The sequence below is a fragment of the Podarcis pityusensis genome (genome assembly GCF_964106645.2).
Source record: "Podarcis pityusensis genome assembly, chromosome: 2".
NCBI lineage: Eukaryota > Metazoa > Chordata > Lepidosauria > Squamata > Lacertidae > Podarcis > Podarcis pityusensis.
In genome coordinates, this window is record NC_138029.1 from 36,222,758 (window position 1) to 36,723,504 (window position 500,747).

Genomic DNA, 500,747 nt, shown 5'->3' on the forward strand with positions numbered 1-500,747 from the left:
GGCAGTAGGATTTTAAGCAACGAAAGATCACCTAAGGAGACAAGAAAAAATTATTTGGAAGAAAACAATAAATACAATTTGGTTGGGGTTTTTTTAAGATAATCAGAAGTCGGCGCTGTGAAGAAGGAAAAAACACAGGCAGGAAACAGGCTTCCTGATAATAATACCAGCTGATCATTTTTAGTCCTGCATTTATTTATTCAGGGTGCTGTCTTATATACAGTGGCCTGGGAGAGACCCCTATTGAACTCAGTGGGACTTACTTTTGAATAGACATATATAGATTTGTGCTGACAGCATTACTGATGTGTATTTCTTCCTCCCTGCCCAACCCAGCTCCTCCCTCCTCGCCAATCCTCCCCTGCAAGCCTAAATAGGAAACTCAGTGACATAAACACACACTTACTCTTTGGGCAGTGCTAAACATTTGGTGGGAAACCTGATATCTATGCAGAAAGCTCCATGAGGCTGTTTGGATATACAAAGCTTAGGGGTTGGCTGACGGCTGAGCTGCTTGGCCTCAAGGCACATGGTCCTATTTCCTTGCATTTTGCAACAGAAATGTCTGGTGAATTTTGAGCATCTCAAAACTTCCCGTCCTTATATTACTTGGTGTGGAGGACTGGGCACATGGAACATCAAAGGGCTTGGGGGAGAGGAAGGGCAGGGAGTTTCCCCACAAGAGAAAACAAAATTACATCCTTTTCCAGGCAGCCTTATAAGTATTAAACGTCCGCTCAAGAGGTCGCAGCTCCTGCATTTATAGCCTAGAGTCTACTATAGTCTCAGAGTAAGGTGAAATGATGCAATGTAACTGCACACTAAAATGGCAGAAGAGAACATTTCAGTACACATGCAAACATACAGCTCTCCGACATGGCAAGCCACACCTGTCAACATCCTCCTGTGCAATTATTGTAGGTGTAGCACCCTGCTTGTGGTTAACGCTTAGCTGGAATGAAATATTCAACACAGCAATAGAGAAATTAAAATAATAATTTATTTGTCAGACAAATAAATGAGAGACACAGTGGTATATGGTTACCAAAGCTCTGCCCACTCCAGCCCTGATGGCCAGCACTTATATTTCCTCAGCCCAGCCCCCTTGCTCCTCCTTTGGCTGCCTCTGTCCAATCAGCCTGGTTGAAATTCCTATTGGCTGTTTGCTAGAACCAATCATAAAAGATACACCCATTTCCTATTACCTTTTATGGGAGACAAAGAGCTATATTTCCTTCTATCCATAAATGGCAGACAAGTAGCCATATATCTTACATTTGCCTCGACCAGGCACATTAATTACCAGATAACCTTTTTGCCCTATTGCCCTATTACCCTATTGCCCCTTCACTCCAAAACAGATGGCTAATGGTTTTAATTTTTATCTTAAACAGAGATCTTGGGTTCACCTTCTCACACACCATCAATGAAATAAGAATCTAACATAAGAATCTAACATTTCTTACTTTCTAAATCCTTTGCATAATTACATTTAAGCCAATATATTTCATACATTAACATATATAGCTTTTTAGAAGGAAATGAACTTAGTAAAAACAGTTTCCAAAAGCAACCCCTTAAATTTACACCCCCCTTTCAAGCCAGCTGCTGTTTCTATTAGCTCTTGCCCTTCAACCTTAGGAAGATGTGGCTCGAGTCTGATGGGAGGCACATGGTATTTCTGTTAAACAATAAATTTCACTATTTACCAACTCTTAATTAGTGTTTTTTGCAGCTTGATTGTATTCTGTAATTTGTATGGTCAATATGACCTTTTGCTCCCAGCCTGTAATTTCCTTTTACAACCCTGAGGCACTGCTATAGATCAGGGGGGCCCTTGATCAAGAAGATAAACAACTGCCAAAGTACTCAGCCAGCTGCTTTATGTCTGGCATAAAACATACAAACATTTGCAAATATATTTTTTAAGCTCATTTTAAAATGCAGGACTTGATCGGATGCCTCATAGGTACACTGGTTCTGTTTTCTGTGGCATCCAGTCACTCCAGATAGGGTTTAACAATGGCAGTGTTCAATCAGTTTTCGAAACCAATTTTCTATTTCGCATAGGGTGAAAATGTGGAAAAGTACAAACGGTGTACTTTAGAAATTAAAAGTGGGTGTGGCCAAAAATCTAGTAATTCTCTTGAGTACCTGAATCCTGTGCAGCCTTAGCCTCCGATCACATACACATTTTCCTGGGTCTAGGTCCCACTGAGCTCTGCAAATCAATAGGCATCAGTGTACCTAACTGTGTAGGAGTGCAGCCTATGCAGAGATTTTCTGGTAAATCTTAGTTCTTTAACTGCAGGCTGTGCCTTTCACACTCCCTCCTACCACCACTCCCGGTTGTGCATGCAAATTTTGCAAACTGCAATCAGAATAAATTACACAAATCGAACACAACATTCTGCATAATTTATTCTGAAACACTGAGGTGGGCAGAATATATCTCGTCGTATCATCTGGGAACACGGCTAGTTGATAAAATCCCCAGCTAAATGCAAAATGGTGAATCGAGGGAGTAACAAAGCCAGTCACTTTGGTTAGAGTCTGTTATAACATCGTGAAACAGGCTGCAGAACCCTTCTGGAGCAGGCAATAATTCAATGTTATGCTTGCAAATATCCATAAAGCGCAAGCTATTATGTACAACGCCAGTGTTTTATGGTGCACTTGCTGTTGCTGCAGCTGCAGCAGAGTATTTTATGCTGCCATACTGCAGTGGAGTGGTGCAAAATGACAATAATACTGCAAGAGAAGATCCTACCAGGGTTTTTTTAAAAAATGCAAAATCAGGAGCCCAATTGCTGTTTTCTCTCTTAGGTCAAACAAAGCCATAACACAGCATAATTTTCATAGCTCTGCAATTCTACTCAAATACACAGGATGCACAGGATTTTGTAGACTGGATTATTTGAATTTGAAAGTAGTAAAGACGCTGGAAAAACCCAGCCATATGGGCAGGGTATAAATAATAAAATTATTTTTTAAAAAAATTATTGTGCCAGCTCCACCTCAACATTTTCCAGAGGAAGCTAGCACCCCCAAGAAGTGGGATTTTTACAGATCACACCTACCAGGCTAAGCCTACTAGATCATCTCCATCTACCTGCAAGCCTTCCTATTAAGCAACCCCCCTGAATACCAGCTACTGTCGATGAGATGGCTGTTGCCTTCATTATGTCCTGCCTCCAAGCTTCCCAGAAGCACTTGACTGACCACTTTTGGAAGCAGCTGTGCTGGGCTAGGTGGATGCAAATGGTCTGCCCAAGACTGCAATATGAATACAAGGGAGGAGGAAGCGACTGAGCCCCAAAAGCCAAATCACTCCACCGCCTTCCAGATCACCTGTGTGATGATGCCTCTTCCTTCAAGTCCACTTTCTCCATTCATCCTTCAGCTCAACTCCTCCAGTCTTCAAGCTCTGCCGTGCTGTAAGCATGCGCACCTGAAAGAACCCCATATTGCTTCCCCGTTTTATCCCTGCCTCCCCTCCCTTAGTTGTTTTCCCTGCTGTTATGAACTGGAGTCAGGGAAGGGACCTGGAAAGCACCTTGCCTGCGGGTGATACCACTTTTCTAACAGTAACAAGTCCGCTGCGGCAACATCCATTTTACAAAACAAACAAAAGACCAGGGAAGTAACTGAGTGGCACTCGGGTAACATCTGTTGGCACAGGAAGGTCGCTATCCCTTTCCGCTCACCTGTGCCAGTGCTATCAGTCACAGAGCTTCAAGCCTCCTGGTTTATTTAGCATGCTATGCTGTTTACACAAACACACACACACGCACAAATATTGCATGGTAACTAGCTTGACTTGGTGTGAGACAGCTTGCTGTGCTCCTAGTTCAAACTGGGAACTAGAAGCTAACTTCAAGGCAACGTCTTCATTGAGGATGGGCCAGTAGCATCGTGGTAGAGCACGCAGAAGGTTCAGTCCCTGGTGTCTCTAAGTAGGGCTGGGAATGTCCCCATTTCAAGAACTGCTGCCAGTCCATGTAGACAACACTAAGCTAAATGGACCAATGACCAGGCTTGCTTTAAGGCAGTTGCCAAGTGGGTGTATGGGGGCAGGAAGAGCTACACAATGAACATACTGATAATTCCATTCCCTGTTGGCTAAGCCACAATCAGAGCCAGTTTGGTGTTGTGGTTAAGAGCGGTAGTCTCGTAATCTGGGGAACCGGGTTCGCTTCCTCGCTCCTCCACATGCAGCTGCTGGGTGACCTTGGGCCAGTCACACTTCTCTTAAGTCTCTCAGCCCCACTCACCTCACAGAGTGTTTGTTGTGGGGGAGGAAGGGAAAGGAGAATGTTAGCCGCTTTGAGACTCCTGAAGGGGAGTGAAAGGCGGGATATCAAATCCAAACTCTTCTTCTTCTTCTTCTTCTTCTTCTTCTTCTTCTTCTTCTTCTTCTTCTTCTTCTTGCCACCTGTGTTTTGAGATACAGGCAGCTGTTAGCATTAAGACCTACCTGAGACACTTGCTGCCTCAGGCAGAACAGTAAAGGCCATCCTGCCCCGGCTGAATCAAAATGGAAAAAAACAAAACACTTAAGACTGGCCGCATTATTTTGGCAGGAAATCCAACAATTGCCTCTCCTTGGGAGAGGAAAGGCACAATAATAACAACTTAAATAGCTAATAATTTGCTGCCCTTTGTGACATGTAAAACCAGCTGCCTGGGGTGTGTACCTCATTGTGCTCACAAGGCCCAGAAGTGGACAATTTCCCAGAAGCCTTATTTATTTCCAGGGTCTCCTGTTGGCAATTGCAGAATACATACAGCGCTGCTAAGAGCTATTCGTTGCATTTAAACGTTTTGCCAGCAGGGGGAGCCAGATGGTGGGGAATTTAAAAGGCAAAGGGAAGTCCAATCCGAATTGTTATCAGCCCCTTGTTGGGCAGGTGCTAATTTCAGTTGAGAGGGGATGGCCACTAGGGAAGAGCCTGGGGAGCTTTGTAAATCATTCCCTGAATTTTAGTGGGTTAGAAAGCAGTGGATGTTCCACTGGACTGAAGAGAGACATGTGCAGTGTCTCACTTTTTTCCACCCCACCCACTCAGAGAATTATGAAGACAAGTGATGGTTGTGATTGCTGCTGTCAGTTTTCTTGGCAGGACTCTTACGCAGTGCTGCGTATTTCTGTCGCTGTGCCTCCTTGCGGGAACAGATGACACTTGTTGGTTTTCTTCCGTCAGAGGATACACACAGGAGCTCTGGAAGAAAAGAATGTTGGCAGCTCTGATTTCAGCCATCAGGATGGCAAGAGTTACATCCAGGCCATTAAATATGATACTGACATGGGACCCCCTGGGGGAGGGGGGGAGAATGGGTGAGAGAAACTGGTATACTTGAGCAAGAGAAGTCTGAACGAACGAGAAAGAACTGCTCTTATAATTATTATTATTTTCTTCCACAATATTTATTTATTATCAACATTACGTGTTCAAATTTTGCAAGAAGACCTTTCCATCCAACAATAATTTGTCGCTCACCCTTAAAGGATTATTGAATATTGCTTTATTTTCTATAGGTTGTTTATTTTAAAAGTTATTGTGACTTTTTTGGTATTGGATCAGATTGTTACTATTAATGTTTGATGTTTTATTGTGTTTCTATCTGTGTTGGAAGCTGCCCAGAGTGGCTGGGGCAACCCAGCCCCATAAAAAGTTATTATTATTATTATTATACCCCCAAAAGGTCTCCAAGAGGCTTATAACTTAACATAAGCCTAGGTAAAAATATAATAAAAACACATTTACACAAAAAAACATGCAATTAGAAAAACAACAACCCACAGTTAATTACTATCATTGCAAAGCCCTAGTTCCATGTTGAGGTCATGAAGAAGATACGTGTTATGAAGATCAAACCATGCAGTTTGAAACCACTGCTCAGATGGGTATGGGAGGCCTTTATCCACAAGCCCCTGACACACACACATTTCAGCCACAGCTCCCTGTACCCTTCCAAAAGCAACAGCAAAGGAGGCTCTCCCTCTAATTCAGGTGGTGCCAGAGGCAGATTATATTTATCTATCTATCAATCATACTGCCCATAAGATCCCAGGGCGGTTCACAGAATAGGACAGCGCAACTGATTCCATCCCCTCCACTGGGCTCCAAGCCAAGGGGTGCTGCTGTAGGGCATCGCAACTATGATGTAGTGCATGTGCAAGAACGGAAGGCTTGGAGGCACGAATTTTGGCCTTGTGCAGGGCACCGTTGACATTTGAAATGCCAAAGTCCACCCCCCCCCGGGTAGTGCCACCTGTTCTCATATAGGAACAAAGGAGCCTGCCTTGTACCAAGTGAGACTGTTGGTCCTTTTAACTTAACATTGCTTACACTGACTGGCAGCACCCCTCCTGAGTACAGGCAAGGAGTCTTTCCAAGCCCTGTTCGGCGATTCAACCTGGAGCAGCCCCCGACAGTGAGCTATGGCCCATCCTTCAACCCACCTCTTTGTTAAGAGCTTTGTCAAAAGCCCTTTTTGGAAGCCCCTGACTATCTGAATGCTGTTTTAACCATTTCATTGATTGATTGTTTGTTACAGATTTTACACACACACACACACACACACACACACATATATATATATATAATCAACCTCCTCTTATTATAGGCTGCAATCCTAGCCTCACTTACCTGCGACTAAGTCCCATGGAATTTAACAGGGCTTACTTCTAAGGAGTGGGACGCGGGTGGCGCTGTGGGTTAAACCACAGAGCCCAGGAGTTGCCGATCAGAAGGTTGGTGGTTCGAATCCCTGCGATGGGGTGAGTTCCTGTTGTTTGGTCCCTGCTCCTGCCAACCTAGCAGTTCGAAAGCACGTCAAAGTGCAAGTAGATAAATAGGTACCGCTCCAGGGAGAAGGTAAACGGCGTTTCCATGCGCTGCTCTGGTTCGCCAGAAACGGCTTAGTCATGCTGGCCACATGACCCAGAAGCTGTCTGTGGACAAACGCCAGCTCCCTCGGCCAACAAAGTGAGATGAGCGCCGCAACCCCAGAGTCGGTCACGACTGGGCCTAATGGTCAGGGGTCTCTTTACCTTTACCTTACTTCTAAGTAGACATGGGGAAGATTGCATTCTTAGTTGTTTTAAGGGATGTCTTTATTTTAAATGGATTTTTTCCAAGTGTTTTCTTTTAACTGCCTAGGAAGTTGTTTTATTGAATCAGGGTAAGATGGGTGGGGTTGGGGGCGGGGAAGAAATGTGATTTAAACAAATGACATAATGAATTCACTCAGTGACAGCTTCCTATAGATTTTAAGGCACAAGTCCTGCCCGTTTGAAGGATGCCTGAGATTTGCGCCCGTATCTGACAAATTTGTGGAATTCACTGCATTTGAAGTTCGCTTCTGAGATGAAGCTCACGCCACATAATAACAAAATCTGTATCTGTCTGCCTAGATCCTTGCATGGCTTTCATCTTTGCAGAATCTGAGTGCCTTGGGGTTCCTCTAAATCAATTATCTTTACACTGTTTGCGAACGCTGTGTAAGGCTTAATATAGGGCTGGTTTCTCTTTTCATGTGGTTTTAAAAGACGTAAAGCGGCAGCCAAGACAGCCTGTGACTGTAGAATGAGAGCAGAGGGAAAGGACTGGGCAAGGGAAAGTGGGTCGTTTCTGTTTCTTGCTGATTTTAGGACAGCAAATCAATTGGATTCAAAACGTGTCCCCCCTCCCTCAAAAAGCAAAATGGAGCTTGGCCACATGAGCATAGGCAACGTTCTTCATAAACAACCTTGTTCTGCCGCCATCACCACCATAATAATATTATTCAATATACAGGACCTTTCTTTTCTTTTGGCTTCACGGCTTTGCTGACCTGGTTTCGTGGTAAGCATGCACAATGTCACAAATTGGATTGTGACATCACTTGGAGAATTAGGGATGAAAGCAGGCAGATTAGACCTATATTAGTGGCACCAGGCAGGTACACTACATTTCCCCCACGAGATACAGGACAAGAATGGTGGAGCAAAAGAACAATACATTATTAAGTCTGTCAGGGGGGTTAAAACTTATTATGAGGTATATTCTAATTTAGACTGTAACTTATTATATTATTATAGTAAGGCCCTTGGCAAGGTACGCTTAGAGGCAGCAGTAGGTGCTTTGTAAGAAATGTGTTCATATTTACCATATTTTTTTGCTCTATAAGACGCACCAGACCATGAGACGCACCTAGTTTTTGGAGGAGGAAAACAAGAAAAAAAATTCTGAATCCCAGAAGCCAGAACAGCAATGCAAAGCCTCTTCAGGGCAGGGGGAACGTTCCTCCCGCTGCCCTGAGGAGGCTTTGTGCGGCTATCTCAAAAGCCTGAACAGCAAGAGGGATCGCTGCGCAGAGAAAGCAACGATCCCTCTTGCTGTTCTGGCTTCTGGGATAGCTGTGCAGCCTGCATTCGCTCCATAAGACGCACACACATTTCCACTTACTTTCTAGGAGGGAAAAAATGCGTCTTTTAGAGCGAAAAATACGGTATATTTTGTTTTATTTGTACATTTATATCTCAGCATCCCACAAGGAGCTCAAAGAGGCATACATGATTATTCCCCAGTTTGTTCTCACAACGACCCTGTGAAGTAGGTAGCCCTGTAGGCTTCATGACAGATTGGGGATTTGAACTCGGGTCTCACAGGTCCTAGTTTGACACTAACCACCAGTCCACAAACACCAGCTCACTTGCTGAGAGGAGAGAGGGCAAAAAATGATCTTCTTTCTCCTAGCAATTTAATGATCTTTACCCAAAAGGGAGAAAGGGCAGTTTCTGAAGGCTTCCAGCAAGTTAGTGGCTGAGGCAGGTACACTCCGATCTCAGAGGCAGCAAACCTATTCCAAACCAAAGTCTGTTCGTGAGATTAACTAATCTCTGGATAAAATATATCTGTGTTGACCTGAAAAACAATTTTATGCAGTGTGGCTGAATACAGTATAATGAGATTTTGGAGCAGTCCATAGTTACTGAAGTTGGAGAGGTCACCTGAAAGCAAGGATTGTTGAGTAAATACATCAGAGATAGGGAGGGCCTCTGTAGTCAGATAGCTGGGTTTGAAGAAGTGGGAAACAGTTTTCAGACTGCGTATACACCATGGCTATCCCCCAAAGGATCCTGGGAAATGTAGTTTGTTATGGTTGCTGGGGACTGCAGCTCTGCGAGGGGGTAAACTACAGTTCCCAGGGTTCTTTGGGAGAAACCATGTACTGTAAAGGTGCTCTGAGTTATGGTATGGATGTGACCAACGTCCTAGGTTGTCCGCACCAACAAGAATGAGGAGTCTGTGATATGTTAGCACCACCTACCTGTTACCGGGGTAGCCTGTAGCCTAGGCACACAGTTGCACAGCCTCCCAGGTAAAGTGTTGGGACTGCGCCCACTCTCAGACCATAGATGTCATATGGCTGAACCCCAGAGTGATGTATTCACTACTCAGAACAAGATTCTTCTTGTGCTTATGATGCACGATTTGTGATTAGGGTGTCAGATTACGATTTGGGAAACCCAGGTTACAGTACAATCGCTGCTCAGTTTCCCAATCCAGTAGCTGGCTCATAGAACAGGATATCTCACAGAGTTGGAAGGGACCCTGAGAACCATCTACAGTGGACGCTCGGGTTGCGAACGTGATCCATGTGGGAAGCACGTTCGCAACCCGCAGCGTTGTGTCTGAGCACACGTGGGTTGCGATTCGGTGCTTCTGCGCATGCGCAAGCGCTGAAACCCGGAAGTAATCTGTTCCGGTACTTCTGGGTTCAGCACGGTGTGCAACCCGAAATCATGCAACCCAAAGCGTCTGTAACCCGAAGTATGACTGTAGTCCAATCCCCTGCAATGCAGGAATATGCAGCTGTCTCTTATGGGGACTGAACTTGCAACTTTGGCGTTGTCGGCACCGCACTCTAACCAACTGGGCTATTGAGCTTCCCAGTCGCCACATTGCCATCTTAGAGTGCAGTGAACTGTTTGCCCCCCCCCCCATGGGTTTCACAGTACTTTCCTCCCAGCTGTTCACACCAACACGGCTTCATTACTGTCAGATTTATTTATGTTTGCATACACACCAGGGGACATCAATGGGGTGGGGATGCCTTTCCCCCCATGCAAAGTTGTCCACACCTTGGCTGGTGAAAAATTAGGAAAGGCTTAATAATGGTAGTTGCTGTGAAGCTGGTTTGAAAAACAAGGCAACAAACGGTAGTGCTGCACAAATATAATAATAATAATAATAAATAATAAATTTTTATTTATACCCCGCCCTTCCCGGTTCAAAAACCGGGCTCAGAACAGCTAACAACAAATTTAAAACACTTAATGGAAAAAGCAGCATAAAATACAGTATAAAAACATGAATAACAATAAAATTCAAAAATCAATTTAGGAGATATAAGCATTAGATAATCCCCAGGGCTAGCTGGCTGAATTGGTCCTACTTGGGCCAGTGAGGAGGCCGGGGGAGAATTAGCTGTGGGGTCTCAGAGTGGGTGATCTTCATAAATGGGGAGGGGGAGGGAAGAGAAGGGAAATAAAAGATCAGGCTGAATTCAAATTAAAGGCCAGGCGGAATAGCTCTGTCTTACAGGCCCGATGGAAGGAGGTTAAATCCTGAAGGGCCCTAGTCTCATGGGACAGAGCATTCCACCAGGTCAGAGCCATCACTGAAAAGGCCCTGGCCCTGGTGGAGGATAGTCTGACTTCCTTAGGGCCCGGGACCTCTAAACTATGGTTATTCATGGACCATAAGGTCCTCTGCGGGGCATACCAGGAGAGGCGGTCCAGTAGATATATAATTATAACAGTACAAAATACAACAACAAAAGTCCAATTCAGTAAAGCAAGTGGGAAAATTCGTGCACTTCCAAAGGCCCGACAGTTCTCACATATTTGCATATGTAAATCTTCCTGTTGCCATTCTCGCCATAGCTCCTCCCATGATGGAAGGACCCCCCTCACCACCTCATCTCTGAGGGATAAATAAGTCACATGTGGCAGGGCAGAGGGAGTGGCTGGATACGGATGTGGGCACCGGGAGAAGGGCAGGGGCTGGAGGCTGACTTGGAAAAAGGGATCTGGGGGACCCTGTAAGGGCCACGAGATGAGAGTCAGAAGCAGGAGAAGCTGCAGGATTGGAGAGTGGAGAACAGGTGCAGGAGGAGGGAGAGAGAGGTCAGGCTGGTTTAGAGTCAAGGGCTTCCATACATCCTCTTCCTGCCCCCACCTCTCCTGCTCCACTGTCTCCCAGGACCAGAAGAGGACTGAAGTGGGAGGAACAGAAGGTTACATGCAGGTGTAGTCTTTGCCTGCTTGTGCACAGCTCCAGTGGGGAAGATACATGAGCCAAAGTCGCATACCCTCCACCGTTTCTCCAATGAAAATAGGGATATCCCATTCCATAATTATATCTTTACTATTTATACCCTACACGTCTGACTGGGTTGCCCCAGCCACTCTAGGTGGCTTCCAATACATATAAAAACAAAATAAAACATTAAACATTCAAAAAACCACCTTCCCTATACCAGATTGCCTTCAGATGGCTCGGGGGTCTGATAACTCCATACGCTCCAACATTACTCCAGTGAAAATAGGGATGCCCTAAGGAAAAGCGGGACATTCCGGGATCAAATCAGAAACCGGGATGGCTTCTCTAAATCAGGGCCGTCCCTGGAAAATAGGAACATTTCCTCCAACAGGGCAGGATCTCCCTGTTGCTGAAACTGCCTCATTGGGTGCCCACCTTGGAATAGCTTGAGAAATGTAGGAGTGTACTTTTGACAGTACTATAGTTAATTCCTCACTCTGGACATTCCTTGCCTGACAGCGCTGTAACAGCGAACTGTTTTTTCAAATTTCAGCAAAGTCAAAATTTGGCTCCTACCTTCCGTTCTTCTTAACTCACTACGTCAGAGTTGTGATGCCCTGTGGTGCCCCCTAGGCTTGAGACCCGGTGCGGCAAATCTGGTTGCACTGCCTTATATCTGCCTCTGCATGTGGCCAGGGAACCCCAGTTCACATATATATGAAAACACGTGGCCTTGACTTCCACATCATTTCCCCTCCTGCCACGTCTAGAGAACAAGGAGCATGCAATCAGAGACTTTATTGACAGTATTATGTACTGAAGTTCTCACCCTGGGCCAGCAGGGGGATACTGTAGATAGTTTTCACTCAGGTCCACATATGCAAATAAGGGATTGAAAGTGACGTTCAGTGATTGGCTAGTTACAGAAAATGGTTACTGTTGCGTTCTAGTGGAGCTCTATATAAACAGGCTGGCTGAACCCTTCAGTTCAGTTCTGTTCTGGCCTGTGAATAAACAAGAGCTGTTTGAAGAATCGCTGTGTCGTCTGATATGTTCACCCACAACTTAACAGACGGCACTTTGCACAAAGGAAGCTAGGGAGAACACAAAGAAGGGCAGATGGATAAGACTTGTCTTCTCAGAACATTCGCAGGTGTCCTTTCTCAGGTCTCCAGACACATAAGCCATTAACCTCCTTAGCTTGGCAAATAAATCATAATGAACATACTGTAAGTGAGTGTTCTGTAATAGTATGAAGGGGGTCTGATGAAATGCTAAGACTCCCCAAGGCAGAAAGTTACCTGGGTGAGGTTATCACCAGGAGCACATTCTAACCAGGCCAAAACAAAACTGGAGGAGGGGGTTGAGCAGGGTCAGCGAGGGGTGTGGTTTGGGGAGGAAGTGTCATGAGGGCCATATAGGGAGTCTGGGGGGGCCACATTTGACCCCCTGAGGCTCCTTCACCTCTGTGCAAGTCACTCTGATGGGGTTCTGCACTGTTCTTTCAGTTGTGTGTGAGACACTCTCTCCATTTCTTAGAGTTCAGTGTAATTAGAGTGAAACCAGTTGGGAAACAGAGAGACTGGAGCAGGAATTCATGCAGTCTGTGTTTTCCCATGGAGTTATGCTTCCACCTACAGCCCCTCCCTGGACAATAGGGACACTTGGAGGGACTGTTAACCCCATAGTTTCTAAGTGATGTGTAGTGAAGTTAAGAAAGAGCCGGGATCTGAGTCTGATACATGATGAACGGAAATGTTAATGGACTAGAATCACAGGAAATAACTACAGTAATACTCCATCGTGGATCTTATTTCTGTCTAATCTGATGGGGTGTTCTTCTCCAGAATGCGAGGCCCTGCCTCTAGTTCTGTTGCCTCGTCCCTTCAACACTTGCAATTATTGTTGCTGTCAAAAGCTGCCAAAAGGGGAACTTTGCCTTCTGGGAGTGGCAGCCATGTTTGTATTTCCTCGAGGTAGAACTTTGAACCTCCGTTTCCCATTTCCCATTGCATTACTCTTTCCCACTGAGCTAACATCCAATTCATGGTTCTGTTTCCTGCAAGCATGCTCTTACATATTCCATTCTTCTCCCTTGCAAAATGCTTGTTCCCTTCCTACTGGTGATAGCAACACGAAACGGTTGTGTTGTTACTAGCATTTTATTTTTGTAATCACTGGTGCTCCAGTGGGACTCAAACCCTTCTCCTGGGAATCCTGCATGCATGCCACCCAGCTGTCAGTCCACAGCAAGCCAATGAAAAGAGGAGGCATTAGGTAGCATGACAAGCTGTCACATTCCTCCAGACACTCTGTGTTAATTGGCGCTTCCCATATATGACCAACACGAGAGAGTGTTGTCAACGAGTGACACTGCGATTAGTGGGCGGGATAAGAATTTCCAGGAACTCTGCAGAAGTGTCTGTCAACGTTGCTCTAATAGCTTTTGTTTCTACGGCTATTGCTTTATTGTTGTCTCTGCTGCTGGTTGGATATAGTATTGCAACTATGATGTGCTACTGCAGAGTTAGCCAAAGTGGTGCCCTACAAATTCAGCTGGGCTGCAACACCCATCATCCCCAGTTATGGAGGGAACCATATTGGCTATACCTGGGCTATTGGATCAGGCTGTTAAATGAGACTTGGTGGGACTTCCCTCTGAATAAGCATGCCTAAGATCAGGCTGCAGAGTACTGTACATGAACACTTTCAAAGGACCAGCCATCCCAGAATACCTTGATTTCAGAGATTAACACCGTTTGTGGCAACTGGATCGTTGCAGCTAAAATGCTTCAGTAAAGAGGGGCATTTTGACACATGAGCCTTAAATCAACTCTGGCACAAATCTGTCCATATTTATTGGCTATAATGTACATCTGATTTCTCTTCCCCATTCCCTTTAATTAAGTCATTTGTGATTTGGAGGCATGAATAACATTAGCCCAGAGTGTGGTGAATGATACTGAGCTATTCAGGATGGTGAAAACAAAGACAAATTGTGAAGAGCTCCTATAACTGAGTGATCATGGGAACAAAAGCAGTAGATGATGTTCAGTGTAAGTCTAAGCCAGTGCAAAGTGATCCACTGTTGGTGGGCGGGAGGGGGGGAGGCGACATACACACAAAAGCACTTTGCATTACAGTGATGGGGTCTGAACCAGCAAAGAGATCTTGTGGTTGAGTGGAAAGTTCTCTGTAAATATTCCAGTGTGCTGCAGCGATGAAAATGCAAACTCAATAGCACTTGGCTGGCTATAGCTGATCAGTTTGAAGGAGACAGAGCAATTCTTATGTTTCTATCCCATATTGACAGTGTTGGGGAAAGAGAGGTTCACAATGTATTGAAGGCTGCAGTCCTATATACAGTTTACCTAGGAGTGAACTCAGTGGGGTTGCTCTGTAAGATGCACATATAACACCCTCAGATGGTTCTGAAACCCACCAAAGTCAGAATTGTGATTCTCCAAGAGCTCTTATCCCACAGCAAGCTGTAGTTTCAGTCAAGCCACACAGATTTCCAGATGCACCTACCATGTACAGTAGTACCTCAGGTTACAGACGCTTCAGGTTACAGACTCCGCTAACCCAGAAATAGTGCTTCAGGTTAAATACTTTGCTTCAGGATGAGACCAGAAATCGTGCAGTGGCGGCACAGCGGCAGCGGAAGGCCCCATTAGCTAAAGTGGTACATCAGGTTAAGAACAGTTTCAGGTTAAGAACGGACCTCCGGAACAAATTAAGTTCTTAACCCGAGGTACCACTGTACTGAGGTGATAGCCTGCATGTCAGTACTCCCTGGGGATTGCATTTTGGAATATCAGTGTGAGAACAGCCTTTTGCAGGACTTCATAGAGAGGGGGAGGTGTGTGCGAATAAACCCAAGCAGGTTTACGTTTGACAACATGCCCACAACAGTTTCAGCAGCACAGATGGCCCAGGACAAATGGAGGCAATATGCCTAAAGGACCACTCCCTTGGTGGTAACAAAAAATAGTGCAATCAAACAATAGTTGCCAACATGTTGTCTTCTAATGGCAACTCCAAATCTGCTGTCCCTACTGCATCGCGTAGGAATGGCTCTGTTCAGCAGTCAGCAAAGTAGAGCTAAAGTCATGGGTAGGCAAACTAAGGCCCGGGGGCCAGATCAGGCCCAATCACCTTCTAAATCCGGCCCACGGACGGTCCAGGAATCAGCGTGTTTTTACATGAGTAGAATGTGTCCTTTTATTTAAAATACATCTCTGGGTTATTTGTGAGGCATAGGAATTCGTTCATTTTTTTCCCCAAAATATAGTCCGGCCCCCCACAAGGTCTGAGGGACAGTGGACTGAAAATGTTTGCTGACCCCTGGCTAAAGGTAATCAGGGATTGACCTCTGTTTTCCTTTAGCCTAGGGGAGTCCAGAAGCCCCAAGAGAATTTTCATTCAAGGCCCTAGAGAAGTTGATTCATAAAAAGAAGGCAGACAGAAAAAAACCTGCATTTCAGATTTCTTCAAAATCATGTTTTTTTTCAAGGGGAAGTTGTCACCAGCATTTTGCTCTGTCATGAATTAGTAAAAGCAGGGCTAGCATAAAATTACAAGAAGTAACATTTCCAATTTTTGCTCCGGAAGTTCTAAACTGTGTTTCCGACTGTGGTTATGCATCTTATCTATATCTTTTTCTATTGTGTGATAACTTTAGTTTTCAGGATGACCAGCCTTTTCAAAGGAAATGAATCACTGCTGTGCTTTCTTGTTTTTCCAGCTGAGCATGCTGGTTACAGTGAAGCTCGTCAATGAACTTGGCTTTTACAAACTACACTTTTTTTCTTCTTCTTCCTTCTTCTTTTTCTTCTTCTTTTTTACAACAGTGGAAAAAAGAACGGGAGGGGGAGCAGAGCAGCCAATCAACAAAAGGAGTAGAATTTCCAGTTCAGTTCAAACAAGAGCATAGTTTTACCCTCCCCCTTACGATAAAAACTCTAACCAATAGCAGCATCTCTCTCAGCCAAAACATAACATCCAACCAATAAGCAAGGAGCCCAGTGGCTCCTTTCCTCCAATCAAATGCAGGCAATGGGGTTGAAGGGGGCGGGACAAAGAAAGAGAAACATCCAGCGCCTGGAAGATTCGCACCGAACGTTCATACACGCAGAGAACACTGCAGCGGCCAATCAGCGGCCTCGGGAAGCGTGGAATAGAACGTTGAGACACCGCCGGCTTCCCCCGCTGCCCACCCCGATTTTCTCCACATGCTCCTCCCCTGGATGCTGTTGTTTGTGGTGTTTTAGCTGCCGAGGAGCTACGAGAGGGGCGGGAGGGGGACATCAACATACCCTTGTTCGTGCCGATTGAAGCAGGAGGGGGAGGCCGAGGGGGCGATTCATCGGCTCTGAAGCTTCGGATACACAGAAGCGGCTTGGGAGTTTTGGGGAGGAAGAGGAGAAGAAGGGATCCTTTGTGGATTTCCCCCTCCCCGGAACACTCACGCATACCGCCGGCGCCGTGTTTGGCTCTCCTCCTCCTCCCTCCCTCCCTTGTTGTGGTTTCGTTTCTCTCGCCATGTCGGTGAATATGGAGGAGCTTCGGCATCAGGTCATGATCAACCAGTTCGTGCTGGCTGCGGGCTGTGCGGCGGATCAAGCAAAGCAGCTGCTGCAGGCGGCACACTGGCAGTTCGAGGTGCGTTGAGACCCCTTCTTTTTTACTCACGCGGCACCCCTCCCCCCCCCCACCCGCAATGCCGACGAGCGAAAGGTGGCGGAAATTAATGCGAACCCCCCACCTCCAATTCTTAGTAGGGTGGCGGGTGGCGGAAACAGTTGCCTGTGGTGGTGGATTTGCTTTCAGCAATAGCCCCCCCCTCCCCCGCACCACACAGATCCTGCACCCTTTTGTGTAACGTGGGGGGGGGGCGGCGGATTTCTGCTGGCAACAGATAAACAACCCATCAAAGGCATTTAAAGAACGACTGCCTCCTCCCGGAGTAGTAAGTGCCTTCCGGGGCTGGGAATGCGCTGGGCCTTTTTACGTGTTGACTAATCTCTTGTTGCAGCTGGTCGTGGGAGAAAAAAAAGGGGGGTTGGACGCACATTTATATTATTGTAATTGTTAGGCCGGGAGAGAACGGCCCCTGCATCACATTTGTGGTCGGAACAATCGTTGGAATAACTATTTCCAAAAGCCATGAAGCTTCCAGTTGAAGGGAAACTCAGAATCGCTCTAAGAATTGAAACCTCCAGTAGGCCATGCGGTAGTTAGTGGGGGGGGGGGGGGAGAGAAAGACGACCGGTTTGTTTCTGCTTATCTAGCCCCCATCCCCCTAATAGTAATTTATTTCTTGACTAGGCCACCAGGCCCTTGCGGAAAAGAAGTGTCAAGGAGACGACGGCATTTTTTCCCCTCGACCGGGGAAGGGGGTGTGGGATCAGTTTCGAAGCTTGGCCTGTGTTTAGTAATCTCTCGCACCCTAACACACACACACACACGTGTGTGTTTGCATGGTGAAACATAGCAACATCGTTGTTTTAAAGAGGAACGTGGTCAAATTCTGCCCAGCCTTGCCGAGCTGCTTTAAAGGTGTGCTCTTTGTTTTGGTTAATAAGGCTGGAGAGCAGGAAAAGATTGGTTTGAGCCAGCATCTTGACCACAGATGCAATAAGGCTCTTTGTTCACTTTCACTAGATAAAGTGTTTATACTATACTATATTATAAATTATACTATAAATTTCGTTCCCTCTGCCCCTCTTGTTGTTTTAAATCTAAACAAACACTTGTATTTCTGAGTTGATTGTCAATATTTTTTTTTTTAAAAAAGAGGAAACCACCCCCAATTGCAATTGGGGTGTGTGTGTATGTTCCCTTACATTCCTCAGCCTCTTCTTCTAGGCTCCTGCCTTTTGGGGGGGGGGTGTGAACACCTCTTGTATTGTGAAGGCTGAAGGCGGGGGGGGGGGGGCTGTGTTTGTTTTGGGTTTTCTTCTGTCTCTTTTGTTGTTGTTGTTCCTGTTCTCCCCTCCCAAAAGGGAGAGGGAAGACAAATTAACATTTCAAAGGTGTCCCAAGCCTATGCTGAAGAATGCAAGGGCCCAAACTGGGCCTGTGTTTGTCAACTTGGATTATTTGCTGACACTTGAAGTATTTGAGGAGGGGGGAAAAGAAGCATGTCAGGAGGTCTTCTCCTTTTCTTTTTATTGCTGCAAAAATCTTGCTGCTAATCCCTGCCCTCCAACTTCACTTATTTTGTTCAGGCTGTAGCCCCTTGTTCTAATTGTAGGCTTGTGTGTTTTTTTTTTAAACATAGACTGCTTTGAGTGCTTTTTTTCAAGAAACCAACATTCCTAACACCCACCACCACCATCAAATGGTAAGTAGCTCAAACTTCTCAGGTTCACGCTGTTCTTCGCAGTATCTTTGTTTCTTGTGGGCTGAAGTGAAATTTTGCAATTGGAGTATGTGTTTGTGTGTGAGTGCGTGCCATTTTTTTTTTTTAAAAAGAGAAACACTTTGCATATTCCTTGCTTCTGTGGACTAATAAACCCAGAACAAAACTGCCTTAGTCCTTTCCCCATAAGCTTAGAAAGCACCTTCTAAACGACAAATCAAAGACCACCCCCCTCCTTAACAGCAGTTGACTTGTCAAACCATGTAAATATGAGGAGGAGGAACTCTTTTGCCTTGTATGTGCAACGTCTGCATAATTTTACACAACCTTTGATACTGGGAGGGGAACATGAGCCTGCAGCCAGCAGTGGTTGTGCATTCAAAGCTGTCAGCTCTTCAGACAGCCATATTGCTCTGCAACAAGAGAAACACACAGACTGCAAATGTAAACAAGAGCCAAAATGTCTGCCAGGAAACATGGACTTCTGTTTCTCTCTTCTCCTCCCTCCGCCCCCAACCTTTGTGCTCACATAAATCTATCTTACTTATGTTTATGCTCTTGAATAACTGGAAAACATTCAGGGTTGGAGGGAAGGAGCAAATTCAGACAAAGTTTGGGTTTTTATTCCCCCTGCCTCTGCACGTTTTGTCTAAACTTGAGCAAAACTTTACATGACCTTGACTGAGGGCAAGTTTCTTTGGCAAGCAAAGGAAGTGTTTTTTTTAAAAGAAAACTAAACCAGTGCTGTGTGCTAGGATAATAGAAGATAGAGACTTAAGCTGCAGCTCTCTCCCCCCCCCCCCCCCGTACTTGGCCATTGTTAAAACCGATGTCTAGCCTTAGAAGTGGGGGGGAAAGACTGGGGAAGAAATATCTCATGGAATTTTAATGCTGTTTGCTTGCTACTTGGGCAGTGTAGATTTTATTACCCTGAGAACCTACTAGTTTTCCATTTCAATTTAGGGAACATTTTCAAAGCGTTTTGTTTTGTTTTTGCTATTGCATGCCCATATCTGTAAAGCTTTAGCTGCAGTAGGAATGTGTAGCTATGTAAGAGCGATCCTGTTTATTCAAATAGCCACAAATTTAGTTATGTAGTGTTCTACCTTTAGATATGCTCATTAGATTCTTAGTTATGTTCCTCAGGCTGGCCTTAAAATAGATTAAAGTGAATCATATGATAAAGTTATGAGAATGTAAAAAACAACAAAAAGAGACAAATTAATAGGAAACATCCAGCAGGGAACATTAGAAGGGTCCGTATCATAAAATTTCCTGAAATGGATATTTTTGTGCATGTCTTACTCCTTTTAAGGCATTTTTGTACTGCTTTTCAGGAGAACCTAACAAAGTGATTTATGGAAAATAATTACAACATTCCTTCAAAAAAAGTAAATTAGGATATTTACAATCTCAGTTAAAGACTCTTGTGCATTTTCAAGTTCTACAGGGTTAGACATAGCTGGAGAGGATGTTTAGCAACTTTGGGGCCACTGCCAAATAAGCCCTGTACTTAAACATTAAGTTTTCATGTAGAACAGATTCTGAGCCTGTCACCCCTGGCTAATCTTGGGAAGAGAAGACTTTTAAACCATGATTCATTCTGGGCATAGAATTAAGGTTGTTTTATGTACCTTTCCTATGTGAGTGTAAGAGTTGGGGAAATGTGCACACTTTCACTTGTGAAACCCATGAAAATGTATGTTTTGTCACAATTGCACATACCAAAATACGAAAGTTTTGAACATGACTGCGTATGTATGTAACTGCACACATTTACTCCTTTTATTGATATTGGAAAGGAATATCACATGCACAATGGCCCACACCAGCTAGTTGAGTTAAGAAAACTAATAATTGGACATTGAAAGTTTTATGGGGTAGGTTTTTTTACTCCAAGCTGATTAAAGTGTGTCTTGGGATGGTAAAATGTCCTAGAATAAAAGCCATGATGTGTGTGTTATCAGAGGAAGGGCACCTAACTGCTTTTTTTGGGAGTGGGGTTGATTTTTCTTTGAAAAAAAATGGATAGTCTTTTTTATTTTACCACAATAGATTAACATTGGCCAGGGTGGGGGAAACACATCCCAGTGTCAAAAATCAGTGGAGTCCTCGGGTTGCGAACGTGATCTGTGCGGGAGGCACGTTCGCAACCCGCACTGTTTGCACCCTGAAGCACTGCATTTGCGCATGCGCGTGATGAGATTTGGCGCTTCTGCGCATGCGCGCAACGCAATGAAACCTGGAAGTAACCCATTCTGGTACTTTTGGGTTCGGCGCGGTCCGTAACCCGAAAATCCGCAACCCGCAGCGTTCGTAACCCGAGGTATGACTGTAGATTTTGGAGGCTATTTTTTTTTTGTCCCAGGTGTATTTTGTGTACAAAACAAAATTGTAAATGGTAAGTGACTGAAATTTGAGGACACTGTTTGCTATTCTCCAGATGACAAAAAAAAATTAAGAAAACTCTTTTGGTCTACTTCTGTATGTATATATTTTGCAAGGAGCAGTGTGACCCAGTTTTCTTGGAGATAGGTTAACTTTAGCAAATGTTCGTTTCCATTTGTCTTTTTTGTGTAATGGGCATGACCTGGTTTACAATGCACTTCAGAAGCATAGGAAGCTGTCTTGCCGCAGATTGGATTATTTGTTCATCTACCCCCACATATAGTCTCCTCTGACTTTAGTATATCAGGCAGAGAAGAGTCTGTCACCTCATCTGCTCCATGATTCTTCAGGTAGTGAAGCTGAGGTTTGCATGCAAATAATGTTTTCGGGAATAAACAAAGCTTTGGGGTTGTAAAGCCCTTTCACAGTTTCACAGAAGTATTAACGATAATCAGGAAATGTCTGTATTAGTTTATCAAAGGAAAGCTGAGTTCTCAAAGATGGAGAATTGTTGTGCTTTTAGAAGATAATTTCCGTTTGTCATGCCAAGGATATAACTTTGGGTTAAATATCTCTCTTGTTTTGATTCCTGGAATAATTCAAGATTTTATTAAAATATTGAATCAGCATTTTCTCTTTGAAATGCAATTTAACAGCTCCCTGCTCTAAAGTATCTTTAGTCTGTTTAAAGGATCTTTTCTCCCACCCCCTCTCCATATGGCTTCACAATGTCCTCGTCTCTCTGGTTTTGTTTATCATTGCTCTGGTTTTGCCTTATCACTAGTATTTTATGAATGCCTTATCAAAGTTCATGTGTTAGGTTCTTTCTTCCCCTTCAGCAGAGTCCTCCCTCTTTTTGTCAGGGGTGTGCTGTGCAATACAGTATAGACAAGTAAATTCAAGATGTTGGGAAATAAACTGTGGTATAAGAGGAATGGCCTGTATGAGGTGGCAAGAGCTGGAATCCTGATTCATATTCCACTGCCAGGTTTGTTGGAACACGTTCCCTGTGGCCAGTGAGCTAATTTAAGCTTGCTCTTTTAATCCTGAATGTGAAAGTAGATCTCTTGTGTTTAGAGGTTTGCTTGAAAACTTGCATACAGTGTCCTTGAGTCGCTTCACATGTGACTTACAAGGAATTCAAGCTCATCCCAAGTGGTGAGGCCTACTAAGTTCTCTGAGACCTCGTTGACTTTCCTGTCTCCTGGTAACATTAAACCTCTAAATCATAAATCAGCTAACCCTAGATATTCTGCACTTGGGGCTGCTGAATGGGGTTTTATGCTGCAGTGTTAAAATGTGTACAAAAAGTTTGCCGAGTTCTCCAGGAAAAGGGGAAATAAAACAGGCCTCTTGACCCTTCGGTTAAGCAAGTATGGGGGACTTTTGGCCCTCCAGATGCAGTGTTAGAAATTAGCCAGGCATGTTTTCTTACTGGTGTGGGTCCAGTTGTGACTATGTGGAGATTTCTGGGCACCAAGTTGGCACCCACAGTTTAAAAACCTCTGCCTTAGTCCACAGTTATTTCCACTTCCACTGAGTGTGGTTCTCCTTCTTGCATGCTGGAACAAGTGAATTCTTGTAAGAGCAAGCTACAGTCAAGCAATGTAGTTGAGATCACAGTCCAACCTCCTGGCAAATAGACATTCTGTCGTGGCTACTGTAACCCAGATTTAAGGTGCCATTTGGCACCAGCTTATATATTTGAGCTAACACTGTCCAGATGTAGATTCAGGTAGGTAGCCGTGTTGGTCTGACGCAGTCGAAAAAAATAAATGAATTGTCCAGTAGCACCTTAGAACCCAACTAAGTTTGTTCTGGGTATAAGCTTTTGTGTGTATCTGAAGAAGTGTGCATGCACATGAAAGCTTATACCCAGAACAAACTTAGTTGGTCTCTAAGGTGCTATTGGACATTTTTATTTATTTGTCCAGATGTTGTTGAACTACAGCTCCCATCAGCCTAGGTAAGCATCTCCAGGCATGATGGGGGATGTAGTTCTGCAACATTTGTAGGGTCAGAGATTCCTCACATCTGGATTAGAGTCACTGGAGATGCCATCTTGATCCTTTATTGGGTCCAGTAGTAGCAGCCTTTTTATTATATAGCTAGGATGTTTCACATGGGCACAGACCACACTTCCCCCATGCATCTGCCCCAATATATGGCTTTAAAAAGTCCAGCTTTACTGGAAGGCATTATGTGTCTGCCGCCAGAAATCTGGCTCCTGATTACCTTAATCTGCATGATGTCATCTTATTGTGAGGTTTCGAACTATGGCGGGTGAGTAGGTATGATACATATAGGAAGCGACAAACCCTGGTATGTGCGTTGCATGCAAGAATTCCCATGTTTCAAGTGCTGCCATCTCCAAATACAGCTGAGAGAAGCTCCAGTCTGAATTCTTGGAGAACCATTGCCAGCTAGCACATAGACAGTACTGAATTAGACAGGACTCCAAGGTCTGACTTGGGGAGAAGGCAGCTTGCCTGTGATTGGCAGCTGGGGTTTGCAGCACATTGAATGGAGCCAGGCACCATTGAGGGTTTGTCATTTGGGTGTGTGAGACATTGCTAAGGGTAAGTAAGGGAAAGGTGATGATGCCCTTTTTGCATCATGGAGCTAGACAACATTCCAGGGATCACCAGGAGTCTCGGCTAATCATGTCCATACCTGGAGCCAAGCTGGAATCTTGACGGAGCCCTTTCATCTTGTGCAGTCCCTTCTGCAGCTCAGCTAGCGGTCTGAAAGAAGCAAGTAGGATTTCAGATTTGATTCAAGGTGTTTGAAATGCTTAGCACACAGCGGGGGAGCCTAGTTCAGTGTCTGACTGCTACAGGGAGCTTAGCCTGTTTAATCTGTTTTATATCCCGTTCTTGGTGCTGTGTGCCCTTCTGCACATATTGCCAGCAAATCCACTTCTGCCCTCCTTTCTTTGATCCTTATATTTGTATGTTGTGTGTGTGTGTGTGTGTTTAAAGCAAGTCACCAGCGCTCGCTGACAGGTAGACGCCACTTTGAAAAGTAGCACCAAACCAAAACAATAGAAGTAAACAGATTCAGCAGTCTGAGGAAAACCTCCTTCCTGCTCTCCATGTCTGGCATTCTGAAATTCCTTATTTCTCTCATTAGCATGCAGACTGCAGATTTGCCGGGGCTCCATTTATTCATAAAAACTGTTTCTGAGATGTAGATTTAAGCCAAGACGTCGCTGTATCATAGCTGCGTTAAAGAGACACGAGCTGGGCCCATTTTTACACGGCTTGGAATGTTTCTTCCAACTGCCAAGCATTAAGGAGTTTACAGTTCCTGCATTCGCTAGGGGCAGTTTAATAGAGATTGCAAACAAAGGATATCCTGTCTCCTTTGGAAGGCTATCTTCAATTCCCCCCCTCCCCCAATCTCTCTATAACCGGTGACACATTAATCAGGAAACTAGTGCTCAAGTCATGATGTTCTGTGTGACTATTCCCTCCCAGAAACCCCTTTTGTAATCTACGTTTCCCAGAGACATTTCAGGATCTTAAATGTTGGATTTTAGAGGGTGGTGTTTTGCTTTGCTTCCAGCCCCTCTCTCTGGTTGAAACACTAGCATGTGGGGCATATGAAGCAATGTTTCTGCTTAAGCCCAGTGGAGAATCCCTGGCTCCCCAGAGAAAACAAAAATTCGGGGGTGGAGTGGAGAGAAACTTGGTGTATTTTTATTTTGTTCTTGTGGCAGTTCAGTTAAGGGGCATCTAGTTCTGCTTAAAGAGTCTTGGGTTGCCGACATCACCTCCCTCCTCATTGTGGTCTACAAGCCAAGCCCTTGGTTTGCTTGACACCAGCACTACCCTGCCACCGAAACAAAGATGGTCCCTATCCATGTCTTCCCAACTGCTGTACTTCCACCATGCTAGTCTGCTGTTTCACTTCCTCTCTCCTTAGAGCAGGGCTCCCCAAACTAAGGTCCGCGGGCTGGATAAGGCCTGAGGGACTCATTTATCCGGCCCTCAGCGCTGCACGGCTGCCCACTTCCAGGTCGGAGGAGCACTGGCAATAGCTTGTGCGTAAGCTTTATTTGCGCATGCGTTATTTCTGGTGCACATCCGGGTCGGAGGAGGCCCGTGCACATGCACACAAGGTATTTCCAGTGCACCTCCGACCCGGAAGTGCACCGGAAATAGCGTGTATGCACAGGTATGGGCACGTGCTCTCCGGCCCACCACGCGAACCACGCTGGAGACACCGGCCCAAGGTGTGTTAAGTTTGCTGACCTCTGCCTTAGAGAGCAGAGAACCTCAGGCCTCATGCAGCCTTCAAGGGCCTCTCTATTTGACCAGGAACGCTCCCAGTCCCTGAAGCCATAGACCATTCCTGGGAATACTTTCGCCTGTCTGGAATGTGTCTTTGATCTGTGATCATAATGCCTCTTGCTTGCTTGCTTGGAAGGAGGACAGAGGTGTGAATACATAAAAAAAAACCTCTCTGCCTTTTGTATTACTAAAACTGACATCCACTGCTCTGCCCACCACTGGTATCCAAGCCCGCAAGGAAAGGCCAAAAAAAAAAAAAAAAAAGGTTACCCACCCCTGTTTTAGAAAGATCAGCAGAATGGGCAGAGACCCGGGTGCTGGATTTTATCTTCTCAAAAATAAGGAATTGTGTGTTCCTTTATCTTAGCACTCTTGGGTGTTATCTGAAACCTTTCATAGCACCTGGGATAGGCTAATCCAATTAAGTCTGCTGTCTCTTCCCACATTCTCTCTTAAGACTGAGGCCAATGCAAACTTTTCTCCTCTTCCCCGGGCCACTGCTTTTGCTCAACGAAGAGCTTCGGGGAACTCAAAAGCTTGCTCATTGTTTTGTGCCCTTTGGATTGGTCCTAATAAAGGCCTTTCCCTGCTGTGGTTGTTGGATTTATTTATTTTTAATAGGCCATCACAGCTATTTTATTTTTTTACTTTCTTTAGATGAGCAAAAAGTACGTAGGTCCGGATCTCTCCCAACCCACTTTACATTAGGCCGCCAAATTGAAGAAAGCTCAGGAAAAGCAGGGGTGGTATTTTGGGTGGAAGGATTGCAAGCTTGCATTCTAGTACCAAACACAAATTCCTGTCCTGAACAGGAACTTGGCAGTAGGCTCTTCTTTTAATTCCAAATGCTTGCCTGCTTCCCATCCCATGGTTTTGTACTTAGAATCAACTGGTAAACCTTAGGGTTCTAGTGAAAAGGGGAAAAAAGTTCCTACAATACACACACACACACCTCTCTTTGCAGTTAGTGACAGTACTTGGCTTGAGTTCGGTGGTTACTGACTTAATGGTACTCAGGCCCCACTTCTTCGGGGGGGGGGCATCTTTAAAACCCGCTGCCCTTTCATCCAGGTTGCATCCGGAACCAGCTCTGCTTAGCTTCAGCGATGTGACTACTGCCTGTTCTCTAGACCCAGGCGTTGGCCCTCCAGATGTGCTCCCATTCACTGCAGATAGCATGGCCAGTGGTTAAGGATCTAAGAGATGATTTTGAAGAATTTTTATTAAAAAAATTATTGTGTAACCAAAAAGTACATCCAGCGTCTCTACTTTCAATTCATAGAGTCAATTCATAGTCATTTTCACAGTTTGTTTACATTTGGTATGAGACAATGTTGTCATAGACATGCAGTTGGGGGGAAAAGAGGGGAGAGAGATGGGGGGGTTAATGATCTTTCAGTCTTTGCATAGTATTTGTGCAAGGTTTTTGTGTTACAGATGTCAGAGCTGTAAACCAACAGCATGTGGGGAGAGACCTTCTGACTGCCTTTAGGCTGTACAGATATGACATTGTAGATAGGCAATAAGTGAAGGGAAAAAACAGCACAGCTGTTCCCTTGATCCAACCAGTGTAACAGGTCATGTATGTGGGGGTTACAGAGGCAAAATTCCATGTGTACTTGCCTGTGTTTGAGGCAGATAGCTGCCTTGGGGCGTGCTTTCATTGCCTTTGAACTGCTAGCAATTTGGAAACTCCCAAGAAAAGACATTGAATTAAATCTCCTAATTTTAGTTTAGTTCTTCATCTGAAGAGAAGGAAGTAATTGCTTGGTTGTGAGTATTTAAAGGTTTTTCCCATTGCAGTGAATGCTCTCTAGGGTGATGCTGCATAACTTAAAACTAACCATGTATAGATCTAGCCAGTCCTTTAGACCAGAGGAGAGTACCGTATTTTTCGCTCTATAACACGCACCCGACCATAACACGCACGTAGTTTTTAGAGGAGGAAAATCCGTAGGCATTCCCTCCATAACACGCACAGACATTTCCCCTTACTTTCTAGGAGGAAAAAAGTGAGTGTTATGGTGCAAAAAATACGGTATTTAACATGGTGTGTGTGTGTGACTCAGTGACCCAGTATCAGTGTTACTGCCTGGATCTAGAGGACTGTATCTAGGGTTAGTCATTCTCCGAATTGACCCATTGAAATTAGTGGGCATGACTAACTTGTTCCCATCAGAGGAACTTTGATCCTGGAAGATCTCCAGTTGGAGAAAGGAGGGAAGGTAATCTTTAACCCATTTCACACACACCCCCAACACCTGAAGCCTTCTTGGATCCCAAGAACCTACCCCAGAGTATCAGACTCTCCAGAACAGTGTAGTGACACAGAGAGTTGCAGGGGAAAGGAGGAATTATTTTAAGATGGCCTGAAAAGGCAAATGCTAGTCCGAAAACTACAATAAAATCTTCACCCCCTGCTTTCTTTCTTTTTTTAAAAGATATTTATTAAGAGTTTACAAGTTACAGAAAAAGCAAGAGAACAATAAAGAATTAAACAAAACAATACCTTACAATACATCAAAAAAATAAAAAAATAAAAAATAAAACAATACAATAAAACAACAAAGAAAAAAACAGAACAAAAACATTTAAAAACACATCCAACCTTTCCATATCTTTACCTTTCATATACTTGTTTCATCGACCTCCTCACACCTCCCTTTTTTGTATTCTAGTTCAATTAGCTATTTCAGCAAGTCCTTTCCATCTTTCTCAATTTTCGTTCTAAAATTTAACTTAAGACACTCTAACCTTAAATTTTCCACTTTGGTCCATTAACAATCTATTTTTGCTTAATTCTTTATAACATTTCTGCTAAAGCCATATAGCTTCATTCCAGCATCCTTCTAACATTCATTAATTTTGCAATATTTCTGTAAATATACTTTAAATTTTTTCCAATTTTCTTCCACCGACTCTTCTCCCTGGTCTCGGATTCTGCCAGTCATTTCCGCCAGTTCCATATAGTCCATCAGCTTCATCTGCCATTCTTCCCTGGTGGGTAAATCTTGTGTCTTCCAGTGCTTTGCAATAAGTATTCTTGCTGCTGTTGTGGCATACATGAAAAAAATTCTATCCTTCTTTGGCACCAATTGGCCTACCATGCCCAGGAGAAAGGTCTCTGGTTTCTTTACAAAGGTATATTTAAATACCTTTTTCATTTCATTATAGATCATCTCCCAGAATGCCTTAATCTTTGGGCATGTCCACCAAAGGTGAAAGAATGTACCTTCAATTTCATTACATTTCCAACATTTATTATCGGGCAAATGGTAGATTTTTGCAAGCTTGACTGGTGTTATGTACCACCTGTAAATCATTTTCATTAAATTCTCTTTTAAGGTGTGCAAGCTTGACTGGTGTTATGTACCACCTGTAAATCATTTTCATTAAATTCTCTTTTAAGCCGCTGCTGCCACGCTGCCGCCCGGTTTCTGTTCTCCTCCTGAAGCAAAGTTCTTAACTCGAGGTACTATTTCTGGGTTAGCGGAGTCTGTAACCTGAAGCGTATGTAGCCTGAAGCGTATGTAACCCAAGGTACCACTGTACTTGGAAATCAAGGGTAGCAGAAAGTGACCGAAGGCTTAATACGCATGGCTTCCTCCAAGGAACCCTATGAATTGTAGCTTATCCTTCTCCGAGCTTCTGTTTCCAATGCTTTTAACAAACTACCATTTCCCAGGATTATTTGGCGGAAGCCATGTGCTTTCATTGTATTTTAAATGTGTGCTGTATACGCAGCCTAAGAGGACAGGGCCCTAACATGTAGATGAGGCAGTACCTGGAAGCAAACTTGACTTCTTCCTGGGCTGCTCTTCAGTCTGTTTCTAGAATCTGCAGGGACTGTCCCCCTGTTGTGTCACAAGCAAGCATGGTTACAAGTCATCTGCCCCACTTCTCTCCTCTCCCTTTTTTGCACGCTTGTCTACACTCCCTGGCACCCCCTCCCCAGTACACACTCCTTACAGCACCACATGGATATATAACACTTGCCTAGTCCACATGGACAATTTTTTGGGGAGGTACTTAGCTGTCATTGCAGAGGTTCTCCCCCCCCCCCCCAATCCTCTTGGTTCATCAAACCCTTAAATAATGATACGTTATAAGGAAAGAAGAAAATCAAAGATGGGATGAATTCACTGAAAATTGATTGCGCTTTATTGACCACTGTAAAAGTCATGCAATTTATTAAATATAAAAATATAGGGCTCGAGCCCCACGTTGGGCAAAAAGATTCCTGCTTTTCAGGGGGTTGGCCTAGATGACCCTCACAGTCCCTTTCAACTCTACAATTCTATGATCCTGTAACAGTTAGAATCAATAATTTTAAAAGCTAAAAATTCAAGCGTTTTCAATGTTGTGGTAAGAATGGATGGACACTTCTGTTTTTGTATATTTTTGATGCTTGTGATTTTCTTATATAAAGGAGTTTTTTTAAAAAAAGAGAGAGGGAGTACATCAAAGCAAGTAAGCATGTTGAGGCTGAAATTATGATGATCAGGGGGGCTTGAAATAGTTGTTCTTGGCTCTTGTGCTCCCCTGGCCTGGCAGACTTTTCACTTACATTCACCACCTCTTTGAGGTTTGGGGGTACCTTGGGAAATACAGTGGTACCTCAGGTTACATACACTTCAGGTTACAGACTCCACTAACCCAGAAATAGTGCTTCAGGATGAGAACAGAAATTGTGCTCTGGCGGTGCGGCGGCAGCAGGAGGCCCCATTAGCTAAAGTGGTGCTTCAGGTTAATAACAGTTTCAGGTTAAGTACTTTGCTTCAGGATGAGAACAGAAATTGTGCTCTGGCGGTGCGGCGGCAGCAGGAGGCCCCATTAGCTAAAGTGGTGCTTCAGGTTAATAACAGTTTCAGGTTAAGTATGGGCCTCTGGAACGAATTAAGTACTTAACCTGAGGTACCACTGTAGAATTCTACAATGCTGGTGGGCAACAAGAGGCACTCTTGCCAATAACTCTTGTTTTCCTTTAAAATGGGGACTGGGAATGTGTGGCCCTCCAAATCATGGCACTGGGGAATCCAACAGCATCTTGACAGCCTCCAAAAATAAATGCATAGTTCTGTCCACTTTCCTAGACTCTTGGACCATGGAGGCAGGTTTTCCAATGCAGCTGGGGAGGGTGTTAAAAGTAGGTGTGCAGTCCTGCAGTCACTCAGTTGGTAATCACTTCTGGTTTTCCCTCCTGGCTGCAGCAAGAGGATAGGGGTGTGTTTGAGGGGATTCAGGGCAGCTTTATACAAGCAGTTGCTTGTAGCAATACAGTAATTATCCCACTGGCTTCCAGGTGTCTTCTGCTCTGACAAAACATATTCCTGAAGCCTGGTGCACGTCTTTCCTCACAATCTCTGTTTTAAAACACAGCCACAAGAAAACCTGTATTCTGTGACCTGTGTAACGAAGCCCATTTGATTATATTTATTTCGTACTGTTTTTGTAGCCCCAGGAAGGGAGGCATTGAGCTCTTCTTCCTCATCTCTGGAAGTTCGGCTCGGTGACAACCGCCCTCTCCCATTTCACCAGTTTCTGAACCACTGTCAGGCATTGTCTACAAACAATTTCAAGCATACCTATTTAGCAACTTGCTTGAAATAAATATGAGGGTCCGAGTCCTAAATTCTGCACAAAATAACTGATTCTGTGTTATTGCCGCGGTGTAACAACATGCATTTAAATCACATCTTTGTGTCTGCCAGAGTTTTGAAAATAACAAGCAGAATGCTTTAATTGCACTTAATCTGCATGCTGATGTACGTGTGACAATTTTAATGTGCAACACTGCAGCACTTTTTGCTAAAAGAGGCAGCCCAGTGCTGGCCTAGAGTATTTTGAATGAAATATACTTGTCATGAATAGTTAAAAAAACAAAAAACCCACCCACTTCCCCCCTCAAAGGCAGATAATTTAGAAGAAGTGGAAATGGTACAGACTGGGTTTATTAACTTGCTGAAAAGAAGAAAATAACCTGTGCAGTAAGGAATATATGACACCTTGTCTGCAGATTCATTTACCAATTTGTCTGTATTGAGGAGAATTGGGTGTTCCTCCTGGCTTGGCTTCAGTTAGTGCCTCTCTGCTGCTGTTTTCCACCAGCGAAAACGATGGTAGTAAAGCGGCGATCTTATGTCTTGGGGTCGGTAATAAACTGGACAAGGGGTAAACTGAGATTTTGCCTACACAAGATGGAGGTGCTGCTAATGGTCTGATCCAAGGGTTGGAGTTTCATCTGAGGTTATATTCCTGCTTTTTGGACACCCAAATGGCACGAAGTTCTTTTCACCAGCTTTGGTTGTGGTTCTAACTGGGACCTCTTTATTCTTCTTCTTCTTTGGCGATCACTCGTAGCCGAGTAAGATTGTCTTCCATAAACACGGTTTTAAAAATGAGTCCATAAGTGACTGTGGAGGCCAATTCTGGATCCACACATGCTTTCTGGGTGGGAGTTGATCATGGTGTGGATTTGCCAAGCGTGCCTTCCACTTAGCACGTTTCTCCCTTGCATCCTGAGTTCGAGTGTCTTCAAAGCCCATGACACCTTTGGTAAAGGCTGTTCTCCAACTGGAGCGCTTGCAGTCCAGTGTTTCCCAATTGTCAGTGTTTATACCCAATTATACAGTGTTTCTAGATTTGCCTTGAGACAGTCTTTAAACCTCTTTCATTGACCACCAGCAATACGCTTTCCATTTTTAAGTTCGGAAGAGAGTAGTTGCTTTGGGAGACGATAATCAGGCATCCGCACAACATGACCAGGCCATTTGGAGCACAGCTTGCCAGTTTCAAGAGCGTTATGTTGTGTGTCCTGAGGCTTTAGTCAACATGCTGCTGGTAACCTATGAGACATGAACCCACCCTGTATAAGGAAGGAATGGGGAGCCTGTGGCCCTCCAGAGGTTGAAGTGCTCAGGGATGAAGGGAGTTGTAGACCAGCAAGTTCTAGATGGCCATAGGATCCCTGCTCTTGCTTATGGTATCTCAAAGGCTGCCTATTCCTGTACAAACTTGCCCATTCCTTGAGGTCATCTGAGGAGTTCTTCCTTCAGATGACCTAACCAGCCAAGATTGGCTGGTTGGCAGTTGAGACTTTGGGTTCTTCTGTCTAGTGCTACCTTGACTCCAGAATTGTTTCCCCTGCAGCTCCGTATGCTTGGCACCTAACGGTTTGTGTTTTTGACTCTTGGCAAAAAAATGTTTGTGTGTGTGTTTTACTCAGACCTTATTTCACTGTGAGCCACTATGGGGTGGAAAGGGCAAGGTGCAAATTTAACAAATATATTTAGCAGCAGTTTTGTTGTTGTTGTTTTATTCCTCTCCTCTAGCTCTCATTGTTGGGTTATAGCTTTATTTCTATTTTTTTGTTATACCTTCGTAAGCCTACCTAGGGCATGGTTTTATTGATAAGCAGGGTACATATTTGTAGGCAAGAGGTAGTAGAGGTAACACGAGCAGCCTTGTCTGTTGGAGAATAGTTGGGCTACTAAAGTGAATGAGCAACGCAGAATTGAGTAAAGGCAAGCAAGTAGCTACATCAAAGTATTCTGTGTTTTCTGTAGTTCCTCCAGCACCCAGGATGATTGTCTATTTGCTTAGTTTATTGAGTTCTGAAAAACACAGCCAAGCTCCATTTGAATATATGTCAAGGCCAACTGCGTAATTGGATGTGGACAAAAGAAATTGGTGTGTGTGTGCGCGCGCGTTTGATTGTAAGGGTGGCTTGGGGATCTTCTCCTTCCTACTACTACAGCTTACTATAAAATATTTAAGGTTATCAAGTGCGCTGGATGTTTACGGAGCACTGGCGTAAGATGCTTGCTTGTGGCTTTGTATGTTTCTAGGCACTTTAGTTTTGTCTATTGTGAAGATGCCATGACTGCTTTGTGTGTGCTTTCTTTGTGCTGGGACAATATAAGATTTTTTCCCTGGCTGTGTCAGTGCTGCAACATGTTCCTAAGTTTGCATCTTGATTGCTTTCTTTTGTTCTTGCTTCACCCTTTTCTTCTCCCCCTGCCTTCATCTCCCCAGTGTTGAACTGTACATTGTAATCTCCTTGGGGCAGGAACCTGCGGGTGTGTTGCTTGCTTTTCTCTGCTCTGTACTATGCACATTGTCAGTGCTATATAAACGACCAGCTGAAATCAGAGCCTTTTCGTAGCATTCTGTGTAACCATGTGCATTATCGTAGCGCTTGTAGCATTGGCCACAGCCAGCGTGTAATGAAAGGTCCAGACTTCCTCCTAGAAGCCACCCCCGCCCACTGAGCATTGTTTTAATACATCAGGATCATGCAGTTTTCATTTGTGGTTCAAAGTTCTTTACACACACACACACACACACACACACACACACACACACGTGCATGCTTCTGCATGCTCAGATGAACAGCAAGGTGTTATGTGAGATGATATACATGGTGTCATAAGTTCTTTGCACTGTACTGGTCATGTGGCTGTATATGCTCTAGTCAATGCTTGCATGAACACTCATTCATAATGTGTAAATCAGCGCTATTTCTGCTACATTTGGTGTGCTGTAAATGGAGCTATTTCAGGGTTTATTTCAGAGCTATTGAAACCAGACTTGATGTCACTTTCCTTCTCCCAAGATCAGCCGAAAGTCTTTGGTCAGGTGGTGAGCATATGAAGGAACAAAAATGTGTTAGAATGCAAGTAGCCTAAACACTTCAAAAGACTTAAAAATACATATGGTCAGTTTTACCTGTGATCTCTGCTGTTGCTGCTTTCAGATGGATGTTAATGTAGTTTATTTTGTCTCTCCTATTGTTTTATTTTTCTGTTTGACTATGTGCTAGTGTAATGCGATTTTACATTGTTGGGAACTGCCCTGAATGCTGCATGAGCAGCAACAGGGTAGGATAAACATTTTTATATTAAGGAACAAATGGAAACTAAAAAAATAAAATGATTGTCTTACACACACACACACATGCATGCATCCAACCTTCCTCCTTTTTTTCTTTGTCCAGCTGCAGCCTTGGCACCCCAGAAAAGCTCGGTTTCTAGGCTAATAGAAGCAAATATGGACAAATGCTCCATTTCCCAAATAAATGCCATTTTAAAGGTGGTTTTTTTTTAATAAAAAAATTGAGCTCTCATTCTGTGTTGCAGGTATAGCAGGCTTTGATTGTTAACCATGCAGTGGAGTTGCAGTTACTTACTCTCCTTCAGGGCGACTCACAAATCACGTAGAAAATAGTAGCGCCTTGTGATGTCTGAGGGGCTGAAGCAGCTTCAGAGGTTCAGGGATTGTGGCCAGAGGCCATTGGAATGATAAATGGAAAGTGGTTTAGGCTACGAGAAATAATTGAATTTAATATGTAGGTGTGCTGTTGAGATGTGTTGAGAGCAACATTGGAATTTTTATTGTTTTTACACAGCTATGTATATTCTGAGATTCCACAAAGCAAAAGGCCAGAACTTGGTGCTTGACCGAGCACTGAGCACCCCATGGACCTACATAAAATCTTAAGTGGGGGGTGAGGGCAAAAGTAATAGCCAGAGGCGAGGCTTTGGGATCCTGCTTATCTAGTTGTCCCTTCCCATGACTGGCAAAAGCAAAATAAATTGTTCAACACAGTAAACCTAGTTTGAAACTGGCATGTTTGTATAGGATCATCTCAAGACAAAATGGCATTGATAATACCTTCTGACAATTGCAGTTGTCCCAGGCAACTGGCTGTTTAATATGCTCTAACTTTGGCCTTGTGTTTAGCGGCAATGTCTTGTACTGCAAAGCAGATCTCTGTGATTCAGAGACTGCCAATACACCATACATTTAAAGCTCTGTTACAGCACTTTGAATAGCTTTGGCTTCCCCCAAAGAATCCTGGGAACCGTCATTTAAGGGGACCTGAGAGTTAGGAGACCTCTGCTACAATTCTCAGAGTGCTTAAACAACCAATCCTTCTTCCCAGGGAACTCTGGGAATTGTAGCTCAGTGGTGGGAATAGGGCTTCTTCTCAGCACCCTTAAACTACAGTTCCCATAATTCTTTGGGGGAGGCTATGGCTGTTGCCGTGGTATAGTGGTGCTTTAAATGTATGCTGTGGATGCGGCCTGTGATATTTATGAATGTAGCTTGACAGAAGATACCGCTGTGCCTGTGTGTTTTCTCTGCATGGAAAGTTCTCATTTCTCCTACACAGCAGACAAATTTGCCTCTCAGGTACACTTGAGTAGTTGCTAGAGTGTTTGAAATGTAAATACATGTCTTTAAAGGTGCTTGATGGGCTTGTGTCACAAGGGGGTGGTTTGCCCCCCCATGTTTATAGACGTGAATCTTCAAACATTACAGGAGTTCACCAGGAGGCACAAAGTGGACAAGTGACAAACTCACAGTCATGTGCCCAGCGCATGAATCGGCTCTTTCCTAAGACTTCCTTCTCGCAGCAGTCCAGCTGTGGCTGTTGGTGGGTTTCTGTTTAGCAACACTGTTGATTTGGCTGTCAGTGTATTGCTTATCACAAACCATTTTGCTTTATCCTGGGGGTGGGCGCCCTGTTTAACTGACGCCTTCATCCCTAAATAGACGATGACCCAGGCTGCTTACTTTGCCAATGGATGTGTTCAATGATGCCATTTGGGGTCACTTCACACCACTGCATTGACTTTGCCTTTAATAAAAGAGATCTGTGACAGCTTAACTGTTTTAATTATATTAACTTTGCACAGCTTGCTGCAGGCACAAATGGTGCCGTTTTCCCACACACATAGCAGCTGATAGCGTGATTCCGACTTGCAGCGAATCAGTTGGAATTAATGCTCCTGTTGTGGCACATGTGAATGCCTTCTCTGTTTTAAAAACATACTTGCACAACCATCCCACACTGGACTGCGGCCGTATGAAACATACAGTGGAGCTTCCAGTGCAAGGCTAATGATAGAGGGACAGGATGAGATCTTTGTGGTAGCCGAGATAGTATAGTTTTCTATAAATCAGCATACGAAGCTCAAAAAAGTCTATTCCCCTCCTTATTAGGCTGCATTGAGTGTTAAGGTTGAATTGCTTGGGATTGCAAAAGAGTGTTTGCCCCACGTGGCGAGCTGGGCTTGTTTTATGCCAGGAAGGTCAAGGTTACCTTCTGTGCTTCCGCTTGCCAATCCTTAGTTTGCAAAGCTTCTGTTAGGATTTTGTTGTTGCTGCGTTTGTTTGTTTTTAATTTGACAGGCAGGAAGGTTGAGTCATGTATAAGGGAGCATTATGCAATGGTTTCCTCCCTGCTGAACCCTGTTTATAATTATATAGGTCCTGCTTTCTGCCTGTTCTGGGCTTGCTCCTGCCAGGCTGTGCTGCTTGATGGTGAGGTAACTCACCTGAAGCTAAGATAGGTTACACCGTCCCTCTGCTACATCCAATAGCAAATGCAACAAGAGGGAGAACGGATTTTCTGGGCTGTATGTTTGGGTGTTACTGTTCAGTTGAGTTACCTTCATTTACAAAGGGGTGTCTAGGCTGTGTGGTCCAGTGGTATTTCTATACCTTATTCTTTAAGGAGTAATGGCCTGTTGCTCTTTTAAAACTGGGGCATTGGTAAAGGAACCCTTCCCTGCTGCTGTTTCTTTCTCCTCCTCCCCACTCCTTTCTTTGGGCTGCTGCACACTTTTTCCCAGGCAGCTGTTTCATAACACACACCCATTTTTCTGTTAGTCATGTTCTCCTCTTCCTTTCTGAAGTTCGGCAGGCTTTTTCCCCTTTCTTTTTTGTTTTTTGTTTTTTGTTTTTTTGGTTTTTTTTTGTACACACCGAACACAGTGATCTAATTCTTCCTTCTGCGGGCTGGCCCTCACCATTTTAAGTTTTCCCCCCACCTTCAGCTGCAAAATGGGTGTTGACAGCAGGCATTTGGGGTGACGACTGGGGGGGGAAGAGACTTGACAGGAGGTATGTGTGTGTTTTAAGATGCTAAAATTAGAATGATTACACAAAATTGTGAGGACTTACCAGGAAGTGAGGAGAAGCTGGTGACAGAGATGCTTTTCTGCTGTACTCTTTTGTGTTGGACCTCTCCAGAGGTTTCTAGGATGTTGCAAGCTGCTAGCTAAATTAGTCTGTAGATGAGAAGGAAAAAGCAGCCTGGCTCTTGCTGATAGGGATACATCTACATTGCAAAGTCGAACCTGTTCCTTGGGTTTTTTTCACCCTGGTTGCAAAATCCACCCTTTTAACATCGAGTTACTATAATGGAGGTTCTATTCTGCCCTAGCTCCACCCACGTCAACTTCCTCAAGTTTGCTTGCCACAGGCAATTTGCCATTTATAAAGTAGACATAGTAGAACTGAGACTGAGGTGTAAAAAGAACTTTGTGCTTGGGCCTGTCCACATTTTTCATAGCCCACATAGCTTTGATTTGTTGCATGGATGGAACAATCTCTTTGCTGCTGCAAATCATTCAAAAAAGTAAAGGAAGCTACAATTTTCTGGCCACTTGCTTCTTCTGAAGATGCATATGTGTTCTTTAGATTTCATTTCTCTACAGTACTTGAATTTTGCAGGTCTCACAGTGCCCCGAGTTGTTTCTATGGTCAGCAGGCCTCTCCTGCCTTTTGAGTCTTTGGATTGAATCCAATAAAAAAAAAATGTATGTGTGGAACAACTTGCTCAAGCACAGTGGAACTGCTGCTCCTTGGGTAAAGGTAAAGGGACCCCTGACCATTAGGTCCAGTCGTGGCTGACTCTGGGGTTGCGGCACTCATCTCGCTTTATTGGCCAAGGGAGCCAGCGTACAGCTTCCGGGTCATGTGGCCTGCATGACTAAGCCACTTCTGGCAAACCAGAGCAGTGCACGGAAACGCCGTTTACCTTCCTGCTGGAGCAGCGCCTATTTATCTCCTTGCACTATGAGGTGCTTTCAAACTGCTAGGTTGGCAGGAGCAGGGACCGAGCAATGGGAGCTTACCCCGTTGCGGAGATTTGAACCGCTGACCTTCTGATCGGCAAGCCCTAGGCTCTGTGGTTTAACCCACAGCGCCACCCACGTCCCTTGGTACATCACCCCAAATCTGCTCTGGGGGAATCCCCTGAGCTGATTTGGCGGGGTGTTCACAAACGTTCTGTTATGGCCTTCGCAGAAATTGTTCCCCACGCACACTGATTTAGCTGGATGCAGCGCTTATGCATATGCTCATCTTTGAACTATATTGGATGGTTCTCCTAGAGACCAGGAACTACCTTTGTTTGTGAATGGCTGTTCTGTGTGTTTGCTCTGGGTTGCAAATTAACCCTGAACTTTCCATTTGTGTGCCTTTAAAAAAAACCTATATAAAAATTGCCCATCATTCACTATCAGCAAAGCATATTACTTGACACGACTGTGTATTTTATTGTTCCAACCCAAAACACAGGGAAGGGCTTTAGCTTCAACGCGGAGCGTGTGGTTTGCATGTAAAAGGTCTCGAACCCAATCCCTATCATCTCAAGATGGGTTGGAAGACTCTTGTCTGCAACCCTAGAGAGCCACTGTCAGCATTGTAGACTAGTGCTCTAGATGTTTCTGAGCTACAACTCCCATAATCTCTGACCAAGCAGCTTGGGAGTTGTAGTTCAGCAATATCTAGGACAGTGTTTCTCAAGCTTGGGTCTCCAACTGTTGTTGGACTACAGCTCCCATCATCCCTAGTGAGAAAGACCAGGGGTCAGTGATAATGGGAGCTGTAGTCCAACAGCAGCTGGGGACTCAAGTTTGAGAAACAAGGTCTAGGAACTGAGCCACATGGACCAATAGATTGACAGTGCCAGGCAGCTCCCTATTATTCCTAATCTTAAAAACTACTTATACATTGAGTTAAAGAAAAAAACACCTCTTTCTCTCTCTCTGTGTATACATATGTAGTCCCTTGTTATATTATAAGAGGTGTTGTCAATTTTAAGTTATTTTTCACACCTATTTTTCTCCTTTTGAAAGATCCATTGGATTTTAGGTTGGTATTGGATTTCACCAAGTTGTGTTATGTGACCCTAGCATGGATGTCCCTGCAGGTGTGTGTGGGGGAATTGGAGGTCTCTTGTAACCCGAGCAAGAAGCCCCCCCTCCTTGCTAGTTTTGTAACTTCTCTGTTTGTTGTGGTAACGCTGCTGATCACTGTGAGGCTGCTAACATGGGGCCCTGCCTTTTAGAGAGGGCAGCCATGTTCACGGTGTCTAAATAGACTAAAACTGATGTGGGGTTTCTTTCTTTCTCTCTCTCTTCCCCCACCCCTTTGGTCTATTCTGGGATTGTTTAATCTGGCACGCGCTACTTGGAGGGAAATGTTCATTTCTCCTCAGGACAATGGTGTTCACTGGCAATGTTTTTGCCATATATGTTGTGGACTATAGTTCTTTTGATTCGGCTTGTTTGTAACACAGGAAACTTGCCCTCTAGTAAACATGACCCCCAGAACACACCTTCCAATAAAGCAAGGCTCTGGTAGTTTCTGTGTGTGTGTGTTTTTACAGTGAGTTATTGGACTCACATGACGCCTTTTCTGTTGGCGTTGGAGAAACAAAGCAAAGCAACATGCCACAACGATGCTTCGTGCCAAAAATGTTCTGGATCTCCTCAGAATTAATGCAGAGATGGGTTTTGTTTAAAAAATAAAAAAGAATTAAAAATGAACAAGTGAGGAGACTGCAGGATTAAAGGGGCTAGGGAACCTCCACTCCCAGGCGAGGGCCATATTCTGAGGGCCACATTCCCTCAGAAGTAGTTTGCTCAGGGCCAGAGGCCAAAAGTGGGTGGGGTCTAGCTAGTATTTTGCACTGGCTTCAGAGCTGGACCAATTTTTTCCTTCAGGCTTGATTTTGACATTGCATTGTTAGACCATTTTGACTCCAATCGGGTGGGTTTTCTCCCTTCAGAATCCAGAATATTTTAAAGGATTGAAATGGCGGAAAGAAACAGGCCTCAAAAGGATGAAGTAGGTGTGGGGAGCAGGTAGGGGCAAGGAAGGCCCCTTGACTGCAGCAAGCCCCTGCTGTTTGAACCTTTAGCACATGATGCTTGCAGATGTTTTCCTTCTACGAATGAGGACTAGAAACTTGCTTTTTAAAAACACACACAATATCACAAAATAGCCCTATAGGCCAGTGTTTATACAGTGTGAGGCATCTTCACAACATTGTCTAAAGTGGGCATGGATGATAACTGTAGAGGCCAACTGCATCTTGGCTTTATGTATTTTACCTCATTGCCTGAGGTGGGATTACTGGTTAACTTTTTGATACATTAAGCTACATAAACTCAGTTTCGCTGCCCTGGATTATATTATACTTACTATAAACATTGCCTAAGAAAATTGCAGCATATGTAGCTTTGGCCAGGACTTCCCATCACTCCACCTGGCCAGACGAGGGCATAGGTGGCAAATATCCAAACCTTTCAGATAGCTCCCCTTTTCTGGGCTCAGAGCCCAGCACCCCAAGCCCCACAGATAAGGGTAACATCAAAGCAAGCCAATTCACATATATCAAAGCTCATTGCTACAACTACTACCAGTTAGTTGTGGGGTTAATCTTGACTACCAAGATGGCGTTAGCAAAGCTCCCAGAACAAGTTCACCTTTGGTTCAACACAGGTGGGAGAGAGGGAAAATCAGAGTTGAAAATGGGTGGCAGGCTAGAATCGTAAATAGGAGCCGCTCCACACTTCAAAACTTTGTGGCAGGTTTCACTTAGCAACTTTTGAATAATGATTCTTTTTTCTCACTTCAGAGTAATTCTAGAGTAAGGCCATCAAAGGAAAAGCTGTGTTTGATGTTATGTAGGCTGCAAAATAGAAACTAGTTGTGTTCATCTGTCTATGGCATATTTCTAGTGTGGTTCTAATCTTCCAGTCCAGGAGTTGGATGAAGACTGGTAACTGTGTACTTTTCTATGGTGCATTTTTTTTGTCATGTATGTGTGAACCTATACACTGTTCGAAGTACAGTGGTACCACGAGATCCGTTCCGGAGCCCCGTTCACATCCTGAAGCAAACGCAACCTGCATCTGCGCGGGTCGCGTTTCGCTGCGCATGCGTGTGAAGTAATTTTGACCGTCTGTGCATGCGTGCACGGCGAAACCCAGAAGTAACGCACTCCATTACTTCCGGGTCTCCGTGGAGCGCAACCCGAAAATACTTAACTTGAAGCACATTTATCCCAAGGTATGACTGTACTTCTTGAGCAAGTGGTTTATAAATTTTCTAAGTAAAGAAGCAAAATATATCAGGGTAACGAGAGCTGGTGTGGCACAGTGGTTAGGCTGTTGGACTGGGACTGGGGACATGCAGGTTCAAATCCTCACTTGGCCATTAAGCGCACTGGTGACCTTTGGCCAGTCTTCATCTCTCTGTCTAACCTACCTCACAGGGTTGTTGTGAAAATAAAGGGTGGGGTGGAACAACGTATGCTGCCCGTTGAGCTCTTTGGAGGAAAGGGGGGGTACATCTGTAGTAAAGAAATTACAATACCATTGCTTCTGATGTTTTAAATATACGAGATGCAAGTGAGCACCATAAATCAGTGGGTTTTATTTCCAACAACTTGTTGTGCCTAAGTTGCCTCTGGGAAGGGTTGCTTGACTTGAGTTTCCTACAGAGAGATCACTTCCTTGAAGGTAAAACAGTAAGTAGGCTGTTGTGTGTCTTCTCTGGTCACGTTTCCATACAGTGGGAATCTTAATCCTCATCACTTGGATGCGAGGTGAAATAGGCACATGTCTGATGACGTTCATGGGTTTTTCCCTACACGCAAGCAGTTGTGTAAAAAAGTAAATTTGAATAAATTCTGTAGGTTGAGACACTCTTACTTGGCAGCCAAATCCCATTGTTTCAACTAGTTCCACACAATGTATTTGGCATCAGGGTGTAAGGGCTGGCTGACATCTTGATGGGTTGAGAAATGCTGTCAGCCTGGCTTATTTACATACATGATTTGGGCACCTCACTGTGCAGATGGGTGATGCAAGGCATATGTTAATATAGGCAATCTTCCAGGCTCCTTTTTATGAGGGGGAGGTTTGGGAGATCAACCCTACGCTGTGGCACACAAGGGAGAGCAACATGAACATACCTGCAGCCTATGCCTCACTGGATATACATGGTTACTAGATGTCTAGCAAACCTTTTAAACTTCTCTTATTTTAAGAGTAAAGTTACTGTAGTGCGCTAGCTAAATTGCTGCTGTTCTCACTCAACCCTTCAGATGCACCTTCACACAGTTGACTGCACAAAAGGAAACTTGTTTTTATTAACCTGGTGTCTGAGCTAGCCACGGTACCTTTTTTTTTTTTTTTTTTTTTTAAGCCTAGACAAATTGATTAGCTTTTGGTGTTTTATCTTCATTCTTCTTTCCTTTTTTAAAAAGAGCACCTTGAGATAGATACAAAACAGAGTCTTAGAACTGGGGAAATGGAAGGCAGGAGAGTCTGCATACACATAATAAAAAGGAGCTCAGTCGTCAAAACAAACGTGCCAGTAGGTTGAGCGGACGGGTGGTGTGTTCCAATTCCACCCAAAGGGAAAGTTGTATGCAAACGTGGAGAGTACTTCAGGGCTTTACATTACATGTAGGTGTGTAGGATGGATGGAGTTCTTGGTGCTTGAGGTAGCTGCACCTCTTTTCAGACAACTTTGAATGTAGCTTTTAGAGGGACCTGACAAAAAGGAATATACTTATTTGCAGGGCGGGGCCCAGACTGTGCTAGAATGAACAATTTTTTCTCTAAGCAATTTGAAACTACCCAATTAGGATTACCTGAAGAACGAGGAACCCCCCCTCCCCAAATCCCTCTCTTAAAGCTGTCCAGGATCAAATACCTAATATCTGAGATGGGGGCATTTTGGATGAAAATTCCTGATGTATGGGAAGCAGGGACAGGAAATATTCATCACGTGCTCTCATTTGAAAATGTCTGAGCCAGAAAAAAGCATAGCACCCTCAGCTTCTGTTTTCAAGCATTAACACAGATGGAAACTTGCAATTCCATAACATGGGGATATTGCCTAGTCTACCTGTTAATGTGCTCAGCTCTTTCATTTGCATATACAAATTTTGCAGTGTGTGTGTATGTATTGTAGGGTAATTAGCTGGGGAATGGTCAGGTATTAATGCAAATTAGATCTAATTTACTTATGTATAACATTTGGAAAGACAGGAAGATCCCTACTAATTATATTGAGGTGACGAAATTGCAACTCTAGTTTTGCCCCCCCCCCAGCAATTTTTTTCTGCCCACCCCTCAAAGTCCCTATTGATTTTGGCTCTGGCAAAATTAAAAGAAAGTAGAGACAGTGCTGGGACGCAGAGTCCAGCTCCCCAACTGGAATGCAAATCACCCCTTCCCCAGTCATCTGATCAGGCCTTTGACATGCAGAGAGATGATGATAACCCCTTTCCCCCAGCTGATCTGCATAGATCAGCTTGGGAGGGAAGGCTGGACATGATAGTCTGTTTTATGGGCATGTGTGGCACATGTGGGGAAGATGCTCAGTGGCAGACCATCTGCTTTGCTTGTGAAAGGTTTGGCTCCTGGCACCTACAGGTGGTCTGTGAGAGACTGCCAGTCGCTGCCTATCAGTACAGACAGCACTGAGATAGATGGCCTGACTCTGTATACCCACCTTTCTATGTCCCCATGTGAACTGGCCACACTCACCACTGTCATGCAGCTCCCAGAAGGTTGGCCAAGGGTGAACACGACCCTCTGGCCAGAAAAAGCTTAGCCACCCCTGCTTTATATGCCGAGCCATGTGTGAGGAAAAGGTCAGTTAAAGTGTAACTAGTTTCTTTTGTGCGTGCGTTTTCGTTTTCTTGGGTGCCTTTCTGTGGATGGGCTTCCCAAACGCAGTCCCTTGCCCCCATTTAAGTGGAGTGCCAGACCAGGCCAGCATGGATTGTTGGAGCACTCTAGCACGTCATGAGTAGAATTTGACTGCAGGGTGGACCCATAGGAAAGTTGAATGGCACAGCTGCTCACTTAAACTGGAACTTGTGTACCTGGCCGTGTTTGATCTGATAAAAGAGGTCATCTTGCAGATGAGGGAACCGCTTTAGAGATCAGTTGATTTACATGGTGATGGAGCCAGACAAAAGGTATAGACAGACAACCTGCTTGGGGCGATTAATATGCATCGTTTCATCATAGATGGCACGTTCTGCAAATTGGCCTCTATTGGTGCAGCTAATTTCTGCCGGGTTCTCAATTCTCAAGCTGTCATGCTTCCTTCTCAGGCTTTAGGAGGGAGAAGATGTTTAATAAGGAAGTGTGCTTATTGTGAGGGGGTGGTTTGTGAGATGCTGCTGAGATAAAGGGCCAACCCTGAGTCTTAGAGTTCCCCAGAAGATTGAGGTTGGCGCTTGATAAATGATGCAAGTCAAACATCACATGTCAAGACTCCGAATGAGGCAGCCTTGCACAGTGGAAAAGGCAGTTGTCGGGGATGAGGCAACATTGCTCATTGGCAGTGGGGCCTCCCGTGAACCAAAAAGGTTCCCCGTTCTGAAATGTGCTGGAATTATGCAAAACACACTCAGTTCTGTTTGTTCACCTGCTTCATTTTGATGGCATAACACAGAAAGCTTTTTGTACATTTTGGGATTGCGCAATCCATCTCTGTCTTTGTGTAAGCAAAAGGAAACATAACTTTGCAAGCTACATGACAAACAGGCATCAGTTACACACCCTGCCTTTCTTTGGTCAGTGTGTACCAGTGTTTGGAAGCTTTTAGATTTTGCATCCATTTCTCTGAATTGTAGGACCAGCCATTTTCCTGGCATGTAGATCATGCATCCTGGATCATACATGGTCTGGGCCTTTAAACCCTCCTGCTTCAGTTTTATATTGTCACCAAAGACCAAAAAGGGGGTTATGTGTGTTTTCCAATTACTAGCCCACAGATTGGTGCCAGCCCAAAGTCTGCTTCCTGCAGGTTTGTGCAAAGGGAAATCACTTAGTTTCCTACTATTATTGTGTGGGAAGGTTTTAATACCTTGATCAGCAATTAGATATTGTTGTGGGAGATTCTGTAGCAAACATTTTTAGGCCACACATACACACAGATCTCTCTGCCCCCCATCTTTGGAGGGAAGGGCAGAAAAAGTTGCTTGGGGGCTGGATAAACTTGGAGGATGGTGTAGACCAGTGTTCTTCAACTTTGGGTCCCTAGTTGTTGGAGCTACAACGCCCATCACCCCAAGCCAGCTATCCAGTGGTGAAGGAAGATGGGTAGTTGAACAACATCTGAAGAGCACTGGTGTAGACCTTAGTTGTTATCCTTCTGTGAAGCAGCTTGTAAACCAGTGTTTCATCCTCTCTCTCTCTCTCCCCCTAATCATTTTACCCCTTTCCTCCCCCTGCCTAAAGCAGGGCATCCTCTGGAGTCAGATTTGGCCAGAATCTTGACAACAGTTCCTGCCATTGGTTTCCTTCAGCAACATTTTGTAACTACTGTCAGCCAAAGGTTGTCCACTTCTGGGTAGGAGGAGCTCACCAAGCATCAATGTTCCCCTTCTGCCCCATCCTCCTTCAATAATTTTGATTGACTGAGGGAGAAGCTTGCCGGCAGGTTTGGGTGTAGGGGCAATGTAGCATTGCGTGGGACCCAGGCCAGTCTACAGGTTGAATAGTCAAGGTCACCGAATCTGTTTAACCAGCTGTAAACCCTTTCTTAAAAATCAGTTGGTTTTATTTATACATTTTGTTGTATTCTATTTCATTCTTCCATGAGCTCAAAATAGTTTACACCAAGCTCCTATTGATCCTCTGCACATCCAGTTGATTAATCCATGTGGAAAATGGAGTTCCCCTTCCTCTCAGACCTTCCATTTGGTGCATTCAGTCAGGCTGGTGGAAATGCCGATCCAGCCATTGGTTTTAGCTGTGAATATGGGACCCTGCTCTGCCAATATTTAGCAGAGCGGGGTAGTTAATTTTTAAGGAGGGAGCTCAAGGGTGTGGCACATGCTTTGGAAACGACCTAAACTCTTTTATCTATTTTCCCAGACTCTACATTGTATTGCATAGTTGGGGGAAGGAGAGGAAGCCATGTGTTCTTGTTGGGGCTGGTTCCTTGTGTTGCACGTGGGAGCTGGATATCCTTCTATTTTTATTTTTATTTTTAAAAAAAGTAGACTTGGCAAGTCATTAGGTGAATCCAGGCAAAGGGAGCCACAATTATAACCCTGTTTCTCTCTTTCTCTGCCCTCCAGATGTGCACACCCAGCAATACTCCAGCCACGCCTCCCAACTTCCCAGACGCCCTTGCCATGTTTTCCAAGCTGCGGACTTCAGAGAACCTTCAGAGCAGCAACAGCCCTATCACATCCATGGCTTGCTCTCCTCCGGGTAGCTTCAGCCCCTACTGGGCTTCTTCGCCTCCAAACCACCAACCTGCCTGGATCCCTCCTTCGTCGCCCACCAGTCACAACCTCCACCACCACCTCCACCACCAGCAGCCCATGTGGCCTCCTGTGTCTCAGCAAGGGCCCCCCCAGCAGAAAGCCATGGCGGCAATGGATGGCCAGAGATAAGACTTAATGTTTTTGGAATGGGGGGAAAGAAGTTGATAGGGTGGCGGGGGCGGTAAAGAGGGTGTGGCAAATCCAAGGGGGCACAGGGAAATGGGGTGGGGGTATTTTTTCCCCCCCTGAAGATCGCACTGGAATATTTTATAGTGTTTTTTTTTTAAGAAAAAAAAACTGATGAGATGTCGTCATCAGCCCAAACCCCAATGTTCCTTTCCCCCGCACCCACCTTCCTTCTCTTCCCTTATCCACTCTTCTGGAGAGTTAATAACTGATCTTTTTCTCTTTTTTAAAAGAAAAAAAATTATATAACTATAATATATAAATATATAAATATATCTAATGTATATACATCACGAATGAAAGCAACGGAATTGCAAAGATCCAGGTAGCATTCTGCGAAAGCTGCCTGGAAAAAGAAGGGTGGCTGTGTTGGATCTGGGGGGGTTGGGGGGTTCGAGGTGTCTCCCTGTGTGCGCACGCGTATGTATGTGATTGGGGGTGGCCGGGAGAGCTCGGAAAGTTGCCTCTCCTTTCCATCCTTTCCCAATTTTGTTGCCCTCCTCTTGATTTTTCTTTGGCTCTTGGTTGTCAGGAGTTGCCTGTAGCAGCTGAGACGGTTGAGGGGCCTTGAGGGAAGAAACCCTCCTTGCTTAAAGGGAAAGCACAGGCCTCAGATTCTGTGGCTGTCTGTGTGCCCGTGCGGTTCAGAAAGCCTCCTAGGCTGGGTGGGGTGTCACCTGCTAAAGGAATTGAGCTTCTACTACCCCCTGCCCCATGTTGTGACTGAGCGTGAGGGGTTGGGGAAGTAATTTTCCACTGTGGGCTCCGCTCCACAGGGCTCTCCTGTAGGCCACAGAAGGAGCCTGAAAAGAAAAGAAAAAAAAATGGAATAGTGCAAAATGTCACGTTATCGGGGCTGTAAATCTTTGAGACCACGTTGAGTCCTGCTCAAGATTTTGTACATTCAAGGAGGCAAATCTTGTCCTTTTTTGACAGGTGCCGAGACATGTACAGTCTGGCAAAACCAGCCAGCTCTTCTAGCCTATACATGGGCTGGCAAATTTATGGGCGAGAGTGGGGTTGCGTCCATGCTGTCATTTGGGTTTAAACCCTTCTCCATTGCCCCAACTTTGGCCTATTGAAACCCTTTTTCTTCAACGGCTGCAGCAGGTGTGCTCCAAGTAGCAGAAACTAGAAATGGGTTGGGGGTTTTGTTTTTTGGTACCTTACCACAGACTCTTTATTGCTCTCCCACCCCCACCTGTCCCCTTCTTGTTTTTTTGGGGAATGGTTTTCCCCTTCAGCTCTCAAGCTGGTTCCCTTTTTAAAAGGACAAAGTTTAAGCATTTGGGAGGATAAGCTGGAAGGGAAGTTGCTGAAGTTTTCAAAGGTATAAAAACACAAACGTCAACCTCCCCGGAAGATGGATTATTCGAAGGAGGACTCAAGAGAGTGCTCCCTGACATCCGGCAGCAAGGGAGATGCTGAGGCTCTTTTTGTTTTTTGTTTTTTTAGGTTTTAAAATCAGAATCTTGCTTAAACAGGTTGAAGGTTTTATATTAATTTAAAAATAAAAAAAATCACTTTTTTAACCAGAGTGGCACCTGTCTCTTTGTCCCCCACCCTGTTGCCTTACACTACTTCTTCTTTAATTCAAAGAAATCTGCTGGGTATGAATGATAGACGTTAGAACTGAACGGAAACCAAAAACCAATGCTTCCTCTTTACATACGCGACATTGCAAAGGCACACAGCTTGCTCTCCTCTTCCTCCCCCTCCCTTTATCTAGAAACCTACTCCGCTCTTCCCTGCTGTCCCTGTTGCACGTCACTCATTGGCTTATGTGAAAAGCAAAACGAAACTAGGTCGTCGGTGTTAATATTAGCATTCATTTGGAATTGCTTCGTAATGCAGGTTAAAAAAAAAAAGTGCACATATACACTTCAGTGCCAGATGAGGAGAGAAACATGGGAAGGAGAGTGCTAGCTGTACTCCCATTCCCATGTCTCTCTCCAGAGGTTGGAGGGTGTCTTTGTGAATCGGGGAGCCAGCTTCTACACATGTATACTCTCCCCCATGCATGTAGACCCCTGGAAAACCAGGATTTACATCACATGGGAAACATACCTGTTTAGGAGCAGGACCTCCCTTTCAGGCTGCTGCCCTCTAATTTGCAGGGGGAGATGATGGGGCAGGGGGCAGACTTAGGTTGCATTCGCATGGTGGGTGTATTGGGTTCATTTATTATAAGGCTAGTGCTTCTGCCCGGTTTTCCTACCTTTCCTTTCACGCTGCGTAAGCCTGTTCCACCACATCTCTACCTCTGCACCAGCACGGTGCGGGAAATGTCATTCGCACGGATATCAAAATGCCGTCCCTTGACATTGTGCCATTCTGTGCTGAAATTCCGGCACGTTTTCTAACCAGGCAAAAAAAGGAGGGCATGAGCCTCAAAATGCAGTGCAGTGCATGCTGGTATGCTGCCTCTCGGCTCGTCATGTGAACAGCTGCGGCGCGAAAACGGGGGAATGCCACACTAAAGGTCCCGTGATTTTCCAGGTTGAGAGGGCTGCAAACAGTTTTTGCTGGAGTCAAATAACATGAAAATGAGTGCTAAACTTGCACAATATTCCATTCCATTCATTTTCCCGAAGTAGCTTTTGCATTGTGCAAAAGCTCAAATATAATGTGCAAAATAACATTTAGGGAGATGTCAGGAAAACAGAATAAACAGCAGCCTTTGCAGACTTGTTCCCACACCACCTCCTCACATTAGTTCCACGTCTTCCCTAGACCCCTGAAGAAGAGTGCTTGTGTGTTCTCATCTTAATTGCCTTGTAGTGAACACTTGGCTGCTTTGACTTCTGTGTGGAGCCGCTATATCAAGCTGCATTCAAGTTTATCTCTGCTGTCAGCATTATTGCTTTGGAAGAAGTGGATTTTTTTTAAATAGAAGTTTTTGAGTAGGCTCTGACCAGAACAAAAACACATTGAAGTGGGTGTTGAGGCATCTTTTCCCATTGTGTGTGAGTGAGTGTGCATGCAAACAGACACACACACACACACACACACACACACACACACACTGTTGTGTCACTAAAAGCTGGGGTTACACACTTCCTAAGCCATCCTTCCCCTCACTACATGGAGAAGTGAACAGAGGGGCCACACACTGATTTGAATGGAGGATCTGGATGCTGAACACATTTCCTACCAGGATCAGGGCCAGGCCAACATCCAGAAAAACACAAGATCCCTCAGTTCCAGTTTCATGCAAGCGGTGTGAAACTCTCTGTCTTTCGGGCACACAGTGGTAGGTATCTACATGTATATAAAGGTGTGGATTTAAGTTCAAATTGTGGTGAATGTTTGAATGTACATTTGTTTGTTCTTACTATGGGGGTGTCTTCAGCAGCTCAATATATAATGGAAGGTGGGTGGGAAATTATGGGCAAGGAAAGTAGAATTTAACATCACCTGAGGGATAATTATTATATATGAGTCAGGGGTTCACCTCTGCATTGTGGAATCTTGTTACTGCCGTTATTGCTTTCAGTTGGGATAATGTAACCCAAAAGAGCAGTGCTATGCATATTTCCGAAGAGAGATGGAAAGCCTGCTGTCATAAAAAAGAAGTCCGGGAGATCTTGTTTGCAATGAGAAGAACTTGGTGAAGGAGATCCATTTTGCTTCTCAGTCCCATCTTTTCTTCTACAGCCCAGACTAAAGTCTGCTGTAAGCCCTTCACACTATTGGCCTTGTTAATAAGTGTATCTTTATAAGTGTGAATTTTAACACTTGCTCAAATCTCTCTCCCCCCCCCCCTTTGTCAACTTGGTGTAAGAACAAAAGTGGGGCTGTCATCAACGCTTCATTGCTAAAGACTTTCCTGCGGGCAATTGTGTGCTACTGCCACTGTTCTTCTGTAGGCCAGCCTTGCGCTATTGGACCACATTGGTGTTGGTGAATTCGGTTTAGGCCTTCTTGTATGACTGCCTTCTGTTCAGCCAAATGTCTCTCATTCTAGTGATCTACCAATGGACCATTTTTAAAAACCTTCCTTGTATTCAACACAGCACCACCTGTGGCCCCCACGTACCTGATCAGGTATATTAGCAGCCGGTGAGCTCACTCCAAACCAGTAGTCTTCAACTTTTTCTGACCCAGAAGCCCCACCTTCAGCCCAAATATACATTGGTGGGCAGGACCTGCTTTGCATATATTTGTATAGAGTGGTAGTACTGTGTTTGCAACCAACCACTGAAGGCTCTATGCTCCCATGTTTACACATTTGAGGGACAAAGCCTATAGGCTGAGTTGAGTCAACCATCCTTAGCAAGACTGGAGACTGTTGGTTCTATCTTTTCATCTCGGTGTTAGGTAAACAAAAATACTCTTTAGTGAGTAGAATACACCATTCTGTTACAGTCAGCTGAGCTTTGTTTCTAATAGCATGAGGGCATGGCAGAAGCAGCCTAGAATTCCCCCACCCCACCCCATGTAGACCAGGGATGGGGAACTTGCGGCCCTCCAAATCTTGTTGGCCTCCAACTCCCATCAGCCCCATCCAGTATAGTCAGTGTGCTGGATGGTGGAAGTTGGAGGCTGGCAACATCTGCAGTGCCACAGGTTTCCCATCCCTGGTTTACACACACACAGAGTGAATTTGACTATCAAAACATAACAGCGTACATGAAAGAAAGCAAAATTCTGGGTAGAAGACTCCTGAATTATACATACCTTTAAGAGGCTATAGGCTTAACATCTTTGCTTGACTCTTAAGTCCTATTCAGGCTTTTGTTGGGGGTTGAGCATGCAACCACTGTCCTTACTTTTTCAGGTTTCTGCATGTTGCTGTCCTCTCCAATTTGCAGCAGGTGATGAGATTCAGGGGGTAGGGGTAGTGCACTTGGTCCCACACTGTCCCGTCCCCCCCAGCTCACCCATGTGCTGCTTTATCCCACTTCCTAAATGCCTCTGGATTGCTTCTCTGTTTAAAAAACTGCTAGAGGTGCCACTTCCCATGTCCTTGTTGCCATGGAGAATTACAATCTCCCTCTCTGGTTTTAGCCCTTATGTGGAATTGGCTCTTGATGCTCTTGAATACCTTCTCCAAGAACCCCTCTTTGAGAAATTAGATTCTTACTTTTTCACATGCAGCGTAGCTAAGCTACAATTCTTTTGGCTCCTTGCGTCCACAAGCACCAAGCTGGTGTTATTTTGGGCTTCTTTGAAGTACACTGGATGGCCCGGATTCTAAAGAACTTGCTTTGTGTGTGTTTTCAAAACTCCTAGGTCCGCCTCAAATTTAACGTGGCTAAGTAAGGCCTGATGCAGGTGGCGTAAAGGGACGCGGGTGGCGCTGTCGGTTAAACCACAGAGCCTAGGACTTGCCGATCAGAAGGTTGGCAGTTCGAATCCCCGCGACAGGGTGAGCTCCCGTTGATCGGTCCCTGCTCCTGCCCACCTAGCAGTTCAAAAGCACGTCAAAGTGCAAGTAGATAAATAGGTACTGCTCCGGCGGGAAGGTAAGCGGCATTTCCGTGCGCTGCTCTGGTTCGCCAGAAGCGGCTTAGTCATGCTGGCCACATGACCCAGAAGCTGTACGCTGGCTCCCTCGGCCAATAAAGCGAGATGAGCGCCGCAACCCCAGAGTCGGCCACAACTGGACCTAATGGTCAAGTAAGGCCTGAACTTAATGCTGATGGCATTGCATTTTCCACAAGCAATGAAAATTGTGGGAGTAGGTGCAGAGACCTGCAACTCATCATTCTCAGGGTTTGTTCATACAATTTCTTACATTCTGCCTTCCACCGGGGCACATCACAGCAATGAAATCTACAAGTAAAAAAACAACACATCACACAATCTCTCCATTGCAAATGAAACATAACAGTGTAAATTCAGCAAAAGACGTGGACCCCATAAAACAAAATATTGTAACTGCCAAAGTTGGGGCAGGGGCAGAGGAGAGGTGTGTCTTCAGCATATGGGGAAACCTATACAATGCAAGACACACCTATGTGATCAGGGCTTTTTACACACAAATGTGTTAAAACACCTTGAGCTGGGCCCGGAAATGAACTGTCAGCCAGCACAACTGTTTGAAAAAGGGGTAACATAAATTCTAAAGAGATCCCCAGCCAGTAATCTGGCTGCTGTATTTTGAACCAGTTGGAAGTATCTGAGGGATATATCTCTCTGGCTTTCTACTATTGCCTGTGATGAGTTCCCACCAACAATGAGCTTGAAATGGGAGGCAGGGGGAGCTGAAAGTTACACAGCCTGGCTGGCTTCTGAAAATGTCTTTGCAGCATCTGCTGTCTGTGTGCTTCAAGTGATTTGAGCTTTGGCAGAGAGAAATTTGGTATATAACACAGGAGGATTTTTTCCTCTGTGTTTTTCCCTCTGGAAAGATCGGTTTTCACCACTACTGTTGTTTTTAAAAATGCATGTTCAAAGTCTGGCTTGCAGCGAAGCTGCTGTGTGTGCCACATGCCTAGCATGGCATATAAAATCTGGAATCTGGCTTTAGGCTACAGGGGAAACCATAGCTTCCTTTCTCTTATCTCAAATGGTCATGTGTCTAGTCCTCATTGTCAGTATCTTTGACCCAATAGCTTGAATAGTGCAAAGACCCAAAATTGCCATTAGAATGAATTGAGTCAAAAGTAAGAGTGGTTTAGATATGGTGTGTGCATAATATGGGTGACAGCTGTTGCCTTAGAGGCATTGACACTCATGCAGTGCCCTTCCTGTTCTGCCAATAGATCAGAATGCCCTTTCAAAGGGGTGGATGCTTTGGCCACTGATGGTCTCATTTCTTCAAAGAAGTCTTCTCCCTCCTGTGCTTTAGTCAGGCTGACTCACACTGTGTCCACGTTCAGCCGAGAAATTATAGTGAAGCATTACGTATAAAAGAGGTTAAACTCCAGGCAGCTGCTGCTGATGCACTACTTACTGTTTCCTGAAAGCAGCAAATGAGCAACTTGGCAGCTGTGGGGGAAATGATTTCAGGAGGGGAATGGAGTCTGCTGTTCTGTTTTGGGAAGTCTTCTGGCCTTTGTTGTTCATCAGACTGCTTTTGTTTAACTCTGGGGTGGGAGTGGGGGAACAGCTTCAATCGAGTCTTAGGTTGCAAAAATGTGGGCATCTAGATTTATGTATTTTTTTAATTTTAATAGGAGCATTACAAATGGTATAGCTATACTTGAAGCTTTGTAAACATAAGAAATATAGAAAACATTGGACCTACAATGAAATATTGCAGTGTGAAATGCTCCTGTCCATAATACGAGTCGGCCATTCCCTTTTCTGGGATGTTTCATTTAAGCATGCTAAAATCTTCATTGGTTTGTTCTGGGGATCTCCTTTTAGGTTTTTCCTAACCCTTGTTTTTCATACTTTTGCAAACCTGTCAAGAGGGTTCTTTCCTACTAGGCATGGATAGAGTCCTTTCTAGCTTCAGAAGGAACCACACTTAAGAGAATGAGTTCGCTATTGATGTATAGGATTTGCTGCGTCAACGTGTTGCTGCTACACCTGTCTTCTTGCTGTACTTCAGTTGCTGTGTGTGAGAGAGAGATCAGGTACAGTGTAGTAGAAATATACAGCGAATACTCTTTATTAGTCCCAATAATGATCATAGAGAAAGATTTGCTCCGTTTGTTGGAAGCACACCTTGAAACTCTTAAACCATGCCTATTCAGAAGTATCAGGCTGTTATAAGTCACCTTGCTTTTAATGAGACTTATTTCCAGTTAAGTTTATGTTCAATATATCGCTCTGTGAACTCCTATACTGATCTACCACTGAGAGTGTCAAAGGAGCTGGTATGTAAAACAGAAGATTGACACGGAACCTGATGGCTGCCGCTTAATGGTTATATATATTGCCTATATGTAACAAGAGGGAATAAGTTGCCTAGGTAACCGCAGACCTGTTAGTTTAATTTCAGAGGTAAACAAGGCCTGGACCAAATTGTAAAAGCGAGAATTCTAAAGGTGATGGAGTAGATTCTATGTGAGTGTTAGAATGCTTTTGGTGGGTAACGGAATGTAGAATGGATCGGTGCACCCTAATCTGATATCTTTTTAAAATTGCTGCTTATTTTCCTTAGTTAGGGAAATGTGGTCCAAACCAATTCTCTGGATTTCAGTAAATCAAAACTCGGGTTCAGCAACGTGAACATCAGTTGGTCAAATAAAACCTATGCCTCTCTGGTTCAGCAAACCATTGATATGATAAGGCACAGGAAGCTCATATTATCCTCCTTTAACTTAACGTTTTGTGCAGGTATCATGCAGTGGGTAAGGAATTAGTGGCGAGAACAAAGCGCTTCCATGCTAGAGATAAGTACCAAGTAGCGTTCCTCAAGGGTGAGTCATGGGACCCATGTTAGGAAATACTTTGGGTAATGGCAGTAGGAGTGTTTTTAATTAAGTTTGCTGATGGCGCCACAGTCGCAGGCATTGTCAATACAGATAAGGATCAGGCACGTTATGCAGCTTGACCTGCCTGACGTTATAGACTGGCAGGGAAAAAGTGTACAGACATAGTGCTTTGGGTGCCCTAATCAGGATTGATTCTGTATGTTAATTTGAAGTAAAAGTTGTTGGCAGCTAGATCTTGCAACACAAAAACTGCTTCTAGATTTGTTGACTCATACTGTAGGAGGGGCACTGTTTGGGCACAGAGAAACATAGTCCAAAGCTGAGAGGTGGTGCCATGTAGTGGTTAAGCAACTGAGCAGCGAGCCAGGAAGTTCTCTACTCAAATCTATCTGACCCGACCTCAGTAGGTGCCTTGTTGTGCAAGGGTGATGGTGGTGTTGACTCACCTTTTTCAAGATTCTTATATAGGGGTTCCTGAGAAGATAAGAGAAGTGCTTCGACTTCTAAAGTGCTACAAAGCAAACATGTGTTTCGATTGTTGCTTTCATCGTCTGGGACTGGGACAGACCACCAGTTTGTGTGGGGTTTTTGCATGCCACAACTGCGAAAGGGTTGCTTCAGAAGTAGGCGATCGGGGGGTTCCCCCCAGAACGCCTGGCCGTAGTCACAGTTAGCTTGATAGCTTTGTGGTTTGGAGAAAAGCTTTGCTGTTTTTCTTCCAGTAGTAACTGAAGCTGCCTTGAATGCTGTAATGTTGTTAAAAACCTTGGCTGTGTTACACTTACTAAATCTTGCACAAAGGCAGAGAGAGAAGCTGAACAATAACAAGCTAATGTCTTGGCTGTGCTTTGGGAACAAATCCGAAAATAGCCTTGCAGAATGTCAACCAATGGGAAGTTGGAGAAGGGTGAAGCAACCAGCGACTTAAGTGATGGAGCCAGTGACACTGTTGACTCTTGTCACCAAGTGCTATCACTTCCACAGGACCTCAGAAACCCAGTCCTAGTTGGCTGGGGTAGCCTAGGGATCTGGTGTCATCCCTGCTTGAGAGTTGCTTGGCAGGTGCTGCTGTCTGTGCCCTTTTATGAGCGAGAGTTGCCCTCTTGCGTAAGCCTCCCCACCGGGTTGTGTGTACTCCTCTCTTCTTGCAACACGTGGCATATTCCTGGAAATGCACATGAATTCGCTTCCTTGCACCAGGCAAAAGGGTTCAGTGGTTTGAGTTATCCTCGATCAGAGATTTAAAGTCAGTAACAATGCTGATTAAAAAGAGCAAATGATTTTTTTAAAAAATCCACACCCACCCCTAAATTAACCATCAAAAATGTCTTCTCAGTGTATAATGTTTCTTTTTTGCAGAAAGATGCTGAAGCTGGGGCTCTGGTGAAGCTCCAGGAGGAGCAAACCTCCATGAAATGGCTCTTAAAAGCTGGGGATTAGACAAATGCAGGAAGGAACCCATAAGAATCAGCCATGATAACTAAATGAAAACTCTCTGGCCAGAGGTAGTATACTGTTAGTATCTTCATCAGCTCACAGGCAGAGGTACCTGGCCTCCCCCGAGGCAATTGAGCGAGATACTGTGTGTTTACCGTCCGTCTGCGACCCCCGGCAGGCTAGGTAAACAAACCGGCGATCCTCCTCAAACGTGAGCAGGACACACCCTCCTCCTTCCTCCCTCCCTGCATTCTCCCAGGGAGGGGAAATGAGACAGACAGGAGTCCTCTCTACATGTTTTATTCCTGTCATTCAACAGTACATAGAAATGTGACTGTTCCCTTCAGACTCCATCAGAAGAGTCACACACTCCTCCCCTGTACTTCCAGTACAGGTCATATGACACACTGAGCTAACATCCGGTGCTCAGTACAGAGAATAGGCTCCACCTTTTCTCCAACAGTACATCTGTACTGTTTTGCATTCCAGCCATCTGGAGCTGGCTTTTGCCTTGGTGCTTTTTCCTGACATCCTCCCCCAAAAGCATCAATTGGCAAAACATGATCCAGAGAAGAAAACAAACAGTTGTTATACATATAACAGTCCCCTGTTGTTTCAGTTCCACCCTTGGAACTCCCCACCACTGGTTTCACCAGTGTACCTCTCTGGTTGTCTGGCTTCCAAGGAATGAGTGCCTCTGCATTACCTTGGCTTGCTACCCTCTGTTGTGTCTTTGTCTCTGACTCAGACACTGCTTCAGCCTGCTTTGAGTTGTTAACAATAGCAACACATGCAACAGCTAAGTTAGCAAACTCTTTTGAGTACCTCTTTGGTGGTACACCCTTTGTAACTCTCTCAGACCTGCGTATGAGGTTCTGATTCTCTGTGCTCACTGGTTCAACCTTTGGACTCTGTTGAGAACCAGTAGCAATCAGTGGTTCTTCCTTCACCTGTGAAGGTCTATCCATTGTGTGAGATTTTCTCTCAATGACTGTTACAACTGAACTCTCTGAGCTCTCACTGTCATCGTCAGTACCACTGTAATCTGTGACATCAGAAAAATCATCATCATCATCTGAATCGTTACCTGTGGGAAATGTCTGTACTACCCGCTCTTGCTTTGGAGCACTCTCTAGGAACTTTGTGAGAATCACCTGACCAGATTCAGACAAAATTACTCTGTAGAGACCTTTTTCATAACCCACAAAAATGCCTCTGGCATTCTTTACTCCACCTGGAGCTTCTGTTCTCACATGAGACCCGAAAACCTTAAAGTAGGCAACAGAAGGTTTTCTATTGAACAGCTTCTCAAAAGGAGAACATCCCAACTCTGTTGAGACCTTTCTCAACCACACATGAAGATAGGACGCTAGCGATTCGGCCCAATATTCATGTGACAAATGTGAACTCAGCAATTGCGCATGCATCCCCTTTTGCAATTCTTTGTTCACCCTCACACAGACCCCCCTGTTCCACGCTTCTTGCGAAACTGCAACTTTGTGGTCTATCCCTTTTCCATCCAGGAACTTCTGAAACTTCTGTAACAGAAAAATTTGCTTCTCATCTGTGAAAAGACAATCAATGTTAGCATCATGCATACTTTTAACCTTGTCACAAAACTCCTGAAACTTTTCTAAAGTTTCTTGCGGTTTCTCCATCATATAAACCCAAGAATAATTAGTGAAACAATCCACACACACAAAAGGTAATATCGTGCACCGCCTCTAGATGGTTCTAGAGGACCAATCACATCAGCATACACCCGCTGAAATGCTCTGTCGACCTTCTTGGTCTTGGTCACCTTCCTGGTGCTCATTCTGGTCACACCTGCAAGAGAGATTTCGTTAGAAACAGAAGAATTACATTTCATGTAATCACTTTGATCAAAAGTCAACAAATACAGTCCATCTTTCTCTTTGGCAGTAAGAAACAGTTCTCCATCTTTGTAGATCTTGCAGCTTTTAGCATCATAGGACAGTTTCAGTCCTTTCTTTGCAATCTGCGACACGCTCAGCAGATTAAATCTCAGTTCTGGAACCAGGTAAACATCATTTATAGTCAAGTTCAGACTCTCAAGATACACAGTCCCAATTCCGGTCGCTTCCAACTCCTGACCGTTGGGCTGTTTCACAGTGAAGCTTTGCTTCCTCAACGTCGAAAATAGTCCTCTGTGCGGGCACATATGAACCGTGGCGCCCGTGTCAATTATGAACGAGTTCCCAACATCTGGCGTGGTTCCTTTCGTCATCATAGCCTTTGCAGGTTTCACCTGGCACTTGGTACGGCTTTTGCCTGACGCCTCAGGCTTCGTAGAGCTGCTCTTTGCTCCTCTTGACTGGCGCGGCTTCTTACAGTTTCTCTGTAGATGCCCAGTCTGTCCACAATTGTAGCATCGGACAGCACTCAATGCTACTCCATGCTCCCTAGTAGCATCAGCAGTGGGGAGATTTGAACTCTGTTCTTCCCTCCCCCTGTCAGCAACATCCATTGCTTCTTGTTCAGGAACACCAACAGTTCCAACAGCCACAGTTCCTGCACTCTCCCCTCTGGGGTCAAAGCTATCCTCAGCTTTCGTTGAGCTCTTAGGAACTTGGCCAGCATCATCTTGGCTCACCCCTTCTGGGGTAGTTATTCATCCAGACCATGATGAATAACTGTCTCTGGTCAGGGGAGATGAGTTAGGCAAGTCTCCCCCCCTTCTTGGCATCCATTTTGAATCCAAGCCTCTCTCACCTCCAAACAAGCTGCAAAATCCAACAGCTGTTTTTTTCTTTCTTCCGCAGCAAACTGCAAGTTGTTTACGCCCTTTTGCACCTGGCAGCTAAACTCTGGCTGCTATTGGAAGTCCCTTCCAAGGGCACGTAAACTTGTAGCCGAAACATTCTCTGATTTTGTTTCGCTTTCCCAGGCTCACACTCAGAGTCCAGCCCCTTTGCCAGTAACTTTCCAGGACCGTTACTTAGCAACAATGCATTCCAATAGGACTTCTTATCTTAACCACAAAAATTTGTGGAATGCAGGCTTCAGCCTTCAAGCTGCAGGCCTCTTCTCCCGGAGCTTTTGTTTTTTCAAAACGCAGCTCTGTGAACCAGTGAATTTATCAGACTGCGTTCACTCTTTTAGCCCGAAATGCAGCATACCTTGAGCTCCGTTGCTTGGAAAACACCTCTTCTTTCCACCAGCTGTCTGTGGAGCCTCTGGCTTCTTTCAGACGCTTCTCTTCCTCCTTGGAGCAGAGGAGGACAATCCACCAGCCTCTCATGCAGATGTCCGATGAATCGCAACCATCCGAAGGCTGCCATATGTTAGTATCTTCATCAGCTCACAGGCAGAGGTACCTGGCCTCCCCCGAGGCAATTGAGCGAGATACTGTGTGTTTACCGTCCGTCTGCGACCCCCGGCAGGCTAGGTAAACAAACCGGCGATCCTCCTCAAACGTGAGCAGGACACACCCTCCTCCTTCCTCCCTCCCTGCATTCTCCCAGGGAGGGGAAATGAGACAGACAGGAGTCCTCTCTACATGTTTTATTCCTGTCATTCAACAGTACATAGAAATGTGACTGTTCCCTTCAGACTCCATCAGAAGAGTCACACACTCCTCCCCTGTACTTCCAGTACAGGTCATATGACACACTGAGCTAACATCCGGTGCTCAGTACAGAGAATAGGCTCCACCTTTTCTCCAACAGTACATCTGTACTGTTTTGCATTCCAGCCATCTGGAGCTGGCTTTTGCCTTGGTGCTTTTTCCTGACATATACTGGGGGGAAAGCAAAAGAGGAAGATTCCATGCCCTGTTTGTGATCTCCCCAGGGGCATCTAACTGCTAGAAACAAAACATTGGGCTAAACAGACCCTTAGTCTTGTCAGGCACGTTTACTGTGCTTTTTAAGCTTGCTGCTATCATTAATGCTTTGACTGTACATGCCTGTTTTGCATTAGTTTGCCTGCTGCTTCTAGTTATGGACATGGACAAAAAGACTATACTGTGCACAGAATCTTACCCTCCCCGAGCATTGCAAAGGGATTCAGTCTGCCTGCCTGTTTTGTTATTTTCTTCACACCTGTAAGGGCAACCTGTGGCTCTCCAGATGTTGCTGGACTCCAACTCCCATCAGCCCCGGTTAACATGGCCCCAATGGTCACAGGTTCCCCATTCCTATGTTAGATAGGCCCCGGTTCTTCTAAATAATGGTTGAAGCAATTGTATATATCTGCTGCTCATTGTGTGTGCCACAGGAACATGTGGTATGATAATGCCAATATGCAGTGCACTAAGATACAGAATAAGCCACATGCTGAATGTTTAGCATCTGACGGCTTCTGCTGTAGCTTGAAGCCATCATTCTGCTGAAGGAAGATGCATTTTGTACCTGGCCACAGATTCTGTATTTTGCACAGTGTGACGCTGAAGGTTTAGAATGCCCAAAGCTCTAAACAATGGTTTCCCCCCTCTGTCTACATTTATGGGAACTACTCATTAGGCTCTAAACTATGTGTTGCTTCTTCTCCCTGCACCCCCCCTTGACCCTCCAATCAAATATCTCTCATTCGTATTGGTTCACACATGCAAGTTTGAAACTTGGCATCTTGCAGGTGTTGAGTGAGGCATTTGAAACTAAACACTACAGAGGCTGATTCTCCTCAAACACTATGCCGGGCAATGAATCCATATACATTCAGCTGTGAGTTATCAGTGAATCAAGTGTACATCTTTCCTTTGATTAACTGAAATCTGGAGAGGCAGATTATCTGAGTACTGAGTTAGATGAACCAGTGGTCTTCTTCCTATGTACTTTGCATTAGTCAAAACTTGCCATAGTTGGACCCTACCCCTCCCACCTCCAGTTTCATGCAATGGCAGCAACAAAGCTTTTTGCTCCTTAAACGCCTTAGCATTCTGGCAGCTGGCATGTAAATTGTGCGATAATTCAGTCGCCTGGTATGCTGTTCTGAATTCCCACTTGTAAAATTTCAGGCACATCAGCTATTACTATAGCAAACTGGGACACATAATGGATGAGACTTGCAACTAACATAAATCTGAGCAAGCACAAGGGACTGCTCTGTAGAATGTGGTTAAGAATCATGGCCCCATTTATGGGAGGCCCTGTGCCATCTCCAGTACTAACAGCTTTCTTCCTCTCTATGTGCGTGACATAAAGGCTGGTGGTCAGCTAAGTTTTATTCAGAATAGACCCATTGAAATTAATGGACCTAACTTAGTCATGATCTTTAATTTGAGTGCGATTGCTGTGAGTAAAGTTTGGATGAATACCACCCCAAGTTTCCCCCCCCCTACTGTAGAAGCAGAGTTACATGCATTGGCTCTGGTTCTTATGTCACATTAAACCAAAGTTTTGAAACAAACTATGGTTTAATAATAATAATAATAATAATAATAATAACAACAACAACAACAATAATAATAATTTACTTATACCCCGCCTTCCCCAGCCAAGAGCGGGCTCAGGGCGGCCAACACCAAATGCAAAAACAACTGATTGAAATACAGCTAAAAAACCAAGATTAAAACATTAATGTGAATGTGCAGCAAGTTCTTGCTCCCCACCCATAAGCGCTGTTCCTGATGTTGTTGCACCGCTGGGAAACTAGGTAGAGTCTGGCTTATTGTGGTATCTGGCTTGTGGTTCATTGTTCTTCAAACCAGCCACAAGCAGTAACCATGCTTTATTCTTGACTTACTGCTTGTTGCATGTTTAGAGGAAACAAACCCACAAGCCCAGATTCGAACATCACAACAAAGTAGACGCCAGCTTGTTTTGTTGACAGTGTAGAAGCAAAAGGAGTGGGAGGAGCCTTTTGAGCAGCATGCATGAGCACACTGCTTGTTCACATTCAACCATATTTTTTTATTAAAAAAACCTATAGTTTAATACGGCATGCGGATTAGGCCATTCTCTGTACCCACTCAAGCCTGGAAGGACTCATCCTATTCCTAAGTAGCAACCCCCCTTCCCCCTTCCCAAGTTTGCCGTCTCACAAACTTTTGCTTTTTAAGTTTGTGTTTCAGTCTTTTCGAAAGCTGTACTATTTTCCCTCCCTCCCCGCCTCCAGCACACATTCAGGTCATTGTGTAAAATGAATTGCCCGCCCACCCCTCCAAAATATGTTCTCATCTTTAAATAGAGGAGGTTTGTTGCACGAATGCTGAAATTTCTTTGGGGGCATGTATTCACTGGTAGTTTGGACACGCCCACAGAATAAACTTAAGATCCCTGGACATGTAGCAGCAGCAGCAGCAGCGTGGATAAACTGCGGCCATTCATCCACATTGCTAAGAAATAATTTTTACAAACACACACGTATGGAAAGCATTTGCTGCTCTCATCCTAGCAGGGAGGCCCAACAGCTCCAGGCCTGCTTGGTTGGCCTTTCATTGGCTAGAATTTGTTTTGACTCTACGGTGCCTATTCTTTTCTCTCGCTTCAGGACTGAATGTGCTCATGTATTTAATGTACCGACACTGTGGGAAATATGGAGAGCCGCAATGAATAGGCTAGCTCACAGGGCTCCTTTGCCCCCTTTCCACCCGCAACATACTGAATGCTTGCTCTGTTCAGGGAGCAATGGAGGCTGACAGCAGGAAGGGCCGGAGTGCTGTGCTCATTCATAAGCGCTGTGTGTGTTGACAACAGATTAACCCATATGCAGTCGACTCCACACCACCCCTTCGCAACGGCCATTTTATTAGGCCTGTCTTGTTCATACCATTAAGGCCTTAAGAGCAGGAATGAGGTGTATCTTCGGCCTTGCTGTGCAGTGCAGGTCTTCTTGCATATAAAAGCTGTCTGGGGTGGGTAGCGAAGCTGTACTCCTTTATATTCAATTAGGGTTGATTTATACAGTATCACCATTTTTTTAGTTGCCCTGTGCAGACTTTTAGTTAGACTGAGGCTCTCATGCGACTGCCAATTGGAAATGGAAGTACTGTACTTTATGTAGACCATGTTATGGAACTAATACACACACACACACAGAGAGAGAGAGAGAGAGACAGACAGACAGGACTTTCTTTCCTTGCTTTCTCTTTGGTTTGCTTGCTTTCTCTTTAGTTAGGTCAGATATCGTAGGCAGCTACCTATGGTTTGCATACTCCTGTATTAAAGGGAGTTGAAACGGCAATACCTGTAAGAAGCCAAGAATGCCTTCTCTCAGACCACCAGAGGGGGCAGTAGGGTTTACACCGTAATGTAAATTAAAGTACTGGAAAGCTGAATAAACTGTGTTGCAAAGGGAAGGTGGTGCCCACCTTCTATACCTCTGGTCTCTCAAAAGAGTCCTGGTACAGTATATTATAGATGAATGCATTTTTTTTAATGACTCAAAACTTTCATGGCCCAGAGGCCATCAGATTCATGAAGTGTTACCTCAGTTGGCAGGTATATGAGGTCAGTCAAGCAACTTACACATTTCATGGCTCTGATGACGTGAACTCTAGACCACAAAAGCTTATGCTATAATAAATTAGTTTAAGCGGTCCTTAAACTGCAACCAGCTGTTCAGCAGTGGAACAGACTCCCATGAGAGGTGGTGGACTCTCCTTCCTTGGAGGTTTCTAAGCAGAGGTTGGATAGCCCTCTGTCATGGATGCTTTAGCTGAGATTCCTGCATTGCAGGGGGTTGGACTAGATGACCCTTGGATCCCTTTCAACTCTACGATTCTATTATTCTGTGAATTAACTGTCCATTAATCACCCTGCAGTATTCTGTCAGGGTGGTTAAACTGGATCTCCCTGCTGCCACCACATATACCCTGGCAGGTTTTTGTGCTTCCTCATGGATGACAGGAATTCTGAATTAGTTTTTTAAGTCTGTTGATATTTCAGTCACAGAACAAGGGTGTGCATTAAAGCTGGCTGCGGGGCAAATTGTCTGATTGCTCTGTCAGAGGGCCAGCTCTAAAGCCTTAAATGAGTTGTATGGGGGAAAGTTCCTCATTAAAAATCGAAAATCAATCTAGTCCTGCACTCTGTGGCTCCCTGAACCTGAGGCACACCTGACTTCTCAACTGGTTCAAGCTGCATTTTGGCATTGCGGCCAAGGAAAACGCAGCAAACACCGCAAACTCAACAACACAAAATACTTCAGGAACTCCAAATGCAGAGCTGTACTCCCCACCCACCCACCCCCCAATATGGAAAAAAGCTGTACTTCTTTCCTGTGTGTTCCTTCAGCCAGGAGCTTTATCTGTATCACATGTTTTTGAACACTGCCTCTTTTATATTGTTGTTGTTGTTAAATTTAGTTAACAATATGGCCTTCACCGTGTGGTCCCAGGATGGGTTTAACCTATTAGAAACAATTTTAAACAACCCACAACCATAAAAACAAGGCGCTTTTAGCTAGGGTTGCCATATTTTAAAAAGTGAAAATCCAGACACAAAAGTTATTTGGTGGCCAAAGTTGAGCTACAAACAAGTTTTTTTACCAGCACCTTTTTCCAGCACCTTTTCCCCCCTAGAGTAAAAACACTGGTAGCATTTCACAGTTCTGCCTCCTTTCCCTTCCACCCCTTACGGGTGAAACAGGAGGCTGGGTTCCTCGATTAATTCATGGTGAACCAAGGCTGCAAAACAAAGGCTAAAGACTGGCCTTGTTACTGATAACTGTACCCGCTGGCTGATCAGAACAATTCCTGTTCTAGGAGTGCAAGCACATTCTTGCTTCGCTCAGGACTGAGGCCTTCCACACCCGCTAAACTTCCCTTAAAGGTCCCCTATGTATGTATACAAAACCATTATTTTGCAATAGGCTTATTTTAACACTCTCAACCAATGTTGTTGGACAGAGGCCAAGTAAGGGCAGGGAAGCCATAGCGAGAGCCAATGCAATATTCCCGTACGTGTTGCGCAGCGAGTGGCTTCAAGGAAGCATCTTATCTCCTTTCATCCACAAGACAAGCAAGTGGCTTGGTTTCTGGAATAAAAATACCTCTCCAACTTTGCTGGAACTGTGGGTTGGGGGGAGGGTGTTTCCTCCTGGCATGCCCTGCTACACTCTGCCCAGACTTGGATTTCCTCCCCACTCCTGCGTTGTTTAAGACATAAAGTGTGGGGCGGGGGAGAGAGAGAGAGAGAGAGAGAGAGAGAGAGAGAGAGGAAGAGGTGGTTGTTAGAAGTACTTGAAGGCTTGCCAGAAGTATGATGAAAAAGCAGTTTCCCCCCTCACACACATCGGTTGTACAAAAAATACCAACAGCGTGGTGGTCTGAGACCAGAAGAACCATATGTAGCTTCCAGCTTTTTATATCAGGGCACTGATAAGACCAAGTGCCTCCCTCCCTGAGCATTTCTGCTGCTAATTTGCTTTGTTTTAGGTACCAGGTACAACAGTGAGCTGGTCAACTGTGATCAAGTAGTGTTTTTAAAAAGTTTCCGAAACATTTCTTTGCCGCAATAGCACCAGCTTTACAGTGCGCACAACCATGCTGCAAACCTTCCTTGAGAGTCATATGCTGAGTGAAAATGACTCTTTTCCCCCGCAATATTACATCAGTTACATTTATGTGCTGATTGTTTTATTGGGCTAGTTTGCTAGCAAAGCGCAACCACATACCTGGGAAGTCAGCCTCAAAAGCTTTGGGGTTTGTCTAAAAAAGGCTCAACAACTTTCGGGGTGTCCTGGTTTTTACTTTTTGAAATATGGCAACCCTAACATGTTGAGCCCACCAAAAGAATTCTAAAAGGTTGGAGAATCAGGACTTGGCAGAAGTCCTGCTGACACTTCCTCAGCAAGGCTTGATCTTCTTCATTCTGGCTTTTATTATGCTTTCCAACATCTCCGCTGCATTGTGTTTCTTGACATCTTTTTGCTTGTCTTATCAGCTTATATTTATTTTGTCAGTATCTGCGCTCTTTCATGTTTTATCTCGTTTGGGCAGGACTTCCACTTTTTAAAGGAAGTTGTCTCGTGGTGTTTCCTTTTATAGTTTCTTTGACTCAACTCCTCTACCACAGTTCTGCATTCTTTGGATTGTTGTAACTTTCCAATTTTAAGATAAATGTTCTGTTTTCGAGTTCCTAATATGATGGTTTTAACTAATCTTTGAGCATCTTCAATATATCTGACCGTTTTTGAATCTCCCTTTGACTTCATTGCAAGTAATCTTCTATTACAGAGTTCATTTTTCATTGTTAAATGTATTGAATTTCTGGAGCATCTTACCACTCATATAAATGTGTGGCTGTTCCCAAGCAGTTCAGTAACACAAGTCTCCCTTACCATTGTACACATTGTCAAGGAGGGGGTCACTTTCCCAAGTCTTCCCTCCAAGCTACTAACCAATACTTGCTCACAGGATCACTACTTCATGACACAAATTAATAAGTATCTGTGAGTATAAGGGGAAGCAAAACCTTGCCACTGGCACTGTGATTGTTGTTGCATGACCCCCTGCCACCCACACCCTGTGTGTAGATATTAGGGGCTTGAAAGGGGGAGGCACACAAGGGTGCACCCCTGCTTCACCTTCTCATAAAGTCCTCTTTGTGCGCATGACATGTAAAGAAGCAAATAACATGCCCCAGATCTGAGCGCCTTTGTGATGAAGTCAGGGGTTGCCTCCCCTCTAGTTAGCTGTGTGAGTTTGACCTGCTTCTCTGGGTCACAGTAATTTATCACATCGAGAAATTTTGTCTCCTCAACATGAACACTCAAGTCGATGTGAGAGTAAGCTAAAATCACTTATTAAAACATTTTCTCTTTAGAATGCCGCCTTGATGTCTCTCTCCTTCGAAAATTTATCGTCAGAGTGCTAAGTGCAGGAGGGAATAGTGTGAACTCAGTTATTCATCTGTTTCTTAGGCTTTAGGGTTCTATACAAACTGGATCAGTGCAGGAAATTGACCAGACCCCTTTCAATCCAATCTACAGTCCTTTTAAAAGTAACTCTGTATAACACAGGCCAAGTAGCTCATTACATGCTAGGAAGTTCTTTTGTGTGCAGTATACAGTACAGTAAGCGCACATCTTACATACATTTAACTTGTGCACCTTCAGCTTTGCATGCTTTGCGGAAAGTCCAGGAAAAAAATCTGGGCGCCATTGTACCCAGTGTGTTTAGATTACAGTGGTACCTCGGGTTGCATACACTTCAGGTTACATACGTTCCAGGTTACAGACTCCGCTAACCCAGAAATATTACCTCGGGTTAAGAACTTTGCTTCAGGATGAGAACAGAAATCGTGCTTCGGTGGCGCGGCGGCAGCAGGAGGCCCCATTAGCTAAAATGGTGCTTCAGGTTAAGAACAGTTTCAGGTTAAGTACGGACCTCCTGAATGAATTAAGTTCCTAACCTGAGGTACCACTGTACATGGCTTTTCTTTAGTCCAATGTTAGAAGGTACAGCTAAAGCATCTTTGCCGGCTTTCTGTTTTGCAGGAGGCTGGACAGTTGGCTGGACACAGAACTGCCGTTACAATGTTCCTCAAACTCATGTTGCACATTACAGGAGGTGATGAAAGATGGCGCATCACATGCTTATATTGTGTAGTGTAGTTAACCCAGGGAGACCTAGGTTCAAATCCTTGTTGAGCCATGAAGTTCACTGGGGTTGGCCTTAGGTAATTCTCTTCTCGAGTCTAGCCTAATTTCCATTCAGAGCTATATTGTGAGGATAGTGAGATAAAATCCATGTAGCCTTTTCCTTCTATCTTACATTTTCCATGCAGATACAAGGGCAGGCGCACTTTATATTATGGCTCTTTACACGACAAGACAAAACAACACAACAGAATTGAAAACAAGTCCTATGGCCCCATCCCATTTCCATTTGTAGCCCATATTTATGTATGTTGGCCTGAAGTCCTTGAAAGAAAGATGTGCTGCATAACAAGACGGAGAGGGGGAAATTGTGGGTCTCTTCCCCCCGCCCCAGTTCCAGATGTGGGCCTAGCCCCTACGCCTCTCAGTGCAGGGTGGTGCAAACAAGGGAGTTTCTCCCTTCACAATGTCTAAAAGAAAGCACAAGCTGCTGTTGCAACTTCCTTTTTAATGTGCAAATAAAAAGCCCTAAGGTCTCTGTGGTTTCCCCTCAGTGACATAGTGTTCCAGTCTTGAGTGTTGCAACAGCCCCTCAAGAGCTCTTTTGAAATGAGTGGAAGGGGCCGTTGGTGAATGGGAGGCAGCTTGTGAGGGCAAATAAGAGGCGAGGAGGAGGGTATATGGAAGTGATAGTGTCTCCGGCTCTTGCTGTTCTGTCTCCAGTCCCAGAGAACAGGCCAAGGAAGGGGTTATGAATGATGCTTCTGCTTCCGGAGACAGGATACCATATTGTGAAAGGCAGATGACTTTGTAGGCCACAGGCCACAGCTCTGGTCGTTCTGAGAAGATAGATAACTCACTTTTGAAACCAAAGGAGCTTCTGCTTAGAGATGCCACAGTATGGAGGGAGGAGGATAAGAGAGCTTGTAATTTCTTGCTGCTTAACATGCTGGGCTGGCCCTACTGTTAGACGGGGCGGAGATGACTGCCTCAGGCAGCCGCTGCTGAGTAGGGGTGACCATTCCTCTCTCTTGGAAGCAGAGCTCTGTGTGCCATACTGCCTGTGCAAGTCCCCCTAAACTATCATATTACCTCTGGTATGATGGTGGACACTAACACCTCTTCTTTGTCACAGCATTCGTTGCAATCCTGTACACACCTGGGGGTAGGTCCCACTAAATTCACTGGAAGTGCGTTTTGAGGAGCCAAGCACATTAGGAAGTGGTGAAGAAATGCATTTTCCTCCTCCACTTTCATCACATGGAATCTAAAATGTGGATGGTTGTCCACAGCTTGGCTGTTTGTTACCTCACTTCAGCACTTCAAGCTACTGGCTTAGGTTCTGCCCACAGTACAAAGCAATGGATATAGGATTGCAGTGGGGACATGTTTTGAGTGTTAAGGGGGTTACCCTGGGGTGTAAATAGCTGAGGACCACAAGTGCCCTGGGCATTCTGCCCCCCTCGTTGCATTTCTGTCGGACCAGGGTGTCGTTTTAAGCTAGGCTGTGCTATGCTAGAAGGATCCCTTTCATTGGCAAGTGAGCATCTGTTCTGTTTGACTTGCAATATGATGGAGCCCAGACTGTGGAGGGCAGAATAGAGAGTCCTCATGCCCACTCTTGTGAGACCAGCACATTAACTTAAGAACCATTTGACAGAGTATAGCGAAAGCAGGCAGGATGCAGCATTGGAGCAAAAGAAAGCCTTATGGTTTGGGGTTTTTTTGGAGGGGAGAGAAGTGCAGGAGGCATTTTGGGGGGATGTAGAGATGAGGGGATGTGTATGCTGCCCAAATGCATGCTAGGGATGGAGAAAGTGCTACAAATAAAAAGGAGCATGCTTAAAATACAACAGCCCATGCTTGCTTCTGGGGGGAAATGCATAGTAGACTGCACAGTCTCTTTATACTTTCTCCAGTGAATTTCGAAGGCTATCTTGACCAAATACTAAATCTAGTCACATACTTGAGGGATCATGTATACCTACGGTTTTTGGATCTTTGACTACTTAATACAAATGGTATTGGCAGGAGCAGTTGACGTGGGCAGAGTTCTTTGGGTCCAGGAATGTGTCTGGTGAGTAGCAGCATGTTTTTCTGTTGTTTGTAACCAAATGTAAAAGATTTCCTGAATCACAAACACAATAGGATGGATTGCAGCAAAAAAGCCTGAGGACTATTATGTCAAACATCTCTTGGTGTGCATCTCCTACGTGCCTCCTGTACATACATGGAAGATACTTTATTGATACTTTACATTTTTAATTGATAATATATAAACTGTTTAGAGGTTTTTCTACAGTCAAGCCACATATAAATTTTGTTAAATAAATTAAAATAAACTGGCAATGCTTTTGAGAGAGACTTTTGTCAAAAGACTGACCGTTTTGGTTTGGGGAGGATGTACGAAGATGGAGCCAGGTACAGGCAGTGTGCAGGTCTTGTTGCTTGAATACTAAACCCCTCCCAAATATGCTGTATGTTAGATGGATTGCTTTGAAACAGCTTGACATTGAGGAATGTTTGTCTCACACACCTCTCTTTCGTTCGTTGACAGCATCATGGTATTTTAACTCCACAGCCTCAGGTGCAGCCTATATTTGACGAGTCCTAATTTCAGCCCTATGAGTGGTTCTTGCGCAAACTAATGTAATTTTGTCACATTTATTCACAAATTCTTAAGCTAAATCCCCCCACATGATGGTGGAAAAAAGCAGGGGGGGGTGGGGAGCCCATGAGGTTACTGGACTCCAGCTCCCATCATCCCTAGTCAGCATGGCAAGTGGTCAGGGAAGAAGGGAATTGTATTCCAGCAACATCTGGATGGTCACAAGTTCCCCACCTCTGGATTAATGATTCCCCCATCTGTAAGGATTCTACTTCTATTATTTTCTGCCCATTTTGAGGGAGCTGGCACATGGGCTGATAACCTACCTGATATGGTCACCAAGGTGTGACTCCCACAAGCCCTCAGTCCCTATGAAGCATTTCCCAGTAATTTACAGTGGGGAGACACCTGTGATCTACAGTGGGCAGAAAATATTGTGACATTGCAGGCCTTGGTGTGACACAAGAGATCAATCCTCTCTCCTCTGGTCCTTCAGAGAACGCTGGAGGAAGGGTAGGTAAAGCCTCTTGCTTTGTGTGGTGTGTTTAGGCAGGAGAGTGGCCGGAAGTTTTTTCTCTCTCACTGCTACTTAAGCTTCTTCAATGTCCTGCATAAAATAAAAGACAGCAAGAACGTTGATGCAGTGGCCCTGCTACTCTTCTCTGAGCCCTTGCAAATGCCTGACACTGTCATTCTTTGGTGCCAGCCGTACTGTCATGGGAAGACTAAATAGGTGCAAATATGTTGCTAAAACACAGTTCTTGGTAACTTACCCATGCTGACCTCCAAGAACAATTCGGCCAATATCCCTCTCATTCTACTGTGTGTTAGCACCTCCGCGTGAACAGTTCGATATCGCCCTTCTGTTGTCTTATGAGACAGCCTGTGATATTTTCCCAGTCTGCTTGCATTCTGCATGATGTAACTAGGCACTGAAAAATCCGCAGCCATACTGGGGAACCAAATGTTATGTTTTCCACCCAAAGCTTATTTGGTTTGGAAAGCTTTTGGAATTCCAAAGTGATGATTTAAGATTTGCAAGGGGGTGAAAGTTTTGGCCACACAGAAGTGGAATTTAGTTAGCGGCTTGCTCAACTCACTGATCAGTTCAAACCCATACTTGGGACGAAGAAAATAAATGTTCACCTTGTGAAACCCACATGTTTTTCCCCACAGTTCCTCTGCTATTTTTGGGTTGTATGAAGTTTCTGTTTTACTTGCCTAGTCATATCACAGGACTAAGATGACCATGGCATGCCAGCCAACAACATAAACCCATTTAAATGTTACATTGGTTGCTAAATAACTGAACACATATCATCTTTTCATACTACATACATTCCAATTAGCATGGCCTGGTCGGTTTAAGAGGTAGACATTTTAAGCAGGAACCTGCTGAGCATGTTCAATCTCTAGTGAGAACTAGTTTTTTGCTCACATGTATCCTTACTGGTGTGCATTGCATTAAAACAAACAAAATTGGCCATCTAAATTTTGAACAGTAAATAGTTCCACTCTGGAAACAGATCTGAATTACTGACTCTGGTGAAAGCTATGAATTTCATATTTATTAATGAACGTAGGAGTGATAAATTTTGTCATGAGTTATACGTGCTGAACCCAAAAGCAACTGTATTAACTTCCTAAGATAAAACTGCACAACTAAAGAATACATAGCCCAACATGCAGTGCTCCACTCAGCCACTGCAGTCTTGTATCTTTCCACCCACCTTCCCTAAAGTCAACAGGGGCAGCTATTAGCTGGACCCCAAACCGGATTGGCCCTTTATGTCACAGCAACTTTTTTTATTTCAGTGGCCAATGTGTGCCTGGCTCTGGAATAAGAAACAACAAGAGGAAAAGGAGGAAGTTGAAGATGTTGAGACTTGAAATCAGCTGTCTCTTTAACTGTTTTGAACAGAAGAATTTGTATTGAAGAACCAATTTCCTTGGACAAATAAAATGAATGGCCGCTGACCCAGTAAAACTGGTTTCTACAGAAGGAAATGTTGCTACCCCCCCCCCCAAACACATTTGGTCCCAAGCCCATACCAGCCCAGCCCAGCCCTTCCCTTGTGAACATCACTGTATGGAAGAACCACAGAGACTGCACCTGCTGTAGCCAAAGCACAGCAAGAAGGCTGTGTTCCTGCAGCAGCAGTATGTCTGCATGATCTTCATATTTTGTTCACTCTTTATTGTCTTGCTTTCATCTGTAAGAACCATGCTTTCATTGGGGCACAAAGCTGGTGGGTCTCTGCTTATGCTGACTGCTCATCTGAGTGTCTTGAGGGAATCGTCATTCGTAGCTCAATGGTTTCTCTGTCCTGCATTCCAGGCTCTTCCGTGATCCGCAAATGGGTTGTGGATTTGTCCCCTGCAGACTTAGCTGCAACACAGAACAACAGCCATAGACAGAATCATAGAATCGTAGAACTGGAATGGACTACGAGCCCAGATCTAATTATTATGAGTATGAGAAACTGATTAACCAATATTTTATCCATTGGACTACAGCAGGCATAGGCAAACTTGGCCCTCCAGATGTTTTGGGACTACAACTCCTACCATCCCTAGCTAAAAGGACCAGTGGTCAGGGATGATGGGAACTGTAGTCTCAAAACAGCTGGAGGGCCGAGTTTGCCTATGCCCAGACTACAGCTACCATCTGCCCCAGCTAACATGGTTGGGGATAATGAGGTATTCCAACAACATCTAGCAGGCACTAGGTTCACAATTCCTTACATATATGGTTGTGCCAGCTTATTTTATAATGTGGGAAGTAGCCTTGAGAGCTTCAGATCACCTTGTTAAGAATGGAAGAAGAGGCTGCTGGATCAGGCCAGTAGCCTATTTCATCCAGCATCCTGTTCTCACAGTAACCAACCAGATACCTGTGGAAAGCCCAAAAGTAGGAGCTGTGTGCAGCAGCACTCTCCCACTTGCTGTCTTGCACGACAGCAAAAGGGCAGAGGATAAGAGGTCTGCCCAGCACTATGACCTTGAAGGCGAATTTATTAGTTTTTTTACATGGCTTTGGTTCTGCTAGAAAAGTGAAGATGTAGTTCCCATGCAGAAAACCTGATGCTTCACCTAGCCAGACTTTGACTGCTAGAGGCATTAATTTTCACCAACAGAAGGCTCAAAACCCATGCCTCCTTGCATGGAGTTTGAAGGCTTCCAATTTTATTTTTTTGAAATTATTTTGCAAGTGAAAGTGAAGCACAAAATTGGCATGTTATGTGCACTGGCCCATTTACCGTGACAAACATTTTAGACTCATGGGGTTGTGACGATTGATCTAGGTTTTAAAAAGATAGCAGCATCTCAAACAGTCAGTAGTTGGAATGGAGGCAGGGTTAATTTGACTGAAGCATTTAACCCCAGGATTAGTTTTCAGTGCTAGAAGTCACTATGGAAAATGAAATATGGAATTTGCAATTGTGTATCTCCTGGTAAAGAGGAGAGGAATGATCTTCCAGATCCTGTTAGCAATTTTTCTATTGTTATGCACAGAACAAAATATACCTGCTGCATCATATGTACTCCACCCAAGGAAACACATCACCCCCCTCCCCCTGACACCCACATCCCTACACCTTTAAAGCTGTGGAGAGCCTTTATTGGTCCAGTCTTCTCACAATGTATACTTGTTTTCCCACATTCAGTTTAAAAAAGTATATTTGCCTTTCATGTGTTACAGAATACTTCACGGGTACACTTAGTGTACTGTCAATTTTGTAACATGTAAAGCAGCCCTCAAGCCGAGGTGTAATGGGGTTGAGCAGCAAGCCCTTCTTGTCATTCCTATATGCAAAATGACTGCCGGCTTTGAGCAGAGAGATAATTTTATCCAGGTGGTTAAAATTTCTCCAGCAGCCACTGGCTCTTTCCTTTCCCTTTCACCCTCAGCCTTCCTCCTTCCCCTCTTCCCCCACCTTCGTCGCACAGGGCAGGCAAAGTTCACCGACGGGTTCTGTACATTTCCACAAGTTAGGTGTGCTGCTAAGTAAACAGTGCTCTTGGTCTATGCTAAGCAGCCCCATGATTTCCTGCAGTGCTCTTCAATCAGTCTGGCACACAGTCCAATTGTTCTAACTGACTGTGTTTGCCATTACATCTCAGATGTGAGCGTTCAGCACCACGGTGCTACCAGAAGGGAGCTCTCTATAATGGACAGATGGATTGGCAGGCGTGGAGATTGCAATCAGACCTAGAATCAGTGAACCAGTGACAGACCTCTCACTAGAAGCCTTTGCTGGCCCCCCTTTTTTTAATTTAAAGAACCTGCATGATTCTGACTTGAAGCTACTTCCCTGAGCACAAAATCTGCAAAGATGTACAATGGAACTGGCCTATAGAACGTACAGAGGAAATACCCACTCTAAAGCCTTAAAACTGGCTTAACTGAAATCTCCCCTGCTCAAGGGATTATGGGAAACATAGTTCTGCAAAGAGTGTGCACAAACTACAGCTCTCTTAACAAGATTCCCTCTATATACTACAATTCCCAGGATTATTTGGGAAAAGCCACAACAGTTTTAGGGCCGAGCAGAGTAGTGGGTTTTTGTTTTTTTGCAGGTGCAATTAACAATGGATTAGTAGTGAATACTAACGGATGCAAAGGAAAGAGGTGGATTTGCCCTGCCAGACCTCAAACTTTACTATGAATCAGCAGCTTTTTGCTGGTTGAAAGAATGGCTGCTTCTTGAAAACACTGACATTTTGGACCTAGAAGGTTTTAACAATGTATTTGGATGGCATGCATATCTGTGGTATGATAAGGTCAAAGCACATAAAGCATTTAAAAATCATATTGTCAGGAAAGCACTGTTTAATGTTTGGATAAGATACAAGGATTTATTGGAAAACAAAACTCCAAGGTGGCTGTCACCAATGGAAGCGAAAGCCTTGAAAAAGCTCAATATGGAGGTCAAATGGCCGAAATATTGGGAAATTTTGGAACAAGATGGAGATAGACTGAAATTGCAGAGTTTTGAAAAATTGAAAAACAAAGTGCGAGACTGGCTTCATTATTTTCAGATAATGGAGGCATTCAATTTGGACAAGAAAATTGGCTTCCAGGTGGAAAAATCTAAATTAGAAACAGAACTGTTAGAACCCAAAACTAAGAATTTGTCAAGAATGTATAACTTGCTGCTGAAATGGAACACTCAGGATGAAACGGTGAAATCTGCTATGATTAAATGGGCACAAGACGTTGGACACAACATTATGTTTGCTGACTGGGAACAGTTATGGACCACAGGTATGAAATTTACGGCATGTAATGCCCTAAGAGAGAATATTATGAAAATGATATACAGGTGGTACATAACCCCAGTCAAGCTTGCAAAAATTTACCATTTGCCTGATAATAAATGTTGGAAATATAAGGAAATTGAAGGTACATTTATGCACCTTTGGTGGACGTGCCCAAAGATTAAGGCTTTCTGGGAAATGATATATAATGAATTAAAAAAGGTATTTAAATATACCTTCTTGAAGAAACCAGAGGCCTTTCTCCTGGGCATAGTCGGCTAATCGGTGTTAAAAAAGGATAGAACTTTCTTTATGTATGCAACAACAGCAGCAAGAATACTCATCGCAAAGTATTGGAAGACACAAGAGCTACCCACACTGGAGGAATGGCAGATGAAATTGATGGACTATATGGAATTGGCGGAAATGACTGGCAGAATCCGTGACCAGGGAGAAGAGTCGGTGGAAGAAGATTGGAAGAAATTTAAAGATTACCTACAGAAATATTGCAAAATTAAAGAATGTTAGAGTGATGATGGATTGAAATTAAGTGGTTTCTAGCTGTACAGGCTTTAAAGTTATATACAGATCAAGATTAAGGATTAGGGTTAAAAAGGTTAAAAGAATGGAAAATTGGCTATTAATAGGTAAAAATTTAATGTTATATTATATTAAGATTAAGGATTGGGATTAAAAAGGAGGGAAAGGAATTGCTGGACAAACAAACTGAACTGGAATACAAAAGAGGGAGGTATGAGGAGGTCCAGAAAATAAGTAAATCCAAAAGTAGTGATGAAAAGATGGAATTGTTTTTAACTGTTTTTTTTTCTTCTGTATTTTGTATTGTGTATTTTTCTTTTTACTTTTAAATTCTTTTCTTATTGATGTGTCTCTTTTCATGTGAAACTTTAATAAATATCATTTAAAAAACAAAACAAAAAAACAATGGATTAGTAGTGTATTTAAACTTGACCATCCATCACCACCCCAAATATTCTGGGCATGAAAAGTTGCCAGATTTCAGCAGGAGATTATAGGACATGTAACGTTTGGAAACAAAACTGTATGTCCAATGTAGATGCCAATGATAACGGAAATCACATATAACTGTGCCAATGTCATCATTAGCACAAATAATCATGAATGCATAAAAAGGATGTCTGCAGGGGCCCTAGGTACAGTATAAAACCAATATATATAAAACAGTATAAAACCAATTTATATATAACCAAAGGTACAGTATAAAACCCTAGGTACAGTATAAAACCAATATATATAAAACAGTATAAAACCAATATATATATAACCAAAGCAGAGTTTCTCACAGACGCTCCACTTGTGTGGACTGTCCTATTCTATATTAATCCCAGAATGAGTATATAAATTAAGGAAACCTCACTATCTTATCTGAGTGGGTCTCATCTCATCTTTTCTAGATCCTGACCTGGCTCGGAACTTACCTGACATGCTGCGCAAAGACACTTTGGCAGTGTGGGGACGAGCTGGAAGATTGGCAATGTCACTGAGCGTGGGATGATGCCTTTGTGAGGACGACCGAATGAGCTTGTTTCTCGGTCTTAAAACACCTGGTGGGAGAAGCACAGAGGGTGGAAGGACACTTCAGTATTTCTGCTACACACATACAAATAGTGATGTAGTGATTTAAAGAAGCCAAACAAGAGTCATCCTTTTACATGCATCAGGTCTCTTACAGATGTGCTTATTCAGTAAACCAGGGGTGAGGATCGGCAGCAGGAAACCGGCAGCAGGAAAACGGTGCTGGCTTTGCATTCTGCAGCTCAAGGCAAATGTTTCACATTGTTCCATGCAAGGTAAAGACAGCTCTGCATATTAACACTTAATAACCTGAACAGTGTTCATGAAAGGGTTAACAAAATCTACCCAAAGCATCTGCACATGGAATATAACACTTACCATCCTTTCCAGTTATTGATGGGAGTTGTGCGTCCATCCGTCCTTTGTAGATATGACCATCAAGACCCAGTATATCTACCTCTTCATGCTAGGAATCAATGCAAGTACAGGGCAGATTTCAATTTAGCCCCAAGGGCAAACATTAAAAATCCATTACAAGCCAGTCCTGCAGTTTCACTCCATCAGTCTCAACACTTACAGTGGAGCTTGAAAAGCTTTCTCACTTTGACAGTAGGGTGACCAGACTGGAACCTAGTGATCCCTGCTTTGCCTTTTAAATTCCCTGATCCAGTGACAGCTTCCCTGCCCATCTCTTCCTTAGTCCTGTTGTCCACTCACACCTGTTTGCATGTTACCTCCAACCTCCAGATTTTGTTGGACTACAACTCCCAGCAGCCCTAACCACTGGCCATTCTGACTGCAGCTGATGGGAGATGGGAGTCCAAAAATATCTGGAGGGCATACATTGCTGCAGAAGGCTGCCCTACTCTACCAAGGAGTTTACAAAGGTAGAAACTTCATCTCTAGGTTGCAACCTGTTGGTGGTTCCATTGACTGAGAAAGAGTGGGAAACGCTGGAATCCCTGCTCTGCAGTAAACAGATACAGACTGTCAATGATGTAACAGGCAACTTGGATTTTAAGATGAATTTGTCCCAACCCTTGATCACATTGGTTTCCATCTACTGGTTTAAAACTCTGACATCCGAAGTAGTCTCCCAGTGCATATATTTGTAAGATTTCAGCCCGAGTGGAAGATAAGCTCTCATCTTCTAGACTGGCAGCTTTCATGTAAATCCAACACGCCATGGTTGTCAACTTAAAAATGCAACAATATAATATTGTCTTAAAAACCTCAAGAATTAGAAAAGCTAATGAAAGAGCCCAGTTGCAGCCACTGGTGAGGAAATCTATACTTTGCCCCCAGAAAAGGGAGAAGAACAGGAACTAATGGTCTGTAACCCACAACTGTACTGGGCTCTGTACTATGGTAAGGTCAGACCAAGAGAGTTATATGTTTACATTTTTCTAAGCAGAGGTAATAAAAGATAAACAAGTATATGTCTTAAATTAAAAGCAGGTCCATCATGCAGGTTTGGATTACAGGCAGGATGACTACTTGAATACTGTATTGTTTATGTGTGGCATTTAAAGTTCCAACCAGTAGTAGGAGCTTGAGCAATTTTTTTAGGGGGGTGGGTAATTGAAAGCTGGAGAAGGGAGAATTCTGCTGTTCAATATTTTTACTTTCCAGTTGTTTTAATTTCTTGTGGTTAACTATTTTGAGTGCCATTCATGGGAGAGAGGTGGGGTGCATGTCTTACGCCAGGGAAATGTGGAAGGAAAGGAGGCCAAGGCTGTGGAAACCAAGATAGAGGCTGCACTTTGGATGGTGGGCATCTGACTGGGTATCTGGGGGAGAAGAACATTTGAGATAAAAAAAGGAACTAAACAAATACATGGCTTTTTGAGCCCCCATAATCAGGACACATATCCTGATGCACAAGAAGCCTCCAAACCTTTTAGTCATTGTATTTCTTGCATGGCTTCTAGCAACAAGCACTATGAGAGTTGGGATACTGGCCTAGAACTAGCAAGGATGAACAAAACATTTTGCAATCTAAATTAACTTTTTGCTAACAAAAGATAATAAAAAAAGAAATCAGGAGAGAGTGGTCAAAAGGAAATTTGTTTTTCAGTTATCTTTATGTTACATAATTCAGAGAGAGATAAGCTGGTGCAGGTGAAACGTGTATCACAGGAACAATACCAAGCCATTAGTCCTGCCATTAAGAGAAAATTGTAATGTCAGCTAGAAAGGAGCATTTTCTACACACGGTGATCTTGTTCTCATTCTCATTTAGATAATACATTATTCCCTTTTTGCAGGGTCTGAAATAAGCCTATACAGCAACTTCCTCAAGGTCAACAAGTGTGTCCAGACCAATAATTGTGTTGCCTTCCATTTATTGTTGCGGTTCCAATACTCAGCCTTTACACAGCACTCAGAATTGTGGGCTTGGGTTTTATAACATTTGCGTTTCTGAAAACCAGCTTAAATGTGTGTCCCCCGCCCACATGCAAGAGTAGAAGAGCCTTGAAATGGGAACCTAAAATAGGCCCGTTTCAGTTTCTACTAAAATAAATTAGCAGAAAATACTAGCAAACAGCCTATGTGACTGAGCGCAAGTTTATGAAGGGAAGGAAAGTCTCTAATACTGAAAGAAGGGTTCAGCCATGGACAGGAAAAAGAAAGTATGTGGTTTCTCTTAAGACCAAGAGCAGTAAAATTTGTTTCTCTTCAATTTCCTATATGAACCTGCCTGACTATTAAGTTCAGTAGGGAAGCTCATATAAGCCCCCTCCCCCATATTAAAAAGGACAAGGGAATGGGGTTCTGGGGCCCTTTCCATTGACTATCACAGTCATGTCTCCTGTTGACAGCAAGCAGGAAGGAAATGCTCCCTCACCCTCTATTCACACATTCAGACAGTGTGGGAAAAGGCTCTCCACAGGCACAGATGCACGCAGGTACTGTGTGTGCAGGTGGCAGAGGGTCAACCTCCTTATGGGCTGAGGCAAAAGGATCTTTCCAAATGGGGTAGGTAGGCAACAAAATGGGAGGTGGAACCTCAGTGTACATAAAGATGCACCTTGGGGCAAAAGTAAAAGTAATCCCAGCTTCAGATATAGTTTGATCAGCCTGAACTGGCGGTGACATGGAAGAGGTCTCCGGATCTTGGAAGAAAAAGCTCATTGTCAACCCAGATTGTGGCAGCTGCGAAGGAGACAAATTCCTTACTAGGGATTAATAGGGAAGAGACTGTAGATATCACAGGGCCTTCATATCAATCTAGTTGAGATGCTATGTAGAAGTATGGCCGCCACATCTCCAAAAGGATATTGTAGAGGTGGAAAAGGTTGCAAGGAGCTGCAGCACTCCCCTTGCAACAAAAGAAAGCACTGGAGCTTTGGGGGGGGGCAGGGAGCAGACCAGGAAAAACATGCCTGAGGTTTATAAAATTAGGCATAGTATTGCCAAAACTGATTAAAGGAAAATTTTCTCTGTGTTATTACTAGGTGCTAAGGATCATTCAATGCAAGGTGCAGTGTTGTTGTTGTTGTTGTTGTTGTTGTTGTTGTTGTTGTTGTTGTTTGTTTGTTTGTTTTTTAAATCAAATAAATCTGATGAGGTTCAAAGTTACATGTGAAGAAACCAAATGGACAGAGGATGAGCAAATACTCAGTGCAATCCAGCCTGTATTTCTCCCTCTTATGTGAAGTGGATCATGCAAAGCAAGTGCAGGCCTGTGCATCCCTTGTAGGCTCCAAAACCTACAGGTCAGCTATTTGTCCAGCCTGACTTCCACGCCCCACCTTCCGTCTCCCTCCCCACCCCCAGTTCTTGATACCTTCATCACCGCCAACATGGCGTTTTCGTCCGGTTGGACTGGTGCCATAGACTGTGCAAACTGCTGCAGCCGTCCGTAACGCCGGTATGGGTAAGTGAGGGTGTGGCTGCCTCCGCAGTGCCGAGGAACGCTTATGTAGCTGAAGTCTGACATATCAGCAAGCCTGTCGCTGTTGGGAATCAAGGGTCAACAGGTCAAAGTGGGGAAACCCAGTGTGTAAGGGGCCCAAATGCAAAAGAGCAGGCTCTTGAACCTTGAATGGTTTGTAGGACGTGGAGTTTCAGCAAGTATAGCTTGTAACACATACTGCACCATCTTTTACACAACTGTCAAAGGCACAGGTGCTCTCTCTCCTTGCTCCCCACTACCACTGAGTCTGAAGCTGAACTGACTACACTAACCTGGTTTCTGGAGGACAACACCCCAAACCATACATGGGTACCTGGGGGATTGTGACAAAATCTGTATACTCGTCCAACTGCTAGTGCTGGCTTTCCTTCTCCATGCTGCAGCAATTCTTTAACAGACCAGCTGTCCCAACACACAGCCACAACTCCTCCTGCCTTATTCTTTATTTTCTCACTTCACTACAGTGGCCAGGTGAAAAGGGGGACCAGGGTGGGCTACCACATCTTTAAACTGTGCAGAAGACGAGAATCTCAGCAGGTAAGCCTTGCATGTGAAAATCCCGTCTTCTAAGCAGCTCATAAAAGTACAGCACCCACCCACCCTGTCCTCTTACCCAACTGGGGATCCCACCCATCAGCCACATCCATGGCTTACTAGCTAGACCATGATAACCAACAGGATGCTGTTGGCCTGCAGCTCCATTAAAGGCCATGTTGGCTGGGGCTGAAGGAAGTTGGAGTCCAGCTTCTTCTGGAGGCTACCCTTGAGCTAGACCAGGCAGGACTTCCCTTTTGGACGTTATAGCCGGGGAGAAGGTGGTCAAGAGGGGAACGGGAAATGAGCAAGGTGGAAGGTCTGTGGCACCACCTTCTGTTGTGGCTGCAGAGAGGTTAAAAGGAACAGGAAAGATCTTCTTTCCAGGTGCAATAGTAATTTGGTTTCGGTGCCGAATGTTAAAAAAATATTAGGTTGCAATCCTACACTTGCTTACTTCACAGTAAGCCCCATTGAACTCGGTGGGGCTTGCGTTGAGTGTATATGTGTAATATGGCACAGTAATGCTGTGCTTGATTTTTCATGGTACACTTTAGCATGTGTATACTTTTTCATGGTACACTTTAGAACAGACAAATAAATAAGATAAATATGAGAGAGCAAGCCAAATGCCACTCCCAAGTTGTCTAGGGTCAAGTCCTGCCCAAGGATATTTTGAAATGCTAACTTCAGAAAGCACTTTGGGGGGGGGGGGGGGGTTACATTTCTTTGTCACAATTTAGCACCGCTGTCCTTAATTGTCCCACAAAACACCACTCACAATTACACTGAACATTTTCAGAATGTCAAAACTGATCCTTTCCCCAAATAAAGCAGAAAACACTAAGCCGCTCCAGAGAGGTCATGGTGGAAGGGAAATCTGAAATATTAGGTGCATACACAGTGCACAACAACAACCTGCTCCTGGCTTTGTCTCCCTGGCCTGCACTTCATCAAGCAGCAACACACACACACCAGAATGAAAGAGTAGATCTTGTCACAAGTCAGCATGTAGACAAGGAGGGAGCTTTCTAGACAGAAAGTAGAATTTCAGGCATGGAAGCAATAGGGGGAGCAGCAACTAGCAAGCTAACAATGAAGCAGAAATAAAAATGCAAGCTACATGGCCAGTTTTGACGGGAGGGGTTTCTGAAGTCTTGGTGGAACTTTGCTGTTGGGAACTGGGGTGGCATACCTAACCTGCAGTACAAGGTTAATGTTTGTTTGCATGTTACTTCTTTGGTTCTGCAGGTAAAGGAGTTGGCCTGCAGACATCAGTAAATATATTGTGAAGCTGTAACAGTCAGGTCTGACTTGTTCAACAGACATCTCAAGCTCATAGTTTGCTTTGGAATTCCAGATTTTATTACCGTGCAGCAACAGCAGCAAGTCTGACCACTAAATATGTGCATTCTTTCCATTCACAGAGCTGTATGTACGCTAAGGAGAAGCACCTTAAGGGGTTGCTTCAGGCATGACGAAATTCCTTCACTGAAGTTGGTTCTGCATAAGAATCTGCATAAATCCTGCATGCCAGGTATCCAGTGAGATAAGACTAAGAGCACGTGAGGAGTTTGTGGCTTCTTACCACACAGAAACTTGTTCCAAAAAGTGGATTCTGTGTATAGGAATTTTCACCCATGTGTGCAACAAAGTGAAGAAGTTCCACATTGGTAAGTGAGAAGGCTCAGCATATACCGTATTTTTCGCTCTATAAGACGCACCAGACCACAAGACGCACCTAGTTTTTGGAGGAGGAAAACAAGAAAAAAAATATTCTGAATCTCAGAAGCCAGAACAGCAAGAGGGATCGCTGTGCAGTGAAAGCAGGAATCCCTCTTGCTGTTCTGGCTTCTGGGATAGCTGCGCAGCCTGCATTCGCTCCATAAGACGCACACACATTTCCCCTTACTTTTTAGGAGGGAAAAAGTGAGTCTTATAGAGCAAAAAATACGGTAGTTAGCTGCTCCTGCTCTTCTTGTGGCTGATTTCTTGCAAAGCTGATATTGTTTACACCCTATTTGGAATATCCACCTGGATAAAAAGAATTAACTAGGAGCTCGACCCAGAGATTTAGCTAAGTATTAATGACTGTTTCATAAATCTGACTTTCAGGGATTTCTGAACAGGTGGTGTTCTGTTGTGTCCATGCCTTGAAATCCCTAGGATGGCTGCGTAATGAAGCATTATTCAAGCCCAGCATCAGCACCTGAAATGATGGGGTAAATGTCTGGGCCCAGAACCCCCAGAAAGCCCACTGGAGCTGACACTGCTGCCCTCCCCTTTTGATTTTTTAAATGTAGCTTACCCAACTCCATACTCATCAAAGAAGCACTGAGCAAAGTGGCCTGAGCCACCAACATCTTTTATTCCTCCAGACTCATTCTGGGATAATAAAATGGCCTTCTCCACCACTCCTGCCACCGAGGAGGAGGCATTCTAGTGTGCAGCCTTGCTGCTCGTCTTCCCCGCCTCCAGGTGGAGAAGCCAAGGAAGCAGCAATATTTGGGTGAGTGTCCTGGCAAGAGCCAGGGTGTTCCTGTGTTCTGGCTGCTGCTTGGTTTTCCCCTGGGGGAGCAACACTCAGAGAAGCACCTTGGCTCGCACCAGGTTCGGCAAGAACTGGGGCGTGGTGGCAGAAGTGGGGTACGGTGGGTGAGGCCAGGAAGCCGCAATTGGGTGGGGCGTGGAGTTTGATCTGTCCCGGGTGCCTTCAAACTGAGTGCCAGCCCTACTTTGCTTCTCGTTGCTTTGGAGCTATGAACTTCAACTGCTCAAGACCTTTTCTCCTACCGTTTGCCATACGGGGTTGAGCCAAGACACTGGGCCTGCAGCATCTCCCTGATCATCTGAGCGTTGACCTTCGCTGCTCCACCACTGTAATGGCTCTGCACCTTCTGTATATCCATGAGCATCTTGGAATGGATGCGGCGCAGCTTATTGAGACTCGCACTCTTCTCCAGTGCATCAAAACGAACACCAGGTCCTAACTTCAGACTAGGGTGGGGTACAATAGGATGGGAAGGGGAAAGGTGGGGTGCAGCAGCACAAGCCAGAGAGCAAGGAGACGGCAAACAGCCACAGAAAGAGAACGGAAAAGAGAAATCACACTGTTAAGCAGGGCTGTTGCTTCCAGCATGCCTTGCTCGCATTTTACGCTCCTTTTGTGAGAAAGCAGGAACTGGTGAGAACATTTACGTGGAGCTATGCTACCCGGGAGGACCTGACCAGGTTCACTCAAACTGACAGCTATGAAGAATCTAGAAAGCAAAGGGCACATGTTCAATGGGACACATTTTCTACAGAAGATCCTCTGGGTGTAACAAATGGAGGGGTTGCTGAGGTCTACTGCCCCATCCAGCAACACTTCTATCTAAGGAAGTGTTGAGAGATTGCCCAAAGGAAACTTTCAGCCAATTTTTGAGAGGGATGGTTGGAGGAAAGGGAGGGATTCACCCCCACCTACCCCCTTATATCCCCGTCCTCCTTCCACCACCGGTTTCCTAACTTTGGCACTGGGGTTATTTCTTTTAGCCTCTGGTTAACAGATGCCACTGTATTTTTTTGCTACATGGTGACAGAATATTGTTTGCAAAAGAACTGTAGGAAACAAACAATGGCATCCACTAAGCTGCCAGGAAAAGCCTCGCCACACCAACAGAGACTAATTCCCTGCCCTGCCCTCCTACCTGCCAGTTTGTTGAAACGATTGCCCCATTTTCATCACATGCAAATGGGGCAGAGGAAATGGGGGAGCTCCCTCTGTCCAACCTGTCAGTGAAAAATCTTGTTTTGCTAGGCAGGAGTATTTGGGCTGCAAGCTATTTCCCTGCCACTCCTGCCTTCCCCCAACAGAATGATAGCAATATCACCAAGGCCAGAGGCACTTTGCATCTGCTCTCTTCTCAGTTTCATTTTCCCCAGCAGGCCCCCTATTTCCAAATCTGTGCCCCGTCCAATTCCCACCTGACCTGCCTCTTAAAATACACACAAGCTAGGAACCAGAAAAAACCCTCCGAAGCCCCTTGTCCTCTGCGTACCTGCGGTTCAGCTGCCTGATTTGTTCCAATTCATAAACCATGTATGGCCGGAGGGATTGGTGAGCAGGTAAACCTGGCACAGCAGGGAGTGTAGTGATGTGTCTGCCAAGACAATAAGCAGCCAGGTTAAGCAAAGGGAGGGGTGGGAGAACGAAGCAGCTACAGGACAAGGAAGTCGTCCCTGGTTCAGCTGCTGACATCTGCTTGTCACGGAAGGGCAGGCCATGCAGGACCCTGGGCTGGCTGATGGGATGTGTTTTTCCCAAGCTACCAGTTGGAGGCTGTGGTTTCCCCATCATGGCTGAGCAAGGAGGACTCAAATCCAAATCACCCGGCTTCCAAGTCCTGTACTGCACCTATTTTTAAACCACCACATACCCCTATAAATATTTATTGTTAATTTTCTGTCTTTCCTCCTGAAGGAGCCCAGGACAGCAGCATAAGCACACAAGCACCATAAGAGTTCCACACATGGACTTACGGGCCAGGAACAACCATTTCCAAAGGTCGGTCGCAAGAGATGCAGTGGAAATGGGCCAGGAGTCTCCTGTTTGGGTAGAAAAAGAGATGCTTAGGCCAAATGAAGGAATTACGGCAATGGGAGTATAGAGCAGGTGCCGGGGGGGGTGCGTTGATACAGGATATGCAAATGTCTGCCTGAAAGGTCCGTGCGAAGGAGAGTAAAATGATAGTTTGTACACACATTTTCATGAAGGGGGAGATGCCCTGAAGTTGAAAGGTTTGTGGACTCACAACAGCAGAAGAAGAAGCAACACAAGTTGTGTCTAGGGAGCTCCTTATGTGCTTGGTAACACCAGGCACTCACAGATCTCTCCGTGGATGAGGAGGAGATGCAGAAGGCACTTTTCGCACACTGCAGCACAAGCAGGCCAGGCACATTCACCTGCTGCCTTCTTACCCCGTTCCTATGTAGTTTCTGACTGCCTGGGTAGCAACATAACAGTGTGGAATTAACTTGGGTATCCTAACACTCAGCATGGGTGCTTCCTATTTAAAACTGACCACCTGGGGAGCTGTCAGAGAGCAACAGGAGATCATTCTCGATATTTTAGAACAACACATTTTTAAAATCTAAATGTCAAATTGCATGTGAAAACAACGTTGGGAGTTGGAAAAGAACGTCAACAACCTGCTTTAGAAAACAAGTACAGTGGTACCTCGGGTTACATACGCTTCAGGTTACAGACTCTGTGAACCCAGAAATCGTACCTTGGGTTAAGAACTTTGCTTCAGGATGAGAACAGAAATTGTGCTCCAGTGGCGCAGCAGCAGCAGCAGCAGCAGCAGGAGGCCCCATTAGCTGAAGTGGTGCTTCAGGTTAAGAACAGTTTCAGGTTACGAATGGACCTCCAGAACGAATTAAGTTCTTAACCCTGAGGTACCACTGTACTCCCCTCTTCAAAACTGCACGTTGGTTGCACTTTGTACTGTACTTCTATTCCCTTCCGCCCTTTTCCTTCTTCGAGGGAAGCAGATTCCTCCAGTGGAGATCAGGTAGCTATGGAGATCCTTCCCTCCCAAACATGACACGCCTTTACCTAATCCCACTGACTGACATTAAGGAAGCAGCGGTGAGTGGGGTTATGAGTCAGGAATTGGCACCACCAGCTACTGCTGGGAAAGAGTACTTGGTGCATGGGGCAGGATTTGAGCAGCTTCAAGCCTCTCTGTTCCTTGAAGATCGCCCTGGAGGAAGAGCTGGAATTAACTGCGCACACACAACTTCGCCTGGGGATACTATGCTTCTTGTCGGAAAGCATTTGCTGGCACCTTATTCCTCCACTCTTTCAAGTACAGTCACTGTTTCGTTCCTTCAAAGGATGTGGAGGGAAGCAGAGAGCAAGGCCTGGGAGGCGGCCTGCCTAGCTGTTGGATCCAGTCTCTATCTTCTTACATAACGGGCACACAGTATGGGGGCTGCTGACTGTGCCACCACCCTCCGCCCAGCAGAATGCATTCGTAATTGCCAGTTTCCATCGCTGAGGCTATTCACTCTCCCTTCTTCGAGGTGAGTGAGCTGTGCCCCATGTCCCCACGCGTCGCAAGCACCACCACCCTCTGGTGGTGACACATGGGTGATGCAGCTTGCAGCAGTGAAGTAAAGAGTATCCATTGACAACAACGTGGAGGGATGAGAGAGTGCCAGCTAGCCAACTGGGCCACTCCTTCCAAAAGACTTCAAAAAAACCAACAACAAAAAACCCCCAAAAAAGCTATGCAGCAGAGTGCGATTGAGATGCCTATAGGCAGGGGAACATCCAAGATTCAGAGCCCCATCTGAACAAAATTATCAGTTTCGGTTTCTCACTTTTCCAGTCTTAAAATTCAGTTTGCCCCTTTTCCACATTAGTTTGCATTAGGGAAGGGGGGAAGGTCCAGGCAAAAAACTGTTTGAAATTTTGTGTACATTTCTCTGTAGATGTGCATGTTATATGTAATTTTACCTAACACACACATTTCTGCTGGCAATTTTCCATAACACAATGCATTTTTGTACTCTAACATACACAAATTTGTGTGTGTGTGTGTGTGTGTGTGTGTGTGTGTGTTTTTACTGGAGAAATGCATTGCAAAAACACTCAAGGAGGATCAACAGACTTTGGGGGGGGCCTGAATCATAGAACTGTAGTGTTGGAAGGGACCCTGAGGATCATTTAGTCCAGGAGTCAGCAAACTTTTTCAGCAGGGGGCCAGTCCACTGTCCCTCAGACCTTGTGGGGGACCGGACTACATTTTTTTTGGGGGAAGAACAAATGCCTATGCCCCACAAATAACCCAGAGATGCATTTTAAATAAAAGCACATGTTCTAGTAATGTAAAAACACTCTGATTCCTGGACTGTCCGTGGGCCAGTTTTAGAAGGCGATTGGGCCGGATCCGGCCCCTGAGCCTTAGTTTGCTTACCCATGATTTAGTCCAACCCCCTGCAATGCAGGAATATGCCACTGTCCCATAGGGGGATTGCAACTGCAACCTTGGTGTTATTAGCACCATACTCTAACCAACTGAGCTATCAATTCCACCACTCCTTTGACTTCCTGGAACCAGTGAGAAGAGAGGGTGTACTCTGGGGAGAGTAAAGAGAGTAAGACAGAGGCTTGGAGGGACACACTTGACCCCAGACCTACTCTAATCATATTGCAATAGTAAATGTGAAAGGCTTCCAGTCTTCCAAAGCAGTTTTTTTTTAAGCACCCCCCTCCCAAATCATAACTTCTACTCTTTGAAAGCAGAGGTTTCTAGGCAACCTAATGGCATGGGAGAATAGATATATAGGCAGGTAGGCAAGGTATACTCCTTCAAGCCAAGGGTGTATTGTTTCACAAACTACTAACTATGCCTAGAAGCAGCAAAAACTTCTGAACAGAGCTTGAGCAGAGAGAAAAGCCAAGGATGGTGTAGAGCAGGGGTCAGCAACCTTTTTCAGCCATGGGCCGGTCCCCTGTCCCTCAGACCATGTGGTGGGCCGGATTGTATTTTGGGGGGAAAATGAACAAATTCCTATGCCCCACAAATAACTCAGAGATGCATTTTAAATAAAAGCACACATTCTACTCATGTAAAAACACCAGGCAGGCCCCACAAGTAACCCAGAGATACGTTTTAAATAAAAGGACACAGTTTACTCATGTAAAAACACGCTGATTCCTGGACCGTCTGTGGGCCGGATTGAGAAGGCGATTGGGCTGCATCCGGCTCACGGGCCTTAGGTTGCCTACCTGGTGTAGAGAAAGCATCTTCGGCAAGGCTTTTGGTGTTGGAACAGGGCTCACTGTTCCCAGCGTAAGTGTCAAAAACAAATACCTGGAGCCCAAAGAGTGCAGTAGAGAAGTAGGACATATGGACCCCAGCTTGCTGGAGAATAACCATTCTCTTCAAAGTGCTAGGTTAGGGTACAAACTACTCCAAAGTCCTTTCTTTCAGGAACTCATACTAGATATACAAAGTGCGCTGAGGTCAGGCCAGGCCAAAGGGCCATGGTCCAGCCAACACATCTTATCCTGACAGGCAGTGTCTCAGCATTCTGCTCCTCTACTTAAGACCCAACTATAAAACCAGCACACGGTTCCAAGGAGCATGTTGTAGGCAGTGTGCATTGGCATGCTGGAGGCTTTCGTTTTCACACCACATCCACAAACGTGAGGCACGTGTGGCACCGTGCATCAGATTTGGCTTGATATCTGCCCGCTGTTATCATACGTCTACTGGAAGATAAGAGTTATCTGTTTTCAGACCTTCTTACCTCCTGATCCCAGCAGCTTCGTCTCCTATTTCTTGTGGCATCCTCTCCTTCAGCTGTTTCCGGATATCCTTCCAGCGCTCCTCCAGCTGCTGTCGGAAGGGGTCCAGTTCCAAGCGGTCCAGCTGCACAGAAAGGGACAGAACAGTTCTGGAGAGAGCTGCATGTTCAAGGCACTGGCGCGGTAGGGTAGAGCTGCAACGCTACCAATCCTAGAAGCGGTACCGCTGGGAAGCTAGCACTGAAGCTCTGCCCCTTTGAGTGAGTTGCTGCCATTCAAAATATTGTTCAGCCCACCTTTCTGGTGCTCAAGGCAGCTTGCAGCAGAAAAGTTGTGCATCCATTTCAACACAAGCTGGGAAAATGGCACAGTCATTAATCAGTGCCTAAGTGGTAAAGGCCTTAGATATGGAGGAGATACCCCGGCGGAGCATTTCAAAAGGTGAGGTGCCACCACAGGGTAGACCCTGTGATGGGCAGGGGGTGTGGAGAGACAGAAGAACAAATTGAAATATTTTGTTCCCCCTTTACCAATTAAATGAAGCAAAGATTTAACTGAGGGTCATTTAACGCTTTCTCACTGCTGAAATGAGATACTTTGAAAACAGTATGAAAGACCATAAAAGCTATATTAAATAATTAATGGCTGGATGGCAATATTAGCATACAAAAATGCATATTAACTTACACTGCATTGTTTTAGAGAGGGAGTGAGTTAGAACATTTAAAATAATTGTATGGTGTGTAAAGACTGGAAATGTTCATATGTTTTGTATGTTTAAATTAAAAGAAACTTAAAAGGGAAAGAAGAAAAAGGTCCAGGTTCTGAAGGCAGGTTAGCAGAGAAGAGCCTCAGATGACAATTGGTATGTACAGGCAGGTTTCTATAGGAGAAGGCAAGCCTTCGGCCTAGGGATGCCCAACTATTTCATTTGACCTGTCATTTTCAAGTGACCTAGTCTGATTTGCATTCCTGGACAGCAGATTAGAACACAATTATCCTCCACTTTTTGCACCCTTATTATTTTTGCAATATAGTTCTCAGGCTAAAGATAATAAAAATACTGAAATGCATTAAAAAATGTGTATTTAAGGACAAAGTTCATACACAAATATGTATTTTATGTGATCAAACACATTAAACAGAAAAAAACAACATTTAAAAATATGCATTAAAAAGATTGATGCAGAAATGGGATAGAATGGGACCCACGAGTGAACACATGTAAAACACACATTGGTTGGCAATTAGACTGGCCTGTCCATCCCTACTTCAGACATCCTGTTTATAGAGATTTACTGGTAAAAGCTGGCATTTCAAATTGTGTCCAGAAACAAACTAGAAGCCAGTATTTAGAGGCAGGAATCATGCATATTCCTACCCTTCAGCCTACCCTGGCTCACCTGATTGGCAGGGACAGGCACGAGCAATGAGACATGCATGGCTGGCTCACCAGCATAAGCACTTACAGTAAGTGTTGGGAACAGGGCAGAAAGGGATGTGCTTCTGCATGAGTCACTGGGTACTCCCAGCCACATTCCGCAGCACTGAGCCGCAAACATGGGAAGCTCTCGGCACTTTGGGATGCCCTCATTGGCCTGGCTGTGAATCATGGGCAAGGCAAGAGCCTTGCTTACCTTGGAGTCCATTTCAATCAAGAGTTTGTCAAGCATCTTCTGCCAATCTTGTTCTTGCCCAGCCATCTTGTTCAACAGCTCCTGCATCATCTTATGCAACTGCTCCGTGGTGGCATCAAACTGGCTACGGCTGACCTTAGCAGCAAGGGCAGCCTTATCTGCTTTCTGGAAAAGTAGGGGGAAAGATGGGGGCATATCTATGGTAAGATCTGTATCACAAAGAACACCCCCACCCTTCCCATCAGTAGCTCTGAGTGTGCATGTCCAGAGAGCATCTCCCTCCAATCTATAAGGATGGCAAGCCACAGAATCCCCATTCAACTCCAGAAAGAGGATGCAAACGGCTAATGACTGCCCTACAGGTTGGCTGCAGAGCTGGGAGCAGAATCCAGGCCTCATCTACTTCATACGCTAGCTCCCTCTGCAAGTAGAGCTTATGTAGGAGCACCTAGCCATGGCTCGATGAGCATGGGACAACTGTGATGTGTTATCAAGTACAACTCCTCACCACATCAATTTCCATCACTAGGCTGTCTTTGTCCGCTTTTACATTTTCTAGTCTCTCCAGGGACTTGAACAACATCTGTAAAGAGCACAAAGCAAAATAATCAAAGGTGGTTACCCAGAGACTCACATTCCTACTCAGCAGGGCAGAGGAATCTGGTGCCCTTCAGATGTTTCCAACTTCATCTCCCATCAGTCCCAGGCAGCATGGCCTATGATCAGAGATGATGGGAGTTGTTTGTAGTCCAACATCATCTGGAAGGCCACAGAGTTCTTCATTCCCACTATACTTTTATTTAAAATTATATATATATATTCATTTACTAGCACATGTTCTGCAAGGTCTCATTGCATCCAAATACTGCAAATCACACAACTGTCATTCCAAACATGCTTCTATCTCATGAGTGATAACAGACTGTAGGCTAGTGTATTGACAAAGCATGCTTTAGGTCAACTAGCTCAACATTTTGGGAATCGATACTGGGGGCAGAGTGGGGGTGGGAGGATGCTTACTTGCCAAGGAGGGCAACAGGGTGATTTGATGGGGCCCCTGGCAACCCTACCAAGTTTAGTGAACATCAGATAGAACTCTTACCCACTTGTAAGAAAAAACAAAGTTATTTTCAACAGCAGCAAGGAGCCAAGATACTGCACATCTTAGTATCACTCCTTTTTCTTTGGACAATCTGGCTGGCAGCTATTTGGTGGCTTATTATACAGCTGGTTCTCCCATGAGGGGTCTGGGTGGCAGGGAACACGATGGCCCCTGGAGAATAGGCTGCCCCCCCCATACCAAATGTTGGCATATCTGCTGTAAGAGGTGATTTGCTGATGCTGATTGATTTGTAGCTGCCTGGACCAAATGCCAACAAACCCAGCTGGATATCCAGTACTGCTGCCACCGCTATAGTCTCATGGCCTCAGTCACCTGCTTTGCACTTGCTTAAGCAGAGGGAGGAGAGCCAGCTGCTTCTCCCTGGAGGAAGCACCACCAAATCCTTGTGAAGCAACAACATTGGGAATGTCCCATGTCATTTGACCCTCTAACCTGGCGTCAAGATCACCTACACTGATCTCCTTCTGCTTCTGGCGATGATCTTCTACAAGAGTGCCTGCGGTGGCATTCAGCTTCTCACAGTCATCCTGAACTTGCAGGATGGTGCTTTGGATCTGGTTGAGCATCTCTTCATCCTGATTGCAAAGGCAACAAAGTAATGAAAGCCAACATTGACATGGGTCTCCTTAATTAAATCCCTCCCCAAGTGTGTTAATTCCCTTTCGTTTTGGTGCAATGCATATTTTATCTACATTGGATCAGAACTACAGCCTGAAGATGACCGTACACCATCAAGCAATAGCTTTGTATTTAGGAGCAGACACCTGTGGGTGTCTCCTCTCTGGATGGAAACACTTGTGTTGTTCTCACCCCTGCCCCTGGTTATCATTGATGTTGCACTGTACTTCCATTCTGCCCCTAGGTGCTGATATTAATGCACTTTCAGCATACAAAAGAAAGCACAAATCCTGGCACTTTGTCACAGAGCACAAAGAACAAAAAGATGCCATATGAGAAAACAGAATCACAAAAAAGCCATTCACATAACCATTATCTATGGTAGGATGGCTTGTTCAATTCCTTGCTTATGTTACCTAGGACAAGAATCTCTCTATGCCCCTTTGGAGGATGGGAGAGGGATTCAGAGATCCCGTCTCTAGGGATGGGCAGGATAATAAATGATATGAATACAGATGCACACATAATGCCGTCTGAGGACAGCAGGTTGACTCATGCATTTGGAGAGCCCTTCTATGATTCTGTAGCTTCTGCTTCCAAGCCTCAGTGTGCCGCGGCTTCCCAGCACGTAACTCCCCAAATGAGCCTTCTTCAGGCCTTACCACTAAGTCTCAGATCAGGCCTCAGCATCCACACAGAGCCCCCTGAACTCCTCCCTCTGCCCTCCTCCTGGAAACCTGAGGACACGTTCTTGCGCTGGCCTTACCTGGCGGTGCTTGGGTTTCTTGGCTAGTTTGCCTTCTGCCTGCCTTAACATGAAGTTGTTAATCAAGTCCTGCAGCTGCTCATAGCGCTTGAACAGCTGGCTAACCTTCTCACTGACATCTAAGCTGCAAGCTGCACATGTGCTCTGGACCTGAGCCACCCCAGGCTCCGGGGTAGGCGGCATGCTCATGGACAGCAGCGTGGACGAGGAAGCCATCATGTTCTCTATGACACCTCTAAGCTTGTCTAACTGTGGGCAAGGGAGAGAAGGAGGAGTCCAGCTTTAGACAAGGGAATCAGACGACAAAATGTTTCCTATCTTCCACAGAACTGGGGTCGAGTACGGGTGGCGGCAGCTATATCGTGCTGCTCTAATTGGCCCACTCCATTGTCTCTCAAGACAGATGGACACCAACAACAATTTACTACGTTATTTTCAGGCAGGAGCAGGCAGGGTCTGGCAACGCAACCATAATGCCAAGAATCCCAGTGGCATCTTAAGAGATAAAAGTTTCTAGAGCTCATGACTAGAGATGGGGTGGAAGTTTTAGAAAGCAGGGTCTGCTAAACTCTCACGGACCAATATGGACATGACATATACCCTAGAAGCCAAAGTTTCTATTCACTCTGGAAGGGAAGCTTTCATTGGTGCCAGTAGGAGCTCTTCCACACACAGAGTTAATAGCAAGATTTGTGAAAATGATTTTTGTTAGGACTATGGGGGTTTGTATGAGTTAAGCCAGTCTTCTGCACGTTCTGCAGTCCAATGAAAATTGGTCCTTGCCCCCTTGCAATTTGAACAGATGCATTTAGCGCAATCTCTGGTTTAGCTCTCAGGCTGTCAAGGGGGAGCGGATGGAGGTTTCGGTGACCAAGGAGTTATTTCACCATGTGCTGGTTCACTGCCCAACACAGGACACTCTACAGTCCCCTCCCTTTCCCCCTGCCTCTACACAGTCGCTCACAAATATCTCTTACTGCCAAGGGCATTTGCCTGGGATTTCTGTGCCACTGTTGATGCCATTTTAGCTAACACGGACCCCTTTAGGATCAGGCTGTGGCTACACTGCCACCCTTCTGCACTTCACTCATTCCCATCTGGTGTGGCTCATGGCAAAGTTGCATCTGTTTACAAATGGGTATCGTAAAGGTGTCAGAAACATGAGGCCCTTGGCTGCTGCAGCTGCTCTGGAGCTCCCTGAGAACGCATGGCAGGAGTGGATTCCCTGGGGAGTGCAGCAGGAACCTGCCGAAAGATCTCCTTCTGAAGCCCTTCCCTGGGTATTCCTGACTTTAGAAGTGAGGCTGGGGGAAAGGGCTTTTTTCATGGTGGCACCCCATCTGTGGAATGCTTGCTCCACCGAGGATCTATTCCTGCTGAACCTTTCTGTTCCCCAAGCAAGTACCGTTTTACTAGTCCATGCCTATTCAAGCTGCTTAATGCAGTGGATGTTTTAGTAATTATTTGGTAACTTCTTTACAGTTTCATTGTTGCAATCGCTAATTGGAAGCAACTTGGGGCATTTTAGCACCTTGCCCTTCAGTTTTAAAAGTATCCCAGGTTGTCTTAAGCCAACAGCGTGAAATGTAGGGAGCACCACTGGGTCTGAGCTCCCACAGCTTCCTCAAATGTGGAAGTGTGCAGGAGCAGACAGAGGCTTAGAGAACCCCATTTCTCTTTGGGGAAAACCTCCTTTGGGGTTGTTGACGACATGGTTCCTCCATCACTTTATTTGGGAATTCCCACATTTGGACTTGCATAGATGATTTAGGGGATGCTTGGGGGGGGGGGACAAATGAACTAATCTCATCACCTTTGATGCTGAATGGTCAAAAGTCAAGCTACTCATCTGACTGTCAGTGGGAAGCCAATAAGAGGTTATGGGTGGGTAGGACTTCCCTTACAAATCCACAACAGCAGAAAGTGAGCATTCCAAAAAACTAAACTGGATGGCTATGGGAAAGAAACAGGGTTACCATTGGTGGAGAGGAACAGGACAGTTTGGCCTCCTTCTCTATACCTCTAGAAGAGGTTCGGTATGTGGGAAACAGCAGGTGATGCTTTACACAACATGGAGCCAAAGATTAATACCTGCTCATAGCTGCAAAACAAATGGCTGTTAAAAGCAGAAAGCTACAGGGGCTGGTTCAAAACACTGGCAACTCCAGAGCAAAAGGCCCTGCAAGGCAGCAGGAAAGCAAGGCAACCAGAGTCTGCCCCACTGAGCAGAAGCAGCCAGAGCTTGAGGCAGCCTCCCTTATCTGGAGGATTAGGAAGGGAGCTTTTCATTAAAAATAAAAACAGGCAGCTGTCCATGTACCAACTGTGGGGATCCTGCAGGGACATATATCCTAAGCCAGCCCAGAGAACTCTCAGCTACCTATCTACTTGCAAAAGTGGAATCAGTCCTCCCAAATTAGATCAAAACTGTTCCTAGGCTTGTGGGCTTCCCCTCATGACAGCAGGGCATGCTTATTAAATCAAGGACAGCATCATTGCAAACTCCTGCTTAGCAAACCCAATGACACAGCTGAACCCAACGGTACAAGAAAGTTACAATTTTAGGAGTGTACTTCTTCAGGGCAACCTGAAGAAGTGTGTCTGGCAAGCTGATCACTGGAAAGAGATTCTTACTCCCTCTTTACTGTTACTCTTCCTGGCTAACTACAAGGTGGCTGTCAGCTTAAGGTGTCAGCAGAAGAACTTGGACCAATATTCTTTCCTAGAATTTCCAAGCAGATTTGGCCCTGTCTGGCTCCTGCCTTAGAAAGCTAAGTCTCATGCTTTTATTCTCACTGTGAAAGAGCCACCTCTACAGAGCCCTTGCAAAGCACAGAGGTTTCAAGAGGAGATCTGGCAGGCAACAGACCTGAAACCAAACTAATGGCCAGGGGAAACCATGTGACTGATTCTTGGCAGCCAGGAAGAAAGACCTCACATTTCCACTCGCTGACCTGTTCTTGCAGGTAGATGGCAGTGTCGGTCACTGACTGCTCCAGCTTGGCTTTCCCCGTATCCTGCTTGTTTCTGAGCTCCTTTAGCTCTTTCTCTATATCCTGCACTGTTGCTCTGTACCGCAAAGCCAACAACAATAGAGAGGAGTTACTCACCAAACAGGAAAAAGAAAGTCGTTTTTGGAGTGTGTGTCTCTAGGAAATCAGAAACACTCACAACACTGTTCTGGGGTAAACTGGGGTCACTGAAACTAGACCACAATCACTCCCTAAATGCACCTTCTTGGCCAGCTTTCAAGGGTAGGGGGTTTGCTTTGGCATATTTATTTGTAATCAAGTCACATTGCACTGCAAAATGCCCCAACGATATGTGAAATCATCCTGGCTTCTAGCTACTTTTTTCCAGAAATGCATAATCAATTTGAGGAAGACAGACCACTTGCAGGGGCCTTCACGGCTGTGAATTAGAGAACTTTAAGTTTGGGGGTGTGGAGCTTAAAATATCTCTTTCTAAGGTTTACAAATGACAACTGTCTCCTAGGAATGCCAGGTGTTTCTTATGGCAATTGTCCCTTAGAAAACTGCGAGTTCACTCTCCATATTCTACTTGTTCTGTTTGTAGTTTTTGTAGTTGTTATCTTATTGCATTGTGAAAAACTTTTAATACTTTTTAAAATTAACATGAGAAAACTGTGAGTACAATAAAACATAAAGGATGTTCCATATTTCAGAACATGACGAATCCATCAACATTTATAAGACTCACAATATATCTACACAGTGTTCCTTCTTTCAGAGATTCTGACCCAGGAGTGCTGGGCTGCTCAGCACATTCACACTTACAATTAGAGGCATGGGAGCCATTTCCCACACAATTGTAATTAAGCCCCTGACAAGAGGAACAATATGGACCAAGTCCATCATTTGAGTCCTTCCTTCCTTCCTTCCTGGCACCCAAGGGATAGATGCAGACACTGCCAAACCGTAACTGAGTCATCCTAGTTACATGTGGCGGTAGAGTGAAGTGAGGTGATCATTTTTCCTGCCCTCAGAAGGTGCCAGTCAATAAAGCAAAGGAAGCCCCAAAAACAATGAAATCACATCACACTTCCTCACAGCCAGAGACATACTATTGGAGGGACTGCATGTCAGTAGCTTCCGTGATCTTCTCACAAGCACTCATATACTGGTCGCTGACGTTTATTAAGAGAGTGCTGGAACTGTGGCTGTGTGAGGGGTATGCTAAAAACTCACAGCACTCTTAGCAAACTACAACTCCCATGATTCCTTGGGAGAAGCCTGCCACGACAGTTAAAGTGGTATACTGGTGCTTTAATTGTATGGTGTTCTTTTACAAGAGGGATGCCAGAACTGGAAAAGGGGCTCCCACACTGACCTCTGCCAAGCCTCAGCTCCATCTACTGGGCCCAGTCTTAAGCAGCTGCTTAGGCCTCCCTATCTCCCCACACATGATTTATTTGGGGGATGCAAGACCTTTCTGTGGTGTACTCACACCCTTTAAGAGTTTGGCCTTGTCACAATACCTCTCAAAACTCATTTCTGCACATTCACATTTTATATCTATTTTGTTATATATCTATATCTATATCTATATCTATATCTATATATCTATATCTATATATCTATATATGGCAGCATGAAAATGTTTTAAGTAATTTCTAACTATGTTACAAATTAACGGGTTTGGGTGGTTGTGTTTGAAATCTCTTCTGTGTGTAAAGGTAAAGGTAAAGGGTCCATTAGGTCCGGTCGTGGCCGACTCTGGGGTTGCGGCGCTCATCTCGCTTTATTGGCCAAGGGAGCCGGCGTACAGCTTCCAGGTCATGTGGCCAGCATGACTAAGCCACTTCTGGCGAACCAAAGTAGCACACGGAAACGCCGTTTACCTTCCCGCTGGAGTGGTACCTATTTATCTACTTGCACTTTGACGTGCTTTCGGACTGCTAGGTTGGCAGGAGCAGGGACTGAGCAACAGGAGCTCACCCTGTCGCGGGGATTCGAACCGCTGACCTTCTGATCGGCAAGTCCTAGGCTCTGTGGTTTAACCCACAGCGCCACCCGCATCCCTTCTTCTGTGTGTACATTGGTGCTATAAAGCAAAGGAGCTACTTTGCCAGCCTTCTGCCTTCTAGATGTTGCTGGACTACGACTCCCATTGTTGGAAGTTGATCACTGGCCATTCTAGCTGGGGCTAGTGGAAGTTATAGTCCAAAACATCTGGAGGGCACCAGGTCAGAGAAAGCTGCTCCACACACAGAGTTTTCTATTTAATCTGCCTGGGGGGGAAAAATACCGATGACATTCCAAAATATGATTGAAAAAAATTCAAAACACACTTTTTTAAAGTGTGTATATGCTAGAAAGCCAGTGAAATTTCAAACCACTTCTAATTTTCACTGAGCAATTCTTTGTGGCATCTTATTTCAGCTGCACTCTTGAGAAAGATCCCTCAACTTCCATGGAACTATTAACTGGTAAAGATCCCATTCTGGCTTCCCACTGTACAGCAAACAATTACGTAACTCCACAATTAAGTTTGTTGTGGTGACACCAAACATGACAGGCCAATGTTTTAGCTGATAAGACTGAGACTGGACTCGCCTATTTGGTGGCTTCCTCTAGTCTAGTGGCTACTTATTTACCTCAGAAAACCTATCTGCATGTTGATCTGACCAGCTCCTTCCAGTTTGTCATCTGTTTCTGCCAGCTCTCCTTCAAGTACATTCTGGATCTTGTTTAACTAGAATCACAATTGGGGTAGGGGGATCAAAAGCCATACTTGCCTTGAAGAACTTTGGTCATGAAAAACTAATTTTCCTTTATGGAAAGTCCCTGGGAGAAAGGGGCACATCCTCACCTCCCCGTGTTGTAAACAATAGATAGTTTACATCCACATATACCAGAGCTAAGGTTCAGGTCTAGAGATTTAGAAGGTGCTTCCTATGAGGAATATTAAACTGATTCATTGGTAACTGGAGCATCATCATGATTCACAACATTGGGGTTCTACTGGCTGAGTTTCAAGTTTAGAGTCACAAAATCAGGCTGAAGATTAACCACCACCCATAGCATCTCAAAAAAAAACAGAGCACGTCTTTTAAAGACCCTTAAAGACACCTCAACAACAGCAACCAAAAGTAAACTATATGACTACATTGTGAATATACTGAAAAGGTTATATGTTCGCTAAATGAAGAGCATGAGCAATAGTAACGTTGTAAAGGGAAAATAGTAGAGTGATGAATTCCCCTGTTAAAGGAACTAAGAATTACAAAAAAAGGAGAGAAAGCTTGAGCTTGACATTGGGAATACTGTCATCATATTCAGAAAAAAGGGGGGAGCAATTATAATTAAATAACAATCCCCTTTAACGATCCTGAAGGCAGATTTATTTTCAGCACATTTACTGCTACAGCCAAGCAAAACTAGACCCTGAGCAATTGACAAAGCGTCAGCAGGAGACTCAAGGAAATGACAACAACAGGATGCAGGATCAAACTAAGCCTGGTGAAGTTAGGTGGTCACTGTGACCCAGACAGACAGGGGAACCACACTAGGCCCACCCAAATACTCCACTGAGCTTCAAGCAGCTAGTGCACATTCTATTTTAAATTGCAATTTGCAGAAGCACAGAAAAATAACAACTGAGTCTCACTGATCTCATCCATGGTAGGAATTGTGAGCACCCGATACCTCCTGTAGCTAACAAACATCACTGTAATTCAGAAATGACGGATTGCTGGAAATCAGAAATATAAAATCATTTCTACAAGTTCTGCCATTAAAGTAGCATGCAAACCAGCTTACAGTTCTCAAAATCTCAGCTTTCAATTTAAGTGGCTTGGATTTCTGATACCCAGAAGCTTGTTTCAAGTAGTAGGGCAGGCATCCCCAAACTTGGCCCGCCAGATGTTTTGGGACTACAATTCCCATCAACCCTGACCACTGGTCCTGTTAGCTAGGGATGATGGCAGTTGGAGTCCCAAAAAACGTTTGGAGGGCTAAGTTTGGGGATGCCTGTAGTAGGGTGCTCTCAATGGTGGCCAATTGACTGTGCAACTTCAAGAAAGTCCCTCCCACCTTGGTGTTTAAGAAGTTGGTCAAAATATATTCCATTCATAACACTTTAAAGGTTGAAATAAAAAAATCCTTCCAGTAGCACCTTTAAGACCAACAAGACCAAGGTGCTACTGGAAGGATTTTTTTATTTTGACTATGGCAGACCAACACGGCTATCTATCTGTAACTTTAAAGGTTGAGTGCTGATACAATGAACTTTATGTTTTGGATATGTTTTGATGGCTTCTAAGAACAGGATGCTTTTTGGGACTGGGCAAATTACCTCTTATATGAAAACCCGATTGAAAACATTCTTGCTGCAAGTAAGGCAGCATATTCTCTCCCTGACAGTCCCCTACCTTCTCTTTCTCAGTTTTCATGTCTTCTTCCATGGCCTGGAGTGCAGCAAGCTTTTCAGGAAGATCAGGTGGGATGAGAGCAATGTTCCGGTAAACTATCCAGCAAAAACACAGTAGTATTATAAATATATACAAGTGAGCCATCAGGTGACAAAACAATGTAGAGCCCAATTCAGGGCTCCAGCCAAACAGCCATGTCCCCTGTAGGGATAGGCCATCCCATCCCCCCCCCCCGCTTCTTTAAGAATAGTCCATTCCAAGTGCACTGAACAGTATCAGTGCACACTGTTTTGGGGTTTCAGTTTTTTGTTGTTGTTGTTGCAAACTTTGGGGTCCCCCTTCTCCCCACAAACAAGCCTACAGCTCCCTCTTGTGGGTGGATGATGCCAGTTTAGTTAAATAAGATTCAGCACTCACAGAAAGAAAGTTCGCTGTTAGTACACACAGTTGTACCTTGGTTCTCGAATGCCTTGGTACTCATCCGTTTTGGCTCCCGAACACCGCAAACCCAGAAGTAAGTGTTCTGGTTTGCAAATGTTTTTTGGAAGCCGAACGTCTGACGCAGCTTCTGATTGAGTGCAGGAAGCTCCTGCAGCCAATGGAAAGCCGAGCCTTGGTTTTCTAATGTTTTTGGAAGTAAAACGGACTTCCGGAATGGATTACGTTCGAGAACCAAGGTATGACTGTATACAAGTAGGAATTAAAACGTGGAAGGCTCCTATTCCAGCCAAGCTACCTTCCAGGATACTCAATGCTTCTCCATTTAGCCTCCCTAGGTGTGCCCACTGAACATGCTCATTCCTCATATGGATGGGTGGCCTTTGACCCTCCAAACATTATGCCCATCATCACTGACCATACTGCCCAAGAAATGCTGCCAGGAAACGTCCAACAGGTTGCATGCTCCTGGTTAGCTCTAACCCCTAAATCAACCCTCCAAACATTTGGGTGGGCTTACATTTTTAGATTTCCCTTCCCAGAAAAAAATGGTAGCCCAACCTGTTGGAAATTTGCTGAAGCAGGTTCCAGATATTTGCCATTTAAAACAGAAACCCAGAAAACCAGTACACATGCAATACATACGTGCATCTGTGAGGAAGTCTTGCAGCCTGCGGAGATCGGCGTAGCCACACTTGAATTGATCTAGGAGACTGATCTGATCTCGCAGAGCATAGTACAAGTCCGTCAGTTGAGCGAGAGACCGCAGGGCATCCACAGTCTCAGAGTAGCGGGCTGGGGCTAAAGTGGAGCCAGACTCGGACAATGGCATGGGGGTTGGGGCGGAGAGCAGCGGAGATGCGGGAGGCGTGGCTCCAAGGACAGGCCCAGGGGGCAATACAAGCTGCATTCCAGGCTGCGCACCAGCCCCCTCACCAGGCTGGTAACCAAGAGGACTGGGCCAAAGAATCCCAGGCTGACCAAGGTACCCGGCTTGGGCATCAGGAGAACCAGGATAGAATGGAGGGGGTCCGGGAAATCCAGCTTGTATCCATGGAATGACAGCGCCTCCAGGGAAGGCTTCACCAGGCTGGGCGCCAAGGACTCCAGGATAGGCTCCGGGATAGGGTGCCAGGCCTCCAGGATAGGCTGTTTCATCTCCAGGTGCGCCAGGCTGGGCCCCAGGTGCTCCAGGTTGAGCCCCAGGTGCCCCAGGCTGGGCTCCAGGTGCCCCAGGGTATGCCCCGGCTGCTCCAGGGTATGGAGCTTGGGCTCCAGGTGCACCAGGCTGGGCTCCAGGAGCCCCAGGATAGGCCCCAGGTGCTCCGGGATAGGGTGCTTGGGCTCCAGGGGCTCCGGGATAGGCCCCGGGTGCCCCAGGGTAGGGTGCTTGGGCTCCAGGAGCACCAGGCTGGGCTCCAGGAGCCCCAGGATAGGCCCCAGGTGCACCAGGATAAGCCCCAGGTGCTCCAGGATAGGGTGCTTGGGCTCCAGGGGCTCCGGGATAGGCTCCAGGAGCACCAGGATAGGCCCCGGGTGCCCCAGGGTAGGGTGCTCCGGGATAGGCCCCAGGTGCCCCAGGATAGGGTGCTCCAGGATAGGCCCCGGGTGCCCCAGGATAGGGTGCTTGGGCTCCAGGGGCTCCGGGATAGGCCCCAGGTGCCCCAGGATAGGGTGCTTGGGCTCCAGGGGCTCCGGGATAGGCCCCAGGTGCCCCGGGATAGGGTGCTTGGGCTCCAGGGGCTCCGGGATAGGCCCCAGGTGCCCCGGGATAGGGTGCCTGGGCCCCTGGAGCTCCTGGCTGGGCCCCTGGAGCGCCAGCAACACCAGGCTGGCCTGGCTGAGCTCCAGGAATGCCTGCTGGAGCACTTCTTGGAGCCCCTGGTGCACCAGCCAGTGTTCCTTCTCTTCTGTGAGTGCCAGGCAAAGTTCCCGGAGATCCAGGAGTGGCTCTGCTTTCTGGAGAGGTGGCAGAATCAGTTGGAGAGTGTTGAACTGGACTTGTCACCTAGAAACATATAGAGAGGAGTGACAAAAGCAGGGGTAACTTTAGCTCAGGGCATTATCGCAGGCATCTCACATCTTGCAGTTGACTTCACAAGAACTCCTCATGTCCGTTGTGTATCAGGAACACTACAACCACCTTCAACTGCAGGGCTGCGCCAGAGCAAATCCAAGATGGCGGCCAGCACCCATGCCACAACCCCTCAGGAAATCAAAGGGCTTTGTCACTTTGGAAGCAGGTCAACTGGTTTTGGAACATCCTTAATTCAAACTAACAATACATGCTGCACAATCTGAGGTGTTGACTTGATTGCCCGTAGTTGGCTAAGGCCACAAGAAATGACCTTTTTAAGTTTCCTAAGTGTCCAAGGACAGTGTGGTACAACAGGTAAGATTGCTGGATTCAGATCTAGGAGGCCTTTGATAGGAAATGGCATTCTTAGTGTCACAAGGCGCCGCTGAAATTTGAATGATCCAAGTCTGCCCCAGTGTCTCTACTGAAAAGCTCATTAACCCTCCTTTGTTCAGGAGCAGTGGTTGGGCGATTTCATTCATAAGCTTCAGTGCTTTTTCTTTGCCCACAATGGGAGTTAACTGTGGTTAACTCACTGATGAGAGGAAGACAATCTGCATGTGCCCAGAGGCAACCTTTCATTACTATTACTTGCCATGTTCAAGGGGTCTAGGCTGGTACTGAAAATAAGGACCAGAATTGAGTGGCATAAACCAGTAAAATACTCCTTTTATCCCTCTGGTTCTGCAGTCTTTAGCTTATGCTACCTCTGTCCAAGATCTACAGGGAAATTATGCAGGAATGCATAAGAACCATCATACACTCAGTCAGAACTACTTTTTGTTCTTGAAATATTATTGCTGTTCAGATCAAAAAGCAGAAACTGACACCTGATCCTGCACTTAATAAGAAAAAGAAAAAAAGCAGGAGCCCATGGATTACAGCTGATTCTCCATCATGAAGACTTGCTTTTAGACATAGAAACAGCCTGAAAAGTAACACTCTGCTTCACTCAATTATACCATGTTGACTGAGAGACTGGAAAGACTCACTCATGGAATCAGAGTACATATAAACCAAGAGGGAATATTTCACTGCAGTGATTTCCTTCTATTGAGATTCTGATGTAGAACGAAGAATTACACTGGCCGGAAACAATTTCTATGCACATTTCAGAATAGACCAACCAAGTGCTGAGTTTCCCAAATGGTAAGAAAGCAAGTAGCTTGGTAGATTTTCTAGAATTCCTGCTATTGTACCTTTGTCAGGAATCCTAAATATTTCATTTTGCTGTTCACTGAATTCTTTTAAGTCTGGAGGTAAGAAACGGCTGGGTCCAGAGCCCAAAGCCTGGCCTCAAACCAATCATTAAGCCATGGAAAGATGCTACAGTGAAGTGGTATCTTTTTTAGATCTGTACTTTGCACATGTTCAGATGATCTACGGTGATGAATCTATCATACCATTTTAAAACAGTTCATTATTTTGTGGAAACTGGCTATATATCCAAACGCAGGCATTTAACATGCATGCAAGTTTTGCCCTAACTGGTCTTATGGGACACTAGCTGCTCTGTGACTCTATGGAAATGTGAAATTAATGATGCTTACGACAATTCTAAATGGGTGCTTTGGAGCGGCACTGTTTTAAATGTTCTTCAGGGGCTGAAACAATAGCCCATAGGTGTTCTCACATTATTGTTTAGGTGCTAAATTGCTTTTTTCTCTCTCAAACTCCTGCATGCCTTTGCTCTCAAGTGAAAGAAATACAAACTTGCATAGTCTTTATAACACGGCAACACGGTTATGCTCAGGACACAGATTTTTCTTCAAGATCCAGGAAATGCAGTATGCACAGGAGAACCAAGTGCAAATAAAAACAACAAAGAGCCTTGTGACACCTTAATAACTAATAAATTTATTATGGCACAAGCTTTTACGGACTAGAGTTCGCTTCATCAGACTCTTCATGGGGCAAGACGACCTAAGCATTTAACACCAATTATGGCATGACTACACTAGCTACCAATTAGTTTCTGGGCTCAACTCTGATTTTGTTGAGTGCTGATTTTGACCTAATGAAGCCTTATGCAGCTAAGGACTCTAATACTTCTTGGACTGCCTCTTGGCACATGAACCTACCCAGACACAGCAATCATCAGAAAAACTTTGTTGTGTGCCTTCAACAAGAGAGGTGCGGAGGGTGGCAACATGAGAATGGGCCTTATGAGAAGGCTGGCTCCCCATGTGAGGAATGCTCTCCCCACACCTGGTACCATCACTGTCTGCTCCAGGTTCCAGGCTAAAAACATACACAAGATAAATACTGACCTTGACCAGTGGGGGAAAGCATTGTTTGTTGTTCTGCCTCAGGCAGAAAAATGTCTGGTAATGGCCTTGTGCAAACAGCTTTGTGCTTCTAACATAGGACCCTTTCTAAACACTTACCTTCTTTTGGTGGCAGTGGGAGAATAAAGCACCCCTCTTAGTCACACATTCATTTCAGCCATGGGATGCAGTCAAAGGGGAGGGGGTAGAACTAGCATTGTTCAAGGGGATGGGTTGGTTTCAGAGGTTTTAGAAGAGGCATGTGCTCAAGCACTGGAGAGTATAAGCAAAGCCAACCTCCTATGAGGAAAACGGAGATACCCTCTACCTCCCACACTGTCCCCAATTTAAAACCATGTGGATACAGGCTTCACCATGATGCACCAGAAAACGATGACATGGCCACCTTCCAATTGGCAATTACCAACTTCACAGAAAATACCCATATTGGGGTATAATATTTGCTATTTTTCAGCAAGTACGATTAGCTTTCTGAATGCTGTATGGACAAACAGGCTGAGATGATGTCACCAGGATGGATTAGTGATGCCTGCCAGGAAAACAGATAATGTCCAGAAAGACCAATCTTTGAACACTTGTAGCTAGATTAACTTGTGATTTCCATCCTCATGTATCTGCCCATTTTTATGCTTTAAAAGTGGCATTTTTATGTCATGCATTCAGTGCTTCATTTTTTATTTTTTTTTAAAGAGAGATGTTGGGGCTCAAGTCTGTTTGGAAACATCACTTTCTGTTCCAAAAGCTTTCCTTGCACCCCGCCCAACAATATTCCTGATGTGTGAAAATACTCTGCAGTTATTCAGTAGCAAAGGAAATGCACCCTGCATCTGGCTTAAGGGCACTTTCATTTAGCTTTACTTTTTGTATTCTGGGCTTGAAACTGCAGCTGAGCTGCTGGCGGATGCTGTGGCTGAGTCCTGGCAGAACAAATAAAGCCCTGTACAGTAGTATCTTCATCCAGCATCTGCCAAGATAGTGACCAGACAGATGGCAAGCAGTGGAGGTGAATGGAAAGGTCCACAACAATCTATGTGAGCCATACACTAGCTTGTCATCAACTTTGTTGCATGCTTATTAAATACAAAAGGCAGAAAACGAAGCCCCACATTGGGCTGATCAGAGGCCACTGAAAATTAGCACAAAATAAATGTTACCCCCACCCCTGGAACTGGCCATAAGATGATGAAGAAATGTGCTTCATGGTGCACAGACTGTACGTAGAAAACTCTTTTTGTACACAATAATATAGGTCTAAGTGAAGGGGATAAATAGGATGTGAGATTCAACATATAAAGGATGCATGCATTGTCTTGGTATTTTTCATGAAGAAAACGTTCATGTGCAAACCTTTTATCCTCCAATCTTCATTTTGCTACACAAATCATACTCACAGGAGATGGGCTCCTCTTCCCTTTCACAAGGACATCCTCTAGAACGTCCCACCGCACCATATTGTTCATCTCCTCTGGGGAAGGAAACTGGCTCAGCCTCTTCTCTAAGTCTTTCTACAGACAAACAAAAACATTAAAGAGGTCACACTTTATTCCCCATGAATAGTATGGAAGAGGCCATTGCAGCCACCTTCATTTATTCTTCATTAGGAACCCTGGCTGTGGAGAGGTATCAGATGACTAGGATACATATCAGCGAAGAGCTAGTGGGTACATCAAACTATGGGACAACCCTTTTTGGAGAAGTGTCAACAGGGCGAGGATGGGAAGGTGCTGAATGTTGCAACACACACACACACACACACACACACACACATGGGGATTAGCAGGTGCTGCTTGAACTAACCAGTGAGGGTACATCTTCAAGGCAGCTTCTGATGCTATGAATCTGATACATTAGCACAAAGCTGGGAGTACAGAAAATGAACAAATCATGTGCCAGCGAGTGGCTGGGTTCCCCTCGATGGACAAATTGAACACTGTATGCTAGTCTGACACTGCAGATGTGCTGGAACAGGCAGGGTGGGGAAGTAGGCTTGGGACCAGTGTGGATGGAATTTGCCAATGCCTATTGACCATGGCAATCTGATAGGTCACTGAATTTACATCTGGTCCTCTGCAAAACTAGCACACAGCAGGGAGAGGTTGCTATCTGCATGGAGACTGGTGTTCTGTAGAGGAGCTGTGTGGGAACATACCACTTCATTATCCAAACTTATCTGATCACTTAAGCAAGTCTTCAGTCGATCGTCAAATGCATGGGGGTCCAACTGCGAAAGGAAGGAAAAGATAATTTAGGATTTCCCCAGGCTGCTCAGGAATAATGTATGAGTGCAAACATGTTCTAATGTTGTAAAAGGAGCACTGCAAAAGTGAGCTTGTTTTCCCCACACTTTTAGAATACAAGAGGTGAGCACCTGGGGAAAAGCCTTGCAGGGAAAATAAAACTCAAGCACCTTTATGCATGCCCAGTTCACAGCAAATGCATAGCGCAGGGGGCCATTTTCCCTCCCAACAAGCCTTTGGGGACAGGAGCAAACATCACGTTTCCAAGAGAACAAAGAAACAAAAGCACAGCCCAGAAACCTGAATTGCTCTCATGGGATAGCCTCTGGGGATGTATCTGGGTATTCAATATTGCTCAAAAATACACAGTATTAAGCATAGCATCCCAGTGCCTGCTATGAATATGCCAGGTTGAGTTTTGGATTGCCAAGGCTGAGAACGGCTTCTTCCAACACTTCCAGACCTATGGCTAGGCCTGGGGCAAATACAGTGGTGCCTCGCAAGACGAAATTAATTCGTTCCGCAAGTCTCTTCGTCTTGCGAGTTTTTCGTCTTGCGATGCACGGTTTCCCATAGGAATGCATTGAAAATCAATTAATGCGTTCCTAGGGAAACCGCCTTCAGACCAGGTCCGGGGACAGTCTGTTCCCGGACCTCTTCTGAAGGCTGGGGGGGGGGCAAGGGCTTTTCTTCCCACCCCCAGCATTTTAAAAAAACCCGGGACAGCGGAGGACTTCTCCGCTGTCCGGGCGATCTTAAAATGCTGGCGGGTGGCATTTTAAAATCGCCCCGGGACAGCAGAGGACTTCTCCGCTGTCCGGGGTGATTCAAAAGCCCTCCGGGACAGGCAGGCAGGGGGGAGCAAAGACTTTCGCCCCCCGCCCGCCTTCAGAAGGTGTTCCCGCCCCGCCGCCCGGCTTCGGAGCACCGTTCCGAAGCCGGGCGGCGGCGGGAGGTGTTCCCTCCCCCCCGCCCGGCTTCAGAGCACCGTTCCGAAGCCGGGCGGCGGCGGGAGGTGTTCCCTCCCCCCCCGCCCGGCTTCGGAGCACCGTTCCGAAGCCGGGCGGCGGCGGGAGGTCTTCCCTCCCCCCCGCCCGGCTTCGGAGCACCGTTCCGAAGCCGGGCGGCGGCGGCAGGTGTTCCCTCCCCACCGCCCGGCTTCGGAACGGTGCTCCGAAGCCGGGCGGCGGCGGCAGGTGTTCCCTCCCCACCGCCCGGCTTCGGAGCACCGTTCCGAAGCCGGGCGGCGGCGGGAGGTCTTCCCTCCCCACCGCCCGGCTTCGGAGCACCGTTCCGAAGCCGGGCGGCGGCGGGAGGTGTTCCCTCCCCCCCGCCCGGCTTCGGAGCACCGTTCCGAAGCCGGGCGGCGGCGGGAGGTCTTCCCTCCCCCCCGCCCGGCTTCGGAGCACCGTTCCGAAGCCGGGCGGCGGCGGCAGGTGTTCCCTCCCCCCCGCCCGGCTTCGGAGCACCGTTCCGAAGCCGGGCGGCGGCGGCAGGTGTTCCCTCCCCCCCGCCCGGCTTCGGAGCACCGTTCCGAAGCCGGGCGGCGGCGGCAGGTGTTCCCTCCCCCCCGCCCGGCTTCGGAGGAGCCTTCCGAAGCCCGGCGGTGGCGGGAGGAGGTGTCCCCGCCCCGCCGCCAGGCTTCGGAGGAGGTCCGAGGACAGTGGGGAAGACGCGCTGCGCTTCCCCGCTGTCCCTGAGATTTCCCTATGGGCTGTCGTCTTGCGAAGCAAGCCCATAGGGAAATTCGTTTTGCGAAGCGCCTCCAAAACGGAAAACCCTTTCGTCTAGCGGGTTTTCCGTCTTGCGAGGCGTTCGTCTTGCGGGGTACCACTGTAATACACAATGACAATCAGCCCATTTCTTTAACAGTAGGTCTCCCCAAACATATATCAAAATGGGAGCAAAGTTCCACTTTGACAAACACATTGAACATGTGGGTCAGACTGCTGAACCTCTCATCCTCTCAGTGTTGCTTTCCTCCTGTTGGACCCAACAGGAAAAGTGGACCCAACAGGAAAAGTGGTTAAATAGAAGGAAATAAGGCGTGGTCTAGTTTACCAATGCTAAGTGATCCTTGATTTTTTGTACTTCATCCTCTAAATTGGCTGTGGCTGCCTTCATTTTGCCAGCCTCATCTATTACATCCTGCAACAAGGATATGGCCTAGAATACAAAAAGAGATGCAATATCAGTGAAAGGATTGAATGCATGGACTCCTCTAAATATCAGCCTAAATATAATTTCCAACTGACAAGAAGCTACCATGTGTTTCCTAATGTCTCTGAATGCCAAAGACAGAAAACATAGGAAACCTATTTTCAGGTCTTACAGAGCCCATTCCTACTTTACTCTAAGTAGCCTACGCTGGAGAGGAGCTGTTTCCCCAGGATAAACTACATCCAAGAGAGGAAAAGAGGGAACAGAATCAATATAGCCCTCCAAAAGCCCACCACCTACTGCAAGGTGGTAGGATAGAACATATTGAGCAAGGGCAAGGGGGACCTCCAACAATTTTTTAATGCCCAATATGTTTTAACCATTCACTTTTCTGCAGAGGCAACAATATTTTTCTAAACTTCAGTATAAGAAAGTCAACTATCTTCAAGCAGGTACAAACTCTTTATCTTGAAAGTCAGATATTATTGCCTTTGAAAGAGTGCTGATGCACAGGAACACGTTAGGCGTCTAAAATAGGGCTGCCATACATCTGGGATTTAAAAGGCAGAATTGACATCCAGGGGGATTTCTGAAAGGCGGTGCTTTGTTCTGGCAAGTCATTAAAAAAAGATTGCGTTTCTTTGGCATTTTTCTAGAAAAACAACTTTCTGGGGGACCTGCTTCTTACTTTTTGAAATATGGCAACCCTATCTATTGTCAGTATATGAGAACATCGCAGCTGCAAACAGCCAGCTTGTTGACATCACAAGATGTGGCTATCTGTGGGAAAGAATTTCCCAGGAAGTTCACAGGCTTCTCAGAGCTCTGTGAAGAGTGTAATTTGAAACCTTCCGTTTGCGCATGTACAGGAAGTTCTCCAAGGAGCCCAGAAGATGAACCAGTCAGCAGAGAGGATCAGCACCTCATACGCAGGTCTGAGAGAATCACAAAGGGTGTACCCCCCAAGAGGTATTCTCAAGAGTTTGCTAGTTCAGCTGTTGCATGTATTACTATTGTTGACAACAAAAGCCAGGTTAAGGGTATGTCTAAGTCAGAGACAAAGACACAACAGGGAGTTGCTAAGCGTAACACAACATTCCCTAACCAAGGTAATGCAGAAGCACTCATTCCTTGGAAAACAGACAACCAGAGAGTTACATTGGTGAAACCAGTGGCGGGTAGTTCCAAGGGTGGAACTGAAACAACAGGGGATTGTTATATGTATAACAACTGTTTGTTTTCTTCTCTGGATCAAGCTTTGTCCGCAGCTAACGATGATTCATATGGGGGAGGATGTCAGTATATGAGAACATCGCAGCTGCAAACAGCCAGCTTGTTGACATCACAAGATGCGGCTATCTGTGGGAAAGAATTTCCCAGGAAGTTCACAGGCTTCTCAGAGCTCTGTGAAGAGTGTAATTTGAAACCTTCCGTTTGCGCATGTACAGGAAGTTTGTCAGACTTGCTAGAAGAACTGAACTGAAAGGACATGTTTTTCTCTAGTGCTGTAGTCAGAAATAAAAGAATGTAAAAGACATTTCTGACTTGTCTCCTTTCCCTGCTAGGGAAGAAGCAGGAGGGAGGGGGTGTGCATTTACCCACGCTTGGGAAAATGTCGCCTATCAAAATCTCCCTGGTCTGTCTGGATGTCAGCCAGAGGAGGTTACCGGTATGCAAGCTCCAAGGACAGTGAGAGGGGCCAGCCTCTGTGGAGGGGGGGCTTGCGAACCAACATCTATAACACTTGTCAGATCCTATCCCAGCACCTTCAGATTTGCACACAAACACCCTGACTAGATCTGTACTCCAGGATTAACATAGGGGATTGGCATTAGACATCTGACTATACTCTGGAGCCTTCTGGTCCTGACCACTACTGCCCATTCAGCCTTGCTCTCCAAGTGAGTAAAGTAAGGAGAAGGAGCAGTAACTTCCACAAGCTTTCTCTTGTCCCTCTGGGAAGTGGTGCAGATTAGGTCCAGAGGAAGAGACAAGTGAATGGGCAGTGGTAAGCAGGAAGTGGGTGCCGTCAGAGATCTTGCCCAAGCCCTTCCAAAAATAAAACCTAAAACCAGGACAGCTTTCCAGCAGGACTGCTACACTTCCCTTAAACAGCTTATTAGCCTCATAGGGATGATGTGGTGGTTGCGGAATAAAGATACTGGTTTTCTTCAACCCTGCTTCCTCCCTAAATAGTTTACCTGCCTCAAGTTGTATGCGCCTCTTGATTCTGGTGTTATGAAGAGTCAAATTTAGCTATTCCCTATGTACTTCCATGTACATAAGGAAAACAGCATAGCTTTCAGTTGCACCACAGGAGATGCATGGTAATTCTTAGAAAGTTGGTTTGGAGCCAGAAGAAAACCCAGCAGAGCAGTCTTAAGATTCCAGTAGGATTATGTGGATGGGGGGGGGGGGGAATAGTCAGCTAGCTTGCTCACCAGGACATGAACAGAATAAAGGCAACATTCTCAAAGTAAGTTTCTAGTTCTCCTGTTGGCTACAAAAACCAACCAACCATAAAATGTGCTTGCAATATGTGCTGTCATTAATGTCCTTCAAGTTCATTCACACACATGTCCACGGTGAGGAGTTTTTCTGTCTTGGTATTGGTTGTCTTGACTAATCTGATAAGGCCTAGGCAATGAATCATCTACTAAAGGAAATAATCAAGTCTCTGTCTTGCTTTGTTGTGGAAGCCTCCCCAAAAAGGAAACCAGGAAATAGTAGTTCAAATTCACTAAATGATTACATTTCCTACCACCCTCTTCAATGCACTAGACACCAGGAGGTTAGTTGAAAATCAGAACAGCAGCTATCTCACTAAGAATTCAAGTATAGACTTGTCCCAGGCCTTTGCCAGATGCGACTGGACATAACAATTTGCTGCTCATTAACTCATAGGCGGTTTCACACAGAGCTTGCCCCGTCATCACTATCCACTCTGAATCTGGAATACTTATGAGCATATACTTATTGCTATAGCTCCCCTCATAGACTAGTAGAGGCATGTTGTCTGGGGGGACTCTATACTGCAAAATGCTCCTGTTCCTCTTATCTAATGAAACATAGAAATCTGATAAATATTATATACGCTGATTAATTCAATTTAATATACCACTTTTCAGTTGACTCTCACAAAGCAGTTTACATTAAAATCTTAAAACAAGAGGCAGCAATTAAATCTATAGAATAAGCCAGCCAAGATAATCTACAAGAGGGATATTTTTTGAAAACTACATCTCCCCTTCCCACAGGTAGAGAGGTTCTTTGAGTAGCCCTGGGGTGGCGGTTGAGGGAGGGAGAGGTCACCTCAGCTCCAATACTGGGAACTGGGTTGTAGGCAGCTCTCCAGGCCAGTTTGTCTTTAGTCTCTCCTCCCTTCAGGGCAAGATGGTCCTCAGAAGGCCCCATAGTGGTGGATAGTAGAGATGGAAACCACCTCACTCACTCTCAAATGTCTGTATATGAGTGTATGTCTGTGTCCAGAAGGACTGGAATTCATTCCCAGGTGGCGAAAATGGAAAGTGGAGCCTTCAGTGCTCCCAGCAGGAATTGGAGCTCATCACACACAAACATACCACGTCTCCTACCAAAACTGCATTCATATTAATTTGTTATCAACACTATACAGACGATAACCAGACCTAACTAACTGGAAGGCTGCCTGATTTAAAACATCCGGGTGTGCATCAAGAGATGGCTAGAACTAACAGGCCAAAGCCAGGCCAAGACATTTTGTTGCCTGAGGTGAGGGAGAAGATGGTGCTCCCCTTTTCCACATACAAAAGGCCATTCAACTGGCGGCTGAAACTTAATAATAATAATAATAATATAATAAATTTTATTTATATCCCGCCCTCCCCAGCCGAAGCCGGGCTCAGGGCGGCTAACAACACTAAAATAGTGCAACATTATAAAAACATCAAAGAATTAATTAAAATCAAAATTGATGGCAACCATAAACTAAAGTATTGTAAAGATTGCCAAAGGAGGGAGTCAGGCTGCGCCCTGACCAAAGGCCTGGTGGAACAGCTCTGTCTTGCAGGCCCTGCGGAAAGATGTCAAGTCCTGGAGGGCCCTTGTCTCTTGTGACAGAGCGTTCCACCAGGTTGGAGCCGCAGCACTTACTCCAGTGCTGGTTGACAGAGACAGCAGCAGCATCCTGAGAGCAGCAGGTTAGCTTAGGGGGCACAGGGCAGACTGCATGGCAGGACTCGGGGGTGTCGTTACTGCCCCCAACAGCTCCCTCACTCTGCCACAGAGGTGGAAAAGCTCAGGCTCAGGGACCAAATGTGGCCTTCTAGAATTCCCTGTCTGGTCCTCAGGACTCTCTCCTTGCCACACCCTTTCTCCCTAGGCCCCAGCCCTCCCTGCCCCTGCTGTGCTCCTTCCTTGACTGTTTTTGCCTCGCTGGTCCTTGAACTCTGATAATGCCTCTTGCTTGCCTGGATAGAGAGGATAGAGAAGAGTGTGGGAGCATGTGTAGAAACTAGTCTACTGTACAAAGATAGGATTTACATTACAGTGGTACCTTGGGTTAAGAACTTAATTTGTTCTGGAGGTCTGTTCTTAACCTGAAACTGTTCTTAACCTGAAGCACCACTTTAGCTAATGGGGCCTCCCGCTGCAGCTGCGCTGCTGCTGCACGATTTCTCTTCTCATCCTGAAGCAAAGTTCTTAACCCGAGGTAATATTTCTGGGTTAGTGGAGTCTATAACCTGAAGCATATGTAACCTGAAGCGTATGTAACCCGAGGTACCATTGTAATTGTTCCACCAACATTTTGTTCTCGACTGGTCCCACCCACTAGTGGCATGTGGCTCCTGGAAGACTGCCCAGATAGGAATGTGGCCCTCAGGCTGAAAAATATTCCATGTCTCTGCTCTATTTAATGTTATTCCTATGCACGGAATACAGGCAACGGACTCCTGCGCACCCAGCTGGGGTCTCAGCACAAGCCAGAATAAGCCAGCTTCTAAATAGCAAGAGATGAGTCTCTACATGTCCAGCTCACTGGAGCATCTAGAACTAACGGAAACTTAAGGAATGCAAGATATTTCAACTGCTCCTGCAGTTGCCTGTTGCAAAGCTTAGCTCTGCTGGGAGCCAATCCTGGCATAGCATACCTCACAGTTCACAAACTGTGCTGCCTTTGGTTCACCAATTCTAATGCAGGGGAAAATGTTCAGGGCAGAGAGTGGGGGCACACAGTGTTACTGGCATCCATCCAGCTTTCCACTTTAGCCAGTCCCAGTGCTCCTTTGACAGGTAAATCAATGCCTGTCTGGTGTAACTTAGCAAATCCTCTGGATTTCTCAGAACTTTAGCAAATGATTTCTCTGTTGCCAATGACTTTACGAAGCACTACAAGTAACGAAAGCTTTGGCATGAACTGTTTTTGAAATGTATGACCCAACATTTGAATAATCAGTTGCTTGAAAGAGTATTCAAACTCTTAAGTCATAAATGTAAAACAGGAATTACCGGTAATACTAATTCTGGAAATTTGGAGGTGAAGCTTGTATTGACAAGGTACCTAGATGTAAATACCAAGTGCATATTTGATGCATTTTCTTAAGGGCTACTAAATGATTCCATGGGGAAACATTTATTTATGCTTCTGTTCATTATTCCAGGAGGCATCACCTCCAAGGAGGAATACGTGTGAAGCTTCAGGTACTGCAGAGATCTGCACAAAAGATCTAGAATCACGGTGCAGCAGATTATGGTGTTTGCCAACACAACATAACAATGCATTATAGTTCTCTTTGTCTCTTCACTCCAACACAAGTTGACAGTTAAACATCTTTGGGGTGGGGTGGAACTTTCAGAGAGGAATGATTGACAGTTTGCTGTACTGTATCCCTGCAGCGAGCTAGGCCTTTAAAGGAAAAAAAACCAAACCAAAACAATCCTCATGACCATCATGCCTCCTTCAAAAACTAGTCTAAAATTAATATTGTTCGCAATCGTTATAAAGGGCACTCAATTCCAATGTAACCTTTGCATGCCCCTGAAATTTCAACAATCTGGGTGTGTGTTTTTAATCGTTCACATACCTTGTTGATGCCCTCTTCGTTGGCTTCAACTTTCTTCTGCAACTGCATCGCTTGCCATAGATCGGCCACAGAGCCACTCCTGGCTTTATCCATCAAGTCGGTACCAGAAGGCAGCTTCTCTAGGCCAGACATTTGCTGTTCAAACCCTTTGACCCGCTTTCCCAACCCCTGCACTTTCCCCTGGACTCCCTGAACTTGATCTTGCATTCCTTGGACCTGATCTTCCACCCCTTGCACCTGATTTGCCATCCCTTGGAGGTTAGCCTGCAGCGCGAACATTTTATTTTCCAAGTCGTCAAGGCGAGATTCTATGTCTTTGTCTGAAACCCCCTTTTCCTTCCTGGGCCTGCCTTCTTTGCCTTCTTTGCCTTCCTTGCCCTCCAGGCCTTCTTTGCCTTCCTTGCCCTCCAGGCCTTCCTTGCCTTCCTTGCCCTCCAAGCCTTCCTTGCCTTCCTTGCCTGCCCTGCCTGCCCTGCCTTCCCGGCCCTCCTTGCCTGCCCTGCCATCCTTGCCCTTCAGTAACTCTTCATCGGACAGTATCTCCCCAACCCCCGTCTCAATAGCCTCCGGCATGTCTGGCTTGGATGGCGGGCCCCGATCCACTTTGACCTCCGCCATGGCATCCTGGATTTTGAGATACCTGAGGATGGCATGGAGGAGGGTGTGGAGGGCATTGAAATTGACATGGCCAACCTCTGGAGTCCCTATGGAGATGTCCGCCAACTCGTACAAGGTGACTTTCAGAGACATGTCTGCACCCCTTTCGACCCACCCTTCACTTTGCGACAACTGCCAGCTGCCTTATTTAAGAAAAATAAAATAAAATCTTCTTTTAAGAAATAACAAAAAAAACAACAAAAAAAACCGGTCCCAATCTTTTATTAACCCCTATGAAAATATAACGCAGGGATGGGAAGGCAGTTCAATAAATAAAAGCTCTTCCCTTTTTTTAAAAACAAGGAATATCTGTCTGGAGTATATATATATATATATTTAAGCCCAATTTATTGTAAGCCCATTCCTAAAAGTGAGCAGGCTGGCGCCATAAAGGGATGAGCAGCGCCTCTATCTCGCTTTATCTTTTTGCTCTTTTTGCCTATCCTTTTCCCACCCGCCCCCCTCAAAACGACCACCCCTATTTAAAGGGCTTTTTCAAAGCTCCCCTCAGCCTAAGCAGCACCCGCCCCCAGCGCAGCTCGCAGCTCGGGCGAGCGACAGACTGACGAGCAGCTCCCCGCCGAAGCTCGGAAGAAAAGCCGCCTCCGCCGCGGACAATCCGGCCCCGTTCGAATCCTTGCGTTCCATTGGTTGCCTCACAAACCTTCTCGTTCCGGGATTGGCTTCGAGAACTGCTCACGTGCTTTTGTTTATCTCGCCGGCTGCCGGCTGATTGCGAGCCGGCGTTTGTGGTTGCTACGCGACGGGGGTGACCGCCCTCCGCCGTTCCGGGACTCGCGGCGCCGCGGGAATTATGACTCCGCGCGCTCCCTCCCCCCTTGCTAAACAGAGAGGAATGGGCGGGAGCCGAAGGAATCGGGGAGGTTTGTTAGTCAGTTTAATATATTTCCAGTTTAATTAAGCTATTTCTTTCCCATGAGTTTCAGAGCAGCTGATTCAAAAAGTATAAAATAAAATTTAGACGCTACACACACAGACACACACACTGATTTTTTAAAAGGGGTGGGGGCTGTCCTCCTATATCTGTTGGTGGCATTCGTAAATCTGTTTATATTAAACATTTAAATTGCCCTGTAGGTTTTCCAGAAAAAAAGGAAAAAGTGCTGAAATACTGCGCAGAACCACTTAAGCGTGATTTAGCCCTAAGGTCATCTGGGCCAACCGTTTGCCAGAAGCAAGACTCCTGCAAAAGCTCTCCTTGCAACCAAAGGCCTTGGATGGTGGAAAGCAACCTGTCTCAGGTATGGCTTAGTTTGTACCAGCGCTGTTTTCAGTGTTCAAGATACTGGGACAGATGAACTGTGGACAGCAGAAAGTGGGGGAAATTGCTCAGTGGTGAGAAAAACAGGTTCTGTGTATCATAGAATCGTAGAGTTGGAAGGGATCTCAAGGTTCATCTCGCCAAACTCCATGCACTCTATTTAACGGTTAGTTTTGCATTGATTTGTGAAATCTAAATATTATTATTATTTATTAAATTTATATAGTCTATTTTTTATATATTTATAGATACAGATATAAAAACCTATGCACATTTCATGCAGATTTATGTCCAATGGGATTGTGGCCCAGGTCTTTTAAATATTTGTGATGCCCTCTACTCCAAAGCATGTTTCCTCCAACAATGGGCAACTACAAAGTTCCCATGCGACAGTGAGTACAGCCGACAGGGGGACTTTGTGGCCTTCTAAGTGCGGTTGGACTCCCATCAGTGCCAAGTGAGCACAGGAAGAGAGTTGCAGTCCAACATCATCTGGAGGATCACAGAGTCCTCATCCCTGCAGCCCTGATCTCTCTCTTGCTCTCTCCCAAATCTCAAAGCAAACATTCACCTACACAGTGACTTCCGACAAGCAGCAGCTGTCTGTCACATCTCAACTGAAATATCCCAATGCTTTGCCTCTCTCTCAATTGGAAGGTTCTTCTTAACATCTCACTTCCGCTGTTTAATTGCAATTTGAGCTCCTTTGCTCCTGTCTTCTCCACAGTAGCACAAAAGAGCAACTGGTCATTCCTTTCTCATAACTGGGATGGAGTGAAAAAAGGGGCAAAAGTGAAACAGATATAGGGCCGGGATGGGGAACTCCGGCTCTCATTAGTCCCAGGCAGCTTGGCTGAGGGCCAGAAATGATGAATTTCTATATTCTTAACAGTGTTAGCAATTTCCCTATCAATAGAGCCAAAATTTCTGTGGCAGACACTTGGTAGTAAACCACCACAGAACAGATTTGGAGGTATCTCTGAGTGAAATGCATAGGATCAGTCTACTCATGTCAGCTATTCTAGAACAATGTGAATTGACTTTGCAGGACCTAATCATGTTTTCATGGTATGCTGACTAGTGAACAAATACCTTCATACAGTAGTTTTTGACTACTATGGTTGTATTTGTAACTATGCAATTTTTTTCCATGTTGTAAGCCAACTTGAGCATGGTTTTAGCTATGGAAAGGCGGAATACAAATAAAATGATGTATGTATGTAATATCAGCTCAGAACAGCTCTCTGTGTGTACTGAAAGGTCAACTTCTCCATTTAGGTATGGAGTGCAGTCTATATTACCATGAGGACTAGCACCTTGAGTCTGGAAAAAAAATAGCAGATTCTTTGCAGAGTCTCTTATCTATGATTAGATGCCCTGATCATGTGATGAGAGCTGGTGGCTGTGCTCAGTTCCTCTCATCCAAGCCAATTGTATTTACAGATGAGAAAAATGCCCTTAAGGACCTACTGTAGAGCAGGGGTAGCCAACACATTAGTGACCACAGCTCCAGTTCTAGCTTTGGACCTGAAGGCTGGGGCTGATGGGCACCACTAAACATCTGAAGGGCACATTGGCTACCCCTGCTTTACAGTCTGCATAGCAAATGCACATTAAGGGCAGCAGTTCCCACAGGTCTTAAGCATATGAAATTAATGCTCAACATTTGATTCATAAGTGTAAGGAATCCTGGCTGAATTCTAATACAGATCACTATGGAATTACTGTTTTAAGGTTATGCATGGGGTTGTTTATTTTTATTGCTGTTTTAATTGTGTCTTTACAAATTGCAACCCATCCTAAGACCGGCTGTTGAAGGGCAACTAAGAAATATGTAGCAGCAACAGCAACAAGGACAGCTTCTCTAAAACCATGATCAAGAATATATCTTTGCAGTATTTTCTGCTTCTCCTAAGTGTTGGGCTAGATAGCGGTGCTCTACTTCTGGCCTTACTGCATTGCAGTAGAGGTGAAATGATATTCTATATATAGTTTGTAATATACCCAGGGACCACTTTTAAAGGTGCACTGCACAGATGGGTACTGTAATGCTCTCAGATCTGAGATGCAAACAGAACAAGAAACATATGGTTAAAGGAGTGTGTGTCCATGTTGGTTATGTGGGTGTGTGACAGAGAGAGGGAGGGAGGTGGTCTGGATAGTGCCCAAGTGCCCTTCTCTAAACAAAGTAGGAAATTTCAAGACCCACTTATTGTGCAATGAAATCAGGGGAGCCTTACATTAGGTATGGTAGGATGCTGAATATTTTTTTTTTGTATATGTGAGTGAAGCTAGACAAAAAAATCAGGATTCATTTTGGTCCATATGTGAACCCCAGTAGGTAAAACTGAATCCAGGACAAGAATCACAGACTCATGACTGTAAATGAAACAAATTAACTGGTTTGTTGATATGCAATGCTCAGAAGAAAAATAGCAGTAAATGTTTTAAGTCCAAATAACTGCACAAATACATAGTTCCTTGAACTATACAAGCTGTTCCATGTAATTGACAAGCCAATGCAACTACTTATACGACCATTTAAACAATAATTTATCATCAAACCCTCGTCTGCATCTCCCTGCCTAAACCTCCTCCAGTCCATCTAGTTTATGGGCCACAGCTCAGTGGTGTTTCACATGCAGAAGGTCCCAGGTTCAATCCCCAGTGTCTCTCGGTAGCGCTGGGAATGTCCCCTGCCTGAAACCCTGGAGAACCACTGCAGTATATAAGGCAGCATCTTACGTTTCCAAGCTGTTCTTGGCATTTTTGCATGGAATTCATAGCTATCGATCCATTCTAGTGCATCCCCAGTTTCCCATAGGCTGGGAATAGTGAAAGAATGAAGCAGAGAGGGGGGTGGGGAAACAATAGGCAGCCTAGCAAGAACAGCAGAAGAATCCTATATGTGTCTACTCTGATGTAAGTTCCACAGAGTTCAATATGATTTCTCTACCCTTCTGACATGCACTGGCTTCACCTGCAAGCAAATGTTGACATTCCACGAAGCGACTACCAAGCTGCATGCGTCTCTGGCCGTACCCTGACCCTTAAATATACAACCAATAATAAGACAGATGTGTGCAAGCCTCCTGCAGGTGGCAGCATATCACATGAAACAGGATGTAGGCAGCTACTGACAAAGCCTCGTATGAGTGTCTACTGAGAAAATATTCTGCTTACACACTGCACACTTTCTGTGTTGTGGATGTGATCCATATCTGTTTTCAAGTATGCCTGTATCACCTGGATCAGATAAGCACCAGAAAGCAGTGTATAGGTAACAACACACATCTCTTTTGCTTTTCTTTTGACCACAAGCAAGTCTAGTTAAAGAATCAGTGTCACTGCTGCTGCTTAAATTTGAATTTTGTCCAGAAACATCCTTCACATTTCCCTCTCATATTTTATTCTATTTTGTTAAGAATAATATTTATAACCCACCCTTCATCTCAATGCATCCCAGAGGTGCTATAACTCCTTGATAGGTTATGCCTCACCCTTGCGCCCTCCGCCTATGAGAGAAGTTGCCTTCACATTTCAGCTGTTCAATATCCACTCCCCAACTGTGGCAGTCTTGATGCCTTGCACAAAAGGGGCAATGCAAAAAAAGGCTACAAAGGTGGAAGGTACTGGCTTATCAGATGTCCTGTGATCAAAATACCAGGCTCAGGGAAGTGAGGCTATTGAGTGTTGAGTAAGCACAGCTAATTGGAACCAGTATGTTCAGAGGCATTGCCACTTGCCTTTGGTGACCAGATGCTGGTGACAAACAGGGAGGTCACCATTCCCAGCATGACTTGCTCTGCTCATAAGCTTCTAGAGGCACCAGGTTGGCTGCAAGTCAGAACGCTAGACTAGATGCACCTTGGCCTCATTCAGAAAAGCAATTCTTGCAGTTTTCATTTTAGTGCATAAATACTCACACTAGAGAGGGACATGGGTGGTGCTGTGGGTTAAACCACAGAGCCTAGGACTTGCCGATCAGAAGGTCGGCGGTTCGAATCCCTGTGACGGAGTGAGCTCCTGTTGTTCGATCCCAGCTTCTGCCCACCTAGCAGTTCAAAAGCACGTCAAAGTGCAAGTAGATAAATAGGTACCGCTCCAGCGGGAAGGTAAACAGCGTTTCCATGCGCTGCTCTTAGTCATGTTGGCCACATGACCCGGAAGCTGTATGCCGGCTCCCTCAGCCAGTAAAGCGAGATGAGCGCCACAACCCCAGAGTCAGTCACGACTGGATCTAATGGTCAGGGGTCCCCTTTACCTTTACCTTACTCACACTAGAAAGACTTAAGAGATATAGCTGTAGATTTAAAATCATGTGTTTATAAGCTTCCTCAAGTGCTTACTTGGACGCAGACAATTCTTGGCATATACGGTATTTGAAAGCACAACTGTCGACTTATTTACTGTTGTTAACAGCTCCAAAGCTGTGGGTTACAGTACAGCATCCTTTGTTTAATTCACCCTCTGCATCCTTTTTGTGTTCCTTCACTCTTCTCAGGAAAGCAGGTGGTCAGCTTCGCTTACTGGAGATCTCTGCTCGCTAATGATGTATATAACAAGTCAGAGGGCCGCAGCTGATGTGTGTGCACTGTTTATACATAATCTGCAATTGACTCCTCATAATTGCTGGCACAACTTAATTGCTGTTTCCAGTTTAGAGATAAGTACCAGCAGCTCTTGGGATATTTTGAAGACAACAGCTGGAAAGGGAATCTGTGACCATTTTCTCTGATCTCATTGTTATAACAAGCCTTCATTCATAACTCCAATCACAGTTTGCCCCATTGGTTGTATAAACAATTCCAGGTACGTAGGGGAAGAAATGTCACATTCTCTTTCAGTTGCTGGCACTCAAAAGGGCTATTAAGCCCTGGCATTGCTAAATCCAAATACCGAGTTATTAAACAAGGACCTTCAAATTACAAGAATTAAAGACTCTCTGGAATGATACTTTGATTTGCTTTTCGTTTTAACAGAATGATTCACCCACTGCATCCTTCACAAGGTCCTTAGCTAGGAGCATCAATTCTATCATAAGCATGGATCTGAAACTCTGCAACAGATTTTCTGCCTGTAAAATAGTGGATCATGTGGAATTCTCCATGTCTTGTTGAAGCTGTTACTGATGTACAAGCCTAGCTCAGTTATTTTGTATCACTACAAAACGCAGGAATCCCTTCTAAACCTTATACTGTATTTATATTCTATAAAACCTCAGGCAGATCTTCATTTCAGGAGCAAAATTTAAACCTCACGAGTCCTACTGATCATATGATATATTCAAACACCTCACTTCCCAGGAGAAATTTATGCAGGGAAATGTGTAAGATTACACCTAAAAGGTGTAATCTTGCATGTGATAATTCTTTTGAGGAAGGATACTCACTTAACCCCCTTTAAGCCTTCTGTTATGGTAAATTATTCCCAGGGCATGTTTAGCATTTGATTGGCACTGTTCATACACTGAAAAGGAACTTTGGTCCCTTAAGGCTCATCTGATTTCCTTTTGAGCTGTGCTTTCCAGACACGGGCACACACTTTAAAGTTCTGTGTCTGAGTGTTGTGGGGTTTTGTTTTGTTTTGTTTTTGGTCCCAGCGCATTTCTCAGGGAAACCCATGTTTTATTGCTGAATCTGAGCAAATCTGTAAAGAATCCAATTGCCATTTTTTCCAATTCAGCAGTAAAACACGGATTTCCCTGGGGAAAGTGCTTTGGCAAAAAAACAACACTTGAACACAGAGCTTTAAAGCCCTGACCTGTGTCTAGAAACACAGCACAAAAGGCAGTCTGGATGAGCCCTTTGTGTGGAAGAGCTTTCCATGCAAGTGGAAGGCTGTGTCCTGTGAGATACCCAAAGGCAAGGGCATGTACATAGATTTTTCTCTCTGTGCCACCTCCCTCTAGGGTTTGCTTGCAGTTTTGCTCATGACAAAGCAAAAATTATTAAAAATCAATCGTGGGCTCCCAAACAGAAAGGAAAACTGAAAAGAAAAACAAGGTGCAAAGCGCGCCATTGTCAAGAAGTGACAGTCACTGCAAGATTAATTTAAGGTGTTACAGTGGCTGCCTCCTTATGCCAACCCACAAAGCTCCATCATGGTAAGTTCCTTTCTCAGGTTAGTATGGAAGTCAATAAATAAGGTTTAAAATAACAAAGTTCCCATTCCAATGGTTGAAAAGGATCTTTGTTTGGGATTCCTAGCAGCAATCATAGCAGTTGAGAACAGGCTCTAGCAAGCAAGCTTGACAAAAAGTAGATGCTTAGATTTTTTCCCCCACTTCACCCTGATTTGGAAGACTAAAAACAACTGACTGCATGTGCATGACAGCAGGCTTTTCATACTACCCACTGCACCATCAGTATCTCTGAGAAATGCACAAAGGGTTCATAGATGTTAAACACTACAGGAATATTCTGAATAAATCACCTCTTCTTTGGATACATTATAAAATTTCTGCTCAAGAAGGCAATCTTCACAGCTTGCACAAAGGAATAATACACCTAGAATGTTCAAAACAGAGGTCAGAGATCCTACCATGGTGTACAGACTAAGGTGTTACTTTTTTGCATATAAGCCCTGATCAAACTGCCTTCTGGTTCAACAAGGAAGAGACCAGGATCTATTAGGCAGTGCATCAGATCAGGACCAGTTTCAGCCCTGTTTCTCAAAAGCACACCAAGGTTCTTTCTGAAGCATCTAGGGTTTTTTGTTTTGTTTTGCATGTCCACAGCAAGTGGCAAAATTCCACTCTTATTTTGACAGCTCTGATTAAGATAAGACTCTGCATGGTTGTAAACATAATCAAATTTGAAAAAGATAAAATGCAATGGAAGCATGCTTTTTCTGATCACGCAAGAAGGCTACTAGACATTTGCCCATTTCTCAGTTGTATGGTTTGCCTCCTCTGTGAAACTTGGATCATGTTGTGTGTGCTGTTTTGTGACCAGTTGCATGGTGTGGCATGACAGAACTTCTTTTGTCTTAGAATCTCAGAAAGCTGAGGTATAAATTATACTCCCTTCTCCCATAGCTTCAGCTTGAGGCGGGCAGTTTACTTGAGACGGAGGTTGCAACTGTCTGCACTAGTAAGTGGGTTTTTTGCATCACCCTGTCACCCTAATTAAAAAGGAGCATGAAAAAAAGCAAAACAGAGCAAAATGAGAATGAGGGGGATAAATGTTAAAATGTCAAAGCAGTTAAAAAACTTAAGTTATGCATCTGGAAAAAAATATTCTAAACATCTGAAAAAGAAGTGATTTCCCATTTAAAACCAAAAGCCAGCTCCCTCCAAAAGCTCTAACTTAAACTAGCAAAAATAACCTCTTCAAGTCTTCCCCAGGAGCTGGAGGTGATGGAACGGGAGAGGTTATGGGCTTTCTTTCTAAAACCTACAAGACTAAAGGGAAAATGCTGCAACAACTGGAATATGTAAGGAAAACCCTCTAGGATTAGTGTGGACAGAAACAAAATTCAAATGCCATGTGTAACACTTTTACATCACTTTAATTCTCATCCACCATCCCTCTTGTTGTAGTCCAGGGTCTTGACATATCGATTGTCTCTGCCAAATTGCTTAGAACATTAAGGACCAATATAGTGTTCAAACAAAGCAGTATGATAATGCACAGATGAACATTTTAACCCTCCAACATGAATATAGGTGGTTTTCATCGTTGTAAAACTGGCAACAGAAATCCATCATGAATATTTGAACCGCTTGAAAGCAAAGGAGACCTCACAATGTTTGGGACTTTACCCACAACTTTACACAATGCCGCTAATACTTTAACTGTTCACATTAGAAGTTTCTCAGACAATTTTGAATCCGAGTTCATAAAAATCACAGCAATGGATGAGAGTAACTTTGCTCTAATGCTCAGGATTCATAGTAAACCTATCCCAAGGTATTGCTTATGTTTAAAGCCATTTGGGAGGGCTTTTAAAAGACAGCATCTCAACAAGATGTGCATACCTAGGTAGCCGTGATGAGACAGAAAGGTAGTTAAGTTGTGTTGTGTGCACTTTTGCATACATAAATGGAGGAAACTTTACTTGCTGAACAGTTAAAAGCCTGTCCTGGACTTGCAGTTTTCTTGTCTGTAATTTAATATGGAATGATATACATTTTAAAATGTGCTTGAGTTGGAGGGAAAATATGTTGGGGAAAGGTGAAGAACAACCCCCCCCCCCCCAAAGATAAGTGAAGAAGACACTCTGCATGGTACTTTTGAAAGCCTCGCCTGTGTTTTTGATAACTCAGGCTATTAAGGGAGAGTTTCAACATTACAAGTTGTTTCCATTTTTATCAGTCTAGAAGATACTGTATGCTTGGGCTCTGTTCTTACCACCTCTAGTGTGAATTAGAATTGCCATTTCACCCATAAGGCACTTAAACCGTGCCTAGGTGTGCCAGAATATCTGCTTGCATGGCTGATGAAATGTTGCTGTTTTAGCATCCTGTTGCCATGGCTATTGGGACCATTTATTGTTTGGCGTCAGAATGTGGCTGTTGATAATTAGTTAACAAATGGGTTGTTTAGTCCACAGCAGGTTTTTGTTTTCTCATCTTTCAGTACAAGTATTTGAATGCACTCTCAAGATCCTATAATCCAGGTGTAGCCAATGGAATGCACTCAATAAGTTGCTGGACACCAACCTCCACCCGTTGCAGCTATTCCAGCAACACCTGAAGGGTATGTTGGCTGCCCCTGTGTATTCTCTATTGTAATGCAGTAAACAAAAAAATACTCGTTGGTAGTAAAGCTTCTGACAGCAATTGGCTGAGCAGCTATGACACCATGGAGTGTTAATTAGTCTTCTAACTGCTGAGTTAATGAAAGCTGACTTATTGAAAGCAAGCCCGATGCTCAGGCCAGGCAAGAGCTTGAGACGTGAAATTTCTGGAACAGAACATAGTATACAGTATCTGTCTTCAGTTTGACTGGGAAAAGGTCCTATGCAAGAGGCTGAGATAAGAAGAGCTGTTGTGAGCCAAGGACCTAAGTGGTTTGGCTGCTACAAAGCGTGCTAAAAGGATGATTCATACATCCTCTTTCTAAGCTTCTGGTGCCTCATGTCCACAGTGGCAGTGACTATTTGGAATTCTCACACCTCCACTGCTTTAGTCATTACACTGTAGAAGGAGCCTGTGTTGTAATGGTCAGAGCCACCCTCAGTAGGAAGCTGGGGGGCAGTGAGCCAAGACGAAGGTTTACTACAGGTTCAATCGTAGACTGAAGCAAAGAGCTGGTGGAGTTGATAAAGTGGGACTCGAGGAAACCCCTCACATGGTGATTTGAGTTGTTAAAATAACAAGGTGGCCAGGAGAGGGGGTTTTGGAAGCTGACAAAAACTATGGCCAGAGGTGTAGAGTTTCTTAGACCTTCAATCCCTTTAAGTCCACTCTCAGGAATAAGTATTTCATCAGGTGCAGTTTTTCTCCTGTTACACCATCACACGTGATAAGGAAAAAGCTACCTTGATCTAAATCTTCCTTCCGCTGGACTGTTAAAAATAAATAGGGTCTGGTCCTAGAAAATGTAAGGGAACAACTGGGCCCAAAGTGGGGAAGCAGGGCTAAATGGATTGGACCAGGCAGAGCCACTGCAGAGCCAAGGACTGGGTCATGTTCCAGGGGCTCCCTCAAAGGGAACTGCCAGATCAGTATGGTGGGCAGCATCAGGCTTGCTTCCCTTTTCTCCATCTCTATGATAGCTAGTAACACTGAGTGGGCTTTTGAGTAGCAGCCACCAGGCAGCCAAGCAGTGACTGTGGCTGGTACCTAGTCATCTCTCACCCCAATTGCCCAGTCAGAGTGGAACGACAGCCTTAGGCCTCCAGTAGTTGGCAAATGCAACATTCTTGCTTTTAATCAAACAGTTATCAGAGTAAATACAATTAACACTAGCTGCTTTTGTGAACTGTCTTGAAGGGAGTGTTTTGTTATTTAGCAGACCTTAAAGAGGTTGGTAATTTGTCATATAAGTATGCTATTCATTCTTACTAATGACCAAGCGTTCTATCGCTTAGATCAGGAATGGGGAACTTAGGGCCCTCCAGGTGTTACTGGACTACAGCTTCATCAACCCCAGCCAGCATGACTCAATGACCAGGGAGGCTGGGACTCATTGGACCTCAACAACCGAAAGGTACAAAGAAAAGGTTATGCTAGACAGTTGCAGGAATCTTACAGGTCAAACACTAGCACCCTGGGAGAACACAGCACAAGGGGTAGGCAGTTTCACTGTTAGCTGGAGGCTGCCATATAATGGGACTGTCTCAAAAAGATTTGAATTTTGCATACCTTCTCAGTAAAATGTTTTAAGAAACACTGCACTGGGCAGCAGGCAGAATCACCCTATATGTTAATAGATAGCACTATAGAATTCTCTCTTAGGGACGCAACAGATAAAAAACTGTTCTAGATTTACCATTGTGCATCAAGAGTACAGCTGTGTAAAACACACAGGAAGGTATTACATGGATGTTTCTATACTTTCTGGCCGATGTGCTTTAATTTTTGGCCATGAAGGAACACAGAATACCACCAGAAGCAAATCCCATTAGACCGTACTTAATCTTACAAATTTACTCACAAACTGTAGCAAGAGTCTTAAAATGTTATATACTCTTGTTACATGGCCAGCTAGGCAGAACTGGAACCTAGGGCTCTATAGAGGAGGAGAGGTAGCACATTCTAGTTTCTACCATGACTTTGGAACCCCTTAGCATCATGCTATGTTATTGCTGATCAAATTACCTAGACTGCAGTAAAATGTACCTATGTGTAGATGGTTTCACAAGAGGAAGCTCTGCTGCACCCATATTAAGAATGGCTCCAAAGGCAGTAAGAGGGCATTGCACATTCCAGCAGTGCAAGAAGAATCACACCTCCTTCCATAGAGCTTGAAGACATGCATGACTAGAGAATTTATGAAGTCAAATCTCTGTAAGCAATTGAATACACAAGATTTGCTGAACAAGAACAAAAGGCCACCACTAGTATCGGTTTTTAAAACAGACTGCAATGCCTATTTGCACCCTGATCTAGCTGGCTCCGAGAACTGTTGGCCAGTGAAATTGAAATACCTGGACCTCACGGCATCAGTCTCTTGACACCCAGGCCCATAATAATGCTTCCCCCACCCAAATAGCATCAACTTTATGGCACTGCCAATTCATGCATATTTCCTTGCACATTTCTTTTCTCCCTTCTATTTAAGGAATGAGGATGTGGGAATGATAAAGAGAATCTAATCATCCATGGTAATGTTGCGGAAGAGGTAAGCCATGGATTCCCCATTGTGGATTCGGCGGATGGCTTCAGAGAGGATCAAACTGATATCCACAGTCTTTATCTTGGGACACTGCAGTTTCTGCACTTCATGAGGAACTGTATTGGTGACCACCACCTAGCAGTGCACAGGGAAGTAAAAAGATTAAATTTAGAAATGTGGCTGAAACATAATTCACAGGATCTAACTTTTGAAAAATAAAATCAAACCAGAAGTTCCTTGATGGGTCACCAAACACACACAGTGTGCATTTGCATTTAAATTCCTTAATGGAAATAGAGGTTGCAGCCAAAGTTTTGAGATTGTGTAAGGTATTTGCATTTGATGCCCCGCAATAGTTGGAGGTGTCATTAATATAATTATTGCAAGAACCACAAAGAAAACTATAAAGCTGCAAGAGAACAGGTCAGCTGGTAGTAAGGAGCACAGGAGAGGCAGCTGAAAGCAACACCTGGCGCCTCTGCTCCTCAGAAACAGCTGCTGCTGCCTGAACTGCTTGAGATAAACAGATGGGCCAGAGAAAGGAGGGTTGTGAGTGAGCAAGCAAGCTGAAACACTAGTTCTAGTATGAAGTGTCAAGTAATAAGCTCAGCAGCACCCACTCACTGAAAAAGCAACAATTCACCTGGACCAAAGGTGGCTGGGGCATTCAATGCTTGTCTGCCTAAATTTAAAACCTAGGATTTAAGACAAATCTAGCAGTACAGCTGCAGTTTTATTTAAATAGTGCTAAAATCCTAGAAAGACACTTAGACCTACAATTTCCCATAATATCTGGTCATGGGGAAAGCATATTGAATGGTGTTCAACTAAGTTTTACTCAGAGTAGACCCCCTGAAATGAGTGGCTAAGTTAGGTCCATTCATTTCAGTAGGTGTAATCTGAGTACAACTCAGTGTTTTGCATAGATGGGCACTGTGTTAATGGCTCTCGACTGTAAACCTCTAGGCCAGAAGACAAAATGCACCACAAGCATTGCCACTGTAGCAATCTGCTGCATTTTCCTGCTTGGAAAAATGCAGCCACATCGATGCAGCTTCAAGTTTCCACAAGCAGTAAGACAAGGAGGAAGGAGGCACTACAGCACAGCATTCCTCTTGGTGAGAAAAATGTTATGGTCTGAAGCAGGGGTCAGCAGCCTTTTTCAGCCGTGGGCCAGTCCACTGTCCCTTAGACCATGTGGTGGGCCAGACTATATTTTTTTTTGGGGGGGGGGGAGAAATATGAATGAATTCCTATGCACCATAAATAACCCAGAGATGCATTTTAAATAAAAGCACACATTCTACTCATGTAAAAACATGCCAATTCCTGGACCGTCCACGGGCTGGATTGAGGCGGCGATTGGGCCGCACCTGGCCCACGGGCCTTAGGTTGCCTACCCCTGGTCTGAAGTATGAGATTACTGAGACAGGCAGCCACCACAGCACAGCTCTGTGTTTCGGTAGTCAGAAAACATTTAAGTGCTGAGCTATAGTAGTGGAAGAATGGGAATCCCTGTTTGTAAGGTTCTTGTTTAAACCAGCCATTCTTTTTCTTGGAGTAATGAACCAGTAGCATTTGGTTTCAATCTCAGCAAAACTCTTTAACTCCAGTTAGTTTACCATCTACTGAAAAATATATGCTGCAGCAGGGCAGGGGGCTAGTCCTCAAGATGTTGTACTACAATTCCTGTCATTCCTGAAAATGGATCATTCTGCATGGGGCTGATGGGAATCCTAGTCCAGCAACAGCTAGATTCATGCAGAAGCCAACTGATGCTGTGTGTTTATATATTCAGAATGTGCAACAGTCTTGTACTCCATATACAAATCTGTCAACTTATTGATCAATCTAAATCCATCATTTGCTATTTAAAACAACACTAATACACAAATAAGAGGGAATCTTGCCCATAGAGCAATATACCAAGACTTGCCTCATCAATTGATGACTCTTCAATTAGACGTGGAGCATCAGCAGACAAAAGCCCATGAGTTGCCATGATGAAGATCTTATAAGCACCACGCTCTTTCAGGATTTCTGCAGCTGCCACAAAGCTTTCCACATCATCAATGATGTCATCCTGAGAAGCAAAACACATCCCAGTTAAATCTGGAAGTTATTAGCAAGCACAAACTGCTCCACTGTCCCACAAGCAGTATGTAACCACTTTGGCAAATCTGGAATAATCTGAAGATGCTTCAGTGTCTAACCTAAAGTTACATATGAACTTTTGGTACATTGCCAATAAGGATTTCAGTAGCAGGTATTTATACCAGCATGGTATAAGTCTGCTTCCTGGACAGGGCTAAGTTCCTATAATGAGCACATGACAGGCACAAACTTTCCAAAGATTTATGAAGGAGTGCTGTTTGGAAAATATACATGAAAATGCTTTTTTGGGCAAAGATATATTTGAAAATACAAAAATGGCTTTAGTTAGCTCTCTCTCAAGGAGAGGTACAGAATGCAAGCTGCCCATGCTCCTGGTTACAAACTCAAGAAGTGTCTTGTGGAAAGGCAGGCACTAGGAAGCTAGTCACACAGGCTGCACAAAATGTACTGGTTTGGCACAAAGCCCTGTCAATTTTGTTGACTGTTTGAGAAACCAGAATAGGGACCTTTGGGTAGGAGGTTCTGAAAAGCTTGTTCATATGGAGTTCTATGACACAGTGGCAACATGCACACTATACAAGCTTGGATAGGCCAGGATGTCTAGTCTTGCATCTTAAAACAATCATCCCTCCAAATGGAAAGGCTACTGTACCTAGACTTTTGTCCAGGAAGTTAGCAATGAACCCCAAAGCTTCACTCAGTGAGGTGTCACTGTCTATCAGAGTTAGATTTTCTTTCCAGATAGAACACTAACAGGAATTTATACCACCATAAGGCCAGTTAATACTGGAGGATAGCTACCTTATTTAATTAGTAGAAAAAAAGTGAAACCAGACAATACAATGTGACTGTTTAGTTTTCCTGCATGGCTTCTAGCCCAGTCCTGAAATCCCAACTGCATCCAGGCATAAATATTTGAGATGTAATGAAACCTAGGGAAAAAATCCCATTTGTCATCATGGCCTTTTAGTTCCTTACCACAATGATGGCAATTCTACCTCCAACATCTCCAACTACTGTTATTGGTGGCTTCTCTTTGGCCATCATAACTAAGGAATAAAAAACCCAACATCAGAATCATAGCTTCATTGTAATATGCATATTCATCTTTCATGCTTTGTATGAAAGAGACCTCATAGTGGACATTTTGTTTCACTTAAATGAAAGACAGTTCAAATAGCTGTTATTATTATTGAACATAAACAAACCTTGTCACATTTAAGCAATTCTGAATGAACTGTGTTGAGGCACAAAAATTATGTCTCACAGCACTGATTTCAGCCACACTTTAAAAGGTCATCTTTAGATACTCCTCAAAGGGGAGGGGAGGAGGAGGAGGGGTGGTGGTGGTGGTGGTGAAACTTACTGGTATTTAGGGTTTTACTTTTTGAAATATGGCAACCCTATTTGAGCACATGCTCAGCCCAGGTTTTCAGGACCAGTCCGTTCACACACAAATCACCCAGTTTTCATTTTAGAAAGTTAATGCGGGGAGAGAGACTTCTGGTGTTGCCATTAAACAACTGATTGCAGATTATTCCTGGATGTGTGCATGACCTCTGATTTAAAAGCAACTTAATTTTGCTTGGTTCCTTATCTCCCTTTAGATAGCTACAAATTATTATATGTGCAGAGTTTGTTTCCTCAGCAGAGAATTCAGATGGCTCTTACGTTGAAATGCCATGCACATCAAAACCAAAGGAAAATAAAAGTAAAGAAAAATGCAACAACATACAGGGTAGCTCCAGACCAGTGTGCAGAGTGGTATTTTTTACTGTTGGAGGAGAGTGGCGTCCATCATCCATGTCTTGCTCTGTGCACTGAGCCTCCCCATGGATAACCGCCAGTCCTAGCCGTAGCCGCTCTGCATAAGACTGGGCCCTAGATAAAAGCAACAAGATATTAGTGGGGGGAAATATATTCACTTTTGAAAAGTCCTCTGCTTTAGCTCATTTCCATGTGCTTCATTTAAACAGGATTCAGCTTGGGAAAGGAGTGTGCTTTTTCAACTAACAATAAGTAGTTAATGCTTAAGAATGTTGCTTTTCACTATTGTTTTTCAGTTTCCTTTTAACAAAATGGACTCCATGCACAATCACCTTCTGCCACTTTAATATGAAAAGCAGATGCTGCTTATTTTGGAAGTGTGTCAAACACTTCCAAAACATGATGCTCCTTTCCTCTGTCTCTGTAATAACTTCAAATGTTGAACTGAAGATATAACCTAGGTCTGGATTAATCTAAATAGCTGTGCTGGCGGAAGCCAGGGCAACAAGTACCACTAACACAATGGGGCTCACCCCACCCCACACTCAGATCAACCCTGGAAGGTTGGAAAATTCCTCCAGAACAGCATGCAGGAGGAGAGGAGAGACCATTCCATCTGGAAAGCAGAAATCCTTGTGCTGATGGAAGTGATCTCCTTAGCATTACTTTACACTCCACTCAAAAGGGAAAAGAGGAAAGTGTCTCAAAGTGATCAACTGTTCAAAGTATTCCAGAAACAGTGTCTCCAAAGGTTCAAAAATATTTGTATTGGTATTCACTGGAAGCTGATGTAATTGAACAAGAAGGATCAGTACACACAAACTGTTTTTCTACTGGCATGGATGGACTGATCCCAAGCCTTAAAAAAAAAAAAAACTCAAGAAAAACCCCTAAGCAGTTTACATATATTCTTGGTTTCCTTCATCTGGTCTATAGGGACACACCAGAATAGTCACATAAGAGTAACACAGCTAAGTTATTGAATGGTAAAAAGACTGTGCATGCACCAGGTCCAAACAGGTTGAAGGTGCTGCTGTTGCATCAACTGTCACTCCATTTTGATTTTTAAAAAGAGAGAATTACCACTTCAATTCAGGAAAACTAAGGGAGACATGTCAATTGTTCTTGAGCTAGATACTGAATAAAGCTCTCCAAATATAGGTGGTGGTCCAGAAATGGATTGGGCTATGCATCTTCTAAACACTCTATCTGCCATACTGATGCAGTTTTCCAGTGGCCATCCTATATTAAAAAACTGCCCTAGGTTCATGCCTATTAAATTATATTAAGAAGATCTTTTCCCGCACTATCCTTCCACAGATGAACTTTTTGCAGCTCAGAGGGGGATGAATTTATCATATATCTTTAAAATCTATTTCAGGGTTTCTTGCTGGTGTTTTAAGGTTTGCAGTTGAAGAATATGAAGAAGAGCATTTCAGCATTTCCCACAAGTTCTTGGTGCATCTCCTTGCTATACTTCTGATAAAAAGAAACTTTCCTAGCAGAGCCTGTCACTTTCTCCAGCAAGAGAGAAAACAGAAACCAATCACCTTTTGATTTTCTTTTCCCAATTCCTCACATATCAACCATTTAATCTCTAGTGCTAAGGCATCTGTAAACATTGCCTGTACAAGCTGATTTTGTAGGGTTTATTCACATCAAAATTAAACTGTATTTACCTCTTAGCAGCATCAGGACTCTTTGCTACAATTACTGCATTTCTGTAATCAGGAATCTGGAGCACATTGAACCATGGTGAGACATTAAAAGCAGTTAAACTCTGACACAGAATGAATTAGGTTTTTTAAATAAATAAATAAAATTGCTCTTTTGTTACATAGGGTGACAGCTGAGAGCAATGCTATCATCATTCTCAAAACACTGGGAGACATTTAACTAAAATTGGCTTTTAAATAGTTCTACACAGTTTTTACTTTCATTGCTGCAGGATGTTTAAGTAATTAGACCCCATCCATATATATATATTTGACTAGCCTTAGCTCAGGGCCACACTAAAACATGAAACCATGGATTCATTAACAACCACCACAAGCAGGTAGAGGCAAAGTCAGAAGAAAATCTATGAAGAAAATTACCCCCAGTATTAACCAAGCTATCAGCAAATGCTTCCCAACATGCCAAGCAGCTTGCACTTTTAGCAAGGAGGCTGTTAAGATATATTACTGGGATCCCCTTTAACAGCAAAGATTAGTTGCCTATAGCAAGCATAAGCAATATACAAGTCTAAAAAAGACCAGCACTAAACAGTGTTCTAATCAAGCTGAGATTATAACTATTGATGGATCAAAGTAACTTCACCTCTTCTTGTATATACTGAAGCAAGAAAGGGGAAGCCCTCAGGTTATCAACAGGAAAGCTGAAAAATCCCTGGATTTCTTTTTGATGAAGATCCATAGTGATGATGTGTGTCAAGCCTATAAAAAAGAAAGAACATACGTTCACCAGGGTGCTAACTGCCAGCCTAGGGGCCTGAGGCACACCCAACCCACCCTCGCAAGACCTCACTAAATCTGACCCCAAGAGCTGATGGGGGAAAGAAAGTAAAGTTGACATGGTGCTGAGGTGGGTGAAATGGTGTAAGCTTCTTTCCTTCCACACCCCACTGCCCAGTGGCCTAATGCAGATGAATGGATCAGCTGAGAAGAGGGAACATGTGCAAAGTCTGTGTGCAAGCGAGGTAACCAGCTCCCTTTCAGCCACTTCCACTCTGGGGTTTAGCAAAGGTTGAATGTGACCCTCAGGCAAAAAAAAAAAGGTTAGTCCATTAAACTCACTTAAGAAGTGCAGTAGGGTATCAGTCACATTGATGTACCCAGGTAACATGGGTTTAAAGCACTTCTGCTTAAAGAGGTAGTCTGCAGACCAGTGCTGGTTCACTAGTCATTGGCTGCCAGTCCATGGTGGCTCCATCACAGCCAAGGTTGGGCAGGATGCTTCAGGAACTGAATATGGCACCAGTCCCTGGCACATGACGAGGAGGGTAGGGCTTGCCAGTCCACCACATCACATAGTTTGAGAAACAGTGGTTTAAAGAATCTCATTCACAAATTTTACTCCTAACAGGTAACTGATCTCTTGGGTTTGGGTAACCCATCATGATTACTGCCACACACATTCTGCATTATAGGTGACGGGGACCATTGAACCTTAGATGGATGTACCGGATGTTGACTCACAACGGAATTTGGCACTGAAACAGTAGTAACACGTAGAGCAAGAACAAGACTAAAAAAACCCCACTGCTTTATGCCAATGTTTTTGTGCAATATTTAGAACAGGGCTTTTTTTTTTTTTTTTTAAAAAGAGCCAGACAGGGTTTCATCCAAGGTTCAGTAGGCCCTAGACAACAGTCCTCCTGTGAACTTTGTTACTTTAGTGGTCACCTTAGCTGCTCCAGCCTTCGCAAACTTATGTCTCTCAAAAAGAGGCCTGGTCTCCTACCCACAGTGAGCAAAGCCAGGAATTTTAAGGATTCCATTTCTATTTCACCCTTTGTCTAAGAAAAAACATATATGTATGTTTTTTACCCTCTATTTTATCCTAACAAACACCCTGTGAGAAAGGTGTGGTGAAATTCAACCACTTTCAAGGGCACCAAAAGAGTTTCTTGTTATATTATATAAAATCAAACTACTAGTTTGAGGGTAGCTATTTCTAGTTTTTTTTTTCTGAATAGAAATCACTGTTAGTATTAGAAATGCCATCCTAAATATGTGGCTTGTTTTAGGATTATTTTTGGCTGTTCTTTCTGCAAAAAAAGAAATGTATTCTTATAGCAGGAAGGTCTCTCTCTGCAAAAACAGCCACTCACTTCTTCAGGGTCAGATCTATTGTGGGAGGTAAAATCTTGCTGCTTCTGGTCAGCTCACTCACCTGCTTTGGCCAACATGGAAGCAAGGAGTTTGCAGACTATAGAGCCTCTCTTCCTCATCTTGCTTTGTTTGCTGTAGGGGAAGTAGGGAATTACCCCAATGATATTTTTGGCACAGGACGTCCTCAGTGCATAAGCCATGATTAACAGTTCCATCACCGCAGTGTTCACATCTCTGAAATTGTTCAAAAATATTAATCAATAATCCACCTGCCAGTCAAATTCTAGAAACAGCTTCTTCTAAGAAGAAGACAATGTCAGCCAAAATAATGTGACCAGATTTTAAAAAATCATTTATTTCATTTCTTAGACCACAGCAAACAAAGTCATTTTTTAACCTAAATGAAAAGTTTTCAAAGTAATATTCACAGAATCTCTGGGGTTTTGCAGAAACTTGCCAGGGGTTTCTGAATGCAAATATCAGAAATGGTGGAGACACTGCCCAGTAAACAGCTTGTGCACCATTACCAATCTTATTTCTTTATTCCATAAAATACAGCTTGGTTTTTTTGCAAACAACCTCAAAGCAGTTTACAAAAATGACATTATCCATAAAAACTCAGTTAAACACAACTATTTTAACGTTTAACCAAATAATTAAAATCAATGATAAGCTGAAAGCCAGATTAAAATGCATGTCAACTGCAGAGCTTGTAGTCAGGGCTGCTGCAACAAACAGCTGTGCAACCCTTTGGGAGGCAAAGGCACCAGAGGGCATCAGGAGGGAGGGAAGGAAAGAGGGACAGAGGCCAGTGTTGCCCGCGGCACCCCTGAGCGTCATCCAAGGCACCCCAGGGTGCCACGGCACACTGGTTGAAAACCACTGCACTAAAAGATCAATTCCTTCCAAATAGAGGGTATTGTGGCATCTGTGGCAGTGTTAATGTTCACCATGTCAACATGTATCAAAAGTTCCTTTGCACCAGCTATAGCTCTTTCCTTTTTACATAGTGCCTGACAGACCCATTGATCACCAGTTTCAAAAAAGAATGTGTGTGTGTGGGGGGGGATGTTAGCAGTAGCCTTTTGCAACAAGGAGCTAAACAGTGTTGGCAGAAGGTGAAAAGGCCTAAACATGCCTAATCACTTGCTGAAGGTATTAGGGGAACTCTGGACCTGGAAGCACTCTAGGAGCACACTCTCTGAAGCACAGTGAACATTCAAGCTGCAACCCTTCTTTCATCTGCACTTGGCGTTCCACCAGATTTGGACCACAGTCTTTCCTGATCATCTGAGATGATACCCTTAGGAGTCTTTTGGCTCTCAAAGACATGTGACTGATTAAGTCTGTGTTTTAGCCAGCTGCTCTCATTTCTTCCACTGTAAGCTTTCCCTAGGAAAATTAAACCCCCATTTATCTTGACACATTTGCCAACGTTCTCCAAATTGGTTTGTTCTGCCTCCTATCTCCACCACACTGCACTGTTTATATACACAAAAAAGCTTTGTTCACCATCAAGGAAGTAGCCAAGAATTACATAAAACCACTCCATCCCCCAAGCAATTAAGACAAAAAGTTAACAGTGCACAATTTCCCCCTTCTGTGGCTTAAGGTGGCAGAGGCTAAGGAAGGACAGTCATTGTTTCCTAGGACTATGCATTTCACAAGCTATCAACTTAGGCTTATGATTTTAAACTAAGATTCATAATGACCAAGTAGGAACAACAACAGCCCCAATACTTTAGGCACATTTACATGTTAAGGAAATAGGCCTAGGTTAAAACTGTTCAGAAGTCTCAAGGCAGGAAAAAGGGGGAATGGGAGAGAGAAAGAACGCAATGTCTTTCCAGCATCATAGATATACAGTACTTACACGAATCTAATGCACCACTGAATCTAAAGCGCTCCTCGATTTTCAAAACTTTGAAATAAAAACAGTATTTGCCGCCAAATGTAAATCTGCCATCAAATCTAATGAGCATCCTAATTTTTGTGATGTAATTTGGCGCAAAAAGGTGCCCATTACATTTGAGTAAATACGGTACATGGTAGGATACCAACTATGTTACTCCTATCTAGTCTTACTCACCATTCACGTCTACTGCAGTGCTGGTTCAAGAGCCATCATCCCAGCCCCATAACTCGCCTCATCATCTGGGGCATTAAGCTCTTACCAGACAGAGAGGTTTGTGTGAACTAAAACAGAATAGTTCTTTTTTTATTCTTTAAGGCTATTTCTGCACCCCAAGCTACTAACCTAGATATGTGCAGGCAAGCAAGCTACACCATATCTGGGAGGCAGGAAGAAGGAAATCTGCTTTTATAAATTGATTTGAAAGGGTGCCTTATACATATACATCAGAGCTGTTGAGTCGCAGCTTTGCTGCGATTCAGACCTTCCCAACACCACAAACTTAAACAGCACCCATGAACTGCCCTTGCTGCTCCTTGGATATTATTACAGTGGTGCCTCGCAAGACGAAATTAATCCGTTCCGCGAGTTTCTTCGTCTAGCGGTTTTTTCGTCTTGTGAAGCAACCCTATTAGCGGCTTAGCGGATTAGCGGATTAGCGGCTATTAAAGGCTTAGCGGCCTAGCGGCTAAAAGGCTATTAGCGGCTTAGAAAAAGGGGGGGGGGAAGCGAAAAAAATCTCAAGACTCGCAAGACATTTTTGTCTTGCGAAGCAAGCCCATAGGGAAATTCGTCCTGCGAAGCGCATCGAAAAACAGAAAACCCTTTCGTCTAGCGGGTTTTTCGTCTTGCGAGGCATTCGTCTTGCGGGGCACCACTGTATTGATTAAATTTCTATCCTGCCCTTGTTCCCAAAGTTGACCAGGGCAGGTTATCTGCATAGCAGATAAAGAGAGTGGCAGTCGAGGCACTCCACATGGAGAAAGGATAAAACTAAATACCAGGCAAGATAGGATCATTTTTTGAAGCTACAGCACACAGCCAGAAAGGCAGGGAACTCCTGGGCAGATGCGCTGTAACTAAACAGCACTAAAGGCTATCAAGCAGGCACATTACTGGCAAGAGGCATTTTATTATAGAGTTCTGCTATAAAGATTAATCTAGTTAAAGGAGCAAGAACCTTAAAAAAATAAAATAGAGGATCCCAAAATAGCAAGGAAATGGAAGAGTAACTAATACAGTCTTCAGGAGAGCTTTGCAGGCTGAGGAATTGCATTGGGTTTCATTTACTGTCACTTTTAAGTGCCACATTAAGGTGTCGGATTTAAAGTCCACACTGTTGGTGTAAAAGATTAACTAGCATTAATAACATCATAGGCTCTCTTGTTAACGATGGTGAATGGGTAGTAGGGATGGCAGAAGTATATTTACACGTATAAATAGAGAGGAAAGACTCCAGAACAAATCCACTCAACCAGAGTTCCCACATATCCAAGGATGTGGGTTTATAAAATTCAGAATTCAATCCACACATACGCACGCAAAACTCCCACAAACCCTCACCTGGGTATTGTCTGAATAATGAACACATCCTGACCTCGAACAGATTCTTTTATTTCAACCCTTGTTTCTGTAAAGGAAGCACAGATATTTGAAAATAATCCTTGCAAATTAGCCTACTGGTACTTACGTATAAGCAACATGGCTGGAATGGGGTGGGTGGGTTTAAAGACTTAACAACAACAACTTTATTACTGTTGTAGACCAGCATAAAGACTTCACAAAATTAAAGTATTAAAATGCTTCCAAGTGTCTATTTGAGATAATGGATCTTTAGAGTCTGTCTGATAGCTTAAGCCTGCCTGATGTATTGCAGTGTTTTTAAACTTTCTTTTTTCTTTTAGCCTTCCTGGGGTTCATGTTGCATTCTAAAGCAGTTCACAATTTAAAGCTGGCTGGAGGAATATCCGTGTTGTGATCAGTGGACAGGGGCATGCGGTTTAGATGTGGTGAGCGTGGGAAGGGATTACTAGTGCATCCAAACAGGTGGGAGGACTGCAAGTCCTACCCTGCCAAGCCATTCCCACCACCGTCCATCAACGCAACTTGTCCAAAACTCTTCCAAACCATTCCACCTAAGCTCTGCCAATGGATGCCCCTCCTCATCAGCTGAAAGAACAAAGTTAATCATCCATGTTGAAAGGCAGTATACCTTTTTGGAAACCAGGTGCTGGGGACAAACAGGGAAACACTGTTGTCCTCATGCCCTGCTCATTATGTATTTTTAATCTTTGTTGGAAGCCGCCCAGAGTGGCTGGGGAAACCCAGCCATATGGGTGGGGTACAAATAATAAAATAATAATAGTAATAATAATAATAATAATAATAATTAGCCTCCCAGAGACGTTTGGTTGGCCAAAGCTGGAAAAACAGTAATAGGCAAGATAGGGGCAAGGGACTTGCCCAAGGTCACAAAACTAGGTACAAGAGGCGGAATCTGAACACAACTATCACTCCACAGTGGTACAAATGTGGTTCCGGGAATGAAAAAATGTGTTGGGGGGGGGGAATGTTTGCCACCTAGAGCTCCTTAGAGGAAAGGTGGGGTATAAATGTAATTTAAAAAACAGTACTTTTTGCAAGGGTAAAAAAAGCACAATAAGTCTTTAATACACATATTGAATAGGTTTGTCAAAGGCTCACTCAGCCATTGACAAACAAGTCTTAGCAATTTTATTTACGTGTTGTGGAAACAGCTAGAAAATCAAAGGGCTCATCTCTGGGTTCTGAAAATAGGAGAATATTCATTGGGAAAATGGCCTTGAGACTTTAAAAAAAATGATAATTTCCCCCATGGTTTTTTTTTTTTTCAATTTTGGAATGTCTATAGTCTGTTCTTCAGTAAATGCTCTAGAAGAAAAAGAAAAACCTGACTTGCCTCCATTGGTTTCCTGATATACCACAGATTTTCCGAGCTCAGCACCAAGTCGCCTAGAAAGAGAGACACACATAGAGAGAGATTCTCAACAATAGCTTACTAACATAGGATTTCTCACCATGCAATTCTAGAACAGCAAAGCTAAACTCAGCACTAAAAGACAGGGCTTACTGACAAACTGCTGCCTGCCACAACAAAGTTTCAATCCTGCTTGTTGGTCAGAACAACACTCCTGAAGCAACTATTATCACAGTAAGAGCAAACACACATATCCAAGTGGCTTAGGATATCTACCCTGAGTTTTACAGCTAGTTTAAGTAGAATTTTAAAACTAAAGCCAGGGCTGCAGGATTCTTAAAGCAAATTTCCCATTAAAAAGAAGGGACAGAAAAGCATTTCAGTCTGCATAACCTGGTCTAACTCTTCCTAGGATACTGGAACTTACATAATTCTGGCATTAGAAATTTAACTGGGGGAAACTGAAGTAGGCCTCAGGTGGTTCAAACGTTCTAGGAACAAAGAGAGATACTAAGGTATACAGGTAGAAAATTTATTCCGTTGTCTTCTAGTTGTCCCACCAGCAGGGGAAGTTCAACAGATGGTGACATGGGATAGGACCTTATTGGTGGTGCTATCCCAATTATGGAATGCTTTCCTTCTAGAAATACTATTAATGCCAACATTGCTGACAAGGGCAGAACTAGGTTATGATCCATCTGTTTGCTTGGGCATTTATGGGATGTTCTGTTGCTGCTATTGATGTGCTGGAATTTTTATTCCTACTCTTTTTCTGTTATGTTGTAACTCTCCCTAGGATGAAGAGATGAAGGACAAGTTATATACATCTTAAATAAATTTAAAAGAACCAGCCATTAATTAGAAGTCATCACTAAGCAAATATTTTAGCAAGCATATATGCATTATTTACAAGATAAGCAGTTACTTAATATAGTACATTTCAACTTCACAGGCTCTTTCAAGTTACACTGAAAAGCTATTTATGCTTCAAGATATAATCAGAGATTTGTTGGAACATAAACATCAAACCAAAAGCCAGTTAGCTTATTTGTTTTTGATATTTCACACAACACATTAGAAGGCTACCCCTTTAATCAGCTTTACGGTTTCTTTTTCATAGCCTTTGTGGCATATACTGCTCCTAAACCTTTCTGAGACAGGGAAAAGAATCAGCACACATTTCTGAGCTTTGGACAAATCCAAAATAGAAGGTTAAGGTTCATAAGCTTTCCAGGTTGTCAGTTTTTCATTTTCAAAAAGTATAATGAGATTATTCTTATTATAAATATAGAATAAGAGGCTAACTAAATTATGCTTTACTGCTGTTTAAAAGGTCACAGATTTGGAGCACAGTTATCCTGAAAGTGACAACAGCAACACAGAATGAATGTCTCTTTTTTCACTCTAAGTACCCTTGGGATGCTAACTGGACTAACCAAAGGGGTTTGCCCAACTTCTTTGGGAGATCTCCAATGTTGTGCCAGTGAATATAACGGAATTCCTTTTCCTCACCTCCCTGCCACACCCATTTTAACAGGTGTCCACTTGCTCCACAGGGTTCCCCAACCGTCCAGAGCAGATTTGGGAGGATTTGGGGGCGGGGGAGAGAAGGGGAAGTTCCACCGCACAAACAGATGTCAGCTGCGCAAATGGGTTGCCATAGGATACCATCTTTTGGACTGAACTAACGCTTGATCTGCAGAAACCGGACCACAAATGCTTTCACCAGTGAGGGGTATATTTCTTATTCTGGCATTTGTGATACCCAACAAATATTTGTTTCCCAGTTTGTGCATGGCTTCAGAAGCAGAGGCTTGCCCCTGTAGTCACAATGACTACTTTGCCTCCACAGTCAGAGGCAATATGCTTCTGAATACCAGTTGCTGGAAACCACAGAAGGAGAGTGTGTTGTTGTGCTCATGTTCTTCTTATGGGCTTCTAGTTGGCCACTGTGATAAGAGGATGCTGAACTAGATGAGCCACAGGCCTGTTCCAGTAAATCTATTATGTTAGTACTGTACTGCTAAACTTCAGAGGCACTCCAAAGCAGAGACCCTTCTTACTTCTTCCATCTGTCTGCAAAATTCAGACCAACATCAGACACAAGGCAATACCCCTCTCCCAAATCAGGGAGAGACAGGGTTGATGGAAGAGCAGCTTTTAGCAGTCCATCAATACCAGACAAATATTGCAGACCCACAAACAAAAGGGTAATTATTATTTTGTTTCAGTTTCAAATTCTCCAACCTACAGGAGATAAGGTAGTTAACAGTGTACTAAGAGGAAAAATGGTCAAGATTCCCAAATAAAATATGGCTATACCACATAAAACAGTTGAAAACTACAAACTCTCTTTAATAAAGCAACAAATGGAATCAACAAATGTGCACACATTGTTTATAATACATCACGAATGCTTACTTTACAAAAGCCTCAGTAAAACTCAATTTAAAATATTTAAATCTGAATAAATTGTCGCTTAAAGCCCCAACCTTTTAAAGTGAAAATAAAGAGTCTTAAAAATTGGGCTCACCAAAAGTAATGCTAAGCACTTGGGTGGGTCACGCATTCTTGAAGTAGGCTGAAGTGAAATATGTAAACTCAGGCATGTGGCAAAAAGCCTATTTTAGGAAATATGCCTTACTTTCCAGTTCATATACTGTTTAATTGCAACTCAATACAGGAGAACAAGATGCATAAAAACGTGAGACACTCACTCAGTGATTTTCTTCGCCAGCTCTGTGCAGGCTGCTGTGGAGTTTGCCGAGAAGACCCGGTAGCCACTTCTGGCTGCGTTCATTGCCAAGGAATCATGCAAACCCCTTGGAGCTCGAGGGTGAGAAAACACAGATCTATAAGGTAACAACAATTTCCTTGGCATCCTCCTCTTCAGCCTCAAGACTACCAGAGCAGGTGGGGGGGGGGGGGAGAAAGCAGTTTACAAGCAAGATCTTCCCCAACCCAATTATTACAGCAGACCAGAATTATTACAACCACCAAAAAAGGAGTATTTCAAAGACGTTAAGAAGCCCAACAAGTCAGATCAGTGTTACTGGTCTTTACATGCCCCCTAAAAATACTCATATAGAAGAGGAGATACTATTTGCATAAACAGGTCAAGCCCCTAAGAACTAGCATGCAGAAAGCTTAGTGTGAGGGTTGAAATTTAAAAGCAAAGTAAGTATGCAATGCAAAAAATGAGAGGAAGGGCAACAAGGAGTACAACAACGAAACTTGTTTACATACAAGAAGCAAGGTGGGGTAGGCAGACTCGGGAAAGAGGGTTTCTCAAGACAACAGGAGTAGTGGCGGAGAGAGGGCTTTGGCCACACACGCGGCCAGCACCAGAGAAAAGTTGCACTGGAAGTAGGCAGGGCAAAGTCTTCCTGGGAGATATGGGGCAGAGGAAGCAGGGAACACCTTACTTTAATATTAGCAATTAAAAAAAGAAGGAGGCGAGTGCCTTCCCGAGGAATGAAAGGGAATCAGAGGCGTGAAGCTACGAGACGGGAACTTTCGGAATAAGGAGAAGCGGATTTTGAAAGGGGGTGGGGGGTCAGTTGGGTGGAATATGGAAAACGATGAAGATGCAGAAGGATCAGACCCTCTCAGGCCACCCAGAGGAGACTAGGCTGGGGTGGGCAGCTGGAAGGGAAGGGGGGAGGTTGGGGGTCTAAAAATGAGGGGGGGAGGGGCTGTGAGAGTGGAAATGGAGTAAGGGGGAGAATGGGGGGGAAAGTGAGATGAGGGCGGATTTAGCAGAACTGCGAGGCGGTTAAAGATGCAGGAGGAGGGCAGCTCCAGGCCCCGCTGCGGCTTAGGCGCCCACACGCTCGACTCTCTTGCAGCTACTGGTCCCTTCCTCGTCGGGACTCTTTCGGGCCCGCTCGCTCTCCAGCCCCCCAACCCAAGCGAAGAGTCAACTCCACCAGTATGCCCGGTCATAGAGACGCCGCCCTAGAGCGCCACCTTCTGCTCTCGGCGGCCATTTTGCGCAAGCAGGGCCTCTTCCCCTCTCTCTCTCTCCCGCCCGCCTGCCCGGCTGTTGAGAGAAAGATATGCAGTCCTCGCCGGTGTCACGCAGACATGTTGAGTGAGGGCAGGAGGGAAGAGCGTGCTCAATACTCACCACTTTCCCTTCCGTTCCCTCCGCTGCTTACTCGGGGATGTTTCGGTTGACTGTCTTAAAAGGGGGGGAAAGAAAAGAAATCCCACTGCCACTTAGCTGGGAAGCGCATCACCTCTTCCTTAAGACCGTGAAGAGTTTTCCCGAAACAAAGATGGCTGCTTCCTGGAGGGAGGGGGAGAGTCCGACCAACGGCCAAGTGGGAAGTTCTAGAATGGAAGTGGGCGGAGCCATTGTCGAGTAGGGCCGGAGAGGTCGCGAGCAGAAAGCGACAGAGGAGGAGGAGGAGTGCAGAGAAAGGTTACGCTTCAGTCTCTGGGGCTGCAGTCCTGCGCTTGCTTACGTGGGAATAAGAAGACCCACGTGGAACTTGAACTCAGTGGAACTTACGCCAGAGTATACTGTACATGCATAGATTGCGCTATAAGACTTCGAGAGAGGGGGGGAATGACTTAATAAGAAACCTAGAGGCGAGAGGGAGTTGTTCGTTTAACAACTTCTATACAAAGAGTATAGAAGGGAAGGGTCTGCTATACCGTTTAACCGCCTTGAGTCCCATCAGAGGAAAAAGTCAGGGGTATAAATCAATATAATAGTAATACTTGGAGGAAGAAGTCCAGGGCCCCTGTTAACAAGAATGAGCAGGGCTGGCAAACCACATACTGAACGTACTGCAATCTAAGGAGAAGCCCCACTTCCTCCTTTCTGCAAAACCATTAAGCCAAGGGTCTAAAATTGCTGAGCTGGATCACTGTGGAGATGTTCCTTTTGCTTCCTCTTCAGTAACTCTGCTTCATAGTGGGGATTACAGCTCCATGGTGGTGTTTGGCTGATGTTGAACAATCTAGCACTGTTTCTGCTTTAACTTATAACCCTCCATCGCAGGGTTTTTAACTAGGTAGGTGAAGAGGTAAAGGACCCCTGGACGATTAAGTCCACTCAAAGGCGACTGGGGTTGCGGCACTCATCTCGCTTTCAGGCCGAGGGAGCCGGCGTTTGTCCACAGACAGCTTTCCAGGTCGGGTGGACAGCGTGACTAAACCACTTCTGGTGCAACGGAACACCGTGACAAAAGCCAGAGCACATGGAAATGCCGTTTACCTTCCCGGTGCAGCGATACCTTCCCGGTGCAGCGATACCTATTTACTTGCCCTGCTTTGCTTTCGAACAGCTATGTTGGCTGAAGCTCTGAACAGCAATGGGAGCTCACTGTGTCACGTGGATTCGAACTGCCGACCTTCCCCGATCAGCAAGCCCAAGGGGCTCAGTGGTTTAGACCACAGTGTCACCCACATTCCTGTAGTTTTTAACTACAGGAGGGCCCCTCAGGGCCCTCACCATAACAGCTGTTCAATAAAAGACCCGAACAGCAACTTTTAATCTATTCTTTTCAGAAGGAGACTACATTGACCTTAGTCAGCTCTTAACTAATCCATGCTTGGGTGTCTCAACACAATGTAACCATCATAATAAACTGCTGCTCCAGCCTTCATTGCATTCCCAGCAATAGGATGTAACTTGAAATGGCATTAATGATTGCTGGACAAAACCAGGCGGTTTTAGTTCAGAGGCTGTTATTCTGAATTGCAAAGATAGGGTATTGTGTGTCCTGTATATTATTTCTGTACAATGCCTAGTGCATATTTGATGCAATCTAAATAATATATGATTATGAGTATGTGCCCTAAATCAGTAATTCTATAAAGGGGCAATGCAATACAGCCAAAAGTTAGATAAGATTACTGCTACTTTAATTGAGATGCTGCTTCCTTCTAGACAAAAAATACAAATAAGGTCATTAATGGGTGTAGTTTTAGTATAATGGGATCTTTGTAATATTGTTTTGCAAATGGCAATTTAAACATAAGTCTCTGAGATTTGTCAGCATGTAATCATAATATATGGGGACGCAGGTGGCGCTGTGGGTAAAAGCCTCAGTGCCTAGGGCTTGCCGATCGAAAGGTCGGCGGTTCGAATCCCCGCGGTGGGGTGCGCTCCCGTTGCTCGGTCCCAGCGCCTGCCAACCTAGCAGTTCGAAAGCACCCCCGGGTGCAAGTAGATAAATAGTGACCGCTTACTGGCGGGAAGGTAAACGGCGTTTCTGTGTGCTGCGCTGGCTCGCCAGATGCGGCTTTGTCACGCTAGCCACGTGACCCGGAAGTGTCTCCGGACAGCGCTGGCCCCCGGCCTCTTGAGTGAGATGAGCGCACAACCCTAGAGTCTGTCAAGACTGGCCCGTACGGGCAGGGGTACCTTTACTTTACTAATCAAAATTTATACATGGGACATTTTAACATTTATTTACATCTTAAGTAGCATTCCATTATCTAACACTTTAAAGAGCTAGCAAACAAAGAATACCCAAAGGGTCAGCCATAAACCCAAAAACCTAATGTAAGAGCACAGGGATAGTGGGAACTGGCTTGAAAGCCACCAGATTTATTTTCCCCTTCCCAAAATTAGACAACAAGATCTCAGTGAGAACAATGTTTGACTGCTACATGATAGGCAGGACAGAGGTCATCCTAAAGTCTTATGTTTTACCATTGTTTCAAGCAAAGGTGATTACATATCAGACCTGATATATTTCCACTTAACCCCAAATAAAAAGCATTTAAAAATCAAACACTATAATGTCTATTGTTGTAAATGTCCGATGCATCTGGGAAATCAAGTACAAACTATTCATTTCATTTCATTGCCTGCTTGCTACTTGTTTACTGATTGCACATGTCCTGAAATATAGCCCATGGAATCTTTTCGGTGCATACTCTGTTTCTTGGTGTGTAAAATAACCAAGAGTTATCAGATAATGTCTCCTTAATCTTTATTCTTGGGCGTGTTGGAATTGAGGGCAATGAGTTGGCTAGCCAGGACAGCAATCCACTTTAGTGTTAGGCACAGTGGAATCCTATTTAGCTATTTTATCCCATCTTCAAATCTCAACAGGGGTAAATGGCGAGAGCTGTTGGAAAACCTATGTGATACAGTATTCTGTTCATCATCAAATGCATCCATGAAGACCTGCAGGTAGGAAATTGTCCTGGCTCAGCCAAGAATTTGATCCAGAGTCAATAACCAGTATCTTCTGTAGGAAAGGCCTCACCAGTATGTATATCTTGTGTTACCATTACTTTGGAGCATGTTGTGCAAGTCCATTAATTGCTTGCCAGATGCTTTAGGAAGCTTCATTTCTAGTGGAAAGTATCTCCTGTATTTTCTCTCTGCTTTTATGAGGCCAGGCTTAACCTGGCAACAGCTTTATCGAATAATACTGAGAACTTGAGTGTAGCCAACATTTAAGTTTCTCACCACCCTTATCCTACCCTATGTGTTGTATACTGTATTACCATTCCGTTCACATCCTGGGCTCATTTTGAAGGAAGGGTGATATATAAACATAATAAATAAATAAATGTCAGGATTGTGGGAAATGTAAATGGTAGCTAGACCCACTAGCTTGGGGCAGTTGAATGCTGGGCCAATTTATTTATTTTAAGGATAGTTCAGCTATTCCAGGTGCTGACACAGGGCCTGTTTCTGAACAAATAAAGTGTATGCATTAACTGAATGGAAACCTAGAGATAGCTGTATGAAACATATCTAACAACCATTGTACCATTTTCCTACCATGCTATATTACAGTTATGTTCTGTTGAAGTTTACTTCTATGCTGCTTTTTGGCCAAAAAAGGCCTCCAAGCTGGCTTACAAAGGATAATTCAAGCAAAAAAAAAATACAGCTAACATTTCAAAAGAATCTAAAACACATTCATGTTTGTGCCAGAAGGCAAAGATGTCAGAGAGAGCAGGAACAGTTCTTCCTTCTAAGGATCAGGAGTCAGGGAGGTGAGGCAGGGCCTGCCTCTTGATGGTTCCAGCAAAGTTGCTCTCCAGGAGGAAAGCAATCTGTCATTAGATAACTAAAAACACTAATGGACTGTTTGAATTCTTCTTATTTTTTCAAATTATAAGAAAATGTGCTCTCTCTATACTTGTGCAATACAACGTTTTTTCTATAAACCTAAATACGAGTTTAAATTAATAAAGCAGGGTCAACCATTTTACTTTCCTTTAATTGCATATCATAGTCATTTGACAAGTTGTATTTGCACTGGGACGGCCAAAGGAAGGTCTGGTGCTTTTTCTGTCTTTTAAGTACTATATTTAAATAAAATATGTCAAGGGCGGGGGGGAAATGTTGCATAGACTGTAATGGAACTAAGGCGTAACATTACTATTCATATTATTGGTGGAATTCAGTGTTTTATTAAGGTGTTCAATCCATTGGTGCAAGCATTTCAACTTCCCCAATGGAACTATATTCCTTCCATGTGCTCTCCTGGGGGTTCTCCCGACCCCACAGAACCAATTTGAGGGACACAGGGGAGGACTTGTGCTGGCTCCTGCTAGCACAACTATAATACAGCCCATTATTATTAAATCTCTTTAAACTTTTTAACAGACAGAGCCAGGAAACATTTTCTTTTCTTTCTCTTTCTTTTAAAGACATCAAATATTCATTTCTGAAAAATTACAAGCACACCACAAAAGAATCCAAAAGAGAATGAGAACATACCTTTTATCCAAATTGTGGGGAATCAACTCTTTATCTCTTGCAAAGCTACTTCTGGTCACAGCTTAAGAAAGCTAGGCAAATGCCATTAATATGTAGCCTAAATCTGTGACAAAAATCATAGATAGAGCCACTGCATACTTGACAATTCTTGCTTCATAAAAGCACAAAGAAGAGAATGTGGGCTATTAAATTAGAAAAGGAATGCATAGCATGAAGGCTATGAAACTTTACTGACTGGAAATGCAGTACATTGAGAATTCAGTTACATTTTGTTTTAAAGCATATTTTGTGGCCTGTTTTTAGAAAAAGGTCGTCAAGTTGTCAGATCATTTGAACAAGTAGATCACTGATACAGACCCCCTTAGTTTTTTATTTGCTCCTCATTGCACTGTCTTACAGAGTTATCAAAACTGAGGCTTCTTTTAAGTCCAGTATTTATGAATACTTGTATGGACTTAACTTGTTTAATGTTCTGATTCTTCTGACCTGAAAATGACTCTTAAGCCATAATAAGATTACATGGTGAAACTAGAGCAAAATAAATTAATTACTGGCATCAGATCTGAGGCACCACTGAGAAAGAATAGTCAGTCAAAAAAGTAGAAAAGCCTCCTTGATGCCAATTAATAAGCTGAGTGAAGGAGAAAATACTACAGAAGTAAATTATGAAGTCAGAATTCTTCTAATTAAAGTTACTTTGGTGGAAAAGAATTAAGTGTATAGTTAAACCAGGAAACTGCCTCCCACAGGCGACAGTGATAGCCACCAACTTGGATGCTTTAAAAGAGGGTTAGGCAAATCCTTGGGGGAGAGAGTGTCATTCATGGTTACTAAACATAATGCCTATGCTTTGCCTCCATAGTTGGAGGCAACAACGCTTTTGAATATCAGTTGGTGGGAGCCACTTGTGCTCGAATCCCGCCTGCTGGTTTCTCCCTGTTTCAGCCCCTGTGAGAATAGGATGTGGGACTAGATGGGCCATTGACCTGATCTAGCATGTTCTTGTTATGTTCTTAATGAAGTGATATTATCTTAGCTTTCAAATATGGAGTTTCAGAAGGACCCACTGCTGCAGGGCCATAGATACAGGCTCAGCACCTCCTGCTCTGTTAAGTACAATGGTACCTCGGGTTACAGATTCTTCAGGTTACAAACTCTGCTAACCCAGAAATAGTACCTCGAGTTAAGAATTTTGCTTCAGGATGAGAACAGAAATGGCACGGTGGCAGCGTAGAGGCAACGGGAGGCCCCATTAGCTAAAGTGGTATCTCAGGTTAAGAACAGTTTCAGGTTAAGAACGGATCCCTCAAAGCTAAATTTCAAGTGCAAAATCTGAGTGTCTGAAATTCACAAAGTTCAATCTGACTTGTGAAACGATTGTTGGTTTTTTTGAACAGGATGCCAAATGTAGAAAGACCTTGGTACCAAATGCCATGACAAAAGGGAAACCAAGATCCATAGAGAAATTATGCCTAAAACCGGTTAGTAGCTGCTTAACATCCAATAAGAAAGGTGACTGCAAGCAATAAGATGGATGGATTGTCCTGGATCTGCTCCTGTCAAGAGAAGGTCTCCCTGATCCTTTCTTTAATATGCTACTGAGGATGAAAAAGCATTCTATGTACATTTTGAGCTTTAGTCCATAGTAGGAACTTACCATTTATCTTAGGTGGTGTACGTGTTTTCCATTTCGTCCTCACAAAAGCCTTGCTAAGTAGAATAGGCTAAGCAGTAGTGCCTGGCCCCAGGCCACCTAGTGACCATGATGTCTGAAAAAAGTTATGAGTTTATATATGCCTAGCTCTCCTGGTTTAAGGGATTGTCCACACTTCCACTTGCCCTGTGCCAAGAAACCATCTCACTTGTCTGGGAAAGCCACAGCACCATGGAAAAAGTTTGTTTCCGTTACAGGAAAGTATGATCAGATGCCTGGTTATTCTGTTGCTTTTCTTTTAATGATGCCACCTGCTGGACTCCAAGTATAAACGCTGCTTCACTGACATGTGTTTTACGCTCTAATTTTACATCCTTTTAAGAAGACAGTTGTGTCGAGCAATTTTATGAAGTCCTGCCTCTCGTTTTAAAAATACATTAAAAGGAAATGCTATGGCAGCTGGGAAATCACCCATGCTGACCCCTCACAGGGGCATCTAAAGTCTTGTGTAGGGACAGATTATTGCAGGGGAAGGGACCAAATATAGCACAGAATAGGAGAGGCAGGAAACTACTACCAAAGGGGTTCCTAATGACAGTTTTGCAGAGTCAAGTGGCTGATATTGGAATTTATGAATATTCTAAATGAAATTCTATATATCCTAAATGCATTATAAGCTTACAAAATGTTAAGGTTAAGTGACTGAGTCATTAATGTGATCTGGTGCGTATCGTGCAGTGCAGTCATTGGTAATAGCCAAAGACACAGGTCTGAGCGATTTTCTAGGCATGGATCTGAGCAGTTTTGCCTTTGCACTTTCCTCTGAAAAACCTACTCTTTAGTGCTAAATTGGAACAAACAGCAATCTGCAGAAAACCCGATTGCTGTTTGTTCCAATTTGGCATTAAACTGTAGGTTTCCCTGCACTAAGCAACAGGACAAGCAGAGGTGTGGATAAGCCCTAAAACAAATGATGAGTTTGTGGGGTCTGAGACACCCTAAATTCCTGGGTCCAATAAAAGTTAGAATTAACCAAGGTTTGGGGAGTTAAACTGTGTCAAGCACTGAACCACCGGATTCAGGGCTTATGCTAAAAATACAAGCCAGGCTACCCTGGTGATCACAGAGTATGGGTCGTTAGGAAAACAAATTCTGAGAATGGCTGAGTTGTTACGCAAGCAAAGAGGCAGGGAGATGGGGTAGTCCTGTATAGAGGTAGTCAGCATGAGACAAGGGGCCAGAGTATTTGGGCCAGAGTATTTAGGATGGTGGTTGGCAGTGATGTGCTGGCAAAAAACTGTGACAAGCTGTAAAAAGGAGACGGAGAGCATGACTGATTTCTGTTTTAGATCCAAGGCTGCTGAACCCATGGGAGAAGCAAGAGACCCTCTTGGAGTGCAATACTGGGAATGTCTCCATTGTAGGCTCAAGTTGTATATATGTTTAAATAAACCATATATCATAAAGACACCACAGTCTCCGCTTTGCCTCATTTCTAAAGGAAGTTATTTTTCAGAATAGGCTAAAAATACACACCTATAGGCTTTGGGGTCTTTGCTGCTTTGATTCCTACTGACAAGCAGTTAAATTATCCAGGTTCAGAAGTTGCATTGAAAATATTGTTTACCAGTTCCTCTTATGAGAAGACTCTGCTAATTCACTTCCACGGAAGCAATATAACACAGTATGGGATTTAATGCAGAATCTAGCTGATGTAAGAGGGAGCTTGCAATCTAGGATTTTGTTTAAAGTATGGTTCTGTCCTCCAAGGATTCTGAAGGCAGGGGGAATATGAAGAAATGTTGGTAGGTCTTGAATGGAAGCAGAGAGGATTCTGAGATCAAGGGACTGGACTGAAACAATTTTCAGACCCTTACCCTAGAAGCAGGTCAACTAGGTGAATTTATACAAATGTTAAATTTGCATAATCACAGAGTGGGGATTTTGCAATTACAGGGTTTAGCCTTGAGTGGATTTTCAGCAAAGAATTCCAGAGCCTCTCCTCTTAAGTTGTGTCACATGGCTTACTTAAAAGAAATGCCTCTTTTCATTCTTTTCTCCATATTTTTGGGAGGTGTGACATTCATGCATGAACTGCCTGATCTGAGAGATTCATTGCATCCCTGTTATTCCTTCATGTGTTTATTTATTCCACAGTGGCATGAAAATCTCAACTCCTTGTAGCTGCTGATCTGTTTTAGAGGGTTTGTTAAATAAAAAAAATAAACCCTATATCATTTTTTGTAAAAAAGCTGATGGGATCAGCTGCCCAGATTTGCCAGCTGCCTTGAAGGAGGAAACCACATGTTTAATAACTTGTTCTAATGCAGCCAGGCATCCCACACTGATTGGAGCTTTAGGGCAACAAGCAATGATAACCCTTGTAGCCAGCACGAATTGCTGTGCTCTCAGCTTGTCAGCTCACAGCAGTTGCCTTCGCATCTAGATCCTTCGGCATTTTGAACAGAGAAGCTTCTGTGCCCGCATTCTACAATAGCTGCAAATGCTCTCATTAAAATATCCTAGTGTTATTTCACCATGTACCAGAGCCCTCTCCTCTTGCTTTCCTTGTGCGTAAGATGCTGTAATTAAAGAATCCTTGTAACTTGTAATTTCTGATCTTCCAATAAAAAATGGGAGAGAAAGTTATTTATAGGACCACAAATGATAAACAAGACTAGAAAGATTTTAGGCATGGCCTCTTTTGAACATCTGCCTTCTTCCAGATGCGCACAAGATCACATCCTGTTGAAAGATGCAACAGCCCCATATTTTTTCAGTTCCATTAAGCTCTGTTCTTTATCAGCACTGCAGGCAATTTCATTCTCACATGACATCTTAATGCCCAGCTAGCTACCTCAACTTGCAGGCTACCTCAACTTCCTCAAGGGGGCAGCAGCTCTCTCCAAAATAAGGCTGTGTATATGTTGCCAGCATAAAATGCAGGAAGGTCATTCTTTTTCTCAATTTGGATGGAAGCTAATGGGGGGGACGGGGACACACACACACCAAAATGGAATATTTATTAAGAAACAACAGGATAGATATGGATTCTGGCTTATGCCATGTGTACAGTGGTACCTCGGGTTAAGAACTTAATTCATTCCGGAGGTCCATTCTTAACCTGAAACTGTTCTTAACCTGAGGTACCACTTTAGCTAATGGGGCCTCCCGCTGCCGCTAGTGTGCAATTTCTGTTCTCATCCTGAGGTAAAGTTCTTAACCTGAGGTGCTATTTCTGGGTTAGCGGAGTCTGTAACCTGAAGCGTCTGTAACCCGAGGTAACACTGTACACTGCTTCCCAGACAAGTGGTGGGAACACACTGGATGCAGAGTAAATGTGAGTGTGTAAACAGCTGGGGTACTTGGTAAGGCTAAATCAAGATGGGAATTGCTATTTTGGGGGAATGACTCAAGTGCAGACCGGAATTTTAGGTTTGCAAAGTTAAACACTCTTATCACCTTAGTGTTTTAAAAATTTACTTTAAAAATGCACTTTCTGTGCTTAGGGAAGTGACAGTTGTGCACTGAAAAGTGTGTTATGCAAGCAAATCAGGATGAATGCTCAATAAGATTATGTTGTTGTATAACCTCCCTACAAACAAATCAGAATGATTGCTCAATAAAGATGAAATATAATCTAACCTCTGCTTAAGCTTTGGGCAAGCAAATCAGGTTGAGCACTGAATAAACAGGTAATCTAGAGGAGCCCTTTGATAATTTATAAAAGACAGCGAGTTGGGAGAAGTGATATTTCCTTAATGGTAGGGACATAAGGTAAAGAGGCATAATCAGCTTGTAGTTCTGTTTGAATGGCCACAACTGCAGGGTGGAGTATCAGTCGGCGCATCACAAAACTGCTGCCACCTTTTTGCTCTTGATGGTTTGCAGAAGGAACAGCTCCCTCCACTGTCTTATTCCTTCCTGCATGAAAGATCACCAGAAGCCATGTGGGGAATAGCCCTCTGCTATTTAGGAGATTAACCTAGTGTGCTGCCCCTCCAAAACCAGAGAATACCTCGCATGCTCCCCTCTTGCAATTTGGCTCCTTTTGCTATAATGAGAGTAGCACTGGCTATGGGAATCTGGGTCAAAAACAAATGCCGTGACATGATCATTCATGACTATGTTCCACTTCCACTGTTGGGGGAATCAGAAGTGCTGCTGAACTGTGGTCCAGCTTGTAGGCTTCCCACAGCCCTGGTCCCCAAAATTATGCTTTTTTAAAAAAAGGGACAGAAAGAAATGCAATCAAATTGTAAAATGCTCAGTGCCTTTTGTTGAACTCCTTATTCAGGGGCAGAAAGCAATTTCCCTAGTAATGCAAAATCAAGAGAGACCTTGTGTTGTTATGCCCTTGCAGCAGGTCTTCGCTGCCAACTGCTGTACATTGTATTATTTGGTTGGATTTCATATATATTTACCCCCGTTCCATTTCTTTGTGTTTGGTGCTGCCTCCACATTTCTCTCTCCTTGTCACCCCACCTTGTTAGAGGGTTTCTCTTAGAGGTGGCATGCAGAGAAGAGCCTCAGAGCGATCTCAGAGTACATGTAGGTTTATAGCGGGAGGGGAAAACAGTCCTTTAAATGTAGGTGTCCCAAGCTGTATAAGGCTTTTGGGGTCAAAACCAGCACTTGGAATTGGACCCATAAAACAAACTGGTAATCAGAGAGAGAGAGAGAGAGAGAGAGAGAGAGAGAGAGAGAGAGAGAAGAGGTGGGTGGGTGGGTGGGTGGGTGAGAGAGAAGGAAGGAAGGAAGGAAGGAAGGAAGGAAGGAAGGAAGGAAGGAAGGAAAGAGCCCACTAATAACCTCTTCTGGCTCAGCCCAAGGAACATTCCCCAACACTACCCAGTCTGTGCTGGGTAAGTGTGCCAGGTACACCATGCTTGCAAGCATGTCTGTCTTGTATCCATCCCAACCAGAAAACAGGAGTTAACACATACTCCTGGTCACACTATACATGTGGAAACACACATGTAAACACGTGCTATTAATGGAAGTGTGTTTCCTAAGCTCTCACACATGCAGCCACACCATTCCACAAAGAACTTGCTTTATGCACTTATACCAGTGGGAAATCAGCAGCTGGCAAAACAGAGAGTGGTTGATAAGTATTCATAGTATGCACAAAAATAGACATGGAGGCTATACAGATCCAATGTAACAACTCACTTGATTAGTTTTGTAGAGAAGGAAGTCAGGCAGAGAAACAGACAGAGGCAACGGGAGGGGATTGTTGTTGCCAAATAAGAAGATGGGAGCATGCTAAGGATGTGGTAAGTTCTAGGGGAGGCCTAGATCCCATGAGGCAAACTTGGAAGGTAAATAACATGAGGTTTCGACCATGTGCAGGGTAAGACAGAATGTCAAAAGGAGCATCTTGTGGTTTCCAGCAACTGGTATTCAGACCTCTTCCAACAATGAAGGTAGAAGATAGTTATCATGGCAAGCTGCCACTGATATTCTTACACTCCACAAATGTGTCCAATCCTCTTTTAAAGTCATCTCAGTTGGTGTCCACCCTTACCTCTTGTGGTAAGAGGTAAATTCCATAGTTTTAACTACGTGCTATGTGAAGAAGTACTTTCTTTTGTCTGTGCAAGGCAGCATAACTGGCACACAGTCCCCTAATTTTTGCAGAGAACAGGAAGAAGAGTGCGCAACTGTGCATGGCGTCTTGAGGACTGTATCACACCCTCATTATGCTTTCTTCAGGCTGTTTGTTTGGAAAACTGACACAAGGAGGGGGTGGTTAAAGCAGTACTGCTGAGAAGTATCACAAAAGGAGACAGTCACTGGAATCGCTGAGGCAAAGTTACTGCTTCTTAAAGGAGCATTGTAAGCCTTAATCACAGAGTAATTTATGAATCACCACATTCGGCAGGGAACATTGTGGCTAGCGATAATTGTCTTGCTCAGTGTGCTATACCTACTGCGTCCAAAACCCTGAACCCTTAAGTAACCTTGTAATAATCTCAAATAATTTACTAGCAAGAACTTTCTGTTATTATTAGCTGCTTTGTTTCATTACTCAGGACATCATGACTTGGGAGCATTTAATCATAGCAAAAATAGCCAAACTGAAGAAAGTGCAAAAGCTGTTCCTCAACCGTAGTAGTATTTGATAGAATTTAAAATGTTTAAACCCCCACCGTTACACTTTACATACAGCTCTGATCACAAAGTTTTCTGTACCACACTTTAAAATTGATGAAGACATAAATGTGTGTATTCATTGCTGAAACACTTGTATTTCATTAGCAGCACAGTTTAGTCTTGCCAGTGAAGTGAAGAGGGCACAAGAAATAAAATTTTTGCAAAACCAAGGCTTTTCATACGTTTTGGGTTTGATCTTTTGAAGGAACCACTACGGACCACTTGAAAACTGCTGAGGATCTTGGCTTAATTATTTTTTCCTGGCTTTTGCCACTACAGTGGTACCTCAGGTTAAGTACTTAATTCGTTCCAGAGGTCCGTTCTTAACCTGAAACTATTCTTAACCTGAAGCACCACTTTACCTAATGGGGCCTCCTGCTGCTGCCATGCCGCCGGAGCCCGATTTCTGTTCTTATCCTGAAGCAAAGTTCTTAACCTGAAGCACTATTTCTGGGTTAGCGGAGTGTGTAACCTGAAGCGTATGTAACCTGAGGTACCACTGTATTGTAATGCACTGTGTTAGATGTGGCATGATTTTTAATTGTATTTTATTTCTTCGTTTCTTTTAATGCACAACAATTTTAATTCCACAGAATTCAAACTGCAATACAATAAAACACAATATAATAAATAAAAAAGACACAATAAAAAAATTAAAATCAATATGAATATTTAATGTGCTGGATGTGACATCTCCCATCTTCAACCACAAACACACAGAGAGGATCATCTGAATGTAGTTCACAACTCCCAGTTTGGGAACTGTGCCACAGGAAATCTGTGCTCCTACTACTTTCTCCTGCCACCATTTCTCAATATCCTACAGGAAGATTAGTCAGACTAATCTTTTGGGACAACCTGAAGCACATTTATTCAGAGGTAAGTCCCACGGCGATACAAGTTTAAAGTTTGGACTGAAAATTTCAGTTATCCCTGTGATTGTTCCCCCTTCCCTGATACACTTTATCATTCTGCTCATTGCCCTACTCTGATATTAAAGCTCATGATTTCAAAATCTATCCAAGTGGTTGTATCTCATTATTCAGCCTCCCTTTTATATCACACCCAGTTGTGAGGATGAGATGAGGAAAGAGAAGCATCCTGCCCAGCAGACATTCTTTCAGAATGTTCCAGAAACTCTACGCAAACAGTGCCCAAGTAACCGAGGCTTGGCATCATGTGGCTACACGGAGCTGCTTCTTCACTAATAGCTGTTACAGGCAGGTAACGCTCTTTATTTACGGTATGTTTCTGGTACGTATCACCGCCACATGCGGCCTCTAGGTGGTGCTGACTCGTGGTCCAAGCTGGAAAGAATTAATTCCCAAGAAGCAGCCTAAGTCATAAGGAGAAGGTTCTGCAGGCACCAGCTTTTAACTTGGCAATTTATAGATGATTTGTCCACATAGGGGAAAAGTAGGGTGTCAAATAATTTGTGGCAGGGGTGGGGAACATCCACCCTGTGGGTCTGAGGTAGCCTGCAGGGCCTACACCTCCAGCATGCGGCCTGCTCTCCTCACCTGACCAGCCCACTCCGTACATGGCAGTTAGGTTCAAAACAGCCTTCCATTACAGACCAAGGAAAGTCTGTTTTCAAACCTAATTGCCATGTGAGGTGGCACTGGGCTTTTGTTTTGAGGTGGAGGGGGGGATCCTAGTGACCATAATATAAGGAGAGGAATCTGTACCACCTCGTTTTAATTTCTAAATAAAGAATAGGGTGTATTGGTGCCAAATGGTCATTATTATCCAACACAGCAGTTTCAGAACGGGCATGGCAAAGAAGGCAACATTTGTCTCTACAAATCACTTTAGCCTCTTTAGGTACACTTCAGGAATTTTCTTTTGTTGAAAGCATAGTCTTTGCCACTGCCCTCTCAAACATAGATTTTTTTAAAAAAAACTGAAGTGACAGAAGTCAGTTTTGGACATACAAAACTGACTTCTGTCACTTCAGTTTAAAAAAATGGAACAATCCCCCTTTCCTCTCCCCATGCACTGTCTAGGAGTTTTCCTGATACCCCCCAATTTGGGGGGGGTCATGGGGAGGTGAAGGAGGGGGTGATAGCCCTGTATCAGGAGCCGGAGTCAGGGGACGGTCAGCAATAAAGCACCTGGTGTCAGTGAAGTCAACTCTTTATTCAAATAAGCCAAAACAGTGCAGGCCTAGTGGTCACAGCAACCCTTCCCTGTAGATCTTGCCCCTCTGAGGCAGTTGCAAGGACTGAAGGTTCCCACCTTCCCACTTCTATCTAAGGCTCTTCCCCCAGTTCCTTCCTTGTATCTTGTCTCTTTGCTCTGAACTCTTCATTTATCTTGGTGTTCTGGGAGACCAGCTGGGAGGGGATCTGGTTATATCAGGAGGGGGAAGATTCCCTGGCTTCTTCTGCAGCCTGCCTCCACTCTTCCTCTTGACCCCCTCTGCTGCTGCCTCTGAGCCTAGACTGCTCTCTGCCACAGCCTCTTCCTGCTCACTAAACCCTGTGGCCTCTTCAGCTTCCAACACCTCCTCCTTCCAGTCTGCTCCCTCTTCTCCCTCTGACTATGCATCATTGTCCCACCACCAGTCTCCTGGCTCTGAGCCTTCACTGGGGATTCATTTGGGGGTTCCCCATCTGGTGCCTCCCACCACGTCTCAGCATCCCGCCAGTCCAGGACACCCTGTTGCACAAGTGGAAGTCTTTGCTTGGGGCTTCCGCTGACAGGACTCATTAAGTGAATCCCATCCAAAGTTTTTTAACTTATGGAGGCAGGTTCCAAAATATTAGATAAAACATACTGGTTATAAAAAGGCAGCCCCTGCAAAAGGTCAACAAACCTTTTCTGCAGAAATTTGGCTGGTGTGCATGTGCAGCAATGAGAAAAGCTGAACTGCTGCCAATTATGCATCTATTGATCAGTACAAGAGAGCTATGGGGGAATAAAGGCAAAAATTATCAGAACAAAAAAGGTCAAAAGTCAGAGACCTTTTATGTTCAATATCCAACAAGGTATAATAAATGACTTGGCACAGATTTCCCCCCCTGAATGTATAAGTTCTTCCATTTCTGTTGCTTTCCTAAGTATACTGCTTTTCCTCCTCAAATAGCATAGAAAATGTCAGATTCAAAAATATTGATATTTTCTTCACATTTTAGTAATAGCCTCTGCATAGAAGATGACATCATTTTAGGAACAAGATCTTTATAGCAATAGATAGCAAACTAAACGCTGTTCTCAGCTGAAATCTGTATCTCTTACTAGAGTGCCTTCATGTTTACACTAAATGGGGAATATTTTATCTTCATCTGTTTGCCAATAGAAGCTGAATTAAAGATTAACAAATGCTATTTCTGATGAGGCCTGGGAGACCTCATAGCTAGCAACAACCTTCCCCAGCTTGGCCACACCTCTGAGTCAGCTCTCCAGGAGCTGGCTTCCTGGGTCATATTACAATGAAATCATATTACAATTTCCTTTGTCTTGCTTATAATGTAACTCAAGTTCCAATTACCGTACTTTTCCATGTATAAGACTAGGGTTTTTTTTACTGAAAAATTATGTTTGAAATAGACGATTGTCTTATACATGGGTAGCGCCTAGCGGGGATGTGGGATTGGTTGATGCCGCGAGCCAGAGATGGTCTGCAGCGTGTTATTGGTGGCTACGGCAAGGGGTGGTGTTGATTGGGTGTTGTTGTGGCAATTGGGCGGGCAATAGGCTGCTTCTGTCAGCGATGGGACAGACGTTAGGAGGTTGTTGCGACGTGTGTGTGTGTTAGCATCAGCCAGGTGGGTGAGTCATTTTCGGCAACCCCCCTCTAAAAAAACCTCAACAACTCTGGGCATTCCCCCCCCCCCCATTTTCCTAATTTATAGCTCCCCAAATAGTGGGCATTTTATACACGAGGGCATGTTATACACAGAAAAGGATGGTAATTACTGTATCCTGCCTCTCACCTGTTTCCACATCAGACCTCAAAAGGGCTAACTCTACCATTAGGCAGAATGAGGCAATGGACTCAGGAAGCAGATGCTGGGAATAGCAGTGAAAGACCTGCCCATCCGCCTGCTGGCAGCCATTCCCCTCAGAGTCTATTTGGCATATCCATCTGGAGGAGGGCAGAGCAGTGTGTGACCTCCACACATCATGCATCCTCTAAACTAGCCCTGCTGCCCTCAGGTAAAGTGGATGATGGTATCCCATTGCGATAAGCGATCAATAGGTACTAGCTATGATGACTACATTCTACTTCCAATGTTGGGGGAATCAGAAGTGCTGTTGAATTCTGGTCCAGCTTGTGGGCTTCTTCCCACAGCCCTTGTCCCCAAAATTATACTTTAAAAAGAAGGAAAGAAAGAAAGGCAACCAAATTGTAAAATGCTCAGTGCATTTCCTAGTAAGGCAATATCCTAGTAAGGCAATTTCCTAGTAAGGCAATATCAAGAGAGACTTTACAGAGCAGGATGCATTCCATTCATCTGAACAGAAGAACTACCCACTAACATCCTGGATTGAGCTCCAGTGTTGGCTCTTATTCATCCATTGCTTAGGCTAGGTACAATTGCAACAGATCCACTGCTACTCCTGCAGTGGGGAACCCTGGGGTCTCAAATTTCAGCGCTCTGTGCAATGCCAAAAATTGTTGCCCCCTGCTTCTTGTGCTCCATTGTAAATCTGAGTTGTGGCACCCTCAAGACTCCATGCCCAGTGCAATTCCAAGCCGGTTGTGCTCCCCTGAATCCACCTCTGTACTCCTGCTTGATCTGTAGAAAAGTAGAGTTGTGTGTCATCAGTAGCCTGATGGCAACACAAGTTGAATAAACTCCCTCATGTGGTGATTCGGGTTGTGTGTTCAATTGGCCTTGCCTTATTCCAATTGAAGGATGAATCAAATTCCTTTGTCTTCAAGGACAAAAGAACATTCCTGTTTGACAATCACATTCCCTTAAGACATATGATAATAATACAAATTTGTCAAAAGGATGATGGGAGAGCAAGCATCTCTATTATGTTTACAGAGAAATTGGACTACCTGGGAAGAGATTAGTTTACCTGGAGATACTGCTTCTTCTTCTTCTTCCTTCAGCACTGTTATTTTTCTAGGAGAAGAGGTGCCAGAACTCACCACGAATGCCTCCCTTGTTCTCTTAGAATGGCACTGGTGCCCACCTGAGAGGTGCCGGAACTAAGTTCCAGCGGGTTCAGGCTGAAAAAAAGCCCTGTCCTTCAGTCACATGATCCTGCAATTATCTCTCAACTATCAGTTCATCATGCTAGGCTTGCTCCTTGGTTCAAGAGACATAGCAATCCAGAACCTCTTATAGACTGTGCCATGCAGTTGTCATTCACTTTCCTTAGACTTTAAAGTAACTGATACCTTTAACCTAGGCCACTTACACTGCGGGTGCTTTCACAAGTGCTGCTAAGAAATTGTTTCACAGTGATACATCGGGTTAAGTACTTAATTCGTTCCAGAGGTCTGTTCTTAACCTGAAACTGTTCTTAACCTGAAGCACCACTTTAGCTAATGGGGCCTCCCGCTGCCGCCACGCTGCTGGAGCACGATTTCTGTTCTTATCCTGAAGCAAAGTTCTTAACCCAAGGTAATATTTCTGGGTTAGCGGCGTCTGTTACCTGAAGCGTATGTAACCTGAAACGTATGTAACCCAAGGTACCACTGTAATGTAAATAATGTAAAGTAAATGCATTTTTGTGAGAGTATTTAACATGGGGTAGGAAGCAAGACAGAGAAGTTTTAAACCAAATGCACATTTGAGCCAACAAAGGTTTTGCATTTGAACTGGAGATGTGGAAAAGTAAAAAACAAATTTCAGCCTCTTTTGTGAAAACAACCGCAATCTTCAGCTGAAGAATGGCATGTCCTGGCCTTGTTCTTCTAGTGTGTCACAGCTCTGCCCAGCCGGCTCACTTAATATGATTGCATAATCTGCTGTCCCTGAGAATCTTGCCCCTGGCTGGACAATAACAAACATGAGTCATAAACATGAACCAAGATTTGTCACCAGGGGCAGGAGGAGAAAAGGGAGGGAGAAGGAGGAGAGGAGAAGGAGTTGTGCAGAATTGCTGGGCCATGTGAGAGATTAAGCAGCCTCCTCTGAGGCAGAAAGAGGGAAGAGGGAAAAGAAAACTATGAATGGCACATATCTCAGGATCTGAGTTAGACCTTGTAGCCCTTTCATTCAGCGGAACCAGTATTGCTTCAGAAACAGGGCCCTTGGAGAAGAACTTGAGATTCTTTTTTTAATAGATAAAAAGAAAACATGATGGGGGAACAAATGAGCAGTAATGCACTCTGAACCATCATTGGTATGAACTTTGGTAATATGAATCTCCTAATAACAGATACAGTATTGGTTGAATGGCTTACTTGAGTTTAAAAAGAAAGCCTGGTGTGCCCCCCCCCCCCGCCCAAGTCTCATGTCTTAAGCAAAATGCACCAATTCCTTGCTTAGGCAGAAAGCAACGTTGTTTATGGGCAGAATTTGTTCAGCAGGGAAGGGGTTTAAAGGCAGATTTGTGCGCCTGAACTCATTCCAATCAGTCCTATCTTCAGTTTCATAAAAAAACCAAAACAACTGGGAATGGTGGTGGCAAGAGAATAGAAGGTTTCTGGAGGCAGCAAATATGCTTTGAGAACAAATGAGTAATTTATAATGGTTAATGAATAGTGTTGCTTAACTCACTGTTGTGTAGGATAATGATGAGCTGTTGCAAGTTATACCTAATGAGATGATTTCCAACTCCATATTTAATAAATGAAATGGTGTAGCCAGGATTGTATCATGCCCACTGCATGACCCACATCCCTAGCATGCTGTGAGAGCGTTGTGTACTGAAGTGCACTAATTACTTACTGAAAGCGCCTTGCACCACAGTAATTGAGAGTATTACATGATTTACGGCTATTCCCCAGTACACTCACATACCTACAGTCCTGTGTAGGATTGTGGAGTGCTCAGTGTGTAACGTTGGGGTTGCTTGTGGACACAAAATTCTCCCCAGGACTCTCTTTTTATGGGCGTTGTAGTGCAACAAGACCTGGTCTGCAACATAAAAATATAAGTAGGTTTGTCAGGGAAGGCAAGAGTTTGCACAGTTTCAAAGATAGGGAAAGAACAATAAAACAGAAAGGTTCAAAAAGCCACAGCCAGCTTCACACACACACTTAGCTTGATGATCTAGCTGTCGAGTATGGAGTCTGATTTCAGATTATATGAATTCAATCCTAGGCCATTTTTAGAAGAAAAACTGCTGCTGGCACAATGGTCTCTGGCCGTGGTAACTTCAGCAAACATAGGAGAAATCAGGGTGAGGAGGGAGGGGTTTCTCTCCTTCCCATAAGCATATTTAAGTATTCCTCCCAGAGGCAATGTTCTGAGCTTTCTCCTCTCCAGGGAAGGAACTCACTGGGCAATTTCACCCCAATTATAGTGAAACCAGAACCAGAGAAGGAAAGAAAATATGATTATTTTGGAGCAAAATGTTTCAGGCTATCACTTCTTGTGGTTACAGGGTGACACATTAGCTGGGCAATCAAGGGGAAGGATAAAACTATCTTACCGTACTTAACTCAGGGGAGATTTGGAAAGGTGTCAGCTAAGTGGCAGACAGCTAATTTATGTGACAGAGAAACATGAGTAAGTGAGGTGTCAGGCTTCAAACAGCAATAAGGAAGAAAGGGTCGTCATAAGTCATGACCAAAGTTTGGTTCTTCTAGCTAACCTCTCACCCCCTGTAATGCTGTCCACAAAATTCAATTTGTGAAATGTTCCTCAGTGAATTGGTGTGTGGCATTATATGCCGTGCCATGAGGCCAGTCATAGAATAAAGTTTTGCCACAGTATATTATTTTTAAACAGGGATGCATGCAATCCTTCCTGGGCAATGTTTGCCAATGCTGTGTGTATAAAGGGAAGCCAAGCTTATGTCATTGCTATGTGGGATGGAAAACATCCACAAATAGCAGCAATTGACCCAAAGCTTTACCTGACAATTAGTGGCTTCGGAAGAGCCAAAAAAGGCTCTGAAATGTCATGCCACCTAGTTGAAATGTATTCAAGTTTTTTCAAAAGCTGCTCTCCCACAGATCATAGCAGTGGCACCGATATGTGGATGTTTTCTCGCTGGACACATTAGGCCAGATATCTTTTAAGTAAGAACACAGTTTCACAGCCTAAAAATCAGGGATAGACAAAATGGCTCCCTCCAGATGTTTTGGATTGCAACTCTTCTTATCATCCTTGGCCATTGGCCATGCTGCTTGAAGCTGATGGGAGTTGGTGTTCAACAACATTAAGAAGGCCATGGGTTTCCCCCATCCCTGGAATGCAGGACTGAAACCTAAGCTGGTTTCAAACTGTTTCTGGCATATAGGACAGAAAAGAGGTAATTCCCTTAGCTGCAGCAACCATCACCATACCAACAACAACAATAATATCCATCTAACATATTAGTATGAAGTAAGACTAGACAGGGCAGACTGGAAAAAATATATAAAATGAGCAGAGTTTCCCTTCTCCCCCCCCCCCCCCCGCCAAACAAATAGCTACAATCTCTTTAGAACCGGAGAGAAATCTGATACAAGATCCAATTTCAAGATGTAAAGTAAATCCTTTGAGTAAGAAAACACGTGCATTCAAGGGGTTTTATGAGAGTTTCTAAATCCTGGTTTAAGACTCCTTAGAGATCAGCCTTATCCCTTATTCAAAAAGCCAACATGTTGCACAATCTGTTCCAAGTGGCACATCTGATCAGATAGAGGAGCAGAAATTATGCATTGCTCATTCCTCCCTTCCACTGTTTTATTAAAACACAAGCAATGGTAGAACTATTCCCATTGATTTTCTTCTTACTGTTCCTATAATCTTCTCTAAACTGCTTGTCTTTATTACATTCATTGAGTTCATGTAGTGCTGGATTAGCTATCATACAAATATATAATGTCAACATCATACTGTATAGCTATTGGGAAAGCAATCTCAAGCACACCCAGTAAAAGGACCTATTAAGATTCTTCGCTGCTTAGTACAAGGAGTGTGGTGACCATGTTCTCAATGTGTGGGTGCAGGAAATTTAAAGTACTGGTAGCTTGCCTAACAGAAGAAGCAGATGGACCATGTTATTTATAATGTGGCAGATTTCACGTGCAAGATCAGTAGCACATTCACCCTCAGTGAACCCTCCTTAATATGCGAACTGAGATATTTCAGAGGCTCCATAGAATCTTCATATACTGTGCAAAGTGAAAAGGATAGCCCTGTTTGGACAATGTGCCCCTTATGGATCTTGCTACCTCTAGCACCTGCCCTGCCGTTGGGTCTGCCTCTGTGAACGGTTGTACGGCAAAAGCAGAGTAGAGTACTGCTTGAATGTTTCACAATTTATGATCTCACGGCCAGTGACAATGAAAAGGCTTCTTACTAATCTACCATGGATTTTAATAACCAATCAAAAAAACACAACCAAGTAAGTGCAGGTGAACGGGAGCAGATAGCTAAAATACAGGCAACTCAGTTGGCATTTGAAAAGTTCAGTTATCTTTCCAGAGCTAAGAGATGCAAACAACATGTTTACAGTTTCATTTGGTGGGTGTGGTCTAGGGGGTGATCCTGCTCTTCCCCTTCTAACAGCAGCCTCATATGCAGAAATTCAACAGGTAAAGCTTTTCTTAGCATGCAGCTAAATAGTTGGGAAAGTACCTATCTACCATCAAAGTAACCAAGAATCCAGTTTTATTGTAGCATACAAATTTTCATGCACTAGAGTCCACTTCAGCAGCAAAAAGTTTTGGCTACTCCACAATTATTGGGGTCTCATTTGGGATTTAAAAAATAAAATCCCAAAAGTTTGTCATTAAAAAATATGTTCATCTTTAAGACTCCATAAGACTTTTCCTTCTTTTTGCTGCAAAGACTAACATAGCTACCTGATCAGAGGCCAGACAACTGAAGCCATGGCACAAGGCAGAAAAGGAGAAACCAGGAGGAACAATCGATTGCAGAGAAAGCCAGAACTGGAGAGCAAGTCAGGGCTAGAGGAGAAAGCAAGATGCATAGTCAAATAACAGGTCAGACCCAAAAAACAAAACTGAAAAGCAGGGCAGAACGAGTCAAGACCAGAGAACAAACCAGGTCTAGAGGGGCACACCAATTCTAATGATCACAAGACTGGTGTGTAAGCAGTCGTGTAAGCGTGGGAATGCACTGCCAATCCTCCCAGCATGTCATCTTTATTTTTGCTTTCTTAAACCGATGCTCAAACGTTTTACCAGCTTCGTTTCCCCACCCAAGTGCCTCCTGTTTAGGAAAAAAATATTTTTGGTATGATTTATGCATTTCTAAAAGCTGTAATTGTTGTCATCCCCCACCCAGCCACCCCAAAATTGAATTTACTTAAAATATTTGATTTGGTTGACTTTTTATCTTTCTTTTCCAAATTAGGCACCATGAGTAGAGGAGACTCCCTGCTGCAAACTGCAGTGTGGTGGTTCACCACACGGGGGAGCTGCATGCATCTCCTGTGGCTCCTGACACTATCCCTCTAGTCTAGTTACTTGCCATTAAAAAAAAAAAAATAGGAGCTGCTTGTCACACTACAAAATTCTAACACAGAAACATATATTATAAGTAGGTATTTATAAAATCAGTTGTCCCCAAACTTTTGGCCCTCAAGGGGCTCCCCAAGGCACCTGACAACATCAGTTTCTGAATAAACGTGGCTAATAAAGCTCCATGGTGGGTTGCAACTCTAGGCGTGTTTGCTAAGGACTGAGTCCCATTACTATCAGTGGGTCTAACTTCCTTTTTTGAGTGTTATCATTGCCTGCCACTTTTTACAAACTTGCCCTATTCTGCAGGGCTGGCTAGGGCAGTACCACACTGTGCTCCCCCAACAGTGATGTCAATGCTGCTTTCTGGGATGGAGTGGAGCTGCGAGTTCCAATCCTGTTGGTGCTCCTGCACAGCCCTGACCTCACTTCTACTCTGCTCTATCCTGTCCTGGTAATTTGCAGTAATGTCGCTGTTGGGAGGCCTGCTGTCTGGCACTGCCACATCACTGCCTTCACAGGTGTCCTTTGGACACTTAGCTCTCAGCCATACCTGGCCATGCTACAAGGATAGGTAAGGACATAATGTTATAGGTTGTGCTTGGCACAAAGTGGGAAAGGAATCTGGAGCCAAACCCAGTGAAGCATTAGGTTGCTCTTTCTGTCCCATGGCTGTTTCTGCGCAAAGGTTTCACCTCTTCCATGGCTGTGCCGCTGCCATGCCAACAGAGGCCAGGCCATCAGAGGGTGGGAGATTTTGCAGGTAGTGGGGTCTCTGTGGGAGCCCCCACATTGCTCAAAGGGCCTCAGGGCCATTCAGCTCAGTGGGACTTGCCTCCCATTTTAACCGTGCAAGGGATCAAGCAGGGAGAGCCCCCCTTTTGCCCTTAAACAGCTTCCAGGCAGGCAGAAATCCAGAACCGAAACTTAAGGTCTGCAAATAATAATACCCTGAAGATCCCAGGCCCCGGGGAGATTAGACTGGCCTCGACCAGAGCCAGGGCCTTTTCGGCCCTGGCCCCAGCCTGGTGGAACGCTCTCTCACAAGAGATCAGGGCCCTGCGGGATTTGACATCTTTCTGCAGGGCCTGAAAGATGGAGCTGTTCTGCCAGGCCTTTGGTCAGGGTTCAGTCTGATTCTTTTCTTTCTGTATAAGAACAAGCATTAAAGAAGCATTAAAGAGGTAACAGTTGGCCCTGAAGAATATTAACCACTCTCAGTTTTACCCGTGGACTGCCATCTGTCCAAATTTTAATTTGCTCTGAACTAATTTTAAGATGTATTTTAATTAACTGATTGCCTGTTTTTACATTCTTATGTTCTTTGTAGACAGTGTTAGTTTTATGATGCTAGCTGCCCTGAGCCTGGCTCTGGCTGGGGAGGGGGGGGTACAAATAAAAATTATTATTATTATTTTCTCACCACTGCATCTCCATGCCAGGGAAATACTCCACCTGGAAGTTAAAGATCCCGAAAAAAGGAGACCAGCCCTATCCACCCAAGTGTTTGTAGGACATGATCACTACCGTTCTCACGTGGCCAAATAAGAAACGCTGGTGCTTGTTACCGTGGGCAGACCTTTCTTATTGGGCAAAGTCGGTGCCTGTCAATGGAGGCAACACTTAAGAAATGAAAAGCGCAGGTGGAAGCAATTCCCATTGCTTGACCGTGAAGTTTGGCCCTTGGATTCCTGTTCCCGGCAAAAAAAATAATTTTATTAGCTTAGGAGGACCCGCCCCGCGCCCCTACATAGCGCTTGCTGTTGCTTAGACTCTTAACTCGGAGGAGGTGTAGGACTTGGGTGTCCCGGGACAAAAGAGAAGGGGTGGGGTTTGTTACGGATTAATTCCCACGGGGCTGAGTTTTGAGCAAGCACGTGCTTAGACCGGTTCCTTGAGGTTCCCGAGCCGCAGCTCGGAGGGGCAAGTTCTTGGGGGGGGGGGGGAAATGTCCTCGCTTAGCAACTTTCTTTGATTATTGCGCGTTTGGAGCTTTTATGAATGAACTTGAAGTTGGTGTCGTTCCGCAGAATCGCCGCCGGGTGGCAGCAGAGAGCAGCGCGCCCGTGCGCCCGTGTGGAAGCCAGCCCTCCGCCGCTCATTGATAAGCCAGGCAGCGAAGGGTTGCAACGCCCGGGCTCCCGGAGCAGCAGCAGCAGCAGCGCCCTCCGCACGCGCCGGGTCGTCCCCTCTCCATGAGGCTGCGGCTATGGAGCGCGGCTTGTCGGACTCCGGGGAGACCTTGTGCAGCAGCAGCGGCGGGCCTTCCCGCGAAGTTGTGCTCTCGGGGATCTTCTCGCTGGCCCCGGCGGCGGCGCCCAAGTCGAGCTGCGCCCTGAGCCTCACCAGCAGCGCCGAGCTGCTGCTCCGCCGGCTGGACACGTCCGAGCCCAGCGGCTCCATCACGGCGCTCAGCCTCTCGGACTGCATCGGCTGCTACGCTTTCCAGAGGAAAGGCGCTCCGGAGCCGGCGGCCGCCTACTTCACCGTCTTCTGCTACCCCTTCAAGAAGGGCTGGTGGGTGTCCGGGGAGTCCCGCCACAGGGTGGCCAAGACTTTCCGCGTCTTGGAGTCCCAGGAAGCCGAAGAGAACCGAAGCATCGCCGAGACCTGGGCTCGGAAGATCATGGAGCTGTCCACACCGTCCACCCTCAGCCTACAAGGTGAGCGAGTGCCCCGCCCGGAAAGTAGAGACGTCTCTATCGCGGGATGGGGGGGGGGGACCGAGCTGGCAAACGCGGGCTCCGGTTTCACCTGCGCTCCAGGAGGTGTATGTTTACTCGGAAGCAAGCCCCACTTAGACCTTGGTGGTTCAATCCCACCCTGGCAAGGCAGTGGGCAGGATTCCTGCATTGTAGGGGATCGGACTAGATGACCCTTGTGGTTCCTTCCTGCTCTATGACCCCGAGGAGGAACCCCTCCCCCGCCTGGTCCTCAGTTTTCAGTCTGGTGAAATGGGCATAGCAGGGGCTTGCCTTTTCCCTATGTTGTAAATCGCTTTCCAGATTTATCAGTTGACTATAAAATGGTTAAAAATAAAAACCCCAAACTCTCCTTTACCTTTACCATGTGAGCCACAAATGCCTGAAACAGGCATAGTTCCCCCTGAGAGGGGCATTTCATTTTTGTGAAGCTCCTACTCAGAAAGTAATTACTTGCGGGAAAGTGTTTATTTGTAGAAATTAACCAGTGCAGTTGCTATTCCAGTTGTCTTGTGTAACAATCGCTCCAATGTGCATTTAGTGGTGGGTGGGTGCACATGCACTTTGGGAAACAGTCGCCAATTTATGCCAGCATATTGTACATGCATCAAAATGAACACTGGTCTGCAAGTCAGTTTGCGAGAGTAGACTTACACATTGTAGATTCATTCCTGTGCATAACTTAAATGCCTTTCATACAGGAAATTTGTAACATGTGAAGTGTGGGCTGTGTAGCATGGCTTTTTACTTGCTCACTCAGAAGCAAAAAGCTCATGGAATTAAATGGGACTCGAGCTGCAAACCTTAACACAATTACTGGGGAGTAAACCATTGAATTCAGTGGGGCTTATTTCTGTAAACCTGCCTAGGATTGCATGTCTACTCGGGTACATTGCTAGGTGCATGGGTGCCGGCCTATCACTCAAATCTATATTAAGTTTGCATATGTTAATTTATGTGTATAGATGCCTCTGAGATATAATGACAGTGGTGCTTGACTAGTTCTCACCAGCACTGCACTTCGCAGTTGAACTTAGAGTAGGGTTACACCAGGGAAGAACCACCTGTGGTCCTCCTTATGTTGCTGAACTACAACTCCCATCATCCTGACCATTGACCATGCTGGCTGATGGGGGTTGGAGTCCGGCAGTGTCTGGAGGGCAACAGGTTAGCCATTCCTATGTTAGAGTTAGATGGGTTAGAAATAAATGCAAATGAATGTTGGTCTCATTGTAAGGCTCTTTAAAATTCTCTCACACACAAATGCTCAGAGGACATACACAGCTTCCTCCTCCAGCTTGTCTGAGCAGATCAGCTGAAGAGGGAGTTATTGTGGCTCCTCACTCACTGATTGATCAATCAATCAATCAATCAATCAGTCAATTGGATGGGTATAAGAGGGTGATTTGCATCCCCATTAGCAGGCTGAGCTCAGTTGAGCAGAGGGGATTACCTTCCAGGGGTGTGTCTACTAAATAATAATTTTTAAAGTAAAAAATTGGCGGCCGCCACCAAAATTAGTAGGATCTTGTGGGCCAGAAATATTTGCTTGTTGGGTCTGTGTGATCAAACCCCTGAAACGGGGGTTAGTCACCCCTGCTTTAGAAGCTTAACTCTCAAACCTGCAAACCACAGAGGCTTTACCTCTGCCATAGTCCTGCTGAACTGACCTGACCTCCAGAGGTAGCACAAAAGGGTTGGGAGTGAGGAGCACTCTCTGACCAGTAGCTTGCCCCCTTCACCATTGCTGGGTCCTTGAGGCTACTTGATTATAATTTAATCATCAACCTCAAATTGAAATAGCACTGATTAAAATTACAATTATCTGAAAGTTCATTCCATTAAAAACAAGTTCAGGTAACTGACAACTTACACCAATTTAACTTGTGCTCATTCAGCTTTATGCACTTGGCAAAAAGTATAAATAAATAAAAGGGGGTGGGTTTTGACTATATGCGATTTTGGCTTTATGCGCGATCTGCAGAACGTAACTCCCACATAAGTGGAAAGTTGTCTATACACTATTATTGCTCTTTCAGAAAACAAACTTGTGGAGCAAAGCTCAGTTCCTCCAGCCTTCCCCACAAGAGTTTTTCTTATACAGCCACTGTGGAAGTAGTCTAGTATTGCTCTGAAACAAATTGTGTATGGACTGCAGTTGCAGAAGGTGATAACAAAAAGGAAATTTTCTTGTGCTTTTTAAAGAACATAAGTGAATTGCTGGATCGGCCTTAAGCCTATCTGTCTGGTCTCTGGTTCCCAAGAGCAGCCAGGTACATTTTTGAAGTTTCAGCATCTTCCATGGCATTTCCTATTTCTTCTTGCACAATATTTGCACCTGTGTTCCAAATCTAGTTGCACAGATCATTATGGAAAACCATCTGGTTATGTCACCCTGATATTTTTTATCAGCAAAGTTGTCACCTCAGCAAAGTTTATCAGCAAAGTTGTCAACTTAAATTCTCCATATAGCAAAAATTGTGATAAAAGATGTTCAGCTTTGTTTCTAGGCCTCATGAGGGAAAGGCAGTTGCATGTAGAACCCAAATTAAAGCCCCGTATTTTAAAAGCAAAGTCACATAGGGATGTTTACCTTCCTGCTAGAAGATACAGAACCTTATAGAAACATGTTGAAAGACCTTGTGTCAAACACTTCACAGCGTGGGAAAGGAGATGGAAATCTCCTAGCTCATCTTGCTAAATATTTGGTGAAAACCACAAGGCCAAGTGTGCTGCTGAGTCTCTGTGAAAATGAATGAACTGTGGATGAAAGCTGGAGGACTAAGTCTTTATCAGAGAGAGGAAAGGGACATATGTGCTATGCATCTTAGCAGAAGTGTCCCTGGTACCACTGAGCAAATAGCTAGATGGTCTGCAGCACAGGACTGTGTGCTGCAATCAATGTTTCAGAGAGGCGTGTTTCTCAACAGTCAACACTAAACTCCCAAATCCTCTTAGTTTCTGCCTGTGCAATAGGTTGTGCTGACTCCCGGCTGCAAACCAGTTTGACAAGGCAAGCCTGAGTATCCCGTGTGCATGTTAACAAGGTGATGGGTGCCTCTCCCAAAGTTGTTGTGCCACGCTCTCAAGTGACAATTCATTTCCACGCACACCCTAAGTGATTATTTTTTAAAATCCACGTGAACACCAAGAGCTGGTTGTGGCTAGATACAGGAATGTTCAGTTGTGTGCAAAACAACTTCATATTGGTTTATTTAAGAGCTTCGTACTGGGTCTCTGCAAGGGTCAGAGGTTTTGCAGGTTTTTATATTGTTTTGGAAACCTCCTTGACCAGGGGCAACAGTGGGATAAGACTATGGTGCCCCATGGGAAGCCAGGCTCTCTTGAGAACTATTGTTATCGTTTCATCCTTAGGTTACTCACACTGATTTGCTCTTTGCTATTTTTCTGCATCGTTGTCCAGCCTGTTGAATAATAAAAGTGGAACTTGTTTGGTGATCTGAGTCATCTCAGAAGCCGGTTGAAACATACTTTCCCAGAAATCAGTTGAATTTATTTCCCAAGACCATTATTGCTCTTAAGGTTGTAACAATGGCTATTTTTTGTTGTCAGCTGTCTTGGCAAATCCATTTCTTGTAGTATATTCATTACATCTCGCAGTACATTCAGTACAATAAAGGAGCTCGTATTCAGTCTAATGCTAGCTCCTTTATTTCCCCCTTTGAAAACTCTGGCTTAGAAAAAAGAACTGGAATGCTACACATCACAAAGTTGGCCAAAGTTAGCCAGGAGGCAGTTAAAAGCACAGAGCTACCCTGGGCTATTTCCCTGACTACAACAACTCCATAAACATGTCATTGCTGCTACTCAGTTACGAGACTATTCCAGGGATTGCCAACTTCTCCACAGCTTGACCAGACCTCACCATGTGTCGGTACTTGAATGATGGTGTGGGGCAGGAAAGAGAGAAGCATTCTTGGGGAAATCCACAAGACCAGTCCCAGAACCCCTTCCCAGTCATGCTTCCCAGTAGCTGTCTAAAACCAGTATTTTTGGGGTGGAGGGCAGCCTGTGCCTTCCCTGCCTCTTCCCCCAATAAAGTGAACAGGCTTAGTCAGTTCTGGCGAGGTGTGGGCTAGGCCCATGTAAAACTATGCTCTGATGCCCCCATACAAGCCCCCAACCCCCTGCTCTATCTATAGCCCCCGCCCCATGAGCCAGGCTTGAGACCTGATACCAAAGTAAAACAGGCTTGAGTTTATCTAGCAGGCTGTATACAACACTTGATCGTTTAGGGGCTATGTGTGGCAGCAGTCAGGATGGAAGATGGGTGTATCTCGGAATGCTGGTTCTGTTGGCGTTTCTGACAGTTTCTTAGTGAACTTCCATGCTGAGTGAGGTTTTGAACCAAGGTCTCACCAGTCCTTGTCCAATACCCTAACCACTCTAAGCCACGTTAGTTCTCAAATGATCCCTTCCAGTGTGGTGCCTTCTAAAATCTTTATCTCAGTTAGATTATCTCTGTCTTAGATTTGAGTTGGTTTTCTGTACCTGATGTTGTTTTAAACTGCTTTTAATCTCTCTCTCTCTCTCTCTCTCTCTCTCTCTCACACACACACACACACACACACAGAGAGAGAGAGAGAGAGAGAGATTTTGTATATGCAGTTCTTTTAACTATTTTAACATACACCACTATTTTTGTATGTTACATTCTAAGTTGCTTCTGCATACCTCATGGGAAGCAATTCACAAATGAAAATATTAACCTCAAAGAGCCAGTGTGGTGTAGTGGTTAAGAGCAGTGGACTTGTAATCTGGTGAACCGGGTTCGATTCCCCGCTCCTCCACATGCAGCTGCTGGGTGACCTTGGGCCAGTCACACTTCTTTGAAGTCTCTCAGCCCCACTCACCTCACAGAGTGTTTGTTGTGGGGGAGGAAGGGAAAGGAGAATGTTAGCCACTTTGAGACTCCTTCAGGTAGTGATAAAGCGGGATATCAAATCCAAACTCTTCTTCTTCTTCAATAGTAATAATAATGATAATCTCATAGCCAGAACCCACATGATCAGAGGTTGGGTCCACGCCTATGAGGTTGGGTCGTTTGACCATCTTCCTAGCTGCATGGAATCTGCTCCTGTAAAAAGCAGCTGCCATTTGGCTAGGGTAACATTTAGCAGGCCCCTTGTTGGCTGTTTCAGAAGAATATAAATGGACTCTTTGTCTGGGAGCAGGAGGGTGCTGTGATAAGATAATCATTCTGTGTAATGTGACTCACAAGCAGGAACATATAATCTTCTGATCACACACCGTTCTGAAAAAATTCACGTGATTGTGTGGACCAGCTCAGTCTTTTTCTTAGGCATGCACTTGCAAAGGTGGGAAAAGTTACACGGCTTATTTAAGAAAACACCTGTTTCACAATCAGTAAGGGAGCACTACTTTAGTAAATTGAAAGGTTTTAATCCTGATTGACTAACACATTGCGGATCTAGTGGAGACCAGACCCCCGCACTGCAAGCCCAATATACTACCCTGTGTGTATGTGTGCACATAAAGCCATACATACTTTTTTTAAAGGTCTAATTGTAGGAAATGTTGACTGTCCCCTCTCTTGAAGCCAAATTAATTCAGTGCCTTTTGAATTCTCAGGATCGAGTCTTTCACTCTAGTTAAATCCTGTGTTGAAAATGTTAGTCAGAGATAAATGTTAGCCAGAGCTCCTATTTATCAGCACAGCTAGTCATCCATGGATCTCCCATGTGACATCAGTGCATGCTGCAGAGCTGGGCCGGAGGAATTTGGAAACCACGTGACCGCTTTGAGCAGCACGTCTGGCTGGGTCTTCCGTGTGGTGACTCAGCACCCCCTCCCCACCCCATCATTAGTGCTAAATGCACAGGCGGTGGGAGCAGCATCACAGTTGGCCTTGGAGAGTGAAAAGGATTCCTCCTATACAATTTCTGTTCTCCCTCTGCGTCCTAGGCAGGAGGGAAAGTAGAGCAATTATACCACACAGCTCCTCTCTCTGTGAGAGATCTCCTGGTGGGGGATGCTAAGAGAGAGTGACACGGGGAGTGATGGCAGCTGACTCTGTGGCCAGAATGTTGCTTTGTAATCCAGTTCGTGAACTGACAGATGAGGAGAAGTGGCGGGGAGAGATAGCCAGAAGACGCTTCTTCTTGGTTTGGTCATTTTGCCTAGAGAGAAATGGAGACTTGGCCTATAAGGAGCTTCCGCCCCAACCCCCCGCTGTTTAGCAGCTTGTCTATCTAAGGCCTCCAGAAACCTTCCTGTCCCAGGCAGATTTAATCTTATCGGTAGGAGCATATGTTCTCCCCTGCCCCACCTGCTCCTCCAAAAGTGATTTGCACTTTCTCCTCTGTCCCAACTTCTCTGTGTTTTAGTCTGAAACCCTTCTGGGTGCTTCTCAAAAACAGGCGAGTGGCTGTGCCAGAATTAACCAGGCCAACAGTCCCCATAGGTTTGCATTTGTGTAAATGGAATTGGTGTGGAGAGAGTCATCTAGGAGCAGGCAGAGTGTCCCCACTCCCTACTTTAGACATAGCCAGGATTTTTAAAAGATCGATGGACATCCTAGAACTCTCTAGCCCTATGCAGAACAAAATGACCTTCATTTGAAGCCTTCCACTCTCTCTGAAATCTGTAGGTCAGGCACAAAACATGAAGAGCGTCCCTGTGTTTTGTAATTTGCTACACCATCTCTTGCTCTTGGGATGGGATCACAGAGTGCACTTCAATAAAACAGCCACTGGTACCATTTAGCATGGTGGTCACACCCATGTCAACAAAGGTGATGGCTGAACAAGTGTCTGGTTTTACTTCTCCAACATCCATTGGCATACTTTGCTCTAGGTATTTTACAGAACTCCCAACTGAGGTCAGACATGCCTTTCGCTACTGAACTTTCAGCACCTACTCAAGGCACTTATTTTAATTCCAGCAACATTTTAATTGATGTTTCCTTTTATTAGTTTCAACTGATTTTTTTTTTTTTTGGTCTTAAATTGCTTAGAGACTATTGTAGGCCAGCGGTATATAATTTTTTTAAAAAAGTAAAACAACGTATTTATTTATTTATCCTACATTTATATCTCAACTTTCCTGTCATAGCACCTAGGGCAGGATGCACATTGTTCCCAGATCTATTAGTCCTCAGGATGGTGGTGGCCTCATGTGCCCTCAGACCAGACCCTGGAACATGTACAAGAAAGTGTGATCAGAGCCGATTCAGTGGCGAATGCAGATGGACTGTGTAAACTTTCTATGCCTGACAGCTTGTCGTTATCTAAATGCACTGACTGTATGTCCTGCTCTGTGGTGTAGCCAAGCAAGGCAAAGTCCAGCTGGGGTAGGCATGGTTTAGGCAGGATACAAGGCAAGGCTCAGGCAGCGCTCTGGGGGACAGAGAGATCTGATGTTGCTACAAGATGCTGTTTTATCCAGGTTGCCCTGGGTCTGTTGCAGTGGAGTTCTCTGAGTCAGAGGATGGCAGTGCCACTTCCTTTTTGGGGTGGGGGTTGAGACCAGCCCTGCAGGTTCATCCGATAGCAGGGTGGCCCTGGGTCCCCTTCCTGCTTCCTGGTCAGATTCTTCACTTGCATCATCACCCAACGAAGAGGCATCTGACTCCTGGTCCCTGAGAGTCCTTACAGAACATAGCTCCTGAAAAGTGCAGACACATTGCATCTTACCTTCTCGCACCCTTCATTATTACTGCATCCACCCCCACCCTTATTGAAAAGCTCTACCAACCTTCTTGTGAAAACTTTGGAACAGAAGTGTTCCATCATGTGTCTTCCTGGCCCTGGGCCCAGCTCTCTAATCTTCCAAGATGTTCTTAAAATTGCTTCGAAGTGAAGAACAAAAGATGAAAGGAAATCAGGCAGTTCTATAGAAGTTGGTGTTACTGGCAAGCTGGGCAGTGGCGACAGGGGAAGGCAGGCCACCCTAACCTCAGAGCACAAAGAACAGGTCAACGCATACCGTTTCTGTTCATCGTAGATCAGATGGTGTGAGGTTATTTAGCACGAGAACACAGATTTGGATACTTGTAGATGTGTGGCAGCCATGGCAGCCAGCCTATAGTAGCTTGACAGAATGCAGTGCCATCATTCAAAGAAATTTGCATGGGGCCAAAGCCACCGGAACTCTTCATGGTGTCCTCACAGGTCACTTCTAGTTTATTCCTAGACCTGGCCAAAGGTAGAATGGGTGACAAACAGGTCATGGTTATTTCCTGCAAGCCTTAAAGTACGTATGTCTTGGCTTATCGGCTTGGTTTTATGAGTTGTGCCACTTGTAAGCCAACATGATTGTGCCAAATGCATTTTAATTCAAACTGGGTAGCTTGCAAAGACACATGTTTGTTTACACTTTAATTCTATATTCTCTTCTTTCAGAGCTATATCCAATATGGCTTTGGCTTACTTCGTATATCTTTGAACTGCTAATTTAAGATTCAGTGAGATGTGCCAGTTATTAATTTATGCTTGGTTGCAGTGATTAAAAATAAAATAAAAAGGCTAACATTACTGCCTCTGAAGAGGCACTGTCAGCACCCACTTGGCCTTGTGCTGGGGTATGTGTTGTGTAAAACTGATTCCTGAAGCTAAAAGTCAAGTGTTCACTTCTTTAAAAGCCCTCCTCCCAGTTACAGCCAAATATTGCCACTGGTAAGCATCTCCTTTTACTGAATTTCAAATACCGTATTTTTTGCTCTATAAGACGCACCAGACCATAAGACGCACCTAGTTTTTTGGAGGAGGAAAACAAGAAAAAAAAATCTGAATCTCAGAAGCCAGAACAACAAGAGGGATCGCTGCGCAGTGAAAGCAGCAGTCCCTCTTGCTGTTCTGCCTTTGGGATAGCTGCGCAGCCTGCATTCGCTCCATAAGACGCACACACATTTCCCCTTACTTTTTAGGAGGGAAAAAGTGAGTCTTATAGAGCAAAAAATACGGTATTTTTCTCTTTGTTGTCTTCCTGATGAACCCCTCCCAATTTATTTAGCAATGTCCCCCAGAACTTGATGCTTTCATTCAAATGTGGACCAGGTTTAGCTGGTCCCTTAGGTTAAAAAACAAACAAAAAACCCCAAGTCATCAGAGGGTGATACCTTAATTAGGACCAACTAAAATGTCACAAAGTAGCGAGCAAGTTTTCCAGTTCTTAAATTTGACTGTATGTTAACCAGCACAGCATCTAGCAGCTGTAAAAGAGTACTGTAGGTATTATGCCAGCTTGATTATTATTATTTATTGAATTTTTATGTCATCCTTCTTCCGAGGAACACAGGGTGGTTCACAATATGAAAACACAAAAATGCATAACATAGAAAAACAAACAAAAACAATACTCCCCCAACAGTTTAAAAGGCCATAGATTGTTTAATTAGCCAAAGGCCTGGGAGATGAGGAACAGTTTTGCCTGGCAAAACAGACATGAGGAACAGTTGAAGGAGTTGGGAGACTGAGAGGGGATATAATAGCCACCTTCAAATATCTAAAGGGTTGTCACATGAAGGATGGAGCAAGTTTGTTTTCTCCTTCTCTGGAGGTTAGGATCTGAACCAATGGCTTCAAATTACAAGAAAGGAGATTTCGACTAATCATTGGGAAGAACTTTCTGACAGTAACATCTGTTTGACAGTAGAGCAGATTCCCATGAGAGGTGGTGACTCTCTCCTTCCTTGAAGGTTTTTTTAGCAGAGGTTGAATGGCCATCTGGCATGGATGATCTAGTTGAGATTCCTGCATTGCAAGGGGTTGGACTGTATGGCCCCTGGGGTCTCTTCCAACTCTATGATTCTATGATCTGGTCTACAACCACCTGTTAAAGAACCTTGCCCAAGAAGGGCAGCTGGCCAGTAATTAGATTTTCTGAATCCAGGACGTGCTTCTAAAGGAGTGGTCTTATCACTCCCTCCTTCAAGCAGGCAGGGACCACCCCTTCTCGTAAAGAGGCATCAGTCACCTCCCTAGCCTAGCCAGCCATCTCTTCCTTGCTAGTTTTTATCAGCCAAGAGGGGCAAGGGTCCAGAACACAAGCGGACATTAGACTTTTCCTCTGTGATCATCAGGCAAACTACAGTGTAGAAACTGGTTAGATAGGAGTACTTTGGTTGAAGTCCAATGTCATGTCCGTTGGACTATGTCCAAAAATCCCTGTTTCACTGATTAGGGCATTAGGCCTTTCATCAACTGCAACAGCCCCAATAAGCTGTAAAACTAGAATTTGGGACCCAAATATTATCTGCTTGTAAGGCATGTGGGGAACTGCTTTGCAGTTTGTGTATTGTGGTGCACAACAGTGCTTGCATTTCTACTAAGCTACATGTGCTGGCTCACGTGAGCTAAAGGGAAGCTGTGCATGTGTGCTTATTGCACTCCAGGTATTTTGAGCAGGAAATGGTCTCTAGAAAACTAGGAAGTTAATGCCACTCTGCACATTAGTGCATAGCCAGTGGTGAGTTGGAAGATGGCACTGCCCTTCCCACCGTGTCATTGCTGCAGCTTACCTGGGTGGGCTGGGCAGGGCAGCATTGCGGTGAGGCTAGGGCTGTGCAGGTGCGCCGGGGGAAGAAGGCATTTTGACTCTCAGCTTATGATTCCCAGTACCTTTCACACCGATAAGCAGAAGATCAGTAAGATATACAGTAAACAGAGTTTACTCAAGATCCATGCCAAAGCACTTTGTGAATGATCAAAGTCCTTCACTTCCAGTGTGGGAATTTTTTTTAGCACCAATCTTGCTTAGGGGTGTTTTGTACAAATGAACATCCTTATAAGATTGCTTCCGTGTTACAGATAGGGAATATGTAGAAAAGATGGAAAGAAAACAGTTCAGAATTATAAAGTAGCAAGGGTCTGAAGGAGTTTTTCACATAATGTTTTCCTTTCTCTCTCTCTCTCTCTCTCTCTCTCTCTCTCTCTCTCTCTCTCTCTCTCGTATGCATGTTATAATTCAGTGTGATGCCCTTTGCATAGACAAGTAGTATATATATCAGGAGTTTACACCTTTGGTGTGTTCAGAGAGATAAGAACAGTGTCATAGGATCGCTGCAAGCATACAGTTTCTTTCAAAAATAGAACCAAAGTTTATTCCATAATTCCATAATTAAAGACAGCACACTAGGCCCATGGGAAGTATCCCTTTAAAGACTGGCACCCAAGGCCATCAGACTAGTGCTATTTCAATAGCATAAGCAACATCTGTTGAATGAGCTTCCTAATGGTAATGCTACTACAAATAAGCACCAGTCTTGCTCTATACAGAAGTGTCTTCAGGTATAGGTATCAGAATAACTTATGGACCGAGTGACCATGGATACAGCAACTCCCATAAACACAGCATTGCTTTATCTAGTTGCTTGATTGAGTGAGTCACTGCTATTATTAAGCAGCCACAGTTGCTTGATTCATACTGTATATCGTCTCTTAGCATGCTTTCACATGGATAATTAAGACAGCTTGCATGTAGAAGGAGACGTTTTGAGTAAACTGGGGCGAGGCTTCAAGAGATACTAAGAGCATGCCCAGACAGGATCTTTCCATGCTCCTAGCAGTGCAGGGCTGCCTGGCCCTACCATTAGGTAGAGTATGGAGGCTGCCTCAGGTGGCAGATTCTAGGGGGCTGGGATCAAGCTGAGGTAGTGGAGGGCAGAGCTCTGTGTGCATGGCACACTGTTTATCCCATGTCCCCTAAACTAGCCTGTAGTGGAAACTAGCCTGTAGTGATGTAGTGGAAGACCACTCAGTCTTCCAGGCTTTTATACATGGAAAGGAGTTAGGGTGACATCCTATTCTTTGCCATAGGCAGCAAAATGTCTTGTGCTAGCCCTGTAGAGTGGGGCTGTGGAACATAATGGTGAAGAAAGTGAAACACTGCAGAGAGAATACTTGGGTTGTTCCCTCTGATACTATTGTTCCTGAGATACTTGCCACGTAGACAGTATAGTCCAAGATCTGTACAGCCTACGGCTATGCTGCTATAAAAGCCATCATGACTTGCAATAATCACCAGCTTCCTCTTCTGGGGTAATGGGAAGGGTGAAATGTGAAAAGATGACACAGCAAGAATGCCGGCCTCTCACGAGTTGGCAAGTCTCTTGCATCACTCCATGCTGATTCACAGCTGTCTGGCCATAGCACAAACATCTGGCAAAAAATTGCAGCGTGGCTCATTTTCTAGATGGGGCTCTGTGGTTTTAAAAATATGCAAGCTTCACCTTCTGAATGTATCCAGACAATTGATTGGGCACCTGGGTGCCTGGATCCAAGTCTTCAGAGGATTCATAAAAACCTAAAGGTTTATCCCAAGGTTACAAAATGAATCCATGGCTCAGTGTGAAGCTGCTAGTTTTAGAAAATACTATTTATTATAGATCATGAGTGCATTGCTCTGTTTTATTTAGGGATGTTATAAATAGAAGTGCCAAGGCACTCTGGTTTTGGGGCTAGGTATGCTGTTTGGGTGCCTGGGTAAGGGGAATTGCTCAGGCATTTGGGACCAGGAGCTTGAAAATTCTGACCTGGTTCAGATGTTCATATTCTGATCCTTTAAAACTTTCTTTTGGGGGATTAGGAATGTGGTGCAGGCTCCTCCTGTCTCTCCTGCAAATGTCAACTCTCCTCCCCCTTCCCTGTTTTCTCTAACTTTAGTTTATCATGCTATGCAAATTGGATGAATCATGGTCAGTACTAATCAGGATTGCCTTCAGCCTATGGTCTGGAAGGAATGTGCTAACCATAGTTTTAATAATGGTCAGAGGAAACCAGGAAAGGGAAGAGCAAATCAACAGGCAAGTGTGGAAGGAGGGTCCACCACACGATCCCAGTCCATGTTTTGGAATAATGGAAAGTGACATTTGAAACATGCCTGTCTCTAAGTTATTGGTTGCGTGGCAGTTTGCCAGCTCATATCCAGTCTTCCTCTGAAGGGCCCACATCTTTGTATACTTTTTCTCTGTGGTACATCCCTTGCTCAATAATTGGCAGAAAATGCTTAAGGGCATCAGCAGGCATTCTGTGGCACTGTCCCCACCATATTCACATGGCCCTTTTCTCCTAAAGTTGACGTGAGAGTGGAAGAAGAATTGGCATGCCTCTTAATCATTCATTTTTCTTCTATTGACTGTTGGAGGGTAGGTGGGGAAGGAATCACAGTCTGTGATGGATAATGTGTCAACAGAAGTCAATAAATATATTGGGAGACATAAGTGTGTGTGTGTGTGTGTGTGTGTGTGTGTTGCTCTTCTGAAATGGGGAGAGGAACATGGCTGTGCTTTGTGAAACCTTGCCTGCTGAATTAAAGGCTTGTTAAGCAAAATCTCTCTTTAGATTTCCCATGCATCTGATAAGACCTGATTCAGCAGGTGAGCCACCGCTGTGGAACAATCAGAAGAACTTGGAGCCAAGGGAATTAATTGGTGCACAATATGATCAAAATACAGGTCAGGCAAAAGTGTGGATGAGCCCGCAGTGAAATTTATTGATAAAGGAGTGGATTTAGGCTTAGTCATCTTGCAGTGGATCTATTTGAACCAATGGGATTTAAGATGGTCAAGACTAACAATGGGTTACTCCAGGGATAGCTAACCCATGGCTTTCCAGATATAGTCAGACTCCAACTCTCATCAGCCAGTATGGGTATTGGTCAGGAAAGATGGGAACTGGAATCCATGAGTGAAGATGAGGGGGGAATCATTCTCCAACAGAATGTAATGGGCAGGCACTGTGTTTTGAACTGAATAAACTCTTCAGTGAACTAAACAAAGTGAATGGAGAATGTTTTATCCTCTTGCATGATGAGAGGATGACTGCTATAAAAGGATTGTGCAGCAAGCTTACAGTGAACACAAGAAAGCAGTTGTAACACAGCACGAAGCTGAACTGTGTGGATTTCGTGTTCACTCACAGTACCAGTATCAGAGTTCAAAAAATGACTGCTCACTCAGTAGAGCGTGAGACTCTTAATCTTAGGGTCGTGGGTTTCAGCCCCATGTTGGGCAGAAAGACTTCTGCATTGCAGGCGGTTGGACTAGATGACGCTCATCGTCCTTTCCAACTCTAAATTCTATGATTCTATAAAAAGCTCTTAAAAGATACACATTTCATTGAAGAGAGATGTTCTAGTAAGCAACTGGCTCTGTTCTTAAAGTGAACATCTCCTATGATATCTCACTGAATTCTTTAATAGATGCTGTTTTATCAGATATGTATTTGTGGAATAAGGGCAATATGTGCTATGCACAATATTCATGGGCACAAAGTACAACCCCATGCCCATTGGCTGGTAGCATGTGCATGCTAACCAGTCTGTAGCACAAAAATGTAGTTTTTTCTCAGTGTGGAATCATTGTGCTTGTTTGTCCTCAGAATGCTGCTTTCGATCTAGATGGATTCTAGATCCTGCTGTCCGCAAGGATGGGTGTGTTTACTGGATGCACGTTTGAAAACCCTTCCCTTGGTGAGCTTAGATGCACCTTTTCCTCCCTGCCCATGCCCCAGGTGAATGAAGGAGGAAGTGGTGATTGTGAATGTATCCGCACCCACCCACCATGCCATTGTGCAAGTGCGGATAGACACACACCCCATCGCCAGGACTGCCTACATCCGTTTTCACCTATTTCCAAATGAACACACTGTGAATCTATAATGAGCTTTAATTTTCAGAATGAAACCAGTTTCTCAAGAAGCACTTGTCAGAAGCAAAAAAGATATGCAGTAGTTCTAGACTGTGATGTGGACTTAGTAGAAAAACAAGTACAGTACTCAGTCTCCAGTGATTCCAGAATAAAATGTTAGGTGTATACAACCATTCTGATTACAACAACCAGGCTTCTGTAGTCAGAACAATATTGTGTTTGTTTGGATGGGCGGGGGGGACATAAAATTGAAACACTGAGTAAAGGAGAAGCTTTAATTCTGTCTTGTCTCTTCTGGCTAGTGTGGATGTGAATCTTTCATTTTTTTATTTCTCTCCGTTTCTCAGTTTCCCAATCTTAATTTCAGTTCTCCATGTTTGTGTGTTCTTTTTTTTAAAAAATCCTCATGGAAGATTCAGCAGCATTTTAGCGTAAAGTTCTTATATTATACAGATTTTTGCAAGCCATTTCCCCCTAATGTAAAGTGCTTTTGTATGTTCATCAAAGTATTCATTTTTATGCACGCTTACCCCCAAATACCTGTTTTTCTACACTCTGTTTGACTGGAAAACTGCATCACAAAGTTTGGTTCAGTGCAAACTTCAAAGGATAGCTGTGTTTTGGTTTGCATATTGCTTTGAAAAGTGCAAATTAGGTAATTCTTCCTTCAAATGCACACAAAACCAAATTTATCCCTTGTCTTGGAACTATCTAACTATCTAGCCTTTGCCTGCTCTTCCTTCCCAGTAGCGTATAATCCTTAGGGACAGGCTGTTGTCATTTCAGAGCTTTCTGAGCTGCAGAACATGGTTTGCTTTCATGATGATGTCTGTGTGCTGCCCCATCCTCCTCTCAGACATGACCAAGCAAATATTTCTGGCAGCATCAGCATTTTCTCCAGCTCTGTGGTAGAGTCAGCAAAATCTTAACTTGATTGAGGGAGCTGGAAAGACCTAAAACTGTATTACCAACTTTCTGGAAAGCACTTTTCTGAAAGATGCAAAGGAAGTAAGAACAGAGAGGATCTGACAGTCTAGACATGTGAGGGGTCAGTCATCACTGGGTCATTCCCTCTACCTCTAACAAGATTTTTCCAAGGCAATGTACCAAAAGCGAGCCATGTGGGTTGGGGCAGATCTTGAAGGTCATCTAGGCACTGCAAGATCTGCCACAGGGAATGTAACTTCAGCATCCCTCAGAGATGACTGTCCAGCCTCTGCTTAAGTGCCTCCAGAGAAAGAGGACCCATCACCTCCAGAGGCAGTCTGCCCCATTGTCAACTAGCTTTTCCTGTTAGGAACAGTCTGCTAAAGTTATCCTGAAATTCTGTTCTATTCTATTCCTGCCATCTGGAGCAACAGAGAACAAGTCAGCCCCATCTTCTGTATGACATCCCTTCAGATGGACCTATTGTTCTAACTTTCATGCAGAAATAGGCAATCTCTGAAGCTTCATTTCCTGACTGGCATAGCCAACAGATATCTAGGTGGGACTGCTTTCATTCATTCGTTCCATCCTGCTTTGAACTCTGTTATATCACTTGATGTTGCAGACTCTGCCAGTTTCCCATGGGGTTGTGGTAGTGCTCTCTTCTTTCCTCACTACAATTGCCTCTTTATTTACCCTCCCCTTTGCCTTGAATGTGTGCCTTTGACTCCTGGCAGATGTACAACAAGGGATTGTGTGTGCTTGGTGTTAAAACTAAAATTCTGTTCCCAGACATTCTAAATTCTGAAGCCTGTAAATCACACCAATTTGCATCTTCTGTGACTTAATTTAAAAAAAAATAATATTCCAGTTATGAAACTCCACCCCAACTACTTGAAATCATACTCTCCTTCCAACACTTCAGCAGGCATTGCCTGCTTACATTCAGGTATATCTTTGTGTCCACAAGGGCTGGAACTACCCTCCTCAAAATGACAGATTCTCAGGAAGCGCAATGCAACGGATGCCCCATTCTGTGCTTTTCCGGCGGCTGTGCGCGTGTTGCAATGCTCTGGGAACCCAAAAAAAGCCAGAATGTGGCACTCGGTGCAAAATTCGGCTTCCTGAGAATTACAGCTTTCATTGCGAAAAAGGAAGTTTCTTTTTTAAGAACTGGCTGAGAGCAGACGCAGGTGGAATTGGCTTCGGTTTGTCAGGTGGTGAGTGTGAGTGCTTAATGAGTTTCCGGTTTTTGCTGCTGCTTTTTATCTGCTTTACACACCTCTGCTTGTTGGCTCCTGCTGGTGCCTGAGTTAATAGAAGTGTATGTGGGACCTGTGCTGATGGTTGTGCACCACTGGTAGTATTTTGGGCAGGGCAGGGCACAGGGAGAGAGTGATGGTGGGTCTCTGATGAGCTTGTTAACGGGAAGGGAAATTAGGCAGCTTACTACTATCTTCCCTTTCAGTTCATCCTCCAGTCTGAGAGATCCTGGTTGGCATGCCAGCAACCTGCCAGGTCCGTTGGTAGTGTTTGTGAATGTCAGAACCTGTGGCCAGGAAAACAAATGTCTGCCATCCAGGATTTGATTTGGGAGGAACACCCTGACCTGGCTGGTATGACTGAGACCTGCTCGGATTAACCCAACTGTGGTTTGTTGATGAAGCAACAGCAACACTGGCTCAGCAAGCAGGTGGAATTGAAGTAATCTCTTGTGGTGTCATCCCTCTTTGTTGCTCAGCCGTCTTCCCGTTTTGAGTGTCTAGTGGGTTATCAGGAGAGGCAAGGAGTTCTGCTGGTAGGGTTCCATTCATGCCACTATCTAAGAGTCTCTCTGCTGAGCTGCTGGTCTCAAGGGTGACCCGGATATATTTTCTGGGGGATTCCAATGTACATCTCTGATGGTGAGGAAAACTCATTTCTTTGCCACCAAGCATATCTACACAGTGTCACCCAGCAGAGGTCCTCCCTCCTCAAGAAGCAGGAGGCCTTCAACAATCTGGGCTGCAAAAAGGGTTGGTGGAACCTGTGGTAGGCCAGTGTAACTATTTGCCAAACACATCACCGATGAATTCACCCTGATATGAGACCGAATTGGTCTTGGTTTCCCTAGTGGATGAGGGGCCTGTGAGTCTGTTGGCCCTTTTGGTTATCAATGGTGTTCAGCACCATCAATTATGGCAGGCATAGGCAAACTCAGCCTTCCAGATATTTTGGGACTACAACTCCCATTATCCCTAGCTGACAGGACCAGTGGTCAGGGTTGATGGGAATTGTAGTCTCAAAACATCTGGAGGGTCGAGTTTGCCTATGCCTGAATTATGGCATCCTTTTGGGACTCCTTGGTGGACTTGAGGCATTGGACCATCTGTCTCCCAGCGGGTTAAATACATAGCGATACGAAATATCACATCAATGGGGTTGATCTACAGAACCCTGCAGCATGTTACCCAAAGTGTGTGTTTCTCCTCCAGCTCCCACCTTCTGGCATCATACTGTTGGAAAGGAGCAAAACCGGTCAGCCCCTGCACCTCAGCCAGATGTTCCAGAGAGTGTGATAAGACTTAAGAGTGTTGGGGGTGGGGATGGAGAGGGAAGCATTCCCCCTCTCTGTCCGTAGACAAAGATTGATTCTGCCAGCTAAATCCATCTCCTTTCCATAATCAGGGCCAGAAGCCAGATTGAAAAGGATCAAGGAAAGAGCTGATACCGTACTTCCCACCCCCTTTTCCTCACTTTTAAGAGAACAGTAGAGACCCTCCCAGCCTCTAAAATAGCTTTTTAAAAATGCTTTGGATTTATGGAATGGATGCGGTCATCACACCAAACCCAGGAACAAGGGAAATAATTGCAGTGTGAACAAAGTTCCTATGGCATTCCAACAAACACAGGTGTTTCCTGGCTCTCCTTGCCCATGTCTGTGACCCCAGGAATGCCTGCATGCTTCTAAATTCATCACTGCAAGATTATTGTTCATCTAGGCTAAATGCAAAACCTGAAGGCCCTTGACGGACGGCGCAGCCACCTTCTTGCTGCGCTCCAGGCAGTGTTCTCATTTTGCCGCAGAAACGATTGCTCACATCCCAGCACTCCCTGAGCAGCTTCTGCCAGTCTGAGTTACTTTTCATTTTGTTATTGCCCTAAACACTCCTCAGTTTGTCAGCTACCTATTACCTGCACTGCACGGCCATCAACAGCCGCCTCCTTGACCTTGGTAATCTGTGGGCCCTAGGAGATAAATATGTCCCGGCATTGTGAACTATGATCCTTGTGGTGGTTGGGGAGGGGCCGGGCTGAACTCTCCCTCCCCAGTTCTGCACAGGAGGAAAAGGATTGAGGAAAATGGAGTGCATGGTTTTCTTCTTGAGGGGTTAGCAAGATTTCACGCTCTTGAAAATGCAGCTTGAAAAACGTGATAGGCAGTGGAAACTTAATCCTGGGGCTAGTCGCACTGTTTCACGGAGAGGTTTGTGGCTGGCTGTTATACAAAGCTTATTTAGCTGAGGAAGAACTGGGTCAAAAGCAGTGTTCTGGCTTGGCTTCCCACCTGCCTGCTGAAGTAAATGCATTCAGCACCAAGGGCAGGGGGTCCTGAAATCAAAGATGCTGGCTACTTTAATGGAAGCTACTGGCACCGGCAGAATCTCTGCACTAGCTTTTAAAAATCATTGTTTCTAGTCCTCCCTGTTAAACTACTTCTGGAGAAAAACAGGTTTGGGGGACATGGGAGAGGAGAGGGAAGGACCATGACTTAGCACTGCTTTGGACCCAACCCATCCTGTTTCCTTTGCACTGAAGGGAACAAGGTGGAACAAAGTAACCACAATGTAATTGGGGAAATTACAACAAGTTATGTAATTTTGCCTAAGTAGACAGCGTGACGAATAAGTTCATTTTAGGTGGAAGATGGACTGCAGCAGCATTGAAACAGTGCTGTGTGTGACACATAGTGGGTTGGAATGGAAAATAATGTCTTCTTCCATCGTGGTGAGGCCTATTGCCTCAACAGTGAAGGTAGAACAAGAGCCATCAGGTAGCTACTGATAACCGTATCGTCCATCTCTTTGTCTAGTTGTCTTTTAAAGCCATCCAAGCTGTTGGCTATCACTATGCCTTTTACTACATCCTTTTAACTAAGAAGCAAAACCTCCCAAACTGAATAAAGACCCAGTCAGGAAAACGAGTAAACTTTACCTTTTTTTGCCAGTTTCATCTGTGGTTTGGCTCCCTCATGGGACATGATAGCAGCTTCATTCGTAACAATCTGTATCAGGAAGATAAATTGGATGGACTCTTAAGCTTTTGGTGTGGGGTAGGCAGGCAGGAAGAAAGAAAGGATGCGAAGCCACAAGCATCAGTCTTCCACTTCTGAATCATTCATGTAGCTCAGTTTCTCAGCATCGCATACTGTAGTCCTATTAAAATAACAGAAGCGGAGCCTGGGATGGCCCCGTTTTGCAGGGTAGCAGTCAAAAAGATCTAGCTAGCAGCCAACATGTTGGAAACTAATTGGCACGCATGGTTAATTGGGTCTGATGATACTTTCTGAAAGCAACTGTAGCTACTCCTTAGCGTAGTTTCTGTGCCTGCTGCAGATGGGGGAAGGTAGTGATACTGCCTTTCTTTTGGGAAATGATATAATTAACTGCACTGTAGATGATGAACAGGTAGTGAGGTTGGCTCCTGGTTCTTGTTGAAGAACAATGCCACACCTGCCTGACATTAAACCAGGCTGTGCATTCAGCCTTGGTTGGTAGTTTTATTAGCTGTGCCAAAGATGTTATCTGAAATGAAGCATGAGAGCTCAAAGCACTGATGGCACATTTTAAAGCACAGCTTTTATTTCCTTACGTTGGTGTTGTCCCTACGAAACCTTTGACATGGTTTCCGAGAGTCCCTCTGCTCTCCTTCTCCACGTGTTCAGTACCTAAGCTGTGTACACATCATCGGCTTTAAACAGAGCTAGGTCATTCATTTTCTCTTTCAAAGCTGGCGTGGGTGAAAGGACATCAAAACATAGTGTTTCCTAAGAAACAACAAGTTACAGGATAAATATGGATTGTGGCCAATGTTGTGTGTACACTGCTTCTCAAACCAGCAGCAAGAACTCGCTAGATGCAGAGTAAACAACAGTCTATCCTATTTGGGGTCTCATCTACCCAAGAGATGTTTTGCAATGTGCTACTTCAAAGGCATTTGAATTGGGGGTTACTTCCACCAGCCCTATCCAGCTCTTTTAATTTGTTCCAGAGAACTTCGTAACTAACACCATCTCTCATCGCAGCCCATTCCAACACCCAGCAAAAATATTTTAATTTTCCTACTTCCTTCCTTTCCTGGTTGCCAATCATGCATCATGGAAGACCCATGATATGCAACAGGAAGGGGGAAGAGAGAATAGGGTGTGTTTGTGCAGGAAATTTTTTTGCATCATTTGTGCTGAGTTATCTGCCGGCTCTGATTGCTGAGCCAGTCTACAGAACAGTGTGACTGGAAAGTTGATAACTGGGTGGACTACATTGTGAGAAATCCTCTTTATGCCAGAGCATACAGAGGGGAAGAGGAAGGCAAGATGCTCTTGGTTCATTGGAGGCATAAGGTGAATGGTGAACTTGAAGAGCATGGCAAGTGGCTTACTGCAAGAAGTGATGAACGTTGAAGGTATTTCCTCACATTGAGGAGAAACACATTACCTTTTTCTTTTTTTCTTTTAATTGCCCTACCATTCTGCATAAAAAGTCTTCAGGTCAGCTCAGAACAATGTAAACAATTAAACAGCAAAAAACAACACCACCCCATCAAAATAACTAAGAGCAGCCGAAAATCTGCTGGAGAGATTTATGGCTCAGGTCCAGTATTCTTTTTTTAAAAAAAGTTTTAAGTATTTTCCAATATGTACAATTGTGTTACAGCCTTTATTCCGTTTTTAAAAATAAAGCAAAATCCTAACAAGTCTTTTCCCACCTGGGAATAGGTAGTTAGAAATTCTATTTCTAAGCTGGGGAGCCAAGAGATTGATTTACCGCCCAGTGGGACTCTCACCCTGCCCTAGCCATCTGTTTTGGTGGGTGAGTGGGAGGTGATTTGCACCAGTTGCAAGGGGCTACAGACCTGATACTTAAGATGAAAATTTGTAAAAGTCAAGGTAAAGGGACTCCTGATAATTAAGTCCAGTCACGAACAACTCTGGGGTTGCGGTGTTCATCTCGCTTTAAAGGCTGAGGGAGCCGCCGTTTGTCTGCTTCCACAGAAAGTTTTTCTGGGTCATGTGGCCAGCATGACCCACTTCTGGCAAAATCAGCAGTGCACAGACTGCTTACCTTCCCGCTGGAGTGGTACCTATTTATCTACTTGCACTCTGTGCTTTTGAACTGCTGTGTTGGCAGGAGCAGGGACCGAACAACGGGAACTCACCCCGTCACGGGGATTCGAACCGCCAACCTTTTGATCGGCAAGCCCAAGCGGCACAGTGGTTTAACCCACAGCACCACCCGCGTCTCTTTGTAGACCAGTGCAAATAATAATTTAAAAATAGTTTATTTAACATCTGTAATACTCTCCCCTCCCTTGGTTGGCAACAACACCCACCTGACTGCTCTAGGCAATAGGCATTGGTCGGAAGGAAAAGGGACCGAGGAGTTTCTTTACCCCTCTCTCAGCACTCTGTCTAATAACAGGCTGCATGCACACCATAAATTTAAAGCACATTCCCCCTTCCAGAACAAAGAATCCCAGGAACTGTAGTTTAGTAAGGGTGCAGGGAACCGTTTCCAGGATCCTTTAGGGGGTGCTTAAAATGTATGTTTTGTAGACATGCATACCTGCATCTTTCAGTCTTCATCTATTTACTAGGATTTGCTGGTGTTGCATGCTGCTGAGTGACCGTTCCTTTCATAGGAAAATTGGTTGCTGGATGCAAAGCGCTGTTGCACTAATGTACAGCTTGCAGGCTTCCCAAATGCATCTGGTTGGCCACTGTCAGCATAGGATGCTGGACTAGACGGGCCATTGGCCTGATTCAACAGGCTCGTCTTAGGTTATTTTGGTCTTGCGACCTCTCCTTAATGGGAGTTAACTGAACACACCACCCAAACTTTGAGAAATTGATTCCCACCTCCACCCTCAAAGGAAGAGGCCTGATGTATGGCAGGGCAGGTGGTGGGCAGAATCTATTGGTCAGTCTTCCTTTGCAAACCATCCATAGGTTGCTGTCTCTCAGTTGCTGAAATAAAGTTGACAGGGAACCCAGTAGTGTATTTCTTCTGCGAAAGGGTTGTGAGCGCCATTTTGGTGCAGACCACAATTCCCAATTATGTCAGGAAAGGAGGTCTGTTGTATTTTCTCCCCCAAAGGAAACCAAAGCTGAGCCTTGCTATCCTTGAAACATCTTTGCACATGGAAAGGTTGGGAGTGTGCAACAGGGAGAAGAGTTTTGCCTCCATTCCTGATGGTTGCATCTGCTTCTCCATTTAATTTCATTTATTCATTGTTTAAACTCTGGAACTCAGCTTGAGTGGTCAAGCAAATGAAAATATTTGGTTTGTTTTTTTTGATGTATGAGGCCAGAATAAGAAAAGTAGAGGTAGAAGCCTTAGTCCATGATGCTACACCCTTGTGCAAATTAATTGAAACAATGTAGTTTCATTTTTTTTATTGTATAAAACTCACATATAAATGTACAAAACTCACATATACGTACATTAGTATGACCGCTGCTATTTTTAAGCAGCATTTGAATACGGTTTGGCATGGAGTCCACTATTTTCGAACAGTCACTGTTGATTTTCGGATCCTTGTACCACACTTGAATCAGCGCCTGAATGAGCTTCTCCATAGTCGTACAGTCTACAGCACGGAGGCGACTTTTGCATATAGACCACAAATTCTCCAATGGGATTTACGTCCAGGGAAATCCCTGGCCAATCAAGTACCTGTATTTGCTGCTCTGTCATGAATTTCTTCACCACTTTTGATGTGTGACAGGGGGCTAGGTCCTGCTTGAGTATCCCAGTACCATTAGGATACTTCTTTTCCAGCTCTGGAATAACTCTCTTGTAGAACCTCAATATATTGTGGTGAGCGCATCATTCCTTCTATTGGCTGCAGGCTTCCAACACCGTAATGATTAACTCACTTTTCGTGTTTGTTTTGAGTACAGGATTATGAGTAAGATAGAAAACATGCTTTGTTTCAATTAATTTGCACAAGGGTGTAATTCCCGATCTCCCCACCTCTGTTGTCTCTGTGCAGAAGCCCCCTTTGGGCTACTCTCCCGGCCCTGCCAGGTGATGGTGTTGCTGAATCCACGCAGCGGGTCAGGCAGGGCCCTGCAGCTATTCAAGTCCCAAGTGCAGCCGATGCTGACGGAAGCCAACATAGGATTCAGCATGTTTATAACTGGTAAGTCGTGTGCCTGAACAAGGCCACAGTGAAAACTGCAGTCCCTCTCTGGAATGACAGGCCAATGCATGTCCCAAGATGGCTGGAGCCCCACAAAAGTGGTTGTGCTCAAACCTTTATGTACAGCTCTGCTCTGACCCACCCACCCACCCCTGTGATATTGCTGGCACTGCCAAACTGGAGGACACTCCTTTGATCAACCATCCGGGTAGCTAATATTCTAAGGCAGCCTCCCCCAATCTGGTTGGACTCCCAACTTTCGCCATCCCCTGCCAGCCTGGCTGATGGTCGGGATCTGGAGAGCACCAGATTGGGGAAAGCTGATCTAGGAGGATCACGGCCTGCCCCGTTTAATTACAGTGCCACCTACGTGTGAGCAGAAGAGTTAAAAATGCAGGTATAGGCTTGACAATGCTCTAATCTTGCATTTTTTGCAGGGAAAGGAAACCCAAATAACTCTTCCCTCCAGCCCAACTCAGGTTGACCCTTTTCTGCAGAGTGCTTCTTTGTGAGTGTGGCTGTGATTTCACTGATTTCAAAGTGCAGCAAACTTTGCTGTAAAGGTCTGGCTGATCCTGTTCATCCCATTCCAAGAAGAGATGGGAGGAGAGAACAACTCCTTGTTACACACATTTTTTGAGATGCCCGTCCCCTTCAGTTCATAACCTAATTCGATGAAACATTGCTTCAAACCAGCTTGCCATTCCATCAAATAGGATTGGCACAGGTAGCATTCCATTTGACATCAAATGATGGCCAGGGAGAACATATTTTGCCACTGCTTGCAGATAGGATTGTCCTGCCTCACCTGTAGTGTGAAGTATGGTCCTTCTGTCAACTATCTCTTCCTGCCCCCCCATCAAATTTGTTTTGCTGGGACATAACATACAAGTCATACATGCTCATTGTCTTTGTTGCTAGAGAAGAACAACCACGCTTGGGATCTGGTGAGGAAGACGGACTTATCCATGTACAGCGCCTTGGTCATTATGGCTGGAGACGGCTTGCTATATGAGGTAAGCGGGGCAACTGGGATCCGGCTAACTATGGGCTCCCTTGTCTGTTGTGTCATAGCACCACAGTGCGCCTCCCATCACCAAAGACCGGATGCTGCCCAAGGTAGGCCCATGTTTAATGGTTGTAAAGGATTTTGCTACTTATTCCGATGAGACCTTCCAGCCCACTGCAGTGCAAAGTGTCTGGGAATGCGACTGTACTTTGGAGGCGGGTGGGAACTGGCAAGGGTTGCAAATCCAGTCTTGGACAGTGAAAGTCTGCAGGTCACAGTTCTCCCACTGTCTTGCAGTTATTGAAATGTCCTCCTCCTGCTGCACAGTGGGAAACTGGTACGAGAACCCAATTCCATATTCAGTCTGGTAAGTGTATGGCAGCACTGGCCAGAAAGGATTTAAATTGGAAGGAGGTTGTCAAGATAAACGAGGGAAGGCCTCCAATGTATGTTTGTAAATTTCATATGGGTAGCTTTTAAAATGTGGAAACTAATGCCTAACATTGACTTCAATTCATATTAAATATTTGCGTGTTTCCCCTCCCCCACCAAAGTTTGCACCTTTGATTCATGTTGCGTGGCAGCAATCAAATGATAAAACCATAGTAAACTTGTAACCCTTTCCTTAAAGAGAGTCGTGGAAAATTTCTGTATGGTTGCAGGTTGTTCTGCACAAGGCAAAATCTAGAAGTTTCTGCTTCAGAAACTGATAGAATACCCACTCCCCTTCCTTTTTCTTAAAGGGTCTTCCCAGTCTTCATGGCTATGGAAAGATATTTGAGAACAATAAGCAGCCTGCTAATGGCGAAGCGATCCAAAAGTTGCAATGTTCAATAGAAGTGCAGCTTAAATGCAGGTTCTGATGCAGAACTCCAATATGCTTCTGTGTTCTTGTTTTGTGAATGTGGAGGGTATATGGTTTCCATTGGCGGGTTCAATCCATGCATTTGACTGCAGGGTCATTCCATATCAAGAGATCCAACTTCTTTACTTCATGTCATCCAATTTTCTTAATATTTTATATGCACACTTGTTGAATGATCAAAACTAAGTTGAAATACATCAAATTTTGTTACATATGTATTTTGTTGCAATGTTCATGAAATGAAGTACTAACAATAATTCTTTCAAAGCATGCGTTCTATAACGCAACAACAAGCTATCACTCCGTTTTAAAACACATTTTTAAAAGAAAAGCCTGGCTAGCTTTTCAGATACCTTTTAATTACATAACTTTCTAAAGAAACACCTGAATTAACTGATATTATAGTTTGCAGTCTTGTTTCTTCTGTTATATTTTACACCAAGAAGACCCATTTATCCTAAATAGAAGCCAATAAGGCAGACATGTATGTACAAAATATTTTTCCCCAGTGTGATCCCATGATGAAATATTGCAGGTAGATCTTAGAAATATGAAATAAGCAATAATTTTTTTGAAAATCTATAATCCTATTAATTTTTAATCACTTTTTAAAATTTTGTAACCTAAAATTTAAATTTAAGTTACAAGTCCATCTTGTGACATATCATATTAAAGCCCATGAAGTTCTGAAGAGATTGGTGTTCTTGGTTTTGATGTATCTTAATGCTGGGCTCAGCTTTTAAAGTTTTTGTGTAGTCTGACAAGGCCAAAATTGTCAATTTTTTGAAATTTCAGGCCCTTATAACTCAAAAATGGGATGAGATAAAAAGCTTAATTTTTAGATTTAAATTTAGTTTTGATCATTCAACAAGAGTACAAAACATTCAGAAAAATGGATGACATGAGGTAACAAAGTTGGATCACTTGATATGGAATAACCCTACAGTGAATTGAAAGCTTGACTATTTGAACTGGTAGTAGTTAGGTATGACCAGCCTTCCAATGACAGAATACTCTGACAAGAGTTTGGGGATAGCTTGACTGAACTCTCAACCTGTAGCATATTCTTTATTACTGTCCTCTCATTTCAAATAATGTAACTGAGGTGTGTCTGGAACACACACTCCTCTAATAACACAATCCTGTGCACGTCCAAGCAGAATCAAGTCCCATTGAATTCAGTGAGATGTACTCTTAGAAAGGTGTGTATAAACCAGCAGGTTTTGCATGCAGATTTTCAGAGTTTGAACTGCAGTACCTCTGTGTACATAACCTAAGGCCTGACCCCAAAGACTGGTTTTAAATGGACTGGCCACTTCTGTGCTGACTAAGCCAAGTCAGAGGTGAAAAAACCACCTTGCTCCCGTGTCCTTTCCTTTCCAGTAAGCCCTTTTGCTACCATGTGTACTTTTTTGTAGGTGATAAATGGACTGATGGAGCGACCCGACTGGGAATCTGCTATCCAGAAGCCTCTTGCCATCCTCCCAGGAGGTTCTGGGAATGCCCTGGCTGCTTCTCTCAATCACTACACGAGGTAAGGCATCACTGGTGGTTGGACCCGTGCCAGTTCTGCATGTGTGTTTCCAGGGCTGGCCCTACCATGAGGCAGGGGGAGGAGGCTGTCTCAAGTGAATGCTGTAGGTCAAGGAGAAGCAGTGGCAAGGTGCTGGAGGAGGACAGGGTCAAGTGTGCCACACAGCTTGCCCTACACCTGCTCAACTAACCTAGTGTCCTCAGGTGGAAGATTCCATTTCCTCTCCAATGCTGGGGGCAGATTCACCCGTCAGCTTTGCTAGCTTTGGCGCTAACAAATTGTGGAGTTTGAAAAAGAAAAAGAGTATTGTCTAAAGAGAAATGGAAGAACTAGAATGATTAATGGCATTACAAATTAAGAAATGCGAACTTTTATAAAAGATTATTACGGATGATTTGTGGAAAGGTTGAAGGAAGTCATACTTAAAAACCTGTGAAAATGAGAATCGAACTTTTATATTTTGTTTTTGTATTTTGCATTATGCAAATTAATAAAAATTATGCATGAAAAAAAAAAACAAATTGTGGAGTTTGGGTGTGTGCACTATCCAGCTTCAGGCAGCAAAATGTATTGGGCTGGCCATGTACCCATAATTGCATGTGTGAAGTTTGGGTCCTGGGGCTTCTCCAGCCTAGGAACCTCAGGCCTTGGGGTAAGTGAGGGTGTGTGAAACTACTTCCCGCCCATTTGGCTTATGGCACATGCTGAACTGGTGGTGCGCAGGTGCCACTAGCAACAGAATCCTGTTTGCGCACACCTGGCTTTACAGTTGGCTAAAAGCATGAATTATTGTGTGTGTGTGTGTGTGTGTGTGTGTGTGTGGTGGCACCAGCACATGGCTGATTTCTAGCAGCCACCACAGTTATGTTGAGCTCCAAGCAATGTTGGGAGTTTCCAGAACAACCCCTCCATGCTGAATTATCTATCTTTTGTCAATCTAAAATTTATGGTGTTTAAAAAGATGCAGGAGCCCCAATACAGTTCCCACATTGGAGGAAAGCATGAAAAGTGAGTCATGGGGCAGCATGATTTCAAAGGCTACATAGGGTGAGAGTGAGCAAAGGGCATCTCCCACTCTCATCCAAAAAGCCAGCCCACATTCCACACTGAGTGCTCAGGGCTGTATATGAGCACTGAGTGGTTAAATAAAAACAGATCCTGCATGAAGGCTAAGTTGTGTGGTGCAATGGTAAGCTGCAAAGTCACAGATATCCTTTTGCAGGCTTCTGTTCTGCAAGGAATAGAAGAAGGGCAAGGAGACATTCAGAAAACCGAAACTCTATGGGAACCCCCAGTCTTTTGCTCATTCTGACGTTCTACCAGGCTTGCAGCTGGACCAAGATTGGTACCTGCTCCTGCCCTGTTTATTGCACATCTTTCTGCTTAGTGGGGCTGGCAAGGCAGCTGCACTTGAGACTTCCCTTGACAACCAATGGTGTCTTGTAATCTCCTACCACTGCTGTCAAAGAGGAAGGGCATCAGGGGGACAATGTGCATTCACAAAAGAAGCTTAATTACAAGTCCTCAGCTCAGGTTTCGATCCGCTCCCTGCAATCACAACCAACATCCCCCAGCCCTGGCCTCTGCCCCTTCCACAGCTGGCCACCTTTCCCATCTGCTCTGTGACTAATCCTCATTTCTTAGTGGGCTTCATCTTGAGGAGGGAGGGGAGAGGCAATGAGGTGGGTTGAGGGTGTCGCTAATGGGCGTTTCTCTCCCTGTCCTGCTGGCTCAGCCACCTGGCTCCTGCACCCCAACTAATGCTGCTGTGTAATTCTCAGGGAAATAAGGCTTTGAGAGCATATCTGGGCCCAGTCCGAGAGAGCAAAGCGAGTCATGCTTAGGCCTTGCTCAGACGCTGACACAGGGGTAGCCAAGCTGGTGCCTTCCAGATGTTGCAAAAAACACTTCAGGCCCACCATCTTGCTTGCTCTTCTTAAAAGTTAAATAGTGTGGCTTTGCTCACCCTTCATATCTTATTGTAGGGGAATCTACAGCCCCTTTGGGGATGAAGGATTTTGTACAGTAACAACACTAAATGGCAGCAGGGGGAATTACAGGGTGTATAGCTCATCTGTAAAGCATGTGATTCTCATAGTAAATGCTCTATGTTCAATTCCTGACCTCTCCAGGCATGACTGGGGAAGGCTCCTACCTTGAAACCTTGCAGACAGTCTATTGTCAATGCAGAAAATAGTGAGCTAAATAGACCAAACCTCTGATATCCTCTGTATGGAAGCCTAGTTTTCTCCTGCCACAAAAGCGGCAACACTGACCTCTCCCTCCCTACTGGTTTTCAGTAGATGTCGTGAATCAGATGCCTGGAATATGTTTAAGCACTTGATAATGGATATAAACATTCAGTTATAAAACCTAGCACTGTAGAAACTCTTCTTTGGGGCATTCTTTTTTTACCCTGATCTTCTACCAATGTGGTTCCCAGAGCCACATTCATGAAATTGTCCTTTTATACTGCAAGCCTGCTGGTAGGGGCTAAGGGGAAAACCTGCAAACCCAGGCAGTAGTTCTGTAGTCTGTATAATGAACGGCTTGAATGGAAATGCTTCAGGGTCAAGAACAGGTCAAGTGGAGCTAGTTTCTCCGCAAAGCCGATGCCCTTGGCCCTGCTTCCCATCTCTCCCACTGCTGCCTCTAGGTGTGTTTTTGCCCCAAAGGCGCATCAGCTAAGAAGCCATAATGGGACACCCACAAATCCCTACTTGGGTGGGGGCACTTCTGATGATTCATGTTGGTGGGGAGAGTCCAGTGCCCTCTGGTCACTCTAGCTAGTCTCAGCTGATGAAACCTGACAGCTGCAATATGGCGCTGCTCCCTTGTCCATCTGCTGCTGCATCTCAGCCCCATCTTTTTTCACGCGGCTACAAGGGGCTGTTGGGACAACGGGCTGCCTATAGAATGCTTATCATGAACACCTTGAGAGAACAGAACCCCAATACTGTGCCTGCTGTGTGATGACCTAGCTAAAGTGAAACTGGCACTGTATGGTTGACTCCCACACCAGAGGTCACCTCCTCAGGTCATTCAGCACGGGAGGCGGTGGTGGCTCAGGGATGGCATTGGGCTTACCTGTATGATTGTACTGGCAACATGCAAGGACACCAAAGCAGCAGTCCAAAAACTGTTTTGTCCCAGCCCCCACCCTGTGGAAGAGGAAGGTAAATTGGACCTTTGACTTTCAGGAGAGGAGACCTTTTTGCAACCCACTACCGTTTCCGCACTACCCTTGGGCTGGCCCCTTCCATGCCACTGTTTTCACGCGCTCCCTTTCTTTCTCCTGCTGCAGCAAGGGCCACTTCAACAAGGAGGAGCTGCTCATGAACTGCACTTACTTCCTCTGCAAAGGCCTGCACGCCCCCATGGATCTCATGTCCCTCCACACGGCTTCAGGCAAGCGACTCTTCTCCTTTCTGAGCTTCGGCTGGGGCTTCATCTCCGACGTGGACATTGCCAGCGAGAGGTACCGCAAGCTGGGAGGCGCCCGCTTCACCGTGGGCACGTTCCAGCTCCTGACAACGCTCCAGGTCTACAAGGGCCGCCTCTCCTACCTGCCCTGCGGCGACCAGAGCCCCAGCCCTGGCTCTTCACCCTCTGCGGTGGGACACGGCTCCCCATCGGCACTACACTCCGAACAGTTCTCCTTCAGCAGCAAGAAGTCCCTATACAGCTTCTTCCCGTCGGTCTCTTCGTGCGCCAGCAGCAAGAGCTGTTTGCTCGAGGATTCCTTGCTGGTACCCTTTGAGCAGCCTGTTCCTGAGCACTGGACTGTAGCCCCGGAGGAGGAGTTTGTCTCCATCATTTGCATCCAACACTCCCACCTGGGAGCAGACCTCCTGTTGGCCCCCCAAGCCAAGCTGTACGACGATGCCATCCACCTCTTCTACGTCACGGCGGGGGTCTCCCGGCTTTCCATGGTCAAGTTTTTCATGGCCATGGATAAAGGGACGCACCTGGCTCTCAACAGCCCCTATCTCCACTATGTGCCTGTCAAAGCTTTTCGGCTCGAGCCCCTGGTGCGCAAGGGCTCCATGACTGTGGATGGAGAGTTGCTGCCCTGCGAACCTGTGCAAGGTCAAATGCACAGGCGGCTTGCCCGCGTCATCAGTAGCACAGGGAGTTGAAGGGGCGGGGTGGGAAGACCCCCGATGCTGCACATCATCAACACTATCTCTGGCAGGGATAATTCTCAGGGGAAACTTGGCTTGCAGAGCCATTTTTTGAAACTACAACACGAGTAATGGTGGAGCCTGTCCTCCGGTGGGCATAAGACTCTCACTCTTCCCTGCAGTTTCAATGTCTTCCTGCTCTGCACTGCCCAGAGGAAGAGATGAAGCAGGTCTCCAAGACCATAGCTCTGTTTTGCCTCTCCATCCAATATCAAACCTTCTATGCACACCAACTGCGGCTGAAGCAGAGAACCTGCTGTCATCCCAATGCAGTGGCTACATGAATAAAAATGCCTCAGTCCAATGCCACTTTGGGGACCACTTTTAATCCTCCTGTAATTTTTTTAAAAATAAACTCACTCTCTCACACACACCCAAAGTTGTACGTAGCAGCCGATTATATTCTTAAGGAGAGATGGAATAAAGATTTACCCTTTTTCCAAAAGAAAAAAAGCACTATCTTGAAAAATTAAGGTTAAAATGATGCCAGCAGTAATCTTGATGCTAAGTTTTAGGTTGTTCCCTTGGAAAGGGAAGCATATCTTAACAAATCCTTTAGTCTTGCCTGCAAATGACAGGTGGGTGGGTAACACTGGACTAATGAGAGAGCTGCTAACTTTCTCCCATAGTGGGTACACCAACAAACTGACATGCTTGCCACTTTCCTACCCTACTATGACAAAACTAGCACCTTAATTTGGACTAAACTGGCACCTCTGCTTTTCTCAAGGTATCCAGTATATCATCTCGCAGACGATGGTAAAAAGATAAGAAATTTATTGCCAAAAATGGCTGAAATGATTCCTGTCCATATTTTCATAGTTATTCATTAGGTAAATGCAGACAAAATTGGAGTGGTCCATGAAGAGTCCTAACAGAAAAGGGTGATTTTTGTCAGAGGTATCCACACATGAAGGTGGACTAACATTACTGTACTTGCACACCAACCTAATGGTGAAAAATTCAGATAATGTACAAGGATTCTTTGTTTTAGAAAGTTAAGATTAATAGCACAACTGCTTTTAAAGCTGGTGTTCTCTCCCTCACACACACACACACTCCTACCAAAAAAAAGTAGATAGGAGGATTTATTGTTAGCTTTTGACTTGTGGTCCTAGTGCTAGCTGAGGCAGATGGGAGTTACGAGTGCAACATCAGCTGGTGGGCCACAGGTTAACTGCTAAAAAGCAAGCAGCAATACAGATCTCATGACGCAGCAGTCATACCTTAGGTAAAGAAATAAGAGGATTAAGTAGTCGGATGGGCAGTGATCCTGATTTCATAACTCTCAGAGCAGCTGCGAGAACCATCCCTTAAATATTTAGTATCAAATTGGTGGAATTGACACAAAAACAGTTACCAATGTTTTGCTACCGACTTCTGGGCACTGCAGTTTTAAGACTCAGATTGAACAAACTGGAACATGTCCATTGGAGGGGGCAACTAAGGAGCTGAGAGCTCAGGAGACCAAGTCCTTATACAAAAAAGGTTGGTGGCATTGAATAGGGTTAGAGAAGAGAAAAATAAAGGACTACAATAGCCATCTTTAAATATTTGCAGGGCTGTCACATAAGATGATGGAACAAGTTTGTTTTCTGTAGTTGCAGAAGGTAGGACCGAAACCACATGCCCTGAGTTTCAAGAAAGTGGCTTTGGACTAAACATTAGAGAACTGCCTGATTGTATAAGCTACCTGACAGTGGAACAGACACTGTCTTAGAAGGTGGTAGATTCTCTTGCATTATAAGTTTATGGGCAGAGACTGGATGGTCACCTGTCAGGGATGCTGTAGTACCAAGAAGTTGGCCCACACAGCCTTGAGATCCCTTCGAGCTCTATGATGCTATGAAATCACATTTGAGTTTATGCAGAATATGTTTAAATTAGTACATTACCATATTTATTGTTTTTATCCTACAATTAGCTTTGATTGTACAGTGGTACCTTGGTTTACGAACTTAATCCATTCTGGAAGTCTGCTCTTAAACCAAAGCGTTCTTAAACCAATGTGTGCTTTCTCATAGCAGTGGGGGACTCAATTTACAAATGGAACACACTCAACAGGAAGCGAAACATGTTCTGCTTCCAAGGCAGCGTTCTTAATCCAAGTTGTTCATAAACTAAGCTGTTCTTAAACCAAGGTACCACTGTGATAAAGAGACATTAAGCCAAGATTTTATAGATAAAGCTGTATGCTGTAGCGCATACACTAGCTCTTAAAAGGTTCGTTATAGTTGAAGCCAGTGTATGGTCCTTGTGACAAGAGCCACAAATGGACCTCAACATTTTAACAAACCAGTCTGAATGCCTGGATTTTTCAGCAAAGGCAATGGCTTAGTCTCCCACCCTGCCTTATATTAAAACTGTTGGAGATTCTGCCCTTATGGTGATGAGGCCCGGGGTCTGGAGGCCTCTGCAACATATACTGGATATACATTGCTTTGAAGCCAGGCTTGTGCACATGATAGCACAAAATCCCAGGGGACACGGAGCATAAAAGGTTATGCAGAGGCCAGATGTATAGCGGTATGAGCAGTCTCCACTCATACATTCTGCCTCTACAAAGAAAAAAAGGGTGATCAGATTGCAGAGCATACATGGGGGGTGGGTGGGTTGGGGTTTGCAGTCTTATCACACCAGGCAACAGCGGAACTAATCTTCAGTAGACTGAAGGATGGTGATTGTGATGAAACATATTGAAAGGTGGGGAAGAAGAGACACTCTTTCTTACCCATATCTCTTCTATAAAAACCCTTGAAAAACCATAGTCAAACTGGCATTTTTTTGTTTTAAAAACCCCAATCAGTTAAGACTGCAGCAGTTCTTATTTGAAAGCAATGAATGATGACTAGCTAGTTCAATTTACATGGAAAAAAGTAAACACGATGCACAGCACAGTGCTGAGTGGCATGTTTACTGGAGCAAAGGAACTGGCTTATATATTTTTTCTGGAACGTCTAGTTCTTTCACCCCAGATAACAAATTCATATGTTTGTGTCTGACCTGTATAACCACAGGAGTCATGTGGTTTGAATGCTCCTCTATACCTTGATTGCACTGTCTGCCTCCTGACTCGTATTCCTGGAAGAGAACAGAAACTAGATGATGAGAAAATGTGTAAAGAAAGAAAGAAAACCTTTCCAGATATTAGTTTCTCATGGTCATAAATCACTCCTGCTAGTGTCAGCGAGTACCACCACAGAATTTTAGTCAACTAATATTTAATAATGTTGTTTACATTTGATGACCTTTCCAAATAACATTTTACTTTCTGCTCCAGTGTGGGCCAGGGAGGCTGAGCAAGGACACAACATGGAATACTGAGAGTTGGATATTAGGATTTACATGTGTACAGGACTTGCTGTGTCCTGACATTCCTCTCACCAACTGGGCAGATTCCAGTTGCTATGGTTGAAGAGCTGTGTGTGTGCCTGGGTTTTCAGAAAGGAGACCTAGGAGAAGGTCAGACTAAGTCATTGTCACCATTCTTAAATGTACGTACACACAGATGTTGAGAATGATTTTCATGTTTTCTTTGGTAAAGCCCACCGCTGAGGGTTGCTGTTAGAACACACTTCCAGCTATGTGAGTACACAGGTGGATGTGTCATTAGTGTGCAAAGTAACACCGAAACTCACAGAATACAGTGAGTAGTCACTGCCTGAGTCTACACATGATTTTGAGGGCTTCCTCAAAAATAATCAAGTAACGTAACACTGAAACACATACCTCAATAGGACAAGCAAGAATCGGACACCAGATATGCTTAAAAGGTCTCAAAGGGAAGGATTCCAGGGAAACTTTGCCAGTGGGAGACACAGGAAGAGAGTGACTCACAAGCTATAGGACTGGTTCCCCCTTCCCTAGATGACATATAATAGATGGACTGGCAAAGAAGCTTCCTCCTTTCCCAGCCTTTTCAGGAATGCCTACATCCCTCTTAGTTGCGAATGAGAATTTGAGTTATATACAAATCTCGCCAGATGGACAGAGACACAGCAAGCACAACCAAACCTATTCACAGCGGCAGAACGTAATGGCAAGCCACTTTCTCTCCTTTATTACTACATCTTAGTTAGCCAAACAAAGTTTGCAAGTAAAAAAAGATTAATCACACAATACTTTATACATATATTGTAAGCAACCAAGCATTCACAGCTGCAAAAGTAACACACCTCTAAGCATTGCCCCAATATGACAGCTCCATCAGTTTTAAATACTGTACAGAAAGGCTAGAAATTCTTTTTTCTTTTTTTTGTAATATTTCTTTCCCCTCCCTCCCCAGCACTTAAACAGATAAGATTTTAAATTTATACATCACAATCATGTAGCCCATCTCAAGACTAACAATGTGCCTCATGCTTTGGCTTCTTGAGGTGTTTTAAGCATTTGCCTCTTGGAAATTTCTCTTCACTCTTTTATTACGTACATACACCAAAAAGAGGTTATAGCTGCATGGTGTGTGCTCACCAGAAACTGCATAACCTAGAGCTTCACATTATTCAAAAGCTTATAGAAAAAGAAAGTGTAAACTTCTGTGCATGCCTCTGGTGGGGCCCGATAGCAAGGATAAGGGACAGTGCTTGATGGATGCAAAAGATGGCAGCAGATCCCGAGGAGGAAAGAGTAAGCAAGATCTTCCCAAGATACAGCTCTCAGTTGCACTCTGGAAAAAGGGAGTCCCCTTGAAGCTGAGCTCTCTGCAGTCCATAGCACCATTTGCCTCCTCTTCTGTGGCTCCTCCCACCTTGCTTCCCTACTCAAAATGGAAGAGTAGCCACTTCTCAAAACAGGGTGGGCAGCTAGGTGATTGGGGGATTGGGAAAGCTTGCTTGTTTTCGTTAGTGTGTCATCATAATAAAATACGTGGCCCATTCCTCTGTCTCTTGGGGAGAAGAGGCGCCGCGACCACATCTGCATGAGGAATGTGATGACACATAGAAACACAGACACACCCCCCCCCCACTGTCTGCCCTTTCACACAATTAACAGTGTCTGGCAATGCAAGCAAAAAAGAAAAAAGGAGAAATCCTTTCTTGTCCCTGTCCTCAAAGGGTACTAATGTCAACTTAATTTCTTTTGCTGCTCTTTTACCAGCATGGCCACAAAAGATCGCATCCTGCAGCCTCCCAACTGGAGAACCGCTATCTCTCAAATCTTAATCTGCAACACTAGAACAACTAACTAATATCCGAGTAAACACAAGATTCGTGTCACCCTGTTCAGAACTAGATTATTCAAGTGGGAGGGTGAAAGAGGGGCACCCAGGTCATGATCAGAGGAAGGGAAATACAAGGGTGACTGTGATGCCGTGCAAAGATGTGGGTACGCTGAACAAGGAACAGAATGTAACCTCATCTAGGATGCAAAAATATGAATGAATTGCCAGTCATGATCTGTACCACAGCCGGCAGGGAGGTGGCGGTGGTGGTTACACACAGCCTAGGATCAGGGGATAGGAAATAACAGTGACTCACAATAAAGGCTGCAATTGTAACTTAAGGATGCTGGACTAGGGAAACCCACTGTCTATATTAGTATGGAGGCTTGTTGCTATAAGGTTGGTGTAAGTCCATGGAGATACAATGTCGGGCAGAGCTGCCACTTTGCAAACACCTAAGTGAAAGGCGAAATCAGAAAATGTGGGCTGCACCATGCAATTGTTCCAGCGCCATCCTGAGGTACCTCGGTGTACAGAGTTGAGTTGGTAGCAGAGTGTAGCATGTATCCAGGAGAGTAGCAGGCTACGCTATATGCACTATTCCCCTCTCAAGGCAAAGTGGAAAGAGATATGCTGTTCAGAAGAAATTGTACATTTTAAATAAGACAGCAGGTAATCCTCGGAAAGCCAGAGAGGTGGTGCTGAGTGTGGACCACATCAAGGACAGCTCACCTAGCACTTCTGTCTCAAAGTGGCCCATACAGTCAAGCAAAAACAAACGCCTTATATTCACCACTTTGTGGCTCTCTTGCAGCAAAAGTCCAAGCCTACACCAATTTCCGGGGTATTTATCTCCTCAGCTCACAGCAGCGAACCAAATCACGAAAGCGCTCAGGACTGGCACAGAGCTGAAAATGTGGGCTATTCAGGGCTTTCTAACTGACCGGCTTTAGTGACATTATGTCCTAGGTAGAGAGGAGCACTGCATCTTCCTCACAAGATATAAAACCACAGCACTGCATCTTCCTCACAAGATATAAAAACAAGGCTCTCCCCAGGCTTAAATCAAAAGCCTTCTCGACCATCAAGATCACCCATAGCACCCAAGAGGATCACCCAGGGAAGAGGGAGTGCCTTTGCACCAATAGGAGTTGAGAAGATCCAACGCCAGCTTCGCACAAGATCCGGCATGGAAAGGTCACAGCTCCTATTCTCTCAGGATCAACCTGGAAACAGGAGCATGGTGTGGGTGTGTGCATGTGTGTGTCACTGTGCAGAGTTGCTCAACCATCCTGGGCACCTGGAATGTGGGAGGGGGGAAAGAGAGAGAGCCTAAAATGAGTTATGGAAGCTTCTGCTTTCTCTATAACAAACCAAGCCGAGGAGGAATGAGTGCACTGAGAGTCTATTTATTGTTAACAACGGTTGCTAGCTGCTTCCTCCTGGCTTCCCCTCCTTTTCTGTGCGTCTGTCTGCCCCTAACCTGATGTTTCATTTGTCTTCTGTCCACTCTGGGATGTTGGCCTCTACTAAGGCAGCCCGGTACTGCTGCAAGACTCCGCGGATGCTCTTTATGAACCCCTTGGACAGTGGGAAGAGGGGGAAGCCGATGTCGGGGTAGCCGCTCCTCTCCGGAAGAAAGCTCCTGTAGCTCTTTCTCCTTTTCTTTGGTTTCACACTAGGCTGAGCAGCAGAGTCTTGGGCAGCTTTACCCTCCTCCGTTGGGTCTCTGGCAAAGTGCGTTGCCCTGGCCTGGCCCATGCTCTCCGAGTCCGAATATTGATGGGCGTCGCTGGCAGCAAGCGTCGACATCGCGCAACCAGAGTCTTCCAGCTCCTCCTTGCCGTCAGGCAACTGGCTAACTGCGGCGGCGGCAGCAGCAGCCCCTAACTCTAGCTCTCCCAGAGGCCCCATGCCATCTAGAGGGCTCTCTGCCAAAACACCGCAGGCTGAATGCACAAAGGAAGGCTCTCCCAGGCTGATGTGGTCATGACTCCTTTCCACCAGCTCGTTGGTCTCCACCCAGGACTCGATGCGGTGGACCAGGCGCCAACCGTTGCAGCAGAAGTGCTCAAAGATCTCCTGCTCAAAGACTTCCACCGGCTTGCGCAGCAGCTGCATCATCGACTGAACGACCCGGATCAGAGCCATCTCGTTGTAGCAGCGGCTGTTTTCGTAGCCCTCTTGCAAACCGCGGTCACTGTCAAAGCCAGCCTCATTGTAATAAGGCTCGTTGACTAGGATAAGCCCTGATGTGAGAAAATGGAAGGGGAGGAAGAAGAGGGAGCAGGGAGAATAAAGAATTTAGAAGGTTGCAATGATGTGGGAAATGCACACGGCTGCCTTAGAGCAAACTATGGGACACGGCTGGAAAAAGGAAAAAAGGCAAGGAATTAAATGTACCAGGAAGATGAAAGCACTATTTAGAAGTTAAGGGAGGGGTGGAAGTAACCTCAGTTTTGAAAAAACCAAACTAAAACCCTATTTATTCAGGCTCTGAAGCCCAACAATTACTCCAAATTTAAGGTGGTTTTAACACTCATTTCAGAATTCTAACCCAGAATTACTAGGCTCATTATGTAATGAAGCTGAAACCTCCACTATGCAAAGTTTTGATGAAAATTAAAGCACAATTCCACAGGGTGCCAGCACTTTTGGAAAGTGTTCTTTTAAGAAAAAAATACCTCTATGGGTTTTGGATGCCTTAATTACTGCCAGTAGATGAACTGTTCTAACTGAAAGTCTTCCTAGCTTCTTGAGAAAATGGTTATAGTCCAGGCACACCAATTATGTTAAATTATATTAGGGGACAAATCACCCAACAATTTCTCATGAGAAGAATGCACTTCTTAATGTCTTCTACCTGCATGAGGCCCATTGTCCCCTGAAGTGTGCATCCTACACACAAAGCTACTCGTGTAGGCGCTCCAACCTGCCTCTGGACATGCCAGGTTGGGTGCTGAATCATATGCAACTGTGGCCCTTCCCTTGGAGCAAGTAGACTGCGGAATGCCCACCTGTAGAGAGCAACAGTGATGCAAAATCCACCTATGCAATAATAAAGACTGTGTGGGCTGGCTTGGTTGCTTATTGGCTTTTAACGGGCAGCCAAGCTCAAGGAGTTACTTGCAGCTCCTTCTGTGAGCTGGCAGCTGTCTAGGTGGTAGTTGTGGCTTTTCTTTCAGGACATGAAATAGAAAGTAAATGCGTACGGGCGTCCACAATTATAGGGTAATGAAATTAGCCTACAAAGTCAGCTAGTTGCGGAAGAAGTAGGTTATTCTACCTATTTTCTCATATTCCCTTGCTGAAGGATACTCTTGGGCCCCACGTTTCTCCCCTGCTCCAACAATGGAATTTACCTTGGATTGAGATGAGTACTTGTAGAAGGCTGGATTTACTGGTCCACCTCTCTGTGCCCTGGAATAGACAAACAAAAAAGTAAGCCAATGTATTTAATGTTATTTATTTTAAAGCTTTACATGAGAACAATGAGTTTAATATCATGTGGATGGGGTGGGCATTCTATGTAATTATGGGTGTAACATCTGCATTATGTTAGAGGCAGCTTCCAAGACCTGTGCTGATGCTCAGCACTGTGGTGACGCCACACATGGCAGAGCATCACCTTCTAAGTTATGTGGTAAGGGCTGCCCGTAGCGTTGCTGGGTCCTGGTGGCCGGAGACTACACTGCTCCACTAGCCCAAAGATCACTGCACTGAAGAACAGGGCTGCTACGTGAGCTGCACGTTGCAAGCCAAATGAAGGCCAATGCAGCTGCAGAACTGGACACAGCCAAGAGACGGCGCTGTTGTGACAACGCACCGTATTTTTTCGCTCTATAAGATGCCCCAGACCGTAAGACGCACCTAGTTTTTGGAGGAGGAAAATAAGAAAAAAAATATTCTGAATCCCAGAAGCCAGAACAGCAAAAGGGATCGCTGCGCAGCAAAAGCAGCGTTCCCTCTTGCTGTTCCTGGCTTCTGGGATAGCTGCACAGCCTGCATTCGCTCCATAAGACGCACACACATTTCCCCTTTTTAGGAGGGGAAAAGTGAGTCTTATAGAGCAAAAAATACGGTATATAAGATCTGGTGGAATGATTGTGTTTTGAGCCACAACAGATTTCAGTAGTGAGATTCCACTTATATATCATGTCAGCTTTTAATAGTGAGGTCAGCTCTAAAGTGTGTCGTGAAGAAAGGAAGTATTTTCTGACGAAAGCTTCTTGTATCATTTTGCTATGTGTTGTTCTGCTTCCTTCATAAACTTAGGAGCACTTCTCTGAGCTGTGGCTGTGACCGGCTGGGAGAATGGAAGCCCTTCCAGCAGAAAGCTATGGAGCCCATTAACTAAACCAATGGTTTAACACTTGCAAGCTACAGTTAAGGGGTGCATATATACTTCTGAGATATGTGCATGGGCAGCAAACTGTAGTTTAGAGTAGTATCTTCAGACTGCTAGCACAGCACCCTAACCTTGTCTTTTGAGAGGAAAAGATGAAGGAGATTTAGAAGAAGAAGAAGAAGAAGAAGAAGAAGAAGAAGAAGAAGAAGAAGAAGAAGAAGGGCAATCTGAGACAATTTATACAATGGTACTTGGAGGAGCCAATGGAAATAGTTTGAAGTTGTATTACCTTGCCTATCCAGGTCCCCAAAAGGCTTACGCAGACTTTTCCATTGTCATACAAGTTGGGGTTTAGCCTCCCACTACACTGGGAGAGGTAACGGAAAAGAGGGGGGACAGCCGGGTAGATGTTGGGAAGCTGGATGTCAAATAAAAAGAGGCCATCCTCATATGGTGTGCGCGTAGGTCCTTTGACGAGTGCCGAAAAGAGATCCTGTGAAGAGATCACAAGCCAAAGCATAATTCCATGAAGAAAAATCAACTTCAACTTCCGGGGAGCCTCTGCAGTGTTAACTAGGAAAACAGCAACATTACATTACATGGGCTGCATGCCAGATAACAGCACTGTGTTGGTAAAGCTATTGAACTTCACCCCCTGCTCCCCCACTTGTTCCATTTATGAAAATATCAGAGCAAAAGTACTTAACTTAACCCAGCTCCTAGAATTTAGTTCGTGTCGAGTTAGCAAAAGAGTTATTTTACTTGCTGGTGTAACAGAATGCAACATTGAAAGCATTTATTTGCCATTGCCGTGGCCAAAGAGAATGCCAGATTTCTTTTGGTGTGATAGATAACCCCTCTCGTTATTTACGGTGGCTATTTCAGTCAATTTTGTGGGTGCTTAAGGAAGTTTTCTGGAATATATTGCCATTTTCCTGCTCTTTATTCTTTTTTATAGCATTCAGTTATGTTTGAATGAATGCAAAATTTCTACACTGTACTCTATGCAAAAGTGCAAGATGAACACACAGAACACAATAATGGGATTATTCACAACTGCTGTATAAGCTGAGCAAGTCAGAAGCAGAGATGCTAGTGACTGATGGCTGCAGGAGGAAAATGAAACCCTTTTCTATCTGCCTGAAGGCTGGCCAAGGTCTTCACAAATGAACGATATGGTTCCTTCAACTAGGATGCATCTTAGACGATGGAGTCGTTGTTTGGATCCTGGCTTGTGTTTCAATGGTGACAGCTCTAACAAGGATGAGGAGTACCAAAACACTCTTGGTTGTGTGAACTTACCATTCTGTCTTCAAAGGTTTTGACCATGATACCATCTGGCAACGAGGTTGCTAGCAGGGCCATTTCTTTCCTCACTGTGCTGAAAAACTTCTTGGCTTCTGGAGGCTGGAATTCCATTTTCTTAAAGGCATGGCTATCTAATGGGACAATGAAAAAACCAAGACAGTGGGTTAAAAGAACCTCCCACCCCACACAACAATGCAATTATCCTTAAGGAGATTATGTTGCTTTTGCCTAATACTGGTCAGAAATTGCTTAAAATATTATGCTAGTTGGAGAAGGAGAAAGATATGGCTCTTATATTCTACCCTTCTATTCGTGGTCAAAAAAGCTAACAGGTGTTTCTATCACATCTTTCCTCCCAGGCCAAATAAAAAGCTCAGCCATGAAAACACCTCTCAGAGACAAAGAAGAATAATCCATGGCCAGTTATCACACCAAGATACTATGTAAAAAGTCAGGACTACCTGACTTTTACTAAACTAAATTTTACTCAATATGTAATTATTCAGGAAAAACAGCAATGATAAAATACAATACATATTTGTAAAATGCAGGTAATTGCAGTGTAACAGTCTACAAATTGTAATAGTCTACAAACACCTACAGTGCCAAGGGCCTTCTGGCGGTTCCCTCACTGCAAGAAGCGAGGTTACAGGGAACCAGGCAGAGGGCCTTCTCGGTAGTGGCGCCAGCCCTGTGGAATGCCCTCCCATCAGATGTCAAGGAAATAAACAACTACCTGACTTTTAGAAGACACCTGAAGGCAACCATGTTTAGGTCTGATGTTTTATCGTGTTTTCCATATTCTGTTGGGAGCCCCCCAGAGTGGCTGGGGAAACCCAGCCAGATGGGCGGGGTATAAATAAATAAATTGTTGTTGTTGTTGTAGCTGCCAAACAATGGGTTAAAATGGCTTCTAAGTACAGTAACAAAATGCAATGTGTTTTGAAAGTGTTGTTTATTTGCAACAGGCCATTAAGTGCAAGAGAATGCAAGTTGAGGCACATGCTGAAGTACAGACACAAATTCTGCAAAGTTTACCTTTATCCCACCTTTAAATACAGGCTTCTACAGAATGAAAGAGGGATGCTGCCGCTTTATTGTCCAGCACTGCCTTCCCTGAAAGGCGGTTGCCTGCCACTCACCTGGGGCACACTCCAGTACAGAGAAGACTTCCCCCTTGGCACTGGTGAATGTAACGCCCGGCTTGCCTCCATTCTGCTGGCAAAGCACAGGAGTCTCGCTAGGCCACTCTGACGTCACTGGGGTCTGCGTCTGCGCCTCTCTCTCTTCCTTCTTTTCTGCCTCTGCCATGGCCTCCATCTTTTCTTCTTCCACAATCGCTACGTTGTCCAGGGTCTTCTTCAGATTCTCCTGCAGCTTCTTGATATCGTCCAGGAACTTCTTCTCGCGGGTGGGCTTCTCGGGTTCGACCGTCGGAGAAGTCGGGTAGCCTGTCAACAGCTGCTCAACGGTCATGTTCTTCAGGCTCTCCAAGATCTTGATGGCCTCCTTCAACTCTCGGAAGCTCTTTGGGGTCCCTTCCTTGCCTGATTTATCAGCTGCCAAGTCGGCCACTGCCATTGCCACAGCACCTTGAACTTGCTCCTCCACCTTTTTCACCTCTTCCACAGGTGGCTCCTCGGGCTCAGCTTCCTCTGCTTTGGAGTGGTCATCTTCCATGAGGCCGTTGTCCGTCTCCCAGCTGTCACTCTCATCTTCCCACTCATCTGAGGAGGCGCCACTCGTGCTGCCATCTATGGAATCAAGGTCTGTTTCTTCATCCATCTCGGATTCTATGTTATACAAATGCTAGAAGCCAGAGAGAGAGAGAGAGAGAGATCCATTAATTAAGAAAAGGTTTGTCATCCCACCAGTAAAAGGGGATGAGCTACAGAAGCATTTCTTCACGCTAAGGACACATCGGAAGCAGACACTGGGGGAGAAATTAGTTTGGTTTGCATTTTAATGCAAGTCTACCTGATGCTCACTTCCTAAAATAACACACGAACCAAAACACAGCTATCCTGCTCTTTCTGAATGGTGTGATGCACTTCTCCAACCAAAAATAAATAAATAAAAAGAGGACAAAGTATATATGAGGGAAAGTGTGTGCAAAATACTTATATTAGTGAAAGTCATGTACAAAAATGCTTTCTATTGTAAGGGAAAGCTACACCCCAAAACACAGCACCAGATTCAACTAACCGGAAGCAAGACCAAGGACTTCTGCCACTGCAATGGGGCTTCCCCCTCCCACAATTCAGCTCTATGGGGAAGTTGGGAGAATCCCCAGAGAAGCGCTAAGGGGGAGGAGAGAGGAAATTGATGGAACAATCTGTTTAGTGCTCTGTGGAAACCTCCCTCATATATTAAGCGAAAACATGTACAATTTTCATGCGGCCTTCAAAAAAATTGCACACATACTGATGTGGAAATGAGGAGAACTGAATTTGAGATTGAAAGAATGAGTAGCTAAGAAAAAACAAAATGGACAGATTTGCCCATCGCTAGGCAAACTCCCACTGGACTGACTTTCAGGTGGATCCTACATGCCTCGAATGCAGATCTTATGCAATACCCGTCTACAGGATTCTGAATCAGCACTTTACCCTCAAAAAGTAGGGCGCCCTGGGTTAAGTGGAGCAGTTTATAAAAAGACTACAGTGAGCTTGAAGATCTACAGCAGACTAGAGCAGCATGCATTAACTCTGCTAGACGGAAGATCCCAGGATACTGAACTCCTCTTAACAAGTCTATTTACTCCATGCTGCCATTTATCACATTTCTCCCTTGCCGTTTTTGATAAGCTGCTTGATGTTTTTGTCGGAACAGGACCGAACCCTCCACTTTCAAAGTGACAACCTGTGAACTACACGGAAATGCCTATCGCTTTCCTCCTACACGGAGCTGTTCTTATGATCCGAATAATCCTCAGGCTGCTGCACTCCACAGCGCTCTTGTTTCCACGGTGTGCCCCTTCTGATCTCTGTTGTGTATATTAGGGATGTGACTTTTCAGAATACGGCCCTCTTGTCCTCCACCACCCAGCCCAATTTTCTTTCTGCTCAAACTGCAGGGGGATTTAACAAAGATGTCTTGGAGGTTGCATGAGATGTACAGATACCCTTCTGCATATGGGCTTCGGTACACCTTTTCACAGATCCCTGCCATGATGGAGGGAAATATATATATATATATATATATATATATATATATATATATATAAGCATCGGTAGCTGCAGAAGTAGTTTCCTCGGGAACCTCTGTTTGCAGTACACCTTAATCTACAACCACAAATCAAATTAACAGGGTTTTTTTAAAACGGTATAAACTTTTATTATAGGTTGGGTGCAGACTTGTACGGAGACAGTTGTCCTTTGTGGAAGTGTATGCCAGACCTGTGATCTGATCACATGTGACAGGAGTGGGAAGGGAGACAGCAGAGGGCTTTGTATCCCACTTCCATAGCTCAGGCACTGGACCATTCTGCTGCAATTAAAGGAGAACTGCTGGTTCAGAAAAAGAAAGCCTCGAATGCCAAGCATTTATGCACATGAACAGGCTTCTGAGGCAAAAGCAAACCACTGCGGGTGCTGGCTATAGCAGAGACGCAGCAGCTATCTGGAAATGAAGAGACCAGGCGTGAGCTAAAAAGCTTTCAGTACTGCGGTCTCCTCTAACATTGCTTTGGGACAAATTTAGCTATAATGCCTCTCCCAGCGGATCTTTTTCACCTAGAAACACCAGCTTATGCAAGGATGCTACACACACTCTGATCATCAGTGTTCTAGAAGCAGGAAAACTGGAAATGGGGGCAGGGAGCATGGCTGCTGCACTGCAGATGTTCGAGCTAGTGAAACCCTTGGGGTAGTCAACAGTTTGCCCTCCAGATAAATGTTGGACTCAAACTCCCATAATCCTGGGCCACTGGTCATGCTGGCTGAGGCTGATGGGAGATGGGGTCTAACAGCACCTGAAAGTTGCCATGTTGCCTGCCCTGCCCCATAAGCTTATTCCCAAACCATTCTATTTCATCTGCTCCTCCTCCCTTTCTCTAATTCAACTAAGGGTATTATTTTACAATCGTTCATGCATGTGGAGACATGCTAGGGCAGTGCTTTTCCATGAACCCCGGGCTTCCTTGAAAGCTCTGTTCTGTCAATGAGATCCACTGTGTACAAGTGTTTATAACACAGCTATCGGAAAAGCGTTGAGGGCATGAACTGAATGCACCCTGCAATGTGTGACAACGTAGGCCAACAGTCCTAACCAGGACCCTGCTTCAACTGTGTGCATACCCTAGCACCTCCTTACAAAGAATCTTCTGCAATATGTAGAGGTTCCTTGACATGCAAGTAAATATGAAAAATTAGAAAGCTGTTGAACTAGAGCAATGGGTTTCTCCTTTGGGGTTTATTTTGGAGAAATGTGCCTACCTGCACTTGCTCTCTATGCAAGCGTTGAGAGGGCTACATGCTACACCTACTTTAACTCAAAAATTACCTTCATGGGAATCAGTGGCACAAGTGCCATAGCTGAGGTTTTATTTTATACCTTCCATCCCATCAAGGTGGCTCCACAGAGCCTTCAAAGCAGCTAATCATGGGAGAAAATGAAAAGGATGGCTTGGATCCAAATAGCCCTTTGCGCACCATCCAAACAGGTCCTGCAAAGCTGCAGGAGATGCTTCTGGAAGGACACAAAAGGGTCTGCACACCCAGGAAGGTGAGAGCAGGGAAGCCCTACAGCATGAGTGGAACTCTGGTCACAATTCCTTGGATCCACTTAAAATTGGGAGTGGGAGCATCTCCAGATGTTGGTGAACTCCAAATCCCATCAGGTGCAGCCAGCATGGCCACTCATCGTCAGGGGCAATGGGAGCTGTGGTCCATCACTATTTGGATGGCCACACGCTCCTCTTCCCTGGCTTAAGTTAAAAGCCAGCAGAGAGAGTACAAGTCAGCAGCATCAGAAAACCCAAAACTCCATCTAGCAGTTCCCGCTGCTGCAACCTAAAGTTCCAAATAACTTGTTAATCTATAGGCCTCAACATGCAAAGGCCCACTGAAACAAAAGAAGTCTTCATTGACCTTCTGAAAACGTGTGAGGTGTATGTCAGAAAAGCTAGAAAAGGATGGGCTAAGGACAAAGGGGGAACTGCAGATTGCAGGCAGGAGCTACTACGAAAACTCCTTGCGTAAAAAAATTCCCTGCAAAGGCATTCAAAGGATCCTAGCCTTTGCAGAGAACGAAAACGGAAGCAGCAAGTTTAGACTGCAGAATAAAGCAGCAGCTGCAGAATAAAGTAGTGCCACAAGTGGGTTTCATCAGCAGCTTGTATCCAGAGCAGCAGTTGCCAACCTTTTAGGACCAGGGGGCACATTTTTAATTCTCTGAGTGTGCAGAGGGCTCCAGTCACAAAATAGCTGCTTTTGGGGTGGGTGGGGGTGGCATAACACAAAATGGCTGCCACAAGCCGCATGGCTTAACCCAAAATTAGAGAGAAAGCCACTCCTGACAAGCTTATGTTTAACATGAGAATTCAGCTATGTCCTGCTCGTCCTGATTGTGAAATCACACAATATTGATTTTTTACACACACACACACACACACACACACACATAGATGCTGCCACTGTCTAATAGCAACAAGAAATGTTCCTCAGTACCAGGTAAAATATACAAAGTGGCCACACCATACTCACTCTCATGTCACAGGAATTGTTTAGAAGGTTTTGCCCCATAGCTTTCTTTCCAGGCAGGCTAGAAACTAGTCTTTTTTTTTTTAATGAAACCTCAGAGTCTTGGGCATCAGCCCAGGGGCACAAGTAAAAATGTTCATGGGCCCCATGGTGCCCACAGTCACTGACCTGGTGACCCCTGACTTAGAGCAATCCATTTCCAAGGTTCAACAAATTCAAAGCAAATCTAAGAGCTGATGAAAGAGAAGAAACAAGCATTCCCAGTTTCAGACAAAATGCCCCCTCCTTGCTATAAAGGCATGGGACCCAATGAACAACAGCTCCATCAAGTAGAGGCAGCTTACCTGTGGCAGAACGATTGTCCTGGAGTTATCAGCCCACACAACTTCCACTTTGCTGCTGAAATCCACACGGGCCACCTGACCCACAGAGGGCTATGGAAACAAAACAGAACAAGCCTTAGAGCCAGCTGAACTCTACCTTCTAGAATACCAGCAGTTAGCAACTACTTTCTTCAAGCAAGTGGGATGCATAAGCAAGAGGAGGATATCAACAGAGTAAGCCAAGAGAAATTGTAATGATTCTTGCTGCTGCTGCTGCAATTTTACGGAGGGGGATGTCCCGTGCAGGATATTTCCAAAACAAATCCACCTCAAAGACAGTGAACTGTACATTAAAACGACCTCAGCGCTACTCATCTCCAGTCTCTCTGAAGAATCCATTTTTAAAGTATTTGACAGGGCTGCCATCTTGCGGTGGATTGAGGAACTGGCGTTTGAGCCTTTCAAACCTTTTCCCCCTCGGCAGATGGCGTCTTTATGTGGTTTCCTCACAGAGATGATCCACTCTGAACCTGGCCTTGTATATATGCTGAACATGTTCACAATAGGCTGTCTCTGTCACTTGCTCAGCAATGTTCAATACGATGCCGGAGACGAGAATTTAAAAAGCCCAATTAAAATTGTACCCGAAGCCGAGTGATATGTTGGTGTTCATAAGCTGTTTAGAAGTTTCAGGTCTGCAGATTTCTCTGCACAGCTTCATTACTGAAGAAGGCAATTAGGAAGAGGCACGATGGCCTTTTAGGCTATTAATTCATGCATGTATCATCTCTCCACTCAAATTATGTAAGTTTTACGCTTCTGCGGCCGATAGATTCCGCTGACCTCATTGTTACGTTCCGGTTAGCTATTGCATCTGCTACAAGGGGAGGACCTCAGTTCTATGTATGTGCCGAAAGAGAAGAGCCTCCCTTCTTCTAGAAAGTGTGCAAGGATGCATGTCTATTAGGAACACTAAGCAGGACAAGACGGCCTATTCCTTTTCAGCCCAAACCAAGGCACAGAGGAATCTGGCAACTGCCTTTTCCCCTCCCGCAGTATTAGGCCCCAAGGACATGCAAGACCTACCTCATTTTCACCAACTGAAGCACCATCCTCCGCATTGCCAATGCGGATCACAAAATCAGTCGTGCGGAAGCGGAAGTCTGGGTGATCAGCGATGTCATACACACTGACATCCTCCTCCTCCCCAATCAGCTGGCAAAGAACACACCATGTTTAAGACCAATCCTTGTTCCTAAATGCTTCCAAGAACAACATCCTGAAACTCAAGACATTCTGCTCAAGGTCTCATGCATGTATAATCTTTAAAAGAGCTCTGAAGAGTTGACTAAAACAGGTCGGCACTTAAAGTGGTAGAGTCCCGTGAAAGGAGGACTGTACAGTCCTGTCCATCTGCACCAAGCTCTAACCTTCTACAATACACTCATTCGGGGCTCCTGTTCTTCCCCACATGGCACCAAAACAGAGGATGAGAATAAATCAATCTGCCCAGGTTAACATTTAACATAAAGGAGGATCCAGTAAGAGGATCTGAGAGTATGAAAAACTCACACATTCTATTTTTTTACTTAAGTTCTGACACCTAACCTTGATCTGGCATTGAAAAAAGATAAAATCCGCATTAGGGTTTATTGGGGAAAAGACAGGAAAGGAAAAAAGTCAGCGCTGTATCTATCACTTTTAAATACAGCTTTTCCAGGATACTGAAGTGTACAATGAATAAAAGTCCACATAAACATAATAAGGGCACACAAGACAAGGACCTTTGCTTCTTACCTCAACATCATCTCCACTAGGCCTCAACTTGAACCATTTCACCACACAGGTGCGGCCAACATGGTCACCTGACTGCACCACTCCATACATCCCAGGATCCTGAGAACCCTGTGCTATTTAGGATTGAAGAAAGAAGACTCCAATAAGAGAGAGCAGCATACTGAAGCGTCAAATCCTCTTTTTCTAGAGGCTTAGGCAAACAACAGTGGGAAAAGGACTAATATTCCACAAGGATTAGAATCATAGGATTGCAGAATTGGAAGGCACCCCAAGGGTCATCCAGTCCAACCGCCTGCAACACAAGAATCTCAACTAGATCAGGCACGTCCAAAAGGTAGATCACTGGATGTGTGTGGTAGATCACTGGTAGATCACTGGCTCCCCCCAAAGAAGCTCAATAACTTTGGCTCCCCTAAAGAAGTGCAACATTTTAGCCCCTGCACCCCCCACTAAAAAAGGTCAACAACTATGACCTGTATCCCTAAAAAAACCTCAACAACTTTGACCCGAACCCCAAAAAAGGGAGTACAGTGGTGCCTCGCAAGACGAAAAACGCGCAAGACGAAAGAGTTTTCCGTTTTTTGAGTTGTTCTGCAAGACGAATCTCCCTATGGGCTTGCTTCGCAAGACGAAACGTCTTGCGAGTTCTTGCGAGTTTGTTTCCTTTTTCTTTAAGCCGCTAATAGCCGTGCTTCGCAAGACGAAAAAACCGCAAGACGAAGAGACTCGCGGAACGGATTAATTTTGTCTTGCGAGGCACCACTGTAGATCGGTGCCAGTTTTTAACTCTGTGAGTAGATTGCAGTCTCTTGGGAGTTGGCCACCCCTGAACTAGATCATCCTTAACAGATGTCCATCCAACCTCTGCTTAAAAGCCTCCAAAGGAAGGAGAGTCCACCACCTCTCGTGGGAGTCTGTTATGGACTGGAAGTCTCTTAATAGATAAGTAGAAAGAATATTCAAACACTTGCGCTCCTCGGGTCATATTCAAGATAGAATTAAGTGGATTGTTTCCCTCTCCTCCCCCTGTGCACCCACTAAATCTGGTCTGAGGGTTCCCCCAACTCTCTGGAGCAGATTTGGGGATAGCATGGGGCACACATAGGGGAGGAGAATAGGGAAATCACACTGCGCTAGTGCTAATCCTATTTAAATGAATACAGCCCCTTTTCCTTTCATCTACGGTCCACTAATGAAAATACTGTATGGAGACAGATTTTAGACACAAACTGAGGAGTGGCTTATTCTCTTTGGAGAAATTCTATCTGCCAAATATAACAGGCACAGTTGCCATATTGTATCTGAGGTACTTGGTATCTCAAGAGGAGGACTACCTGTATGTTTTTTTAAAGCACCAGGATAGATTAATTTACAATAGGGTGAATAGGCAAAAAGACCTTTCACTACTGCTCGAATACAAAGGGGTGCCACATTATCCAATTTATTACTTTAACAATTGTGAGGGTCAAAGTTCATCAACAAGATGAGATTCTCAGGGAAAATGCTAAAAGTGGACGATGCCAGTGTTATTACATTCAACGTTATTGGCAGTCTAAAGAGCCAGACTCAAAACACAATTGTAAAGGTGAAAACAATGCACATCACACCAATTACCTCTTTTGTCCACCACAAAATCCCCAGGGCAAAACTCGTTGTTGTCCAAGTGATGGACAGGAAACAGCTCATTGGAACGAATGGTTTTCTCCACTGTGCCATCCTGCCACATCACATCAGCTGAAGTCATCGTGGTCACCACTTCCACAGCAACCCTGTGACCAAAAAAGGCAGCGAATTACAGAAGACGCCTCCTACAGCAAGTGGAGTCAGACAAAATGGGGCCTTCTGATCGCACCAGTAGCAATCACATCAGATGAAACTAGCTCCTTTCAACTATGTGCTTCAGCAGCTTCTGTTCTCATCAAGCACCAACCATTGTTCTATCTAACTGGGAAGAACAAGTGGCCCAAAACGTCTCAAGAATGATCTCGGCCAGCTGCTGCAGAAAACATTCTGGGTACCATTTGATTTCTAAAAAAGCTTTTATATCTATTTTTAGGCTTGAAGGACATGATTCAAGATGAACTTGCAATTTTATCTAATTGGCTGGAAGCAATGGGTAGTGACTAACAGATAACCTAGTTGTCAGTACTGTATGTAGTTGATTTTAAACCACCTTATAGTCACTGTAAACTTAAAATGGTGACACATGCCTATTGCCTTGCTGCTTTATTTCCCCCTCTTTTTAATGGTGGTAAAAGAGGTTGGACTGACATCTTACAGCTGAATGGGCATGATACTGCAGCTCATATACAGTACTTCTTAAAGCAGGAGTGGAGAACCCTAGGCCCATGGTTTAAACGTAGTCCCCCAAGCCTCTCTATTTGCCCTTCCTTGGGACTCTTCACAGGCCTCTCTATCTCCCTTCCCCAACCACATCCAGTACCGGCCCTTGACTGTGTTTGCCTAGATGGAATGTGCCAACCAATGGGGATAATGCTTTTTCCTTCCCTTGATGGAGGATACATAGGAGCGTGGAGTGTATTTGTAGAGACTAGGTAAAGGTAAAGGGACCCCTGACCATTAGGTCCAGTTGCGGCCGACTCTGGGGTTGCGGCGCTCATATCACTTTATTGGCCGAGGGAGCTGGCGTACAGCTTCCGGGTCATGTGGCAAACATGACTAAGTCGCTTCTGGCGAACCAGAGCAGCCACGGAAACGCTGTTTACCTTCCCGCTGGAGCGATACCTATTTATCTACTTGCACTAGTGTGCTTTCGAACTGCTAGGTTGGCAGGAGCAGGGACTGAGCAACGGGAGCTCACTCCGTCGTGGGGATTCAAACCGCTGACCTTCTGATCGGCAAGTCCTGGGCTCAGTGGTTTAACCCACAGCGCCACCCGCGTCCCTGTTTGTGGAGACTAGTATCCTGTATAAAGAATAAGTGCTACCTTTCTTCATTGCTCTGCCCTCCTTGACTCCATTTCTGAGGTGCAGGGATCTGGAGCAGAGCCCCCTCACCCCACCCCCACATCTGTTCCTCCACCCCTGCCAGCTGCCTCCGCTTCATGCCTTCCATTGGCAGCGGCCTGGACGCTGAGACTGAGGCAGATCTCCGAGTCACTGGCTGCAAGCTCATTCAGGCCCCTGGGATCCTCCTGAGCCCCCCTTAGCATATTTATTGTGGCCTCTTTCTCTCTCCTGCCTGATGGACTCAACTACCCACCCACTTGCTCCCCTCACTGGCCACCTTTGCCACCATGTTGGCAAAGGTGTGGATGAAGAAGCTGGAGGAGCTGGTAGTGGACGGGACATGGCACTGCTGGACTTCCCAGTTGGCCTCTGCACCGAGCACAGCAGGAACAGTTAAAATTGGATAAAATTCTACTCTTTCCTAAAGTGTTTTTTAAATCCCGGAAGGCAGATGTTTATAAGGCTGCAGTAGAAACTGGGGTTTTGGGTTACTTGGTCCCAGAGAATGGGAAAAGGCAGTCAGACTGGTGCCTTTACCTGGGTTAATTTTATTCATTCTACAGAGATCTGTGAGGCCTGAATTCACACACTCGCCTCATATTGGGCATCCATGGAGTCATTGCAGTTTGCTCTTTGCATTTCTCTTGAAACATGACCAAGGTGAATGTTCTACACAGGCCATCGAACTAAAAACCCATCCTGATGATGTTGCACAAATCCTTGCGCCATGGGCATTTTAAACACGCACTCACATTTGACTGTGAAAACTCAGAACTGGCAGGATTTAATGGCATGTTTAAGGGCAGCCTTACCTGTCGCCTGGCTTAAACTCGCGGGAAACCTTGGTTTTCTTCTTCTTATGCTTCCTCTTGAGGTTTTTGATGGAGAGTGGGATACTCTTCTTGCGCCCTGTGCCACTGCCGCTTTGGGAAGAGGCTGTGGAGCTGGCAGAAGAGGTCACAGAGCTGGTGTCGTCTGTGTCATCTGCTGCTTCGTCGTCAGCATCCTGTTCTATTGACTGGAGCTTGTAGTCTGAGGAGCCATCATTCCGTTTCAGAACAAATGGTGGTTGCAACTGCAGCCCAGCTACTTCGCAAGGGACGCCTTTTCCCGTTCCATCAAGGTGCTCTTCCTTTACTTCTTGTAAGCTTACAGCATCATGGGCAGAGTCCTCTAGTTCACATTTTAAGCCGGCTTTAGGTTCTTCAGATGGTTGGTCACCTGCTGCAGCAGATTCTGCTTCAGGGAGGTCAAGGGCACCCTGCGAGTCTGGGGATATCGACATGATCTTCACTATCTGCTTCTTCAACAATCTCCTCACCTACAGAAAATAAAGGATGGTCAACAGATGCAGCCCAAGATGTAGGAAGAGTTTTAGCCAGAGCTAATCATGCTGCTGAGTTGAGCAGATGAACGGTTTTGTATTCTACGCAATCCTTGGACTCTATTTTCCTTTAGCATTTTGGCCCTTGAGTTAAGACTGCTTTCACTGGAAGATTGAAGGGCAAGTCTTCCTTGCTAGCCCAGAGTTCTCTACAGGAGTAGTGACCACTCTATTGAGAAGCAACAAGCAACTGGGTTGCATCCAGCAATCTTGTCCCATTAGCACAAGGACTTCTGCCTGTACAATTGGCTCATTTCAAAGAATACAGGGGAGAGGAGAGGGAGAGAAAGTCCTTTTGCATAGGTAGAGTGGTCCTTGTACCAACATTACTAAAGCCCACAGTGGTTATGACTGGCTGACCCAGGAAACACCCCCAGCAAGCCATTTCTAGGTTTCTCCATCAGAATGACTCAGTTCTGGATGTTGCAAAGCAGGTCCAGCCCACTAAGAAGAGCAATGAAGACAAACCGGCAAGACAACATCATGTCACTTTCAGGTATCCAAGGTGATGCGGATAAAAGCACAAGTAGCCAAAGGCCACAGAGGCCTTAAGAGGCCAGCATGGGGCCAGGAAAATACAGTAAGAGGAGAGTGTGGAGGAAGAGACTTTAAAAGTTCATTAGCTGTAAATGCACTGGCAAGGTGAAACACAATAGTTCTTGAGACATTCTTAAGAAGGCCTTATTAATATACTATGTTGCCCAACTGGGACTCAGTTGCCTAGCCTTTACAATGCACCTCTCTCACCAAGTTTTTTTTTTTTTTAATAGCACCATTACTATGGTTTTCTGTTCAAACTTATTTCTCAAGTACGTTTACTGGCATTTAGCAGAAATTGCACTGCAAAAAGTGGCAGGAACAAGTCTCCGAAGTGGTGAAGCTATCCTTGCTTTCCAGGAGGAAGATTAACTTTTTCTAGGAGGACTTCATATCCCCAACATTACATCTAGCTTCATAGCAATAAATCTAAAGCCATTATACCTTAATGTTAAGTCATGGAGGGAATACAAAGAATCAGCTATGATTAAATATAAAACTAAAACCTTATTCATTATTCAAAGCCAGCAGAGCACCGTCCCCGACAACGGTACTCCCCACTAGATTCTGTTCTCTTTCCACCCAAGAGCCACTCACCCCGACAGAAAGTTTAGTAATCAATTTATACATTTAACCCCCCCCCCAAACTCCTGTCACTCTAGTTTAGGGACTGAGAACCTCCAGCCTGTGGGCAATTTCCCCCAAATTCACTCACTTGCCCCACACCTGACATTATATGCGCAATCAGGTGTGTGGCAGGTATAGACATGGCTGGATTGGAAGAGCAGCCGACTTTCCCAATGGGGAACTGCAGCTGATCCCTGCAGAAAGCAGGATTGAAGTCACTGCCCATCAGCTAGTTTGTGGTGGCAAGTATCAATATAAAAACCTAAGTTCTTGGGCTCATTACAGTCTATAATGTGTCATAACTGACACAAGGCAATTCAGAGTATTGTCATGTCAACACATACCAACACAGAGAAAAGTGAGGTTCCCAACTGTGTTTCCCTCATATTGCAAATACAAAAGGTGGGGGGAAAGAGAAGAGGATGTGTGGGGGAGAATCAGAAAGCAGAATACTTTAAACATTATTTTTCTGCACCGTCAGTTCTCCCCTGTAAATGCGCAACCCAGATGTTAGTAACTGGTTCCCACATATATCCTGCCAAGTTTCAAAACCAGAAGTAAGTCCTGATGCGGAGAAAATTCCCTAGGAGGTACTTGCACAAGAGAACTTCCAGGTTTAGGAGGCATTTATGCTCTCCTCCCTCCCTAAGTGTCCTCATGCCTACAATCCTCTCACTACAGCAAATAAGAGCTTAGAAACCTGGATGGTAATATTTAGTTGCACTAACTGGAGTGGATACCATTTAGGTTGCCCCCATTGAGTTCTGTAACAAAGGAAATAAGCAGCATCTAAGGCAGCCATGAGAGGAGAAAACATGTCAATTATTCCAGACACTGCCATCATCAAGGGCAGGCCATGCTCCTGTCTCCAGGTGATAAGATATTATCTACTTCTATAGCAAAATGCAAAGCACTGTTGTCAGGGGAGCAAGACCTGCCAACACCCCTTCTGCCTGGTGACCTCAACCAGCAGGGGCCTCCTCTGTCAGGATGGGGAGAGAAGTGCTGCCGTGAATATTATACAGATTTCTGTTAAAACATGCACTTTCCTCCTGGCATATCTCTATCACGCGGACGGACATGAATCTTATTATTACTAATTTAGAAGATTATCAAAATTATACAAAATGAAGTTAGAATTGGCTAAGCTGTTCTTAAAAAGGTTAAGATAACCTTTCCCTGGAGGAGGAATTATGGCACTTAAAAAGAATGACACCTACAATGACACCTCTTCTTAAGCAATGTGGGTTTATCTAGAAAGAGATCAACAAATGTCAAAATCTGCTGATGAGTTTACATGGAAAAATAAGCTATTTAGAATATTAACAGCCTTTTTGGAGGAAGGTGGCATTTGAATGCTGAAATTGGAGACACTTAGCTACCGTACAGGAGGAAGTTCAAGGCTTTTAAAAAACAGATATAGAATAAGTGTTTAGTACAGTACCTTTTCAGGCTTTACGTTGGATACGAAACAAGGACAGGCCATCTGCAATATTAAACACCACAGTTTTGGTATTATTGATGAAAGCATGGGAATATTTAAAGAGGAAAATTAAGTCCAAAGAAATGATTCACAGTTTGATTGCATCTTATTCATATTTTAACCCAAAGGGGAGATTTAGAAAATTTTGGTTCCATTTTCTTAGAAGTAAATTCTGATTTTGTAGGAAAAAAATACCACTATAGTGACACATGAAACTACTTAACGCAGGCTGCTAATCTAGTGAGCTAAGCAGACAGACAACCATGTTTCGTGGCCTGTCAGATGCTTAACAACCTCCCTCAAAAAGATCACAAAAACAGGGGGTTAATTGAGCCTATGGTAAACCACTATTAAGGCCTGTAGACTGCACTTGGTTGGATCTGCAAGCAGGATTAAGGAATGTAGTCCCCACAATTCTCATTAAAGAAATACTGTAATGAGAGACACAGACCTACCTGTTACTAACAGAGCTAAGCAAATTGCACTATGAACAGCTAGAGTAAATTGTCCATAAACTAAAACTACAAGGGCAGAAATGAAACGTAGCACGTTATTACAACAAGACACTGGAAGACGCTAATAAGCTGTCCTATCCAAGTTAAATAAGAGCATTCTTTAGAAATATGTGAATTTCCATATTTTGTTCATTATTAACAAATATGTTAAACTCTTTTTCACTGTCAAAAGTAGCTGCTAGAATGGTATACATCTGATAATGGAAAGATACCAAAACCCTCAATATATTTGAATGACTATTAAAGTGAAGATATTTAGCAATTGTAAGTATTAAGAAGCTACATCCACAGGCTAGGCAGGAAAAAAAATAAATTCACTGAAACATAAGTAGAGCAGAAAGGTCCAAAAGTACTTCAAAAAGGAAGGAGGCAGCTATATCTAGCACAGTACACCTTAGCTGTATTACTTTAATTGTGTAGTTTCCTTTCTAGACTTGGTAGAAGCAATATAAACATGCATGGGAGAGGGACAGAAACCATGACAAATGCATATTCATACTTGACCTAGGAAGAAGAAGAAGAAGAGTTTGGATTTGATATCCCGCCTTTCACTCCCTTTAAGGAGTCTCAAAGCGGCTAACATTCTCCTTTCCCTTCCTCCCCCACAACAAACACTCTGTGAGGTGAGTGGGGCTGAGAGACTTCAAAGAAGTGTGACTGGCCCAAGGTCACCCAGCAGCTGCATGTGGAGGAGCGGGGACGCGAACCCGGTTCCCCAGATTACGAGACTACCGCTCTTAACCACTACACCACACTGGCTCTCAGGTGCTTGTTAAATTCAATCGATACACACAATTCTGAGCTAGTTACTTTCCCCCTCACTGTGCATTGAAGTGAATGAATAATCTCGGGGGGGGGGGGAATCCCATGTAGGTAATAAGCAACGTGAGTTGCAGAGAGCCACTGACCTGGGTTGAATCTAGAAACATACAAAAAATGCTGTGAAAGTGCTTTTTTAAAAGCATTTTGAAAAATATATTGAATTTGCCATAAGTTTGCCATTGCCATCTAGTGTCTCATTTGTATAATGCACTTACAACACACGTAAAACATTCTGTTTGCAGCTGTATAGCTGAGTCCCTGCTACACACATAACACCAAGCCAAACCATGCCTTAGTGGGAATGTGCAGACTCTCGGAGAGGCAATTGTGGGTGCTTTTCAAATTCTCTGCTCCTGCTGCGCTGTTCTGAGCCAAGCAATGGTTTGGCTCCATCTTTTTGTCTACACCCAGGGCTGGTGGTTCGTTTTGCTCTAGACAATCATGAGCCCAGGTTTGGACAACACACTAAGCCAATATCATTGGTTTAGCTCAGAACAGTAGCAAACAGGGCCAGAAGAGGAGCAAAGCATCTGGGACTTCTCCAGGAAGGAGCCTGCGCGTTCATGCTAAGTCATGGTTTGGATAAATATTACATGAGAACAGAGCCACTGTCTCAGAATGGTGGAATGAATATGTTGGATGGTCAAAGCTAAAAAAAGAGAGAATTTTTTTCTACTCGAAATCTCTGAAAGAATTTAAACAACCACCTGCAATGTGGATTCTAAACAAATCTCCATCTCGCATTTAGGATCACTGAAGGGGCCAATCAACAGAGATTTACTCTAAAGACAGAGACCATCAGTGGAATGCATCAAAATCGGGTGGACATTCATATGCCCGATAACATGTTTTTCACATAAATTGATCATAGGAGGTTACAAATCACTTCTCTTTTTTTTTTTTTTTTTTTTTAAATAATATTTATTAAAGTTTTCAAAAAAAAAAAAGAAAATACAGAAAGCAAGAGTTTACATATTTTCATATATCCTTATTTTCATATATCCGCTTTCTGGGACTCCCCCCTTCCCCCACCCCTACCATATTCCTTTTTCATATTGTTGGCTCCACAAGCTCTCAGTTCTAATTAAAAACTTAATTTGTTGAACCATTATTCGAATTTAAAATTTCTGCACTCCACATCAATACCCTTAACAAAACACAAAAAATTTCTTTCCCAAGGCCCACCCCATTTTCATTCCACAATTTCCCTTTTTTTAATAATAAAAACTCCCCACATAATAAAAGTATCAGAAATAAGAAATAAAGAGTATAATAGATAAGACAAAGCTAGTTCAAAAAAAGAAGTTAACAAGCCTTTGGATTATAGTTCTCCCCCCCTGTCCCCGGTTTAATTTCCCCCTGACCACCAAACCACGTTATCCGCCTGGGATTCTTACAATCCATAAATCACCTATTTCCCCCAACTCCTTGCTGGTTTTTTCTTTTCTTTTTTTTTTTTCTTTTTTTCCCTTTCATAAACATTTTTAGAACACTTAACTTCAGATCTGTAATAAAACTCCCCCCATTGTTCTTTCCAGATTGTAGTCCAGTTTCCTCTTGTTCCGCTGCTGAAACGTTCTAATTTAGAAGCTTAGTAAGTCTGCAGGGATTATTATTATTCAGGAACAAAAACTTGCGTTCAGTCCCTTCCTTTCTTCAATAGAAAATTCTATTGTCTCCTTTAGCTGAACACCCTGTAGACAAAATATTGTTTCCGTTTCGCAGCTTTCCCAGAAGATAACCAGTCCTGTAAAATTCCAATGGTGTTTTTTTCACTTACGACCATCTTTGTAATGTCCCGAAACTCCTCTAGGGGGATTGTTATAACTTTGTCTTCTCTAGTCCAAAAGTCCGATTGTTATCCATATTTTCGCCATTTTGTATCCAAGTTTTAACAAATTGTAGCAAATTGTAACAAATTTAGCCAGCAAAGTTCTCATAATAAAATCCTCTCTACTTTCCGACTTTGACAGCTACTTTGACAGCTGTCAAAATCTCCGACTCTTTTCACCAGGCTCTCTCTTCAATCACCCCGGTTCCCAGGGGGGGGGGGTTACGTTTCTTCTCCCTCAGTTCATCCTCCAGCACAGTTCTTATAATTCCCCATCGTGAAATTCTTAGTTTTTATCAGCAATGCAAATCTTTTTGGACCTTGGTTGCCCCGTCCTTGTCTTGAAAGGTTTACAATAGGGGGGGGGACTGACTTCCTTTTTGGATCCCCCCCCGCTCGTGTCCAATTCAAAAAGAAATTCTTTTTTTCCTCCTTTTAAACCCAGTTTTACTCACGGGTTGTTGTCTAAAAGTCCGAATTTTCAATAGAAGAAGTCAGCGCTCTCCGCCGAATGGCATGCGGCTGCGCTCGGCAGGGATAGCAGAGGACTCAAAGCACCACGCTTCTCCCCGGCACCCGATCCTTAGCCTTTAAAAAGGCTCCTTCACGAGTCGGGAGGGCGCTAGCGGTGCCAGCCGAGTCTCCATGTCCACGACCCTCGTGGCCGTGGTTTTTAAGGGTCCCCGCATCGCCGGTGCGGTAGGACCCAGCCCCTGCCGAGCAGACTCCCTCCGGAGCTCGGAGGGAGTCCGCCATTCGGCGATGGCGCCAACCCGGAAGTCCCGGTTACAAATCACTTCTCAATCAGTTCTTATCTAATGAATGCAACAGTTGCCAAATGAAGGCAAACTCATCCCATAACAACTCTCTGTCTATAGACCATTCAGCTCAACAAGTTTACATTTTCTCTGATCATCAAGTATCATATCTTTTGTGCCACAGTGCTACTGGCAATTTGCTTTCTTAACTGTGGGATCACACAGTTTCACTGAGCCACTGCCTCCTTCCTGACATATATTTTAGGGAAACATGAACACCAGACATGGAATTATGGTTAAGGCTAAGCAGGTACTTCACTTAATTGGTATTCTTCTGGCACCTGAAGATGGTTAAGAATATTGGTTAAGCAGGGCACCAACTCAAGACCTAATTGCAATCAACACTGGTGCAAGTATTTCTCTTACGTGTGGGTAAGGGAAAATGTGCTCTCAATACAGAGGAGGCTGCAGAAGGAGTACAAGGGTGCATAGTTCCCGAAAGCTCACTACCATTATCTTAATCACATCAGCGGATTATCATCTTAACAAGACCGTCAAAACAGTCTAGAGAAATTCTGAATAAAAGAACTTTCCAAAGAAGTTTGATGTTCTGTGAAGCAGTTTGATATTATCAGCCAAATGATGCCAGCATACATACCTTTTTGGCAACAGATCCTTCTCCCAGAACACAGTTTCTCTCTGGGCACTCACATGTGATTTTTGCCGGCTCCACCTTCTCAGGAAACACATAGAGACACCTTTCTCCAAGTTGCCGCTCAGCATGGTCAAAGCACCCCAGGCGCTTTACCCTGTCAAAAACAAGGTGACCGTGATACCACCTTACTGCTGGCTGATACAGTTTCCCCCAAGGTCCTAGCACTGCCTGACACCTCTACAGGGGCTTTCATATACTTACAAGATGATAACTTTTTTTGGGGGGGGGAACTGTTTAGGAGACAATGACAGTACTTCCTCATTTTACATGGGTTTAGGCTTAATTCAACAGTGCAAAAGTATTTGTTAATGCAGGACAAAGGGGAATGTTCTCTTATATGAAGCATACTATGAAGTTTGAATGTGCAGGAGGAAAATAAGCAGATTGTTAAAGTCCTTTGCTCTGTTACAGCACACAAACAGCTGTACACATGCCATTTCAGATTATTAGATCATTCACCATCCCACCTCAAATGTTTGCACTAAATACTATAGCAATAACTTTGTTTTCATCCAAGTAAACTATTGCTTTTCTGGTAGCAGCCTTCTGGCAGAAAGTAATTTAATTGGGGAGTGCTTTTAGGGTATTAATATGAAGAACTCCTTACCTAGACAAGTTCTCTTGGGTGATTAAAGACGGTGGGGGACTTATACTATCTGTTCCTCCAGGACAGAAACTTTTAGTGATCCAAGTCACTTTCAACTCCACCACCTGCACCTAAGGAAAACAAGGCAGAGGAGAGAAGAGAATGGTTTTAGAAAATTTCACGAGATTAAATATCAAGCAGCATTTTGTTACTGAAGTTGTTAAGACATAATTTGGTATCTTTTGTCCAACTCACAGAATGCCTTTAGTTTGTCTAGGACTATTATCTTGGTTTTGGTGCTGCATAACCGTATCAGACCTAAGTAGCTATAGCATGAAGAAGCAGTTATTTGCTTTTTGGAAACAATTCAAACAAACCTGCTTTTTATCAACTGGAATCACTTACTGAGGATTGTTCCATTCATATACCAACATTGATACAATCTAAAATGAAGGCTATTTTCTTTTTTTATAATTTTTTTATTAATTTACAACAAAACAAAACATACATAAAATTTTTCACATCCAATTTTCACAAACTGTTTCTTTTCTGAACTTCCTTCAGCTTCTCCGTAAATCATCCATAGTCATTATTTTAAATGCGCATTTCGTAATTTATATTGTCATTATTTATACCCTTAATTTCCTTTCTCTTTAAACAATACTTCTTAGTTTTTCACAGTGCTTTTTTAAACCCCTCTAGCGTTATCTGTCCCTCACTTATACTTTCCAGATATTCCACAAATTTCCCCCAGTCCTCGATGAACTTTTGGTCTCTTGGGTATCTAATTTTCCCAGTCAATTTATCCAACTCAGCATAGTCTAACAGCTTCATTCTCCATTCTTCTACTGTCGGTATTTCCTGTTGTTTCCATTTCTGAGCCAGTAACACTCTTGCTGCAGTCACCGCATATTGGAAAAATTTACAGTCCTTTCTCTTTATCTCATTTCCTAGTATTCCTAACAGAAAGGCTTCCGGTTTCTTTGTAAATGTATCTTTTAGAATCTTCTTCAATTCATTATATATCCTTTCCCAGAGGCCTTTCACTTTCTTACATTCCCACCACATATGATAAAAAGAGCCTTCTTTATCTTTACATTTCCAACACTTATTACATGTCTTATACATTTTTGCTAATTTCACCGGTGTTATATACCATCTATAAAACATTTTCATAACATTCTCTTTTAACATCATACATGCTGTAAATTTTAGATTTTCTTTCCATAGTTTTTCCCAATCCTCAAATTGTATATTATATCCAACATCTCTGGCCCAGTGTATCATTACCGACTTAACTTCCTCATCTTTTAAATTCCATTCTAACAACAGCTTGTACATTTTGGATAGAATTTTGTAATCATTATTTATTATTTCAGTCTGAAATTTTGAATCTTTATCAGCATAACCACCATCTTTGATATCTTTCCTAAACATTTCATTTATTTGAAAATGATGCAACCAATCATATACATGTTCTTTAACTTGTTCATATGGTTTCATTTTCCATTTACCCCTTTCTTTAAATAGCAGTTGACAATATGTGATGCAATTGCCTCTCATATTAATTTTCTTTACACTCATGACTTCTAACGGAGATAACCAGTGTGGTACTTTAGGTTCTAATAGGTTTTTGTACCTATCCCATACTTCAATCAAAGGACCTCTGAAGATGTGGCTCTCAAAACCTTTATGGATTTTCTTTTTCTCATACCATAAATACGCGTGCCACCCAAATCTGTTATCAAACCCCTCTAAATCTAACAGTTCCTTGTTTTCTAGTTTTATCCAGTCTTTCAACCAGCAAAGGCAAGATGCCTCATAATATAATTTCAAGTCCGGCAGGGCAAAGCCTCCTCTTTCTTGCGCATCTGTTAATAACTTAAACTGAATTCTCGGCTTTTTGCCCTGCCAAATATATCTTGAAATTGCTCTTTGCCATTCTTTGAAAATCTTGTTTCCCTTAATTATATGAATAGTCTGGAATAAAAATAACATCTTTGGGAGCACGTTCATCTTAACTGTAGATATCCTACCCCAAAATGACAACTTCATTCTTCCCCACACCTCTAGGTCCTTTCTTATTCCATTCCACACTGGTTCATAATTGTTCTTGTATAAATCTATATTTTTGGGGGTTAGCCATATTCCTAAATATTTCACCTTTCTGACCACCTCTATCTCTGTTTGTTGTTGCATTACTTCAATTACACTTTAATCCATATTCTTCGCAATCATTTTCGTTTTCTTCTTATTTAATCTAAAACCTGCCACTCTTCCAAATTGTTCAATTTCTTCCAATACTTCTTTTGCTGTGTTCATTGGTTCTTCTATCGTTATTACCAAATCATCTGCAAATGCTTTAACTTTATATTCATTTTGGCCAATTGTTACTCCTTTTATTTTCCTATTTTGTCTTATTGAATTCAAAAGAACTTCTAACACCATTATAAATAATAATGGGGAAAGTGGACATCCTTGTCTTGTTCCTTTTGCTATCTTTATTTCTTCTGTGACTACATTATTTATAATCAATTTTGCTTTTTGTTCTGTATAAATTGCCTTTATTCCATTAAAGAATGAAATGAAGGCTATTTTCATCCTACAGATTTTTCATGGCTGGGCTTGAGTGGGGACTCAAATCAAAGAACCAATCAGGGAGTGGAAGTGAAAATGGGGTCATTTCTAGTTTAACCAAAGTACAAATGATAGATGAGGTCCTCACTCACAAGTTGTACATAATTTAAAAACAATTATTGATCCTAAACTTTTGTAGAATATTTTTTCATCGCGTTTGGTTCAAAGGACACAACACAGCTTGTTTTGCGGAAAACTCCAGGCAAGGCAGTGATCCCTTAACACAGTCAAGTTCACTGAGCCATACCTCTTCCACCACCACTCTGAACTTGCTCTTTGTGCTAAGAACAGGTTTCACTCCTGAAAGCCACTGCACATTCGAGAAGACTTTTGATGGGCCAATGAGAACTTGCCCGGGGTAAAAGCCATATGAATCATCAAAGAAGAGGCCCTGAAAAGAAGAAGCAATACAAGAAAGAAGTGCAAGTCAGAGCCAGGTATGATTAAGACCACATTTTGTCCCTGTGGAATGAGATTCCTGCATTCCGGTCCAATGCTAGTCACTAACAAAATTCTTAAGTGAACAGAACTTGTTCTAGGATTCCTTGGTCCTGAAGTGCTCTTTCTCTGCTACAGTCAACCACAACAGCAGTTTCTAAGGCAACTAGGGAAATCTTAGGTACAAAGAATAATGAATAGTGGAGGAAACATCGTAAGGTACTAGAAACAAACAGCTCCTAGTTTCATTTGAATTACTTCAGTACCAAGTAGCAGCATTTCAAAGTTGGAAAAGCTACCATGAAAATATGATTGAATTATCTTCAGTGGCTTCTGGAGTTCTTGCATTCAGCAGCTCTATTTCCCTAGTTATAAAGGTGGAAACAATTGTTCTTAACATAGGAAATTTCAAACAGGCAAGGTGGACATCTGAACAGTGTGAGAGCTGTATATTTTTTTGACACCCGTAATAACAACAATGTGATAATAATAATTTATTATTTATATGTGGTTCATCTGAGTGGGTTGCCCCAGCCACTCTGGGAGGCTTCCAACAAATTAAAAACATTAAGCACAGTAAAGCATCAAACATTAAAAACTTCCCTATACAGAGCTGCATTCAGATGTCTTCTAAAAGTCAGATAGTTGTTTATTTCCTTGACATTTGATGGGAGGCCGTTCCACTGGAGAGGGGGGTGCCACTACTGAGAAGTCCCTCCGCTTGTCTCCCTGTAACCTCACTTCTCGTAATGAGGGAACCGCCACAAGGCACTCAGAGCACTTACTGACATTTTCTACTGATATCCAATCCATCTTTGCAAATTGCTAAATTCTTTGCTATAACAGTTTCCTTTTGGGAAGGCGTTTCACAGTTCAGTAATCCTCAAATTAAATACAGACTTTGCTTTGGAGGCACTGTGACTTGGCTTCTACATTTTAGGCTGATTTGGAGGTTCTAGGTGTGGGCTTTTCCTTTTATACCTTTCCCTTCCCATATACGTCTCAAAAGTACTCAAACGTACCCATCTCCTGCAACTTTTCCCATTCTCCTTTCACACATGCTACAGTGGTTAGGGGGCTGGGCTGTGGAGGCTGTAGTCCTGAGGCCCACTGGTGGGTCCTGGTCCACCATTTGAGAGTAAGCTGATCTGTTGATTAATGATGTGTTCTGTGTTTGTGCTCTATATGGGGCTACAACTAATCCAGAATGTGGCTGCCAGAATGGTGACTTGGAGCGGCCACCGGGACCATATTGCAGTACACTGGTCCGGAAAGACCCACACTGAATTGTGCTTCGAAATGTACTTGGAGCCAAACTATTGGTGCTGACCTTTAAAGCCCTAAACGGCCTCTGCACTGTATACCTAAAGTAGTGTCTCCAACCCCATCGTTCAGCTCATACAATGAGATCCAGCACCAAGGGCCTTCTGGCGATTCCCTCACTGCGAGAAGTGAGGTTAAGGGAACCAGGCAAGAGGGCCTTCTCAGCAGTGGCACCCACCCCGTGGAATGCCATCCCATCAGATGTCAAAGAGATAAGTAACTATATAACCTTTAGAAGACATCTGAAGGAAGCTCTGTATCAGGAAGTTGTTTATGAATGATGTTTCATTGTATTTTTATATATTCTGTTGGAAGCTACCCAGAGTGGCTGGGGCAACCCAGTTAGATGGTCAGGGTATAAGTAAATAAGTAAGTAAATAAGTAGCAATAATAATGATGATTATGATGATGCTGGTGTACAGAAATTTTTGTTAAAAAATGAATAAATATTCTTATATGAAAACATGTACTTTCTCCCACATAAATAGAAGGCTGTCAATCACTGTGTGGGGGAGAGGCACTTTACTATTGTTGTGGTAGCAACAAAGCCTGCTCCTTACCTCCAAATTTCCAACACTGGATAATCCATCAGATAGATGTGAACCCCACAAGTGGGGCCCATATGATAAAAGGTATCTCTACAAACTGAGAACTATTCTAACAAAGAGGGGGAACTTACTGAGTCGCTGACATGTGGACAGACATCATAGAGCTTTGCTGCATCCTCTGTGCTCATAGAACACCTAAGGAAAAGCAATAATTGTTAAAAACACACACACAGATTTTGCAAGAGTCAGCACTACTTTCTTAATGGCAAATATGTGTTAGCATGCTCTTATATCTAGATTTAACAACACTAAGCCATGCAGTTGGAAAATATTGGATATCATTCCATTTTAAAAGTACTATTCAATGTGTTTAACCTGGAATAGATATGGGGATGCTTTGAGAAATGTTACAGGTCAGGGGCAAACTATCATATTCCTTATGACAATTTTGTAGGATTTGCACAGGCAGCCTATATTAGGGGTGAGGAAGCTGCAGTCTGCAAGGCCTAATTAGGCCCACCAGTCCCTTTTGCCCAAGCCTCACTTATCTGCCCTTTGCCTGATGTAATATATGACATCAGGTGTAGGACCAGTAAAACTGTAGCTGGATCAAAAGGGGGCTCGGCTGATTGGTGGCACCTGCAAAGTCCTGTGTCACATACTTTGACACCCCCCATTATCAGCTGATTGTCTGTGCTTGAAGAAAGCCCTGCATGGCCAAAGCTTCAACAATCAACTGGAATTGGCTGTGAAAGGGAGGTCCCCCCCCCCTTTTTGGAATCTCCTTAGTGCTGTCGAGGGAACTGCAGGAAGCAGCTTAGATTCAAAGTGATTCCTCCAATGCTTTGAATGCAAACTGCTTTCTCTGGGGAAAAAAATCAGTTTAAAAACTGAGCTTTTTTTCTTTCTAGAGAAGGCAGTTTGTCTTCAAACCAATGGAGGAAGCATTTTGAAGGTGAACTGCCTTCTCCACAGAAGGCAAGATGATCCATTTTTAGGAACATTTTGCCCCCCTGCAGAGACTCCAAAGGGGCTCCCTGTCACCAACGATCAGCTGATAGACAGTCACAGCAACCTGCTTTGAGCTTTGTCTGGTGTCAATCACCTGTTGCCACTGTGACATCAGATGATTCACTGGTGGGGGGTTCTGCCTAGCTGTCGAAGTTGGGCTACACATGTGAAGAAGGGGGAGATACTGATCAGGTTCACTGACCAAATCAAGGTCTGGCCTATATCTTACCGGGTCAAATTCAAGGTGCTAAGATTAAAGGCTTTATGTGTTAAAGATGTGGGACCTGGGTATTTGTTGCAGCATCTCTCCTCATACCAAACTACCTGAGTCCAGAGACCCAGTCTCTTTGGGGGGGGGGGGGGCTCAGATGCTTGCCTGCATAGCTGAGCGCACAAGCATAGGAAGATCTTTAGCAATATAACTGCCTGGCCCTGTGAGTGTTTACGCAGACGTTCTATGAAGTTTAATGGGACTTGTCCCATGAAGTCAAGGTGCACAGGATGATAGCTGAAATCTGCCACCCTTCCCCAACCTGGCGCCCCCTCCAGTTGTTTTGGATGACAACTCCCATCAGCTCAAGCCAGTATAGCTGAAGAGAGTTGAAATAATAATTAAAAAAACATATGGGAAGGCTGTCTTACATTTACTCAACCAAGAAATTAAAGGCATGCTTTGTAACAGAAGCAACAGACATACCTGGCACCATTAGAGAGCTTCAGGATGATTTGGTTCTTTAAATCATACACTTTTCCAAGCCACCAATCATAGGCAATGCAGTCACCGTACATGAAAGGCTGAGGGGTAGAAGAAAGTTATGATGCCTGCTTCCTTGGTTCATATAGTCACAACTAGAGAACGTTGTTCAGCTCATGGAATAAAATAAACTGAAGTTCAGGATTAGGGTACATCCGGCATATAAAAGAATTTAACACTTGTACATTTCCCAGATTACTGAAATAGGTTTTTCCGCCACCCCACCATACTACAAGATTGGGGAGATGGAAAAGTGTGTTACTGACAAATTTCATGGGAAAGATGAACAGTAACATATCAAGTATACTGGGTAAACTCCAGGGTAATCTCGCAATCACAGTTAAGTGATTGAGGAAGCGCAACTGCCCTTCTTTCTTACAATCAATTTGGAGTTGCATCTCTCTGCCTTGTTAAGAATACCAGCAGAAATATTTATCTTCGTTTTGGAAGGTTTCGGACTATAGCCAAAACCATTTTGTAGACCCATTCCCTGCCCCCTTTGACAAAAACAGTAAAAAATGAAATAAAGGTAGGAAATATCTAGAATGAACAAACGAACTCAGAAGTTACAGGCAGCCAGTTCCTGTACATTTTTTATGTACATACTTTGTTTCTTTAAAGATTTTACTAACACCATGTTTTAACTGTACTGCAGCTCAGGATCACGCTGTTGCCGTGGGACTGCCTTGATCAAGTGATCATCCTAGCTAATCACGATGCAGAAGCTTCTCACTCCATTTGTTATAGTCTAAGCCTTTGCTCAGTCTGACAGAAGCTAGCAACATATTCAGAAAAGAACTAGTGTGGCCGTAATGCAAGTATTGCATTATTTACTTCAAATATTTACTTCAATATTAAAAGTTCCAGGGCAGCAGTTTACAGAGATTAACAATTAAAAACAATTAGAAAATATGACAGCAGATAAGGAACTCCTTAAAATTAAGTCAGAGTAGAGAACTAAGCCAGTTACAAACTGGGATTAGTTTTTAAGGGCTTTTACTTTGTCTTTATAGTATCAGACAAATTAGGTTTGCTTGGCCCCAGGAAAGGCATCCCAGAGTCAGGATACTACAACCAAAAAGGTCATAATCCATATAAGAGAACCCAGGGAAGTGCCTTACAACTAACATCTTAATGTGCAGACAAGTTTATGTGGTAGTAAGCAGTCCTTCAGGTCTCTGAATTGCATCTCATGTAGGGCTTAGAAGCATTACTCTCTTCAGAGAAGACTCTAGTCTTGTTAAAAGAAACCACTCACATCAGGGGATGTAACATCATCCCTGCCTGTTCCTGATTAAATCTGTTAAGTTGTTAGCTTTCCTGTTGTGTGAGGATAAGTAGTATTAAACACACTCACCCAGATATTCTGAAGATCTTTGCTGTTGACCGGATAAAGGATACAGTTGGTCCCCACCAGTTTTACGGCACACTCTATATTCACATCAATTACTGTTCCACACTGGCTGTCCTGGAAAGGTGAACGAAAGGTTTTTCAACTGCAGGACACACAAGTTGTGCAGAAACAGACAGCCCTGAAAGTTTCACCTGCTATTTCTCAGTAGAACATGAATTCAAGACCCAAGAAAAAAAGCAAAAAAGAGTCCCTTTTATGCCTTCTTTCTTGAGAGAATTATTGAGTCCGCATTCTTTGCCTGCTTGACCTCCTGCCAACATTCTTTGGAACCCAGTTTATATAGGTTCCTTTCCCTGCAAGTTGGGGACCCCTGTACATCATTAGAAAGTTTGCTTGCTAATCTAGATGGTAACTGCCTAATAAGTAAGCTCTCAGGCCAAGACTGGTCTCTTCATTTTACCCACAAGCCGAATGAAAGTAATGTGGTAATTTCTGTAGAAAGTCTGCATTCTCTCAACCTCACTATATTGCAATATGGGGATAAGACTAATGTAACAATATTCAGGTATCGTGCTCTTTCAAACACTTGAAATATGCTACAGAAATGTCAGATATTTTGCCCGCTATCTGCAGAACAAATATCAGAGCAAAGTATTAATTAATAAATAAGCCTTGTTTATTGTGTCGCTTTGAGCCTGTAAAGAAAAGCTCAATTGTGCTTTGGCTTGCTGAGGAAGAGGATATGGACCCAGATGCATCATTAACTCATAACTCAACTAATTCTTAGTCAACTGGCAGCTGCTGTAATAACCTATTTTTATTTATTAATGAGCATAGTCCATTACAAAATGCAGCTGATGGCTGGGTTCTGTAGCTGTTCCCAAACATCAGGGTCTATTAATGGAAACACACATAGACACACACATTTCGGAGGGATAGTGCTTTATAATATATGAATTAGCTCACTAACCATATGATGATGCTTTTCTCCCTTCCTCCACCTACTGCTGAAACACATTTTAAAAATTGCTCTCGTTGCTAAATAGGTGTCTTTGTTCATCCAGAAGGAGGACTCCAAAGGGGAAGAGTAAAACCTTTATGAACTAGTGTGGCCCAGAAAGTCTTTGGACATTACATGCACGTGGGGTGGGGTGTGGAATGCTCTGAGTTTCTGGGAAATGAGTAGACTCCCAATGCTGGGCTTTTAACTTGTACAGTGGTACCTCTGGATGCGAACGGGATGCATTCCGGAGCCCCATTCGCATCCTGAAGCGAACGCAACCTGCTTCTCCGGGTCGCGATTCGCTGCTTCCACGCATGCGTGTGACGTTATTTTGAGCTTCTGCACATGCGCGAGCAGCGAAACCCGGAAGTAACATGCTCCGTTACTTCCGGGTCGCCGCGGAGCGTAACCTGAAAAAGCTCAACCTGAAGCACATTTAACCAGAGGTATGACTGTAATACAAGTCAACTGACATATTAACCTGCATTAACTTGTAATACAAGTCAGGACCGTGATTCAGAGAAGTACAAGCTATTTTGTTATATGTATGCCACTCTTCTCCTTCTCCCATTCTTCAAGTGTCTTGCTCTCTCCTTTTAAAAATGACTAAGGCCAGCTCATGGTCTGAGGTGGCAAGGTACATTTGGATGATGCTACCAACATAATGCTTTGTATTTTGTTTCTTAAAAAGGTAATATACTTGTCGTTCCCTGTATAGAATATCTTGCAGCCGCTGAGAACACAATCAATACACACAAAAGTGCTAACTGCAACATAACCATGAATTGGGGGGCTTTAAATCAGTTGGGGTTCAGAAATTCTCATGATCACCAAAAGCAGTTGAATGAAACATCAAAAAGGGTTCCAGGAAGAGCGTTTCCAATGTTAGCTACTACACGTCACTTGTTTTTGGCAAGTACAGGCATTCCCAAGCATCCTAGCACATGTATTGTTCTCTTCTTCATCTGAACACTGTGTTGCATGTCTTTAAAAAAATTATGATGGAAGGCAAGAATATTTAACTTCATACGTCTGAACTGGAGTGACAAAATAAGGCTGAGAGTGTTGAATCCCTCTTCAACAGTTCACAAAGAATCTCCACCATGAGAATAACAAATACTGGTTAGTGTTTGGTACCCTCATTGTTCATGCAAGGCAACTGAATGTGAAACTGAACTGTGCAAATTAGCTGCAAGGTGTATTGTGTCCCTTGGTGTCACCCCTAATTGCCCTCACCCAATCCAGATGCATTTTCAATATTGAGTTTGATATTGAGTTAAGAATCCATCAAACCCCCGATTCAGGATTTCACGCTTACATCTTGCCATGGAAAAGAGAACAAGAGTGTTTACTAAATCCTGAATAAGGCTACTGATCGGACACAAACTGAAAGAGTACCATTAAATCTACCTTTTCATTTTATAGCTACATTTGTTCCAGGACTCTGAGTAATGGTGCAAACTGCTCTCTGCAGAAATCAACATCTGAGCCACAGCGTCATTTGGAAAGGCTTACAGCGATGCACCTCCAATGCTGACACTGCTATTCTGGCCAAAAGGTTCAACGCACAAGATGAATATTAATATGGATGGCTTTGGCTGCAGCTTTTGCTGTAATGTGTTAAGACACTGCATTTGATTCTATAGAATGCCATGCCTGAAACACAGCAAATGAATTTTACAATACAGTCCGATCACATTCAAAGCCAAGTATTTCCTATGTTGCAGATTCAGACTATGCAAAATTTACTACTGAAACACTAGGCTTTGGTTTCTCGTGTCTATACACAAAACAGCAGCACTTACCCGTGAGCCCATGTGCCTGACAACATCCCGAGGTACCACTGACCGGTCTTCAAGCTTCAGCTGAAGGGGAGGTGGTGAGGAAAAGACAAAAGAGAGAAAATATAATTAAGATGGATCCTCACCATACCTTCATATGTACAGCCTGATTTCGAATCAAGTGGATTACCAGGTTGGTCTTTTTTAAATTTTTACACATATAATATGTGTGTGTACACACACATTTTGTACCAATATAAGCTGTAGCTGCACAATGAAGTAATTATCTGTACATTCATACAATGCTGCTGGTGTTCATAATTCCACTTTAGTGATGGACATGGCAACAAGACAAGACTATATGGAGTTTTATTTTGTTATTCCATCATTTAATTTTGTTTACTTGTATCCCACCTTTCTTCCAAGAAGCTCAGACTTGCATAAATAGGTTCACTTCTCCCATTCAGGTATTAGTATTGTTAGCATCAAAAATGGAACTTCGGTCTGCTCTTTGTATCTGGGATGAGTATCACTACATAGCATTTACTACTAGAAATGTAGTAGAAATCTTGCTCTCTATCAGATTCCTTAGAAAGAAACTACATGGGCCATTCTGATTAGCAGAGAGAAATATTTTTTACCTCTGCCCAGAGCAGAGACATTTCAAAGCACAGAGGAATGTGGATCACACAACAAGAAGTAATTTACAGTGCTAGTTTGGAGCATGTGGGTTAAGAGGAAGATTCTAGGACTCCTGCATATAAAATGGTGTGCATGCTTGCTTGATCAGATGTACCTCTATCTTCAGATTGTTTTTGGAGCAAAGCCATTTCCACAACATATTGTGCCAAATCAATAATAATAATAATGATGATGGTGGTGGTGGTGGTGGTGATGCCAAGGCACTACAGACATGCATGCACAAAAAAGTAAGAGATAGGTGTTTTATTCAAAATATGCAGTGCAATTCAAATATTATCAATCTGTCAAATGAACAAGCAGATCAAAGCAAAGGGTACTTGATGGCCAAGTCATTCTGTCTAAGAAAAGGCTATCAGTTGTGATGGCAATAAATAGCATTTTCAAACCACTCATCCTCCCACTGAGCTGGAACTCACTGACAATCAACACTACGATACAGCATCTGCATTATGAACACCTGCGGAAATGTGAAATAGCAGCTCTACAGATAAATGCTCACCTCACTAAACTTGATCATGCCCGCCACACAACCCTTTCTTTACAACAGACTCATGCTTCTGCCCTAGTCAGCACATTCGGTTGCCTCCCTTCCAACACCGTCTTATGTATCCTCCTTTTCAGCTCACTAAAAATCTATAGCTAGAAGGGCTCCATTCTCACCTTGGCAGCGCAATGCTTGTCTGCAATATTTTCTTAGTTTGTCTAACAACCATAACAACAACAACAACAGCAGGGTATTATTTAGCATGAGGGAAACACAAGCTCTCATTGCATTCAACAGCATTCTCAAGTCTTCTTGGCAGTTTAGAGATAATCAGCTGCCTGGTTTTGAGAAACACATAGGTGTCACTGCAAGCTTTATGCATCTCGGAAAGCACCAGAATTAACTGTATACTGCAAAGCTATGCTGATAGTGAATCTCTAGCTGTGCAGTCAGCAGAATAATGAGGTTCACCAGCAGCACAGCAGATAATTGGATTGGGTCCTCTCAGCCTCTACCCAAGTCTCCCTAAAAATCTATGTCTTTAATGAAATGGTGGGGTGAAAATAAAGGGGTCATTTAGGCCTCCTTGAGATATTGAAGAGACCTTGCCCCATTAAGCTTATCCACTCCATTTCAGCCAGCAGGAAAATCTGGAGCAGGATCTCCAATACAGATTGGAGAGTATGGGATAGAACTGTCCAAGTTACAATCTATTTATAACTTTAAAAGCAATAACCATAACCTTGAATTGTGCCCACATATAAATAGTTTGTAGATGAAGATCACAAAGAAGCAGAGTAATATATTTCAGTTAGCCAAGGATCTGAACCTGTGTCTCCAGGTCCAATGCTCCTATAACTACAAAACACTGTCTCATGGGATAGATCTTTTTGTGAGGTTTCCTTAATGTACCATCATGTACACTTGCACAACATACCAAGCAAAGATATCCACAAGATTGGACTCAGTTCAACGTGCACAGCATTGCACCCTGAGGTTGTGCTGGTCTGCTAAATATTTCAAGGCAGCAATAGTTATTTGGTTAGATGATGAAATCAAAATCACACTTGACTCTTAGGCATGCAAGAAATAATCTAAGTTTCACTAAGTCTTCACATCAAGAATTGAAGATGACACTTCCATGAAATCCAGTTGCATTGTGTGTACCCAAGACCTGCATTTAATTTCCCTGATAAACAGAAGAGCCACTCCCGTCGCTCACAATGCAGAAGGAGTGTGTGAAAGCTACCGGGACAATGCAGCACAATTGCATCACTGCCGGAAAACTCGGCTGCAATTTCTATTCACTGAAACAGTTTTAACTCCCTCTCCTTTGCAGCAATGCATGAGCTGTGGTGGAGGGACGGGGTTAGGAAGAGACATTTTCGAAGATATGCATAAGCCAAGCTGAGCTGTACACAGCACACCTGCAGCACTGAATACCTCAGCAGCCACATTGCTCTGCATTCTAGAGATGCAATTCTCCACAAGGAAACTGGCTGAGGATAGATGAGAACGTTTTGCAATCAAAATGGCTCGCACGCCTTTGTGCAGGAAAGCTGCATTTACTTTCAGTGTCAAGACAAGAGTCAAGTACAATATAAATAATGAAATATCAGAGAATGGAACAATATAGGGACTGAAAGCTGTAAAAACTGCTTATTGTACAATTCCGATTCCAGGCAAAATTCCCAGGACTCCCAAACAAAACTGAATTGCCTGAGGTGAGATATAGCTGAAATTTCATGTTTCTAGTGCTTTTTCCATTTTTAGTACTTTTTTGGCGAGACCACAGGAGCAGCCATCTGCAATAGCTTCAGATCAAGATGCCAGCTCTATATCCATATACCAATATCTTCCTTTAAAATCACCATCATTCTCTCTCTCTCTCTCTCTCTCTCTCTCTCACACACACACACACACACACCGTTTCTAGCCCACTTAAAGCTGTCAAGGCATATTGTTCTATGCTTAAAGATTACACACATAACAAAACTGGTTCAAGAGGCCTCTGTGCTGGGAGATTATTTTTAATTCCTGGAAGGGCTACAAATACTGTATGTTGTTCTGTAGAAGATGTGCTAGTGGAAATAAGAGAAGTAAAAACTCTTGGAAAAGTAAACAGATGGAAATTCATATAGGAAATAGTCCCCCCCCCATATTTACAGAACTATATGGCAACCTCTAGCCTTGCTTTCCTACTACAGTCAAAAGTGTCTGTAGAAATATGATATGGGCCAGAATTCAGCATCACCATCTCAGCATTTTTCTTTAAATCAAGTTTCTAGTCCTTATGGTTATCTAGCCTACCTTAAAAGTTCATTGGTAACACAGCAGGTGAGGTCACAGGGCAAGATTATCAGTTCCACACTTCTTTTCCCTCTTTCCTGGATTGCAAAACTATTTTAAAATATTTTGCAAATATTTTAAAAACACTTAAATCTATATGTATGTGTAAAGGAATGGGGCTTTACTGCCCTGAACTGCCTGTGTATTATATAGAATGCATATTTTTGCTTGTTTATACTATGGGAATATATGTTTTGCTTCCATGCAAGTGGGATTATAGGGGTAACTTGGAGTCCTAGCAAGTTCCCCCACACCTTTTAACATCAAGACAAAGGTATCCACCACTGCTGATGCACAGAACTGCACATCTCTTGCTCCTGCCTATAGACATTAGGGAGACTCCTTCGTTGCACTTGTTCAGTTGCCTGCCAAAAACCTGAGTTATATGTTTGTTGATTTTAATGTAGCTGTTTTATGTATACCACTCAGAGATTTAAAAAAATATTTTTAAAACAAGTTATAATTAAATTTTATTTTAAGAAATTATAAGTAATAGTTTGAAGTCAAAATGATGCTGCAAATTTTATTTACCAAGGTACCAAACCCATCCCTGCCTTGCACATCTGAATTATATTGCTCCCGCCTGTCCATGGATGCAGTCTGAGAAACTAATCAATAGCCACTCTATAAAATGCATTTTGATCTAGATGATAGGCCAGTTACCACTGAGGGGAAAGCCCTTTGCTTCTTACAAATCAGTAATGTGCTGGGAAATTTCTCCTCAATTAGGAAACAAGGTGGAGCTATGTGGTTTCACTCTGCAATCCAGATTTCTGTGACTGGAAGATCCAAAATGCACCACATTTCAGATTGGCTATTCTTTACCATTAGGTCACTGATGTGCCATAGACTGTGTAATTAACATAAAAGGTTATTCTGGAATCTGTCAGACCTAACATCCTGTAAAAGTCTAGTGCAACTTTGACTGGGTTCCAAATACAATTCACCAGCATCTCTACCTCTAATGTTGATGACAGAAGTAGTATTAAGACAGTGTCCCTTCTGAATGACATAGTACTTAATAGTAGAGAAATCTGATTTACGAAGCATCTGTCAACTACAAATATTATACGATTCTGTACCAAAACAGTAAAGATTACTCATATAAAGGCAAGGAAAAAAGCAGTCCTGGCAATCTGAGCCATATCCATGTAATTTTCTTTGGTATTATATTTGTACTCTCCTATTAGGTCCTGGAATAAACGGAAAGCTAATTTATGAGCATTAGACACTCTACAACACCATATGGCCTAAGAATAGTGTGTGAGAAATGGTTACGATGGAAGTTTTACTTGTTTATTTACAACAATTACATGCTGCCCCCAAAAAGTGCTCTTTGGATAACTTACAGTTATCAATCTTTTTTTTTAAAAAAAGGAGGGGTGGGAGACCAACAATGAAACATTAACACAAGGTTAACTCAATTCTGAAAAGATTAGTAAGTTAGAAGAGATCTTTAAAAACCTTAAGATGCCTGGAAGTGGGTGGAGACCTTTATCTGGTGCTGAAATTAGGAGGAACTAGGTGAGCCTCCCTGGGAAGACTATTCCATAGCCATAGCACCATCACTGAAATAGCTTTCCACATAGTGGGCACCTATCATGCTTCACTTTGCAGTGCCATTTTGAGATCATCATCTGACACCATTCTCTAAGACTGGATAAGGGAAAATGGGAGGAGATGACTTTTCCAGTACCCTAGTCCCAAGCTGTTATGGACTTTCAAAGTCGAAACCAACACTTTGAACTGGCCTTAGAAATGGTCTGGAAGCCAGCACAAATGATGAAGCACTGACATAATACGTTCAGTTGTCCAGTGCAGGTTAACCATCAAGCTGCCTCTTCCCAGGCTGACTGGTTCTGGACTGTTTCAAAGGAAACTCCATGTAACACACTGCGGTGATCCAAACAGGCAGGTAACGGAAGGCAGGCAGGGCTGCAATTCGCTTATCAGCCTAAGCTATTAAAATGCATTCCAAGCCACAGAGGCCTCTTGATCCCCCGCTTATCAAAGCTGGATCAATGAACAGCGCACCTGATCATTTTAAGAGGAGTGCCACCACCTCCAGAACAGGATGACCACCACTCAACTAAGCAGTACCTCTATTTTGTCTGGAATGGGGCTCATAGATAATTGGCCATCATCTGCTGAGAAGTTCAAGAAAACAATCTCTCTCAGAGCACAGAATGATTGGGACCCAAAAGTCTCTTTGAGCTTCATACGCTATTATTTTGCTTTTTTAGTAAATTTTCCCAGCATTGTATTGTACTGGATAGCAGCACCAGATTTCCTTTTCTATCTTGAGAAAAATGTCTTTACCACTCTCACATCACCACAATGCCTCCTTCTACAGCAGAGAATAGGGTCAGAGAATAGCCACGTATTTTAACTAAAATTCCTAAGCATACACGCTCATATACAACCACCTCCACTAGTCCAATAATTTAAATATTCTTCTAAAGCATCTGCCAGGAAGTATTATTTGACTACTGCATTTATGTTAATGAATTCTTCAGATTCATTCAAAGCAAAGCACATTCCCTCTTCGAAGCAATGCCACCCCCTTCTCCCTTGTCATTTGCCAATGCATATTCATTTCTCATTACCCAAGAGCTATGCACGTTTGAGCTGCAGACAGACATATATGCTATGTCAGGTTTATCCTGTTAGGTACTTAATGGTGTCACACTTCACTGACTCCCCCCCCCCCCACTTCCAGTTACTCTTGAAGGGTGGAAATGCACAAGAGAAAAGAGGCAGCAACACAGAACAGAGAATGCTTACAGTGCTAAGCTCCTAAACATCATTTATAGCAATGTGAAAGCCTGGGAATAAACCAGAAAAATGGGGGAGTCCCCTCATTTTTGTGTCCCTCCCAATTTGTTTCAGAAAAATTATGGCTGCCTCTTCTGCTTGCTATTGCATGCTCTTAAAGGCTAGAAGAAACCACAAATGAGACTACTCTGGCTACCAATCCTGGCTTTGAAGAACTAATGCAGGCACCTGAGGCATCTTTGCATCAAGTGGTGAAAAGTGGAATAAGGCACCCTTCCCCAACCTGGTGCTCCCCCATATGTTTTGGACTACAACCCCCATTCTCCCCAGCCAGTGGGGATGCTCACAGAAGATGCTTCCACTGGTTCAATGCCACTAGGAAACCAATTGCATATCTACCATTGCTTTTAAATATATTATGCAAAAAATAAAATGAAATGAAAGTATATTTTTCTCAACTGTCAGTCATCATAGGTATGGCATAAATTGTGGTGATGAAAACATACGAAAACCCAAAGCCTTTAAAAAAAGAAAAAAGAAAAAAAGAAAAAAGAAAACCTTTCCTTATACAGTGGAATCTTGATTTTCGAATGTAATCCATTCTGGAATACCGTTTGACTTCCAAAACATTCAAAAACCAAAAACTGAAAGCAGAAGCCTCAATACAATAGGAAACTCAAAACAGAAGCCGCATGGCACGTTTGGCTTCCAAAATTGTTCGAAAACCGAAGCAGTTACTTCTGGGTTTTTGGTGTTTGAAAGCCGAAACATTCAACTTCCGAGGCGCTCAAAAATCGAGGTTCCACTGTACTTAGGCTAAGAAATATTGTATATTGACAAACGCACAAAATTTCTGTTTTCTATTGAAGGTAAGACTATCCAAGTGTTTTAAGCCGTTGAAACAATGTCTTCATGTAAATCTAATTTAGTAGACTGGATCACTGAGGTGGTGAATTTTCATAGCCAGCATGACTATTAGGAAATAACTGCCTCCTGTTTTAAAGTGCAGCATGTAGCCTACTGTGGGCAATTGTAACAGTGCTTTCCTTACTCTGCAGGCAGTGCATCTACCCAACTGACTCTTAAGTATCAGGTTGCTAGTGGGGTGCACTACACTGTGCAAAGCTTCACATACTTAAACAACAGGACCGTGAGAAAGTCAATCAGAAAGTACAGCAGACACTTCAGCAGCACTGCATACTTTCTCCTTTCTGTATGCTACCCTTTGTTGTCAAAGCCCGGGGAAAAAAAGGGTGGAAAACTTAAGAGGAATCTTATGAGATGCTTACTTTTTTAAAGTGGAGCGAATTTATGTTCACTGAATTACAGATTTGGTAGCCAAACAATGAGCTTGCTAATTTTCCAACCCCACACTACAGCTCCTTTCCTTCCTCATTCAGGTGTATTCATTTCAACTATAGCAAATTATGGTCTGTTTGCCCAAACTGAGGGGAATTGGCATATGAGGGGAAAGGGTGAACATGAACAGGCAGAAAGCTTTGACCATATAGTTAAACCATGGTTTCTGCATGACACCTGAATCAGTCTACTCCTGGCCTGTCCAACCGGTCGATCGTGATATACTGGTCGATTGCAGGATGCCCCTGGTTGATCGTGGTATCCTGACCCCCCTCCCAAAAAAAGGGGGGAGCAGCTCTGGTCAATCTAATGGGTAGATCACTGCCAGTTTTTTTTTTTTTTAATAGTGGGAGTAGATCGCAGTTTCTTGGAAGTTGGACGTGCCTGGTCTACTCTAACATGTTCATAACTGCAATAGATTCAACACACACATGCTATCAGGAGATCAATCAAACCATATACTTTATCACCTGAGGATAAGAGAGCAACAATAGCTTACTATTTGAATAGCTTTTCTATCATTCAAACATGTAATTATCTCTAATGTATTAATACCTCCATGTCAAAGGACAGCCATCTCCTGCTCTCAGCTTTTTTTGCCAAACCAAATATATCTCCCATCTTGAGGTTTTAGAGCTGTGTGTGTTTAAAGTGCTTTTGTTGCAGCTTTTCCGTTACCTTCCTTGAACAGGAAAGATAAATTGCATGTTTTATTCCAGGTCAGTCCCACCAACGCCTTAATATTTACTTAGCACCTATTATTAGAAGGCCTTACTTGCTACAAACCTGCGTACTTTGTAGCTGCATCATTTTTTTGTCATTTGGTCATTGTGCAATCCCCTAGGTCGCCTCCCATCCCTCCCTGGGCAATTCTGCTGCTAGCTGATGAGCCCACAGGAGACGGCAGAAGTGCTTATTACTAGTCCCCAACTACATGACCTTACACTCTGCACTATCAAATTTCATCCAATTTCTGTTTCTCTATTCTGAGGTCATGCATTACTTTCCTAATCCTTATTTGTATTGACTATGCCTATTGATTGCCAGCCATCAGCAAAATTTGGCAAACAGTTATCATAACTCTTAAGACATTAGAAACAATGAAACTGCATTTAGGCTAGACTGTTGCAATTGTTTCACTTTTAAAAACTTGAGTTTAGTCAATCAGATCTACTTTGCTTCCTTTTTTGTACTGTTTCAAACTCAGGCTCATAAAACAAATCTTTTTTTATTATCAATTAGTTTCATTTAAATACAAAAGCAATGTCTATTCTGCTTTATCTGTCCCCAATAACTTTTGAAAGTTACAAAATGTAAGTATGTAACAAAACTAAGCTTCTCTTGTTCTTAGCTTTTCATAAATATAAAGAATTTAATGAGATCTATCAATGTGACTGAAATATACATTTTTAAAACCCATAATTTTAATCTCTTTGCACATTTCAAGTCAAGTTCAAAACACACAATATTAACATCACCCAGGCCTCAATCACAGGGCCAAACTGGAGAAGAGGTTAGCAGATTCAAGGCTTCCCTTATTTTTAGAAGATAAACTTAGCTAGGAAAACTGGATGAGAGAAAGAGAGGGGGGTTAATCTTTCCCCTTGAACTGTTTCCTTAGTTTTAACCTCCCATGGTGTGGAGGGTACATGCATATTTTCTTGCTGTGGAGCAAAGAATTGCTGCTGAGAAAGCGATTTTAAAAGTGGGAAATGGCACGGGCATAAAGGGTTAAACCCTGTTCCCTCAGGAATGCAGCCTTGATTTGATCTCCTTGGCTGCATTCTTTCTTTCGAGTTGACTCACTCTACCAACATTTCCCCTAGTTTGGCTCTCACTGAGATGGGAAAGTCATGCCAATTCAACAGGGAACATCGGAAGAGCCACTGGCCCATCTAGACCAGCATCCTGTTCTTGTGGAGGCCAACCAGATGCCTGTGGGAAACCTGCAAGCACTCGCCCCTCCTGTGGTTTCCAGTAACTGGTATTCAGAAGCACAACTGCTTCCAACAGTGGAGGTAGAGCACAGCCATTGTGGTTGGTAGCCATTGATAGCCTCCTCCTTCATTAATCTGTCTAATCCTCTTCTAAAGCCATCTAGGTTCGTGGCCACCAAAGTACCTTTCTGTTCCTGAATTCAGCTTCATTGCATCTCCATGAGTTCTGGCATTATGTCAGGGGGAATCCTTTCTCTCTGTCATACATAATTTTATAAACTTCTATGGTTGCCTCTTATTCACCTTTTCGCCAAGCTAAAAAGTCCCAAACATTGCAACCTTTCATCACAGGGAAGACGCTCCAACCCCTTGATCATTTTGGTTGCCCTTTTCTGAACTTTTCTCAACTCTACAATATCCTTTTTGAGGTGAATTGACCAGAACAGTATTCCAAATGTGGTTGCACCACAGATTTGTGTAATATCACTGTGATATTGGCAATTTTATTTTCAATTCCCTAGCATGGAATTTGCGTTTTTCACAGCCGCCACACACTAAGTCAACATCTTCAGTAAGCTATCTCCTATGACCCCAAGGTCTCAATTCCTGGTCCATCACCACCAGTTCACATCCCATATGTGTATATGTGAAATAAAGATATTTTGCCCCGACATGCACCATTTTACATTATCTACTATGACCCAAAGGTGTCGTTCCTGGTTCATCACTTCACTTCTCCTTCATGCTCCACCACTGGGCAAAGAGCTAGAGCCTGGCTTGCTCCTCGTGAGAGGGTTAGCACACAGTTAACTTAGAGGGGAGGCAATCTTCGAGCAACTATAAATTAGTACAAGCTTCGCCTCTCCACATTTCTTTTGTTTGTCTGAAGGATCTGCCAACTAACGGGCAGCAACCCTGTGTCAGAAAAGGTAGCCAGGATTCACAATTGCAAAGGATCACTTTAAGAATGGTTATAGACAAGACTAGTTTCTTCTTTGTAGTTTGTGCAATCCCACAAAGCCTCTTTGGAGGGAGGGCAGGAAAAGCATGCCAGGAACACACTGAACAGGATGGGCTGCAGCTCAGGGGTAGAACATATGCAGGCCAAAGGGCCCCGGTTCAGTCTTGGAAAAATTCATGTCCATAGTCCTAGGGAGTAGCTGCTGAAACAACACTAAACTACAGTGGTACTTCGGGTTAAGAACTTAAATCGTTCTGGAGGTCCCTTCTTAACCTGAAACTGTTCTTAACCTGAGGCACTTTAGCTAATGGAGCCTCCCGCTGCTGCCGCACGATTTCTGTTCTCATCCTGAAGCAAAGTTCTTAACCCGAGGTACTATTTCTGGGTTAGTGGAGCCTGTAACCGGAAGTGTCTGTAACCCGAGGTACCACTGTACATGGACCAATGAGCTGATTTAGTCTAAGGTATCTTCTCGGATCAGGCTTACACTTTGCCTCCAAACACCACTTTCTAGGCATTAGTGTTTTGCATGTGTGCTCATTTCTTGAAGACAGCAGCAGCAGCAACAACATATTGGAAGGCATCCTTAGATTTCTAGGAAACAAGTTACACTTGTATGGCAAACCCAGCCACCTGTGTAGACTTTAAATGAAGTGTCTGGAACTTGCCTAATCAAGCTACTTTAATATTCCACTTCCAATTCTACTGTAAATTCTACCGTAATCATGCATTCACAGAAACACTAGCTTAAAAAGTGAGGTCTAAAATAACAACAGGAAACTGTTCTCCAAAGGCTTTCCCAGGACAATGAAATGACAGAGGTACAGAGAACTTTTCCCTTGTGCCAACACTTGGTTCAGACATGGTACAAACCACTTTATAAGAAAATTCATTTGTACACTTACTATAGTAAGAGCAGTAGACAACAATCCAGTGCCCCAATATAATGCTAGAAACAATGGACAAAATTAATTGACAACTTTAAAAATGGGACAGAGAATTTAAGTATGGTACAAATGATGTAACACATCTTATCCCATTATAGATAGGAATTTCTAGATGCCCAGCCTAAGAAATCTTAGAAGAATGGGCTTCATGCTTTTCATGTTTGCATTCAGCTAAACACAATTCATTAATGTAAAAACAGCAAGACTAATCCATATCCTTTTGCATGAAGTGGGAAAGCTTTAGAAATCATTTTTCCAGCAAGGTCTTCCTCACCTGGCTTCTAAAGAGATCAGGTAGCACAGTGAAGGAAGGCACCACCAGGAGAAAGTGCCTCACATCGTTACACCAAAATAATACTTTTCTTATCAACAGCAAACAGTTTCTATTCATCATCCACACCCACCCAGACTCCAGCAAGCTGCAATGACTGAAGTGATGGATAGGACACCAGACCCCTCAGAAGAGAAGGAGGGAAGAGAGAAAGGTTAGAATCTGTAGTTGTGTGTCTTCATTTGTAACGAAGCCTGCTCAAAAGCAGTTCCAGGGCACTTTTCTGCCCTGTATTATTGCCACATAACCTTGGAAGCTGGGCAAAGAGTAATTGCTTCTAAAATGATAAATAGTAGGTACACACTGAAAATGCAAGGGAGATATGAGTGAGAAGAAGTTTGTGACCAATAAGGAGAGGCCTCCTATTAGAATAGGAAAATATACTACTACTACTACTACTGCTGCTGCTGCTGCTGCTGCTACCAATAATTTTATTATTTATACCCCACCCATCTGGCTGAGTTTCCCCAGCTACTCTGAGCAGCTTACAGCATATATAAAACATAGAAAAACATCAAACATTAAAAACTTTCCGATACAGGGCTGACTTCAGATGTCTTCTAAAAGTTATGTAGTTCTCTGTCTCCTTGACATCTGAAGGGAAGGTGTTCCATACCTACTCAAACTTTTAAAAACTGCATAGAAAATATTGGGAGGGGATCAGTTCTACTGGTTATTTAGATTATGCTCTGTGCTCAAAATTATTTACCAACAGCAAAATGGCATATAATATTTTGAACATTCACATCTGATTCATGTCATAGTTCAAATGAAGACTTGAAGGTCATAACCTGAAAATGTGCAATAATGGTGTGCTTAATCTCTGATGCACTATTAGCCTCTGCATAAAAATGATGCAGTATAAAATTGCAGGTACAGTGGTGCCTCGCAAGACAAAATTAATTCGTTCCGCGAGTTTTTTCGTCTTGCGGTTTTTTCGTCTTGCGAAGCACGGTGTCGGAAAAGTTTTGGAAAAGCTTCAAAAATCACCAAAGTCTTCAAAAACCTCAAAAAAGGCTACCACACCGCGTTCTATGAGTTGCTCCTCGAAGTCAAGTTGCAGCTGTATTAACGGTTTTAAGAAAAAGGAAACAAACTTGCAAGACGTTTCCGTTTTGCGAAGCAAGCCCATAGGGAAAATCGTCTTGCGAAGCAACTCAAAAAACGAAAAACCCTTTCATATTGCGAGTTTTCCGTCTTGCGAGGCATTCGTCTTGTGAGGTACCACTGTACAATTCTGAAAAATTACAAGTCTGCAGGCAGTACTATAGGGTTGTACTATAGATGCACCAAGTGCTATTCTTCTAGAAAAAGGAGGGCTGGAACTCACCATGAACACCTCCCCTGTTCTCTTATAATGGCAATGGCGCCCACCTGAGAGGTGCCAAAACTGAGTTCTGGAAAGTTCCAGCTGAAAAAAAGCCCTGGATATACCAACTAGAGCCCACCCTGGGACCTTGCAATGAAGGATACCAGTAAGTAAGAAATCTAAGAAAGAATTAAATATGTACCTATATCACATTTACATGGTATTTCTACTGGCGTCTTTAGTTCAACTGCCAAGAGTATGCTGTACCACATTCTTCTTCCCAGAAATATACAGGATGTTGAGGATGGAATTTAGGTGGGGGAGTGAAGCAAAATGTGGCACAAACACATGGTCTAATATATACCCGAGTCTTGAAAAGGCTATGTCTACAACTCTCTCATCAGGCATCTTTTAAACTGAAACTGCCAACTTTTACAGGCTGCCACTGCATCTCTGCCTGTTAACAATCAGTTCTTTGGGTGACATTAGCAGGGGATTACGTTGGTTCCTATACCCTCCAATCACCCTGGTTGATTTCTGCATATTGTATGGTTGTGAAAGGTACAGGAGAAGGCCCAGCTGAAGGTTTTCAGATCAACTGGCAATTATCCTTTAAATAGGGAATTCAGCAGCTAAACCAAGCATAGCCGCCCTAAAATCTCCCGCCTACCTTTCTTCCGTGAAGTCTCTGCTGTGCCTACAAAAACTGCCTGCCAGAAATCCAGCTGCTGTGCACATCAGAAATATTTCCTGCTCTCCCACACACTGCTCAAAACTATTTTTACTTATACCCTGTGATTTTTTTCACTCATCTCCTTTAACACCTAACTTTTAATATCTTGGCCTACCTGAACTGTAAACTCTTCAAGGCCTGGTCTCTGAGAATCTTGGTTATCAATATCAAGTTTTAGAGGGTAACATTAGATAGAAACCATTGCATAGACAGAAATCATTGCACAGCAGAATAATCAAGTCTGTTGACCAACACTGGCCAAAAAATGCCCTTTTCAAATTATTTAACTGAATTTTGGTGAAGTTTCTTGCTTGTACCAGTGCTATTTTTCTAGAAAAATAAGTTATAGTAGCAATGTTGCCCACCAGAGAGGTGCCGGAACTCAGTTCTGGTGAGTTCTGGCTGAAAAGAGCTAAAACAAAAGCAGAATGAAAGAAGAAAAATGCCTTTTTATTAAAAACTACAACCATGTTACAACACTCAGAGGTAAAAAGTGCATTCTAGATGTCACCCACCCTTTACCTAAAACAACTCATTTTATAAAGCCTGCAGTAGAAACAGAAGTCTCTCCAGAAAAATCAGCACAGCGAAGTCTATGGGAGGAAAGCTTGCAATATCAGTCAAGATGCCAGAGTCCCTCATCAAATACTTATCTCATTCAAAACAAGCAATTTCTTATAATTTCTACCCTGAATTTTGCAAAGATCACACAAACACTTTTCCTACACTGCTGAGTTTCCAAACAAACTGCTGAGCCATTTTGAACAATAAGCTATAGAATCTACTGCCCTTAGCCCAATTTCTCTTTGTGCCACTCAACCTTAACACAGGGTTATGATTGTGGCCTGAAGTACTGTAAGTTAATAATATTCATAATAAATCAAAACAGAGGCATTTAATTTTTCTGCTCCTGTACCTTCCCCCACTACTACATTTTTTTTAATAAAATATATTATAGGAGCTGAATTTCAATTTCAAATGGACACAGTTTTGTACAATGCATCTACAGCAAGAAGAAATCATAGATGCTAAGGTAATAGAAGGTGGACAAGGTCACTTCACAAATCCAGACTACTGAATTTTCCCACTTCTGCTCTACATCTAAACATACACTGTGCTAAGTTTTCTCCCTCATCTTCCTTTTCACATTTGCTGAAAGTAGAGATGTCAGTAGACAAGCTCTCAAGGTTCGATTTTAGGCATGATTATGATTTGCTGAATGTTTCCTATTAAAAATGTATAGGTATACAACTGGTCAACGTGGTAGTAGAGAACTGGATTCAAGACCTCATTTATTACTCAGTAATGCAGTATAGATCAGCCCCATTCCACTTCTCCTATTACTACAATTACTAAAGTATTCCTGGTTATTAAAAAAATAGCATTTGGGAAGTAAAAGAATTATCAAATCAAAAACAGGACTATTTCTGAACTGCACAGAACAAAGTAGAATCAGCCCTTTAGCTTGGAAGTGAAAAGGGGCAGCTGACAAATTAGCTTGCTTATCTAGATGGCTCCACAGATGTTCTGTAATACAGGTAGCCATTGTGCCAACATAAAAGCAATCCATTATGGCTGCATTCATTATAATCCTCTCAAAAGGTCTTTGTTCTAAACATACCCATATTCTAATACTAGAAAGGTCTTTGAGGGCTAAGGAGTGGGCCAACACCACCTTGCTCAAGCCACAATTTCTATAATGCATAATGCACTTTTAAACAGACATCCTGACAGCTTATTAAGTATGAATCTTAGCCTGTATACTGGCTGCAAACAAGTGGGTTTTTTTTAAAAAAAATGATGCTAGTTATCAAATTGCTTTGGCAATTGCTCAGCTACAGCTCCAAGTTTCTACAGACTCCAGGTAATTGTTAGTGGCTAGCTAAGCTCTTTCTTAGTTGTTAGCCCTTCTCATGAATGTGCCCCAAACCATAGCAAAATGTAGCATAGGCCCACTGGGGATGCAAAGGACCAGGACAACAACTTAGATGGCTTCATCACTACTTCTTACTCTGGGATTGCCACCCTTTCTTCACCCATTTTTAAAATGGGGAATCCAGACTCTGTTGTTGGGAATCCAGGGGTTTGACTTATCTTGTTTTTTCAGACTTCATTTGCAGTAGGGGTGGTTTGTTTGTTTGTTTGTTTGTTTGTTTGTCTGTTTGCAAAACAAATCAATTGCATTACCAGTTGCCCCGTGTGAAGAGGCAAGGCACTCTTGTGCAATTGGGACTGCTATATTTTTAGGGAAATACACCCACAGCTTTCTTATTTTGTTCCCTGTTCCTTTTTATCATACTTTGTGATGAATGAGCAGATTAGTGATATCAATTGCCTTAGTGTCAGTATCTGCTCAGCTGATAATGAGGGTACAGTATAATCATTTCCTCTAATATTTTCTCACAACAAAATAGTACTATTTTGCTATTAAAAAGCGAAAAGAGAAAATAATGTAGTATGATTAGTAATTAAATCTTTCCCCTGAGGGGACAAACAGAGACTGACACTAGGGCAATATGGCCGGGGGGGCGGGGGGCGGGGCGAGACTTTTCTTTCTGGCCGCAATCAAAAGGAAGGAAATATGGACAGAATCTGAAAACAGGAAACTTTTCATTAACACTGGAAATAACTTTTGAGTGGCACTTACAAGTAAACATTGTAGATGGATCTTGGCTAAGGAATAGAGCATACTGCTATACTAAGTATAGTCTGGAATCTCAGTTTTAACAACATTTACAGTGGTACCTCAGGCTACATACGCTTCAGGTTACAGACTCCGCTAACCCAGAAATGGTACCTCGGGTTAAGAACTTTGCTTCAGGATGAGAACAGAAATCGTGCAGCGGCGGCGCGGCAGCAGCAAGAGGCCCCATTAGCTAAAGTGGTGCTTCAGGTTAAGAACAGTTTCAGGTTAAGAACGGACCTCCGGAACAAATTAAGTACTTAACCCAAGGTACCACTGTATAGCTAACTATAAAAGAACAATGCTTCACTAAAGTATGGAACCACCCTAAAAAAAGCAGGCACTGCAATTCTCTTTTTCAGATAAATGGTGTTACCCTTCAGAATAAGCAAGGGCACATGCTTCAAAGAGACTAATTCCTGCTCTTCCAGTAGCTGTTTTCTTAGATACAAAAATTCTTATTGCGCTATGGTGACTAAAATGCTGCTTTGCTCTTTATCTTCTGCCTACTCCAAACAGTGCCCTGGGAAAACAACTGGAAGCCCCAAATCTCTTAACTGAGCAATTATTCAATGATCACATACTTTTATCTTACTGAAAGAATTTTATATTTTCACCAGATTTAACATCAGCAGCTACTTTTAGAATTATTTACAAATACTATTATGAAAGCTGAAGAAGTGATACTGTTTCACAGCATAAAACAGTAACTGCTAAAAGCACATTGTTTCCAATAAACTCAAAACAGGAATCCAAGCTAGAACATTAAAAAGCAATAAAAAACATCTGTTTGCAGGTGTCCTCTGAAGTAAACGCTACAGAAAAAAACATGCATAAGTTGCCCTTCATTCCAAACACCTTCCGTTAAGCACATGTTTTTTAAAGATATCCAATACTTTTGCGCATTTTACAATATGATAAGTTTCAGTTTAGATTACAAGACCAATAAGAAAAAAATGATTAGACAGCCACACCATTTACAGCTGCTCAGTCTTAAAGCACAATATCTCAACCAGGTCACATTCACCTGTACAACAGATTAAGAATGATTACTTCTGATCTGACACTATATGATAGTAGAACTAGAACCCTATTAAAATACATTTTATTCCACTGAAACACATGGAATTAAGTGCTTGCTTCTGTCCTTGGAAAAACCAAACATGTAAGGCACTTTAATCATTTAATAATCTTCTATTATCACAACTTTTGGTTATACAGCAAAATCCAATGTTAGTCAGAGTAAACCCATTGAAATCAACGGACTTTAACTTACACCCATTAATTTTAATTGGTTTTAAGTTTTATATGTTATACTAAGGTGTAGTTTAATGCTAGACTTTTGAAAACATACACATTTGGGTTTTAAACATTATGATGATACATTCATTCCTGGTTTTTGTCTCTTAGTCACACTGCTGTAGCCTAATCTCTGCCCCTAACAAGGAACCACACATTCGTTCTTGTCTGTATGGCTTATTCTGAATGCAGTGTGTTGTTGTTGTTTTTTAAGTGTTTGTGGTACAAAATACATACCCCAGTGAAGAATTGTACCTGGCGATGAAGATATTCTGTTAGAGGAAGATGGACAATGCAAAAAATCTCCTCATGCTAATAATTCTGAATTCAAAGCATTTAAATGGAAAAAGAGGGAAAGCTATTCCAGATACAGTAACAGCTGCCATCCAAATTGCTTAACTTACTTGCTGTATACACATCTGTGCTTCAATTCTGATTCACAAAACAACCAAAACAAACTGAAATAATGACTTGAGGAAAAAGAATTCAACAACAGAGAGATCAAGGACTGAGATAAGATTTTCCCAACCTGGGTGCTGTCAGACTTAAGAGCCTGCAAAATCCCTCACATAAATAGCCAAAACTATTTATGTCAAAACTCAAGAGGGGGAAGAAGCTTTTCTCTATGCACTCATCATTTACTACCTCAGTTTCTTACATTCACAGATATGAGGTAATACTCTGCAGAAAAACACATTCAAAATAATGTGTTTACTTTAGTTATAACAAAAACATTTTTAAAAGAGGGACACAATAACAAAGGTAAAATATTTACTCTAGACAACTGATCAAAATAGTTTGCTATGAAGGCAAAATGCATATTTTCAAGAGGAGATGAAAATTAAGTGCCGCTATCTTAGTAGTGCTTTGTACAAATAACTTGTGCATTTTGGAGCAGTGAGGAAGCTCATTTACATCCTAAGTATTTTGAATACTTGTGTAGCTACTGCTTAACTTCCCATTATAGTTTAAACGTATATTTTTGTTTTTTTATTTTATCATCAGGTTATTGCTTTTTTAAAACTAATGTGCAATTAAATCTCTTGAGCAGCAATTCTTTGAAAAATTATGGGATTAAAATATATATACAATGATCATCTTATCTCTCCTGCAACACTGCAGCAGATTAGTTGACGCAGTTTGTGTTACAACTGCCTGCAGACAGAACAGAGACAATGACTCCTCATCCTAAAGACATCTGGAGAGCAAGAAATACATACATTTGCTACTTAGAAGGTAAAAGACTTCCCGCAGCAAATATCAGTATACTTGGTGTTTTCACTACTTTCTGTATATTTTAAGACATTTCAATTTTAAGAATTCTATGCTTAAAAAATAAGATCCCCAAAAATCATTAGTCTAACCATCCTTCCTGTTGCCCAGATGAATTATACATATTATAACAAATGCAGCCATAACCAACTTTGTTTGCAGTTTGCATAGAAGTCACATGTATCACATAACTTCCTGGGAACCATTTAGGTAATGACTTAATCACTTGTCCTTTTATTGGTGTAGAAAATATTTCTATTTCATTACTTCATTTTGAACAGGGTATTAAAGAGGTCTGTTACTCGTTATGTATCTGTGAAACCCTTACATAGAATGATCCAGAACTATAAGGTGAATAGTATTTGGTATGCTAATGAGACTCAGCTCTGTTTTCTACTTTTCATCAGACCCAGGTCTGACAGTGAAGTTACCTGACAGGTTGATTAGAGGGTGTCAACAACTATTTTAGGGCAGTGGGCATATTTGGGAATGTAATAAACTTTGGGGACACCAAACACACATGCTCTGCAACTATGCACACATCTTACACACTCACCCCCCCACCAAACACTTAGGCTCGAAAGTACAGTGGTACCTCGGGTTAAGAACTTTATTCATTCCAGAGGTCCGTTCTTAACCTGAAACTGTTTTTAACCTGAAGCACAAATGGGGCCTCCCACTGCCCGATTTCTGTTCTCATCCTGAAGCAAAGTTCTTAACCCGAGGTACTATTTCTGGGTTAGCGGAGTCTGTAACCTGAAGTGTCTATAACCCGAGGTATCACTGTAGTCTTCTGTTGACTACATTTTTCCTTGCAACTTTTCCTTTTTGCAATTAAGCTCAAAAACTAAATCCAATAGACTCTTTCAAATCTAATTGGGGAGTAATCTTCCAGGAGAGTGCAACCAAGGAAAGGGTTAACTTTGTGCATTAAATCACCTTCTGTTGGAACCAAATTTCAAGCCTAATTGCTGAGCGTAAGAGGTGATGTAGTCAATAGACGGTTTATTCCAAGCCTAGCAGCAGCTTCACAAACTCAATTTCATCAGGTTGGTCACAGCTGGGGCAGGGACGATTTATATTTTCATCCCCAGTGGTGACCCCCCCCAAATGCCCCCACACTGCAATTAGCCTTCAAAAAATTGAAGACCTAATATTAAGGAAGGGGAGGAAGTCACTGTGGGGGCCAGGAAGTTCCTGACAGGAACACATACACCCACAAGCGCTATGTTGGTAGTTCCAAGGGTTAGGCTGAGGAGGAACAAAGCCAGATATGATGACATGGAGACTTGGGGCTGCCTCCCTTCATTCTCACAACACCCCTGTGAAGCATAGCTGTCAATGTTTCCCTTTTTTTTAAGGGAAATTCCCTTATTCCGAATAGATTCCTCGCAAGAAAAAAGTTGACAGCTATGCTGTGAAGTGAGCTTGTCAGAGCATGAACGATTTACTCAAAGTCACCCAGTGAGCTTCATAAATGAACTGGGAGTTGAACTCCGATCTTGCTGGCCTGAGTCAAAATTCTAACTACTACAATAAATTCTGGCATTACTAAATTTGGAATACTTAGCTCTCACCTGTGGCTCCTGGAAGCTGTCAGCATGTGACAGTGGCCACACCCAGGGAATGGCTTTGACTGGCCAGCTAAACCAGGTGAGGGTAGCCGATGTGTCTCAAACCCTCAGTGAGTTTGGGAATTCCCCTGTGAGACTCCAGCAGATTGAGCGGACGAGACCAATAGTGGGTTCAATGGTTAAGAAGGTGGTTTCTACATGTGCTGTAGAGGGAAGTGACGGCAAATGGGGCTCGTCAATTTGGGAAGGCAGCCTATTTGGGAAGGAAGACTCTGATCCTAAACCTTCACTGTCTTGTGGGAAAAGGCTAAGGAGTAAATCCTACATAGTGGAGTCCCCAAGATGGTTTTATGCCTCCTTCCAGCAACTCCTGCAGCCAAGCTGGTGCAAAATGTACTGATCTGCTTTCCTTTGGACCACATTAGTGAGGTCGAGGGTTGGTCTTGATGTCTGGGCAGCCTAGGACCTCCATACACACTGCCAGGCTTGCACCCCAGGGAGGTCACTTCGGAGCTGCTAACAGAGCGGTTTGACTTCACACTCAGAGGTGCACTCCACTGTCTCTTGAGACGGATGGACGCTAACAGCACATACTAACATTAGCTAACAAAATCCACACTAGCTAATGAATCTTGGGTGTAAGGACTATCCAGAAAGATAAGATTCCCATCACTGCTCTGAGACAGGCTGCTGGAATTGTTATTCAAGGAGACAAAAATAAAGATTTCAAAAGCACAAGCCCCAAGTTTATATACTGAAATAAAATTAATCACAGACTTTAACCTGCAGAGCGAACTAAGGAAAGTAAATGGCGAGTAACCTCGCAATAAATACAACAGTAATGGAGCAGGCTATTCATTCAATTCTACAGACCTACAGCAATTCCAGTAAGCCTTTTGTTTTCCTTCAGTCTCAAACCACTGTGAATGCCAGGTGGTTCCTAAGTAATCCCCCAAGAGAGTAAAATAAATGTCAGAAGCAAGAGGTTTGCTAGATGTGGTTTCTTAGGTGGGTAACATAGAATAATGCTTCAGAACATTAAAAACCTAAGCTAATGCATCAGAACTCCCAATTCTTCAAACCAATCAGCATTTATTCTTACCCTGTCAACAATATTTAATGCGAGGGCTGTTTATCTTTCTGATATCCTCTACATACTGACAGATTTGAAATATATATTGACAATTATGACTCACATTAATGTTTGTAATGAATAAATGCTGATTGCCCTGAGAAAAGTTGAGAGTTCGGGATGCTATTTTAGCTGAAAAGCACAACAAAATCAAAGGGGGAAAATAATACCAGCTTTTGTTTTGCTACAGCAGCATTTACCGTATTTTTCGCTCTATAACATGCACCCGACCATAACACACACGTAGTTTTTAGAGGAGGAAAATCTGTAGGCATGCCACCCGTAGGCATTCCCTCCATAACACGCACAGACATTTCCCCTTACTTTCTAGGAGGAAAAAAGTTAGTGTTATGGTGCAAAAAATACGGTATTTTATTTGGGACTCTTCAACCCAAGAGTCACAGGGCGGTGAGCAATAAAATACAAGAAAACACATGAGACTTCCCCAAGTAATTTCCTGAACTGCAAGGGTATCATAAAGGGCTCAGGATTACTCTAACTGCCACAAACTTATAAACAATCAGCACACAGGGTTCAGGGACAAGAAAGAGTTCAATGTTCTTGGTGTAAAAGGAATGAATTAAGAAACACTCATGAACGTGGGTGGCGCTGTGGTCTAAACCACTGAGCCTAGGGCTTTCCGATCGGAAGGTTGGCGGTTCAAATCCCCGCGATGGGGTGAGCTCCTGTCACTTGGTCCCAGCCCCTGCCAACTTAGCAGTTCAAAAGCACATCAAAGTGCAAGTAGATAAATAGGTACCGCTGCAGCGGAAGGTAAATGGTGTTTCCGTGCGCTGCTCTGGTTTGCTAGAAGCGGCTTAGTCATGCTGGCCACATGACCTGGAAAAACTGTCTGCAGACAAACGTCGGCTCCCTCGGCCAGTAAAGCGAGATGAGCGCCGCAACCCCAGAGTCGTTCGCGACTGGACTTAACGGTCAGGGGTCCTTTACCTGTTTCTAGAAACAGAGAACACATCCACAGGTCTCTATGCACCTCTCCACTGGTCTACATATTTGAACTGTTAGTAATCAAACTCATCACCTACCTCTCCAACTATGAGGCTTCCCCAAACCACCATTTTCCTGCATTTTCTGCATGATATGCTTATACAATTTTGTTAAAACATAAGTTAGACCAAAGCTAGGGGCAGAGGCAGGTGGAAGGGTGACAGCATTTTATACAGTTTCATCCAAAGCCCATGAAATTGTATAGTTTGAGTCTTTTGGATTTATTAGAATATATTTTAATACTTAAGAAGACGGTCTGTATAACCTAAGGCTTTAACCTCCTGGTTAAAGACATCTTAGTCAATAGAGTATGAGTTTTAATCAATTCACTTTGCATGTATGTACATAAATCCCACAGAATTACTCTCCGGAAAGTGGTGCATGAACGAATCACAGAAAGTAGATGGAGAGGGTGTGTGTGTATGTGTGAAATAAACAGTTTCAACATCATTTCTTTAAATAAACTAGTACAGTGGTACCTCGGGTTACATACGCTTCAGGTTACATATGCTTCAGGTTACAGACTCCACTAACCCAGAAATAGTACCTCGGGTTAAGAACTTTGCTTCAGGATGAGAACAGAAATCATGCTCCGGCGGCGCAGCGACAGCAGCAGGCCCCATTAGCTAAAGTTGTGCTTCAGGTTAAGAACAGTTTCAGGTTAAGAACGGACCTCCAGAACGAATTAAGTACGTAACCAGAGGTACCACTGTATTTGAAAAATTGAAGTGTGTACAATATTAAACATGAAACAGAACTTAAAGAATACAAGTGGTGGAATTCAATATCAAGCCGTGCATTGTAGCTTGCCAGATGGAATGATTCCCCCTTTCCCTCCTTGTGCACTGCTCTAAGGGCTCTTTTGACACACATACCCCAGCCAATTTCAAAGAGACACAAAGCAAGAGAAGGGGGGAAACCCTTATAGGGCTCCTTAGGCAAATCCTGCCCAAGGTTTGCAGGCTTTAGTATTGTGCATCTTTTACAGCAGGGGTGACTAACTTATATTCATCCTTGGCCAATCCGGGGGGGGGGGCACATCCCAACAGGGATGCAACCAAAATGAGTCTCACACAAAATACAAACCTTCCTCCTCAGCTGATATGTCCAGATTATCTGGGTAGGGGGCACTGACTTGATGAATGGGGAGGTGGCAATTTGTATCTCCATCAGCGAGCTGGGTTCTGTGGATGCGAATTACCCCCTTCCCAGCTCATCATATCAGTCACCTGATGAATGTAAGTCACCGGACCCAGCTCATCACATGTTGAACCTGATATCTGGAGGGGGCAATTTCCATTACTATCAGAGTGCTGAGCTGGGAAGAAAATACTGCATCTCCTTTGTTTTTTGTTTTCTTTTTGCTTCCTCCAGCACCAAAATCAGTTGGGCCTTGAGTGTCAGATCAGGCCCCCAGGTTGGGAGTTAGCCACTTCTGTTTTACAGTATCATTCTTTAAGCAACAGTACATCTACCACTAGGTAAATACCACGTCAAGAGGAGGATACATCTCCAAAGCAAATTCTGGACAGTTGGCATTTGTACATTACCATGAGCAGGATTTACTTGCAAAATAAATAAAAGGGGCACAAAATATTTCAAAATTAAACAGGAACACTGTTTTTATTTATCATACTTGTCAACTGAACACATGTTGCAACTCTAGTATAACGGAGAAACCAACCTACAAGGCAAGTTAGATAGCAACTAACCAACTTATGACACGGGATGCGGGTGGCGCTGTGGGTAAAACCTTAGCACCTAGGGCTTGCCGATCGCATGGTCGGCAGTTCGAATCACCACAGCGGGGTGAGCTCCTGTCTTTCGGTCCCAGCTCCTGCCCACCTAGCAGTTCGAAAGCACCCCTAAGTGCAAGTAGATAAATAGGTACCGCTTTATAGCGGGAAGGTAAACGGCGTTTCCGTGTGCTGCGCTGGTGCTGGCTCGCCAGAGCAGCTTTGTCACGCTGGCCACGTGACCCGGAAGTGTCTCCAGACAGCGCTGGCCCCCGGCCTCTTAAGTGAGATGGGCGCACAACCCTAGAGTTGGACACGACTGGCCCGTACGGGCAGGGGTACCTTTTAACCAACTTATGGCCTATTCTTACATGCACTTACACATGGGTAGGCAAACTAATGCCCGGGGCCGGATCAGGCCCAATCGCCTTCTAAATCTGGCCACGGATGGTCCGGGAATCAGCGTGTTTTTACATGAGTAGAATGTGTCCTTTTATTTAAAATGCATCTCTGGGTTATTTGTGGGGCATAGGAATTTGTTCATATTTTTTTTTTGGAAAATATAGTCTGGCCCTCCACAAGGTCTGAGGGACAGTGGACCGGCCCCCTGCTGAAAAATTTTGTCGACCCCTGCACTTACACAACTATAGCTTAAAATAAGCCTACACTATGCGAAGCAAACCAAAGAAAAAGAACTCAGAACAGATTTTTCAGTAATCTCATTTATGAGTCAGCAGGCCAGGCTAAGAAATCAATGGAACAAACCATAGGGGGAGAAGGAATGTGAATGCAACTTCTGGTGGTAGATAGAAATTAATACCAATAACCCAGTAAGTCCTACAAACTGACATGAAATCAATAAAATTTTCATTTTAAGCAAATTTGAAAAAAGAAATGGCTAAAGATATATTATTAATTCCAACTTACTGCAGGAATTGTGTCTAGTTCTCCAAAATGCTGAGGATTTGCAAGTTTTACACAAAGCCACCACTAACAGCCTATAAAGTATCGTTATTTTGCCAAGATACCTAACTGTTAATATGCAGAAACAAGTACCGTATTGGCCCGAATATAAGCCACTTGCCACCCCCCAATTCTGACCTTGAAAAGTTAAAATGCAGCTTATATTCGCAACCTTACGATATCACTGCTAAAACAGCTGCCCATGTCCGCTGCCCTGCCTTGCCTTCCAAGGCTGGAATGGAGAGCGCGCCCCCGTCCAGGATACCATCATGAGGGCCATCGGGGGTGCGGGACAACAGCGCCTCTCCCGACCATGGCTCCCAAGCTTCCCCCAACCACCAGAAAGAAGGGGAGGAGGTGGGGAGGCTGCCAGCAAAGCAGCACAGCTCTCCCCACCCCAGGAAGCAGCCCGGGAGCGCGGGGGAATAGTAGCCATAGGATTTTCTTCTACAGTTGCCATTTACGGGTGTGAATGCCTGTGGAATTTAAAGGGAGCGGCTTATATTCGGGTATTGTCTCCCCTCTCCCCCAGATTTTAAAGGTGTGGCTTATTTGCGGGTACGGCTTACATTTGGACCAAGACAGCACCACCTATTTTCTGTTTCTGCTAATGCAGCTGCTATTTTACAATATCTGTATTCCTCACCCTAACAGACTTGAAGCAAATGAAAATGAAAGAATTGGGTTGGGCTCTTTGCATTATTTTAAGTGTTACGATTGGATTAATGAGAGATAATTTTACAAAATTGCTCAGCAGCACTTCACAACAAAGCAATGAACCACAACCTATGTTTTATGTCCATTATTTCAGATATGCCTTCCTAAACTGCGCCACCTAATTCCCAGAGGGGGAGGAAGAGGAGAAAAAGGTGTAATGGGAAATGATTGTTTATATAGTTACCTGGCTTGCATGAGGCAGTGCAAACCTGGTTGAAAGTATACACACAGATCTGGAAACATTTCCTGTGACACCTATTTATTGTGACAAAGGCAGGAAACTCCAAAAATTACTGGCTAGTTGGTATACATTGTGAGATATGCTGGTGAGTTTTGATCCACTCCACCTACTTAGAGAGAAGTAAAAAATTCATGGCGGGTCTGAATCTGAGAAAGGGATTGGTCAAAGTTTTTAAGCCTCTTATCTATGGAAAAAACAGGATGCTCACTCATGCAATTGTAATCCTATGGATTTTAAGCTAGCTGAAACCTAAAATAAAATGTAAATTAAATTCACTCATTTGACACTCAAAGAATATACATTTTGGCATAAATACTGAGTAGTGGATGACAGTGCTTATTTATTACATTATATCCCACCCATCCTCTAAAAAACTCAAGGTGAAATTTATGGTTCTCATCCTCCCCTATTTTGTTCTAATCTATTGAAACAGGACAGTCACCATAACTTAGCTCAGGCCAGGAACACTCAGTGAAGTTCTTGGCTTTGTGGAGATTTGAACCAGAATCTCCCCAATCAGCATCAGCATCTCGATCATTTTATTATTTATACCCCACCCATCTGACTGAGTTTCCCCAGCCACTCCGGGCGGCTTCCAACATATATAAAAACAAAACATTTAACAATTTGCCTATCACCACACCATACTTATGGGCTTTATAGGCCGCCAAGGCTGCTGGAATTCCATGTAAAGTTGAATTTCTAGTACTGTATCGTGTTGGGTGGGTGGGTCTGAATATATGGGAACTATATATAAATTTAGAAAGGCTCTGTAATGAAGTCTACACCTACTATTTTGCAAATTCCATGATTTCCAAGTTCTGTCTCACTGTGGAAATAAGGAAAACTAGATAAAATGCAAAATTCTGATGAAGAACCTAGAAATCACAAAGAAAAAGCTTCCAAGCTTATTCCTGCAAAGGAGAAAGCTCATACTGCATTTGAGAAATGTGTCCACTTATGTAGCAACAGAAGCCTTTCACTTTTAGGTTGTAGCTTTGAAGGTCTCCCCCGCCCCCAAGTGACGTTGTTATCTGCTCTGTATGAACTTAATGGACTGTGTTGCAGGGGTGGGGGTGGAGAGACTAAAAGTGACTTAAAACATGCAGATTTTAAAATTAATGCACCACTTCCTTTGAGAGGCGCACACAATTTCCATATCAAAGACACTGCTACTCAGAATTGCTTACAGTACTTCCACCCATCATAGCATGCAGTTCTTCTGTTACTATATCACAAGCTTTTCGATCCATGCAACATTCATTTATAAGTCCTCTTGGTATTACTTCAGTGTCCACCCCTTCCCGCTAATCTCGTGCCTCATATGTATCACCACTCAATGAAATTTGAGAAGTAGTTAGAGTTCACTAGACATAAGGCCCTTGTCAACATTCCAAATAACATGTAGTTACTAGCTTACAGATGCACTTGTGAGGGAAAATGTAGAGTCATGAACTCACTCAGGTCTGCACCCCATGGGCATACACAGAAGCCTTTTTATTTAGGCCTCAACTTTGCGCTCATTATGTAAGTTACACAGCACAAACACTTACCCATTTCCTATGTAAACAGGGGATTGGGGAGGTTGCAGGGGGTTTTGCCCCAATGAATTCCTAGCCTTCAACATCTCACACTTGAAACATTCCCTTTGCTTATGCCACAAAGCAATGTCTAGTACAGTGTAGCAAAAAACTGAAAACAACCATATTAGTATAAAATATTTGTTTAGAGTTTAACAACGGATTGTGGAGAACAATATTAACACCCTCATCATGTTTTAGCAAGTAGCATTACAGAAACCTAAATTAATCTAAATTGTTGGGTTAATTCAACATAAATGATTGCTAATGAAATGCACATTAAGTCGTAATTATTCCCGGTAGCTTTCTGTACACCCTAAACAATATCCATCCCCACATATATTTGAAATCTTACAGCTTTACTGTATCCTCTGCTTAAAAAAAACAAACTGAATTTTATGCAGTTCCCCAGAACAAGAAACCCTCAGCACATATCACTGCAGGAAGTCAGAGAGGCCACAATTAAGCTCAAGAACGAAGATTTCCAATAGATCACCTGAATTCCCACCCAATACAGAACTGCAGGTAATAATAGATGCCCAGATTGGGAGCATGCAGAACTGAGATCGTATCTCTTGGGGAATATATTCACTATTGCGGAATATAAACCCAGTATTTTCAGGAGCTATGAGCAAAGAGAGAAGAATGTGGTGCTCTCTTTCCTTTGTGGTGCAGAGAGCATAATGGGTGGGAGAGAGGAGGCCTAACGAATAGAAAACCCGTTTGGTCCAGAAGCTGCTGCGCATCCTTAACTGGTGCAAGGTGGGCCCCTGCAAGGCGTGATTGAGACACGAGGCCAGGAGCTGCCTTTCCGCAACCCCCGAGTCAGAGACCATGCCCAACTTTCCGGGGGTGGGGGGCACCCCAGATACTATACCCACCCACATGGCCTGGAGACATACACCCCACGGAGTCCTGCCTATGGAGCCCCCCTCCCCAGCTACTATCCCCCTCCCTCCCTCGCCGTATGCAGATGAGATGCAGATGAGATGCAAACGAGGCCCAGGGCGGCGGCGGCGGCGGCTTCTCCTCCTCCTCGGTTACCTTGGTCTCCTTGACGTGCTGCTTAATGCCCTCCGGGTACCACTGGACGCGCACGTAGCCGCGGCGGAGGGGGCTCCCTCGGCTCTCCTCCCCGCCGCAGGGGCCCCCGGACTCGGAGCCCCCCGAGCTGCCCGCTCCGCCTCCCCCGGGGCCGCCGCCGCCGCCACTGCTCCCTCCGCCGCCGCCGCCTCCTCCTGCTCCGGGGCCTCGCCCCCCGTCGTCGTCCTCAGAGTCGGAGTCCTCGCCGTGCATGACGCGGACGAGGCCGAAGCGCACCGAGCCCCGGTAGCGGCCGGACACCAGGTCGTGGGTGAAGAGCAGCCGCTGGGAGCCAGCGGCGGGGAGAGCGGCCGGGGCTGCCGGCGGGGCAGCGGGAGCAGGCGGCTCCGCCATGGTGGTGGCTGAGGCGGGGAGAAGGAAGGGAGGGGGAGAAGGAGGGAAGGAGGAGGAGGAGAAGGAGAAAAAGAAACGAGGAGGAGGAGGGAAGAGGAGGAGGAAGAGGAAGGGATGGCGGCGGCGGCGGCGGCAGCAGCAGCAGCAACGGCGGCCGCTTGGCCCACACAGCGCAGTCACCGTTCGGCGGGGGCGGGGCTACAACGGCTAGGCCCCGCCCCGCCCGCCAAATAGAGGCCGGAGAGGGGCGGGGCCGAGGCAGAGCGCGGAGTGCGCCGGTGGGAGGGGCACGTGCGTGAGGGAGCGAGGAGGAGAAAAACCGTGGGGGAGGGGGAGAGTGAGGGCAATAATCAGGGAAGGGGGATGGGAAGGGTTTGGAGGAGGGCAAGGCCGGGGGGGTGACTTGGGCATAGGGACATGAGGAAAGGGGGGGTGAAAGGGGAGGTGGGTGGGAAGCTGAGGGAGGGAGGAAATATGGGGGGGGGGCCAGGACACTGTCTACTCCTCCACAAAGAAAGGGGCCTGAGTTGAAGACGGAGGGAGGGTCAACAGATAAAACGGAAATAGTGGGGGGGGGTTGGGGGAGAGCATAGGAACCAACTCCTAGGGGCGGAGGTCCCTTTGCCCCCCCCTATAAAATATTTGAGAGGGCCAGCCTCCCCCCCCCCAATTAATGGACATTGGCATTTAAATAGGGTGCGTTTGCTACGTCATGTGATTATGCGCGGCGGGGCTCCCCCCCCACCATATATTTTATTCACGTTGGCCCCCTGGGAGGATGAAGACACCAAGGTGGGGAGGGAAGCCCGGCCGGACTGAGCTGCTCAGATTTAAGGATGATCCGAATTGCCACCTTTTGGTTTTTGTGTGCACTCTGCTCTTTTGCGCCTCCTGTCATCGTCGGGTAGACTCAGGATGGCAAAAGTGAGGAGGCAGGAGGACCAGCGGGAACAAAGGGCGGTGGGGAGAGAGACCAGGAGAAGAAGATGGGGAAGAAAAAGAGGCTGGTGAAAAGAGAGAGACGGCCAAAAGGAGACAGGATGAGAGATTGTAGTCCACAAAGGTGGGGGGGGGGGGGAATTGAAGAAGGGGAGAAAAATGGTTGAAGTGGATCAGACGCAGCAAGAGTTAGTTAGAGAGGTGGAGGTAAGGAAGAGAGAAACTTGTTTCTTTACTCTTAATGACAGTGTTGTTTCTGCACTAGGGAAGGTCTTAAAGATCCTAGCAACAACCTGAGCATGGGAACATCTTGTACCCACATAACCTTTCCGGCCACAGATCGCTGCCAGTTTAGATGAAAACAAGTCAAGGGAGTCCATTGATGGCATGGAAGCTTAGAGGTAGGGATGTCAACAAGGGAGTTGCTGGAGTTAACACCTCTTACCAGCAGGAAACTAGCGCTAGTCCTCATGAGGGAGGTTGAGGATAAAAGCCAGATAATTGAACTGGTTGGAGCATAGTGGCAAATCTGGCCAGTGCAACTCTGTTGTTTGCAGAAACAGAGCTAATGGGGATTACTCACACTAATAAATGGGTGTTTGAGTGTGTTATCATTTATGTCTTCCTTTTAAAAAGCAAAGTCCACTTAGTATATAAAAGGCAGTAACAGCCATGCTTAAACTTAGTATTGCAGTATAGATGAGCGGATGGGGTACAAGACAATTTTTAAGACTCTTGGCAATCCATTTCTGAAGTTAGGAGGACAACCCATGTTTCCTACAGTATGGTACACAGGCAGTCTCTAGAGAAGATAGGAGTTTTTTGTTGCTAGGATACACACAGCTCAGGAAATTCCTAGGCTCTCAGCTTTGTGGTGTACATTCTATGTTTATAGCAGCATTCTACAATGTCCCATACTCTCATAAGATTGTACTCATGTTGAAAATCTTATACTCATGTTGATGGAATTTTGATGTACCTGTGTGGAATGTACCGGTAATTACCCTGGGCTGGATGAAGGGACTTGAGTTCCTTATACAGAAGAATACTTTACCTCTCCATCTTTATTCATAATGTATAGGTTCTCCTTTTGCCAACACTTATTAAACGGGGTGGGGGCATGCAGACACACATGAGATTTCTCATTCCTGTTTCTTCCTCCTGAAATCTCCTGCATACTCTTCTTATCCAATTAACTTGCCAAGTACATGATTTCAATTTCCCCACTGCTTGGATCACAGCCACAATGAGGGAGAGGCCACCATTGTCCAAGTTATTGGGCTTTTTTTTAAAAAAAGTACAAACAGCAGGATAATATTGAGGCTTAGTTGATGTGTTACCTGTGATAATTTGGAAGATTGGTCTAGATCACTGCTCTTCAACCTTTGGTCACCAGATGTTGTTGGACTACAACTTCCATCATTCCCAGCTTAGGCAGTTGCCAGGAATGATGGGCATTGTGGTTCAACACCTGGGGACACATTGAAGAACAATGTCCCATCATTGGTGTGACTCAGCATAAGTCAGTTCCTTATTTATCCCTTATTTGTTACCCATATGAAGCTTTCCTGGGCAAGATAAATCTCACATTTTCATTGCACCCAGATCCTGCAATCTCATGGTGCCTAGGAGAGAATTACTGTAAATCAAGTTCAAATTGATAAATAACTCTCAAAACGTTTGAATCATGATTGTAGAGTTTTATGAGCATTTTTTCCTCCTTTGAGACACTTCAGCCAAACAATCAGGAGGCGAAACAAGATGCTGGACAAAATTACTCTAAAACATTAAGCAAATATGTTACTAGCCAAAGCAGATTTGGAGTTCCTGAACCTCAGGTGCACCAAACTTGACCTGCCTGCCTACATTTCTGCTTATCTTATGAAAGACTCTTGCTCCATCTTGTGGACATTTTGTTATCCAACTGGAAGCACTTTATAAGGATTTCCACACCAGTGAGTGAGGGGAAATGATTCATGATGTTTACAGAAGGGAAAAAGTGACCAGGATTCTTATCTATATTCCCTTGGAGTAAACCTGGGAAATGCTCAGTCATTTACATTTTTGGTGGCATCCGAGGAATAGCACTCTACTGGACAAAGCTGCTGCCTCATGTTCCCATGTTGCATTCCTCTGTGCTGTTCAGACTCTAGAGGTGTCCTCAGGCCTATGATCCTGGAGTTACTCTTTTTACAGCTTTAATGTAGTGTGAAAGCTCAAATATAATGCAGAACTTAACCATTAGGGAAGTCTCAAAAATGGAATAAACTGTGATGTGAATGCAGCCTGCTTCTCTCTCCCAGATGGACACTTGTGTGGCACTCATAGGTTTCTGAGATTTTGTGGTGAGGGAACAAACTCAGGCTTTGAGTGGTGGGGGGATTAGACTCACTAAGAGAAGATGGAATCTGGCCCTGGGGGAACTCAGGATAGCTCAGTCGGTAGAGCATGAGACACTTAATATCAGGGTCATGGGTTCAAGCCCCACAAACTATTCCTTCATTGCAGGAGTTTGGATTATATGACCCTTGTGGTCCCTTCTAGCTCTACAATGATTCTATGCCTTAGCATGTATGCGGGTTGATGTTGTTCTTGTCTGAGGTGAGGGTGGTCAGACTGCATTTGTAGTTATTCCTGTGCTAGGTGAGCAGCCAAGTGTATAATTTGGGAGTCAGGTATGTTGTTGCCATGATCAGTAGTGTACACAGGAGCAGGGCTGTTGAAGTAGCAGGAAGCTGACAGGCCAGGCAACAGGAAGTAGGGTTAGACAGCATCAGTTTATCCTATTCCCGCTATTCTCTCCTAACTGGGATTTTTCTGGTTGTTGTGTCCCACCAGGCCTTGCTTGATGTAGTGCTGTTGACTGCCCAGTTAGCAAACAGGAAAACATACTCAGTACATGACTTTATGGCAGGTGTGGTGACTGGTACTTGAGATGCTGACATCAGGAAGCAGATTTCTCTTATCATCATCCTTTTATTTGCATGGCTCTCATCAAGATCACAGCCATAGCAGCTTACAGCATTTCAAATGAACAGTCATAACAATAAAAAGAAAGACACATAGGGTTGCATTCAATTAAGTTCTACTCAGGGCAGACCAGTTGGAATTAATGGGCTTGAGTCATCTTAAATCATTAATTTGAGTGGGTCTGTTTTGAGCAGATTAATGCAACCTGTAATAAGGACACTTACAAATAATGTGAGTAGGTAACTACATAATAATTAAAAAACAGTACCATCATAAACACAACAAGCAAAACAAATTTAGCAGCTTAAAACAAAGCTGAAGTGAGAATGAAGCCTAACGCAGAAATAAAAATAGTAAAGTATAAGGTCACAATGATCTCCGTTCCACAAAGGTTCTCCACTATTTACTTGCATTATTAGATGGCAGCCACACTCTTCACTTGTGGCAGCCTCCTCCCTGCTGTCACCAGCATCTCTTCTCTCAGTTCTTTACTGGAGAGGTCAAGATGGCTCCTCCTTCAAGCCCCACATACACTTACAGTTTTGATATTGCTTCCTCTGCTCCTCTTTCAGATACTTTTCTCTCTCTGCATTGCCTTCTAGACAGAATGCTTTGTGAAGCTCCAGGAGAGGTGGGGCAAAGCTCTGGAGGTGGAAAAAGATGACTCAGCAGGCTCTTCAATCCCAGACACAAACTCTAGACGCCTGAGTCCCACTAGCTTTTAAAGAAGTCTAGAGAATGGGAAGCTCAGTGTGATCCACCCATATGCCTATGAATCCAATGTTCTGTAAACACATGCCACTCTGTTTTTCTCCTTGATGTGTTTTGAAAAGATTAATTTCCTTTCTGTTTCTTAAAATGTCAGTTTGGTGTATTTCATGTTTCCCAACAGATGGCGCTCTTTGACAATATAGCTTTGACTAGAGTAGATCGTAAGTACACAGTAAATTGTGCTAAACCCAGATATGTTAACATTGCATTTTCACGTTTCTGATATAATGTCCAAACTAACGTTGCAATAAATATAGTGAGCCTCAATCCATGAAGTACAGAGACAGCTGCTTAAAACATCCTGCTGTTTCTTGAAATATGTTGTTGGCATTTTTCTGTCTCGAGAGACAGAGGAAGAGGGCACCATCAGGGATAAAGGCAAACCATTAGAGCGTTACAGCACTTGCTGTGCCTGAAGAGTTCAATACGGGAGAGAGATGTTTTATTGCAGCTGGGGCAGACGAAGGTGTCCGGTTTTGCTGTTTTTGATGCACCATGGCATTTATTCTCTCTGTGCTCCTCCCTGCAGTCATTTATCCTCTGGTCACTGCTGTAGATACACAGCCTGCCTGTCTCCAGGCACTGTGGTCATCTGCACTGTGGTTGTTCCAGATTTGTACATTCAAAGGCCTAGATGTCTTTGCATACAGAGTTTATCACACGGGCATGAAATGACCTAGATGATGCCTGCTCTATTGCAAGCCAAAAAAATCAGAAATGGAAGTGTTGCGTTTTTTCCAATTGTTTTGTCATGGCAAGCATTTCTGCTTGCCAAATGGAACAATCCCCACCCCTTGTCTCTGGTTTTGTCCATAGCACCCAAAGGAGTGTTTTACAATAAACACATTGAACTACAACAAAGCGCAATGCCATCAGCAAGCGCTGGAGCCGGGTTTCCCCCTTTTTTTTAAAGTTCCCTTTCCATCTTTTCTTATTTATTGTTGAATAGTAGCCTCTTTAAAATGTTCTGCAGATGGCTGTGTTTCACTTCTTGCCACCTAATAGCAGAGGAAGAAATGCACAACAATATGAATTTGGGAAAGCAGTGTGACACTTGGCTCCCTAGGACTCCTGCAAACAGTAAATTATCCACACAATTGTGGCTGACACTCCAGAAGCTGCAGTTTTTCTGGTATCTGCAAAAACTTTATCCTATCTGGTTCTTATTTTCTGGAGATGCCCTTTTTGAATTTTGTTAATGTACCCCAGAGGGGATCATGGAAGTTACAGGCTGGCTGCTGGCTAGCTTGGGAATGCTGGTGGAAAGCATTATTAAAGGTAGAATGACGTCCTTTGTTAACCTAATCATACCAATATTTGGGCATTACATTTGGAAAAGAACTCTCCCCCCCTTTTAAAAGCAACTCCACAATACAACCATTTGCTGATGTGGCAGCTCTGGAGAATTAAGCTATGGGACGCTGCAGCTCAAGGGCAAATCCAGGAGGGGAATTGCGTTTACAGTAATATTGGCGGAGCTTTATTCACATTCAAGGAAGATGCCACGGTAGAGTTTATTGATCCAGTAAAAGCATGCAATGTGTTTCTGCTTCACCTGTTTTCTGTCAGCACCCATCGCCTGACTATTCACCTGTGGCTTGTACAATGCCCTTTGTATCTAGCAATCAGCTAAAACACTTTATCCCTCAGCAGAAAACCATGCCAAGAAAATAAAGCCTGCGGGGATCCTTTTGTTGCCATGTCACCTCCAAGCCCTTTTGCAAGTGTCTGTCACATGAGGGTTTAGAAATGTCTTAAGAGGACCATCACGTGCTTTAGAAATAACAAATATATAAGCTGCAGTTCCCGAAGTCTCTGCAGAATAAAAACTGGAAGCGCACCAGGAGTCCCTACAGCCCACACTATCTGCTCTCTTCTTTCTGGCAGCAAATCTGCAAGAACCTCAGTCTTCTCTCCAGAGAGGGCAACACATTGGAATCCTGAAAGAAAACTTAATGCATAGGTAAGATCAGTTATTTCAGTTCTAACATCTGCGATGCTGACTGCCAAAGCTTTTATTTGCTTACTTTATTAAATTTATATGCAGCCAAGGATTCAAAAAGGGAATGCACTTATTTTCTATAGCAGCAGAGGGGTTTTTTTGAATAGCTGTTACTTTAAATGATTACAAGAGGAAAAATATCACAGAGTAATTGGAGGGCACAGCCCCCTCCACAGTTCTGTGTGTTTTGTTTATTGCTAATCTGGAAACTGTGTCCCCACCCCAATTTTGGTTTGTATGTTTTAGCAAAATCATCACATTCAGCTAGGTAGTAACTAAATACAGGCACTAGTTAAATAGGGCTTACATGCATGCAGCTTTGCATTAAATCATAACCATTTTCTTTTTACTGTTATTTGTTACTATTAGACACAGTCTTGTTCATGGTTCCGTACAAATTTTATATACAATATAGACACACATTATGTATGGAACATAAGCTGAGTTAGCAGTGTCCAAGGCCACAGCTTGTAATCCTAAACACTGCAGGTGGAATTCAGAGTTGCTCTCTTCCAAGCGTCCTGTCTGCACAAGGATTTCAGCTTGCCAGTCAGAATGACCTCGCTTTCCTCCGCCTTCTGTGCTGTTTCTGGGGTTCTCCCAAGCCAGTCTGGGGTGGAGGTTGGAGAGTGAGGACCCCATTGCGCAAGCAGAAGTCCTTGTGCAGGGTGTCTCTGATGGGGCTGGGTTAGGTGAATTCCACCCAGTAGGTGTAGGATTGAGGTTTTAATCTTGCTTTTAACTGATTGATTGTTGGAGTAACAGTTACCTAATATAAATATTACATAATGTCAAAGCAAATTATAGGCAGGGGTATTTGATGAAGGTTGCAGTTTAGGCAAATGATTTGTGGCCCTAATAATAATTGAGAAACACATTTTCTGATTCCTTTTCCCCCAAACAAAAATGCTACCAACACTGAAAACCTTTTGCAAGGGGGCACTTTTAATTGAAATCTGTATTTTTGGATCAGCAGCTAATCTGTTACGAAATATTTATTAATGCTTTCAAGTCTGGGGAAAAGGAAACATGAAGGAATTCCCAGATCTCAACTTGTGGCTTGTAATCAGAAAGCATCCTCACATTTTCCAGTAGAACTACGGTAAATTAGTGACTCCAATGCAGATAGTTTGTGGTTAAATTTACTAGGCATGTCCATTCTGAGAGTGCATATGAGAGCCTATTCTGTGCACATAAATATGGATTGTACATCTCTATATCTAGAGATACATATAATCTTCTAGGGCATGATTATGAATGAGAGATGTCAATCTCCATGGTGCCACATATGGTGTTGGCTTGAAAGACCATTATAATTAAAGTCAGGGACAGTCTGTTCTTTCTGTTTGTGCCTTGGATAAAGGTCCGTGCTTCTGCTTGAATCACCTCCCCTTGTGTGAAAAGAGCATTTAGGCCCATTGGCTATGTTATTCTGGATTCACAAAGCCTGCCTTTTCTATCATTATATTCTTGTGCTCCATGAATGCTGTATGAAAAGATCAGCATCCAGTAGCACTTTCTGCACTTTTATAGATTGCAGCATCCAGTTAGCCCTGTAGGTTGCCTAAGAATTTCCCAGATCCTGTCCTATGGGGTCTTTCAGTACACAGCTGGGGAGAAATCCTAAGCCTTGCATGGAAGTTACTGCTAAAGTTAAATTCAAATTCAGTCACTCTGCATTTAAAAAACATAAAGCCTCAGAAATATTGTAGTTTGCTGGTGAAAATAAAATCCCTATTACGATTCGGCATCTGATGCTAGACAGAAAGGCTCCAGATTTTTGTCACCTACTCCATTAAAATTTTTTTTTTTTGCAAAAGTTCACGTGGGATAAATTATTATTATAGCTTGTGCTGCATGCATATGGGGCTGTATCAAGGACTTCCACCTATGCATCAGGACTTTCTTTCCCTGTGTATTTCCCACCCACCCCCCAAAATCTGCTCTGGAGGATTGGGGGGAACCCAGAAAAGGTTGGGGGGGTCACAGCGGTGTGTGCAGGGAGAAAAAGTCCTGTTGCACAGGCAGAAGTGCTTACGTTAATGGGGCAATTTCATTGGATGCAACCCATAGTAAGCTGCTGAAATCAGTTTCATGCTGAAGACCCCAAACCTAGCAGCCTTTGCCATCAACAGATACCCTCAGCTGAGTTCACAGCTCAGAAGGTGGACAGGTTATGGAGTGTGCAATAAGCCTATATATTAAGGAAGACTTGAACCAGCCAAACTGGGCAGATGTGACCAAATCTGGAGTTACCCTTATCACTGCTGTCACTTCCTATTGGCTCTTATTTTGCCAACAACCACATACATTCCGTCCCTAGAAAGATAGTTGAGAGGGTTGCATAAGACGTCTGTGTCCCGATCACTTGTCACGACTATGCACTAAGCTCCAGGACCTGTCATAATGAATAGGCTAATCTCCTTCACCTGACCTGTCCCTCGGTTCCCTTTCACTCTGCAAAGCACATTGAGAAACGGCACACTGAGATGTCATACATTGAGCACAGGCACGTATATGGCATTCTCATTGTTCCCTAGGTGTTTGGGGGTCATCACCTCTGCAACGAAGCTGCGTCAAAAGCTCCCGCATGGGCACTCACAGGGCTGTAGGAGCACAAACCCTCACAATCCCAGGAAATGGCAGCACTCAAACAGCCCTGCCCACCCTTTTCAGTTCACCCACAGCTGCTAGTGCTGCAATTATTTTGTTTGGCTTTTACTTCAGATCCCATTAGCCACATTGCTAGCCTGCAATTAGATAGGAAAGTGAACACCCGTTAATTATCAGTAATGATGCAGCTATGCTTTTTCTCTTTGCATGGAAACTTGGGAACTACATATTCATATATGTAGACCCTTGGTCCATCTATCTCAGTATTCTCTACCCTGACTGACAGCAGTTCCCCAGGGTTTCAGACATCTTCTTCCTGAAGATGCCAGGGGCATTTGGCATGCAAAACAGATGCCCTGCCACTGAGCTGTAGCCCTTCTCTGCAACAAATTGTGCTAGGCATATATCCCAAGTTGAGCAAAACTTCATGGAGAAAGCCTAACATGACATTTGGAGCCCAGGTTTGGTCTGACATCGTGAACACTTTCAGACCACAGGCCCCGAACCTGGCAGATTTTGCCCAAAATAGACATCATGAATCATGCATGCTCCTTGATGCCTCCAACTCAGTTCACAGCTTGGCAAGCGCTAGGTCTATAATGATTGCCCAAAATAGGCAATGTGAATAAATCGTAAGACGCACCAGCTTGGTTTGGCTGCTGCTTTCCTGTAGATATTATAGCTCATTAGACATCTGCCCAAACCCACACAGGCCATTTGGTGTAAAATGTATGAGAAATATGCTTCGGGGATATAGTTGTTGATTTCAAAGCTTGAAAGAATAAACAAGAGGTATCCTCGTACATAAAAAGTTAAAGTTTAGGAAGGACCCAGGCTTGCTAGATTGAAAAAATAAATGGTAGAAACGGGTGAATCTCTTGAATTACAGTGTCTGGAATAAAGGGTGCTCCGTGTAGCTTTTGGAGCTGTCATAGTTGACCAGGGATGAGGAACCTGTGACTCTTCGGATGTAGCTGGGACCCCACTTCCATCATTCCTGACCATTGATCAAGCCGGTGAGGGATGATGGGAGCTGGAGACCAACAACAGGTGGAGGGTCACAGGTTCTGCATCCCTGCTGTAAAGTAATGGAAAAGGAAAAGACTTCTGTTCTCCAAGGATATTGGGTTGCATCCAATGGTGGTGCTCAGCTGATGGTAAGGCTTTGGTCAGAAATTCCCCCCTCCTTCCTAGATCTGCTCTGGAGCAGATTTAGTGGGTTGAGGGCTGCAAGGGAGAGGAGGAATTGCCCAAAATATGTCCCTCCCCCATTCCTCTGTAAGGGGCATTTAAGACACCAGCCCAAAATGAAGGCAATACTTGGTGTTTATAGAAGCATAGGACATTCACAACAGAACAGGGCAACCAGGCAGAGAGCATCATTTCCCAAACCGATTTGGAACGTTTTGCTGGCTCTCTTTGTCATTGGCTGGTGGGTTTAAGAAAGCTGATTTCTCGGTAAAGGGATTGTCTGCAGCAGCCTTTTCACAAGAGCACCTGATTAACTTGCCCTTTCAAAAGATTAAGGTTCCCACCCTAGCTATCTCTTAAGAGCACTCTGCTGTACCTTTATTTTCCTTTGAAAGAAGAAACCCTCGTTCCCACAATTGCTTTCTTCTTTCAAAGGGAAAATAACTCTGGTCTCACATCTTTTGATTTGGCTGGTTAATTAACAATCACAGGAAGGCTTTCCAGAAGGCGGAAGATTGGTTTGACAGCATTAAGAGTCTGATTCTGTGCGGAGACCCAGCATGCTCTTCCTGACTCTGAGCTCTGTCTTGTGCCCCTGCAATCTGAGGCACCCAGCACCTAGCAGGAAGCGATCTGTATCTGTCAGGATTAGGTCCTAAGAGCGCTTTTGAGTCATCCAATCCAGCTTCTTGGTGACCTCAGAATAACTATTCCTTCACAGCCCACGTCAGTATTAACCCTGACTATCTTGCCACTTAACCTTGCCAGCAAGCCTCCAAGCTATAAAAGCCACTTCTGATTCCGCCCCCCTGTCATTACTGCTCTAATGCACAGCATCTGGGCATTTGCTGGATTTCTGCTTTTGTGAGTCGGACATTAGCGAGGACCCACCTCTGCGACCTGACGGACCTTCCGTTTTCACAGCACTGGTGGTGATGATGAGGACTAAGGTGCCTGAAGTCTCAGCGGATGTGTGTGCCTATATAAAGAGACGAAGCGACTTAACTTGACATGCATTTTGCAGGTATTTTCAGCTGCTGGCTGACTGCTCTGGAGGTGGTGGACTGAAATAGCAGCGCGGCTACTCCAAAAGCGGGCAGAGCATTTACGGAAGCCACAGGAATAAACTAGAGAAGATGTCTGTGATCAGCGCCCTGCCGTTTCTCAAGCCCATCCACCTCAAACCTCCGCGGAGCTCCCCTGGGCGCCAGCGCAGGCACACTCTGCCCGCCAGCGAGTTCCGGTGCCTCACCCCCGAGGATGCCATCAGCGTGTTCGAAATAGAGAGAGAAGGTAAGGCGCCAATTCCTTTGTCTCCTACGTTTTCTGAACCGCCCTCCACCTCATCCCCCAAATAAATAAAAGGCACTTCTGTACTTTAGAAGCACTGAGTTACTTGGGGTCCTTTATTGAGGGCAGAGTAGGAGAGGAAAGAAAAGGCAGGAGGTGGAAGGGAAAACATCCAAGCAAATAGGTTACACAAGTGGCAGCCAGCTTGCTTAATTTAACACCAAGCTATTTAACACCAAGACACAGCAAGAGAGGGGCTGGAATGTCGGCCTTCTTGTGCCTATCAGGCATGCGGCATTATGGGAATCACCCAGATATGGCTTACAGCCCCCAAGTGGTTAGAGTGTTCAGTGTAAGATTGAATGCAGGAAGAAAGTAAAAAATGGACGTGTACAGTGTGGGAAGAATCACATTCCTAACCTCTCAGGTGAAAGAGTAATGGAAACATCGAGATCATTGATAAACTGGAGCATCAGTAGCACACTAAAGATCAGTCAGAAGCATTAGGGAAGTGGAGGCTGAGTGAATGTGCTCCTTACAGGCCACCTACTCAAAAGCCTGACAGATGGAAATTAATGTTTTCCACATCTGAATTTCAGTGGTAAGATCTGAACACTGGTGGTTAAATTCAGGTATCTTTATTCGTACTTGGGTGGCTAAACAAATCCTGTTATGGACATTTTGAGTTTTGCAGCCGAATTTGAATATTCTGGAACTGAGTTTAAAAACAAACAAACAAAAAACAAAGGAAGACAAAGGAAATAAATGTATTTGAATATGATGGTGCACTAAGTGCTAGGTCAGACTGGCAGCTGCTGAGAGAGAAATACTTGTTAGCATCAAAGGTATCCTAATAAGACAATAGATTTATCCCACTGAGGTATGACTCCACTCATCCTGCAATGGGAAGCTGAAGGTAGGCTACTGAAGTTTATAAAATATGCCCGGCCTAGCTTAGAATGGGCTTACCTTTCTCCTCTACCTGATGAAGAATTCTAATAAAAGATGCCACCAATAAATTTCCCCACCAGTGGGAAGGGTTAACTATTCTGTCTTGCCCACCCCCAGGAACCTCAGCTTTCACTTATTGAACAGAAGCAAACAGAAGTCAAATAGGAATCAAATTACCCTGAAAACTGCAGTCCACTAGATTCAGGAATTCAGTTCCAACCTTCCACCTAGTTCCATTTTTGAACTTTTGTTCTCAGGGCAGGTCTAACATGTCTCCAGCTACCAGGAAACTGCAGCCTGGATCTAGACAGCAGCATGACATTAACCCTTCAACTCCTCTCTCTGTTGTCCTCTACAGCATTCATTTCGGTGTCGGGAGACTGCCCCCTCCACCTGGATGAGATTCGCCACTTTCTGAACTTGTGTCCGGAGCTGTCGCTCGGCTGGTTTGAAGAAGGCCGGCTTGTTGCTTTCATTATTGGCTCTCTCTGGGATCAGGAACGACTCAGCCAGGTAGGAAATGGAAATCCTTTTAAATGCATCACTTTCCCATTACGTAACTGACGGAGAGAGAACATAGACAGGCTCCGGCGTAAAGACACATCACCTTCTTATACTGATGGAGAGTACAATAGTACCTTGGTTCTCAAACTTAATCCATCCTGGAAGTCCGTTCTAAAACCAAAGCGTTCCAAAACCATGGCATGCTTTCTCATAGAAAGTAGTGCAAAATGGATTAATCTGTTCCAGACTTTTAAAAACAACCCCTAAAACAGCAAATTAACATGAATTTTATTATCTAACAATACCATTTCTGGGTTAGGGCTAGGGTTAATTTTAGGATTGGGTTAGGGGAAGGATTAGAATTAGGGTTAGGGTCAGTGTTGTTTTATTTTTTGTGATTTTGATTCATTTGCGGTTGGTTTGTTTTTTCAATTTGTTGTGTTGCTGCTTTTTCCATGAGTTGCAAGTTTGTTGGCTTTGTGGTTTTCTGGATAGTTTCAGTTTTAATTTAAAATGCTCAGCTGTGGAACATGAAGCCTCTGCTTCCCAGCTGAGAGATCCCCAGCCCCGCTCCTGCTTGCACGCAAGTAGGAGTTGGATGGGGCTGCTCAGCTGGGGAGGTGCAGGCTCCGTCACACTTTCCATTGAGGGGTTCGTGGCTGTGGGCTCCTTTAAACTTCTCCGCTCAAGGGAGAAGTTTAAAGGAGCCCCCACGTCAGCATTGGAGCCCATGTACCACCTGAAGGCAGCCAATCAGAATAGTTGCTGGGGTGGTGAAGGTGGAGGCAGCCCAGCAGCTGCATCAGAGAACACCTAAACCGCTGCTGAGGCAGCTGTTGGGCTGTCTCTGCATTGCCACCGATGCTCCTTTAAACTTCTTTATTGAGGTGAATGCAGCCACGCATCCCTCAATGGAAAAGTGTGACAGAGCCTACACCTCTCCAGGTGAGCAGCCCCATCCAGCTCCTACTCCCATGCAAGCAGGAGCTGGGGCACTCAGAACGGAAGTGTGGCGCTGAAAAAGGAAGTGTAACACTCAAAACAGAACAGTTCGGATTCCAAAAAAAGCTCGTAAACCGGAACATCTACTTCTGGGTTTGTGGCGTTCGAATTCCAAGTTGTTTGTGAACTAAGCTGTTTGAAAACCGAGGTACCACTGTAGTATAGGCTTCCTCAACCTCGGCCCTCCAGATGTTTTGAGACTACAATTCCCATCATCTCTGACCACTGGTCCTGCTAGCTAGGGATCATGGGAGTTGTAGGCCAACAACATCTGGAGGGCCGAGGTTGAGGAAGCCTGCTGTAGTACATATGGCTTGGGAACTCTTCTCTTACTTTTCACATGCTTTGGTGAATGGGCTAGTATCATGCTTGCCCCACACTTTAACATCCCTTCACTCAGCTGCTGAAGTTCATTCAGTTTTCACAAGCCAGTATGCTGCCCCACTGTGGAACAAATGTAATGGCGCTCCAACAAAACAATTTTTCATTACCCAGCAGTGTCTGCTTTAAAAGCCATCGTTGTTGTTATATTTATACCCTGCCTTTTCCCTGATGGGACTCAAGAGGATTTGGGATTTTTGCAGGCATGAGCCAGTATGGTACCTGTACAAACACACAAATGCATTAATAAGAAACCACATTATTCTCCTTGAGAAGACTACTGATCAGGAGTCTTGCCCTGGAGCAGCTCTAAGGCAGATGCTGGATTCAGTGTGAAACGAACATTTCACTTTTTAACATTCTGAATACTGGAGAATACTGAAACCAGTGGCTTTCCCAATGCATGCCAGTCAAGAAACTATTTGATTCTTTATCATCATCATCCTATAGAAGAAAGTTGTCCCTTGTCTACTATAAGTAGTAGAGACAGTCTGCGCTAGGGTGTTAACAGTGGGTGGACCACATCTCTTAACAACCATCTTCTCTCTTTCTCCTCCCTCGGCAGGATGCTCTGACCCTGCACAAGCCTCATGGATCCACAGTCCATATCCATGTTCTGGCAGTCCACCGCACCTTCCGCCAGCAAGGCAAGGGCTCCATCTTGATGTGGCGCTACCTGCAGTACCTGTGCTGCCTGCCGTACGTGCGTCGAGCCACACTGATGTGTGAGGATTTTCTCGTCCCCTTCTACTCCAAGTGTGGCTTCAAGGCATTGGGCCCCTGTGAGATCATGGTGGGCTCTCTGACCTTCATCGAGATGGACTATGCCGTTCGTGGCCATGCCTTCATGCGCAGAAACAGTGGTTGCTGAGGAGGTGCCTCCCATTTCCATCCACATCTGGCTGGTGTTCTTGGAGGCAAAGAAGCCCAGTTTCCCAATGATTCCCACCAATGGGTCAGGGGAGTCCGATGGGTGGGTCACAAAGTTGCCAAGTTCTCTTCTCTGGGATAAGGAACTTCCACATCAGTGGTGAATTAGGCAAGTGAGCCTACACACACATATTAAAGTTACTGATGGGTCCCTTTTTAAGAAGTTTGAGAACCACTGCAATACACAGATTGATATGTTAACCCAAGCAACTCCTATCATAGCCATTGCTGCAAAGGCAACACAGATTTTAATGCGTAGTAGCGTTTTAGTAGCCAGTAATAGGTGTCGTAGCATTGCAACCTCACAACTGCCTTTCAAACTGGTAGCTAAAATGCACCCCAGTTGTCTTCTCATTTGTGTCTTAGCTGAATTTGCGCCCTGCAGCAGTGACCATTGTATACATGGGGCAATGAAAGGCAGTAACTGCTCTTTCCTCAATTTAGCTATGAAGATGACAACAGCATGACATGGTGGTGAAGTTGTAGCCGCTAAGCATTATTCCCATCAACTAAGGGAGCAACTAAGTGACTGTTGTTGCCAGTACACTATAGGTCTGCAGGTTAGAATTCGGCAATTTTCAGAGTAACCATTGACTGTCAACCAGGGCCCCAGCTGCCTTTCTGCCTTATGACATTGGTTACCATCACCCATCAAAATGGTTGTAAGAAGACAAATGCTGCATCTATAACTATGAAGCAAGTCACAATATTGGCATATACAAATGCTTTCAGAAATCAAGCTTTCTGTTCTCAAAAGTGTGGTTTCTGTTGTAGCAGACTGCTTGCTATTTTTGGAATAGAGCAATTAGGAAAAACATTACTTGAGAAGTAGAATCATTCAGTTACATCTGCCATTTTGTGGAATTACTGTTTGCCTTTGGAAAGAAGCAGCCGTCGCAGATGAAATTGTTGTCTCTTTGCTTGCAGTGGAGAAACTCCATGTCTTCTTGCACTGGCTGCTCTGTTGTTGTGAAATGCATGGAATCTGTGCTTGTATATTCTGTAAAAATATGTATATAAATGTGGTCTATGTGCTAAAACCAGAGCAGGCTTCTTTCTTAGCCGAGTTCCTGCCCAGATAAGTATTTGCCTGACAGATAAATCCAAGTCCCTGTTGACAAGGGGCAAGCCACATTTGCTTTAGGGTGTTCTCTTTCCCTTTCTGGCTTTGACAAAAGCTACCCACAGCACAGAGGTGCAGAACCTAATCCCTCCTCCTCCTCCTCCTGCTGCCCAGGTGCAACGAAGGTCTACAACTAGCAGGAGCAATGGATTTGTTAAATTTGAGGCTGTGCAGCGAGTACTTAACTCATTGCAGTTAATGTACATGCTTTGAAATGCAGTGACTTACTGCTGAAGCAAAAGCACTCGGCGCATGCCCCAAGAATGAATATGTCCCTATGCCCCTGGGAGGACTGTGTCGATATTAGCAGGTGCTCATATGTAAGAGCTGATGATCATTCATGGTGGTGGGAGAGGAGGGGATGCTCATGTGTACAATGCTCATCCCACCCACAGAGATAAATAGCACATAGTGGGTGGTGGGTGGGGTCCAGCTGCTAGCACCCAATATGCTTCCTGACCCTCCTCATCCTTTTGATGTTTGGCAAGTGGGTAGGCGTTTGCCATGTTTCCTGTCCCTTGAAAGGTAAATTGGCTCCTTCAGCATGAACTGGAGGTCTGCACATTGGGACATATCGAGTTTAAGGACAGAGTCCAACATGCATCTTCAGTAATTAATCTAGCCTGCACTGAATGTAAGGAAGGAATGTGCCCCCACCATGAAACAAGGCAAGCCTAGGGAAATAATGTTTGGAAGTTGGCAAAAACCACCATGACACAGCTTTCATAGTTGCATGCGTTGTAGCTCCATGGCTACAACTAAAGTAGAAATGCTTTTTAAGTTTAGTTATGGTCCAGTGCAAACGTGGGCATTCTCTTGTGCTAGATTACCTACACATTACAGTTGCTGGGAAAGCAAAAACTGAGGAGGAGCAAGTTTTGGATCCCAAAGTGATCTACTTAAGATGGGTTTCTTATATGCCTTTCTCATGGCCAGAGCAGGTGCCTGTTTCTTAAAAGCTCTGGAGTTGGGGAAGGGTTTCACAAGTGAAATAAGTGTAATCTGTTTGAGGTTATACTAACAGTAAAATGGCTGGATTGAAATGTATGTTATCTTGGTGCCCAAGGCATGCGGGTTAGCCCTGGACGCTGATCAACACTTGTAGCTCCTTCCACTAAGCAAGAAAAAGCATTTGTTTTCTCCCCCTCCCACAACCCTTTGCATGCCATTTTTCACTTTGCTGAGTCAGCAAATAAATAACGGTGTTTTTTTTTTCCTAAGAGGGTCTTGCTTTTTATACACCCTTCCTTCACCACTCCCAATTATGTAATCAAATCAGGCAGTGATAAGATGGTGGAATGTAATTTTGTGCAGGCAATGGGGCAGGTTTAAGACCTGGATGGGAGGTGGAGAGAAAGGTTGCAAGAAGTTAAAAATACTTATATTGCGATCAGCTGAAGGTCCTGAGGGACATCCGAGTGGTATACAGAAGGCGGCTGGCAAGGGCACAGGGTAATGCAACTTGGGAAGTGGCTGGTTAGACAATGTGAGCAACATAAGAAGGCTAGGGCTCTTCCAGACATTAGCTGAATGACAGCCGTAGGTAGACCTAGATATACCTGCAATGGGGCCTTACCCCATGGACCTCCTGTGCTCTGATGGCAATCTCATGAAAACTTGCTAAATCTAGAGAACTGCAAGGAATTACACATTAAATAAAAGGGAGGGTTTGGGGTTTCTTTAATACATTTTTTCTTTGTAAACGCGTTCTAAAAATAAAGTCAGTCACTGGAGCAACAACATTTTGCAGATTTACCAACGTCTATTACGTGGGGCCACTTACAAGACAAACTATTTCCATCCCTGGCTAAAAGGTTTACACAAGGCACTAAATAAATCACATTTTTAAAACACACACGCACATTTGCTTTTGATAAATTTAAAGTTAATTTATTTAGACCAAAAATATCCTCCTCCACCCTCCACACAACAATCTCATCTGTCGCTACAGCGTGAGCCTGGCCTCTTTATCAGAGTGAAGTTATCCTTCAAGTTTGCTACAGAAATTTAAATTCACTCCGTATAAATACTGGACGAGGTACTAACACTTCTTCCAGATGGCACAAGGTTTCTTTAAAAGCATCAACGCTACTTGCCAGAAAGTGTTTGGTAGCAGAGATCGCAAATGTAAAGAAGGGGCAGGGGAGAAGAGAAATGCATATAAAATATCCCTTGGGCAAAAAAGACCAGGTTGTTTGTTTTCACAGTACAATTCACAGTACCACAAAAAGGCACTAAGGCAGGGAAGATTGCCACAAAGTCCAAGCACCATCTTGTGCCATAAGGCAATTAGGAAAAGGGCCCCCAAAACCAGGAGTTGCATAAAAGGAGGAACTTCAAGTAGGAAACCATAGACACAGGCAGACGGTAAATACGAGCAGTTCAACAGGATGTTGCCTCATCACTAAAGTGCTCTTTTGAAGTGACTGCCTCTCAGGCCTCTCCATCCCACAAAGGACCTAATCAGTCCTATGGATGAAGGATGGCATTGGCTGCTTTGGCAGCTCATAGAAAGGAACTCGGCCTAAGAGGCAGAGCTTGTAGATTCTCTATTACATTCCAAATGGTTGGTGGTTATCGCAACATCGAAACTTCAGCAAAGATTGCCACCCGCTGCAGGCACTGTAGTGGAGAAGCCTCTCGTAAGAGACTCTGACCCAATTCGGACACCAAACAGGGTGATGTTGCTTCAAAGCTATACCTCTCAATGATGGCTGCTTGGTGCCCAGAACTGTCAGAGAGGAACATACAAGAGACAGGTTGGCTTATGACTTTATCCCTTGCACCTAGGAGTTTTGCAAAAGGTAACAGGTCTTCTGCTTCAGCACTTGGAGCGTGAATGTTTCACGAGTGGTACAGGGAAAGCTGGAGAAGTGCAGATGTTTTGCCTTTTTTGACTGCCAGTGTTGCCTCTGTCTATTCCACTGCTGCTCAACATCCGACAGGTATCCCAAGTTTAAAATCCTCTCCTGCAAGCCCCATTCCACAGCCTCCCAGCTCCATCAATGCAAGACCTGGTTCAGATCATACTTCTCGCAGAACCTGTCAGTGAAAGGCAGGCAAGTGAGGTGCTCAATCCAGTGCCAGTTAATAGGGTACACATAGAGCCAGATCACCAGAGATGCGAAGAGCCCGATGAAGACCAGCATCGAGACGATGATCATGACTCTCTTGCGGTACTTGTCCATCGTGCCAAAGGTGATGTAGGGCAGGAAGGCGAAAGAGAGCAGCAGGCCACTGAGGAAGCCAAAGATGTGTGCAATGTTGTCAATCCATGGCAGGAGGCCGCAGAGGAAGAGGAAGAGGACGATCCCAGAAAGGTTCAGGAAAGCCTTCATGGGCTTCTCGAGGACCTGCCAGCTCTGGAAAAGCTCCACAAAAAGGCAGGCTAACAAGCCGAACTGGGATCCTGCAGGGCCCACCTAGAAGAGGGAAGGAGGAAAAAGAAACTTAAAAATAAATCACGCAAGATGCAGTCCGCTCTTAGGCCAGCCAGGCTTTCTCATCTCTCCACAACAGAGAACCCTGGAAAAGCAAATGGGCAACAGAGTCCCAGAAGCTGTAAGTACAGTGATTTATTGTGCTGCATGGTAAACTTACCGTTATTCTCATTAAGCCTTAACGGTTGGTTTGTTGATCAAGGGGAATGAGTATCGGTTCCACTGCAAGAACTTTGAGGTTCAGATCTTGAACCTAGGTTCAGTTTCATCTCCTCTGGGGTTGTGGTTTCAAATCCCTCAGATCACAGTGCCAAGAGCAAGTTTTGGCCGGTACCAGCAAATGTCTCAGGTGGGGCACATATTTGTACACACACAAAGCCCCACATTCAGTGGGAGGAGAGCTTAAGAACTTGATGTTGCCACTCAGGGTAGAGAACACTGAGCTAGAGCTCAGAGCACAAAACGGGATGAAAGCAACTCATCAGGGCAACAAGTCGGGAGGTTGGGGGTTGTAATAAGCTGTACTTATGACCCAACCCTTTGACCCCCAAAGGAGGGGTGGGGAAAATCTCTGGCTCTCCAGGGGTTGTTGGATTCCTAGCTGCCATCAACTCCAGTGGTCAGGGATGCTAAAAGTTGCAATCCAACATATGGAGGCCCACAGGTTTCCTTGCCCTGGAAGGTAACAGCTTTGTGTTGTGTCAATTCCAGATAGCACAAACTTAAACATATGTATTCTATGAATTTAGTTAGATTCTCTCCCTATTACATGAGTTTAGGATGGAAGTCTTCATTCTGGTTTTGCAAAGGTTGCACTATAATCACTAAAGATCTTCAGATGAAAGGTGGTACAGTATATAAATTTAATAATAATGATGATGATGATGATGTTATGTTTTGCATGGCAAGGCCCTTCTGTTCTGCCCTAAAAGATTTCTCAATATGTGCTAAAGAAACCCCCTTTTTTGGGGGTGGGGAACCAAACATGTAAGTTCGGCACTTGGCATCAAAGGGCATGATGGTCATTTTGCAAAATATTGCATGATTTATTCTCAATCTGATATTTGAGTTTTTGTAGGGTTTAAAAAATAATAATTAAAAACAGCATTTGGAATTCATGAGATACAGGTACGTAGCTAAACAGGTACGGCTGACAGTCCCTACCTGAACGCCAGGCCCTTTGCACGAACGTTTACAAAAATATCTTGCCCAACCATGAGAGCTAAACATTTCCTGTAGCCTAAAACAAAGGAAGTTTGGATCTCAAATCTGCATCACCTACTTTCTTTCACATGGGCTTTGACTTCTGCCATCATTCAGCAGCTAATCCCCACTGTGCAAGCCACCTTCCCTGTCCTCAAACAGAACTGGACAGAGTCACACTGAAACTTTCCTTCCATCAGAGCAACATTTAGAAACACCAATATTCAGAATTCAGCTCATAGGTCTTGAGCAGAGCACAGAACTGCCAAGTCAAAATAAAGCATACTTGGGGTTCATTGCTATGTTTTTACCTTGGTTTAGGCCCTAGAACTCATACAGCAAAAGAGAAAGGCCCGAGTCATATTAAAACAAGAGGGAAATTAAAGGTTATTCAAGGTTACAGTGTGTTTGTCTAAATCAAGGGACCATAAATTCACTAGATAATCGAGTCCTTGCCAGATATTTTGGCCTGCTGCTCCCATCAGCTCCAGCCAGCACAATGAAGTTGTCGTCCAAAACAACCAGAGGCCACTCAGTTGGCAAAGGATGGGCCAACCAGCCCCATGAAAGCCAGGCTATTGTGCTGGGATGCTAGAACTCAGCAAAGGGTGTGCAGCCCATCTTGGCTGACTGGAGCCCTTCAGAATGGCCGTAATTTCCTTGTGCCTTCCCCAAGTGCTGGATTAAAGGAGATGGGGGTCCCGCAGGAATGGAATATTCTATGCTCTCCTCTGCCTGCACTCAGGGATACAGACCAATCAATCATCCAACCACACGCAGAAGCAAGTCCTGCGGTTAGTATGCCCCATACATCCTAAGGGACATAGGCTAAGGCCAGGGCAATGTTTCTGCAATTTTTCTCAAGAGCAGTAGCACTGCTTCATTTGGCACCAAGCCCAGAATTCAGAAACCTGTGAGTAACAGGATTTTGTAGTAGTAGCAGTAGCAATAAAACAACAACACTAAGGGGTATAATGTCCCTGTTTCAGCTGGGCTGGTTGTTTTGCGAGCATGTGCTTTTCGTTGTATCTGTTGTATTTTATAGAAGTTCTTAGCTGGCTTGAGGGTTCTAGTCAAAAAGAAGGATATATACTCCTCATGAAGATAGGCTCAAAACTAATAGGCAACATCTGGTGAGGACACAGAAGCTGGAGTAGAAGGACAATGTCCAGTACAGCTCCTTGCCTAGAAGCAGAGGGAACTGAGTAAATTTCAATCATTGAGACCAGTGGCAGAATCCAGTTTTCCTAAGCACCAAGAGCGCACAGAGTACTGGTGAAGGTGTGTGTGTTTAGCAGTTAAAAAAGTTTCATGCCAGGGAACTAGAGTTGTGCAAAGTGATTAACAATAACCTCTTCATGTTAGAATGCAATTCTTTTTGACAACCAAATGAAGAGGTAAGTTTAAGAAACTGAAGGTGAAAACACTGCATTTACCTATAAAATGGTACCACATACAAAGACTGTAAATAGTTTGCATAATAAAGTATTATTTAAAAAACCAAAAAATGAACACCACCCAAACAAGTAATGATACCTCTTCAATTATATGGTGCTTTCCAGTTGGCAGATCATTCCTTTTTTAAAATATGAACTTAACAACATAGGGCAGCCCCTAAAACCACCAAGGGCTGCCATCCTTGGTGCAACCACCAAGTCACACAGGTTGCATTAGCTCATCCCAGTTTCCAGGCAAATGCCCTATCAAGGTGGGGCCCCCCAGGCTGGTGTGCCTAAGGATGGAATGAAGCTGCAATGCTTGAGAGTCATTTCAGAAGGGGAAGGCTCAGGAGCTTGCAGTGACTCAGCAGCCGGCTGCAGCCGCTGCCCCACAAGGCTGTAGGTGGAGAAGCTGCTGATGAGATCCAAGGGATTAGATGGGTGATCTCCTTTAGAGCCTGTCAGGACGTCAGATTAGCCACCTGCCTGTTCCATCAACTATAAAAGGGGGGGTGGGCACCCTCACGTGTGAACAAATAGGGCAGCCAGCATGTGCTGGTTCAGCACATGGAAACCAGACAGCTGCAATTGCTAAAGCATCACTTCGCTCCCACATCTGACTGAAGAGAATAAAACCAGGGAGGCTGTCCACAACAGCCACCCAAAAAGAGGCACTGACACCTCACTGTCAGCATCTACCTTGCTGTAAGCTTCTTAGTTTCTCATATAATGGCCTTCTGTTTTTTTGCCAAGAGAGCTGAACTGTGCACATACGTAGAATATCTATTTAAGTCTTTCTAATGAAATTACGTACAAGACAATATTCTTTGTCACTTTGCAGGTGCAGAGGTTTCTGCCATCCCTCTTTCTTCCAAACAGGAAGTCTAAAGTTCTGGTCCAAAGCACATTTATCTTCAAGTCAAGGTCCATTGGGATTATTATTTTTTAAAAAACACAACCCCACAGTTGTAAGCTTCTTTCACCATCTTCTGGAGGATTAAAGTGCAATTAGTTCTCCAAAGGGTTGATAAGACACTAGACAGCTAAAGGCTAATTCACACTAATTTTTGAAGAGTCACCATCAGTGTTATTGCATAGATGACTCCCCCCACCCCACAACATCCATGCGAGTGTGTTGTGAAAGAGCTCTCATAGTAGTATAAACACACACATATATATCCCTCAGCAAAAAAGGGGTGGTGGAAAGATTGCTACACTTGCTCTCAAGGAAATTCTATGCCTCTAAATTGTGCACATCAGACAGAGCTTTTGTTCTGCCTTTAAACAATGGAATTTCTTGGGGACACAAACTCAATAATCCTGGCCAGCAGCCCACCACCTCTGGTGTTATCCCCCCACCTCTTAAGTTATTCTGGACTTCTGTAAACCTTGGGAGAGGGGTCTCCTAAGTCTGCTGATACCTTCCTTCTTGTGTATGGATAATGCCATTTGAATAGGCACTCAAATAATGAGTTTAGTCTTAGTATAGATAGCAGTGGCGGTGAATCTTTCCCATACCAAGGGTTACATTCCATAATGAACAACTTTCTGGGGGCCACATGCTGGGGTGGGTGGGGTCAGAGGCAAAACTAACTGGAGCCACAGATATGATGTACAGTAGAGTACATTCTAGCTACAAACAGAAGGTCAGGCCTACACACATAAACACCCCCCTATCAACTGCGGGAGGCAGTGGAAGACAGGAGTGCCTGGTGTGCTCTGGTCCATGGGGTCACGAAGAGTCAAACACGTCTAAACGACTAAACAACAACAACATCCCATCCAGTCAAGCAAGGGGCATCACCACACATTCAAGTCAAAAGCACTTGTGGAGGGTTTGGAGCAGGGAAGTGGAAGGCTGTAGCCTGGAAGTTTCATGAGGGACACAACGAGGGGTCTTGAGGTTTACAAGCATCCCCTCTGGCCTGAGTTTTCCCAGCCTTGGTACACAGGAGCTGGTCACTGCCTGCAAGGGGAAGGCCCTTCCAGCTTGAACACCACACTGAGCCAGACCACCTTTGCTCCAGAGGAACATGACATTGGAGAGATGCTTTATTACCTGACATTGGTTTGAGAGACACTCTGAGAGCCCTTTGTGTTGAAGAGCATGCAAGAACACATACACACAAATAGTGTGGAAGGGAAATTTAAAGCTTGAGTAAAAGGATAGCTCCACCTTGCTGGCTGTAGCTGCTTATGACTCTCTGCAAAATCTCCTTTCTCATATCTTCAAGGAAACCAAAGCAGAGCTTCTTTTTGCTCTCACGTGCCTGGGCGATGTCAGGAGTCAGCTGGCAGCTGGCCAGCTGGCAGCTCACTCAGGGCCATGACATCACTCACCTGCAGTAACATCACCTTCACGTGGGCCGAGAGGAGCAGAGGAGGTGGGAGGATAAAGCTAAGGGAAAGCAGCTCCTGAAATAATCCCTCCAAGGCGAGGGAACACAACAGGAGGCCAATTTGCCAGATGCAGCTCACAGGTTTCCCTTTTAAAACCCCATTAGCCAGTTTGCTCCACAATAACATTGACAATGGGCCCAGATGTTTCCATGGCAGACGACAAAAGTCCACCTTCATTTCTAAGCAACAATTGTGGGGGCAGAGGGAGTGTGCAGGGTGTGTGCGCACTTTGTCCAATATGCCGGTCCTGCCATGCACCACCCTGATCTTCCTGCATCAAGGCAGAAGGCCTGAAGGGGGCATCTAAGCACGTTCAGATGAACACAACTTAAAAGTGTGCAGGATTTCCAACCACATAGAGGTTTCCAACAGGGGGTTTCCTAGATAGAAGCCCTCTTTAGACCTTCACAAATCGATGCAAATGCTGGGGCAAGGCTTGCATGCACAACCCCACCACTTCTTCGTGTTTTCTTTTCCAGGCATCAAAGGGTTGTCAGAAGCAGCTCAAGTTGTTAGCCACCTATCAAAAATGAGTGCAGAAAAGGGCACTGACTCCATAATGCCAAGAGAGCTATGGGGAGGCCTACTCAAATATGCTGAAATATCAAATGAAACAAGCCCTCTTGGGACTGCCCGTCTCCAGACATCAAGTGGGGAGCGTATATTTCAATGCTTCCCAATGCACAGGCCTTTCCCTCTGTACACAGAAAGCCAGGAACATGCCTGAAATCCTAGAGAGTCACTGCCAGTTACTGTAGACAATACCAAGCTAGATGGACAAATGGTCTAACTCAGTAAAAGGCAGCTTCCTATGTCCAGTTTACTTTAAATTACGCCTGAGATTCAAACCAAACATGGCATTAGCACACCACTTCCATACTTCTCTTTTTCTGGGGTGGCAAGAAATGTGAGAACATGTGTGGCGACTTCTGTGTGACTTCAGGAACTAAAGGTAGAGTTTCCAATAGGCAGACGTGGTGCAGGAGGGTGCAAGATCTGCAGCCACCTTATTTACATTGTTCACGGGGTGCCTTCCCTAGTCTTTGTTATCTCTCTCCCCCCCCCCGTAAATGCTTCCTTCTTCTCTTTCCCAAATATTTTTAACACCTGAAAATCTGATGCTAAAATCACAATGGCATCGTACGGATCACACACACTGCTCATTATCAACCTCATTTCTGCACTGTCAATTTGAGAGCTTGTTGTATAGAGGAAAGGCATTCTTGCTGGCTGCTCAGACTTATCAAACCCCCTTCCCTTTAAACATAGGGATGGAGGAAACCTGCAGCCTGCCAGACCTCGAGGGCCTCCAAATCCCCATCACCCCTAGACAGCATAGCAAATGGTGAGGGATGATGAGAGTTGTAGTCCTACCACATCTGCAGGGCTGCAGGCTTTAGGTCTTCCGGCACTTCTGATTCCATGGGCATGCCCAGTTCTGAATACAGCTGGGGCATTTTCTACTTAGGTTGTCATGCACAAGAGGAAGTCACATGAAGACAAAATGCTGCCGTATGGAGTGCTCCCATTCAATTGGTCCAGCTAGCCCATGGGTAGGCAAACTAAGGCCCGGGGGACCAGATCCGGCCCAATCGCCTTCAAAATCCGACCCGTGGACGGTCTGGGAATCAGCATGTTTTTACATGAGTAGAATGTGTGCTTTTATTTATAATGCATCTCTGGGTTATTTGTGGGACACAAGGTCTGAGGGACAGTGGACCGGCCCCCTGCTGAAAAAGTTTGCTGACCCCTGAGCTAGCCAGCCAGCCAGCTGATTTCTCCTTCTTGAGAGTGCATCCATAAGAACTGCTGCTCAGATAAGGAGTTCACTATTTAGTCACTCTCCAAAAAAGGGGTTCTAACCTCACCACTGCATGAAGGGAAGGTGGCACTTACCTCTGCTCTGTATGGAAGGAAGATGGCACTCGCCAGATTGCCTGTGATGCCACTGAGTATGTAAATGATGGAGATTCTATGCCAGCCTGCCAGCTTCTCCAAATCCCTGAGGACTGTCATCTGAAAGATCACCGACACCAGGCAGTGGATAACCCTACAGGGCAAAGACAGACGGATGCTTTGCAATGAGCTCCTAGTTGGCATCACAACAGCATTCCTTCCTCCCTTCTTATCTGAGTAAACTCACAAGTAATGTCCATCATGCTAAATGGGCCTTTGGCAATCCAGAAACAGTGGCTCATGTTCTCCTGTCCTGCCCCCTTTATAAAGATCTGAGGAATGAGATCATTACCCCACTCTTACTTACCATCCCAGGCCGCCCATCTGAGGCCACATTTTTCTTTCTTTTATCAGATCAAAATGATCAGACAACAGCAAAGGTTGCTAGGTTTATCGAGGGTGCAATGAGATTAAGGGCCACTATCTGAACGATAATCTTGGTCATTTGATTGCCCTTTTTACCCATTGCTGTCTTTTTATTTGAATATATTCCTTGTTTTATGTTGCCATGGCCATTGGCCATTGGCTAATGCGAATAAAGTTTATCTATCTATCTATGGGCCTTTGGCAATTTGAGAAACATCTCTGGATTTGCGCAAGTGGTTGTGAAGTCGATATTCAAAAAGGGACAGTTTGTCAGGGCACGTTGCCAGGACTCAGTCACAGAATCAAAGGTCAAATTTAGAGGGTCGGGAGGGGGGCAAAGGCCCAAGGATAGGTTAGGCATCCTTGCAAGATAAAGTCCTGAGCAATAAACCCAAGACCATAAATCCAGGCCACAACCAGAAGAGTCCCATTTAAACTGTCTGGGTCAGACTGACAGAAACAGGTGTGTCAGTTATAATAACAAAATAGGAATCCAGGAAGGAAGGGGTGTCACAGAAACAAAGTTAGAAGGTGGAATGTCTCTAGAGCCTGAGATTCCTAATGCAAAAGAAATACGGGCAGATTTCAATCTGTTCCTTGCAGCTTGACAGGCAAGGCAGGGCCAAAGGCACCTGAAACCAGTGATCAGCTGGAGTGGTACACTGGGCAGAGTGTCTAACAAGGACTGGGGAGACCAGGGTTCAAATTCTTAATCATCCACAGCCACCATCTCTCTGCCTGACTGACCAACGCAGCACAGTGCTGGGGAGAAAATAACTGCACAAGGTCTTGAAAAATGTGTGGAATATAAAAGCTTCAATGAAAAGGCTTTGACAGGCAAAACAAAAAACCAGCCACAGAGCCCAAAAGGCTCAGACCCAAGGCACTGCACTCCCCACAATCTTCTCACCTACCCTGCATGAAGAAATAAGGACAACCAGAGTCTATAAATCTGATCAGGACTCTCTGGGTTCCTAAATGGCAGGAGGCCACACACCTCATCCATGCAGTGTACCTGGGGGGAGGGGGGAGGGGAGGGGAGAGAGAGAGAAAACATTAAAGCATGTAGACAAATGGAACCCTCTGAACCCAGTTTTGCTGTGATGGAATTGATGCTCGTTCACCTTCTTACTGGACTTTCCTAGCATGTAAGTGGTCATATTAACTTCAAGCAGGGGCTGAACTTTAAGAGGATTTCCCACTTACAAACCCTGGGACATTACTTGCCTGTGAACAGAGAGTTGCTTCTTCATGAAAGTAGCCATGCATGAATTCGCAGTACTCTCGAGTAGTGATCTGACAACTAGTACAAAGAGAGAGAAATGTCGTTATAGGGGTTTAGTTCCTGTGGAAAGTCTCAGTTAATATCCCCTTAACAATCCAAAGTAGACTGTTTGCTTTCCCTGCTCAGTCTCTCCTACACAGGCCATTATGCCACACCCCCCCCACAGCAGCCTTTTTGGATTTACCACACCCCATGGCAGCCATTTTGTGACTGGTGCCCATGCCACTTCCTCAAAATTCCAAATCTACTCACTGGCCAAAAAACATTGGTGACTCCTAAGTTGAAATTATTTCTTCTTTTACCTACCTAAAGCTAAGGAGCTAGATCTCAGGATTCTGACGATACAAGCTTTCTGAAAGCTCAGCTCTGGTGCTGCTGAGTGTCCTTTGTAATTCAGCATGTTAAGAAAGGATAATTTCCCTTAACTGACCTAGGATTGCTAAGGAAGCTGACTGGATCAAAGGCAAGTTCCTACCTAAATAAGAGAAGCAGGCAGGTCTGTGGCTGCTAACACCATCACTTAGAGCTGCATGAGACATGAGTACTTACCTGCCTTTGGTTCCAAGACAGCATGGCCTTCCTTTAATGTCACAGTCTATATGTAACAACCCAGTGTGGTTACTTTTGGCCTGATCAGTACATATCTGTAAATAAAAGGTTTACAATTAGAAGAAAAGGTTTTAAGTAAATCCATGTGTAATTTGCCTTCAGCATACTTGCCAGTTTCATCATTTAACCACTACTGTCAGTTACTACAATGACCTACCAGGCGACAGACAGACTGGAACACAACCAAGGGGATATCCTAAACCAGAGATTAGGAGCCCATAATGCAACCAATGATGCAGGGTCACCCCTGACAACTGGCTAGGTTGTCTGGGGCTGATGGGAGTTGGAGACTAACAACATTTGGTAGGGGGCAGAGGTTCCCCTGTCCCTGTCCTAAACCAACAGTCCTCTTAAAATTGTTTGCACATAAACTCAGGTTCAGGGATTCCAAGACCCCTAGCTATGTTCTCATGACTAGTCCTGCAGCCAGATCACCTTATTTTCCAACAGGCAATCACCAAGCGGAAAGATTTGCTAGGAGAAATTTGCTTATTTATTTATTAAATTGCTATGCCTCCCTTCGTCCGAGGATCACAGGACGGTTTAAAATAGAAAACACACACCAAAAAAATGCATAACATAGCAACAAACAATACCGTCTACCAACAGTATTTAGTTTGGTGTGGGTTACAACAAAGAGGAATAAAAGAGGTTTGAGTAGTACCATTTCATCATCAACCAAACCAGGATTCAGCCATCATGAGTCATTAGTCAAGTGTGGGTGGCAACATGAGAACATTGCAGTTTATCCTTCCAGCAGGTACTACCTAACTACAGTGAGTGTTTGTGCCTTATCTCCTGTCCAAAATTTAATTGACAGCAACTAGGTGGAACATGTCCATGTATTTCAGGGTCTGAATCATGATATCACCAAGTCCTAGGCTGTGATTTTTTTAAAAAGCTTACTAGAGTCTATAATCCTACACACAGAAAGATTTAGGATCCGTTTCACTGGAAGGCAGGAAGAAAATGGAAGAAGGGATTGGGGTTTGAGCGTGTGCATTTGCGTGTACAGTGGTACCTCGGGTTACAAAAACCTCAGGTTACAGACTCCGCTAACCCGGAAGTAGTACCTCAGGTTAAGAACTTTACCTCAGGATGAGAACAGAAATTGTGTGCCAGCAGCGTGGCAGCAATGGGAGGCCCTATTAGCTGAAGTGGTACCTCCGGTTAAGAACAGTTTCAGGTTAAAAATGGACTTCTGGGACAAATTAAGTTCGTAACCAGAGGTACCACTGTATGTGCACATGTAAATACATTCCTTAAAATACACACACACACACACACACACACACACACACACTGCACAGCTACAGCCTTCTTCCCTCTTCATCCACCTCTGCATGCATCTGGAATTAAAGGGGGAATCTCAAACCTCAAACCTTTGTCTTTCAGTAAGACCATCTCTGTTAAAGTTCAGCCTTGCATGCCATGCAAAAGACTAGCGTACCCAAGTCTTTCCTTGCTTGAGTTTGATGGACAGGGATGCATGCATGCAGCTGCATGCATTCAATGTCCAATGCCTTCCTCAGTGGACTGTCCCATTCGTAAGGCAGTCTCCATGAAGCAGCTTGGACTTTGCATTAGATAACATGGCAGTCATAAACAAATCACTTCTGTGTGTGTGTGTGTGTGCCCCCCCGCCCGCACTCAGCAAAAGTTTCTAAAAGGGCATCCACCTCTGTTTGCACCGTACAAATATTTTGCAAGATAAATTTGTGCCAAACAATTTAAGGAAGGAAGGAATATTTACCGGCCACTTGGTGATGTCATCAGGCCAGATGTGTGGCAGATTTGAAGCAGGTTCTTCACAAGTCCTGTTGGGGGACAGATAGCCAACAAGTAATGAGGGGTTACCATACACAGCATCACCTCCCCCAGCTCCACTACAGCTCTAAACATATGTATTTCCCCCCCCTCCACATGCCCCTTCTTACCTGGGATCCTGAGCGCACACAGCTCCTGAAATCCTCTTCCGACTGGAATTGTTGAGGTCAAAAGCTGGTGAATTATCCGGCCACTTTACAAAAGTAGCCAGTGTTTCCTATGCGCGAAACAAAGAAATGACTTTCTAAATTTCTCTCTCACTTGTACATACATAATTAGTGTTCATATCTCTCTCTCACACTTTTATTTTTCAAAGGAGCAGAATCCCACCAGAGAGGCCTGCTCATACAAATGTTCTACTTGACACAGGAAATATTTTCTTAATGGCCGGGGACATCACTGAGAATGTGTTACCTCAGGCCTGCCTCCGCCAAAGCATACCAATTATAAGACATAAAGGTAAAGGTAAAGGGACCCCTGACAGTTATGACAGTTAGGTCCAGTCACGGACGATTCTGGGGTTGCGGCTCTCATCTCACTTTACTGACCGAGGGAGCCGGCGTACAGCTTCCGGGTCATGTGGCCAGCATGACTAAGCCACTTCTGGCGAACCAGAGCAGCACACGGAAACACCATTTACCTTCCTGCCTGAGCGGTACCTATTTATCTACTTGCACTTCATGCTTTCGAACTGCTAGGTTGGCAGGAGCAGGGACCAAGCAACAGGAGCTCACCCCGTCGCAGGGATTTGAACCGCTGACCTTCTGATTGGCAAGCCCTAGGCTCTGTGGTTTAACCCACAGCGCCATTCTATGAATGGTTTTGTAAATCTGAAGCAATCATTAACTTCTCTGGGCTCTGGCTGGTCACATAAATTGCAATTTATCCAAAATGTGAGCAAACAATACTGATGGCAAAGGGGCATTTTCCTACTCAAGTAGTGCCCCTCTGCCTTATCATCCAGAGAACTGAGACCTCTCATGGCATGGCAGATAAAGGCACCATTAATGCAGGGCCATCAAGCCACAGATTGAAATATTATGCCAACGTTTAAAGGAGTTAGTTGCCACTACCAGAGAAACCCTGATGCAATTTCACTCACCGAGCAGTCCACCTGCAGAGTCTGAACACAACCGGAGTTGTCATTCTGGACGCAGCAACCTGATTCGCGTTCTTGATCCCTCTCTTTCTGGATCAACTTCTCAATCTGTTGGTCCTTCCTCATGCAGGGAGAGTACTTGGCTCCCAGGTGGATCAAGTCAATCTGAAACGAAAAGGGGTGGCGGGGAGAGTCACAATGAAAAAGAAGTTTGGCAGACTAACTTCTCAACGCCAATGCTGCCACCCTGGCATCATGTCGGCCTCATCCATATACAGTGGTACCTTGGGTTAAGTACTTAATTCGTTCCGGAGGGCTGTTCTTAACCCGAAACTGTTCTTAACCTGAAGCACCACTTTAGCTAATGGGGCCTCCTGCTGCCACAGCACAATTTCTGTTCTCACCCTGAAGCAAAGTTCTTAACCCGAGGTAATATTTCTGGGTTAGCGGAGTGTAACCTGAAGCGTATGTAACCTGAAGCGTATGTAACCCGAGGTACCACTGTATCAAGGCAAGCCAAAGTTACTCTAGGTCACTTTGCTCCTCCCTATTAGCACACAGGAGAAACAATCCAACATCCTTGGTTTAGTGTTCTGTCCAAACCAGCAAATCATGCTTCATTTCACTCCAGACAAGCTACAGTCTAGTGTAAGGCAAGCTTTATGGGGGTGTGGATGATTCAAGGCACTCTGAAGAGCCATACACTGAATTTCCTTTAAACAGCATGATCTCAACAAGGCAAACGAAACAGAAGCACAACATTTACCGAGCTTGGGCCAATCCAGAAGTTCTCTTGCTGCATGTACTTCACACTCTCATAGACGCCTTTGTTTCGCAGCACCTGTAGACACAGCAGAGAAATTCCCTGGCTAAGAGATGGAGCAAGCACCCAGAGACAAAGGCCAGATCGGACTCTCCCCACTCTGCCATCAGGTGGGATTCCATGCCAAGCTAAAGGAGGCCTAACCCAAAACTTTAGCTGAACTGCATTTGTGACCAGTGTCACACATCTGTCAGGATACATTCAATCCTTGCTTGTTTAGTGTCAAGTTATTCTGTTTAGATATGCTGGCATTTCTAGTTGCAATTTTTTGCAAAACTTTTGACTCCCAGATAGCCAGTTCACTCTACAGCAGTGATTCCTACTCTATGGGCAACTTGAAAATTGCTGAGGATCTTGGCAGACCACTTATAAGGCTTTTCCGCCTGTGGCAGCAACTGTAGTGCACAGTGCTAGGTACTGTATGATTTTAATTGCTTCTTGTATTTCTTGCAGATCACATTTTATTGTGTTACAATTTGAATTCCATAGGGTTAAATCTGTAATACAATAAATTAAAAGAAGCAATGAAAACACAATTAAATATAAATATGAATACTGAATGTGATGGATGTACCGTCTTTTGTCTTCAACCACAAATCCGCAGACACTTAGTCAACCACCTTAATGAAGCTCACAGGCCATGGTTTGGGGGGGGTGGAGTCCAGAGAGCACTGCAATTTGTTTCTGCCTGATCAGAGGGCTGTCTTGGTAGACTCTGGAAATGCCAGTCACTCCAAAATGTGGCAGCACTTGGCCTGTCGTTTGCAGCTAGTTTTAGAAAAGCTGTAACATCTGTGCTGAAAGCCCTACACTGGGAGCCAGACAGTTTTGAGGTACAATCCACAGTGCTGTTTTTGACCTTTCAAGTTCTAAGAAGATTGGGTCCAGGGTATATTGCAGAATGCCACCAACTGCTCGTGTGCTTGTCTAATACTTGGCTGGTAAAAGAGGCAGAGCACTCTAAGTGGTGACTCCTTCATTATGAATATACTTCCTTAAGAGGTCAATGTTATCTCAGATCTCAGACTCTTTATGGCAGGGGTGAGGGCCTGGATCTGGCCAGTGGATCAAATTCTTAACTCTCCCAGCTGCCACAGGTCAACATTGGTTGACTGACAGCTGTCAATGTTCAACAAGGTCACTGTAACCACTACCGTATTTTTGGCCCCGTAGGATGCACTTTTTCCCCTCCAAAAATGAAGGGGAAATGTGTGTGCGTCCTATGGGGCGAATGCAGGCTTTCGCTGAAGCCTGGAGAGTGAGAGGCATCGGTGCGCACCGACCCCTCTCGCTCTCCAGGCTTCAGGAAGCTATCCGCAAGCCTTGCGAGCCCGGCGGGAGTTCCGCAGGCTCACAAGGCTTGCGGGCAGCAGCCTGCAGCCCCAGCGAGTGTCCGCAAGCCTTGCGCGCCCGGCAGGAGGTCCCGCCGAGCGCGCGAGGCTTGGGGCGGCAGCCTGTCGCCCGAAGCACAGGGAGCCCTCCGGAGGGCTCCCCGTGCTTCGGGCGAGTGTCTGCAAGCCTCGCGCGCCCAGCGGGAGGTCCTGCCGGGCGCGCGAGGCTTGGGGCGGCAGCCTGCAGCCCGAAGCACGCGCAGCCCTCCGGCGGGTGCCCCGTGCTTCGGGCAGGTGTGCGCAAGGCTTGGGGTGGCAGCCGCGGCGGGGGGGGGAATAATTTTTTTTTATTCATTCCCCCCCCCAAAAAACAACAAGGTGCGTCCAATGGGCCGGTGCGCCCTATAGGACGAAAAATACGGTAATTAGCTCATCAGTGATTGCAGCGGCCTCCTTTGAAGGCAGGCTGATGAGATAGCTGGCGGTTGCAGCAAAACATTTGGAGGAAGTGCTTCAGATGCAATTGGTTTCCTGCAAATGGAGAAAGTGAACCTCTTCAGCTGCACTAGGAACAGCCCTGCAGGATCACACCAGAGGCCCATCCAAATCATTTGCATTGTAGTGATCTGATGTTTTTAATTGTTATTAGCCACTCTGAGGCTTTTTAAAGGACACTACTGTAGAATGCCATTCACATAGTTAAGACTCACCAATGCTGTTGTCAGATGCTGGGCAAAGCCAATGGGAGCAATCCCATAGGTGCAAATGATCAGAAGGGTGATGATGATATGGACAAAGGTGATCCAGTAGGTGAAGTAGGGTCTATTCACGACATGGAAGAAAAGGTGGGAGAGGAGACAAGCACCACAGGCCATGGTTATTCCTAGAAGAGCTTTCATTAACAAAATACTCTTAGCAATGTACACCTCAAAGGACTTTGTCTGAGATATGCAAAGACACATCTAATCTGACATATAGAACTGAAGGAATGCACAGTAGCTAGGAACCAATGAGGTGATGCAGATATGTTCCTTGTCATTTTAAAAAAAGAAAAAAGGAACCACTGTGGAACCAGGAGGCTTTTTGCAAGATGGTCAAATCCTTGCTCAGACTCCAGCAAGCAGATGATGGGTTATAGTGACGGCGGCAGCATGCTTTAAGTGAGCAAGTCATGCTCCCACCTGTGGCTGTCCGTGAGCTCCAGCTGGGAGCGCACCATGCTGCTGATGCTCCGCCGATACGTCCTGTTCAGCCACTTGCCCACCACTCCCAGCCCGTAGTATCGCTTCTTGCGGTCGAAGGCAAAGTGTTTCACCCGGGAAGCAATCCGCTTGCCCCGTTTTGGACCAGCCGCCGCCGCTGGCAGACCCCGAGAAGGTCCTGCCCGCCTGAAAGAGAAGAAAGGGCTTATGTGATTTGAAGTACGGAAGCAGCACAGATGCCCAAACTGAACCATTCCCAGATACCAATGCTTTAAAATGCTTCTGTCCCCACTGCCCACCATAAATATAGAGGGTTGGTTTCTTCTCCTGTATTTTAGGAGCGCACCCATTTGCTCATGCATCAAATGTGGTTTTGTTTTGCCTCCCCTACACTGCCCATTCTCATCCCCCAGAAATTTTTGGGGGGAGTTGCTGTTTCTGATATGACAAAGCAGGCACCAGGCAAGCCTCTTTGGCAAGAGGATTCTACAATCAGGGGGGCCACCACCAAAGAGGCAGTTTCTTGGCTAGCCAACCATCGCACTGTAGGCATTGGGGATAAGTGTTTGGCTTCACTTCCATGCAATGCTGCTGGTGGTAATCTCTTAAATATGGCTACAGGCTGAAGAGACTTGCAGAAATGCATTGCTATGAAGATCGTGGTGCCGTTCTGAAGCGGAGCCCAAAACTTACTGAAATGGCTGCTCAGCCTCAGGTGACTTGCCATCCTCTGGCTGAGGAAGCCCTCGGAAGTAAGTGGCAGAGAGGGGTGGGGACTCAAACACATCATCTGGCATGGAGCACAACTCATCATGAGCGTCAACCTGCAAGAAAGAGATACAGAAATGTTGGGTTATATCCAACACTGCTTCTATCAGAACAGACTTTTGCTTGTGCAATGGAACTTTCCCTCTCCCCTACTCCACCCTGAAGCCCCCACTCTCCACACACCCTCAAAATCTGTTCCAGAGGGTTGGAGGAGCTTCCAGAGCAGATTTTGAGGGGAGATGGGGAAGTCTCACTGGATACAACCCTCTGCTTGTCATTGTCTAGTTGGCAAGAACAAGACTCAGTCTTGTTAAATGACTGACATAGTTGCCCAACTGTATGAGAGCCACTGGAACAATGCTAGCTGCAGCACCATTGCAGGCAGTTACAGGAAACAACATGCTCACGTTCCAGACATTGGTCAATTAAGTCTATCTTAACAGACGATGGGAAGCTTTGTGGCTAACAACAAGACATGGATCAATTGTTTAAATGTTACATTATTTTTGTTGGCTGGTTCCAGTGAATGCACTGTGGCTGCTCCATGGGGAAAAAGCAGTACGTGAAAATGAAAGAAGAAAACAGCTTCGGCATCCCATTAGGCAAGAGGGGAGGGATGGGAGCAAGGATTCAGTAAAGCTAAGATCCTCCTACAGCCAACAGAGGGGCTTCATTGAGAAATGGTCGCAGTTCTTTCCCCATGAGAGATTATGGTGGTGGTGGTAGTCCTGATACATCATCAAAGTTGGGGGGGGGGGAGATCTTGGGAAGGGGTGGAGCAGGGAGGCCATGGAACCATGCTTGCCTTACTGAAGAACGAGGAGTCAAACGTATCCATGCCATCTACCACATCCTCATCCATGAAGCTGGGATACATAAAGCTCTGCTTGTTGCACCTCCGCTTCGGTGCTGAGGGCTCCAGAACCGAACGACCCTTTTCAGAGAAATCAAATTGGAACAGTGAGTAAACAAGTTCGAAACACTTTCTATTAATAGTTGAGAGGTCCTGGTGTTCGTTACTGGGGTGCTGCCCTTTCGAAGATGGAAGGAGCAAGGTGAAGAGTTCACGCCGAGACTCTTGAACCTACAAATATGGGTTAACTGAGAACGACACACAAGAGCAACACAGCTACACCAGCATCCTGTTCAGCCAGACTGTTGGGATACAAGCCCATTGCACAAATATCAGGAGGGTAGCTTTGCACAGAAAAAAACCAAGCACTAATATTGAATGGCTTCCAAATTGGTTGTTCTCAGTCCTAGCCTGCCTCACTTCCTCTGAGCCATGCAACAGCATCACCTGGTGGTTCTTCTGAATTATTATTTTCTTATGGATGGTTTGTAAACTGCTTTTTCAATGTTTGCGTATGGGGGGGAAGGGGAAATGCTTCAAATAAGCAAATAAAATTAATTAATTAATAGCTCGGGTCAGCAGATCACAGGATTATGTCCCAATCCATAGATGTGTGTCTGTCAGGATTTCCAATGCTTCTAAAAGTTTGATTGAAAGCAAGAATGTTTGAAAAGATCCACCAGTTTGACACTAAAAACAGCACAGAAGAGCAGCAGCAGCAGCAACCAACTTACTTTTGAAAGTTCAGAATCGAAAAGCATTGGCATCCCATGCCATCTGGAGAAGTCTATTTAAGTTCTGAATTTAAAAGTTGAAAAAAGGGCTTGGAGATGCCAAGCAATGCGGCCACCCCAAGGACTAACAGTGCAATCCTAATCATGTCTACTCAGAAGTAAGTCAAACTAAATTTAATTGGGCTTACTTCTAGGGAAGCAGGGTTAATTCCAGCCTTAGAGTCTAATGCTTCTCTGTGCACAAGCAGAATGGATTTATGCTTGCACTTCGGGCTTCCCCTCATGCTCTCAAAAATCTGCTCTGGAGGGTTGAAATTATAACAACTATTTAAAAAGAAAAAGGGAGCTCCATTGTCTGAGTGGAAGTGCAGTTGCACAACACTGGATTCTGCCCAACGATCACTGGCTCTTGGGGTCTCACTGAAATTAGGATTTGGTATCAATTTAGCACGTTTTGCCAGCTAAATGTACAGTATTATCAGTGACCTTGTTTGCGAAGTAGGAGCTTGTGTTGATCCTACAAAACAAGTTTTTCTTTTCTGCTCACGGTGATTACAATGATACCATTCCACCCTTTAAAAAGCATGTGTTGGGGTGGGCCTATGACATACTTTCATATTGACATATATCATATTTTATTCCACACCACCCACAAAAAACCCCAACCCACTCAAAAAACTTTATCCCGCATGGAGCTTCACAGCCATGATATCAGAAGGAATAAGATTACTTGGAAAGAACTGGAGAATACTAGGATTTCTCTTTCTTTCGTTTTTCACCCAATTTGAAACTTCTGAAGAAGGACAACACAAGTTCCCCGTGTTTTCAGAGATCTGGTTGTACTGTTGCTGCGAAGAGGGGTAAGGAAGCAGCACCCACACACACAAAAAGCATCTTCTACAGCAGTAAAGAAAGAGGAGCGGAACAAAACAAAACAAAACAACTCACTCTGATTATAGCTGCAGCTGCCTTGAAACTCATATGGGCCACCGATTCCCTCTTCCTGCGGGGAAGGCGGCCGTAGCCAGACCGTACGCTGCCAAACGATGTCAAGGACATGACGCCAGGGGTCACTGGGGCCAGGGCAGGGTGTGGAGTGCGTGGGCGATCCATCTCATCCGGGTGCCGGAAGGGACGGCCTCGGGCCAGGGGATCAACAATCTGAAAGACCAAACAAGAGCCCAAATGGCTGCCATTATCCATTACCCTCCATGGAAGTTAAAGCCACGTAGCAGCCTTCTGACTTGCCTCACCTCGGTCCAGTATTATCTGAAGGAGCGTCTCCAACCCCATCATTCTGCCCGGACACTGAGGTTCAGCTCCGAGGGCCTTCTGGCGGTCCCCTCACTGCGAGAAGCTGAGTTACAGGGAACCAGGCAGAGGGCCTTCTCGGTAGTGGCACCCGCCCTGTGGAATGCCCTCCCACCAGATGTCAAAGAGAACAGCAACTACCAGATTTTAGAAGACATCTGAAGGCAGCCCTGTTTAGGGAAGCTTTTAATGTTTGATGCATTACTGTATTTTAATATTTTGTTGGAAGCCGCCCACAGTGGCTGGGGAAGCCCAGCCAGATGGGTGGGGATGTATGTATGTATGTATAAATAATAATATATTATTATTATTATTATTATTATCATCATCATCATCATCACCACCACCACCACCTACCTCCACAACTAATATACAACTAAACAAACAAAGGAAGGAAGGCTGCTGGAGAATTTAGCCTTGTATTTCTGTCTCCTCTGATGGGCAGTGGCATTGCAGCATCTTAGGGAGAGGTCTTTCAATATCACCTCTTACTTGGTCCTTTCAAGTGGACATGCCATGCATGGAACCTGGGACCTCCAGGCACATGCTCTACCAGCCCTCCTCCAGCAAGCTCTATATCCACATTGGGATCTAAATCCAGCTCTGCTCTCCCCCCCAGCCCCCCCCCCCGCAAGCAAATCCAGGAATAGCTGATCCACTCGTGCTCTGAAGCACAAGGCAACCACCTCCACCACCAAGGGGTGACCAACCTTGGGCATTTTCTGTGGCTTTGGAGACTCTGTGCCTTGGAAGGAAGGCACTTCCTGGCTGGGCAGCTCCATTTCTCGGTAGGCAGGTTTGAGCTTCCCATACCGCAGGCTGCAGTGCTGCAGGCTTTTGCGCTGCCAATGCTGCCGCTTTCCGTCACAGTCGCTGCTGACTCCAAACCACTGAGCTGCTCCCCTGGGTGTAGGAAACAGAAAAAGGACAACACATATGAAGAAGCCCAGCAAAGTAACCCAGGTTAACATTGCCTGGAAGATGCCAACAGCTTGCACCCAGTCTACCAAGATCTTTCCTCCAGAAACTCTCCACCCTTGCCTTCCAAAATGGCTGCCCCCTGGGAGGGTTTCCGCATGGCAGCGACTCTGGGGGAGAGATGGCTTCTTATTCCTCAGAAACCAAACCAGCTAACCTGTGGCTTGACACATAAATATCCACGTTGCCATGCCCCATGAACCTGCACTGCTTTTGTCCCCTTCCCCAATGACATGCTCCAGTGCAGGGTTTCCCAAACTTGGGTCTCCAGCTGTTTTTGGACTACATTTCCCATCATCCCTGACCACTGGTCCTGCTAGCTACGGATGATGGGAGTTGTAGTCCAAAAACATCAGGAAACCCAAGTTTAGGAAACATTGCCTGAGTGGCAATCCTCCCCACTTCTGCAAAAGCTTTCAGCATACACACACTGCCTCATTTAAAAAGTCTACTGTGAGAAGAGCATCAGTTGTATTATCAGCAACCTGTCTTTTTCTAGCAAGTGCACACCACAGGAACATACATACACTGCAGGGAGTCATAACTGATTCCCAACACATAGGCTTATATTTATGGCTTGTACATAAGATGGAAAGAGAGGGGAAATGACATTTGTCTGTCTCATTTTATGCAGTACAGTGGTACCTCGGGTTAAGTACTTAATTCGTTCCGGAGGTCCGTTCTCAACCTGAAACTGTTCTTAACCTGAAGCACCACTTTAGCTAATGGGGCCTCCCTCTGCCGCCGTGCTGCCAGAGCACAATTTCTGTTCTCATCCTGAAGCAAAGTTCTTAACCCGAGGTACTATTTCTGGGTTGGTGAAGACTGTAACCTCAAGCGCACGTAACCTGAAGCGTATGTAACCCAAGGTACCACTGTATAAGAAGGTATGGACAAAACACTTAAAATGCATCTGCTTCCACTTTCCTTGTGTGAAGCAGATCTCAAGTCTTCTGAACAAAGCAAGGCCCAAAAGCAACACCTTATTTTGAAGCATTCTTCTTGTCAAAATAATTATCACCATGAGCAAAATTTTGGAGTCCACAATATGGCCTGTTGTGAAAGCTCATGATTATCTCAGTACAGACTCTGCCTTCAAGGTAAGGGACAAGAGAACCAAGAACGCCAAGCAGTAACTCTGCTCAATGCCTTCAAAGGTAAGGAAAAAACCACCTTTCATGGCCATCACCCCCACCCAACTCAAAATGGCGGCCTAAGCATCTCCTTACTTGCGAATACTGTGGGACAGTGAAGTTTGCCTGTGCAAGCCAGGATGTCTTTCAAAGTTGCTGTCCTGCCTTTTCATCCCGGACTCTTGGAGGCTCACACTCTTCTGATAAACTGGGTTTTTCTTCAGAGGCTAGAAGAAATGTTAAAGTCGAAGAAAGATTGTAAGGAAGATATGATTCAGACACAGAACACCCAACTGATGAATGGGCAATATCCTGAGGTCTGTCCTTGTTATGCAGCTCCCATAACTACAAATCACACTCCTCAACCAGGGAGGGAGAAAACCAGAAGAATCTTCTTGACTACAATTGTACCTTGGAAGCCAAACACTTTGGCACTCAAAACATTTTGGCTCCTGAGCGCTGCAAACCCGGAAGTGAGTGTTCTGGTTTGCGAACGTTCTTTTGGAACCCGAATGTCCGGCGCAGCTTCCGAACGTTTTGGAAGTTGAACAGCCTTCTGGAATGGATTCTGTTCAGCTTCCAAAGTACCACTGTACTTGGATAGGGAGCCTGGATAGGTGGCCAGGATAGTGCTAGATGCATACAGGTATGTAGGTATGGAGGCAGGGCGTTATGTGAAATCACACATCTATGTGGAGCATCATGCATGTTTGATTACAAAGCTTCACTTTTTATGCAGTTTACAACGGGGGGGGGGCTGTGGAGGAGAGAGAAAGAAATGGACTTAAGGTATGGCTGAAGGTTCTACACTATTAGTAACATTCAGGAAGTGTCTTGAGTGAATATTTGGAGTAAAAAAGAAATTTGCTGGAACTTAGGGCAAAGCAGGGTTCATGAAGGATGCCTGCTCCTCACTGATTCAGGAAGGGACTCTTATTTTCCCCTACCTCAAAGGTGCTGTGAGTGTAAGCGAGACTATCTGGGGCTCAAACACAGCATGGTGTGAAGGTGCACTTTTAAGAAAACTCAACTGGCCAGTAATCTCTGACAGTTATTTGTTTTGGGGAAGGATGTTCCTCCCCAAGTCATAATGTGTATCCATAAAATGCAAGAGCTATACCTGAACCCCATGGCTCCAGTCCCCAAAAGAGAGGGGTCTTTCCACATGCCTGAGGTGGCACACAATCTTTGGTGAGCTTCCAGAAAAGGCAGTCTAGATTTCTACATAGAAGCCACAAAGGATGCTTCTCTAAGTGCCAATGCACTGGTTAAATATCCATGGTCACATTGCAGATTGTGACAGCACATGGGCAAAAGCAATTTGGCAGGTGTGGCGGAATCAGATTTAACTTCAAGATCCTGACAGCAACTAACAGACACCTCTCCATCTCAAGTAACCATAGACATGAAACAGGCCCGTAAGCATTTAGGGAAAAGTGTAGTCAGTCATACCACTGTTTGGCTGTTCACATCCTCGGCTGCTTCCACAGGTGGAATTGTGATGGACAGGTTTGGGGGCTTCTTGCTCTGTAGGCGACTGCTGCTGGTACTGGAGCGCCTGGTCCCATTCTTGTCACTGTCCGCCATGTTGAATTGGATTATTTAGTCAGCCTGATAGGAGGGGAAAGAAACAGGAGTCAGGGTCCTACAGAGCTCCTGGGCTGAAGCCCAAAAGAAGAAGCACAAGAAGCTGCCTTATACAGAGTCCGACCTTTCTCAATATTGTCTGCAGTAACTAGCAGTGGCTCTCCAGGGCTTCAGGCAGGATCCTTCCCGGCTCTCACCGGAGATGCCAGGGATTAAACCTGTGAGGACCTTCTGCAAGCAAAGTGGAAAAACTGCTTCCTCTAAAGTAATTTTTTCTTTTAAAGGCGGATTAAATATTGAGGCTATCAAGGGGACCACTCTGTCTTATGTCTACTTTCACGGTTTATCAGAACCTCTAAAGAGCTGCATACTATTGTTGCTTAAGAAGGGACAGAAAACTTGGAACGCATCCAGGACCAATGCAGGAACACATGAGTCAGTGGGAGAACTCCATCTCAGCTGCATATCAATATTTATTATCAATTCATTGGTACCATGCCTTCGTAAACCCCCAGTAATACAACAACAAAGAGGCAACAAATAGGGATAGTGTCCATGTTGGATACAGTGCCACAGCTGGTAGGTAAAGGTAAAGGGACCCCTGACCATTAGGTCCAGTTGTGACCGATTCTGGGGTTGCGGCGCTCATCTCGCTGTATTGGCCGAGGGAGCCAGCGTACAGCTTCCGGGTCATGTGGTCAGCATGACTAAGCCACTTCTGGCGAACCGGAGCAGCACATGGAAACGCCGTTTACCTTCCCACCAGAGTGGTACCTATTTATCTACTTGCACTTTGACGTGCTTTCGAACTGCTAGGTTGGCAGGAGCAGGGACCGAGCAACGGGAGCTCACCCCGTCGCGGGGATTTGAACTGCCGACCTTCTGATTGGCAAGTCCTAGGCTCTGTGGTTTAAGCCACAGCACCAGGCTGAATTCCATTTTCAGGAAAACTGTTTCTGTCATGATGGGAACAAGTAGGCCATGTCCTCTCTTACTGGCTTTGTAGTGCCACCCCCTTGACACACACATACACTCTCTCTTATGACTAGCAAAATTAGACCCATGCACAATAAATGTTGCAGGATAACTTATGTGAAACAAGAAAAGGCATGTGAAGTTCATCAGTCAGTGGCATGCATTTGCAGAAGAGGCTTTGCAGATTTGTTTCTCTTATAAAATTTAATTGCCTGGATGTAGAATTTTCCCAGGTTTTTTTGGGAGGGTGATGTTAGCATGGAGGATACACGTGGCCCTAGCCACAATAATACACAAGACGTAGCCATAATGTTTGGTGTTAGTATGCGCCGTGTTTCTTTTTTATTAGTGCTTTTGGGCTTGAAAGCCACGCCTCCAGGTTCCCCTCTGCCCCTGTAGGGATTAGAACTTCATTTGTACAGAGTACATTGGAATTCACCCAGCTTCCAAGCCAGATGGAACTGCATTGCATCACCACATGAAACCCCATGGGCAAAAACAATCAACATTCTTCCTGTCGCCAAGCCCAGGGTAGGCACCATTTGCTTGAATACCTTAAGAACTGGTGCTATTTCCCAATCAGCCTAAGCGTGCTTACACAAGGGAGCCCCTAGCGCCTTCTTTAATAATCCTGGCTTTATTCGGGATGGCCAATGATCTCATCCTCTGCAGGTGCAAGGCAGAACATACAGCCAATACTGGGAGTCACATTAATAAGGGGCTTCCCACACAACGGGATGGGAAGACTCTGGATGGGATTAATGCTGCAGAGTGGGTCAAGCCAGGGTTAACGATCCAGCTCAGTGGTCTCACCCACTCTGAGATTGAAGCTATGTAGGTTAGGCTGTCTAAGCCCAGAGATTGGTCAACACTAGCATGAGAAGGGTTAACGCCTCCAGACAGGTAGCAAAAGGAGGCAACACACAAAAGTGACAACATCTTATTGGTACAGAGTAGATGGTGATCCAGCTATTGTAGGTTTCGGGTCAGTGATCTCTCTCTAAAGCTCCATTCCATTCAAACATCCTAACCAAATCAACTATTGTTTGGAGTTAACCAGAATTTAAAAACACACACCATGCCATGGTTTGAGCTACCAAATATACAAGCAAGCAAACCATGCTTCAGAGATGTTTGGTTTGCTTTATATTTGCTATGACCACCATCCCTCAACCAGCAAATGCCCTGCTATTTCAGAAGCATTCTAAAAAAACCAATTTCTCACTGGTCAGTGTGCTGTTCCTTTCTCCAGGATTAACCTCCCCAAAATTCATAGATGCCTCCAGCTGTCTGCATTTGTGCCTTCAATATTTCACCTTTATGAAACTCCGGTGCATCTTGGATGTTCAATTCCTGACACTAGGGGTAAGGTTTTTCAGATATGCCATATGGACACAGCAAGCAGGAGGCAAGGCAGAGGAGATCTCTTGAGTTGAAAGCTTAAGCAATAGGAAAACATACTCTAAAAGTCCCTTTCACACTCCACAGTCGAAAGTACCGTATTTTTTGCTCTATAAGACTCACTTTTTCCCTCCTAAAAAGTAAGGGGGTGGGTGTGTGCGTCTTATGGAGCGAATGCAGGCTGCGCAGCTATCCCAGAAGCCAGAACAGCAAGAGGGATTGCTGCTTTCACTGCGCAGCGATCCCTCTTGCTGTTTTGGCTTCTGAGATTCAGAATATTTTTTTTCTTGTTTTCCTCCTCCAAAAACTAGGTGCGTCTTGTGGTCTGGTGCGTCTTATAAAGCGAAAAATACGGTATATTATATTTCCTCCAGACATGGAAAGTTCATCTCAAATGCATTGATAATGAAATAAATAGCCACAAGGTGGCGGCAGCACACTTTCAAAGCTTTCTCAGCTAGCCTACAAACAAACCGCAGTCTTTACTGTGTGGGTATAGAAGGAAAAAAATGGTAAACAGTGAAGCTAAAAGGCCACAGAATACAAGACATACAGTCTGTGACATTTCTACTCAAAGTTCAAAAGCACACTGACCATTCACAACAGCCATAATGGTCACTGCACTTCTCTTGTATACAGCTAAACGTTACATGGAAATGTCACAGGCATTTCATGACCTTTTGGCCCAACTCTGTACCCTTTTCTCCTCCACGTTCATACTCATGGGAAGCCATCTCTCTCTGCCAACCCAGGATATAGCCAACTTCACACATCTCACAAGGTGAGCCCACAAAACCTCATGACACCAATAAATCTGCTAAGTGTTTTTTAAGATGCCGTACAACTCTCCTGACAGTTTTTTGTTTCTTGCTGCAAGAGGCTATTTATTCCATTGTTACTTATTAAATTTCTATACCACCCTTCAACCAAAGTTTGCAGGCTGGTTTGCAATATAAAAAGCATAAGCCTACCCCATATTTCATGCTCCCTCTTCCACTACATCCCATCCTCAAATTAATTCAGCTTCAGGCTAAAACAACTCTGAAAGTCCAGTCTACATCCAGTAGCAATGTCACACAGGAACCAGTGTTAGATAGTGAGATAGGGAAGCTAGGAGCTAAATGGCACCTTTAAAACAGGCTATGGCCGCAACAACGGAAAGTCTATAACAAGAATACAAAGGTGGAAATGAACTGCAGCTAAAATGTTATGTTCATTTTTCACATGGTCCTTCCCTTGTTCATCCCCCCCCCCCCAATATTCTTAAGAGAGTCTCTTCTCCAGTCTTCAGAGTAGCTGGAAGTGGGGAGGCAGAAAAAAGTCCTCCTTTCCTTCCTCTCTGCAGTTTTAATCTTGAAATCTTAGGCGAACTACTGCGCCCAGAGCTCAGAAACTGCTCATGCTAATGAAATTCCCTGTCGCAAAATATGCCTAGAACAATGAGAGTTTTGAACGCGGACAGGAACGGCCTTCCCTCCAGAAACTGCACCAGAGACTTCTTGTCCCTTGAACCAGCTCTTTAGCAGCAGTGGAGGAACCACCGGCCAAATAGCCAAATGTGGTTGCTCCAGCCAACCCTTGGGACTATCTCTAGACCACACTCCTTATCCCAGGCCACACTCCTCACCATCCCTTGCCCATGTCTCCCTTAAGTGCTTTTACCAGGCTGGAAGGTATCTGAGCTGTAATGATGTTTCTAGCTCACTTGGATGGAGGTATGTGTGTACAAACCTATGGCACTTGTACAGCTGGAATGTAACCACCTGCACAAAAGGGAAGAGTCACATCCATTGCTCCAGCCATGGAGGAATGTTGCCCTCAGGGTGGAAAGGATTCCCAGCTGTTGATTCACAGTATGCAGGAGGCAGGTGGTTACTCAGGCTTTAAAACTATTCTTTTACCTGGGCGCTGCTGTTTTCAGTTAATTCTAACATAATTGTTATTTAACAAATTTCTGAATATTTTACTTTACGCTGCCCTAACAACTTATTCGAAGGGTGGGGTATAAATACAGACAGAAAGAAAATAAAAGAAAGACTGTGGCTATCTTGCAATAAGATTCCCCTTATGTTCTGAAGCTTGGAAAGAGCAGCAGCTTCTGTAGCAAAGTATCCCACCGGGAGCGCATTACAGATACCCCCATATATTTCAAGGGAGATGATGAGACGATAAATGTTTAAGGAGGTCCCTCTCAGCAAGAAGAGCACCGTAATCAATAACCCAGGACCAGAAGCATCCAGGGGGATTGAGCATCCTATCCGGCAATTCTCAAAAGTGCTTGAGTGGGCAAGCAAAGAGAGCTCATGTCAATGGTGCACCGAGGGAACTGGCGCCTCAAGCTGCTTATGTCATCCATAATATGCTTTATAGCCAGAGCCATCTCCGAACTTCAAGGGGAAAGGAAATGTTTATAGTCCATTCAACCCACATAACGGGAAAGCAGAATCAGCAAACAACAGAGGTCTTTGGGGCTGATGGAAGAGGCACAACTGCCATACAAACAGCCAAGCAGACAGTCTTTCCAGGAGTTTTGTGTCAACAACCCCGCGTACAGTCATGCTTTACCTTCCACCTTCATCATCTCCCCGAATAGAAATGCAGTACAGACAAAACTCCAACTATGCTCTAGTCGGCTCTAAGGGCCACTTCTGCATGCAGCGCTTATTCTGAGGATTGGAAGTGCTCCTGCAGCATTTCAAATGCACCGTACTCCAGCTCCTACTAGTTATCTACATTCACCTGGTTGATGCCGCTGAACAAGTGCAGAGAACCAGGTGCAAGTCTATGTGGCTGGCAGAGGAGGAGGAGTGTTGTTGTTTTCCCAGGGCTTTCCCTGTCTTTTGAGTGTTAACAGCTGGTTGTTGGAAGCATCCCTTTCCATATAGGAGTCCCTCAGGTGGCACAATGGGTCAGTGCATCTGGCTGTTAACCAAAAGGTTGGTGGTTCGAGCCCACCCAAAGACGGCTGTGGGCAGGATTCCTGCATTGCAGGGGGTCGGACTAGAGGACCCTCAGGGTACCTTCCAACTCTACACTTCTATATGATTCTATAACCATACATGCTCTTGTACACATCTGTTCATGTCATATGAAACGCATGATGTTAGATAGGTCATCAATCTCAGAGACTTTGGTATTAAAGCAAAAAAAGCTAAACCAAGAATTTCTATGCATCACTTTCATGAATTAACTCTTAATTTCCTTCATGGCGCATGAGGCTTTAGGTCTGGCTGAGCAAAGCGGCATAGTTTACTTTTTCATTCTCTCAGAAAGTGTATGACACCAAAAGACAGAGAGTAAGAAATAGAGGCTGGCTGAGATTGAGGAAGAACAACTCCAAACCCAGCTCTCAGCATTGCCTTAGAGATTTTCCATGATGCAACTGAGTCATCAGGAGAGGATCAACTTCCCTTTCCACTTCAATCCAACCTCCTTCCTAGCACTACTAGCAAATTAGCAAGAGTCCTCACTTCCAAAGGCACAATCCCCTGACTCATAAGCTACTGGGAAAAGGCAGTCGAGATCCTAGATGGACCCAAACTTTCTTATTAAAACAATAACAATGCACCACCAAACAGCAACAATATTTGTATAACCAAGGCATATGTGTGTAACAAAGGAAGTATCATTAGCAATAGTGGCAGGTGCTATTTAGCTATAATGGTGGTCGCTTACATACTTTTTCAACGGATGACTGCAACTATGTGGAGAGCCTGTTATCTATTGTATCCATACAGTCAGCAATGTACCATATCTAGGCAAGCAACCAATCAGGAATGTGTGAGGAGGTATTTTATGAGATAGAATTTGTCTCAGGGTACAGTGAGATGCCTGCAGAAGAGATAGACAAACTGATTCTGAAGTTGTCCTTTGATGAGACCACCGCATGGCCTATGCTGTCCACTGTGGTCACAGAAACAGAAGAGCAGGAAATGTCTACAGCTGCATGCACAGGGACATAAAGAAACAGAACTTAATGCCCCAACAATATTTCCCAGGGCTTGAGAGTACCAATACCTGTTGGAATTAGAAGTCCTTCATCCTACTCACCCTCCAAATGAAACCCATAGGGATCTCAGGACATGTCATGCATTTATCTCTGCATCTAATCTTCATATGTGCAAATGTGCACCCTATTTTTCTTTATGACACAATGTTTTTAGGAACATAAAGCCACTGGCATAGTGTAGGACCGGGGTGTGTGTGTGTCACAGGGTGAGCACAAAATTGTTAGGGGTGAAAAATTTCAAACACCTAGTACTGCCTCAGTACAGCTGCACACTCCTGTCACTGGACTCCACTGAAAACGGCATCTCCAGGGGCCACTAGGGGGTGCATTGGAAGATGGCCGACAAGACCATCTCTCCGATCCACACGGGGTAATTAAGAGGCTGTTATGGGAGTAGGCAGCCTCCCTTGTTGCCCCAAGGAAATGGGGAACACTGCCCTTACCTGCTGTGCCCATAAATCACCCCCTAATTCGAAAGAAGGGGGTGAGGGCCCTAGGCAGAATGCCCCCGTGTGGACATCGGCTCTCCTGGACGCTGTCTCTGATCGCGCACTAGTTGCAGCAATTTGGAATAATTAATTACAAAAGAAGCAAATGCACATATTTCAAGTGAAGAAGGGGAGTGAAGTCTGCTAATTTAAGTGACCTCTGCGAAAGAAGACGACGGGCTGGAGAAACAGCAATATTTTACGATGAAGATACACTAAAGGCGGGGTATGTTGACAACGGGGCTGAATGGGGGGGGGAACCTTTTTTACTTTCCTTCTATGTGATTTACAAGAACCCCTCCTCATTAGAACCGTCGGTTGAACTGACCCAAGCAGGATGATTAAGGTCTGTGTGGAGATAAACTTTAACCAAAAGTATGCTTTATGGAGACCGAGAAGCAATAAGAGCTTTTGGGAATGGCGCAGCAATTAATTCGGAGTCGCCATCTTGCCAAAGGATTTACAGCCGGGAGGAAGAACGGATTTGTTTTCAGACTGCATTCCTAGTGAATCTCCTCAGAGGTTTTGAGAAAGGAGGCAGATTGGTGAAGATTAATGACGCTAAGACTGTTTTGATGTATGGAAGTGATGTTATATGGAAAACGTCTGGATATGGCTACTGGATAAAAAAAATAATATCCACGCAGGATTACAAACTGTTCTAACCAGCTTGCGGAGACTATCAGAGGTCACAAAGAGAAAGGAAAAATATATGAAAATAACAACAAGAGATGTGGAAAAATAATAAGAAAGGACTGGATAGTACTGTGAACATCATAAGGTTAGATTTGTGGACATTAAAACAGCAGTAAGAAGCAAGAAGTTGATTGGATCCCTTCGGAACTTGAAATATGGGTACCCCCAACAAAAATTTAAAATTCGGCTCTGTAATTTGGAATTTATGTAATTTGGTTTGATTTGATGTGATTGGTCGGTTAATAAAAAATTATTCTTAAAAAAAAAGAAAACGGCATCTCCATGCGAACCAGGAAGTGGCCTCTCCAGACAACAGAATGACTCTTCTTTTTTCATCCCTGTATCTGCAATCTCCTGAGTGATGCGGATGCTGTTAGGCAGTTGAATGCGCATGCGTACTCTGTCCATCTGTCCTCCACCTCCACGTGGCCCCTGGGCACTGACAACCCACACTATGCCACTTCAGAAAGCATTAGAGTGAAAAACCTATGAGCAGGAACTCATGTGCAATTGTTATGGAAAGAGACTGTCATGCTCAGAAACTAGAGGGTCTTTTAGAATGTGACATCACCCCCCTCTTGGGTTACTGAGGCCATCCTGCCATCTGTAATACTCTATTTAACATGGTTGCCCGACACCGATCTGCACCTAATGCTAAGGCATATTTTATTAACCAGTGGTTTATTATGTGTGAACTCCATCCTGTGACTTATCCAGACTTTGCTTACTGCCAACAAAATACAGTCTGAAACTATGGTTTCTTATAAACCTTGGTTTGTTTTATCTATGGCTAGCATTACATGTGAATCCAGGACCCTTCCTTAATCATGGTTTCTTTGGTCACTAACTTGCCGTGAGCCTAAAGGTCACCGAGCCTAAAGGATATACAGTGGTGCCTCGCAAGACGAAATTAATCCGTTCCGCGAGAGTCTTCGTCTAGCGGTTTTTTCGTCTTGCGAAGCAACCCTATTAGCGGCTTAACGGATTAGCGCTATTAGCGGTTTAGCGGCTATTAAAGGCTTAAAGGCTTAGCGGATTAGCTGCTAAAAGGCTATTAAAGGCTATTAAAGGCTTAGCGGATTAGATAAAGGGGGGGAAAAGCGAAAAAAAAATCTCAAGACTCGCAAGACATTTTCGTCTTGCGAAGCAAGCCCATAGGGAAATTCGTCCTGCGAAGCAACTCAAAAACGGAAAACCCTTTCGTCTAGCGGGTTTTCCGTCTTGCGAGGCATTTGTCTTGCGGGGCACCACTGTACTGCAAGAATAGATGGAAAACACCAGCCAAACTTTGGAGAAACAAGTCATGGTTTGTTTGAAAGTGTGTGGGACAGCTTGTGGTTAACTTTAACGAATCGTGGCTTAGCATTCTGAGCGCTCTGCCACATAGGAAGTGGTTGGCCCTGAAAGTTTCAGTCACTAATACGTAAGCCTGGCCTGTGGCCTGTAAACAAAGACCACATAAAGGAATAGTTTACCAGGCAAAAGTGTTTTTTATAACCCACTGTTGATTATGCCACTGAATATTATTTAGTCACTGCTAGGACAAATCAGGAAGGAATGTTTTTTCAGGTTACATTTGAATTTAAATTCAACTTAAATTACATTATGCACTCCCAAACAACTTTTTTATTAAAAATATTCCATTTCCCAAACTTCCTTCTGCCAAGACTTGGCAGCCAATGGAAAATTCATAAGCTTTGCACATCAAGCAAAACCATTTGGCTTGGCTCTATAATCTGAAAACTTAGATCATTACTGCACTTTGGTAGCAGAAATCCTTCAAAGCTGCCTGATCATGTAACACACACACACAAGAGAAACACTGGTGCTCTTTATTCAGTTTGCTTACATGTTTATAGCTAACACCTTGGAATGGATCCATCAGGCAAAAGAGAGGCTTAAGCTGGATGGAAAGTTTCCCCTTCAAAGTCTCTGTGGGGAGTTCGGGGAGAGATTTATTTTCCCTCAGGAAGGGAGACAGCACACCAGCCAGACGTGTCAGTCGCAATAGTCAACACCTTGGAGCAGCAGAGGGGGAAGGAGGAGGAGAGGAGGCACTGAAAGCAGAACAAGTAAGAGATCGCGCAATGGTTTATCAGAACAAGGTCAGCAACAGCGGAACAGATGTCCGAGATGCCTTTTGCCATGTTACCAACATTGCTGACATATCTCAGCTGGTTTCCATAACAATGCAAGGTCCTGCCCGGCTCGTTGTGCCAAACCAAGACGGCTTTCACAATGCCAGCTTATAGAGATGCCACAGATGAGTGGCTGGGCTGGCGGGAGAGAAGCAGACATGACTCACTGGCAAGCCTAAGGACAATGAGTGCCTGAGATTTTTATTTTCTTTACCTACAGGAGGAACGAAAGCTTCAAAAGAAGAAGAGGAGGACACTGAAAGTGGAAAGCGAGAAGAACGCAGCCAGTGACCAGCCATTTCATGACACAACATGCACATGCAGTCAGGCAAAATGGGAGGGAGACTGCAAGCCTTGAAAATCCAGAAAGCACAAAGTTACCTGTAAGGTTTGGTAGTAGCAAGTGGAAAGGAGAGGTGGAGACACTTGGAGGCGGCACAGAGGTGGCTCTCCAAATTCTTAACTATACTTGGGATACAACCTCCCCTTCCCCCCTCCTTTCACATTAAATGAATCTCCTGTATCCTTCACCAAGCAATAGCTCGTGAAGAGGCAACTGACAACAGTGATGCCTTTTGGTGGAACAGTTGTCGGGATGGGGGATAATATAATAATATAAATTTATTATTTATAACCTGCCCATCTGGCTGGGTTTCCCCAGCCACTCTGGGCGGCTCCCAACAGAAAATTAAAAGCATGATAAAACATCAAATATTAAAAACTTCCCTAAACAGGGTTGCCTTCAGATATCTTCTAAAATTCAAGTAGTTGTTTATTTCCTTGACATCTGATGAGAAGGGTTCCACAGGGCGGGCGCCACTACTGAGAAGGCCCTCGTTCCTTGTAACTTTGCTTCTTGCAGTGAGGGAACCACCAGAAGGCCCTTGGAGCTGGACCTCAGTGTCTGGTGTCCGATGAGGGTGGAGACGCTCCTTCAGGTAATGCTGGACTACAACTCCCATCATCCCACACCACTGGCCATGATGGGATTTTGAGACCAACAACATCTGGAGGGCTTTATGTGTAACCCAACTGTAAGGGGTGGCTCCCCAAACCAAAGACACTGCAGAGGGATATGTGTGTGTAAAAATCCCCGACAGTTGCCTCAGAACTGTCAGAGACAGTGTCAGAAAAAGAGTGGGCTGAGAGTTTCTAGTTTGGAACTAACTGAAGCTGAGCCTTGGGGTGGGGTCAGCTTAAGTGGCTCTCTGAGGATCTGCTGCCAGTCATAGGAGTGACTGTATGCTTCTACAGTGCTTTACTTGTACATTTGCAACTAAAAAAGAGAGATCATCCAAAGAGAAAAACTAAACCCTTTAGCGCTGTCCCCGGAACTTCTCGTTGCAGGGAGCAGGGAGCATATTCTTAAAGAGTTCAGTTGCTATCTAAGAAAAACCGAGTTAAACATATACTTTGTCTCTAAGGTTTTTTGGTTCAAGGCCCCCAACCATCTCTGTGTATTTGAGAGAACCCAAAAGCCCCAGCTGACACTCTTTGAGGGTATATAGCAGGGGTCAGCAACCTTTTTCAGCCATGGGCCGGTCCACCGTCCCTCAGACCATGTGGTGGGCCGGACTATATTTTTTGGGGGGGAAATGAACAAATTCCCATGCCCCACAAATAACCCAGAGATGCATTTTAAATAAAAGAACACATTCTACTCATGTAAAAATATGCTGATTCCAGGACCGTCCGTGGGCCGGACTGAGAAGGCGATTGGGCCGCATCCAGCCCACGGGCCCTAGGTTGCCTACCCCAGTATACAGCAAAGGCCCAATTCTCCCCCCACCTCACCCTTTCTCTCTATAATGCAACAGGGACATGGCTAAAACCATTCTTCCTGACATTTAGTTCTGTTCCATTTTTGTCTGGAGAGGTGGCTTTTTAAGATGGTGGAATATACTACCGCATGAGCCCCTTTCCATAGCCTGAAGTGGTACAGCCCAGATGAAGGTTTGTCACAGTTTTATCACTGGCATCAACTTCCCAGTTTTTGTTCTAATTACCAGCTTTATTCCTCCCTGTCCAACAGCATTCAGGGTTACAGCGACATGCCACAGCTAGCAGCCACTTCCCACCCTTCTCAAATATATTCTGTCAAGCAGGTGCCAAGCCAAGAATTGAATCAGCTCCAAAAACAATAACAGGACAAGGGCCAATCCTAGGAATGGGAAGCAGGCGAATTCTAAAGAAAAAGCCTACCTACCCTCCTAGCCTCGCCCCAAGGAATACATGGGGAATCCCTGCCTACTGGAGAAGTTTCATTCAACAAGTCCCAACACAGCTCTCTCCGAAGCCTACCCAGGCAGCACCTGTTTGCACTGTTTGGTAGCCAGAAGGCTTAAGGGCAATTACAGGGTGACATTCCTTACTCATGCTGGCCCAAGGACAAGGATGTTTCAGAGCATCATATTACTAGAAGCAGCGAGGGGAGAGTATATTATTTTGAGCTGGAAACACATAATAAGAGGGAACAAAACCAAGACACAAACCAACAATTCTAGGAAACAGGCAGGGTGTCACCTCGATTCCCAGTGAAAGCTGCCGTTGAACAGAGCCCACTTAAATTATGGAGCTAAATTAGCTGGTAGATTTACATTACACGGACGCGGGTGGCGCTGTGGGTTAAACCACAGAGCCAAGGACGTGCCGATCAGAAGGTCGGCAGTTCGAATCCCCACGAAGGGGTGAGCTCCCGTTGCTCGGTCCCTGCTCCTGCCAACCTAGCAGTTTGAAAGCACATCAAAGTGCAAGTAGATAAATAGGTACGGCTCCGGCAGGAAGGTAAACGGCGTTTCCATGTGCTGCTCTGGTTCACCAGAAGCGGCTTAGTCATGCTGGCCACATGACCCGGAAGCTGTACGCTGGCTCCCTCGGCCAATAAAGCGAGATGAACGCCGCAACCCCAGAGTCGGCCATGACTGGACCAAATGGTCAAGGGTCCCTTTACCTTTTACATTACACCTGTGTGCATGTGCACATATCATATATGCATGTGCAATAAAAATATTACACATATGTATTCAGTGAAGCTAAAGGGCCATACAGTGCAAGAGACTTAGTCTCAAACATGTCTGGGCAAAACTCAAAGTGTGTATACAAGTACGACGAGCCCCACCCTCACAAATGCAGTAGCAGGCAATGAAATAAATTAGCAGAACAGAGATAGGATGATTATCACGAGTTATTGCCATTGTGAATAATCTCTGTGCTTGTATACATTTGGGCTTTATGCAGATATGGCACAATGTTATTGAAGGATTCAAAAGAAGAAGCCCAGGACCTTGACATTTGATACTATTGTTTTTAAATAAATAAAAACTGAACAAGGCAAACGCTCCAGAATTAAAACAAAGACTGTGCTGCTGCAAACCTGACGGTGATCACAAAATTTCACTGTGTAATTAAATGAAAGTTTTTGTTTTCAATATCCTTCTCCATTTTTTGGTACAGTACTCCAACTGCACTTTCCAATGGAGTACTGTACCAGGGCAGAACAGGGGTGGGTGTGAGTGTGAGGGGGCGTGGGGTAGGAACGCTCTCTTGATTTCCAGCATAAAGAAAAAATAGAGATAGGAATTAGTGACTTCCTTGTCTTGTAAAAAGGGACAGCACAAACTAGGGGGGACAGCATTTCATTCTCTGCTATCAAAAAGACAAAATATGTACCATATTAAAAATACACACAGCAGGTGGCATTTCAAAAGCGATTTAGCAAAGCTCCTTTAAACAGGAAGAGGTGACCAAGTAAAAATAATAAATATCATATATTCCTCATTTGGTTAGTACTAGAAAGCCTTGCCCTTCAAAACTCCCAAGAGAAATGCCAGACACTGAAGTAACTTTTGGGCTGGGTGCTTCACAACTGCCTCACAACAGAACTCTAAGCAGCCTTGCCCCAACAAGATACTGTGCTTAATTCCATAAAGCAGCCCAAGACATCAAGGCTAAAGCACAGGTTGCCACTATCCAATACTGGGCCCTCTGCCCAGGAGAGACGTGTGGCTCAGGCGCACTGCAGGCCCCATGGTGAGTGCCACCCAGCATTTTGTCACACACACCCCAGTGGTGACACCCGGGGCGGCCCGCACCTACTGCACCCCCTTCCTCCGCCACTGCCTCTGACCAGACCACTTAACTTGGATCTCCTTCATCTTCTTACCTCAATACCTTCCTCCAAACTCTGCTTTTCAAGAATATGCTCCTTGATCAGATACAGTTTCTACAGTGAAGATCTCACGAAATGGCTCAGATGTCAAAGTGTGATAGGGAAGCATAAGGGTTAAAAGGCATGAAAATAAGGCCAGAAAAACAACAACCCTGGTTTTGCATGACTGGGGACTTTCCTTGAGAGATTGATTGATTTATTTTGATGGAGTACACCTGGTAAGTTTCGGTGCACTTTAAGAAAGGCAGTTTCTAAAATCCTCTGGGGGAAAGGACACTGGGTGACTGCCAACTTTAGCTGTACTCTGAGTCACAGCGCTGAAATTAATGGACATGACTTAGGTCCATTAGTTTTAATGCATTTGCAACCAAAACGAGCAGCTAGCATCAATAACTTGGGGAAAAGCTTTAAGACGCTTTTGACAACTTATTTGGAACATATTTGAATACCTCTTTTATTTCCAAGCCCAATAGCAAAGTGGCTATTGTCTAGGCCCAATCACCAGGAGGTCTAAGTTTGCATATGAAACCAACACCTGAGAGTCACACACACCAAGTTCTGTAACAGTTGTTTGCAGCCAAGTGGAACATGCACGATCTAATCTGCTTTTTCTTACGCACATAAAAATGAAGTTCAAAACTGGCGGCCACCTGTGGGACACATCACTGAGAGCTGTGCCACAGAATAAAAGTAATAATAACATGGCTCTTAGAAATTTGTCAGCAACAGAATATTAAGGCCTCAACCTAGAAGTCTCTCTAATGAGCTAGGAAAGTGTGTGGAAGTGAGTACACTATGAACCAGAAGAGAGGGGTGAGGTAGGCTAGACTAGCAGCGATGAAGGTGAGTTTCATAGATAAGTTTTCAGCTACCAATTTACACCAGGTATCTAATAAGACAGACACCATAGAAACAATAAAAATATATCAAATCAAATCAGTCATTGTTTTAGAACCAGCTGCACAGAGTTGAATGTAGGGTCCCAAAATAAATTGTATGATCCCAGCAGACTCCAATTGGTGAGACTAGGATCCCAATGCCACAATAAAACAAGATAAAGAAGTTCAGCTTACTATTGCTGTCAAAACCTGATGTTATGATGGAGACCAGTGCCACTTGCCAACAGAGGCAATAAATTTTAATCCTAGCTTGCTACTCCTGGTGCCCAGATATAATAATATTAGTAATAATAAAACTCTGCCTGTCTTGTCAGTTTTAAATGGATGGCCATGCCTGCTCATTGCTGGTACTGAGGTCCAAATGGTGGAGTTCCCATCTGGCACCAGGAGACTGAAGACTTGTTTGAACACATTGAGGCAGGTTGTATTGTCCCCCTTCAGCAACAGACATTCTTTCTTTGACAACTGGCAGGCTGCAAAACCATCTCCACAAAGAGGAAGAGCCAAGTTTATTTTTTTTAACTCAGTGTATGTTTTGCATACAACCAACCCTTGCCTCAGTTTGCCTGCATGAATGTATGACAAATGCTGGGAAAGAGTTCACACTTTTTTAAGCTGACCAAATGAAAATGCCTCATTGTGGCTTCTCAGTATATGTTCTTTCTAGCTTCTAAAACTAAAAAGAAAAAACCACTGAACTTAAAAACCCAAATGAAAAAGTAGGCAAGGTAATAAAGATATCCTTCAGAAAATAAGGTTTTTGGTGAGGACTTTGAGGAAAGAACTGGGTTTTAAACATTCAGGGTTTAAACTGGAATATTTGGAACAAATATTTCACTTAAATCACATTAACCATGGGAGGTTGGGAAACTTTGACTGAAGAAGGTAGGATTCCTTCCAGGACTGCCATCCCAAGTGTTGAAAATGAGGCAGAATTGTCACATGTTATTGAAAAGCTGTTAGCATTTTGCTACCTGAAGTGGAGCAGCAAAAGTGTCCCTTCCCTGAAAGCCAAGGTGTGCATTATCTGAAACCAAGCCAAGTTATTTTGGTACCCCAGACAGAAAATCCCACAAGTGTTTCTCCCCCGCCCTGACATTAAAAATACAACACCACCACAACAACAGACTAGCCAACCATTTACTATTGCCTTTTCATGGCACCCAAAATCAGCGCCTGAAGCAGCCACCTTCCTCTGTCTAATGCCCCATCAAAGCTCCTTCCCTCCCCAACATAGGTCATCGTAAAGCACAGTTAAATACAGTCAGCACAAAGAACTGACCTTTTAAAAAAAAATGTCACTGACAACAGCTATTTCTGGAAGAATGAAATGTAGGAAGTGAACTCACATACATTCATCACTGTTGTGCAATACGCCCGCAGCTGGTTTCAAAGAACTGCTTCTTGCCCAGTCTCCTTTCCTATCAAGCGTCTCCTTGTCACCCAGGCGTCATCACCAAGGTCCTATTCCCGATGATAACAGACTATCTGGGCGGCAGCAAGGCAGGCTCATCAAAGAAGGCTTTCAAATGCATATAGAGGTTTCTTCTTTTTTTTCCAGGAAAGGGGGTGGGGTGGAACCCATTCATTTGCAAGTTTCAGTGTGGTTAAATTTGTGGTAGTGATGTCAGTGCTAGTGTTTCAACACACTCCTCCCAAGACTGTGTATGTACACATTTCTGGACACAGCAGACCTCCACAGCCAGCTTTCCCCATCATCTTACTGCTACTGCCTTGTGCTGTCAAACACTGGAGTTGCGAGGAAAATATTTCAGGGGGACAGCCAAACTGTGACTTGTGGACCAGAGCGAGCTCCCAAATGCACCGGGCAAATAAGGGTATGGTTTAGCAATGCCTTTTAAGGCCCCCATGGAGTATAATCAGCAATGAAAGGATTTTCTACCAGGAATAAGTATAATTAATTTGAATGCTAATATATGCTGCTGGGCTTCAGATAAATGTTTCTCCAGCCAGTGTGGTCAATGGGCAGGGATGATGCGAGTTCTGGCAGCAAAATATCTTTGGGCGGTGGTGAATGAATGCCAAAATTAAAGAATTAAAAGGGAAACGTTACAGAGCAGTAAAACATACTAGGGCCAACCGGGTGGTTTAGAAAACACACAGGTGGGCAGGAACTATCCAATAAGAGAGAGAAGCTTCCTGCCACAGGGTGACAAAAGAAATTGGCAAGACTGAGTGACATAAGCCAGTCTTTCTGGGCTCATGGAAAGGCCAACAAGGAGGAATGGTGGAGAGAACACCAGTTTCCAAGCAGACCTGCCTGTTCTCCTTGGACTGAAGCAAGAAGCAGAATTCCATAAACTATTCCATGGCAAGCACAAGAATATGCCATGCCTGCATTGCTGGTAGTGGCTCAAAGACTGCCAGCCATGGCAATTCCATTGTTGCCCCAGTCTGCAGTGCAGCCACACTCCCATTTTAAGAGGACCATTTCTTACTTCAGGAAGAAGAGAGAAACCAAGTACAAGAGGGGTGGGTTCTGAAAAATAGGAAATCTTTTAATAATGTATTAAATTGCTCAGAGGAACCTTCCTCAGAGACACAAGAATTCAGTTTGTTGTTATTCTGGTGAGGCAAAATTGCTCAGCTAATTGAATTCTTATGCCCCCAATGAAGGTTTGCACCGAAACATTAAGGTTCTCTTTATTATTTTTCAGTGCCATTTTGAGGCTTGCCACCCCCAGCTCTTACTAAAGAACATTAAAGCCAAAAACTTTTAATGGGGCCACAAAGAGGACTCTATTCTCAGTGAACTCAAATCCGATACTCCCAAGACAGGGGTGGTTTTATGCTTCTGAAGAGAATCTTGTGACAATGTCAAGGTCTCACTAATTCCCCCTCATCAGTAGGTAATTATCGGTATATTTTAAACACACGCGTATCAACATTTAATTGTTTTAAAATGATTTTCCTCTCTGTTTTCAGCTGTTCCTATTTTTATCTGTAAGCCGCCTTGAGTCCCAGTTAGGGAAATATAAATATCTAATAATGTTAATGTTAATGCCTTACTAGAATGCTGTCTGTTCCAAAATGCAGCTGGCAGCAACATGTTTGCTTAGCCACTACCATCGCCTCGCCCCCCTGCTTCTGCTTCCTGCGAAAACAAGACACAGCAGGAAATAGCCAAGAGATAGGATGAGAAAGATGACAGAGACATGGGAGTGGGAAGAAAGAGGTCTGAAACAACCCAGGCAAGGCCCGAATACAGCAGAAGGCTCATGGGTGGGGTGGGGGGCAAGAAATGAGACTGGCTTACGTCTAACTTTGCCCTCATCAACAGAAGCCATGCCCCAAAGGACAGCACATAATTGTGAAGAAACCAGAGGCCTTTCTCCTGGGCAGTCGGCCAATCGGTGTTAAAAAAGGATAGAACTTTCTTTATGTACGCAACAACAGCAGCAAGAATACTCATCGCAAAGTATTGGAAGACACAAGAGTTACCCACACTGGAGGAATGGCAGATGAAACTGATGGACTATATGGAACTGGCGGAAATGACTGGTAGAATCCGTGACCAGGGAGAAGAGTCGGTGGAAGAAGACTGGAAGAAATTTAAAGATTATCTACAGAAATATTGCAAAATTAAGGAATGTTAGAGTGATGATGGATTGAAATTAAGTGGCTTCTAGCTATACAGGCTTTAAAGTTATATATAGATCAAGATTAAGGATTAGGATCAAAAAAGTTAAAGGAAATGGAAATTTGGCTTTTAAGAGGTAAAAATTTTAATGTTATACTATATTAAGATTAAGGATTGGGATTAAAAAAGAGGGAAAGAAATTGCTGGACAAACAAAATTGAACTGGAATACAAAAGAGGGAGGTATGAGGAGGTCCAGAAAATAAGTTAATTTAAAAATGGTGATGAAAAGGTGGTATTGTTTTTAACTGTTTTCTTTTTTGTCTTTTGTTTTTTGTGTTTTTTTTGGATTATGTATTGTGTACTTTTGAATTGTGTATTTTTCTTTTTTCTTTTTAATTTTTTTTACTGATGTGTTCTTTTTATTGGAAACTCTAATAAATATCATTAAAAAAAAAAAAAAGGACAGCACATAAATGGAAGCAAGAGGGAGCAAGAGGGAACCACACCAGGACAGAAGCGCCATCAAAGTAATGGACTCTTCGATGGAATCCCAAACAGCAAGCACTAAATAGAGACCATCCAGCACTGAGGTGGGGAACCTTTTTCAGACTAAGGACCACATGGCGGCAGTGAAGGCATATGCCAGTGATTTATGGGCTGTGGCTGCTGAGGAGGCCACAGACCATCTTGGCTGTGAGTCCTGGAAGACTTTGCAGGCCTTTTCCCACTGGCCTTGGAGGGTAGGGCCCTGACTGACTGCAGCTACAACAGCTGAGGCTGGGGTGCTGTTTGGGGGTCTTTTAGGGGGGGTCAGGGCAGAGGAGATTATTGCTGTTGTCTTTTTGTATCTTTATTTTAGACCTTGTTTTGATTCATGTGGAAATTGTTCAGTTTGGTTGTGTATATTTAAAAGTTTAATTTATTGTTTACAGCTACTTTCGTTATGTTGTGGTCACGTATTTGTTTCATGTTGTAAGCCGCTTTGAGCATGGTTTGAACTGTGGCAAGGCAGCATGCAAATAAAAATTATGTGTGTGGGACCAGAGGCAGAAGAGGTCAGAGCTATAAACGCGAGCTTTACCTGTGCACTCAGTGGGGTAGTTCCTTAACACACGCTCTCTCATAGCCCTCCATCCTCCACCCAGGAAAGCAAACAGCTTTCTCCGATTCCAAGGACCCATTCTAGCCAAGGAGAATGGAAAGAAGGGCTGGAGAGGGGGCATGGCTCAGAGGGGTTTATCACTTGACTCCTAAGAGCCACAGAGAGAGGCCTGGAGGAAAGCAATTGCCCTCTTTACCTGAGGCTCCCCATTGCTGATAAGAACCATAAAATTGTAGCGTTGGAAGGGACCACCAAAGTCATCTAATCCAAATTCCTGCAATACAGGAATCTTTTGCCCAGTGTGAGGCTTGAACTCACAACCCTGAGGTTAAGAGTTTCATGCTCTACTGACTGAGCTATCCAGCAGCTGCAGAACAAAAACCATCTTTTCTCCCTGGACTCCAACTATTTGTAACCTGGAAGGTTATACCGGCCTACCTACTAACATTTAATGCGGGGTTGCGGGGGGGGGGGGGGAGAGAACAAGCTCATGTCTTTGCTTCACATTAAGAAAAGGAACAGATCATGGGGGTGGTGAGTGAATCAGCCGAGGAAGAAATTTTAATGAGGCCCAGTGGTGTGCGATACAAGGAAATGTTTTCATGGGAATCTGCTGCCCCGCCAGCATATTTTCACAAGTCTTCTCTTACTGGACAGGCAGCACATTTTCAAGTTCAGACATACCTGCCTGTTTTCAATGTCAATTCTCAAGTTATTATCAAAGGGTCAAGTTCAAAATAATAAAAAAAGACTAGTAAAGCTACAGGATACAATGAAAAATTGATACAGTTAACTGAAGTTCTAGATAAAAAATACACAACACCAGTGTTTTCTTCTTGCTGCAGCTTCAAACATCTCGGCACAAGTTACAAACATAACACAAATATCACTGGAAACGGTTTCTGAAGAATGATTTGCGCCACCAACAGCCAAAGCATGCAATCTAGAACGATGGCTATTAGCTATGATGGCTCTGCTCTGCTTTCACAACCAGAGGCAATAATGCTTCTGCCTTCCAATGGCTGGAAACGGCCAGAAGGGAGACTGCTCTTGTTCTTGAATCCTGCTTGCAGGTTTCTCACAGGCAACTGGCCATTGTGAGAGCATGGTGCTGGACTAGGTGAACCCCTGTGGCCTGATCCAATAGGCTCTTATGATGTTCTAAACAAGGAGTTCCATCAGCAGATGTAGTTCAATAACACCAGATGGAGTTCCATAACTCCTGGAGGGCACCACGTTGGCTACCCCTGCTCTACCAGCATTCCTGTGGTGATTAGGGGTGAGAAACTCACTGGAGGAGCTCAAGTCTTATGAGCTCACGTCTCCTCACAGCTTATGCTCAATATCCGCCTGTTCTGCACTCTGACTACAAAACCAGGCAGTTGCAGAGTGCGGTGCATATGTGTCAAGAGACCTTAGCAAGCCATTTGCTTTTTAAATGTCCCGTCATAACCTACAGTGCAAAGAAGTGAGGAAGAATGACATCACTACTAACCCCAGCCTAGGCAGAAAAGGGAAATAGGGGGCTGCCTGTGCAGACACAAAACCAAGTGTGTTTGCGTTAGTAAGATGACCCATGTTTGAGCCATGTGAATTCCCACCAGTGTTGGACTCGGCTGCAGCAGGTGACCCTTCCCTAGGGTAGCCTCATGCTAAGAGGTGGTTTGCTGCACAGCAAGCAGTTTCACCCCATACAGCCCAGTCAGGCTGGGAAATGCAGAAGTCAGAGTGCTCGGTCTTAGGACATCAAAGTCTTACCAGGAAACTGCCTTCCTCTTCTCACTGTTAAGGGTGGTGCAGGGAAGAAGAAAAAACAGGTCACAACTAGTATGAGAAGCATTGCAAGATGACCACTCTCCACTTTCTGAGCTAAGTGTAAGAAAGATGCAGCATACAGTATTTGTAATGTAACCAAAGAAATTACTACATGGAGGATAAGGGGAGGGGGAGAGAGAACATTTTGAAATGTGCTCCGAATAATGCACACACTAATTTAATCTGAAATCAGTATATCACCATTGGTAAAAACAAAAACAAAATCCTGCAGCCTTTTTACACAAGGAAATGGAAAGAGCAGCAGTATCTGTTGCAACGTTGGGAAATCATGGTCCTCCAGATGTTGTACTACAACTCCCATCATCCCTGACCCTTGGAGTCTAATACCTGCAAGGCCACAGGTTCCCCATCTGTGATCTAGGATACATTGATACCATATATTTAAATCACATGGTTTCTTCCAAAGAATCCTGGGAACTGTAGTTTGTTGAGGGTGCTCTGGTAGGGATGAATTACAGTTCCCAAGATCTTTTAGAGGAAGCCATGTGCTTTCAAACTACCTTAAATGTGCTTTAAACTTGACCCTAATGGAACTAGGAAGAATGCAGACATCAAATATAAAATTTGACCAGAATTTCAGAGTATTCTAAACAATCACAAAGTACCTTTCTATTTGGGAGAGGAAAGAAAAAGCTTCACCATAAAAATTGACCAGAATCTGGATTAGACTCTGCCATCAATTCATCACATATAAAAATTGTTTAGACAAAAATAGCACTCACGCCCTGTGTTTCGTAGTGACATGTTGGTTCCATTTAACAACATTTTCTAGGACAGAAGAATTCCATACACATTCAGCAGCCACATTGGAATTAGCATACACATGCTCAACAGAATGATATAGTTGAAAACACAGCAATTTTTTACCCCCCACCCACCCAAAGCAGGACAAGGCAGTATCATTCCGCACCAATTCCCAGGATGCAACTGATAAAACAACTATTAATGTCATAGTTCTTTTTTGCTTTCCTTTAGTTTGCATTTTGTTCCACATGTATTCACAGGATGGGGAAGTTCTCCCCATTGCTTCCTCACAGCAGAAAAACCTCTGGGAGAGTTCCATGCATTTTTTTTTTTTTAAGGGAGGGAGGTTTCACAGAAAATTAATTTAAAATCAGTGTTAGGGGTCTGGCATATTTTTAAATTTCTAAAAGAAGATACACACGCAACACTCCTGAAAGAGAGGGGAATGAAAGCTCCCTCTGCACCTATGTAGAATTTTGACTATGTTATGGCCTCAGACTGGCCAAGAGCTCCTCTTTTAAAAATGAACACACATAACTCTAGAAGGGCTTTCAGCATATGTATCTTTGTGAGCTACAAGAGCAATTCCTCTTTATAAATCCTCATCACTTCTCATTGAAATGTGCACCCTTTGTAATGAATGAATTCATGTTCCATTAAAATTTCCTACAAGGAGATCAATCTCAACATATGGGGGTGAGGCGTAAAAGCACGTACACCAAAGTTCAAACACTGTGCAAGACATCCCTTTGTCATGCAACTCGGGCAACACAGAGATTCTTCTGCACTGGGCATCTATCTCTGAAGAGCATCCCTGGGCTGAAGGCAAGGCTACTAACAGTGCGTTTGTGTCACGTCCCAGGTAACAGTCTCCCTTCAAGTTCACCATCCACCCTACTACCACTGATATGTATTGGTACAGCCAGAATGTGATATGGTGTGATAATCCCTTTTGCCTTATCCAGCAGCAGCTCAAAGTCAAGTCAGAAACATCAGGTCCTGGTTGAGGAACATCTCACCTGCTCTTTTACACAAAGAGCACCACCTTTCCTTTTGTCAAGAAGCCCAGCTTCTCAATCTTACATCATGTAGACAACTCACTAGGCCGCAAAGAGACAAAATAAAACTGGCCATTCTTACTTCCATGACTTCGTGGCACAGTGTGCCACTTGTCAGAATCACCTCTACTACATTTCCTTCCACCCCAACGCAACAAGTGGCCACTTTTATTTTTTAATTACGTTTATATCCCACTTTCCCTCCAAGGAGCTCAAGATGGCACCAATGGTTCTCCTTCTCCCCCTTCTTGTTTTCCTCACAACCACCCAATGAGTTATCTGAGGCTAAGGAACAATGACTGGCCCAAGGTCATCTAGTGAGCTTTGTGGCCAAGCAGAGATTTGGACCCAGTCTCCCTAGCCCAACACTCGAACCACTATTTCCCAAAATTCTAGTCCTCCAGAAGAAGTGAATGAGCTTCAGAAAGACTGCTCAGAACATTCTGGGGTGTCACACTGGAGCTGGGGGAGGGAGCTGGGGTTGGAGAAAGAGGTAGGGGGAGATAGAGCCTGTGTGGCAAGCTTTAACCATTACAGAAAAAGAGTGGGTGCAGAGAAAAATGGGTCTGACAACGCTATTCTTCAAAGGGCATATTTTCCATGAAAACTGCACAACTTCATACTGTAGAGCAGCTTTCACTTCCTGCCCAGATTTAAAAAGCAGGCTGTTCCAGCAGAGGCAAGCAAATCAGAGCTGGTCAGATTTACAGATAGCACATGACAATGCTTAGCCCAGAGCTAATACAATAAGGTCACACTCATGTCAGAGCCAATATAATAAGGTCACACTCATGCCAGCCTATGAATTACAGAGATAATCTCAAATAATCCCCCAGCACCAACAACCACATAATAAAAAAAATGTGTTTGACAAGAGCTCAGCTGCCAACTGCCAGAGGCAGTACAGGAACATAGGGGTCCTCCAGATATCCTTTCTATTGTGCATCTGTGATGGTTTACGGTCTTGTCGGTATAGGGGAGGTTAGACGCAATCCCACTTCCAATACTGTTTGCACCTGCAAATGCTTTGGGGCGGACATACTGATTTGTTTCCAATCAGTGCACATCCCAACAATTTCAACACAATCCCACAGCTCAACCTACACTTGCCACACCGGTGCAAAGCTGGCCAAAGTGCTGGAGCATTAAAAACAGTCCCAGCAGTGACCTATTGAACTCCCTCAAAGGGGCACCCAAACCACAAACTCCGAAGAGCCCAATCAGATTGCAGACATAGGCTGTTGTTGGATACCAAACCAGACCGGCAATCTGTCTAGTTTGGGGTTTCCCAAACTTGGGTCTCCAGCTGTTTTTGGACTACAATTCTCATAATCCCTGACCAGTGAGTCCTTCTAGCTAGGGATGGTGGGAGTTGTAGACCACCAACAGCTGGAGACCCAAGTTTGGGAAACCCTGAATTAGCTCAATATTGTCTACACTGACTGGCAATGGCTCCAGTCCTGACTGGAAATGCTAGGGACCTTTTGCACGGAAAGGGCAGGTTCTCTATCCACCAAGTTACTGGCCTTCATCATGGGCACTTTCCTCTAGTGAACTAGGGTTGGTTCTGCAGCCAACTTTTACTTTTCTACACATCCAATAAGGAAGAGCAGCAAGGCCAGTCCCTTTGGCTTCAGGCTGCACCTGAACTCCAGCCACAACAGCAGAAATCTAATATGTCAAAAGTATCCAATATCACACTTGTTTCCGGGCCACCTGCCAATGCTTCTGGTTTGACAATTATGTTTCCCTCGCACAACATGTGTTTCCATTCTTGCTGCGTGTCTCAGAACGGGACGGAATCAATAAAATTCAATGGCACGCTTTTGACCAGAGAAACACTTGTCACTGTTGTTTACAGAGCAGTCCTATATGCATCCACTGAGAAGTCAATCCTATTGATTTCAATGGGTCTTACTCCCAGCTAAGCGTGCACAGGACTGCCATCTTAAATCTGGCACGTTCTCTCAAACCAGTACAGTACAAAAACCAGACAGAGACCAAGGTTCTCTTTGTCCCGCTCTTTGCAACGAAGAAGAAGCTGGTAGGCTTCAAGGCATACAACCATTCATACCACAGCTCATGCTGTGAGAAGATCTGTGTTGACCAGCTGCTCAGCAGCTGCAGTCTCAGAAGTCAGGCCAAGCCTGCAGCCAGAACTTTTGTGGCTTGGGAGCATATACATACTTCTTTTTTTGGGGGGGGGGGTCACCGAGTACTTCTTCATGGAGTTTAACTATGGAACTCGCTACTGCAAAGGCTGTGGTGGCCGCCAACTTTAAAAAAGGATTCAACAAAGACTATCAGCAGCTGCTAGCCAGGATGGCTGTGGTCTACCTAAACTGTTGGAGCTCTTTGAATACCAGTTTCTGGGAATTGCAGGTGGGCAGTGCTGCTGCGCTTAAGTCCTGCTTGCATGCACACCACAGACACCTGGTTTGCCCCTGTGAAAACAGGATGCTGGACTAGATGGGCCATTCACCTGATCCAGCAGGGTTCTTCTTATGCTCTTATGGACATAGTGTGTGGGTGGGTGTGAACCCATGCAAAACAGCCAGAACCTTTCTAAGGATAGATTAACAGGTTTATATATTTGAAAAAGCTGATTGTACTGAATATTAATACAGTAGTACCTCGGGTTACAGATGCTTCAGGTTACAGACGTTTCAGGTTACAGACTCCGCTAACCCAGAAATAGTACCTCAGGTTAAGAATTTTGCTTCAGGATGAGAAGAGAAATCACGTGGCGGCAGCAGGAGGCCCCATTAGCTAAAGTGGTACCTCGGGTTAAGAACAGTTTCAGGTTAAGAACGGACCTCCGGAACGAATTAAGTTCTTAACCCGAGGTACCACTGTACAGTCAAACCTCAGCTGTCGAAGGCAATCCGTTCTGGAAGACAGTTTGATTTCCGAAACGTTCGACAACCGAGACGCGGCTTCCGATTGGTTGCAAGAGCTTCCTGCACTCAAGCAGAAGCCACGTCAGACGTTCGGGTTCTGAAAAATGTTCGGAAACTGGAGCATTTACTTCCAGGTTTTCGGCATTCAGGAGTCGAAACGTACAGTAACAGAGGCGTTCGGGAACCAAGGTTTAACTGTAAGATAAAAATATCACATTTTACCCACTGGCTGGAAGACCGGGGGGGGGGGGGAGAGATGTAGGATATCGACTACCGCTTTTCCTTCAATTGCCACACAAGTAAACAGGCTGAATGCTTGCATTTAAAAAAAAATCCCTCAAAGTTCAAGAAAGGACCCTGAAATCTCCCTGAGGGGGCCAAGTCCCCACAAATCCCTCTGGGGTACAGTATTAGTTCAAAGTTGTTATGAACGCAGAACAAGACCGTGCATATCAACCATTAAACATGGAGGTGTTCTAAACTTTCCTAATAACAAAGCCTGCAGTCCTAAGATTACTTACCTGGGAATAAGTCCCATTGTATTCAGCAGGACTTGTTTCTGAGCAGACCATGGTTAGGTTTGCACTGGAAGGTGTCTTGATGTCTATTGGAGAATCTCAGTCATTATGAATCTACACCTCTCCTGTGTCCCTCCCTCCACCCAAGCCAACATCATTCAGTTAGTGAGGCCTAAAAAGAAAAGTTGGACACTTTCAGGTCAGAACAGGAGCCTCTCCTTTTTCAGGCTTTCAGATGCTAGCAGTAGAAGCAGGTAGACATGGAAAGCTGGGACTAAGTTAGCTCTGCACATGTAGGATGAATATGCTGCCGGTTGTGGTGGCGAGTTTCTCTTGGACAGGAAAAGGGGAAGCTTACAGGAAGCATGGCGGAAGAGAGGCCAAGAATTCTCTGAACACAGTCAAGTAGATTTATGTGCAAGTTTCATGTGAATTTTAGTCAGATGCATTTCAACTGCAATAACAGCTCTCAGAAAGAAATATAACTGAATATTTAACAGAAGCTTTTCAAATTTGGAATTCTCAGTACTTGTGCTTATTTAAGTTTTAGGTTTGGAGGAACCCTTAAAATACTAAATACAGTCATACCTCATGTTACATCCGCTTCATGTTATGTTCTTTCAGGCTACGTCCCACAGCAACCCGGAAGTACCAGAAAGGGTTACTTCCGGATTTCACTGCTCGCGCATGCGCAGACGCGCAAAATCACATCCCGCGCATGCACAGAAGCGGCAAATCGCAACCCGTGCATGCATAGACACAGGTTGCATTCTTTTCATGTTGTGAACAGGCCTCCGGAACGGATTCCGTTCGCAACCAGAGGTAGCACTGTACATTGTATATAAAATGGAAGCACATTCATAGTTTCTTCATAGCTACAGCACTTTACATCCTTCTACCACTAACCCAACAGTATACATAACCAGGAATAATGTACCAAAAAAAAATATTTTAGGAGAACCTTGCTGGGACATTTTTCTCCATTATGGAGCAACATGACTTCCTTTGCTCTCCATCCCCCACCAAAGCTAGTTTCACTTCTAGAAACAGAATACAGTTGTCACTGCCCCCCACCTGCAATGTTTGGGGGGGGGGTCAGGTTACACTGTGGATCGTTTGCTTCCAGATATGAGACCAGCCATACATTATGGAAAAGCCATTACAAACATGTCCGCTGTAATTATTCACACTCTTCTAAGCTGAGAGCGGAAGCAAACAAAGAGCATTTCCCCCAAAACACATCTGAACATACCATACCCTCTGTACCACTTGCTTACAAAGTTCGCAGGATTCTTCCACCTGCCGCTGAACACAATTTAAAAACACAGCTGTGTAGGGGGAAAGTTCCTGATCTGACAGGAGAATGTCAGCGAACAGCCACCCTCTGGAAAGCAAGAAGGCAGATGCAAGAGCCTGCCGGGGATTCAGGGTGGGAGTCCGAGTCCAGCAGCTGTTGCATGGTTCTGGGAAGAAGAAGAGGAAAAAGAAAGAGGGCAACCACATCCAAAACTTCCATTAGTACATGTTGTTCACAGAGTCGCAAGGCTGTGAAACGGCTGGCAAAGCTAAGCAAGCACCAAGGCAATTTCCCGCATTTTTGCCTCCTAACAGAATGGCCCGTAGAAGACATCTTTCCCATGCCTGCTTTGCAGCTCGAAGCTGAAGCAGTGTTAGAAACACAAGATATACAGTGGTACCTCGGGTTAAGTACTTAATTTGTTCCGGAGGTCTGTACTTAACCTGAAACTGTTCTTAACCTGAAGCACCACTTTAGCTAATGGGGCCTCCTGCTGCTGCCGCGCCACCGGAGCACGATTTCTGTTCTCAACCTGAAGCAACGTTCTTAACCCGAGGTACTATTTCTGGGTTAGCGGAGTCTGTAACCTGAAGCGTATGTAACCTGAAGCGTATGTAACCCAAGCTACCACTGTATACGCTAGGTGCCAAACATCACACAAGAATGCATATTGTAATAAGCAAACACTAGACTTCTGCCCCCACTCTGCTCATGCATTTTTCTGAAAGAAAAACATCCACGGATATCTTATGCTCTATTTTTTTACATGCGTATTCTTCCAGGGCAGGCAGTTTGTGTTGAAACTGGTCTACCGACGAGCCAGTCTTACAAACTTTAAGCTGGTGTAGATTCCCTCTCATCTCCTAAGAAATTTCCTGCTAACTGCTTTTCTACTGTTAAGACGCAGATTTGATCATCAGATAGGCATTGTTTCCTTGCCAAGAAAGTAGACCCGAATGCACAGATGTCCACAGCATTGCTGGAAATGGGCATTTTGTCTCTGCCTGCTCCCAGGATATTCAGCTTGCACAATGACAGGTCTGTGCAGAGTCAGCTTCCTGTCACTAACAAGATGAGGCTGCCAGCACAGTGCCTGACTTCCCAGGAAGGGAGGCGTTTTTGCGCTGACAGACTTTCAGAAAAGCTGCAAAAACCAGTTAGGAAAGCAACATTGCAACACACATTAAACGGGTAGAATTCTATTGCACGATCAAAATTGGTTCTATCATGCTGGGTGTCTGGCAAACTGGGCTCTCCCTCTGGTCATCTCCTCATTTGTTTCAGCTCCTTTGTTGGGACCACAGATTCTGGCCAGACTGGAAAAGGTGGCATAACTGACCGAGTGCTGAAGGAAACACAGCAAGTCATCTTTGAAGCCCACTTATCAGACTGCGTTTAGCTGCGGACCTTTTCATTCAAAAAAAAACTTTTGAGTTGTTTTCAACAGTCAGTGTTTTGTGAAGTTTTAATGTTATGGTGTAGTGGTTAAGAGTGGTAGACTTGTAATCTGGTGAACCGGGTTCGCGTCCCCACTCCTCCACATGCAGCTGCTGGGTGACCTTGGGCTAGACACACTTCTTTGAAGTCTCCCCAGGGCGGGAAAGAACCATGAATGGTAATCTTACCCAACTATGGGCCCTCCAGATGTTCCAATACAATTGCCATAATCTCTGATTATTGACCATGCTGCCTGGAACTGATGGGAGATAGAGTCATCGGGGGCAGGGAGGAACTGGAGCCTGACTGATCATGTCCTGAGCATTCTAGAGAAAGGGTGGGACAAAAATGTAATATATTTTTTGTTTTTGTTTTAATAAACAGTGTCTGCTACTAAGCTGGGGCTACAAAAAAACAAGGATATGTGCATTTTTGGAGAGTTTTCTATATTTGCTCCTTTACAGAACCTTGTCAGCTTCATTCTTTCTTTGAGCTTTTGTGCACAAGATACTGAACTCATCTGAGCAAACAAGAAAATGGAGGAATCATTTGGCACCAACAAGGAAGTTTTTCTTCATTGGCCTTCTCCGAGCTACAAGGTATTCACATCATTTATAGGTAACATGCAAACACTACAGAGTAACTTAGGACATTTCTCTGAAAACAGTGGCAAACCCTGCCACTTTCCTAATTAGATCCAAAAGCCTTTAAGACACAGGTGGTGAACATCTGTGGCCTTCCAGATGTTGCTGGACTATAACTTCCCTTGTCCCTGAACATAAGCTGGGGCTGGTGGGGGTTCTCTACCCCTGCTTTAAGATATAAGTGTTGCATTGTCTTCCCTCTTTGGTAAATACCCTACACACAACTTCTTCCTCAATGCAATCACATCATTAGATCCTTTAGATCTATCCAATTACCGCCCGGTTTCGAATCTTCCGTTCCTGGGTAAGGTGATTGAGAGAGCAGTTGCTGAACAGCTTGGTGGTTTTCTGGATGAAACATCGGCTCTGGATCCATTCCAGTCCAGCTTCCCTCCCTCGGCAATCTTCGCGGAGCTCTGGCCCAATGGTTGCCAGTGGCTTGAATTAATTAATTTTATAATGAATGATTTTAGAATGTTGTTTATGCTGTACTTTTGTACTGTTTTTATTGTTGTTAGCCGCCCTGAGCCCGGCTTCGGCTGGGGAGGGCGGGATATAAATATAATTTATTATTATTATTATTATTATTATTATTATTATTATTATTATAGAATGGGAAAACAGAGAACTAGCTGGCATGTTCATATGTTTTTAATACAAAGTGGGAAGTTAGACTTTGCAAGAAAAGGGGCGACATGGTTTGCTCTTCCTAGGGTATGTGGTGCAACAGAAAAAGTTATTAAAACCCTCTCTAATAACTCAGAATCAGTGGGCAAGGAAAACGCTGCAGAATAAAAAAAAGACATTTTTGTGGCACACTGAGCACATCTTTCATACATTAAACTTAGGGTCCACTTTGTCAGATGTAACAATTCTGCAGAATGTTGTTTGGGCCATTTAAAAATTAATATGGCAAACAGACCAACGATGTCTAAGTTACAAGGGAAAATTAAAAGGGGAGTGGTTTTCTAAAAATGAAGTAAAAGCATTACAGTATTATTCCCAGAACGCTCAAGACAAATGAGATCTCAAAGACAAGATGACTTTTCTACCAGTTTCACAACATGCCCAAGTAAACCGAAAGCAACAGTTTCCTCCACAGCTCTGGAAAAAACAGAAAGGGCTTGGGCTGATGAGTAGGTCAAAGCCTTGCCAAGCAGAAGCACTTATGATTCAGCATCATTTAATAGCCTAATATTAATTGCTCATTATAGGTTTCTATTTATATGGAACCCAATGGAAGCCTTTTGGTCATTAAGCAGTGGGTGTAAGCCACAAGCCTTATAATCAATGGAATTCACAGATAGCACCCCTCAAAAGTGCTGTTTGACCAAATGGAAGAAACCACTGTAGCTGCTATACACAGCTTAGGCCCTGAAGCATTACTTTTAGTAAGAGCTCATGGATGATGGAAGCCACTGTTCTGCACTCTTCCTGGTCCTCATTCTTAGAGTCATTTCTCAATTTTTTTTGAGAGCTAAGGACCATTTTGTATGTGAGAGTTAGCAGGTAGTAAGCATTTATAGAGAACTTCAAAACTGTCCATATCACTTTTGAACAGCATTCTCTCAATCTTGCCAACAATCCAGTATTTTTTTATTTACAGTGATACCTCAGGTTACATACACTTCAGCTTACACACTCCACTAAGCCAGAAATAGTGCTTCAGGTTAAGAACTTTGCTTCAGGATAAGAACAGAAATCGGGCTCCAGCGGCGCGGCAGCAGCAGGAGGCCCCATTAGCTTAAGTGGTGCTTCAGGTTAAGAACAGTTTCAGGTTAAGAACGGACCTCCGGAACAAATTGAGTACTTAACCCGAGGTACCACTGTATTGCATTTCTATACCACCTTTTTCTCCAAGGAGCTCAAGATAGCATATAGAGTTTTCTCCCTCCTAATTTAATCCCCACACAACAACCCTGTGAGGGAAGTTAGGCTGACTGGCTGAAGGTCATCCAGTGAGCTTCGTGACTGGATGAATGTTTGAACCCTGGTCTCCCGCAAGGCCTAGCCCAGTGTTTCCCAAACTTGGGTCTCCAGCTTTTTTTCGACTTCAATTCCCATCACCCCTGAACACTAGTCCTGCTAGCTAGAGATGATGGGAGTTGTAGTCCAAAAACAGCTGGAGACCTATGTTTTGGAAACACTGGCCTAGTCCAACACATAGAATCGTGAACATTCAGGACTTACATCTCCAGAGTAAATACAGTCTATCCATCTAGGTTTCAGCTTCTACTAGGCACATCCCAGATATAGGCGAATGATCTGTTAAACACACATATACACAAAACAGCAAGGCAGAGTTCCTGGCCAGATGGCAGGAAGGGAGTTTTCCGCTGCATCACAACCCACACTTTACTGCTATGAGTTCATTTTCCAGGCACTGTAGAATGCGAAAGCCATAATATCAAATCAGATGTAGTCATCTCACCGAGTTTCATTTAGTGATCTCGGGCATGACTCTCTCATCACACAAAAATGAACATTTAGAGCCTTACAGCATCTCAGTACAAGATACTTCAGCAACAAGATGTTACAGCAGCATCTTAATAATATATTTTAGGTTAATACTGGTTTTAATGCTAAAGATCAATGGTTCAAAGGCAGATTTTATTTAAGTTCACAGGCCTTGTCCAAAGGCTAAGAAATATTATTAGGTGACATTGAAGATCAATGATCATATGGCAGGAAAGACTCTAGTAAGCGCTTTCTTGGGATATTTAAGTGAAACTGCAATAAACAACAAGGATAAATGGTGTATTTTGGAACTCACAGACTTGCACCATTTGCCAAACTGCAGTTTCTGCTTTCAATAACACATTTAGGAAATTCCCTGTAAGAGTTCTTGAAGCCCCCATTAAAAAGCTGTTAGAAACCCCAAGTCTACAAGCTCACATAAAGGAAGATGTAAACAACACAAGTAATTTAACAAGCTAAAGTAGCTGTATCTCTAATCTCTGTAACTCGGGCTGATATTCCAGCTGTGGCCATTCCTGAAGCACAAAAGCCTGACCACAGTGCTACATGTATTGCTAACCTACTGTAATGTGCTTCATGTGGAGCTGCCCTTGTATAGGGTCTAGAAGCTGCAGCTAGTGCAGAACGCAGCAGCCAGGCTGCTCACAGGAGCAAGAAGTACAGTGGGCAGGATTCAGTGCCTTGTTAGTGGAAGACTCAGATTTCTACAATTTCTTCAGGACAGGAGGTAGCCAACCTTTTTGGACCAGGGGGACCATTTTGAATTTTGAGAGCCCGTGAGGGTGCAAGTCACGAAATAGGGTATGGGTGTGACATAACACAAAATCAGAGAGACAGCCACCTGCAACAACCTTGTGCATGCTGTGGGAAGTAAGCTATGTCTTACCACAGTCCTAGCTGTGGAAATCACAAAATATTGATTTTACACTTCCAACCACACACACGTACTGTTGCTGTCTCATAGCATCAGGGAGAGTTCCTCCGTACCAGGAAAAATATACAAGGTGGTCACAACACTCTCATTTCACAGAAATCACTGAGAAGGTACCTGCACATTTTGTTCCCCAGCTTCCTTTCTAGGAGGGCTAGAGACTGACTTCTGTAAATAAATGAAAGCTCAGATTGTGGGGCACCAGTGAAAGCCAGTACAGTGGTACGTCTAGTTACGAACTTAATTCGTTCCGGAGGTCCGTTCTTAACCTGAAACTGTTCTTAAGTAGAGGCATGCTTTCGCTAATGGGGCCTCTTGCTGCTGCTGGCACACGATTTCCGTTCTCATCCTGGGGCAAAGTTCTTAACTCAAGGTAACTCTTTCAGGTTAGCAGAGTTTGTAACCTGAAGTGTTTGTAACCTGAGGTGTTTGTAACTCGAGGTACCACTGTATCTGCAGACACTGGGCTGGTGATACCTGTTTTAGAAAAGAAGACAGTATTATACCACCTGAAAGGCAAGAGCAATTTTTTGCGATAACCTTCCAGGGACCAGAGTCCACTTCAAATGCATGAAGCATAATTCTAACTTGTCAGGCATGTGTGATACACATACACCCACAGTTGGGTGGGATGGGAACAGAGAGGAATGAGGTCAAACCAAATGCTAAAAGATCAGATATAATTATGTATAAGAAAATCAATTGCAGTGACCATTGACAAGGCAGTGTTTGCAGTAGCACATACGGTCTTGGCACTGACAACAGTGGTATGCAGCATGATAAACATCTGTAATCTTCAAGCAGCAGATAACAGAACAGATGAGTTGTAATTCACAGTCATTCCACCCTAGTGCAAAAACACACATTCACCACAAAGCAAGATATGCCTAACCCCAACTGGGTACAGTTTAGAATGCACCATCATTACAGAGGTATTTCTTGTGATATCAGCCTAATGTACTAAGTTGTGCAATATTTGCAATAGCATTATAACGTCTAACCACTAGATATAATGGATGCAGATTTGTGCCAACATAAAGAATGCCAATATAAAGGACGCAGATTTGCACACTCATTTCTCTACCATGACTGCCCTTTTCCACAAAAGACTTTCCCATGAGGTTGTAAATAATGCATCTGACAATCATGGCTATACATCTTCAGCTGCATACATGCCATACATATAAAGCACATTATCCCCAACTCCAAGAATCTCTGGAACTGTAGTTAGTGGGAGCTGTAGCTCTGTATGTGGGGTAAACTATAATTCCCAGGATTCTTGGAGTATCTACTTTAAAATGGATGCTTCAAGGACTCAACCTCTACTTTGCAGTGCAATAGCACCAACCCACTCTACTTAATAGGCTGTAATCCTATGCAGTTATCTGGCACTGAATGCTCTGCCATAAAATGGGAAACACTGGCTAATCAAGGCCCCCAACTGCAAGGAAAGGAACATACAGACATATAACTGGATGTGTCCATGACCTACAACTTTGGGATTTTTGATAGGCCATGAGACTCTAATTTCAGGGTCATGTGTTCGAGCCCCACATTGGAGAAAAGATTCCTGCATTGCAGACTTTTTAAAAAATCTGTACTTGAAAAAACTGATCTTCTGCAGGTAAGTAAATGCTATTCCTATTTATCTCCATCTTGGTTCTGGTCTTTTGAATTGCTGCTTTTGCTGGAATCGGTAGCTCCTTGTGTTATGCATCTGATGACGTGGACCCTAGTTCACAGAAACATGCTTCATAAAAAGTTGCAATCATAAGCCCACATATCTGGAATAAGCCCCACTGCAGTCAATAGTGTTTACTTCTGAGGAGGCATGGCTAGGATTGTAGAAGCAATGAGCCTTTAAAGCTCCACAAGACTCTGCTTAGGATCGCCTTGCTGTTCTCCCCCCTCCAAAATTAGGCCACAGATCTTTTTGCTGTGTCTGCTGCAATGGACTAACATAGTTACCGCTTGCGTTTTATCATGATGGTGGCCTAATGTATGTTGTGCTTCTGTTTTTATTTATTTTTTACTGCTAAAGGCCACCTTGACTTATTTTCCCTTTCTGCATGGCAATAGAAAACAGGATATTTGACTTATAGAAAAAATACTTTAACCAATCAGAAATAAAACGAATGAGGACACAACCAACACTGCAAACCCTCCGTACACTTACTTGGAAGTAAACCAGGCAGATATCAAGCCTATTTCTGAGTAAATAAATATGGCATACATTTTCATTGTGAACTATTTTCACCTTCTGAGTAAATAAACATGGCATACATGTGTTATCCATAGCTAGAGGTTTCCTACTGCTCGAACGTACAGAAAAGTTGGGGGAAAGAAAGAATTGGAGGAGAGATCTGCTGGTTTGTCAGTGGAATAAAACTTCGGGGCGGGTGGGCGGAAAGAGAAGCCAAGTGACAAGGAAGAGAGAAGGCCCAAGGCAAGTGCATGATGAAATGAGGGAAGTTCCAAGCTGCATCCCTGCTCCCTTAGTAGCACCTCATCCCCGGCGGGGAAACAGGCAGGCTGAGGAAGGAGACGCAGCCTTGCCACACGGCCAGAAATACACACTGTCGGGACAGGGGCGGGTTGCGTGGTGAGAGAGAAAGGGGAGGAAGCGCGGGAACAAAAAAGGCGAAGGAGGACCCAGGCAAGAAACCATTCACACCTACTCAAGAAACTATTTCAGCGAGGGCAGGGGAGGAAGCAAGTGACACAGGCGAGCGGAAAGGAGAAAGAGAAAGGAGGAGGCGGTGGTGGTGGAAGAAGCAGCCCCAGCAGCAACAGACGGGGCAAAGAGAAAGCGAGCAAGCCGCGCAGACACTTACTTAGCGGCGACTCCGCGGAAGTTGCGCTGCCTTCGGCCGCCTCAGCGCCGTCGGTGCGAGTCGCCAGGCCGTTCCCGCGCGCCCGCCTTCCTTCCACTCATCTGTTTCCGACCCTCCACCTCCAGCGCTCAGGCGGCGCGTCGCCGTTGGGAAAAGGGCGCAGGCAGGCGGGCGGGCGGGTAGGTGGGTGGGGCGGAGAGCGGCGGGAGGGACCGGATTGCCCCGCTCGACTGTCAAACAAGGAAGCCGGCGGAAAGGAAGCGAGGCGTGCTCGCCCAACACGAGGGCAAAACCACCTCCCGGCCGGGTCGCTGGAGCGCCTCCCTCTGCTGCCTTCCCTCCCCGCCCCGGAGCCGCCGGAGAGGAAGCGCCCGAGCCTGCGCGCCGCCCTCGACGACGCTCTACCTGGGGAAGGAGAGGGGCGGAGGCGCCGAGGGGGCGGGGAGAAGGGGAAGGGCGCCACCCCCCTTCGGCAGGTGAAAGGGTCCTGGGGCCTCGGGGAGCCGCCGCCGCCGCTTTCCCAAAGGCCCCTCGCAGCCAATTCGGTTTGCCCCGCTCCCCAGACGCGCCGCAGCTTCGGAACGCCGCCCTGCGCTTCCATGCGCTTTTGCGCGCCAAACTCAGGACTGAATCGGGGCGTGGCTGCCGCGCTCCCGCCCGGTTACCTGCGAGTTTTCGGTGGAAAATCGGGTGCAGCTTTTCATTCCAGATGTTGTGGACTCCGTCTCCCAGTCCCCACCCTCATCCCTTCCTGCCGGGGAGCTGTTCTCCAAGCTATATCAAGGGAGTCTCGCGTAAAGCTACACTTTAATTCTGATTAATTTATCCACACACACACACCACTTCCCCCGCACACCTGTTTTATGAATAGGCTTGTGGACTGGATTTGCACACACGAAGTGTGTCAGATCAGGTGTCGTCAACCTTTTCAGACCCAAGACATACTTTTAACTCAAACATGCATTTAGGGGATCCATTTCTTAATCCTTTACCACATATGTGCACGGTGGTACTGCTTCTGTCGTGACCCGCCTTGGATCAGGTTGCAACCCACTAGTAGGTCCCACCCGTTGAAAACCACTGAGTTAGACCCAGTTGCGTAAATCATGCAGCCCCTGAAAGTAAAGTAATGATAACTGGCTTGATTTCAGCTGGTCCCTTCTGAACTGTGATGGCGGATCCACACCATAGATTCAAAGTACATCTAATGCACATTTAAAGTACATGCCTTCCCCCAAAGAATTCTGGGAGCTGGATTTCCCTGTCACAAACTACAGTTCCCGGTATCCTTAAACTACACTTCCCAGGATTCTTTGGTGAGAAATCACGGGCTTTATATGTATGGTGTGGGATCTAGCCAGAAAATACACAGCGGGAAATGCTTCTAATAAGCTTGCATAGGGTGGTAGCTGTCTATCCAGGGAAGCAGAAGAAACAAAAGGGTGATGACTTGAGTTTATGAGGGCCATGGCACTAGAAATGTGCAAAATTCCTGCCTGACCTCAGATACTCAAGTGACACCAGATGGCGCTGTGGAGTTCTGTTTGTGCTTTTACTCAATACAAAATTTGCTACGCGTTTAACTGAAACATGTCTTTGACGTATCTAGATCCAGTCAAAGACCCAGTTTGGCACACACTCACACCCACGGATTTGCGTACACACACCCACACAGGCTAGGATCCTCAATGGATGCTTTGGATACCCTCTGCATGCTTCACCTGGGACAAAAATGTTTACAAGGTTGAAAACTTATAAACAGGACAAGCAAATAGCAGAAAGTATGAGAGAAAGGAAAGTTTACCATTAGAATGTAACAACAGCCCCCATGCACTCCCTTTTTGTTTATGTCTAAAGAGGACGCACAAAACTCAGAAGACAGACTTGCATTAAGGAGGAAACATAAGAGTAAAAAATAAGACACTTATGATTTACAGTGGTACTTCAGTTTTTGAGTGTCTTGGAAGCTGAACGTTCCAGTTTTTGAATGCCAAAAACCCGGAAATAATTGCTTCCATTTTTGAACGTGCCTCAGAAGTCGAACGGCTTCCGCTGCGTGTATTTCCATTTTTCCAATTGAACTTGCAGCCAGCCCTTTGCGCCTCGGTTTTCAAACATTTCGGAAGTTGAACTGTCTTCCAGAATGGATTACATTTGTGAACTGAGGTACTACTGTATTTGATACCTTGTGTTTTCTGAGACAAGATGACTTCCTTACCCCCCCATCTGTGTGCGTAAACGAGTGGGGGGGGGTTTGAAACGGACAATTAAATTAATAGAATTTGGAAATTATTTGTGTGCAAGCAGGACCAAAAAAAAACTTTGTAAAAAAAGAGAGAGACAGTAAATGGAATCTGCAAATAGTTGATAAACTGGACTTTAAAAGAACAATAATTTAATAAGGACCAGTATCAATTATGTTTGAGCATTCCCAAATTCTACCTAAGGAGAAAGTTAGAAATAATCTATAATAAGTTAGACAAAACAACAGCTGCACTCAAGGACAAGGGAGAGTAACCATTGCAACAGAACTGGAAGAGAGCAAAGGAATAAGCTGACAAAAAGCAAAGATGACTGATGACACATGCCCAGGGCTGGATTTAGGTTTGATGAGGTCCTAAGCTACTGGAGGTAATGGGGCCCTTTATATGTCCAGCTGTCCTTTGTCAACAACAAATTGTTGCTGTTTTTTGTGTTGAATATATGCTATATGGTAATTTATGGACCTAATAGGTATCTAAAGCCACTTGTACATGTTGCCATGCAACCAATCCATGCAGAATGTTGGCACCCTATATATATAGAAATGAGCAAACCAGTGATATTTTAGGGAGCAGGCTAGCAGGAGGGTCCCATTACTTATATCCTAGGAGCCTACACAACACGAAACCCTGTTGCTGTATGTACATTTTATTTTATTTGTTTTTTATCTTATATTTTGGAAATGTACATCCAGTTTTTTTCTTTTAATTTTTTTGGGGCCCCCCAAGAGAGTGGGGTCCTAAGCTATAGCTTGTTCAGCTTATATGTAAATCCAGTACTGCACATGCCAGAGCATCCAAATGAAGAAATCAGAAATTGTTATACATTATCTAGCAAATTTACTGGAAAGTGAAGAGGAAGAGGCCAACAGAGCAGTGGATAGAATTTACAGAGTGAAATCACCTTGTGCAAAAAATAAGAGATTACCAGTCGACTGCCTAGTGCTATCCAATTCCATAAATTTCAGGGATAATGTACTGCAAGCCCACTTTCGGAAAGGACTGGTAATTCAGGAACAAAGAATCATCATCTTAAAGGAAATCCCAATACAGTAAGACTTTTTTTAAAAAAGGAATGAATACAAATTCTTGACAGAAGAAGAAATAGGTTTCATTCCAGTGGGTATACCCAGAGGCAGTGTCAGATTTACGTATAAGCTGAACAAGCTATAGCTTAGGGCCCTACTCTCTTGGAGGCCCCCAAAAAATTAAAGGAAAAAAAACCCTGGATGTACATTTCCAAAATATAAGTTAAAAAACAAATAAAATAAAACCTACATGCAGCAACAGTGTTTTGTGTTGTGTAGGCTCCTATGATGAAAGTAAAGGAAATAAACAAGGATGTGTGAAAGTAATGAAAGCCAGATCATTTGTGAGACAATATAAAAAAGACTTTGGACAATTAGCAGGACGTCAACAAGAGGAGGTGGAAGAAGGGGAAAGAGGAAATGCAGTTTCTGCAGGTGAGGCAGTGGCAGTGCTGGACCAGTGTCTTGCCTCTGTAATGGATGAGAGCCAACAACCTGAAACTCAATCCAGAAAAGTCTGAGGCACTGTTAGTGGGTGGCTCCCTAGACCAGATGGGTGGGAGATTACCTGCTCTTGATGGGGTTACACTTCCCCTGAAGGAGCATGTTTGTAGCTTGGGGGGGTTCCTGACTCCTTTGCTGTCGCTCAAGGTTCAAGTGGCCTCAGTGGCCCAGAGTGCCTTCCATCAGCTTCGGCTGGTGGCCCAGCTACGTCCCTATCTGGACAGGGATAGCCTGACTAGTGTTGTCTATGCTCTGGTAAGCTCGAGGTTAGATTACTGCAATGTGTTATATGTTGGGCTGCCTCTGAAGACGGTTTGGAAACTTCAGCTAGTGCAGAATTCAGTAGCCCAGTTGCTCACTGGAGCAAGACAATGAGCATATTACACCAATCCTGATCCGACTGCACTGGCTACCAATTAGTTTCTGGGCCCAATTCAAAGTGCTGGTTTTGACCCATAAAGCCTTAAACGGCTCAGGACCACAATACTTCAAGAACCGCCTCTTTCCATATGAACCTACCCGGACCCTGAGATCATCTTCTGAGGCCCTCTTGTGCCTCCTCCTTTAGAGGTCCGGAGGATGGCAACACGAGAACAGGCCTTCTCTGCAGTGGCTCCCCGTCTGTGGAATGCTCTCCCCAGGGAAGCTCATCTGGTGCCTTTTGGCACCAGGCAAAAATGTTCCTTTTTAAGCAGGCCTTTGGTGGATCTGATTAACATCCTACACCGTTTTAAAATGTGGCTTTTTGGGGGGGAGGGGGTGTTATTGCGTTGTTTTTATTTTGATTCTATATATATTGTGGTTTTTATGTTGATCTTTTCTGTGAACCGCCCTGAGACCTCCGAGGATAGGGCGGTATATAAATTTAATAAAATAATAATAATAATAATAATAATAATAATAATAATAAATCAGTGAAGAAGGAGAGTAGGTAAGTAGAGACAGAGAGGAGTAAGGAGGAAAGGAGGAGGTGGGAGGGAAGAATTAGGGTCAAGAGTAAAACAAAAAATAATCACCAAGGACTTTATCAGATCACAATAATGGTAATCCTACATGGGGAGGTGAGATCACAATGTCGGTGGAGATTGAATGAAGAAATATTAAGCAATATAGAATTGAAGAGGAAGTTTTTAAAAAAAGACTGTTTTGATTTCAATCTCAATCGAGGGGTGGGTGAGAAAGTGGTCTGGGACGCAAGGCAGTTCTCAGGGGCAGTGGTGGTGAGTGTCCCTCTGGTGGTGGTGTGGCAGAGCACGGTGACACCTCCTGTTTTGCCTCAAGTGGAAAAATGGGACGTATCACCCCGGAACTTACAGCTGTCAGTTTTGAGGGAAGACAGGCAAGAATCCAAAGTCCAGGTGGGGCTTGCTAGCTCAGGGAGGAGGTGTGTGATTCCTCAGCTGGAGAAGGCTCAGGTGAGGGTCCCATGTCTTGTTAAACCCAGAATATACACAGTGGTACCTTGGGTTACAGACGCTTCAGGTTACAGACTCCGCTAACCCAGAAATAGTACCTTGGGGTTAAGAACTTTACCTCAGGATGAGAACAGAAATCGTGCTCCAGCGGCGCGGCAGCAGCGGGAGGCCCCATTAGCTAAAGTGGTGCTTCAAGTTAAGAACAGTTTCAGGTTAAGAACGGACCTCCAGAACAAATTAAGTTCTTAACCCAAGGTACCTGTAATAGGAAAGCCTTCCTGGGTCCTGGCCAGGCTTGCATCCTGGCCGCCAGGCTATAGCTCTCCTGGCACATGATTTGGACTGGAGCCGCAATGTGGAGATACAGCCACGGAAGAGACCATGAAAACCACACTCAGCCTCCCAGTTTGGGATACCCCACCCTTGATCTACAACCTGCTGCTTAACCAGCCTTATCAGGACCCGAAAGAGGCTTACAGTAATTCAGTCAACACTACAAAACAAACATCCTAGAATGAACAACTGTAAACAGATTCTGAAAGCAAAGAATCAGACCAACATGAGGTCCAATAAAAGTTGTTTCATCTACTCCTTCTCCAGGAACCAAAATGTCTTCCGAAGCTGAAAGTTCTTCATTGCTGGAAGAGAATCATCCAGGCACCAAATCTTAGGAAGGGAGTCTAGAAGGTGGGTAGACAGCCCTAAATTTCACTGCTCAGGGAAGATCACAGAGCACAACCCTAGATGTGCATCTGATGAACATTGTTTGGGAGACATCCTAATAATATTCCCCACAAATTCGGGGGAAGGGGAGTTCTCTCCCATTTCGAGATTTGGTTTGATACTAAATGTGGTGCTGTATTGATAATGGGATCTCAGTAAGGCAAAAGTCTTAACAGCTAGATAGGAAGTTGAATGAAAAAGTCAAGAGGGAGCAGATAGTTTTGATATCACCTCTGAACTTGTTTGAACTGTTTGCCGTGCCTCGTCCCTGCGCTTTGAGAAATGACAGCTTGGATGGCATCCTCTTCTCCATGAGTTTAGATTTATACTTTACCCTCAACGCACCATTCTGCTTTGTTAGATGTCCTGCGGTGCTTTCCCAATGCTATTGCATTATTGCAATCTGAAGGGGCTCTCTTGCACTTTAGTGCTATAGAAGAAGAGCCAGTGTGGCCCAATGGTTAGAGTGTCAGGCAAGGATCTGGGAGACCAGGGTTCAAATTCCTACTTGGTGGTGACCTGGGGCCAAATGCACCCTCTCAGACTAACCTACCTCACAGGGTTGTTGTGGGGATTCAATGAGGAGGGGGGGAGAAAACTATGTACACCACCTGGAGCAGCTTGGGGGGGGGAGGTGGGATGTAAATGCAATAAATAAATAAAGTGGGACAAGAAGACAACCCCAGAATATTTGTAGCATGAAAGGATTTGTAGTACGCAGGATTTCAGCAGGGACCTAAGGGAAATAAGCCCCCCCCCCCCAAAAAAACACACCTTTGCAGCTGCAAATAATGACAGCAGGATTGCGTGTAACTGCCCCAATATTATCATGAACAAAAATCATGTCTAGAGGAACTCTGAATAAAATACAGTGGTACCTCGGGTTACAGATGCTTCAGGTTACAGACGCTTCTGGTTACAGACTCCACTAACCCAGAAATAGTACCTCAGGTTAAGAACTTTGCTTCAGGATGAGAACAGAAATCGCGCGGCGGCAGCGGGAGGCCCCATTAGCTAAAGTGGTACCTCAGGTTAAGAACAGTTTCAGGTTAAGAACGGACCTCCAGAACGAATTAAGTTCTTAACCTGAGGTAGCACTGTATCTGCTAAGAGGATTATTTCATTTTTCACTTATCCCTGTTTTGAACACCGGAGGGCAGTCTGAGTCCACTGTTGCTCTGGCTGAAGCCTTTGCAAATGTTGTTTTCCTCCCCTCTCTAGCTATAATGACAGATGTTACATAAAGGCCCCATAGTAGATAAACCATTTCTCGTACAAAAATGAAAGTTCATTTTTTCTGGAACATTTCTGCAAAATGTTTTCAGAATAAAAAGAGCCTGACGAGTCAGGAAACTATTTTCAGTGTCGGGTCACATTTACTCAGATCTCTGATTCTCCTTCCAGGTTAGAAAAAAGACAATTCATCAATATCTGGAGCTCATCAACTTTGCTGTCTATGGCATTACCGTAGCACCCAGGCACTTGATAAGATTGCTAGGGCTCTGAGAGTCCCAGGGACCTTTCTCCTGCCAACAGCATGGCGGTGTGGGGACTGCAACAAGACTTTCTCCTGAGCCTTACAAGCTTGGATTGGCAGGCTGCGATGCAGGAGGAGCAGGAAGAGGAAGAAATGGAGGAGGGGACTGAATGGCAGGGAGCTGGGTTGGAGGAGCGAGGCTCTACACTTTCCACCCTGAGTTCAGTCACTTTAGAAGGGGGACCAGAGATGCCAGCTCTGCCTTCTGACCTGCTCAGGAGCGGAGAGACATAGAAGTGACTGGAGAAGGCTTTGATCAGCTGGGGGGGGGGGAGACTGAAAAGGAGGAGGCAGGGGCCGGACAGGAAAGTGTAGCCTTGTCCATAACGTAGATGGGAGCAGACCCACCCAATGTTGGTGGAGTGCACCCTTGCAAGCTTGACATTCCCGTAAGGTGAGAGGGTCTTGGGAGTGAGAACCCCACCTCTCACCCTTCAAAGCTGGCCCAGTGGAGTGGGAAACTTATTTGGGCATCTTTATCATTTCTTGCCCTTCTCTGGACCTCCTGAACTATGACTCCTGAGCATCATATTTGCTGCCAAGCCTATGACAACTTCCAGCATCTACTGAAGACTCTTTGTTCCAGCAGGCATAATAAATGAATTCTGATTTAATGGTTTAAACCAATTTATATTTTATTCCGTTCCTCGTACACTGCTTAGGGGCCACTGCAATGAAGCAACATGTAAATTGTCTAAATAAATGGTAAGTTTGAGAGAAAGTAAGAGAATGAGAAAGAGTTATTTAAAATGTCGGACAATGTTTGTTTTCGCTTTAATATGTACATAAGCAGCAGTTCTTTCCCGTTGCTCTGTCCCAACTTCTGCCAACCTAGCAGTTCGAATGCTGCGGTGGGAAGGTAAACGGCATTTCCATGCGCTCTGGTTTCCGTCACGGTGTTCTGTTGCGCCAGTAGCGGTTTAGTCATGCTGGCCACATGACCTGGAAAACTGACTGGACAAACGCCAGCTCCATTGGCCTGAAAGCAAGATGAGCGCCACAACCCCATAGTCGCCTATGACTGGACTTAACCATCTAGGGGTCCTTTGCCTTTTTACCTTTTACAATCAAGCAGCATATAAATTTAAATAAACTGTATTGGTTACAGATTATCTTGTTGGCACCATGTGGTTTAGAAGAAGCCCTGACAGCAAAGAGACAGAGTTTGTGTTTCCCCCCTCTGAAAGTTGGCCTAAATTTGTATCTAAGCATAAACATTTGCCTGTGCAAATTTGTGTTACGAGCCTGTGCCCTAACTCTTTGAAGTACGTAGCAATGCCCATGAATGGGGAACTTTCTGCATGCAACACACTGAGCTATGGATCCTTCCCTAAAGTGAAGTGTTGGACATTTGGTGAAGCTAACTTCTCCTTCGCTGAACTCTGCACAAACCTATTCAAAAACTGGTCTCATGCTCTACAGCCTTTCATGAAAGGCACCGGAGCAGCACAGAGGAGTGTTTGTCTTTGCCGCTCTCAAGCACACGCACACACTGCGGTAAGGAAGCATTAGTGATTACATTTGACTGCCCAGTGGGATATTTTTGTTTTACTGCTTTCCCAAAGCATAAACATGTGCCAGGGACTATGGGAGTACAGTACTTTAGTTAAACAGGAAGACAACACGCTTCCCCCTGGCACATTTTGCTGGAGCATGGTTTAGATGTTCTGATCTTTATTCCCACATAAATGTCCTCCCAGTGAGACATTGTGGCTATAAATAGATCCCCTGGTCTGGTCCCAGAAATAGGCCCCATAGGGATTTCAAAAGCAGGAGGCACGTTCTCAAGATCCAGGTTGCACTGGGAGATGCAAGTCGAGAGGTCAACGGAGAAGAACTTGGGCCGTTCAAACGGATAAACAGATGGGCTGTGTTTAAGACCATGTGCAAGCACACCCTAGTGGGCAGAAGGAAGACCTGCTGTAAAAAATGGGGCTTGCTCCCAGGGAAGTGCATAGTAACTTTGGAGCCGCGAGAGTACTTAAAGCTGTACCATTGGACTGCCCTTCGATCACAAAATACAAAAGCAGTAACAGCAACCGGGCAAACCCACTTGAGAACATAAGAGCCTGCAGGATCAGGCCAGTGGTCCATCTAGTCCAGCATCCTGTTCTTGCAGTGGTCAACCAGATGCCTATGGAAAACCCACAAGCAGGATTCAAGCCAAAGAGCATTCTTCCCTCCTGTGGTTTCCAGCAACTGGCATTCAGAAGCATTGCTGCCTCCAACTGTGGAGATAGAGCATAGTCGTAATGGTTGGTATCCAGCAACTGCCCTTTCCTTAATGAATTTGTCTAATCCTCTTTTAAAGCCATCCACATTGGTGGCCACGACTGTTATGCATTCAGTGGCCTGTGTTTGCCTGAGCTTGAGTCTGGACTAAGGATTCTGAGCTCCTGTGTTCTGATTCGATACGTGTTGTCCAATCACAGAACATTTCAGGATTTGGGCCTCTGCCATTGGCCCTTAAACTCTGACTTATGATTCGTAGCTTGGAAGTTTGGCCAGCCAATCACGTTGGGAGTGGGAGTGGCCCAGGCCTTCAGAAATGTATGTAAGCAGTAGTTGTCCAGTTCTGTTTGTTCAATAAAGGTTCTTGCTGTTATCACTGTGCCTTGCCTTGTGGGAACCCACCTACACTTCAATGACTGCCTCCTGGGGGAGCAGGTTCCATAGTTTCACTATGCACTGCGTGAAGAAGGATTTTCTTTCATCGGTTTTGAATCTTCCAACATTCCGCTTCACTGATGTCCATGAGTTCTGGTTTTATGAGGAAGGGAGAAACCTTTATCCACTTTCTCCATGATGCACATGATTTCATACACCTCTGCCATGGCTCCTCTTACTTGCCTTTTTCTCAAAACTAAAAAGCCCCAAATGCTGCCACCTTTCTTCCTAGAGGGAGTTGCTCCATCCCCTTGATTATTTTGGTTGCCCTGAACCCTGACTAGGAAGCAGAGAGCAAGAGGAAGGGAAAACCACATCAAAGAGGAGTAGAATAGTAGCAAGTAGCGGATGATGGAGGGTGTGTGTGTGTGCTCTTTGAAACAAACAATTTTAGACTTCAAAAGGCCAACCGATTTCCAGTCACATCAGATGCACATTAGACAGCACATGGGGACGTGTGTTCAATGAACCAGGCTGGAGACCTTCCATATGGCTTTGGCGCCACCGAGTCCATGCAGCCGCTACAGGTTCTGCAGAGGCATCTCTCCCACTTCAGATCATGGTGTCAGCGTTCCCGTTCCCCAAGCAGGCATCCTGGGAAGACATCTGCCAACGTCTGCTCTGTGTAAGTGAAAGTATGAAACGGTCCTTGGAGGCGCTTTCATTTTTCAGGTGGCCAGTCTGCAAGTGATGCGTGTCTTCGGCTGCCGTTTAAATATGCTTCCTAGGGGCAGTGGGACTTGCCTGGGAGCCAGCTTGCAATTCAGACTTGCGCTGTCAGCATTGGTTTCCAGCGCTTCTCAGTCACTGGTCCGCAAAGTGGTCTAGTTTATGGAGCAAGGATAAATCCTCCTCTTGGAATTCCCTCCATTAGTGTCTGGACTATGCAAAAAAACTACCTCGAAGACTAGCTGCCTCATTTGAAGTTTCCCTCCTCCTTCTTTTGGATATGTTTTTTGGCCCTTGTCACCTGCAAGAGGGCAAGGGCTACAAGAGAATCATAGAGTTGGAAGGGGCCCTGAGGATCATCAATAAAGTTTGATGTGTTTTTAATATTCCATTGGGAAACCCAGCCAGATTAATCAATCAATTTTTTAATTTACCCAACCCCCTGTAATGCAGGAATATGCTGTCATCTCATACAGTGGTACCTCAGGTTAAGAACTTAATTCGTTCTGGAGGTCTGTTCTTAACCTGAGGTACCACTTTAGCTAATGGGGCCTCCCGCTGCCGCCGCACGATTTCTGTTCTTGTCCTGAGGTAAAGTTCTTAACCCGAGGTACTATTTCTGGGTTAGTGGAGTCTGTAACCTGAAGCGTCTGTAACCTGAGATACCACTGTACAGGGATCGAACCTGCAACCTTGGCGTTATCAGCACCCCGCTCTAACCAACTGAGCTATCCAGGCTGACGATAAGATAGCAACAGACAGAAGTCTTCAACCCGCCGATTCTGCAGTGCCTGACCTTGTGTATGAACAGCAACACAACACATCTGGGTGGAGCTTCCAATTTCCCTTGGAATATGTTCAGTTGGGAAGAATGCACGTAGCTTCAGAGGCCAGGTGCTCGCTACAAGAGCCAATGCTAGAGAAGGAACAGAGAGAGGAGTTTGCCCAGGATTAACAGAGTGCTGCTGGTTTTTACGTACAAGCAAGTTTCCAGAGAAAACGGTCCTTTGGAAGCAGCCAAAGGGAATGCCCCCCCCCCCCCGCCTGATGAGCTTAAAATCGTGAATATTATCCCCCAGCCAGACCCCCCCCCCCATCCACTTGATTGCTTGGGAGATGTTCACTCTGGTGCACAGCCAGAACCTCAGCTGTGTTTTGTCAGCGAAGATTAAGATATTATTTATAACCAGCACAGTAGCTGAGCGAAGCACCAATCCAGCTGCTTGGAAGGCTTCTTACAGAGGGAGCCAGTGGGCTGGTGTGTGGGGAGACTGCTGCAGGAGAGAGGGGGATGTGCAGTGAGCCCTTTTCATAAGGGCAGGGATGGCTTCTGTTGTAGACACAGGAGTATGAGGAGCCTATCCTTGTCTTGTGAGTCTCTGCTTTATGGAATGGTTGGAAGTTTCTGGAGGAAGAAGCAGAAGGCAGGAACCCAAACAAGGCGTAGCTTATTTGTAATGCATGTAGCACCAGTTCCCTAAAAGTACTTCCAGATTATGATTCTATGACCTGTTCGAGGAGAGTCACAAATGACCTGTTTATTGAGCCTCTGAGCCTTCATCCTGATTTGCCCTCAGGGAGGTTAGCTGAGAGTTGGCTATTTAATGAGCGTTTGTTCTGATTTGTTTGTGGGGAGAGTAGACAATGTCAGATTTTTCATTAGCATTAATCAGATTTGTTTGTGGGGAGGCTAGATAACATGGTGTTGAGGCCTCTGTTATCCAACCCTTCCCTGTGCGTTTTCCTGTCACTTTCCTTATTGCAAAAAGTCTGATCTTTTGGGAAAGCAGGGTTGGTGCCTAAGACTTCCCAATTACATACCCTTCAACTTTTCTCTGATGAAAATAGGGACGTCATAAATAATAATAATAATTTCGTAGGCAGTAATCGGGCAAGCATGCTTAAATGAATGTCTTTTGGTGCTAATGATTTATGCTAAATAATTGTTGTTTTTAAAAAAGGATCCCTCAATTTTGCTTTAGATGGCCACTCAAGTGAATTATATCTTCCCTTTCTCACAGGGGTAGATGGAAGATATACACATAAGGAAAGCGCTATATCTCCAATAGTGTGGAAAGCCAATTGCAATTCCTTTGTGTGTTACAGCAACGATTAGTAGCGCAGGGAGACGCCAGTCTGGTAGCAGCTGAAAAGAGACAGGAAACAGACACCAAGGGGCATTTTGCAAATAACTTTTCCCGCATGCAGAAGCTGCTTTGCCAGTTCATTTTCCCCACTGCCTTTTCTCAAATGAGAAATCTAAATTTGCCTGACAGATAGCTGTAGATAAACATTGTAATCACAGGTGCTAATGAAAATAGTTTGTGGCACTCAGAGCTCTTCTCGGCTTCAGGTTCGGACAAGCGTGCAGAGAGAAGCCACTGACACTTTCCATAAACATGCTGCTCCTTTACTTGAAGACAGGCAGAACAGAGGAACCATCACCAGGCCAAGGGAAAACCATGATGCACAAAAATCCCCCAACCAAACCCCCATCGTTCAGCCCGGACACTGAGATCCAGCGCCGAGGGCCTTCTGGCGGTTCCCTCATTGCGAGAAGCAAAGCTACAGGGAACCAGGCAGAGGGCCTTCTGGGTAGTGGCGCCCGCCCTGTGGAACGCCCTCCCATCAGATGTCAAAGAGATAAACAACTACCTGACATTCAGAAGATATCTTAAGGCAGCCCTGTTCAGGGAAGTTTTTAATGTGTGACATCTTAGCGTATTTTTGGTCTTTGTGGAAGCTGCCCAGAGTGGCTGGGGAAACCCAGCCAGATGGGCGGGGTACAAATAATAAATTATTGTTATTATTATTATTATTATTATTATTATTATTATTTGAGAACATCGGACAGTCTCCATGCTCCATCAGTCTTCCTGCGGCTCCTGAATTCCTGAATTATCTGCTGTCTCAATTCCTGCCTTGGGAGGAGAATTTCAATTCAGTTCACATTCAAAAGCGAACCTACAAAATTAGCATCTTCTGAAACAGTACAGGAATGGGAAGAGCCATATTTCGAAATTCACACTTCTCTGAATTTTGCAATGCAATTAGCCAGCCAAGTAATGTGCACGAAAATGTGTGCACAAAAAGTCAACTGTTAGTGTAAATGACATGCAAATATGCATTATGTTAGGGGCAATTGCTTTGCAAAAAATGTGCCTGTTAGGAGAAAGCACACTAAAATGCTGGTGAGTTTTAACCACTACACCACACTGGATCTCCTTTGGGTTTGATCCCTTGGATACATTCCTTCTGCTTGCCTCCTGATCTCCTGTGTCAATCCAAGAAGCGCCAGATCTCTTGGGTTGGTTATGCAGACCCCCTGCTGTCTGCAGGCCACCAGCTGGGAACCACTGCTTTAGGTGATTGTTAGTGGTATGTCGTAGTGATATTTTTTTAAAAAAAATACAAATTATGGCCACCGTACTAATGTCTCTTTTAAAGAACCACTCTGAGCACAAATGTTTGGGTGGAAAAAGTGACACATATATATAAGCCGCAGTTGTTATCTGCTTTGATTTGTTTGCTTTTCAGTATTGTTTTGTTTTCGTACTACTGAGGTTTCTAATTGCGGCAAACAACTCTGAGCAATGTGAAATGCATGGGAAGAGCAGGGCAGATATAAATATCCCAGATCAAATGAACCAATAAACATCCAGCCAGAAGAATTGTCCACTTTGTCGAGCCTCCTGGGCCCAGACATTCCACAGAGTTAGTGTTGCACAGCCCACGAGGAAGGAATATGGACAAGAGCTTGGGTTGTGGCTAGCTATTAAGACTTCAGTCATCACTGACACCAGCTCCTCAGAGAAAGGACTGGAGAGGGAATTGAAGACAGATAATATTTCTCATCCCACATCATCATCTCACATCTATTTGTTTTTCCAGAATTCCTGTTTTTGTTCTTATATGCTTTTCTACTATCTCTTTTCTGGTCTTGTGCTATACTTTTGTTTCAATTATATTGTTTATTATGTTGTGTGTTGCTTAAAGTTTTTCTTATTTAAACAATCAAGCTGTTTATAAATGCTTTTAAATAAAACAAAAGAGATTAGGTGTGCAGAATCTGTCACCCTCCCGATGTTATTGGACTACAACTGCCATCATGCTTCACCATTGGCCATGCTGGCTGGGGTTGACGGGAGATGGAGTCCAACAACATCTGGCGGGACACAGATTTCGCCATACCCATTTGAAATGATCAGTGTGTTCAGGACAGCCGAAAGGAGGTACTTTTCTCACAGAACCCACCATTAAATGACAGAATACACTGGCAAGATCTAGTGGTGGCCATTAGCTTAGGTGAATTGGGGAAAAAAATGATTAGGAAAAATTAATAGAGATAGGTCTATCCACAGCTTGTAAGTCATGAGGGCCAAGTGGTATTTCCATAAATTAGAGCAAATATATGGAGTGTCAATCAAAGTTCAGGGCTGTTGCTTTCATGCTCTGTTTGTGAGTTTCCCAGAGGCACGAAACCAGCCATGCTGGACTAGATACAGACCCTTCCTCTGCTTCAGGAGAAGGGGAGCGCGTTGCTACCTTCTTAAGGGGTTTGGCATTTAGGTTCAAGACTTAAAAAGTGGCTGTCATCCAAGCAGATCCTTCTGTTGTCAAGTTTCCTGCTCCTCCCCTCCCTCTCTTCCTCAGCATCCTTGCCCTTCTGACAGTCAATTATCCCTGGCTGTCTCTTTGGAAACAAACAATGCAAAGGTGAAAGGAAAGAGGGGTAGCAGCCTAATCTAGCAGGAGCAGCTGAAGGACTAAATAATTACCTTCTGTCACTTCGCAGCTGCTTAAGCAATGATGGGGTGGGGGTGGGATTGCCCAAGTGGGTTGGGGGGGCGGCCTCTTTAGGCTGCTGCATTGTGGTTGTGACTTAATATTGCACACAGAACAGGAAGGAAATAGCTTAACCCTTTATTCTACAAATCCATCCAGCTTTGACTGTTAGGCAGCCTGGAGTAGTGGTCAGCTGTTTGCCACGCATGGCTTTGTTTCTATTTTACTTTATTTTGGAAAAATATATAAAAAATGGCTTGATGGGGGAAAAAATCTCTATTGTGCACAAAACAATGAAAAATACTTATCAATAATGCACAGATAAAATCATCAAAATTTTAAAGGAAATGCAAAATTATGTATCTGGATGGGCTTGCTTAATTTTTTTTTAAATTTTTTTTAGCAGGTGTCTAAAGCAGTATAATGGGGAGCCTACCTAATGTCACTAGTCAGGGAGTTCCAAAGCATAAATGCTACCATACTGAAAGGTCAACACCTTATGGATGTGGGCTGAACATTCTTTGGTGACCACTTGTAGCCGAGTAAGATTGTCTTCCATACACACGGTTTTAACAATGAGTCTGTAAGTGACTGTGGAGGCCAATTCTGGATCCACACGTCCTTCCACAGTGGGGACATTGGTTTTCAGGCAGGAGTTGATCACAGTGTGGATTTGCCAAGTGTGCCTTCCTCTTAGCACGTTTCTCCCTTGCGTTCTGAGTTTGAGTGTCTTCAAAGCCCATGGCACCTTTGGTAAAGGCTGTTCTCCAATTGGAGCACTCGCAGGCAATTGTTGGTGTTTATATTACATTTTTAAAAATTTGCCTTGAGACAGTCTTTAAACCTTTTTTGCTGACCACCAGCATTACACTTTCCATTTTTAAGTTCAGAATAGAGTAGTTGCTTTGGAAGATGATAATCAGGCATCTGCACAACATGATCAGTCCAACAAAGTTGATGTTGAAGAATCATTGCTTCAACACGGGTGATCTTTGCTTATGGGCTGAACATTACATGGCACTTGGCATGCCTACAATATGCAGTATTGCACTCCATAGCAGTGACCAGAGGAGAAATGACCACTGGAAGGAGCAACGCTATGGTGCATGTGCAGCAGCACAACCAGACACTTTCATCTGCCCAGCTGTAACAAAACATGTCTCTTCCGTTTCAGTCTCTACAGCCACAGCAGGTGCTGTAACTCTCCCAACAGTCTGAGTGCCCTTGATGGTGCAATCTTCCATTGTCTCTTGAGACAGATGGAGGCCAACAATAATTGGCATGTATGGAGTAAATGTTACCATAAAGCACCAATGCTGCAGCAAGCAAAGGCTCTAGCAGCTCAGCCAGCTGCTTGTGGCTGGAAAGCCAGACAGGATGTTTGTGACTGTTGCCATGGGAACAAAGGGGCAGTCCATTCTGTACTGAGCACCGGATGTTAGCTCAGTGTGTGTGTGTCATATGACCCGTACTGGATGTACTTGGGAGGAGTTTCTTCTTGCTGTTGTTGAGTGCAGACATGATTCTCTGTACTGATGTAAGAGGCAGAAATAAATGATGTAAATAGTTTTCTGTCTGCTTCTTTCCCCTCCCTGGGGACACCAAAGGGGAGAGAGGAAGAACGGTGTGTTCCTCTCATACATCTGAGAAGAATCGCCGGACCTCGCCGCTTATCAGCAGAGTGGAGACGCGGGGAGGTCGACAGGAATATCTGCCGGTGCCTACGCTGTGGCACATTCCTCTGACCCAGGCAGAATTCCAACAGTGGTAGCAGAGGATGGTTGCGATTCATCGGACATCTGCATGAGAGGCTGGTGGATTGTCCTCCTCTGCTCCAAGGAGGAAGAGAAGCGTCTGAAAGAAGCCAGAGGCTCCACAGACAGCTGATGGAAAGAAGAGGTGTTTTCCAGAGCAACAAAGTTCAAGGTATGCTGCATTTCGGGCTAAAAGTGTGAACGCAGGAAGATTAATTCCCTGGTTCACGGAGCTGCGTTTCAAAGAAAACAAAAGCTCCGGAGGAAGAGGCCTGCAGCTTGAAGGCTGAAGCCTGCATTCCACAAATTTTTGTGGTAGATAAGATGTCCTATTGAAATGCATTGTTGCTAGGTAACGGTCCTGGAAAGTTACTGGCAAAGGGGCTGGACTCTGAGTGTAAGCCTGGGAAAGCGAAACAAAACCAGAGAATGTTTTGGCTACAAGTTTACGAGCTCTTGGAAGGGACTTTTCAATAGCAGCCTGAGTTTAGCTGCCAGGTGCAAAGAGCGTAAACAATTTGCAGTTTGCTGCGTGAGAAAGGAAAAAACAACTGTTGGATTTTACAGTTTGTTTGACAGTGTGAGAGAGGCTTGGCTTCAAGATGGATGCCAAGAAAGGGGGAGGTTTGCCTTGCCCACCTCCCTTAACCAATGACAATTATTCATCTTGGTCTGTAAAGATGAAGGCCCTGCTGCAGAATCAGAGGCTTTTTGATGTAATTGAAAACCCCATCCCTGCAGCACCAACCAGAGGTTGGGAGTCACAGAATGTAAGGGCCAGGACTGCTATAATTCTGTGTGTCTCAGATGATCAGTTGGTGCATGTTCAGCATTTAGAAAATGCGAAAGAGGTATGGGACACGCTGCGTACAACGCATCAGAGAGATGCTGGTTCTTCAGCGTTGCTGTATTTTGAGAAATTGACCAATCTGAGACTTGCGCCTGATGGAGATGTTCAAGCGCACCTGACAGAAATGAAGTTTCTGCGTCAACAGATGGTGGAACGCAATTTCCGTCTTCAGGAGGAAGTGTTTTGCTTCATGATGATAAACAGCCTTAGCCGCACCTACAAGGTTGTTGCCAGTCAGCTTGGTTCCCTACCGGCCGCGCAGCTGACCGCGGAGAGAGTTTGTGCTGTGGTCCTGAATGAACACGACAGACTTGCTGCACTGGAAGAAAAAGACAGGGGGAGGGAAGAACAGAGTTCTAATTCCCCCACTGCTGATGCTACTGGAGAGCATGGTGTAGCATTGAGTGCTGTCCGATGCTACAATTGTGGACAGACTGGGCATCTACAGCGAAACTGTAAGAAGCCGCGCCAGTCAAGAGGAGCAAAGAGCAGCTCTACGAAGCCTCAGGCGTCAGGCAAAAGCCGTACCAAGTGCCAGGTGAAACCTGCAAAGGCTATGATGGCGAAAGGAACCACGCCAGATGTTGGGAACTCGTTCATAATGGACATGGGCGCAACGGTTCACATGTGCCCGCACAGAGGACTGTTTTCGACGTTGAAGAAGCAAAGCTTCACTGTGAAACAGGCCAACGGTCAGGAGTTGGAAGTAACCGGAATTGGGACTGTGTATCTTGAAAGTCTGAACTTGACTATAAGTGATGTTTACCTGGTTCCAGAACTGAGATTTAATCTGCTGAGCGTGTCGCAGATTGCAAAGAAAGGACTGAAACTGTCCTATGATGCTAAAAGCTGCAAGATCTACAAAGATGGAGAACTGTTTCTTACTGCCAAAGAGAAAGATGGACTGTATTTGTTGACTTTTGATCAAAGTGATTACATGAAATGTAATTCTTCTGTTTCTAACGAAATCTCTCTTGCAGGTGTGACCAGTGTGAGCACCAGGAAGCTCACCAAGAAGGTCGACAGAGCATTTCAGCGGGTGTATGCTGATGTGATTGGTCCTCTAGAACCATCTAGAGGCGGTGCACGATTTTACCTTGTGTGTGTGGATTGTTTCACAAATTATTCTTGGGTTTATTTGATGGAGAAACCGCAAGAAACTTTAGAAAAGTTTCAGGAGTTTTGTGACAAGGTTAAAATTATGCATGATGCTAACATTGATTGTCTTTTCACAGATGACAAACAAGTTTTTCTGTTACAGAAGTTTCAGAAGTTCCTGGATGGAAAAGGGATAGACCACAAAGTTGCAGTTTCGCAAGAAGCGTGGAACAGGGGGGTCTGTGTAAAAGTGAACAAAGAATTGCAAAAGGGAATGAATGCACAATTGCTGAGTTCACATTTGCCACATGAATATTGGGCCGAATCGCTAGCGTCCTATCTTCATGTGTGGTTGAGAAAGGTCTCAACAGAGTTGGGATGTTCTCCTTTTGAGAAGCTGTTCAATAGAAAACCTTCTGTTGCCTACTTTAAGGTTTTCGGGTCTCATGTGAGAACAGAAGCTCCAGGTGGTGTAAAGAATGCCAGAGGCATTTTTGTGGGTTATGAAAAAGGTCTCTACAGAGTAATTTTGTCTGAATCTGGTCAGGTGATTCTCACAAGGTTTCTAGAGAGTGCTCCTGAACAGGAGAGGTTGATTGTTCACGCATTTCCCACAGAGGATTCTGATGATGATGATGATGATGAGTTTGATCTTATTGAGTTCAGTAGTACTGATGATGACAGCGATAGCTCAGACAGCTCAGTTGTCACAGTCATTGAGAGGAAATCTCACATAATGACTAGACCCTCAGAAGAGGAGGATGAACCATTGATTAAGCTTAGTACTGGTTCTCCAGAGAGTCCAAAGGTTGAACCAGTGAGCACAGAGGATCAGAACCTCATACGTAGGTCTGAGAGAGCAACGAAGGGTGTACCACCCAAGAGGTATTCAAAGGAGTTTGCTAACCTTGCATATGTTGCTATTGTAAACGACCAAGGACAGATTGAAGCTGTGTCTGAGTCAGAGACAAAGGCACAACAGAGAGTTGTTAACCGAGGTAATGCGAAGTCACACAACCAGAGAGGTACATTGGTTAAACCAGTGGCGGGTAGTTCCAAGGGTGGAACTGAAACAACAGGGGAATGTTATAAATATAACAACTGTTTGTTTTCTTCTCTGGATGACGCTTTGCTCGCAGCACACATTGATACTTTAGGGGGAGTATGTTACCATAAAGCACCAATGCTGCAGCAAGCAAAGGCTCTAGCAGCTCAGCCAGCTGCTTGTGGCTGGAAAGCCAGACAGGATGTTTGTGACTGTTGCCATGGGAACAAAGGGGCAGTCCATTCTGTACTGAGCACCGGATGTTAGCTCAGTGTGTGTGTGTCATATGACCCGTACTGGATGTACTTGGGAGGAGTTTCTTCTTGCTGTTGTTGAGTGCAGACATGATTCTCTGTACTGATGTAAGAGGCAGAAATAAATGATGTAAATAGTTTTCTGTCTGCTTCTTTCCCCTCCCTGGGGACACCAAAGGGGAGAGAGGAAGAACGGTGTGTTCCTCTCATACATCTGAGAAGAATCGCCGGACCTCGCCGCTTATCAGCAGAGTGGAGACGCGGGAGGTCGACAGGAATATCTGCCGGTGCCTACGCTGTGGCACATTCCTCTGACCCAGGCAGAATTCCAACAGTAAACTGGTCCAAAGCTGGTTAACAGCTGGTAAAGAGTTCTTCTAGAAAGTTAAATATTATGACGAGGCTAGATGGGACCTGTAGCCAGGTTTCATCTTGCTCTCTGGGTGCCCCCCTCCCCAACCATCAGCTATTCTGCAGGGAGAGGGAGAGGCTTTGACATTTTGCAGTTGGGCTCCTTTCTCTGCAAGAAGATCCATTGCAAAGAATATATTGCAATGAAAATTAATCTTGAACTAAATGGGTTGTTGCCCTGCACTCTGCCCTGTGACTCTGGTTATGAAGAGAGACTGTTATGGGGGCCAAATTGTGAAGAATGGCTTTTTCCATAGCTAAAGAGGTGGCCAAGTACGTGTGATGAGTTGTCACAGAAACATAATAGTTGGCAATTGTTCTGCAAAGGGAACTTGCCTCTCCTTCTCCCCTTCCCTGGCTGATGGGGATGTCATCAAGGTGTGAAAGAGGGTATTGGAACCAGGTCAGAGACCTGACTTGTTCTCAGCGAGGAACCAAAGTTACAGTATTGAAAGCACCCTCAGCTGATCTGAGAACAGGATCTGTTGGGAGTGTTGATACGGTGAGCCTCCCATCTCATGCTATATATGTGTAAATAAGCCTTATATTACTGAAACGCCATCAGTTTCCAGTTCATTCCAAAGAAACAAAACCCAAGGTCTGTGCTGGAACCCTCTCATCTCTTAGCAATTAGAGTGTATGTTACAATATATTTCAAAGACCCTGGAAGAAGTTCGCGGGTGCAGCCAGTTGTAAGATGCATAAACTCTGCTGCTTCTCTTCTGTTTTATGGCTGCAGAGGTATGGGTCCCCACAAGCATTTGTCAAGTCCAAGACAGAATGTACATTATTTGGACCTTTGGACAAGCCTAATGTCAAGGGTTATCAACGACTTACTTACGTGGTGTGCATTGTGTGCGAATTAGATATATTCCCCATTCTTCTTCCAAGGAGCTCACACATGGTCTCCCACACAGACATTGCTCAGGGCCACCCCCTTTAACTTCAGCAGCCCCCTTGCCTTCAGACCACAATGTGGCTCTTGGCCAGCTGCATAAATTTATTGTGCAGTAAATAAAACATTTGGTTTTTCTCAAAAGTGCCACACTAGTGGCAGGGACTTCCATGTTTTCTGAGCCCTCGTGTGTTTGACACCTGTGGAAATGCGATCACCAGATATGACACACATTGTGATTGCTTTGTGGCAAGGAAGGAGTCACAGCATCTTTTGAATGTTTTGAGATGTTTGTGACAACAAAAGGCGCTGTTCTCCAACTGCATCGTTTTTTAAAATCCTTCCTTTTCTTTTCCTCTTCTTCAGCTCCTGTGCAGGAGTGCTCAGCTAGTGATATTCAAAACCACCACCAGAAAAAAGTGATAAAAGGGAAAGTGGTGCTAATTGCCACAGCAACTTCTTGCTAGTTTATGAAACATTTTCTTGGCTGAGCAACTGTTGGTTGTACTGGCTCATCTGACTTTCCAGTCATTCATCTGTAACAGGATAATGCTCTCGAAGCCTGAACAATTTGGTATGAATGTTCAGGACACAGTTGTATATCTCAGGTTTGAATGCCAGTTCATATTTCGCACCCATTTTCATGGCAGGAAAATCTATATATCTCTCACACACTATATCTCTATATCATTTATATTTATATGAAATAGCTGCCTTGAATTGTTTAAATATTGAAATGAAAGTCAGTTTGGAACCCACTCTGCAGGGATGACGCAAACCACTCAGCCTTTCAATTTCTCCAGCGAATGCCCTGACATCCGAATCACCCTGGGGCATTGTGGGAATCTAAAAATGGCAGGCATCTCTTAAGTCACCCACTACCAGACAGACAGGACTGGGGAGGATAGACAGGTGGAAGGTTCAAATTTGCAGGAGATCAGCATGGATGGGCCAGCGGAGCACTGAGGTCTCAGAATAGAATTTGACCAGGCTTCATATACACCATACATTTAAAGCACTCTCCCACCAAAGAATCTTGTGAACTGTAGTATGTTAAGGTTGCTAGGAACTGTAGATCTGTGAGGTGTAAACTACAGTTCTCAGGACTTATTTTTTTTGGGGTGGTGGTTTAAATGTGCTTTAAGGTACACAGCCTGGGATGGAAGTTTACGATGTAGCACCCCATCTGAAGTGTGAATGCCTGTTCAGACATTATCTATAGAGTATGTGTTTGGATTCCTTTTCTGAATATTCCTATTATATTTAGTATTAAACATTTGTGACCTCTTGGCCCCCAGCCTGTTCTAAAGCCAGATAATAATAATAATAATAATAATAATAATAATAATAATAATTTATTATATTATTATTAACTAGATGTTTCTAGTTTTGCGTGTTGAAAGGCTTATGGAGTACTGGAGGTTTTGGCAAGCACAGAAGGACTACTCTACTGTCGCAGCAGCAGCAGCAGCAGCATGTGAGGGAGACGGTGGAGAACACTCAAAATTACTGCCTGAGGCAGCCACTTCACTCTGCCTAATGGTAGGGCTGGCTCTGATTGCAATGCAGTTAACTGATGTGAGGCCTTAAAAAATGGTGCTACGCTACACAATTTTTGTTGTTGTTTGTACATATTTGTTTTAATTATTTGGAGTGTGTATATCCCCCCACCCATCCATGTGAGAGTCAGCTTGGGAGAGTAACCCCTATTCAGTGATAATGGCACAATGGCATCTATGTATTTAACAGATCGCAAGGCACACTCTTAAGCGCTCAGAGGATGAAATAGATTAAGGGCACATTCTCAGGGCTTTCCATCACAGAACTCTAGAAACAGCTGTTTTGTTGAGAGTGCTGACAATTCTGAGACACCCCTGCTCTGAAGGGTTCTCAATGGAGAGAGGGAAACAGTTTATCTGTAGTATACATATGCCCCTAGATAAGGGCTGAAGGACCTGTGGCCCTCTGGGTGTTCAGCAACAATTGCAACTCGCATCAGCCCCAGCCAGCATGGCCAAAGGTCAGAGGTGATGGGAGTTGGAGCCCATCTAAAGAGTCATAGGCTCTCCCCTTGCCCTTGACTGTGCAGAAAAGACCAATTGGTCCAGGGTGGGGTGGGAATCTTGCATTAGGGCAAAGGACAAGAACATGAGAGTTGCCATGCTGGATCAGACATGCGGTGAAGTAAGTCCCGTGCCCAAGAGTCTATTTCATTCCATTGTATTTTAAGGACAATTCATGGAAGCCTTAAGTTGGTGTATTTTTCTTAAGCAGCGATGGAGAATCTGCAGTTGTCCAGAAGATGTTGGACTTAACTCCCATCAGCCCCAGCCAGCAATGGCCAATGGCCAGAACTGCAGTCCAGAAATGTTTGGAGGGCCACAGTTTCCCCATCTCCACTCTTAAGGATCAGAGCATTTGAAAATAATCACGTGCAAGCCTTGGTGTAGAATTAAGAGTCATAATGAGTTAGCTGCTCACCCTTGGGTTTGAAGAAGAAGAGTTTGGATTTGATATCCCGCTTTATCACTACCCTAAGGAGTCTCAAAGCGGCTAACAATCTCCTTTCCCTTCCTCCCCCACAACAAACACTCTGTGAGGTGAGTGAGGCTGAGAGACTTCAGAGAAGTGTGTCTAGCCCAAGATCACCCAGCAGCTGCATGTGGAGGAGTGGAGACATGAACCCGGTTCACCAGATTACGAGTCCACCGCTCTCAACCACTACACCATTTGGGTTACCTTACCTTACCTTACTATATGATGTTGCACTATATAGGCAGACTCAACAAACACAAAATGGTGACACTTATAACAAGGAACACATGTATAAAGATTAAATAAAACTACAAGACAGCATATTGGCAGCATACATTGTCATACAAATAATGCAGAGGAAAATTACAACAGGGATCCATTGGTACGTCGGAGAGTAAACAAGAGGATCTAGTACGATAAGGAGGAAAACGTTCACAAATCACTTTTCATAGCACCAAAAGCCTATTTTATAAAATACACAGTTAAATCATAGGTATTAATATTTATTATTTTATACAGTGCCATTTGGGGGGAGGGGGGTGAATGGCAGTTTTAACAGACAATTCAAATGATAAAACAGCTTCCTGCCCCCCTGAGGGACCCTACCGTTTAGAACAGGCTTGGAAGGGATGGAGTTGACTGGGCGAGAGTCAGCAAAGAGCTACATCCAATTGTTCCCTTACCTTCTGCTTACATAAGCGAATACCTTCCACTGCTCTTAATTTTCTACCTCCGGTTTACAACGGGCAAGATGATGTCCATACATAAGAGTTCTTTTGCTTTTTGCTTTTCATCCTTGCTTGGCTGTTTGTTTCTCACGTGTAATAAAATCTCTCTCATCAAAAGTACATAGATAGATATGGATATATTAGACAGAGAGACAATCACTTTCTGTTTATGGAAAATATAACAGTCAGGCTTTTTCTCATTGCCATTAAAAAGACAGAGAGAGAGAGAGAGAGAGAGAGAGAGAGAGAGAGAGAGAGAGAGAGAAGCCAAGAGATGTTATGGACTGAAATTCATGGGGTTGGAAAATTACATTCTGAAGTATATTGCTTAAAAGGCTAACCAGTTTGTCTCTCTTCCAAAAATACTATCTTTTTCTGCTTTGAAAATTAACTTTAAAGTACATTTAGATTGTGGCATAGGATCATACTTTAATTCTGAATCAGCTTCAAATCTCAACTGCAAAGGTCATAGCTTTTGAATAAGGCTATTTTTAAGGAAGTGGCCTGCTAATGCACTTTTGTCCTTATCTGATCATGTTGTTGTTGCTTAATATGTAAATATTAATAAAGTGGCTTGCTGGTAGGATTGCCAGCTTTTTTTTCTTTCTTCTTTTAACAACACCTGGTCTTGTGTCTTTAAAGAACAGACTGATTGGCAAACACGATCAGGGGACAATGTTCATCTCCATGCCATGAAGAAACATGTCACCTGCTGATTTTTGCAGATCAACTGTCTACTGAAGGCACAGGAGCAATCAAGCCAGGTGCTACCCGCCCTCTCCTGGGTCAGATGTCAATCTTGATGGAATTCAGACACTGCACCATTCAAAATCTGATCAGCATGAATTAAAAGGAAAAGAATGAAATGTTGATTGTGGCGCCGAGCCAATCCTGGTGCTAATTCTGAAGCGGTTATCCTATGCACAAAGTTCATGAATAAATCCCATTCACTTCCATGGGAATTATTCAGCTATAACTGCCCATAGGGTCAAGGCCTTAATATGTGACTATGATTGTAATTCTATGCATATTTGATCCATACATGTGATTAAACTCTATAGAACTCAGAGGGCCTGACGCCTAAGCTAAAAAGTATAGAATTGGCCAAAAATAATGAAATATTCTCTCTCTCTCTCTCTCTCTCTCACACACACACACACACACACACACACCATGAGAGAATGTCTTAGGCCTCGTGAGATGTCTAGAAATGCATGTATTGACATATTCTTTTAATATATCTCATTTGGTTTTTGGTTACACTCGCTTTACGTATTCAAGCTTTGGCTAAATCTCGTTGGAAAGACTCTCCTGTAATCTCATGACTCCTGGAGTTGGATCTGTGAGGGGGAGGAAACACTAGATAATACAAGACTCACGACAAAACAGTGAGCGTTGGAAACACTGTTGATATAATTCCAGAGAAACTCCAGCCTAGAGGAGTTAACAGCAGAGATAAGCAGGAATGATAGACAAGACTAGAATTTGACCCATAGTTAAGATTTTGCAGAATCTAGGCTATGTAATGCTGTGATCAAATGCATCTCCTAAGGACGTGGCTCTGAATGGATCATGCGGATACAATTCTGGACCTAGGTCCTGCAAGCACTTATGCACACGTCATCTAGTGTTCTGAACAAAACAAGGACACGGTTACTCATGAGTGGCGCGTGAGCACAAAAGTGCTTGCAAATGCTAGAGCTTTAAATTCTCACCTTAAGTACAAAAGATGGAAACAGACAGATTCAGTGCCATTTGATGGAATGTCCTCTGCAAGGCAGACAACAATTGTAAATCTCCAGAGCTATAAACATGTATGAGCTTTTAACAGTCTTGATCTATTTTATATTTATTTTTCCCCCTGGGGAAATTAAAGATATTCCCTCCCCACCCCCGTCACAGTGTACATGATTTAAATTTGCCTGTCTATACTTCGGGGAGAGTGCTTGTGCACAACCGGCCTTCTATAGCTTTGCTGGCCTTTGCTATAGAAATCATAAAGCACTTCCACTCACTAATATGTACACGGGATGTAATTAAAGGAGACAGATGTAGTTCTCTTGGGTGCTATCATGTTCCGGTGCCAGTTTTTTCCTCATGGAGACAGAGCATTTCAGGTCTGCGGGAGGGGCTCTGTCACTTTGCTGATGCTCCTGCCGCCGCCGTCACCGCCGTCACCTGGGGGCTCCTGAGGGGGAAAAGCAACAGAGACAACCCACTAGCGTGATTCAATTTTTAAGGTTTCCTATTGGTCAGGGAAGGTGATGGGATGCAATGTCCCTTCAAGCTAAGGTGCATAAAATACAGTTGGTACCTCGGGTTACAGACGCTTCAGCTTACAGACACTTCAGGTTACATACTCCGCTAACCCAGAAATAATACCTTGGGTACTTCAGGATGAGAACAGAAATTGCGTGGCGACGGCAGCGGGAGGCCCCATTAGCTAAAGTGGTACCGCAGGTTAAGAACAGTTTCAGGTTAAGAACGGACCTCCAGAATGAATTAAGTTCTTAGCCCAAGGTACCACTGTAATTTCAACACCTCAACATTCCATTAACACTTATAAATAAATGTTAATACCAAATCTCTCTCTGTCTGTGTATCTATATCCACACTCAATGCCAATAATCAATATAGGGCTGACAATATACTCTTACCATACAAAGAATCTATTATTGTCATTATTATCCATGTTATATCTATTTTTCATAAATTCAATCAATGGTGGCCATTAACTTCTAACATTTCCCCTCTCTTTTTCTTCCCTCACATAGTCGAACCAACTGTGAGTTGATGCATTTCTGCCACTTTCTAAACTTGAACTAGCCAGTAGTTTTGTTCTTTCAGTTTTGGGCTGCTAACATATGGGCAGGTTTTCAGTTCCATACCAATTCCTTAAGTTTAATTTGGCCATGTAAATAAACCCCAGGAAATTATTAAAGGGTCCCAAGTTATTACACAACGTCATTATACATTAACATATATTAGGGCTGCCATATGTCTGGAATTTCCTGGACATAGCCGGGATTTGTCCGTCAAAAACAGTGTCCAGGTGTAATTTTCAAAAGTTGAAGTGTTGGTTTTTGGGTGAATTGTTGCAAACTTTGGCAAAAATGCTTAACAACTTTTGTGTCCCTATTTTCACTTTTGGAAATATGGCAACCCTATCATATATCACAGTGTGATTAATCTAGTCACTTCTTCCCAGCGTTCCATTATTATCTAATGTCTTTTTTTCCTCAAGGAGAAGGAGGGGTGAGGATGGCCTGTGAATTAAGATCTGCTTTAGAGATAATCTTTTGGGTAGCCCTGCCATCTAAGGCTGACCATGGTCCACGACTGAGGAGGACACCTCAGTTGTGGCACTACACTTGTGGCAAAGGGTTGCCTGACAGGAAAACCTATTGTTTCATTCATTCCCACCCCCACCCTCACCGCTGGCCTGGCTTTTAAACTTAAATATAATTTAAAGTTACATTTCTTTTCATTGGGTGGTTTTTAATGCTGCCTTAATTAAGTTAATATTATGTTTTTCATGGCTTTCACATAAGAATGTAAGAAAAGCCCTGCTGGATTGGATCAAAGATCCACATAGTCTAGCAGTCTCTTCTGTGGTAAACTTTTCTTTTTTCTTAAATTGAAGACTGGTATAAAACACTCTTAAAGCAAACAACATACTCTCCAATATTTCTCTGATGAAAATAGGAATAATACTAATAATAATAATAATAATATCCCACCCATCTGACTGGGTTGCCCCAGCCTTCAGATGTCTTCTAAAGGTTGTATAGTTACTTATCTTCTTGGGTCAGGGGTTGCATAACTCCATACCCTCCAACATTTATCCCATGAAAATAGTGGAACACCCTCCCCTTCAGGTGTCAAAGCGGGACATTCTGAGATTGAATCAGAAACTGGGACTTCTGTAAATCCGGGATTGTCCCTGGAAAATAGGGACATTTAAGAGGGTCTGAAACAAGGGTCTGCTACTGTTTTTGAAGAGAAATTCCCAAACTGCAAACTCACAAACTGCGAACAGCACAGTCCTACACACGTCTACTCAGAAGAAAGACCCAATATATCTGTGGTATTTTTTTCTCCCAGATAAGTGGATAAAAGTTTGCAACTGTTTTCAGTGGCCTTCTCTAGATTTAGCACAGCTTATGTCCTATTTTACTCCTTCATAGTGAAATGCAGAATGTTACAAGTTCAGCTGGCCAATTCGTAGCACGGGAAGGAATGGCTTTAATCAACACATCATATATCTACAAATCATGAGGGCAAGTTTATTATGAATTCAAGCAAGAATATTTCCTTTTGGAAGGGAACTGGTGTGTGTGTGTGTGTGTGTGTGTGTGTGTGGTGAGGAGGAGGATTAAGGAACTTGCTGAGTCAATTAAAACTACAGGTTGATTGTTTTATTATATTTGGAGACTCTGGGATCCCTTGGGGGCTGTTGGCAAGAGATTTGCACAAGGGGAGAAATGGAATTTTCCATGCTCCATCTCTCTGTGAAATGAGAAGATTGATGCTGTGTAATTTCTGGTCATTAACCCGCTTTCTCTGTTCAGGAGGACAGAACAGGAAGTGCGTAGCTACCCAAGCCCCACACACAAAAAACCCCATCTTTTTAGTGACTCTTTAAGAAACACACCAAAAAACGTTTCTAGAAATTATGCTGAAAGCTGTCCCTGGATATTTGCCCCCCATATTTCAAATATATGCTTGCTTCCTGGTCTATACCCTTTGATTACCTCCCCCCCTTCTATTTAATTCATTTGCTGCCAAACATTGGGGAATTAATCTTAGTCCAAGCTGACAGTTTATATTAAGTGCTTCTCAAGATACACAATATTGCTCTGAGCAGACGAAGAAGAGACTGACGAGGCCAGTTCACATTCCTGCCCTGGTATCACTGCAGAAAACCAACCAACCTTCCTTCCTTCCTTCCTTCCTTCCTTTCTTTCTTTCTTTCTTTCTTCCCTTTAAGAGGATGTCTAGGGGAAAAACCCCATTGACGTAAGCTATTGGAGCTCTGCTTTAATTGAGGAAGCCCAACCTATTTATGCTGGCTATGGGTCTGGTTTTTTACACCCCACTTTTTTCTCTAAGGAGCTTACGCTGGCATACATGGTTCTCCCCATCCTCATTCAATCCCCAGAACAACCCTGTGAGGTAGGTAAGACTGAGAGGGTGCGCTTGGCCCCAGGTCACCCAGTGAGCTTCATGGCCGAGTGGAGATTCGAACCCTGATCCCTCAGGCTCTGGTCTGGCATGCCAACCACAATCCACATTGGCTCTCTATGGTTTTTGAAACTGCAGGTCCAACTTACGGTGTATTTATCATATGACTGAAATGCAGTGAGTGCAGGATTTCCATGGATGCCAATCAATAATTGACTTTCGGATGATCATGCTCATCCACTCATCTTAAACTTATGTCCTACATAAATTAGCAATGAAGAGGGTGAAATTACTACTACTACTACTAGACTGGCTTCATTATTTTCAGATAATGGAGGCATTTAAATTGGACAAGAAAATTGGCTTCCAGGTGGAAAAATCAAAATTAGAAACTGAATTGTTAGAACCCAAAACTAAGAATTTGTCAAGAATGTATAACTTGCTGCTGAAATGGAACACTCAGAATGAAACGGTAAAATCGGCTATGATTAAATGGGCACAAGACGTTGGACACAACATTACGTTCGCTGACTGGGAACAGTTATGGACCACAGGTATGAAATTTACGGCATGTAATGCCTTAAGAGAGAATATTATGAAAATGATATACAGGTGGTACATAACTCCAGTCAAGCTTGCAAAAATCTACCATTTGCCCGATAATAAATGTTGGAAATGTAAAGAAACTGAAGGTACATTTTTTCACCTTTTGTGGACGTGCCCAAAGATTAAGGCTTTCTGGGAAATGATATATAATGAATTAAAAAAGGTATTCAAATATACCTTCCCTAAGAAACCAGAGGCCTTTCTCCTGGGCATAGTCGGCCAAATGGTGTTAAAAAAGGATAGAACTTTCTTTATGTACGCAACAACAGCAGCAAGAATACTCATTGCAAAGTATTGGAAGACACAAGAGCTTCCCACACTGGAGGAATGGCAGATGAAACTGATGGACTATATGGAACTGGCGGAAATGACTGGTAGAATCCGTGACCAGGGAGAAGAGTCGGTGGAGGAAGATTGGAAGAAATTTAAAGACTATCTGCAGAAACATTGCAAAATTAAAGAATGTTAGAGTGATGTTGGATTGAAAATAAGTGGCTTCCAGCTGTACAGGATTTAAAGTTACAGATAGATTAAGATTAAGGATTAGGATTAAAAAAGTTTAAGGAAATGGAAACTTGGTTTTTAAGAGGTAAAATTTTAATGTCATATTATATTAAGATTAAAGATTGGGATTAAAAAAAAGAGGGAAAGAAATTGCTGGACAAACAATTTGAACTGGAATACAAAAGAGGGAGGTATGAGGAGGTCCAGAAAATAAGTAAATTTAAAGATGGAGATGAAAAGGTGATATTGTTTTTAACTTTTTTTTTCTTTTTTTTCTTTTGTTTTTTGTTCTGTTTTTTTCTTTTTCGGACTATGTATTGTGTATTTTTGAATTGTGTATTTATGTGTTCTTTTTATCGGAAACTTTAATAAATATCATTTAAAAAAAAGAAAAGAAAAAGAAACTACTACTACTACTACTACTACTAATTTATTATTTATACCCAGCCACTCTGGGCGGCTTCCAACAAAATATTAAAATACAATAGTCAGGGCTGCCTTCAGAGGTCTTCTAAAAGTCTGGTAGTTGTTCTTCTCTTTGACATCTGGTGGGACGGCGTTCCACAGGGCGGGTGCCACTATGAGAAGGCCCTTTGCCTGGTTCCCTGTAACTTGGCTTCTCGCAGTGAGGGAACCGCAAGAAGGCAATTTGCAAGGTAAATCTAAATCTGCTGGGGGGGGGGGGAGCAGCTGAGGAGAGTTTCAGGGGGAAACAGGCCGGCTTTTCCTGAGAGAAAGGCTTCGCACATGCATTTGTGTGTAACATGTAAAAAGGTAAAGGTAAAGGATCCCTGAAGTTAAGCCCAGTCACGAATGACTTTGGGTTTGCGGCGCTCATCTCGCTTTACTGGCCGAGAGAGCCAACGTATGTCCACAGACAGTTTTTCCGGGTCATGTGGTCAGCATGACTAAGCCGCTTCTGGCGAAACCAGAGCAGCGCACGGAAACACCATTTTCTTTCCCGCCAGAGCGGTACCTATTTATCTACTTGCACTTTAATGTCCTTTCGAACTGCTAGGTTAGCAGGAGCCGGGACCGAGCAACGGGAGCTCACCCCATCAAGCAGATTCGAACCGCCGACCTTCCGATCGGCAAGCCTAGTAGTTTGCCCTTAATTCCTCCCAACCATTCTTTTGTGTCCGCCACTGTACAGTTCTTGGCAAATGCTCTGCAATCCAAACAAAGAACGCAAATTGGTATATTTATGCAATGCCATTTGCATGCTTTGTTTAATTTGCAGAATTTAGGTTTGCAGGTCAAACAGAAACAGCTATTTTTAGTTTAGAATTCTAAGTACAAGCCTGAGGGCACTTGAATGTGACATTCTCTTACATGCCGCAATCGCTCTATTATACGCAACCCATCCTAACTTTCACTTTTTAGTTTTGTTCTTACTTGTATCTTCAGAGCAAAGCAAAATGGGTTCAGGACAAGACACAGCAGTAAGGTGATCCCCAAAACCTCCCATAACTGATGTGTCTATACTTGAGTTCTGGTGGAGTATTGATTTTAACATCATTAGCAGACCCTCCAAGTACAGTGGTACCTCTGGTTACGTACTTAATTCGTTCTGGAGGTCCGTTCTTAACCTGAAATTGTTCTTAATCTGAAGCACCACTTTAGCTAATGGGGCCTCCCACTGCCGCCGCGCCACCGCCATGCAATTTCTGTTCTCATCCTGAAGCAAAGTTCTTAACCCGGGGTATTATTTCTCGGTTAGCGGACTCTGTAACCTGAAGCGTATGTAACCTGAAGCATATGTAACCCGAGGTACCACTGTATTCCTATTTCCCAGGGACAGTCCCAGATTTACAGAAGCCATCCGGGTTTCTGATTTGACCCCAGATTCTCCTGCTTTTCCTTAGAATATCCCTGTTTTCCTTGGAGAATTGTTGAAGGGTAATAATAATAATAATAATAATAATAATAATAATTTATTATTTATATCACACCCATCTGGCTGGGTTTCCCCAGCCACTCTGGGCTGCTTCCAACAGAATTTTAAAATACAGTAGTCTATTAAACATTAAAAGCTTCCCTAAACACAGCTGCCTTCAGATGTCTTCTAAAAATCTGGTAGGACGTCCCTATTTTCATCAGAGAAATGTTGGAGGGTATGGAGTTATGCCAAAGCCAAGGAGATAAGCAACTATGCCAACTTTATAAGACATTTGAAGGCAGCCCTGTACAGGGAAGTTTTAAAAAATGTTTTATTATATTTTTATATATGTTGGAAGCCGCCCAGAGTGGCTGGGGCAACCTAGTCAGTTGGGAGGGGTATAAATAATAAAGCTGTTGTTGTTGTTGTTGAATAGGACACCCCTATTTTCATCAGAGAAATGTTGGAGGGTATGCAATAGGTTAACTATTTATTCTTCCCTTTAATCGGGGTTCTCAGCTTATGTTGTACTTGACTGAGGAAAGATGATTAAAAACACAACTATCTTTGGGCCCCACCAGATTTCTTTTTCATTCATGGTGATTTGCATATGATTTGCCCATGACGGCACAGGGACACGTTTATATGCCATCCCATAACTCAAGCCATCTCTTGGGGATGCCCTAGCTTAGGACTTCCTGCATAAAGCTATCCATTGGATAAGATGGTCTACAAATCCCCCTAATCCCAATAAACTGTAAATGCAAACTGGGTTTGTTTTATTAAACGAAGTGGTGGTAAATCAATCAATCAATCAATCAATCAATCAATCTAAAAGTGCTGTAGGAGTTATGAATATCAGGCACCGGTCCAAATTCCAAAATGCCGTGCCTAATAATTAGATAATTTTGTGAACCATATGTGGTTCCAACCAAGATTGACGACTTGGATGACCATACTTGCTCTTGTCTCATAACAGGTTAGCGCAGCAAAAGGGAAAAAAAATAGAGAGTGCCTGCATATATATTGGCTTCTATGGTTTGGTTTGGTTTTTAAAGCAAAGAGCCCATCAGAACTGGCAGGCTGCCCTTGGACAGTAAATCAATAACAGTCCTGCAAACCAACATGACTACATAAAAGTGCTTTGGAGGGAGTGGGTGGAATGGAATGAACTACAACCTACGCAAAAAATGAAACAGAAGAGCTCAGTAAGGAATACATCATCCTGATCTTTTATTCCAGGGGTGCCCAAACTTTTTTCAAAGGGAGCCAGATTTGATGAAGTGAACATGCGTGAGGGGGGCCAATCAAAGTTGTTGAGCTTTTTTTTAGGATTTTACCCCAGGACATATACTGCCACAAGGGCTGGATCAGATCGACTGGCGGGCCGAATTAGGCCCCCAAGACGGACTTTGGACATGCCTTTTTTATTCCCTGTCACTTAAGAAGGCCCACTTTACGCCCTCTCTATTTATTGATCACTAATGCCAACCTAGCACTTTGAAAGCACGTCAAAGTGCAAGTAGATAAATAGGTACCACTCCAGTGAGAAGGTAAACGGCATTTCCATGCGCTGCTCTGGTTCGCCAGAAGCGGCTTAGTCATGCTGGCCACATGACCCGGAAGCTGTACGCCGGCTCCCTCAGCCAGTAAAGCGAGATGAGCGCCGCAACCCCAGAGTCGGTCACGATTGGACCTAATGGTCAGGGGTTCCTTTACCTTTAATCAGTCATCAGCTTAGCTTTCGGATGATTGGCTTTGCCAATCCAGAGCATGGATGCACATTCCTTGTCTGTGAATCCTCTTCAGCCCACTCTCTGTGGTTAGCAGCTCTGGGGGATGTGGTGATGCGCACTAGTACATGCAGCATTGCTAGCCAATAGGCAGGATGTCATGTGTGGGCAGAATACGCCTGGGATGCAGAATTTTGTGGCGGAGATGATAACCGCGTGAAAACATGTGATGCGAATTGACCTGATCCTAGCTGGATTCAAACCAGTGCTTTATATGGGAACAATTTTCAAATTGCTAATACAGGCTCCCTGGAGCCTTCTTGTTCCCATCCATACAAAAGTCCTGCTGGCCACAGCCATTCGGGAGAGCTTTTGATGTTAATCTGCTTCCTCTTTGTGTTGAAACTATACACAGGATGTGGTGAGGACCCCAAGGATTGTGTCTGCATATTAAGCACATTCATGTATGGAAATGCTCCCCCCCCCCCCCAGCCTTACAGGGATAAGTGAGAAATCAGGTTTAACTGGATAGTTACTAATGCTACACAGCTTTTTAAGCTTCCCTGATGGTTCCTTCAAGATGTTGTTGTTGACTCACTCACTTGTTTTGGCTGTACAATCTGTTATTGCATTTGCAGAAGACAAGATCGGGGACACATGGGGAAGGAGAACAAAACAAGCGATCACTTTTGTATTCCTTTGAGCCACTAAATCTCCTCTCCTTGCAAAAAAAAAGTTAAAAAAAATATCGGAGGGAATTCTGCTGCTGAAGGAATGGAACAGGAGCTCAGATCCTATCTGGATAAGATAGGAATGATTGGAGGACGTGGCAGAGAACTCTTGACCAAAAGCCATCTTCATCCTAGAGACAAACACTTAAGGCAGTCATAGGCAAACTTGGCCCTCCAGATGTTTTGGGACTACAACTCCCATCATCCCTGACCACCGGTCCTGTTAGTTAGAGATGATGGGAGTTGTAGTCCCAAAACATCTGGAGGGCTGAGTTTGCCTATGCAAAGGTTATAGAATCACTGACTTGAGATATCGTGTCCTCCAAATCATGGAGAGCCACGTGTTGCGGTGAGATCACCAAACTGCCTTCTTGTTGCTGGGGCGGGCCTGTTCGGATGACCTCCTTGCCTCATTGGTCACCCCTTTATTACTGGGGCAGATTTCTGTCAGTTGGGGTTTGATTGGCACATAAGGGGCTATTTAAGGGGCTGCACGTGGCAAAGTACTTCCTCTTTCGCATCGTGCAGCGGATCTCCCACCCTCCCTATAATTTTAGGTTGTGTTTTTGACCTTGCTATGCCTGTCTAGAATGGGACGTGGGTGGCGCTGTGGGTTAAACCACAGAGCCTAGGACTTGCCGATCAGAAGGTTGGCAGTTTGAATCCCCGCAACGGGGTGAGCTCCTGTTGCTCGGTCCCTGCTCCTACCAACCTAGCAGTTCGAAAGCACGTCAAAGTGCAAGTAGATAAATAGGGACTGCTCTGGCGGGAAGTAAACGGCATTTCCATGCACTGCTCTGGTTCGCCAGAAGCGGCTTAGTCATGCTGGCCACATGACCCGGAAGCTGTACGCCGGCTCCCTTGGCCAATAAAGCGAGATGAGCACTGCAACCCCAGAGTCGGCCACAACTGGACCTAATGGTCAGGGGTCCCTTTACCTTTATGCCTGTCTAGGGGTCGTCTGTTCTGGGGGCAGGGGCCCGGTAGGAGTTTTGCCACTTGGCTGATTGGCTGGTGCCATTTGGTTTTTGCCTATCGTGTAGCAAATCATCACAACTTTGTAAGGTTGGCGGTTAGGCATTGGTTCATTCTTTGGTGGAGGGGATTATGGATTGGCTGTGCCTGCCCCTCAATTTTGTTGCTGCTGCTAGGGAATTCCGTTAAAGGAATCCAGGGGCTCTATTTGCTCTGTTTGATCCCCTCTCAGGGATAGGGCCATGCCAGAGTTCCTGGGAACATCTGGGGTGAACTAAGAGGCGGAAATCTGCCTCTGTGCTCCCCCAGTATGTTTTCCCTTACTGACCTCTGGAGGTTCCAGTTGTCAGTCCTGTTCCTGCCAGTGCAGGTTCAGGTAGTCCGAACAAATGCCTAAGCAACCACTCACATGCTCTAAACAATAAAGTTGTGGCCAAATTAATGCCAAAAATCCTAAACAAATATTCTGTTTCCTGTGTGATTTATTTTGGAGGGGGTTTGGGGGTCTTCACACGCAAAAGGGTCAAAATGGCCATACACCTCATGCTGCCTTCAAATTCATCCGTAATAATCCTAAGAACACAGAAAGTTCTGCTGGACCAGACCAAAGGCTCATCTACTTGAGAGTTCTGTTCCCATGACTGTATCATATTGCTTCCTATACTGGAAGTATTTATTTCTGATAGATTTATTTTTTAATCATATACCGCTTGATTGTAAAACAGCAACAACCTCAAAGCAGTACACAGCCATCATGACTAGTTGCCATTGATAGCATTCTCCTCCATGAATTTCTCTAAATTCCTTTTTAAGGCCACCCAAGCTGGTGGACAGGACGTGAGTGGCGCTGTGGGTTAAACCACAGAGCCTAGGACTTGCCGATCAGACGGTCGGCAGTTCGAATCCCCGCGACGGGGTGCGCTCCCGTTGCTTGGTCCCTGCTCCTGCCAACCTAGCAGTTCGAAAGCACATCAAAGTGCAAGTAGATAAATAGGTACCACTCCAGCGGGAAGGTAAACAGCGTTTCCGAGCGTTGCTCTGGTTTGCCAGAAGTGGCTTAGTCATGCTGGCCACATGACCCGGAAGCTGTACGCTGGCTCCTTTGGCCAGTAAAGCGAGATGAGCGCCGCAACCCCAGAGTCGGCCACGACTGGACCTAATAGTCAGGGGTCCCTTTACCTTTAAGCTCGTGGACATCACAGCCTCCTGTAGGAACGAGTTCTATAGTTTAACTGTGTGCTGGGGAAAGAAGTATTGTCTGTCTCGAATCTTCCAACATTCAGCTTTGTTTGATGGCCTGATTCAAGTATGATGAGAGATTGGGGGGGATTTCTCTCTTTTATCAATATCTAGCTTTCCCTTCCCAAATTATAAAGGCCCAAATGTTGTTAACACTTCCTCATGGGGGAAAGAGATTCAACACGTGTTTCTGACAAGATGGAACAAGATGGAAAACAGGATCTTTACAGCAACCTCTTGAGAAGCAGGAAAAAGCCTCATTACTCTGAAAGGGGAAACGGGATGGTGACAAAACTCCTAGTGCATATTTGCACTTGGCTCCCTTTCTGAACACTCCCAAGACCTGTCTACAAATGGGTAAAGCCTGGGGTGTGAGTGAGCCGCACTAGGGCTGATTCCCACTCCTTGCATACGCTGTTCCTCTGATCTTTGTTCCACAGGGATTTCTCTGGTACTAACTTGGAATTTTGAGACATACATTGCTTGCATGCCCATCTGTTACTGCCTACAAAATCCATCTCTGACATTCTGAGGCCTCTTTTTCATTTCTTCCCAGTGCCCTTCTGCAAGGGACAAGGTGCAAGGAAAGGTGAATCGGGTTCCTTTTTCTATTTTCTTTCTTTTATTTTCTTTTTCAGCTGAGGTGCTGATGAATAACATGTGAAAACAGATGGCGGTTGCCATGACTTGTCTAGTGGAGCTGGGAGGGGCAGAGGCTAATTTTGAAACCACAAAATTAGATTACTGCTTGATGCAAGAAGTTCTACGAGCATCAGAGGAGTCATCCTCGTTAGGTGAGGACTGAACTCCAAGACCATAACCCCAGAGGGGCTACAAAGTATAATCTGACTCCTTTCCCTGGCTCCCCAGCTAAGTCTACAGCCTTTTGTTTTTCAGAAATATAATCTATTATCAGTATTTCCCACCTTGCCCAATACACAGAAAGATATTGGGATGATTGGCATGTTCTCATTTTTTCTCATTTTTTTAATGGCTTTTCATTCAATTGGGATTATTTAATACATTGCCATGACATTCAGGGCTCAGCCACACTTTTGATTATATCTGCTTTCTAGGCATGGATATGAGAGGTTCTTAATAATAATAATAATAATAATAATAATAATAATAATAATAAATTATTTATACCCTACCTTGTGGGTGGCTCCCAACAGAATATTAAAAACATGATAAAACATCAAACATAAAAAACTTCCCTAAAAAGGGCTGCCTTCAGATGTCTTCTAAAAGTCTGATAGTTGTTTATTACTTTGACATATGATGGGAGGGCGTTCCACAGGGCGGGAGCCACTACCAAGAAGGCCCTCTGCCTGGTTCCCTGTTATCTCACTTGTCACAGGGAGGGAACCGCCAGAAGGCCCTTGGCGCTGGACCTCAGTGTCTGGGCTCTTGGACCCTGTCGGAGCATTGGCCTCCCTCTCTAAGCCAAGCAGAATCCTCTCAGGCTTTAGGAAGGAGGCACCAGGGGAACATTTAGGGGACTCAACTACTCCCTCTAGTCCACTGACTGCAACCCCTGTGGGGAAGTGTACTTCACCAACCTAAATTAGCCAAAGCATGCTGTATGCTAGATTGGCAAAGTGTTAAGGAATCAGTGAACATGCTGTGGCACCCACATTCTGCTCTGGGCTTGCTTCAGCTGTTCCCTATCCAGGGTTGTCTTAAGCATACGCGGTGCCGGGGTGTAAAGATCCGCCCGGCACCCCCCACGGTTGCCCAGTCCCAGGCACGCAGGTGGGCGGAGCTGGCCGGCGCCTCAGCATCTCACTGGCTCAGTCACCCCAGAACTCGTGGCGCAGAGCCACCCACAGCAGAAGAGCCCGCCGCGGCGCTCTGACTGACAGGCGGGCTCTTCCCCGGACTCAACTCTTGGGTTCCAGACTCTTAGCCTGGCGTCCCTGAGAGCCCGCCACCCGGGTGCCCCGCACCCCTAGTGCCCATGGGTAAGACGGCCCTGTCCCTATCTCCAACTCTTTTGATCTTAACGCATACTTCCAACAACATGGGATATGTTTTGTTATGCCTTTTTGTGTGTGTGTCCCAGTTCATGAAAACAAAAAGCAGTGTTACAGTGCATGGAGGATGCTTCATTTAGTATGCAGTTCATGTACAGAGGCTGTCATAGAGATCTGGGGGATTTCAGCAGAGCAAGACAAGGTGTGTAAATGTTTGCAGAGGCAGGGTGAATATCACTGGACTAGGTAACACGCCACTGCGCACAACACATCGCCAAACAGTTACCTTTCCATCATACTGCTCCTTCTTTGTACGAAATGGGCTTTAGCAGGTTCTACTACAATTAGGAATGAACCAAATATGTGTAAATGATAATAATAATGCCTCGCTGGGCAACTGGAGATGGACAGTGAACAGAGGTAAAAAGAATTTGCCCACTAAGAGTAAGGGCATGAAGCAATGCCCTCACCCTGAACTGGCTTTGTGGCATCATCATGTAGCTTGACCTAGTTAGCTACATGCCACTCCTGGCTAGAGGGACGCGGGTGGCTCTGTGAGTTAAATCACAGAGCCTAGGACTCGCCGATCAGAAGGCCGGCGGTTCGAATCCCCGTGATGGGGTGAGCTCCCGTTGCTTGGTCCCTGCTCCTGCCAACCTAGCAGTTCGAAAGCACCTCAAAGTGCAAGTAGATAAATAGGTACCGCTTCGGCGGGAAGATAAACGGTGTTTCCGTGTGCTGCTCTGGTTCGCCAGAATTGGCTTAGCCATGCTGGCCACATGACCCAGAAGCTGTACTCCCTAGGCCAATAAAGTGAGATGAGCGCCACAACCCCAGAGTCGGTCACATTGGACATTGGTCAGGGGTCCCTTTACCTTTACTCCTGGCTAGCTACATGTCAGTTTAGGAAGCATTGGCTGCCAGGCATTTTGGGGGTGTGGGGGTGTTATGACATCATTACATCAACTCCATGAACCCTGACTGGCTGGGATTGTGTAAAAATGGCACTCAAGAAACCATTGATCATGCAGCAAACAGCCCGCAAACAAGAGCAAACAAATGAGGGGCGGGGGGAAACACGTTACTAATATTTTTTAATGCTGCCAACCTTTTCATTGTTTGTTTAAAAGCAGCTGCAATGTGCGAAAATATCCCAACCAAAGGAATAGGGTTTTGAAAATCCATGCAAAGCAATAAGGACAGCCTCTTTCAATTGATGCCAGACAAAGCCTGGAAATTAGCAATCCCGATGGCTGTCAACAATCACAGTTTGTGTATTCGTATGCAGGGTTCTTTAAAAAGTCGATTACCTATTTAACTACTTATTTCTGACAAAGTAAGATACTTCAGCATTTCAGTATAGGTGATGTTTTGAGGAAATGTCTCAGCTAAGTAATTTGTCTCAGCAGGTAAGTAATTTTAGTTGCATTGTTGGAATTGAGTCACAGCACTGAACACCTGTTCAGAGGTGACAGTTCCGACTGAAAGCTGATTTGGAAGCCACCTTTTCCATTTGTAAATTCATGATGAGTGATCAATATTCAGCTCTGAAGATCAAGAAGGGGAAAGCTATAATGGGGATCTGCTTATAATTTTCAGCAACACGGATTGTTAAGCACTTTGCACAATTAAAATGCTCTGTAATTAATAAATGCAGGCATCCTTCAAGTTCTCTGACAGCAGTTTCATGGGGTACCAGACTTTTTGGCATTTTAACTCTAAAATTAAAATTGTAGTTGTTAGTTTAAGTGTTTTGTTTACTTACTAGATCTATGTATCACTTTTTAAGCTGGGACAGTTTTCAAAAAGTGTACATTATACAGTATCAATTATTAACATATCTGAAAAACATAAATAAAAGTAGATGTAAAAGCAAATCAAGCCACATAGGGAAAAAGAAAAAAAGCAGAACAAGCCATAGCCTTAAAACTCCTAATCTCCGAAGGTCTGGCGAAAGAAAAACATATAATAATAATAATAATAATAATAATAATAATAATAATACAGTGGTACATCGGGTTACATATGCTTCAGGTTACATACACTTCAGGTTACAGACTCTGCTAACCCAGAAATAGCGCTTCAGGTTAAGAACTTTGCTTCAGGATGAGAACAGAAATTGTGCTCCGGCGGCGCGGCGGCAGCAGGAGGCCCCATTAGCTAAAGTGGTGCTTCAGGTTAAGAACAGTTTCAGGTTAAGTACGGACCTCCAGAATGAATTAAGTACTTAACCCGAGGTACCACTGTAATAATAATAATACACACAAGGACATGACAGAGTCCAGAGGCTTTTGCTGAAAAAGTATTGCACTTTGAAGAAGACAACCTAGTGAAATTGTTGTCTGCATATCTCAGTAAATGGATCAAAATCAGTATTTTAAGTTGGGCTCAGAAATAAAACAGTAACCAGGGCAGATGTTCTAGATTCAAATAGGTAGCCATGTTGGTCCGAAGCAGTCTAAATAAATAAATAAATAAATAAATAAATAAATAAATAGTCCAGTAGCACCTTAGAGACCAACTAAGTTTGTTCTTGGTATAAGCTTTTGTGTGCATGCACACGAAAGCTTATACCAAGGGCAGATGTTGAATATGATTCTAGGACGTAGTGCCCATCAATAGTCAACCAGCTTATCAGGGAACAACAGGTGACCTGTTAACCAATTTGTGAATCGTGAACTCCCTAGAATATGTTACAAAATCTGACAGAGTGGCTGAGGTTTTATAAGGGATGCATAGAAAGTCGTTGGCAGACGAGTTGGGGCAGAAAGTGCTGCTGAGAGTTTTAAACCCATGATGACATACCATTCTATTAGAGCTGCCAAATACTAAATCTTCTCTCATCTCATCTAATGCTGCCATATGTCAACCGTCAATTTCAAAGATTGAGATCAGATATCTTTGGGCATCAAAAGACACACAAGAAACATGTGGGGAATATATGGAAAATATTTGAGAATTCAAAGAGTTGGAATCCATCTGTCTCGAGAGACAATGGAGTCCGCCTCTGAGGGCAAAGCCAAACTGGTGGAGAATCACAGCACCCGCTGTGACTGCAGAGATCGGTAACTTATAATTGCTGCCTCACATGTTATTTTTGCTGCATTAGCAGCACTGAAGTGATCTCTCCCCCCGGCTTCACTAATGTGGTCCAAAGGAAAGCAGAGCAATACATTGGGCACCAGCTTGGCTGCCATAATTGCTGGAAAGAGGCATACAAGGCACCGTCCAACTGCCTACTCCAGATTTGTGTAGGGTTTACTCATTAGCCTTTTCTTCTCCCCAAGATTTCCCGCAATTACAATTTCCAATTTAGCTAGGATTATGTGTGCAGGGTTCCTACCTTGATCATGGCTGAACTGAATGAACGAAAATCCAACTTTGTTTTGCACAGTTAAAACACTAAAGAGCGTGTTCTCTAGCCTCCCGAGTGCTGTAATTTGCTTGAGTAATCACAGCCTATGGGTTCTTGGACAATCCAATTAGTTCAAGTCAAAGTGTGTTAGATTCACGCCACAAGAACTATGCAAGGCATTAAGCAGAGTAAACATGGCATGATGCAATCTATGACTTATCTACTGAGCACAGAGTGAAACAGAAGAGATAAATGGATCTGGTTTCCAAGAATTTTCATTTTGAAATGTCTGTTGCTTATGATATGAGAAAGAGTGAGAGAGAAGGCTTAGGATCCAGATATTAGACCTGTATGAAACATGGAGCAGCTGTCTCTCTCTGTGTGTGCTAAGGGAGTACCACAACTTGAGCCAAGGTTTTTTCATTGTTTCTGCTCTTCCCCCCTACTTTTAATTCCATTGGGGGTTTTTTTAAAAATGCATTCCAATTTTTCAGTTTGACTTTTGTGTCTTGATAAATCTGTGAATAAGTCATAAGTCTTTCAGACAGCTTTGGAAAGGAAGGAGAACAGAAAAGAGGACAGCCCTTAATTTTCACCATACACACACACACACACACACACACACACACACACCAATTTTAATTTTGATAATGTAATATTTACAAACATGTTTTTGTACATGCATATGTTTTATCTTAGTGGTATCCTAGTGGCATGTGTTTTGCTTATTAGGTTGATACACAAGGGATGGCAGCTGTAGACATCTGGATTCTATTTAGTAACAATTAAGTCTGTAAAGTAATAAACCAGTATTATCATTTTTTTATAATGTGTTTTTGAAGGCTAGAATTTGCTGTAGCAACTTGGCCAGAAACAGAAAAAAACAAAATGGTCAAGTCTGACAGGCTTACAATTATTTTTCTCCACCTGACTATTTATCTAATTCTGATGCCAATGTGCCTAATTTTTGAGATTCCTTGACCTTGACGTCTCTCAGGCACCAAGTTTAGGTAATAACAGATAATGTTGTTGTTGCTATGTTCTCATGTGGGAGCTGCCTATCCACAAATAAACTGGCTAAACCGTACTACTGAAATGGACTTTGCAGTGCTTTGAAGCCATCTCAGAAACTTCAACTGGTACAGCCACCAGGATGCTAACAGAGGGCAGTTTTGTGCTAGTTGCTTTTGGCTATATCAGAATGCTGATACAAGCCTTGAAGGCCCTAAATGGTTTGGTTCCAGGTTACCCAAGGGAACACCTGCAGCCATATTACCCTGCCCATAATCTAAGAACCTCATCTGAGGTCCTGCTTGTGTGTCCCCCAGTATAGTCAGTTAGGCTGGTAAGCACACAGGGCAGGGTCTTTTCATTAGTGGCCCAGTAATTGTGGAACTCTTCCAGTTCACATTTGTTCTGTCATTCAAGAAGGTATTAAAAACTTACAATTTTCTTATTTCCTTAAAGAATGTTGGCGATCTAATTCAGTACCTCTCTTGCCTGTATCTACTCCATGTTCCATACACTGCCTGAGGTTCTGTTGTTCTGCATATGGCTTTGTGAGGGCTCGGCCTGAAAAGTGATTAATAAATAACTGGAATTGTAAATACCGTAAAGAATGTTCAAATGACTTGGTCGTGGGGCCCATTGGGCAGGTCTTTCCCATAAAACCAGCCCCCTCCTTCTAGTGCATTGCTAATTCCATGGGAAAGACCTACACAGTTGTTCCCCTGAAATACAGTTGGGTCTCACATCTAATGGGTACCCAAATCTCAGCTACTCTTGGATTCTGGAACCCTGCTGAAAAGCTACAGGGGTCTTTTGGCAACACTCAATATTCTCTTTACTTAAAACTTAACATGTCAATAACTTCCCGGGTGATGGATGAAATGTCTTGGAGGTCCTACATGTCAAGATAAACTTAGTGTATGAACATTTGAGGGAGCCTGCAGAGATCCTTGATATCCCGTTGTTTCAAACCCTTCTATCCCTGCTGTGAGTTTGGATGGAATTATAACAGGTTTTCACTCCACAGTTTTTCTTGGAAACATCTCAGCAGTGCAAACAAATATTCCATGAGAATATGGCGTTGGTTCAGAAGCACACTGAGATTCCCAACTAAATTCCCATAATGTTTTGGGCTGAGATCCTTTGCCCTTCTCTTAGTTCTTTATGGATTCTCTTGATATAAGCCTGGATTGGATAGTCTTTGAAGGAGGTACAGGAGTTGTTCTTGCGTCTGAAGATTGCAACTCTGCCTTTTAACTGGTGGCAGAGAACCCTAGGAAAGGACAGTCCCTATTTGCACTGGAGTCCATCGTTAGCTAAGCAAAGATGTTTAGAATTCCAGATGGCTTGCTGTCAGGGTTCAGGTTTTCCCAGAAAATGAGCAAGGGGAGCAGGACTATCTCCACACTGCCAGTGACTCTGAACAGCCAATGGACCAAGATATCCCTGCCCTAACATTGAAGGTTCCCATACTACCTGCCAGGGTTCCTGGACATGTCCCGCCTTCTCTCCCATAGTCACAGGAGCAGAGGTGATGAGGAGCCAAGCAGAAGCTTCAGCACCAACACCAAATGTCCTACTAGCTGAATGTGAAGCTACTCAGCAGGAAGAAAGGAATCACTTGTCTGGATAAGGGCCCAGCCAAGAGCCAGGAAGGGGTGGAGCCTCCACTTCCCCCTCGTGAGCTGCTTCCTTGCTGAAACAACAGCTCTCATTCAACAGATCACCTTCAGAACCCAGGGGAATGGACAGTTGAACACAGCTTTTCATTCTTTTTCATATACAGGAATATAAAAATGGTAAGGTGAGGTCTTCTGCATCAGTATTCTGTTTGCTATCATGGTCACTTACACATTGCCAAAATAGAAGAAAGGCATTGCCAGAAAAAGAGGGAGGACAGAGATTTGCATAAATAGAATATATGCATTGCCAAAAAAAAAAAAAAGAGAGGACAAAGGAGGACAGAGATTTGCATAAAATTTGCATTTGCTAATGTGCAAATTTAGAAATAATTACTATAATTTGAATAGAAATGAGATGATAAATCTGTGTTGTTAAGAACATAGGAAGAGCTGTGCTGGAGGCAGACCAAGGGCCAATCTAGTCTTAGCATCCTGTTTCTCACAGTGGCCAACAAGAGGTCTACGGGAAGCCTCTGAGCAAGACAACAGGACTCCAGACCCCAGGACCAGGTATTCAGAGACATGCTGCTTCTGATTCTGGAGGCAATACAAGGACATCATGACTGCTAGCCACTGGTAGCTTTGTCCTCCACAATTTTTTGATGAAGGAGCACTCAGGCATGTGAACCCTTGACCCATCTGCCACCTGCAGTGACATACCATCCAAATACAGATATTCCTCTTCATAAGCTGTTTAAAATAAAAATAAAAACAGCTTATGAAACAGCTGTCATTCAGTTGTCAAATTTACTTTAATAATCTCCTGAGGACTAGAAATTAGAATTAAAAGATGGCATTTACTTCCCTCAAGAAAATCAGTAGAACCTTCATAAATACCCTGAAGACTGCATGCTCCATATTTTTGCCTGAACTGGGAGAGGCAAACTCTCTCATAAATATTCTCTCAGAACTGCTGGCTGAAATCAGTCGTGGTGTTAATGACTTAAGTTAGGAATTTCTGGCTCTTTGCCTCAGAGAGAAGAGAGCACTTCCAGATATCATTGCTTCATTTATCACAGACTTCCATATCGTTCTGAATTGGAGCGCATGCCCTATTCTGGCTCAATATCCTTCAGCTCACTAGACTATTTTATGTAAGCCAGCACTGGCCTCTCAGTGCCCTTGTCAGGCTGAAATTGTAAAGCTGCCTTTTTCTTCCTCTTCCTCTTCCTCTTCCTGCAGTTGCTCCCTGCTATACCCAAGCTCCTCTAAGAGAACTATTTCCTTCCAGGTATACGACACCGATGAATGCTCACTATAGGACCGCTACTTTGCAGTCTAGACACTGGATCTAAATTTTCAAGGTTGCCTTCAGATTACCCGTTTGTTCAGCATTCATCCTGATTTGTTTGCACAAAGTTTGCAGGGCGGTTAGATGACGTCACCAGTTATTGAGCATTCAGCCTGATTTGCTTGTACAGAGGTTATAAGATGTTGCGTCAACACAAACTTTCCAGTGCATTTTCCCATCACAGAACTAATTTGCGGAAGTGTTTTCTGTGTGCGCAAAACCCTTCTGAGCATTTTAGCCTATAATGCATAGCAAAACCATGAAAGCCAGTTTGTTTCTGTACTAGCAATGGATGAGATCAGAGGATTCCAACCAAAATGATGGTATGCTTCCTTCTGATTTGAGCTGATCTTGAAGCAACCCAGGTCAGCGGAAACACTTCACACTTCCATTAGCTGATGTGTTGGAAGCAAGCACCATGTTTCCATGCACTCAGTGTCAGCCTGCAAGGTCAGCCGGACCTTGGTCACTTGAGGCGCTTTTAGTGGACAAAAGCTAATGCAAGTGGAACAGTCCCCACACTCTTACTTCATCTGCTGGAAGGACATTCTGTTAAACATTTGTCCTTCTGTTGCCTGTTTTGCTGCTAGAGATATAATTACAGTAAACGACCTTTCTTTCCTACTACTTTATCCATCCAGATCAATATTTGTATGAATGTCGATGAGGATTTTTGGTAGGTTCCAGATCTGCACGCAAAGAGAGTTAAGATTCCTATTCTCGTGTGAAACAAAAAGCTAGGTAGAAAATGCTAACCTCAAAACACAGAAATGAATTGTCTGTGAACCTGAGAGGAGTGGTTTGGAGCCCAGTTTTGTGCAATTTATCAGATTATCCTTGTATCATGTAAACCTAAATTTATGGAGAAAAGCATTGAGATTGGTGTTGTTTGAGAGTAAAATCATATGGACTACACAAATTAAATGGGAATGCAAATAGCTGCAAATGCACAGTAAAATTATAACTCATGTTATGTTTGCTTCAGGTTGAGCGTTTTCAGGTTGCATCCCGCGGTGACCCGGAAGTACCGGAAAGGGTTACTTCCGGGTTTTGCCGGTCGCACATGTGCAGATGCACAAAATGACATCACGCGCATGCGCAGAAGCAGCGAATCGTGACCCGCGCAGATGCGAGTTGCGTTCCTTTCAGGTTATGAACGGGCCTCCGGAACGGATCCCATTCCCAAACAGAGGTACCACTGTAAATTCCAGTGTGGACGAGCCCTATATCATTTGCGACTTTCTTATCACATTCTTGGATTACTGCCTCTCTTTTAAAGCAAAAAGGATAGCAGCAATCAAAATACAACATATAACGTTCAGCACCCAGGATTAACATAATATATAATGGGTAAGAAGGGTTTCCTTTCTGACAGATAAATGACCCCCAGAACTGCTTTACATGTATATGCGATTTTATATCATTTTATCTTGTTTAGAGCTTTCAAATTTTGTAATTGGTGTTTTTGCCTTGGCACTGGTCATTGACCATAATAAAACAACTTGTACTTGTATGCCACTCAACTGTAAATAAAACCCTGTGTGTGTGTGTCATTAAAATAGTTAATTAAGGTCAAGGTTAAATCAAGGTGTGTGTTTTTTTAAAATCAATATATGAATAAAAACAACTGATAAAAATATATATTATAAACTAAAATTACAGATTAAAATGCACCTTAGCTTTGTGGGTTATATTCAACACTCAACACAGTATGACTTATTTATTATTAATATTAATATGCCTTTTCTCCTGGGTGGGACTGAAGCAAAAATATTTTGGGGCAAAGGTAGAGAGAACCAAGGTTTCTTTATCCCCTCAGAGAAAAAAAGCCCATTGTTCTGTACATTCTCCCCAAGGTATTACTGCTTTGCACACATCTTTGTAGCATAACCTTGTAACATGTGAACTCAGAAGTAAGTCCTACTGTGTTGAGTGCTGTTTACTTCCAAGTAAGTGCATACAGGACTGCAGCCTTAATCTGGCTTTGGCTGTGAATAAGGAATTGCAGGGTTGTTATTCAAGACATAATAACCCAACTGATGTAGTAGACGCAGAAACGCAGAAACACTATTTTGGTATCTCCTGCTTGTGTGACAATGTCCGTGTGCATTCAAGGCATCCTTGCCATTCCTATATAACTGTAAGAACAAGCAACACATTATTGCCTTGCTGTCTTTTTTTACTTTGGACTCATCCACACTTCTCCTTGTCCCTCCTCTTTCCCCATGGAAAACCCGCAGTTTACCACTGAATCACAGCAAACATCATCCAGGTTTTCTGCAGAACGATGTCTGTCCTGATTCAACAGTAAAAAGCAGATTTCCTGTGGAAAACAGGGGGGGCAAATGAAAAACCTCTCAGACCATGCTTGGACGAACCCTTCCTTTAAAGCCTAGCAGTTACTCACCCTTATTATAATACAATGAAATGTCTTGCATGCTCATTTTATTGTTCCCGGGGAGGGGAGATAGTCCTTCACTATTACAGTGGTACCTCAAGTTAAGTACTTAATTCATTCCGGAGGTCCGTTCTTAACCTGAAACTGTTCTTAACCTGAAGCACCATTTAGCTAATGGGGCCTCCTGCTGCCGCCGCGCCACCAGAGCATGATTTCGGTTCTCATCCTGAAGCAAAGTTCTTAACCCGAGGTACTATTTCTGGGTTAGCGGAATCTGTAACCTGAAGCGTCTGTAACCTGAAGCATCTGTAACCCGAGGTACCACTGTATTGCTAAGGGAATGGCAGTCTTGTGCGGCTATCTGGTTCTGTCAACAGGTGAACAGAAGAGACTTACTTCTGTTGGGTCGTTAGTTAGCAGCAATTGCTCTCTTATGGCACAACATCTACACAGATATTGGTGAAGGAAGTCTCCTGGCCTGCAATTTCCTTCCCTCGGAATCAGCCAGAGAATGACACACACCACCATTGCAAACTTCATCCCTAATTCCTGCAGCTGCTTTACATACTTGCCTGGCTAAACACCGAGTTTGCCTACTATGAGCTGCTGAGTCACTGCTGAGGCTGGGTTGCCTCTGGGAGAATATCCAGAGCCTTGGCAAATCCCTTTCTGCATCAATCTGTCTGACTAAGCCTTTGTTCTAACCCAGTATGAATCAAGATCGGAGAGGGAATCCCAGCACGCTCTTCTAATATCCCTGAGCTCTTTATGAAAATAGGCCAGAACTGACACTCTTCGCCACCTAGACAGAGAGCTGAGGTGAATCACAGGCTTCAACAATTATGCAAGCAAATCACCGCCAATGAAGAAGAACAAAAATATCTCTGGGCTTGGAGAGAGACGAGGCTGGATGATTCAACAACGTGCAGGAGCTGCCTTATTATCTATGATTTACAGTCTAGGAGGATTTTTGCTGTTGTTGAAAGGATGGTTTAATATTGAGCTAGGGATCTATCAGAGGAAAACTCAAGAATTTTAGAATCAACCTAGGTATGATTTATATGCTTTCTTCATAATTAGAGTCCAGAGACAGCACTTCCTTCTGGGCAGCCTGTGATCAGTGGAAGCCTCACAAGATGTTTTAGTGGTACCATGCCTGAGTTTTGGAAGCTCTGCAACTCTGTGGGATCAAACTGAAACCAAAGAGGGCTGTAGCTCACTGCTGGGACATCTGCCTTGCATGCAAAATGTCCTAAGTTCAATTCCCAGCATCTCCACATACGACTGGGAGAGATTCCACCTGAAATCCTATTGAGCTGCTGTCACTGAGTGCAGACAATACTGTGGTAGATGAACGATGGCCTGACTCGGTTTGAGGCAGCTTCCTATTGTGGCAGCTTCCAAGAGGTAGCCATGCTGCTGATGACGCAGACGGGAGCCCACAAATGTTTATGCTGCAATAAATCTGTTTGTCCTTAAGGTGCCACAAGACTCCTTCTTGTTTTATGGATTTGGGCATCCTAGCAGCTTGCCATCAATAGCAAAATGGCGGGGTCTAAAAGCCACCACTGCACGACAGCTTCCCAGTCTGTTGACGTGTGTTCCCAGTGCTATACTAAGTGCTGATTTTGTACAGCAGTGGGAAAGCCGAAGCACAGAGAACATATGGAAAGAGTCCCTCATTAAAACGGTTCAAATATCAGAAGGGACAGTGAGGAAAACTGGCTAGCCTCCCTATGAGGACTGCCAAGGGTGAAAGGTTAAGCATCATACTCCTCAGAGCATGTGCAGTTCACAGTCCTTGGGAGTACATCAAAGCACTTCTGAATTCTTTAGATAACTACATGCCTTATGGGTAGTCGGTACCAGATTACATTCAATCTTCTGCAATTAGGTTGCTCACAGGCGAGTTAGACCACATTGTGAAATCATCTCTGAACTACAAAGTGTTTCCCCAACTTTACCCTCTTCCCCTTATTGCTGTGGCAGAATCCTCATCGTTAAGACTACCGAGCCTAGGCTTACGAATCTACTGGGAGCGCAGAGAGGGGCGGCATGTAGTGAGAGCGCAAAGCCTCAGAGGAAACCCCAAGCCCTCCCCAGCCCTGTTTCCCTGGTCTGCTCACATGGTGGAGTTTGGATACTGCACCCAGCCCACCTCCTTGTACGCGGCAGTCACGTGAGTGCAGATGAGGCTCTTCATCTTGGCCCAGGCTCTCTGGACCTCTGGGGAGGTGAATTCATTGGCGTAGTCTTCGGCAAGCACTTCCAGTATGACACCAATGAGAATCTGGGAGGAGAAGAAGTGGCAGTAATAAGTTAAGACAGAGTCCCCCATATTTCCCCCTAACAAGAAACTAGTGTCTATCTTTGTTGTGTCTCCCTGCCAGCACAATTCCAATTTCTTCATTGGGGTCTATGCTGTCCTTCCATATGTTGCTGACCAGGGCATCTTACCACATTTTAATTTCTTGTTTGCTTATTATTTGTTTTGCTGATAATGTGTTTATTTATTAATTGCCTTCCGCACGCACGTTGTGAAGCGATGTACAAAATATAATAAAATGAGCAAATAGATCGTTCTGGCTCACTTCCCTTCTGCCTCTCAAATACCTCAAGTGAATTCATCTATGTATACATCCATGTATACAAAATGGAAGGAACCACCTCTGAAGATGAAAGCAGGACAGTTCAAAACAGGCACAACTGGCATGAAAATAAGAACTTAGTGTCCAAAGTCCATGTGAACATTTAAAAAGGAAATAGCTCCCGAGCGTTAGTGGAGAGAAACCTTAATCAGATGCTGATGACCACAGAACATAATTATAAATTTCTTCCATGATTGGAACTAGAATGGAATTTTGGAACCCCAAAAGAGTTAGATCAACAAACTGGGACTATCCCAAATTCCTATGCTTCTGAGAACCCACAACAGACTGTATCAGCGAATTTGTCTCAGTTGTTTTTGATTTGTATCTTCAGATGCAGTGTTGCACTATCTGAGTCCTATTTTTAAGTTTCTTCTACAAGTGTTTTTCTTCAATTTTTATGTTTATATTTAATTATTGAATTTATTACATTTTTCTATGTACCTTTACTGAGACATGCTCTTTGCAATACAAGTATTTCTATAAATACATTTCCCCTGCCTATTTGCCAGAATTTTATATAGGCCACATCTGCACAGCAGTTTAATGTGCATTCAGAGCTCACTTGTGCCTGTATGCTTTTTCCTGGAGTTCACATGATATCCTCCTCATCCACATGCCAGCACACTCCCCCCCCCCACTGAATTAGCATTTCCCAATCATTGATCATATGACAAGGGGAATAAAGTCTTGCAGAAATTCACACTTTGCCCAATGGTGGACATAAACAAGCACACTGTGGCTTCAGATGAACTCATGAAGGGATGGAATGTCCTGGCTGTTGACATAAGAACATAAAAAAGCCTGCGTGGTCAGGCCAATGGTTCACCGGGTCAGGCATCCTGTTCTCACCGAAGCCAGACAGATACCTGGGGATAAGAGCACTCTCCCCACCTATGGTCTCCAGCAGCTGGCATTCAAAAGCATTATTCCTCTAGCTGTGGAAGCAGAGCAGAGCCAACGTGGCTAGTAGCCACTGATGACCTTCTCCTTCATGAATAATAATAAATTGTATTTATACCCTGCCCTCCCCAGACAAAGCCGGGCTCAGGGCGGCCAACACCAGTAAAATTACAATGGAAACATAATAGGGGGGGAAACAAAAAAAAAACCCCCAATTTAAAATACCGGTTAAAATACAATTTAAAAAGCAGCCTCATTTTAAAAGTAGGCCATAAATCAAAACCATAAAGGGAGGGAAGACATAAGGGTCTCAACATCTTTTTTTAAAGCCATCACGGCCTCCTGTGGGAGTGGGCTTCACTGTTTAAGTATCCACTTTATTTTTCAATTTTTATTTATCAGTTTTGTGCAAATTTGATTCTTTGCAAACAGATGTATTTAATTTAAGAACAAAAAAGGTGTGTGTGTGGGGGGGGGAAATCACTAGCTAGCCAGAATCATAGCTGTCAACTTTTCCCCCTTTTTAAGGGAAATTCCCTTATTCCGAATAGGATTCTTCGCAAGAAAAGGGAAAAGTTGACAGCTATGGCCAGAATGGGCAACTGGCACAGAATCGCTGCTTTTTATCTGCCCTAATTGAAGTATTTCCCTGTTATCCATGAATGAACAAAGACTTGGCTTTCTCTTTACCTTAAAGTAGAATGGTTCGACTTTGTGCTTGACAGCATGCGCCTTGCCCACCAAGGCTAGAACGGAGGAGACCTTTTCTGAGTCGTAGATGTTCTCCACCACACTATTAATAGCCCCCATGACCCGCATGCCATGTTTACGCAGCTGCGGACTCCTCTCCATCTCTAGCGGGTCCTCCATGTGCTTGAATTGGCTGAAGTACTGCTTGGCAGACGGGAAGTTGACAAAAAACCTGCATGGCGCAGTTAAGAAGAGAAAGAAAATGGGAAAGCTAAGTCAACCTAAGAGATATATGTTGAGTGTAATTGGCCCCCGTCTGCACTATATGCTTAAAGCAGTATCATATCCGTTTAAACAGTCATGGCTTCCCCTCAAAGAATCCCAGGAACTGTTGTCTATTAATGGGACTACCTGCATACCAGGGCAGTGCTGGTGCTGAACTCTCATTTTTTAAAATTATACATATATATCCCGTATTTTTCACTCTATAGGACACACCCGACAATAAGACACACCTAGTTTTAGAGGGGGAGAACAAGGGGGGGGGGAATCTCCATTTCTCCTGCCGCTTCGCTGAAGGGGCACTGCGCAGCTTGCCCTCTCTGCGCAGTGCCTCTCCAGCAAAGCGAAGCCAGCAGAGCAAGAGGGATCGGTGCGCACCAACCCCCTTGCTCTCCTAGCTTCAGGGATAGCCACCCGAAGCCTCCGGAGCACAGCTCCGGGACCTCCCGCTGCGCTCCGGAGGCTTCGCGTTGCTTTCGCTGAAGCCATGGAGCCTGCATTCACTCCATAAGATGCACACACATTTCCCCTTAATTTGTGGAGGGGGAAAAGTGAGTCTTTGGACGCGTCTTTTTGGAGGGGAAGAAGTGCAAAAAATACAGTATTTCAAAAACACATATAGCAGAAATTTCAATGCATACCACTTATTTCATTACCTTTTAGAACAAAGAAAAAGAGAACAAAAAAGAGGAAAACATATACTAAGAATCCACAAGTATATGGGCTTGTAACATCAAAATAAACGGAAACATTTAGCTCAATTTATCTCTCTCTTTGTGTATGTCTGTCTACTCCATAGAGAGACTTAGAATATAATTGACATAACCAAGGGAGGCAGTTATGAGTAATTCTATATAAATAAATGATGTACTGGGATACAATTTTTATTTAAATCACTTATCGTATGATTAATAAATGGCTACCTCAACAGCAGCTTTACTTCTTTGTACTTTTAAGTGATATGTGTCCCCCCCCCCCCATACCGCTATAAATAAAAGCTTTTTATACTGTTCATCTAGAGTCCGATTATGTGCATCCTTCCAATTCTGGGTAATAACCAAGCATGCAGCAACAAACATGAAAACAACTAAGCCCTTTGGGCATAAATTACATGTTTGGTCAGAAGATATAGAAAAGAAACACATCCCAGGTTCATAAGGGACACCAGGCCCCCAAATAATATTCATTTCTCATAAAACCCATTTCTAGTATTTCACCATCGGGATAAAACCACCATAGGTGCAGAACTCTGTAGAAATATAACCTGATTTTGAGGCCAGTAGGAGTCAGGTAAAAAGAGAATTCAATAGGTGTTTTTAGAGACTCCTAAGAGTCGCAGGTGGCACTGTGCGACTGGACCTAACAGTCAGGGGTCCTTTTACCTTTACCTTTAAGAGTCATCTAACTCAGAGACTAACTCAGTCACAAGTGTGTGTTCATGTGTGCATAATTATTTCTACTGCCATTACATGAGATAAAAAGTTATAACAAACAAATTAGCATTATGACCCTTGTCCCATCCTTCTTCCAGAGGGTCCAAAGTCTTATTTTATTTATTATATGACTCTGGGCTTTCTGGAAATGGCACCTGACTCTTTATAGCTGCTTTACATATCACTATTTGGGTATATTTTTAGTGTGTTTTATCAAGCACTTGTTGCACATAGCAGAGTTATAGTCGCTGTTAAGTCTGAAGGCAGTACGTATGCAAAATTGCCCAGGATAAAGCATGAAAGAACCACAGCTCAGTAGATATTTAATCACATATTGGCAACTTTGGTTTGCACACTTAAAGTTGATTGGGAGGTTTTGTGTAACAAACCTGCTTCCCCGAAAGACTGGACTTGTTGTGATAAGGGAATTGATGGGGAAATGCAAAGTCCTCTCCACACAAACAAATCAAGAGGAAAGCTCAATAAGCAGGTCACATTGAAGTGCCTGTCACCTAACCATCTAATCACAATCAATGCTGAATAAACAGGTCTCCTCTGGAGGAGCCCTGTGTTGCATAGGAAGGCAACCCAGGAAATGTTAACCACTTGTCCCTTCAAACCTGCATTGTTTGCACAGCAAACACCTGCCTCAGCTCATTTCAGCCTGGCACAGACTGAAACAGATGTCTACACAGGCCATGCATCTCCCTTCCAATGTCACCTCAGCATTCTGAGATCCTGGCTCACTGCTTCAGCCCCCTTGTACACACACAACACTACCGAGAAGCAGACTCATCCCCCCTTTTCTTCTGTTCTTCCCACTTGGCTGAATCTCACGCAGGAGCTTGCCAGGAAAACCGTGTGAAGCCGCGAATGGAATAACCATCGTCCTTGCTGCCTTCCCTAGACATCTGGGATTTATCAGCCAGCCTAAAATAGGTTTTGATGTGTGAAGAGTGTGTGGCAACAAAAAAAGGAAGAAAAAGTCTAGAGGGGGTTGGGGAGGAGGAAGTCGTTTGTAAGATGAAACAGAAAGGGAACCACTTCTTTTCCGTCTCCTTTTCCCTCTTGTGTTCTCTTTAGCCTTTCTCAAATTAAATCGAAATGCCAAGTCTACCAAGTTTGCTTTTGACAGGGAAATGGGCGCATGCGTTAAGGGTCTGTTTGCTCTTGGGCTGCTTTTAAACTCCCAGGTGCTTTTGCGTGGGGGCAAAGTGCTCAGTACAAGCCTGCCCAGTAAACAGCCTGGGAGACTTTGGTCAACAGGCAGTCTAGAAAAAAATTACCGATTAATCATATCCTGCAAGCAAGGACTCCAGTTCGACAGCCTACCTCAGTTCCCTCAGGGAGCTAGGCAACCCTGATTCAGAATCCTCAGAGTCGGCCATTATTCAGGGGAAACTGGTAACCAAGCAATACAGTGGTACCTCAGGTTACATACGCTTCAGTTTGCGGACTCCACTAACCCAGAAATAGTACCTCGGGTCAAGAACTTTGCTTCAGGATGAGAACAGAAATCGTGCTCTGGCGGCGCGGCGGAAGCAGGAGGCCCCATTAGCTAAAGTGGTGCTTCAGGTTAAGAACAGTTTCAGGTTAAGAACGGGCCTCCGGAACGAATTAAGTACTTAACCCGAGGTACCACTGTATAGGCAGACTCCTTCACAAAATGAATGCCTAATTTATACCTTTCTGAGAACCAAAAGGGCATTAAAAGCATGAGCAATGGGCAGGAAGATGCCTTTCTTCACTATTGAGGATGGGCATAAACATTTCTGGATTGACGAAAAACTGCATCTTTGTGCTATAAATGGGTCACAGTGCATGTAGTTTATGAGAGATGGTGGGTGGATGCGTTCTAAATGTCTACAAGTGAGACTTGGAACAAAATGCTGCAGCACAGGAGATGCTGACCACTCCATTCCTGCTCTCTCCTTGCTCCCAGTTTTCCATTCCCCGCCCCCCAAATAGCAGCCAGCATTCTGTGTCTAGTGAGCATACATGGTCCCCATTGAGCTGCTTTGAGGGCTCCATCCTGAAGAGTTATGTGAATTTTGTAGCACTCCCAAGCCTCCTAATAGCCCTCCTCCCCTTGTGTTGGGGTTATTTTGGATACATAAGCACTCATGGCCTGAATGCTGGAAATCTGACCCCTTCATCAGAATCCTTGCTGTACAGGCATACTTTGCTATAATAATAATAATAATAATAATAATAATAATAATAATAATGGCTTTTCATTCAGTTGGGATTATTTAATACATTGCCATGACATTCAGGGCTCATCCACACTTTTGCTTATCTCTGCTTTCTAGGCATGGGTATGAGAGGTTTTTCTTCTTCTTCATCATCATCATCATCACTATCACTATCATCATCACCATCATTTATTTATACCCTGCCCATCTGGCTGGGTTTCCCCAGCCACTCTGGGTGGCTTTCAACAGAACATTAAAAACAGAATAAAACTTCAAACATTAAAAGCTTCCCTAAACAGGGCTGCCTTCAGATGTCTTCTAAAAGTCTGATAGTTGTTTACCGCCTTGACATCTGGTGGGAGGGCGTTCCACAGGGCGGGTGCCACCACCGAGAAGGCCCTCTGCCTGGTTCCCTGTAACTTCACTTCTTGCAGTGAGGGAACCGCCAGAAGGCCCTCAGAGCTGGACCTCAGTGTCCAGGCTGAATGATGGGGGTAGAGACGCTCCTTCAGGTATACTGGACTGAGGCCGTTTACAGCTTTAAAGGTCAGCACCAACACTTTGAATTGTGCTCGGAAACATACTGGGAGCCAATGTAGGTCTTTCAGGACCAGTGTTATGTGGTCTTGGCGGCCACTCCCAGTCATCAGTCTAGCTGCCACATTCTGATTTCGCTCTTTCTGAAGCCCAGATATATCTGCATCAGCATGCTGAATGATGATGGCCTTGTTGAATTTCAACTTGGGGTGGGTAGGAGGCTTTTAAAAAAAGAATAATCTCATGGTGGGAGAAAACAGCCATGTGAAATCAAACTTCAGAAAAAATATATTATTGTATATTGCTGCAAGCTTTTGCAAATCTAATATTTGCTATGGCATAACATGCACAGTTTAAACTGATAAAAAGCAGATGCCGGAATACTGATTCCACCGAATTCTTTCTCTGATTAATTCCATTCTAAGCCTCCTCTTTTGTGTTTCAGGACATACATCTGGACAAACATGGACAATATGTCCTTTAAGACTCTTCTGACTTCCCCTGGGCCCTTTCCTCTCTCAGCATTTTGGGAACGTGATTTTTAGGCCCAGTCCATTGAGAAACTCTTTGACCAAGGCACTTTGAAATGAATGGGGCTTAAAGAAAAACTTTGCTGTTGCACAACAAGAGTGTGTGTGTGAGGGGGATTTGTTCAGGAGATGTAGATTTGTGGGCTGTCCTCCTAATCAACAGCAGAAGTTGGGAAATAATCTCATTAAGGTGCAAGATTGCCACAGGCATTGGGAATGTGTTACGGGGTTCTCTTTTTGAATAAGATATTTGTTCAATATGCTGGAGGAGTGAACTCATTATCTAATGTTTTGTCAGGGACTGTAGTTTGACATCACAATCATCTCTCCAGCATTATCCCAACGCTTCCAAGTTTATAAATGGGTGAACTATATTTGGCAATCTTGTTTCTTCTGTCAGTGCATCTGGAACCATTTAGGATGGATCCTAACAAGTGTGTAACCTGAGGAAAATTTAATCCATGAGGCTTTCAAAACAAAGGTCCATAAAACATTTTCAAAAGCTGGAGGCATTTTATGATTCTGACTGCTACGTGGAACTGGGCACTTGTTACAAAATAAAACATCTGAACATATTAGCTTTAATAGATAGATACAGTGCTTTTTTTCTATAAAAAAAAATGTTTAGGGGTACTCTCATCTTCACTCAAGAAAATCACCATCTTATAGTTCAAATCGGGGGAAATAAATACAGCCTGGCGTGCTCTGGTCCATGGGGTCACGAAGAGTCGGACATGACTAAACGACTAAACAACAACAAATACAGTAAACGGACAAAAGTACAAAGATTCACAAAATGTTTAGGGGTATGCATACCCCTGCGTACCCCCAGAAGAAAGCACTGGATAGATAGATAGATAGATAGATAGATAGATAGATAGATAGATAGATAACAAGTTTCTAGTACATAAAGGACTGTGAAGATAACTTTGGCAATGCCTGGTGAAATCATAGAGCCTGGGATATATGTACAGTATGCACAGAGCTGACTTTCTAGTGGTCAGGGGTAAGTCTTTCGTGATTTGCAAATTTCTTTGCTTCTTATCAAGGCTTGTTGAGACTTGTCCATGAATAAAATTTTGCAAAATAAAGAAATAGATGCACATTGGTTAATTAGATATCACAAAATTCAGCTCCCTCTTTGGCACAAAATCTGAGTAACGTTGGCACAGAACTGTTGCTTTGTTTATTGATTTATATTTAGCATCACAACCCTGCCTATATCAAGCTAACAGGACATGCGTGTCGTGAAAACCTTCTCAAGCTTCAGATACACTGCTGGGATAAGCCTCCAGGATGCTACAATAGCTTTATTATTGGCAACTCTAAATCAAGGTAGTCAGAAAAAAGATCTAGAACTACTGGTAGATTTCCAGATGAATTCCAGCAGATTGCCAGGGGTTTCCCCCCACAATGAATTGCCAGCTGCAACAAAATGACCCCCTCCAAAAAACCACAAAAAACCCCACAATGATGTTAGTGTGCATTAAACTGCTTTTGTAAACCACCATGTGAGGGCAATATGCCCCTTAAAGGAGGGCAAGTAATAGGTTCCATTAACTATTCTGGAGGATCCGATTTTGGAAACACAGCATAGATTTTCCAGGTTATAGTGAGAAAAGCCACTGACTTTTGGGAGTTGGTGCCAGTCTAAGCACCCATTTCTTACTTGTCCCATAGATGCCAAGTTAAGGTGTACCCTTGTTATTTGTTTGAGCCACATTTACCTGTTCTGTTGGGTAGCTATCCAAGTGCATTGGGTACTTAAAATTGAAAAAGCAGAGCCATGATATCCATCTAATCCACCCATCCATCCACCATCTTTCCTAGTATGAATGCATAAGCTTGCTCTACCTCTTGCTGTGTGATACGTGGAAGTGAACTACCTAACTTGCCTTTCAATGCAGATTTTCTAGGGCCCCGCTAGCCAGTCTGAATATACGACAAGGTGCAATGAATTCTCCCTCGCATCCCCATCCTTTCTCTGTCTATCCGTCTCTTGTGCGAGCTCTCCTAAAGCCTGGCACCAAAGAAAAATGTGGACCATCTAGCGACAGAAGGGCTGTTTCTGTTTCTGCCAGAGTGCTAAGCCATTGCAGTTGACCTATTCTAGACAGATGCTCGTCCTTTTCATAACACTGTTATCGTGATTTCAGCAGCCTGGGCTGCTTTGATTTATCAAAGGCTTTCAGAGACGCTCGTCTCAAAGAGCAGAGGCCACTGCTGTGCTCTGAAGTAATTACCAGCCTTACAGAATTTTGTCCTGTGTAGTCATTTCACCACCATAGGCAACACATCCCACTAGACAGCATAATAGCCCTCGAATTCACTCAGTGGTCATTTCCAGAAGCCCAAACATCCTTTGATTCATAAATCTAACTTTTCACTCTGTGGCTCTGAAATCCCTGCATTCTGACTATCTGTTTAGTGTTCAGGGATGTGAATTGTGCCTGCGGTGCAAGAGATGTTACAGCAATTTCTGTAGCCTATGCCAAAAATGATCTGATCTCATACTCAGAAATCCCCATCCCTGCTCCCCAAAGATTTTGCTGGAAGTCTGATTGCATTTTGCACATTCTCCCCTTTTCTGTCCAGTTTCTTTTGGGCAATATTTTTATGTGCTGGTTCTCGCAACTTGGTACAACACCCTGCCTGTAAAGACACAGAGCTGGAACAGATACTTCCTTTTGTGCTTCCTTTCTTGCCTAGAGAAGATAACCCTAGAGAAATCTCTGCTAGAGATTCCAAGACTCTCCACAGGAGTTACAGTTCCCAGAGCTCCTTAGATAAGATCCATGGGGGGAACTAAGCAGGTTTGAAATTTATTTACAATTACATATATAGTGCAGACGTTGGCTGAATCACAAGACAAGGAGACAGTAAAAAATTCAAGCAAACCCTTGAAACACGTTCTATGTGCGAGAGAGTTGCTCTCCTACAAAACAATGGCTGTTCATCAAGTTCACCACAACTCTCTTCAGATTTCTACTACTTCTTTCTAAATCAGCCAATTTCATTGGTGTTAGGTGTATGAAAGACTAATAAACCTTGCTAAAATACACAGATAGTGTATCTGAAGGAGCGTCTCCACCCCCATGGTTCTACCCGGACACTGAGGTCCAGCACCGAGGGCCTTCTGGCGGTTCCCTCACTGCGAGAAGGCAAGTTACAGAGAACCAGGCAGAGGGCCTTCTTGGTAGTGGCACTTGCCCTGTGGAACACCCTCCCACCAGATGTCAAAGAGAACAACAACTACCAGACTTTTAGAAGACATCTGAAGGCCGCCCTGTTTAGGGAAGCTTTTAATGTTTGATGTATTACAGTATTTTAAATTTTTTTTGGAAGCCGCCCAGAGTGGCTGGGGAAGCCCAGCCAGATGGGCGGGGTATAAATAAATTATTATTATTATTATTATTATTATTATTATTATTATTATTGGATAATAGTAAAGTTAACTCTATTGTTTTGGGATTGTTGTTTTTTTAAGTATGTCCTTGACTGTGCACTACTTCTGTGTTTTCTTTCATTCACTCTGCTAACTCAGTCACCTCCAATTCCAATGTTTACTCCCCACCCTTCACAATACTTTGGACAAGCTTTTGGTGTTTCCTGTGTGTGGAGGGGGAAAGTAGGTGGCATTGTCATACCAGCCAATTAACACTCTCTGCCATTGACTTCTGCAGGGAAACAGGAGGAACTGTAGATGTTTTCAGTTCTAGGGAAAAGGAGCAAGTACAGACGCACTGCAGGCTCACCACTCAACCTATTCGTTTTTGTAATTTCTTCCCATATGCCTGATAAAAACAGATGACATGAGATCAACTTTGGCCTGTGAAAACCTAAATCTAGAGCTGATTTTAGCCTTGTGAGAATTAGATTGGATCGGGTGTCATAGTCATGACTGAATATAGTATCTTTAAAATATTCATTGCCTCCTTAGTGGTTTTCCTTCCTTTTCTGGAATGGTTTTGCAAAGTTAAGGGAAAGATTAACCTCCTAATACACACTAAATTAAGTCAAAATTAATATAGGTTTGTCATGTTCCACTGTTATGAAACCTGCCTGGTATTTAAACGCAAACTCCACAAAGATTACATCATCTAAAAAATGCTGGGTGCTTAACACTTAAAATACACACCAACTATTTTCATCCATTATCCATGTAAGGTTTCTCAGTCCTATTTAGCATTTGCTTTTGCAAAATTAAATTTAAGATATTGAAATCCAAGTTTGCTTGCTATATTGGCTGGGCAATTATTGTTTGGCATTCCAGAATTATATGAGACACTGCAGGCTGTGATTTAGAGAAATTAGAAGCCATCCCTGTTAAGTTTGTTGAAGAATGGCTCCCACTCTTAACATGCCTTAGTTCTTAGAAAACATTTTGCAAACTGCCTCTAAAATTTACTTGCATATGTTTGTATTAAGTATTAATGAAGTTTCTATTCTTAACAAAGAAAACCCATCTTCATGGTATGTTTTATATGTTATATTTCTGCTAACCAGTGCTGAATACAAGAATTTGGTAACTTTATAGATCTCATTTTTTTATTGTGTAACTGTTTTGCACATTTTTCTGCTTTTTCTTTTGTAACTTTATTACGAAACAACAACGCAAACCCCCAAATAAAGCAAAATTGAAATAAGAAAGAAAAAACACAGAAGCCATTCTAGAGCCCAAATAAGCCAACAGTCATCTTTACTAGGAAACCTTTTTGGTCAAAGTTCAGTCACATAAGTTTCTGGTGCTTTGCTTTCTGCAACAGTGAGATCCTTCTCAACCATGGAGCCCTTCCTTCAGTCAGATTCCCAAGTATGAATCTGGCCTGTATTGTCAGGGGTTAAATTACTGTGAGATGAAATTAATGCAAAATGCAGAGACTTTCAGTTTCCCCAAGGGAAGAGGTGTTATGCATTCTCCCAGTGAAGGTTCTCCTACATAAAGCTACCAATTACATATTTCCTCATAGCTACATAGGAATGAAGTTCAGGGTTTATCGCTGCCTGGACAATCACAGCTTCTGAGTGAATGTGTGCACAAGTCAACCACTTGTGTGCAAGACTGCCACAGAGCACACACAGGTTGCATATTAATTCCTAAGTAGAAGTGTCTTCCATGTAGGGGTGTCCTTAATGCTTAAAGCAACAGTTATTACTCCGTGATCACGGGCAAGTCACTGTCTTTCTCAGCTTAACCTACTTCTTATCCAAGGTTGAAGAGGTTTTAATGACGGGATAATGGATTGGATAACAGATTGGATAACTTCTCTCTCTCTCTGTCTCTGTCTCTCTCTCTCTCTGAGCAATTCATCATGAGCTTCTGAGGTGCCACAGTATTTGGGGCATCCGTGTTGCCGCAACTTGAATAAAATGGTCACCATTTGGCAATTCGACTCAATTCAATTGCTGTGAGGATGGATGAGATAGTGAAGTCCTAAAAAATGCTGTTTAAATATCCCAGAGTACTGATAATATACACAAAGAACTTTGCGTATCCCACAAGCATTGATTACTGAGGTGATATAATACAATCGCACAACCTTGCTGGGAGTTTTTGCCCACGATGGAAAGATTTGTATCCCAACTTTGCCATTTTAGGTACTGCCTGTGATTTTAGTTCTAAGACTCCAACTCCTTAGGCAGCTCTTCCACCAATGAGCTCCTCTTACAGTCACAGACCACAAACTAGCATTGAAATCAATGGTCTTAAGTGCATCTAGCTGTGAGCTTGGATTGCTGCCAAAATGTTCTTCCTAATGTTTAATTTAAAACTACTGCCCTCTAATTCAAACCTGCTGCCTGGAATATCCATTCCTTGTATGTGATGAACAGTTGTTCCCTCTCCACCTTCAGATTTTGAATGTTTTCTTAAGGCTGCAGCGTTCAGTTCATATGACGTTGCCTCTATGATAACGTCTGCATATGGTGTTCATCATTGTAAGTGTGTGATAAGTTCCCTAAAGAATGAGCCCAGAATGCTGGTCCTTATTGGCTAAAGGAGTTTTAAGGTACAACTCAGGAAGGTATCTCTAGCTAATCAGGAGCGGCATATGGCTAAGCAGATCAAGCTACATGGTGATGCCACAAAGCCAATTCAGGGTGAGGGCATTGCTTCCTGCCCTTACTCTGAGTAGGCAAATCCTTTTTACTTCTGTAAAATAAAAAAGCCCCATATTTTGGTTCATTCCTAATTGTAGTAGCCACCTGTCATGTATGCTTTAGATAAGACGTCTTCATTGAAGGGTGTTGAACTATAATAATAATATAATAATAAATTATTATTTGTACCCCACCCATCTGGCTGGGTTTCCCCAGCCACTCTGGGCAGCTTCCAACAAAAGATTAAAAAATACATTAAAATGTCAGACATTAAAAACTTCCCTAAACAGGGCTGCCTTCAGATGACCCTTGGGGTCCCTTCCAACTCGACAATTCTATTATTTTATTTAAGAGGGCACATCTGAGCCAGGATGGTACAGCAGATAGGATGTTGGACTGAAGAGTGGGGAGAACTGGGTTCAAATTTCCATTTAACCACAGGAAGGTAGGAATGTGCCTTACACCAGGTCAGACTATTGGCCCATCTAGCTCAGAACTGTCTGCATTGATTGGCACCAGGGTCTTTCTCAGCCTTGCCTGGAGCTTGAACCCAGGACATTTTCCATTTAAAGTAGATCCTCTGCCACTGACCTACAGCCTTTAGGTAAGCCATGAAGCATACTAGGCAATAATACACAGGTCATATTCTTCAGCTGCTGATTCTATTTCCCAGGGACAGTCCCTATTTTCTGGAACCTGACCCTGGATTAACCATTGCCCATATTATGTCCTTATATCCCTTTTGCCATGCGGAGAAATGCTCTTAAAACCTTGTCACTATCTGGATAATTGTGGTTCCTTACGGATACCTTGAAACTTCTGTTCCTTTAATAACTTTTGGTATGGGTTTGTTGCTGCTGCTTTTGGGGAACATTTCATAAGCCACCAGCCTTTACAGCAGCCTTTCTCAACCTGTGGGTCCCCAGATGTTGTTGAACTACAACTCCCATCACCCCTAGCTAGCAAGGCCAGAGCTCAGGGATGATGGGAGTTGTAGTCCAACAACATCTGGGGACCCACAGGTTTGGGAACCGCTGCTTTAGAGGCTAGGAAAATGAGATATAAGTCAGGGAGCTATAGCTCAACAAGATTTGGACAGACCTCGAGTAACTCTGTGGCTGATAAGGATTTGAAACCCAGGGCCTTAGCACAGCACCATGCTGCTTCTCTTGTGATCACTTATGGCCTGCTCAAATGCAGATGATACAGCGAGTGACATGGACCATGAATTCTCCCAAAATTTGTACAACAGTGGAGCTGTTGAATTATTTACTGGTGAGAGAGGCAAGCTGCAAAAGCCAGCCGAATACAATTCTGAGTACTGCTTTTCTTCTTGATGTGCCTTCACAACAGCCTCTCCACATGACCTAGTTCTCCAGGAGGGAAGCAATGATCAATTATCCAGCTGCAAAATGTGCAGGCATGAGACGAGTGAGGGAGCCAGCTGGGTGAGAGAGCTGCTATCACACAGGTACTATTTGTTTCAAACCACATGCATCCTGCTTTGAGGGCACACATGCGTTGACCAGAGTAGCTCCAAAGTGAAGGGGAAAGGGGAGGGGAGGTTAGGAAGGGATCTGGGAAGTGTTCCCTAATTAGGATTTATTTGTGCTCTTTCCTTTCCCTCCCTCTATCCTCTCCCACTCTCCTCTACCTCAGTCTCCTTCATTGGCCTCTTCCTGTCATACAGTGACTTATTAGGACTGCATGGGTGTGTGAAAGGACCCTTTACGAAACCCCTCCAGCATCTTGGAGGAAAACAAACGGGATCCTAAAAAAATAAATAAGTGATAAATGATGTACACAAGACCAAAGCAGAAAAGAAAATCAAAGCAGCCAGAGGCAGGTTTATAGTCCAATGGAATGGTTTCAAAAATTGCCAGTTCAGGGGAACAAGGCAAGCATCCAATAAGTTGGCTGAGCAGGACATTCCTTTGCAAAAGCTAAGCTGATTCTTCCTCAGCAGGGCTTCTTCTTCCATGTATTGAATCCTTCTGGCTTTAATAATGCTTTCTACCAATTACCTGGGACGCAAGGTTGTGCAACAGATCTATCTATACCTGACTCCTCTATTTAAATAATGTTGCTATCTTGGCTCCTCTTCAGTCTGTGAAACATGGCTACATTTGACATATGTGTGAAGCGTCGCTGGGGCTGCATCTAGACACATCAAAAAAAAGTTTCCGGAAAACGCATTGTAAACCTCTTAACGGGAAATCACATTGGCGGAAGACGGAACTCTACAGCGCCATCTGGTGTCACAGTGTTATAAGACATTTAAAATGCTTTTTCTTTACTAAAGTAGCTGAGTCCCAGGTCTCCTTCAGGAGATGATGATGCAGTTTAGTTGCAGAGAATGCACAGGGTTGCCATCGTGGGGGCAAGCAGAGCAGTTGCCCTTTGCTTCCCATTTATGTCACAGTACCAATTCCGTTTCTAGTTGATATAAAATAATTTCAACCAATGTCCTTATAAAATAATATATCATGCAGCTCTTTTTTGATTTAAAATTACATCTGTAAAAAGCAGGAGTTTGAAATGATACTGAAAGTATTCCAATGAATTCAAGAACACCAAGAGTCAAGACACATTCAGTGAGCTCGTTCACAGAATCACAGAATTGTAGAGTTGGAAAGGACCCTGAGGGTCATCTAGTCCAACCCCTGGCAAAGCACAAACCTGCCTTGAACAAGTAAATTGCTCCCACTTCGCTCTACTGTGCTCCTCCTGGCTCATGCTGTGGGGAAACAAGCCATGATCCTTGACTTGGCTTTATGTCTGAACTAGGGGTTGTGATTTGTTTTGCTCCAAACAACCTTCAATCTGCAGCCAAAGTTTGTTGAGAGATAACAATAAGGGAGGCATCGTGTTTCATTCCTTCCCAGAGTAAGTGGGGAGGGGAAATGATCCAGCTTGGTGTGTGGATGATAAAATAGTAACTATAGTTTACTGTGATGTGCTAACTAGGCCAGTGATTATAGGTATAATACCCTAGTCCAATCCTTTCATAGTGTGAGTGATGGGTGGGAGCGTTTCAAGGCAGTACGAAAAGCAGGAAAGTCAAGTAAAGAAAGTTTGGAAAGAGAAAGGGTGAGAGAGAAAAAGAAGACATTTTCTCAGTTGCATGGATGCCTGCAAGACATTTTCCAGAGGTGGGCAAAAGTGAAACACTGAAAGCAGCTTCAACAAACAATGAAAAGAATAGTGCCTGTTCTATAACTGCTACAAACTTACTACAGTGGTACCTTGGTTCTCGAACGGCTTAGTTGCCGAACAAATCGGCTACCGAATACCGCAAACCTGAAAGTAAGTGTTCCGGTTTGCAAACATTTTTCAGAAGCCGAACGTCTGGCACGGCTTCCACTTGGGTGCAGGAAGCTGCTGCAGCCAATTGGAAGCCGCACCTTGGTCTTCAAACAGTTTTGGGAGTCGAATGGACTCCCGGAACGGATTAAGTTTGAGAACCAAGGTACCACTGTATGTGGATGCCCATGCTCAGTCATTTGTGTTCTTAGGATTTTTATCAGTATTAACATGTTATAGGACACATTGGTTAATAAGACAACACCTGCTTATTTCTTTTCCATTATTCTCTACAAGCTATTTGATAAGAAGTGTCTCTGCTGCTTCCATGAGCAAGAAGTAGAATTACGAAGTGAGCCTGACTTCACACACTGAGTGTGCGACCCTGTACTCTCTATAAAGCCAGTTCAGGGCCCTTAGCATTGTGGCATGAGCACTGCTCCACCGGCAGAGATGAAGGTATGCCAGCAGGATGACAGCTATTCCCGTTATGTGCTGGCATAGATGTTCTCCCGGCAATGTGCCGCTAGCGGAGTTGGAGGAAAGATGCATGCCAGGGGTGAGTGCAGACACACCTCATCGAAAGCCTCTTTGTTTCCTTGATGTGCCCACAGAAAGTGCACAGCTCTACACCAGCCCTGGGTCTGGCATATTTTGTTCCCTCTCATTGTCCACGCGAAGGAAGGAGAGAAAAATTGGCTCCAGCAACATCTCCCATCTTGCCAACAGTGAAACAGGAGGCCATCAATGCATGGTAGGATCACTTCACCCTACCTTGTTTTCCCTTGCAAACAAACGGTGCTGTTTGGCAGCGGGCTTTTGTTAAATTTCATGGAAAGATATATTGGTTACATTGCCAGATGTATTCTTTTCAGTCTATAGACTGAATGGCCTTGCTGCTCCATTCACACATCAATTCCTGCCTTCATCTATTTTGAAGGTTGTTTTTGAAGGCCACTGTAGTCTTCAAGTTGTTTGCTCTGGCGTAATCCCTATCTGGCTTTACCTCAGAGCAACTAGTCTAAAGATATCAACCTACGTTTTCATCCAAGTTTTAGTTTATTAAGACCATTCAGACTGAAATACTGTTTAATAATATTAATAGTATTGTGAATTCATTGAACATGGTGCCAGAACACAATTCATGTGTTAATATGTTTTACTGTACTATAATAATAATAATAATAATAATTTATATGTTCAGTTTATAACCCCGCCTTTCATTAGATTGATCTCAGAGCAGATTACAACATGAAACCAACAATAAAAACCTCAAATGCAACAATTAAAAGCATCCAATTAAACCTCCCCCTCAAGCAAAAGTATGCACCAGGGAATAAAATCTGGTACCTTAACTCAACACTCATGAAAAGCCTGGGCAAAGAGGCGTGTTTTTAACTGGTGCTGATTTACTACCCAGGAAAGATGTGAAAGGCAATGGAACTACAGCAGGTGTAACTGTTTTATAGATAGTGCCACAGTGTGGCATTTTCCTACTTGAAGTGGAGGCCCTGTTCCTGCAGCACCAACATTATAAAAAGCCTTGCTGCACCAGTCACACATCAATTCCTGCCTTCATCTATTATCCAGTGTACACACATACAGACATTCACGATGCCACCAGAAGCAGGTTTCTTCACCCTGCTACCTGGCAGGGCCAGCTCAGTGTATACCTTGAGATGTTTTTACTGGTTGTGAGGGCTGCATTGGAATCCCTGCCTGCTCAGACTTCTTCAGCTAGATGAAAAAGCCCTTCAGTATCAAACTACATTGGTACCTCCGGTTACATACACTTCAGGTTACATACGCTTCAGGTTACAGACTCAGCTAACCCAGAAATAATACCTCGGGTTAAGAACTTTGCTTTAGGATGAGAACAGAAATCGTGTGGCGGCGGCACAGCAGCAGCGGGAGGCCCCATTAGCTAAAATGGTGCTTCAGGTTAAGAACAGTTTCAGGTTAAGAACGGACCTCCAGAACGAATTAAGTATGTAACCAGAGGTACCACTGTACAGCATTTGATCAGCAGAGGTAACGGTTTCTCCCCACCCCAAACCAACCAGAAGATGGATCTTTTGCAGTTGCCATTTGGCAAATATTCAGGTATACCCTGATATTGTGTATGGCTCATCTATATGTTCAGTCTGTGCTTCAGCCAGGGTTTGGAAGCCTTGAATTGTGAAGACACCTCAGCACTTGGATAGTGGTCTGTTCTGGAATCACGCTGAATGCATTTGCAAGATCAAGATGCACACAAAGAGCTTCCTGAAGAAACCGTTAAAATGGTTGGCCTTAGTTGTGGAACGCACACAACTTCAGCTTTCTTAGAATTTTGTCACTTGGAATTAATGGGCCTCACTTTGTAACAATAACTATATTTGGAATTGGATAGTAGGTCTCTCAAACTTGAGAAAACGTATCTGTTTTTAGCAGGATTTATTATATTTTGAGCCATTTCTACTGTGATTTTCAGTGTCAAAGGTACAAGTCTTGTGATGTAAGCTTGGCTGAGGAGTACTGGTTCAGCTCAAATGTTGTGGCTGAGCACCCAAACATCTCTCTGCTCTGTCACATTGCCGCATTTAGCACCTAGCCGTACATTGGAAAGCAGAAAATCCTTCTTTCCTGACTATTGGTTTCTAGTTAGGAACGGTTTTCCTGTTGACACAATGACCCAGAAATAACATTGCTGCTGTATGTAGGAGTTAGTCTTGTGAGAGGTAAAGGAGAAAATTATTTTTTAAAGCTCCTCTTCTATATCTGAGAAATCTAAACTAAGAGCAGATTATCCCCTGACGCAAATTTTTGTTCCTTCTCCTTTCCCCGCTAAGTGATTTTTAGATCTGTTGAGTGATATCACGAACAGCAGTTGATGATCACTTAATCTTTCTTTAAAACGCTGTCGTGTGGACCCCTGCTTGGAAATTTCAGCTTGAGCGCTGTAAGAAACAAGGTACGCAACACTGCTGCTGTCCTCCAGCTCCATGGCTCATTCTTTTGTACCATTATTCCTTTTCTCCGACTTCCTCAGCTAAGTTATAATAACATTTTGCAGCTGTTTTGTACAGGCACCCAACGAATCCACTGTCAATTCTCTACAGGTATCAACTGTTACCTGTACGTGCATTACGAATCTAATTGCCATTGGTTTGGTATAACAGCAAATCTGAAGAGGTAGGGACACTGCAGCAATCTGCCATATTCAATTTCTCATGCGGATATCGTTGTGCCACTGGTGTGGACACTAATCCTGGACCTTCCTGGTGTGGCATTTTATCTCCTTTACTTTCCTGTGGGAGGGTATGCCTAAATAATTGGCATATGGATGTTCCATGGAGAGGGGAAACACAAGAGGCCGAATGAGCATCTGGGTACAGATATCCATCAACGCTGCATTCTGATACGCATTCCGATACACAAATAGCTCAACTAGTTATGTGTAACTACATGCAGCTAGAGCAGGATTGGGCCATATATGGGTTATCAATCACAAACAAGCAAAACAATGTGTGTTTTTTTCCACGTATGGCTCGTACTGAACCAGGTACATGTGTTTGCTTGCAGACCCACCTTTGATTTCCTTCTCATATGCACTCATGATTTCTCACATGCGCTTATGATTCGAGGCATATCAGCAACATGGAATGCAAATTGCACAACCGGCACATGTATCTGCGCATCCACATGTGCCGGCTCACTCTATAAAGTGCCCTTGTTTGCATGACTGTTTTTTCAAAAGGAGGAAAAAGGGAAGGAGAAGTAATTCAGAAAAGCAAGAATATCTAAACAAAATTTAAAAATTCCTTCCAGTAGCACCTTAGAGACCAACTAAGAATATCTAAGATACTACCAATACTTTCTCTAGGCAACTGAGAGCGTGAGGTCTTCAAGGTGCACACAAACAACCTCTCAAAATTCTCCACCCTTATTTGTGGAAAATGTTCAGGGAGAAATACTAGCTCAGATCTAGTACGGGGAGGAGAAAAAGAACAGAAGTTTCACACATTCCCTAGCATTCCCTCCACTGTTTCTTTTGAAAGAGCCTTTAAGGGGAGCTCAGTGTTTTTGCTCTCCACAGGGCAGCTGCGTTTACTCTTTCTCGCTGCTCCTTGCACATGGCAAGCGGGTAATCTGACATCTTTACTATGAGCATATGCTTCGGTTTTGCACTCCACCACAAACCACACTTCTCGTGGCCAGAGGGGATCTGTATTGCTTCCTTTGCCGTCTGTCACACATGGATCTGCATTTAATGTCAACCTGCCATATTGAAATATAAAGTTGACCTGCTGCTGCTGTAACTGACTTCAGGTCAGTGAAAACCAGCTGCCTGATAAGAATCTAGGAATCCAGAATCTAGGAATTTGGAAATGGAATACTGGGTCTGCCCTACAGTTGCTAGCTTGCCCCAGCAGGATAGTGTTATGTATTTTATGGCCTATGGATCATAGCCCCAAATCGGTAGAGCATGAGACTCTTAATGTCAGGGTTGTGGGTTCGAGCCCCATATTGGGCAAAATATTCCGGCATTGCAGGGGGTTGGACTAGATGACCCTCGCAGTCCCTCCCAACTTTACAATTCAGTGATTCCATGTTTGAAAGATGGCTGTTATGCATACCCAGGAATCTGTGTAAATTAAAAAGCTGGCATGTCATTTTCTGCTACCAGTATGGGATATACTGGTATGTATGAATGGGCAAATATATCTTCCGGTAATCTGAGTGTGCTTGGTGTTTTCATAAGGCGGGAACCTGAGGCTGTGAGTCAGTGAGTCAACAGCCCAGAACCTTGGACCCTGGACAACTGCACAGCAAGAGGGTTAAGAACGACACTGCTAGACACACACACACACACACACACACACACACATTCCATTTTGTCGAGATGCAAGGCCACTGCTGGCCCTCCTCAATCCTGTTGCTGCTGCTGCACTGCACTGTGCTGTCTCTTCCTCCCACCTCAGGTGTACTTTTTACACTCCTGCGTCAGAACCTTGCCATGGGCTGCCCCATGTATGTCCACTATGGCATATATGGTTGACCAACCCATTGCTTACTATGACAGCGATACACAAGAGGAAAAAGCTTGCAGTGCCCCGGATGCAAAAAGTGGAAAGGTTGTTAAAAAAGAGAGAGTAGGATTTGTTTTTCTCAGGAAGAGCTCTACCCGAGAGGTTATCAGAGGGAAATGATTTTAAATTATTGATTAATGATTATTATAGACAGATAAAAAAGGATCTGCTCTACCTGATTATTTTGCGGATAGGTTATAATAATATATAAGCGTCTTCGCAGAAATTGGTACTTGTACAGCTGATGTGAAGGGAGATGGGAGATGAAATATTCTTGAAATATGATTGGGTTTAATTTTATTGAATGATGAAATGAAAGTTGGAAAAGCTAATGTGCTTGGAGCAGCAATGGACGGAGGGAAAAAGAAGGAACATCTGGGAGGGGGTGGGAAGTCAGCTTTTAAATTTGTATTAAATTTGTATTAATTTGATGGCAATTTTTAATAATACTGTAATAATAATAATAATAATAATAATAATAATTTTTATTTATACCCCGCCCTCCCCAGCCAAGGCCGGGCTCAGAGCAGCTTAATGGAAAATCAACAAAAAATAATTGGCAAAAAGTGGAGAAGGATGATGCCCAGTACTGGGAAAGATATACCCAAATGTTGTATGGCTGGGAGCTGTGGTTCAAAGCCAGCCTGGAGAATTTGCGGAATAGTTACAACCAGAGCAAAGGGTTCCACACTCTGCAGCACATGTACGGCTGAGGCGAGATGGGGGCAAAAGAGAGTTTTGACAGTGTGCCCATGACGGGGGGGTTTCATCAGCTCTGACAAGGACACCCTCACCTGGACGTCAGCTGATATGGAGGCCCAGATCACCAAGAGGTCCTTGGATACAGAGTTTGCCACTAACAAGTACAGGAAGGGCTACCTGGAGGAGACCTGCGTTGAGTGGCTGCAGAAATACTTGGACCATGGGAAGGAGGTTCTGCTCAGGACAGAGCCCCCAGTGGGGAAGGTGACACAGCAGGAACTTCCGGGTGGAAATCCCTCATCTGCCAAACCCCTAAAGAGATCGACACCACCTGGAGGAAGGATGTGGAGGCCGTGGAGAACAGCCCTTTATCCAGGGACATTGCTCCCAATTCTGACAGGACCTACCATGCCTGGGTCAGCATTGACTCCCAGGTCAGAGACTGCCACATGGAGCTTGCTGGCCTGCCAAAGCCACTGGTCTTGGCCTGGGAGAAACCTGCCCATGTGGGGCTCACTGTGGGAACTACTTTGGGGGTCTCGGCTGCTGTCCTGGTGATCATCTTCATCACCGTCAGGAATCAGAAGGCATCAACAAGTAGCCAGGGACCCGAGAATTCCACCAGGGCATGGCGTCAAGTTGGTGTGTGAAGTGGGTCTGGAGGGTTTGCTGTAGGGGAGAAATTAGGCTTTCTTTCACCAGGGTGTTATATGTGTGACAGAGGCTACTACATAGGGTTGCTCTGTAAGAGAGCAAGTGATAGGAAAAAGCACGGTGGCAAATTTTCAAGGCTGTGAGGGTGTTTTAAAAACAAAACAAAAACAAAAATAGGGTAGTTTTTCTATTTTATGAAGCTGTAGATTTTGTAAATGTTAGCTATATTATTATTATTATTAGAATTTATATATCACCCTATACCCAGGGGTCTCAGGCCAGGTCACATAATAAAACCATTAGCATTTTATATAAGCATCAACAGTGCATTTAACTTAAGATATTTAGCAGGCAAAACTTTTCATGTCATGGATATGAAGGGATATGCTTTGTTTCAAACAATGTAACTTGCATAATGTATTTATTTTTATGATAAGTAAGTAGAAAAGGGTAATTCTGTGTGAATTCAAGGGAGCCATTTCTGGATATATGGGTATTTTGCTTCAAAGAGAACTTGCGTAAAGGTTTGGGATGCAGTTCTGTTTTTATCCCATTTGGTCAATTGCAATGACACTGTTTATCTGTGTAAAAGATTGTAGACCTTGGAGGGTTTTTTTTTAGCGAAGGACTATTCTAACATCATCTCCAGTTTCCTACAGAAAAACTCTGATAGGAAACTTTAAAGGAGGGGAAAGGTGAAAAGAAAACATCAGCACACATTTGAATAGATATGCGCAGCTGTTGGGCAAAGGTCTAAAATCTTCCTCATTCTTCATCAAGCTCAAGTCAATTAATTACAAGACTACGCCTTTAAGAAGTTCTGCAAACATTTCAAGCAGCTCAGAAGACAGTAGGGTTAGAGCCAATCAGTATGATAAATGGGTGGGTGAGTGACTATCTCTGGAGGCAGGTTCACTTACCTACACGTGATATGGCAGATCTATGATTGGATCTCCCAATGTTTGCCTTTTTAAACTTAAAAGCAGCCATGAGAGGCCTTGAATTAGACTGGAACACAGTGTTGCAAGAGGGGTTAATCATTCCCCCTGTATCACTTCCCCACTTAACTCTCTCCCCCAAGCCAAACTATTACAGGCTTCAAGGAGGAGAAAATATTGGTGCCCCTGCTGTGTTTTGAAGAGGGAGTTCTGAATCCAAGCCCAAAGAGGCATTTTCAATTAGCTCCAAAATTGCTTGTTGCTGTTGCCTCCCGTCTCTAACCAGCATCTCAGGCCTGATTTCCCTTCTTACCTGCAATGATTTATTTCTCTCTCTCTCTCTCTTTGTGCATTTGTGACATGCCCAAGAGAGTCCTGGGCAGTTTCAGAATAACAAAACAAGGCCACTTATGGAAATAACACTGAAGAGACATTATAGCTGGGGGAAAGCCACAAACCACATGACTAGTGGGGTGCCACAGGGTTCTGTCTTGGGCCCGGTCTTATTCAACATCTTTATCAACGACTTGGATGATGGACTCAAGGGCATCCTGATCAAATTTGCAGATGACACCAAACTGGGAGGGGTGGCTAACACCCCAGAGGACAGGATCACACTTCAAAACGACCTTGACAGATTAGAGAACTGGGCCAAAACAAACAAGATGAATTTTAACAGGGAGAAATGTAAAGTACTGCACTTGGACAAAAAAAAAATGAGAGGCACAAATACAAGATGGGGGACACCTGGCTTGAGAGCAGTACATGTGAAAAGGATCTAGGAGTCTTGGTTGACCACAAACTTGACATGAGCCAACAGTGTGACGCGGCTGCTAAAAAAGCCAATGCAATTCTGGGCTGCATCAATAGGAGTATAGCATCTAGATCAAGGGAAGTAATAGTGCCACTGTATTCTGCTCTGGTCAGACCTCACCTGGAGTACTGTGTCCAGTTCTGGGCACCACAGTTCAAGAAGGACACTGACAAACTGGAACGTGTCCAGAGGAGGGCAACCAAAATGGTCAAAGGCCTGGAAACGATGCCTTATGAGGAACGGCTAAGGGAGCTGGGCATGTTCAGCCTGGAGAAGAGGAGGTTAAGGGGTGATATGATAGCCATGTTCAAATATATAAAAGGATGTCACATAGAGGAGGGAGAAAGGTTATTTTCTCCTGCTCCAGAGAAGCGGACATGGAGCAATGGATCCAAACTACAGGAAAGAAGATTCCACCTAAACATTAGGAAGAACTTCCTGACAGTAAGAGCTGTTCGACAGTGGAATTTGCTGCCAAGGAGTGTGGTGGAGTCTCCTTCTTTGGAGGTCTTTAAGCAGAGGCTTGACAACCATATGTCAGGAGTGCTCTGATGGTGTTTCCTGCTTGTCAGGGGGTTGGACTCGATGGCCCTTGTGGTCTCTTCCAACTCTATGATTCTATGATTCTTACCTGGGGGCTATTTACAAATAGGGTTTCTCACTGAAGTGCATAGGAGTAAAATAAGCTAAATACAAATGAACGGTTTTCATGGCTTGGCTGGTGAGAACCCACGTCTGTTTTAAACCTATGCTTCTCGTCTTATGTGTTTCACCTGGATAGCCCCATATAAACACACCTGCCTTTCGGATAGATTTCTGTGACTCTCAATATCCTCTGCTGTGTAACCATTCACAATATTGTGCAGCCACCTTGCATTTAAATGTTCCTGGACCTCCATCCCTCTGGACCGGCAACCTTCATGCCAGCCCCAGGAGACAAGTTCAGCATTATCTTTTATACTGACATTGCACCCCAGCTGATGAGCAGATGGTACTGACAAGCTTCGGCAGCCTTGTTTCGGATTTATCTTGGCTCGCAAGTTGCTTTATTTCACCCAGGAATCTGGTGTATGCTTAATTCCATTAGCAAAAAGCTAAATCAGAACCACAGAACAGAATCCCTTCCTTCGACCCTCCCCCCTCCCCTTTGCACCCACAAGGATAAGATGACTTTTCTGGCTGAAATATTGATTCCCATCAACTACAGCAACAGAGGTATTCCTCCTGCTATTTCCCCTTCTCTGGTATCTTGAAATCAAAAAGGCAGTGAAATCATTCCCAGCCAGAACTGATCAACTGGAGGGAAACAGTTGCTGCCACCCAGCCCTTGATCGATTTTGCTTGCATATTTATTTATTTATTGGCTTCTTGTGTGCCATTGTAAATACCTGATCAGTACGGAGACCCCAACGTCCTCGCAGTTGGCGTAGACTCTGCTCCATGTCTCCTGAATCACCTTTTTCTCTGCGTCTGACATCTCTTCGCTTCTTTCCCATCTCTCAATCTCCATTTCTCCTTGGACTTTCTCCATGAAAAACAGCCAGCAAAATCTTCCAGGGAAGCCAGGAGGAAAGAGAGGGGTTTGTGAGAGTCTCTCTTTCTCTCCGTGTGTGTGTCCTTTTTATGTGTGTGCGTGCGGGTGTGTGTGTGTGTGTATCCAGCAAAAAGAGATAAGGTGTTCTGTTTGTGGGTGGTGTGGCTGATACTGTTCCTGGCTTCCTCTCACTCTCTCTCTGTGTGTATGTGTGTCTGTCTATATAGAAAGAGAGGTATGTAATAAGAGATAATCAGGGGGAGAGAGAGAGTGTGTGTGATCAGATTTCAGATCTTCCAGTGCAGCCCCTTGCTGTGGTTCACTTCAGCTCAGCGTTTGTGTGTGTGTTTGTGTGTGCGTGTGCGTGTATGACTCTGAAGGGAAACTGACAAAAAGTAAAATATTCAAAGGCATTGCAAGACCAGCCTTTTTACCAATGTGTCAACGTGAGCTCACTTTTCTCTCTCCTCCCCCCGCCCTCCCTCTCCCCCCCTCCTCCTCCTCCTCTTCAGAGTGTGTGTGTGTGTGTGTGTGTGTGAGAGAGAGAGAGAGAGAGAGAGAGAGAGAGAGAGGTGCTCTTCAGTGTCAAATTCTCCTGTTTTGAGTATTTTATGACTTGAGATTTCTCCTTTTTTTCCCTCCTTCACCATTTGTAAACAGCTCAGAGAAAATGGAGCATCTGAAGTGAGCAGTTAAACTTATCCCAACAGCTGGCTTAGCTGAGATAGAGGTTTCGGATTCCCACCATATTCCTTAGGAGATTGTTTTTATCAACAGCAGCAAAAATCCTTGCTACCCTGTGTCTTTTTTGAAGGGGCTGGGGCTGGGAGAAGGCGCTATTAAATAAATGTTTATCTTCCACAGAATCTGAATTATACCCGGCTTCCAAGGAAATGTTTCTAATTATAAAATATTTCCCTGCCATCATCTAAACTGTGAATCAGATATCGGAGGAATAATCTGATTTTAAGCACGTGTGATAAAAACATATTTGCGGATTCACTTATTGACTTTAATAATAATAATAATAATAATAATAATAATAATAATAAAGATTGGAAAGCATGGGGGGTGGTTTCCAGGCAAGGGTGGAAGAGTGGGTTTAGAAGCAAGGACAAACATTTCCGCTGTTTGGTGGTGGTGAAAATGCTGTGTAGATTTTTTTGGTTTAATTCAGCCTGCATGTGTGACATTTCAACTCATTTGAGGTAAAAATAGTGGTGTTCAGTCCCCTTGCAAGTGTGTAGGAATAGACAATACATCAGAAGTTGGAAAGAAATAGATAGAAAAGGTGCAAAAACAAAACCCTCCCAAAAGGGATAGTTACAACACCATGTTAGTCTTTTGCAGCAAAAACAACCGAGAGTCTTGTGGCACCTTAAAGAGAGTCAGTGTGGTTTAGTGTTAGAGTGGGTTCTGGGAGACCCGGGTTCAAATTTCCACTTGGTGACCTTGGGCAAGTAGCTCTCTCTCAGCCTAACCTACCTCACAGGGTTGTTGTGAGGATAAAATAGGGAGGAGAATTATGTACACAATCTTGAGCTCCTTGGAGGAAAGTTGAGGTATAAATGTAACAAACACTTAAAAATATTGTGGCATATTACAGTCCACTTCATCAGATGCATAAAGCGTCATCCTGAGCAGCAGTCAGAAGGGGAAAAAATGTAGGAAAGCGCTGTTGCAGAAAAATGCAGATGATGATTATATCATTAGGAGTAACCACTCCAATAATTTTAAGATCCAGTTAACTGTTGATAACACAGACATCCTGGCATTGGTAAACAGGTATATACATCAATAAATGAGTCCATGCATGTTATTAATGGACTTCACTTCCGCATAGTAGAGGAAGAGTACAGCTTTCTTCCCTCCACATCACCAGTTACAATGTCTGGGGTAAGAAGAACCTGAAGTCCGGAAATAATCTAGGCCTGTTGGATTATTCTAACAAGTCTACTGGATGCCCACAAAACCACCACTGTCACCATTGGTCTGCATTATCTCCAGACTGGAACTTAGCCAGTTCACAGGAAGCACACAGTTTAAGGCTAAACATTACTATTAATCCTAAAAAATATATTAAATTCAAACTCAGTGTTCACAAAATGGAACGGGAATGGGAATTGCATAACCCCATCACTAGTGATTGTCACAATATTCAATGTGTACTTAGGGCATTCAAATATTCTTACCACACAGCAGTCAAAACAGAGATGAATGTCATCTGGAGGAAGGATTGCATTTCTCAGGTACAAAACACAGCAATTTAGGTTGCAATTCTATTCACACTTACCTGGGAGTAAGTATCATTGAGTCCACTGGGACTTACTTCTGAGTAGTGGGTTATGCTGTTTCGAAGGCCTGCTATCCTAGTAACTAGAAAACCATTTTAAAGGACTAATATCATGCTGTGTGAAACAAATATGAATTTACTGAGCAAAAGACTGCCAGTGAAGGACGTTCAGGAGTTGACTGTTCATATTTTGGATAATCTGATGTTTGACTAAATATTAGTTGCATGGCTCTACAAGGAAAGGCAGGCAGCATTCTGGAGTGGAAAGCAGGTTCAAATCCCTTCTCAAGACTAACAGGGGTCTCACCATCTCTCACCCTGTCCAATTTACAGGACTGTTGTGTGGACGAAATCTACATGTTCATTCCCAGTACCATTCTAAGCTTGTTTACTCAAGAAGTTAAACCCTATTGAATTCAATCTGGCTTTCTCCCATTGTGTACACTTTCTAATTCCCAACAGCATAACTTTGAATAAAATCACAAACCTTGCTAAATTAAAGGGGTGTGGGGATAATCCCATTTGCTGCCTTAGATGATGAATTTGACCCATAAAATGAATGACCCGGGAAGTTCTTCTATCAAGATAAGTATCTTACAATAATACTATAATAGTTTTAAAAAACAGAGGCGACCTATATCTATTGCTTACAATAAAAAATAAAATAAATTAAACCCAAGAATCAGGAAACCTAGATTGTACCATTTTACTTTTTTGGTCGCCACAATTGTAAGGAGGCACTACCAACCTTGAAATGTGTTCTCCAGCCCACTATGGCTATCTTAGCAATTATTTTATTTTATTTTCACAGAATGAAACTGTGGAACACTGGCTTTTGAGATAAATACACTGGGGGAACCACAATGCTCTTTGCCACTAGACTTTTGGTGTCCATTTAGATTTGAGGAGAACCTCCAAGCTATACACATTTTCATTCAAGGGGAGCACTACCCCCAATACCCCACCCAGAACAGGCTGTCCCTCCAGTTCCTGGATTTGGAAACCTACCCACAGAACCCCTGCCTTAGTAGGACCCAGTCTCAGTTTGTTGGTCTTCCTCTAGCCTCCAGGCTCTGGTTCAGCAGCTGCCCAGCTTATCCTGATTCAGATGCAAAGATAAAGCTGGGAGTAATGTGTCTACAGTATTGGTGAAAGCACACTCCAAATCCCTGGGTGTCTCCTTTCAGTGGTTCTGCATAGATATTAAATAGCATGGGGGACTGGGGGGTGATGGAAACTGGCAGGACCCCACAGCAGGACTGCCAAGTGGTCAAGCCAAAGTCCTCCCAAGCTACTCTCTGGCAGAAGTCCAGTAAGTAGGAGTGGAACTACCGGGTTCCACTGAGTGGAAGCACTGAGTGCTCCCAACTCACCGAGACTTTCTCTAGGAGAATACCATGGTTATTGGTACCTATTGTCTTCAAGAGGTTTTCCAAGATCAACAGCGTAGTTGTCTCCCCACCAGGTAAGCCCGGATGGTTAAGTCCAGCCCAAGGTGACTATAGGGTGTTGCGCTCATCTTGCTTTTCAGGCCAAGGGAGTAGGTGTTTGTCCACAGACAGCTTTCCAGGTCATGTGATCAGCATGACTTAACCACTACTGGCACACAGAGGACTGTGACGAGTGCCAGAGTGCATGGAAACGCCGTTTACCTTCCCGCCACAATGGTACTTATTTATCTACTTGCACTGCCATTCTTTCGAACTGCTAGGTTGGCAGAAGAGCAGAGCAATGGGAGCTCACCCCGTCGCAGGGATTCGAACCGCCTACCTTCTGATTGGCAAGCCCAAGAGGCTCAGTGGTTTAGACCACAGCACCACTTGCTGTCTCCTACCAAAGGTCACCCATCAGGGTAACTGAAGCTGTTTCAGTTCTGTGCTGAGGCATGAGGCCAGATAGGAATGGGCTCATCCAGCCGGACATTCCCGCAACTGGCCAGCCACCACCCTCTCAATCACCTTGAATCAGCTAAAGGATATTTGCAACAGGGTGGCAGCTGTCCACAACCTTGGGGTCCAGGGAGGGCCTACTGAGAACGGAATCAGTCAATGAGAAACTGGATGGGGAAAGAACCTGGGGGAAACAGCATCTTTCAGATAACCTTTCAGATCAAAGCAGGTGTCTGCATAAATCTCTGTCTTTAAACAGCCACCAGCAAATGCAGGCGAGGCTTTGGTGAGTTTGAGAAATGAATGATGTGAGATATTCTCTCTGCACCACCACACACACACACACAGAGACACACACAGAGAGCAAGACGGTCTTAAAGAATTAAAGTGACATCTTGGAAACACAAGGTTTAACAAATGAGTCTGTGGGATTACCCAGCCAGCAAAATTTGATCCAACGGAGGAGGAAAGAGCACAAGAGGCTGGGCGTTCTATGAAAGTCCAGGCAAATCCAGGGTGATAGGAAATAATTGAGGAAATCCTTCATGCAGTTGATTGCCATGACAATAGAGCAAAAGCATTTCTTATGCTCCAGAGGGCTGTGGGAAAACTTTTATTTCTCAAACTTTAGTAGGAGGAATAGATGCCTTGCAATGGGAACTGAAGCAACTATATGGGGAGGGAGGCAGAGAGAGGAGGTTGCACATACTCAGTGTAAGTTGCCCCTTACAATGAGGGGGTGGAGAGTGCCATCATTATTTGCCAACACTGCAGCAACAAAATGCATGCAAAATGAAGCACTAATTGTTTTGGATGGGTGCTCCTGCCAGTGCTCTCATGGCAACTGACAGACTTTCAGGAGACTTAATGAAATCAGAGATCACTTTTGAAAGAAATTTTCTCTTCACTTGCAGGATATTATTGCTGGCAAATATTACCAGTTGTACCTCTTTCCTCATATCAAGCCACAGTCAACAGCTGTTTGAACAAAAGGCCACTTGGGCCAATATTCAAAAGTGCAAGTTGACACAAGCTATGAGTAGATGATTTGCACAGAATGAACCCTGTGACAACATTATTAGCAATTCTAAAAATCCACATTTAGGCGTTAACTTTATCAGGCCAACCAAAATGTTATAAGATAGCATGTGATGATTCAAGTTCTCCTGAATTCTTTATCAGGATAGATGGTAAACAAAACAGGGCACTCCACCCATAGCTTCAACATCAGCCAATTTTTCCCCTCACTCCTCTCTGTCGTTATGTTTACCATCTAGCCCAAGGAAGAAATCTGGAGAATTCTAGAACTTGCATACTATATTTTGTAACATTTTGGCTGGCTTACTTAAGACATTGCTAACATGTGAATTTTGGAATTTTCCTTGTGGGCCAACTTGGCAACCTTTTCTTTTTGAGTTAACATTAGTAACGGTATCACTTTAAAAACAGGAGGGTCAACTGACACCTGTGATGGAACAGATCAATGACAGAGGATCTTGGCAAACAAAATATTACAAATGATTTCTCAGAATTTTAGAAGATGTGCACTAGTTCCGCCTTTAGAAATTTGTGTTGAAAAAGAATTAAGGGCACATATTGAACCCTAAAGTGATTTAATAAATCAGATTGCAAGTTGTGGATATAAGTTTAGCTCTCAAGCTGACTAAAGGAGAATCAGCTGGTAGCTGGGTACTTTCCTGAACAGGATTAATACCTTTATTAATATCGTTCTCTTTCAAAATGGAAATTCAGTGGTATCTTGGTTTACAACCATAATCCGTTCCAGAGGTCTGCTTGTAAACCAAAACAGGTTGTAACCCAAGGTGAGCTTTTGCCAATGGGGCCTCCCCCCAAAAATTGGTTGTACAGTGGTACCTCGGGTTACATATGCTTCAGTTTACATACGCTTCAGGTTACAGACTCTGCTAACCCAGAAATAGTACCTCGGGTTAAGAACTTTGCTTCAGGATGAGAACAGAAATGGTGCTCCAGTGGTGCAGCAGCAGCAGGAGGCCCCATTAGCTAAAGTGGTGCTTCAGGTTAAGAACAGTTTAAGGTTAAGAACGGACCTCTGGAACGAATTAAGTACTTAACCCGAGGTACCACTGTAATACCAAAAAAATGGGTTGTAATCCAAAAAAAAGGGACACTCACTTCTGGGCTTGAAGTGGTTGTAATCCAAAGCAGTTGTAATCCAAAGCGGTTGCAAACCAAGGTACCACTGTAAGACAATTTCAAGTGAGACTAGTTTCTGCCGTGAATATCAAAGAAACATTTGAGATGAACACTTTATATTATTGGGCTCTACTTTCCTCAACAAATATTGTGCAAATATACGTAGGTATGTCCACAGTAAGATCTGTTGATGTTCTAAACAGTCACTTGGGCCAGACAGCCAAATGAGGAGATGTGAATGCCAAGGAAAGGGCATTTGGAGGGTAGGACTCAAACCAATGGATTCAAGTTACAAGGAAGGAGATTCCAACTAAACAGCAGCAAGAACTTTCTGACAGCAAGAGCTGTTCAACAGTGGAACAGGCTCCCTCGTGTGGTTGTGGACTCTCTTTCATGGGAGGATGGATGGCCATCTGTCATGGATGCTTTAGTTGAGATTCCTGCATTGCAAGAGGTTGGACTAGATGACCCTCGGGATTCCTTGCAACTCTATGATTTTGCAACTCTATGAACATGGCATTATGACTGGGTGCCCATTCCTTTGTTAGGGAGTTTTGTTGCTGCCTCTTCATCAGAGCTAGTTGCTGGGAGATGGTTTCTCAATACACACAGATCTCCCTTCAGTGTTTTGAACAGGAAAGCCATTGGAAGAGGACACAGCCAAGCTAAAGGGAGCAGTTTGGAAGAAGAAGAAGTTTGGATTTGATATCCCGCTTTATCACTACCTGAAGGAGTCTCAAAGTGGCTAACATTCTCCTTTTCCTTCCTCCCCCACAACAAACACTCTGTGAGGTGAGTGGGGCTGAGAGACTTCAGAGAAGTGTGACTAGCCCAAGGTCACCCAGCAGCTGCATGTGGAGAAGCGGAGACGCGAACCCGGTTCACCAGATTACGAGACTACCGCTCTTAACCACTACACCACGCTGGCTCTCTCACACTGGAAGGAGGCAGGGATCCTATTTTGCAATGAATCATAGAATTATTTTGGGTTGAGTTGGAAGGGACCAGGAGGGTCAGCTTGTCCAATCCCCTGCAATGCAGGAATCTTTTGCCGAACATGGGGCTTGAACTCACAACCCTGAGATTAGGAGTCTCATGCTCTACTGACTGAGCAACTGCATAAGGGGGAGAAGAGAGCTGTACTGAATATATCAGGGTGGGTTTCCTAATAAATGGATAGATCCTATGCAGTATCTCAGTGGTAGATCAGATGCCCTCTACAGATAGCTTTGTCCTTAGAAGGGGGCGGCAGTGGGCAGAGCCCCACACTCTCCTTCACATTATTGTTTATCATGACGAGGGATAATGCCAGACAAGAGCAGACAGATGCAGAGAAAGAGAGAGATCGGTGAGTTAGTTGAAGAATGGAAGCTATTGCACGGTGCAGAGCCTCTTCCTGGGGAATCTGTCATGGGATAACAAATCTGTTGCCTTTTAAGAATATCTGAGGGTTGCCTCCATCTGTGCTCTACTTGGATATTTGTAAGGAAAGCCATTATTACAAAAGCACAGCAAGTCCTGAAATCTGAGAGAAACAGTACCGTTCAAAATTTAAGTGATTCCAGGAAGGGGACCCACAACTTTAGAAATTACTGGAGGGAATGGAAAGGTTAGGCTCCATTTCCAGTTCAGAAAAACACTGAGAATCGAAACGCAAAATATTGTTTTACAAACTATTTTAAGAGGCTTTATTTGCATTCTTTGTAATGCCTCATAATAACTACAGCAGTATGGGCCATTGTGCCCTGGCACGACTATTGAATCCACAGTCCATTTCAATTTCATTTTTCACAGGAACCCCGTTGTGTGTGAAAGCAACACCTGGAAAGAACTACAGGTTCTTCTGGGAAACAACTGGATGTCCCTGACGACAAAGCAGAGTTTCCACAACTGTTAAGAACCCGTCGGTGGATGAAGGATATGAGACCATCAGAGTGATGGAAAGTTGGCTCTCTCTGTGGAGTTTTGGCGAGGAAGCGACAGAGCAGCAGCCTGCCTGCTTTGTATGTGTTTGGCATAGCCTGGACATGCACTCCGCTAGGTACAAGGCACCAATGAGGCACACTGATAAAACAGCATCAGGATTTATTCATCTATAACCTCATTTGAAGTAAATCCACAACTGGGTTTGTTTTGGTCCTGCTTGCTCTGTTCAGTGAGATTGAGGAGGGGAGGGAGACAGTGGGCAAAAAGGAAATGAGGCGAGAATGTGTACCTGAGAATGTACACACAGGTGTCTGTCTGTCAGACTTGGCAAGGAAAGGACAGATGCACTACTGCCCATTTCGACTCTGGTTCTTCACGCACCAGTCCATCTTGTTAGTTTTCTTTCCCCTGGAATGCTTCCTCTGTGTTTTTGTTAACTTCCCCTTTGCTGCCTCGTTTATCTTCTTTCCCTATTTGTCTCACTTGTTCCTTTCTATGGGTTTTTAATTAAGGGCCCCTGCCTGTTTCTGTCACTCTCCATTCCCCTCGTCTCTCATCTCCATTTCCCTGTATTCCTCCCTCCGCCTCCCTGCCCGCTTTCCGTCTCTGGCTTCCACGTCTTGCCCCTTTTAAAAGCAACCCGAGCGTATTCTGCCAAGGTTGAGCCTAGAGTGGATTGGAAATGACAGGAGCCTGACCTGCTGCTTGTCAGGGAGCAAAGGGATCAGAGTCTTGTCAGTTTCAAACTGCTTTGGAAGCAGACAAGAGCGCCTTCCAGCTTTAGCACAATAGTAAAAGATCAAGTGCATTACAGGACAACCTCCATTTTCGCTCGCTGCTGCAGAAGGTGCTGAAATAGGCTTGTGGGTGATTGCAGTCCTGCTGCATACCTGTAACAAGCTCCCTTCTCCAGACTTCTGGGGCCATTCCAGACTGTCACTCAGGGGGAAATCGAGCACATGCGAGAAGCCAAGTTACAGGGAACAGGGCAGAGGGCCTTCTCAGTAGTGGCGCCCTCCCTGTGGAATCCCCTCCCACCACATGTCAAAGAGAACAACAACTACCAGACTTTTAGAAGACATCTGAAGGCAGCCCTGTTTAGGAAAGCTTTTAATGTTTGATGTATTGCGGTATTTTAATATTTTGTTGGAAGCCGCCCAGAGGGGCTGGGGAAGCCCAGCCAGATGGGCAGGGTATAAATAATAAATGATGATGATGATGATGCCATCAAATTCAGGTTGCCTAATGAAAGCATTCATCTTGATTTCTTTGCAGTGGGATACCTGTCCACATCTAAGCATTAGTTAAATCTTCTCCCCCATGTGAATTAGACTGGAGCAGTCCACACCGATGTGTATTTGAATTTGTATATGAGGAGTAACTTTGGTTTTTCCTGTTCATGCCAGTAGGCATTCCCTTGTGTGTTTGTCAGTACACAATTTTGCAGTTTTCTGGTTTTGTGCAAATCTGAGGGATCCAAAGAGAAAAAATAAGCAGAAGGCTATGCTCCTCCATTGCAGAGGAAATAAGTTATGAGCGCAATGGGAAAAGAAATGAAAGCAACTGTAACTTCTCAGCGCATACTTTTCCGATAGCTGCATAACATCTGGGGTGGAAATTTGGTGATATGATTTGCTGGAGCTGCTTTCTGGCTTTGTGCAAATCTGAGGGATCAGAAGAAAAAAAAACACGTAGAAGGCTACACACCTCGCGCAGGAAGCATTTATGAGCATGGCTGGAAATGAAAGCATTGAGGAAGTGATGGGTGTGCCAAAGGGGCTTAGCAGAAAGTGATGATCAACCCACCCACTCCAAAACACTGAAACAAATCAAGTTGACATTTTGGAGTCTGATTTCCCACAGCTTATTGCATGGGTAGGCAAACTAAGGCCCAGGGGCCGGATCTGGCCCAATCGCCTTCTAAATCTGGCCCATGGACGGTCCGGGAATCAGTGTGTTTTTACATGAGTAGAATGTATCCTTTTATTTAAAATGCATCTCTGGGTTATTTGTGGGGCATAGGAATTCGTTCTCCCCCCCCCTTCAAAATATAGTCTGACCATAGCTGTCAACTTACAGATTTGAAAATAAGGGACCAGCAGCCTTGAAAATAAGGGACCAGCAGCCAAAATAAGGGACCTGCAGCCTCACCTGTTCCAGGCACTCCAGTCTTCCTGTCCTCCTGCAGTCTGGTCAAACTCATGCTGGTAGCTTCGAGAACACTGTCCAACCAACTTTGTAACCAGAGGTTCAACTGAATAGAATCTGAATCACATGCACCACAAGGCCTATGCAGCCTCAACTTAAGATGGCTCCCCGGCCTGGCTTTGCACTGCAAAGTTTGCAGCAGCACGTGCAACAAAATGGCGTCCAGCATTCAAAAAACCCCTCAGCTTGCATTAACTAGCCACACACAAGGCATGCAAGCTCCACCCCCCAGTCGTTCTTAGACTTCTTATTAGGTGAGCAACACAGCCAAGCAACACAGTTGGAGCCTCCTTCCTCCCTGGCCGGCAGGGAGAGAGGGAGGGAGAGGAGCTGCTTCCTTTGAAATTTAAGGGACATCATTTAAGGGACATCCATCAATAAGGGACAGCAGCGGGACATGGCGCTGGAATAAGGGACTGTCCCTTCAAATAAGGGACACTTGACAGCTATGAGTCTGACCCACCACATGGTCTGAGGAACGGTGTACCGGCCCACGGCTGAAAAAGGTTGCTGATCCCTGGATTATCCCATAGCCCTGATTTTACATGAGCAAAGCAATGAGCCTGGTGGTGTTTGAGGGCAACGCCATGTGAACTATGCAAAGTAAATGGGAGCACAAAAGTTACAAGCACAAGTGTGGATAAGCCCAAAGTTAGATGGTGTTGCATTAATGCAAGTGTTATCCGACATTGCAATGCATTTCCCCATCACTTTCCTTATCAAAAAAGTCTGATCTTTTGGGGAAGCCGGTTCATCGCAAAAGACCTCCCAGTAAACTATAATTTCACGACCTGAATTTGCCAGTATGTAATTGAATCCCACATGATAATAGTGACAGTCTGGAAACACCCTTTGTGAAAATGAGTCAGGTTGAATGATCAATAAACACATCTTCTGGGAGTGACCTTGAGCTCTGCTTTCGTTTCTTATCTCATGCTCTCCTTTCCCTCCTATGTTTCTTCACGGTTTGCTTGCTGCTCAGGTTGCTTTTAAACATGATGTCTCTGGTTAAAGGAGAGCTGCCATCTTTTTACCCTGGCTCATCTTCTGGGTCTTTAACCACAGTATGAAAAATTCAAGAGTTATACCCCTTTGCTGTATCCTCACGGCAAGAAAACCTGTTAGATTTTTGCAACATATATCTGTTATAAAGATTCTTCTATTGTCGGTAATTTCTCTTGTTTCCATTTTTGAGCCAATAAAGTCCTTGCCGCTGTAACTGCATACTGAAAGAGTTTACAGTCTTTTCTTCTTATTTCTTTCCCTGTAATTCCTAAAAGAAAGGCTTCTGGTTTCTTCACAAAAGTAAATTTTAACATCTTTTTCAATTCATTATAAATGGCATCCCAGAAACCTTTCACCTTCTTACATTCCCACCACATATGGTAAAATGTTCCTTCTTTTTCTTTACATTTCCAACACTTATTACATGTCTTATACATTTTTGCTAATTTTACCGGTGTGATATACCATCTGTAAAACATTTTCATAACATTTTCCTTCAACGCAGTACATGCAGTAAATTTCAGATTTTCTTTCCACAATTTTTCCCAATCGTCAAATTGTATATTATAACCGAAGTCTTTGGCCCATTGTATCATTACCGATTTAACCTCTTCATCTTTCATGTTCCATTCCAACAGTATTTTATACATTTTTGACAGAATTTTACATTCATTATTTATTATATCTACTTGAAACTTTGAATCTTTTTCTCCATATCCACATTCTTTTATGTCTTTTTTAAACATTTCATTAACCTGTAAATAATGCAACCAATCATATACATGTTCTTTAATTTGTTCATATGGCTTTATCTTCCATTTTCCCTCCTCTTTAATCACCATTTCACCATATGTAATCCAATTGCCTCTCATATTAATTTTCTTTACACTCATAACTTCTAACGGAGATAGCCAGTGTGGAACTTTTGGTTCCAGTAAATTTTTGTACCTGTCCCATACCTCTATCAACGAATTCCTGAAGATATGGTTCCCAAAACCTTTATGAATTTTCTTCTTATCACACCATAAATATGCATGCCACCCAAATCTGTTATCAAAACCTTCAAGGTCTAATAATTCCTCATTGTCTAATTTTATCCGTTCTTTTAACCAGCAAAGACATGCTGCTTCATAATATAGTTTCATATCTGGCAGGGCGAAGCCTCCTTTTTCTTTTACATCTGTTAATAGCTTTATTCTTGGCTTCTTGCCATGCCAGATATACCTTGAAATCACTTTTTGCCACTCTTTAAAAATCCCTATCCCCTTTATAATGGGGATAGTCTGAAATAAAAATAACATCTTTGGAAGCACACTCATCTTTATCGTGGAAATTCTGCCCCAAAAGGACAGTTTCATTCTGCCCCACACCTCTAGATCTTTCTTTATTTCCTTCCAAACCGGTACATAATTATTCTGGAACAGGTCGATATTTTTGGGTGTTAACCAAATCCCCAAATATTTTACTTTTTTCACAACCTCTATCTCTGTCTGTTGTTGCATTATTTCTATCTTATTTTGTTCCATATTTTTAACAATTATTTTGGTCTTTTTCTTATTCAATCTAAATCCTGCCATTTTTCCAATTTGTTCTATTTCCTCCAAGACTTCTTTTACACTTTCCAGTGGTTCTTCAATTGTTATAACCAGATCATCGGCAAAGGCTTTCACTTTATATTCATTCTGCCCCACTGTTACCCCTTTAATTGATTTATTTTGTCTAATCGCACTTTAAAAGACCTCTAGGACCGTTATAAATAATAATGGCGAGAGCGGAGAACCCTGTCTTGTTCCTTTTGATATTTTTATATCCTCTGTAATTACATTATTGACTAGCAGTTTAGCTCTCTGTTCTGTGTATATTGCCTTAATTCCATTGAAGAACTCTTTCCCCACATCCATACACTCTAAATTTTTCAGCATAAAATCCCATACTATATTATCAAAGGCCTTTTCTGCATCCACAAACATTAATATCGCTTGTTTCTCATTCCTCGCAGTCAGATATTCCAAAATATTAATTATATTCCTTATATTATCTTTCATTTGTCTGCCTGGAAGGAAACCTGCTTGATCTTTATGGATGATTTTCAACAGTATCTTTTTCATTCTCTTCGCTAAAATCCCTGCAAATATTTTGTAATCCGTATTCAATAATGAAATAGGCCTATAGTTTTTGACTTGTGTTAAATCTGAATCTTGTTTTGGAATCAAAGTGATAAATGCTTCTTTCCATGTATCTGGGATCTCTCTTTCTTTTAAAATATTATTTATAACTTCTTTCAATGGTGTCGACAGTACATCTCTCATTTCTTTGTAATAACCTGATGTAAATCCATCTGGTCCCGGGGCCTTTCCTCTCTTCAATTCTTTTATAGCCTCCTTTATCTCGTCCATTTCTATTGGGGCATTCAGCTGGTCTTTTTGTTCTGTCAGGATCTTCTGCACCTTTTTTTCTTTTAAAAATCTTTCTATTTTCTTTATATTGTTCCTTTCTTTATTTTTATATAATTGTCTATAAAAGTCCACGAATCCTTTTCTGATTTCTTTCGGGTTAACTGTCTCTTCACCATTTACAATGATTTTATTAATTGTGTTTTGTTCCTTTCTCTTTTTAATTTGCCACGCTAACCATTTGCCTGATTTGTTAGCAAATTTGAAGTTTTTCTGTCTCAGCCTTTTTATATTCCATTCCACTTCTTTGTTTATTATCATTGCAAATTGCGTTTATAAGATCTTGATTTCTTGTTTAATTTTTAAGTTATTTGGTTTTCTAATTAGTTTTTGTTCATTGTCCATAATCTGCTTCAAAATTTCTTTTTTTCCTTTTTCTCTATTTTTATTCCTCAATGAATTCTGCTGAATGAAAAAGCCTCTCATGACTGCTTTGCTTGCGTCCCAGACCACATTCATCTTTGTCCCTTTGTTGATATTATCCACAAAATATTCCGTTAGTTTCTTTCGTGCTTTTTCTAAAGTTTGCTGATCATCTAATAAGTATTCATTGATTCTCCATCTATAAGTCCTTTCCTCAAAACCTTTTAATTCCTTTTTTTTTTTTTTTTTTGGATTATGATCCGAAATTACTTTAGGTTGTATTTCAATTTCTTGGATTCTTGGAGTCAGTTCATTCGAAACCCATATTTGATCTATTCTTGACATTGACTGATTTGGTTCTGAATAATAAGTGAATTGCTTCTCCAATGGGTGTCTGAGTCTCCAAATATCGATCAAACCGCAGTTCTTAGTCATCGTAAAAAAAGTCTTAGGTAGTTTCCCTTCCTTATTTGTTCCTTTTCTTAGTCTGTCCATTTCCAATGAAACCACTCCGTTCATGTCTCCCATTATTATAATTTTTTGATCCATATAATCAAATAGTTTTTCTTCCAAGATTTTGTAGAAATCAGTCTTATTTCCATTAGGTGCATAGATCCCGACAATTATCAAATTTTCACCCTGCCATTTGATCTGGACTGCTATAATTCTTCCTTCTTCGTCTTTAAAGATTTGTTGAGATTCAATTTTGTTTTTGATATATAGAACTACCCCTCTTTTTTTTCTTTGTCCAAAGATACAAATTCATTCCCTAATCTTTTATTAATCAATATTTTTCTATGTTTCCTTGCCACGTGTTTCTTGTAAACATATAATGTCCAAATTCTTCTTTTTCAAGAATTGTTCAATTTTATTTTGTTTTTTCTTGTTATTCATCCCATTAATATTCCAATTCCATAATTTTAGCGCCATGATGGATTCCAATTAAATAAATTTAAATTAATTTTCTTATAACATATCCTTTTCCTCTCCTTCTTCTTCTTCTACTTCTTCATCCGACTTCTTTCCGTTCTCTTCTTTTTCCTCCCCCGATTCTGACTCTTCCTTAGATCCTGCTCCTCCTTCTGCACCTTTGGCTTCTTCCTCTTCTGCCTTTAGTTCCTTGTATTTTCTCAAAAATTTCCCTGTTTCTTCTGGGCTTGTCAACCTGTGCTTCTTACTTTTGTAGAAAAACGAGACTCCCTCAGGGAATTCCCACTTGAAATCAATTTTATTTTTCTTAAGAGTCTGTACCAATGGCTTGTATAGATCTCTTCGTTTCAACAATCTTATTGGTATATCTTTAAAAATGATTATGTAATTTCCATCTATGTATAATCTTTTCTCTCTGTTCTTCTGTAGTATCAAATTTCTCATTTCTCTGTCTTTAAATGTAATTAAACAGTCCCCTGGAAAATTCCTTGCTTTGTTTGATCTTACTTTCATTCTAAATGCACTTTGTACTGTTTTTACAACTTCTTCTGTTGGTAGCTCCAGCCATTGCGCTATCTCCATAATCAATCTCTCTTTAATATCTTCATTCTGTATCTCTGGCACTGATCTCAGATTCACCTCCCTCTGTCTCAGTTCATTCATAGCTATCGCATCTTTAATATCTTCCTGTGCTTTATTTATTTCCATCATGTCCACTTTCATCTTCTTTTCTTCCCGTTTCACCTCTTTCATTTCTAATTTAACCTTTTTCATCTCTTCTTCCAATGATAAAGTTCTTTTTGATACCTCTCTTATTTGTCCTTTCAATTCATTGACCGTCTTGTCAATTTTTTTGTCCATTTTGCCAATTTTACTATCCACTTGCTCTAATTTTGTTTCCAAATTCTTTTCACTTTGTTTAATTTCTGCAAACATTTTCAATATTTCTGCTTTGAAGTCCGATTCTTGCTTAGATGCTCTCCTTTCTGTTGGTGTCACCCCCTCCACCCCTTTCTTCTGTTGGCGTGCCATTTCTCCCTTCTACAACCTCCCTCCCCAATCCTTCACCGAACTGCCTTACAGTACAAAACCCTATTCATTAAATTAGCCAATAATCAATTATTGTGTACCAAATTCGGATGATAAATTTTAAACAATTTTTACAATTTCAATTATTGAATTATAATATGTCCACTTCCAAAAAAGTAGGGAGTAGAGTAGGGAGTAGAATAGGGGTATAGTAGTAGTGGGTATAAAAAAGAAAAAAGAAAAGTACAATATGTAGAGAGGGGTATCTTTTGAGAGAAGGGGTACCCAGATAGGTAAGTTGTCGGGTTATCTCCTTTTAATAACTTCAAAGGAGAAAAGGAGAAGCCAAATCCAAAATCCAAGCCAAAGTACAGGACCGTCTTCTTGCCCCCAGTTGGGCTAATCCTTAATTAGAATCTTCTCTTTCGCTTCCTCCCATATAAAATTATAATCCAATTATAATCCAAAGAATTCGTAATCCAGATATTTTCTTTTATAATTCAACTATAATGTCCAAATATAGTTATTTTTCAAAAATAATTTTTCAAATATCCAAATATTTTATAACCTATAATATCAACTCAGAAGATTGATTCTTAATTGTCTTGTTGGTATTAATTCCAGAATATATTTAAATACTTTTAAAGATGAATCAATAGAGTCCCAGAAGGAGTATTCCACATAGCACCCAAAACATGAAGTGGGAGAAGTCAGATTTCCTGTTTCTTAAAAATATTCCACTGGCAAGGAAAATCATAGAAAAACAAGTTGTAATGACTCATTCCATCCACTAGGGAATCGGAGTCCAGATAAGTGGCGTAGATCTAAAATTCATATAAGTGTCAGTCTCCAAAGGAAGAAAAATAAAAAGAAAAAGAAAACCACCTCAGTTCCAAATTATACTATATATCGGGTTTTCTTCTTAAAAGTCTATATCAACCAAAAGATGAAAAGAAGCTTTAATTCTCCCTCTGCAACAGCAGCCTTTTAGCTCTTAACAATGGAGTCGAAGGCTCTCCTTCCAACGCGGCTCTTTGTCTTTAAAAGTGAAAGTGGGAAAACACTTCAAGCCTTATATATCCTCTGCTACACCAAAGACGTCTATTTGCCACTATAGTAACTTTCTGATCCCTCTTTTACTGTAATAGTCTTCCTGTGTCCTTGTAACCTTTTCCAAATTCTCTTTTATACTTTTTAACTTTAGTTCTAAAAGTTTAGAGAGAAACGGAAACAATAGCCGCTAGCGGCAACTCACTTTCAATTTCCAGCTCTGCTTACAATGCTGCGTCTGTGCTGATTCCAGATGACAGCTGAACTCTGTATTAATCCTTTTTAGTTGCGGAGCCTTCCTTAATGTTATTTCTTCCAAATTATAATTTTGTTGAGTCCGAATTTCTTAAATTTGAGAGCGGAGCACTGTTCCTTGCAAGGTCGGGGCTTCGCTAATCGGCCATAGCAATGGCTTCCCGATAGCCTGCTAATCCTCCCTCCGTACTCTTCACCCCTTTTCGGGGTTACCTGACGGCCGGTAGGTTAGCTCTAGGCACTGCCGGGAACCTGATCCTCTGAACACCCTCCAGAGGCTTTATGGGGGGGTTATTTCGCCCAATAACCCCCCGTTTCGACCGAAAAAGCTGGGATTCCTCTAGCGGAAAAATCCCTCGCTTGCGACGGACTCGCGCTCCACCGGAAGTCCCGCTTTCGTTTCTTATCTCATGCTCTCCTTTCCCTCCTATGTTTCTTCACGGTTTGCTTGCTGCTCAGGTTGCTTTTAAACATGATGTCTCTGGTTAAAGGAGAGCTGCCATCTTTTTACCCTGGCTCATCTTCTGGGTCTTTAACCACAGTATGAAAAATTCAAGAGTTATACCCCTTTGCTGTATCCTCACGGCAAGAAAACCTGTTAGATTTTTGCTAATCATATAATCTGTTATAAAGGGACAGAGCCCTATTCAGCAATCATTATGTATGTATTTACATTTGTATACCGCCCTTCCTCTGAAAATCACAGGGCAATTCACAACATAAAAATACAAAATGAGAACACAAATTACATTATAAAAACAATAACAATAACAAAAGCCAATAACCCCCCCTCCCACAAACACATTTAAAAGGATGTAGAATGCTAATCAGCCAAAGGCCTGGTTCAAGAGGAACATTTTTGCCTGGCAGCTAAAGATATGTAATGAAAGTGCCAGGAGAGCCTGCCTGGGGAGAGCAATCTACAAATGGGGAGCCAACTCAGAAAAGTCCCTGTTCTTGTGTTGCCACCCTCTGGACCTCTTATGGAGGAGGCACGCAAAGAAGGGCCTCCAATCAGGGTCGGATCTAGGTTTGATGAGGCCCTAAGCTACTGAAAGTAACGGGGCCCTTTATATGTCCAGCTGTCCTTTGTCAACAACAAATTGTCACTGTTTTTTGTGTTGAATATATGCTATATGGTAATTTATGGACCTAATAGGTATCTAAAGCTATTTGCACATAACAAAATGTATTTTATCAAAGTAATTGTTGAACTGAAATACAATTAAGAAGTATATTTTTGGAGGGCCCCAAGAGAGTAGGCCCCTAAACTATAGCTTGTTTAGTTTATACGTAAATCTGGCACTGCCTCCGATGATGATTGCAGAGTCTGGGTCTGCAGAAAAATGCAAAGGCTGTTTCTTCCTGTGCCCACCTTTTATTTCTGGATTAGCAACTGTGGGTCAGACACCACCATTCAAAGGGCTTTTGGCCAGAGAATGGAAAGAAGTGCTGTCTGTTGCTGTTTCCTAAGCAAGAAACTTCCACCAGCAAGAACAGGCATTTACCCTATTTTACCTTTGTCCCGAGAAACTGGCTGGGTCTTAAGTTTCATTGAACGCTTCAAAGCACATAGAGCAAATAAAAGTAATCAGAAAATGAAAACAATACAACACCTTCCTTGTTTATTTTTTAATAGCCGTTCTCCTGTCTCTGATTCCATTTGAGTTTCACAGAATCCCTTTGTAAGGCAGAGTAAATACAAGGCAAAACAAACAGAAATTCGTTTTGAGGAGTGCATCCCAGGTCAGGAGGGCCAAACATCTTGTTCTTTAAGTCACATAGGATCAACTGTGTTGACACGCTGGCTTGTGCTGTATTAAGATAGCACACCAAGTTGACCTGAAAATCCAGCGGGGTTTTAAACTCTTTCGGAACTTTCTCCCTCCTTGTAAACAGCAAGCATATTCTGGGCCCTCTTTTTTGGGTGCCTGTCTCCCAGGGTGGTTTCTTGGAGAAGGTAAAGGGCAAGGAGAGAACAAACATCCCTATCTGAAAGGAAGAAGATGGAGGCAGGGGCAGCAGGAGGGCAGCTGCAAGGATTTGGCATTTTCCTAATCTCCCTCTTCACAACAGTGTTGTCAGAAGATCATTTGATATCCAGACCCCCATCCTTGCTCCAGCTTGACTGCAGTAAGACGATAAGCAATTTCCATTCCCAGGCTCTGTACCTTGGCAGAAAGCTGACACTCCCCCCCCCCCAGTGTTTCCCCCCCTCCCAATGAAACTTTACTTTTTAATGAATTGGGTCTGAACATGGTAGGGGTTGTTCTGAGAAGCCAGATGGCTAATATCATATTCATGTCATCTTGCGTTTGGCCCTGGCACTTGAAGCAAACACTGTCAAGGATCCTCGCTCAGGTTCAAAGCCTGGCCTCACTTCATATTCAGATCATGCACCTGATGCTCCCATAAAGATCCATTGATTCATATCTTAAAAGCAAAAAAACCCACCCTTCAGAAGCCATTAAGTCTGGCTTTCCGTGTGCTTTTTGGTCTCTCAAGGTCTAGTGCAGGCAGCATTAGCTAGGCGGCTCACATTGTGCGCCTTTGAACTCGGGGTGCCTCTGTGTCAGTCAAGCCTGTTTGGAATTGATATGCTCTCTATCCAGGCTCAAAAGTGTTTCATAAAGTTAAGTTTACGGAATGTCAATGAGACAGAAATATAGAAGCCCATCTCTGTCTCTCTAAAATGTCCAGCTGAGAGCAGGAGAGGTGATGGGCTTTAATTTCATTCTAACCCATCTCCAGCAACCCACCTCTGCCCCTCCAATACCTTGTTCTTTTAGTTCCTGCGATTTTGATTGTTATTATTAAAACCATACGTAAGGAAAACGCAGGATTGTCAGGAACCCAGGCACCACACGGCATGCGAAACTGCATAGTCAACCCACAAGCATATATTCCCAAACCCTGCTATGGATTAGAACCAAGAAATAGATCTCTCTCTCTCTCTCTCTCCTCTCTCTCTCTCTCTCTCTCTCTCACACACACACACACACACATATATATCCATTGAAACTTTAGTTTTTAATGTAAAGTCCACCCAAACTGACCCACAACCCAAATAATACCAATAATTTGTCTCAATGTGGGTGGATGGTGAGAGATTGAATGGGATCAATCCAAGTACTTGATCAACCAGACCCTACTGATACCAGGAATAATCTAGTTGAGGACAGATCTAGAAGAGAACATGTCATCTACAGTGCCTAGCTGAAATCATCAAGGATCTAAAGCCCATTTGATACTTGCCTCTCTCCGACCTAGGGTGGTCCTTATTTCAATATGGCCTCCTAAATGTAAATAGCTGCTCACCAGTAAAAACAGATCATGTAACAGACACACAAATACATATAGACCCAGATGCAAATAGTGTCCTCACACGTACTCAGAAATCACAAATACAGCACCTAATAATGTCAGCCACAACATCAACGGTTCATTCACCTGGTCACCTTCCAAAATGATATATACAAACTGTCAGCAATGCCCTTTTGCATTCCACATAAGACAAACAAACCAGTACAGTGGTACCTCGGGTTACATACGCTTCAGGTTACAGACCAGAAATAGTACCTTGGGTTAAGAACTTTGCTTCAGGATGAGAACAGAAATTGTGCTCTGGCAGCACGGCGGCAGAGGGAGGCCCCATTAGCTAAAGTGGTGCTTCAGGTTAAGAACAGTTTCAGGTTAAGAACGGTCCTCCGGAACAAATTAAGTACTTAACCCGAGGTACCACTGTACCTACATAAAAGTCTAAAAGAGCACAAATCTGACATCAGAAATGGTAATATTCAGAAGCCAGTAGGGGAACATGTCATCCTACCAGGTCGCTCTGCTTCTCCCCTTAAGGTGGTCATCCTTGAACTAAGGAACTTGAAAGAGCAGCTACAGCAAGAATCTGCTGAATTGCAACTTATCAAGAAGTTCACTTCTATTCATTTGGATCTGAATAAGGACAGTGGGTTTCTGTCCCACTCCAAAGGTTGATTTATTCAGCACTGCTAAATTTATTGCATTATCCTCAGTTACTACTACTGTAAAGAGTCAATGTGTTTATTTTGTATGCATTCAGAGTCTAATTGAATGAGAAGGTAGCTGGTTCTTCTGAATTGAGAGAACTGGTGAGGGTCCTGGAAATAAGGAGCAGTGCAAGAGAAACTAGGAGGGCAGAACAGGGTGCTGAGAAAGAAGGTAAGAAAGAAGGGGGCAGAGGGATGCAGATCAAAAACCCCATCTATACAAGACAATGAAAAAACAAAGCTTGCAAGCATTTGGTCCTTTGGAGGCATGGGAAAGCAAGTGAGCAGCATGTTTCTGCCTGTGATTTAATTTGAGCGCCCTGTAAGCCACATTGATAGGAGTACAGTGGTACCTCGGGTTAAGTACTTAATTCGTTCCGGAGGTCTGTTCTTAACCTGAAACTGTTCTTTACCTGAAGCACCACTTTAGCTAATGGGGCCTCCTGCTGCAGCCGCACGATTTCTGTTCTCATCCTGAAGCAAAGTTCTTAACCTGGGGTACTATTTCTGGGTTAGCGGAGTCTGTAACCTGAAGCGTATGTAACCTGAAGCGTATGTAACCCGAGGCACCACTGTATTCGTATTTTCCTGTCATGGGGCTGTAGATTGGCAGTGCCAGAAAATACCAGATTATTGAGTGTTTTGTCCTTTCTCTGAAGACTTGTTGGTTTTTCGTTCAGCTTCTTCTTCCAGGAGTGTTTGTTTTGGGGATACAGGCAGCAATGTGAGGGATACAATGTCGGTGTGGGAAGAGCAAGGGTCCATGGCCTTGTGGGGAATCACAACAGCAGGTGCCAGGCAAAAGGAAGAGGCAAGGAAAGGCAGTGAAACAGCGTCTAAAAGATCAGCTGGCTGGCACAGCACCAGAAGGATTTTCAGATTAAAATGTGCGTGTGTGTGTGTGTGTGTAGGGGGGTGGTATTAGAGGAGGGGAGAATAGAATGTGTTGTGTAGTGTGGAGAGTAAAGCTGGTTTGTTTGTTTTTAAGACTTGTGCTCACCCCAAGAGAAGAAACCACATATCCAAGTAGAGAGGAGACAGGACAGGTGCTGTAATAGATTATGGAGGATTTCCTAAAACACAGGTGGAGAAGCAAAACAAACAAACAAAGAAAACCCAGTCCCAGAGGGTGGGGTTGGGGGATTCTCTTGTGCGTGCAGAATAACTTCCCAGTGGATAACGTTGATAGAAAAGTGATTGCCAGATGACTTTAGGCTTGTTTTAATGGAACCCTCCTCTCACCTGGAAGTCTCACCTGTCCCTTATTCTGGAGCATCACCAGTTTACAGGACATGATGCTCTTATAGTAGCTCTGATTTCCTGAGATGTCGAACTCCCAGCTGCAGCTCTGTGAAGAACTGAGTATATTCCAGGCATGTCAGAAGAGCTGGGAAGGCGTTACCAGAATCTGGAGTCTGCAGACAGAATAAAGAGGGGAAATGCAGAAGGCCATTTCCTTTCTCTGCTCATAATTCAGGAGGGGGACCTGTGGCAGATCCCATTCCGTGCATGCAGAAAGGTCTTGGGTTCAATATCTGGCATCTTCAGGGAAAACTCCACAGGTGAAATCCCTAGAAAGCTGCAGCTAATATCAAGCGAGATGAACTAATGTCCTCATTCCTTACAAGGCAGTTTCATAGCCTCGTCTTGCACAAAAACAGCAGGAAAAGTCCCTAGACTCGGGCAGTCAACTGACAGACTGACTAGCCCACTTCTCTCCTAGAGGCTGGAGGTTTGTGTCCTTATTTGTGCCTTGCCTATTAATTACGTCTTATCCCCCTCTAATCTTCTCTGAAAGCAGTCATGAGTGCCTGCAGGTGACCCGGTAGAAAGCAGGCCTCCCACAGTGGCTTTGCATGCCAATCTCCACCCCGCAGCACTGGTGAGTCAGAGTCAGGCGGAGGGCAGTGGAGCTATTCTGCCCTTATGCTCCCGCGATAGTGATGCCCCTGGTTTGGTAATGGGGGAAGAATCATGTGCACCACCTTCTTGGTCATCAGCACCTTGGCATTTCTGCTGCGCCGGCGCTTCTTCAACAAAGTCGAACCGTATGTCCTTCCTTCCTTCTTGTACTGTAGAGAAGCTAGGGTAGTAGATGGTCAGATCTCAGGGAGAGTGTCTGTAGGAAGGATGCCTGGCTCGTAGCGATAGGTGCCTCTCTTGTGCTTTTGTTTTGCTCTGATAATTGCTCTGTGACTACAAAGAGGACTGATTCACAAGTTTTTAATTTAAACTTTCCTTTTTACCTCTGTATCCTGTTTGTTGAGGCTGCAGTCTTAGCCCCACTTACCAGGTGGAGTAAGCCCCACTGCAGCTAAAATTATTCTATTTATTGTGGAGCTTCCCTCAATCATAGAAGGATCACATTGTATGTTGCCCCTATTTGAAGGATCTCACTCACATGAGTAAAAGGTCAGTGAGATGTGGGAATAATTCCGCCAGAAAGGATATCTGTGTGGCTGTTATGTAACACATCTGAAACTGAATCCAGGTTCTACTGCCCTGGGGGGACTCAGTGGCAGGGGTCCTGTGGAAATTTGTCCCCAGCCCACCACACCCCGACTTTAAATTCATAGGATCAAGACCTTGAATTTCCTGGTGGGCATTCTAAACAAACTTTGGTCTGTTGGTTCAGGACTGTATTATCCACCACCTTTGGGTCCTTTTCATGAGAGTGTAGGTTATGCCTTTCGTTTCATTTCAAAAACACGTGGAACAAAGAAGTTAGGAAGAGACGTTAAGGTGAACAGTTTGACCGCAAAGCATCTTTACACCCTTGCACCGGTCAATAAAAAATATGATTCGATTTTTCTTTGCTTATAAATAATGTGAATTGGACTGGAGGAGAAATAGCACCGTTTGAGCAAGGCTGGATGCGGTACTCTATGGATGAAGACACTTAATCGCCCCATACCTAAGATGGAATGTTCCGCAAGGCCTTTCCTCCTGTGCCAAAACATCAAGTAAAACCCTCCAGATCCCACTAAAGATAGCAAGGCCTTAGAGTTCTCTGTCAGGCCGGAGGAACACATCCTAAAATGGGCTTCCACTTTTAAGTAGTTACCTTCCAAGATTCTTCAGCGGCTGGCAGACCTTGCCTTTTCAGTAAGAGATGGGGGTTTATTTATTTATTTTGCCTTGTTTCAATTGTATGTATTTACTTTCAAATATATAATCAGCCTTTCCAACGTAATTTGAGCCTCAGGTCTTCATGCCACACAGTAATGAATAGTATATATTGTGTCCTCTTCAGGATCCCAACCACTGTGTTCTATTGCCCACTCCCAATTTTCCATTTCCGCCCCCCTCCACTGGCAGAGGAAGGGGATGAGGGGTGTGTGGACCTCCCCAGGTGTCATCCCTGAGGGGGGTGACATCGCTCCCCCGCCCCCCTGGGATGCTCGTCACCCCCCCCGGGCAGATTGCCCCGCCCCCAGGTTCACAGCATGTGACCGCTCCGGGGGCTGGATCAGCTAGCTCCGCCTCTGCCCCCCTCCCCAGTCAAATCAGTGTCTTGTGCCCACTGACATTGCTCAGTCCTCTGTTTTGGAACATTGCTCCAGTTTTTCTTTCTTTTTTACAAAAGCTTGGAATTCCTACAAGCCTGCTGATATGGCCTTCTTCTGCATAGATGCCATTTTGGCTGCATGAAGATGAGATCTCAGAGAACTGGGTTTGCTATTAGTAAATCATTTTGCAAGTCAAAGGAGGGACAGGATAGGGAAATGTGCCAATTGTTGAATTAATCCTTTTTTTTTTCTTTTTCAAGCTTATTTACCTCCTAGCAACCTTGTACCTAGCATCACTTAGGAATTTCAGGAATTCTAAGAAGCCGAAAAACCAAAGCAGTTTTATAATCGATGGTTAAAAACACTGTAGTTTTGAAATGTTTGGTCCACCATCTTGATTCAAAATGGCATCCAAACATAGGCAAAACCTGGCTCCTCAAACACAGGAACCATCATGCAAAATTTGGCTAAAAGCAGTGCTGTTTTGAAAGGTCCACTCCACCTTTTTGATTCAAATTGGCATTCAGTTGTCTCCAAACACAGATGAAAATCTGCTCCTTGATATCAGGAAACACCCTGCAGAATTTGTTTACGATATCTTAAGAGGTTTCCAAGTGCAGGGCAAAGAAGCAATGTTTCATTATAGTAGATTTTATTTCGGTTCGCTGGGATGTATCATTACAAGATTTCAATATTCCCAGGAAAAAAGAACAGATCCATTAAAAGCACATTTAAATTACATTTCCCCATCCCCAAAGAATCCTGGGAACTGTAATTTGTTAAGTGTGCTGGGAAGTGCAACTCTGTGAGGAAAAAACTATGATTCCCAAGGATCTTTGGCGGGTTGTTAAGTGTGTTTAAAATGTCTGGTGTGTATGCAGCCTAGATTGGAGCTGGGGAGGCTGTGGCCCACTAAATGTTCTTGGACTCCAACTCCCATCAGACATAGACAGCATGGCCAATTGTCAGGGATGATGGGAGTTGTAGTCCATCAAATTCTGGAAGCCGCCTGCTTCCCCCCCCCCCCATGGGCAGGAAGAAGTAGCACAAAATGCTGTGTAATTTTCTTAAAATTCTCCCTTGTAGTTCTAACTTTGGTATCTTAGGTCAGCAGTCATCCTCTGAAGAACCTGACAACCAAAGTCTCCCTTGCACATTGTACAGACAGGAAGGATGTAGGAAGTGGTGTCCCCAAAGACCTATGCTTTTCAACTTGTTCATATATCACCTGGATGAGCACTGAGAGAATCAAATTTGCTCAAGGCAGAACACCCACCCCCAAATAAATAAATAAATAAAACCAGAATAATTGCAAAGAGCTCCAAAAGGATCTTTCCAAACTGGAAATAAAGGTAAAGGTAAAGCGACCCCTCACCGTTAAGTCCAGTCGTCGTCAACTCTGGGGTTGCAGTGGTCATCTCCCTTTATTGGCCGAGGGAGCCGGCGTACAGCTTCCGGGTCATGTGGCCAGCATGACTAAGCCACTTCTGGCAAACCAGAGCAGCACACAGAAACGCCATTTACCTTCCCGCTGGAGCGGTACCTATTTATCTACTTGCACTTTGACGTGCTTTTAAACTGCTAGGTTGACAGGAGCAGGGACCAAACAGGGGGAGCTCACCCCGTCGCAGGGATTCGAACCGCTGACCTTCTGATCGGCAAGCCCTAGGCTCTGTGGTTTAGACCACAGCGCCAATACATTGGGGTGAAATGGTAGCCTTTCAATTCCCCCAAAGAAAGTAAGCGGTGGTGGCTTTTCTTATTATAAAATGATATTGGGGAGTTAAGGCTACCATATCACAGCTGCATGGATGTTTTGGGTTGTTTTTCTTTTAAGTTTTGCATTTGATCAAAAGCTTTGTATCTCAATGGTCTATGTCAATATTTTGGATAATGTGTTATCCACATGCTCTCTGTAAGGTCACATATGCAAGATAATTGACCATTTTGTTTATAGTGAAATAATTTTTTTAAAAAAATCTATTAGGACAAAATATACTTACTTGACATATACCCTAATTGGGTCTGAACCGGCAGTGATTAACCAACACTGAGACCTTGAGGTCATAGTGAATAGCTTGATTCCATATTAGGGATCATTAGGAAAAGAATTGAAATGGAAACTATCCATGTCATAATGACATTATATAAATTTGTGGCGCAAACCACACTTGGAATACTACAGTTCTGATTGCTGAAGCTCAGAAAGGATATTGTAGAGCGGGAAAAGGGTTCAGAAAAGTGTGACCAAAATCATCAAGGGGCTGGAGCAATTCCCCTATGAGGAAAGGTTAAAATGTTTTAGGACTTTTATGCATGATGCAGAAAAGGGGGATAGAGGGGTTTTTTCTCCTTGTCTCATATTACAAGAATTTGGGTGCCATCCAAAGAAGATGGACAATTCAAGACAGACAAAAGAAAGTGCTTCACACAACAAATAGTCGAGCTATGGAATTAGATCCCACCAGATGAGATGGCCAGCAACTTAGGTTTTGAAAGAGGATTAGACAAATTCATGGAAGAGAAGTCTATCAACGGCTACTAGGCAGATGACTATATTGTACCTCCACTGGCAGAGGCAGTGTGCATCTCTGCAAAGCAGTTGATGGGCATTACAAGTGGGGAGAGTGCTTCTGGACTCGCTTGCAGGCTTCCCACAGGCATCAGATTGGCCACTATGATGACATGATGCTGGACTCAGTGGGCCTTAAGGATGATCCAGCCATAGGTTCTTGCTATGTTCTTAATCTGGCTTTTAGAATAGAGCAGGGCTTATTAAATTTGTGCCTGTGGGCACAATGGTGCTCATGATGTTTTCTCTTAGCACACATGAAAGCTCTGAGCCCCCACAACACTGCCCCCTTGGTCATGAGGCAGCGAGGGTGGCTATATTTGTCTCCCTTGGAACGTGTGTAGAGATGAAGGAGGAAGTTGGAAGAGTGATGTTCTTTCCCACTTCTTCTTTCAGGTCTGTGTGGGTATTACTCGGCTGAAACACACATGTTAAAAGGAAACAATTATCTAAGGGCCTCTAGGTATCGTCTTTATTACACAGTCAGGATTAGTTGTTCCGATGCTGCTGTTTGGGTCATCACATGCAATCCTGCTCTCAGTATGGTTTGTCACATTGCCAGTGTGGGGTAGTGGTTAAGAGCGGTAGTCTCGTAATCTGGGGAACCGGGTTCGCGTCTCTGCTCCTCCACATGCAGCTGCTGGGTGACCTTGGGCCAGTCACACTTCTCTGAAGTCTCTCAGCCTCACTCACCTCACAGAGTGTTTGTTGTGGGGGAGGAGGGGAAAGGAGAATGTTAGCCGCTTTGAGACTCCTTTGGGTAGTGATAAAGCGGGATATCAAAGCCAAACTCTTCTTCTTCTCCACTTCGAATCAGTGCATAGCTCGTTGCATCCTGCTGAAATCCCACAACATTTTATACACCACAAATATTCTGGTTTGTTTTCTTTTCTTTTCTGCTTTTATTGTGCTATAGCCCTCAGGATAGCAATATGTGGTAGCACTGGCATCAAAGAATGAAGCAAAGCAGAATAAATCTACCAGTAATGCACTAGCAATGTATCAATAACATGTTGCAGAATATACCTGCAACAAAACACCAGTCTGGAGGGGCCCTAAGTCCAGCACAGCCTACTTAAAAAACAACAACAACCAAAGCCACATTCTGTTATTTCGGTGCACTGCGACATTGCGGAATACAACCCTGGTTACAAGGCGCCTCTGCAGAGAGTGCAGCTGTTCTCTGCAAACAAGAGTCTCTCAGCTCAGGGACATGCAAATCTATTTTTCAGCCAAGCCTGGAGTCTGGCTGAAAGTGGGTAGGTGAAATTGACATTTAAAGAGCCGTAATACCTCAGCCAATTATCATCCAAAATTGGGTATAGTTGAGCTCAGTTGCATAGATGAGATGATAGCATGTTCCCTTCAAAGGGAAATTAAGGTGCAGCCGCCATTTGTGTTTCACAGATTAACAAGCGAGAGGTTAACTTGGGGTTTTTCAGTTTGCGTGTATCAACAAAATTGGTCAACCAGGAGGTCACAGTGGTACTTCGGGTTACATACACTTCAGATTACATACGCTTCGGATTACATACTCTGCTAACACAGAAATAGTACCTTGGGTTAAGAACTTTGCTTCAGGATGAGAACAGAAATCATGCTCTGGTGTCGCAGCAGCAGCGGGAGGCCCCATTAGCTAAAGTGGTGCTTCAAGTTAAGAACAGTTTCAGGTTAAGAACGGACCTCCAGAACGAATTACGTAAGTACTTAACCCGAGGTACCACTGTATCAGTATTCCTTGCAGTGCTGCGGCTAGTTAAATAGCAAAGCCCACTGAATAAGTTGTTACTTGGGAGTACTGGGAAAGGGGAGCGTAGAGCTGTACGGTGAAGCCAAGAAAGAGGGAATTCAGTGGAGAGGAAAGGGTGGTGGAACATCTGCTTTGCATGCAGAAAGTCCCAGGATAAGTCCCTGGCATCTTCAGGCAGGGCTTGGGAGAGATGCCCTGGCTGAAACCCTGAAGAGCTGCCGTCAGTCAGCATGCAGACAATACTGAGCTACATGGACTGATGGTTTGACAGTGTAAGGCGCTTCCCTATGTTCCTATATGGGCCTGTAGCTCATGAGGAGGCCTTATGTGCACTTTTCCATCCTTCTCTCTTTGTGTGAGCTTCCACAAATAGTTTGCAGGGTAGCTGTGATGGGTGTTAGCAGCAGCTAGCATTGGAACTTTATCAAGTTGGATGTGTGTTCACATCAGAGATCGCAGATTGTTTCTGGTTGCTTCTTTCCCCCTTTTTATCATCTATTATTATTTCTTGATTTTTTCAAAATTCTCTCTCCCCAAGAACTCAATATACATGGTGGGGTCTGGTCCTAGAGATTTGGGGAGCTGCAGATTAAGCCAAATACAGTTTCTGTACAGAGCCTAGAAATCTCTGTTTTCATTCTCTCTCTTTAAAGGAATTCCTGGTCGAAGCCCAAATATATCTGTGGGTGGCTAGAATCCAGTCCCCTGCCCCCACCAGACCAAAAAGAGAGTGCATTTTGGGGAAATCCAGCATGTTGGAAATATTTTTATTCAGAAAGCCCTTTTATGAACAGTTTCTTTTCTAATTTTAAAAGCTGGCTTATACGTGTATAGGTGTGTATATTAAGAAGTAATTAAATGGAGTTCAGTATGCAGTGAGTCCCCAGCAGATTCCCCCAAGACAAGGCTGCTTCCAGGCAATCTGTTCATTGAGTCTTCCTCCTGATCTGTTTTGCTAGGAGATTAGGCAACAGTAGCTATTTAATGGGCATTTACTTTCGTTTGCAGCAAAAAATGTCACCCACCCTTTGAAGTGCATTTTCTCTTGGTCATTTCCTGTTTTTCTTTTTGTATGCCGCTTTGGGAACCAGGTGGTGGAAATAGGAGTTATACATCTTGAAAATAAATAATGAACTTCCGCCAGCATTTTAGATCTGAGTTGCCAGGCTCAATCATAAAAATGGGCCGGCAGAACATGTGCAGGCAATGTATCCAAGCCTCAGAAGCAGAACTAGGAATAGCATCTCACTGTTGCCGACACACTAATGTGTTTTTCATCTGTATGAAGCGCAGCCCGCTATCAGTCACACAGTCAAGAGGCATATTTCTGAAAGATGAGCAGGCAGCCAAGCACATCTCCTATTAAGCGAAGAGTGATGTAACATAGAGCAGTGATCCCTCTGCAACATAAATGCCTGAGCTTCTTTTGTTGCTGGTACATAACAGAAAAGCGGCAAGTAGCACTTCAGTCAAAGGAAGACTGATGAGCATCATTTCAACAAGCGGAAGGGCAATTAGGGGACATCAAGATTCTCTTGTACATTTGACCCTCTTCAGATCCTGCGGTCTTTTTATATCATGTCGGCCTTGGGTGTTTCTCATGGACTTGGCATCAGGGCTCAAATTTCTTTAATGCACACAGAGAATGTCTGGAGCTTCAGACATTAGAGGAGAGGCTCAAAAACAGCTGTTTGATAGCCAGGTAAAATAACTTCTATATATCTATAAAAGCCTGCTCTCACGGTACTGCTACACTCTTTCAACAGAAATAAAGGCAAAAGAGAGTTATTCAGAAAGGACCAGGCTAAATTCTCTGCGGCTCCTATGGGGTTCTGTGGAATGAAGTTTGCAACCAGGGACGCAGCTGAGAGGGGTAAAAGTTGCCCCTTCATCTCATTACTAGGGTTACTAGGATTACTAGGTTCAAATCCCTGCGACAGGGTGAGCTCCCGTTGCTCTGTCCCAGCTCCTGCCAACCTAGCAGTTTGAAAGCATACCAGTGCAAGTAGATAAATAGGTACCGCTGCGGCGGGAAGGTAAATGGCGTTTCCGTGCACTCTAATTAACGTTACGGTGTTCCGTTGCACCAGAAGCAGTTTAGTCATGCTGGCCGCATGACCCGGAAAGCTGTCTGTGGACAAATGCTGGCTCCCTCGGCCTGAAAGCAAGATGAGCGCCGCAACCCCATAGTCGCCTTTGACTGGACTTAACCATCCAGGGGCCCTTTACCTTTTACCTACCTTTACTAGGGACAGCAATCAGGTTTTTCCTGTTTCCCGTTGGTGCCACCCAGGATTCTACTTTGTTTTCTTATTCTCCTTGGTGGAAGAAATCACTGCCATTCACTCTTAATGAGGAAAATTAAAGCACTGCATTGGCAGACACTGTTGCAATGAGGGCAATAACTGTCCTTAACCCCTGGCATGAGACTCATCTTTTCGGCTGTTAATCGTGTTATAGGAATCCTAAGGTCTTATACATATATAGAATAATGTTCATAAATGTACAAGGCAAACACACATGCATAAGTATAGTGTCTGAAACAGTGCAGGAGAGCAATCCTGAAGCCATTTTGACTCTCCCAAATTGACTTCAAATATTTCTCTGCAAGGAGAAAGGAAATGGGAAAAGCTTTCCAGTTGTCTTTGGACTGTAGGGGCTTACACCTCCGTTTGCAAATACAGTCTGGCAAGCATCTGTTAAGCTGAGCAAACTATCAACATATTATCATAATATAATAATAATACAATTTTTATATCCTGCCCTCCCCAGCCGAAGCTGGGCTCAGAGCGGCTAGCAACAGTAAAAATAACACAGTTTACATAAAATCACAATCAGTTAATTGAAATACATTCTAAAATCAATTCATTCTAAAATCAATTCAGAGTCAATAGGAAAAAACTGCTCCTTTATCCCTTATGGGGTATCCAAGAGCCCATATAGAGTCCTTATGTAGGTTCCCTATTGGTAGGAGAAAATAACAGAGGCCAACCCGAGAATATTGAGAAGCAAAGCAGCTGATAAGCCTGATCTTTATTGATCTGTTGCAAAAGGGTCCTCACTCACCACACGGAGTAGGGTAGAGGAACCCAGAACAAAGGTGTGCCTGCCCTGATATAGACGTTTTAAATTCCCTGCCCTGGAGCTCAAGACCACCCCTCCATACATCATACATACATCACAGAAGGGGTGTAACCTAAGACCACCCCCCAGATACATCATACCTACATCACAGAAAAAGCGGTCTACAGCAGAAATCTAAGTGTGTTGTTTATCTCGTCTGACAGGTTACCTGTTTAATGGTCACTTGACTGGATTGCCTGGGGAACCTGGCTAGTCTTTTGTAATGATAAATACTTCGTTCCTGAGCCAGGTCACAGGCTCACACCCTATTCATATCTTAAATGTGCGCTTAAGACAGGATTTGAGAAGGAACCGACAATGGGGAGGCTTTTCCATTTTCCTTTGACCTTGCAGAGAAAACATTTGCGCAGTCTGGGAATCAAAATGGTTTCAGGTCGGTCTTCCTGTGCTGATCTATGTATGTGCTTGGTTGGTACACTTATGAACATTTAACATATATCTAAGACCTCAAAATTCCTATCACAATAGGGAGTCTCAGCAACAAATATTTGTGAGCATCCACCATTATAGAAGATACTAGGAAGGATGCTGCCTTTGAAATGTCAAATCTCTTTTCTATATGAACAGTTAAGAATGTATAAGGAGAACAGAACAGAACTGCTATTATAAATAACTGTTCTTGAAGTAAAGCAAGCTGGCAGACTAAATATCTACATTAATCTCAGCACTATATCCTGTGGTAGGTGGAATGTAATAATAAAATGTCTGCTTTTGCACCATGCAGATTTTAAAAAAGCCTATTTTCAGAATGTAATCTCTTATTTGAAATCAGATAATAACCCCTCTAGTTTGTCTGCATATCTGTTAGCATTCTAGTTTATTGCCTTAAGTTGGTAGGAACACCTTAGATTTATCATTGATTTTAAATAAGAAACCTTAGCCACCCCTTTCATTCATCTTCACAGTATCTCATCTTCTGTGCACTTTGCTCGGCAAAGAAACAAACAGCTGTATATTATGTTCAGGGACAAAATGTCAGTCAGATGTTTTGCCCCACTAGCCAAATACCTCATCACTATCCATAGAAGTGATACCTTTGTGTCCAGGGCACTTTTAGAAGGTAGGCTGGAGTCAGGTTACAGACTTTTCAGCATGTTGAAGGTGATATCACAGAGGTATTGTTGGCTGTGTTCTACACACTGAATGACTCCCACTTATAACTCTGGGAAAGAGGTTTTGAAGGTTTTTGCAGGCTTCCCCCCAAAACCCTGCAAAACCTGTTTGACCACATAGGAAATGTGTTTGTGGGGATGAATCATCTAGCAAGGGCTATGATTCTTCTATCAAACCTTGAAATCTATTTAGAAGTTTTCTTTATAATTAAGCGGCATACAAATGCTATTAAAAATACTTTCTTGGAAAGTACCCCTCCTTCTCCAGTCTTACAGTGTCTGCAAAGTTATATTTATTTGTATACTCTCTCTCTCTCTCTCTCTCGCTCTCTCTGCCACTTTTTGAGGCAAAAGCCTGCCTAAAATGGCTTACATAAGAAGAGAAACATAACATGACAATATCCCATTTCAATAAAATGAAATCAGTTAAAAGAGCAGTTTAAGAGAACTCACAATTCACAAACCATACCAGAATGAGGTGAGAAACCTCCAGTGTAAATATTCCACTGATGGTGAAAGGGAGTTAACCATCTCTTTCAAATAAAAAGTATAATAATAATAATAATAATAATAATAATAATAATAATAATAAATGTGTTAGGGAGTATTGAGAATCAAAGATAAGATTTGGTCAGCTTGACATTCAAACTCCAATTTTAGAAGGCAGCAGGGAAAATCAGCTTCTACTTGTTATCGGTTGTGTATAATCCGGAAAGCTCTCCCTTCTCCCATCCTGTTTACAATACATAGCTAATTGCTGATCATTCTGATTTGTGTATCCCCAAGTGCAGTAAGGGAATTTCCAAGTTCCTGGCCAGACTTAACTCAATAGTGACTCTTCCTGCAATTATTAATCTGAATGAGCATGGGGAATGGAAACCTCAGCCTGTTCTAAGCTTTGTGGATTGGCTTTTGTCACAAGCCCTGCCACTTCCCGGTTTCTATGACTTTATATTTTAATCCTCAAAAAGTTTGGATTGGTTCATATCATATCAAGGCGAAAGTGGTTGTCCTTTTTGCAGTCTTAATGCTGTATCAGTTTTTTTAAAGGTACAACAAGACCAGCAGATCCCTCCCACGGTGCTGAATTTTACATGGTGTGTGTATAAGTTTACATATCTGGCCAACAGCAGCCCCAGGTCAGAGATGACTGGGAAACCATGTGGATGTTGTGCCATTTTGGACGTCTGAAATTCCTTGATCAAAGCACTTTAGGAACATGTAAGCCTATGAAGTCCTGCTTGGTTGTTCTACACAAGTGAAGCAGCGAAGAAAGAGACTCACTGCAGCCGTCCTTTGTTTGCTAAATCTGATGATATGGGCACTTTTGCTTGTTTCCTGCAATATAATATTGCATTCCGTAAGAGTTTGTTTAAAGGAGATCATGGAAGAGATTTAGGTTTTATGAAAGAGACTGTCTAGATTGCTACAGTATGCAAAGAAAAGAACTTTATCTCCAGAGTGTCCCCACCACACTGTGGCACATGATTGTTCCAGGTTTTTAGAGGAAAGTGCCAAAAAAGAGAAATATCTCACAATTGCCAGTAAATAGTTCTGGAGGTATTTCTCTAATTTAGCACTTCATTCTTGTATGCTTCCTATTCTAGTTGTTGCTGTTTTTTCAAAAAAATTTTTAGAGTAGCCTGTTTTAAGGTTTTGAATCCAGGATTGTCTGTCTCCTTAATCCTTGTAAACAAAGGCTGATGAGAAGGAGAAATAGCTTTTGCAAACAGATAGAAGTGCCGGAAGAACAGGGCTGGCAGGAGTAATTTTGCTGCCTGAGGCAGAGGACAAGATGGTACTCTGTCTTCCATGTGACTGAAGCCAACGGAGAGGTAGGGCTTGCCCACATGTGAGTAATATGTTGCTGCCAAGATACTCCTTTTACCATTGAATTTGCTTTTAGTGGTCCACACAATGTTCTCCAGTTACAAAGCCAATGTTTTCTGGCCATACCAATGGGAGCTTCAGTGTGTTGGATCAATCCTGCTGAAAGTTCAAGTCCGTGGCTCAAAACGAGTGTGTTGCAGGAAACCCGCCCCCCCAATCATTTAGTTTGTACAAACTCGACACACACACACACACACACACACTCTCTCTCTCTCTCTCTCACAAATGACATACGCAATGTTTCTGTTATAAATTCATAGAAAATCAACCGTACATCGGATCTACACCGTTCCACTTTATTTTGCTCCATAAAGAAAGGACTATCAAAGGGGGAAGGTTTGATACAGGGTGGCCATAATCCCTTGAGCGTACCAACACGTACTCAGGAGCCCTACCCAGTTGGCATGCCAACCATGATGGTCCCAGAGAGAAGACCATCAAGGCCACAAAGAACTTGCATATGGGAGTGGATTCAGCATGGACTGAGACAAAGGACAATGATCAGCTCTTCCCTCTGGGGGCAGGATACTGCAAACTCCCCTTTGTCCTCTGGAAAGTACTCATGGGGAGGGGGAAAGGAGGGACCAGCCAGGTGACAAGATACTCAGGTTACCTCCACAACTCCTCCCGTAACCCCTCCTTTTTGTGATGTATCAATGATGTAGTCATGATGTAGTTATGATGTAGTCTTAGGGGTGTAACATGGGGATTAGTAGCTAATAAAAGTTGGGGTCTTCTTTTGTTCAGGGCTTCCATCTTGTTTCACCTGGTGGCAGGTGGGAGTCCTGTCGCGACAGTCTTCAATAAAGACCAAGCCTACTGGCTGCTATTTTGCTCTGGTATTCCTGGCTGGTGTCCTTGTTTTTTGTCCAAGGGAGCCTTCAGATTTCTCCATTAACAGTGGGATGGGGCTGGTGGAGGGGAGCAGCATGTGGATTAGGGCCAAGTACTTTGGGGCAAGGAGCTGCAAATACACAGTAAATGTTCAGCGCATTTAATGGACAAGCACATCATTGACTATTCATTTAATAGTCTGGCTGTAGAATAGCATCCTGCCATGCCACTGCGCAACAGGCCAGCTTAAGGAGTGATAGGAAGGCATACTCAGCTCTCTTCCTCCAAACCTCCTTGCTGCTGTCAGCCTCCCAGCACCTGCCACCTGAGGCACTTTGTCTCATTCTGCCTAATGCCTAATGGCAGGGCTAGGCCTGCTGAACAGGCTTGGTAAAGAACTTTCCCTTCTGTGTAGAATCAACTAGGAATTTAAAGTAGAAAAATTCTTCTTCTTTTTTTCAAAGTCAAAGAACCTTACAGTTGATAAAGCAGAGGAAGCAAAAACTCATCAGCAACTGATCATCTGGAAAAGTCCTAGCAAAAGAATGATGAGAATGGGTAGTTTTTGATTACTTCTGACATTTGAGCTGTCATAGGATTTTCCAGTTTTATATTAAACCATTCAAGGAAAGGAAACATTTCTTTGCTCCAGGATTCCCCCCACCCATTGATTTCCATATGCATTTGTCATGGACCCATAACGAGTAATTTGTGATTCCTTAATGCATAGCAACAGAGCTCATCTGTGGAGAAGAAAGGATTATTAGGCAATCTGGCACAAAGGAAGGACTGGTTTAAACGAGTTCAATTAATGCTGGTGTGATAGGGGACATCCGGCTCTGCTCTCAGCATTGCGGATGGTCCTGGTGCTATCTGTTCCTCTATGAATCCAGCAGACTGTGGAGCTTGTCTCTCCCCCCCCCCCCTTTCATGGACTCCTGTTATTAACATATACAGTGGTACCTCGGGTTACATACGCTTCAGGTTACAGACTCCGCTAATCCGGAAATAGTACCTCGGGTTAAGAACTTTGCTTCAGGATGAGAACAGAAATTGTGCTCCGGCGGCACAGCAGCAGCAGGAGGCCCCATTAGCTAAAGTGGTGCTTCAGGTTAAGAACAGTTTCAGGTTAAGAACAGACCTCCAGAATGAATTAAGTTCTTAACCCGAGGTACCACTGTACTGCTATTTTTCTTTCTGTGATCTTAACATGTGGGTCACAACTCACCTACCTAGAAATATACTTTGCCCCTTCTGAACCCCCGCCTCGAAAAAAATTCTGGTGCTACCACTGGCCATGTTCCTGCCATGAAACAAACCAGTCTTGTTGTGTGCAAACAGCATTTGAGGCCTCAGGAGGTCAGTAGCGGCCAGCTAAAGGACCCCTGACCATTAGGTCCAGTTGTGGCCGACTCTGGGGTTGTGGCGCTCATCTCGCTTTATTGGTCGAGGGAGCCGGCTTCTGGTCCCCAACCTGAAGAAAGGATCTTCTGCTTCTAGTTGCTGCCTTGGAAGATGTATCTGAGTGAACTGAGGCTCTTTTGCTTTCTATCTTTCAGGGAAGGAACAGAAGGAAGCAAGCAGGAGGTTGGGTCAGATCCCCCGCCAAGGTAATGAAGGATGCTTTTATGCAAATCTCTCTTTCATTTCGGGGAGATTTGCACAGTTGAAGTTCCTGATGGATTATAGTTGTAATCAGTTTTAATGCAGCCATTTCTACTTTCTTTAGTTCCATGGTCTTAGTTAAAGATGGATGGGGCAATCCAAAATACACACAACTTTGTGGGAGGCTGAACTGGGTGGGGGTGTAACTTGAAAAAAGAGACATTGCACATACTTTTGTAAACCAAGAAATCTTAAAAAAAATACTTAGAATAAAGAAAAGAACATCACTTCCCTCTCCGTCTACTAAATGTCCAGGTGAGCAAAAGTGCCCCCTGGCAGGATCCATGTTAGCAGCTACAAGAGGAAGGTGTTGGAACAAGTTGTTCCAAGGGCAGGGAGTGGAAGGAGATAAGATCCACTGGTTTCACTGCTGTCACATGATGGCATCAGGCCTGATCTCATCATTATTGCTGAACCAGCTCCAGGTTAGTACAGTAATCTTCTTGGCCCTCCATTCTGCCCTGGCCACTGTGTGTCCACCATTTTGGACAGGTGTTCATACAAGGCCGTACATTACTCACACAGAATTAGCTAAAGGATTGCAACTGGAAGGTTTTGTCTTACAAGGTGAGGATGATGTACTGTAATGACTGTAAGCTACACAGTGTTTTGTTTTTTGCTGTGTTCAGGGAAACCAGAAATTAATCTCTGGTTCCTGTGCGAGTCAATCTGATCAGAGATGAGTGGAAGAGAAAGAATAAGTACCAACACCAGCTGATGGAAAATTCACTGCCTTTTTGTAATACAATGGTAAGTGCGTGGGAGATATAGGGGCAGGGGAGAAGAGGGCCTCCAGAATGGGGTCAGAGTCCAATGAGTCTTGAAATTAAATACAGACTGATAAGTAGGGCTGCCATATGTCTGGGTTTCCCCTGAAACGTCTGGAAATTGGGCTTTGTGAATGGCATCTTGGCGGATTTTTGCCAAATTGGCAAAATGTCTGGGAATTCCCAGATGTATGGCAAGTGGGGTGATGCTTAACAAACAAAAAAGCCGAACAACTTTGTCCGCATTTTCAATTTTTGAGGTTTGATTTTTGCTGCCCAACTCTGCATGGAACTCTGAGTCCCCTAATGATCCTTAAGCAATAAGTAGCAATGCATTTCTGCTTTAACCCAATAATTCCACTCTGTTCTCAAAGACCATAGGAGCACAGGATGCTGCCTTATCCTGAGTTAGACCAACAGGCTATCTAGTTCAGTGTTGTTGACACTGATTACCAGTAGATCTCCAGCATTTTACACAGGCCACTTTCCCAGTTCTACCTGCAGAAGCCGGGGATTCAAACAGGAATCATATGCATGCAGAACAGATGCTCTACAGCTGAGCAATGGCCCTTCTAGAGAGTCTAGAAATCAGTGGACGGATACTAGTCTAATTCAGAAAAAGTCTAGCCATTACATCTTTATAAAGTGAGAGATCACTTATTTTGTTTTTACTTAGGCTGCAGTCCTGTACATATTTAGGAGTAAGTCCCGTTGAACAGAATTGGATTAACTTGTTTAGCATTGCACTGCTGTGCATTTAGGGTCACATAAGCAACAAGTATTTTTAAAAAATAGCCATGTTGGACCACTTGACAAAGCATTAGCAGCAGTAGCAGCTGTATTTGGTTGCTAGTATCACAGCAAATTTTTGGAGCCCATTATTCCTCCACTGCCCATTCTAATACAGTGGTACCTTGGTTTACGAACTTAATCCGTTCTGGAAGTCTGTTCTTAAACCAAAGCCATTCTTAAACTGAGGCACACTTTTCCTAATGAGGCCACCCGCTGCTGGTGCCCTTCCACCGTTTGGCTTCCATTCGTAGACCAAGGTAAAGTTCACTAACCGGAACACTACTTCCGGTTTTGCAGAGTTTGTAAACCTAATAGTTCATAAACAGGACTGCTCTTAAACCGAGGTACCACTGTAGCTTAAACCGGATGAAGCTCTGACTAGGCCAGGCTCTGTAGGGAAAGGGTACTGCTCAAAATGATTCTGTGTCACAGTCTGCACAGGCCTTTGTCGTGTCCTCACATTTTGCTTCGCCTTTCAGGTTCACACAGTCACCTCCCTGCTCAGGTCAAAAAGCGCAGGTGATGCCAAAGCCTCAGCTTGCCTACAGGAATGTTTAATGTCGAGCAAGTTACAGAAGTCTGGAATGGTGGGCTGGAGGAAGAAATGTTGAAGGCAGCCGGCTCTGTTTTAATAACTCCCTGTAACCAAGGTGGGCCACCTTTTCGAGTAAGTCTTGGGAAAGAGGAAATGAGGTCACCTTGGAAAACATGGTGGCTGAGAGGATATGGCACACAGCCTGGTAAAAGAAGTCACCTCCATGGTATCAGAAGCCACATGAAAGTCTCTGAGAGTGATGTTATCTCAAAGTAGTGAGAAGAGGCACCCGGAGGAAGGTTTCTCCATTCCCTGAATTCAGGGAGCTACACGCTGTGTACAAAGATGTTAATACCATTTTCTTCAATGGTATCTTTTCCAATAACTCTTTCGTTATTGGATCAGAATAGTAATAGCTAATTGATCACACAAAAGGTTTGACAAACTGGGTGAAGTGTAGGTTGCATTTTCAATTGCACCCCACAATATGATCACATGCTTTTGACAAAATGAAGTTATTCCAAATTTAGGCCTAAAGCATGGTTCGGTCTTACATGCATGAGCACGGATGGATTCTCAAAATTGCACAATCCCAATGTACCCCCTCTCCCTCTCTCCTTGTACAGTACATGACAATTCTCTTCCTCCTTTCTTGGTTTGGGCACAAAATGCTAAGGTAAACTATGGTTTGGTCTTACACCTAGGTTCTCCATATCTTTCTTGTTTGGCTCTGAAACTCAGCTTCCTTATATATAGGAATGATACTTGATAATTACCTACAGAGATTAGCATTGCTCATCATGTTCAAAGTATTGGTATGAGTCCTGTAAGTATTTAAACAGCAGTAACAGGTGTAAACCTGGCTTTGCAATTTTCAAAACAGACATACAGTTCAGAAAGTCAACTCCTGGATCATCCTATATTTCCCTCCATATTTTCAGGTAGCCTGTCCAAACAAAATTTAAAGCAGCAATTGTGGGGCCGTTTGTTGCTCACAGCAGTAGCTGGCAGGATGCTTTAAACAGTGGGAGTGCACCCTCTTCATCATCCTTATGCTTTGCTCCCCACAAAGGAGGATTTTGTGCAGCACTACAGAAAGAGTGAATGAGATGAGAGTTCGGATTTCTTATTCTGGATTTGGAAATGCAACATGAAGAACAAGAGAAAAAACACCCATTCAGCTCCCATGCTGAGGTTTCCACCGGCAGGCATATTGCAAGACATCTGGGGTTGCTCCAGAACCTGAGATGCTTGATGGGGATGAAATGAGCTGAGTAGCTTGGTATTGTACTCTTGTCTAAACAGTAAGCTTTCTAGGGGAGATTGACCTTGATGCAACAGTACAAATTGTGAACAGCATCGAAGGCAACTTCAAGAAGTGACTGACAGAAGTTTACCTTTGAGTTTCCTTCCGTGAGCTTCCCAACTTCTCCTTCAACTCTGGGCTTAGATTTTTTGTTTGTTTGTAATGACTACAAAGTTCTTTTAATCAGATTTCCTTGTCCCTCCTGGAGCATTTAATTAAGTCTTTACAACCCCCTGCTCCATACTCCTAATGATGTTTTTCGGTCCGGAAATAATGTCTCTCATCAAGGGGGAGCAAAGTCGCTACTCTGTTGGGGCCTTTTCCATTTTTGCAGCTGATTACAAGCAAAAAAAGGAGGACACAGAAGGCACACCTAATTAGAAATAGATTGGGTGAAGGAGCCAGAAAGGCAATTGCAGGCTTTGAGGAAAGGCTATGCAAATGAGGGAGTAGAAGGGTGAGCTGTGAAGGCCGGACAAAGAAGTTTTATTTACATGCTGCAACAGGGTCTTTTCAAGCTTGTAGACTGGTACCCTGTGGCATCTCTTATGTGGCTTTTCTCCACCTCTCCATAGGTTGCAGCTCTCTCACACTTTTATCTGCCTCATTGATATCACACACACACACAAAATGCAAATTAATAACATGGAAAAAACATTATACAAATTAAGTAAAAGTGCACAAGTTTAATCTTGGCTATAGTAAGAAATCTGCTTTATGTTGACCACTTCTGGTGAGATAGCTCCAAGGCATTTTCTTAGAATAAACTTCCTTATATAATCAGTTTGTTGATCAATTCTTTGTTGATCAATGTTTCGTTTGGATTTTTGAGCAGAGTTAGTTTTAAAATCAAACTACAACCTGATGTGAACTAATCAATAGTGGTAATAAAAATATAGCTGTCAACTAAAATAGAGATTGCCTATAACAGGCATAAATTTACAACACTATCAATAGAACATGGAGAATTGCCAAAATGGCAAAGAAAAAAGAATACCTGTATATAATGATAGGCAGCTTTGATAAATCTTAACTTCATGTACTGACATCATGAAAATGAGTTCAATTTGTTAACATATATAAGCGTTTTCCGTTGTCTACTTCATTATCTTGTATTTGTAATGTTGTATAATCAGTGTCTTTTTCTTCTTTTGTACTCCTGCATTTGAAAGAATGACTAAAAAGAGACGTGAAAAAAGGAGCAAAACATCTGATACTGCTCCAGAATTTTACATCGATTAAAAATTCATATGGACCAAAGGGGTGCTGTTTGAATCATAACTTATTTAATCTGTATCTGTCTTTGTGGATTAATTTATTAATCTGGTTGTGGGACTGACTTGCTTGGTCAACAGAATAGCAGAATAGCAGGAAAAGCCAGTCATGTGTGCTGGGTCTCCTCCACATGCAGCACTCCTTTAGAAGATAAATATCCCAAGACTTGGAAAAAGGCAGTTCTCTGCTCAGAGATTTCCATGGAAGTTGATCCTCTGGGAATTCTGCCCTGCGTTATTTTGTCCAGCTGTAGCCAGAGGCTGAGCTAATATTGGGTGGATTTGTAGATGAGAAGTATGTGATTAAGGGTTTCTGGCCCACCCTGAGCACTTACTGTCTGGGCTAAGATTTGTGGTCATCCCAGAAGGCCTTTCATGGGTGGGAATGAGAAACAGTTCCATAATGTTATATTTCCACCACTCCCGTCAGCCAAAACCACAGGCAGTTTCATGAGAAAAACGAAATTGATTCGGATGGGCCTGTAGGCCTCAGATGAGAAGCTCTCGCCATTACTCCATGTTCTCCTCAAGGGCCCTCTTTTGACACCCATTGGGCCTGTGTGGAATTCAGAAAACTTCAGTGAACTACTCCTAAACAAATAGGCCATAGCTACTAAGCATTCCACCACCACCTCAGAGGTCATTCTGGGATCAAATCAGAAACTGGGATGGCTTCTCTAAATCAGAGACGTCCCTGGAAAATAGGGACAGACTTGGAAGGTCTGCCAAAAGGCACTATATCAAAGGACATTGCTCTACAATAGTGTGTGTGTGTGTGTGTGTGTATGTATATTAGACAAAATGGAATCCATTAGATGTGCATATTGGGAGAACTTTGCACTAAAAGGCTGCTGAATTTTCAAGAGGACTTGTTTAATTAAAAAAAAAATGCAAACTGATGTGGAGAATTTTAAACTTAAGATTGGAAAAATGAGAAACTGAAAGGGAGATATTTGCTTCTCTCAATCTGCACTGCTTTCCTGGTGCTGGAGCACTCCGGGTGAGTAATGTGTATTAGATTGCCCTTCATCACTAATTAGAATTATTCCATAATATATTTAGATCAGGACATGTACACAGTCTCCAAGATCAGCATCTCTAGTCATCAATGCAGGAAATTCCTTCACAGTTCAACTTCATTCTCGAACCCTAGCATGTTAATAAATAATCATCATCTACATATATCACCCTTCACCTGAGGATCACAGAGACCACCACTACACACAATGTTGTGTATCAAAAGACTATTCCAAATACATTGTCAGTGGAACTGTATGCCTATTTACCAACAAATAAGTCCTAATGAGTTACTCCCTTGTAAGTGTATATAGGATTGCAGCCTGTGGTTTCCTTAGAGACAGTGCTGCTTACTTTAATTAGCATATGCTTCTCCACAGCTTTCAGACTAAAATGTAAATATTCAACCATTATTTAACAACTTGGAAAGTAAATAGGTAGAGAATCAGCATCCTGGGCTGTACATTGCAAAAGCAGAAGCCAGCACAATGATTCCCACTAGTGGAATGGGGCTTTCCTCCTCTCTCCTCCCCCTACAACCCCTCACGCTCTCCCCAATTCTGCTCTGGAGGGTAGGGAGAACCCACAGAATAGTGCACGGGGAAGGGGAGAAGAGGAGATTGTTCCACTGGGAAAGCAGAAATGCTTGCACCAACGGAACAATCTCATTAGTCCTGTGTTGAGTACAGCCCATTCAGAATGGCTGACTTTTTTAAAATCCCCACTGAGAAGAACAGCCTTTCTTTTTCAAAAGGATAATTTTTGAAGGTGGGCTTTTGCCTTGACCAATTGGGCTAGTCATGACACCAGCAGATTTGGCAGCCTGTTTAAATTATCTTGACTAGCCAGCCTTTCTAATGATTATTTTGTATTCTTTTAATGGTACTCTAGGTTTTATTGTAGTTGCCCGTTGTCATACACCACCTTGATAGTTTATATGAGGATGGGGACTGTCAACAAACAAACAAATTGTGCTGCTCTGAATGTTTTGCTGTTGTGCTCACTTAGCTGTCCCAGCTGACCATATTCAAAAGACAGAGGCTCTATCCTTTGCACTTGACTCTCAATAAAAGTTGCCACAAAGCTTCAAAAGCTTATCTTTGTTTTTTTGCAACTCCATGACACCCTGGGCCAACGAAAGGCAGCCACTGACTGGAGGCCTTGTGTGTTGTTGGCTCTGATGTATGAACAATCTCCTGAAGAGAAAATAAAGGCAAAAGGAGAGAAAAGAGGAATGTTTGCAGGCCTAGAATTTAGTGTAAAGTTCTGATATATAAACCCATCTGGCCCCATGAATCCAAAGGTGGGGGTGGGGTGGGATTTTGAGAGATAATTAATAGTGTGCACAAGATTTCCATTTGGGAAAGAGGCAGAGCTGCGAAAGAGATTAAATTCACCCCTGGTGGAAAGCCCGCTGAAATGACACCAGGACCGTGATTGGCCCCAAACATTTTAACTATCCCATTTAATGCTATTCATGCTCTAGTGGAGATGAAAATGTTTATACTAAATGAGAAACTCTAAATGCTTTGCAAATATAATAGAGTGTGAGGTTTATATGTGTTCTCATTTATGGGGATGGCTGGAGAGACACAGCCCTGGGCCTCGGCAGCCGCTAACTGTTTTCCTCAGTTCCCGTAAAAAGTAAAGTGGCTTTGGAATACAAGTGGTCAGAACTTATACGGAACCCAAAGCCTCTGAGGGAGAGGCTGCTGCTGAAGTCTGGCAAGACTAGAAAAACTGGAAAGGAAATGACTTCTGAGGAGGGTGGAGGGGAGAGCACAGAAACCTGGCAGGGGCTTATCAGGGAATATCTTAGGCCAGGAGCAAAACAAGACAGAATGCCGATGAAGGTTAAGGGCCAGAGAGAGAACTGGGACCCAGAGCCAAAGGGCAGGAATGAAGTGGCAGGCCAGCTGAGATGATCATATTCCACTAAGTAATACAGTGGTACCTCGTGTTAAGAACTTAATTCGTTCTGGAGGTCTGTTCTTAACCTGAAACTGTTCTTAACCTGAGGTACCACTTTAGCTAATGGGGCCTCTTGCTGCCGCCGCGCAATTTCTGTTCTCATCCTGAGGTAAAGTTCTTAACCCAAGGTACTATTTCTGGGTTAGCGGAGTCTGTAACTTGAAGCGACTGTAACCTGAAGCGTATGTAACCCGAGGTACCACTGTACAGAGATCCTCCCAGTAGAAGAGGGACTAGATAATGGGGCAAGAGGATTCTGGTAGAATCCAAGGAATGGATCCAGGTTGGGGGCCACCGTCAGCTCTAGGCTTTGGAGGGTCCATGGACAAGACACCATACCCTCCAATATTTCTCTGATGAAAATTGGGATGTCCTATTCAATAATAATAATAATAATAATAATAATAATAATAATAATAATACCTCACCCATCTGACTGGTTTGCCACTCTGGGAAACTTCCAGCATATTTAAAAACATAATAAGACGTTAAACATTTTAAAAAAAACCTTCCCTATTTAGGGCTGCCTTCAGATGTCTTAGGAGTCAGATAACTCCATACCCTCCAACAATTCTCCGATGAAAACAGGGACATCCTAAGGGAAAGCGGGACATTCTGGGATCAAATCAGAAACCGGGATGGCTTCTGTAAATCTGGGATGTCCCTGGAAAATAGGGACACTTGGAGGGTCTGAGACACTCCTTGCCACTTGTGTCAGTGTGTTGGCCTCCGAACTGCCATTACCGTTGGCTCCTTCTCCTCCTTGCTACTGCCTGCTTGGTTGCTAAAAAGAGAGCCAGCGAGGTAGCAGGGAGCTCTTCCTCACGGCCACTTTGGTCTGGGCTAGGGTGAGAGGCAGGTAAACGAGCTGAAGGAAATAGAACCTGGTCCAGAGGACTAAGTTCCTGTTGAGGTAGTGGACCTTCAGAAGATACTTGACTCTGCCGATCTTTGACCCTGGCCTTGATTACTGGATATAAGTTACCCGAAACAAGGACCTTCCTAGGCTGCAAAAGCACTTGCTTTTCTAAAGGTGCTGAGCAGCTTTACTGCAGGTGCCCCTGAGCATAAGAACACAGTTAATACTCTTTTGCAAATCCTGCTCATTTCAAAGAGGTAGGTTTGCATGGGAGAACCTCCTTTGGTGCTGTTGTTGTTATTAAAGTCTCTCTGAAAGTTACATTTCAAAAGTAAGTACCAAAATACTTCCGCAACTCAAAACTTAAGAATTTGAATTTTGAAAACTGCATGTAATTTCATCTCAGCTCTGTGTGGTGCCTCCTCGTTTTCAGTGAAATAAAAGAGGAAGGGTGAGTATATCCATACACTACTATCTCTCTTCAAGCCATGCCTGATTTGTCTTCATTAATTTTGAGACACCAACAGGAACAGCCCACGGTCTTTAAGATTAATAAAAAAATGTGGGATCACTGCCCTGGAGTGCAAGCGCTGTGTGTGACTTGGCTCACAAGTTGTCTAGGCTAAGACACAGCATGGGTGTCCTGTCTGGCTAGTGCTCCTAGCTGTCATCCAGAGGTTATTTCATTCACTAAACAATCTGTCTCCAAGGCCTTCCAACTCACCACCCAAATGCAGTTCCAGGAACATCTTCGAGCTTGGTTGTTATGAAAGGTTATCACACCCATCACAACAAATCTCTCCAAGTTATGTGACGGTTGCCAGTTCTAGGTACAGGGAAGGAGCTTCTCGCTTCCTACAAATGAAATTGGTGATTGCAGCAATAAGAACACGCTTGAATCCCTTCTCCCTGCCACATGTATGGACTACAGATGGGACTACAACTCCCATCATCTGTGACCACTGTCCTTGGGACTGAGGGGAACTGGAGTCCAACAATGTTTGGAAGGCCACAGGTTCTTCACCTCTTAGTTAGCTCATCCCCCTGCCTTCAAATGCAATTTCCACTTCTGGACAGAGTCATCGTTCCTTTAAAAGCTGAATGGCAAGCATGAGCCTTGATGTCCATCTTTGCTATTGTTAATACAAGGAGAGACTGGAGCTCAGTAGCAGAGCACATGCACTGCATGCAGAATGTCAGTCCTGTGCACCTTCAGTTAAAAGGCTGTCTGAGAACAAATGCTGTGAAATGCCTCTGTCCGAGACCTTTTGGAGAGATGCGGTTCCTCAGAGTAGACTATACTGGACTGGAAAGACAACTAAGCTGCCAGTATACAGCCTAAGTCCCGTTTCTGCCAGCGCTTCAGCACTCCAAATGAAGGGTAAAATATATATTGACAGGGGGAATAAATATAATTTCCAGGTTCCCTAGCTTGGTTGTTGGGCTGTCTCCTTTTTGATTGTTTGGATTACTGGAAACAAGTTGCTGACACATGTTTTACCAGACACATTTGTGATGCATCATGGCCTACTTGCGGCTGTGTCATAAACTTTTCACCTACCCAAAATCATATCCCTTGCATGAATAATTACATAAACCACAGCTGTACACATAGACTAACCCTGACTAGTTGGCAAGAGGAGGTCTCTGAAACAACCTGGAATATAAGTAGGAGTCCTTATCTCAGGATTAACAACCTCTAAATCTTGATGCTTGATGCTTGATCTTGGAGACAGATAAGGGACGTGGGTGGCGCTGTGGGTTATACCACAGAGCCTAGGACTTGCTGATCAGAAGGTCGACGGTTCAAATCCTCGCGATGGGGTGAGCTCCCATTGTTCAGTCCCTGCTTCTGCCCACCTAGCAGTTTGAAAGCACGTCAAAGTGCAAGTAGATAAATAGGTACCGCTCCGGCGGAAAGGTAAACAGCGTTCCGTGCGCTGCTCTTGTTTGCCAGAAGCGGCTTAGTCATGCTGGCCACATGACCCAGAAGCTGTATGCCGGCTCCCTCGGCCAATAAAGCGAGATGAGCGCCACAACCCCAGAGTCGGTCACGACTGGACCTAATGGTCAGGGGTCCCCTTACCTTACCTTAAATCTTGATGCTGTCAGCAAACCATAACAGCAAGCTTTCCACTCTCACAAGATTATTGCTCCATTAAAATGACGACACTTGACGGAAGCCTGTTCAGGTTTGCAGCAAATATACTTGTGAAAACATGTTTTCTACGTGCACAATATAGCAAAGGGTGAGATTACCTCTCTTTCAGGCCTCTTCCACATGGACCATTTCTCTTGACATTGCCCTCTTTTGCTTTCCTACCAAGGTTGCTTCCGTGCAACCTGTTTATTGAGACTTTACCCTGATTGATTTGCAGGAAGATTAGACAATGCTGGAGCATTAATCCTAATTTGCTTGTGGGGACATTAGATGACATTGCATCAAAGCAGGTGCCATCCCACTTTCCATTTTCCTGTCTTGCAAAAGTCAGTGGTTTTCCCGTCTTGCAAAAGTCTGATCTAAGGAGGGAGCTAGTTTGTTGTGCAAGATCTCCCAATCAGCTAAAATTGTGCAATGTGAGTTTGCCAATAGGTGATGGAATCTCATCCAAAAATAGTGACAATCTGGAAGTGGCCTTCATTTTTATAGATAAATCCAATCGTTACAGTTAATCCATTGCATTCTGGTATTTTCTGCGCTGCCATTCCATCTGGCTATCTGAAGTAGAGCTGAGTAACTACAGTCATACTTCAGGTTACAGATACTTCAGGTTGCGCATTTTCAGGTTTCGCACTGTGCCGAACCTGGAAATTAGAGCTTAATAATTATTTCACTATTAATATACTTCTTCTTAATTGTATTTCAGTTCAACAATTACTTTGATAAAATACATATTTTGTTATATACAAATGGCTTTAGATACCTATTAGGTCCATAAATTACCATATAGCATATATTCAACACACAAAAAACAGCGAAAAATTGTTGTTGACAAAAGACAGCAGGACATACAAAGGGCCCCATTACCTTCAGTAGCTTAGGGCCTCATCAAACCTAAATCCGGCCCTGAATATAAGGGAATTAGTGTTACAGGTAGGGTGGCAAGTTCTGGCAATCCTAGTTACAGGGGATTTTTGCTGAATAAGACATACTTTTGTGAGTAACGTAATAGAATGATCTTTGCCATGGCAAAGGCCATTCATTGCTGGAAACTCTATTACTTTTGTCTACATTATTATTCCCAACTGGAAATTCAGGGAAGTTCCCTTGCAGCTCTCCATCCTCCACAAACTGTAGCAAATACAGTGCTTTCAAATGCAATTCCCCACTGTTTAATGAGACCTTACCTTTTGTTCATTAGAGGATTATTCACATCCATTCTCTCCCCCCACCCCCACCCCCTTTTTTAACGTTCCCAGACATTTCAAAGCAAACAGCTCTTAACTGAAACTGTCTTTAACTTGCTTCAAACTTTCAACCACTGATTCCTTCTGATGTTTGTGTAACTCCATAATTAACTCAAGTCACTTCTAATTTGCTAAACCGGGCCAAAGAGAGCTGTATAAATGCAGATGGAGAAGTGGGCAGAAATGAGGATTCCTTAGATTCCAGTCTTCCCTGGTGACAAGGAGAAATGGGCCTGCCTTGGGTGAAATTTGATTGACGTGAGTTGCATTAGTGAACCTGAAAGAGGAGAAGAACCCAAATCATCCCAAACTAAGTATACAGTGGTACCTCGGGTTAAGAACTTAATTCGTTCTGGAGCTCTGTTCTTAACCTGAAACTGTTCTTAACCTGAACCACCACTTTAGCTAATGGGGCCTCCCGCTGCCGCCACGCCACCACCGCACGATCTCTGTTCTCATCCTGAAGCAAAGTTCTTAACCTGAGGTACTATTTCTGGGTTAGCGGACTCTGTAACCTGAATTGTCTGTAATCTGAATCGTCTGTAACCCGAGGTACCACTGTACTTTGTGTGAGGTATGTGTGCATGTGTGGCAATTTAGAAAAATATGGGGAGAAGTGACGTTTTCCTCTCTTTTTAAAAATGTCTTCCAAAAACTTACCTGCTTTCTCCTCATACTGCATACGGAAAGCACTGATTTGCGATGAAAAGAAGAGATTTGAAAAACCACTCAACATGCCTCCAGAGACGTCTGTTAGCAGAGCAACAGGCCATGGCCTTGCTGGCAGGCCACTCTCTGGGATCCATTTATCGCCTCGTCCAATATCCCCCCATCCATCAAGCTTCTCCTCCACCCTCCTTTCCCGGCTCCAGCATTTCCTCCTGCTGCCTCTTCCCCTCCACCTGCTGTGCTGGGCTTTGGAACTCTCCTGCTTTCCACTAATAGTCTTGCTTTTCAGATAAACAATGATTGAGAACCATCTCAGAGTGGTAGCCTATAAATCAAACAACTGCCACTTTTGATTTGGGAAGAGGGGAAATTGTTGCATGGTGGGGGGAGAGTGAATACTGGAAGGAATAATGCAAAAGGTTACTATGGAGAAGAGACTGATTTAGAGGTGAAGGGGGAATGTGAAAGGGGGGTGATTTATATCAGAAAATAAAGAGTGGACCCCCCCCCAAAAAAATGAATAAAAAAACATGGAAGAGCAAATTGAGCCATGTGGGTAGATCAACCATTCATTCCTAAAGTTATTAGCAATTCGTCTAATGGCATCACAAGACTGCTGGGGGGATATCAGATGGCTCCCACTCCCCTCCTCTTTGCATGGATGCGGGTGGCGTTGTGGTCTAAACCACTGAGCCTCTTGGGCTTGCTGATCAGAAGGTTGCTGCTTCGAATCCCCATGATGGGGTGAGCTCCTGTTGCTCTGTCCCAGCTCCTGCCAACCTAGCAGTTCAAAAGCACACCAGTGCAAGTAGATAAATAGGTACTGTTGCAGCAGGAAGGTAAACAACGTTTCTGTGCGCTCTGGCTTCCATCACGGTCCACCGTGTACCGGTAGTGGTTTAGTCATGCTGGCCACATGACCCGGAAAGCTGTCTGTGGACCAACACCAGCTCCCTCGGCCTGAAAGCAAGATGAGCACCGCAACCCCATAGGTGCCTTTGACTGGACCGAACCGTCCAGGGGTCTTTTACCCCTCTTTGCATTGTTACTGGCTCCTCCACTCCAACAACTTGTAGTGGAGATAATGGCGATTTGCAAGAGATCTGCTGTCTAGAATTAAAACAATCAATGTCTTTCAACAAATAAACAGGCAAAGACAATGCGGTAGCCATATGTCAGGGAACTGCCATCGGAAGGAAGGGAAGTGAAAGGGCTCACACAGGTTGGGAGAGACTCAGCAGCTGAAGAGGGAACCAGTAGGGGGAGAGGAGCTGGGCTGAGGGAAAGGGAGCTGGAGGGATGGCTCAGAGACACTTCCAGCGAAAACAGTGGGGAGGTTTCAGGACCTCCTGTAGGGACACCCACTCCTCGCCGGAAACTGTCACGCAGAGAGTCCAGAAGACGTGTTTCCGTTAAGGAGCTTTTATGTTGGAAGCGATTCCGAAAGCAACCACTGTCGGAATCTGCCAGCGACTGACGGAGCCATGTTTAAGGGGCTCCGTTACAGACAGAGGTTTGCAAACTTGACCAAACTCTGAGGGACTAGGATTTTACACACAAGCAGCTCATCGTCCCATCTCAGCATTCCGACAGTCTTCGTGAGCAGCTTGTGCAGGAGAAGGCATCATGAGCAACCCAGCCGGAACCGGAGAAGCAGGAGCTGGAGCGGGTCCAAGCCTGGAAGAAAGGTACCGGGTGTTGGAGGTCCAGCTAGCGCTGCAGACGGCGAGGCTTGAGGAGAGGAGGGCTCAGGATGCAGACAAAAAGGGGAAAGACACCCAGCTCGTCAGAAAGGTACCAGGATTGGTGCAGAAGTTTGGGGGGGAGCCCAAAGACTATCATGGCTTTCGGACAGAGATGCAATATGCCCTCAATCTGCAGTTTGATGAATTCCCTGACGAGGAATCAAGAGTGGCTTTCGTGATTGGGCATCTTGAAAAGGGGGCGAGAGACTGGGTTAGACCCCTGATGGCAGCGAATAGTGACGTCCTAAAGGACACGATGAAGTTCTTTCGCGCCATGGATCTGATGTTTTCCAGCGATATTGAACAGGGAGTGGTCCGCAGACAGTTAATGGCTTGCAAACAGGGGAGCCGATCTGTCCGTGAGTACTGGACTGAATTCACCATGTTGATCCATAAATTGGGGTGGGATCTATCGGCGGAACCCATTCAAATGCTTTTTGAAGAAGGGCTTTCTTCGGCTGTGAAAGACGAACTTTCCCGGGCGCCCAGGGCGGAGTCTATGGACCAGCTGACCAAATCAGCGCTGACCATAGGAGCGCGCCAGGAGGCGAGAGCATTGGAGAGGCGGGAAGGGAAGGGGGAACGTTGGAAGGAGTTCCGCATTCCAGACATTCCAGAGCCAACTTTCCCGCCGGCAGAGCCGATGGAAATCGGAACAGCGCGCGCGCGCGCAGTTTCAAAGCCCAGTGAGGGGGGAAAGAAGGAGGGAAAAGGCGCCCGGAAATGCTATCTCTGCCAACAGCCAGGTCACTTTGCCAGAGTCTGCCCCCAGAGGAAGGAATGGCAAGGGATGGTAGGAGCTGTGGAGGGAAGAGAGGAAGAAATACCGAAGCAAGTAAAAGCCAACGCCTGGCTGCCACCGTCGGGGCACAGCAGTCAGGCCAAAGAGCAGTGAAAGTGCCCACGCCAGAACCTCCTAAACCCGCCCTAGTGATAGAAGTGGCGCTAGAGCTGCCAAACGGACACCCTCTAAAGATAAAGGCGCTGTTGGACTCAGGCAGCTCCTGCAATTTCATGAGCAAAGAGTTTGCAGCTGAACACCAGATACAGACGATCCCTTTAAGCAACCCCCTGCAGGTGACCACGATCGATGGCAGGGAGCTGTTGGGAGGAGAAGTCAGCTTGCAGACCGTCCCAATGATAATGAAGGTGGCAAGGCACACCGAACTGATAGCGTTTAATGTGGCCACCTTGGGAGGAGCTCCCATTATATTGGGGATGAGCTGGCTAGCGTTACATGATCCGCTGGTGGGCTGGCATCAGAGAGTGGTTTCTTTTGGTTCAGCACATTGCTTAGAACACTGCAAAGAGGGAAAGGGTTTGGCAGGGGCCCAAGCCACCCTAGCAGGGACTGAAGTAACGGAGAACGTGAAGGTACCACGACAATACGCAGATCTCCGCGACGTCTTCAGCGAAAGGGAAGCTGACCAATTACCCCCGCATAGACCCTTTGACTGTCAAATCAATTTACTCCCTGGGGCACAGCTCCCTGTAGGCAAGCTGTACGCCATGTCAGACAGAGAGATGCAGGAGCTAAGAGAGTTCATTGACAAGAACCTGAAGAGAGGGTTCATCAGAGAGTCCAGGGCGGTGGGGGGCAGCCCAGTGTTTTTTGTGGATAAAAAAAACACGAACAAGCCGAGGCTTGTGTGTGACTTCAGGGCCTTAAATGCAGTGTCAGAACCAGTGGCTTTCCCTATGCCCAGGATTGACGACATTTTGACAAGGGTCAGGAAGGGAAAGATTTTTACTAAACTGGACCTAAGGGGGGCGTACAACCTGATACGAATAAGGAAGGGGGATGAATGGAAAACCACCATGTTCACCCCTTTGGGGGCATTTGAATATTTAGTTATGCCCTTCGGCCTACAAGGAGGCTCCGCGTGCTTTCAATCGTTTATGAACCACGTCCTGGGGCCTTTGCTTTACAAGAATTGTGTGGCCTTCTTAGACGACGTGTTGGTGTATTCTGAGAATGAGGAGCAGCATGTGAGAGACGTCAGAGAAGTGTTGAGCAGGCTGCAAGCCAACCAGCTGTGGGTGAAACTGGAGAAGTGTCAGTTTCATACCAAGGAGGTGGAATTCCTGGGGTATCGCCTGTCAGACAAGGGATTGGCCATGGATCCCGGCAAGGTCCAGGCGGTGCTGGAATGGAAAACACCCAAAACAAGGAAGGATGTGCAGAGGTTCCTAGGATTTGGGAACTTCTATCGTAAGTTCATCCGAAACTTTGCCCACCTGACGGCGCCCATTACGGACTGTCTCAGCAGTAAGAAGAAGTTCGTTTGGACTGAGGAGGCGGAGCGAGCATTTGAGGAACTAAAAAGGGCCTTCGCCTCGGAACAACAACTCCTGCATGTGGATTTACAAAAACCGATGAGAGTGGAAACTGACGCATCAGACAGAGCGATTGGGGCGGTGCTTCTGCAGCCAGGGAAGGAGGAGTCAGAGTGGAGACCGTGTGCCTTTTTTTCGCGAAAGCTGAACAAATCCGAGAGGAACTACACGGTGTATGACCGAGAACTACTAGCCATTCATGAGGCGTTCCGGAGATGGAGGCACCTGCTAATTGGCGCACAACATAAGGTGCAAGTGTGCACTGACCACAAGAACCTAGAGTATTGGAGGACGGCACGAGTGCTCAACCAACGGCAAGTGAGATGGGCCCAGGAGTTCTCCAAATTTAACTTTGAGATTTGTTACGTGCCAGGCCCAGAGAACATTAGGGCGGACGCTCTCTCACGCAAACCTGAATATTTGGAGGAGGAGGGAGCACCCGAAGAGAGACATGTCATTCCAGAGGACCGCTGGGTGTGTGGGGCGGCATTGGTGGGACAAAGAGAACTGGTAGAGGAAACAGAGAATGATGAATACGCCCAGAATAAGCTCAGAGGTCTTAGGGGTGAGGGAGAGGAACCAGGGGGTTTCGAGGAAAGAAATGGAGCTTTGTATTACAAAGGGGCACTGTATATCCCTGAAGGAGACTTAAGGGGGAGGGTACTCAAGCAGTTGCACGACAGCCCCACGGCGGGGCATTTTGGACAACACAAAACCATGTGGTTGGTCACCAGGGAATTTTGGTGGCCTAAGGTGAGGGAAGATGTACGGGAGTATGTAAGAGGGTGTGAGCAATGCCAGCGAGCCAAAGGGGAGAGGCGGGCACCGGCGGGGCTATTAGAACCCTTACCAACCCCAGAACGACCTTGGGAGGCAGTGTCGATAGATTTTATGACTGATCTGCCGAAGTCCAAGGGGAAAACAGCCATCATGGTGGTGGTAGACCTACTAACAAAGATGTGCCACTTTGTAGCTTGCTCGCATGCAGTCACGGCGGAAGAGACAGCGAAGTTATTTGTAGAACACATTTTTAGGTTGCACGGGGTGCCATTGAGGGTGGTCTCAGACCGAGGAAAACAATTTACTTCCAGGTTCTGGAGGAAGCTCATGAGCTTACTGCAGGTGGAGGTCAACTTTTCGACTGCCCGGCACCCTGAAACCAACGGGCAGGCGGAAAGAGCAAACGGGGTCCTCCAGCAATACCTGAGGTGTTATGTCAATGACAGAGAGAATGACTGGGTAGAAAAGTTGGCGCTGGCGGAATTTGCCTACAACAATGCCGAGAATGTGTCCACAGGGATGAGCCCCTTCTTGGCTAATTATGGGTGTCATCCCAGGGCTTTCCCAGGGGGAGAAGGGGAGAGATGGGGTGTCCCGGCAGCCGAGCATTTTGTAGAAGAAATGGAAGCAATCCATCGTCAGCTCCAACTCAACTTAGAAAGGGCGAAGGAAGAATACAAGAGGCAGGCAGACAAGAACCGAAGGGAAGGTGAAACCATAAGGGTGGGAGATAGGGTGTGGCTGTCAACCCAAGGGTTGCCGTTCAAAGGAGGTTGTAAGAAATTAAGACCCAGGAGATTGGGTCCCTTTGAGGTCATTCAACAGGTCAACCCAGTGGCTTTCAGGCTCCGGTTACCCAACCACATGAAACTGCACCCAGTATTTCACAGGTCGTTACTGTCACCGTATGAGGGGGGACGAGAAGGGATGGCCACTCGGGGACCGGTCATAGAAGAAAGGGAATGCAGCAGCCATGTGGCAGAAATCCTCGACGCCAGATGGAAGGGGGATCAGGTGGAGTATTTGGTAGCGTGGGAAGGAGAACCGGAGTCAGAAAACACTTGGGTAATGGCAGAAGATATCAATGACGAGGTATTGATAGAAACGTTCCATCAAAGGTTCCCAAGGAAACCTCAGCCTGTGGAGAGGTTCCGGAGGGAATACTTTGGGACCACCGATGAGGAGGAGGAGTTGGAAGGATTCTCGGAATCGGAAGGGGAAGGGGAGATGGACTCTGAGGAGGAGGAGTACTTCGAGACCAGGAACCGCAACAGGTGGAGAGAAGTGTTCGGGACATCGGAAGATGAAGGAAGTTCATTCCGGGGTTTTGCCTCCTCACCGCCCGTAGAGGAGGGGGCGAGAGGGGATGAAGGGGGCCCTGGAGGGGAGGTGGATGTCAGGGAACTGCCATCGGAAGGAAGGGAAGTGAAAGGGCTCACACAGGTTGGGAGAGACTCAGCAGCTGAAGAGGGAACCAGTAGGGGGAGAGGAGCTGGGCTGAGGGAAAGGGAGCTGGAGGGATGGCTCAGAGACACTTCCAGCGAAAACAGTGGGGAGGTTTCAGGACCTCCTGTAGGGACACCCACTCCTCGCCGGAAACTGTCACGCAGAGAGTCCAGAAGACGTGTTTCCGTTAAGGAGCTTTTATGTTGGAAGCGATTCCGAAAGCAACCACTGTCGGAATCTGCCAGCGACTGACGGAGCCATGTTTAAGGGGCTCCGTTACAGACAGAGGTTTGCAAACTTGACCAAACTCTGAGGGACTAGGATTTTACACACAAGCAGCTCATCGTCCCATCTCACCATAGTATTCATTTGCTTAGCTGTAAGCTATAATAAAGAAAAAAGACATTCAGAGTTGAGCCAGAAATTTGGCTCTTAATTTCCCAACAGCCAATGCAAAGACACACACACGTTAACAGCACACACCTGATGTAACAAAACTTTCCCAGCAGCTAAAGTCAAGACAGATATTTCCCACAAGGATCTTTATAGGAAGGACTCTGGGTAACATCAATTTTAGCCGCCTATAATTCTATTTTTTTAATAGGTTTTATTGGATTTGCTGGTTTTGTAACTGATTTGTAATGACTTTTTGTCAAATACAAAAAATAAATTATTGATTGATATAAGAGCATCTTGCTTTAAAGAGAATAGCATCTTGATGAACTTTCCAAGAGGAATTAGCTGTTGAAGTGGACCTTTAGAGGAGAAAACAATTTAGCTTGTTGAATAGAAATTTCTCAGTTAAATGTGGCAACTCTAACTCAGTTGGTAGAGCATGAGACTCTTAATCTCAGGGTTGTGAGTTTGAGCCCCACGTTCGGCACAAATATTCTTGCATTGCAGAGGGTTGGACTAGATGACCCTTGTGTTCCCTTCCAACTCTACAATTCTGTTCTTGTGAACTACTTCAAAGTTTGGTAAAATTAATGCCAAGCTGTTCCTTCTCACAGACGTTACCAGCAGGTCTATCTCCTTTTTCAGCCCACCCCTGGTCAGAGGTAATGTAACTGTATCAGCTGAACTTTCTGTTTCATAAAACTATTCAGTCCAGAGTCTAAAGTTACTCTGAGGGCTACCTACCAAAACTGTACTGCAACAGAGCTTTTGCCTTCCCCTGAAGAAGCAGCGTGTGCAAGAGCTAGCTGGGAGCTGTTCCTCAGCAAACACTTCTTTCCGGACACTTGTTGCTCTGTGCTTGTAGCAACCGGTGTCCAGAACTGTATACTGCAGTCTGATTCAGGGTGATGGAGAGGTGGTCCTGCTTCCATTCATGAAAGTCCAGAGCCATTTCCTTTCCTAGCAGATGCAGGTCTTTCCAGAAGTGCTTGGAATACCAAAGTCAGGATGACTTATCAGCCTTTCTCAACCTGTGGGTCCCCAGATGTTGTTGAACTACAACTCCCATCACCCGTAGCTAGCAAGGCCAGAGCTCAGGGATGATGGGAGTTGTAGTCCAACAACATCTGGGGACCCACAGGTTGAGAACATCCAGCCAGATGGATTCTTGAAGGTCGTGATGACTGGTCACCATAAACAAAGCCACTGTTTCTGGGTGAGAGGGAACAAGGCTGCAGCCACAGGATCCAGCTATAGCTTCAGAGGTGCGTCTGTTTCGTTAACCGGCTGTTTTAATTATGGGCAGCACTACTAGCTGTATATAGTTCTGCACCTTCGTAATAGCACCATGGTTCATTTTATACATCATTACTTCTGGAGCTCCAAAAGACAGCAATGATAAGTCTATGATAAGTCTATGCCAGATAGTTCTACAAATGATGGGTAGTTACTCTTTTTTAAAATTTGAAAGCTGGAATCTGGGGGTTGTGGTTCATTCTGCAGGACCAATTGCGCCCTTGGTGCCCGGAGGCCCTGAGTCTCAATGTAGGAGCAGCCAAGAGCCATTAGTTCTCATCTGAAAGCAGGTGGCTAGAGAAGTCGGGACTGAAAATCCTTCCTTCATCCCACTCACCAATGTACAGGTTCTATATCTGAACAAATAAGCAAATAATAATTCGTCTACTCATCCTCCAACTTATCTCTCTTTTTCCTTCAGAAGCGCTAAAAAGAAAACACAAGGAGCCCAAAGCCCAGAGCTGCCACGTTGTGAACCTGCCTTTCATGTTTCTTGACAATGTCAAGACATTCCCTTCATTTTTGTTTTCCCCGAACTGTCACGGGTTGTCGCATTTCTCCGCTCATGCCCTTGATCGAAAAACTTTACTGAGCCTGAAGAAAGAATATGCTGGTTGTTATTGTGTTTATTTATTGCTTTTGCTTCTTCTCCTGCTGGTTGTTATCGTGTTTATTTGTTGCTTTCCCTTTCCCTCTTGAGAGCATCAAGAATTACAATGTATGCTCATATAAACATAGCAATGTATGCCTCTGGCCCAATCCACTCCCGGCCTGCAGCCCATGAGGGAAGGCAGTTTGTGGGTTGACCACAGAGCAATCCCACGTGCAAAAGGAGTTTTATAAACCGTTCTGAGGTGTTTAAAAAAACACAAAAAAAACACAATCAAGCGGTGTATAGATTTTATGAAATAGATAAGATAATAAATAACTGCAAGCAGACCACACTTCTTTCCAAGTTGCCTTGTTTCGGGGAAGGGGGTTTGGCAACCTGTAGAAAATTTTATGCAGCTCTTGGACTGGTTGACAAGAGACAATGAACTTATGTCATTGGTAAGATTTGCTGAGTGTCTGTGCATAGTTTTTATTTTTATTTTGAATACACATATAAAAACCCCCCTGTATTTTCTTTTGCACGGTGTACATGCACCCAAACAGTTCCCAGAATTCCAGTGGGTTAGAGAGAGAGATGTGTTTTAAATATATGGTGTGGTTGTGACCTATGGCAGGGTAACAATGCCACAGGGTGAATGCTTTCATTTTAAAGATTTCAAGAATCTTTGGAGGGTTACTAAAGTCCCGTTGTTCACAGATTTTACACAGCCCTATAGTTATGCCCCACTCTAGGGAGAGGAAGGATGGGAAGTGCACTCTTATGAGTGGGTTTCTGGCAGCCGTCAGCTTGTGTTTACAGGCGCCTCAGCCAAGTGCTTTCTCCTGGTGACCCTTTTATCCTGACTAAGCCTGGTTTCCTGTATACATGCTGCACATTTATCCTCTCCCTCTCTCTTTCTTAGCCCCCCTCCTTTTCTCACTCATCTTCTTGCAGGGCATACTGCTTCCTTCTCATTTTTTCAACTCTACCTGTCAATCAGGCTCAGCAGCACTTTTGATTATTGAACTGTAAGGTGTCGGACTGAAAGCTCACCCTGGCTTCCCTCGCTTATACCACACAGAGGGCCAAGCAAGGCATTCTGGGTAAACATGTCATGGTGGCCTGACATTCCTGTTTTAAAAGGAAAAAGCTCCTTCAGGAGAACATAGGAAGGCAGCAATAGATTTGTAGTTAAGCGTAGCAGTAGGGCCCCCACGGAGTTGATGGTTTCCCCCTTTCCCCAAGTTCTTAGGATGCACCATTAAATTAGAGAATACCTTTGAAACATGGCTATAAGCAATGCCACTGCCACTGTTGAATTCTAGTATTTGTTGCATTGTTCCCGTTCTTCATTTCTCCTGCTCCCTTATTAAACAGTAGCGGCCATGACAATGCATTTAATCAGGGCAGGTTTCCACAGCTCAGCCAGTGGCACACAAAGGTTTTCATCAGAAAGGAACAGGTCAGTATCGCACGGAACTTCATTCCTGCCAACAAGGTCAGATAGGATGCAAGTCTTTTATATGGCTCGCCACGAGATGCTGGTGACGCTACTGGGAGGAGTAGGATTTTGCAAGTGTGCAGAGAATTGCTTTGCTGAAGAGCATTGCTTTGCTTACTTAAAGGTAAAGGGACCCCTGGCCATTAGGTCCAGTCGTGACCGACTCTGGGGTTGCGGCACTCATCTCGTGTTATTGGCCGAGGGAGCCGGCGTACAGCTTCTGAGTCATGTGGCCAGCATGACTAAGCTGCTTCTGGAGAACTAGAGCAGTGCACGGAAACACCGTTTACCTTCCCGCCAGAGCGGTACCTATTGATCTACTTGCACTTTGACGTGCTTTTGAACTGCTAGGTTGGCAGGAGCAGGGACCGAGCAACGGGAGCTCACCCCATCACAGGGATTCGAACTGCCGACCTTCTGATCGGCAAATCCTAGGCTCTGTGGTTTAACCCACAGTGCCACCCGTGTCCCTCTGCTTTGCTACTTAATTCCCCCTAAAATATCCCCAACAGGATCTGGGAAGTCTCCATTGTGACTGACCACTCTTCTTATGTATAGGGAGCTATTAAAGTGATCTCATGCAGCAATACAAAATCTCCAGTGCCACCAGTGTCCTGAGGGCACCCTGTCTTCATCTCCCCCCCCCCTTTCATTTATTTATTTTAGAAAATTTCCTAATAGTTTAATATTCAAAATAATCTCAAAGTGATATATAAAGTAGAGATCAAATGCAATGCAAAAGAACTCAAAATTATATACAAAATAGAACTCAAATACAAATGAAAAAATCCTGTTGGAGTAACAGCCATACGCCTCAAGAAAAAATCCCAGCCCATCAGTTTCATATGATCCAGGTCCTGTAATTTCAGTGCTTTCCCTGGACACTACTGTATTAATTTTCTTACATTTATATCCCTCCTTTTCTTCCCCATCATGAGACTCAAGGTAGCATACGAGGTCTTCTAACCAAATCAGTCTAGAACTGCTTAGCTTCTCCAAGGTGGTGGCCTCATGCAGGCCGGCCTACTTAAACTGAATCTGGAGAAGACTGAAGCAATGATTACCTTTACACCATGGAACTTGTTAGAACTCCATCATTGATGTGGTTTGGTCACCTCTAGACACTCAGCCATCTGAGTCTGAGTGTACTCATGAATCCACAGCCAAATCTCAACACCCAGCTTGTGTCTATGTGCATAAAAAGTAGACTGCATCCTTTTCTTTCCACGTCATACACAAGCAAATATCATTGGTCCCTCTGTAACTTTAGGGCTAGTCTACTGCAGGGCTCTCCATGGGGATGTCCTTGATGAGGTTGCGGCCTACCTTCTGAAAGGCATGCTGGGAATGCATGACACCAGCCTCTGGCACCATTTTCTTATGGTTCATGGTCTCTCCAGGCTTCAACGTCATTCACTAGGACAGCAGCTCTCTAATGTTTCTATAGCAGATTGCTAGCAATAAAATGTTTGCTTTTCCTCAGAACCCAGCCATGGGTCCCTTGGCATTGTGGCTGTACATGATGGCCCCAATATATCCACTGCTGGAAGATCAGCTGTCCATCTGTAAAGCACTGTCCGCATGACCGAGAGCTGAGCCTTGTCCACCATTGGACAGGCGGGCTTGGAATCAATGCGCTTGCAAAGGGTTCAGTAGGACTCTTCCCATTTTCTTGTTTCTAATGATAGGGAAACAGAGGACAAAGATGTGGGTTCTCCAAAGCTGAGCACCCAGCCAGAAGCCGGTTTTCTTATTCAAATCCTCGAGAGCATTTCTTGGAACAAACAGCATGAATGAGCAGTGCTGTTATTCCCCCAAAATGGCTATGCTGAGTGATAATTGTCAGGGCATTATTGAATGGGGAGGGGAGAGAGAAAGAGAGGGAGAGGAGAGGAGAGGAAGGAGGATGCCACTTGTGAGTTATTCCCCTCTCTCCTTCACAAATAAACACAGATGCCAGAAAAGATCAGCCATCTCTGCACAATGCACATCTTTCCCTCCCTCCCACTCGTCTTATGCAGGGAGACTTGTTTTAGATGACAGCTGTGGGAAAATAAAGGAGAAATGCTTGAATATATGGAAGGCCAGGAGCAGCTGAAGATATTTAGACCCTCTAAAGCTACACACAGCACTTTCTATTGCCGGATTTGTTTTTGTTTAAAAAGGAGAGACGTGGGGAAGTCTGACATTGCTTGCCTAGGGTGCTTGAAGTTAGGTTGTTTTTTTGCAAAGCAAGCTAGAGGTCTTTTGCTAAACTCACACCTCCTGGATTCCATGAATGTCACTGGGAAGCCTGTCCATAGCCCTTTAGGTTAGTCAAAGTGGTTGTCTGAAAACCAGTGCTGGTCCGTGAGCCATTGGCTGCTGGTCCACGGTGATGCCACCAAACCCCAAGTTGAGTGGGATGCTTGAGGAACTAAATATGCAACTCGTCCCTGGCATGTTTGGAAAATTACCTGTCTACCACACCACATCAGATAGTTTGAGAAGCACTGCCTTAGGTTTCTTGTGATGGAGCTACTAAGTACTCCAGTTTATCAAGCAGCTTAATCCTCTCTCCCCAGGGAACCCTGGGAACTGTACAGTGGTACCTCTGGTTACATACGCTTCAGGTTACAGACTCCGCTAACCCAGAAATAGTGCTTCAGGTTAAGAACTTTGCTTCAGGATGAGAACAGAAATTGTGCTCCGGCGGCGCGGCAGCAGCAGGAGGCCCCATTAGCTAAAGTGGTGCTTCAGGTTAAGAACAGTTTCAGGTTAAGTACGGATCTCCAGAACAAATTAAGTACTTAACCTGAGGTACCACTGTAGTTCTTTAAGGGGGCTAGAAATCCTTAGTAGACGATTCCCAACCTCCTCAACAAATTCCACTTTGAATGATTCTTTGGAGCAAACCATGACAGTTTTGCTGGTATCCATTTAAGGGTGTATTGTAGATCTGTCTGTATGAGATTACTCCGTGGCATTTAGTCATTTTTCCTTAGAAAAAAAAATGCTTCAAATATAGTGCCTTCAAAAGTAGTGTCCTGGAAAGACCTCTTCCATGACCCTTTGTATAACCTTACAAAACAAATAATGTTAAATAGAGACCCACCTCCAAAAAAAATAAAAATAAATCCACATCATATTTTGTACAGATTGTATGACAAGACTGGACAGGACTTTGGAATTGTTATCTAGACATTCAGTCCAAATGGCTGTTTCCGTGAAGTTGCTAATTCCTTAGCGATGAGTTATGGTGCATTCATCCACCCATCCATTCATCCATCCATTACAGAATGCCTCGGGGATCTCAGTTATCCACAACCAATCCCATGAGGAATTATTCAGGAAATTGCTTATTAGGCTTTATGTCCACACCGGAATATGCTCTTGCAGAAAGTGAGGTCCAAGGTCCTCTGCAAGAACATATTGCCCTCCTTAGATGGTGAAATGTGTGACTTCACTTATTCCCAAATGTGGTAAGTCAGCTCTGCTACATGAGGGTGTGTGTGTCCTCCTGCTCATTCTGTTGAGTAGAAAGTCCTGCCCTCGTGGTGCCATTGCATATGGAGCATCATACATGAAGCAGGAGCAGGAGTCTCTTTGTGATGACATCATTTGCACCACTTCCCCTCGTTCTCAAAGCCTAGTTAGCGTCTGAATCTAAGACCACCACCCTTTCTAAGACCATCACCCTTTTGGGACTACAACTCCCTTCATCCCTGACCACTGGTACTGTTAGCTAGGGATGATGGGAGTTGTAGTCCCAAAACATCTGGAGGGCCGAGTTTGGGGATGCCTGACATAGAGCAATGGAGAACAGAGGAAAGTGTGTGGAAGGGGAAGGAAAACACAAGCACCCTCCTCAAAAAAAGCTGCCTCTTTTTCTCATTTGTTTTCCCCTCCTCCTTCAAGGAGAGGAAGGAGAAACGCACCATTATTTCAGAGCGACAACTTATCTAACTGCTTGCACGCCTATCAGCTACTGGTTTGTTTGCTCGTTTGTTTGTTTTGTGCGTTTGAAATCTTTCCCAGCCTCACACATAAAAGGATTTCTGTGCAGCTGAGATAAAGGAGCTCGAGATGGAGGTGGTTGGGTTCCAGCCGGAATAATCCAGCCGGCAAGCCCAAACGGCTCGTCTCCTGCAGCTATTGATTCTGTCCCGGACTCAGCACTCCTCGCATGGCCATTGGCAGATGTTGTTGGGCTCCAACTCCCACCAGCCTCAGTGAACATGGCCAATAGCTTGGGCTGATGGGAGTTGGAGTCCGACAAACATCACCTTGGCGCTATTCAAGTGTGTGTGTGTGTGTGTGAGAGAGAGAGAGAGAGAGAGAGAGAGAGAGAGAGGAATAGTAATGGTGGAGAGGGACACAGGCTCCATTACAGTGCTACCCTGGCCTAAACTGGTTTAGTTTTCAAGGTTTCCACAAAGGGACCAATGGGAATTTTATTTTTGGAGTATACTGTACTCAGGAATCTCAAACAAGTCTCTACCCAGTTATCTGATGGAGCTGTAATTCCCAGGATTCCCTGAGGAAATAACCTAAGGGTGCTTCCAGACTGTCATTATTTTCTGGTGGGATTCAATCATATATTGGGAAATTCAGGTTGACAGCTAAAGTGCATTGGGAGCTCTTGTGCAACAAACTTGCTTTCTTTCCCCTGCCCAAATCAGACTTTTTTTCTGCTGATGGGGAAATGTCTTGGAGAGTATGGGATAACAATTTCTTGAAGTAAAGTTGTCTATCCCCATGGCAAACAAATTGAGATGAATGCTCAACAAACAGGTTGTCTGGAAGTGACCTAAATGGTTAAGCTTCTCCTTACAGACTTGATGTGGCCTCTCTCTCCATAATCCCAAATCCTGAAGTCCATAAGAGTATATGTAAATATCCGTTTGTAAAAAATAAATAAATTAATGCACAGAAAGAAGGAAAAACAGAGACTGCGTGAAGAATGGATGCATGGTTTTCAGAGAAAAAGGCTTTGAAATGGGGACTGAGGGTGGCTGCATTGCTTAGCATGCCTCTTCCTTTATCTTCTTTCTCCAGGCCAAGCACTCTGCTCCAGCTAGACACCTCAGATCAAGAAGAGATGCCCCTGCTGTTTGAGAGCAGATGTATCCATTTAGAAACCTCCAGGCTACCCAGCCACTATGCTCCAGTAGTTTGGTTTCTCCTGACCTTGGAATCCATTCTCCCTCTGGACTGCTGCCTGAAGGCGCTGTCATCGTGGAGGTACTGAGCGCTTCACAACCCATTTACCCACTTTGGCCATATGTTGAAAGAGATGATCGCTGCAGGAAGGCTGTCCTGAAATGCTGCAATGCAATCCCAAGGCTCCAAGCAAGCCTTCTCTTTTTAAAAAATAAATAAACTGCAAGAGGCAGCACTCTGTGAAGGAGCAGACGTGATACGATTCTGTCGGCTTCTCCTTTAGAAGGCCCCAAATTCAGTCCCCAGCATCTCCAGATAGGGCTATGAAAGATTCCCTGTCCAAAACCCTAGAGAGCCACTGCTACTGTAGGTGATATTGAGCCTATTTTCTTCTTCAGTTGGGCAACTGATGGGCAAAGGCAAAAACTAGGGGAAAGGAAATGGAATGGCGTTTCCAGATAAAAGGGTGTGGCTGGCAGGCATCCAGAATACTCCACATTGCAATATTTTGCTTCTGATACCCCTGGTACAGGTTACTGAACACGAAAGAGGAATCAAATATGCCATTGTAGGTGGAACATTCACATTGCAGACCTATTTGAGAAAAAGCCGATTCAAGTGCTAACCGTGAGTATTATCTTGGGCTCTGTGGCACTAAAATTGTTTCTGTGTTTTCTCAGGCTTAAGGAACATCCTCAAGGCTGATATGAGGCGACTTTGGTTGCTTGTTAAAAGTAATGGCTGCCTGTCAAGTGATGATGAGCAGAATAAATATTTGTATGTCAAAACATTGTTATCTTCCACCCTTGCTTCAGTTTTAAACATAAGCACCCCTCCAGATGACCTGTTTATTGAGCAATCGTTCTGATTTGCTTGCCCAAAGCTTATGCAGAGCTTAGATTACATCAAGCCTTTATCAAGCATTCATGCTGGTTTGTTTGTGGGGAGGTTATATGACATTGAGCAGCCATCCTGCAATCATCCTGATTTGTTTGTGAGGTGTTTACACATCCTCCTTTTGGTCCAAATCCAAAGCTGCATCTGTGTTAGATGCAGCTGTAGTTGTTTTGTTATTATTTAATGGATTTCTAGTCTGCCAGGGAAACATACAAATACACGTGCACAATCACACACCCAGTCCCACAAAGACACATTTTACACACACACACAGGCATTGCAAGGTTAAAGGATGCGTCAGGGTGGGGGCAGGGGGGCAGGGAACAAACAAGGCTGTGGGCTGGAAGAGGGAGGAAGATGGAGGTTAAGGGGAGGGTTAAAATTGTTATGCCAGGTGCTGGGAACAGGGAGAATTGGTGAGATTTAGGGATGAGAAGGGGAGAAAGAACATGCCTCTAGTCTAACACAACATCTTTAACAGTCTTGCAAAAACTTGTCTTCTGTCTCCAGCCACAGCTTGGATGAAAGGGCAGGGTTAGCCCACCCAACCTAATGGTTTCTCTGCAGACTTGCTTGACCCATCAATCTCTTAAGCATTGGATAAAACGGTGTACTCAGACAAGTTGCAAAATGACACCCCCCACTTTCAAAATATTAATTGAGAATCAATTTTTACAATAATAAAGAGAACCAAGGAAATGTCTGGACTGTAGCATCTCCACCCCCATCGTCCAGCCCAGACACTGAGGTCCACCTTTGAGTGCCTTCTGGTGGTTCTCACTGCAAGAAGTGAAATTACTGGGAACCAGGCAAAGGGCTTTCTCGGTAGTCACACCCACTCTATGGAATGCCCTCCCAGCAGAGGTCAAAGAGTTAAACAACCATATAACTTTTCATAGACATCTGAAGGCAGCTCTGTTTCAGGAAGCTTTTAATGCTTAATGCCCCCCTTCCTTTCCCTCTGTATTTTTGTAGGAAACTGCCCAGAGTGGCTGGGGCAACCTGGGACTACTAGGCTGGGGCTACTACTACTGCTACTGCTACTATTACTATTACTACTACTACTAAATATAGCATCAAGGTCCAAGTATGGGATAGGGGGCATATTTTATCAGTGTCCAGAATGAATGTGGTGGGTCTGGGCTGCAAGCATATGAC

General features: G+C 44.1%; 8 protein-coding genes and 5 long non-coding RNA genes across 29 annotated transcripts; 8 read left to right on the forward strand and 5 right to left on the reverse strand.

The window, feature by feature from the left end:
* The first annotated feature begins 16,287 nt into the window (after positions 1-16,287).
* UBALD2 (UBA like domain containing 2) lies at positions 16,288-48,470 on the forward strand. The gene is made up of 3 exons (XM_080994118.1): positions 16,288-16,979; positions 18,601-18,663; positions 46,561-48,470. The coding sequence occupies exons 1-3, from the start codon at positions 16,860-16,862 to the stop codon at positions 46,879-46,881; spliced, it is 504 nt and encodes a 167-aa protein (XP_080850244.1). The 5' UTR covers positions 16,288-16,859; the 3' UTR covers positions 46,882-48,470.
* A 24,527-nt stretch (positions 48,471-72,997) lies between these two features.
* Positions 72,998-118,259, reverse strand: QRICH2 (glutamine rich 2). The gene is made up of 20 exons (XM_080993586.1): positions 117,195-118,259; positions 111,034-111,138; positions 108,885-108,956; positions 108,127-108,240; positions 103,016-104,378; positions 101,933-102,027; positions 100,157-100,254; positions 97,494-97,608; positions 94,540-94,788; positions 93,608-93,730; positions 92,541-92,615; positions 92,033-92,197; positions 90,398-90,519; positions 86,615-86,680; positions 86,134-86,235; positions 84,887-85,090; positions 81,431-81,599; positions 78,019-78,106; positions 77,544-77,669; positions 72,998-73,210 (listed from the first exon to the last, which is right to left on the reverse strand). Exons 1-20 carry the CDS (start codon positions 117,942-117,944, stop codon positions 73,083-73,085), a joined length of 4,329 nt encoding a protein of 1,442 aa, XP_080849712.1. The 5' UTR covers positions 117,945-118,259; the 3' UTR covers positions 72,998-73,082.
* Positions 118,260-118,600: 341 nt separating this feature from the next.
* On the forward strand, positions 118,601-130,452 carry LOC308470677. 2 transcript variants are annotated; one of them, XR_013982540.1, is made up of 5 exons: positions 118,601-118,735; positions 118,950-119,113; positions 123,638-123,945; positions 125,045-125,256; positions 130,365-130,452. It is a non-coding gene; the product is annotated as an uncharacterized lncRNA (long non-coding RNA). The 2 variants fall into 2 exon arrangements; XR_013982541.1 differs by lacking the exons at positions 125,045-125,256; positions 130,365-130,452 and having other exon boundaries at positions 118,606-118,735; positions 123,638-124,072.
* On the reverse strand, positions 126,627-147,275 carry PRPSAP1 (phosphoribosyl pyrophosphate synthetase associated protein 1). 4 transcript variants are annotated; one of them, XM_080993975.1, is made up of 11 exons: positions 147,131-147,275; positions 145,719-145,830; positions 142,984-143,036; positions 141,609-141,675; positions 138,195-138,367; positions 136,620-136,735; positions 135,980-136,035; positions 134,269-134,414; positions 133,512-133,582; positions 132,355-132,501; positions 126,627-130,553 (listed from the first exon to the last, which is right to left on the reverse strand). In XM_080993975.1, exons 2-11 carry the CDS (start codon positions 145,799-145,801, stop codon positions 130,395-130,397), a joined length of 1,071 nt encoding a protein of 356 aa, XP_080850101.1. In that variant the 5' UTR covers positions 145,802-145,830; positions 147,131-147,275; the 3' UTR covers positions 126,627-130,394. The 4 variants fall into 4 exon arrangements, with proteins under 4 accessions (XP_080850101.1, XP_080850100.1, XP_080850102.1 ...); XM_080993974.1 differs by having other exon boundaries at positions 145,719-145,853; positions 147,131-147,271; XM_080993976.1 differs by lacking the exon at positions 147,131-147,275 and adding an exon at positions 146,248-146,959.
* A 115-nt stretch (positions 147,276-147,390) lies between these two features.
* LOC308470684 lies at positions 147,391-154,829 on the forward strand. Its single transcript, XR_013982551.1, has 4 exons — positions 147,391-147,530; positions 150,077-150,157; positions 153,103-153,274; positions 154,709-154,829. It is a non-coding gene; the product is annotated as an uncharacterized lncRNA (long non-coding RNA).
* A 5,753-nt stretch (positions 154,830-160,582) lies between these two features.
* Positions 160,583-204,690, forward strand: SPHK1 (sphingosine kinase 1). Of its 4 annotated transcripts, none has more exons than XM_080993806.1 (7): positions 160,583-160,738; positions 169,433-169,587; positions 172,098-172,730; positions 196,576-196,725; positions 197,647-197,741; positions 200,018-200,133; positions 203,438-204,690. In XM_080993806.1, exons 2-7 carry the CDS (start codon positions 169,569-169,571, stop codon positions 204,270-204,272), a joined length of 1,848 nt encoding a protein of 615 aa, XP_080849932.1. In that variant the 5' UTR covers positions 160,583-160,738; positions 169,433-169,568; the 3' UTR covers positions 204,273-204,690. The 4 variants fall into 4 exon arrangements, with proteins under 4 accessions (XP_080849932.1, XP_080849931.1, XP_080849933.1 ...); XM_080993805.1 differs by having other exon boundaries at positions 160,632-160,742; XM_080993807.1 differs by having other exon boundaries at positions 160,652-160,742; positions 169,457-169,587.
* A 6,181-nt stretch (positions 204,691-210,871) lies between these two features.
* UBE2O (ubiquitin conjugating enzyme E2 O) lies at positions 210,872-275,719 on the reverse strand. 2 transcript variants are annotated; one of them, XM_080993603.1, is made up of 19 exons: positions 275,169-275,718; positions 246,057-246,116; positions 243,252-243,362; positions 241,838-241,935; positions 240,261-240,324; positions 238,068-238,211; positions 235,205-235,314; positions 234,541-234,691; positions 229,918-229,959; positions 226,738-227,246; positions 224,571-224,725; positions 222,957-223,069; positions 222,246-222,374; positions 221,181-221,270; positions 216,277-216,943; positions 215,129-215,265; positions 214,116-214,319; positions 212,841-212,898; positions 210,872-211,727 (listed from the first exon to the last, which is right to left on the reverse strand). In XM_080993603.1, the coding sequence occupies exons 1-19, from the start codon at positions 275,559-275,561 to the stop codon at positions 210,970-210,972; spliced, it is 3,993 nt and encodes a 1,330-aa protein (XP_080849729.1). In that variant the 5' UTR covers positions 275,562-275,718; the 3' UTR covers positions 210,872-210,969. The 2 variants fall into 2 exon arrangements, with proteins under 2 accessions (XP_080849729.1, XP_080849730.1); XM_080993604.1 differs by lacking the exon at positions 229,918-229,959 and having other exon boundaries at positions 275,169-275,719.
* Positions 275,720-276,345: 626 nt separating this feature from the next.
* On the forward strand, positions 276,346-292,145 carry AANAT (aralkylamine N-acetyltransferase). 3 transcript variants are annotated; one of them, XM_080994091.1, is made up of 5 exons: positions 276,346-276,624; positions 282,129-282,204; positions 287,072-287,340; positions 288,647-288,801; positions 290,741-292,145. In XM_080994091.1, exons 3-5 carry the CDS (start codon positions 287,184-287,186, stop codon positions 291,044-291,046), a joined length of 618 nt encoding a protein of 205 aa, XP_080850217.1. In that variant the 5' UTR covers positions 276,346-276,624; positions 282,129-282,204; positions 287,072-287,183; the 3' UTR covers positions 291,047-292,145. The 3 variants fall into 3 exon arrangements, with proteins under 3 accessions (XP_080850217.1, XP_080850215.1, XP_080850216.1); XM_080994089.1 differs by lacking the exon at positions 276,346-276,624 and adding an exon at positions 280,384-280,402; XM_080994090.1 differs by lacking the exon at positions 276,346-276,624 and having other exon boundaries at positions 281,950-282,204.
* A 1,746-nt stretch (positions 292,146-293,891) lies between these two features.
* On the reverse strand, positions 293,892-355,068 carry RHBDF2 (rhomboid 5 homolog 2). 4 transcript variants are annotated; one of them, XM_080993690.1, is made up of 18 exons: positions 354,729-355,068; positions 318,438-318,596; positions 317,082-317,212; positions 315,585-315,777; positions 314,512-314,724; positions 312,782-312,910; positions 311,902-312,032; positions 311,188-311,394; positions 310,717-310,828; positions 308,619-308,693; positions 307,856-308,017; positions 306,864-306,970; positions 306,680-306,743; positions 304,867-304,961; positions 304,260-304,335; positions 303,947-304,047; positions 302,607-302,760; positions 293,892-295,650 (listed from the first exon to the last, which is right to left on the reverse strand). In XM_080993690.1, the coding sequence occupies exons 2-18, from the start codon at positions 318,570-318,572 to the stop codon at positions 295,231-295,233; spliced, it is 2,505 nt and encodes an 834-aa protein (XP_080849816.1). In that variant the 5' UTR covers positions 318,573-318,596; positions 354,729-355,068; the 3' UTR covers positions 293,892-295,230. The 4 variants fall into 4 exon arrangements, with proteins under 4 accessions (XP_080849816.1, XP_080849818.1, XP_080849819.1 ...); XM_080993692.1 differs by lacking the exon at positions 354,729-355,068 and adding an exon at positions 345,111-345,129; XM_080993693.1 differs by lacking the exon at positions 354,729-355,068 and adding an exon at positions 334,700-334,718.
* A 3,008-nt stretch (positions 355,069-358,076) lies between these two features.
* Positions 358,077-362,862, forward strand: LOC308470729. Its single transcript, XR_013982606.1, has 3 exons — positions 358,077-358,452; positions 360,537-360,623; positions 362,064-362,862. It is a non-coding gene; the product is annotated as an uncharacterized lncRNA (long non-coding RNA).
* Positions 362,863-379,646: 16,784 nt separating this feature from the next.
* CYGB (cytoglobin) lies at positions 379,647-433,226 on the reverse strand. Of its 3 annotated transcripts, none has more exons than XM_080994087.1 (4): positions 432,637-433,220; positions 408,690-408,921; positions 406,607-406,738; positions 379,647-382,075 (listed from the first exon to the last, which is right to left on the reverse strand). In XM_080994087.1, the coding sequence occupies exons 1-4, from the start codon at positions 432,777-432,779 to the stop codon at positions 382,001-382,003; spliced, it is 582 nt and encodes a 193-aa protein (XP_080850213.1). In that variant the 5' UTR covers positions 432,780-433,220; the 3' UTR covers positions 379,647-382,000. The 3 variants fall into 3 exon arrangements, with proteins under 3 accessions (XP_080850213.1, XP_080850212.1, XP_080850211.1); XM_080994086.1 differs by having other exon boundaries at positions 406,575-406,738; XM_080994085.1 differs by lacking the exon at positions 379,647-382,075 and adding an exon at positions 399,539-399,641 and having other exon boundaries at positions 406,575-406,738; positions 432,637-433,226.
* A 6,553-nt stretch (positions 433,227-439,779) lies between these two features.
* Positions 439,780-441,266, forward strand: LOC308470723. Of its 2 annotated transcripts, none has more exons than XR_013982598.1 (2): positions 439,780-439,931; positions 440,934-441,266. It is a non-coding gene; the product is annotated as an uncharacterized lncRNA (long non-coding RNA). The 2 variants fall into 2 exon arrangements; XR_013982599.1 differs by lacking the exon at positions 439,780-439,931 and adding an exon at positions 440,009-440,086.
* A 15,019-nt stretch (positions 441,267-456,285) lies between these two features.
* Positions 456,286-475,519, forward strand: LOC308470688. The gene is made up of 4 exons (XR_013982557.1): positions 456,286-456,431; positions 470,754-470,804; positions 471,489-471,609; positions 472,898-475,519. It is a non-coding gene; the product is annotated as an uncharacterized lncRNA (long non-coding RNA).
* The last annotated feature ends 25,228 nt before the right edge of the window (positions 475,520-500,747 follow it).

Coding starts and splice junctions, on each gene's coding strand:
- UBE2O (XM_080993603.1), bottom strand. CDS start 275,561: ATGGCGGAGCCGCCTGCTCCCGCTGCCCCGCCGGCAGCCCCGGCCGCT. Junction 240,325..241,837: donor AAGCTCTCTAATGGTGCCAG/GTATGTCTGTTG, acceptor GCTTTTCCTTAG/GTGTTCTATGAGCACAGAGG. Junction 211,728..212,840: donor AGTACTCATCTCAATCCAAG/GTAAATTCCATT, acceptor TTCTCACATCAG/GGCTTATCCTAGTCAACGAG.
- AANAT (XM_080994091.1), top strand. CDS start 287,184: ATGTCTGTGATCAGCGCCCTGCCGTTTCTCAAGCCCATCCACCTCAAA. Junction 287,341..288,646: donor GTTCGAAATAGAGAGAGAAG/GTAAGGCGCCAA, acceptor TGTCCTCTACAG/CATTCATTTCGGTGTCGGGA. Junction 288,802..290,740: donor ATCAGGAACGACTCAGCCAG/GTAGGAAATGGA, acceptor CTCCCTCGGCAG/GATGCTCTGACCCTGCACAA.
- RHBDF2 (XM_080993690.1), bottom strand. CDS start 318,572: ATGGCGGACAGTGACAAGAATGGGACCAGGCGCTCCAGTACCAGCAGC. Junction 310,829..311,187: donor GAGCTCACGGACAGCCACAG/GTGGGAGCATGA, acceptor TGTCGTGAATAG/ACCCTACTTCACCTACTGGA. Junction 306,744..306,863: donor GTGTGCGCTCAGGATCCCAG/GTAAGAAGGGGC, acceptor GTCCCCCAACAG/GACTTGTGAAGAACCTGCTT.
- CYGB (XM_080994085.1), bottom strand. CDS start 432,779: ATGGAGAAAGTCCAAGGAGAAATGGAGATTGAGAGATGGGAAAGAAGC. Junction 406,739..408,689: donor TCGAACCATTCTACTTTAAG/GTAAAGAGAAAG, acceptor TTCTCCTCCCAG/ATTCTCATTGGTGTCATACT. Junction 399,642..406,574: donor CAGTATCCAAACTCCACCAT/GTGAGCAGACCA, acceptor ATCACTTTTCAG/GCCGAGCCCTCACAAAGCCA.
- PRPSAP1 (XM_080993973.1), bottom strand. CDS start 145,882: ATGCCAAGGAAATTGTTGTTACCTTATAGATCTGTGTTTTCTCACCCT. Junction 138,368..141,608: donor ATTATTCAGACAATACCCAG/GTGAGGGTTTGT, acceptor GAACAATTTCAG/AGATGTGAACACTGCGGTGA. Junction 132,502..133,511: donor GTAGAATTGCCATCATTGTG/GTAAGGAACTAA, acceptor TTTGCTTCTCAG/GATGACATCATTGATGATGT.
- QRICH2 (XM_080993586.1), bottom strand. CDS start 117,944: ATGTCTCTGAAAGTCACCTTGTACGAGTTGGCGGACATCTCCATAGGG. Junction 85,091..86,133: donor ATCAGGCAGCTGAACCGCAG/GTACGCAGAGGA, acceptor ACCCCACCCTAG/TCTGAAGTTAGGACCTGGTG. Junction 77,670..78,018: donor ATCAATAACTGGAAAGGATG/GTAAGTGTTATA, acceptor TTCTCCCACCAG/GTGTTTTAAGACCGAGAAAC.
- UBALD2 (XM_080994118.1), top strand. CDS start 16,860: ATGTCGGTGAATATGGAGGAGCTTCGGCATCAGGTCATGATCAACCAG. Junction 16,980..18,600: donor CGGCACACTGGCAGTTCGAG/GTGCGTTGAGAC, acceptor TTTTAAACATAG/ACTGCTTTGAGTGCTTTTTT. Junction 18,664..46,560: donor CCCACCACCACCATCAAATG/GTAAGTAGCTCA, acceptor TCTGCCCTCCAG/ATGTGCACACCCAGCAATAC.
- SPHK1 (XM_080993806.1), top strand. Junction 197,742..200,017: donor GAGACGGCTTGCTATATGAG/GTAAGCGGGGCA, acceptor ACTTTTTTGTAG/GTGATAAATGGACTGATGGA. Junction 200,134..203,437: donor TCTCTCAATCACTACACGAG/GTAAGGCATCAC, acceptor CTCCTGCTGCAG/CAAGGGCCACTTCAACAAGG.